The sequence below is a fragment of the Saimiri boliviensis genome, chromosome 3, assembly GCF_048565385.1.
Source record: "Saimiri boliviensis isolate mSaiBol1 chromosome 3, mSaiBol1.pri, whole genome shotgun sequence".
Classification (NCBI taxonomy): domain Eukaryota; kingdom Metazoa; phylum Chordata; class Mammalia; order Primates; family Cebidae; genus Saimiri; species Saimiri boliviensis.
In genome coordinates, this window is record NC_133451.1 from 130,252,397 (window position 1) to 130,724,757 (window position 472,361).

Sequence of the window (472,361 nt, forward strand, 5' to 3'; positions counted from 1 at the left end):
AGGTGTGACACAAGTGTTAATCACTGTGGATATTTACTTTTATTGCTATTTGGAGAGCCTCACCTGAGTGGTGTGGTCATGAAGCAGCAATCTACTCTCAGTTTGCATCCATGTACTAAATTAGTTTATTCATAAACTGAGTTAGGCCTTTTTCTTCCTCAATTAACTGGTCATAAAAGATCCTCAGGGAGCTGAGGAAGTAATGCTGGTGCAAGAGTGGTGACACTGACACGGGGCTCTTAGGTTGACTTGTGCCTTCTAGACTGACTCACGACATAATTAAAGTGTACTGCTTCCATCTTTTGACAAACTGTTGTTGATCTTGTCCAGCAATGACTTGGATCTGACCAAACCCAGTCCATAATGGGTGGTGCTGACACAGGTTCAGAAACTCCATCTCTACCAAGGCCCAGTAGAATGCCAGGAGCTATTATGGAGTAACACATGATTCTCTGCTACAGATATGCATCCCTTCAGAGTCGTCCCAAATAGAGGCCAAGTAGCCAGACATTTTTGCCTCCATATCAAACAGCTAAAAGATAGAGGGAGGAGATGCAATCTTGAATGCTGCAGCTCCCTTCTGCTGAGGGCAATTCCTGTAGATGGCCTCAGTTTGAATCGTGGGTAGCCAACACTCCCAGCAGCTAGGGGAATGTGACTCTCAGTGCAACATAGGGCGATGTGTGTGGCACACCATAGCATCCACCACAAGTAGCTTGAGTCAGACCACTTTCTTGCTACAAAACTAGCCTAAAACCACAATGTAGAATTTACTGTTTGCATTTGAGAGGTGCATCGAGAAAACAACACACTCATGATCACCCCCAAATAAAAGTTTGCCAGTTCAGAGAGAAAACGAGTAGATTTTGTAAGCCACTGTTTAATGAATTAATCAACAATCTTGAATTTCTCTAGCATAAGGTACATACAGAGAATTAAAGCAGTAGTAAGACAGCCTGAATCTGGTATTGTGACCTTTTAGAGTTAGTGGTAGAAACAGTATTATTTTTATAACTAGTTACACTTCTTTCTATAGGCCTGTTCTTGAAATTTATCCTGATGTCTAGGAATTCATACTTAAAATGTTTTCCTACAGACAATTCCAACTTAAAGCAAATTCTATTTCAAAGTTTCATTTGCAACTCAACACTCTACAGAGGCAACACTATGGCTAGCGTTCAGGGCCCTGAGGCCAGTTCACTAAAGCCTAATACTAAAAAAGAATTACAAAACAATAAACCACTATCTACAATGAAATTAATTAAGTATTTTAAACAGAATGACTGAAGGGCCTGGAAGCAGTAAGACACAGACACATTTTCTGAGTTATAAGAAAGAAAGGCGGGGTGTAATATAGGAAAAATTATCTTAACTCCCATCTTACCCTGTCCTCAATTTTGGGCATAGCCATTTTATTTGACGGTTCTTGACGTTCCCTTGAGCACTTTATACAGCCTTCTAATGGCATTTACCTCAATATTTTAACACCTTATTTAAATGTCTGCCTTTTTATGCACTCAGTACCTAGCATCTTTCTAAAGCATTTTATGTATTAAATATACCCCTGATAAAAGAATGAGTGAATAAATTAAGACATCAATAAAAAGAGCTCATTACCCTGGAGAAACTACCCTGGTCCTCTTGGCACTTCAGAAATGGCACCTAGAATTTCATCAATGTCTTCCTGGGAATGAAAAATTGAAAGCTGACAAACCGCATTTTTTTCCGGAACCACTTATTAACTTGAATTTTCTACAGGGCTATTTCGCTTCTTCTCTGAGTTTATGTCAGACACAAGGATGGCAGCCCAAGGACCAGTGAGAATCCCACCACTGTCCCTCCTGCTGCCAAGACAGTAGCAGTGTAAAAACAGCAATTCTAGAAATCTAAGAGCTGAGATTTTTCACAATGAACCATTTTCCTGGTAGAAGTCCACGTTTTTAAGCTTTACCAGTTCCCAGCCCCATTCTGATGATACATATAAAGTGCATGCCATTGCAGCTATAATGAGTTTGGGTTCAAGGTGAAACCTTTAAAGGACAATCTAAAACCACATTTGTATTATTTCAACATATATATGGTCCTTATTCTTCTATCCCAAAACTCAGCTGGAGTTGCCTCTCTTAAAATTCAAACAAGTGTAGTCTAAACTCCTACACAATTTCCTTCCCTACTCCCAGAGGAAATTTTCTGTCCCTCCCAATTGCACTTGAAATTGCACTTGAAATTCTTTAGAAAGAAGGAGAAGAGCACTTCTATTTACAAATATTATATTCTCTTACTTGATTCTGGCTTCAAGTTCTTTTGAACTCCATAAGCTGGGTTGAGGGATCCTTTCATTTTATACTTCACATGATTCCAACCACCAATCCTTCCCCACATGAAGTACCAGCAAGCTGAAGACTGGGCATAGGTCAGACCTCTGCTCTATTTTGGGAAGGGACAGAACTATGTTGCAGTGTCCAGCAAACTAAATTAAAAACTGGATATAAGATGCCCACACTAAGACTCTACTTTCAGGAATCATTTCTATAGTTCATTCCTAGAGAAGTTTCTCTGAAAGTGTAGACCAGCAGTCCCCAGTCCCTGGGCAGCTGAACAGTACACGTCAGTGGCCTGTTAGGAACCAGGCCACCCAGCAGGGCGTGAGTGGCAGGTGAGCCAGCATTACCGCCTGAGCCCTACCTCCTTCCAGATCAGCTGCAGCATTAGATTCTCATAAGAGTGTAAACTGTATTGTGAACTGTGCATGCCAGGGATTTAGGTTGCATGTTCCTTATGAGAATCTAATGCCTCATGATCTGAGGTGGAACAGTTTCATCCTAAAACCAGCCCCTGAACTCGACCTGTGGAAAAACTGTCTTCCATGAAAACAGTCCCTGGTCCCAAAAAGGTTGGGGATCTCTGAAGAGCACTGGAAACCAGGAGGAGGAGTGAGGAGGAGGCACAGGGCTCTCTCGTGAGTGCCAGGCCAGTTCTTGGTGTTGCTTTGCTGCAGGTGCCATTTGGCATTGAGGATTAATTTTCTCTTCCTCCAGGAAAGTAAGCAGGAGAGGGCACAGTCTGAGTGGTTCCCTATACCCAAAGGATAATAAATCATTCTATTATAAAGGTACATCCACACACATGTATATTGTGGCACTGTTCACAATAGCAAAGACTTGGAACCAACCGAAATGCCCATCAGTGATATACTGGATAAACAAAATGTGGCACATATACACCATGGAATACTATGCAGCCATAAAAAAGGATGAGTTCATGTCCTTTGCAGGGACATGGATAAAGCTGGAAACCATCATTCTCAAAAAACTGACATAAGAGTAGAAAACCAAACAATGCATGTTCTCACTCATAAGTGGGTGTTGAACAATGAGAACACATGGACACAGGGAGGGGAACATCACACATTGGGGCCTGTCAGGGATGGGGCACTAGGGGAGGGATAGGAGGGGGTCGGGGGACTAGTGGAGGGATAGCAGGGGGTGGGGGAATAGGGGAGGGATAGAAGGGGACAGGGGAATAAGGGAGGTATAGCATTAGGAGAAATACCTAATGTAAATGATGGGGTGATGGATACAGCAAACCACCATGGCACATGCATACCTATGTAACAAACCTGCACATTCTGCACATGTACCCCAGAACTTAAAGTATAATTTTAAAATGTTTTAATGTCTTTTAAAGATGCTCGGACTGTAAATATCCCTCACTATGCCCACTTCCTCAGCTCACTGCACACGTCATGTAAATTCTTGGCTTTATCGCTACAGCTGAGCTCCTTTTCCCCTGGCCAGTCCGGGGCAACCTCCAAATTCTTGTTTTATTGATAAAGTCAGTTTCAATTTTTTTTCCTCATTCCTACATTTTCCAAGTCTTTTCCTGGTGTTTATCTTTCATTCACAGTCAAAAAACTCATCTATTCCAAAGAGGAATTCTGAGACTTCCTTAAGATTCAGAAGTGGCTACAGGCTGCTGGAATTTAAAATAGCAAATTGTTTCTCCTGTACACAAAGACTAGCTGAGTACAATAGACAACTCTCAAGGGGTTGCCCTCTCACCAGGCTTCCACCCTGCTAGGAATTTCTGCGCACCAGGGAATAGTGGGCAGCCTCGTAATTCTCCCCAGACCCCACCCACCACTCATAGGTCCTCAAGAGAACACCTAATCAAAGCCAAAGGAACCCCATTTTCTCTCCCAGGAATCGGTATCAGGAATTAAACACCAGGGCCTGAAATCAGAGACAAAGTCACATTAAGTCCAGCACTCGGGGAGAAGGGTAGCCCACTCCCACTGCCAAGCTCCTGAGGACTCTGGCTCCCGTCCTCCTCTGGGTGAGGCTGAGCTGCTCTTTTCAGCATCTAGAGGATGCTTCAAAGTCCCTTCATGGCTTCAACTAGGTAGTGTTCATTTTTATTACTTGTACCTAAAAGAACTTTGAAGAATAGAGACCTTCAGACAACCCCACAAAGAAAATCATACAAGCTCTCAGAGAAAGAGAGTCAGCAAAAATGTTTTAAAACATTCAGATTAGCCTGTGTCCTCTGCCAGAAAATGAAATGACCATGAATTCTCTTGCAGCTAGATGCATTCATTTTACAAAACAACCCGAGACACCTTGTTACATATAACAGTGAAATGACCAAATTCAGAGGCTTTCACTTACTTCTAGGGGAGTCAGTAATTCATTCCAGGAAAGGAGTGGAATTAAAATTGTCGTTACAGCGCAGCAAAGCAAGACCTAGGAATACCTATCCCCCATCACAACATTCCCTAAAAGCTTTGGGGTGGGGGTGGGGGAATTTTCTAAAAGTTTTCTTTTTTTAAAACTTCGTGGTTCCCTAGAATCTGTCATTTCCAGGAAGAGACTGAGAAAGGCTGCTGTGCAGTCTCTGACCTATTACAAAGATTAAACCAGCTGTGTACATAAGGCTGTTTTCTCTGTTAATCGAGTTATCGCTCCTTCCATGCCCTTGAATCTCAAAGTGAGATTTATAAATAATCTGATCTTAACATTTAAAATATGCACTCTCCTTCTGCCCACCAGAAGGTAATGAGCAGTCTAAAGTCACTCAGCCTAGATTTCCTCTCCCTAATTGCCCTAAAAATTAAATAAAAAGCTTCCGCATCCCTTCTGCTGCTCAATGAAAGCAGGAAAAAATACAGCAAATTCTAGTAAGCCAGCATGAGTGAAGTTTTCTTCCTTGCTCCTTAACATCACATTTACATTCTCTTCCAGACAGCAGCAACTTCTCTGCCTCTTTATCTCCACAGAAATCAAATCGCTATAGTTCAAATTCATGTTGCAGAGAGAATTTTCTTCTATTAGAAAGACTGTCTTCCATTTTGCAGTAAGGAGTTTTTTGTTTTATTTCTCTAATGCAAGACTGGAAAAGGGAGAGAAGGGAGGCTTGAATTAAAGGAATATTTAAGCCATAATATTTAATTTCAAACTTTGTCCTTTATAGCCGATTACCTCAGCTGCCATCTCTCTCTCCTGTTCCCTCATTTTCTGCTGAAAATTGATCTCATTGTTCTTGTCTGAATAAAAAGGCCCAGGCTCAGGGCATTTCAATTGGCTTCAGCTCAAGAATAAAAGATCCCTTTAAAAGTGAAAATCATGGTTTTTTGCCAATTCAAATCACATTACTTATTTCCCTCCCAGGCCACTCAGGACAGCCCGGGCTGTACCCTTCAGGATCTGTATACACTGCTGAGAGGTCGGGCAACATGCCACTTCACTGGCAATCTCCCTGGCTGCGTGACCTGTGGGTTGATGGGGAGACCTCAGAAACCTGCTCAGAGGGACCTTCAATGGGCAACATCAGGAAAAGCACTATACATTTCCATGTAATGCCCCAAAGGGACAACTTTTGCACTTTATTTTCCGCGTCACTATTAGCCACTTACGTAGAAATACTGTTATTTATCACCAACCTATAGAGAAAATGGATATTCAAGCTTATTGGGAAAGTCACGACTTCACAGCACCTTAGAAAAAAACTTACGTCACTGGAGCACTGTTTCTGGAGTACCTGTTGAAGAAATATAGTAAGCCTGTGACAGTGCTACTACAAAGCTTCCTGTGTTTCCTCTAATAGGTATCTCCCCTCCTCCTCCTCTCCCCAAAATCATCATCCCACCATTTCCTCCATCCTCCCCTCATAAACATCCAAACAGGTCTTTCTTGTTTTGATTTCTATACTCTAAACAGGTAGTGAACTAGCAAGAATTCAGAGAAAGAAAAATGGTCATTTCAATTAGCATCAGGTAATGCAAATGCAGCAAAAGGATAAGGATTGGAAAATCAAGGTGAAAAGCACACAGGAGCTTGTTGTTCTATTGTTGCAAGTTTTCTGTAAGTGTAAAATTCTTTTAAAATAAAATATTGTAAAAACGGTGCCATATTTATAACATATAACTTTGTGCTCCCCCAAAAATCTAATAAAGACAATATTTGTAGAGATCAACTGAACAAGGGGGTGTTACAGGGAGAGAAAAATATTCAGGATTGAAATAAGGGGGGGAAATCACCCAAGTAAAAACATGTAAACAGATTAATGGTTTTACTATGGATATTTATTCCCAGCTTTAGTTTATGAGTCTAGTTTCAAGGCAACCGCCACACAGAGGTTGCCACCAAGCTCTGTTTACGAGTCGCAAGGCTTATCCTAAAGGACTATTCATATATTTTCAAACACTTTCTTGTGTCGGTCACAAAATGCCCCAGAGAGTCCTCAATCTTTATATCAGCATCAGGCAAACACAATCCTGGGACAAATTAAAACATGGTAAGCATAAAACTCAGCACTCAAACAGATTAAAATGAGCAAGGTATTCGCTGACATCAAACTGAGATGGCAAAGTTTAATCAATAATGATAATGAGTTCCTTACCAACAAAGAATTATTCACAAAGATGGAGGGGACAGGAAGGCAGCCACGAGTGAAAGGAAGCAAAATTCTGTTTCTGGGTGATGTTACATTACCTATTACCCAGGTGAAGCATATAGTGTGTCACCTTTGAGACACAAAGGGACAGACTAGCATCGCAATTGTTCAATTAAGTGGCAAACAGGTTTGCTGTTTCTATGCAATCCACGGTGGGGGGCTGGCATGAGTGCAACCTTCTCTTTTCAATATGCAAAATTCTTTCAGTTCATCAAGGCTCAGTTCGAATCACCAATCCTTTTTGAAGTTTTCTCTGACTGAATAAATCTACTAAGCGCAGCACAGGTGCAAGAGAGAGAGGCCGACTATTTTTTAAACTGCAAGCAGCCCCTTTGGGACCTGAGAGGATTTGCTGTTTCACATAGAGGCTTTCAGGGCAGAAGCTTTTGGTGGAAATGTTACCTAACAGAAAATATTTGAGGCAATTTGGGAGTTCATTTTTAGCCTGCCCCTGGAGTAAATATCACCTAAACTCAAAACCGTGGGCCCAAACTACCACGTATATAGAAGAAATCTAAAAGCTATGACAATTTTCCTCTTAGCTGTACCTAAGACACTACTGGTAAAGTAATGGATAATTTTTGTTCTCATAATAAATTCATTCAACAGATAACCAATGTACAAAAAGAAAAATAAATGCCCCCCAAATGAACTAATGAATCACGTTGGAACAAACTTATGGCTTCAATAAAGATCAGTATAACACAGCAAACTCCAGAGACCAATCCGTGGGCTTGAGTCCTGCCTCTGCTGCCCACTGGCTATAGAACTTCAGACAAGTCACTAACAGCTGTGTACCTCAGTTTCTTCATATTTAATAAGCAGTAACAATACTATATATCTCATTGGGTTGTTGTAAGATTAAAGAGTACAAATTATGTGAAGTCCTTGGAATTATGCCCAGCACATAGTAAGTGCTCTATAATTAATAGCCATTATTACAATGTTATATTCAGCCCCAATTTAAATGGTCAAGTAACAAATGAGATTGAACCCTACAAAAGTTAACTAATTGCAGAACTATGGAGAATTGATTTTAGGTCTTTCTTCCTTCATTATTCCTCTGTGTTATGAAATAATTCACTCACTTCCTTGCAAGTTTCATCATCTAGGAAACATACATAAATATTAAACATCATAAATTCCATTTAGTGCTATGCAGAGAATAAACTGTAGGAGGCAAGACTGGTACAGGAGTATCATTTAGAAGACTATTGTGGTATAATCCAAATGAAACATATTCATGGTTTGAATCATGCTAGTAGCAGTTTAGATGGTGAAAAGTGTTGAGATTCAGAATGTATTTTGGAGGACTTGTCAATGAGTCAAACAATGAAGACAAAAGGAACAAGAACAATCCAGGATTATCCTTGTGTTGGTAGGAACAACCACATGGATGGTATTGTTGTCAGGAAAACAGGAGAGCCAGGTGTGGTGGTGCATACCTATAGTCCCAGCTACTCTGGGAGCTGAGGTTGGAGGACTGCTGGGGGCCAGGATTTCAGAGCTGTAGTAGGTGATGATTGCACCTGTGACTAGCCCCTGCACTCCAGCCTGGGCAATACAGAAAAATTCTATTTTAAAAATATATACACCATAGAATACTATGCAGCCATAAAAAAGGATGAGTCTTTTGTGTCTTTTGCAGGGACATGGATAAAGCTGGAAACCACATTCTCAGCAAACTGAAGAAAGAACAGAAAACCAAACACCAAATGTTCTCACTCATAAGTGAGTACTGAACAATGAGAACACATGGACACAGGGAGGGAACATCACACACCGGGGCCTGTTGGGTGGTGGGGGGCTAGGGGAGGCATAGCAGGGGATGGGGACATCGGGGAGGGACAGCATTAGGAGAAATACCTAATGTAGATGACAGGGTGGTGGATGCAGTAAACCATTATGGCACATGTATACTTACATAACAAACCTGCACATTCTGCATATGTACCCCAGAACTTAAAGTACAATTTTTAAAAATAAAAATAAATATGGAATATTTTTTAAAAAGAAAGAAAGAAAGTCCCAGTCTCTAGTAATAATACAAAAGTTAGCCAGGCATAGAGGCATGCATCTGTAGTTCCAGCTACTCAGGAGGCTAAGGCAGGAGAAACGCTTGAACCCAGGAGGCAGAGGCTGCAGTGAACCAAGATTGTACCACTACTCTCCAGCCTGGGCAACAGAGAGAGACTCCATCTCAAAAAAAAAGTAAATATCTTGCCCTAGAATAAGGAGAAAAAAAAAAAAGTAAATAACTAAAAAGGAAGAGGAAGATAAGAGAGACTGGGGAAGAAAGGACTTTGGGAAAAGAGAAACAAAAAGTTCAGTTTGCGAAGTTTTTATTTAATATCCAAGTACAGAATCAGGTAAATAGTTGCATATATAAATCTGAAAAAAAAAATGAAAGTAGAAGTCAGTGGTCAAGATATAAATATAGAGTTTTCAATATTAATGATCTTCCTATATTTAATGGAAGCACATTCAAAAAGATTAGAAGGCCAAGGACCAGGCACGGAATGGATCAATCCAAAATTTGGAGGTCCAGCAGAGAAGCCTCAAAAAAAGAAATTGACAAGAAATAGGAAGTTGCCAGAAGACCAGGAGAGTGTGGTGTCGTGGAAACCAGCACAAGGCAATTTTCACAAGCAGCAACACTTAGCTTCGGAGATCAGACCAAGGAGACACACCTTTAAAGCAAAAAATATATATATAATCTTTCCCCATTCTAATTTTAAAACAGTTAACTATGCACCTTAGAGGTAAATACAATGGTTAACTCTATCTTAAAAGATAATACATGTCAAATTAAGGCAGGCAGGCAGGGAGAAAGAAAGGAACATTTTGGTTATAACCAGATTACTATTTGTGTATTGAAGATTGATGTAACAGAATCCCATTAGAGAGTCATTTTCACTAAAAATTCAGATGTGCAAACCTTGTTGACCAAAACCATAGTGAGGTATGACTTGTGTGAGGAAGAGCCAGCAACTTGAACCCCAAAGTCCCCTGCAGCAAACATTGCTATTTCCCTTCTGCTGCCTATTACAATTTTCAGCAGCTTTCGAAACCATTTAGGAGCCCAGGGTAGCCGGCAGCATCACAGATCACTGCCAACAGCTGAACAATCCTGTTTCAGCCAAACACAGAGAAAGATTGGGCAAAAGCATCCACTATTTTATTCTGTACTTCCAGCACAATTTTCTTTTGGAAATATGCAAAACTTAATATTCTAAAGTTCAGAATCAAGTTCTGTTTAGAAAAACAAAGGCAAGGGAAGATTTGCAATGTGAGGAAGTGACTTTCAAACAGAAAGGCACTGAGGCATCATGTAATACGTGCTAGACTCCAGAGCCCAAGAGAGTGAGTTAGTGATAGATCTTCAGCCTTATCTCTTTCAATTTGTCTGCCCTTCTTGGAGTTATACCCCCTAACATGATCTAGTTTGTGGCTTAAATTGTGTTTCTGCAAGAACATCCTATCCTGAGGCCCTGGGTTTGTGTCACTGAAGAGAGATTTAGCAGCCTGGATAAGCACACCACTGTCCATGGGAGGATTAACGTCATTTACTTAACATTTATGTAGCACTTATATTCATGATTACTGGCCATTCCTCATAAGATCCCTAGGAGGTAGGTGATCACCACTATCTTCAGAATTCAGTGCGGTAGAACAACTTGCTTGGGGTTACACAATAAGCGGCTAAAGCAGAGTTCCCTTGTGCTGTCTAGCCCAGGAGACATAGACTTTCATTACAAGCAATTCATCAGCAGGATCCCCGGCAGCTGAATGGAAGTCAGGGAGTCCAAACCCAAACCAAAAGTAAAAATCCTGCCACCCTCCTGCTTCCAGTATATTTCCCAAGGTGACCTCTTTCCAAATACAAGGCCAGGGAGAGAATGCACTTGGCAGTGTCCACCTAGCAGCAGGAGGTATGTGGAATGGTCACTCTCCCCGTTCCCACTGCCCACCCTCAGCACTACCCGCTGCACATAAAGAGAAAGCCCAGGTGAGCAGCAGTCCCTGTTTTTTTCTCTTATCCATCAAGAGCCTGTGCTACTTAATCTCCCTCCTTTTCCTAGCACAGAAACACACTTGAACGCTCTATGGCCAATACTACATCACATATCCCATTTCCAATTTAGAGATGGTTTATATCCCTGTGTCTTTAGAAGCTCTCATCAATTTGGTTTCTTCTCACTTAATTTCTCCTCCTCCGCACATATGGCAAGCTGTGATTTTTGAAGCATACTTTCCCCTGGGACACTTTTTGTTCTCTAAGCTCTTGAATAATGTCAATGGAATTTATTATCAAACAAGTGCATCTTGGACTCATTCAAGTAGGAGTAGAACCAATGTGGCTTTAGGGGAAAAGCAATCTCACAAGGCAAACCTCTTTTGATAGGAAGACACGGATTTAGGAGTTGAAGAGATGTGAGTTCAAATCTTTGCACCAGTACTAACTGGTTGTGGGATCTTGATGAATTGCTTAATCTCTCTGAGCCACAGTTGCCTCATTTCTAGACCTGGATGATAATATGCCTTGCAGCATGGCCATGAGGAAATAACAGTGCATGGTATGTAGACAGCTTGACAAATATGAGATGCTCAATAAATGAAAGTAATTGCTATTTTTAATAAATGTGGGTTCTGTGAATTTCAGTCTCTGAATAAAGCAAAATTCATTGTGAAGATCAAATGAGGTGATACGTATAAAATCCCACACACAGTTATAACACATAGTAGGCAAGAAACTTTTTCCCACACAAAGGGAAGAATTCTAGGAATACTCTGTACCATACTAATTTTGTTTTACAGATAAGAAAATTAAGGCTATTGCCAATTATCCAACATGGCATAGTTGCTATAATCAGTTCTCAAATCAGTCTCCCTTCATATCCAACACAAAGTTCATAGGTCTTTATGTTTACTAAAGAAATATATTTGAATCATAAGCACAGTTAGATCCACAGCTAAAATGTTAAATGAATAATAAATGATATCTAACTTATAATTAGTATATACTATGTACCAGGCATGGTGCTGAAGATTTGCATATATCAAGTCCTTTAATGAAAAGAAAAAAAAAATCTTTCTATTGTTTTAAAACCTGAGTAGATATGGTATCAGTCTTGAGCCCTGTCCATGTTCTTTGTCTGGTGGCATTGCAGCAGCTATGTTGGTTCATGTTAGTAAAACAAAGTCCATAAGCAAGGTGATTGTCACAGTTGCCCCAGCATGCAGCACAATATGTGTCTTTTGCTAGAGACACAGTTTTGGACAAATGCCCTGGCACAAGTCAGCAGCCTAGATGTCCCTAGCCCTGCTTGATCTGCCTCAAGCACCTCATCCAAAAGGCACCATACACTCACAGGAAACATGGTCTATGTTAAAAGCCAAAGGAAAGGGGATTTTCCATACTGGTGCAATTGCAAGGGAGCCATGCCTGCCTGAGGCCATAGCAGAAAGAGGCATTGCGTTGTGATTTCTTTCCTATGCACTTCCATATTGGCCTGCCACACTTGCATTCCTGTAACCCCAAGCCCACTTCAGCCAAAAATAAATCATGCATGCACACTTGCACTTACATACCCAAACATACACACACAGAGAGAGACAGAGAGAGAAAGGCATGTTCTGACTCCTCTTGGCATACATTTTGGATCAACTTCATTACGGTAACCATCTGGGTCATTTCAATTCTGTTTCCAGCCCTGAAATAATTATGGTATCTGATTCAGCCATTCCCCCTCCCCCATTTCTCCCCACTCCCTACCTCCCCCATCTACCAGCTGCATAAGTGTAAAACTCGGTAAAGAGAATATAATTAATGTTTTGAAAACATTTGAGAATTTTTTAATCCACATGAGTTCACATGATCAGAGGTCTAGAGCTAGTCTCTTTGCTGGTCAGAGCAAAAGAAAGCCCATACTACTGTGGAATAATTACTTAGAATTGCAGTATCTTCTCCCTACCTCATTTTCTGATCTCTCTGAACTCTCTGATGTGACTAAGCTCATAATTGGGACAGCATCCAACAAATAAAATGTGACTCTGTAATTTCATCTGCATCCATCCAAATTGTACTAAAACGGCTGCTAGGGCCTTTGGCCTCTTGCTAACTGCTCAACTTTATTTATGCCAAAAAAAAATGATTATCATTTGCGTTAATATAATCACATGCAGGCCCAAAGAATCCCCAAGCTGGCAAAGGGTAAGTGGCTAATGTATATAGAAATATAGCCATTGGAAGACAGTGTCTATGAAAGTCTTTTAATCACTGAGTTTTCAAACTATGGAATTTTAAAGGTTGCAGAAAATAAGGAGAAGAAATTTATATGAATTAGACCGGTCATGACAAATTCACCAGCCAATTATTTTATCTCCCCATGGCCACATAAATGTCTTTAAAGATGTAAGCATGTAGCTGCCTATGAGATAAAGAACATAAGAAAAGAAGATTCTATTGTTTTTGTCTGCTTGACTGATTTCTTAAATACTTTTGCTTTGTACTGCCTAATTTATTCATTCATTAGCCAATATTTATTAATGTATTAATACTTATTAACCCCCTGCTGAAAAATAAAGCTGTGAATAAGCTGGACACAATCACTGTCCTCACAGAGCTTGGAGTCAAGTAGAAGATACAGAAAGTAAGATCTTATGATCTTACTTTCTTACTTACTTACTTACACAATAATCATATGAAACCACATGAAAAGTGAAGTACAAGGTATTATGGAGACACTCAGGAAAAGCAACTAACCAAGACTCAGGGAAACAGCCTATCAGAAAAGACTTGAGGGCTGGACAGAAATTAGCCAAATAGACATGGTTGGGAAATATATATTTCATCGAGGAAGAAACAAAATTAGCAAAAATCAAAAGGCTGGCGAGATCAAGTCTCACTGCAGAAAAAAAAAAATTTATGTAGCTGAATTTTAATGTATGAAGGAGAATTGGGAAAGATGTTTGATCAGTAACAAGCAAATAAGGGGACTAGAATTTATGCTGAGATCAAAGATCTCCATTTTTAAAACAGAGACATGCCACAATTAAATTTTGTTTGTTTGTTTGTTTTCCAATACAGGGTCTTCCTCTGTTGTCCAGGCTAGAGTGCAGTGGTACAATCTCAGCTCACTGCAGCTTCAGCCTCTGGGACTCAAACGATCCTCCTACCTCAGCCTCCCAAACAGCTGGGACTACAGGTACATACCACCGGGCCTGGCTAACATCATTAGATTTTGGTGGTTAAAACATTATTCTGTTAGCCTTGTGGAAAAGGAGCTGGATGGAAGCAAGCTGAAAGCAGTGAACTGGCACCCACACAAGGACTAAGTCTGAGAATTACTGAAACTGAGGACTCTGGCACCTATAAATTATTCTTTGTTCTAAGCTCGAAAGATTTATCTTCAACAAAGGTCATCTGAGGACATTAGATTGTGGGATGTTCAGTGTGTATCCCATTTCTTCATTGGAAATTCCCCTCATTGATGGCAATGGTTGTTGTCTACCTATGCACAGTAAGGTCCTGCCAGACTTTGGGATATACCAAGTAGGAGTTTACCTAACTTCATATTCCTCAATCACAACGTTACACTTTAGCATAGTTAACTTCTGTGCTGGCAAAAACCGCCATTAGCAAATTCTGTTACTCGGATACTTTGGGTTCCCAGTATCATTCCTTAAAAAGCCACCAGCACATCCTGATAGATTATAATAACATTACAATCAGGCATCAAACAGATGTAATCTCTTTGCAGCTCTGAAGTAATGACCAATCTGTGGGCATGTTCAGTTGTTCATCTCGTGCTTTACAAAGCATGGGAAGGACTGAGCAGGACAGGCCTGATGACAGCCCACCACAAATACGGAGACCAGATCAGAGGCTGGCCAAATGACGGTGATCTCAACTCAGTTAGTGACAGTGAGAATAAGACTAGAGAAGGCTAACAATTCCAGAAATAATTACAAGATAGGTCTTGACTAATGACCAGATGGAGGGGAAGAATCTAAGAAGTATATTTTTTTTTTTTTTTTTTTTTTTTGAGACGGAGTTTCACTCTTGTTACCCAGGCTGGAGTGCAATGGCGCGATCTCGGCTCACCGCAACCTCCGCCTCCTGGGCTCAGGCAATTCTCCTGCCTCAGCCTCCTGAGTAGCTGGGATTACAGGCAGGCGCCACCATGCCCAGCTAATTTTTTGTATTTTTAGTAGAGACGGGGTTTCACCATGTTGACCAGGATGGTCTCGATCTCTCGACCTCGTGATCCACCCGCCTCAGCCTCCCAAAGTGCTGGGATTACAGGCTTGAGAGTATATTTTTAAATACTCTAAGACTTAGCCATCAATATAGCTGGAATCTCATCATCTATTTTGTGGTTTTTAAAAGAATTTAATACATTTCACAGGCTGTCAACACTATCAGTAGTACAATGTTTTCCCAGAAAGACTTCCAGCCCAATATGGCAGATAAGGAACCAAATAGTGACCCAAGACATGTTGTTTTCCTTGCCTACTCCATCCTCTTTTAGTTACTTCTCTCCCTTCTGGGGTTTCCCACCCTCCAGCCACGTAGGGCCCTGACACTGACTCCTGGCTTCCACAAGCTGCTCTCCAGCCTTCCTGTCCTGAAAAATCTCAGTCTCTTCTGTTTCACTCATACACCATCAAAAGCTAACCCTTTCCTCAGCCCTTTGCCAGGTGGGAAGGACATCTAGCACCAGTTCCACAGCCGATAAAGCTTTAGACTTTTCTCTGAGTCACGTTTTTGTTTCTTTTTGTTAGTCACTTTTATCTGAGCCTCTGTTTGCTTACCTGCAAAAATTAAGTTAATTGGCACAGATTGGAGGTCAGAATTCACATACTTAACAGAGGCTGAGTGTATACCATGGATGAGTGAAGGAAACTAAGGTGTAAGATAGTTGCGGGGAGGCTTTCTGAGAAACTTAGAGAACTCCTGCCCCATCTAAAGGGTATTCAGCTTCAATATTAAACTGCTGTCATGCAGGCTCAATGTTGCCAGATCTTTCAACTATTTAAAGAGAATTTGGAAATAGGGTTTTCAGTGTAACTGTCCAATTTCAAAAAATTGGAACCATAACTAATTCGAACTTTTTAAATTTTTGAGCCAGCACTGGATAGGCCAAATAAAACACATCTGCTGGCCAAATTTGGCCTTCTGATTAAACAAGCTCTGCGGCTTCTTCTGGCCTTTAACAGTGGGAAAAATCTAAGATGCCTTAACTTTTGGGAATTAAGCTCTAAAACTGTGGAATTCTGGACTCCAGGGCAGAGCACAGGTGTGTACCAACAGGTTACTCAGCATTTTCTTCAAATTTCAGCAAATACTTCATCAGATTTAATCATTAAGGTATATGAGTAAATCTCTTGTTGATCTTATAGCACAAGATTTGAAGCTGTCCAATAATAGGGAAAGATTAAAGTGGTAATTTCTCAGAATCAATTAATCATTGCTTTCATCTTGACACTTATTTAAATGGCATTTAACTACATTAAAATTAATGTCATCAGGGTAGTGTTATTAAAACAATGTATAAATAGATTTTTTCAGTTACAAAATCTAAAAATAGTAAAAAAAAAAAAAAAAAGGTGGGGGTTGTCTTTTAAAATGTAACAATCCTTTATTATTTCTTGCCATTCTCAGGGTTAACTGGACAGTTTTAGTCTGAGTCAGCACAAATAATTTCTGTGGTTAGCTGATGCTTCGGCTGAGGCTAGATGCTCTAAGATAGGATCAGTCTTCTCAATTTTTTTTTTTTTAAGAGACAAGATAGCACTTTGTTGTCCAGGCTGAATTCAAACTTCTAAACACAAGTGACCCTCCTGCCTCAGCCTCCAAAGTAGCCGGGACTAAAGGCATGGACCACTGTGCCTGGATCATGATGACCTCACTCTTATACCTTATGTAAGCAGGCTGTTTTGTCTAAGAAGTCTCAGCTGGAGGATTTGCCTCTGCTCCATGCAATTTCTTATCCTCCAGCAGCTTTCCCAGGCTTCTTCACATAATAGTCTCAGTGTTCCAAAAAGAAAAAGAGAAGCCAATTGCTCATCCATGTTACATACTCGGCCCTTGTATTAGAATTTGTGACTTCTGATCTACTCCAAGATGAGAGTCTCTGATTAGACAGTGTTTGATTAATATTCCATTGGCCTGGGCTTATTTATTCCCTCTCCACCCCACGTATCTGCACCCCACCACTCAGGTTTACCAATAACAAGAATGGCCTTCCCTTTGCCATCCTAGGAAGTACACAATTCTGTGAGTACTGCATTCCATCACTGCTCAAGCTCAGTACATCTTCATTTTTTCACTTCTAAAATTTTTCATGCTGATATAAGGCATTTGGTAAGTGTCTTAACCTGTTTTTGCTGCTATAACAGAATACAGTAAGTCCTCATTTATCATCATTACAGGTTCTTGGAAATTGCAACTTTAAGTGAGGCTATGTACAACAGGTCCTCAAATAACATCACCTTGTTCAAAATTGTTTTATTATAACAATGATGGGTTATAAATTAGTCTTGTTATACATCATTTATCTTAAAGTCACAATTTCTAGGAGCCTATCAATAACCCTAAGTGAGGACTTATTACAGCACATACAGACTGGGTAATTTATAATGAAGAGAAACTTATTGGCTTATGATTCTGGAGGCTGGGAAGTCCAAAAATTGAGGAATTGGCATCTGCAAGGGCCTTCCTGCTGTATCACCCCATCGTGGAAAGGCAAAGAGAAAAGAGAGCAAGAAATCAAACTAATAGCCTCAGATCTTTTATAATCAGCAGTAATCTATTCATTGAGCCCTCATGGCCTAAACAACTCCCACTAGGACCCACCCTGGTCCCCCAAATTTATATCCTTCTCACATAAAAAAAGATATTCATTCATCCCAATAGCCTCAAACGTCTTAATTTGTTCTACCATCAACTTAAAAGCCCAAAGTCCAGGGTCTCATCTAAATCAGATATGGGTGAGACTTAAGGTACTGTTCATCCTCAGGCAAACTCCTCTCCAGCTATGAGCCAATGAAATCAAGCAAGTTATCCTCTTCCAAAATACAACGATAGGGCAGGCAAAGGATAGAATGTTTCCATTACAAAAGAGAGAAATCAGCAAGAAGAAAGGTGTGACTGGTCCCAAGTAAATGTAAAACCCAACTGGACAAAAAAAACATTCAATCTTAAGGCTCCAGACAATCTTCCCTAACTCCATGCCCTGCCTTCCAGGGGTGGGGAGCGGGTCTCCAAGGCCTCAGGCAGCCCCAACCCTATGGCTTTGCTGGTCTCAGCACATATGGCAACTCTCACAGGTTGGAGTTATGTCCCTGCAGCTCCCCAGGGATGGTGTTGCACACTAGTAACTACAGTTCTGGAGTCTTTGGCATTGCTCTGCTTTGGATTTTTTGCAGTGGCTTCACTCCTACAGCTCCACTAGGTATTATCCTAGTGGGTATCTGCTACTATGGCTCTACCCCTGTGACAAGTCTATGCCTAGACCCTTCATTTGCACAAAACCCTTTGAAATCTAAGTTGAGGAAGGCATGCCCCACAACCCTTGCATTCTTCATGCCTGCAGAATTAGCACCAAGTGGATGCCACAAAGGCTTATCACTTGCACTCTTCAGAGCAGCAGCCCAAGCTACACCTGGAGTTACTTGAGCCATAGCTTGGGCAGCTGAAGACCACTGCACTGGAATCCAAGGAGCAGGGTCCTGAGGCAGGTCAGGAAAAAGCCTGTGGAGGAACCATGAATCCCCAGCACCATTCTGCTTTCCGAGAGCTCTGGGCCTATGATGGAAAAGTCAGGCTTGAAGATACTGAAATGTTTTAGAGGTCATTCTCCAATTGTCTTGATGAATAACAGCTGGCCCTTTTTCCCTTAGCAGTGCCCTAGCAGAGGTTTGGTGTGGGAGCTTTGCACCATGACAGGCTTCTGTCTGGACACTCAGGCTTTGAAAATCTAGGTGGAAGCTGCCAGACTTCTTCACTCTTGCATTCTATGCACCCACACACTTAACACCATATGGAAGCCACCAATACTTACTGCAGCTTGCACTCTCTAAGGTGGTGGCTCAAGCAGGATCTGGAGCTCTTTGAGCTAAGGCTGGAGCCTGAGCAGCCAGGATGTGGGGATCAGTGTCTCAAGGCTGAACAGGGCAGCAGCATCCTGGGCCTGACCCATGAAACTACTCTTTCCTCCTAGACCTCTTGTCCTTTGATGGGAGGGGCTGCCTCAAAATATGAAATGCCTTTAAAGACTTTTTCCCATTGTCTTGGATATTATCACTTGGTTCCCTCTGAGTCATGCTAATCTCTCTAGCAAGTAGTTGCCCCACAGCCTACTTGTATTCCTCTCCTGAAGATGACTTTTCTTTCTCTGCCACATGGCTAGGCTGCAAATTTTCCAAAATGTTTCTGCTTCCCTTTTACACTTTAAGTTATTTATTTGCTCCTACATCTGATTTTAGGCTCTAAGGAGCATCCAGGCCACAACATCTTAAATGCTTTGCTGCTTAGAAATTTCTTCCACCATATACCCTAAGTTATCACTCTTAAATTCAAACTTCTAAACATCCCTAGAACACAGACACAACGCAGTCAAGCTCTGGGCAAAGGCATAACAAGGGTGAACTTTGCTACAGTTCCCAATTAGTTTCTCATTTCCATGTGAGACCTCCTAAGTCTGGCCTTCACTGTTCATATTTCTACCAGCATTTTGGTCACAACCACCCAACAAGTCTCTAAGAAGTTCCAAACTTTCCCTTTTCTTCCTGTCTTCTTCTGAGGGCTCCAGACTCTTCCAAGCTCTTCCCGTTATCTGATTCTGATTCAAAGCCAATTCCACATTTTCAAGTATTTCTTTATAGCGGGGCGGGGGATGAGGGGGAACAGCCTAACACAGACACATTTCAGCCAATTTACTTGCCACTTGTAAAAATGGTCATTTCACCACTTTTAAATAAAGAATAACGCATTTCCATCAGAGACATCATTATAATGGCTTTTACTCTCCATGTTTCTACCAGCATTCTGCTCATGACCACTTAAGTAATCTTTAAGAAGTTTCATACTTCTCCTACAGTTCTTTTCTTCTTCTAAGCCCTCAAACACCCTTAACACATCAGGTATGGAAACAACGGCTTTTTCTAGCCTACTTCTCCAACTCTTCCAGCTATTCCAAAACCCAATTTCAAAACACCTTCCACATTTTCACATTTTCAGGCATTTATCATAGCAACACCTCCAATTCTTGGTACCAGTTTTTTGTCTTAATTGGTTTTGTGCTGTTATAACAGGATACTACAAACTGTGTAATTTATAATGAACAGAAGTTTATTGGATCATGGTTCTGGAGACTGAGAAGTCCAAGATAGAATGGCTGGCATCTTGTGAGGGCCTTCTTGCTGCATCATCCCATAGCAAAAGGGCAAAGAAAGGACAATGACATAAAACAAGAGACTAAACCACTGCCTCAAGTTCTTTTATAATCTGTATTAATTTATTCATGAAGGTGGGGCCCTCATGACCTCAACACTTTCTATTAGGCCCTACCTCCCAATACTTTTGCATTTGGGATTAAGTTCCTAGCACATGCCTTTGGGGGAACACATTAAAACTATAGCAGTAAGAGTGCCTCTTCTTTGGATTTCAAGTGGGTACAGGTCTCTATTTTGTCTGGATGTCCTTTCAATTTATCTGAGGTGTTATCCTTTTCATAGCCAGTCTCATTTGAGACCCAAAGAGCTACAGCACCAAATCCCCTTTGAGATATACAGGTATCACCTAATGCCAACCTCCATCCCTCCTAATCTTTCTATTTTACATTCTCATGGCTCCTTTCCCTTTATGAGCAGAAAAATCTTCCTTAACTCATGTTCTCTATTTTCTTCTATTCTACAGCTTAAACTCTATTATCACTCCTCTAAGTATTTGCTCAGTATCTTTCAGTCAAGTCCTGAAGAAGGTCTAATTTGCCTTGGGTCAGCAGAAGGTCTAAAGGTCAAGCTGAGATCTTCAATTTTATGACTATTTAAGAGGTCAGAAAGGTTCTCACTTTGTTAGAGGCTATCCAGTAATAAGAAAGATTAAAGTGGTAATTTTCAAAATAAGCTAATCATTGCCTCTATCTTGGCATATATTCAAATGGAGTTTAACCACATTAAAAATTTATGTCATTTCGGTGTAGATTTTGTCCACTTACGAAATTTGAGAATAATGCAAGGTACTTTTTAATGTCTATAAAATAACTTGAATAACTCTGAATTGACATCTTATGCAACCTTAACTCAGACTGTTTGCATATAATATGCTAACAGTACCACAGAAAGAAAATAGAAACATTAACTCAGCCACCCACTTTGCATGATATGCTGTTTAATTCTGTTTTCCAACTTGTTCAAAACACTCTCCTGGGAGAGCTGAGTAGTTCTTTAAATTATACTTGTTAACTGTTCATAAGAAGGCAATGGTTGTAGCATATTATTTCTACAAACTATACATCTAAAGTTATTTAAACAGGAGCTTTCACAAAAGTACAGCGATAACTGGCTAGGAATTTAGTGCTAAAATCCTAAACTTGGGATGAACATAAAAATGATTATCATTTCAACCCAGCCAAATGTGTTCACCATGATTTGTAAAGCACCATTGGCACATGATATTATAAGGAAAGTCAATCAGTGTTTTGAGAGGTTGAATGCTGCCATTATCTACCACTGAAACTACTGTTTATAAAAATGTCTTTGCCTTTTCTTAGCTGTCGCCAAATTAATTTTCATTATATAGTTGTGCATTTTTTATCTGATTCTAAGAACCCAGCAAAATATATATATATATCATTTCTGGGAAATGAGAAAATACACAAGTAGAAAAAAAACAGGCTAGGCGTGGTGGCTCACACCTGTAATCCCAGCACTTTGGGAGGCCAAGGCAAGCAGATCACAAGGTCAGGAGTTCAAGACCAGCCTGGCCAATATGGTGAAACCCTGTCTCTACTAAAAATATAAAACATAGCTATATGTGGTGGCAGTAGTCCTGGGATACCTGTAGTCCCAGGTATGGGAGGCTGAGACAGGAGGATCACCTGAACCCAGGAGGCAGAGGTTGCAGTGAGCTGAGATCGCACCACTGTACTCCAGCCTGGTCAAGACTCTGTCTCAAAAAGAAAAAAAAAAAAAGAAAAAAAGAACAAATTTGAGGGTTTCTTAGAAAACAGGCATGAATCAAAGCACAGTATCTTGGAAAAAAAGAAAAAAGAGAGAAGACAGACCCTTTGGCACACCAGCCTCTCCAGGAACCACATGTTAGGAAGAACATGAATCAATGCGATTCATTCAGATGGAGGAAGAACTGACAATGATATCATACTCCTGTAATCCCAGCACTTTGGGAGGCCGAGGCGGGCAGATCATAAGGTCAAGAGATCGAGACCATCGTGGTCAACATGGTGAAACGTTGTCTCTACTAAAAATACAAAAATTAGCTGGGCATGGTAGCACATGCCTGTAATCCCAGCTACTCAGGAGACTGAGGCAGGAGAATTGCCTGAACCCAGGAGGCAGAGGTTGCAGTGAGCCGATATCACGCCATTGCACTCCAGCTTGGTAACAAGAGTGAAACTCTGTCTCAAAAAAAAAAAAAAAGAAAATGATATCACACTTAAACAAAATAATAAAGATCTCTGAGAGATCTTAGTGTATTTAATAAAGAGAAAACCTGAGAGATGTTTGAAGGACTACCCTGGAGGGAAATCAGTCTTCTTGTGTTGACCCAGTAGGAGGAGAACATGCACCCGTCAGTGGAAAAGACTAGCTATTAGATGGTTTCTTCCACCTGACTAAAAGCCAGAGCCCTCTTAGAGCCAGAGTTGTCCAAATGCAAAAGAGACTTCTGAGTCCCCATCTCAGTAATATACAACTATAGCAACGTATGGCCAGCTGATGGAGATGCCAAAGAAAGTATTCAAGCATCAGGCAGGTAGTCAAAATGGTTAAATTTTAATGTTTCTTTGTCCTTTTTGACCTGAGATTTACAGTCAAACAGCAGGTGAATTAGATATTTGCATCAGGCAAACCTGCTCTCTGAGAACCTCCATTTCACCATCCTTAAAATGGTGTCGACATCATAAAGCCCTTCTGAAAGTTATCAGACATACACATGTTCAGTGATAGCTTAGGGCAGAGCATGACACCATCCTCTCTCAAAAATATTAGCTGCTACTTTTATTACTGATACATCCCTCTGAAGGTCCTTTCAGGGCATAATTCAGGAATCCAAAGAATCGATAGGGCACACGTTTCTTAATGCCAGACACCGAAAAGGAAGCACAGAGTAGCTGTAAGAAGAATGAAAGAATCATTGTGGAGGAAACCTGGTGATCTGAACTTTTCTAATGTTTTAAAAATGTATCTTACAAAAATCTTTGAAACATAACAGGCCAGAACAGGTTTTAATGTTCTGTACTTGAACACGGCAAAGAAAGCCTGACCAGAGGCTGGCCTCTCTGTTCTGGGTCTCTGAAGTTAGATCAATAGCATCTGAACTCAACAGGGAGTTTCTCCCCCTTAGGTATCTTCCACCCTTTTCGTCATCCGGGTGCAACCTCCACTCCCAACTGAGTCCATTATTCTTCACTCCCCGACATGTAGCAGAGCTCCAGAGTTTCCCTAAGGTTTTCTCCCTTTACCCAGCAAAGAACATCATTGTGTTCTGGTTTTGAGTTAGGATTTTGAGTGCGTTCTGTGTGTGTCTCTGTAAGGCAGGCAGCCTGAGACCTCACACCGGAGTGTTTCTCCTGCTTTTCAGCACTGAGAACCAGCAGGCTTCCTATCTGTTTCTGGTTATTGGGTGACCCCTGCTGGTCAGTAGGAGCTGTTACTGCCTTTTCTAACTGCCGTGCACTTCGGCATTGAATTCCAGTTGTCAAACTGTGACTGCCACTTTCCACCATTCATCTCACCTTGACTTAGTTGTGAAAACTTCTATTAATGCCTGTTGTGCATTACATATCATCTTTATTGCATTAAATGCAGCCTTTTTTTAAAACACCTCCCCATAAAATGGTTAAATCCATAGCAAAGGAAAACATCTTTTTGTTATAGTCTGTGCTGGTGCATCTTAATGATTCAGTGGTCTCATGCTGACAGAGAAGATGACAATTTTTATACTTTCTTGAAAAATACTAGTCGGCAACAAACGCAGGGACTGCCATATTTTGAAGCCCAGCTGGCAGCACAAAACAACATTTGCTTAACTCTTCGGCCCAGTGCTCTCACTGATGGAACATACATAGCTACCCAAGCATAACACACAGTGATCTATAGCTTACATAGTCAGAAACGATTTTAAATAAGGTTAAAAACATCCTCCCATTTCCAAACTCAACACCCTATCCTCCCTAGACCACTCTATCTGTAAAACCACTAGCATTTGTCTATTGAATAGCTTTTGATTTTGTGCACCTACGATGTAAAAGTCTTGGTTTTCAAATAGGGAAGAGAATGACCAAGTACTACGCAGAAAAGGGAGAAAAGAGTTCTATTTCTGCAGCAACAATATCTCATCTGTCTATCTTAAGCCTCCTACCTATTCATATGTGTTAAATAATTTCAGTGGATCCCAAGATTTTTACTGACCTTTTCATCTTTCTCACAGCTAAAGTAAAATGGTAGCATACATAGAATTCCTTTGGTATTGTAACAACTAGCAACATCTCACTCCCCACCCTACCCGACTCAACAATTCCCTGTAAGCAAAAGTGAGCCTTTAAAGCAATTGTATTGGGCACCCCTATGAATAACAACAGCTCACTTTAGCTGGAGCTGAGATGGGCAACCTCAAGTTCAGCCAATCGAATGTGTGGTCTTCACGTCTCCCCCTTTAGAGAAATGCATAGGGAAACTCCAAATGATGACTCAGAGGTCATCAACTTTAAAAGAAAATGCAGGGAAAGGGAAGGAAGACTGGACACTTACTGGCTATATAGATGTGTATATGTATGTGTATATGTGTTTATAAATGTCCCATGTAAAAACTATTGATAAATGTCTGTAACCTAAAGTGAAAGGTAAAGTCACACCGATGACTAAGTAAGTCCACGGGATTTAAATGAGCCTATCTGTTACCTTGTAATTTCACACTACCAAATTTTAGGTGCATACACCAGGAAGATGATAACCTTACTCTCTTCAGACTTTGCAAGCCACACTATTATTTATTCTTTTCATTCATACTTTCTCTTGAAAAGTCAATTCTCCATAGAGCCTGAAATACTTTTGTTGTGTGTATGTGTTTTTTAAACTCTGAATTCCCATCTCTGTTTGCCTTCATTTTCCTGGCAGAGAAATGCCTCAAACTGAATACAATATTCAAGGCTTTTTAAGAAGGTCCTCATGACTTTCTAATAAAGACCTTGCCTAGGCTTTGAAAGTCAGCCTGTCCAGAGAAGAGTAAGTTCACAGCCTTATCCATTTAAAGTCTTATCACAACTCTCCTTTTTATTTATTGGTATGCCTCTTCTTCTCTCAAAGGTCTTTCTACTTGATGCAGTTCTTATAACATCTTGACCCTTTCAGTAAACTTTAATTTAATTAAATTTTTCTTCTTCTCTGTTTTTTCTCTAAAAGTTTTCACTTTTTGTTGCTTTTTTCTTTCATCTACTCCCTTTTCCCATTTTCCAATATTTCAGTGAACCATAGACCTTTAGAAAATATTTGCAAATCTACACTCACTTCTTATTTATTCATGGTTCTTTTCAGCAATGTTCTTTTCTTTGTAAAGGGCTCAAAGCAACTAACGAAGCTAAGGTCATACTTAAAACACACCTCTTATAAAAACTGAAGAAAAAAAGAAAAAGAAAATGAAAAAATATTTTAAAAGCCCTAAAGTTACTCAGAATTTATTTAAGTTATACAAGGTACACTTTTTTTTTTTTTTTTTTTCAAAGAAATAGTGTGATCCTTTGGGCTCTCTTTTTCCATTCAACTTGAGATTTAAAATTTTTTTCAATTTTATGAGAAGTAAATTCTCCTAATATTGTAAAATTTATCTTACTCTTCTTGAAAAATTCCTGCTCAGTTGCCTTATTTCACAGCTTCTTCCCTTAGGGTATAAATGAAAGTTTGCTTAACAACCTGTATCTCAGCTACACACTCAGCTTAGCCTGGAGAGTTGCTAAGCCACCCTGCTATTTTTAAACCTTTAGCTTTTTCTTTCTTCTGATTAAGGAATAGCTATTTCCTAATCTTAACGTTAGCCAGGCTTTACACAATCTGGATCATAAAGTTTTCATTTGTGATGGAAAAATATCTCATGGTCGATGAGAGCTTGTCTCTTCCTTTTTATATGGCAGATGCCTATGTAGGTATAAACTCCTGAGTCCGAGATTACCCATATACCATCCCTTATTTTCAAATACTGGGATAATGGAAATACATTTGAATCATCAACACCTATTCCTAAAGACAATTCGTTATGGTCTCTGATTGTCATTTCCATAATATTCTTTATTATTTTACCACCAATTTCAAACACCATGACTTAAAATCATAGATCGTACAACAAAAATGGAGTTTAGTCCACCCTCTTCACTTTATAGATGAAAGGCTGAGTGCATAGCTACAGAAGTTGGCTTATGAGTAGCCAGAACAGCATCAAGTATTTGCTTATATGCATATGTCTCTGTGTAACAAGTGCTTATACAGTGCTTACCAGACACCAGAGCCCGTCTGAGCCATTTACAACCCTTGACTTTTGTCAAGATGAGGAAACTGAGACACAAAGGGATTAAGTAACTTTCCCAGGATCACATACCTTGTAGGTGGCAGAGCGGGCTTGAAGCCCAGACAGCCTGGCTCCCAAGTCAGTGCTTTTAATCACCATGCACTCTCTTTTATGATGTCAAACAATCAGTTACATGGTCATCAAAAAAAAAAAAAAAAAAGCCTGTTTTAGCAGCTGGATAAACTGCCTCAATACCAGCTAAGCATACTTTCCATCATCAATCAACACATCTTGGTTTCCAAACTCATTCTCACACTGGAAACCTACACATTCTCTCTAGATATTTGCTCATAGTCAAGGGATGCTTTATCTGGATGTGAATTTCTAAATAAGGAAATATATAAAATCTCACTCCCTTGCCCTCAGGGAAACAAAAACTGAACCAGAAGGTTACAGCAGATTTTTGAAAATCACTCTGTCTGCTCCACTCACAATATGTTTCCATAAGCTCCCTTCTGTCTCCCTAGTGGGATATGAGCATTTCTGAGGCTGGGATACAGAGTAAACACCTTTGTGTTTAACAGATTGGTTGTTTCCCCTGTTTGCCTGTGGCTGCCTTTTGCTTTTCAAGAGCTTCTGGGATTGAGACATCATGCCAGGCACCTGAGGCTAGGCAGGCAACAAACTAAATTGTAGTCCTCTATCTTTCAGGGCCTGCCCTTGTCTAGATCTTCTCAAACCTGTCACACAATGGCTTCCCACAAACAGCACTCTGTGGCCACTGGGATCCTGAGAAGAATGATCCTATTATCAGCTGCTAAGAACACAAGAAAACTAAATGAGTCCACAGCACCGGTGCCAGTATGAGAGGCCCTTAGCACCTGCGATATAAACACCATCATCTACTTAGATTTTCATTATACCAGCAACTACAGCATCAGAGATATTTATTTCTAGTAACATGACAACAAAAGCACACCAGAGAAATATGTTTCTACGACCTGCCTCTTGCCTTAATGAATTTTTGCTTGTAAGGTGTAAAGAAAAAGACATTAATATTGCCTTCCCCTAAGACACAGTCCAACCACTTTGACGGGAACAAGTATTTATGTTGTGGGAGCATTTACTGGCCCTGAAAAGTCTGAAGTGGTTTGAAGTGATTTTGAAGGCATTTTGAGAGATACAAGGCAAACACCATGAAGGGTATTAAAGGAAGCAGATGTCAGGTATGGAATTGTCTGTTTCTACCCACTCGCCTAAGAAGTCAGAAAAGACTGATATTTTATTTCCAAGAATCTATTTCCCATTTATTCTCAAGAGAAGAGAGCCCATTTAAAAGTTGAAAAATCACCAGCACATATTGTGTAAGATTTAAAGTACTGAGAAAAACCTGTAACAAATTAAAGGTGAATTTATAAAATAACATAGAGGTGCTATAGATGGAAGGTTTGCGTGCCTCCCCCAACATTCATAGGTTGAAATTCTAACCCTCAATGTAATGGAACAGGCCAAGCAACCCAAATCTGAAAATCTGAAATCTGAAATGCTCCGAAATCTGACATATTTGAGTGCTAACATGATGCCCAAAGGAAATGCTCATTAGAGCATTTCAGATTTCTGAATTTCAAATCTGGGATACTCAACTGGTAAATACGTATAATGCAAATATTCCAAAATCAGAAACATTTCTGGTCCCACGCATTTGGGTAAGGGACATTGTAATAGGAGGTGGGGCTTTTGGTGGCAGTTAGACTCCGCCCTCATGACTGGGATTAGTGCCCTCATAAAAGAGACCTCAGAGAGCTCCCTCACCCCACCCCCACACGGGGTTACAATGAGAAGGCACCATCTATGCAGAATCAGGAAGAGGGCCTCACTGTACACCAAATCAGCCAGCATCTTGCTCTTCTTGTTCATATGCCCCCTAGTCTGTGGTATTTTATTACAGAAGGCCAAACTGACTAATACAGAGCCTTACAGAGAAGCAATAAGAGTAAAAAAATTTTTGTGAAGTACATCAAATGCCTTCCTTGTTATCATAGTACAGGTTTGGATCTTCATAAAAGCCTGTGGGCTGTCTATAAATATGATTCAGGGTTTTCTCTGCTTTGCTTTTAAATTACTATTCATATTTTTTTCCTTTTTTAGTATTTTTTTTAAACAAGGTATCACATGTTACCCAGGCTGGTCTCAAACTCCTAGGCTCAAGCAATCCTCCTGCCTCAGCCTCCCAAGTAGCTATGAGTACAGGCATGAGCCACCGCCTAGCTTATCATTCATATTTAAATTGGATACTTCAGCTATAGCACTGTTCACATGTACACTGATTCCTTGCTTACTCAAAGAAGATGCCCCAGGCTCTTCTTTGCAACAAATGGCGGATTGGCATAAGCAAGGGCCAGTGGACCAGCCCAAAAACTCTGTCTAATCAGAGGGTCATGATTAGCAAAGCCAGTCAGACTGGCTCCCTTCAAGTTTTGGACTGGGGAACCTGACTGGTCTGGCCTGTGATGGCCACTAGAGTGACCTGGTTCCTTGCTTTTCTATCTTTGTTCAGTACATGTATATCCTTAAAATAAGCTTTGTTTTTTTAATCTAGTTTACATTTCAACTGCCTATAACCAAAAGACCCAAAGGAACACAATATTAAATAAAATCAATGGCAAGTCCATTAATTGGGGCAGTCTTGCATTTTATATTCTGCCTGTTCTGATAACATCTCTACCCTGTCCTTTATGTCCATATTTCATCTTTTATCACTTTCCACTCATTATCTACATCTTTTTCTCCACTTTTCTCCTCGCTGTCTCTCACATATCCATTCTCTCTCACTCTCCTCTCCTCTATACCTATTATAATTCCACTTTCCAGGGGAAATGTCATGGTAAGGGCTATTCCCACCTCTGTTTCTCCTTTCAATATTATCTCATTTAGCTAACTAGGCCCCACAAAGTCAATACTTCATCCTCACCTCATGTACACTTCAAGCAAGCACTCCCATTAAGGATTCACTTTTAATAAATGTATACCTTAGGCAAATACTGGGTAGTTCTAAAATCTGGCTCTTTCAAGAAAGCCATATTGGTGCAATGCTGCAACAAAATACTAAATTTGGTTTTCCAGAGTCAACACAATTCTACAAATATTTATATCAAGATGATACTAATACATTCACCAAGAAACACCAAGAGACAGGGCTCCAACCACTGGTTTCCCTATAATCTGGGAGGAAAAAAGAACATGAAGTAATAACTACCATGCCAAGCAGAATATGACTGCACTGCTATGATGAGAAGGCACAGATGGACACAAGGTTCCGCCAGGACTTTCACCACATCAGAGTGACAACTCCAACGTGTGGACACACTTTACATACTGTGCCCCAGGTACCAACAGCTGAAGTGAACTCTTCTTCACACACACCTGGTAAGGCAAGCATCGGAGTTGCCACATCTGAGAATATGCCAAAAACGGCACCAAGAAGAATCTCAGTAGCATTCTAAATATAACCATGACAGGCTCCCAGCACAAATTTCAGAATAGGAGATAATGATCATTAGCTTCAAACATTTTTCTTTTATTTCTCCCTCTGTATGTCAATGGTTGCATTTTTTTAATCTGTTCTCTTCTCCTATTCAATTTTCATGTGTCTTTTGGAATAAAGTGCCTCAGTTCTCAGTTCCCTTCATGTTCAATTTGCTTTATGGCTCCCAAATCAACACAAAGACCCTTCCCAGGCACGCATCCCACCTTGCCTGTGCTCCGAGTCTGTCTTCCCCAAGAATCGCATTCCATCATATTTTAGCCACAAGTTGGGCAATGTAATTACCTGTTTAAATAGTCTACAGTGAGGTGCAAATGAATGATGAATTTTACCCTCCCAAATGTCTTTACTTTTTAATGACAACTCACTTAAGTCAGAAAACGTCAAATTGATAGGAATATTTTAGATAAAAACCCTCAAAATCATGCCTTATTTCTGCCTCGCTTCAGTTCTCCCAAGTTTACCAGCACTGCCCCCAACTCCACTTGCACTCACACAACTCTGTCCCAGAGTGATACCAGGAATCTCTACCTTAATGTGAGAAGGCTTGTCTCCCACCCTAAAAACAGGTCACCAAAAACCCTAATTAAACATAACTACTATTAGGTAAACTCCCATGCCATTTCTAAGTAAAAATTCAAATTCAGCAAAACTAGAATTTTGTGACCTCCTGTTACTGAATAACAAGTTACCTCGGGCTGGGCGTGGTGGCTCACACCTGTAATCCCAGTCTCTGGGAGGCTGAGGCAAGAGGATAGCTTGCACCCAGGAGTTCAAGACCAGCCTTGGCAACCTAAGGAGACCCACATCACTACAAATAGACACTACAAAAATAAATTAAAAATCAGGCATGATGGTGTATGTCTGTTGTTGCAGCTACTCGGGAGGCTGAAGGGAGGATCACTTGAGCTCAGGAGGTGTAGGCTGCAGTGAACAGAGATTGGGCCATTGCACTCCAGCCTGGGCAACAATGCAAGATCCTGTCTCAAACACACATACACATACACACACACACACACACACACACACACACACACACTCTCTCTCTCTCTCTCTCTCTCTCTCTCTCCCTCTCTCTCTCAAAACTTGGTTGTTTAAAACAATAATGAACCTTGATTATCTCACAGTTTTTGTGGGTCAGGAATTCGAGCATGTCTGAGCTAGGTGGTTCTGGTCCAAGGTCTCTCCTGAGGTTTTAGTCAGGTTATCAGCCAGGACCACAATCATTCAAAGTCCTCTGAAGATGTGACTTGACTGCAGCTAGACATGATGCAGGCCCACTCACTTGGCTAGTCAGTTGAAGCCAGCTGTCGCAGAAGCCTTCAGTTCCTCACCCACCAACCTCCCTGTAAGGTTTCTTCAGTGTCCTGATACCATGGCAGCCGGCTTCCCTCAGGGGAGGGAATCCAAGGAAGAGCAGGCAGAGGCAGCATGTCTCTTATGACCTAGCTTCACAAATGGCTCAATTGTGATTGCTGCTACATTTTCTTGTTTAGAAGTGACTCACTAATCCATTCGCATTCAAGGAAGGCGGTGAAAAGATTACATGTTATCTTTTGATACTGGGCACAGTGTCTCATGCCTGTAATCCCAGCACTTTGGGAGGCTGATGCATGTAGATCACCTGAGGTCTGGAGTTCGAGACCAGCCTGGCCAACATGGTGAAACTTTGTCTCTATAAAAATATAAAAAATAATAAAAAAAATACATAGCTGACCATGGTGGTGTATACCTGTAGTCCCAACTACTCAGGGAGAATCGCTAGAACCCAGGATGCAAAGGCTGCAGTGAGCCAAAATCACACCACTGCACTCCAGCCTAGCAGACTTTATCTTTTGATAAGAAAAACTATCAGAGAATTTTTGGACATATTTTTAAACCACTACAACTCCCATATGTACTTCTTCAGTCTCTGTCTTTACCCAGTTCCTTAATATACCATACTGAGTAAATACTCTATCAAATAAATATTTTTAAAACATTAAATTTCTAAATTTCAAGTATCCTCATAAGCAACATATGGTTTTCAATTCTTTGCCACTAATCCCTTTCTCCGATTTTCCATAAACTTTCTCCACTCCAAATTACACAGTATTATTCCAAAATAAATCTCCTGAGTAATTTGAGGTTCTATTATATAGCATTGCTGCTCCTGAATTGGCATCCATAAAATCAATTTTAATTCATTTGTATGTAGCTAAGTAAAATATTTTATGAGATATTGGATCAAACATCTGTTCTATTTCTTTTGACTACTACTTCAGTAATTGACTTATTTTTGGAAAAAGCAATCAAATTAGTTTCTCATAATTATAGACTGTTTATTGTTCATATTTCATGTCCATTATAACACTTAAATGAGTGGGGTTTTTTCTACAAAGCATTTTTTCCATTATTTTACTAGAAGCTCACACAATCTTATTTACCCAAGTGACCTGCTTCATAATTGAAGTCTGTTTCTTTGGAACAATGACAAACAAAGAATGTTTACCTTACCATTCCAAAATGCAAGGTATATTTCTTTTCTAGTTCATTGATTTGTGCTGCTCAGAAACCATCTCAGGCATTGATAGGAAATGTCAGCTTAGTGAGGCAAGAGTCCACCAAGCAAAAACTATGCAGGTAAACACAGAAATCACCATTTCCTCTCTGCATGTTTGTAAACTGGGTTACCAGTTTAGCAAAAGTCAGTCAATTCATCTAATTAGGTCAAACAACACTGCTGAATTCATTTACTCATTCAACAAACATTTATTGTATACCTGCAATGTATCCATGGCTAGATTAAGATCTTAAATACCCTTAACTCTGAAAGGATCATGATTACCATGCTTTTAGCAAAATAAAACTAGTACTCATATCCAATATAGCTAAGTAAGCCCCTGTGAAGCCTAATCTTCCTGCAGATACCAGCTATTAACTGTGAGCAAAATAAAGCAATCACCTGAAGGCACTGGAGAGTAAATAAGCAGTCAGATTCTGGAGGGAAGACAAAAAAAATTGAAAGAAAAAACCAGACAGGACATGTTTACAATTTTTATGACTTTTAATGAGACCAGCATAAAGGTGATTCCAGGTGAAGTGACTAAAACTTTGACATGAAAAGCCACATATTCCTGACATATTTCTGGCCAGACAAAAAACAATACAGAATGCATAGCAATCGTCGGTACTACAAAGAGAGGGATCACATCTCACAAAGAGAATGAGAGAGCAAGAGCACCACGTTATATAAAGAATCTCTGCAAAATCTCAGCTGCCCAATAAATGCAGGCAGGAAACAGATTCACAGCAGTGCAACTAAGCTAAAACAACTGAAATATGATTTGAACTACTACCAAAAAGAGACTTTTGAGTCCAAGCAAGTAAATTGTCTTATAAAACTCTAACAGAAATATAGCAGATTTGAGAGTTTCTACAAAATAATTTTCTCAATGCCTAGAAGAAAACCTAGAATTAATCAACATGCAAGAAGAAATATGTAACCCATTCTTACAAGAAAATACAAGCAACCAGCATCACTGGTGAGATTATCTGAACACTGTAGTTAGCAGGCAAGAATTTTAAAACAGCTGTTATAATGACGTTCAAGGAAGCAAAGGAATACATGCTCACATTAATAGAAAATTTCAACGGAGAAATATAAATAATAAAAAATGCCAAATGGAAATTCTAAAACAAAAACACACAATTTCTGAAATTAAAAGTTTATTGGGGTGGGACACAGTGGCTCATGTCTATATTACAGCACTCTGGGAGGCCAAGGCGGGTGGATCACTTGAGGTCAGGAGTTTAAGACCAACGTATCCAAAATGGTGAAACCCTGTCTCTATTCAAAATACAAAATTAGCTGGGCATGGTGGTGTAGTCTCAGCTACTCTGAAAGCTGAGACAAGAGAATTGCTTGAGCCTGGGAGGCAGAGGCTGTGGTAAGCGAAGATTGCGCCACTGCACTCCAGCCTGGGCGACAAAGCGAAACTATCTTAAAAAATAGATAAATAACTTAATTGGGCCAGGAAAGGTGCCTCATGCCTATAATCCCAGAAATCTGGGAGGCCAAGAAGGGAGGATCTCTTGAGTCTAGGAGTTTGAGACCAACCTGTACAAAACAGTGGGAACTCATCTCTACAAAAATTTTTTAAACATTATCCGAGGGGGGAGCCAAGATGGCCTAGAGAAGCCAGCACCCAAATGCAACTCCCAGTGAATGAGATGCAGAGGGCTAGAGAACTTCACGATTCCAAACAAGGTGCCAGGTTCATTTCTGTGGGACAGATAGGGCTCTGAAAATAGGCCCAGGGAAGGAGCCACAGGGCAAGAGATGCCCAGGGGGGCAAATCAAGAAGGGGCAGGGGGCGCGTCCCCACCTGAAACGTGTAGCTGGCTCAGAGGGCTGGGGGACTTAACCCCCTCAGTGCTCCAAATCGGATTCTGTGCTTACCCCATCCCTCCTGCAACCCACGGTCCATGAGAGCCCTGCCAGATGGTGGGGTGCCGTGGGTAATCAATGCAAATCTGAGCAGCAGCTACACCAGGTGTGTGTTGCAGGAACCTGGGTGGGAGTTTGAACTAAGGCCAGCAGGACGGACAGTCCCACAGAGGGAGGCAGAGTTGAAAGCAGGGAAATAGACCATAAGGCCTGGCAGGCCCCACCTCCACAGAACTCAAACTGAAGCCCTCGCTAGAGAGCTTGGCAGCAAATACGCCAGCTTGACCCCAACCAGGAAGATCCAGCTGGGGAATGAGAGACGCCATTGGGAAGGCAGGGTCAATCTCACCTACAAACAGACTCCAGGGAAGGATCACCCACCCAGCAACCTGACTGAACCCGAGGGAGCCCAACAACGCCCTCTACAGGCCAAAAAAGATACAGCTCCAACCTCAACAGAAAAAAAACCACTCAGAAACGACTCCTGAAATCACCAACTTCAAAGATTAAAGGGAGATAAATCCACGAAGATGGGGGAAAAAACAGCGCAAAAAGGATGAAACCATCAAAGAACAACACCCCTTCTCCTCCCAGGGATCACAACTCCTCACCATCAAGGGAACCAAAAAAGAATGAATCTGACAAATTGACAGAAGCAGGCTTCAGAAGGTGGGTAATAACAAACATCTGAGTTAAAAGACCATGTTCTAACCCAATGCAAAGAAACTAAGCCTTGAAAAAAGGTTAGATGAAATGCTAACTAGAATAACCAGCTTAGAGAAGAACATAAATGAATTGATGGAGCTGAAAAAAACAGCACAAGAACTTCACGAGGCATACACAAGTTTCAACAACAAAATCGATAAAGCAGAAGAAGGGATATCAGAGACAGAAGATCAAATCAATGAAATAAAACGAGCAGTCAAGATTAGAGAAAAAAGTGAAAAAAAAAGAACAAAGCCTCCATGAACTATGGGATTATGTGAAAAGACCTAATCTACACTTGATTGGCATACCTGAATGTGATGGGGAGAATGAATCCAAGTTGGAAAAGACTCTCCAAGATATTATCCAAGAGAACTTTCCCAACCTAATAAGGCAGGCCAACATTCAAATCCAGGAAATACAGAGAACACCACGAAGATACTCCTCAAGAAGAGCAACACCGAGGCACATAGTTGTCAGATTCACCAGGGTTGAAATGAAGGAAAAAAAGCTAAGGGCAAGCAGAGAGAAAGGTCAAGTCACCCACAAAGGAAAGACCATCAGACTAACAGGAGAACTCTCACAGAAACCCTGCAAGCTAGAAGGGAATGGGGGCCAATATTCAACATCCTTAAAGAAAACAACTTTCAACCCAGAATTTCATATCCAGCCAAACTAAGCTTCATAAGTGAAGGAGAAATAAAATCCTTTACAGACAAGCAATTGCTGAGAGATTTCGTCACTACAAGACCTGCCTTACAAGAGCCACTGAAGGAAGTACTAAACAGGGAAAGGAACAACCAGTACCAGCCACTGCAAAAACATACCAAATGGTAAAGAACAATGATGCAATGCAGAAGCCACAAAAACTAACAGGCAAAAAAACCAGCCAGTAACAAAATGGCAGGATCAAATCCAAACATAATAATATTAACATTGAATGTAAATGGCCTAAATGTCCCAATCAAAAGACACAGACTGGCAAATTGCATAAAAAGCCAAGATCCATCAGTGTGCTGTATTCAGGAGACCCATTTCACATGCAAAGACTCACACAGACTCAAAATAAAGGGATGGAAGATTTACCAAGCAAATGGAAAGCAAAAAAAAAGCAGGGGTAGCAATCCTAGTCTCTGATAAAATGGACTTTAAGCCAACAAAGATCAAAAGAGACAAAGAAGGGAATTACATAATGGTAAAAGGATCCATGCAACAAGAGCTAACTATCCTAAATATATATGCACCCAATACAGGAGCACCCAGATACATAAAGCAAGTTTTTAAAGACCTTCAAAGAGACTTAGACTCCTGCACAATAGTGGGAGACTTTAACACTCCACTGATAACACTGGACACATCAACAAGACAGAAAGTCAACAAGGATATTCAGCACTTGAACACAGATTTGGATCAAGCGGATCTAATAGGCATTATAGGACACTCCACCCCAAATCCACAGAACACACATTCTTCTCAGCACCACATTGCACTTAATCCAAAACTGACCATATTATAGGAAGTAAATCACTCCTCAGCAAATGCAAAAGAATGGAAATCATAACAAACAGTCTCTCAAACCACAGTGCAATCAAATTGGAACTCAGGATTAAGAAAAGCACTCAAAATCGCACAATCACATGGAAACTGAACAACTTGCTCCTGAATGATGAATGGATAAACAATGAAATGAAGGCAGAAATAAAAATGTTCTTAAACCAACGAGAATGAAGACACAATGTACCAGATCCTATGGGACACATTTAAAGCAGTGCCTGAAGGGAAATTTATAGCAAGATATGCCCACATGAGAAACAAGGAACAATCTAAAATTGATACCCTATCATCAAAACTGAAAGAACTAGAGGAACAAGATCAAAAAAACTCAAAAGCAAGCAGAAGACAAGAAATAAATAAGATCAGAGCAGAACTGAAGAAGATAAGAGACACAAAAAATCCTTCAAAAAAAAAATCAATAAATCCAAGAGCTGGTTTTTTGAGAAGATCAACAAAATAGACAGACTGCTAGGTAGACTAATAAAAAAGAGAGAGAGAGAGAGAGAGAGAGAGAGAGAGAGAGAGAGAAGAATCGAATAGATGCAATAAAAAGCGATAAAGGGGAGATCACCACCAATTCCTCAGAAATACAAACTACCATCAGAGATTACTACAAACAGCTCTATGCACACAAACCAGTAAATCTGGAAGAAATGGATAAATTCCTGAATACTTGCACACTCCCAAAACTAAGCCAAGAAGAAGCTGACACGCTGAATAGACCAATAACAAGGTCTGAAGTTGAGGCAGCAATTAATAGCCTACCAGCCAAAAGAAGTCCAGGTCCAGATGGGTTCATAGCTAAATTCTACCAGACATACAAAGAGGAGCTGGTACCATCCCTGTTGAAACTATTCCAAACAACACAGAAAGTGGGAATCCTCCCTAACTCTTTCTATGAGACCAACATCATCCTGATACTTAAATCTGGCAGAGACACAACTAAAAAAGGAAAACTACAAGCCAATATCCATGATGAACATTGAGGCAAAAATCTTCAATAAAATACTGGCAAACCAAATCTAACAGTACATCAAAAAGCTTATCCACGACGATCAAGTAGGCTTCATCCCGGGGATACAAGGCTGGTTCAACATATGCAAGTCTATAAATGTAATTCACCACATAAACAGAACCAAAGACAAAAACTACATGATTATCTCAATTGATGCAGAGAAGGCCTGCGACAAAATTCAACCACCTTTTATGCTAAAAACCCTCAATAAACTACATCTGATCTTTGATAAACCAGACAAAAACAAGCAATGGGGAAAGGATTCCCTGTTTAATCAACAGTGTTGGGAAAACTGGCTAGCCATATGAAGGAAACTGAAACTGGACCCCTTCCTTATACCTTATACAAAAATTAACTCCAGATGGACTAAAGATTTAAACATAAGAACAAATACCATAGAAATTCTAGAAGAAAATCTAGGTAAAACCATTCAGGACACAGGCACAGGCAAGGACCTCATGACTAAAACACCAAAAGCACTGGCAACAAAAGCCAAAATAGACAAATGGGACCTAAGCAAACTGAAGAGCTTCTGTACAGCAAAAGAAACAATCACTAGAGTGAACCAGCAACCAACAAAATGGGAAAAAGTTTTTGCAATCTACCCATCTGACAAAGGGCTAATATCCAGAATCTATGAAGAACAAATGCAGATTTACAAGAAAAACAAACCTATTCAAAAGTTGGTGAAGGATATGAACAGACACTTTTCAAAAGAAGACAAATATGCAGCCAACAAACATATGAAAAAATGCTCATCATCATGGGTCATTAGAGAAATGTAAATCAAAACTACATTGAGATACCATCTCACGCCAGTTAGAATGGCGATCATTAAGAAATCTGGAGACAACAGATGCTGGAGAGGATTTGGAGCAAAAGGAGCACTCTTACACTATTGGTGGGAGTGTAAATTAGTTCAACCATTATGGAAAACAGTGTAGCGATTCCTCAAGGATCTAGAAATAGAAATTCCACTTGACCCAGCAATCCCATTACTGGGTATATACCCAAAGGATTATAAATTGTTCTATCATAAAGACACGATGCACACGTATGTTCATTGTGGCACTGTTTACAATAGCAAAGACCTGGAACCAACTCAAATGCCCATCGATGATAAACTGGACAAAAATAATGTGGCACATCTACACCATGGAATACTATGCAGCCATAAAAAATGATGAGTTTGTGTCCTTTGTAGAGACATGGATGAAACTAGAAACCATCATTCTCAGCAAACTGACACAAGAACAGAAAACCAAACACCACATGTTTTCACTCATAGGCAGGTGATGAACAATGAGAACACTTGGGCTCAGGGAAGGGAACAACATTCACATGGCTAGGTGGGGGGTAGAGGAGAGGGGAGGGACAGCAGGGTTGTGGGGGGAGCGGGGAGGATGGGAAGGGATAACACCAGGAGAAATGCCTGACATAGGCGGCGGGAGAGGGGATGGAGACAGCAAACCACCATGACATGTATGTACCTATGCAACAATCCTGCAGGATGCAGGACATGCAGATGTACCCCAGAGCCCAAATACAGTTTAAAAAAAAATTATCCAGCCATGGTGGCATGCACCTGTAGTCCCAGCTGCTATGGAGGCTGAAGCATGAGGATCCCCTGAGCCCAGGAGGTACAGGCTACAGTGAGCTACGTTCATACTAACGCACCCCAGCCTAGACAACAGAGTAAAATCCAATCTCAAAAAAAAATAAAAGTTTATTTTATTGGCCTAATAACAGTGGAAATGATGGAGAAAAGAATCAGTAACTTGAAGACAAATCAATACAGATATATAGAACATGAGAAAAAAAGATTTTTTAAAGTGAACAGTTCAAGGACCTGAGGGCAACATTAAATGTCCAACAGACATGAACACAATTCAAGATAGAGTGATAAGTCAGGGTGAGGCATATAACTATTAAAGCACCAGTGGCCCAAGACTTCTTAAGTCAGTTTTTAAAAACATCACTTTTTATATTCAGGAAGATCAGTAATAGCCAAACAGGGTATGTGCAAAGAAAACCATACCGAGGCCCATCATAGTCAAACCACTGATAACTGGAGTTAAAGGAAATTCTTGAAAGCAGTCAAAAGAAAATGACATCACATACAGGAATACACAGAATCAAAATTTATGAACAGAAATTGTAACAAACAAGACAAGAAACATTATCTTATTTTTTTGAGTTGCAAATTTTCAGCTTATCAGAAGAGCTTTATTATTTCTACTGATCCCATTTATAACAGAAAACTGTTTCACAATTAAAATGATAAAATACACTTAAACTACAAAGTACCACTTTTATGTATTTTATATGTTGGGGTTCTAAATACACATTTTTAAAATAATTCCTTTTTTTAACTTTAGATTCATGGGGTACATGTGCAGGTTTGTTATATGAGTAGATCTCATGATGTAGAGGTTAGGGCTTCAAATGATCCCATTGACCAAAGAGTGAACATTGTACCTGATAGGTAGTTTTTCAATCTGTCCCCCACTGCCTCCCCAGTTTTGAAATCCCCAGTGTTTATTGTTGCCATCTTTGTGTCCATATGTACCCAATGTTTAGCTCCCTTTATAAATGAGAACATGTGGTAGTATTTGATTTTCTGTTTCTGTGTGAATTCACTTAGGATAACAGCCTCTAGCTGCATCCATGTTGCTGCAAAGGACATGATTCCATTCTTCTGTATGGCTATGTAGTATTCCATGGTATGCAAGTACCACATGTTCTTTATCAAATCCACCACTGATGGGCACCTGGGTTGATTCCATGTCTTTGCTATTGTGAACAGTGCTGCAATAAACATACAAATACAGGTATCTTTTTGGTAAAATGATGCATTTTCCTTTGGCAATATACCCAGTAATAGAATTGCTCCTCAAATGATAATTCCATATTTAGCTCTTTGAACTATTTTCAAACTGCTTTCCACAGTGGCTGAACTAATTTTCATTCTCACCAATAGTGTATGAGCATTTGCTCTTTTCAGCAACCTTGTCAACATCTGTTATTTCCTACCTTTATAATAATAGCCATTCTGCCTGGTATAAGAATGGTATCTCATTGTGGTTTTGATTTGCATTTCTCTGATGATTAGTAATGTTGAACATTTTACATATGTTTTTGGCCACCTGCATGTCTTCTTTTGAGAAGTGTTTATTCATGTCCTTTGCCCACTTTTTAGTGGGGTCTTTGTGTCTTTCTCGATTTAAGCTCCTTATAGATTCCAGATATTAGTCAGCTGTTGGATGCATAGTCTACAAATATTTTTTCAATTCTCTTGGTTGTCTATTTACTCTGTTAGTAGTTCCTTTCGATGTGAAGAAGCTTTGTAGTTCAATTTGGTCCCAACTGTCAATTTTTGTTTTTACTGCATTTGCTTTTGAGGGTTTACTTATAAATTCTTTGCCTAGGCCAGTGTCTAGAATAGTATTTTCTCAGGTTTACTTCTAGGATTTTTATAGTTTGAGATCTTACACTTAATTCTTTAATCCATGTTAAGTTAATTCTTGTATGTGGTTAAAGGTGAGGGTCCAGTTTCATTCTTCTGCATATGGCTAGCCAGTTTTCCCTACAACAATTTATTGAATAGGGTATTCTTTCACCACAGTTTATTTTCATCAACTTTGTAGAAGACTAGTTGGTTTTAGGTATGTAGCTTTATTTTAGGTATTTTATTCTGTCCCATTGGTCTATGTGTCTAATTTTGAACCAATACCATGATGTTTTGGTTACTGTAGCCTTGTGATATAGTTGGAAGTTTTATAATGTGATGTCTCTGGCTTTACTCTTTTTGCTTGGGATTAATTTGGCTATTTGGGCTCTTTTCTAGTTCCATATGAATTTCATAATTTTTAAATTCTGTGAAAAATGACAGTGATGCTAGGTGCAGTGGTTCACTCCTGTAATCTCAGCGATTTGGGAGGCTGAGGTGGGTAGATCACTTGAGGTCAAGAGTTCGAGATCACTTGGTTGACATGGTAAAAACCCACCTCTACTAAAAATACAAAAATTAGCTGGGCATTGTGGTATGTGCATGTAATCCCAGATACTCAGGAGACTGAAGCAAGAAAATCACTTGAACCCAGGAGGTTGCAGTGAGCCAAGGTCATACCACTGCACTCCAGCCTGGGTGACACAGCCAGACTCCATCTCAAAAGAAAAAAAGAAAGAAAAAAAAAAAGAAAAATTATAGAAAGAAAGAGGATAAAATTTATAAGAAAATAAAAACCTTTGAAAGTAGTGGGTTTCAGGAACAAGAGAGATGTTCCTTGATTCACTGACAATTACTGCAGTTAAAACAATGAAACCAGGAGATCTAGTGGACCCAGGCATTAATAACAGAAGTTGTAATTCGAAGGCGCTAACAATTTAACCCTGCAGGATTGAACAAAGCAGCTGCTGCTAGCACAAAAAGTAACTACTGTGAAATAATGCTTGATCCCTACTTCACTCTTTAAGGCAAATTTCATTTAGATCTAAATTTATATCTAGAGAATAACACTGTAGATGTAGTAGAATAAAATAACTACTAAATTTATATCTAGAGAATAACACTGTAGATGTAGTAGAATAGAATAACTACTATGATCTAGCACAATCCATAGCACATTTTCAAGACTAAAATGGGTAGTAATAATAATGCCCCACACCATTTTTAAGAAATATTCCAGCATTTTACATGCCTCTTCTTCCTAGAATGTTCCCTCTGCTGTCTCAGTAAGGTTTTTAACTAGCTACCTATGATTGCAGACTTTATTTGCTAAAATAATAGGGACTGTCTCTAAACTGCAGAGATTAAAACATAACCTATGAATTGAAACTGCAAAGAAACCACCACATTAGCCAGAGTGGCTTCAGCCTCACCATAGTCATGAGAGGGGGACTGCTACATATATTAGCTCACTACATATTGTTATTCAGTTAAAACACTGGAAAAGTTCATTTTCTTTCTCGTAACCAATAATACTGATGAGGCTCCACTAAGGGAAGAAAGCCCAAGAGTGGAAGTATTTTTTACTGGGAAGCAGCTTAGTTTCTGAGAGCTGCCTTTGCTTGTTGAGAATCCTCAATTCTGAGACCCTCCACCCATCTCCTTGATGAATGTCTTTGGTCTTCCTTTCCACATTTCTCATTCTGGAATATTGAATAATGCAGTGGAATCAAAAGAATATTTCTGATGGGCCCCTGGTCTTTCTTCTCCCAACCAAACTTATTATGCCATTCTTTTTATCCTTCCAATTTATGCAATGACAAAAACAAAATAAAAGTTCTGTTTCCGTAACTCACAAAAAGGCAGAGCCAGCTCCATGTATCTTGTTTTCTTTCTATAAGATGGCTCCTTTATTCAGCCTGTCATTGATTGGCATTTGGGTTGATTTCATGTCTTTGCTATTGTGAATAGTGCTGCAATGAACATACACATGTGTGTCTCTTTATAACAGAATAATTTATATTCCTTTTGGTATGTTTCCAGCAATAAGATTGCTATGTCAAATGGTATTTCTAGTTCTAGATGTTTGAGGGATTGCCACACTGTCTCCACAACAATTGAACCAATTTATATTCCCACCAACTGATGGGCTGGATAAAGAAAGTGTAGTACAGTACACACACACCTCATGGAATACTATGCAGCCATAAAAAGGAACAAGATCATGTCCTTTGAGGGACATGGATGGAGCTAGAAACCATCATCCTCAGAAAATTAACACAGGAACAGAAAACCAACCACCACATGTTCTCACTTATAAGTGGGAGGTAAAACAATGAGAATACATGGACATAGAAGGTGAACAACACACACTGGGGCCTGTGGAGGCAGGGAGGGAGAGAGCATTGGGAAAAATAGCTAATGCAGGAAGAACATCAGGAAGAATAGCAAATGCATGCTGGGCTTAATACCTAGGGGATGGGGTGATCTGTGCAGCAAACCACCATGGCACATGTTTACCTATGTAACGAACGGGCACATCCTGCACATGTGCTCCAGAACTTAAAATAGAAAGACCGTTTCTGAAATTATTTTGAAATTAGAAAGAACATTCATATTTTATGTGGACTGCTTTTAAAAATAAGTTACAATGAACATCACTGTGAGTGTGATAACAGAATCAAGTCGTACTATCACAGGCACCCTTTGGAATTAATTCTACCGTTTGTCAAACACAGTAAGACACTGCTTTTGACCTGCATCTCCTGAAATTCCTGGAGCTGTTAACAATCAAGTCAGCCTATGTTTCAGCAGTTTTGTATTTGTGGTTTTACTATTCAACTTCAGGAAACCGTCTGAAAAAGACCCGGTGCAGCCTCTCTCCTGGACACTCAGAACAAGAGGATACTCACCATTCACCATTCATGTCACCTTGATGGTTCCTCCCTCTTCCCTTGACTTGTGGCATTTCTTAGATGCTTTGTTAAAGGAAGGACATTAAGCCTATGCACGAATTGCTTTAGAATTTTAAGAATCCTGCTCCAGCTGTGTGGATTCATACAGCACATTGTACACTGCCCCCAGGACACAGTTCAGAGGCATATCTAGGTCACAGGCTGCATTTATAACAATCAGTTATTCAATCATGGTCTTGATTTGCTCCCTGGTGAACTCAGCTCAAAAGAAAACTTAAAATCCCATTACAATCCTGTACTTAGATAAGAATGAGCAGATCTTTGTCTTAAGACTGTTCTATCTTTTGCATTGTTAGTTCCTGAGGAACTGTTTCCAGCTGACGGTGTTAAAATTGGAGACTAGTTATAATTCTGCAGATGGATATTCTTCCCTAAAGATCCTTTAGACTGAGCCCAGGAGGTTGAGGCTGCAGTAGCCTTGATCACACCACTGTGTTCTACCATGTATGACAGAGCAAGACCTTGCCAGAAAAAAATAAAAAAATAAAAAAACTTTAGCCTGCATTTTAAGGGCAGTAACCAAAACAGCAGCAAATCCTCCTAGTTTACCAAGCAAGGCAAGTGAGACGGAGCAGGAAAGAGATCTGGTTGACTGTCACACACAAATTAGTAAAAAGAAGTTCATCCTAAGTCTTTGGTCCAAAGTCAATGGTACACATGGTCACAGGCTATGTTTTTTACCCACTTGCTTCATTGATGGTCTCACAAGACCCTGTGTTCAGAATTGCCCCCACAGCTTGATTTAATGTTCTGCTGATGCGGTCTTAAATTCTGCTTATTTTTCAATAAAGGCTCTGCATTTGCATTTTGCACTGGGTCCCACAGATTGTGCAGCCAGTATATTGTCAACTCCTTTCTCTTTACAAACATCATGAAACAGGAAAAAAGAAAATGGGAAGCCAGTTGAAGCAGAAGTGGCTGAGAATCAATTATGGCTCTGGGGGCTCCACAATATTTCTCTCTTCACTCCCAGCCCCCGCTCACCAGCCTGAGTCATTCAGCAAATTTTAAAAGTATGCCCTCTGACTCCTCAATTACAATCTTCTCTGATTTCAAATAAGGTGCTAAACAATCATAAGACATATGTTCATGCCTTTTATCATGCTCCCTGGAAAGATCCATCATATGTAATAAAGCTACAGGAGAGGAGTCTGCTATCGCACAAGGTCCTTGAGAGAAGTTGGGGAAAAGTAACTCTAAAGAAGTGAAAGTGACTCTGGAAGAAATTTTTTTTTAAATACCTTAAACACTCATGAAGAAGTAAAATCAATAATAGGATGACATTCCCCAGAAAATTGTCAAGTTCCCCCTATTTGTGAAGAATCAGCCCAGAGTTCCGTGATGCAGAATCATGACAAAGGGGTACAAAATTGCAAGACCCACATCGTGCCTCAGAAGACAGCCAAGACTGGCAGGGTGTGGTGGCTCACATCTGTAATCCCAGCACTTTGGGAAGCTGACATGGGCAGATCACCTGAGGTCAGGAGTTCGAGACCAGCCTGGCCAACATGAAGAAACACTGTCTCTACAAAAAATATAAAAATGAGCTCATGTGGTGGTGCATGCCTGTAATCCCAGCTACTCGGGTGGCTGAGGAAAGAGAATAACTTGAACCTGGGAGACGAAGGTTGTAGTGAGCAGAGATCGCACCACTGCACTTCTGCCTAGGCAACAGGGAAAAAGTCTGTCTCAAAAAAAGAAAGAAAGAAAAGAAAGACAGCTGTAACTGCAGCCTGAACAAATAAGAGGTTTGCCTTTTGTCAGCAGAGAAAAGAGAGAATTTAGCAAGAGCAGTTCTGGTTTTTCAAAGACTCAACATTTGCCACATGCAAGAGTGAGCCTAGGAGAGATGAGAGAGAGAGAGCTATTGATTCCTGGGAAGAGTATTCAGTGTGTGTGTTGGGTAGGTACGGAGGTTGTTGAGGGGAGATGAAATTCACATCTGCCCTGGAGAATAAAGTTTGATATATGTTATGTGGTATTTTCTCTTAATTAGCCTTCTTAATTAAACTTTATGGCAAAAACACTTGCCTTTTATTTCAGATATCCCCTGGAGTGCTGAAAAAAGGAAATGTGCCACCAGGAATTATTCCATAAAAGTAATTACCTGAAGGAATTCATGAAGTAAATGTACTGATTCAGGTGTTACATATACTATTAGTCACATTTGAAAAATCTTGGTACAAACAAAATATTTTTATCCTCTGTGGTTAGTATCAGCTCTGAAGAAGTCATTTCAGTGCTGAAGTGACAAATGTACGTGCTACAACAGTGGAAAGAGAGACAATCTGAGAATATCGATTTTGGATCTAAGTCTACTTCTGCTACAACCTAACTATAGGACAGTAGCCAAAGATTACCCATATTCAATTCCTCTATCAGAAAAGGAAATGCTTACATCAGTGGTTCTCAAAGTATAATACCAAAACCAGCAACATCAGCATCACTTGGGAACCAATTAGAAATGCAAATTAGAGGCCAGGCCTGTAATCCCAGCACTTTGGAAGGCCAAGGCAGGTGGATGACTTGAGCTCAAGAATTTGAGACCAGTCTGGCCAACATGGCAAAACATCTCTACTAAAATTACAAAAAAATTAGCCAGAGGCACCTGTACTCCCAGCTACTTGGGAGGCTGAGGCAGGAGAACCACTTGAACTCAGGAAGCAGAGGTTGTGTGGGTTCAGATCATGCCACTGCACTCCAGCCTTGGTGACAGAGTGAGACTGTTTCAAAAAGAAGAAAGAAAAGAGAATAAAGGAAGGAAGGAAGGAAGGAAGGAAGGAAGGAAAGGTAAATTAGAGAGTGAAGTCAGCAAGATGGCAGAATAGGAGGTCACCTGCTTGTATCCCTCCACAATAAGAATTCTGCATCCAACTACAGACAAAAGTTTATTTGTGGGAGGTTTGGGGTTCAGAGAGGAGGTTGTATAACCCCACTAAAGCCCAATAACTAGGAGTGTTTTTTGAGAATGCAAACCCACACTCAGGTGGCAGACCTGGTGGTGGTGCTCCCGGGTTCAAGCCCAGAAACCTCTATTACCCAATGGGCTTGGCTGTAGCCTCACCTAGCCTTGAGCTTGCAACCAAAACCATCTGCCAAGGAGTCTAGAAACAATCACATGCTAGTATCTTGGCAGAGAGGCTTATCTACTCAATGACATTGGTCTTGGCAATGGACCTGAAAGTTGCCCTGTAGCTCAGCTTCCAGCACCTCTAAGCTGTAGTTCCAGATTAGGACAGGCACAAACTGCACAAAGTGACAGGCACAAAGCTCAAACAAGAACCTAGATGGAGACTTGCCCATAATTCAAAGCCTGAGAGTTACTCACCTGAATGAGACTCCCTGACAGGCTTCTCAGCCTCCATCTTACAGCAGATCCTGAAGGGGACCAGTCTCAGTTTAGGCCCCTCTTCCTGCAGTCTAAGCAGGGAACTGTGGCAGATGTGAGCCTATCTGAGCCACTGAGGCCGGCTCACCAGCTTCCATCCCACAGCAGATTCTGAAGGAGCCAAGTCTCCGCTTGAGCCCCTCTTGCAGTCTGAAGATTGTCCTACCTGTTCAGGGAACTGCTGGGAGTGTAACCTCTCTGGGCCTTCGGGACAGTCAGGACAGGTTTCCAGGCTTGATTCTCTGGCCAGCTTTCCTACACAGCCCAGGTACCCTACTTGGGTCTTCCCCAAGTCCTCTGCGCTGGAGCATCACTCCAACCTTGAAACCCTTGTGAGACTCACAGCAAACCTGGGCTTCTGGTGCCCTCTAGGGCTGAAATAGCTGTAGCACTAATGAACTTAGGGAACACAAATCAGTCTGCTTAGAACTTCTGGACAGGGCTACTAAAGGAGGGCAGGTACAAACTGTACGAACTGGCAGGCACAAAGCCAGACTGTGAAGAATGGAATAAATACCTAATTATTCAATGCACAGACATTAGCACGTTAACAAGAATCAAAAATAAACAGGAAAATATGACCTCACCAAAGGGAAAAAATAATGTAACAATGACTGACCCTAAAGGAATGGAGGTATGTGATTTGTTCAGACAAGAAAATTAAAACAGCTGTATTTAAGGAAGCTGAATGAACTATAAGGAAACAGAGAAACAACTTAGAAATTTATCAGAGAAATTTAACAAAGATTGAAATAATAAAAATCAAAATCAAAGAGAAATCCCAGAGTTGAAAAATGCAGCAAATGAAATGAAAAATGGGATAGAAAGCATCAATAGAAGACTTAATCAAGCAGAAATAAGAATCTATGAACTAGAAATAAACAGTTTCAAGCTCTATTCAAAACCTACTAGGTCAAAAACTCTAGCGAAACAGACTAGCAATCTGTCTTTTAACAAGCCCTTTGAGTGATTCTGATACATCCTGAAATTTGAGAACCATTGAATGACATGACCTCTAACTCCCTTGACAGCTTAAGAATTCTACAGCATTATAATCACCATCATCAGTAACAGAGCTATCTCTTGACATCTTTCTCCCTCTCTTCTGTTCAAAGCACTTTCTATACAATAATCTGTTTAGTTATCACAGTACTCTGAGATGTAAAAGCTATTGTTATGACATCTTGGTTAATAAAGAAACTGAGACAGACAAGGGTCATGCAGCTGTAGTGAAACTGCACCACCAAATTCTTCAAGAAATGACTTGTTCTTCCAGCTCTTTCCTTGGCTGCTGAGAACAACCTTCCTCAAGGGTATAGCCTTTCCAGGGAAGCCTTTCCTTGGTGTCAAGCCTTACTACTTGATAAAGTAATGAATCACAAAAGTGTTTAAAGACCTAAACTATGCAACAGCTCTGACAGGCTCATAAACTCCAGAGGGCTCCATAGGATTGGCGAGGCTTTGTCAGGCCTGCATCACAGTTCAGTTTCACTTTCTTCACAATCTTGCTTCCTTCTTCCTTTCACTTGTATTTATCCTGAAATATCCTGCACACCAAACTACTCAGTGTCTGCCTCTGGAGAATCCACATAACAACAGTAGCTGACTAAAAGTTAGAGGTCAGTAATAGGTAGAGCCAATGTTCAAACACTGGCAGATGTGAGATCTGGTTCCAGGGCACAGGGGAGGCTCTGCTCCCCCACTAGGATGTTCTTCCAGGCTCTTGGTCCCTCACTCACCCAAGAATGAGAGGGAGAATCCCACTGGGCACAGTGAGTAATACTGATATCCAAAGAGTTTTGCAGGAAGTGATTCATTTAGGCAGAGAGAGAAAAAGGAGAAAGAAAGAAAGAGAGAGCCGCTCCCACCAGGTTGTAGAAGGGGATCTGGAAACGGAGTCCATCCGGATGAGAGAGAATGGGACTTTTAACCTGGGTGACATACCCGCCCTATGAAGGGAGTTCCTTTAAACTTCTGCTGGAGTGATTGATCTTTGATTTTTTTCCCATGTGTGCAAAAGTTAAAGATCTCTAGTCTCCCGGATGGACACGTGGGCGGAAGTACGGTGCTGGGAAGTTCTTGCCTTTGAAACCACGCCCCCTGTGGAACAGGGAAGGGAATACATTCCCTCAGATGGACCCTACTACACCTTAGGCGCTTACTATTAGGTTGATCTAGATCCTATCATTTGTCGCCCACTTGGACTTGGAAATTAGTGACACAAGCTTTTGAACGTGATATCTTAGAAATAATTTTACAAATGAGAAAACTAAACCTAGAGGATATTTCCTAAGATTTCCCCTGGTTTGTAAACAAGCCCTGACTTGGTCTGAGATGCTCTGACCCCTAGTGTTCTACCATGTCAGTACCACCCACCTTAAGGAAAATAGTCACATACCAGTGAGATAAGGTTTTTGAGGTAAGTTATAATTTTATTGGGGAACACTTGACACAAAGCCCAGCTTCAAACAATCTATTTCTATACCTAAAAAGATCAATAATTGGTACTATGTTTGGCAGAGAGGCTATGGAGCAGATGAAAAAGGAAAGCAAAAATTTTCATCATAAAAATAAACGAGCACTTCCCAAATAACATAAAGGCCTTTCCAAATCCTTGCAACACTTTCATTATGAAAGGTCAGAAATTACAGCTTCACAACATTTCCTGAAACGTGGCAAACCTAGACCCCAACTCCCTGATATTAGAAAGGCCATGCACCCACTCCTTCCAGGAAACCTTCAGATTGGCTAAGGGCACAGGTTTCTGAGTCCAGGAGGCTATGGTCCAAATCCCAGCTGTGCTCAGACATATTGTATTACCTTAGAAAGTTCATTTCTCTGCTCCACAGTTTTCTTATCTGAAGACTAAGGACATTAATAATACCCATTTTATAAGAATCTGTAAGGATTGAAAGCAATATTGCTCAGGTCCTGACACATGGTAAGTACTGAATAAATGTTAGAAGCTACCCAGGTACTTGCTATTGCAATTATTATTATTAATAAGTACAGTCATTTGCTTGAATCACATACCTCAGGTAGTATGGGAAAGAATATAACAAGTATCAGTGACTCTTCAGGCTGACTAAAGTGACTAGGTGACCTTTTGACCAAGAGGACATAATCATGGTTTACTGCAAGCAATGAAGTCCCAGGGACTTTTTTTTATAAGAATCTATCAGAATGACAGAAGACAGTGGACCACCTATGGAGAAATCCACCCAGTCAGGTAACAGCCTTACTATGAATCGCTTAAGCACCACAAGCCAGTTTTCCAGGAGCACTAGAACTCCAAGATTCACCAGATTATCATAGCAAATCCATAGAAGCATCACTGCTTGCCAGGAGGAAATCACTGTTGAATTCATTTTCCCAACTTCTAACACAAGATCAAAATCAAGGTTGGGAATTATGAGGCTTCCCACATGCTCTATTGGAGGAACAACCCTTTGGCCTAACTAATTCCTCTTTTTCCTCCTTCCTACCATCATAGATAATAAAACAGGGTAATTTTTCTATGAAAAACATGGACATTACTATTATTTCTAGAGTTCTAATAATAATAATAGCTATTATTACACAGCATTTACTACATGCTAGGCCAGTCTCAAGCATCTTACAATCCTGTCATTTAATTTAAATAACAATTCCATGAAAAGAGTTTTGTTGTCCTCTTGTACAAAGAAATGGAGTACTTGGCCAGGCGTGGTGGCTCACTCCTGTAATCCCAACACTTTGGGAAGCCAAGGAAGGCAGATCACAGGTCAGGAGCTCGAGACCATCCTGACCAGTATGGTAAAGCCCCATCTCTACTAAAAATACAAAACTTAGCTGGCGTGGTGGTGAGTGCCTATAGTCCCAGCTACTTGGGAAGCTAAAGCAGATCACTTGAGCCCAAGAGACGGAGGTTGCAGTGAGCTGAGATCGCACCACTCCACTCCAGCCTGGGCGACAGACAGAGTGAGACTCCATCTCAAAAAAAAAAGAAGTAGTCCATTTCTTTTACAGGCAGTGGCTCACACCTGTAATCCCAGCACTTTGGGAGGCCTAGGTGGGCAGATTACCTGAGGTCAGGAGTTCAAGACCAGCCTGGCCAACATGGTAAAACCCCATCTCTACTAAAAATATTTTAAAAATTAGCTGGGCATGGTGGTGGGTGCTTGTAATCTCACCTACTTGGGAGGCTGAGACAGGAGAATTGCTTGAACCTAGGAGAAAGAGGTTGCGGTGAGCTGAGATAGTGCCACTGCACCCCAGCCTGGGTGACTGAGGGGAACTCTGTCTCAAAAAAAAAAGAGAAGATGAATTAGCAAGACTGAGAACTAGGCTCAAGTTTGGTAGGAACCATGGTGTCCCCAGAACTGAAGCAGCAAGCACAATATACTTTGATCATAGCCTAGGCAGACACCAGCATTGGGATAAATACATTCCAATTGGTTTTACATTATTTTATCTTCTGTCCAAGATTAAGGTCAGGAGCATCTAATTTTGCCTAGCTTGGGTCATATTCCTGCCCCTTTGTTATAGGAGGACAGATAATAAACCCACCTTTTCAAGTTCCATGAGACAAACGTAATTTCTTGGAGTGCCAGTAGAAAGGGAAAGAGATGCTGGAAAATAAAAGTATATAACTCATGTCAATTATTGCCTGAAAATCCTAGGACAGCTTATACATGTAATATGAATGCAATGAGGAAATCAGAAACTATCTAGAAAGGAAAAAGATACGAACATCCACAAGATTCATTTCAATTCAAAATGGGGCTTAGCCTCATGGAGACGCTCAGTGGCCTCCATGATAGAAATAGTAACTCTAAGAAAAGCATTCTGGAGATTCTGGTACTGGATAAATACCTAATTGTAATGACTACTGCAATTTAGGAACTTGAATTAAGTAACAATTTCCAGAAGACAGAGAGGAGGTATTGATCCCAGTGAAGACTATAACTCACATGCTTCAGAGAAAAGATGCTGTTCTCAGGACTTTGCTCTCAATAGAGTTATGGGCAGGAGGCCTAGTTATGGGCAGGAAGCCTGGCTATGGGAGCCACCGCTATAGAAGAATATAGGTTTGGAGTTTATCCAAGAGGAGTGGAGGCCTCTGAACACTGTTCAAAGGAAACAAAGTAAAAACAATATTCTTGAAAAGTAAAGAAAACTAATCTCACCCAGGCAGCCAATTTCCAAAAAGGACTGCTCTTGCAGTTAAAGGAAGGAGAAGTGCAATGCCAAACTGAAAGAAAAAATGTCAAGAAGAGTCAGGCCAAACACTTTGAATCAAAGTGTCATCTTCAAAGGAGGGCATTTCTGAATAAGAAAATACTATACTCACAGATCAGTCTTGTAAAAGCCTTGGACAGTATGATTCTTAGAACAAAATGTTAGGTATGCTCCAACATGTTATTTTCAATTACACATGAAGCAAAAAGACCAAAATACTTATTTAAGGTAAATAGCGATCCCCAAAAAAAGACTCCTTAGTGGAGAGAGGCACCAAAAGTGTAATGACCAGGATAAGTCTTTTAGTGTATTGATGCTTAATATTAGACGCTCACTGGAATTACTAGAGATTCTAATTAAACTGGCCTGCGGTACAGTCTGGGTATTGGGATTTTTTAAAGCTCCCCAGGTGACTCTAATATTCAGTGAAGATTGAGAATTACTGCTTCAGGATAAAAATCAAGTATCATTACACAGCAAACAGTTGCTTATGGAGAAAGCACTCCTTTGTGATAAATTTGCAAAAACAAATATATTTCATAAGGCGAGTTACTTGATGAATTTAATAGCACACAAGAGATTTGTTCCAATAGTGATAAAATACAAAAATAAAGGCACATTTCTATTAGGTTGGTGCAAAATTAATTGTGGCTTTGTCATTAAAAGTAATGGCAGGGCTGGGCCTAGTGGCTCACACCTGTAATCCCAGCATTTGGGAGACCGAGGTGGGTGGATCACAAGGTCTGGAGTTCAAGACCAGCCTGGCCAAGATGGTGAAACCCCATCTAAAAATACAAAAATCAGCCAGGCATAGTGGTAGGTATCTGTAATCCCAGCTACTCGGGAGGCTGAGGCAGAGAATCACCTGAACCTGGGAAGCAGACGTTGCAGTGAGCCGAGATCATGCCACTATATTCTAGCCTAGACAATAAAGCAAGACTATTTCCAAAAAAAAAAGGGAGAACAGGCCAGGTGCAGTGGCTCACACCTGTAATCTCAGCACTTTGGGAGGCCAAGATGGGCACATCCTAAAGTCAGGAGTTCAAGATCAGCCTGACCAACATGGTAAAACCCCATCTCTACTAAAAGTAAAAATAAATGAGCCAGGCATGGTGGCACGCACTTGTAATCCCAGCTACTCAGAAGGCTGAGGCAGGAGAATCATTTGAACCCAGGAGGCAGAGGTTGCAGTGACCCGAGATTATGCCACTGCACTACAGCCAGGTGAAACAGGGAGACTCTGTCTCAAAAACAAACAAAAAAAAAGTAATAGCAGTTAATATTGCACCAACCTAATATTATACAGTAAGGGAAGGCCAGACACGCAGCTCCACCTGTAATCCCAGCACTTTGGGAGGCCAAGGCAGGCAGATCACCTGAAATCGGGAGTTTGAGACCAGCCCGACCAACATGCAGAAACCCAATCTCTACTAAAAATACAAAATGAGCCAGGTGTGGTGGTGTATGCCTGTAGTCCCAGCTACTCAGGAGAATCACTTGAACCCAGGAAGCGGAGGTTACAATGAGCGAAGATCACACCTTTGCACTCCAACCTGGGCAACAAGAGCGAAACTCTGTCTCAAAAGAAATAAAGTAGGGGAGCGGGTATTCAAATTTCACTCACTTCTCTCCTTCTACCTCCCATTCCAAAGCCAGCCTTAGTTAGACTACAACATTAATGCTACCATGGACTAGCCTGAGAATGACACAAATATTTTAGGGTATGAACTCCATCCTAATAATAAAAACTGATAATTGTATTGAACTTACTCCTCACAGAGATTTCAAAGACATTTTCACATTTAATATTCATAGGTGAAACTCAGTGAGGTTGTTGTAAGAAGGCATTACTTTACAGAACTGGAGAGGTTTAGTAACTGTCCTATGCATCTGGTGAAGGCCTTGGGAAGCTTCCAATCATAGTGGAAGGCAAAAATGGGAACAGGCAAGTCACATAGCAAGAGCAGGAGCAAGAGAGCAGAAAGAGAGGTGCCACACACTTTCAAAATAACTGAACCTTATGTGAACTCAGAGCAAGAACCAACTCATCACCAAGGCGGTGGCACTAAGCCATTCACGAGGGATCCACCCCTGTGATCCATACACCTCCCACCATCCTCACAGCCAACACTGGGAATCACATTTCAACACGAGATTTGGAGGGGACAAACATCAAAACCGTATCACTAGGCCAGAGCAAAGAGTGTTCTAAAGGGAATAAAAAAGAGAGAGAGAGAAAAGTTGTAAGGGCAAATCATAAAGAACTGAGCATGCATGGCTAAAGCCTCCAGTAAGGAAATGACATGGCCACAACTCTGCTTTAAGAAGTTTATAATGACTGGACCTCTTTGGGTCTGGAACCCTTTATTTGTTAAAGAAGGTAAGGCAGCTGGGAAGTTTACCCGGTCTCCCACTTTACAATCGTGTGATTTAATGTGGCTGCCCATGAGGAAACCATTGTATCTTCTTCAGGAGGGAAACAATGGAATGAAAGGGATGGTTTAAAAAGATGAGCCTGTCAGCAAATATCTATTGCAAGAATTACTGTGTTGATAACACTCTCAGCATAATACCTGCTATCTTTATGTCATATTTTAGATTCCTGGGAAAACCTTTGATATACACCAAACCATGAAGCATAAATCATTAACTGAGGAGACGCAGTATGTTTCTCTTTCAGAAAGCATAATGATATAATTGCAGAATGGTTTCAGATGAGAGTTTTAAATGAGGTACTTGGAGTGGTGAAATATGTAACACTCATGAACTGTTTGACACTCACGGATCCAGCCGCTTTTCATGTATTCAACATAATATTGAGCACTGCAATGCGCCAGGTTTAGTACTAGGTGAGGAATACAGCAGGAAGCCACACTGACATGGGCTTTTGTAGAGCTTACAATCGATAAACATGCAGATTCGAACAGCCAGTAGCACTATCAGGAAAAACACCGAAGATAATGAGCCATTCTAGTCTATGGGCCTAATCTAGACTGGAGTGTAAGAAGAATTGACGAGTCTTTTGTGAGAGAGATGTTTAATATGAGAGCAGGCTGAACGGTGGATCATGCTTGTAATCTCAGCACTTTGGGAGGCCGACATGGGTGGATTGCCTGAGCTCAGGAGAGTTTGTGAACAGCCTGAGCAACACAGTGAAATCCCGTCTCTACTAAAATACAAAAAATTAGCCAGGCATGCTGGTGTGCTTCTGCAGAACCAGCTGCTCAGGAGGCTGAGGCAGGAGAATCACTTGAACCCAGGAGGTGGCGGTTGCAGGGAGCCAAGATCACGCCATTGCACTCCAGCCTAGCAACAGAGCAAGACTCCATCTCAAAAACAAAAATAAAAATAAAAAATGAAAACAAAAAAAAAAAAAGATCAGAGCTGAAGGATGAGAAGTCCGGTAAGTCAGAAATAAGGAAAATACCTCAGGTAAGGGGAGGGATCATTTCCTTTGCTTTTCTGTAAGAATATAGTGAAGACTAAAAGACTGCTTATAAGGCAAAGGGTAGCAGCAGATCATGGTTGAATGGGAAAGCTGACATGTCCAGTTGCCCCAATTCCTGCAGAAAGGTCAGTAGAGAGAACTGGTTCAATGTCACCAACACATGTGGCTGCAAATGTTAACATCCCACGCTCATCTCCTTCTAGATCTGATGGTCCTCATTACCTCGTTTTACTTCTTCCCTCTCATACTAACAAGGAACGTACCTGGACCTTGGAATATTGCTTTTGTTTATTTCTTTTCTTAAATGTCATTTTACAAATGATTAAAAAGGAAAAATTGCCAAAAGAAAAAATTACCCAAAACATTTTTATACCAGTTGCTTGAATATTACATAATGCAGACACTAGAAGCCTCCCTCTTCCACAGCCCTCTCTCTGACCTTCATTCTTATTTCCACAAACTTCTTATTCCAGCTAACTCACGGAGCATTTCCTTCTCAATTTTTCCTGTTTTCTCAAACTTGACTTGTTTTTATAAACAACTTTTCACATCACATTTCAAATGTCAGAATTCCCAATATATGTAGTCCCAAGATATATATATAATATTACTCATTTTCAGAAGGAGAGAAAAAGTCACCACAATTGAAGGAAAAAGTGTTCTGCTATCAACCCAGTGTTTTCCTCTCAAGGGCTCTAGAATGAACAGAAACTCTCAACAGATTCTGAAGTGACAGAAAAGGACTCACAGAGGCAAAGAGCAAGATTATTGGCAATGAGCAAGGGAGATCAGCAATCAGACATCTGGAACAGATTGGTTTCTTCTGGGATAAACTTTGCTTAGTATACATTTTTAAATATTTATACCACAAATTGTATTCAGAATATTAGAGTTTAAGTTTTAAAATGTAACAAGAGTTATACTGTAGTACTTGGGAAAAGAAAAATAAATTAAGAATATCTCAGTGAAATAATAAATACCTGTGTATTTGCTTTGCTTCATTAAAAAAAAAAAAAAAAGGTAACGGCCAGGCGTGGTGGCTGACACCTGTAATCTCAGCACTTTGGGAGGCTGAGGTGGGTAGATCACAAGGTCAGGAGTTCAAGAACAGCCTGGCCAACACCATCTCTACTAAAAATTAAAAAATTAGCCTGGTGTAGTGGCATGCACTTATAGTCCCAGCTACTCAGGAGGCTGAGGCAGGAGAATAGCTTGAACCCAGAAGGTGGAGGTTGCAGTGAGCCAAGACCATGCCATTGCACTCCAGCCTGGGTAACAGTGCAAGACTTCATCTCAAAAAAAAAAAAAAAAACCCATCTGGAAAACAGTTAAGATAAATGTTATAAATAATATGTAATAATAAATAAGCATAAGCACTGGAAATAGAAATTATGATCAACATACTTAATAGGGACTTAGCTCAAAGAAGAAAGAAATAAGAAACTAAAAAACAATTTCACCATGTAAAAGAATATGCAAATATTGATGGGCATTTATTGTCTATGATGACATGAAAAATGAGACAGAAGAACAGGCTTAAATATCATTAGAAAAAATTAGGTTAAAGACTTAAGCAAAGTAAATTGATTACTGTCAAATACATTTTAATGCAAATAAGCATATAAATGCACAGCACGCCTGGTTAATTTTTACATCCTTTTTCAATATTTCTCCGAAGTACCCTCCTCTTAAATATCCATTTTCCAAAATAAAACTAAACTGCCGCCATCCGATAGTCTCCCTGGTTGTTACAGTAACCAAGCAAAGCCACTTTTTTTTTTTTTTTTTTTTTTTTTTTTTTTTTGAGACGGAGTTTCGCTCTTGTTACCCAGGCTGGAGTGCAATGGCGCGATCTCCGCTCACCGCAACCTCCGCCTCCTGGGTTCAGGCAATTCTCCTGCCTCAGCCTCCTGAGTAGCTGGGATTACAGGCACGCGCCACCATGCCCAGCTAATTTTTTGTATTTTTAGTAGAGACGGGGTTTCACCATGTTGACCAGGATGGTCTCGATCTCTTGACCTCGCGATCCACCCGCCTCGGCCTCCCAAAGTGCTGGGATTACAGGCTTGAGCCACCATGCCCGGCCGCACAGCCACTTTTAAATTGTTTCGTTCATAAGGAAGAGGGAACCCCTTACATGGTTTTTATGATATATTTATCACTTTACTTTGAAAACTGGTCACTGAATGAAAAGTTTACATGACAAACGCAGAAAGAAAAAGCTAAAAGTCTGCAGCATTTCCGTTCATCACTTCAATTAAAAACATGGGAAGGAAATAATCTGAAGTTCCAGGAGCTACCATTAGAGGGAGAGGGTGAGCCGTAAGAAATGAGAAAAGCCAGGGAAAAAAATTTTTTTAAAAGACATAATTACTGAAGATGGCTGAAGAGATACAACTCCAGCGCACAACACCCAGCAAGAGAGACGCAGAAATCCAGAGATCTCCTAGCTCCAACCGAGGTACCAGGTGCATTTCAACGGGTCTGGTCCCACTCAGGGCAGACCGAGGCGGGGAGGGGTGCTGCTTCACCCAGAAAGTGCATCTGACCAGAGTGGGAGGCTCCCCCTCTGGCACTCAGGTCCAGATAGGGTGCTTCCCCCAAAGCCTCAGTAATACACAGAACAGGGAATCTTTGCCAGTCAAGAGCCAGGAATTACAAGAGCGGACTTGAATAATAATCCAGGGCGGTGTCCCGGATTGGTGCACAGACCTAAACAGAGGAATAAACCCGAAAGGCAGCTGGAAGATCCTGCAGACTGAGCTATCGCCCCCCTACCCCGCCTGGAGACAGACAGAGCTGTAAGCGGGAGCAGCTGGGCCGGCCTCTACCCCATGACTGGAGAGAGAGGAAGCTGAAAGGGGGAGATGGGTACCACTGGGCGGGTCCCTACCCTCCCCCACAAACCCGAGAGATGAAGCTCCAACTCTAGCGGGTTGCACAGCTAGTGCCACAGTCTGAGCAGAACCCTGAATGATCCAGCCCAGTGAAGGATGGGCAAAACCCACCATTAGAGAGGTGGGACTGGGCTACTTGTTTTAACAAAAAACACGGGAAGCCTACATAGCAACCGGACGGTGTTCTTTTTTTTTATTATTATTGCATTTTTTATTTTGGGGTACATGTGAAGAACATGCAAGATTGTTGCATAGGTACACACATGGCAATGTGATTTGCTGCCTTCCTCCCCATCACCTATATCTAGCATCTCTCCCCATGCTATCTCTCCCTAACTCCCTACCCCCAACTGTCCCTCCCCTATTTCCCCCCGACTGACCCCAGTGTGTGATGCTCTCCTCCCTGTGTCCATGTGTTCTCATTGTTCAACACCCACCTATGAGTGAGAACATGCAGTGTTTGATTTTCTTTCTTGTGTCAGTTTGCTGAGAGTGATGGTTTCGGAGTTCATCCACGTGCCTACAAAGGACATGAACTCATCACTTTCTATGACTGCATAATATTCCACGGTATATGTGCCATATTTTCCCTGTCCAGTCTATCATCAATGGGCGTTTGGGTTGGTTCCAGGTCTTTGCTGTTGTAAACAATGCTGCAGTGAACATTCGTGTGCATGTGTCCTTATAGAAGAACAATTTATAATCCTTTGGATATATACCCAGTATGGGATTGCTGGGTCAAGCGGAATTTCTATTTCTAGGTCCTTGAGGAATCGCCACTCGGTCAGTGTTCTCGACAACCCAGGAGCATCTGCAGGTCAGTGGAAGAGGCGGGCCTAATCTCCCAGTATAAACAAAAAATATACAGGAAGCTTCCCTAGTGACCTGAAGGAGTCCCTAGAAACCCAGTAGCACCTCCACAGGCAGACAAGTGACCTCATTAAGCAGCTCCCTGACAACACAGCCAGGTAAACCAACAAAGATGGGAAAAAAACAGTGCAAACAAGATGAAACCATCAAAGACCAGAACACCTCTTCTCCTTCAAGGGATCACAGCTCCTCAATAACACAGGATCACATCATGACTGAGGAGTATGACAAACTGACAGAAACAGGCTTCAGAAGGTGGATAATAATAAACTTTTCTGAGCTAAAGGAACACTTTCTAACTCAATGCAAAGAAACCAAAATCCTTGAAATAAGGTTAGACAAAATGCTAACTAGAATAACCAGCTTAGAGAAGCACATAAACGACTTGATGGAGTTGAAAAACACAGCATGAGAACTACGTGAAGCAAACACAAGGTTTAATAGCCAAATCGATCAAGCAGAAGGAAGAATATCAGAGATTGAAGATCAACTCAATGAAATAAAAAGATAAGGCAAGACAAGAGAAAAAAGAGCGAAAAAAATGAACAAAGCCTCCAAGAAATATGGGCTTATGTGAAAAGACCTAACCTACTATGCTTGATCGGTGTACCTGAATATGATGGGGAGAATGAATTCAAGATGGAAAACATGCTCCAGGATATTATCCAGGAGAACTTCTCAAGCCTAGCAAGGCAGTCCAAATTTCAAATTCAAGAAATACAGAGAACTCCAAAGATATTCCTCAAGAAGAGCAACCCCAAGGCACATAGTTGTCAGATTCAGCAGGGTTGAAATGAAGGAAAAAATGCTAAGGTCAGCCAGAGAGAAAGGTCAGGTCACCCATAAAGGGAAGCCAATCTGACTCACAGCAGATCTCTCAGCAGAAACCCTACAAGCCAGAAGAGAGTGGGGGCAAATATTCAACATCCTTAAAGAAAAGAATTTTCAACCCAGAATCTCACATCCAGCCAAACTAAGCTTCATAAGTGAAGGAGAAATAAAATCCTTTGTGGACAAGCAATTACTGAGATATTTTGTCACCACCAGACCTGCCCTACAAGAGAGAGCTCCTGAAAGAAACACTAAGCACGGAGAGGAACAAGTACCAGTGACTGCAAAAGCAAACCAGTTGGCAAAGACCAAAATGCAATGAAGAAAATGAGTCAACTAATCGGAAAGAAAACCAGCCAGTAACAAAATGGCAGGATCAAAATCACACATAGCAATAGTAAAATTGAATGTAAATGGCCTAAATGCCCCAATCAAAAGACACAGACTGGCAAACTGGATAAAAAGTCAAAACCCATCAGTGTGCTGTATTCAGAAAACCCATCGCACATACAAAGACACACATAGACTCAAAATAAAAAGATGGAAGAAGATTTACCAAGCAAATGGAGAACAACAAAAAAGCAGGGTTGCAGTCCTAGTCTCTGATAAAATGGACTTCAAACAAGCAAAGATCAAAAAGACAAAGAAGGACACTACATAATGGTAAAAGGATCAATCCAACAAGAAGAGCTAACTATCCTAAATATAAACGCACCCAACACAGGAGCACCCAGATACATAAAGCAAGTTCTTAATGATCTCAAATGAGATTTAGACTCCCACACAATAAAATGGGAGACTTCAACACTCCACTGTCAATATTAGACAGATCAATGAGACAGAAAATTAACAAGGATATCCAGGACTTGAATGCGGAGCTGGACCAAGCGGATCTAATAGACGTATACAGAATGTTCCACCCCAGATCCACAGAATATACATTTTTCTCAGCATCACATTGCACTTACTCTAAAATTGACCACATCATTGGAAGCAAGTCACTCATCAGCACATGCAAAAGAATGCAAATCATAACAGTCTATCAGACCACAGAGCAATCAGACTGGAACTCAAGATTAGGAAACAGACTCAAACCCGCACAACCACTTGAAAACTGAACAACTTGCTTCTGAGTGTCGACTGGGTAAACAATGAAATGAAGGTAGAAATAAAGATGTTCTTCAAAACCAACCAGAATGAAGACACAACTTACCAGAATCTCTGGGACACCTTTAAGCAGTGTTGAGAGGGAAATTTATAGCAATAAATGCCCACATGAGAAACAAGGAATGATCCAAAATTGACACCCTATCATCAAAATTGAAAGAGCTAGAGGAGGAAGATCAAAAAAAACTGAAAAGCTAGCAGAAGACAGTAACTAAGATCAGAGCTGAACTGAAGGAGACAGAGACATAAAAAACCCTTCAAAAAATCAATAAATCTAGAAGCTGAAAAGATCAACAAAATAGACACTAGGCAGAGTAATAAAAAAGAAAAGGGAGAAGAATCAAATAGATGCAATAAAAAATGATAAAGGGGATATCACCACTGCTCCCACAGAAATAAATACTACCATCAGAGTTTACTACAAACAGCTCTATGCACATAAATCAGTAAACCAGGAAGAAATGGATAAATTCCTAGACACTTGTACTGTACCAAGACTAAACCAGGAGGAAGTTGAAAACCTGAATAGACCAATAACAAGGGCTGAAGCAGAGGCAGCAATCAATAGCCCACCAACCAAAAAAAGTCCAGGTCCAGAAGGGTTCACAGCTGAATTCTACCAGACATAAAAAGAGGAGCTGGTTCCATTCCTCCAGTAACTGTATCAAACAAGACAAAAGGAGGGAATCCTCCCTAACTCATTTTATGAGACCAACATCATCCTGATACCAAAACCAGGCAGAGACTCAACTAAAAAACAAAACTTAAGGCCAATATCCATGACGAACATCGAAGCAAGAATCTTCAATAAAATACTGGCAAACAGATTGCAAGAGCACATCAAGAAGCTTATCCATCATGACCAAACAGGCTTCATCCCAGGGATGCAAGCCTGCTTCAACATATGCAAATCCATAAATGTAATCCATCACATAAACGGAACCAAAGACAAAAACCACATGATTATCTCAACAGATGCAGAAAAGGCCTTCAACAAAATTCAACAGCCCTTCATGCTAAAACTCTCAATCAACTAGGTATTGACGGAACGTATCATAAAATGATAAAAGGTATGTATGACAAATCTACAGCCAATATCACACTGAACGGGTAAAAGCTGGAAAAATTTCCTTTGAAATCAAGCACTAGATAAGGATGCCCTCTCTTACCACTCCTACTCAATATAGTATTGGAAGTTCCAGCCAGAGCAATCAGGCAAGAAAAAGAAATAAAGGGTATTCAATTAGGAAAGGAGAAAGTCAAACTGTCTCTATTTGTAGACATGATTGTATATCTAGACCCCATCAACTCAGCCAAAAATCTCAAACTGATAAGCGACTTTGGCCAAGTCACAGGATACAAAATCAATTGCAGAAATCACAAGCATTCCTATACACCAATCACAGAAAAACAGCCAAATCAAGAGTGAACTACTATTCACAATTGCAACAAAGAGAATAAAATACCTAGGAATACAACTAACAAAGGATGTAAAGGACCTCTTCAAGGAGAACTACAAACCACTTCTCAATGAAATAAGAGAGGTCACAAACAGATGGAAAAACATTCCATGCTCATGGTTAGGAAGAATATCGTGAAAATGGCCATACTGCCCAAAGTAATCTACAGATTCAATGCTATCCCCATCAAGCTACCAATGACCTTCTTCACAGAACTGGAAAAAACCACTTTAAACTTCATATGGAATCACAAGAGAGCCCGCATAGCCAAGACAATCCTAAGTAAAAAGAACAAAGCTGGAGGCATCACACTGCTGGACTTCAAACTATGCTATGAAGCTACAGTCATCAAAACAGCATGATACTGGTACCAATACAGAAACATAGACCTATGGGGCAGAACAGCAGCCCCAAAAGAAACACCACACATCTACAACCATCTGATCTTTGACAAACCTGGCAAAAACAAGCAATGGGAAAAGGACTCCATGTTTAATAAATGGTGTTGGGAAAACTGGCTAGCAATGTGCAGAAAGCAGAAACTGGACTGCTACCTATCACCTTACACTAAAATTAATTCCAGATGGATTAAAGATTTAAACATAAAACCTAACACCATAAAAACACTAGAAGAAAACTTATGCAAACCCATACAGGACACAGGCATAGGCAAAGACTTCATGACTAAAACACCAAAAGCAATGGCAATAAAAGCCAAGATAGACAAATGGGATCTAATTAAACGTCAGAGCTTCTGTACAGCAAAAGAAACCATCATTACAGCAAATCAGCAACCAACAGAATGGGAAAAAAATTTTGTAATCTACCCATCTGACAAAGGGCTAACAACCAGAATCTACAAAGAACTAAAACAGATATACAAGAAAAAAACAACCCCATTCAAAAGTGGGCAAATTATATGAACAGACACTTCTCAAAAGAAGACATATATGAGGCCAACTAACATATGAAAAAATGCTCATCATCACTGGTAGAGAAATGCAAATCAAAACCACATTGAGATATCATCTCATGCCAGTTAGAATGGCAATTATTAAAATATCTGGAGACAACAGATGCTGGAGATGATGTGGAGAAATAAGAACACTCTTACACAGTAGTGGGTGTGTAAATTAGTTGAAACACTGTAGAAGACAGTGTGGCAATTTCTCAAGAATCTAGAAATAGAAATTTCATTTGACCCAGCAATCCCATTACTGGGCACATACCCAAAGAACTATAAATCATTCTACTATAAAGACACATGCACACATATGTTCATTGCAGCCCTGTGTACAATAGCAAAGACCTGGAACTAACCCAAATGCCCATCAATGATAGACTGGACAAAGAAAATGTGGTACATATACACCATGGAATACTATGCAGCCATAAAAAATGACGAGTTGATATCCTCTGTAGGGACTTGGATGAAACTGGAAACCATCATTCTCAGCAAACTGTCACAAGAACAGAAACCAAAACACCACACGTTCTCACGCATAGGTGGGTGATGAACAATGAGAACACATGGACTCAGGGAGAGGATAATCACACACTGGGGGCAGTTTGGGGGGTAGGGGAGAGACAGTAGGGAAGTGGGGAGGGAAGGGAGGGTGAGGAGGGATAACATGGGGAGAAATGCCGGATATAGTATGCACCTAAAGTTACATAAATAGTTTTTTTTAAAAAAGACACAATTACTAAAGTAGCAACTGGAAAGAGAAATAATGTTTACCTTATTTATATATGCTTGAGATAGAAATATATTATTTATAAATCAACATTTATTATATACAAATAAAGTCGAAAGAATGAAAGGAAACACTGATGCAGCCTCACCTAGCTTAAGAAATAAGACATGATGAGGAAGATCCAAGATGGCCGATTAGGAACAGCTCAGGATTGCAGCTCCCAGTGAAAGCACAGAGGGTGAGCGGATGCCACATTTCCAGACGGATTTTTATTGCCCACAGACCAGGAGATTCCCAGGCAGAGGAGCCCCGCGGGTCGCAAGCATGGCTGTTTGGCCAGGGCAGCTGTTTTGGCCAGCGTGGCTGCTTTGCCGACGCCCGGCACAGGCGTTCTCCTTACAAAATACACTGGTCCGGGTGCCCTTTCAGCTGGCAGTTGGAGCCCCAGGAAACCAGAGTTGCTCATTCATATAATTAAAAAGGGGACTGAAACAGGGAGCCAGGCCAGGAGATTCCCGGAAAAAAAAAAAAGCACCATGAATCTCAGCATTGCTGTTTCAGCCGGCACAGTGAGTCGCTGCATGGGAAATCACACAGATCTGGGTGCCTTTTCAACAGGTGACCGGAACACCTGGGAAAAAGTCCACAATTCAACTGAAAAATAAAGGCTCTGAGGCAGGGAGCCAGGTGATCAGGCTTGGCTGGTCCCAACCCCACAAAAAAAAAAAAAAACAGCAATTGGAAACGCTCTGGGTTGAATGTCACAGCAAGCACAGCTCAACCCGGGACGGTCCAGATCTGTGGGGGAAGGGCATCTGCCATTACCGAGGCACTCCACAACCACGGAGCTAGTCCACCATTGCTGAGGCAGCCCACCATTGCCGAGGCAACCTGCCATTACAGGGAGACCTCGCCATTACAGAGGTAGGCCACCATTGCTGAGGCAGTTATAACTACACCCGTATAAACAGGACTACAGAAAAGTTCACATGGCAGCTGGGCGGAGCTCACGGCAGCTCAGCAAAGCCTCTGCAGGCAGACAATGATAAGGCTGCCTCCCTGCTTGGGAGGGAAGCCCTAAAAAAAAAGGCAATAGCACAACGGAAACTCATAAATAAAGCCCTAACTCCCTAGGACAGAGCAACTGGGGGGAAAAAAAGGGTTTATGAGTTCTGCTGCAGCAGACTTAAACGTACCTGCCCAACAGCTCTGAAAGAACAATGGACCTCACAGCTCCATACTTGAAATCCTATAAAGGACACACTGTCTCCACAAGATGCTCCATGACCCCCTTACATCCAAAGAGTCACCTCATAAAGGAGACATCAGACTGACATTTCGTGAGTATCCTTCTGGGACAAAGATAGCAGAAGAAAAAACTGGTAGCAACCCATACTGTTCTGCAGCTGCTACACGTGATCCCCAGGCAAGCAGGGACTGGAGAGGACCTCAGCAGCCCTATAGCAGAGGAGCCTGACTGTTAGAAGGAAAACTAAATGTTTGCGCCAGCGTGGCTGTTTTGGCTGACACCCTGGCGCGGTGATTCTCCATACAAAATACATGGGTCCAGGTACCGTTTCAGCTGGTGATTGGAGCTCTGGGAAGGCAGAGTTGCCCATTCATCTGATTAAAAAGGGGACTGAAACAGGGAACCAGGCCAGGAGATTCCCAAGCAAAAAAGTTCTACGAATCTCAGCACTGCTGTTTCAGCTGGTGCCGTAGGTCACCACATGGGAAATCACACAGATCCCGGCACCTTTTCAACAAGCGACTGGAACACCTGGGAGACAGTCGACCATTCAACTAAAAAAAAAATAAAATAAAAGGCTCTGAGGCAGGGAGCCAGGTGATCAGGCTTGGCTGGTCCCACCCCCACACACACAAAAAAAAAAACGGCAATCAGAAATGCTCTGGATTGAGTTTCACAGCAAGCACAACTGAACCCAGGATGGTCCAGCTCTGTGGGGGAGGGGCGTCTGCCATTACCAAGGCAGTCCACCACTATGGAGGTAGTTTGCCATTGCTGAGGCAGCCCACAATTGCTAAGGCAGCCATTATAGATGTGGGCCACCATTGCTGAGGCAGTGCTAACTACACCCGTATAAACAGGACTGTAGGGAAGTTCACACGGCAGCTGGGCAGAGCCCACAGCAGCTCAGCAAAGCCTCTGCAGGCAGACAGTGATTAGGCTGCCTCCTCACTGGGCAGGGAGGCCCTGAAAAAAGGCAGCAGCACAAAAGAAACTCATAAATAAAGCCCTAACTTCCTGGGACAGAGCACCTGGGGAAAAAAAGGGGGGGCAGGGTTATGAGTTCTGCTGCAGCAGACTTAAACGTACCTGCCCAGCAGCTCTAAATGAACAGAGCTCACGGCTCAGCACTTGAGCTCCTATAAAGGACAGACTGTCTCCTCAAGCAGCTACCTGACCCTCGTATATCCAAAGAGTCACCTCATAAAGGAGAGCTCAGACTGACATCTGGTGAGTATCCTTCTGGAACAAAGACAGCAGAAGAAGAAACTGGCAGCAACCCTTACTGTTCTGCAGCAGCTGCAGGTGATCCCCAGGCAAGGAGGGCCTGGAGTGGACCTCAGCAGCCCTACGGCAGAGGGGCCAGACTGTTAGAAGGAAAACTAAGAAACAGAAAGAAATAACTTCATCATCAAGAAACTGGACGTCCACTCAGAGACCCAATCTGAAAGTCAACAACTACAAAGACGACAAGTGGATAAATCCACAAAAATGGGAAGAAACCAGCACAAAAAGGATGAAAATACCTGAAACCAGAATACCTCTCCTCCTACAAGGGATCACCACTCCTCTCCAGCAAGGGAACAAGGCTGAATGGAGAATGAGTGTGATGAATTGACAGAATCAGGCTTCAGAAGGTGGGTAATAAGAAACTTCTGTGAGCTAAAAGAACATGTTCTAACCCAATGCAAAGAAACTAAGAACCTTGAAAAAAGATTTGAAGAAATGCTTATGAGAATTAACAACTTAGAGAGGAATATAAGTGAATTGGTGGAGCTGAAAAACACAACACGAGAACTTTGCAAAGCATACACAAATTTCAACAGCCAAATTGACCAAGCAGAAGAAAGGATATCAGAGGTCGAAGATCAACTCAATGAAATAAAATGAGAAGGCAAGATTAGAGAAAAAACAGTAAAAGGGAATGAACAAAGTCTCCAAGAAATATGGGACTATGTGAAAAGACCTACTCTATATTTGATAGGTGTACCTGAATGTGATGGAGAGAATGAATCCAAGCTGGAAAATACTCTTTGGGATATTCTCCAGGAAAACTTCCCCAACCTAGCAAGGCAGGCATACTCAAGTGCAGGAAATACAGAGAACACCATAAAGATATTCCTCAAGAAGAGCAACTCCAAGGCACATAATCATCAGATTCACCAAGGATGAAATGGAGAAAATACTAAGGGCAGCAAGAAAGAAAGGTCAGGTTACCCACAAAGGGAAGCCCATCAGACTACACAGCAGATCTCTCAGCTGAAACCCTACAAGCCAGAAGAGAGTGGGGGGGAAATTTCAACATCTTTAAAGAAAAGAACCACCCAGAATTTCATATCCAGCCAAACTAAGCTTCATAAGTGAAGTGAAAATAAAATCCTTTATGAACAAGCAAGTACTCAGAGATTTCATCACCAACAGATCTGCTTTACAAGAGCTCCTGAAAGAGGCACTAAACATAGAAAGGAAAAACCAGTACCAGCCATTCCAAAAACATACTAAATAAACACAATGAAGAAACTGCATCAACTAATGGACAGAACAGCCAGCTACCATCAAGATGGCAGGATCAAATTCACACGTAACAATATTAACCCTAAATGTAAATGGGCTAAATGCCCCAATCAAAAGACACAGACTGGCAAATTGGATACAAAGCCAAAACCCATCGGTGTGCTGTATCCAGAAAACCCATCTCACATGCAAGGATACACAAAGGCTCAAAATAAAGGGATGGATAAATATTTACCAAGCAAATGGAAACCAAAAAAAAAAAAACAGGAGTTGCAATTCTGATCTCTGATAAAATAGACTTTAAACCAACGAAGATCAAAAGAGACAAAAAAGGACATTACATAATCATAAAAGGATCAATGCAACAAGAAGAGCTAACGATCCTAAATATGTATACACCCAATAAAGGAGCACCCAGATACATAAGGCAAGTTCTTAATGACTTACAAAGAGACTTAGACTCCCACACAGTAATAGTGGGAGACTTTAACACCCCATTGTCAATATTAGACAGATGAACCAGACAGAAAATTAACTAGGATATCCAGGACCTGAACTCAGACCTGGAGCAAGCAAACCTAATAGACACTTACAGAACTCTCCACCCCAAATCCACAGAATATACATTATTCTCAGCACCACATTACACCTACTCTAAAATTGACCGCATAATTGGAAGTACATCACTCCTCAGAAAATGCAAGAGAATGGAAATCGTAACAAACAGTCTCTCAGACCACAGTGCAATCACATTAGAACTCAGAATTCAGAAACACTCAGAACCGCACAGCTTCATGGAAACTGAACAACTGGCTCTTGAATGTTGACTGAATAAACAATGAAACGAAGGCAGAAATAAAGATGTTCTTCGAAACCAACGAGAATGAAGACACAACATACCAGAATCTCTGGGACACACTTAAAGCAGTCTCTAGAGGAAAATATATAGCAATAAATGTCCACATGAGAAGAAAGGAGAGATCTAAAATTGATACTCTATCATCAAAATTAAGACAGCTAGAGGAGCAAGATCAAAGAAACTCAAAACCTAGCAGAAGACAAGAAATAACTAAGATCAGAGCAAAACTGTAGGAGACAGAGACACAAAAAACCCTTCAAAAAAATCAATAAATCCAGGAGCTGGTTTTTTGAAAAGATCAACAAAATAGACCACTGGCCAGATTAAGAAGAAAAGAGAATAATCAAAGGGATGCAATAAAAAAAACAATAAAGGGGATATCACCACAGATTCCACAGAAATACAAACCATCATCAGAGATTATTACAAACAACCCTATGCACATAAACTAGCAAACCTGGAAGAAATGGATAAATTCCTGGACACTTGCCTCCTCCCAAGCCTAAACCAGGAAGAAGCCGAAACCCTGATAAGACCCATAACAAGGTCTGAGGTTGAGGCAGCAATTAAGAGCCTACCACCCAAAAAAAGCCCAGGTCCAGATGGGTTCGCAGCTGAATTCTACCAGACATACAAAGAGGAGCTGGTACCATTCCTTCTGAAACTATTCCAAACAATCCAAAAAGAGGGAATCCTTCCTAAATCATTTTATGAGACCAACATCATCCTGATACTAAAACACGGCAGAGACTCAGCAAGAAAAGAAAACTTCAGGCCAATATCCATAATGAACATAGATGCAAATATCTTCAATAAAATACTGGCAAACTGATTGCAACAGCACATCAAAAAGCTTATCTACCATGATCAAGTAGGATTCATCCCCGGGATGCAAGGCTGGCTCAACATATACAAGTCTATAAACGTAATTCACCACATAAACAGAACCAAGGACAAAAAACACATGATTATCTCAATTGATGCAGGGAAGGCCTTTGACAAAATTCAACAGCCCTTTATGCTAAAAACCCTCAATAAACTAGATATTGACAGAACATGTCTCAAAATAATAAAAGCTATTTATGACAAACCAACAGCCAATATCATACTGAATGGGCAAAAACTGGAAGCGTTGCCTTTGAAATCTGGCACTAGACAACGATGCCCTCTCTCACCACTCCTATTCAATATAGTACTGGAAGTTCTAACCAGAGAAATCAGGCAAGGAAAAGAAATAAAGGGTATTCAAATAGGAAAGGAGGAAGTCAAATTGTCTCTATTTGCAGACGACATGATTGTATATCTAGAAGACCCCAGTGTCTCAGCCCAAAATCTCCTGAAACTGATAAGCAACTTCAGCAAAGTCTCAGGATACACAATCAATGTGCAAAAATCACAAGCATTTCTCTACACCAGTAACAGACTCAAAGAGAGCCAAATCAAGAATGAACTGCCATTCACAATTGCTACAAAGAGAATAAAATACCTAGGAATACAACTAACAAGGACCATAAAGGACCTCTTTAAGGTGAACTACAAGCCACTGCTCAACGAAGTAAGACAGGACACAAACAGATGGAGAAACATTCCATGTGCATGGTTAGGAAGAATCAGTGTCGTCAAAATGGCCATACTGCCCAAAGTAATTTACAGAATCAATGCTATCCTCATCAAGCTGCCAATGACCTTCTTCACAGACCTGGAAAAAACCACCTTAAACTTCATATGGAACCAAAAGAAAGCCCGCATAGCCAAGTCAATTCTAAGCAAAAAGAACAAAGCGGGAGGCATCACGCTGCCAGACGTCAAACTATACAACAGCGCTACAGTAATCAAAACAGCATGGTACTGGCACCAAAACAGAGATATAGACCAATGGAACAGAACAGAGGCCTCGGAGGCAACACCACACATCTATAACCATCCGATTTTTCACAAACCTGACAAAAACAAGCAATGGGGAAAGGAGTCCCTGTTTAATAAATGGTGTTGGGAAAACTGGCTAGCCATGTGCAGAAAGCAGAAATTGGACCCCTTCCTGACACCTTACACTAAAATTAACTCCAGATGGATTAAAGACTTAAACATAAGACCTAACACCATAAAAACCCTAGAAGAAAACCTAGGCAAAATCATTTAGGACATAGGCGTAGGCTAAGACTTCATGACCAAAACACCAAAAGCATTGGCAACAAAAGCCAAAATAGACAAATGAGACCTAATCAAACTCCACAGCTTTTGCACAGCAAAAGAAACAGTCATTAGGGTGAATTGGCAACCAACAGAATGGGAAAAAATTTTTGCAGTTTACCCATCTGACAAAGGGCTGATATCCAGAATCTACAAATAACTAAAACAGATTTACAAGAAAAAAACAAGCCCATTCAAAAGTGGGCAAAGGATATGAACAGACACGTTACAAAAGAAGATATACATGAGGCCAATAAACATATGAAGAAATGTTCATCATCACTGGTCATTAGAGAAATGCAAATCAAAACTACATTGATATACCTTCTCACGCCAGTTAGAATGGCCATCATTAAAAAATCTGGAGACAACAGATGCTGGAGAGGATGTGGAGAAATAGGAACACTTTTACACTGTTGGTGGGAGTGTAAATTAGTTCAACCAATGTGGAAGACAGTGGTTCTCAAGGACCTAGAAATAGAAATTCCATTTCACCCAGCAATCCCATTACTGGATATATATCCAAAGGATTATAAATCGTTCTTCTATAAGGACATATGCACACGAATGTTTACTGCAGCATTGTTTACAATAGCAAAGACCTGGAACCAACCCAAATGCCCATCGATGATAGACTGGACAGGGAAAATGTGGCACATATACACCACGGAATATTATGCAGCCATCAAAAACGATGAGTTCATGTCCTCTGTAGGGACATGGATGAACCTGGAAACCATCATTCTCAGCAAACTGACACAAGAACAGAAAATCAAACACCACCATGTTTTCACTCATAGGCGGGTGTTGAAAAATGAGAACACATGGACACAGGGAGGGGAGCATCACACATGGGGGTCTGTAGGGGGGGAAATAGGGGCGGGACAGTGGGGGGTGGGGAGTTGGGGAGAGATAGCATGGGGAGAAATGCCAGATATAGGTGATGGGGAGGAAGGCAGCAAATCACACTGCCATGTGTGTACCTATGCAACAATCTTGCATGTTCTTCACATGTACCCCAAAACCTAAAATGCAATTTAAAAAAAAAAAAAAGGAATATAGTTTATTCTGGGATCAGCCTCTCAAGGGCAGAACCTCAAATGTACAGAACAGAGGTAGGTTTCCTTGCCACTGCAATCTGATTACGTACCAACCACCTTACTAACTCGCCAAATGGAAATGAAGCATAATAAACTCTTACTCCTATGTCCTGCCGGCTCCCTGGTGATCCTGTCCCCACACGCAGCAATGCTGTTTTTCACCTCACATCATCAAGCACCTTCCTGTGAGTCACATTCTGTTCGGAGTTCCCTGTCACAGGGGCATCCCTCTCCAGACCATTTACCTCTGCCTCTCAAGGACAGTCCTGGAAAGCCAGCCATGGACAGGTGGGGACCATTGCTTTATGGAAGACAATTTAGGCCCTGCTGTGTTGTGGGCAGGGCACTTTCTCCTGTTGAACACTAGAGGGTGCTCTGTACATTTCTATAGGAGGTTCTGAGCCTATACACTTGAATGTCACGGAAATCACACAAATAGAGAAATGCAGGCAAAAACCATGTACATACATGTTTTCAGTTACATGGACAGATATCCATCCAAATTCATGTACGTAACACACCATCACAAAATACTTATATACAAACTAGCACACGTGCACATGAACGCACACACCCATGCATGCAGTGATATGCCCATACAAACGTAGACATACAAATTTAACTAGAAATATAAAACATATATTCAGATAAACTCGCAGACCTACACAGATGCATTTACACACACACACACACACACACACACACACACACACATCTGTATGTCGGTACATCATACAGGAGCACCCACTCTGGACCATCCACCTCTGCCTCTCAAGGGCAGTCTTAGAAAGCTGGTCCCAGGACTCGTGGGGACCATTGCTTTATGGAAGGCAATTTAGGTCCTGCTGTGTTGTAGGCTGGCCACTTTCTCCTTTTGAACACTAGAGGGTGTTCTATGCATTTCTATAGGAGATTCTGAGCCTATACACTCGATATACAGATATATACAGATGTACAGACATATGCATAGCCAAAGACACAGAGGTAGACACCCTCTACAGGCACATTCACACCCATGACCCTCGCACAGGGGTGGGATCATCATTTACATATTATAGATAGGGAACTGAACCTTCAGAGAGTCCAAGTGTTTTATCCATCATCAATCACATGGTAAGAGTGAGTAAAAACGAAACTCCAAGTAAGTCCTCCACTCAAGAGAAACATTATTTCAAAAGAGGTAAGTTGCTGCTCATATCTACTTTTGCAATCGCTGCAATCTTAGGGCCAATTTAGTGTTGTTCCTTGAAAGCTACTGTTCTGAAAGTCCCACTTTCAGATTCACTAATTATTTAACTGATAGTCTTTTGCCAGTTGAGTGCATCTTCTTGTTCATTTTATTCTGGCCAAGGATCAGGAGAGCAAAATCTTAGATCATTTTATCATTGCAACTGTCTGTCAACACCCAGGAGAATGGAGGGTGACTCTGCAGGAAATGTTGCAGCCTTGCTCACCAGTAAGAGAAGCCACGAAGAAAGAAGAAAATGGTTTCTGATTCAGTTCTGCCTTTCAAATATCACACAAGTGCCTGCACTCATATCCAGAATGCTAGCAGCATTAGAGTGTGGAGAATACAGATTTTAACCTTTCAATCCACCTGAAGGAGAGTGAAACGAGGTTTGAACAAGCTGTTCCATAGTATCTGCCACAGCAAGGTTGCACACTTTTTTTTTTAATGGGGTCTCAATCTGTTGCCCAGGCTGGAGTGCAGTGGCATGATCTCGGCTCTTGAACCTCCACCTCCCAGGTTCAAGCAATTTTCCTGCCTCAGCCTCCTGAGTAGCTGGGACTACAGGCACACACCACCACATCCAGCTAATTTTTTTTTTTTTTTTTTTTAGACAGAGTCTCGCTCTGTCACCAGGCTGGAGTGCAGAGGCACTATTTCAGCTCACTGCAATCTCCACCTCCCAGGTTGAAGCAATTCTCCTGCCTTAGCCTCCTGAGTAGCTGGGACAACAGATGCACACCACTACACCCAGCTAATTTTTGTATTTTTTAGTAAAGATGGGGTTTCACGATGTTGGCCAGGATGGTCTCGATCTCTTCACCTCGTGATCCGCCCACCTCAGCTACCAAAGTGCTGGGATTAAAGGTGTGAGCCACCGCGCCCAGCCTCAACTAATTTTTGTATTTTTAGTAGAGACAGGGTTTCACCATGTTGGTCAAGCATGTCTTGATCTCTAGACCTCATGACCCACCCCGCCTTTGCCTCCCAAAGTGCTGGGATTACAAGCATCAGCTACCACGCCCAGCTCAGTCGCTCAGTCTTTAATAAGGTGATGCCAGGATTCAAAATCACACGGTGTGGAGTCTGAGCCCTTCTCTTATTCAATAATTTTATATGCTCTTAAACAAATAATATAAGATTCTTGACAAGTGAAAATAAGGATCTCCAAAATCTGCATTCTTAACTGTTTTTACTGGCTTCTTCAAAAAGCAAAGCTTGAGGCAGAAGAAACCTTGCACACAATGTATTACCTGATTAGGGAGCAGAAGGGAATGACAAGAGAAGGGAAGCAAGGAAGGAGGGAGTACAAGAATGCATTTTCGATCTGGCCACAGCTAAGTGTAACTCATTGCTGGATCTGTGGAACTGCACACGAGATGTCACATAAAATGCATCTTACTCAGTAGGATTGGAAAGTGTGTCTGGTTTCCCATTAGTCAGAGGTTCACCACCAGGATGTTAATTTCACCACCATTTCCCACTTGCACATGCACCTCTAGGAGGCAGAAGTGATTAGACAAGAATGGTTAGTTTGGTTTGAATGAGCCTTGAATGATGGCTCTTAGATTTGAGGATTGATTTTGCAAGCACTGAAGAATTACAGAGATATTTTGAAAAGAAAAGTGACATGGTCAGAAGAGGGTTTCCCTAGTTGTATGATCTCCTTACAGAATCTTCACCATCTACTGAAGAAAAATTATTTGTGGAAGTCTCCTTTTTATCCCTTGGAAAATTGGCACAGTAGGGATGAGTCACCATTCTCACTTCCAGAAGAGGCAGCATCAAGCAGGACCCATGGAAGATAGTAAGATTGGCCAAAAACTAACTTGGCCAATGGATAGGACTGAACTGAAAAGTTTAATTCAAACTGAGATAATTTTCATTTCTCTCAGCAGGAAAAAAAAAATGTTACTGCTTCCAGAAAGCAACAGCATATTTTGGTCTCCCTTGAGGATTTGAGGATTATGGATTTCCAGGTTCTGCCTTCCTCCCACCATCTTATCTGCACAGGCACCTGGGCGAGGTAAGAGCCTGGCACTGCCAAGCCAGATGGTGGTGGCTTTTGCTGCCAGCATCCTCCAGTAGGATAGGGCAGACTGTGTTCCTTGCCGCCTGCTCTCTGAGTGTTTTCAGTATACAGCAAAATCAGGGGAAAGAGTAAAAGCAATCTTTCATTTGTATAGCTGTTTATGATATAAACCACATGTCTAAGTATTTACACATTTAATCTCCACAATTTTCAAAATCAGTCTCCCTCCTGTTAGTTCTCTTCTGCCCTCAACCAGAGCCATTTATGAGCAAATAATTTCACCCCTCTGTGGCTTAAATGAAAAAACTGGCAAATGCAACAATTCTACCAAATAATAGTTCTCACCTCAGGCTTTGGAGAAGTTATAAATGACATAGTGTATAAAAGGTGCTTAGACAACGCCTGGCACAATGAAGGCCCTTAACAAATATTAGCTGCCATTTTTGTTATTATCAATGTTGTTGCTATACTTTAGACTATCATAATCTTTTTATTATCATCATCATCACCATCTGGCATTTGGTTTCATTATGCATCTTCTAGAACTAACCCTAAATTATTAAGTAATAGTATTAAATGCCTAGCTTAATATCTAGTATAGAGTGGCACTCAATAAATGCTAAAGATGTTAGCTGCGGTGTCCCAAGGGAGGAGGGGTATAAAGTCACTGCCTCTAGCACTCAGGAATAAGTAATTCCAGATGCCAGCTCTGAGATCTTTTCTTAGTCACTGGAATTCTTACATGGTCCTGTGATGATGGTTGTTTAATAGTCAAAAGCACAAGCTGTAGAACCAGACATCTTGAATTCAAATCCTACTCTACCTTGGGTAGTTTACTTAAACTCTAAGTGTCTCGGTTTTATATTTAAAATAAGGAAGTCAATTGTACTTACCCCACAGTTTTATAAAAATTAAACAATAAACATAAAAATGCTTAAGAAAATACCTGGCACATAGTAAATAGCATATAAAAATTAGCTAATACTGCCTTTATTCCCTTCTGCCTGTGGGCTCACCTAATATTCTCATCCAAATTCTCCCCTCTTGCATCCTAACCACACAAATACACAGACACACAAACACACACACACATTCCCAGCATCTGAGCTCCTCACCTGCTGATGGTTCCCAGTTGTAAAAGCCTATACAAACACTAGGATATCCCATTATTATTGTAGAAATTCAACTACAAATAGCATGATGAGATTGGAGTAATGCTGAAAATATCCCCAGGCTTCTGACACAAAGCCACAAAGACTGACAGTACTTCAGTACATTAACAAAAATACAGAGTTCACCCTTACAAAGACCTATAAGTTTGACTTTCCCAAGCCTCATGAGTGGCCAAGTTCAAAGACACCACCTCACAGTAACAAAACTCTCAAAATCCTCATGTATAAGCCAGTGTGTCAATTTATAGACTTACAGCAAGAAATATATTCAGTTAGGGGTTTAGCACTTCATATTATCTAGCCAACATATTTTGTTCCTATAGCCAAACTGCTCAGGTTATCAAGTCTCACTGGTTTACATGTGAGTTAGTCAACAGATCTAAATGTTAAACTATCAGGCTCTCAAATATAATGCGTCCATCTCAACAAAAGGCATATTATCTGCCAAAAGAACTGGTAAGTCAAGTCATTGGGTCAAGTTGTTTTCTACCCAGAGTGCACCTATGTGGTCACTGCCAACATTTGCCCCTAAAACAGGCTGATTTGTTTTGGTTTTGTTTGGTTTTGTTTCTGACGTTTCCATGGATAACCAATTTCTCCCACTTCATTCATTAACACAGTATTTTGTGGGGGAAAGAAAAGAAATATGCCAATAATTTTGGTCAAGACTTGATCTGGAGGCCGGGCACGGTGGCTCATGCCTGTAATCCTAACACTTTAGGAGGCCAAGGTAGGTGAATCACCTGAGGTCGGGAGTTCAAGACCAGCCTGGCCAACATGGCAAAACCCCATCTCTACTAAAAATACAAAAATTAGCCTGGCTTAGTGGTGGACGCCTGTAATCTCAGCTACTCAGGAGGCTGAGGAAGGAGAATCCCTTGAACCCAGGAGGTAGAGGTTGCAGTGAGCCAAGATCATGACACTGCACTCCAGCCACATATCTATATTCTTGAAGGACATTGTGTTATATCCCTAGGAAGTGCCTATATTCTCTTTTGGACTTAATGATGATAGCTGGGTCCCTGGACTAACATTTATTATAGATTCTACATGATACTGTGCTTGACCAATCAAGCTACATATTTGCCTATCTGTCTAGCTCTTTTCCTGTGCCTACCCAGTACAATCTACATCCTAAATTCTCACTGTTTCTACTTTCAGATCTTACATACCTTTATTAACACATACAGCACTTCTCACCAGGTGAGGTGGCTCACGCCTATAATCCCAGCACTTTGGGAGCTGGAGGTGGGTGGATCACTTGAGGTCAGCATGGTGAAACCCTGTCTCTACTAAAAGTACAACAATTAGCAGGGCATGGTGGTGGGTGCTTGTAATCCCAGTTACTCAGGAGGCTGAGGAAAGAGAATCCTTGAACCCGGGAGATGGAGGTTGCAGTGAGCTGAGATCACACCCTCACACTCCAACCTGGGCAACAAAGTGGGACTCCGACTCAAAAAAAAAAAAAAAAAAAAAAACGAAAACGAAAACAAATACAGCACTTCTCCTGTGTTATGGGATGAAGTGCATCACCTCACTCCTTCACCACTCATATAGCAAAGTCCTAAGTCCCAGTTCCTCCGAATGTGACTATATATGGGGATGGGTGTTTAAAAAGGTAGCTAATGAGTTCATATGGGTAAGCCCTAGTCCAATATGACTGGCATCCTTATAAGGAGATTAGGATACAAGCACACACAGAGGAAAGACGATGTAAAGGCAAAGGGAGAAGACTACCATCTACAAGCCAAGGAGAGAGGCCTCAGAATAAACCAATTCTACCAACACCTTCATCTTGGACTTGTAGCCTCCAGAGCTGTGAGAAATACAGTTACCTTGTTTAAGCCACTTAAACAACAGTCTTTGGTACTTTGTCATAGCAACCTGTGATGGTTACTTTTATGTGTCAATTTGACTGGGCCACAGAGTGCCCACCTGTGGCCCAATGTGGTCAAACATTATTCTGGGTGTTTCTGTGAGAATGCTTTTAGATGAGATTAACATTTAAATCCCTAGACTGAATAAAGCAGATTGCCTTCCTTAATGTGAGTGAGCCTCATCAAATCGGTTAAAGGCCTGAATAGAACAAAAGGTTGACTCTCCCTTGAGTAAGAGAGAATTCTTTCTGCCTGGCTGCCTTCCAACTGGGGCATTGGCTATTTCCAGCAATCAAACCTGAACTGACCACTGGCTCTTTCTGGATCTCCAGCTTACCTACTGTTTTAGGCTTTTTTGTGTTGCTGTAAAGGAATACAGGAGAATGAATATTTTATAAAGAAAATAGGTTTATTAGGCTCACATTTCTGTAGGCTGTACAAGCATGGCACTAGCATCTGCTTGGCTTCTGGTGAGGCCTCTGGAGCTTTTACTCATGGCAGAAGGTGGAAGTGAACAGAGTGTCACATAGCTAGAGAGGTAGCAAGAGAGACGCCACATACTTCTAAACAACCAGCTCTCACATGAACTAATGAAGCAGGAACTCACTCAGTATTGTGAGGAGGACACCAAGCCATTCATGAGGGACTCGCCCCCATGACCCAGACACCTCCCATCAGCCCCACCTCCAACACTAGGGATCACATTTCAACATGAGCTTTGGAGGGAACAAATATCCAAACCATATCACCTAGTCACCCTGCAGATCCTGAGGCTTGTCAGCTCCTACAATCACATGAGCCTATTCCTTATAACATATATATTCTGTTTCTTGGGGAACCTTTAACATATAGCCCTAACAAACTAATACACACTGTGAGAACAGTAAAAGCATTATCAACACTCTGACTTGAAATAGTAATTTTAAAATTTCTTAAAAAGTGGTGATAAGAAGCATGAGATACACAAAACTTGATAAAGAAATTATGTCCAAACTCTTTCATTAGCAAAATCCAGAAGTAGGCCATGTCAGCATAATTCATTTATCAAATAATCCATGATCTATTGACCAGTTGAGAAGCATAACCAGCAAAGACAGCTGCTATCAAAATTAACAGTGCAATAAATATATATGTCATTTTTTGAAATTGCAATGTAATGAGGTATAACATGTATCACCAGTTACCACTTGAATATGCAAATGTTTATCAAAGAATTAGTAAGAATTAGCATGCAGATGGAGCTACGAGAGAAAAATATTTTCTCTGCTCAGAACATAAAAAGTCAAAGAAGTTTGACTTCTTTTAGGGAACTGTTCATCTTATTAAACTATAGGAGCGCTGGTGGGGCTGCAGTAGTATCCCTACTCCCATCAACCATAGCAGTTACCATGTAGACCAGACTAAGCTAATTATAGCACCCTGTGGTAGGCAGAATAATGTCTCGCACAGAAGATATATACATCTTAATCCAGGAAACATGTGAGTATGTTGTATTACATGGCAAAGGAGAATTAAGGCAGCAGAGAGAATTAAGGTTGCCACCTAGTTGACCTAAAAATAGGAAAATTGTCTTGGATTATCAAGGGAGGACTAAAGTAATCACAATGTTACAGAACTCAGTCCTATAAGAATTAAGATGTAAGGTTTGTTCCAGATGAGCAATAAGATTTCGATGTTAAGCTCCTTGGTGTTGAAATGGACCTGCCTGGCCAAGTGCGATGGCTCACGCTTGTAATCCCAGCACTTTGGGAGGCCAAGGTAGGCAGATCACCTGAAATCAGGAGTTCAAGACCAGCCTGGCCAATTTGGTGAAACCCCATCTCTGCTAAAAGTACAAAAAAATTAGCTGGGTGTGGTGGTGAGTACATATAATCCCAGCTACCTAGGAGGCTAAGACAGAATAATCACTCCCCGGGCTCACTGGAACCCGAGAGGCAGAGGTTGCAGTGAGCCGAGATTTTATCCCTGCACTCCAGCCTGGGCCACAGACCAAGACTCCATCTCAAAAAAACAAAACAAAAAAGAAGGGAAGAAATGGATATGCTTGCCCCTCATCCCATTAAGATCTTGGTTAACAATGAGAACATATGGGCACAGGGAGGGGAACATCACACACATGGGCCTGTCAGGGGGTGAGGGGCAAAGGGAGGGATAGTATTAGGAGAAATACCTAATGTAGACAATGGGTTGATGGGTGCAGCAAATCACCATGGCACATGTACACCTATATAACAAACCTGCACGTTCTGCACATGTATCCCAGAACTTAAAATTTAATTTTTAAAAAAATCTTGACTAGGAGAAGCAAGAACTGGAAGTCAAAGCACCAACCTCAGGCAGGTTTCAGAAAGAGGATTAACTTACTTTTCATATAACAGTGCTCCTCCAAAGCAGGTTCTCAGAGAAGTAAATCTTTTACCACCCATCTTGAATTTCTGTTTGGGGCAAAGCTTGCCCAATGGATTCACTCTTTTACTTCACTCATCCTGTACTCATTTGTGCAATGATGCTATTTTTCAGAATACATGAAAAAAGTAGCCAAAGAATATCAAAAGACAGTTTATCCAACCTGGTGAAAAAGGGAAATCCTGTCTCAAAAAAAAAAAAAAAAAAAAAGTTTACAGAAAGAAAATATAAGTGGCTTTTAAACATAAAAAAATCCTTGTGATACATAGACTTCTAAAAATTCCCCAGATCCCTGCCTTCTAGTCTATTCACCCTTAATTATTCCCTCCCCATGAATGTGAGAACTGTGAATGTGATGGAATAGCCAGTCTCTTAATTAGATTAAAATATAAGGCAAAGATGGTGGAGTAGGATAATACAATCAACTCCATTGACTATATTGTTATGCAGGATTCTGTTTTATCAGATTGAAGTGAGAGTCTCCTACTGCCTTTAAGTAAGTAGGCTGCCATGTGTATACCACATGGCAAGGAATGGCAGCATCTTCTATGAGTTGAGAGGAGCCCCAGCTGACAGCCAGCAAGAAAATGGTGACCGGAGTCCTACAACCTCAAGCAACTGACTCCTGAGACCAACCTGAGTAAACCTGGAAGATCTTTCCCAGTCCAATCTCCAGATGAGAACATAGCCCAACAGGCATCTCCATTCATCCTGGTGAGACTCTACAGAGGACTCAGTTAACTTGTGCCTGGACTTGTGATTCACAGAAACTGAAATAACACATGTGTGTGCTGTTAAAACCACTAAATTTGGCTGGGAGTGGTGACTCACACCTGTAATCCTAGCACTTTGGGATTAGAAAAAGAATCAGCTTTAACGTGGGCCAAAGCCAGAGGAAACCCAACTCTGGATCAGAATCTAGACCTTCCTCTCTCCCCCTCTCCTGACCACATCCCCTTTCCCTAGCAGGAAGAACTTGTTAAATGTAAAGGCCAGGGCAGGTGGATCACTTGAGGTCAGGAGGTTGAGACCAGCTTGAGCAACACGGAGAAACCCCATCTCTAATAAAAATACAAAATTAGCTGGGCATGGTACTGCATGCCTGTAATCCCATTTATTTGGGAGGCTGAGGCAAGACAATCGCTTGAACCCAGGAGGCGAAGGTTGCAATGAGCCGAGATCACACCATTGCACTCCAGTCTGGGCAACAAGAGTGAAACTCCGTCAAAAAAAAAAAAGAAAGAAAGAAAAAGAAAAAGAAAACCCACTACATTTGTGGTAATTTGTTATTCCAAAATAGAAAGCTAATAAAATGTTCAACTTCACTTATGAAGAGAGGCAAGACATCCCCAAGGGGATGCAGTCTACAAATTGTTAACTAACGCTAAAGCCTCTACTAATAAATCCACTGTGCTTTCTTCTAAATATTTTTAAACCGTAAGGAAGTTTATACATTAAAATGGACAAGGAATTGGGCAGTTTTTCAACTACTGGTCATAGTTAATAATTAAAATTTCATTAGCTCTGTTGAAGTAGATAAACATATCCTGGAACTGGTTTATTGTGTTGTTGTTTTTTGTTTGGTTTGGTTTTATCACTTGAAGCACAAGCTCCTGAGCATTTCTCTGCTGAAAAGAAGCATCCACAACCCTGATCAGTCCTATTCCCCAAGGTGAGGTGCAAGTATATTTGTTCCTATCATACAAGAATAGAGAATTCATAAAGCATTACCAAGTTGGTTTTCAGAAAAGGGACTATCCATAGGGCAGCAAGGAGTAAAAAAGAGTTCAGCAGAAATTTGAAAATATAAATCAAAAGGTATTTGCTGAATGCAGAAAACTGAGCCTGAGGTTCCAATGTGGCACATTCCAAGGCAAAGAGCAAGGCCTCATGCCGGATTAGCTAATTTTCATCATCTGTTTTACTACTAACTCAAATCAGGGTGGGAGATGGGAGGTTAGAGAAGAGTTGTTTTTTGAGAGAAAGAGATGTTGGTAAGCAATAATTTATCCAAAAAAGGTTCAATATATTGTTTAAATATATTACTGTTTTCAACATAGGAGAAACATAATACACATGCATACACATGTATATACATGTATACAATTTCCACAATACCATAAATATGAAATGTAAAATAATTTCATATTTTTCTTAAAGTAATAATATACCGGTACATAACTATTTATTACATATTAATTATGTGTGCATGATTTTGTGTTGTTTTGTCTAGCACAGCTGTGTCATGGTGACCCTGTTGAAACACTGGTCATCCTAAATACTACTGAGTGGTCCCTTATGACAGCGACTATGGAAGATGGATAATTTATACCACATCTACTTGACACTGAAAACAATGTTGTTTTTCATCCCTATTCCAGGGCTGCCATAGGAGTTTTATGCTTTTCTCCCAACCTTCCATATCTGCTGCGGGGAAAAAAAGTACTTTTTGCATCCCAGGGAGAAGGTTCCAGGGAAGCAGGAGTTTCAGTGCTGTAACCAGAAAAATCCCAGGCATCAGGTATGAGCTGAGAGGGGTATTAAACATTTTTTTTAATTAAAATAAACTAAAATAAAAAACAGAACAATCCCAGACAAACCAGGCTGGATGGTTACCCTAAGAATGCCCACTTTCAGCTAGCATATAGAGGAATTTAAAAGTAGATTGCTGTCATTCAGAATACTAGGTGATTCAATATCTGACTTGGAAAATACAGAAATTGCTCGAGTGAAGGAGAGGCAGCAACGCATGGCATGCCCTCCAAAACACTGGGCAAAGAAAGCTGATGTATTTACCAGGAAGTGACTGGCTGCCACAAAGAGCCATTAGTCTGGGTCACTGAAATTGCTGGCGAGATTCCCAAGGGATGCAGAGGGCCTCTAAGGGTCCCAAGAAAGAAACCATGAGAAAAAGAATTAGCTTTAATGAGGGCCAAAGCCAGAGGAAACCAACACTAGATCAGAATCTAGACCTTCCTCTCTCTCCGCTTCTGACCACATCCCCTTTCCCTAGCAGGAATAACTTGTTACATGTAAATCAGAATTGGAGTTTTGACTATTTGTGGCACTGGGCATTTTAATTGCTGACCACGGAACCTTTTATTACTTCCATGTAAGCAGAGAAGTCATGAGATTGTTCTAAATTTCATCCACTGGGTAAGTTGCATCCACTGAGTAAATTCCAACTAACTATGCGAAACAAAAATAAACCTATTTTCTGATTTTATCCCTAAGGAGACTGTAAAAATTACAGAACAAAAAAGTTTACTTGAAAAGAGGTAATAGACAAGTAAGGGGCTATTACTATATAATAAACCTCAAAAGTCACATTCATGATTCATTCAGCAATTACAGAATAAGCATCTATTTGTCACTTAACACTTTGAGAAGTGCTAGGAATATAAAAATGAAAAAACACTTCCCACAAAAGCCTGGAGTAGAAAGAGAGCCTTGTAAATGTTGTAAGTCCCTTTCCAGCAATGGTTTTGTAAGGCCGGACGCCTCATCAGGAGCCCGGACAGCCACCCAGCTCTGCACTCAGCACCCAGCTCTGCACTCAACACCCAGCTCTGCACTCAACACCCAGCTCGGCACTCAGCACCCAGCTCGGCACTCAGCACCCAGTTGTGCACCCAGCCCTCCAGTCGCGGAATTACAGCTGATGGCAACCCCAACCAAATCTTGCACCAAGAAACCCGCCCGACAACCAATAGCAGCCCACCCCGTCCTAATCCCGCTCCCCCAGAGCCAGAGTGCCCTGCTGTTGTTAGTGACTCATAGCCCTGAAAACCCCACACCCCAGGAAGTCAGCGCGACTTCTCCGGCCTCCTTTGCCCAGACCATAGAACCTCACCCGGGAGCTGAATAAACTGGCATTTAATTTTCTTAGGAAAGAAAGTGGCCTCAGTTTCCTCATTTTAAACTCGGCAAGAACCCTTACAGGTTTCAAGGTCACTAGTTTTAGGTTGTCACGTGTGTTAGTCTGTTCTCACGCTGCTAATAAAAACATATCCAAGACTAGGTAATTTGTAAAGGAAAGAGGTTTAATTGACTTACCATTCCTCATAGAAGGGTAAGGCCTCAGGACCATGGCGGAAAGCAAAGGAGAAGCCAAGGTGCGTCTCACGCCGGGGCAAGCCAGAGAGCGTCTGCAGAACTCCCATTTATAAACCCTAAGCTCTCGCGAGACTTACTTGTCGCCGCAAGAACAGTATGGGGAAAACCCGCGCCATAATTCAAGTATCTCCAGCTGGCCCCGCCCTCCACAGGTGGGGATTACTACAACTCAAGGTATATCTTACATGGCCGCAGGCAAGAGAGCTTGCACAGGGAAACTCTCGCTTATAAAACCCTCAACTCTCGCGAGACTTACTCACTACCACAAGAGCCATATGGGGGACACCGCCCTGTGATTCAATGATCTCCACCTGGCCCTGCCCTTGACTGGTGGGGATTATTACAATTCAGGGTGAGATTTGGGTGCAGACACAGCCAAAGCATATTATCACTCTACTTTTTTTTTTTTTTTTTTTTTTTTTTTGAGACGGAGTATCGCTCTGGTTACCCAGGCTGGAGTGCAATGGCGCGATCTCGGCTCACTGCAACCTCCGCCTCCTGGGTTCAGGCAATTCTCCTGCCTCAGCCTCCTGAGTAGCTGGGACTGCAGGCACGCGCCACCATGCCCAGCTAATTTTTTGTATTTTTAGTAGAGACGGGATTTCACCATGTTGACCAGGATGGTCTCGATCTCTTGACCTTGTGGATCCACCCGCCTCGGCCTCCCAAAGTGCTGGGATTACAGGCTTGACCCTCTACATTTTTAAAGTTCCTCCTCAGTATACACTGTTTGCTAATTTCCCCTGCCTGCTTCTCCGGTGGAACAGAGGGGCTGGTTTGAGTAGAGGTACAGAAAGACCTGATTGCATTGAACTCTCTCAATATACCACTAGAAAACATGCCGTTAAACACCACAATCATTTGTGAGTTTAGCAATTTGCAAAGACTTGCAAGAACAAAACAAGAATGCAAGAGCGCAAGACATTACATTTTAAGCCAGCAGACACTGCCTCAGCACACTGTAAAGGAAGAGCCTTTCATATGAAACAAAACCTACGGCCTCAGTAGATCTTCAAGCCAATAGCAATGTTTCTTGATCAATGAGAGAGGATGATTCTGGAGCAGACTGCTATATTAATAAAATGGGTTCTTTCTTGAATTTTTGTGAAAATTTTAAAATCTTACAATTTTAAAAATTGTGAATTTTTAAAACCTATTTTAATGTTACTTTAGTTGTTTCTACCATATCCTCTGTTTCCTAATAGACCTTAATCTTACCAGATGAAACTTTGCCAGACACTCTACTTGTTAGAAACACAACCTCCAGATAATTGTAGGTAGCTTCTTTTATGTTCCAATCACAAATTTCTGAGATTTTACTGATAATTATATTTTTCACTTTCTTTGGGACGAGCCCAAACCAAAAATTACTAGAACCAGAACTACCTTATTAATTTATGACAGAGTTCTGGGTCTTTGAATTTATTGTTTTTTTCCCTTTTTTATAAAAAACAAATCGTCAGAAATAAATTTACTGAAGAGTAAATTTTTTCATTTGAATTTGAGTCAAATACTGTAGGTAAAGTGAGGCCTGTAAGTACATAGCAATCTATAGTCCTTGAAATAAGCAAAAACTTCCTGACTGAGGAGACTATTTTCTGACACTGGTGAATAATATGTCCAACCATAGATGAAGAAAATCCCTGTTGTTATTGATATTTTAACACACCAGAAAAAGTACTGCACTTTCAAGGATCCTCAAACCTCTTTGGCTTCAAGGCTCTGAAATTGATTCAGCCTTTTAATGTATTTAAAAAAAAAAGATTCTGAAATAATGAAATGTCAGTGCTTAAGGTACAGAACAGAAACAGCTCAGTGAAGCAGATTATATAGGTGTCAGATAAGTGATCTAAATGGTTATATCATTTGTTTTCAACATATTTACTGGCGGTCTGCTATGAGCAAGGAATTTTACAGTTGCTATGAAGAACAAAAAGATAAACATAGTCCAGGTTGTTCACAAACATACAATTCAGTGAGGGAGACAGACATGCACAAATAATGAGAATATGCAACACTAGAATTTGCCTTACACTGGAAGAGCAATGGCATTAGAAAATGAAGCGGTCCCAGTCATAGTAGTAACCAGCTGTGTAACAGTGAACATAGTTCAGATTCTATATTAAGCAATATAATTCCCTAATATGTAAAATGAGGTGTCGCATGGACGGGTCCAATGGTATCCAATATTTATGATGATGGGAATGTACTATTAATAACATATTACAAATGTTGTAAAGCAATTATGAACTTGGTAGAATTTAAAATATTACCAAGGCTAGGATCTCCTCCAAAATAATTATATCAAGATGTCTGGGAGTGGAATACTCATGTAGCTGTTTTTCAAAGTACCACAAGGCTAGATTAAGACACAGGAAAACAAGAAACAAAAATTACGAATTATAACCAGAAACAAAAATTGGTATATACTGTCAAATTTGTCATAAGTGCTATGAAGAAATTTGATAGAATTAGAGAAAATAAAATGGAGATACTTAGATAATCATGATCAGAGAAAGCGCCAGGAAAGTGACATTTGGAAGATGAATAGAAGCTTCCTGTTAGGAGCTGAGCAGTGTGGGCTTGCCTGTGCCTGGGGAGAGGGACTGGCAAAAGGAACATGGCAAACAAAGGAAAAGGCAGGAGACACACATGAAGAAAGACGACTGAACAGGAGCAAACATGGCTGAGTCAAAAGAGTGGGCCAGGCGCGGTGGCTCAAGCCTGTAATCCCAACACTTTGGGAGGCCGAGGCGAGTGGATCACGAGGTCAAGAGATCGAGACCATCCTGGTCAACATGGTGAAACCCCGTCTCTACTAAAAATACAAAAAAATTAGCTGGGCATGGTGGCGCGTGCCTGTAATCCCAGCTACTCAGGAGGCTGAGGCAGGAGAATTGCTTGAACCCAGGAGGTGGAGGTTGCAGTGAGCCAAGATCGCGCCATTGCACTCCAGCCTCGGTAACAAGAGTGAAACTCCATCTAAAAAAAAAAAAGAGTGACATGAGATGAAGCCAGAGAATTAAATATGACTGGTCGCATGGGCCTTGTACTGTGGAATATGGTTTACTCAGACTATACAAGAAAACCAGCCAGGTGCGATGGCTCAGGCCTGTAATCCCAGCACTTTGGGTGGCCGAGGCGGGTGAATCATGAGGTCAGAAGATCTAGACCATCCTGGCGAACACAGTGAAACCCCGTCTCTACTAAAAATACAGGGAAAAAATTAGCTGGGTGTGGTGGCACACGCCTGTAATGCCAACTACTTGGGAGGCTGAGGCAGGAGTATCACCTGAACCTGGGAGGCAGAGATTGCAGTGGGCCGAGATCACCCCACTGCACTCCAGCCTCATGACAGATGAAGACAACGTCTCAAAGACAAAAAACAAAAAACTAGAAAGCCAGTGAGGGTTTTAAAACAAAAAACAAGAAAGCCAGTGAGGGTTTTAGCAGGTCAGTCATGTGGTCTGATGTTCATTTAAAGAAAATACTCTATATACACTTAACCAGAATATCGGCATCAGCATAGCATTTTTTTTTTTTTTTTTGAGACAGGATCTTGCTCTGTCACCCAGGCCAGAGTGCTGTGGTGCCATCACAGCTCACTGCAGCCTCAACTTTCCAGGCTACAGCAATCCTCCCACCTCAGCCTCCTGAGTGGCTGGGATCACAGGCATGTGCCACTACACCAGGCTAATTTTTGTATTTTTTGTACAGATGGGGTTTCACTGTGTTGCCCAGGCTGGTCTCAACCTTCCAAGCTCAAGAAACTCCTGAGCTCAAGCAATCTGCCCATCTCAGCCTCCCCAAGTGCTGGGATTACTGGCATGAGCCACCGCACCAGGCCTAATAATGTAGGGATATCTTATAATATAGGGATATCATCAATGTGACTCTTACGTATATAATAGAAATGTATACATATATGTTTTCCAAAAGACATGTACCAGAATGTTCATAACAGCATTCAAAATAACCTAAAACTGGAAATCCCCCAAATTTTCATTATCCTATTAAGAAAGGATAAGTAAACTGTGGTATAGTTATACAACAGACCCCTATACAGCACTGAGATTTGACAATCTACAACCACATGCAACAACATTGATGAATCTTACAAACATTACATTGGGTGAAAGAAACTAGGCATAAATGATTATATACAGCCTGGGCACAGTGGCTCATGCCTGCACTCCCAGAACTTTGGGAGGCTGAGGCAGGAGAATTACTTGAGGCCAGGAGTTCAAGAACAGACTGGGTAACACAGTGAGACCCCATCTCTATCTTTGAAGTTTATATAAGTATAGTTCCTGTGATATAATGTAGAGGTATTGATCAACTTATAACCTATGCAACTTACGACCATTCGAGTTTATGACCACAATCGCTAGCCACGACTGCTCCGCGTCTGGCAGCGCAAACGTTGCCCAGCTGGGCAGACGACAGTGCGGACCAGCTTCTGGCAGCACTACCATCTCCGCGTGTACCATTTCAACTGTTATCCCAGACTCAGTACAGCAATTTGTGTTTTGTACATGTTTATATATTTTGATATGTTTTGCAATTGGGAAAATGTTTCCTATGGTATTTTTTACATCTGTATTTTGTATTTTTGTATGCATCTGTATTTTGTAATTTTGTATGTTTTGCAAATATTAAACCAGTTGTACTGGTAATGCAGTTTTACTTAAACCTGACGAATGTAAAAATAAGAAACAAAATGGTGTACAGATGATACAAATGGCATAAAATGAACAAAGACAATTATGATATATGACAATAATGAAACAAAATTATGATAAAATATGACTTAAAGATTTTTATAACATCATTTCATAGTACTGTACATATAGCCTACTCAACTTATGATCAAATCGTGTTACGACCGGTCTGTCGGAACCAATCGTGGTCGTAAGTGGAGCACTAGCTGTACAAGCATAATTCTTCCCCTAAAAAAAACGTGAAGGGAGAGTCAGGTCATTTGAATGTACATCCAAGGTTGAGAATCAATGATGTAACATAATGGATGCCATAAAGAAACAGAGTGTCTGTAATCCCAGCACTTTGGGAGGCTGAGACAGGTGGATCACCTGAAGTCATGAGTTCGAGAACAGCCTGGCCAATGTGGTGAAACCCCATCTCTACTAAAAATACAAAAATTAGCCAGGCATGGCAGTGGGTGCCTGTAACTTCAGCTACTCGGGAGCCTGAGGCAGGAGAATAGCTCAAACCTGGGAGGTGGAGGTTGCAGTGAGCTGAGATTGCACCATTGCATTCCAGCCTAGGCAACAAGAGCAAAACTCCATCTCAAAAAATGAAAGAAAGAAAAGAAAGAAAGAAACAGAGTATCTGTCAAGCCTGTAACTCTAAGTGTAGCTAGAATAAAAATGTGTGTGTGTGTGTACGCGCGCATGTGTGCGTGTTATAGCTTTCAAATTCCTTTTTAAGAGAGAATGCTTCAAAAGGATTAACACCTAAGGGTAGAATAATTCTGCCCAGAGATTTTAAAACTTTCCTTTTAAAAAAAAGTTTTAATACCACCTGCCTGGATTTCTATGAAAAGAAATAAATAGAAGAAAAAAATTGATTTATCAGAAACAGATAGTGGAGGTACCTGCAAGGGAAGATTACAAAAAGGAAAATCACAAAGACTAATGAATATTATGAAGTTGTTGACGAGGCCAACTCAGTTGTGGAAATGGACTCCCCAACCTACCTGGAGACCTTCCAAGCTGTCTTCTGATTAAAATGTGGTTTCCAAGTATTAGACTTTTCCTTAGAACGTGTACTTCTGGGCCAGGCACAGGGGCTCACGCCTGTAATCCCAGCATTTTGGGAGTTCAAGGAGGGTCGATCATGAGGTCAGGAGTTCAAGAAACAGCCTGACAAAAATGGTGAAACCCCCATCTCTACTAAAAATACAAAAATTAGCCGGGCGTGGTGGCCCATGCCAGTAATCCAAGCTACTCAGGAGGCTGAGGCAGAGAAATGCTTGAACGCGGGAGGTGGAGGTTGCTGTGAGCTGAGATTGCGTCACTGCACTCCAGCCTGGGCAACAAAAGTGAAACTCTGTCTCAAAAAAAAAAAAAAAAAAAAAAAAGAAAGAAAGAAAATGCACTTCTGAAAACTGCATGATTCCGCTTATATGGGATACCTAAAATAGTCCAATAGATAGAAGCAGAAAATAAAGTAGTGGTCGCCAGGAGATAGGGAAAAGGAGAAATGGAGTTGTTCAATGGGTATAAAGCTATTGTTACACAGGATCTATATGCAGATTCTAAAGATCTGCAGTACACCATAGTGCCAATAGTGCACGATATGGTATTGTATACTTAAAAATTTTCCGGCCGGGCGCGGTGGCTCAAGCCTGTAATCCCAGCACTTTGGGAGGCCGAGGCGGGTGGATCACGAGGTCGAGAGATCGAGACCATCCTGGTCAACATGGTGAAACCCCGTCTCTACTAAAAATACAAAAAATTAGCTGGGCATGGTGGCTCGTGCCTGTAATCCCAGCTACTCAGGAGGCTGAGGCAGGAGAATTGCCTGAACCCAGGAGGCAGAGGTTGCGGTGAGCCGAGATCGCGCCATTGCACTCCAGCCTGGGTAACAAGAGCGGAACTCCGTCTCAAAAAAAAAAAAAAAAAAAAAAAAAAAATTTCCAACAGAGCGGATCTCATACTAAGTGGTCTTAACGCACGCGCGCATGCACACACAGACACACACGCACACACACACACAGACACACACACGCAAAAGGACACAAGGAAACTTTTGGAGGAGATGGATATTTATTTCCTTGACTGTGGTGATGGTATCACAACTGAGTCATATTCCCAGCTCTACGAGTTATATACATTAAATACGTGCAGTCTTTTTATATCAACTATATCTCAATAAAGGTGTAAAAACAAAAAGTCCTTCTGTGTGCTCACAAATTAGGATTCTTAGCTCACATGGCTGAGGGGTAAACTCCAGACCTCAGGCAGGCATCCCCAAACTATGGCCTGCGGCCACATGCGGCCCCCTCAGGCGATTTATCCGGCCCACCGACGCACTTTAGGAAGGGGCACCTCTTTCATTGGTGGTCAGTGAGAGGAGCACAGTATGTGGCGGCCCTCCAACGGTCTGAGGGACAGTGAACTGGCCCCCTGTGTAAAAAGTTTGGGGACGCCTGCCTTAGTGGGTTTACCTTGGTCAATGTGTTGTTTCCTCAGATCTAGACATCACTGATTGCAAGCTTCACAACTTCATTTAAATAATGGCTTTATTTTATGGGGTGCTGGAAGGATAAGCAGGGGAAATTATTAAATGCACCTAGCCGTTGTAAGATATAGCTCAAGATCTGAAATATCGAAATATGAAATAAAAATGTGCATCTTAGAGTCAGGATCAGACATTCCCTCCAAGCTTCTTCCAGTTTCTTTGGTGACTTCTCACTTTTTCCCCTTCCCTTTCACTTGATGCTGCACACTGGAATGTCTGGTGAGGTCTTGAAATGTTTTTAAAAGATTAGAAGAGACTACTTCCCTCAGCAGTGACATTTTTCCACTTGAAATGTTTATGCTGGTGCCTGCTTCCTTAGAGTCCCTGCCACTGCAGCGGAATGCAGCTGTTGGCATCCATTCTATGAAAGGCTATTTAGGAACTCTGCGGAGCGACTACACTGCAGCCCTCTCACGGAAGTGCAATGTGGGTCATCTGCAGTTTGAGGGGAGAAGAAATAATACAAAGACTAGCTAAGAAAACCTTCATGTGGATATGCCCACCTGGGAAGCAAGGGAGGCAGGCAGACTGACCTGGGTGGACTCACAAGAAAATGGAACAGCTATTTTTAGCACAAATGTTTGGCATTTAAAGGAGCTGCAAAAAAAAACCACAAGGGGGGAAAAGGGACTGTGGCTGTAACTGTCAAGGATATTAGGTACGCAGTGAGAAATACCTGCTTCCGGAAGATACCTTCCCATGCGTATGACACACTTGCTTAATTAGCAGCACAATCCACTAGCTATTGCCACATTAAGTCAACCGCTTTTAACCACTGTATTGAGATCGTAATTGAATTGTTTTGTGATTAGCCAGACTGAAAATGAAAAAAACAAATTTTAATTCCATCCTGTCCATTTTTTACCCCTTACTGCTGCAATAGCCAGGTTTAAGCAGCTTCAACAAAGCATGTTGAGCAAAATCTCAGGGAACCAGACGCTTAGGCTGACTTCATGAGATCACAAGACCCTTCTGTCCTCTTTCCCACCCTACCAAAAAGATAAAAGGAAACAATCACTGGGATTACGTAGTGGTACCTATTCCAAAGGTTCATATTCCAATGATATGTACCACTCTCACCTTGAAGACAGTCAAAAATACTGCTTTAACATTTTAAAAACATAAAACCCGACCAGGAGCAATGGCTCACACCTGTAATCCCAGCACTTTGGGAAGCCAAGGCAAGAGGATCACTTGAGCCTAGGAGTTTGAGACCAGCCTGGGTAACATGGTGAGGCCCCCGTCTCTAAATAATTAATTAATTAATTAATTAATTACTTTTGATCCCCTAACTAGAAAGAGTTCACGCAAATGCAAGCAAAATGTCAACTTCGTTCACAGTTTTACTAACTCGAATGTATTTTTCATCTACATACTGTGTTTGTTGTTGTTTGTGGTGGTTGGGTCCCAGATGGCTAAAAAAAAAAAAAGAACACAATCAGGTGACATCTGATGGAAATCCAAGAGAAAAAGAACAGCATACAGAAAAGTCTCTACAGATGACGAATCCCAAGGAAAGACAGAGACAAACTCCACAAAATGTATTGAATATCTTCCATGGGCAAAGCACTACAGAGGATCTGAAACAAAACATGGCCTGTGATCTTGAGGATTTGAGTCTAATGGGGCTGGGTGTGGTGGCTCTTGCCTGTAATCCCAGCACTTTGGAAGGCTGAGGCAGGCAGACCACTTGAGGTCAGGAGCTCAAGACCAGCCTGGCCAACATGGCAAAACCTCATCTCTGAAGTGGGAGGGTGGAGAGTGAGGGATTCAAAGCACTACCCTCTCAGAAAACTTGCTGTAACGTGAATTCAACCTTTCCCTCCTGACTGGTTCCTTCCCATTCACATTTAAATATATTCAAAGAAAATAAATGAATAAACAAACCCCTATGGACCTCACATCTCCCTCCTAGCTTCTGGCCTACCTTCCTCTTCCTTCAGGGAGCTATATATTCCAACCATTTCCCTTTTATCCTCTCTCATTCACTTTTCAGGTGTTTCTTGTCTGGTTTTTGCCCATCATTTCATATAAATAACTCTTACTTCACTACATCCTTTCAGTAGTTTGGACCCGTTGCTTGATATCTTCAGTGCATTCAACACTGTGGAGCATGCCCACTGTTCCCTGCTCTGAGTTTTCCTCCTTCTCTGGCTGCTCCTTCTCAGTCATACTTTCTACTAAACAATTAAATTTCTAGAGTTCCTCTCTTGGCCTCTCTCCTTCTCACTATATACTCTTTTCCTAGGAAATCTCATTCATATCCTTGGCTTAATTACCATATAAAATTATAAATCTATGGCCGGACACGGTGGCTCACGCCTGTAATCACAGCACTTTGGGAGGCTAAGGCGGGTGGATCACCTGAGTTCAGGAGTTTAAGACCAGCCTGGCCAACATGGTGAAACCCTGTCTCTATTAAAAATACAAAAAATTAGGTGGGCGTGGTGGGGGGCCCTTGTAATCCCAGCTTCTCAGGATGCTGAGGCAGGAGAATTGCTTAAACCCAGGAGGTAGAGGTTGCAGTGAGCTGAGATCGCACCACTGCTCTCCAGCTTGGGCAAGAGCAAAACTCTGCCTCCAAAAAAAAAAAAAAAAAAAAAAAAAATTATAAATTTACATCTCTGGCCCAGAAATTTACATCTCTATTGTAAGGTATAAGTCAGTATGTCCAACTGCCTGTTTATCACCACCTATCTTCCCTCAAATCTGGTCCTCTTCCAACACTCCCTGTCTCAGCGAATGGTACCACCATCCATGCAATTATTCAAGTCCAAAAACCTAGCAATTAACTACTATACCTCCCTTTCTCCTCTCCCTATTAAATTTCTCACCAAATCCTGTCTACTGCACCTGTAAAATATCCCTCAAAGCCTGTTCCCCAGAGCTAGTGTGATCTTTCCAGTGCAAATATGATCAAGTCTGCTTATAACATTGCTAATGGCTGTCAGTAGTTTTTAGTATAAAGAGCAAAATCCTTACATGGTTTACAGGTCCTGCACAGTCTATCCTGTGCCTGAGCCTGTGCCTGCCTTTTTTTTTTTTTTTTTTTTTTTAAAGACAGAGTCTCACTCTGCCATCTCGGCTCACTGCAACCTCTGCCTCCCAGGTTCAAGCGATTCTCTTGCCTCAGCCACCTGAGTAGCTGGGATTACAGGCACACACCATGCCAGGCTAATTTTTGTATTTTTAGTAGAGATGGGGGTTTCACCATGTTGGTCAGGCTGGCCTTGAACTCCTGACCATGTGATCTACCTGCCTCAGCCTCCCAGAGTGCTGGATTACAGGCGTGAGCCACTGCGCCCGGCTGCTTCGTAAACATTATGCTCCTTTCCCTTCTGCTGGAGTCACCCTGATCTTTAGTTCCTTGAACTTTGTGCTCCAGGGCCTATGTGAAGGCTATACCCTCACCCAGAATACTCCAACACCCACTGCAAACCTATCCATCTAGTTAATCTCTACATCATAGAATATAAGCTCTAACAAACAAAGACTTTATCCATTTTATTTTTCATTGTATTCCTAAGGCCTAACACAGTGCCTAATATTTAATAGATGCCTATAACATATATACTTATCAGATATAAAAATATGTATATTTGAACTCTTGGGAAAACACTTGCTTTTTTTTTTAAGACAGAGTCTCACTCTGTCTCCCAGGCTGGAGTACAGTTATGTCATCTCGGCTCACCGCAACCTCTGCCTCCCGGGTTCAAGTGATTCTCTGGCCTCAGCCACCTGAGTAGCTGGGATTACAGGCACACACCACACCAGGCTAATTTTTGTATTTTTAGTAGAGATGGGGCAATATATACCAGGCAGTTTGAAATGCAAGAAAGAGAAGTCCAAGCCAGAGAAATCGATTCAAGCATCATCTTCATAAAATTGATATCTGAGGAAGGGGAAATGAATGTGACCCAGCAGGGAGAGTGTAAAATAAGAATCAAGGCCGGGCGCGGTGGCTCACACCTGTAATCCCAGCACTTTGGGAGGCTGAGGCGGGCAGATCACAAGGTCAAAAGATTGAGACCATCCTGGTCAACATGGTGAAACCCTGTCTCTACTAAAAATACAAAAATTAGCTGGGCATGGTGGCGCACGCCTGTAATCCCAGCTACTCGGGAGGCTCAGGCAGGAGAATTGTCTGAACCCAGGAGGCGGAGGTTGCGGTGAGCCGAGATTGTGCCATTGCACTCCAGCCTGGGTAACAAGAGCGAAACTCCGTCTCAAAAAAAAAAAAAATCAGAGAGTCGAGAACTGACCCAGAAGGATTTCCATTGAAAGGATGGATGGAGGCTGGGTGCAGAGGACCACACCTGTAATCCCAGCACTTTGGGAGGTGAGGTAGGTGGATCACAAGGTCAGGAGTTCAAGGCCAGCCTGGCCAATGTGGTGAAACCCCATCTCTACTAAAAATACAAAAATTAGCCAGGCGTGGTGGCAGGTGCCTATAGTCCCAACTACTCAGGAGGCTGAAGCAGGATAAGCACTGGAACCCGGGAGGAGGAGCTTGCAGTGAGCCAAGATTCTGCCACTGCACTCCAGCCTGGGCGACAGAGCAAGACTCTGTCAAAAACAAGAAGAAGAAGAAGAAGAAAGGGTGGATGGAAAGGCTAGCAAAAAGACTGTGATAGAGTTACCAGGGCAAAGTAACACCAGAGGGGAGAGCATTTGTTGAAAGTAAAGGGTGGTCAGGAGTTTCAACCACCATGAAGCAGCACAGAATATGATTGCTGAGGTAGTGGACTTGGAAATTAGAGGCTATTGTTGATTATAGGAGGCTAGAACTTAATAAAGAATGCCAATGAGAAGTCCCTCACAGAAATCCTGGGAAAGAGACATTGGCAAAGAAAACCCAAAAACAAACAAACAAAAAAACTAACATTTTGTTCAGAGCCGTATGCTGTTCTAACATTTTTTGATAAAGTGAAAGCTAGCCATCACGCTCCCATTTTCATCAGCAAAAGACAAATATAATAAACACAGTTTCCTTGTATGAGTGGCGGATGAAGGAAACAAAAACATAGTAAACAGGTATGACTAGTTCATGGCTGGCGTATTCAACCACATCCCCAGCCTTTCTTACAGTTAATAATATCCATGTAACTGTTCTACCCACGGGAATATGAGCCATTTTGGGTCAGGGTCTCCTCCAGGCTCTGCTTCCCCTTCCCATTTGCTGGAACCTAGTCTGAAAGTTGATTCAACTTTGACTCTGCAGAGAGTGACAATGGCCTAAAGCATAATGGAGCCACAAAACTGAAGGAAACCAAGTCCCTGAATGAGTCTGCAAACAGAACTGCTCACCTGGAGGCCATTATATGAGAACACTATAAACTTAGCTGTTCTTTAAACCAATGTATGACATTGGATTCTTTGTAACAACAGCTTAGTTCTCACCCTAAAAAGTGAGAAAGGGTGGATGGAGGTCAGGTGCAATGGCTCACACCTATAATCCCAGCATTTCGGGAGGCCGAGGCAGACGGATCACAAGGTCAGGAGTTCAAGGCCAGCCTGGCCGATATGGTGAAACCCCATCGCTACTGAAAGTACAAAAATTAACCAGGTGTGGTGGTGGGCGAGGAAAGATTCCCACTGAAAGGGTAGATGGAGGCCGGGTGCAGTAATCCCAGCACTTTGGGATAACCATGATAAAACTCCCACTTTTGTTAAAAGGAAAACTTAAGGCAAATTAAATGTAATAGAGTTTAACTGAGCAAAGAACAATTTGGAGTAGGTTCAGCACAACCATGGGGATGCCACATGGTCAGATAATACTTAAGGACAGAAAAAAGAAGGCAGCCGGGCGCGGTGGCTCAAGCCTGTAATCCCAGCACTTTGGGAGGCCGAGGCGGGTGGATCACAAGGTCGAGAGATCGAGACCAACCTGGTCAACATGGTGAAACCCCGTCTCTACTAAAAATACTACAAATTAGCTGGGCATGGTGGCGTGTGCCTGTAATCCCAGCTACTCAGGAGGCTGAGGCAGGAGAATTGCCTGAACCCAGGAGGCGGAGGTTGCGGTGAGCCGAGATCGCGCCATTGCACTCCAGCCTGGGCAACAAGAGCGAAACTCCGTCTCAAGAAAAAAAAAAAAAAAAAAAAAAAAAAAAAAGAAAAGAAAAAAGAAGGCAAAGTACAGAAACAGCCAGATTGGTTACAGCTTGGCATTTGCTTTATCTGAACACGGTTTAAACAGCTGACCACCTGTGACTTGCCAAAACTCAGAGGCTGGTATAAGAGTAGATTTCAATCTGTTCATGCATTCAGTTGGATTATAGTTCACTATGTATAGAGAAACTTTAGGCCAGACTTAAAATATGTAAGGAGGTAGCTCTGGGCAATTTTGAGAGATTGATCAAAACTTTAAGCACTGACATCACTCCGTCACCATTATAAATAAATTTATTTGGTCTCAAATCCCACTGGAAAATAGAACAGTGGGTTATGTAAACTGGGAACAAGGACAAAGAAGAATAGGGAAAAAATGATTGTTTCAGACTACTTTTTGTAAGTTGTAGAGCAGAGGGGACCTCCTTATTATGCTGGAATCTCCTGTTTTAAGAAGATCAAAAAATAAAAAATTTTAAACCTGGTCCATTTTGGGATTTATGTGCTTTGTAAAAGTTTCCATTTGGTTACCTAACATTTAGCATGAATGGTTTCATTTTATTTTGGTTTGTTGGAGCCTCCTGGAAGAAGTCAGTCCAGAGCAATGGCTTCCCATCACTGTGTTTAATAATTCAAAAACGGAAAGGTAGGAAATACAGAGAGGTCTCTAGTACACAGGAATTATCAAATCCTGCTGGACAGAAAATAAAAGAATTTACTGTGGCAGTGAGTAGTCTGGTAGCCCAATTTGCTATCTGGAAATAACTCCTATGTCCTCTGGAGACCCAGATTTGCATGATAAAAGGTACTTTCTCAACCCTTACTACCAAGCCAAATATAAAGTAGGTTGGGCAGTAGTACTTTGGAACTGGTTTGGGATTGAGCAATAACAAGCTTTTACAAGATAAAACTTGTTATTTCTTTTGTAATATAATTCCCTCAAAATCTTAGTAGGCTTCTTTTTTATTGTTGTTGTTTTTGTTTATTTGTTTGTTTGTTTGAAACAGAGTCTCACTCTGTCACCCACGCTGGAGTGCAGTGGTGTGATCTCAGTTTACCACAACCTCTGCCTCCCAGGTTCAAGCAATGCTCCTGCCTCAGCCTCCCAAGTAGCTGGGATTACAGGTTTGTGCCACTCTGCCCAGCAATTTTTTTTTGTATTTTTAGTAAACATGAGGAAGTTTTGCCATGTTGGCCAGGCTAGTCTTGAAGTCCTGGCCACAAACGATCCACCCCCTGCGCCTTCCGAAGTGCTGGGATTACAGGCATGAGCCACTGTGCCTGGCCCTGCTGTATTTTTTATAGTCTGTTTCATGTGCCACTATCCACACCCAACATTCTTTTCCAGGCATATTTATTCAACCTGCTTTATTTCTTGACATCTAGCTCAACCCTGGCCTCTTTTCTTCATTTGTATGAATGTTACCTGGAGACCATCTGAAACAACAGGTTTGGGTAGGAAAGCTACCCTCTTGGTTTTTTGGTTGGTTGGTTGGTTGGTTTTTTCTTCTTTTTATGATTTTTTTTTTTTTTTAAATAAAGATGGGGTTTCACCATGTTGTTCAGTCTGGTCTTGAACTCCCGACCTCAGGTGATCCACTCACCTTGGCCTCCAAAGTGCTTGGATTACAAGCGTGAGCTACCACTCCCGGCTGAAAGTTACCCTCTTAATCTGGTCTTTGCCACTGGCCTGGCTCCCTTTGTTTTGCAAAAACAATCTCAGTAGGTATTTGAGAAAAACTTGAGTCCAAAAGGAATTGGCTTTTCTAACCTTATGAGACTCCGAGTCTCTCAGCTCTTTCCATTTTCTTTCATCTCTGATTGCAAACTGGCTAATTATTGCTTGAGCTTGACTCTTTATTGAATTTCTTGTCAAAATTTTCAGGGCACCCCAAACTCACTCATGTTGTTATTTCCAATCCTTTTCCTTAAAATACTTAGTGTGTCCCCCAAGTATAATAAAAGTTTTAGTAAATATTTTGCCATGATATACACAAATATCACCAGTTTCCAGCCTGCATTATCTGACTTCTCATTAGTTTTACTGTAGTTAATGAGGGGTAGCAGAATATGCCACCACAAAATATGACACTTTAGCATAAGGACTATTTTGAACTGAAAACTCAAAATTGAAAAGAAGCAGATATAAGGATATAAACTTTCTTCCTGCCCCTTTGTTCTTAAAAGCAATATGTAAATTTGTCTCTCTTCCGTCTCTACCAGGAAAGACAGAAGTTAATCACTCAGATAATTCCAGATCCTTACCTTCACAAAGATAACACCAGACGAGCCTATAAAACAAACCGTGCAAAGTATCCCCTATCTTTCTTTCTTTCTTTTTTGTTTTTTGAGACGGAGTTTTGCTCTTTTTGCCCAGGCTAGTGCAGTGGCATGATCTTGGCTCACTGCAACCTCCACTTCCTGGGTTCAAGTGATTCTCTTGCCTCAGCCTCCGGAGTAGCTGGGATTACAGGTGCCTGCCACCACACCCAGCTTTTTTTTTTTTTTTTTTTTTCCCTGTGATGAAGTATCCCTGTGTCATCCATGCTGAGGTTCAGTGGTGCGATCTTGGCTCACTGCAACCTCTGCCTTCCAGGTTCAAATGATTCTCCTGCCAGCCTCCCGAGTAGCTAGGACTACAGGTGCATGCCACTACACTCAGCTAATTTTTTTGTATTTTTAGTAGAGACAGGGTTTCACCATGTTAGCCAGGATGGTCTTCATCTCCTGACCTCGTGATCCGCCGCCTCGGCCTCCCAAAGTGCTGGGATTACAGGCGTGAGCCACTGCACCCTGCCAATTTTGCATTTTTAGTAGAGATGGGGTTTCAACATGTTGGCCAGGCTGGTCTTGAACTCCTGACCTCAGGTAATCCACTCACCTTGACCTACCAAAATTCTGGGATTACAGGTGTGAGCCACTACGCCCGGCCAAGTATCCTCTACCTTTCTTTAGTTTTCCTTTATATTTACCTTCACACAATTTGCTCTCCTAAAAACTCAGTCCTTTTCCTTTGTCTTATCACTTCCCTAAAAATGTGTTCTTCTCCTATTAAGATACTATATAAGCCCGAGTTCTAACCCCTGAACATTAAGTATCTTCATACGTAAGCTTGCTGCACTCGTGTCGATGAAAAGAGTCAAACTCTGCAAAATATTTGAAGAGATTTGTTCTGAGCCAAACATGAGTGATCACGGCTCGTGACACAACCCTCAGCAAGTCCTGAGATCGTGTGCCCAGGTGGTTGGGATGCAGCTTGGTTTTATACATTGTGGGGAGACATGAGACTTGAATCAAAAACATGTAATAAATAACATTGTTTCAGTCCAGAAAGGTGGGACAACTCAAAAGCGGGGAGGGAGGCTTCCAGGTTACAGGTAGATTTAAAATGTTTTTAATTGGCTGAAAGGGCTATCAATAGAAAGCAATGTCTGGGTTGGATAAGAGGTTGTGGAGACCAAAATTTTATCATGCAGATGAAGCCTTCGGGTAGTGGCTTCAGAGAGAATAGATGGTAAATGTTTCTTAACAGACTTAGGGTCTGTGTTGGTGTTGATGGTAGTGCCAGAGAAGCATAATGAGGCATGTCCCACTTCCCATCATGGCCTGAGCCAGTCTCCCCGGTTACATTTTAGAGTGCCTGCCCTGGGAGAAAGTCCATTCAGATGGTTGGGGGTAGGGGACCTTATCATTTTATTTTTGGTTTCTTCATGTTAATAAACTTCTGTTTGTTGTTCTCTTGTTAATCTTTTTTCAGTCAAATTTACATGACCTCTGGCACAGCATTTGGGAGAATAGAGGGAAAAAGGTTTTTCCTCCCCAAACACAAATAATTAGTAGTTAATTGGCATGAAGGCTAAGTTGCAGTAACAGAAATCCAAAGATACAATAGGTTGAAGAACAATGGTTATTTCCCTGTCAGGTAATAGTCCCAGCTGAATTATGAGCCAAATATGAGTGGCCCTGGCCCATGACACAACCCCAGGAGATCCTGAAGGCATGTGCCCAAAGTAGCTGGGCTATAACTTAGTTTTGGGGTTTTGTTGTTGTTGTTGTTTTTGTTTTTGAGATAGAGTCTCGCTCTGTTACCCAGCCTGGAGTGCGATGGTGGGGTCTCCGCTCACTGCAACCTCCACCTCCCAAGTTCAAGCAATTCTCCCGCCTCAGCCTCCTGACTAGCTGGTGTTACAGGTGCCCGCCATGCCTGGCTAAGTTTTGTATTTTAAGTAGAGACAGGGTTTCCCCATGTTGGTCAGACTGGTCTTGAACTCCTAAACTAGTGATCTGCCCACCTCGGCTTCCCAAGGTACTGGGATTACAGGTGTGAGCCACAGTGCCCAGTCTACAGCTTGGTTTTATACATTTTAGGGAGCCGTAAGACATCAGTCAATACATGTAAGATGTACATCCCTTTGATCCAGAAAGGCGGAACAACTTGAAACAGGGTGGGGCAGGTGGCATTAAGGGTGATAATGCAGGTGCTTTCATGTCCTAGGTGGATTCAAAGACTTTCTGACTGGCAATTGGTTGAGTTTAGCTAAAGACCTACAGTCAATAGAAGGGAGTGTCTGGATTAAGATAAGGAGTTGTAGAGACCAGACTTCTTATTATGTAGATGAAGCCTCCCAGAGGCTTCAGAGAGAATAGATTGTAAATGGATTCTTATCAGACTTTAAAAGGTGCCCCAGACTCAGTTAATTCTCTCCTCAGTCAGGAAAGAGATGTAGAAAAAGAAGACATTTATATAGAATGTAGGTTTTCCCGGAAAATACCACTTTGCAGAGCCATTTCAAAATACGTCAAAGAAATATATTTTGGGATAAAAGACTTCGATTTCTTTCTGAGCCTGCTATCTGTCATGTTTGTTTTTTATTGCTACAAAGAATCTGTTTTGTCACTCATAAGCTGTCTGTGTTTTTGTTTTTGATTGTTTTTGCCTCACTCTGCCACCCAGGCTGGAGTTCAGTGACACAATCTCAACTCACTGCAACCTCCACCTTCCAGGTTTAAATGATTCTCCTACCTCAGCCTCCTGAGTAGCTGGACTGTAGGCATATGCCACCACACCTGGCTAATTTTCGTATTTTTTTGTAGAGATGGGGTTTCATCATGTGGCCCAGGCTGGTCTTGAACACCTGGACTTAAGCGATACACCCTTCTCAGCCTCTCAAACCGCTGAGATTACAGGCTTGGGCCACCTTGCCCGGGTGTGTCTCTGTTTTAATGTTAATGCTGGTCAGCTGTGCCTGGATTCCAGCAAGAAGAAGGTATAATGAGGCATGTCTGACCATCCATTCCCATCATGGCCTGAACTAGTGCTCAGGTTTACTCTGGAATACCCTTGGCTGAGAGGAGGGGTCCAATCAGTTGGTTGAGGGGTTTAGAATCTTATTTTTGGTTTACAGCAGGACATCCTCCACTGCACAGGTATTCATGGGCCCTGGTTCCTTTACTCTTGTCTTTTCTCTAGGGCTTTGTCATCTGTTTGATCAAAGCTGAGTCACCACCATAACCTGGTTCCATAATCTGGTAGGAAGCGGAATGAGGAAGCCCAACGTCCTGAAAGGGAGAAAAAACTTAATTTCTTTTTCCAACCCTAATAAATTCCTACCTCTCAAGAAAAGGCAGGTTAACAGGAAAAAGGCATACAAATTTACTCACACGCGTATAGACACTGAAGCAATGCTGTGTAGGGAAATCTCTCTAACCATGTTTTCCTCTTCTCACACTACAGCAATCTTCAGTCCAGAAGACTTCCGTGACCAAATGTGTGGTGGTTTTTTCCTCCACACACCAAGCAGCAGACACCAGCTGGGCATCCTCTAATTCAGTCCTGACACCATCTACCTGGAGATAGTGTCAGATCCCACAAACTGAAGGTTCAGTCCCCAAAACTCCTCTCTATGCCACACCAATTGCAAGTTTAGGCCTTCGGAACTTCTGACTGAAAGGCTTCCAGTTGAGGTTCTTTGGGTTTGATTAATTTGTTGGAGCGGCTCATGGAACTCAGGAAAACACTTACTTATGTTTATTTATTATAAAGAATATTGCAAAGAATACAGACAAATTGACAGATAGGGTGAGGTATGGGGGAAGAGTATGGAGCCTCTATGCCCTCCCCAGGGTGCCGCCTTCCAGAAATTTCCATGTGTTCAGCTCTCTGGGAGCTGACTGAACCCTATCCTCTTGGGTTTTTACGGAAGCATCATAATGTCAGTATTCCTTCCCCACAGGGTATAGGGTAGACCCTCCATGAGAGGGCCTTAAGACCCACAATCAGAAATGCAGGGGAACATTAGAGTCCTGCCTTGAGGTAGGTAGGAAGGGCAGCAGATGGTCAGAGGCCTGCCCCTGAGGTCTAACACAGCCAACGTTGTAATCAAAATCTATAACAAGAGCTACATGGACAAAAATCAAGAAACATCATAACACCACAAATACACAAAGTACGAAACTCAAAGGAGGAGGCTGATGACTGAAGTTTCTACACTGTCCAGAAAGGACTAGGGGTGTGGAGCCTGGAAGACAGGATATGGGTGGGAGAAGGAAAAGCATGGTGAGTAAAGGCCGTCTTGCACAGATGAAGCCTCACAGGTAGCAGCCCTCAAAAAAGAATAGACAGTAGCCTGTGGGAAAGGTTTCTCTGTCAGACCTTTAAAATGCCAAACCTGGCCAGGTGAGTGTAATCCTAGCACTTTGGGAGGCTAAGGCGGGCAGATCAAGAGGTCAGGAGTTCAAGACCAGCTTGGTCACCATGGTGAAACCCTGTCTCTACTAAAAATACAAAAATTAGCTGAGTGTGGTGGCAGGCGCCTGTAATCCCGGCTACCTGGGAGGCTGAGGCAGGAGAATCACTTGAACTCGGCAGGCAGAGGTTGCAATGAGCTGAGATTGTGCCATTGCACTCCAGCCTGGGGGACACGGGCAAGGCTCCGTCTAAAAAAAAAGCCAGACTGTTATACCCTTTCCCTGTGAATTCATCTTTCCTAGACCCAGGTGAGGAGGCCTCAGAGAAAACCTGTTTGCCTCTGCTGTTCACTTCACTGTTTATCTCACTAATAGGGAATTCCTCTATACAATCAAATCTCCACCCACCCCTCCCCTTCAACAAGGCAGTTTTTCAGAGCTATTTCTGCCTGTAGTTTTGCTGAATAACCATCTCAAAGTATGGAAAAGAAGGATATTTTGCAGTGAAATATTCTGCTTTTCTCCAATCCTGAGACCCATCACAACAAGTGTCAAAGACTTCTACTCACGTTCCACTGGCAAAACATTAGTCACATTACAAAGGTTTTCTGTCATACCTGGGTGGAGCAAGAAGCACAAACAAATGGAAAATTCTCATTTCCTGTATATTGTTTTTCCCTAAGTTGCTGACCAAACGTCTTCTACTTGTAAGGTAAGAGCTATCCAAATTGATTACTGCAACTGGCCTCTCAGAGAGGGAGCTGGCTTTCTACAAATCTCCATGGAATCCAGCTACAGCCCTGTGCTGAAAGCAATCAATTCTCATCAACAAGCTTGGACCCCAGCCCCCCAGTGATGCTAGCAAAGAGCAGGTGTTTCTCAAGCCATAAAAAGATGTGGCAAATCCCACTGCTGTCTTGCCACATTATACAGCTGGACAGTCATGCATCACTTAATGACGGATACCTTCTGAGAAATGCATCACTAGGTGATTTCATTATTATGCAAACATCACAGAGTGTACCTACATATACCTAGATGCTACAGCCTACTACACACCTAGGTTACACGGTATAGCCCATTGCTCCTAGGTTACAAACTCATACAGCAGGTAACTATACCAAATATTGTAGGCAATTGAGAAAGGATGGTAAATATTTATGTATCTAACCATGGAAAAGGTATAGTACAGATATGCAATTATAATCTTATGGGACCCCTGTCATATATGTGGTCTGTAGTTGACAAAAACATCATTATGTGGTGTGTGACTGGAATCACAAGGCTTGAACCCCAGACCCTGACCATAGCAAAGAAAAGGCTAGTGCTTCCCCAGTTGTAAACACTGAACTGTCAGGATAAGGCTGTACTCAAGACTGCCTCATTGCACTGCTATTTATTATATGATTGACCTGACCACACAGGGTAAGGACTAGTGCTTCCCCAACTATGGCTTCATAAGCCTGAGTCCAGCAGCTGAGGTCCCTCTCCCATCCCATCTTGCTAGATTTCCTTGCAGTTTCCTAGAATACAATATTCAATGAAGGACATGCATACCTGCTCTGGGTTCCTTAAGTCTTAGACAGTGCATATGGCTTCACCGGCTTACGTACGTATGCTCTTGGCTATTTATACCCTCCAGAGCTCCAGTGTGGACCTTGTCTCTAGAGAAAGGGTGAAGACCTTTTCATTTAAGCACTAAAGGAAAGTTAATTCACAGAAGCTTGGAGGACAAGAGATACATAGGTGACCGACAATTGCATTACACAAAATATCAGCTACAACTAGATCTTTTTTTTCCCCAAAACCCTAGTGGTAAAATTAAGCCCTTCATAATAACAAAACACTACATGCAAAAGCTGAAATCTCAGTACAATGATATGTCATTATAATTTTGCTGTTTTAACAAAAATAATTTTTTTTTTTTTCCAAATAAGCAGTATTCCCTTTCAAATAGGCTTTTTGAAGTAGGCTGACTTAAAACCACAAGGTTCCTTTATCCTGCTGCGTATTGCAAGGTTTCTTCTACCTGTGTATTATGAGGCCCTTTCGCCCCTGCTGGGGACAAGGCAGTTCTCAGAAAGGGGCTTAGATTTGACTCGTAACTAAAGGAGAGCCTGCCATTTTGATCTGGGAAGGACCTGGGGTGTGATGTTTCCAAGCTACTGGCCAGTGAGCACTCCTTGCTTTCCTCCCTGCAGTTCTTTGTAAGTGACAAAGTCTTATTTTAGATTCTGAATCGGTTTTCTTAATTTCCTCCAAACTAATGATCACTGATTATGTTCCTTTGCAAACCTCCTGGCCAATGCAGATGCCAGACACCCATAATCTCCTTCGTATGAAATTGTGTGAGCCACCTGAGCTACTGCTCCCAGACCATCTCCACAGATTCCGTTCTGGAAACGGAGTAAACGAAAGAAGACTATCGTTAGCTTAGAAGATGGGAGATGAATATGTAATTGGCACAGCAATTACAAAATTTTGTTGTAAAGAATGAGTGAGACAAATTACATTAAAAATCTAGAAAATCCATCTGAAAAAAAAAAAAAAAAAACAGCCAGGCATGGTGGCTCATGCCTGTAATCCAAGCACTTTGGAGGCCAAGGCGGGCAGATCACCTGAGGTCGGGAGTTCAAGACCAGCCTCACCAACGTGGTGAAACCCCGCCTTTATATTTATTTATTTATTTATTTATTTTTATGTATTTATTTTTTTTTGAGACGGAGTTTCGCTCTTGTTACCCAGGCTGGAGTGCAATGGCGCGATCTCGGCTCACTGCAACCTCCGCCTCCTGGGCTCAGGCAATTCTCCTGCCTCAGCCTCCTGAGTAGCTGGGATTACAGGCATGCGCCACCATGCCCAGCTAATTTTTTGTATTTTTAGTAGAGACGGGGTTTCACCATGTTGACCAGGTTGGTCTAGATCTCTCGACCTTGTGATCCACCCGCCTCGGCCTCCCAAAGTGCTGGGATTACAGGCTTGAGCCACCGCGCCCAGCCCGTCTTTATATTTAAACAATAAAAAATAGGCCGGGCGCGGTGGCTCAAGCCTGTAATCCCAGCACTTTGGGAGGCCGAGGCGGGTGGATCACGAGGTCAAGAGATCGAGACCATCCTGGTCAAAATGGTGAAACCGGTCTCTACTAAAAATACAAAAAAATCAGCTGGGCATGGTGGCGTGTGCCTGTAATCCCAGCTACTCAGGAGGCTGAGGCAGAATTGCCTGAACCCGGGAGGCGGAGGTTACGGTAAGCCGAGATCGTGCCATTGCACTCCAGCCTGGGTAACAAGAGCGAAACTCCGTCTCAAAAATAAATAAATAAATAAAAATAAAAATCTAGAAAATCAGCAGATTAGAAAGTGGGAGAACTGGAACAGAAGGGGCAGCTGTATTCATGTTATTTTTCTCTATTAATTTGTACTGCATGTCATTTTTAAAAGATTTTAAACCAAAAGTGAATTTCCTGCAAATAAATTAACATTTTAAGTTTCAGTTCAAGGGTAATTAACAAATTTTATTTTATTTTATTTTATTTTATTTTATTTTATTTATTTATTATTTTTTTGAGACGGAGTTTCGCTCTTGTTACCCAGGCTGGAGTGCAATGGCGCGATCTCGGCTCACTGCAACCTCCGCCTCCTGGGTTCAAGCAATTCTCCTGCCTCAGCCTCCTGAGTAGCTGGGATTACAGGCAAGCGCCACCATGCCCAGCTACTTTTTTGTGTTTTTAGTAGAGACGGGGTTTCACCATGTTGACCAGGATGGTCTCGATCTCTCGACCTCGTGATCCACCCACCTCGGCCTCCCAAAGTGCTGGGATTACAGGCTTGAGCCACCGCGCCCGGCCAACAAATTTTATTAATAGCTATATACTCCATAACAATGTTCACTAAAATTATGCTTTTTTAAAAAATCAACAGCCGTAGACTTCCACCCCATTAGAAATTCTGGGTAATTGGTAAACTGGTCAGCAGTCGGTTTCTAATTAATATTTTATATCCAAGTTCCAACAGTCAACTAGCTGTTATTAAGATTTAGAAATAAAGTTCATTGGCAGCCCATCATTATAGTCTCTATATTTGTACATACTGTGTTTGAAAGGCCACAGTAGTACAGAAGCAGGAATATCACATTTGATGTCTTTGATTTGAAAGTAATATTTTGTAAGGTTTACGAAAGCAGGAAACGTGACTGTCCCCCAAGTCTATTGCCATGGCATGAGGAAGACATCCAGTGAGTATTTATGGATATGATGAACATATAATGTCTTAAAATATCAGCCCTCATATATTCAGAGCTTTTGCCATCATGTCAATCAAAGTCCAGATCTTAACATTCTAATCAAGTAGCAGAAAGACCAAGTTCTTTCCTTTGTGGTTTAGAAATACAACATACTCAGTTTTCATCTGTCATGATCACAGAGACCAGATGGCTACCTCCTCTATAACACTCCCATCCCAAGGAGGACAGCGTGACAGAATGTGAAACTGGCAGCATTTAATATAAGTTCTTCATAATTCTGCAGTCAGGGCCCTCTATTTATTTTATATTTTTTGGAGCATGCACACTCTAAATATGGCCCATGAGATGAACATTTATATAATTGGGGAAACTCTGAGGCAGATTCCAGTGGTGTTTTAAGATATTCCCAGAGAGCTCCCAGTGCTGACATTTAGTATTCTAGGGCATCCCTAGTTCCACCAAGGAAAGAAAGCTTCATATCCTGCGTTTTTAGTTATAAATTCAAATAACAGAAGTAGACCGTACTTGTCCCATTTGATAAAAAGTATAAATATGCCTAGCTTCAAAGAGAAGTGAGTAAAATGAAGCTGAGGGTTTCAAGTGCATGCATGCCAGGCTCCTCAGTAGCAGCAAATCTTACCTGTAAAAGTGATAAAGTTGTTTTGGAAGACCAGTTCAAACTCTACTACTGCTCAGTTCCAAATCCCCACTGTCTTGCAAAGGAGTTCATCATTTTTCAGGTGAATGTCAAGACTGGAGATACAATGTGATTTCTGTATTTCACCGTGTCTATCTACAAATCGCTGGAAAGATCCTCAATTTGCATCACCAAGTAGGCCCTGTTCTGCCACTCAGTGTGGTTGGGTGGAGGCTATGCAGGACTCTCAGTTCTTCAGATAGTTTGTGTCTCTATCCTGTGGCTGTCCACTTTCAGATTCTCGGGTTTTTTTGTGTATGTATCATGCTGAAAACTTCTCTGACCTGCAGGTAAAATTTAAAAATAGTTTTACATCTTTGTCAGAGTGACTCACAAAGGAATATAATTTAGTGATTTGGGGTCCTTGCTACTCTGAACTAAATATACATTTAAGGTTCTTTGGAGAACAGTGTGTGTGCATGTGTGTTTAAGAAAGTTCAAGGGGAAGGGATTGACATTTGACAAAATAACTTGAGTAGGTTTTTTGACAAATGATAGCTTACATGCTCGGTCAGAGTGATAGAAAACAGCAAGCTTACCAAACGACAGCAAAGCGGAGAACAAAGCTGTAACATCAACAATGAAGGGTGGAGAAAAATTAGGACGAAGCATGGGACCCTCACTGACAGCAAAAGAGAATCAAATATAGATAATGATGTAATCCATTTCTTTGGCCCATGTATTAAATTGAAATCCCAGCACAAACACATGATGAACTCTTGTTCTTTTGTGAATTTTGCTTTTTGAATTATTATCTTTGTTCAACTATCTATGGGTTTCAGATAGATTGATAGATGATAGATGAGATAGTTTTAATATGTGTATATATATATTCTTATAAATCAATGAAATGAGATAAAAATTGAATACTATGCGAGCGTGTGTGGTGCGTGTGTGTATAATAGCTCATTCTGCCCTTTCTTTGCTACCTAGAGAATTGAGAAGTCTACTGCAAATAAAATGTCCCTTCACCTCGAGTTTAACTCTGGATGATTTAAAATGGCACTGTGAGATTGAACAGCAATGAGAGCAGACAAACAATAAGAGGCCTTCAGAAAAACAGCCCCTCATCTATCCTTCGTTAATCCCACCTTAAATCGGAACAGCCGTCACCCACGTGTCATCAAGAGGAGCATAACCAACACAACTTCATTCATTCATCTTCGGAAAATATTTTGAGTTCCTACTATGTCCCAGACATATATTAGTTAACAGCAAGTATTTCTACCCTGCTCTAAACTTTCTCAAACTTTCTACCCTTCTCTAAACTTTCCTCAAATAAGTTTTCCCTACAAATGATGCCAGTCATCCTAACATCTTTGTGAGTAGATGGTATTGTTATTTCATTTCTAGAAATGAGGAATTGAGTATCAGAGATGTTTAAAACTGGCCAAGGATATGTGGCATTTAAATTGCAAATCTCGACTCAGGGTCACAGTCACCAATAGCAGAGCCCATGGGTTACTTTTTTTGCAACGCGAAGTGGTTAATACAAATTTTAAAATAAAAATAAATGAATAAGCTGCCACAAGAAAATACTGGGAAGTCTCTTTGAGCACAGTTATCTTCTAGGTTCAATATCTTTTTACATGCTTCTTTGGCAGTGGACCTGGTATTGTAAAGAATTTGCTTGGGAGCAATTGATTGATTCTGTATTTGGGAAATTGTTCCCAAGTTTTACATAGCCAGTTTAATGATTTAAAATGGAGAGCAGGTAGGGAATGAGAGCCAAGGAATTCTATAATCTGTAACAGTGTTTAACTGGCTTTTTAAAAATGTACTCCTAAGAGGCAATAATTATGTTCAAACACTTAAATTGGATTGGCTATAAAAAGTTATCATTTAATATAAAGAAAAGTGATTTGCTCCTTTTGTAACCTTCATGACCAGCAGATATCAAGAAATAAGAAGGGAGTAAATATCTCAAAGCCTCCCTGGAAGGGGTCACTTTAACCAAAGAAAACAGAGGGACGAAATCTTTGCTGCGTGGGAATTACACGCTAGTATAATAAAAAATGAACATCTAAACAAATATTTTAACAAACAATATCATGTAAGGAAGCGGTAAACTAAGGAGAAGAAACAACAGAGAGAGAGGGGATAGAACAGCACGGGGACTGTTTGGAATAGGGTGGTTAGGAAATTCCCCTGAGGAAGAGACTCTTTAATCAAGACCACAAGAAGATGAAAAACAAAGCACTAAAAAGATACAGAGGAAGTGTGTTCTAGGTTGAGGGAAGAGCAGATGCCAAGGCCCTGAGGTGGGAAAGTCATTGGCCTGTTTAAGAAAGAAGAAAGCCTATGTGGTGGGAGCAGAGTGAACAAAGAGAAGTTAGACATTGGAGAAGCATGCAGAAGCGTGGTCACGAAGAGCCTTTTAGTCCGCGAGTGGAATAGTTCATTCTAAGTGCATCAGCGTTCTGCAGAGACACAGAGGTAGCAGGATATGTATGTACACACACACACACAAACACACACACATAGGAATTGGTTCATGTGATTAAGGGGCTGACAAGTTCCAAGACCTGCAGTCTGCAAGCTGCAGATGCAGAAGACCCATGGAGTGGTTCCAGTCTGATGGCTACATCAGACTGGAAGATCCAGGAAGAGCTGGTGTTTCAGGTCAAAGGAGAAAATATATCAATGTCTTAGCTCAAAGACAGTCAGGCAGGAGGAATCTCCTCCTACTCACAGAAGGGGCAGTCATTTTATTTTATTTAGGCTTTCAGCTGATTGCAGGGACCCATGTACGTTATGGGGGACAGTCTGCTTTACTCGGTCTATCAGCTTAAATGCTAATCTTGTCCAGAAACACCCTCATAGGCACACACATTTGTTTGACCAAATGCCTACACACCCCATAGCTTAGTCAAGTTGACACTTAAAACTAATCATCACAAATCACCCTTCTCAATTGCACCCTTATTCATCTCCTCAAACAATACTTAATCTTCAAGTAAAGGCAATAACAAGGCCGTAATTCTTCCTGACATGGTACAACTATCCTGCATCCAACCAAAAACACACGAACTTCTTCCCCAGAACACGAGGTAAAGTCCTTGTGTGATGTTTACTCTTCTCCTTGATATCCTGTAACTTAAACACTAGGATTTAGACTTAGTAATACTTAAATACTGTGAGATAAAGTCAATATATCATATGTTACATGGTAAGGAAATAAGAGGGAATAAAACAAGTTATTTGCTTAATACACACAAACACACAATAAATAAATAAATAAATAAATAAATAAATAAAGGCAGAAATACTCATGACAATGAGAGTCCCTAATTCTGTAACTGGTTATATGGTCAGAGTTTTATAACTACCTTCTTTCACTAATCATCTTACATGCCCTTACCTTCAGTAAGCACCTTAGCTGGTTGTGGTCCTTTACATGGTGCGGAGACTCAAACTTTCATTTCGGAAGGGTATGTGGCTATGAGGCCTGCCTTGCAGGGGTTGTCATGGTTTTCTGTTGACCTTAGTCATAGGATATGGTGACAGTAAGAGATGCCTTAAGGGACCACCTATATTCCAGGCATATCCTCCCTGAGCTACATTGTGTAGCAGCAGTCAGATTTCCTCTTGGTGATCAGGAATCACCCTAGTCAACACCATAACTCCCTTCTTTGCCTGTTTACTCAGAGGCGTGAGAAAACCAAAGTAGCCACGCAGCTATCTTAACTCCCAGTTCAATGGAATCAATGTCTCCTGGTAGAAGCATTTCTCCCTTTGAAACCAAGACCTCTAGGCCAGCAGACCCTAAGTTCTCAGGAATAGGAAGCAAAAATCTTGCTAGTCAGTTACTAGGAGTAATAGTGAATGATACCACTCCCATTTCCACTACTAGATTTCTGGACCTATAAATTCTTCCTGTGAGAGAAACAGCAACATATACTGGACACTGATTCAAAGCACAAACAGCTTCTGAAGGATGCCTTGCCCCAGCCCTGAAAGCTGTTGCCACCTAGCGGGTGCTGAAACTGTGTCAACTGAATCTGCATAAGGCCATTACATAGTTCTGTCAAACCAGCTGCCTCAGATGGTGGGAGACGTCGTAAGACCGGTGAATTCCATGAGCATGGGCCCATTGCCACACTTCATTTGCTGTGAAGTGGGTTCCCTGATTGGAAGCAATGCTGTGTGCAATGCTATTGTATCAAATAGACATCACCACAATAAACTAGAGATAAGTCACCGTAGGATTCTGAGTAGGTCATGACATGATCTGATGACATTTCAGTAGATCAACCTGGCAGTTGTGCAGAGAATAGATTAGAGGCGAGTAAGAATAAAACTTAAGAGACTATACTGCAGGAAAGAGGTGATGACTTGGGATAGGTTCTGGGGTGGGAGATGAAAAGGAAGTTTTGTCTTTTTCTTTTTTTTTAGAGATGGGGCCTCACTCTGTCACCCAGGTTGGAGTGCAGTGGTGCAATCACAGCTTACTGTAGCCTTGAACTCCTGGGTTCAAGCAATTCTTCCACATTAGCCTCCCAAGGAGCTAGGACTACAGGCATGTGTCATCAAGCCTGGCTAATTTTTAAATATTCTGTAAAGAGAGGGTCTTGCTACACTGCCCATGCTGACTTCTAGCTTGTGCTGGGATTATAGGCATGAGCCACTGTGCACAGCAGAAAGGACATATTCTGAAGGAAGAGTCTACAAGAGATGATGGGTTGCATGTGGAGCATGAGAGAAAAAGTGATAGTTCATTCCAGGTTGTTGAAATTGTAGAATTAACACGGTGAATAGTGATGCCATATACTAATATATGAGCCACTGTAGGGGGAAGAGATTTGAGCAGTATAATGAAGAGTTTGGCATTGGATATTTAATAATCAAGATCCCCATTTGAGTTAATTAGATTATTTAATCATCACAATGTACATATATATCAAAATATTATGTCGGACACCATATATATATATGTATACACACACACACACACACACACACACACATATATATATTATTGCTTAATAAAGCTGGGGGGTTCCCATTAGAAATCAAGTAGATATATAGAAAGAGCAGCTGATTTATGCATTTAGAATTTCAGAGTGTCCTAGGTTGCAGAAGTAAATCTGAGAATTTTCAACTTATATATAGATCTTTCCAACCATAAAACTATGAGATCATCTAGGAGAAAATAAGTGTAGAAAGGAAAACAAGAGTCTAAAGACTGAGCCTGTGGGCATTCCAGCATTTGAAAGTGAGAAAGAGGGGGAGGAGTCAGCAAAAGAGGCTGAGAAGGAGCAATCAGGGAGGGAAAAAGAAACCAGGAAAATGGAGCCCTGGAAACAAGGGAACACAGTGTTCCAAAGGAGAGTAAGCAGTTGGATCAAACACTGCTAAAAGTTCGATGAAGATGACTGGGAAGGGAACATTAAAAGAAGCCATGTAGGCCAGGCACAGTGACTCATGCCTGCAAATCCAACACTTTGGGAGCCCGAGGCAGGCAGATCACCTGAGGTTGGGATTTCAAGACCAGCCTGACCAATGTGGAGAAACTTCATCTCTACTAAAAATACAAAATTTGCCTGGCATGATGGCGCATGCCTGTAATCTCAGCTACTCGGGAGGCTGATGCCCGAGAATCATTTGAACCTGGGAGGCAGAGGTCGTGGTGAGCCAAGATCATGCCATTGCACTCAGCCTGGGAAACAAGAGTGAAATTCCATCTCAAGAAAAAAAAAGAAGAAGAAGAAGGCGTGTAGACATTGTTACTGACATTGACAATAGCTCTGGATTGGTGGGCTTGAATATCTGACAGAAGGGGTTCTGGAGAGACTATGCAGTGAAGTCAAGACAGAGAGTACAGGCAAGGCTTTTCAAGAGTTCTGCTACAAAGGGGAGCAGAAGAACCAAGCAGTAATTAGAAGGCAAAGATTGCATCATATTTGCATACTGATGAGAACAACCCAGGAAAGATAATAAATGACAGAGAAAGGAGCATTGTAGGAATTGAGAAAGAATAAAACATGGTGCAGAGCAAAGAAATTGACTTTAGGTAAGTGTAGGGTCAACTCACCCATTGTATGTGAAAGGAAAACAGAGAATATACATAGTTGCATATAAAGTGGACTGGTTCAGTGATGGGAAGGAGTAGATGATTTCTTCTGATTAATTACACTTTTGCAGTTCAATAGAAAGGAAGGTCTTGACGGTAGTGCGCGGTGGCTCACGCATGTAATCCCAGCATTTTGCAAGGCTGAGGCGGGGTGGATCACGAGATCAGGATATCAAGACCATTCTGGCCAATGTGGTGAAACCCCATCTCTACTAAAAATACAAAAATTAGCCAGGCGTGGTGGCGGGCACCTGTAGTCCCAGCTATTCGGGAGGCTGAGGCAGGAGAATCACTTGAACCTGGGGCCAGAGGTTTCAGTGATCTGAGATGGTGCCATTGCACTCTAGCCTGAGTGACAAAGAGCGAAACTCCATCTCAAAAAAAGACAAAAAGGAAGGTCTCAGTTAAAATGTAATTTCGGTGGGCAGTGAAAGAGTCTGAGAAAAATGAGAATGTGAAGGGGACATGCTGCGAAGCTAATGGGACAAGCTAGGGAGCACTCAAGGTTTGATGTCACAAATTTAGAGTGAGACTAGTTCAGTTTTGCTGTTGCTGTTGCCCGGCCATGGTAGCTGCTTGGTGATAGACGTTAATGAGAGAATTGGATTTAATCGGGTTCAGAGCTTTGCCAGAAAGTATGAGGAAAGAGGGAGAGATACAAGGGTCTTGATATATGCAAGGAGTAATTGCAATGATGAACCAGAGACTCCAAGATGCGTAAGTGAAAAGCTAATGGAATCGATTAACTGGAAGTACTAGTGGAGTCAATGAATTGTCGGCTACTCAGGAAACTGAGGTGGGAGGATTGCTTGAGCCCAGGAGTTCAAGGCTGCAGTGGACTATGATCACACTACTGCACTCCGGCCTTAGCAACATAGCAATACCTCAACAACAACAACAGAAAGTGTTGAAATGGGGAGCCAAGAGGAAATAAGCTACAAATGTAAGAGAATTCAAAGAACGGGATGCTTGAAATTAAGGTTTGGAGGTTGTGAAACCATAGGCGATGACACGGATATGACCGTTAAAGTAGGTGGCTGAGGTGGGATGGAGGACATATCATTATAAGTGAGACAAACCGTGAACAGAGAGGCCAGGGTGTTAATGGATTATCTGTGGGCATGGCAGTGACAGTGATGCCCAGAGTCAGGATGGCGGGAACAACAGTGATCCGGACACGAAGATCGCCAGTAGGAGGGGAAGGAGTAGCCAGGAGAATGGTAGAGAATTGCAACGTGAAGAGGTAAAGGCAGGTCTAGTCCAATGGCACGAATTTCAAAAGATCAAAAGTGTTTTAGGCAACACTAGGACCAATGGCTTGGAAAGAGCAATGGGGAGCCAGGAGCTACCTGCCCCTCCTCTGGGCCTCGTCTGAAACGAGGGCATGAGAAAAGGACCAGCCACAATGTAAGAGGGCTTCCGAAGAAGCTAAGCTTTCTGCACAGCCAGATCTCAGAGCAGCACTACATTGCCTGTTGTTGTTGAGACAGGGTCTCACTCTGTTGTCACCCAGGCGGGAGTGTAGTGACACAATCAGAGCTCCCTGCAGCCACATCTCCTGGGCTCAAGCAATCCGCCCACCTCAGCCTCCCAAGTAGCTGGGAGGACTACAGAACGGCATGGCCTATTTTTTTGGAGAGACAGTCTCACTTTGTTGCTCAGGCTGTTCTCGAATGCCTAGCCTCATGCACTCCTCCTGCCTCAACCTCCCAAAGTGCTGAGATTACAGGCATGAGCCCTCACACCTGGCCAAAGCAGCACTATTGTATAGCAATACAATGTGAACCACATGTATAATTTTAAATTGTCTACTAGCCACATTTCTTTAAATCAAACAGAAATAGGTAAAGAATTTAATAACAAAAAACAAAAACAAAAAAAGAATTTAATAACATTTTATTTAATACCATATAGACAACATATTGTCATGAGAAACCATAGAGACCAAAAAGAAGTGACGACCACATTTTTGAAGGCCTACAGGAAAAAAACTGAGAGCATCGAATTTTTTTTTTTTTTCGAGACAGAGTTTTGCTCTCGTTGCCCAGGCTGGAGTGCAGTGGCATGATGGACCTAGTTAATTACTAAAATTAGCTCACTGCAACCTCCACTTCCTGGGTTTGAGTGATTCTCCTGCCTCAGCCCCCTGAGTAGCTGGGATTACAGGTGCCTATCACCATGCCTGGCTATTTTTTGTAGTTTTAGTAGAGATGGGGTTTCACCATGTTGTTCAGGATGGTCTCGAACTCATGACCTCAGGTAATCTGCCTGCCTTGGCCTCCCAAAGTGCTGGGATTACAAGCATGAGCCACCGCTCTCAGTCAGCACAGAATCTTATACCCACCTAAGTATCCTTCAAGATATTTGAAGTTCTTTTTTTCATATGAAGTCTTCAAAATCCAGTGTGTATGTTATGCTGATACCGCATCTCAATCGGGACTAGTGACATTTCAAGTGCCTGACAGCCACATATGGGTAATAGTGGCTGCATAGGAAAGCCCAGAGTTAAACAAGAAGGTGAAAGAAATGTTCCCAGATGAGAATGAAGACAGGACATTATACTGATGACAGACTCTGAGTTCCAGAGGCTCAGAGGAACTACTGAGGGTCACAGAGATGTGGGAGCATGAGTCAGAGGAGAGAACGTGCTGAACCCCATGGGAAAAAGCGTGGGAGTGATGAAGTTGACCTTGAAGACTTGGACTTGGACTTCTAGTAGTAACTGAGGTAAACAGGGCCGTAAGTGCTGGAGGATTTGTCCCAGTGCTCTGCTACAGGGATGGGATAATCAACTCTAATTATCGCCTCCTCTAGGGCACTCCTACCAGGCAATTTGTAGCAGAGACAAACGGAGGGTAAAGGGTTGGGGCCTGGTGGATTCTCAGAGTCCTTGGGCTGTGTGGTCCTGCTGAGAGAGGGCCTCAGGCAGGGAAAGAACCCAGAGTGCACCCCACACCCCTGCTCCAGTCTTGCTGCTGACTGTGAGGAGTAAAAATAGAGGAAGTATGGTGGGGAGTGGGGGGACTGGGCAGGGTTGGTGATTTTAAACAAAATAGCATTTTACTTGAGAAAAATAACACAGCACAGTGCTACTGATGGCCATCCTTAGCCAAAGGACGCTGACAGGATTTTAAAAAGGAAATGAAATAAATAGCAGGCTCAAGAAGGGGTGCAGAGAAGGCAAGACAAGAGAAGCAGGTGGGAGCCCGGTGCGGTGGCTCGTCTGTAATCCCAGCACTTTGGGAGGCCGAGGCGGGTGGATCACGAGGTCAGAAGTTCGAGACCATCCTGACCAACATGGTGAAACCCCGTCTTTAAAGAAAAAAAGAGAGTGAGAGAAACAGGTGGGAGAGGAGGAAGAGAGGGTGGAGCAGGTCAGGAATAAGGACTCGGAGGGGAGGAGGGAGGGACAGGAAGGCTTCAGACATTGTTTGCGCCCTTGTTTCCAGGGACCCTAAGAAGACCGGATATTCATGGACTGGCGGCGTCTGCCCAGCAGACAGTGGCTGTCAAGGCCTAAGATCAAGCCCGGCTGCCAGGCACACCAATCTAGACCCAAGGACGCTTTCTGAATGCGGACAGGCCAGACTGGCTGTGTCCCGCTTGGGTCTCCCGTGCTTGCCCTACAAAATCATGTGCATCAACAACTCATCTCATCAGTCCCTGGAACAAATCCCTCATCATCTGTTTTCCCGTTAGAGGTCTTCCAAGGAGAGGGGCAGCTCCCCAGCCCCCAGCTCGCTTGCTCCGGCTTGTCTTGTCAGCGCTGTTGGTCTGCCTCGGAAACGCACCTCCCGGAATCCGAGCAGCAGCGGGGGGTGGCATCTCCAAAGCCTTCGCTGCCCTCCAGGCGTGTCCCCGGAAGGTGAGGAATGAGATATGCCGCAGCTGTTCCCAGAGAGAAGCCGCAGCCAGCGTCCAGCGGCAGCTCTGCAGGGTGGGAGGTGGAGCGGGGGCGCGTGCGAAGCTTCGCCGAGCAGGTCCCCGCCAGGTGGGAGAGGCAGCGAAAGCCTCAGGGGAAGCTTCACTGTGGTTAAAATGGGCGGCCTCATCCCGCAGCATCTTTGTGTGAAACATTATCTCAGTCTGTAAAAAAGAAAGAGGCCTGGGAGAAGGTTTCACTAGTTCGTCTAATTTTAGAACAGCGTGCTACACAGTTCCGAGGGAAAGAATTGACACTTGCTAAATGAATTCAAATTGGTTTGACTGCAAACAGAATCACATTCCCCCAGGGAGTCAGACAACCCCATCTCAGGGAGAAAGGGATGTCTGAGCCTGTTCTGAGCTTGAGCCCTCAGGGTTAGGTCCCATCTCATAACCAAACACACGCAAGGATTCCCCCCAGCCACACTCAAGCCCTAGCCCACTCTGGCCGGACAGACCCCATTCAGCACACTGAGGGAACTGCCAGGACCATGCTCAAGGCAGGGGTGGTCACCTTGCCCTGCCTCCCTCTGCCTTCCATTTAAGAAAGGAGTGCCTTCATGCACACGTCTGTTCATCGCGGCACTGTGTACAATAGCAAATACCTGGAACCAACCCAAATGCCCATCAATGATAGACTGGACAAAGAAAATGTGGCACATATAGACCATGGAGTACATCAGTTCGTATCCTTTGTAGGGACTTGGATGAATCTGGAAACCATCATTCTCAGCAAACTGACACAAGAACAGAAAATCAAACACCGCATGATCTCACCCATTGGTGGGTGTTGAACAATGAGAACACATGGACACAGGGAGGGGAGCATCACACACTGGGGACAGTTGGGGGTTTAGGGGAGAGACAGCGGAGGGTAGGGAGGGTGGAGAGGGATAACGTGGGGAGAAAGGCCAAATATAGATGACAGGGGAATGGAGGCAGCAAGCCGCCTTGCCATGTGGGTACCTATGCAACAGTCCTACGTGATCTGTACATGTACCCCAGAACCTAAAGTACAATAAATAAATAAATAATAAAAAAAGGAGTGCCTTTAGAAGTGACCCCTCGGCCACACACATTGGCTCACATCTGTAATCCCAGCACTGTGGGAGGCTGAGGCAGACGGATCACCTGAGGCTGGGAGTTCGAGACCAGCAGCCTGACCAACATGGAGAAACCCTGTCTCTACTAAAAATACAAAATTAGCCGGGCATGGTGGTGCATGTCTATAATCTCAGCTACTCGGGAGGCTGAGGAAGGAGAATTACAGTGAGCAGAACTCGGGAGGTGGAGATTACAGTGAGCAGAGATCACGCCATTGTACTCCAGCCTGGGCAACAAGAGCAAAACTCCATCTCAAAAAAAAAAAAAAAAAAAAAAGTGACCCCCCCCTCCTCAGCAGGCAGACTCCCATTGGCTTGGAGGCATCATTATCTAGTTTTCAGAGACACCTTCTCTTCCTCTTTCATTTTTCTCCTGGTGGCTCTACACAGATGCCTGAGTGCGAGCCTGGTTTCTCTGTTTAACAGCTGGGTGCTTTTGGATTTCCCAGACCTCTATTTCCCATCTGTCAAATGGGAATCCTGACAATAGCACTTTCATGATAGGGGTGCTGTGTGGGCTTAAATGGGTAGAGCACATAAATGGCTGTATCTCCTGCAGAGTAAGCACTTGGTAAATAAGTATTTGCTGCTTTTAGGGGACATCTTTGTTATCTGTTGTCCTTTGAGAGTGTAACTCTAGCCTTACGCTATTCCTGGTTAATTTCTTGTAGCGACTAGTTTTACATCTACATCTAGTGCATCTTTCAGTGTAAAAGTGGTCCCCGCTTAACCTCCCTAAAGAAATGCATTTCCCACTCCTGCAGCTACAACCCCCGCCGCCACCACCACCAACTCTTGCTTCGAAGAATCTAAGTTTAAAACAAAATCCTCCAGTAACACCAAAAAATTAAAAATCTAAAACCATTAAACCTTCCCTCTCTCCAGTGGGTTTTTTTTTGTTTTTGTTTTTGTTTTTGTTTTTTTTCAGAGAGGTGCCACTCTGTGGTCCTGGCTAGAACGCAATGACTTCATACGGCTCACTGTAGCCTCAAATTAACACCGGGGTCAAGCAATCCTCTCAGCCTCAGCCTCCCAAGTAGCTGGGACACAGGCACACACACCAACACACCAGGCTAATTTTTTTTTTTTTTTCTTGAGACAGGATCTCACTCTGTCACCCAGGCTAGAGTGCAGTGGTGCAATCACAGCTCAATGTAGCCTCAACTTCCTGGGCTCAAGTGATCCTCCCACCTCAGCCTCCCAAGTAGGTGGGACTGCAGGTACACACCACTACACCTGGCTATTTTTTAAATTTTTTTTTTTTTTTTTTTTTTTTAGTAGAAATAGAGGTCTCACTGTGTTGCCTAGGCTGGTCTCGAACTCCCCCTGGCCTCAAGCTCCTCCTGCTTTAGCCTCCCAAAGTGCTGGGATTACAGGCATGAGCCATTAATCACTGGCCCCTCCAGTGTTTAACCTGTGGACAATATTGGCTCATTTCAACATCTCCCCTTAGTGTGAGGGTCTGCCCCTGATGGCCCACAGCTTGAACCTTTTTTTTTGTTTAAATAAAGATGGGGTTTCACCAAGATGGCCAGGTTGGTTTTGAACTCCTGACCTCAGATGATCCACCCACCTCGGTCTCCCAAAGTGCTAGAATTACAGGCATGAGCCACCATGCCCGGCCAGCTTGGACTTTTGAAGAGAAGACCTTGCCCCCAGATTTGTCCAAGAATTTTGTGCTAAAGCCAACTCTGTTAACAGGCCAGTCATTGTCTCTCCAGAAGACCTTAAAGCAAAGAGAAACGTGCATAAAGAATGTTCATAAGCCTAACATCTTGTGGTGGGCCCCTTCTGTGTCTCCAACTACATAGATCTAGAACATGCTGGGGTTTTTTTGGGGTTTTTTTGTTTTGTTTTGTTTTAGACACCATCTTGCTCTGTCCCCCAGGCTGCAGTGCAAGCCTCTGCCTCAGCCTCCCAAGTAGCGGGGATTATAGGTGCCCACCACCACGCCTGGCTATTTTTTTGTATTTTTAGTAGAGACAGGGTTTCACCATCTTGGCCAGGCTGGTCTTGAACCCCTGACCTTGTGATCCACCCACTTTGGTCTCCCAAAGTGCTGGGATTACAGATATAAACCACCATACCTGGCCCAGAACATGTTATTTTAAACAAGATGGCACTCAACATCAAGGTAGGATATGGCTTCTAAATTAAAGTTGAGCTGAAAGCGTATTTTGCCACCTGTGTGGAAAGGTTTTAGCAAACTCACAGTCTATGCAAGGTGCAGCAGACACACATAGAGGCTGACCTTGGTCGGCATACAGGCTGACCTTTCCTCACAGCCTTCTACTTCTCATTGCTCCCTCTCCCAACTTCTCTGGAGGGCAGCAACAAGCAACGTTCCTCCCAGCAGAGTCAATCTGGGACAACTTTAATTGTCCTTAGGTCTGTTTTCCCCAGAGTCAGACATCTGCTCAAGTCCAAGAACATTTCAAAAAGCCAAAGTAAATAAACAGAGAAACCCTTTCCATGGCTCACCAGTTGGTTTTCCCAAGTTTGACCCAGCTATGAAAAGATATTTCAACTGACAGGAAATAGTTTCCTGACTGACATACTGTCTCCTGAGGGGAAGTTTAGATTCAGTCTATCAACATTCCACGTTGGCTGGAGAATCGGCCCACCTTCCTTTGAAAGCCCCCTCACACACTGTCTCTGCCGTAATTAGGTGTGTTCAAGTCATGAGCACCATGATACAATCTGAACCTGGCGATCCTTTTAAAGAATCACTGGGAATTTCCATCTTTACCCTAAATTACCAATGTTCTTTTAATTCACTTAGGACATAAAGCCCAGTCATATTTGAAGATGTTTTTCCCTCTTACAGCTGCTAGAAGTTTAAGAGGCAAAATATTTTTCCAAGATTAGATGGTCCATCTCAAAAATACCCATTCATTTAACAGGGTATGTTTATTAGTTTTCTATCTCTGCTGTAATAAATTACCACAAATCTAGTGACTTACACAATAAAAATGTATTCTTTTATAGGTTTGGGGGTCAGAAATCTACAATCTGTTTTACATTGCCAGGGCCGATCTCTGCTGGAGTGTCTGGAGGAAAATTTGTTCCTTGTTTTTTTCCAGCTTCTAGAGATGCCTTGGCATTTCCTGGCTCCAAGTCACATCTCTCTATACATTTTTTTTCTTTTTCTTTTCTTTTTTTTTTTTTTTGAGGCTGAGTCTTGCTGTGTCACCCAGGCTGGAGTACAGTGGCATAATCTCAGCTCACTGCAACCTCTGTCTCCTGAGTTCAAGCATTCTTGTGCCTCGGCCTCCCGAGTAGCTGGGATTACAGGTGGGTCCCATCACATCTGGCTAATTTTTGTATTTTTAGTAAACACCGGGTTTCACCATGTTGGCCAGGCTGCTCTCGAACTCCTGACCTCAAGTGATCCGCCCACCTCGGCCTCACTGTATACTTTTTCTGTCTTCACATTACCTTCTTGCTTTGATCTTCTTACTTCCCTCTCATAAGCATCCTTGAAATCTTCTCTAGGGTCCACACAGTATCATTTCCTCATCTCAAGATCCTTAACTCAGTCAACTCTGCAAAATCCCTTTTGCCATACAAAGTCACAATAACAGCTTCTGGGTATTACAAAGTAGATCACTTTGAGGGAGTGAGCTATTATTTTGGCTAATATATATGGCTTTTAATTCATTTTGAATAACATAGATCAGCTTGCACTATGTTTTTAAATAATTTCTGGTTTTATACATGACAATACAGGTCAATTGACAAAACTAGGTTTTTGTCAGCGGTCTGCACTATTTCCAATTGCTAATTTAAAACACTTTCCTTTTTTTTTGAGATGAAGTCTCACTCTGTCCCCTAGACTGGAGGGCAGCAGCACAAACTCAGCTCACTGCAATCTCCATCTCCTGGGTTCAAGCAGTTCTCCTATCTCAGCCTCTCGAGTATCTGGGATTACAGGTACACACTACCATGCCTGGTGTATTAGGGTTCTCCAGAGTGAAAGAACTAACAGGATACATACATACAGACACACACACACAGGACAGTTTATTATTTGTTCACATGATCACAAGGTCCCATAATAGGCTGTCTGTCTGCAAACTGAGCAGCAAGAAGAACCAGCCAGTCCGAGTCCCAAACCCAAAGAACTTGGAGTCTGATATTCGAGGGCAAGAAACATCCAGCATGGGAGAAAGAGGAGGCTGGGAGACTAGGCCAGACTGGTCTTTTCACGTTTTTCTGCCTGCTTTATATTCTAGCCCTGCTAGCAGCTGATTAGATGGTACCCACCCAGATTGGGTCTGCCTTCCTTAGCCCACTGACTCAAATGTTCATCTCCTTTGGCAACACCCTCACAGACACATCCAGGATCAGTACATCCAAACAAGCTGACACTCAGTATTAACCACCACATCTGGCTAATTTTTTGTATAGTTTTAGTAGAGATGGGGTTTCGCCATGTTGACCAGGCTGGTCTCGAACTTCTGGCCTCATGTGATCCGCCCACCTCTGCTTCCCAAAGTGCTGGGATTCCAAGCATCAGCCAACACACCTGGCCAAAACTGTGTCCTTTAATCTAATTTTCCTCAGTCTCTCTCACCAAGACCACAAGACCTGTTAACAGTATTTCATTCTTTGCCCTGACCAATTGTTCCAATTCCCAAAGAGCTAATTGTATTAATCAGGACACTTTTGGTTGCCAGAGCAACCTAGCTTAATCTGGCTTAAATTTTTTAAAAATGTGTAGGCTCACAAAATTGAAAAGTGCAGGGGTACAGATAAGACATGCACAGACAGAAGCAAGTACTCAATTACAGCTTCAGGAGTTTTTTTATTTGCTGCATCCTTTTGACTTGCTTTCATCTGTGTTGCCTTTTTTTTTTTTTTTTTCAGACAAAGGCTAATGCCAATAAGTATTTTCGAGACATTAGCTACCAGAAATGCTTGTCTTCTAATGTGGCAACCTTGGCAGAAGGAGGTAATGCCTCTTTCACAAAAGTTCCAGCAAAAATCCCAGGAAGGATTCTTCTCGACCTAGCTGAGGCCATGCGTACAATACTCACCCAGTCATTGTAACTAACGAGTTCTGATACTCTGGCCAGCCAGGCCTGAGTCACGTGCTTCTCATAAGACCCAGGATGAGGCCGGGCGCAGTGGCTCATGCCTGTAATCCCAGCATTTCAGGAGGCTGAGGCGGGAATCACTTGAGGCCAGGTGTTCAAGACAACGCTGGACAACATAGGGAGACACCCACCTCTACAAAAAAATACAAAAATTAGCCAGGCTTGGTGGGTGGCACATGCCTGCAGTCCCGGCTACTTGGGATTCTGCAGTGGGAGGATCACTTGGGCCCAGAAGTTGGAGGCTTCAGTGAGCCATGATGGCACCACTGCACTCCCACCTAAGTGACAGACGGAGACCCCATAAAATAATTTTTTTTTAACTTAGCATGAGCATTTGACCTATGCCATATGATAAAGACGGGTGGTCAGTCTCCCCAAAATAAAGGTTCAATTCATAGAAGAAAGAGAAATGGATGATGGTCAAACTAAATTAATATGTTTGCTACACCAGGGTAAGACCAGAGCAGAAACTTCTTTTTTTCTCTTCACCAAGTGGAGCCTTTTCCATGGCGCATCTAATAGTATATCCAGATCCTGTTTCTGAAGGTGAAATTATCATTGCTTTCTGAAAGCTAGATTCTTACATCTAACCTCGAGCGACACCGTGTTACTCAGCTCTCTGTGGATGCTCAGATGACACTGGAGTCAGGCGCAAAATGATCTCTTCATGCCCAGGGCTGAAATATTGAAAGGACCAAACACTCGATGTTTACAAAGCCACATCGCAACAATCTCAGCCCATCGTCAGAGCTGTTAACCCTGCGGAAATTTAAAAGAAAGCAAGTAATTCAGCTGTTCAAAAGATTACATGACAACAATGAAAACGTGATGTTTCACGGACTCTCTCTCACTTCCTGTAAGGCACAGGATGACAGGAGTAAATTGATCCAAAGTTTCTTGATTTTCAGAAATCTCCTGACTAAATCAAGTAAAAATGGACCAATAAAGCTTTCAATTTCATGGCTTTTAAAGCTTGTTTTCACAAACCAGTTCTTGGATTCTTGACGTCAAAAATCTATTTTTAGGTCAAGTGTTCACTCTTCATCCAAGAGTAGATGTATATTCTTTTTTTTTTTTTTTTTTTTTGAGACGGAGTTTCACTCTTGTTACCCAGGCTGGAGTGCAATGGCGCGATCTCGGCTCACCGCAACCTCTGCCTCCTGGGTTCAAGCAATTCTCCTGCCTCAGCCTCCTAGTAGCTGGGACTACAGGCATGCACCACCATGCCCGGCTAATTTTTGTATTTTTAGTAGAGACGGGGTTTCACCTTGTTGACCAAGATGGTCTCGATCTCTTGACCTCGTGATCCACCCACCTCGGCCTCCCAAAGTGCTGGGATTATAGGCGTGAGCCACCGCGCCCGGCCAGATGTATATTCTTAGTCTAATTTTAATTTTTCTCTTATTTGGAAAAGATGACTTAAGAGAATTAAGGAAAAAATAATCACATGGATAAAGGAATCTGCAAAATCACTGAATTTATATTTTTCTATGTAGACATTTATCGTTTGTGTTATAAAAGTTTAATCTCAGTTTCTCATGTTACTTTTTTTTGTTGAGACCACATTTTGTTTTTGTTGCCCAGGCTGGAGGGCAGTGGTACAATCTTGACTATACTCACCACAACCTCCGCCTCCCAGGTTCAAGCAATTCTCCTGCCTCAGCCTCCTGACTGGCTGGGATTACAGGCATGTGCCATCATGCCTGGCTAATTTTGTATTTTTAGTGAGGATGGGGTTTCTCCATGTTGGTCAAGCTGCTGGTCTCAAACTCCCCACCTCAGGTGATCTGCCCACCTTGGCCTCCCAAAGTGCTGGGATTACAGGAGTGAGCCACCACGCCCGGCCACTTTGTCTAATGATTGTGACATGCAATATAATCAGCCAGGTGTATGCTGAATTGAGATTGAGGCTGCTTATCTTATTTTTCTATTTTGAGTGACATAATTTTATTTCAATTGTTAGCAGGGAGCCACTTTGCCCACATAACTGTGGAAATAACCAAAGGGGTTTTTTAAATCAGGACATTACGTGAACAACTGAAAGGTTATCCAAAATAATTAAACTTACAGCACAAAAAGAAAATTATGCACATTATTGTAATTAACTTAGTCACACAGGATGAACAATAAGTAATAGACTGAGATTTTGAGATTCCATCTCCTCCTAGGAATCCATGACACACTTAATAGTATTTTACTCTTCTCTGATTCTCTTTTCTTTTTTGTTTTTAAGTTCTCCTGGCTCTTTCTAATTTTAGAAGTCTTAATTTTTCAGCCTACAGTTGAATCAAGTTGGAATTTTAAATATAGGGTCTTTATTCTTTATCATCTAAATTATTTTTAAAGATTTTTTTTCCTCTTTTAAATACTGTTAAATTTCTACTGTATACCTCTGGGAATAGTCCTTCTCTATCAAAGCCTGTTGAGAGGCTTCTTATACTCAGGTTTCTGCTCCGCGCCGCATTCAGAGACGCCCCATCCAGGAAGCAAAGTCATTTTTCAAAGGGATTCCAATCTTCTCATCCTTCTCAAACGTCTCCCCATCTCCCGTAAGTCCCCATTCCTCTCTCTCCTTGCAACTGCTCAAGATTCTGTCACGTGCTAAACCTAACGTTCTCACTTGAGCCTCAGCTCTTCTCTGGCTCTCTAGCCATTTCCCGCTCCTCAGCCTCTGTGTTGCGTGTAGCAAGGTGGCCTTCCTGTAAGAGTTGTTAGCCTTTCCTCCTTTACTGCTCATCAATCCCATTCCACTGGCAGCAACACTTGAAGAATGGGGAACTCAACCAGGCAAATTAAAACTATATTTCCAAAAAGAGGTTAGAAAAGTAGATTCTCTGCAATGGAAAACAAAATGTTCCAAAGTCAGAGACAGGTAAATGAGGAAAAGGGATGAGGTATACACAGTACTAAACTTGTTCTTTCTGGTTTTACAACTTTCAGCACCCTCGGGCTGTTACTTCTTGGTCAGATCTTTGTAATTCATGTAAAATAAGACAGGGTTAAGCTGGGCACAGTGGCTCAGGCCTATAATTCCCTCTACTTGGGAGACTGAGGCAAAAGGATTGCTTGAGTCCCGGAGTTCGAGACCAGCCTGGGCAGCATAGCAAGACCCCCATCTCTTAACAAGTTTTTTGATGCAATATCATTGATTTGATAAATAAGGAAAAATAAATAAAGAGTAAAGAAAAACATTTTTTTTGAAAACATAAGACAACCTTAAAAGAGTTTGTGCAGTCATCTGCTTTTTAAAGAAAAATAACTTCCAAACTGAATCTGAATTTAAAAGTTTCCCCTACTAGCCGGACGCAGTGGCTCACGCCTGTAATCCCAGCACTTCGGAAGGGCAAAACAGGTGGATCACCTGAAGTCAGGAGTTCAAGACCAGCCTGGTCAACATGGTGAAACCCCGTCTCTACTAAAAATAAAAATAAACTGACCAGGTATGGTGGCATGCGCCTATAGTCCCAGCTACTTGAGAGGCCAAGGCAGGAGAATTGCTTGAACCCGGGAGGCAGAGGTTGCAGTGAGGCAAGATCACACCACTGCACTCCAGCCTGGGCAACAGAGTGAGACACTGTCTCAAAAAAAAGAAATTTTTTTTTCTCCTATTTCCCAGAAATCATGGGTGCCAGGGCAACTTCAAGGAAAACCATTTATGCAATCTTTCTGGACACAGTAGTTCAAACACTACTACTTAATCATTCACAAAACAGTCATTAGGAGCACAGAGTCTGAAGCTAGCCTTCAGACTGGGTTCGCATTCTGCCTCCACCGCTTTCTAACTGCACCCTCAGCAAATTGCTCACTCCACCCAGTGCCTCAATTTTCTCATGCAAAAAATTGAGAGAAAAATAGTATCTACGTTACAGACTGTGAGAAATTAGCCTGTCACATGTAACATGCTTAGAACGGTGCCTGGCACACTTGAGAAAAGCCTCAGTATATATGAGTTGTTACTGTAAATTTCCACATTCATGGAGGCTACATAGACTTGGGATTTTACAGAGATTTGGGATATTAACGTATCATCTACTAAAGTACCCTTAGTAAATTTATGATGTAGAAATAGGCTATATTTCTATAGTCTGCAATACCCATAATTCTGTGCAATTCTGGCCTCACAAAAACTGTTATTTAGTTAAACTAGAAAACCACAGCAACTCTCAAAGTCTCTCACGAGCAAAAAACACACCTCTCAGACGAGAAAGGTCGATGTCCCTAGATGTTGTATGTGATACATCACACATATACACCAGTGTGAATGTTTTTTTTTTTTTTCCAAGATGGAGTTTCACTCTTGTTACCCAGGCTGGAGTGCAATGGCGCGATCTCGGCTCACCACAACCTCCGTCTCCTGGGTTCAGGCAATTCTCCTGCCTCAGCCTCCTCAGTAGCTGGGATTACAGGCATGCGCCGCCATGGCCAGCTAATTTTTTGTATTTTTAGTAGAGACGGGGTTTCACCATGTTGACCAGGATGGTCTTGATCTCTTGACCGTGTGATCCACCCGCCTCGGCCTCCCAAAGTGCTGGGATTACAGGCTTGAGCCACCGTGCCTGGCCTTGTGTGAACATTTTGATTGAATTTACCACTTGACAGACATACTTGGCCAGTGTTCTTCTATTCCCAGACCCAAAGCTGTTATCCTGCTGGGTTCTGGGCAAACGGGATTTTGTCCTTACATTCCAGCCTGTCCTGGATCACTGTAGAGATACTGGATCACAAGTCAAAGTTTCCATGGTCATGCTGGCTCAGGTTGTCTCTCCAGATGATTTGACATTACCAGGCTTAGAACCTTATTTAATTTTTGCAACAACTTTAGATCAATTTGGTTTACTCCAGATGTACTGGTTCTGAGCCAGCTGTATGACTGAACTTTAATGCTCTTATTGCTCTTAGAAGCATCCTTAGTCTCACCCCTTGTTTTCTGTCCCACACTTGGATTTAGCGTTTCCCCTCTATACTCCAAGATTTATGTTCCAGATTGCAGCCTTATAGTTCTTACCTCCAATGGAAAGTAACAGATAGTGTGGAAATTCAGCATTTTTTTTTTTTTGGAGACAGAGTCTCGCTGTGTCACCCAGGCTGAAGTGCAGTGGTGCGATCTTGGCTTGCTGCAACCTCTGCCTCCCAGCTGCTTAAATATAATTTAGTATTCTATTTTACCTATATTGTTTTTGAGTTTGTCCTTTTGTATAGTTTTTATTAATTGCTAAATATTTATTACATAGACATTACATAACATTTTACCAGTTTGAGTGAAGTATAGAAACCTTATTTTTCTATGTTCCCTTATCCTTCCTCATTTTCTGGGAAACTGAAAGTTTCCAGGGTGGCTCCTGCAGCAGGGGCAGTGGTGGAGATGGCGGCAGGAGCGGGGCCCTGTGGGGACAGGCCGTGGGTCCCCTAAACAAGGCAAAGATGCTGGAAGGAGATCTGGTTTCAAAGATGCTATGAAGGCCGGGCGCGGTGGCTCAAGCCTGTAATCCCAGCACTTTGGGAGGCAGAGGTGGGTGGATCACAAGGTCGAGAGATCGAGACCAACCTGGTCAACATGGTGAAACCCAGTCTCTACTAAAAATACAAAAAAAATTAGCTGGGCATGGTGGCGCGTGCCTATAATCCCAGCTACTGAGGAGGCTGAGGCAGGAGAATTGCCTGAACCCAGGAGGCGGAGGTTGCGGTGAGCCGAGATCGCGCCATTGCACTCCAGCCTGGGTAACAAGAGTGAAACTCCGTCTCAAAAAAAAAAAAAAAAAAAAAAAAAAAAAAAAAAAAAAAAAAAAAAAGATGCTATGAGCTGTTCTGCAGTCTCATAAGAATGGAGTAGCACTGCCCCCGCTCCAAGCAGGGTACAGTTCTTTGACTGGAGACTAGATCTCCTTTAAACAGCTAGGTTTCCCTATGCTAGAAGCCTGTCTGAGAAGTATGCCAGCAGTGGTCAGGATAGAGACTAGCAGAACTGGAGAGATTACGTGCTATGCCATGGCCTGCACAGAAACGGCAAGAATTGCTCAGCTTGTGGCTCATCAGAGGAGTTCTAAAAGGAAAACTGGGTGTTAAGTTAATTGTCAGATGAGAGTGAAGAAAACCATGCCATTTTTTCTAGATGGGGAACCAAAAGCAACCCTCAGACAACCAGGATTTGCTTCCAATTTTTCTACTGGCAAAAAAACCAATCCAGCACTATTAAGAGACAAAGGAAACTCTGCTAGAGTTAAGTCTGATGCTGAACTGTTTCCTTATACGTTACACGCAACTCTTGGAAATGAAACATTCAAAGACGCGCCAGTACAAAGGCATGTGACTGTGCCCAACAACAACAGGTATAGTCCAAAGGTGTCCCTTTGACCACCTTTGTGGAGGCATCTTTCAAGGACCTCTGCTAAGGAAATGTGTGATAATTTCAATCAAACTGTTGAAAAACCCAATGTCACGCCTCCTACCTCTTATATGTATAAAATGGATGAGGTTCAAAACCACATAAAGGAAACACTAAACAAGCATAACAATGGCATTTGGATATCTAAGCTTCCATGTTTTTACAAAGAGTGATATAAAGAAGACCTTAATCAGGGAATTTTACAACAATTTGAACACTGGCCTCATATTTGCACTGTGGAGAAACCTTCCAGTGGTGGCCAAGATTTACTTCTTCATCCAGCTAAGACAAAGCAGCTGTTGAGAAGTGAACTGGACACTGAGAAAGTACCTCCATCCTCACTACCTGCTCCCAAACAAACAGCACCATTGAAAGGGTGTCCAACAGGTACGCCAGGAGACTTTAAAGAAAAAGAGGCAGAGCTGCTGGTGAAATACACAAGTGGCCTTTGTGCTACTGCACTCCAGAAAGCATTTGAGGAAATGTACAAAGTGAAATTCCCTGAGGATGCCTTAAAAAATCTTGCCTCACTTTCTGATGGATGTACCATAGACTACATTTCTGGAAACCTCCGGAAAGCCATTCTTTATGCTAAACTTCCATTGCCCACTGAAAAAATCCAAAAGGATGCAGGCAAAGAACATGATGATCATGATATCAAGGCTATCGTTGAACAAGAGTATTTGCAGATAGAAGAAAACATTACTGAAAGTGCTAATACCTTTATGGAAGACATAACAGTTCCTCCTTTAATGATTCCAGCTGAAGCACCACCATCTGTATTGGTGGTTGAACTGAGCAAACAAATGAAGTGGTTATCAGGTATGTGGGCAAAGACTATTCTGCTGTTCAGGAATTAATGGAAGATGAGATGAAGGAATATTACAGTAAGAATCCTAAGGTCACACCAGTCCAGGCTGTGCATGTTAGCCCAAGTATTTTTTCTACATATGTTAAGAAACATATCAGACATACACTTTTTGCTTCAACTGTCAAACTAATTTAGGAACCTCAAGAAGAGAAGGAAACATTTTGTATTTATCTATATATTTACTCTTTCCATGATTATTTTTTTCCTTTATGATGTTGCAAAATTCCTTCAAATTATCTTTTCCTGTTCTGACAACAGTTTCTAGTTATTCTTTTAGAATAAATTTACTGGTGAGAAATATTTTTAGTTTTACTCTATCTGATAATGCCTTAATTTCCCCATAATTCTTAGGTGATATTTAGCTGGGTATAGAATTTTGTGTTGACACTTCATTTCTTTCAGCACTTCCACAACATAGTGTCACTTCCTTTGGCCTCCACAGTTTCTCCTTATAAATCTGTTGTCATTCAAATTGTTTTTCCAATACAACTAGTGTATCTTTTCTCTTGCTGCTTTCAAGATTTTTTCTTTGTCTTTCATTTTCAAAAGTTTCATAAGTTTGACTGTGATGTGTTTTGATGTAAATTTATTTGGATTTATCTTGTTTGTGGTTTGCTCAGTATCTTCAATCTGTAGGTTTGGGTAGTTTTCAGCCATCATTTCTTCTAATACTTTTTGAGCTCTGTCCTCTTAATCTTCTCCTTTCAGAACTCTGATAACAAGAATGTCCCATAATTCCCTGAGGTTTGTTCTTTTTTTTTTTTTTCAATATTTTTCTCTCTGTTGTTTAGATTGGGAAATTTGTTTCTTTCTTTTTTTTTAGATAGAGTCTCACTCCACCACTGGGAGCCAGGCTGGAAAGCAGTGGCGAGACCTCAGCTCAATGCAACCTACGCCTCTCGGGTTCAAGCAATTCTCCTACCTCAGCCTCCTGAGTAGCTGGGACTACAGGTGAATGCCACCACGCCCAGCTAATTTTTGTATTTTTAGTAGAGACAGGGTTTCACCATGTTGGTCAGGATGGTCTCAGTCTCTTGACCTCGTGATCTGCCTACCTCAGCCTCCCAAAGTGCCGGGATTACAGGTGTAAGCCACCATGCCTGGCCTAGACTGGGTAATTTCTATTGTCCTATCTTCAAGTTCATAGTTTCTTTCCTCTGTCCTTTCTATTCTGTGTTGAGTTCATTCTCTGAGGGTTTTTTTTTCTTTAATTTTAGCTGTTATATTTTTTAATTCTAAATTTTCCATTTATCTTTTTGTGTATCTTTTATTTCTTTGCTCATATAATACTGCCTATTTTATATTTGTTTGAAGCATGTTTGTAATGCTTACTGAAACATATGATGATTTCTTTAAGCCCTTTATCAGATAATTCTAACATTGCTGTCATTTCAGTGTTAGGATATATTTATGATCTTTTTTCATTCAGTTTGAGTTTGTTTTTATTCTTGGTATGAGTGATTTTCTATGAAAACCTAGATATTTGTGTATTATATTGAGATTCGGGATCTTATTTAAATTTCTTGGAAAGGAAAGTGGAGGTGGGGAGTGAGCTGCCTCATTACTGCCACATCAGGCCATGTTTCAGGTTCCCGCCTGGCTCCCATTGACACCTGAGGGGAGGGGCTACTCATTACTGGTAGGTGGAGCTTCACATTCAACCTCTATTCCTGGCTGGAAGAGGTAGAAGAACCTTATTACTGCTACTGGCTTGGTCTGACATTATGTTGGAGAAGCGGCTGAGATGAAAGGTTTGTCTCCAATATTTCTCCTTTGAGGCTACCCCAGAAGGAAGGGGCAGAGCCATCTCATTACCACTGGGTAGGTGTGGAAATCCATGTGGTCTCCAAGACACTGCATGAGAGGGATGAAAGTTCCATCTCCCTACTCAGTTTTCTCTCTGACACTAGTTCAGTGAAAGGGTGGGAGGTGGAGGTTGGTGCTACTGCCATTACAACCTGGGACAGTGCAAGCCTATGCCTCCTCTTCAGCTTTCATTGGGAATGGGGCTAACATTTTTTTTGTGGTGTCTGGCTGTAGCAGAACAGTTATTGTCTAATCATTGTCTCATATATATATATGTGTGTGTGTATATATATATATATATGTGTGTGTGTATATATATATATATATATTTTTTTTTTTTTTTTTTAATTTTTAAATAGAGATGGTGTCTTGGTCTTGCTATGTCGCCCAGCAGGCTGGTCTTGAACTCCTGGGCTCAAGCTATCCACCCACCTTCATTTCCCAAAGTTCTGAGATTACAAGTGTGAGCCACCACATGCAGCCTGTCTAATCATTACCCGTCTCCTTAGCTACCCATCTCTCATTCCTTCAGCTGGAGAGGAGGCTTTTGTGAATTTTTGCTTTGTATTGTGTGGCATGCATTCATTAGTATTTTTGGATTATGAGTTTCTTTAGCTACAAGTCTGGGATATGTGAGTCAAAAAGAAAACCCAGGGAACACACCACCTCTGGTCCTGTGGTCTCCAGCCAGTCAGCCTTTTCCACCTTTCAGAGTCATCATACGCTTGTTTAATATGTAAAGTCTAGGGTTTGTACTTGTACTTGGTGAAAGTAATAGGGAATAGTACATTCATTCTATCTTCACAGAAGTGGATATTTTTTTTTTTTTAAAGAAACTGCCGTAAGCTACTATAAACACAAGAGGTCTCTTCTAACATACACTTTTGTTTTTTACTCAAAGGCTCATTTTTACTATTCTCCAACATAATTCTGAAGCATTAATTTGTCATTTTATTTTTAATTCTTAAATATCCAAATTTTTTTCCTTCTCATTTTGAAAAAAGTCAGCTTTAGCTCATTATTTTCTCAAGTTTATGTTATTCAATAGAAGAGACTATGGGCCTGAGAAAAAAGTGACATTATTATTATTCATTCACATTAATCAGTGTATTTTTGACATACTGAATTCATTAAAGTATTCGAAGGAAATATATAATTGCATTCAAAGATATTACATTCCAAAAATACAAAGTAAAATGTAAAATAAGATTTAAGAATTTTGAAATTGGCCAGGCGCGGTGGTTCACGCCTATAATCCCAGCACTTTGGGAGGCCGAGGCGGGTGGATCACGAGGTCAAGAGATCGAGACCATCCTGGTCAACATGGTGAAACCCCGTCTCTACTAAAAACACAAAAATTAGCTGGGCATGGTGGTGAGTGCCTTTAGTCCCAGCTACTCGGGAGGCTGAGGCAGGAGAATTGCCTGAACCCAGGAGGCGGAGGTTGCGGTGAGCCGAGATCACGCCATTGCACTCCAGCCTGGGTAACAAGAGCAAAACTCTGTCTCAAAAAAAAAAAAAAAAGAATTTTGAAATTATGCCATTTTAGTTAGGAAGAATAAGTTCTAGTGATCTATTGCGTATCAAGGTGACTATAGTTAACAATAATGTATTGTATATTTCAAAATTGCTAAAAGAGTAGTTTATAAATGTGAACCCTACAGAGAAATGATAAGCCTGTGAGGTGATGAATATGAATATGTTCATTAGCCTGGTCTGCTCATTCCGCAATGTACACATACATTAAGACATCATTGTATCACATAAATATCATGCAATTTTTACTGTCAATTTAAAATAAAAATTTTTAAAAATAATTTTGACACTAGTTTGATTACTCACATATCTTTCACACACAAAGAAGCATTCATTAAAAATCTAAATTGTTCCCACACTGTGAAGATAAATGCAATTTACAATAGACAATCTTTCCCATTTTATCAGTATTGGTAGCTAGAGTGAGACGTGTTCTAATTCTTGAATCCGTAAACTTGTGTTTATCAAATGTAAACACAAAAATGAGTTAAATGTTGCAATAAGAAATACTGGACATCCTTGGGACTATCCTAGCTGATTGTTAGCTCCCACTGGCAATGTTGCCTGCTCATAACCTCTCATCCACATTCTTTCATCTTCTCTCTGGATAGAATGATCAATCTTTTCAAGTGTCACCACAGAAATTTAAATTGGAATGCTTAGCGCCTTTGAAATTGTAGATTACCATTCCAGTTCAAGTGCAGGTGAAGGTCCTAAACTGCTTCTCTAACTCCACCCTCTGTAAGCCTTTGGCCATCTAATAATTTAAAACCATTTTCTTTCCATTCAGATGGAGAGACATTCCCAGGACCTCTGACCAGCAAGCAGGATTTTACTACTAAATCACTTCTGCATTTAAAAATAAAAAATTACCATAACAAAACACGGATGCCATTTCAAACCAAGTGTTGCTAAATTTTGACCTGGGTGCATTTGGGAGTAAAAACAGTAAGGTTAAAAAAAAAGAACAAAAACTTTCTTCCAATAGAAAGCATTTTACTTGCTTATTATGCAGATTTAGTGGTCACGGAGAGTTTAGAAAAAGGAAAAAATATCAACAATCAGCATAATGAAAGCATCCCCTGCTGTGAACTCTGAAAGGGATATGTATGAAACCAGGGCTAACTTGCTTGTTATGCACTCAGGGGCATGTTCCTATAGATTACAATAGGAATGATGCCTGCTGGGGTTTTCCAGGGCCTTCTAATTCTGCCATTTACTGACTGCTGCCTCTACTTGGTTTACTTATCCATAGAAACAATACCTGCCTTATATGATTCAGGAAGCCCTCTGAGGAATGAATGAGTTAGATGTGAGCAGGACATTGAAAGTCCAAGACAATAGTTAAGTCTCGTTTTACTTCATAAGCCATGCTTTTTTTCAAAGCCAGAAGAGATGTAACTGAGGCTTGAAGGTAAGCCACAGTTTACTGGCAGGATGTGGCGGGAGGTGTTTGGAGAAAAAGAGAACAATGTATAAGAAAGCAGAGCAGACTCAAATAGCAGAGCCCAGGACGCACAGAGACAGAGAAGAGATTGAAGAAGTAAACAGGATCTTGACCATAAACAACCTCATTTATTTGGAAGGAAATTTCCTTTATCCTTAAGTGATAGGAGCCTGCTAAGTGCTTCTAGAGAGTCAAATGAATAGATTAACATTTAAGAAAATTCTTACTACTGGTTTCTGGAGGATCAACTGAAGGGAGGTCAAGAGATAAATTAGAAGCCAGAGTGTAGAAAAGAAATGATGAGATCTTAAGCTAAGGCAGAGCCGGTTATAATGGAAATGTAGATGTTGAATGGAGAGAACTTTGAATTAATGGTGGTTGTGTTGGAGAAAGAGAAAAGGTGAATTAGGAATAACTTTCAGATCTTCTGATGTTGAAAACTGAATCCAAGTTTGATGCTGTTTTGTTTTTAATATTGTCTTTTCGTAAATCTCTAAGAAAATATCTAATTTTCATTTCAATGATTCATTTATATATACAATTTCCCTAAGATGTATGAAGCCAAAGTACCACTGTGTACTTGTAATTTGTGTGAAGTTGTGAACCTTTACGGCCTGATGTTTTATAGATAGATAGATAGGAGTTGACCCTTGAACAACATGGGTTTAAAGTATGTTAGCACACTTGTACCTGTATTTTCTTCTGCTTATGCCACCCTCAAGATAGCAAGACCTGCCTCCCTCGTCCTCCTCCTCCTCAGCCTTCTCAGCATGAGGATGATGAGGATGAAGGCCTTTGTGAGAAACCACTTCCATTTAATGAATAATAAATATTTTTTCTATCATTTTCTTGTTTTAATTTTATTTATTCTTTCTTCCTTTCTTTTTTTGAGACAGGGTCTCACTCTGTTCCCTGGGTTGGAGTACAGGGGTGCAATCATAGCTCACTGCAGCCTCAAACTCCTGGGCTCAAGCAATCCTCCTACCTCAGCCTCCTGAGTAGATAGGAAGACTGTTGGCCATGCTACTGCTCCTGGATAATTTTTAAATTTTTTTGTAGAGATGGTGATACGGTTTGGCTGTGTACCCACCCAAATCTCATCTTGAATTGTAGTTCTCATAATCCCCACATGTCATGGGAGGGACCTAGTGAGACGTAATTGAATCATGGGGTGGTTATCCCTATGATTCTGTTCTTATGATAGTAAGTTCTCATCAGATCTGATGGTTTTATAAGGGGCTTCCCCCTTTGCTTGGCACTCATTCAGTTTTTCTCCTGCCGTCCTGTGAAGAGGTGCTTTCCACCATGATTGTAACTTTCCTGAGGTATCCCCAGCCATGCAGAACCATGAGTCAATTGAACCTCTTTCCTTTATAAATTATCCATTCTCCAGCATTTCTCTATAGCAGCGTGAGAATGGACTAATTTAAACAATTTAAAATAGAAGCATTTTATGAAGTCTTGCTTCTATTTTAAAATTATTTTCGAATGCCAGATGCACATATATACAGCTGACCTTTGAACAATGTGGGAGCTAGGGGCACCAACCTACCGCACAGTCAAAAACCTGTGTATAATTTTTGACTCCCCACAGACCTATACAAATCAATAAACACACATTTTGTATGCTATATGGATGAAGTATGCCTAGTTTACTGTATTCTTACAATAAAGTAAGCTAGAGAAAAGAAAATGTTAAAAGCATGGCCGGCTGAGCACAGTAGCTTATGCTTGAACCCGGGAGGCGGAGGTTGCAGTGAGCCGAGATCACGCCATTGCGCGCCACCCCAGGCAACAAGCGTGAAACCCTGTCCGAAAAAAGTCTATAAATGAACCAAAGCACTTCAAACCTGTGTTGTTCATTGATCAACTATGCTTCAAAGGAAAAGACACCCACACTGACATTGGATTTTGAATGAGCACTACTTTCTGCAAGAAGACAATAAAGTGTCATTTTTAGTACATGCAAGAAAAGAAAATGTGAGCTGAGCATTTTTTTTTTCTTTTTTTTTTTTGAGACGGAGTTTCACTCTTGTTACTCAGGCTGGAGTGCAATGGTGCGATCTCGGCTCACCGCAACCTCCGCCTCCTGGGCTCAGGCAATTCTCCCTCCTCAGCCTCCTGAGTAGCTGGGATTACAGGCACGCACCACCATGCCCAGCTAATTTTTTTTTTTTTTTTTTTGAGATGGAGTTTCGCTCTTGTTACCCAGGCTGGAGTGCAATGGCGCGATCTCGGCTCACCGCAACCTCCGCCTCCTGGGTTCAGGCAATTCTCCTGCCTCAGCCTCCTGAGTAGCTGGGATTACAGGCATGTGCCACCATGCCCAGCTAATTTTTTGTATTTTTAGTAGAGACGGGGTTTCACCATGTTGACCAGGTTGGTCTCGATCTCTCGACCTCGTGATCCACCCACCTCGGCCTCCCAAAGTGCTGGGATTACAGGCTTGAGCCACCGCGCCCGGCCCAAATTTTTTTGTATTTTTAGTAGAGACGGGGTTTCACCATGTTGACCAGGATGGTCTCGATCTCTTGACCTCGTGATCCACCCGCCTCGGCCTCCCAAAGTGCTGGGATTACAGGCTTGAGCCACCGAGCCCGGCGAGCTGAGCATTTTTACATCCAAACTGAGTTTCCAGTGCAAGAGCATTCCCATAAATCTTTCCTTACTAATCTACTAGAGAACTAACTCCAGATAATCAAAACAACCCGAGAGAACAGTGATGTAAGGATGGTGAAACATTGCTAAGGTTGTGAGCCTGGGCCCTACATTCCAGGAAATCTCTATAATTTTGCATCAGACCACAAACTCCTGTCTTATTTCAAGCAAAGAATTGCTGGCTTTAGTGGATCTGATATTTCTATTTTAGATGCAGACAACTGGGCCAACCGTCACCAGATTTCTAGGGAAATACATTCCTGGAAGATTCAGGATGCATTTTAAAGTATGAAAGCAACATTTTAGTTACCTGCATTAATGAATTATCTATTGCTATCTAATAAATTACCCCCAACACACAGTAACTTAAAAACAAGGAATTTCTGTGCTCTGTAATCTGGGAGCAGCTTATCTGGGTGGTTCTAGCTCAGGGTCTCTCATGACGCTACAGACAAAGTGTCATCCAGGCCACGAGTCATCTCAAGGCTTGACTGGGACTGAAACACAGTCTTTCCAAGCTCACCCACATGGTCGTTAGCAGCCTCAGTGCTTCACCATATGGGCCTGTGCACAGACAGCCTGAGTGGCCTGCATGGCCTCCTGGTGTGGCCACTGCTCTCCCCCAGAGCTTTGATCCAAAAGAAAAGCAGGAGTTCAAGACGGAAGTTTTTATTAAAAAAAAAAAAAAAAAAACGCATATAAACGGACCAACACAGTTCAAACCTGTGTTGTTTGATGATTAACTGTGCTTAAAACGAAAAGAAACACAGATTGACATTTGAATTTGAGTTAGCACTACCTTATACATGAAATCTTTTTGTAACCTAATCTTAGAAGTTATGTACTATCACTTCTGATGTATTCTATTTGTCCAACAGACCCCATCCATCATGAGAAAGGTCAGAAGGGTATCAATCCAGGAAACAGGCAACACGGAAGGCATTTTGGGGGTCAGAGATATAAATATCTCAAAACTCTGCAATGGAAAGGAGGGGCATCCAAGTTCAAACCAAGACCTGCCGGACTCCAGAAACTGTTCTCTTTGTAATATATTCAAACCAAGGCGGAATACGGATTATGATCTTTCTAGATCTAGATCTTTATCTTATAATTAAACTACAAGAAACATAGGACAAATTTTTCTAAGAGTCGTCTATCTATATTTTTAACAGATGAGTGGGTCTTACCTTTCAAGTGATTCTGGATGTCCACAAACAACTTCGGTGTGCAACCCCGCAGCTTAGCTGCCTGTCACTTTCAAGTAAAGGAACTCAAATTTTTCACACATGTGATTTACACCTATTTGTTTTTAGTAAGAAAGAATCAAAATGGTCTGGATAACTGGAACCCACCCTAAACTTTAAGGCAGCAGTTCTCAACCTTTTATATGGACACATTTCATTATATAATATGAAAAAGCCCCACATTCTTTAAAATATTCCAGCAATCTCAGTAGAAAAGTCTTTAACTATTGGGGAGCTGTCAAGTTTACAGTGACAAACACCAGTATTTCAGAATTCTAATTTTCACTTGAAATCTTTAATTTTATTATTGACAGTAGTCAGTCAGTTTAAAAAAAAATTAACTTGCTTGGATATAGTAGCTCACACCTTTAATCCCAGCACTTTGGGAGTCCAAGGCAGGAGGATCACTTGAGCTCAGGAGTTTGAGACCAGCCTGGGTAACTTAGTAAGATCTTTTATCTACTAAAAATAATAATAATAATAATAATAATAATAATAAATGAGGTAGGTGTGGTGATGCACACCTGCAGTCCCAGCTACTCTGGAGGCTGAAGTGGGAGAATCACTTGATATGGGGAGGATGAGGCTGCAGTGATGCGAGATCACGCCACTGCACTCCAGCCTGGATGACAGAGTGAGACCCTGTCTCTTAAAAAAAAAAACCTACCAAATATCCAAACCGGAAAAAACAGTCATTCTTCTGGAAAATATGTTTCATGAAAAAAAGCAACTAGTTCAGTTTACACTAAACCAAAAAAAGTACTTTTTCTTGAGACAATTATTCTCGTTTGGTATGCAGAAGTGTTTTATTTCTATTTTCCACTTCTTCACCCAGAATATTAATTAGACACGACTCAAGGGACAAGATTTAACAACAATTTAAAAAGTTTTACTGCTTTATCAAGGATCGGTATGTTTCTGTGGGTTTGACTGGAAGGGCACGGATGGTGAAAAATACAATGACTGCTAGTTCAGTTTGACATCCCTGCTTTGATTAATGTTAAGGTTCCAGCAGATTTACCCACCATTATTTTTGTGTCATCAAATGTCAATACAATAAATTTTAAAAAAAACAGCTGGGCCTGGTGGCAGGCACCTGTAATCCCAGCTACTCAGGTGGGTGAGGTGGGAGAATGGCTTGAACCCAAGAGGCGGAGGTTGCAGTGAGCCAAGATTGTGCCATTGCACTTCAGCCTGGGCAACAAGAGTGAGACTCCATCTCAAAGAAAAAGGAAAAGAAAGCGAGCAATCCAAAATAAACTCATGGGGTCTTTGCTTTCTAATCTGTAATGCTGCCTGTGCCTCGCCCTGCCTGCCTCCAGGCCACTAGCCATCCAGCGCTCACTGGACTCCTGGCTCACTCCCTGCTCCTTCGCAGAGCTCTGCAGCCAATGACCACCGACACACCCCTCCTGGCAGAAAGCCATGCAGTGCGTTCCCCATTTTCCTGGTGATGCTTTGGCTTGTCACAATCAATCATGCTTTCACGGAACAAAATAAGGAACTGGAGTTTGCTACATTTGTATTTAAATTCTTCCACTAGGGCAGTGGTTTGCAGCCTTTTTGGCATCAGGTACTGGTTTCATGGAAGCAAATTTTTCCCTGGACCAGGGTCGGGGGATGGTTTTGGAATAATTTAAGCACATTACGTTTATTGCGCACTTTATTTCTGTTATTACATTATAATATGTAGTGAAATAATCATACAACTCACCATAATGTAGAATCAGTGGAAGCCCTCAACTTGTTTTCTTGCAACTAGACGGTCCCCTGTGGGGGCAATGGGAGACAGTGACAGATCATCAGGCATTAGATTCTCATAAGGAGCACACAACCTCGACCCCCAACATGTGCAGTTCACAATAGGGTTCTTTCTTCTATGAGAATCTAATGCCGTGGCGGGTCTGCGAGGAGGCAGAGCTTGAGCGGCAGTGGCAGTGATGGGGAGCAGCTGTAAACATAGATGAGCTTCCCTTGCTCACCTGTCCTCAGCTCCTGCTGGTGGCCCTGTACCATTCTGTGGCCCAGGGGTTGGGGACCCCAGCCTAGGGTTCACACATTCCAAAGAGGTGACTTGGAGACTCCACTTTAGTCACAGAAGAAGACCCTCTTGCCAAGTCAGTCTGACCAGGACCAGGCTACAGGAATTGAACATCTAGGGGAATTTATTGGGTGCATGAGATGCCACAGGGCTAAGCTGTGCTGAAAGCGAGTTTGCCTCAGAGCACTTTTCTGGCAGTTGAAAACTGGCTTTGTGTTAGATATAGAGAACTCCAAGTTTCTCTTCAATCAGCATGTCAGTATAGTCAGCTCCCTTATTCTTTAATGCTCCATTTCAAAGTTTAACTTCCTTGTAGTTTCAGTAAACAACCTTTTCCACCAGCTCCAGTCAGTAGTTCACATCTGTTCCCCCAGTCCCCTGCTCTGTCCTGACTAATCACGGTCACCTTCTCTGGTCACCTGCTCTGACCTGAGTCACTCCTGGTCACCTGCTCTGACCTGTCCTGTAACCGTCCTTTCTGCAAAACTACCCACCCCACCAGTCCGGCTGGTACCCCTGCTCACTGTAAAATAGCCAGTAGGGGCACGACACAGTAGCAGGGGCTACACACGTCAGGAATGAGAACCCCTTCCCTTCCCTTGTCCAGGGGTGTGCTGTCTTTGCTCCATCCGTGAGGCCCACCTTTCTATAGATTTACTTGCTGAGGAAATTTATATTTGAGTGCTACTTCTTTTGCGGCACCAAAAATTTACATATAACACCAGGAAAAAAAAGTTCAAAACTCATGCAGACTTCCTGTCATGTTTTTTTTAAAAAGCATAAAAGCTTTTTTAAAAAGCCCATCTCTTAAGGAGAATGTCTGGATGAGCATTCCTATACCACTTTGTATACACGCATCACAGGAAAAGTAAGCAGGACCAAACAACTAGAATCCTGGACATTCTTACATCTGAAAGTTCTTGGAAGAGAAATTATCTCTTCTCAGGAGATGGACAGTTTATTTTCAGAGATAAAAGTTTGTTGCTATGTAGAAATAGCCAGGGAAAATGGTTTGCACTATCTTTAAAAGGGCTAGAATATTTTCTAAATGCCTCCTTATTTCTTGATATCAGAAATGTTTTCTTTTTAAGAGATGGGGTCTTGCCATGTTGCCCAGGCTGGAGTGCAGTGGCTATTCACAGGCACAATCCCGCTACTGATCAGCACGGGAGTCTTGACCTGCTCTGTTTCTGACCTGGGCCGGATCACCCCTCCTTAGGCAACCTGGCGGTCCCCCGCTCCCAGGAGGTCACCATATTGATGCCAAACTTAGTGCGGACACCCGATCAGCATAGCGCGTTACAGCCCAGAACTCCTGGGATCAAGGTATCCTCCCATCTCAGTTTTCTGAGTAGCTGGGACTACAGGCACATGCCACCGCACCCAGAGACATCAGAAATGTAAAAAAAAAAAAAAAAAAAAAAAAAAAAATTGTAAAACTGCACTCACTGTGTGCATTTACTGTTCTCTCTTTTGCTTTGAATCTCTGTCTTCTTAACTTCTCCCCCCTGTATTGACATAGAAACTTCCTCTCTTGGTACAGAAACATACACATCATCTTCACACTTCTGCAACATGTCAAACAGACTGACCGCTCTTTCTACACTGCCGAGAACTTCTCAGTAGATAAACCCCAGTTTAACCTAAAAAGTTAATCAATACATTCGTAAGATGGTGGTGGCTATTACCTTAAGAAATTTTTTTAAGCGGGGAGGGGTGAAAGCTTATTTTGTTCTTGAGACGGAAATGAACATTCTCCAAGACTTTCGTGCGAGTGATAGGATGAGAACTTGAGCAAGAAAAGGCACTCACGAGCTTGACATGAGTTGTAAATGCCTAAAGGTTTGGCAATAGAGGATTCTGAATAAGCCAGAGGACAGGAATTGATGCATTTAAAAATTTCAACTAGGAGAACCGCCCTTCAATGAAGTATGAAACTTCACAGAATGGAACTGTTTTTTTTTTTTTTTTTTTTTTTTTAGGGCAGGGTGGGCTGTGATGGTGAGGGCAGTGGGAGAGCAGGGAAAGAAGGGAGAAGGAGAGAAAAAAACTATTTTTTGGTGGAAATCAACTTATAAGTATTGAAGAGAGAATAAAGCATCACAATGGTTAATATGTTTCATTTACTTATATCCCACGTTGTTTCAAAAACACATCCAAGGTGCAGGGTTGAAAATCATCTGAAGCTCACTGAAGAACAAATTCCACATTGTCAGCCACAACAGGGTGGAGTCTTCCTGTCTAGGTGGACAAAGCTTGATTTAGAGACACAGTGAAGCAGTGCCAGCATTTCAAGGCTGGAGAGTGGTGTTTGCTCTTCAAAGAATCTCCTGCAGGAACGTGACCTGCAGCAGGGAAGGTCTCCTTCATCAATGTGGATTGCAAAGGGGCAACCTCTGGGTGAGCCCCAAGGAAGGAAGGAAACCCTCCCTTAGAGCCATTTACAAAAGATTAGCTCAGAAATTCAAGGCTTCGAATGCATAAAGTGGATAAATCAGGGGCTTCTTTCTGGGTCTGGAGAAGGAAAAAGGAATTTAAAGCAATTATAAGAAGTTTGTCTCTAATAGTCATATTTATATAAATCCACAGATAAATTGCTTCCTTATGAGCTGACTGGGTAAAATGAAATTTCAAATAAAGGTTCATGTTCAGCCATTGCACTCACCAATTAGAGATTCTCTGGTTTGAGGGAACTCTGATGGTCACAGCCTATGGGAGTAAAAAGAAACAGCTATTTAAATACCTTAGGTGCAATCCTATGTGACTGGCCTTAAAGGATGCTTGATATTGATGAGGTAAACCATGCTGAGCTCAAACCAGGGAAACTCAGTGCAGCAATCGTGGGCAAGATTATGTAGTTAAATCTCCAAGTAATTAGTATCTGGTACCTACCCCAATCTGAGAATGAAAGGATACAATCTTCTGCTGTTATCAGAAGCTTCCAATTTATGAGTGACACTATTATTAATGGGAAATTCACTTCCCATAGTCTTCCTGCCTCAGGAGGGGTCGGCTTTAAAATACGGATATGAACCATTGTGTTGCTTTTTTGCTTTTGAATATTTGCTTATTAATTTATTTCACCATTTAATTATTCTTTCTTCTCATTCTTTCCCTTCCCTTCTTTTCCCGGCTGTTCTCCTACCTCCCTTACCACTATTATTTTCCTGTTTCTTCCCATATCTATGATACTTGGTTTTATTTATTATTTAGAGACAGAGTCTTGCTCTATCGCCCAGACTGGAGTGTGGTGGTGCAATCTTGGCTCACTGCAACCTCTACCTCCCGGGTTCAAGTGATTCTTGTGCCTCAGCCTCCCAAGTAGCCAGGATAACAGGTGCATGCCACCACACCTGGCTAATTTTTATATTTTTAGTAGAGATGGGGTTTCACTATGTTGGCCAGGTTGGTCTTGAATTCCTGACCTCAAGTGATCCTCCTGCCTCAGCCTTCCAAGGTTCTGGGATCACAGGTGTGAGCCACTGCACCCGGCCTCCTTTGTTATATCATGATGGAGCAAGAATCTATAATGAAGAACTTCTGCTCCTGCCTCACAGGTCAGTGAAGGGCTTGCTGGGGAGGGGTGCAGTGCAACACCAGGTGACGAGTCTGTCCTCTCCCCAGGAAAAGTAAATGAAAGAAAGGACACATGTACCACAATTTGCCCATGGGCCAGCTGGTGGTCTTCATTCTACTTGTCCTTCAGCTTTTTGAGATGAAGTTTTGAAATTACCTATTCCACACTGTCTGTGTCCTTCTCTGGGCCTAGTTTTGCATATGAGCAAATCATTTTAATTTTGCAGGGCTGTGGCTTTCCCCTTTTCCCGCTCACATTTCTTATTTGACTCTTTACATTCTATTTGTTGGCATTTGCTTGGCTATTTTGTTTCTTCTGCATTTTTGGTCTTTTGAAAAGCTATAAAATCAACCAGCAGACCCAAGATTAAACAAATTATATTATTTAAGGATATCCTTGAAGGATACAGGGTGCTAGAAATAGCTTGGTTAGATGTAGTGCCTATATTCAATGATTCGAAACCTTGACAATGACATAAAAGAATGAATCAGATATTTTGGAAAATGCAGTGAACAAACCGTGTGGACTCACCATTACCATAACTGTACCTGAAGAGGGTAGATTGCCCCCATCCTCAACCACATCCAGAGCCTTACCTTATGGATGTATTAACAGAAGGTATTATGTAAATAGTGTATAACTTCGAATCCCATGGACAAGATTTTTTTTTGACTCAGTTTTAAAAATTAGTATTTTCTGCAACTTCCTTATCTTTGTCAATGTTACTTATTTGAGACAAGATCTTGCTCTGTTGGCCAGGCTGGAGTGCACTTGTACAACCACAGCTCATTGCAACTTGGAACTGCTGGGCTCAGATGATCCTGCCTCAGCCTCCCAAGTAGCTGGAACATGGCGGCACCTGCTACTGAGCTTGAATAATTTTTTTTGTTTTGTTTTTTAGAGACAGGATCTCCCTGTGTTGCCCAGGCTGGTCTTGAATTCCTGGGCTCAAGCAATCTTCCCACCTTGGCTTCCTGTGTTGGGATTACAGGCGTGAGCCACTGTACCTGGCCTATTTTCTTTATCTTAAGCATTCAGAGTAGGACTCTTGAACATTTTACAAATTTTGGCTTATCTTCGAAGTTTCTCATCTGCTATTCGACATCAAATTCTTTTTTTTTTTTTTTTTTTTTTTTGAGAGTTTCGCTCTGGTTACCCAGGCTGGAGTGCAATGGCGCGATCTTGGCTCACCGCAACCTCCACCTCCTGGGTTCACGCAATTCTCCTGCCTCAGCTTCCTGAGTGGCTGGGATTACAGGCAGGTGCTGCCATGCCCAGCTAATTTTTTGTGTTTTTAGTAGAGACGGCGGGGGGGGGGGGGGGTGGGGGGTTTCACCATGTTGACCAGAATGGTCTCGATCTCTTGACCTCGTGATCCACCCGCCTCGGCCTCCCAAAGTGCTGGGATTACAGGTGTGAGCCACCGCGCCCGGCTCGACATCAAATTCTATTGATTTTTTTCCTTTGAATTGCCTTTGCTCTTCTCTACTCCCTTGATGCCATGCTTTCCAGGGTTTTGCTAGCTCAGGCCTGGAATGATACAGCAGGTTCCCCAGCTAGCTACCTTCCCTCGCCTCACCTTCCATCCTGCCTGGTCCTGCCTAACAAGTCATCCTTTCCTACCATGGTCTCATCAAAAGATTCTGTCATTCTCTTCTTTGTTTCTTTTTATAAGCATTATTGATCCCCTAAAATGAACAACCTCGGTAAACATTTTTTGTCCTATGTAATCTCACACTCCCTACTTATCCCAACCAATTTCTTAGCATCTTCTGATCATAATGTCCCATCTAATGAGGCATGACTCCTGTGTCCCACAGATATACCAACAGCCCTACTTCTTGCCTTCATTCACATCTTTGAGTGATACTTCCAGCCATAGCTGAAGTCTCTTCTTACAAACACTTCAGTCTTCATTGACCTTTCACTCCTCTGAACTTCTGTAGCCTCACAAAACTGCTCTTGGTCTTTTATCCCTTGCTCCTTCTGATTGATCTGAAACCCTTGCCAGCCTTATTATGAGTCATTTATGTAATTTCCGAACATTCGCCAGTCTGAGCAATTACAGATGTCCCTTCACACATGCATTTTGTCTGATTTTTGAGTCTCTGATTTATCTGTGTAATTGAGGTCATTTAGGTTGGTATGATATTCACTTATTAAATGCCTCTGTACTATCCCAGGCACTGATTCTAGATGCTGAGGACAGAGTGGTTATTCAGAGAGGATACACAATAGCTCTCCATCCTGGTCTCATGAAGAACAAGAACTTTTCAGAGCCAAGCTTCAGGGAGTTGTTCTAAGGCTGGACATTTTATTCAGGTACAATGATGACAGATCATTTGGTTGTTCCATAAGAAGTGTCTGTCACACTAAGCTTTTAACACAATTCCCACTGTTGATGAATTGCTCTGTTGACCTCACAGGCCCCTTCCTGTTCACAGTTTCTGCATCCTCATTGCGTCTCTTAGGTGACGGCGGCTGCATACTCACTGCTTTGGAACTTTTTGGGGTTTTTTTTTTTTTTTTGCCTTTTCATATAAATTCCATAAAAAGAAGGTGATAAGGTTAGTTGTTGCTTTTCTTCCTACTGGCTGGTCGCAGTGCTCATTCCAGAACCCTCTTACAGACTGCTAGTGAGCCTACATTGACAAATCTTGGACCAGGTTTCAATCCACCTGTGATCAAGACGGTGGGGTCACTCAGTAGGTTTTTCCATGTAGGGCCTGAGATATGGGAGACAATTCTCTAACATAAGAAAGCATAACTTGGTGTCTCAGTTCACTTCAGTAAAATCTGTAAATATCTAGCATCTAGAAAAGTGCCTAGACCACAGTAAATTAGCTCACTAATCTACAAGCATTGTACATATATTTTAATCTTAGTAACAAATGTGACACTGACCTGATTCTAAATCAATTTTACAGTCTTATCTGAGGGAAAAAAGGTTCAATTTATATCAAGAAAACCTCACACATTTTGAGATACTATTAAGTCACTGGTCCCCATCTGACCACAGTGCATTTGGCCAGGTCATACATTATTATTAAAATGTTTCTTTTTCTTTTCTAGACAGAGTCTTGCCCTATTGCCCAGGTTGGAGTGCAGTGGCATGATCATAGATCACTCAAGCTTGAACTCCTGGGCTTAAGCGATCCTCCCACTTTAGCCTCCTCAGTAGCTAGGACTACAGGTGTACAGCCTTACACCTGGCTAAATTTTTAATTTTTTTTTATAGAGATAGGGTCTTGCATTGTTGCCCAGACTGCTTTTTGAATTCCTGGCATCAAGCAACCCTCTTGCCTCGGCCTCCCATAATGCTGAGGTTACAGGTATAAGCCACTGTACCTAACCAAGTTTCTTAAATTGTATTAAACTAGCTTTTATTTTTGAGGTATTGAACACTCTGGATTAAATTTATTTCACTTTCATTCTGCATAAAACTGGTCATTTGACTTAATTTATTTCAGATATTTTATTCTAGGCTGAGACATTTTTCCCTAAGAATTGTTACAATCTTGATTGCCCATGAAATAAAGCCTTTTCTGGCATTTCTTAATCTTGCATGCAATGTTTTGATCACCTCTATAAATTTTTCTGGTATATAGCTATGGCATAGTAAAAACTAGCTTGCCTTGTACTTGGCTAAAATGTGAATCTTTTAAGAAATGCAATTAAGGTCAGGCACAGTGGCTCACAGCTGTAATCCCAGCACTTTGGGAGGCCAAGGCATGTGGATCGCTTGAGGTCAGGAGTTCAAGACTAGCCTAACCAACATGGTGAAACTCCATCTCTACTAAAAACACAAAAATTAGCCGGGCGTGGTGGCGCATGACTGTAATCCTCACTAATCAGGAGACTGAGGCAAGAGAGTCGCTTCAACCCAGGAGGTGGAGCTGAGATTGCACCACTGCACTCCAGCCTGGGCAACAGAGTGAGACTCTGACTCAAAAAAAAAAAAAAAAAAAAAAAAAAAAAAGTGCCATTCATAAAATTATTTTTCAGTTCCAGTCGATGTTTTCGTTTCACTCTCAAATAGGTAAATTCTCATTCTCTGTAAAATCCTTCTTGGAACTGTCATGTTAGCCTCAGCTGTTTGCCCTACACATTTCCATCTTACTGCCCCTTTCAAAAACCTCTGCTGGTATTACACCCAGGGAAACTTCACAAAATTATTCACCTCTGCAATTAACAACTTGACTCCTCAGTTGCTGCATTACCTTTATTCTCTAAGCAAGCTATTTTTTCTTAAAAGAACGCTGGTGTCACGGGATCAGGCACGCAGAGAGCTTCCCGTTTTTCTCTGGCATGAGTGTAGTGTATTAGCATTGAGACGCGCAGACCTAACAGGTCTGTCGATACATGCATCCTCAGAAGCTTGCATTATTCAAGAATATTTTGGGATATTATCAGTGAACTACAGGTAAAATATACTAAATCATAGATGAGCACAAAATCTACACCTTTCAAAAGCAGAGAAATGGATTGAAGCTGAGAAAAGCATTCTGAGGACTTGTACCTGTATGTATGAAAACACAGACCCAGGTCTGTATGGCCTCTTTGATTAGGGTGGAGCATATCAGACCTTCACCAAAATCTTCTACGATACTCCTAAAACTTGACAAAGTTCCATTATTAACATAACACAGATTAAACTCTGTCTCTGCAATCTGTTACACCTGGCAAATACTTATTTCTTGTAACCCTTAAGTGGATACTAGTCTTGTGCTACACAGAGGTATCCTAAAACATAAGTCTAATAAAACCTAAAAGGATAACACACTATGGCCTATATGTCACTGTCTCTTATTTTTAGCAGAACACAAAAAGTGATAAAGAAGTTATTGTCCAATACATCAGATTCTTAGTACTTTTTCAAAAGAAGTTTGAGAAAAGTAAGCTGACAGTCTGGGAGTCTCTAAGGAATGGGTTTTAAAGTGAAAACACAACAGGTGAGCATGTAACAACACACACGAACAGGTAGGTTCTTCTTTTTTTTTTTTTTTTTTAACGGAGTTTCGCTTGTTACCCAGGCTGGAGTGCAATGGCGCGATCTCGGCTCACCGCAACCTCTGCCTCCTGGGTTCAGGCAATTCTCCTGCCTCAGCCTTCCGAGTAGCTGGGATTACAGGCACGCACCACCACACCCAGCTAATTTTTTGTATTTTTAGTAGAGACAGGGTTTCACCATGTTCACCAGGATGGTCTCCATCTCTTGACCTTGTGATCCACCGCACCTGGCCGCAGGTTCTTCCTTTTTTAAAAGGCATGGTTGAAGCTACTAGAATGGTTAAAAAAAAAATTTAAAAATTATCCTGTTTTGATGTCCAGGCTTTCAAAATTTACTCAGGGAAATAGCTAGCACGAATGCCTCGGAAAGATCTTGAAGTCTGGCCCGTGGCCATTTTCCTGTTGGCTTCCGGAGGGACCTTCCTCCCGCTCGGCTTCAGACTCCCTCGCATTTCCCAGCATTTGGTGTCGCTGCTTCCGGCTGCTTTCACTCCAACTTCTGAGACTTCACAGTGGCTGATGGATAATGCTTTTAGTCATGCCTGCTTGAGGAAAAGAAATGAGTCACTCATTTAAAAATGTGCTTAAGAAGGCTGCTACTCAACAGGTTTTACCTTTTAAAATGTAAGTGCCCTTCTGATAGACTGAAGTATTATTTAGACTTACCACACTCAGCACGCATATCAATACTGTGTACTAATTAGAAGTCCAGAATCACTAGCTAAATTGTACTCTTAATGATCATGACGTTGAATGGCAGTTTAAATTCTCTGAAGTCCTGTCTCTCAGTATGCATACTGGAAACAAACATCATATGTCCCATAAAGATTACTGTTGGAAATGGTTGAGAAGAAACAAATGTTATGCAAATATACTGTGATAGCATCTTCATTTTCAACACTGAATTCTGAACATGGTTTGGTTGGTGCTAACATTAATGATACTAACTGCTTTGGATCAATAGAGATCTGCCTAAAATAAATAGGCAATTGGGCAGTTTCCAACAACCAAGAGGCTAAATCTGTCCAGCCGGAGGACTTGCTTCTGCAGGAGACTAAAGGCTTCTACTCCACTTTAATAATAGAAAGCATGCATGATTCATTAAGAATATAGGCAAGGCTTTACGTTATATTTATTTATTTTCCAGCTTGTACAAACTGGATGTAGAAGCATAAACATAGTACATTTCTACCATCTTCAACAAAAATATAACCAATATGTACAATTATTGTATTAAAAATACAAAAGGGATACAGACTCCACCAATGTCTTTCTAAAAGACATACAGGTACAAGTAGTATCAAAAGTATGAGGAAATCACCAGTTAATTGTACATTCTGCACTTGACATCACAGAGCGAACTGAGATTAGCAGTCCTATGTTCTACAATTACTTAATGCTTAGATAACATTTGTGCAACTTGTGGTAGAGCTAGATTTGTCTTTCTATATGCACATGAGGTCCATAGCCTATATAATAAAACTGGCAAATAATGCATATTACATGTAAAATTACAAATGCATAATTGACAATGTAATATATAAGCAAGTAGACAAATGCCATGATACAGAAGAGAATTATTAAATAAAGCACTGACATTGTTTTATACAGTGAAAAAACACTGCAATTCCACTTTTAAAATTTGAAGCTATTTACGTTTATCTACTGATCAATATGATCAGCTGAATTTAATGGAAAAAAAATCCAAGACCAGCAGTTCCTCACATTTGAGTACTACTCAGATTGGCAGCCTTCACTTTTCCGGAGTCTGTGCAAAAACAACACAAAAATAGAGTGGAGGGGTCATTTCAGTCATTATCGGGTTAATAGCAGCTGTGAGCAGATGGTTGCTACACTTAGGCCTTCTCTATATGCAGCGTCCTTAAAGCCACTTGGAGGTTAGTCTTTGGTGACTAACCTGCCCTGCAAAGGCTGGCATATCTAACCAGGTTTTTGATCTTTAATCACGTTTAAAGGCTTGTTTATTCCCTAATGCCAATTCAATAAAGGGAGGCTGTCTTGAAAGAGCAGTATAAACAGCTGGCATTAGCCCCAACATCCCAAGCTGCTTTCACTGCAACGCTATCCAGTTATAAATGTTTCTCTTAAAAACAAAAACAAAAAACAAAACCTAAACCTCTAAATTTAAACAAAAATCAAAGAAATATAACTTAAAAATGGGGTTTGCCATCCATCTCAATGGAGCAGGACACATCCTCCAATGACAGTGTCCTGCCTCCATAAGGCTCAGACAGGACACAAGGGTCCCATTTCCCTCCCCTGGCCATGTGCAAACAGTTTTACAGAAGAACCCCATCCACTAGGGAAGGAGCAGATGAGGTGTCTTGGTATTAATTGGCTAACATTTCATACTTCCAGGATAGGGCACTTCGCGGGTGAGACCAGAAGGACATGGGAAGCCAAGGTCACAAGCCAGGTCTTCCTGTCATCTTGGTATGGCCACACCCTGTCCGGCATATTTGGTTTTTCAGAAACCAGGCTGGCAACCCTACTTAAGATTTAAAATAATACTGTAATCATTAAATGGATATAACATTTACTCTCTGAACACAATCTTTAAACTCATTTTTTTTTTTTTTAAAAAAGGAGGACATTGTAAACAAGTGGACAAGCACTGTACTCAAAGGATTTCATTGTTTTTCTTTGTCTTCCTTGATGGGTTAAAGGCCCCAAGGAGTTCAATGGCTAGCTTTTCTCATTATCCCAATGAGATCAAGTGCTAGGACTGGATTGAAATCTAAAAGGAAGATTTAAAAAAATCCTTCCAGGCATTGAGAAGTGCAGCCAGAGGGAATCATCTTGATGTGATGATCTTGGAATTTGGAATGATACTGTGTGATGTGGCAGGCAGCAACAGTGGGAGCTTGAAGATTGCTGCACTGTGCATTTCAAGCAACAAAGTCTGAAAAGTGCCAGGGCAATTTCTTCACAGTATTTCACATGCAAAGGGGAAAGGAAGAAGGGGAGAAGAAGCCCCATGCTGCTTTAAGGCAGGGAAGGAGGCAAACTGGTCCACCATCCTCAGAATGTGAGTTCCAAGGCTCCAATGCTCGGGACGTCTTCTTGTGCTCTCCTTTCAGGTGGCTCGCTCTGGATCCAGAAAAGCCTGTGCCTCAAACAGCAGAAACTTGTTCATCTTCTGCAAATACAGCAGGGAAGAAAAAGCAATGAGTAAGCAAGTAATTTCTTGTGCTAAAGAGAATACATTTACTGATATGCTAAATAAAAACATCAGTTATTCTTTTTAGCATAGCTCACTTAAAATCCTTGTCTTTTTTCCTAATGATGAACAAGGCTAAAATGTACATGCAATACATATCTTTACATATACATAAATACATAATATTAAAAAGATATGCATTATATATTTTTATTCAGAAGGTTAATAAATTCATTTAAAAAAGTTATAGAACAGCATGTGTTTAAAAAATAATATATGGTCAGATACACATAAAAAGTCTAGGATCTATAACAAAATTTTAATAGTGGCTATCTGTAAGTGGCAGGATTCTAAGTAATTTTCATTTATAAAGTTTTTCTATTTATTTAATTTTTTTTGAGACAGGGTCTCACTCTCTGGTCATGTTTTGCTTATTGTGTAATCACACATTTTAAAGTGACAACTTTAAAAAGAGGATGGGAGGACATGATCTCTCTCCTCATTGTCAATTCAGTATGGTCAGACAGATCTGTAGAAAGAATGCACAAAGAGCTGCAGAGAATGTGGGTTCCTTCCTTCCCTCCTGCCCTTACTCTCTCTCTCTTAGAGACAGGGTCTTGCTCTGCCACCTAGGCTACGGTGTAGTGGTACAATCATGGCTCACTGTAGCCTGAACTCCTGGGCTCAAGTGATCCTCCCACTTCAGCCTCCATAGTAGCTAGGGCTACAGGCACACGCCACCACACCTGGGTCATTTGAAAAATATTTTTATGGAGACAGGTCTCACTATGTTGCCCAAGCTTGTCTTGAACTCCTGGCCTCCAGCAGTTCTCCCACCTCAGCCTCCCAAAGTGCTGGGGATTACACGCATGAGTCACCAGGCTGGCTAAGAATGTACTTTTTAAAAATGATAAAATCAGACTTTCATTTCCAAATGAGTACTAATTCATTAAAAGTACAAACAAAATGTTTCCACAGAAAACTTTAACCATCTACCTTTGAGAGTCCTAGATGCTTCTAAAATTCTTGGAAACAGCACCAAATTGTGAGATTTTTATGTTCTTTTTCTTTTTTTGAAATGGATTCTCACTCTGTCACCCAGGCTGGAGTGCAGTGGCATGATCTTGGCTCATGGCAACCTCTGCCTCCTGGGCTCAAGCGATTCTCCTGGCTCAGCCTCCTGAGTAGCTGGGATTACAGGTGCCTGCCATCACACCCAGCTCATTTTTGGATTTTTAGTAGAGACAGGGTTTCACCATGTTGACCATATTGGTCTCAAACTCCTGAGCTCAACTGATTCGCCCATCTTGGGTTCCCAAAGTGCTGGGATTACAGGCATGAGCCATCACATCTGGCCTTTTTTTTTCTCTTAAAATAGGACCACAGAAGTACTTCAATTTCATTGAGAATTAGCAAAGAAATCCAGTCATATACACACTTTGAATCTCTCCATAATTTTTGGCATTTTAAAAAGCCATTTAGGGAAACACACGCACACGGAGTCATTTAGGGAAGCGTGCACGCACACACACACACACACACACACACACACACAAAGTCATTTAGGGAAACACACACACAGACACACAAAAAGTCATTTAGGGACAGACACACACACACACACACACACACACACACACACACACACACACATACAAGCAGCCAACAGCCGTAACCCTAAATTTGGAACTCTGAACAAAGTGTTCTTTGTGTAGTGTATGGTTAGAGACACAGCTGACCAGTGTTAAGAAACAGAAATGCCTTGGGAAGCAGCATAAGCGAACACATCTAACTTGGAGGTTTTAAGAATACATATGTGTATATACCATCCTCCTCGGTGGAAAACCCTTGAGACTGATAGGGGGCGAGGCGCGGGTCGGACTCGTTAGGTTTATGCCACTGAGGTTTGTTCACAGGCCTGCTGCTGGTGGGATGCCCATGTGGCTGCTGTACGGATGAAGGCCCAGCTGTGTCGGAGGATCGCGCGACCATCCGCGATCTCTGAAGGGCCACATTGTAGTCCGGAGGTTTCCTGGCTGGGTGGGAATGCCCTTCTGGAAAGTCAGTAATGGGAATTCCAATGTAGCCCGGAGGAGTGGGCGGGGGCTCTCGATACCTGCCCTCCTTTCGTGCTAGAGTAGAAACAAGGCACCAGCATTAAAAACTAGTTCATGCCACAAAAGTTTATTAAAAATATAATAATAATTATTAAAACAGCATACGAAGTAGTCACGTAGTAACGAACGTGACTTTGTGTGATATGGGATAGAGGTGCTGTGTGAGGCAGGCCAGGGAATGCATGTTAACTAAACCACGTTTCACAATGGTTATCTCTGGGTGGTGAAGTAATTGGTGAGAGCAGCTGCTAGTCCATCTAAGTGCTTTTATCTTTAAATGGGCTGCTTGTCCGTTTAAAATGGTCTATAATTATAAAATAGTACTTAAGATTAAAACCTAACCCCTGGATTTATTGGAAAGACTAAAGCACAGGAAGAACAGACGAAGTACCTAGCACTAGGCCTGGAACCTGTTTGTGTTTGGTACAAGTTCCCTTTTTCCTGTCTGCCTTAGAGACTAGGTAGGATTTGCCCTCCTTCTGGGCATTTATCTTTATCAGGCAGAGAAGAACTTCCGTATCACTCTCAGGTCTCAGGACTTCACTTACGGAAACAATGAATTCAAGTAAATTTGGAAAAGTCACATAAACAAAGGATACCAATTTAAAAACTCTAAAAATATTACTATAAGGTGTCTATGTTTTTAAAAATCCCTTTATTGATGCTCATGATCTACAACATGAAACCGAGTGTACAGGCAGTAAAACTAAGTTTTATTTTCTTGAATTTTTCAGACTCAATTGCTAGAAACAAAAAATCATTCATCCTTTCCAATAAAAATTCTGAGTATTAGTTGTAAGCATTTGAAAAAGTCCAACTTAAGTAAATGTATTAACTGTTTTCTCTTTATTCATTGTAAAAGAATATAAAATTTGAAATCTACCCATGACTATTTACGTGGCTAAATAATTACAATTTTCCTACTAATAAAAGTGATGTCTGTAATGATTATACTCCAGAATTTCTCACTCTATAAGCTATAATCTGTTCCTACACTCATCTATATAGACATTAATTGTGCCACAGAAAATAAATCCAACAGGACTAAGGGAGCAGGAGAGTCTCTTCACAGCAAAAACAGCAGGAGTAACAGCTTTCAAGTACTTAATGAATCTACTATCTAGGCACCGTTCTAAATACTTTGCATAAATTTCCCTGACTCCTCACACTAACTCTATTAAGTAGAAATTATTAACCTCATTTTACAAATGAGGAGACAGGCACTGTTTTGTATTTTACCCAATGTCACAAAACTAATAAAGTGGCAAAACAGGGATTCAATTCCCAGTCCGCCTGACTCCTAAGCCCGTGCTCTTAGTCATTATACTATTAGTACCTTTCCCTTATTCTACAGCGTGCACAAAGAACTGCGTATCAAGAAACGCAGTAGGTTGTATCCCAGAACTTCAAGTATAATAATAAAAAAAGAAATGATATGTGTGCAGAATAAAAATCAATGGAAGACTTTTAAATATGCAGAGCATATAGTTCTAAATACGACTAAGGGAACAAAATAGAAGAATAAAAGATTTTAAAATTTTTTATTTTGATTAAAGAAAAATTTCTCCTCTATGAATAGTAGGAATCCATCCTGATTTTCAGGTTAAGAGAAAAAGAATTAGACTAGATAATATCCACAATGACAATCTACTGATCTGATAGCTAAGATTTATTGAGTTTTGTTATGTAGAAATATATCTATGTGTACTTGACCACAAAACCTGGGTTCTTAAACACTACTGATTTCAAAGACCTTAACACACCATTAATTTGGAAGTCCTCTATAGCAATGGAGAAAATGAAGAAAAGAACCAACAAACACATAATTTTACTATTATAATAAGTTACATTAAAGACATGATCCAGACATAGCAAAGTCCCCCAATTTTAAAACTTACCAATGAGCCCCTTTGCAGTACTTGATGCCACAGCTATGTGGGCAGGCATGGGGACGGGCTTGCTTTCTTCTGTGGTCACAGACGTTATGCTACTGCTTTCGGCTTCAATGGAAACGTCCTTTCCACCCCTCCGCTTTATTGTGCCTGTGTCACCTTCTGAATCTTCTCCCCAGTAACCTGTGGAAGATGCCCAACTTGCTCGAGACTGAGCTTGATCAAGACTCTCTCTACTTTGATTTTGCCTGTTATACTTTGTGCTATGATCAGAAAACATAATTTGGTCCATATGGCTGCTTGATGCCCATAAACCTGTAGGATCCCCTGAATAATCAAAGTGAGTGTGCCCGAACGGAAGAGTCTCCCAGCTTCTCTGGTGCTGGATGGTCTGTATGTTATCATGGGAGCCACTTGAGCATGACGTCCAGCTCCCACGGCCACTGTCGGCAGCATCAAGTGATGCACGATCCCCCTGATCCTGGGAAAGTTCCTCTGTGCTTGGAGAAGAAATTACTGTGGCTGTAGCATATAAGCCTCGACCCTCAGACATTGGTGCATAGGACCTAAGTGGTCAAAAGAAATAGAAAAGAAAAAAAAAAATCAAGATTGATAACTAAATCACCTATGATAAAACCAAAATATCGTTTTTGCTAGAAAGGCAGCTTGCTTTCATCCCAGAAACAGGATAAAAGTAGCACTGAATTGTCTTATAGTGTCCAGTTGTGCCACTTCTAGCCTTCTCACTTCGTCATTACTATAAAATAAGCATTACTATAAAAGAATGTAACTTGCTATTAAAAAAAAAATTCCCTGACAACATTAAGGATGGCTCAATATACTTTGATTATTTTGGGAAGGCATCTCACACAAAAGAACTAGGATGGATCCCACTGTCACCCTCCAGCTTCAGCACAAAACAACTGTGCTCCAATGAAGAATAAACTAAAAAAGCAGTCTGCATAATAGACACTTAGTGATACTCAGAGTAGAAACTGAAAATCAGAACTAGAAAAAGTTCTTAGGTATTATGTAGAATAAATAAAAATAAACATCTGGAAGAAAAGACTCATTACTAAAAAAGAGATGGAAGGATAAATTCAAAAGAACACTAAGAAAAGCCACCTACCCCAAGCTATACTGATCAGGTTCCATCATGGTCCGCCTCTCCATTCTGCCCACCCCTAGGCTGGTTTCCACAATGCTGACAGAATGTCTCTGGCGCCTCTCATCATGCAGTGAGACTGGCACTGAGTCAAAAGATGAATTGCTGACAATACTGGATCGTGAAGAAATTTCACTGTGACCAGAATCTGAAAAATTATCCACAGTACCACTGGGAGCCAAAGGATAGCCTGCATGAGAAATACGACCATATTAATTAGACTCTCTAGGTTTACAACATCAAAGGGAAGTCTACCAAATAGAAGCAAAAATAAAACGCAGGCATAAATACCTCTACAGAAGTGGGGGAAAAAAGCCATTTCACTTGTAGAGACTACATGACTAAGAGATAAATGTTTTATTCTAATGAAGCTTAAGTTGTTTAATTAAAGTTTAGAGAGGAAAAAAGAAACTATCCTACAAGCTGGGAACAGATGCAGAAAAGGTACCACTCGACTATTTTTAGCTCCCTTACCTATAATTACACTATTTGTCTATAGATAAGAAGCCATAAAGAATAATGGATCAGATTTTAAAGTATGCTTTTTTTTCAAACTGCAAAGCCACTGATCCTGTTTTCAACAGTTTTTAATTTTTAGAACTTGTATGGGATAGGATAATTCAACTGGAAATATCTGTATCTTAGAATTTTAAGTAAACATATAAACAAAAATAATAAGAAATAAGACCTGAAGATTCTTTGAATTTTTGCCATTTGGTTTTTCAATATTAATATTGGTTGAATCACATAAAAGCCAATCGTTTTGAAGGAGTTAACGGGTGCTTTTCACAAGATGATTACTACAGAGTATCTAAACAGATGTCCACTTCTTAGCCTGAAAGTACTCTTAACTCTGTTTCGTTACGAAAAATAATTTGGAAAGTCACAATAGAAGGGGTCTATCTTCATTTTTTTTTTTTTTTTTCTTGAGACAGGGTCTCACTCTGCCACCTAGGCTGGAGTGCAGTGTTGGTTATCAGCTCACTGCAACCTCCACCTCCTGGCTTCAAGCCATTCTCCTGCTTCAGCCTCCTAAGTAGCTAGGATTATAGAGGTGTGTGCTACCATGCCTGGCTAATTTTGGTGTTTTTTCTTTGTTTCTTTAGTAGAGACAGGGTTTCACCATGTTGGCCAGGCTAGTCTCAAACTCCTGGCCTCAGGTCATCAGCCCACCTCGGCCTCCCAAACTGCTGAGATTACAGGCATGAGCCACTGCACCTGGCCCTCTCAATACTTTTTAACGAAAACAGTCCAAATCTTCTTTCTCAATACTCATTTTTTTTCTTGTCTACGTTACTAGGGAGATCATGTCACTTAAATACTGATTTTATATTATTATATGCAATGCAAGTTTCTTCAATACCACTTACCTAAGAAAAATTAAAATCTAGAGCATCTAAATGTTGCCAATTTAAGTATGTTCGTTTAGTATATTGGTAATTCCTGATTTATTTTTTAAAGGCTGCACAGGTCTTGATAAGATTTAATGTGTTCATTTATAAAATGTCTTTTTATAAAACCACACTGAAAATTCTGACAGATAAGATTTAAAGCCTTCTCTGAACAGTCTGCCAAAAAAAAAATTTTTCAGAAAAATAAATCACTCAGATGATCACTTGACATTTGGAGGAATTCTCCCATTTTCGTTAACTAACGAGATGATTCCTCTCTTTCCCACCCCATTTTTTGGTTCTATAAACCCCACCTATCCCATAGGTCCGTGGTGCATTGTTATTCTTGTTACTGTTCTCACTTCCAAGAGAAGAGGAGGAACTGGTTAAGTCCAACTGCCCGGAGCCAAAAGATCTCAGCTGATTGCCACTGCCACCTAACAACAGGATGAGAAAAGAATTGATATGCATCCATGTAACAAGGACAGGAGAGACTGATACCCATACAAAATGCACAGATGTCTGAAATATCTACTAAGTAAAGCAATACCTGCTGTGTCTGTGAAATTTAACAATGTATGAAGCCCTTTTGGCATTCCTTTAGGGAAAACTAAGTCCTAGCCATTTATTACTGGCTTACACTCATTCAGTTAAAGGGTAGGAGGAGGAAGGAGCCTGAAGAGTTACACGGCAGAAAATTACCTACTCTTTTAATATAAGAATTGTACCAACGTAAGGAGGTGACTCTGAATACCTAAAATGTAGTCTCTTTAAAAATAAAACAAGGTAGCAACCAAAAACGGAATCAAGACCTGTGTTAATACAATGAAAAAATAAATCAGGAAGATATTAGTTCTTCATGTTTTCAAAGCCCTCTTCTCTGTATGAATGCCATATAACCAAATTTAGTTAGAATAAATTTTAATATAAAAAATTTTTATACATATCACAAATAAAAGGTATTTTTAAAAGGATTTTTACAGTTATACATTTAATACTATTTATTGTAATTATAACATTTTTAAAAACCACCATTCTTCCAAATTTATAAACTGATAGAAAAGAAAAATCCCTTGGGCATTACATATGAGCTCATCTCAAATGACTATAACATTAAGAATTATGTAATACATATCTCTGGAATTTACTGTAGCCAAATGTACAGGTTTCAATAAAAGAAAACAAAAAGTAATTTAATTCTACCTTTCCTTGGAGAACTCTGTGGAGAAGTAGGAGGAGAAGAAAGCTGGGAAGAGGCATTTGATACTGTATCTTCAGCTTGTTTCTTGTGACGTTCCAAACTTCCTTCTTCAGACAAAGAAAGAATTTTCTTTAAAGCTTGTGGAGAATTTATGCCTATAATAGAAAACAAAACTTAAATATGTATTTTCAAGTGTCAAAATAACATTTTTGACAAAAAATCTTTTCTGTGTTAAGATTTAATACCATTATATTGAGGTTCAACCTATTTATAATCTAAATGTTCTTTCTACTCTTCATCATCCACACAGTAAGTGCCTACAGAAGGTATGAGACCGTAGTTTTGGTTTCAGACTGATAACTGCCAGAGTACAAGAAGTAGATTGCTTTTGATATTTTATGTTAGATTCTAAACTCTGAAGTAGTCACCATCATTATCCAACAATATGTTAGGCAACAATGGAGAAAAAATAGACAATTTGGAAACACTGAATTTAGGATGGAAGCGGCACAGCTAGAAATGTTTATTATTAGAAACCAAGTTTGAGTTGGAAACAGTTTTGTTTCCTCGGAATGGGATAGCTCTGGGGAAGTGAGAATAAAAGGAAAAGAGTACAGAGTCAAGAGCTGAGAGGAGCTAACTAGGGAAGTGAATGAAAAGCTCTAAGGGATTCCACGTAGTTAATACTTGATCAAGTAAATAGATGGAGGACGGAAGAGACCATGAAAGTGTCGTGACACAGAAACCATGGAAGAAGGTTTCAGAAGAAGGAAGTGGGCCAGCACCATGTGTAGGATCTAACAGGATGAGAGTGGAGGAAAAATAATTATATATGCCAATATAAGATGGTTTCCTTCCTCAAAATTATTTTTCAGAAATGAGGAAGTTAACATTAAAATATTTTACAAGGCCTCTCACATTATGAGACACTCTCAATTTTATTTTGAACAACAAAGAGATATTTGGGAAGACACTACAGCATGAAACTACCACAAATTACTGTTAGTCAATAAAATTTAACAAAGATTTAATCCTTCATTTCACTTCATGTAAGCAGTTTGATACTGTCTTAATACAATCTTTTAAAAGAATGTTTAAAGCAATACTTTGATTCCATGTAGAAATCATATAGACAGGAAACAAAGCTAATTGAATGAGTAGTTTTGATCTGGAAAAAATTTCCAAGCACAGCATCACACACAGATTCAAAAATGCTATCTTTTAACCATGGGGATGGATGTGAAGATGTTATGCCTGAGAAAGCTGTGTTAGATACTTTAAAAGTGGTCCTAGTGAGGACAAACACACCAACATTAAAGATGTAGAAAGTATACAGAACAAAACTGTTTCATCAACTGGAGTGGCGAGAACACCTGCAGCATTTCCAAATTAGTATTTTATATACTGTGACTTTAAATGTGTATGTTAAACTAAATAAATATAAGGCAACATATAATATTTCATCTACATTTCTAAAGTTAATAAATGAAACTAAAGACATTTTGAGAACTATCGCTTCAGAAACATGAGGGATACAGCTTTATACTCAGGCACATCTACATTATATTACATATGGCTAATAGGCTATTTTCAGCTAAAAGAAAAGACTGATAATCTTCCATATAAGAAGTTCCGGATAAAGAGGATGCAGAAGTCAGACTGCAGGGGATTCAGAAATGTATACAGATTAACAACATAATCTATACAGAAACACATAATTCAGTGTGTTTGTAATAAGGGGATCAACACAAATATTTGAAAGGAGAAATGTATCAAGGAAAAGTGTTCTTTTCTTACTCCCCCTAATTTCAATAAAGAGGACACTTGCTGATCAGATGGAATGAGGCAAGGATAGAGTGTATGTGAGGGGTCTATCAAATGACTCTCACCCAGATGGGCTGTTACTGCAGGGACTTAGCTATCAACACCCAATTTTGTTTAAGTAAACTCTTTGCTATCTATCTATCTATCTATCTATCTATCTATCTATCTATCTATCGGGACTTAGCTATCAACACCCAATTTTGTTTAAGTAAACTCTTTGCTATCTATCTATCTATCTATCTATCTATCTATCTATCTATCTATCTATCTATTACAGAGTCTTGCTCTGTCACCCAGACTGGATGCAATGGTGCAATCTCAGCCCACTACAATCTCTACCCACCAGGTTCAAGTGATTATTGTGCCTCAGCTTCCCAGGTAGTTGAGACTACAGGTGTGAGCCATCAAACCCAGCTAATTTTTGTATTTTTAATAGAGACAGGGTTTCACCATGCTAGGCAAGCTGGTCTCCAACTCCTGGTGTCAAGTGATCCACCTGCCTCAACCTCCTGATGTGCTGGGATTACAGGCATGAGCCACCACACCCGGCCTGCTATCCCTTTATTTTGAATAAGTTATTTTTTATTAATTGTTTCATTCACATATATGTAGAAAAAAAGAAGCTGTACGTTTTATGAAAAATTATTGCATTATACCACTTACACAAAGGAGCTAAACTACTAGATGTTTTTCTTTTAACAGAAAAGATTGTGTAATTTAGCTCCTTAACATTCAGGAGTTAGTTGTTTTATTTTTCCCCTTAAGTTATAGAATCAGTGAGTCAACAAATAAGAATTTACCTGCAGACAATTCATTTAACTTAAAAATATTCTGCTTAAATCCAAGCAGTTCATTGGTCATAAGGCAAAACCAGTTTAAATAATGTATATGAACAAAGCATCTTCTGCACTCATCAAAAATTAAGACACATAACTTCTCTATAACCCCATCATAGCAAATGAGCACGATTAAATGAGATATTACTTATAAAAACAACTTCCATTGGCAAAGTCAGGTTTAACTTGCTAAGAATTCATTTTTTATTAGGAGCTAATAATTACAGAGAAGCTCACGTATATTAGACAAACTTATCCGAGACAACTACTTTTCTCCTAATTTGCAAACCACGACAGTGAATGGCACCAAAAAAAGAAATGAATTTAATCACTTACCAAAAGGTGGGAGATCCTTTACGGGCACTTTCTTCCGGGAAGGATAAAGGGACACGGCGGGAACCTGCAGCCCCTGGTTGATTTTATGTGGTGGTGGTGGCTGCTGCTGGGGCTGTGGCAGGGACTGAGCTTTCTGTTGTAACCCTGCCCTTGGAGCTACTGGAGAGGTCTCAGATTTGACAGGCTTTTTGTCACCAGGATTCTTAGGCACTGATAGTTGTTTGGGTTTGAGAACAGAACAAAGAATTTTAGACGCCAGTAGGTATGTATAAGATAATTTTAGAACTATGTGAGCATTTTCTGCAGCTAGAATACTAAAATGCATACCTTTCTATGCATACTATGAAGCACAGAAATGGATGGGGGACCCTAGTTACAGAAAATATTAGATATGTGGCAGGACAAAGGTATCTACTTTATGAAATCAGCAATCTCAAGAGATGATTATACTATTAAACACTCCATTAAAAATATAGAAAAATGTGGTTAGTTCAATCTGTTATATGCATGTATATGAAAGATACAAGTATGTGATAAAAGCTACAACAGAAAAATCATCAGGCACTATTTTTCTAAATGCTGTCAACTGTAATCTATTTACTACCACATTCCTAGGAGGTAGAATTATCTATGCAAGCAAACAGTAGCCAATAATGTTTGAGTATTATACTGAGTATATATTTTGTGATAGACGGCAAACCAATTTAGGACAATTAAATGTTGTATATGTAGTATCTTAATACTCAAAACTCAATGACATACATATGCTTCCTCTCTTCTACACACCTGGAAGCTAAGGATTAGAGAGGTCAAGTAACTTGCCTAAGGCTGCGTTGCTAGTAAGAGGAAACAAACAGGATTTTAACTCAGACCACTCTGACTCCAGAGGACAAGCTCTTCACCATGACACAGTGCTTCTATAGTGTCCTGGGTAAATCTAATAATCCAAATCTTCTAAAATCACCTAGCCAAATTAAATTCTCTAGAAGACACCTCCAAACCTGCCCATAAAAGACACAAAGTGTACTGAATGAAAAATGTTTTTGTCTTATAAGTCAAGATGTAGATTTAGAAAAAAACTGCCCCATTTATAGACTATCCAGATTTTTTTTTTTTTTTTTTTTTTTTTTTTGAGACGGAGTTTCGCTCCTGTTACCCAGGCTGGAGTGCAATGGCGCGATCTCGGCTCACCGCAACCTCCGCCCCCTGGGTTCAGGCAATTCTCCTGCCTCAGCCTCCTGAGTAGCTGGGATTACAGGCACGTGCCACCATGCCCAGCTAATTTTTTGTATTTTTAGTAGAGACGGGGTTTCACTATGTTGACCAGGATGGTCTCGATCTCTTGACCTCGTGATCCACCCGCCTCGGCCTCCCAAAGTGCTGGGATTACAGGCTTGAGCCACCGCGCCCGGCCGACTATCCAGATTTTTAAAGGCTACTGTGGCTCACAGTGGAGCAGAATTATTGCTCTATCTAACCAGTTGCTGAATTTATTGCTTGGTGTTGTCTGGGCTAGTGGTTAAAAGGCAGCCAGCACATCCAATTTTATGCTCCAACTTCCCTGATATTGCCCATACTTTGGGGGTACCTTTGTGAGAACACAAGACATATAAATGGGAATCATATCTACGTATGTCCCCATGTGTGTACCGGCTGTGTCTGGGTGAAACTAAAGCAATGGTTTAGTTAAGGGACAGTGTCATCCTCCACACACTAACCCAGTAGACACAAGGGCCTGGCCGCGCACAGTGCTACCCAGTATTCAGTATCAGCATCCAAGGGAAAGACCAGTATATCTCAGGATTGCTAGCTCCCTCCCGCTTTGCACTAAGCTTTATTTTGTCACTGCCCAAATCACTGCACAGGAAACAAATCTGCATTCTAGCCAAAGTCTGCAGCCACTTTAAGGAAAAACTCACATGTGTTGGTTGCTGGCTCACACTGCAGAGATAGTGTCTGGAGACTCTCCTCATCCATTTCTAGCTCCAGATTGGAAAGGTACTGCTTCACTTTTCGAGCCATTTGGGCATCTTCATAAAGCTTTTTGGCATTGAGAAAGGAACTACGACGTACCCGCTTTTTATGACCACCTGTCTGAGCAACATCTAGCACTGTTGCATTTGTACTACCCTGGCTGAGAGACCTGGAAGATGAAAAGGTAGATATGCAGCTCACTCTAGTATGGGAGCACTTTATTTAAAACGTGCCAAGATTATATTAATAATCTATGTTCAAAAGGTCACATGCCTCATTCCAGTGAGTAAACTGTTACACAGAAATACAGAATAATATAGATTTTAAAAATTATTTCAGTTAAAGGAGATGTATACATAAAACATATGTAAAAATATATGTTTGGCACCTGTTCAGTTTCAACTAGGAAATTCTACTTTTCACCTCTATAAGGCATTTAAGGCCGTTCTCTCACAGATGCCAGAAAGTAATAATTACATATAAAAGCTCATGCAAGAATACACAGCTATAATCATTAAGACTTACAACATTAAAATTACTTCTCCTAAAGAGGATATTATACACAGATTTAAATAAAACTAGTTACAATGTTCACAATTGTCTTCTAATTCCTTGAGGTGAATGTGGTGAGTTTTTAAAGTAATATGGTCAATCTGTTAATAAAATGATCATGCAAATGTAAACATATATGCATGGAAACTACTGAGCACATGAATTGTTAAGAATTATTTTTAATAAGGATTGGTTTATATAGGATGAAAACAGTAGTTAGTTGAGCTGTAAAAAATTTGGTTTTAACACCTGGGGGCACCTAAGTTATATTAAATACATTTATTTCTCACATATCTGTGAAATATTTTAATTGCACAAATTTTCCTTCTAATATCCTTCCTCCCCTCCCGCTACTTTGAGTTTTCCACATTTCAATACACACCAATTATATTAAAATAAAATCTAAGAGCTCAGAAATAATGGCCTATAGTTCCCCAGAACAATCATCAATCATTTCACAGCTCTCATGGATCATGACTTCAAAAGCAAAAGCCCAACAAATTAAACATGAAGTCAGTTTGCCATCGGAAATTCTGCTAGAGCAAGAGGGTTAAGGAAAAAAAATGCAAAAATGCAAAGCATCAGAAAATACAACAGGTAAGAAAACAATGCAATGAGCAGAATAAGAACTGTGTGTGGGTATGCAAGGTCTCCACCACTTACCCCAAACTCCGCCATTTCTTCTTCCTGTAAGTGAGAGCCATGGAGATTGAAGCATGGGTGTAGAAAGAGAGACAGAAAGATCACAAGCTCAGAAAGAAAGGACTAGACTTCTGAATAAGCAGTTCTAGAAGCCCACAAACATTAAACTGCATAATCATCTCACACACACAACTTTACTAGAAGTATTTTTCTGGCTTAAAGAACAAATACATTTAATTTTTTTTGTTCTAGAATTAAGATTGACTTTTCTCCCTTTCACGGAATTAATGATTTTTTACTACACTGATAGCTAAATCTGTTGTGTGGATACTGAGACAAGACTATTTGGGTTATTAACATATTTTAGTTCATACTACTAGTTACGAGTTTTAGCTCTGTAAGTCAGTGTTCTGAAAAACAAGAAACATGTAATTGAGACTATTAAACTGAAAATGTCTGAAGGACAAACTGTTTTTACTGACAGCCAAAAGTACACTTTATAGAGAATAAGACATTTATTCCAAATTAGAGCTGACAGGTGATTCTCAGCACATGCTACTATAATTTCTGCCATACTACAAATATAAATACTCAAATTAAAAAAAAATCATTTATTGGGAAGCTCTAAATTTAACTTTCTCTACCCACACATGCCAGTGAAGATGACATACTCACCGAGTCCTGAACATGAGGGCAGGGTCCATGTTCACTGAAGCCATTCGGCCAACATGACGAATTTCTTTTGCAATCATCCTTAGCTTCTCAAAATTGACGAGCCCATCTACTTTTGAGTCATTTCCTGAAATTGACACAGGAGAAAAAGGAAATCACATGGCATTTATTCTGTGCTTCTCCAAGCGAAGATGGAAACCCTGTACCTTATGTTTACCTTCGTGAAGGAAGGTGAGATCCTTCTTGATAACTGGGAATAGTGGGATTATGGGAGGTTGTAGGTTTTGACTATTGAGAACATTGCGGTATTTTGCCATGTTTCTGGAAGGATCAAACAGGTCTTGGAGATCTTGAAATAGTTTTTCGTATTTATTGGGAAGTTTCTCCCAGGTCGTTCGCAGTCTTGCCACTGGTGCCAGGTTTAGGCCACTGAGAGGGGAAAAAGAAACATGGTATAACAACTAAAGTAAAACAGAGTAAACTAGTGTACAGATCATTTACTGACACAAAACACCTCTGTGTTTATGCTTTCTACGTATAACAATTTACAGAAGGCTACATAAGAAACTGTTCATGACAGTTTGGGGGAATGAGATGGCACAGGGAAGTAGGGTCAGGGTCAAGCCAGGGCGTTTTACTCTTCCCTACAGACACATCTCATCTTTTTACTATCAGCAAAGCCACCAGAATATAAGTATTGACATTTTGTTTCCATACATAGCAGCATGTATACACAGCAGTGCTTAGCCCATACCAGCCATTTGATAAACAGACTAGGTAAATATTCTCCAGTAATAAAACAAAAGCTATGATAGTAATGAGAGTGTGACTACCAGACAGAGAAGATTACTAATTTAATAATCACCCTGAACATCAATATAACTAATTGTTGCCATTTTTTTTTTTCTTCTAGCCTCAATCTAAGCTTCAGAAAAGGAAGAAATTTAACATGTTCTGGGCATCTGCTTTGTGCTATTTGCTGGAACTCCACATGCATTACATCATTAATCTTGTTGAGAACTCTTTGGGGTATTGTTAGTTCCACCAAAAAGTAAACTGATGTTGAGAAAGGTTCAAACAAACTTTAAAAAAAGTGGGGGATATAAATTTTCTGAGCTCCAAATCAGAATTTCAGATGCTACAAAAATGATTCCTGCTTAATGGCTTCTTCAAATCTCTTCAGCTTGGCACAGCTGTTTTTTTAAAATGAGAAATTTTAAATTAAGGATTGAGGTTAGGATTCAGAGAAAAAGAATTGCCCCTTATGAGTCAACTAAAATCTACTGCATTTATACTAATTATATGATGTTCCTGGACTGCTACATATTTTAAATCTGTGAACTCAATTAAATCTTAAGAAAAGTATGCTATCTTACCTAATGATTGCAAACATTGAGTTAAAATTCTTGCATTCCCTACAGTGCAGTGCTATCTTGATGAAATGCTTAATGATCTTCATCCTCTTCAGCTGGTTTGTTTCTCTCAGAATTTCAGATGCTACCCAAAATGTTTCCTGGTTAATAACTTCTTCAAATCTCTTCAGGTTGGCACAGCTGGTTTTTGATCTTAGTTTAAATAAATCATCGATATATTCAGTAGGTTCAATGTTTCGAAAGAGTTCAAAATTTCGCATAGAGAGCTGTGTGGCAACTTCCACAGTGCTGAGCTGAAGAAGGGAAATTTGACTCTCTCTCAACAACTCCTGAGCATCTTCATCTGAACAAAGAGTTTCTGTTTCCATGTTGTTTTTCAGATAATACCTATGAAAAACAAACATACCGGAGTCAAAGTCTAAGCAGCAATCTCACGATATTCCTTGAAAGAATAACACTACTTTTTGCAGAAAGTTTGAGACAACACTGATTTGAATGATGGAAGAATTCTTTTCAACCAAGACAGACAATGCAGCTGCTGTCTTAGTTACCAGGTCACAGAACTGTCTATCCAGAAGCAGGTGGAAGAAACAAACAAATCACATGTAATTTCACTTTTACCAGTTGGACTTTACTTTCTCTCCTTTCTTTCCCTGCTTTCTGAAGTACTTTACCCTTTTTGCTAAAAATAACAGAAAATCACCACATTTTTAGTTTAAAAAGGATTTAGACCCTAAGGCAGGAAGCAGAAAAGATTAGACACAGTTAGGTGATCACTCTTATTTTCCCAATAATCTGATTATTGGTGGGCCCAAATTGTAACAATCCAGGCTTATTTATTTATTCAAATACCTAAGAAACCCTAAACTACTTTCCTCTATTTGATCCTATGAATAAAACAATCCTACAACAGAGTTAAAAAATCTGGGTTTTCTTAAAAACCCTACAGGTAAGTGGATAGTAAGTATTATACTTATTTGTCAGAATAGGAAACAAGCACCTAAAGATTAATGACCAGTTAATGCCAGAGCAAAAATAAGAACACAGGGCTGGGGCGCCTTCTCCTTTTAGGCAATTTGTTGAAAACAGCATTAAGATGTTTGTCTCGTGTGTGTGTGTGTGTGTGTGTGTGTGTGTGTGTGTGTGTGTGTGTATGTGTGGTGTTTTTTGTTTTTTAGACACATGATTTTTCTGTTAAATTCCACAAATGAAAACACAGAATGAGCACAGTAGGGGCCCTGCTAAATGGCTTTCTGTATATTTCACCAAGGCAAACACCTATGACAGAAAATATATACTTTGTGCCCTTGATTTTCACAGATTTAACATTCTCCATTTTGATTACTCATGAAGCCCATGACATACCAATCTATAATTTTCTTCAATAATTTACGTGAATCATGAATCTATAGCTCAGTGGAGATCTGTAGAACTCCATCATGGTTCCAGATATATCAATGTGCATTGAAATGATAACTGGAAAAAACAGCACTATTTCCTAGTGTTTGAAAGTAAAAGTGAAGAGGAATAAGAAAGATATAGTTGATGGAAAGAAAATAAAAGTTTTGAATGAATTATATCCTGGTTTAACTCTGTAACATGAAAAAGTCAAATACAGTGAAACACCCTACGTTAAGAAAAATAGAATATGATTTATGGAACTGCTTAATTTTCAGTGTAGAAAACAACTGTTTTCAACTTTTGCTTATTGTGACATGAAGATAAAGTTACATACACCTAACAATCAAAGTATCATTGAAGAGAATGATAAAATCAGATATAACATTTTCTTGCAAGTAACGTGTGACATAAGCACTTAAGCAGCAAAGGACTAAGCTCTGTAGCAACTAAAATTTGGTTTCAGAGTTAAGAAGTGTATTTCATAACATAATGTACAATAAAAGGCAGTACTGGACAACCATACTGTCATACATGTTTCTGCCTAAACTAAGGAAGCTCCTAGAAAAGTTGGGTATGCAGGAGCAAATGACACTAGAATATGATTAGAAAATGTGTTTGTGAATGTACATATCCAAGTAGAGGGCTTAATACTGTGACTTGAAACCCACGCTGTGACTTAAATCAAGCTTACTCTACCCTTCCAAACCAGGACCCTAAGGCAAGCATGAAAAGTTCCAGCATGCATTTTGGCAGTCAGTAACATCCTTCAGGTCACAGTGCCCTTGAACAAGTTCCTAAGAGAGCCTTGTTAGGGTCAGTAGTTGACTGTGTGCATTTACTTTCATACAATAATTCTTGGTGAAAGGAAAAAAAACAACAACTATTTTTTAATCTGCAGGGGCATTTACTCATTTAAAAAACATTTTGAAATTGTTCATCTCTTACACTTTGATGGGTTTGAAGAGAGGATAAAGAAATCCAGTAAGGCAGATAATATATACCTTCCACTCAGTTGTATTCTGTCAGCAAGTTTGGAAAGCTGATCTGGAAGTCTTCTTTGTTTGATTACTCCCTCAGGTGTGACAGAGACCTCACATAGTGAATACTGATCTGGGGTGGCAGTGACAGCAAACTCCCTGATAGCCTGAATGACCACTTCCTTTGCTGTAGTGTCCTTACTGATCATGATGTAGCGGCTTTGCTGATCAGCCTTAAAAACTCTTAGCACTTGATCTGGTAAGTCTGGGGGAAAGAAAAGTCACACATAAGTAGAAGGAATTTTAATATATGGCAGTGCAATTAAGCAAAGTAATTGGGAAAAAGCGCCCTAGAGAAGGCAATGCTGAACTTTTACCTCTCCCTTACTTTAGGTCTTCCTCAAAGAATCAGTCAACCTAAATGCTGTTTTGCTGCAAGAACACACCTTTCCCTAAAGATAAAAGATTGATCTACAGACAGCTGCAAGCACATTAGTACACAACAGCAGCACACAAGACTATCATGTTGGATTCAAAGAAAGAAAATTTAAATCCAGAGTTAATCTCTATTATATTGAAAAGTCCATTAAGTTGACCTAAAATATGCCTCTTACTCTACTTATTTGATATCATTTAGTACTTATGGCATAGGATGTGTTATCTTCATTTTATGAAAGAAACAAGTTCAGAGAGATAATTTGCCTATGGCCATATAAAAACAGTCTGCTGGATATAAAGAGAACTTCCAACACCTGGTTTCAAGAATCTTGAAATTAAAGGTTCTTCCTTACTCAGCATCTAATATAATCCATGCCAAACGAAGAGAGAGATATATAACATGAGCATTATGTTAGAAATGAAAAGATAACTGTAAGAAAACAAAAGAAGTGTTGGTGGTACTCACCAGGAGTCGTACTGAAGTCTAAAATGCGATGATGTGACTGCAATAAATCAGGATTACTGGATGATAAGGTTCCACTGACAGGCAATGCAGTTGGGATGTGCTTTGTCTGCCTCAACCCTACTATGCTGTCATCTTGAGACTGGCCAATCCCAATATCACTGAACAAAGAGGAAAATTAGAAAATTAACATCAAGTTAAAAAGTTGTAAGTCATCACTATACAATAAACACATACCAAAAATAATATTTCTTTTTTTTTTCAGCTAATGTAAAAACAACATGAATAAATTTGGTTGAAAACTGCAAAAGCAACTACTACTTAAGTGTATCCAACTCATTTTGCTAACTTTGCTTTTTTTTTTTTTTTTTTAGATACAGCATCTTGCTTTGTTGCTTAGGCTGGCTGTGAAACTCTTGGCCTCAAGTGATCCTCTCACTGCAGCCTCCCAAAGTGCTAGGATTACAGGCATGAGTCACAGCACTCAGTTTCATTTTGCTGTTTCTTAAGCGTATTGCATGTTTCTCTAAAACCTATGGTTTTTCTAAGTAGATAAGCCATAGCAATTATTAGTAGTTTCTCATTGTAGAAATATATTTAAAAAATATATATAAGCTCTAGTTCCTGATGGAAATGGATTTAAGAAAACGCACATGAAAAAGAATGCATTTATCTCACTCAATTGATAGTTCTGCATCAGAATGATAAATTATTTTATAATCTGACTTTCAATACTTGAAGAAACTGAGTAAAATGAAAAGAGGAGGAAAAAATCCAAAGTGTCCTAATTTTATTCTCCAGTGTTTCAGAGAAAAAAATGAGATCACTATGGAGTCAAATGTAAGGAGGCTCCGACACAGACATTATTTCTTAATTATACAGAGCATAGAAAAGCAGTGGTGCATGGTGACATTTACCAGCATCAAAGAAAAGGCAACAGAAATCCAATGACTCACTTTTAATTCTCCGACTAAAATTTCTAGCTACATATTTAAGTTCCCAGAGAAATACTGGTTATTACTGACAGCAAAAAACTTGTTTCCATTTATAAAAAGCCTGTTACTGTGAACTCTTGAAACACGATTTAACAATATGAAAAAACTATTTCTAGATTTGATGGGTCAACTGTTTCCAAAACAAAACATCAAATAAAGCAATAAGCATAAACACACAGAAAAAACTGGGTCACAAGAAAATGGTTATAGCTCTGACTAGTTTCTATAAACACCCTGAAATAAGAGGAAAATTGTTACGATTAGAATATAAACTAAGATGTCATAAATAAAATGAAGACATTTAGCATTTATTAGGCTTTTCACACATTAGGGCTTGATCCTAATAACTACCATTTTTAATGGCTATGCCAAAAAATGGCAACATTTCTTCCATTTACATTTTTTTTTTTTTTTTTGAAAATGTAAATTATAGAAAGAGAGATCCAAGATGGTTGATTACTAGCAGCTCAGGATTGTAGCTCCCAGTGAAAAGTGCAGAGAAGGAGAGGACACCACACTTTCAGATGAATTTTTGTTGCTCACAGACCAGGAGATTCCCAGCGGAGGAGCTCCATGGGTTGCCAGCGTGACACTTGTGGCCTCCACGGCAGTTTTGCCGGTGCCCCGGCGCGGTGGTTCTCAGTGCAGAGTAAACGGGACTGGGTCCCCTTTTGGTCGACGTTTGGAGCTTGGGGAAGGCAGAGTCGCCCATTGAGCTGATTGAAAAAGGGACTCAAGCGGGAAGCCAGACCGGAGATTCCCAGGCAGAAAAGCACCAAGAATCTTAATGCTGGTGTTTTGGCTGGCGCAGTGGGTTGCTCAGATTTCAGTGCTGGGAATCAACAAGTTGGGACGTCCACTCAGAGACCTAATTTGAAAGTCGGTAATTACAAAGACGACAGGTGGACAAATTTACAATGATGGGAAGAAACCAGCATAAAAAGGCTGAGAATATTCAAAATCAGAATGCCTCTCCCTCTACAGGGGATCACAGTTCCTCATCAACAAGGGAACAAGGCCTGATGGAGAATGAGTGTGTTCCAATAACAGAATTAGGCTTCAGAATGTGGATAATAAGAAACTTCTGTGAGTTAAAAGAACATGTTCTAGCCCAATGTAAAGAAACTAAGAACCTTGAAAAAAGGTTTGATGAAATCCTAAGGAGAATAGACAATTTAGAGAGGAATATAAGTGAATTAATGGAACTGAAGAGTACAATACGAGAACTCTGCAAAGTATGCACAGGTTTTAACACTCTAATTGATCAAGCAGAAGAAAGGATATCAGAGATTGAAGACCAACTCAATGAAATGAAACAAGAAGACAAGATTAGAGAAGAAAAAGTAAAAAGGAATGAAAAAAGTCTCCAAGAAATATGGGACTATGTGAAAAGACCTAATTTACGTTTGATAGGTGTACCTGAATGTCATGAAGAGAATGAATCAAAGCTGGAAAATATTTTTCGGGATATAATTCAGGAGAACTTTCCTAACCTAGTAAGCCAGGACAATACTCAATTCCAGGTAATACAGAGAACACCACAAAGATACTCCTCAAGAAGAGCAACTCCAAGACACATAATCATTAGATTCACCAGAGTTGAAATAAAGGAGAAAATTCTAAGGGCAGCTAGAGAGAAAGGTCAGGTTACACATAAAGGGAAGCCTATCAGACTCACAACAGATCTCTCAGCAGAAACCCTACAAACTAGAAGAGAGTGTGTGTGGGGGGGTCAATATTCAACATCCTCAAAGAAAAGAATTTTCAACCCATATTCTCATATCCAGCCAAACTAAGCTTCATAAATGAAGGAAAAATAAAATTTTTCAAGAACAAGCAAGCACTCAGAGATTTCATCATCACCAGGCCTGCTTTACAAGAGCTTCTGAAAGAAGCACTACACACAGAAAGGAACAACCAGTAACAGTCATCCCAAAAACTTACCAAAAGGTAAAGAGTATCTTCATAATGAAGAATCTACATCAATTAATGTGCAAAATAGCCAGCTAGCATTAAATGACAATATTAAACTCACAAATATCAATATTAATCCTAAATTTAAATGGATTAAACGCCCTAATCAAAGACACAGACACGAAAATTGAATAAAAAGTCAAAACCCATTGGCACAATGTAACCAGATCTACCTCATAAGCAAGGACAGACAAAGACTCAGAACAAAAGGTTGGAGGAAGACTCACCAATCAAATGGAGAGAAAAACAAACAAACAAACAAACAAACAAACAAAAAAACACCAGGAGTTGTAATTTTCGTCTCTGACAAAATAGACTTTAATAGTAACAAAGACTAAAAGAAACAAAGAAGGACATCACATAATGGTAAAAGGATCAATGCAACAACAGGAGTCAATGATCACAAATATATATGCATCCGATATAGGAGCACCCAGATACATAAGACAAGTTCTTTTTTTTTTTTTTTTTTTTTTTTTTTGAGACGGAGTTTCACTCTTGTTACCCAGGCTGGAGTGCAGTGGCGCGATCTCGGCTCACCGCAACCTCCGCCTCCCGGGCTCAGGCAATTCTCCTGCCTCAGCCTCCTAAGTAGCTGGGATTACAGGCACGCGCCACCACGCCCAGCTAGTTTTTTGTATTTTTAGTAGAGACGGGGTTTCACTATGTTGACCAGGATGGTCTCGATCTCTCGACCTCGTGATCCACCCGCCTCGGCCTCCCAAAGTGCTGGGATTACAGGCTTGAGCCAACGCGCCCGGCCTGACAAGTTCTTAATGACTTATAAAGAGACTTGAACTCTCGTACAATGGCACCATACTTTGATATCACATTGTTAATATCTGATGGATCAATGGGGATATTTATGATTTGAACTCAGACCTGGATCAAGTAAACTCAGTGAATATTTATAGAATTCTTCACCCCAGGTCCACAGAACATACTTTTTTTTCCCAGTATCACATTACATTTATTTTGAAAGTGACCACATAAACAGAAGTAAATCACTCTTTAGCATTTGCAGAATGCAATTTCACAGATTTAAATGAAATATTGGTTGGCTGTCTGTAATTTTCTTCCCTTATTCCTTCCTGTCTCCGCTGTTAAGTACAATTATCGGCATAAAAGAGGTTTTTAATACCTATTTTTAGATTGCATTCCAGCCTGGGCAATAGAGCAAGACTCCTGTTCTCTCTCCCCCTTTCTCTTCCTTTCTTTGCAGCCCTCCCCCGCCCCACCCTGCGTGCCTCCTTCCCCCTCCCCCACAAAAAAAGAAAAAGAAAATGGAAATTACAGAGGTAAATAGGGCAAAAACTTGTTTTGAAGACAAAAATTAAAATTAGAGACAATTTCACATTATATGAAAAAGACACTTGCACACGTTTTGTTTACAGCACACAATTCACAATTGCAGATGTGGAGGCAACCTAAGTGCCTATTAACTAAGACAGGATAAAGAAAATGTGTTATAGCTACACTGTGGAATATTATTCAGCCATGAAAAGGAAGAAAATAATGTCTTCTGCAGCAACTTGGATGGAGCTGGAGGTCATTATTCTAAGTGAAGTAACAGTGGAAAACCAAAATCCCTATGTTCTCACTTACAAGTAAGATCTAAAGCTATAAGTAAGCAAAGGCATCCACAGTGATATAACAGAATTTGGAGACTCAGAAGGGGAAGGGTGAGGTGGGGCTAGAGATTTAAAAAAGCTACACATTAGGTACAATGTATACTACTAGTGTGATGGGTACACTAAAATCTCAGAATTCACTGCCACTATATAATTCATTTATGTAACAAAAATCACTTGTACCCCAAAGCTATTGAAATAAAAATTAAAAGAAATTAAAGACAATTTCTGTGTCAATTCTTCCAAATTCACAGGTCTGGGACAAAGCTAAATTTCTATTTAAGCACCTAACAGGCATACATATAAGACTACAAGTATTTATGTTCTGTAAAAGACGAAAACTTTCACATTAGTGGAATTTTATTTTCAACCACATAAAGCAGTCTCTGCCAAAAACATGCTATGTAATACATGACACGAGACCATTATTATGGGCTCTGGACAAAGCATAGTTGACTGAGCCACTCTGGCACAAAACGCTACAAGTATTAACATCTTGCAGGCACACCCAAGCCTTTAAGAAACTCTTCTCTGCAACACTTTCACACCTTACATGATGAACTGCCTTTCTACTCTCAGTTTCTTCATTACTCGCCTACATCTCTGTCACCCACAGACATTCGGACGCTCTTGGATTGAAACTATTTTATACCCAAGACTAATTCAGAAATCTCTCTTTCTGGGCACGTCCTCTTACGATTCCACCTCTCCAATACTTTCCCTGTTACTGAAATTGTCTTTCCATCTTCACTGGTTTTACGGTGTGCTGACTTATTCCTTCTTGTCTCTGGGTTCATTAGTCTTTTTCTACTTACTTGGCAACCAAATGTGAATTCTGGGAGGTCATGCCCAACCCTCTCCTTCCTCTCTCTGCACATCACTCGGTTGTGCCTACCTTGCCAATCTGCCCTTACCCAGCATCTTAGCTTCTCTAAGGCTGATAATGTTTGAGGAAAAAACTCAACAGTATGCTCTTCCTAGACTTCTCTAATTACTAGTTCAGTAGCTTTGCTTAAAAAAACAACAAAAAAACTTCATAAACAAATGAGAATTTCTAGAAAAGTTTAAGTAATAGCTAGTATAGTACTAAATCAAGTCTACAGCCAATATAATAGATCCTACAGTTTAGTGAAACTTCCTTTAATTTTCTTTTCAATTGCATTACACATATGATTTCAAATAATTTTCATGATAAAATATTTAAATGAGCCATATATTTTCCTAAATACAAATTGTTTAAGATGTTTCCTCAGTGTTTTAAAATCGACACATCTAATTACTCTTTTTCTTTTCCCTTGTCTAGCTTTTGAGTATTTCTAAATAAACACGGAACAAATTTATACAGTATTCTCATATTGTGTTCCTTTCCAACATCCGGTATTGTTGATGGATTACATCCCAGTTCTTACATGTCACATTTCTATTTATACTTGGCAGGATCATACTGACTTTTTTTTAAGGGTTCTTATTTAAATTGTGGTCAAATGACTCCACGATCTTTTTTTTTTTTTTTTGTGCTGTTAATTATTCTGCATTTAGGGCTGGGTGAGCTGGCTCATGCCTGTAATCCTAGCACTCTTAAAAAGCCCAGGAGAGTTGATCACTTGAGGACAGGAGCTCGAGACCAGCCAGGCCAAACAGTGAAACCTTGTCTCTACTAAAAACACAAAAAATTAACCAGGCATGGTGGTGCACACCTGTAATCCCAGCTACTCAGGAGGCTAAGGAACAAGAATAGCTTGAGCTCAGGAGGTGGAGGTTACAGTGAACAGATCATGTCATTGCACTACAGCTTGGGTGACAGAGCGAGACTGCCTCAAAAAAAAAAAAAATTTTTTTTCTAAATTAAAAAAAAAAACTGCATTTAGGTAATTTATTTTTTCCTCCATTTGAAAATCAGCTTTCATCAAGAAGGGTCATTTTAAAATTTGATTCTTATTTTCTATAAATGCCAGGTGCCCTAATCTACTGTCTCTTAGAAACTTAATATAAATATCCTCTTGAGTCTGTAAGTACTACTCACTGCTCTTCCTTGAGACCCTGCTATAGAAACTTCAGCTGATACAAAACCACCAATCATTACTGTATAGTTTGGGACAACTTAACCAATCAATAGTATATTTTAAATCATATTTCTCTAATCTGTGGATAAAAATTTTATCTGAAATGGAATTAAAAAAAAAGATCAGAAATGGAATTTTTTTTTGTTTTTTAAAGAAATGCTTGATATAGTCCTACATATCTACTGCAGGTGTTTATAGACTCATTAAATTATCAAAGAAAGAAATTATGTTTTAAAGTTATTATCTCTTGTAACAACGTAGTTTGGGGACTATATAACTAAATGTGGCACAGTGAGAAATGGCTGACAGCAATTGAGTTTTATAAAACATCCCTAGACTCAAGAAGGAACTAAAATGAAGAAATAAACAAGCAAACAGGCAAAGGTTAAAAAGTGTCAGAAAAACCTGCAATTTTTTTCTAGCATGGCTGAGTTCCTGGCATAAATAAATAACCAAGAAGAAATTCAAGAATACACCTGCCATTCTGACTACTAAGTTGACTAGGAAGAATTAAGGTAGTTCTATGCTTGGCTGTTGATGCCTTGACAGTAATTAAATAATTGAAAATAGAAGAGAGGGGGAAAATAGAGAATGGTAGGGATGAATAGTGGCAACTGGATAAAGCAATGATTTGACTGGTAAAGAGCAGATGCTGATGGTAAAGAAGATATCTAGAAACAAAATATAGCAAGAAAAGCAACTCGAAAGCATCATGGGGGAGACAGGAGGCAAACATACAGTGACTTAAAAAAAGTCCAAACCCCGAAAACAGTAGTTCAAATGAGGAAGTGCTAAAATATCTTTAAAGAAGATTGGGAGTGGGCAAATAAGTGTCAAAAGTGATTATTAAAACAAATCTGACTGCTTAATATTGCTTCCAAAATAGTTCAGTCATAAAAACCTAGACTCATGCAGATGTATTAATTACATCACTACCTTTGCGTGTATTTTTAACAAAATAAAATAATGCACAGAAAACGTATATACAGATGCTTACTTGTATGGTTTCTGTGGCAAGATGCTGATCCGAGTCTTGTCGAGTATCTTTTTCAGCTTGTTCCTTCCTCCAACAGTGTTGGCTTTACTTTTTTTGTTCACTTTTTCAAGTCCTATCACCTGTTCTACATCTACAGCAAGATCTGGAATGGAGTAGCGACTGGCCTTTTTGATGTCACCAATTTTAGGAAGGTGGGGGGCACCATTTCTTTTCTCTTCTGACAATCTTGTTAGTAGCTCTTTAAACACTAAAATAAATGAAAACAGAAACACCATACAATGGCAATTATAAGTTATAAGAACAATTCTAAAGCAATTGTGGAACTTGGAAATATATGAGAAGTACAGACTTCAGTTATCAAAACTGCAAACCTGTAGAAAAACTGTATCACAGTAAATGAATCACACCAAATCTGCTTGGTATGTTGCTCTATCAGAATAAGTTTAAAAAGAGTCTTGAATCTGTAAGTATTTTAGTATTTATCAATAAAAGATTTCAGTTATCAAAAAAGGCATAAACTAAAAGTATTTTTTATGGTAAAGATTTTTATTTAGATCTAAACTATGTTTTTACCACATATGCTTTCTTATGATGTTTGAAATACTGAAAAAAAGACCGAAAGGAGAAAAATGAAAGTATGCAAAATACTTACCAAATAAATTGGTTTTCACAGTGATAGATAAATGTGTGTTATTTCTAAGAATTTCCATGGCTTTTGACAGCTGAATATTTTCAAAGTTTTGGCCATTTACTTCTAATATCTAAAAATGAAATTATAAAATTAATGTATCAAAATTGACTAAAGAAAAAAAGACACCAAAATTAAATCTTGAGTTTAGAAACAGCATACCTGATCCCCCCGTTTCAAGCCTGCTTCAGTTGCTTTGCTACCTGAATCTACACTGTCAACAAAGATTCCAAATCCCTTCTCAGAGCCTCCAAGTAAGATAAAAGGCAAAGGAGCTTCTCGGGATGGTTTTGTTAATGTCATCAGTCTTCTTTTTGCTTTAGCAGCACATGCAATATTTAACAGCCTTAGGTGTCCACCCATTTTCTGTAAGAGTTCAGAGACAGTAGTGTCAACTCAAAAACAGGCTGAATAAAATGAACTTAAAGCTGATCTTAAAACAAAAAACAAATATTACCTCTCTTTCCAGATTATTTTCAAATTCTTCTAAAAATCGAGTCATTGCAGGATCTCCTTCAAAGTCATTGAAGTGATTATTTACCCACAATAATACTACCCGTGTAACCTGAAAAACCAATTATTTTCAATAAATTCCCATTTTAGTGCCAAAAATGTGATTACAGTCATTCCAGAAAAGATACCCAACTTTCAAACAATTTACCTAATAATAATAAATAGGAAAATAAATGAACAATAATAAAATCTTCCATAAGGATGACCTTCTGAAAATGTATTTTTTTATTTTGAATATAGACTTCATGCTGCATTGCCAGGAATGGTTCTGAGTCTGTGAGGGTATTTAACATAAACTTCGTCTAACTTTCAAAATGCATTTGAAACAGATCAGAATAAAAGAAAGGTATAATAAAACCAAAATCAGCTAATGCAAAAGACAGAAACTAGAAAGTAAAGGTAGAAAAACAGACTAGACAAAGAGAATGAACACTTTTAAGCATAGAAAGCTCTTTAAGGGTACAGAATAGAAAAGGAAGGAGATAAGACAATATAGTTTATCATCCAATCTGGCCTTAGAGCTCTAGGTGGTCTCCTTAGAATTACAATCCTGGGGCCTACAGAGTTATGACTGTCATGAAATGCTGCTCTGGTGTCAATTTAAAAATTGTGACTTTTATCTGGTATACACTTGACTACCAAACTAGGAAATGCAGATTCCTATAAAATCCAGATGTTTATGTTTTAACACACTCCCAGCAGAACTTTAAAAATGTTTAAACATTTGGTGGCCAATTTACTGGCCTTTGCATTTAAAGAAAAAATACATTTCTGAGGCTGAACTAATATTCTGTATTTTTTTTTTTTTTTTTTGCCTAAGAAGTACATTCTCGTATTTCATTACATTAATCTGGACATACTGCTGTGACAAATTTATACATTAAAAGTATCTTTAGGTTTACATTTTAACATTCCATATTTAACAGCCAAAACAGAATATATTTCCAACCTTATCCCTGAGGCTCGGGTCATTAAACCACTCCAATAACTTTTTGCCCACTTCCATTGGGCTAGAAAGAAAAGTTCTATAGGTCAACAGAAAGTCTTCTATGAATGTTGGATCTACTACTGAATGCTCTTCCACCAAATGCATTGTTAACCTTTCTGAGGTACCCTGTAACAAAGAAAAGGTTTAATTAAATACATATATATATGACATTTATATGGAACGGGGATTTCAAACATTCAACATAAAATGAACTGGGTAATAACACAGTTAACAATTAATGAAGCTGCTATTCATTAGGACAGGCGTCCCCAAACTTTTTACACAGGAGGCCAGTTCACTGTCCCTCAGACCGTTGGAGGGCCGCCACATACTGTGCTCCTCTCACTGACCACCAATAAAGAGTTGCCCCTTCCTGAAGTGCGGTGGGGGGCTGGATAAATGGCCTCAGGGGGCCGCATGCGGCCCGTGGGCAGTAGTTTGGGGACGCCTGCATTAGGAGATCATACATAAAGACTTTTCACAACTGATAACCTTTAAGAGATATGCTTAAAAATGAAAAAATCTGAAACTGCCACAACTGATACTACCAAAAAAATTCCTTTCCTTGGGAAGGGGGAGTGGTCCTGTGTCCTACCTTGATGACAATGTGTCCCTTTCTTGTTCCAGTTCGATCAAGTTCTCGGTGTTCTTTCACCATAACAATCTCTCCTTCCTCTTCAACTTTTTGCATGTTCTTTTCTACTTGGTTTAGAATACGGCAGTAATCTTGCTGGGCTATGCAGACAAACTGGAATAAAACATAAGTCACATGTTAATGATAAAGTGCTTGCAAAAGACCTAGCAGTACTAATAATTCAGTGTTTTAATTATTTAAAACTGACATTTTTCCCTGTCTTTCCCATACTTTCTAAATTAATGCTGTAATGAACCTTAATCAGACATCTCTACTTTTAATGTATTTCTCCTTTGGTCAAGAAAAGTTTCAATTTTAGAATATTTATATGTATTTTACATCCCAAATCCTAACAATTTTAAAAATCGAAAGACAAAATTAGAAGAGTGCTTTTTCATGCTCCTTTCACATTAAAAAAACATTGCAGTGGGGGGAGTGGAATTGTAGGAGAATAGATGTAAAAAATTATCATTTAGTGAATTAAGAATCTGAAAAAGCTTTTGAATAAGAATTTTAATGAAACATACAGACATTCAAAGATACCTATGGAGTAGATATATTAATTTGCTAATTATACTGATGAAACACCATTTTAGAAAGCTTGTTAAAAGAAGGTCAAAACAAAACCACATATGCGTTATAGTTCAAATAATTTTCCTTATAACTGGTATTAAGGGTAATCCTAGTTCTTAAAGAAAAAGTTAACAATATGCATATCAATTCATTACTTTCCCTGACCCCAAACATAAAAAATTTCAGAGCTTAGTGCAAATCACTTAAGAAATTACATTTCTTAGTAGCTTTAAAGAAAGTTAAGAATTAATGATAGAAATCACTTATTATACAAATTAACTAGAGTTCAGTGAGGAGACAAGAGATCATCTGGAAATGGAAAGAAGCATGGTATTTCTTTTTCTCCTTTAGTGTGAAGAAGATGGAAAAGGCGATGATTAAATTACATTGTAAGTAAGATAAAATATGATGCAACCACCTGAAACCATGATTTCATAGGGCACTTACAGCTCTGATAATACATTATTCTTTTTATGTTGCTCATATTACGTTAATTTTTTAAAAAGATACAATACTAAATATTATAATAATCATAATGACAACATCTTCATCATCATCACCATCACCATCATACTGTGGCAGCCTTATGGAACTTTTTCAATTTATCCTCCTAATCAAACCATGAGGAAAGTGCTGTTGTCTCCATTTGACAGAGGAGTAAACAGCCCGATGTCTCCTAACTACATGCTGGCTATCTTAAAATAAATTATACATGCACATCAGAATCTTGGAGGGAAATAAACTATTAATATTATTTCTGAGCAATGCAAATTATGAGCAACTTTCATTTTATTTAATGTGTTTCTATATTTTTCATGCTTTCTGCATGAACAATAGATTTGTTTTTTAAGTAGAAGGAGCAGTTCATAAGAGGAACACCATATTGTAGGATCACGTTTCTCCCAGAGTTGGCTAATCTCACTAATTTTTCTATTAAGCTTTTGATGAAAAAGTTAAAAATTAAAAGATAAAGACTTTTTTGTACTAGTAATTATGCATACTTTAATTACATTAAAATACCTTTAGAGCTGATATTAGATTTTTAAAATATTGCTTATAGTATTATGCTAATTTTATAAACTGTTAACATTATTTCGGAGTAATTTCCTTAATACTGACCATAGATGTGTAACATTTCGAAATACATGATCCTTAGTTTCCTATCTAAAAGATATTTTATTTCTTTGTACACAGCAGCAAAATTATTCCCAAATACATATAAGAGATTTAGAAAAGTTTTATTACCAAATAATTTTAGGTGTTCTTTCTTGTGCTCAGTTTTAGAGAACATAATTAAATACCCATTTTCTCATTTATCTTCTAAAAAAGAAATAGATCCCTGAATTCAACTGAATAAGTAGATACAAGGGGAAAATGCTTTTTGAAGAGAAATGTACTAAAATTAATCTTCTTGACTAAAGATTTTTTAAAATTAGAATACATTTGATTTGAAATTCTTAGTGTCTAGACAGACATTTTGGCATTTCTTTTGCAACAAGCTGAAATACCATCCAAAAAAAAAAAAAATACTGAATTTCTAATATGGTCATATATAACTGGTACCTAAAGAGAAATACATTTTAGATGAAAATATTTATCTTTTTAAAATAAGCAACTTATTTTTGCTACAACAAATTTATAGATCTAACGTGAAATTCACAGGTAACATTTAATTTTAACTAGTATGATGAAGTCAGTTGAAAAAATCTTTTTTTTGAGACAGAGTCTTGCTCTACTGCCCAGGCTGGAGGGCAGTGGTACGATCTCAGCTCATTGCAACCTCTGCCTCCTGGGTTCAAGTGATTCTCTTGCTTCAGTCTCCCAAGTAGCTGGGATTACAGGCACCTGCCACCACACCCAGCTAATTTTTTTGGGTATTTTTTGTAGAGATGGGGTTTCATCATGCTAGCCAGGCTGGTTTCAAACTTCTGATCTTGTAATCTGCCTGCCTCGGCCTCCCCAAGTGTTGGGATTACAGGCGTGAGCCACTGCGCCTGGCCTGAGAATCTTTGAATTGTTTTACTGAGGTTTTAGATTCCTGTAAATCTCATGCGTTTCAGATTGCTGTAAACCCACGAAAGTACTGCATGATCTCAGTACCCTGATATGAAATAAAAAGTCAAGCAAGAATTTACTTATAAAAGTCAATGGCAGTTTATATCATAGGATTATTTTCTTTTGGGCATGACATTATAATTTGTATTTAAGGAGAAACATTACAGATGATGAATGAAGTAAAATTAAACTTCAATCCACATACAGTGTAATCAATTTTCAATTTATCCACAGCAAACTGTTTTCTCATTTAAAATGGCTTCTCACATTCTAAGTGCACTTAGCTCCTATGATTCCAGGAAGAGGTGAGTCTAACATAGATTTGCTTTAAGAGGCTGGATCTATTTAAACTGGCACTTTCCAGTCTGTGAGGGAAATTCCTACCTAATTGTTCACATAGCTATCCAAGTGCTCATTCCTCACTGGAAGGGTGGAGGGTAGGGCTAAGCAATGCCTGGGTGTCACTGGCAGGCCTCAGACACAGGCAGTGGAGAAGGAAAAAAGGGATAAGAATAAAGGGAGTAAGAGGATAAAAGAGGAAATGAAGAAATGGAAACAGGAGAAGGGAAAAAGAAAAGCAAGAGGTATATGTGGGTAATGGAAAACCATTACAAACTGCCTGGTACCACAGGATGTGTATACCAACCTCTGAACTTTGTCATTTCACATCAGACTGGGAATAAGAAAACACTGAAGAGGGAGAACTGGAAAAGAACATAAAGAAGGGACCCAGAACAAAACATGAGCTTGGCCATGTCATGGGATCCAAACAAATATATCTTAAATTTAATCCATTCATCATTGTATTCTTAGGTGTAACATGAGCTCAACCATCTTATGACAGTAACCGATATTTATTTTGGAACTCCCTGAAATATAAGATAATGATGACAAAGCCTAGGTAAAGTTGCTTTTTCTTGGTAAAGATAGCATCATTTTTGCTCATGTCACTCAATAACTTGCTTCTCTACAATATGGTCAGTAAAATCATAGAAACATATGGAAGCTATTTTATGCACAAATAAAAATATGGTTCTGTTTCCTTTACTTCTCCTAATAAGGAGATGTTTTAACATTTGTATTTTCTGACAGATAAATGATATTTTAACAGAAATACCTTAAAATGCTGTCCCAGGCAAGCACTTACATTAAAATGTCAAAATTAGTTTTCCATCCCTGTTTAAGAAATTCTTTAGGGTTAAAATGCCAGGCTTGAGCAGACAGATGGGTGGAAGTACAGGAATGAAATCCCTGATTAACATATTCCTTTTACAATGGTGTAGGGTGTAGCAGAGAGGAAGACAGGGACTTCTAGCAGGTACCTCACCCTTGATGCTTTTCATAATTAACTTCACACTAGGAGCTATAGAGTCTATATATCTTAATTAGAGTTTTCTTTTGAATTGGACTCTACCTTACTATCTGGGTTTCCCACTAATCCCTCACTTTGTAAGTAAATTAGACTCTCTTCCCTAATATAATCCCTACTTCCCTCTTCCTTTTCCAGAATTCCCAGATAAATAGTTAAATGTTACCTGGTACACTTGACATGACTTAACCACTTTGTAATATTCACTCATATAACATTTCAATCAATTATCCTCAAAAATTTCTATGCTATCATTTCAGTCTCATATTTATAAAATTTCTAACAAAGGACTTGAATAACTAAGAGGTGTTAATGTAATGGCTCAACTCTCAAAAAGAAGTAACTTTTACTTGCCCTTCAAGGACACACACTCTAACTCAAACACTATTGTAATTCCACTTTGTAGTAGGGTTCTGGAAAGAACTGAGACGATAGGAGACAGGAAAAACCTTTACTAATTTGCTAGCTTGTTTTGACTCAGTTTAGTTTTTTCATTTTTTTTTTAAGAGTACAATTCCAGAGCTGAAATAGCATATATAATTTCCTTTAAATGCACATTACTGCTAAATAAAGACTTCAATATTCATCATTTGTTTTCCTCTATTATACAACGTAAGTGAGAATATACCATTTTGTTTTCCTCTATTATACAAAATAATTGAGAAGTAAATATACTGAGAATGCTTTTCTGGCATTACATATTTAAAACACTGAATTCATAGCCTTATTTTATTTTTATTATTATTATTATTATTTGCTCTATGGTGTTCATGGAAGGAATTAGCTAGTGGAATTATTTATAAGCATTTAAAAATAGACTAGAGAAAATACTAAGGCCAAATGTGAAACTAGATTTATTGAACTGGCAATTACTATATTACAAAGAAATACATTTAAGGTGCTTTTCTTATTATTAGATGCTTATAATTTACATCTTATCTTCTAAGGTTAAGATAATTTTATGTATAGCCATGGTCATTTTTCTTTTTAGTAAGTAAAATGCTTAAAATGAGTATTTCAATGATACCATTTTACACTGATCATGTACCATAAATATTCAATTGTGTTATTTTAGAATAAACTACATTCAGATGTTTTCCAAATTACAGACTAATAAATACAATGACAATTAGTCTAAGCCACATCATTTGGTTATTTACACTTAATTTTGTTTCAAAGACAAAGTCTTTCAGAAGACAAGTCATAAATTATAAACATCTGATAATAACAAAAGCATCTTAAATGTATTTCTTTGTAATATAGTGGTTGCCACTTAAATCAATCTAGTTTCACATTTGGTGTTAATATTTTCTCTAGTCTATTATTAAATGCTTTTAAATAAAGACTATTAATAGAATATCAATACTGATACTATTTCTCTTTTGCTATCAAGTATTTTCTTTTTATTAGCTATTATTTAACTAGTAAGTCACTCTACTGATTCATACTATGATCAATTTCCATGACTCTTCTAAAATCAATTTCTTATATATATTTAAATAAAAACACTGCATAACTATACATATCATCCTTATTAATTATTTACCTTCATAATGTGCATTTTACTTCCATATTTTGATGAACTGATTATCATCACTGATGGCAATTTAAAAATACCATACTCACTTTTTAAAAAAATCAAACATATAGTTCTCTGTAGTTCAAGTAACTGTAATAAAGATTAATTTTATTTTTCTTGGGTGTTATAACACTAAAAGTAATAGTTTCACATTAAAATTTTATTGGTGCTGGGCATGGTGGCTCATGCCTATATTCTCAGCACTTTGGGAGGTTGAGGAGGGTGGATCACTTGGGGTCAGGAGTTTGAGAACAGCCCTGGGCCAATATGGTGAAAACCATCTCTACTAAAAATACAAAAATTAGCCAGGTGTGGTGGTGAGTGCCTGTAATCCCAGCTACTCAGGAGCTGAGGCAGGAGAATCACTCGAACCCAGGAGGCGGAGGTTACAGTGAACTGACATCATGCCACTGCACTCCAGCCTGGGTGACAGAGCAATACTCCAGCCTGGGTGACAGAGCAATACTCCATGTCAAAAAAACAAAATTATTTGTAACATATTTACGTAGGGAGTAAAATCTCATCACAATGGCATGTAAGTATTGTTTTTTAAGAATGAAATATATATTTTTATGATATTTATACCTGGCAGTCATCCACCTTTGTTCTCATCACTCCTTTCATGTATTCTTTGTCCATGGTAGGAGAGACACCGAAACTATTTCCCATACACAGTATTTCTGCTTTTCCATCTGGATAAGTCACTTCCACAGATCCATTGAGAATCACTGACCAGGAGTCCAGCTAATACAAAAAAACAAAGACAAAGCAGAAAGTAACATCATAATTAGACAGATGTGTCAGTATGGTCCCTAAATATGATTAGCAGATCTTCCAAGTTCAGAGATAAAACAAGTAACTCAAGCGAAGTTCACTGTTTAACAAGTTCCCAGAATAAGGAATAAAACGCAGCCACATATCTACCTATTTCCATATGCCTAGCACAGAATGCATACCATAATGCCCTTTGAATTTGACTTTGGATATTCTCCTCAAAAACGACAAAAGGAAAAAAATTTCTGTCCCACCAAAGCTCATGTAGACAAGATAAAATTATCATTGCCTCAGTAAGAATATCATTTGGTCTGACAAAAGGCATTATTATATTTATGGACATTTAAGTTGCAAAAACTGAGAAGTTAATATATCAAAAAAATCTCTATTTGCATACAAAATTCTGCAAATAATGGGAAATATAAAGGATTTTGAATACAGTGACTCATATGGTTTGGCTCTGTGTCCCCAATCAGATTTCACGTTGAGTTATACTCCCATAATTCCCATGTCTTGTGGGAGGGACCTGGTGGAAGATAATTTGAATCATGGGGGTGGTCTCCCCCATCTTGTTCCGGTGGTAGTGAATAGGTCTCACAAGATCTGATGGTTTTATCAGGAGTTTCTACTTTTGCATCTTCCTCATTTTCTCTCTTGCTGCAACCATGTAAGAAGTGCCTTTTGCCTCCCGCCATGATTCTGAGGCCTCACCAGCCATGTGGAATTGTAAGCCTAATGAAACCTCTTTTTCTTCCCAGTCTTGGGTATGTCTTCATCTGCAGCATGAAAATGGACTAATACCGTGAGAGACATAACAGGTGTACCGTAATTCTTGATTTATTCAAATTTACTATTGTTGGGTATTAAAAAAGAAAAAGCAAGAATTTGGGTTTTGTTCAATCACTGTATTGAGATATCTTTAAGAAGAAACTTTTTAAGTGGTAGGAATATTTATTCACCTCTTCACCATCATTTAACACTATGGTCCCTGCTCTTTCCACCACTGCGAACACCATCACGGCACAGAGTTCTCGCCTCACCGACATTGTCATATTGGCAAAAGCAGGCAACTGGTGCATAAATTCCAAGAGTTGTTCTGAAAAGCAAAAGATATCTTTTGTCAAAACTACAACTTTTATTAAAACCAAGTATTCAAAAAGAATGCTTTAGGGTCTTTTCTTTTTAAATGCGCTACAATTTTGCTTATTGAAAAATGCATCTCAAGTATCTTTAGCACCAGTTGAACTTCTTGCAGGTACACAAAGAATTGTCACTTTGGAAATCATGCCTTTTACTTGTTGAATTAGAGTCAACAGTTTACATTGTAACTCCAGTTCAAATGCCACTAAAGATGTTACTAAACTTCAAATGGGAAATTTCAACTGTAAATGGGATATAAGGCTTATTATTGTAAGAGTGAAAATGAAAGGCGGCTCAGAATTCTCCAACAAGTCAGTTGGTCCATTCTTCCACTTTTTGGGCAGGTGGATGCCTAAAATAGTCAGCAGAAATAACTATATTTAATTCAAAAACATTCTAAGGAATATTTTCCATGGACCAAATACATAAAAACCGATCAATTAAAAAATTATAGGCCAAAAAGGAAGTTTGATCACTCTTCCTTCTTAATGGGATGCTGTGGAGAAAAGAGCTTCTACCTTGGTACGATGCTAGCTGCTGATGTCACAGTCTCTTCAAGTCCTGGGTTTTCTATTTTTAAAAGTCCTTTGTTTCCCTATCATTCAATAGATTTACTAACTATGTAGCAAGTTCTTTCCTTACTCCTCATGATGGCTCTGTGAAGTATATTTTCCTTTTAATTTCATAGGGAGGAAACCAAGGCTCAGCATCATATAATTAAGAGATGGCAAGACCAGGCACGGTGGCTCGTGCCTATATTCCCAACATTTTGGAAGATTAAAGCAGGAGAACTGCTTGAGCCCAGGAGTTTAAGACCAGCCTGGGCAACATAGCAAGACTTTATCTCTATAAAATACTTTAAAAATCAGCTACATATGCTAGTACGTGCCTACAGTTCCAGCTACTGAGGAGGCCGAGGTGGGAGGACTGCTTAAGCCCAAGAGTTTGAGGTTATAGTGAACTGTGATTGTGACAATGCACTCCATCCTGGGTCAAAGAGGTTATAGTGAACTGTGATTGTGACAATGCACTCCATCCTGGGTCAAAGAGTGAGACTCTCTTTAAAAAAAAAAAAAAAAAAAAGGTGGCAGTGACATGATTCAGGACCATCTGCTTCCAAAGGTCATGCCGGACTTTAAAGAGCACAGGGTATATACTGGACATTTAAATGCTGACTAATTGCATTACTTTGGGCAAGTTGATTAATTTACCTGTTATAGTTTTCTCACTTAAAAATATAATATCTACTTTACTGGATGGCTGTGAGAATAAAATGCAATAAATATGATAAAAGTCCATGGCACAGAGTAAATAATAAATGAGAACTGCTATTATTGTCATTATTATAATAATCATGATATCATTCAAACTTTCAGCTAAATAAAAATTATACTAGATATTTCTTATACATAATCAAACATTCCCTATGTATAGTCCTACTATCTGTTAAGATTTAGTGACAAATTTTATGTTCTTGGATATAGTTTTTTAACTGGTAAAACAAAGTACAACAGAAAGATATATGTTGTGTATATATTTTCCCAGATACAACATTTCTGGAAGGACAGACTGAGTGGTTTTCTCTGGCCCAGCTGGGCAATGGCATGTTCTGATTGGAATCTACGTCATCCGTCCTACATAAGACTTTTCATTACACAGGGGGGCTCTGGCAATAAGGAAAATGATAATGATAGGTGTACCCAAAGAGTCTGTCCAACAGGACAGTGTTCTGCAACCTGACTCAAATTTATGTGTCAGGAAATCACTTTACTTTTGCTGCCAGTATTTTTAAAAAAAGAAGTTAAACTATCAAAGCACATCAGATAAAGGAAGAATACATTCTGTTTCGTGGAACTTTTATTTCTAGAATGAGTAGGAGTGTCTGTGCTGTACCATAAAATGTTTTTATTCCTGGAGAAGCAGTAAAGCAATTCTGAAAACCACTGCAAGAGATGACCCATATCTATCACATATGGGAGGCAGGAATCACTGTTTTACCAATGCATTGACCTTCTGATTTGAGTCATAAAGGCAAGTGAACAAGTCTTGGTCCTCTGAAGCACATCCCAGTTAGTTCTGCTGTTTCCAGCCTCTGTTTTCGTTAGCCATCATCCCTCACCCCTTACCATAAAATATGACACTATTACCTATAGACCATGCATTTTACTTTCTTCCACCTCTAGTAGTTGCTAAATTTTGTTGGATAAGCAAACATTTTAAGAAATGTTTTAAGAAAAATCTGGGTCAGAAATTGTCAGAAATGTTTTGAATTTAGTACCTGATTAGGTAACAATACAAGTCAAATAATTACCATATATATAATCGGAAAACAAAAAGAGGGAAGAAAATAAAATGCACCTTCACAAGTATTTGTTGCAATAATTTTAAAGTGCTTTGTGTAGACATACTGCTTGCTTTATTAGTGGGTCATGAATTTAATTTGTGATATATGTGTAGTGGCTAGCATTAAAAAAATAGAACAGGATAGAAAATATCTGTGAATCATATATTATAAGAATAAAGAAGGCAGAAAGATCTAATAGTAAATGTACATGATTATCCAGGCTCAGTTGAAAAACCAGAAATACATAAATGTTAAACTAGATGGCATGTAAGACTTTTTAAGATTTTAAGATTCAATAATGGTATCACTGGTTTTGTGGTAACTTCTATGTTATATTATACTAGATGATTGGAGCAATTTTTAAAAATAAAGAACTATTTCATAACCAATCTGTGTATGTATACACACACACAGATACACACACACACGAAACAAAAGCAGTGGCTATAGGGCAGCGGTCTCCAACCTTTTTGGCACCATAGACAGGTTTTGTGAAAGACAGTTTTTTCATGGTCAGTGTGTGAGGCTGGTGGGTGTGGGGGGATAATTTTGGGATGAAACTGTTCTACCTCAGATCATCAGGCATAAGGAGTACACAACCCAGAACCCTTGCATGTGGAGTTCACAGTAGGGTTTGCACTCCTATGAGAAACTAATGCTGCCACTGATCTGACGGGAGGTGGGGCTCAGGTGGTAATGCTCCCTCACCTTCTGCTCACCTCCTCCTGTGCAGCCCAGCTCCTAACAGGTCAGGCACTAGTAGTCTACGGCTCAGGGGTGGAGTCTCCTGCTAGAGGGGGCTCAAAACTCTGACAATGCCACAGGTATCATACAGACTTAAATAGCTTAGGGTAGCCAAGAATTCAGAGGCTGGGATAGATACTAGGACAGTCTCCAGGACACATGAAAAGAAGCTATGGATGAGAAACAGGACTACTTTCTATTATATTTCTTAGAACAAAATCTATAGACTTATACACTTACCTATTAGAATGATACTCTGTTGCCACCTATCTAATGTATATGGGAAAATATTATGTTTTAAAAACATTTATTGACAATGTACCATTTAAAAAAACCAAATAATTAACTTACAGATACCAGAAGACAAAGCCAATCCAGAAAATTAGCTTATCTTGGTTTGCTTGATAAAATTTTATGTAAGAAATGTTTTTATTAAATTTTTTAAACAAACCCGAGGTTTGTTAAAAGATATTAAAGTAGTCCTTTACTGTGTCAAGCCCTCAAAACAAAAAAAAATTTTTTTACAACCATTTAATAATGGAATACCAACAAAATTATGTGTTCCAGGGCAAAAATTAGTATGATAAAGTCCCTTCCTTCAAAGTACTGAAACAAAAGTATACCCAAGAATCTAACAGAAACCAAAGGGAATTTTTTTTCCTGCAGCTGGTAAAAGTGTTCAAATATTAGCAATTTCATTTGATTCACCTTAAACACTCACGCATGCACTCATGTGCGTGCATACACAAACTTTCTCCCTTTTTTTGCAGGGGAAGAGGAAGTTGGGTAGGAAGAAAGACATCTAGAGAAAACATCAACCATACAGATGTTTGTATTTTATATAAAGGGTGTCTAATTAAATCCTGGAGGATGAGTTACATTTAACAAGAGCTAAACAGTTCTCACACATTTTATTTTCAGGGAAGTAGAATACAAAATCTTTCAAGATCTTACATAGAACAAACAACACCCTTTAGGACTTCTCTGTTATGTTAGTAATTACTTTAAATAAATGTATATTTGATAGATGCAAACAGTTGTCACTGCTTGCAAGTAAACAGGTATTCAATTAAGTGTTACTCACTGTAGGAATTATATTGACAAGTATTTTCTTTCTTTTTTTTTTTTTTTAAAAAAAAAGATGGCTTTGTATTTATTTATAGGAATCAACATGGCTGCTGCTTTCTAGAGATTCTGGGAGAGAGGGCTTCTCAGGTATCAACTGAAAGTCTTAAATTTCCAGGAATGACAGACATGCTACATATATTTTAATAATCAGCATTTTCTTCCACAACTATTTTAAAATGAACAGATTCAAAAAAGATACATTAGTTTACAAAATGATAAATTCCAAATCAATCTATTCATAAGCAAGTTCCATTTAATTTTTTTTAAAGCACCTATGAGCAAAGATTCCGAATTGAAATTGTAAACTGAATACACTCCAATTTAATTTTTTCCTTAAAACTACAGGGGATTAAAAAAGAAAGAAATTGACAAGGACAAAGAATGAGAATGTGAAATGCAATTCTGGACACTGGAAATCAGCTGAACATGTGGTATCGGACCCAAGAAGGCAAACAAGGAAAGAGAGTGTGAAACCCATTTTTTTTTTTTTTTTAAGATGGGGTTTCACCACGTTGGTCAGGCTGGTCTTGAACTCCCGACCTCAGGTGATTGGCCCGCCTTGGCCTCCAAAGTGCTTGGATTACAGGCGTGAGCCACCACGTCCAGCCGAGTGAAACCCATTTTTAGAAACTGTGAATCAGATCCACATGCAGTATCAAAAACATGAAAAGTGCAAACCTAAGTCTACAGGGGGTGAAACAGAACCATTCCACTCAGGCCACTCCCCTGCTTCCATCACCCGGTCTCCACTTTATTATTCTTCATTGCACTCATTACCTGCAATGAGTTTACTTGTTCACTAGCTGATAACACGTCTCCCCTAATACTCTGCAACAGAGCAAGGACTTCTTTTGCCCTTGTTTAGCACTGAATGAGTTGCCAGCACCTAGAAAACTGCTCAGTGCATAGAAGGTGCTCACCTACAGCAGCTGAATGAATGAGTAATAATTACCATATGATATTCATCTATAAACAGCAATTCCTATAAATTATTTCAATTAAATTTTGACTGTCTAATCTAAGGTTTTGCTTTTTGCCTTTCATTTCCTAGAATATGTAAATAGCTGAAATGGTGAAAGTTTTTCCTCAAACATGTTTATGTCACTCAAACTCAGGCAACAAGCCACTCTACACCATCCTATACCTAATTCCAACAGAGTTAGTTCACTTAACTGCTCTTCAAACACGTATTGGCCCAAGAATTGGGGGAGTGGTAGAATAGATAAATGGAGCTGAGGCAAGGGTGACTATGAACCCTGGAACTCTCATGGAAAGATGACTCCCAACAGAAGCTGCTCTCATTTCCGGTGTTTTAAGGAACAAGCCAGAGTCTTAGAGGCATACTCAAACCCAAAACCATTACTACACAATCAACTCTTGCTATGATGAAAAGGTTAATATAAAGCTACTTAAAATTTTAACCTCTGGGTAAACTTGGAAGTCATTGCAGCAAAATTCACAATAGCAAAGACAAGGAATCAACCTAAATTCCCATCAATGATAGATTGAATAAAGAAAATGTGGTACATAAACACTGTGGAATACAATGCAGCAATAAGAAGAGCAAGATCATATCCTTTGCAGGGACACAGATGGAGTTGAAGGACATTATCCTTAGCAAACTAAGAGAGGAACAGAAACCAAATACTGCATGTTCTTACTTAGAAGTGGGAACTAAATGAGGAGAACACATGAACACATAGAGAGGGACACACAACTGGGGCCTTTTGGAGAGTAGAAGGTGAGAGGAGGAAGAAGTTCAGGAAAAATAACCAATGGTTGCTAGGCTTAACACTTGGGTGATGAAATAATCTGTACAACAAATCCCCATGATACAGGTTTTCCCATGTAACAAAACTGTACTTGTACTCCTGAACATAAAAATTAAAAAAAGAAGAAAAACAGCAAAAGAAAGTCTCGACCATCACACAGCCCATATGCCACGAATCTGGTATTTTGCTGTCTCCTTCTACCCACTTGCATCTTCATATGAAACCAGAGTAGAAGCAAATTCATTTACATGACAATTTTATCAACTGCCTTTATGTTTACATACAAAAAACATGAGCTTAACAAGAACAGTGTTCAAGAGAAAATTAATAGAAGTAATACTACTTGAAAGGCTAATTTTAACTTTTTTTTTTTTCCCCATCATAAACTAAGCTTAAGAAAGGACTTACGTGGAAAGGATCTACTAAGAAGTTTCATTCACATTATTATTTGTAGACTCCTGAAGATAAAACTGAGTAAACCTGGTTTTTTCCAATTTATATCCAAGAAATACTACTGTTTATAAAGAAAATCAATAAATTAATGATTTTTTAAGCCTTCTAGTCTTGGGCTCTATTTCACTGGACAATTTTACCACTAAATATTTTTAATTGCTCTTGGATTCATTTTCTTAGTCAAGCTTACCAATGTCATCATCTGTCCGGTCAATTGGGTCCTTCTCTAGGCAGTCTCTCACAATGTCCCTACTCATCAGAGGATCTGATGCTCTCTCAATGTCTTCTTCATCATCGTCGTCCTCGGAATCCACTGCTGTTTCTGGCAACCCACTCAGGTCCATATCACCAGCCTCGCTTTCTGTGGCCTTAAGACACACGCACAAAAATAAACTATGTTAAGTAAATAAATCTTCGGGGACCAAAAAATGAGAGCAAGCCTCATTCAAAATAATGCTTCTGTTTATTTTTCTATCCAACAATCATTTATGCACCGGAAACTACATATAACAATTACTTTAACAAAATATGAGTGATTTCGCCTCCTATTAAACTGTTGGTCAGAAATAATCACTTTACCTCAGTAATTTTGATTTCCTATCTGAGCTGTCGTATGGCATTTGAAACACAGAATAAAGAAGAAAAAGATAATATTTGTTTTCACTCCATTTTTTTCAACGAGAATGGCTTATACTAACAGCTTAAGGATGACAATTCTGAGCAATTCCTTTTGCAAAATAGGTGTGAATTTATTAATGCCAAGAAGACTGGACCATTTCTCCCCTATTAGATAGTCCTTATGGAAAAATGAGCCACAAATCAAAGGTAACTTGATAAATATGCAAATAAAACATTAACAATTTGTTGGGATTATCCCAATGACCACTGTTAAACTGTAAATCAAGAAACACTATAGGAGACCAAATGCTTAAAGGCAACATGCTTTTTCTTCCTATTCATGAACACAGGTCACCACATCACCAAATTTCAAGTTAACAAGATATACACGAATTTTCTTTTTTTTTTTTTTTTTTTTTTTTTTTTTTTTTGAGACGGAGTTTCGCTCTTGTTACCCAGGCTGGAGTGCAATGGCGCGATCTCGGCTCACCGCAACCTCCGCCTCCTGGGTTCAGGCAATTCTCCTGCCTCAGCCTCCTGAGTAGCTGGGATTATAGGCACGCACCACCATGCCCAGCTAATTTTTTGTATTTTTAGTAGAGACGGGGTTTCACCATGTTGACCAGGTTGGTCTCGATCTCTCGACCTCGTGATCCACCCGCCTCGGCCTCCCAAAGTGCTGGGATTACAGGCTTGAGCCACTGCGCCCGGCTACACGAATTTTCTAAGTCACTGGAATCACACATTTCAAGATGGTCTCTTTTGTTGGGTTAGCTGAATCCTAAAAGAGTTATCCTTTTCAGGTCAATATGTAGCCTTTTGTGACTATCATCTCAGCATATATATATGTATAATGTATATCTTATTTGACATTATTTACCTAGACTTTACTTATCAGTTAAGCATAGTAAAAATGAATTCAATTAAATATTTACTATATCAATCTTGAAGATCATAAGTGTTTTTCCAGATGAAATACCAAAATCTTGAAAACAGTATACAATTATTAATTTTGTAGAAAATGTACATTACAAAGTTCATCAACTTCAAATAAATCATAGCCAATATGATTCTCAAAGATAATAAATGCCTTATTTTTAAAGAGACAAATTTTTCTAAAAAAGAGAGAAGAAAATATATTGACTGATAATAAGCTAACACTGCATACTTACAATGTGTCAGGCACTGCTTTAATTACTATGTATTTATATTAACTCATTTATCCCTTAAAACAACCCTATAAAGTAAGAGCCATTATTAACTTTTATTATCCTCTGAACACTTAGGTGAAGATAAATCATTTTTCCAAGGTCATGCTGCTGATAAACTGTGGATGGAATCAAGACTAGAACCCAGGAATTATGGCTTCAGAGTCTTGACCACAATCTAATCTGTCTCTTTTTAACATTCACTGAATGTAAATGTGGTTTATGTAAGGATCTATCCTTTTCCTATAATTTAATATTTACAGAATAAATTGTGGTTTTTGTTTCCTTTTTTTTTTTTTTTTGAGACAGAGTCTTGCTGTTGCCCAGGATGGAGTGTAATGGCATGATCTCAGCTCACTGCAACCTCTGCCTCCTGGGTTCACGCGATTCTCATGCCTTGCTGGAACTACAGGTGTGCACCACCACACCCGGCTTATTTTTGTGCTTTTAGTAGAGATGGAGTTTCATCATGTTGGCCAGGCCAGTCTTGAACTCCTGGCCTCAAGTGATCTGACCACTGTAACCTCCCAAAGTGCTGGGATTACAGGTGTGAGCCACTGCACGCAGCCTGTGCTATTTTCTTATCAAAAAAGTTTCACCTTTGTAAAGTCTTGGTTCATATCACAGAACATAAGATTTAATCCTACATTTTGAAATAATACAAGTATGAGTTAACAATGAGTTTTAATCATATTTTCTGTTCTTTAGGTACAATTTCCTGAACTAAAATGCATATATTATTTTTTTTTAAAACGTAAGGGGAAAGTAGTTGAAGACAGAAAAACTAATGTTTACAAAAGTTCAATGGTGTGGTCATTGTAAGCAAAGACACTGCAGGTAGGAGAGCAATAAACCATTGCAGCCCATACCAACAGAACTGTGACACACTGAGAAACACATCTCATAATTTAAACTCCAAATTAACCGAATCATTTCTAGATTTAAGAAGGAAACTAAAGTAGAACTTGTTGTGATATAGTATGCCAAGGTTGTGGTTAGAGAAAATAGGTCAACAAGGCTATCAGTCCCTGACCCTGAAGATAGAAATACAGTTTGCTAATGCTTGCTATGATCACATTTTCACCTCAGTTTCATCTTCACATTGAAGATTATTTATTACTCATCACTTTACATTTTCAAAAATATTATCAGTTCTCTATATAAACATTTTTTAACATTAGCATAGAGTGAAAAAAGAACACTATCAAAGACAGAAATTTTAAAAATCTTTAAGTCTGAAGCAGAACATAAAGACTTATCAGCTGTCAACTAGATTTCTCTCTCCCAAACTGAACCTTCCTTCCACTTTATTTATGTAAAAGATCACAGTTGCTTTGCTATCTCTATGTGTACTCCATGCTTTAAGAAACAAACTATTCATAAAATAACATTTACTAAACCAAAAATTTAGAGATACTTAAAATAAATATCCATTTTAAAATACTACAGATTCCCTAAATCATACTTTTTAAAGAACTTGATAAATAACTTTTCAGGAACCTACTAATTTCATAATATCACTGCCTTGTGGACAGTAAGATGTTTAGAGACTGAGTGGAGTTAAAAGTTTAATGAACACAAACTGGTCTCCAGGAGGAGTACTAAACTCAAGAGTGCCTAGAATGTAAAACGTACTGTGGGAACAAACTCATAGCTTTGGGGCTTCAAATCTCACCTCTACTATTCACTATGGGATTTTAGCAAAGTCACTTAACCTCCACGAGCCCATATTATCATTGATGTAAACTGTAGGTACGGTTTCTTACTATTCATAGGACTGTTTTTGAATCCAATAAGGGAAAAAGAAAGTCAATCTCAAGCTAAATCAAAAGTCCCTTCCTTAAGGGGATACATTCTTCATCTTAGTACTTATATACCTTCCACCTCTCCCTGTACCAGCAATGAACCTAGCACACAATTTATATTTGTGGAATTTGACTAAAAACCCGCCAAAATTCTACTAAACATTGTATTCTTCTTATATACTTGTAAAATAATATCTTAGACTAACTGTACCAATACATTCTGGCCAACTGGTACGTGCAACAATTATAAAAATAGTGATCCTATATTGAATGACTATCATATGTCTCTAACACTAAACTTGGTGTTTTAATACATAATAATCTCCATATCAATTCAGCAAGTTAGTATTATTAACCCTATTTTACAGGGGAGAAAATGTCAAGGAAATTAAATAAGTTGTTCAACGTAAGCAAAACAAAAGCCAGCAACTGTGCCAGGACTCAAAATCAGGTCTGACTAACCAAGAAATACTAATAGGCAGTTATAAAGAAAATAGTTGAAGTATAACACAGTATTAAAATGTCTTCCATTTTACTAATTGACAAAAGATAAAAACTTTAAATACATACTTGCATATAAATAAAAAACACTTGTTTTCTAGCGTCCCCCAAAAGACCACACTACTAAGACTCATGCCTGTCTTTAAATCCTTTTTTCTAAACAAAGACACTAAAACAGATACTTTATATTTAAAACTTTATCTGATTTTATCTGTCTCAGGAACAAGGAGAAAGGTTTACACAGTTAAAGTTAGCCAAATAACTCCTGCCTTCAATTTATCTTATACATGCACAGACTACCACAGATTTTGTTGTCTATTAATATTTAAATAGTAATACTCCTTTAAAAATAATATTCTCAGAGCAATACTGAAAGCTCCACAATTTATTTAAATAAAAAGGGACTATATTCTGCTATTGCAAACACAGTTCTTAGAACCAATTTTACATTTTAAAAAAGAATCAAGAAAATTAACAAAAAACTTTTAATGCCATAAAGCTCAAGTATTAATTTAACTAAAATAAAAATCAAATACTGCACATTTTATCAGTAAGCGCTTTAAAATTACTTGCCAAAAAGGTTTTGCTTATTAAATGCATGTATATGCCTAAAAGAGAAGAACAATTTTTTAAAGCTCTTAATGCAAATTGTTAGGTTGCTTCTCCAAAATTACAATCCTACGACGAGTATATAAAAATGTCTATAAATGTTTATTTTAAGTAAGAAAATCTGTACTAATTTGATAAGCAGAATAATTTCATATTTAAATCCTTATATACTCCTCAATTGCTAATACGCTTTAAATAACTTATTTAAGGTGGATACATTTGCATTTTCTTTTCTGTAAGTTACCTACTACTGTCCTTTGAACATTTTAACATTGTGAGCTGAGTATTTTTCTTATTTGCATAAATCGTTACATTTTGACTTTAAATCTTCGTATCAATTGATGTTTTAATTACACAATGTTTTGATCCTTTATTAAAACATTGTTTGGTAACTTTTTAGTTTATCAGGAATTTATTTTAATTATGATACAAAATGAGAATACAACATGACTCTCCAACCCCAAAGACCATTTATTGAATGATCCATCACTTTATTGATTTGTGAAGTTTCCTCTATTACATATTACATCCTTACACATGAGTTCCATTTTGCTTGAACTCTCTGTTCTATTGATCTATCTATTTTTGTACAAGCATTTTCGGTTTGCCTAAGCCACTGGCTCTGACAGCCACACCATTTAATCAGGACCTTATCGTGGCTGGAAATGGCATTGTCTTGTATCACTAATTTAGGCATTAAAGCTTTCAATCACCAACAACATTCTATTCTTTCAACCTGCTCCCATCTGCTTCCAAGGTAACCCTTTTTCAACTTAAGAAGAATCTTTGCTCTTCAAGACTCTATTACCCTCTGTGTCTAGTGTTCACACCTCCTGTTTTAACTTCCTTTCATATCCAGTTTATATTTCCTAGTCTATTATTTCAAATACATTCATTCAACACATCTTTACTGAATGCCTAAAATTTCCTGGCACTGTACTAGGCTCTAGGGGAAAAAAATGGAGACAAGTTCCCTGCCTTCTTGAAGGTGTCATTCTACTAGGCAGAGACACAACACAGAAAGTAATAATTGTTTCAATCAGCATCTAGGAAGGAAATAAAGACTAGGCAGGAAAGGAATAAAAATGGAAGACTTGCTTTACAGAGGGTTATAAAGGAAGAACTCTCTGAGGAGATGATACTTGAAAAAAAGGATCAAGTTAGGAGAAAACATTACAGGCAGAAGGCATACAAAAGCTATGATCTGTAGTCAGAAAATGCTTGCCTTGTTCCTCTACCCATCTTTGTATTACACTCACTTAACAAACTTCAGTCCTGGGTGAAGTCAAATCCTTGCTTTCTTTGTGCTTACAGTGGAGAAAATTACTTAACAGAGCAGAGGGAAATCACTTTATTTGAGGGCACTAACTCAGTTGAATCTCCATTTCTCTGGTCAATTTGTTCTCCTATTCTCTGCAACTATTATTTCAAAACTTCTCTCTCCTTAAAACTCTCTACCTGCCAACTCACTCAACTCTCACAAATAAACTCAATTCTTCCAAGAGAAAACAGAAGCCTGAGACAGGAACTCCCTCCACTCCCAAACTCCCCAGGATGTGTCCTTGTTAAAAACAGAGCAGTGTTTCTTCTCTTAAGGTTAGTCATTCCTCTTTACTCTTGAATGCCTCTCTTCCCACCATGTCAGCAACATTATTCTGGTCATATCTCCCTGGTGCACAGCATTAACATCATAATGGGGAAAAACTTTTGCAATCTATCCATCTGACAAAGGGCTAATATCTAGAATCTACAAAGAACTAAAACAGATTTACAAGAAAAAAACAAACCCATTCTAAAGTGGGCAAAGGCTATGACCAGATGTTTTTCAAAAGAAGACATTTATGAGACCTAAAAACATATGAAGAAATGCTCATCATCACTGGTCATTAGAGAAATGCAAATCAAAACTACATGGAGATATCATCTCATGCCAGTTAGAATGGTGATCATTAAAAAATCTGGAGACAACAGATGCTGGAGAGGATGTGGAGAAATAGGAACACTTTTACACTGTTGGTGGGAGTGTAAATTAGTTCAACCATGGTGGAAGACAGTGTGGCAATTCCTCAAGGATCTAGAAATAGAAATTTCATTTGACTCAGCAATCGCATTACTGGGTATATATCCAAAGGAGTATAAATCATTCTATTATAAAGACACATGCACACCTATGTTCACTGTGGCCCTGTTTACAATAGCAAAGACCTGGAACCAACCCAAATGCCCATCAGTGATAGACTGGACAAGAAAAATGTGGCACACATACACCATGGAATACTATGCAGCCATAAAAAACGATGAGTTCATGCACTTTGTAGGGACATGGATGAATCTGGAAACCATCATTCTCAGCAAACTGACACAAGAACAGAAAAACAAACACCACATGTTCTCACTCATAGGCGGGTGTTGAACAATGAGAACACATGGACACAGGGAGGGGAGCATCACACACTGGGGTCTGCTGGGGGAGAATAGGAGAGGGACAGTGAGGGGTAGGGAGGTTGGGAAGGGATAACGGGGAGAAATGCCAGATACAGGTGACGGGGGAGATGGTGGCAGCAAACCACATTGCCATGTATGTACCTATGCAACAATCCTGCATGCTTTGCACATGTACCCCAGAACCTAAGTGTAATAAAATATATATAATCTCTCTGTGTCCATCTCATGAGCATTTATTCTCACTTCAATGTGACGGCTTTCAACAAAAAAGGAAGAGACCTCTGAAGTCAGAACTGTACAAACATTAGTGGGCTGCCATGGGAGAAAGTTGCTCATCCTTGGAATTGTTCGAGAATAAACCGGATGCTCGATTCACAACAAAGAAGTAGACGATTCAAATGCAAGTCAGGAAGTTGAACCAGGTACATGTCAGACTTCTCATTTTAAGTTCTGATTCAAAGATAATAGAAGTGGTCTACTGAAAAATCTCTATTAAATGTTAAGTTTTGCATAGCCAATAACTAGATCCTTAGATACATCTATGGATTTTTCCTTATGATGGATATAAACTTACAGTCTACATGCCTGTCATTGAATTGGAAACAAATAGCTTTGAAACTCAACTAAGTGAACTGAAATAATGCACAGGGATCCTGTTCTTCATGTACACCCCCAAGATAAAGCCAGAAAGAGGCTGCAAACTCCAACTATGTTAGAGCAATTAGGAACTCTCGCCCACACTCTGGTTTCACATTCAGATGATAACCAGGGGTAGAAGTAGTACCATCTGCATTTCCTCATGAACCTATCCAGCCTATTCAAGGTAAAAGCACCTATGACTAGAATTCCCCTCAGAATATGCCTCAATCAATTATACAGACAAGTTACTTTTTGTTTTTTGAGACGCAGTCTCGCTCTGCCCCACAGGCTGGAATAAAGTGGGGAGATCTCAGCTCAATGCTGTAACAACCTCTGGGACTCAAGAGATTCTCATGCCTCAGCCTCCCGAGTAGCTGAGATGACAGGCCTGCGCCACCACACCCGGCTCATTTTCATATTTTAGTAGAGACAGGGTTTCATCATGTTGGCCAGACTGGTCTCAGACTCCTGGCCTCAAGTGATCTCCCTGCCTTGGCTGGCCTCCCAAAGGGCTGGGATTATAGGTGTGAGCCACTGTGCCAGGCCAAACGAGTTACTTTATTCTCTCAATAGATGTACCTTTTAGGAGTTTCATCCAAGTTTGTATGTATTTGATGAGACAGTGATAATTGCTATAACCTTCCCACTGTAAATTTTCAAGATGTATAATAATCATCCCAAAGTTTAGAGGACAAAGGCTCCGTCATAATATTTTAATTAATATAAGCTAAAGTATAGCTTTTATGTATACTGTTGGTTGTTTTACACAAGGGAACTCTTCCATAAATGTTTAGCAAAGTCAACATTCAGAATAAATGGTGTATGTATGTGATGAGGGGGTAAACTGAGAAAAGTATATACCTAATATATTATCTCTTTAAAAGAAAATTTATTTTTTAAGATCTACTAAATTTAGGATCTAAAAGAATATGTCTTGTATTTATGGTGTTCTTAATTGTTCACTAACTTTCAATACGTACGTTAAAAAAAAAACAGCACTAACTAAATACAACAATGATCCTTTATAACAACACTGTCTCTAAAGAAAGTTACTTTTATGGTTATATCATGCTACAGTTCCTAATAAGCCAAGAATTATTCTTGTAAGAATAATGTTCTTTTGTTTGAAACCATATACAATCCAATAGTAACAGAATGTATTTGAAGGCCTAAATAAGGATTTTTTGTGTATATTTCAGTCTCTTTTCCTAAATTTGCATATTCTAAGCTAATAAAACATTTCTTAACAATTAAAATGATTTTGTTTTAAAACCATTTTTGGAATCCTATAACTCTAGTTTATTTTCCATTCATCAGTGTCATACAAATTTAAGCAGATACTAAATATATAGGTAATTTTTTTAAAAACCAAGGAAGGTAATTCAATAATCCAGTCTTAATATCCCCTTCCTTTTGTCACACTCAGTGTGGACTTTAATAAGAAAAACTTATACGATATATGACAAACCTACAGCCAACATCTTACTAAACAGGGAAAAGTTGAATGCATTTCCTCTAAGAACTGTAACAAAGATGCCCACTTTCCCACTCCTATTCTAAATAGTATTCTAAGTTCTAACCAGAGCAATTAGGAAAGAAAAAGAAATGAAAGGCATCCAAATTGGAAAAGAGGAAGTGAAATTATTCCTGTTTACTGATGGAATGATCTTATTACGTACAGAAATCCTTAAAGACTCTACTAAAAATTTTTAGATTCGATAAAAGAATTCAGGGCAGTTTCAGAAAGCAAAATCAATGTGCAAAAATCAGTAGCATTTCTACACACCAATAACAATCTAGCTGAGAACAAAATCAAGAAAGCAATCTCACTTACAATAGCTACAAAAAAATAATAAAAATATCTAGAATATATTTGACCAAGGAGGTGAAAGATCTCTACAAGAAAAACTACAAAATAATGATGAAAGAAATTGTAGATGACACAAACAATGAAAAAAACACTCCATGCTCATGGATTGAAGGAATATCATTAAAATGACCACATTACCTAAAGCAATATATAGATTGAATGTAATTCCTTTCAAAATACCAGCATAATTTTTTTCACAGACTTAGAAAAAAAAAAAACAAAACACACACACAAAAAACAAACAAAAAAAACCCCTAAAGTTCCTATGTAACCACAAAAGAGCCTGAACAGTGAAAGCAATGTTGAGCAAAAAAACCATATTATACTACAAGGTTATAACAAAACAGCATGATACTGGTATAAAAATAGGTACACAGATCAATGGAACAAAATAAAGAACCCAGAAATAAAGTCGCATATTAACAGCCAACTGATCTTTGACAAAGCCAAGATGAACATGCACTGGGGAAAATCTACCTTTTACAATAAATGGTGCTGGGAAAATTGGATTACCATATATAGCGTAATGAAACTGGACTCCTATCTTTCAGCATATATAAAAACCAACTCAAAAAGGATCGAAGACTTAAGACCTCAAACTATAAAAATATTAAAAGACAATCTAGGCAAAATTCTTTTGGACACTGATTTAGGCAAAGAATTCATGACTAAGACCTCAAAAGCTCAGGCAACAAAAACAGACAAATGGGACTTCTTTGTCCATTTTAGAAGGCTTCTAAAAAGTAAAAAGATTCTGCGCAGTAAAAGAAATAGTCAACAGAGTGAACAGATACATCTGTAGAATGGAAGAAAATATTTGCTAACTATGCATTCTTCTAGAGACTCATATCCAGAAGGTCAAACAACTGAATGACAACAACAACAAAAATCAAAATAATCCCATTAAAAAGTGGGAAAAGGACATGAATAGACATTTTCAAAAGAAGACATACAAATAGCCAACAGACATATGAAAAAATGTGTAATATCACTAATCATTAGAGGAAACATTAAGTTAAAACCATAATGAGACATTATCTTTCACCAGTCAGAATGGCTATCATGAAAAAGATAAAAATAGTAACAGATGGTGAGACTGTGGAGATAAGAGAACACATATATGCAGCTGGTGGAATGTAAAACAGTACAACCTATGCTGAAAAACAGTATGGAGATTTCTCTAAGAACTAAAAATAAAACTACCATTCCATCTACCAATCTCATGACTGAGTATCCAAAGGAAAATAAATCACTATCAAAAAGATAACTGCACCTGTATGTTTATTGTAGCACTACTACCAATAGCAAAGATTACAGAATCAACCAAAGTGTTCATCAATAAATGATTGAATAAAGTTTAATACATATACGCAATGGAATAATATTCAGCCATAAAAAAATGAAATCATGTCTTTTGCAGCAATATGGATGGAAGTGGAGGCCACTATCTTAATTGTCATAAGTCACACACAGAAAAATACATGTTCTCAGTCACAAGTGGGAGCTAAATAATGTTTACACATGGATGCAGAGTGTGGAATAATAAGCAGTGTAGACTCAGAGTATGAGGGAGTAGGGGGTGTATAATGAGAGATTCCTTAATGGGCACCATGTAAGTTACTGGGGTGATGTATACCCTGAAAGCCATGACTTCACCACTATGCAATCTCTCCATGCAACCAAATTACACTTTTACCCCACAAATTTATACAAATAAAAAAGAAACACGTTGATAACTTGTAATAGCAGAGGCAGTACAATTAGACAGCAGTTCTACACCTTAAAAATAATATATATAAACATTAATATTTTTATGTACATACATGCACATATCATATACGCACATGTATTTGCTTTATAGATTCTATCAAGTGAGAACCTTAAAATTTCTTGGAATAAATGAAAATGAAGCAAATGACAAGGAAAACATCCTCTTACCTGGTAGATATCAGAAAGACTGCTGCTTCCAGAATCACTAGTGATACTACATCCTGAATGGCTAGAAGAAACGTGGGTCACCTGTGGGTGGAGACTGTCAGTAAGATGCAGTTTTGTGAAATCTGCAGGAAGCTATGGAAGGAGCAGGAAAAACTAGGATTACAATCTGAATCAAGAACTCCAAGAAGCCATTTTAAAATTAAAATGTCATATTTTACTCTATACCATTGAACTAAAAATGGTATTCGTTTTCCAAACCCACAAATTACTAAATTATGTCCTATTTACCAAAAATCACATAATAATTTTTAAAGTGTATGGGGACATAATGAACCTTAAATAACACTAAATTCTTTAAATAGGTGGGTATGGTGATTAAGATAAACTTGAGTATTAATTTAGTAAGCTAAAATTTTCCAATCACACATCAATGAGCAAATTAGGCTACCATTATTTATTAGCCATCACAATGCAACTTTGTGGCAAAAAGCCAGACTTAAGCTTCTTTTATACCCAAATGATGTTTAAAGGTTAAAAAAAAAAGATAGAGAGAGAGAGCACTTTGAAATCGATGAAGTGTACTGTCATACAAGCAACTGAACTGGGCTCTATGAAGAGAAAAGAATGCCCTCAAAGAACTTAGAAAGTTAAAGTCAACACTTACCTATCTGTACTCATATACATAAATATCAATTTTCTACATGTTCATGTTTAAATAAAAATAGTCTCTATGAAAATAAGCACATTTGCTAAGCATCCCTTATCCCTTCTACCACCCCTTATATACCAGAGAAAATGCATTTAAAAAAAAAAAAAAAACACTCATACATTGGTTTAACAAATACTTACTGAGCCCCTTTTCTCTTATTATGCCCTAGTCAAGTGAGAATCTAAGAAAACAGACGTGAGATTCTTAGAATCTTACTCTTATTAGTTATTGCCGATTCTTTTGAATTAAAAATATATTTATCTATAATATCATATATTATACTCCTGAGCTAATAATAAACAGCATTTCAAAATACATATTAACTAGCATCATAAAATACTGATAACATTCTCTCTTGCATATTGATCCTATTTAGCTGGTGAATAGTTATAAATATAGGGACTAATTGCTAAAACTTATGTTAACCTCAGTAATATTCCTGTCTACCTTTTGAGGCTCATTCCCTCTCCCCCTCCAAAATGTTACTGCATAGTTTAGAGTAAGCCTCACAAGACAGACAGTTTGGACTTAGGACAATGATTAATGGATTTGGTACTTCAGTACTCCAAGTAAGCAAAATGCATGTATATCCCCTAATAGTTCAGACCTACTCTCTGAATAGATTATACCCTTCTCTACCTTAAGTGAACTATCTTTAACAATATTTACATACAACCTATTTAGAAATAATAACTTTATGGGATATAAGGCATACAAAGGACAGATGTAATATAAATTTAATAGGGGCATATAACTAGGTGCCAAATAAATGGAGAAAAATCCATTTGTTGAGGGAGCTTGGAGAAGTGGAATTATCACAAACCTATCTTACTAACAATGTTTTTAAGGAAACTGGTAATTGAAGATGTTGTGAAATATATAACATTTAAGAGATTAACAACTACTCTGTAAGGGATAGGCAAATACCTCTAAATTAAGAATTTATATGTTTCATTCATAATGTAGAATAGTGAAATATTTGCAGGACTTCTCCAGGAACAATTCAAAGATAGAAGTTTGCAGATATGTATTAATGACTATGATTTTACATGTAGCTAAATGATGGTGATCAGATATTAAAATAAATATGTTCATAGGCAGGATAGATACCCTTCACCATCTTAGCTACATTTCCATTTAATTCAGTCACTTACTGCAGAAAGCAACTGGGGAAACATTACTCTATGGCTTAGAGATGTTAAAAGACATCAATCAGTACATGTAATTAGAGAACAATAAACTGATTTCTATTGATTGTCTTTTACAGACATGGCTTAGGTTGATGTGCCACATAGTGTGATCTATTTTTTTTAAATTAACTTAATGTGTCAAATGAAGATAAAACTATCTAATAAATTTTTACATTTTATTTATTCAGTTCTCACAGGACTCTTCAGAATCCATCATGTGCACATCTTCCCTAAGAATTCACTGTATGAAGAGTACAAGGAGCTGTAAGAGCTCCCAACCTAACATAAGAGACATTTATTCAGTTTTTATATACCACAATCTATTCATCTGTGCCTACTTACAGTCACAAATATCAGAATTATATGGAAATGTTAGGCCCAGAACCATAAAGACTGTCAAAAGAGAAAGAAATATTTTGGCTTTTAAAAATTCAATTCTACTTAATAAATACTTATTGAGTACCTGCTATGTCATACACTCTGCTAGGGCAGAGAATATCAAGATGAGTAAGACATTCCTAATTCCAAACCTCTATTATCCCCAAATTCACTGTGACAGGTGTTAAGAAACAATAGAAAATAAATGTGTTTTTTTGGTTTTTTTTTTTTTTTTTTTTTTTTTTCTTTTTTTTTTTTATTGCATTTTAGGTTTTGGGGTACATGTGATGAACATGCAAGATTGTTGCATAGGTACACACATGGCAGTGTGCTTTGCTGCCTTCTGTCCCCTCACCTGTATCTGTCATTTCTCCCCATGCTATCTCTTCCCACCTCCCCACTCCCCGCCCCTCCCCCATTTCCCCCCAACAGACCCCAGTGTGTAGTGCTCCCCTCCCTGTGTCCATGTGTTCTCATTGTTCAACACCCGCCTATGAGCGAGAATATACGGTGTTTGATTTTCTGCTCTTGTGTCAGTTTGCTGAGAATGATGGTTTCCAGGTTCATCCATGTCCCTATAAAGGACGTGAACTCATCGTTTTTGATGGCTGCATAATATTCCATGGTGTATATGTACCACATTTTCCCTATCCAGTCTATCATCGTTGGGCATTTGGGTTGGTTCCAGGTCTTTGCTATTGTAAACAGTGCTGCAATGAACATTCGTGTGCACGTGTCCTTGTAGTAGAATGATTTATAATCCTTTGGATATATACCCAGTAATGGGATTGCTGGGTCAAATGGGATTTCTATTTTTAGGTCCTTGAGGAATCGCCACACTGTCTTCCACAATGGTTGAATTAATTTACATTCCCACCAACAGTGTAAAAGTGTTCCTATTTCTCCACATCCTCTCCAGCATCTGTTGTTTCCCGATTTTTTAATGATCGCCATTCTAACTGGTGTGAGATGGTATCTCAATGTGGTTTTGATTTGCATTTCTCTGATGACCAGTGATGATGAGCATTTTTTCATATGTTTGTTGGCCTCCTGTATGTCTTCTTTTGTAAAGTATCTGTTCATATCCTTGTTTTTTTTTAATTTTAAAGACAGGGTCTTGCTCCATTGCCCAGCTGGAGTGTAGAGGCACAACCATGGCTCACTGTAGCCTTAAACTCCTGGGCTGAAGTGATCCTCCCATCTCAGCCTTCTGAGTAGTTGGAACTATAGGCACGTGCCACCACACCAACGTAATTTGTAAATTTTTTGTTGCTAATAAAGGGGCCTCTCTATGTTGCCCAGGTTGGTCTCAAACTTCTGGCCTTAAGCAATTCTCCCTCCTCCTCAGCCTCTCAAAGTGCTGGGATTACAGGTGTGAGCCATTACACTGTTTTTATCCCTTTCTCCCTACTATTTGTGTTCTTTGCAGAATAGCATGAAAAAATGATATATCAGAGTAAATGCATATATAGATCAGGATTAAATACCTTTTAATATGAGATATGTAAGAATGGATGCCATGTTCAAAAAAACCTTAAAAATATTTTCCCACCAATTAGGATAACAATAGTATTTCTTTTCTTTTTTGGGGGGGGAGACAGAATCTTGCTCTGTTGCCGCGGGTGGAGTGGGGCGCGATGAGGTGGCACAATCTCAGCTCATTGCAACTCCACCTCCCGGATTTAAGTGATTCTCCTGCCTCAGCCTCCTGAATAGCTGAGATTACAGGTGCCCATCACCACACTGGCTAATTCTTTTTTTCTTTTTTTAAGCAGAGACAGGCTTTCACCATGCTGGCCACACTGGCCTCGAACTGCTGGCCTCAATTGATCCACCCACCTTGGCCTCCCAAAGTGCTAGGATTATAGGCATGAGCCACTTCGGCTGGCATTATTATTAAATTTTATTGCCAATACACATTAGTCAAGTTATGGAATGGGAGATGTTATAAAAGGTGTTCTCATAAGGAAAGAAACTGATTTGGCTCTGCCATGACACTAATGGAATAGAGACCTGAGCCCATGCCTAGTAAAAACGGAGTTTCTAGGAGGCAAACAAACCTTGTTGGGGTTGAAGGTCATGAGGTAGACACAGGTGCAGATGCTCACATTTAAACCCAAGGGCATCAGAACAACACAGATCTGAGATACATGTACAAGAAGGGCACAACATGACAGCAAGGATCACTTATTCTAAACTTTTTTCGAAGCTTGACCCAGTGTCAATTTAAATTGCTAAGTATCAGTATGCTATTTAATTAAATTACAGGTTAAATTGGGTTGTGAATTATCTTGTGACTGTAGCCACCATTTCTAACAGAAATTCTGTTCAAAAAAGTAAAATTTTTTTGGTTAAACCTAGAAATACAGTAATTACCTGAATAAAATCAATAACTAAGTTAATTAAATGAGAAATCAACACATTTTATGTATTTTTAATACCAATGTATTTCCCAACAATTAAGAACCCAATTCAAAGGAATCTTTTCATCTATTTAAAATATTAATCAAATATTTAAAAAAAATTTTATCACTTAAATATTTTTTAAGTATTTGATTATTTAAATATATTACTGCTCAAATATTTTTCCTGGAACAAGAAAGCTATAGTCGTAAAAAACACTACCTGTGAATCACAATTTTAATAAACTACTCTTAGGCAAATGGTTGAATCATAGTTTAACTACTAACACTGCTAAATACATAAACAAGGGTAATATTTAAATCAGATTCTTAAATCATACTTAAATCAGATTATATTATATATTTAAACCAGATTATATTAATTTTAGGTTTATACTTATATGCTTATGCTTATAAACCTAAAATTAATCAGTTTAATAAAATCTTGGTATCATTTGTATAATAGTTTTTTTTTTATAATGTAGGACAGAGATGCTACCATAATCAGATTTGAAAACATAAACTCTACATGTGAAGTCTCTATAATATATAAATAGAAACTTGATAATCATTGAGGTATTAATCTAATGGTTGGCATTTATAAAATTATTAGCTAATACATGAACTTTATCTTGAACATAAAGACAGTGAGTATGGATGCCTTGAAGTCTCTGATATCATAAGAAAACACTGTTAAACTGGCAAAATACCTAAAATTGATAACAGTGTAATGGAGACAAGGGTGGCTGCCCTTCTTCTTCCTTTCCATCCTGAATTACTGATATAATTACTAATATAGACCAGCATCTGTGGTACCAGATCCCCAAGTGTAGGGGATGAGTTTTGTGAAATTCTATTAGCAACAGAGGCATTTTTCTCTCTCTCTCTTTTTTAATGTAAGAGTCATAGTCCATGATACATATATATCATTATCATCTTAGGACCGATGAGAAATCCAACAGTTAAAAAATACTGTCTATTGACTGAAATGTATTTAATTGTTAATTTCCCAAACTAATCTTGGGACCACTTTAAGTAACAGTCACAATAGAATGCACAATGTTTGAGGTGATCACTGGAATCTGGTCAATCTTCCCAGGTTTCTTACCTTGAATAAAACTATTTAAAGTAAATTAAATATCACACTTAGTGACTAAACTAATTTTGTATTAAGACGTATCACACAGAATTTACACAAATGAACTCTGGTTTTCCCGTATCATCCTTAGAGTTCTGAGTCTTTATGTTTTTAATCTCTACAAGGTAGAGTCAGTATATTACTAGACATACTTTCTATTTTTCTCTGAGATATTTGTAAAAAATTAAGGACACCATATTTTTATTCAGCATTCATTCATCATTTATTGAAAACCTGTGTTGTGAGGACTGAATAAATTAATGAGTGTGAAGGACTTAGAGAACTGCTTGGCACACAGAAATGACTCAAGAAGCATTAAGTATAGATCATCACAAACCAGACTCTGCAAGGTGCAGGTCCCTTCCAGCTTCATGATTCCTGTAGCTGGAATCTAACCCTAGATGTCAATGGATTATTGAGCTATGCCCAGAAAGGGCTTTTGTGGCCAAAGTCATCTAGCTATGGACACTATCCTTCACTCCCTCTGGAACTCAAGTTGTTTTAAAAGCCATTCGTATTGTTTCTCTTTCTTTAGACATGCACATACACACACACCCACACTCTTAAAACTTTTTTTTTCCTTTCTGCCACTAATCTTTTCACACCCACACTCTTAAAACTTTTTTTTTCCTTTCTGCCACTAATCTTTTCAGGTACTACGACTTCTGACACTCCGACTTGTTTCTACATGCAGCTTGAGGAGGAGGCAGGAAATTTTTTAGTAGCTCATTTAAAAGACCAGTTTATAATCTGATCAACTTTTATTTCTTTAAATCATATTTCTTTAAGAACATCAGAAAAAGTAAACATTTGGACTTTTAAATATTATTCACCAAAGTAATTCTGACTACTCTCATCACCTCTTTATATTATATACAATCTAGATACAACACCCATTCTTGAATTCTTCATCTATCAGTATTCCACAAAGCAAAGAGAAAGATTTTTGCAAAACATACAATTTATTTTGCTTATAAATATATATATATAATGTCAGGAAACAAAAGTTTTCTCGATGTGTCATGAGTTAATAATTTAAAAAACTGATTAAGCTCTAATGCTTTTCTGATTAAACTAGAGGTAGACTTTTAAGGTGCTGATATAACTATGCTTTATAAGAATAGTTATGCAAAAATTTATTTGCTTTCATCTACTGGAGAAACCTGCTAAGAAAATTAACAATTTGAGGCTGGGCACGGTGGCTCAAGCCTGTAATCCCAGCACTTTGGGAAGCCGAGGCAGGTAGATCATGAGGTCAAGAGATCGAGACCATCCTGGGCAACATGGTGAAACCCTGTCTCTACTAAAAAAAAAAAGAAAAAGAAAATTAACAATTTGTAAGAACTTAACAATCTTCCAGCTTCCTACAAGGTTCAGAAGATAGAAGTCTCATGTTAGCCATGTATGGATTTATCTTCTGTTCAGCTACCTCCTAAGTCAAGAGACCCTGGGCAAGTTAATTAACTTCTCTGCACTTTAGTTTCTTCTATGAAGTGACCATAATGTAATAATCAAATGAAATAATAACTGTGATCCAAATGCCTCTCTCTTCCTTCTCATTTCTTCGGTCATTTTTCCAGTCAACATCCTCTACCACCTCAGGCCAGATATTTTCAAACTCAGTGGAAACAAAGAAGCCAACCAAAAAAAAAAAAAATCAGCTAGTTTTGACACTGTCATACCTAAAACTACCATTATGGTAGTTCACTTACTACATATTTTTCCCAAAGTCTACATATTACATTTTAAATAAATCATGCATTTATATGGAGAGGAACTCACTGCTTAGAAAACCATAATAAATTTTGAAATTTTGAAAACTAAGTAACTTCATTGTCATGATATGCTTATAGTCCAATTACTCTCTTTTATAAATATTCAAATTTCCATAGTTTAGAATTCTCTCAAAGTGATAACAACTTGGGTAGTTTTGTGCTTTTGTGTGTATTGCCTTATTATATTTGATTACAAAAGCCTCGAAAATAGTATGTACTTGGTGCAGATACATGCTACAAACTAAGCATAGTATAACCACAAAACTTTACTCCTGCCATAAGGAGCATGCTGCCTCTTAAGATGACAGTCTGAAAAGAAACGCCACTGTGTTTTGTGTTTTTGCAGGGCAGGGAGGGGATGTATTTCAAATGTTCCTTGTTACTTTACTATATTATGATAATGTTTTAGAGACAGTTGTAACAGAGAGGGCTTGAAAAGATGTGGCTTACATACTGAATATTTCACATGGCTTGCTGTCCAAGTAAATATATTTACCTGGTGGAATTAGCTACTGAAATATGGTACCCTAGCCCTATTCCAAGGCAGAAAGGAATTAATTCTTACATTTACAAAATGAGGACAGTTTAAACACGAATAGTACACTTGGAACCTCAATGAGGAAAACAATCAAAATTAGAGAACTGGTTGAAAAGAGACCGTATTGGGCCGGGCGTGGTGGCTCACATCTGTCTGTAACCCCAGCACTTTGGGAAGCCAAGGCAAGTGGATCATGAGGTCAGGAGTTCCAGAGCTGCCTGACCAACGTGGAGAAACCCTGCCTCTACTAAAACTATAAAAGAAAAATTAGCTGGGCTTGTGGTGCCCACCTGTAATCCCAGCTACTCATGATGCTGAGGCAGGAGAATCACGAAATCGGGAGGTGGAGGTTGCAGTGAGCTAAGATTGCACCACTACACTCCAGCCTGGGCAACTGAGCGAGACTCCATCTCAAAAGAAAAAAAGAAGAAGGAAAAAAAAAGAAGCTGTCACAGGATGACTAATGTTTCAAAGCGGATACTTTTAGAAAGGCTTTTCCATTGAATGCTGAAAGAAAGCACTGAGTAGAAAGGAAACCTGTAAGAACTTCACTTCAAAATGGAAGACAGGAATATTTCAGTGTGATGAGAAACTGCATGATCTAAGTACCCCATATTTCAAAATGTGAGGCTTTGCCCCATTTTTCCAAAGATAACAAAATTAGATCACCAGTACACCAGTTACTATGTGCCAGCCACTGCTCTAACTACTTGCATATATTAGCTCACTTAATTTTTACGACACTCTTATAAAGTAAGTTTTAGTTAAGACTATTTTACATAAGAGGAAACCTCAGATGCAGAAAAGTGATGTCCATCAAGATCATACACCAAAATGGTAATGGAAACTGATTCCAACCCCAGATGGATGGCTAGGGAACACACACTTAATCGTTAATATATTTATTACTTTACTAATTGTCTTGAAAATTCTCATATTTATGAGACAAATGGCTATTTATATCAAATTATTAGTGTAATACAAATTTCAAATCACATGGAAAATAAAATATTAATTGTAAATAATTTCTCACTCTCATGAAACTTTACATCTCCATCTCCAACATCAGTGACTTTGACATTTGCAAAGCTGACTCACTTTTTGAGTCATCCAATTGAGTTTACATTCCTTCTAATTTGTTTAAGATACTGATGTGTCTATACATGACATAGTGCTGTATAACATCCATGAAGCTGATTTTTCATTTTTCTTGCAAGTTCTTTACATTTACTATTCACTTTATAAATTAATCTTTACAATGTTTATGATAATATCCAGTAATTGCAATTTTGAGATTATATATTCAGGACTCATTATGAAATCCACATAAAACTTCCTTAACTCTTATACCAATTCCATCATGTGACTCTAATAAACATTCCAAGCTAAGATCAATTTGGGTCATTTCTGATTTATTTTCCTTATTGAAAAATATGTTTTTGTTTTTTAAAAATACTAAATTGAGAGAGAACTTCATTATATAAAAAATTAAGGCGACTTCTTTTCTGATAGCTGATTTTGGTGGAAACAAAATCATGTCTTACATATAATTTCCCCTACATTTGAAGGTCAGAAAAAAACATGTGTTCTCTCTCTCTCTCTCTCTCTCTCTCTTATATATACACACACTCACTCTCTCTCTCATATGCTGGTCAACTAATTCTAACACTTTAAGAAAGATATCTGGCATCAAGAACAATAGTAGAATTATTATTAGAACCACTGAAAGTGTCATTGAAAAGATAATTGTATTTTTTCACAATGAAAAGTTTATCTGAGACCTCAAATGGTACAATCCAACTGTTTATGCACATTTCCACAGAAGCATGGAGGTAGTTGATTAATGTATATATGGCCAAATGAAATGTCCTGTTGCCTGTTAAGAAACAATTTTACGGTGGATTTCAAGTGACAGCCGCACCAGTCTCACTTCAAATACACACACACACATATACACATGCACTCTGCATATAATTCCTTTTCCTTTTATTTTCAAGCATCAACAACTACTCATTTGAAAAGCACAAATTCCTTGGCGAGATTCCAAAACATCTTTAGGTCATTCAGTCTAAGAACTTTTGATGAAAAATATGGCAACTGCTGGCAATTAGTTGGGTGATTTAAAAGTCATTTTCTGGGTAGTATTTCATACATCTTTAATTCCAAACTCCTTTGTACATTTTCTCTTAATGTTAATAATAATTACTGTGATTGCTTTGGGGTGAGGGGGCACCTACTGCCTAACGGGCAATGCACTGAACGTTTTGTATATTGTCTCTTTGTTCTAACACCTATGAAGAGCCTAGAAGCTGCACTTCATTACTGAAGAAATGGAAGTACAGCTGTGCGCTGTGGCTCCCACCTGTAATCCCAGCACTTTGGGACAGCAAGGTGGGTGAAACACTTGAGGTCAGTTCGAGACCAGCCTGACCAACACAGCAAAACCCTGCCTCTACTAAAAACACAAAAATTAGCCAGGCGTGGTGGCGTGCACCTCCCAGCTACTTGGGAGGCTGAGATACAAGAATTACTTGAATCCAGGAGGCAGAGTTTGCACTAAGCCAAGACCATGCCACTGCACTCCAGCCTGGGTGACAAAGTAAGACTCTGTTTCAAAAAAAAAAAAAAAAAAAAAAGAAACGGAAGCTCAAAAAGCTCAAGTGGCTTGTCCAAAACCCTTGGTCACAGGCTCCAAAAATCTACATTTATGAACTATAAGCAAATCATGACAATCATACCATCTACACTGTAATACTAATAATATGAAACACTGGTAACAGCCTACAATTACTAAAACTTGAGTTCTCAGTCTCTTGTTTTCCAGAGCCTGGTGGGACTGGTGCTATGGAAGCCGCAATCCCTGGAGAGGGAGGCAGTTGCTAGTACTATCAGAAGACGACTTCTACAACCAATTAGACAACTTTGATGAGCTCCAAAGGGACTGAACTTAGCTATCCCAAGTGAAAAAATGCTCAATGGAGTATGGAGTTCGGAAAATGAGTGTTTAAAGTCAAAGAAAAAAGATTCCTATGGGATCCATGGAGGATTCAAAGCTGCCTTCTTTGTGAACAAAATAAACAGTTGAGTTTAGGAAGGAGGCCTCACACAGAATTAAAAACATTAACCCATAATTAATTTTGAACTCTTCAAAAGGTTTTAAAAGCTATCTTACACCCAAACACAAATGTACTCAGATCTACATCCAGTAGCATGGCTGAGACTGGCTAGCTATTCACCAGTGCCCTCTTGCTGCCTGCATCACTAGATTACATTTCCCAGCCTCCCTTCTGGTTCTGTAAGTGCCAATATAAATGGGTTCAAACCACTGGAGTATGAACAATTAGAAGTGATTATCCCACTTCTGTATCTTACTCTTTCCAATCTTTCACAGGAGACTCTCCATCATCTTTCCCCTTCCATTACTGAGAGTCTCTATTGGAAGAAAATGCAAGCTTTCCATTGAAGGTTAAAGACAACTGAGCCAAAAAGTGGAGAGGGCCTGGAACTCTGAATTACTATCTAGAAGGAATTTGTCCATTATCAAGAACACCATCAGATTTACGAAAAAGAGACTTTTTTAAAAGTCTATTGTGTTTGAACCATTATATTTTGTTTTGCTTGGTACAACAGCTAGCATTATCTTAAACAAATACTAGAATCACTTTTGCAACCTACATGTGAAAAATCTTCCACAGTGAAATTCTGAATTCATTATGAAGAATGCAGGACTCTGATAACATCTGACTTGTCATTTCATGGGACTGTGTGCAGTTTAGATAAAATGAATACGAGAGTTCATTTACTTTTTAATTAACTACTCATACAACATACTGAAAACCAGTAGCCTAGACACTATTCCAAGTTTGCTAAATACAGCAGTAAGTAATATAAAGCCCATGCTATCATGCATCTTACCACAACTAGTAGGTGGAGACAAAGAATAAACAAGAAACTGTCAAGTAGTGATTAAGTACTGCATCCAGCACAGATGAAAAGAAACTGATGTGATAAACAGTGACTAGATAGCAAGGGATGACCTCTCTAAGATGTGATATTAAGAAGAGAAAATTGTTTTCATTTTTTTATGCTCACTTATTTCCCAGAGGAATAATTTTAATCATATCATCTTCATGAAACACAGATATGTATACAAAATATATAAGCATACAAACTTTGTATATGACATATTTTTCATATATTAATATACAATACATTGCTAAGTATACTTCATATTTGTCTTTGTGTAAAGTCAAGGTGAGTCTAGCACATCACTAAGCCAAAGGAATATAATCATTAAATATATTATGAAAAATTCCTGTGCTGTTTACATAACTTAGAAACAAAATCAACAAAGTATTACACTATCTTATAAACCAAAGACAATAATGAAATATATATAGTTCTTCAGTGCCCTCTAAGTTGAAGAGCACTAATATCTACTCAAATTTCAAGATACAAATATTCTATAATGAAACTGTAAGGTTTTACAGGAAATTACTTGTTTTTAAAAATGCTACTTAAAAGTTTAAATAAAAAATTAGGTCTAGAAGCCACCTACTTGGTTGTTTGATTTTGATAACTCAAAAATTTATTGAACAGGCTGACCACTTAAGAATAAATACTTCTCTTGAAATTTATGCTGTAGTCTTTAAAAAAAAAAAAGAAATGAAGGAAACTTGATTTCATTTAGAAAGAAGCGTGGATGTACTCAAAACTCTGATTCCATAGACTTTAGATCCTAGCATTTGTGTGTCTGTGGGTGGTGAGGGGGGCGGTGGGTAGGAAGTTGGGGGAAGACCATCAAAAAAATAAGAACATCACGTAGCAGTAATTTGAAAATTAAGTAGGATACCGGATATAGAGGTTGAAAGGTCCCCCTGCTCTGAGTAAAAGATACGAATGGAATGAGGGCCTCACCCCTGCAGAAACACGTGGGAGTAGCAGGCACTTTAGGAACAAGGCACTAAGAGCAAAAGCCCAAGGCAGGAGTGGCAAGGACATGTTTTACGAATAGCTAGGTCAGTACAAGCTCTGACAAGGAGAGGGACTGGGATAGAGAGAGATTCAGGGGTGAAATCACGTAGGGAGCTATGGTAAAGAGTTTGGACTTTACGCTGAATGAGATGGGAAGCCACTAAAGGGTTGTGGGCACTCACAATGTACGAGTCAACAATTCAACACATTTTAAATATCAGCAACAGTGGTAATGTTGCACAGAAGATTTCCCTCACTTTAACACTAAACAATTCTATACGCATATACAAAATAAAGACAGAAGGGCATAAAGAAAATGTTAACAATAGCTGTAATTGCAGAGTAGGATTATGGACAATTAAAATTTGTTTCTGCTTATCTACATTTTCTAAAGTTTTAAATATACATATGGATTACCTTTGAGATAAGAAAAAGAAAACATTAACAGTAATTCCACATAACTTTAACAGAAAACAATATTCATTACAACTTATGTCAAGAGGACATCAAAAAACAACAGCACTAAATCTTGTCTTGATATATACACAATGGATAGTGACTCAAAACTGTGAAGCTCCATCTATTCTAAGTTATCATTTATGGATACACTGGTTATATAACTTTATAAACTGAAGAACTTTATGTACTGTGTGGCTTCTCAAATAGTGCCCAAGGTATAGTAAGTATCTGATAAGCAAATCGTCTGGTCAGGCGTGGTGGCCCATGCCTGTAATCCCAGCACTTTGGGAGGTTAAGGTGGGAGGATAGCTTGAGTCCAGCCAGGGGTTTGAGACCAGCCTGGGCAACATGGCAAAACTCTGTTTCTACAAGAAATACAACAATTAGCCAGGTATGATGGCACACATATGTAATCCCCGCTACTAAGGAGGCTGAAGTGGGAGGATTGCTTGAGCCTAGAGGTTGAGTGAGCTGTGACTGCACCACCACACTCCAGCCTGGAGGGCGGGGTGAGACCATGTCTCAAAAAATAATAATTAATCTCCAACTATTCCTCATACACACAGATGTATATATTCACACACACACAAGCAATTACTTTGATTTTAAATAACATCTCAGATCCGACCTCTAAAAATTCATTTCTAGATTTCATGCAACTACCACCACAGGTGCTCCTTTTCTAGTGATGAGTATTACAACTGAGCTAGACAATAACCTTTAAGTCAAAAAATAATCATATGTTACCCTTCTTCAGTTGCTAACAAAAACACTAGATACCTGTGTTGTGTGTCTACTGTATCAATTTTTCCTTTTACTTCTGTGACAAAGATATCCATGTTAGCATTTATTTCCAAGGACTTCAATGATAAGACATTTAATTTCACATTTATTTTCAAAGGCTTGATGTTTCAACCCTGGCATGCCAGATAATTTCACTGCTTTGGCTGTCTGGAGGGCACTATGTAAGAATTGACTGAGCATTTGTGGTACATTACTCACTGCCCAGGGCCAGCAGGAATACATACTCATAACCTGCTGGAAGTCTAATAAATTTTTCTGTTTTCCTTTATCTTTCCTTTTTTTTTTCTTTTTTGTAAACTTAAACACATGCCATTAAATGAAGAGCCTGAATTACTATGAAATCGTCAAGCATACGTTACCTCAAAAAGAGACCCCCTCACTTCTGCCAATGCTCGAGCATTTTTCATGACCTTCTCAGTCACCTGCCATGATTTATTTACATCATCAATTGAGAAACTCTCTTGGAAAGTACATTCTTCCTAAATAAATACAAACTTTTAATATTCTATTGCAGTTTACTTTCCTCAACTTCAGGTACTTTCTCTAAACTTTTCTGTTAAGTGTATGTGTATATGCATATTGATGTATCATCCTAGGTTTAACTCCAGGAAGAATAGCATTCATTAAAATCCATTTAGAGAATCTTATGATTGGTTAAATATAATCTGTGGTATCATTAGTGCACATGCATGCACATACACAAAAGCACAAATACTTTGAAAATTTCTTTAGACACAAAGAGTTTAACTTCCATAACCTTGAAGTTACATAGTCTCAATTCACCTTAAGAAAAACCAGAACTTATAAAATTAACCAAGCTCCTACCATGTGTAACAGCACTCTGAGAGGGGATTTGCAAATACTAACCGACTTCAGTCTGGTGCTACTATACTACCACTTTACTATCTTGCTTCTTCTAACAACCTCTTCATGTTGCAGCCAGAGTAAACTTTTAAAACATGATAGGAAAATACACACCTGCTCCTGTCACTCCCCTGCCTAATATCATTTAGTGGCTTCTCTTTCCCTGTGGAAAAAGTTACATTCCTAACCACTGCGCCCCACTGTCTTCTCTTTTTGATCTTCTCTCACTTACTGCTCTTCCCCTCAGTCTCTGTACTAAATATATACATCTATTTCTGGTTATTTTAAATACAGAGAGATACTCTGTATCTCCTCCTGGGTTTTCATTGTTCCCTCTTCCGTGAAGAACACTCTCACCCCTGGCCTGGCTAATTCTCTGAACCCTCCTCCTGAAGTCAGAAATTCTTCTAAGATGTTCTTGTGATATCCAGAATGTTGCCTGTCACAGAACTTAAATCCCTTTACAGTAGCTGCTTACCTAATAATCCAATGCCTTCTCTAGGTGTGTCCTTTTCATCCTCTTTTCCTAGCTTCTCACAGAGTGCCTAAGGTATAGTAAGTATTTAATAAGCAAATCACTGAACTGTTAACCCTAGTATAGAGCAGAAGATACTGAGGGCTGAGAGAAACTGAACAGAGACTGCTTGATCCCAATGTTCTTTTCCTCACCAGCTCTATAGTCACCCCCTTCCACCAGGATTATAGGTAGGATCACCAGAATAAAACTAAAAGACAAGGAACAGCAACTGTTCTGATGCAATAAATTTAGTTTAGATTTCCTGGAAGCTGGCACCAAAAATATTAAGGACAAAACTTCTGAACTCACAAATTTTTAACTTCCTATCATAGATCTCAACAAAAAGCCTGGCAGATGAAGAATATATAAACTTACTCAGAATAAGATTCATTCACCTACCTAATTATCCAAGAACTATTTACTGACACCCTGCAACAACTAGTCATTGCTACAGGAACCAGTGATATGACAATGACTAGGATTAGCAAAATCCCTGCTCCCTGGAATTTACACTCTTAAAGAGAGGAGGGGCTTGAGCGGGGAAGGGGAAAGGAGGAATATGTAACAATAAAAATACTTTTAAAAAGATTTCAGCTATCAGTAAGTACTGTATAGACAATACCAAAAGAGAAGCATATAATAAATGATGATGGCTGGGAATGGAGAGGCTACTATTTCAGGCTGGGCGATCTGAGAAGGCTGCTCTGAGAAAGTAATATCTGAAGTGAGAGGTGAATAAATACAAAATATCCAGCCAAACAAAGATGTAGAAGGAAAAGCTTTATAGGCAGAAGAGGTATCAAGGGTAAAGACCCTCAGGTGGGATAAACCTAGGAATGGTTGAGAAACAGTTTCAAGGTTACTGGAAGGTAAAGATCGAGAATGCTGTGGGAGAAAACATGCACTCAGAATTTGATTGTTCTGAGGAGAGTTCATGCACTGGAAGGTAAGGAGTGAGAAAGGCTGAGTGGTACAAGTGAGTTCAGAGCATTAGGGACTAAGCCTACCAAAAAGTAGGCTTTCTAAGTACAGTGAGAAGTCACTCGATTTTTTAAACAGGAAGTTAACAAGACCCAGTTATGTCTTATAAGATCATTCTGGCAGGGGGTGGGGAAAATGGGTTGTAAGGGGTTAGAATGGAAGTAGGAAGACAAGTTAGAATTCAGTGAGGAATACCATCTAGACTACAACAAACTTAAAAATGGCCTTTCAAAACCTGAAGGTACTTTAGAGGAGCCTCTGTATTCAGCTATTCAATTTTTTTAAAAAGTAAAAATATGATTATGCTTCAAGCACCATAACGATGATGAGGTATAGATCACAAATAGTTACAATACTTTAGCACTGGCCTCTTACAAATTATCCGGGTAGATAACCAAATTTTCAAGGTCAGATTTTAAAAATTCTTAAGTTATTACAGTGGTAATTTATGAAATATGGATACAGCTAGTGCTTGACTTACGACCAAGATTGGTTACAACAGACCGGTCGTAACACGATTTGGTTGTAAGTTGAGTAGGCTATATGTACAGTACTGTGAAATGATGTTATAAAAATATTTGTCATTATTTTATCATAATTTTCTTTCATTATTGTTATATATAATTTTCTTTGTTCATTTTATGCCATTTGTATCATCTCTACACCATTTTGTTTCTTATTTTTACTTTAGTCAGGTTTAAGTAAAACACTGCATTACCAGTACAACTGGTTTAATATTTGCAAAACATACAAAATTATAAAATACAGGTGCATACAAAAATACAAAATACAGGTGTAAAAAATACCATAGGAAACATTTTCCCAATTGCAAAACATATCAAAATATATAAACATGTACAAAACTTTATTGGCCGCTGGTGCTTGGCTGCGGATCGTTGATGTCGTCATCTGAGGCAGCAGTTGGGGTTACCGGAGTTGGTTTTTTCATAAACATGGTGAGCTCTGTCTGAATTGTTATGTTTCTTTTTTTCTTCATAAATTTCATGTTTCTTCACAGACGAAACAGATCGTGCGCCATCCATTCAATCCTTGCAAATCGTTCGATGTTTGGGTTCGTTGCTTCAAAATGTATAAGAAGTTTATTCAGTAAAGATAAACCGTCTGATAATCCCTTAGTGGTGAACTTTCTGGCTCCTCCTCTTCTTTCTGTTTCTCTTCTTTCTTCTTCCGCCACTCTTTCTTCTTCCAGTTCGATTAGCTCTTCATTTGTAAGTTCATCAACATTTGAAAATCTGTTCTGCTAGATATCCCTCATCTGTAATTAATTCATCCAGACTACCAACAAACTTACGTGCTCCTTCCTCATCTTCACTCGCTGCTTCTCCAGTCACTCGAACACTATGCATTTGGAATCTTTTCTTGAATCTCTGGAACCAGCCAGTGCTTGCTACAAATTCTTGACTGTTATCTTCTCCAGCACACTCCTTCAGAGTCTGAAATAGACGCTCCTTCAGAGTCTGAAATAGACTTCTCGCCTTCATCTGCACAGTAAAAAGACTTAATGGTGTCTGTTTTTGAATTTGATCTTCCATCCAAATATATAGCAATTTCTCCATTTCGTGGATGGGCCCGCTTCGTTGCTTTGTTATAACTGTTGATTGCATGGGTGCAGAACCTTTCCCAGCTTCACGAATTCTTTATCTTTCAAAATTGTCGACACAGTCGAGTGTGATAACTTCGTATCACATGCGATCACATTCACTTTCTTTCCTCCTTCGTACTGCTTAATTACCTTCATTTTTGTGTCGAGATCGATGGCCTTTCTTTCCTTCTTGGCAGGCTGAGGCATAGACAAAGACAATTTCCTCTTGGTAGACATCTTGGGAGGGGTTTGATGAAAAATATCCAAGACACAAAACACAAATTGCTGTACCGAGTCTGGGATAACAGTTGAAATGGTGCACGTGGAGATGGTAGTGCTGCCGGAAGCTGGTCCGCACTGTCGTACGCCCAGCTGGGCAACGTTTGCACTGCCAGACGCGGAGCAGTCGTGGCTAACAATTGTGGTCGTAAAGTCGAATGATTCTAAGTTGTATAGGTCGTAAGTCGATCAAAACCTGTAATTACTTTGACTAAGTACTTAACAGGGAATTAGCATCAGGAGGTGAAAGATTATATATGAAATTATAGAAAGAATACATGGCTAGTTCCAAGATGACTATGTAACTCAAGAAAATAATTCTAATTCTTTTAGTTCAATTTACTCACAAGTGTAGAGCAGACATAACACGGTCTGTCCTGCCTACCTAACAAAATAGCTGAGAACAAATGGAAAACAGATGTGAAAGAATTCTAGTAATATAAAGCATTATGCAAATACAAGTTTTTGTATAACACACAATGACAGACCTGGAAGGACTTGAGAATTCATTTAGTATAATCTTCTCATTTCACAGCTGTAGAACTGATTTCAAGAGAGTGAATTAGCTATGCCACTGCTAAAACCAGAATTTAGATTTTGCTTTTATATCATAGAAAAATATTAATTTGAATAGTTTCCAAATTTTCCACAATGTAAACTGTATCATTAATTTTAAAAACAAGTATTTCACAAACCCCCATGTAACTTGGAATTCTTTATTAACAAATTATTATGTGCGTAAACAAAAATTAACGTATTTTTACTTCAATTCCATGATATGCATACATTAAAATATGATTGCTCTTAGAGAAGCATATAACTTTCAAAATGCTTTATAGTCAAGTCCTATCACTTAAGGAGACATGCAAGTAGCTTCACTTGGTTTCTGGCAATGAATTATACTCAAGGCCTTCAAAGACAGTTTAATCTTCAAAATAATCCATATTGATAGTCTTCCTAAATAGAATGTCTGTGTTTCTAAAATTCCATATCATCTAAAATTCCTAAGAAGCTTATGTCAAAATTTTTCTGCTGCTTGGGTAAACAACATTGATTTCCATATTAAAATGTTAAATATTAAAGCATCACATGACATAACAATAGTGATAATTAACAGTGTTAATCCAAAGTCGTCATTAAGATTGCTAATGTGGATATTGAGTGACTGATGTTTACTGGCTACTTACTGCGCCTGGTCTTTATATCCAAATTCAATTTTATCTAAGTTTAATCTAGTAACAAGAGAAAAAAAAAATCCTCCCAAGGTGAAACAATTATCTACTAATTCTGAGCTTGACATGTTTGCCTATACCTACATTTTTGTACGTATTAATTCTCTTCTTACACATTCTGTATTTATCAAATGGCTTTTTTATGTTAAACATATCCTAAGACATTACAGATACAGTGACGAACTGAATAGATGAGGTCCATGTTCTCATGAAGCTTGCATTCCAGTGAGGAAGAAATAATAATCAAGCAGTAATAACATGAACAACAACAACAAACAAAAACCCAAAATATAATAATCAATGCTTGGCAGAGAATTAGAATCACATGGTGTAACAGAAATGCCTGAGGGGCTACTTTGAACTAGCCTGCCAAGAAAACCTTCTATAGCTAAGATCTGAGAGTCCTAGAGCCAGCCAGGCAAGGATCACAGATAAAATTCTGGGCAAAAGACACAATTACTGGAAAGGCTCCATGGCTTAGTCTGTTCAATATACAAAAGGAGGATCAAAGCAATGGAAGCAGAGTGGATAAGATGGAGAGAAGTCCAGTAAGAGGTAAGAAGAACATGTGGGGCCAGTTTATGCATAGTTCTACAGGGAGTATAGATTCTATTCCAAGCACAATAGAGAGCTACTGAAGAGTTTTAAAAGCACAGAAATGACAACAGTCTAATTTATAGTTTGTAATTATGATTTATGTTTTATAAATGTGAAGAATAGCATGGAAGAGGAGGCAGATGAGAAGGGGAATACTAGGAATAGTACTAGTACTATTAGGTGTTTGGAAGAATACAACACTAGAAACTGTACAAGTGAGATGATGATAGCTTGGACCGGGGTGGTAATAATGGAGGTAGAGGGAAGAACATCAATTCATGGCGAGGCAGAAATAAGACTTCCTGAAGGATATGGAGGTTTGAGAAGCCTGAGGAACCAAAGGTAAGTTGTAGATTTGGGGTTTCAATATGTGCATACATGGCAACCCCAGTGATCTGAGATGAGGAAAACTGGAGACTCTAACAGTTTGTTGATGCAGGTTGGCTGGTTTGTTTGGGTTAATATTTGGTGGTAGTGATGGTGGTGGTAATTGAAGGGAACAGTTAAGAGTTGTATTTTAGCCATGTCAAATCTGAAATGACAACATCCACATCAAAATACCTACTGGGGAATTAAATATATAGAGTCTTAATTATTTTAGAATTATAATCAACCAATTAATGTCTCATTTTGGGGGCAAAACTTTGTAAAACTTTTTACCTGCTCATTGAGTGCTTACAAGTTAACACATACAACAATGATGATCAAGATGACAATGATGATGAGGGAGGGAATATTTTTATCTATACTGTGATGAGACAGTGATTCTTGAAATCAATAAACACATGGATGGGGTAACAAGAGATAAAAGGTCTCAAGATTTTTCTTCCTTTAGAGTTAAACCACTACTTAAAATAGTTACATACATGTAGCCCCACAGAATGTAAAATGGGAATTCATTCATATTTTAAAGTAAAGTTGCTTAAACATCTATACTTTTGCTTATAAATCTCTTAAGGAATTTGAGAAATACCTAGTGCTTCCTCCAAACACAGAAACCTAACACAAGTTCAGGTGAAATATGAACTTGGCTAGATACTTGTCATTTGAATTAATGTAGCTTTGTAAATAAATTCTGCTCTTTAATGCTTTCAATTTTATCAAAGGCTTAGCAAATCTCCTGAGAGAGAATCCTCCCATCAGATTGTAATTCACAGAACTCAGATTAGAATCAATAAAAAATAAAAGGTAACCAAGGTATCAATAACAAAACACGCCAAATAAATCAGACATAAACTTTGATATTTTTTATGTGTCTTCTTCACTTGATGGTCAGCATCTGACATAACGATTCTCTGGTGCTTATAAACTAGATAGCGTCATGCAAACTAGATATATGCATACCTTCACATATAACTAAACAAGGTTTATTCTAATGTATTCTACCAACTATGGAAAACTGGAACATAAAAAAAGTAATACAAGTGGGAAAAAAAATCTCCAGTCAACACAAGAAGAGTATGTTTCTTTTCTTTTCTGAGACAGGGTCTCTGTCACCCAGAATGAAATGCAGTAGTACAAACATGGCTCACTGCAATCCTAACCTCCTGGGCTCAAAGGATCCGTGTGTGTGCGTGTGCGTGTGCGTGTGCGTGTGTGTTTCCCCATGGGGATGAAAAGTCGGCAGTCTCGACCTCCTGGGCTCAAAGGATCCTCCTACTTCAGTCTCCCAAGTAGCTGGGACCACAGGCATGCGCCTGCGTGTGTGCATGTTTCCCCATGGGGATTAAAGGTAGGAATTAACTACATTCTTAGTATTTCCGACCTAACTTCCCCATGATCCCTTAGGAAGAATTCTTTAGATGTTCAATTTCACAATTCCTGAAGGGTTCGTTGGAGTTATGTGTGCAGGAAAAAGCTTATATAAGCTTCTCCCTCCAAGTCAATGCTGAGGCAAGAAAATACTTGGCTTACACGAGAGTTGAGTTGATAGAGTTAGTACATTACTGTGTTACTATGTTAGACGAAGGTAGGTCCTTTTCTCAGCTGATTTTGGGAAAACTTTAAAAAAACAACTGTTACTCTGGTGGGATGTGATGGGAAGTAAGAAAAGCCAATGAAGACAGATTTCAGAGCTTTTATATTACTTTTCACTAAAGACACTTCAGCCTGACATTGGTCACTTTTCTTAAATTAAAATTTCACTGTGAAACAGCCTAAAATCAAATGTTACATTTAGCATATAAGAATTTCAGTGCTAAAACCTCTTGTGGCACAGATTCTCAGTTTTTACTCATGCAAATTTGGGGAGGGGGACTAGAGAATGAACTCATGGCTTAAGAATCTGGGAACTGCTTGAATTTCACTGTAAAGATGCATCATTAAGAAGCTAGGAATCTGAGTCACTTAATATCAGGCTTCAGCTAAATACTTAAATGGTTACATAACACTACTAATTTTTAAGAACAAGAAGGGTTTTTTTTGTTTTTTTTGTTTTTAATTTAAAGTCATGGCTTTAGGATTTCCTCTTTCTGTTTTTCATACTATAAAAATGTCTTGTTTGATCCTTCCATATATATGAAAACCTTATTTTCTTTCTTCTTGAAGAATAAAAAATCTCTGCATCTTCATAGAGATGCCCTTTATTAACCTGATGCTCTAAGCTGTGTCTTTCTTTGGCATTAGATAATTCATTTCTCTCTGATAATGACTGATGTTTATAATATAAAATAAAATGAGAAATTCCATTGTAAGAACTAAAATATCTCTAAAATTCCAGTGAATTCACATATTATCAAATAACTAAACTGAAAATTAAAAACCACGCTTTAAATCCTGGATGCTTCACACCATCCAGATAACACATCTGAACCAATAACAAAAGTTTTCACTTAAGTCTTGACATTTCAACATGTAGTAGATATAACTTTTACATTTTGGAAAAGAAATAAAGAACATATCGAAAAATTAATTTTTAAAAATCTTTTAAACTTCTATATAGTTTCCCAACATTAGCTGTAGTAAAATTAGAAAAAAAATTATTTCTATATTTATCAGTTTATCATTAACCAAAGGTACTCTTTTGATATAGTAAGTGTCACAAACAACTAACATGAATTCGCTTAAGCCTTAAGAGCTTCTTTTCCCAGTATTTTGAAACGGATGAGGAGAACCAGATAAAATATTATAACTTCATATAAACACTGTATTTAGAGCAATAAGAAAGCAAATAACCATGTTCCTCTTCCATACTCAGCATTAAATTATCTTTCACAAAGCAAAAGGCATTTTTTTTTAAACTGATAAAGCAGTATGTGCAGTTATAAGAAGTACAGAACTCCCACATCCTGGCCTTTACATTCTTCTTTTTTAAAAAAACGCAGCATTTATAAGCCCCATAATGACTATTTTAAATCCCTGAATCACACTGCAATAGAAAAACACTGTATAGCATAATGCATAATGGCATATTTAAATACAGCCCCAGATCCCATATTTCTATAATCTATATTAATGTGAGCAAATAAAGGTATTTCTACCTTGATCATTTCTTAAGCAAAGGTTAACTAGAAAGGCAAGCCTTAGGAAGAAACAGAATACATACCATGATGTAGTCTCTTTCGTTAGAAAAGGCAAGAAAAACAGATTTAAATTAAGACTTGGTGTATAAAAGCCGAAAGCATAGAATTTGTATCCACATAATGAACTGATGTCTCCTCTAAAGACGTCAGATTGCCGTTCAGCTAAACTATCTAAAAATACCTCCTTGCAAACACACACACGAAATGACTACAAAGACAGGTCTTACTAAGCAGCTCTACTTGCACAAAATCACTTAATAAGTGGGAAAAAACTGAAGTACTTAGGGAAAAAATAATAGAAAATTTTTATATAAATTATGATCTTTTATGAGTTATTCTGCAAACCAGTACCAATGTGTAAAGAGTAGTTAATAAAGAATCTTAAAGCAAATCGTAATTAATCTAAGATGTTCAACAGAAAATCATGTTCTGTGAACTTGAAATCAAATAAAGAAAAATAAATCTCTGAATCACCATCAACATTCTACTTAAAAATCAAGAAAAGGAAAATATTGTAGCTGAAAAAGCAGGAGTCAAATTCATGGATGCCACTGTGTGTCAGGCCATGTGCCAGATATGTAATTCCTGCAAAACCTATGAAGTATGCATCATTAACAGCATTTGACAGATCAGGAAAAATGGTTCTGAACATTGAGGCAATCTGCCTACTGTCACACAGCTACATAGAAGAGTTGGGTTCCAACTCACATACGAATTACTCTAGAGCATTATGATCTAACAACAATAACTGGCATTCACATGGGCTTTACAGTTTGCAAAAAGATTCTAATGTCATGAACTTTTTATAGCTTTCCTATTTAAACCTCAGGTTTTCATGTATAGAATGAGGAGCAGAATCCCACTTTGCTTCTAATTTTGTTAGATGATTAAAGAAAATCACACACAGAGCACTTAGTAAATTAATTTTAACTATTAATTTTCTTCCCCGCCCCCCCTTTTCTTTTGAGACAAAGTTTTACTTTTGTTGCCCAGGCTGGAGTGCAATGGCACAATCTCAGCTTACTGCAACCTCCGTCTCCTGGGTTCAAGTGATTCTCCTGCCTCAGACTCCTGAGTAGCTAGGATTACAGGCGCTCACTACCATGTCCGGCTAATTTTTTATATTTTAAGTAGAGATGGGGTTTCAACATGTTGGCCAGGCTGGTCTTGAAATCCTGACCTTCAGGTGATCAACCCACCTCAGCTTACAGGTGTGAGCTACCCCTGTCCAGCCCATAATTTTCAAAATAATGTTGTGAGGTAGACCAGTAGTACAATCATGATCTTCATTTTGAAGGGAGAAATGAGTAACTTTAAGAAGTTAAATGACTGGTCTAAGCATTGTACAGCTAGTTAACATCAGAAGAAGGACTCGAATTAAGGTCTCTGGTAAATAAAGTATTTTATTGTTTTACTATACAAAAAAACCTGGTTGGAATAGTTCCTTCCTATTTGCTGTGTTAATTTTCCAGTTGAAAAAATTAAGATGATTCTGTTTTAAATATGCTTATTAAAATGCTTGAAGACAATATGCAATGAGTACTGTTAATAAGTTTTGCTACACCATGATACTTCATTAGAGATCCAGTTTGTTCACAGGCTCAGGGTTAACAATTCAAAGTCACTCATTAACTTCATTATAAACCAATTGATGGCGATACCTTTTCCACAGCAGCTTTGGATGACACTTAAAGGAGAGAACAATACAGAGAAAGGAGTAATGGATACACCTGTGGCTAATAAAGCCAGCACTTGACACAAACTCCTTGAAGGATGTGCTCTTATCCTACTTACTCTTACAGCCATCATCATCAGACTTACACTCTTTAGAGAGTCACTGAATACAGTGCCATTGGCAGTACCAAGAAAGAAGAATCCATAATTAGTGGATTTTCAGGGCACTCTGCTGTGACCAGGTAAAAATATATTTTAATACAGCTTTCTAAAAGGTGTAATTATATTTCACAGTCAAAACTGCAATAAAGATAAACCTAATTATTATTTATTTATATGTATTTTAAATGGCTAAAACAACGTTGCTAAGTCTGCCTGGCTTAGAAAACTCCTTCATCTAGTTATATGCTAAAATTGGCTCCTTATAAATTACTTATCTAACTAGAAACAAATTAAGAGAGCAATCATATCACTGAAATAGTAAGTCAAAGCACAATTATTTTTTAAATCCAAGTCTAAAAAAGGATAACATGAAAGACCTCTCGAAAACCACATGGATGGGAAATTTCAGATAAGCATGGTGACCTGCTCCTAAAAGATTAAATTAACAAGAGAAAACATGCATATAGGACAGCGTAGTGGCTCACACCTGTAATTCCAGCACTCTGGGATGCTGAGGTGGGCAGATCATTTGAGCTCAGGAGTTAAAGAGACCAGCCTGGCCAACATGGTGAAACCCCATCTCTACCCAAAAAAACCCATAAAAATTAATTAGCTGGGTATGGCAGCACCCACCTGTAGTCCCAGCTACTCAGGAGGCTGAGGTAGAAGAACCCCGGGAACCCAGGAGAATGCAGGTGCAGTGAGCAGAGATCACACCACTGCACTCCAGCCGGGTGACAGAGTAAGACTCTGTCTCAAAAAAAAAAAAAAAAAAAAAAAAAAAGAAAGAAAGAAAAGAAAATGCGCACATAAAGAGTTAAAAAGTATAATTCTTCAAAATAAAATTGTGTTCTTGCAATTCATGCTAAGACTCAGGAAGAAGAAAATACACTGCTTTTATTTCCATCAGGATCAAGGCAAAGTTACTCTACATTTTATGTCAGGGATGATAGCAGTTATGACATGGCACATATGAAATCCCTTTGAAACTTATTTGAAAGAAAATCAACTCTAAATATTGAGGGAGGAATAAACTGTTTGCGGACTTTGATTAGAATTATAATCCACAGGACACACTGAAAACAAAAGGATTTGTGAGTCCTTTAACCTATGTATTAAGATCAAAGGATAGGTATTTCATGCAGCTTTCCCAAATAGATCTGTGTGTGCGCATGCATCTGCACATACAAGAAAAACCTGCCAATGGCTCCACTAGGGATTTGCTTATGACTTTGAGAAAGTTACTTTATCTCCTTATGTCCTGCTTTCTTTAGTATGTAGAGGCAGCACACTTACATTATTGTGAGGATTCAATGGGATAATAAATTAAGAGTTTTGAACATTGCCTAGAACAAAGGGAGCCTTCCATTTTAACTGATGACATCATTACTGTTGCTTTTTAACTCTAATAATGAACTATTTAAAAGATGGTTGCTGCTGGGTATGGAACCATAGGGGTTGGAAAAGGCAAACCAACTTAAGGACAGTCGTCTAAGGGAAAGGAAAACTTCAAGTGTAGTGTCTCTGACTCACGTGTGTAACAGATTTAATTTTCCTTACCTCCTGGATAGTGCAGATAAAAACTTCCTACAAAAGTGTAAGAATTGTACTTATTATGTGTTGTGTGTTAGTCTAAGCACTTTACAGGTTTTTACCTCATTTAACCTTCACACAACCCTATTACCTCTATTTTACAAATGAAGATTCCATGTTAAAGGGCCACACAGCGAGTGAGTGGTGAGGCCAGATTATAAATCCAAGTTACTGGTTCTGGAGTTTTCTGACCACAATGCTACAGCTCTTACTAATCCCTTCTCTTTATGTAACTTTCTTCACAAAGGTCACAGCTGGTCAGATTACAATTTTCATAATCACATGTACAAACTATTTCCTAACTTGGGTTATTTTTACAGATGTGTTAGTAGTATCAGTTTCACTTCTAAGTCAGATTCCCTCCTTCCCTCACTGCTAAATTTCGAGAGTTCTTGTGGAACCCTGAGTAGTTATTTCAATATATTTTAGTTTTCAGGTTCCTTAGGGGCAGGAATGATAACATCATAAAAATTACAAGAGTAGAGTATTTAAAACAATGTGGAAACAGGTCATCTTCAACCCTGTTACATCCTGAGTTTCTTAAAACCCTGTGTTCCAGGACTTCTTAAAACCCTGCACTTCCAGATGACTCTGATGTGCAGCTCAAAATATCTCCAAAACTCCATCTGCCATGTTTATCCCATCTCCATCTTTATTCCCCATGTTCACACACATCCACCTGGTGGGCCCTCGCTTCCCCCACACACTCCTCAGTCAGCCCCATACACAACTGTGGGTGTACATGTCAGCAGGTCCCTCACCTCCTACTATTATTCTGTGAGCAACTATAAGATAGGGGACAAGTCCTATTCACAATCAAATAATCAAGACAAGTGAAGAGTGACACTGAATTTTCTTTAACAAGTGAATACAGATTCACTGGAACCTGGCAAGGTTTTACTATCTGCAAATTACTATTAATGTAATATACAGATGTTAGTATATAATATATTAAATATGCTAATAAATAATATCACATTTCATGATTCTAAAAGTTTATTTCATTTTAACATCTTTGAAATCAATATCCATCTTACAATCAATGAAAACGAAGTACTGGCTCATTAAAGTAAGGTGAGTCAGGCAGTGGCATTTTCACTGAAACACACATACAGTCAAATTTTAAAGGAAAATAACATTAAGGAATTCTTGATCCTTCCATCTGCTTAATAGAGATAGCCTGATTCTACTAGTCATCCTAAAAGACCACATTCATGAACATTAATTAACACTATAGAGGTACCGTGGCCACACCAAACAATTTCATTATAATCAATGGTTAATGGTCTGGTTTTTTTTCAGACAGAGTCTTGCTCTGTCACCCAGGCTGGAGTAGAGTGGTGCAATCTTGGCTCACTGCAACCTCCGCCTCCTGGGTTCAAGCAATTCTCCTGCCTCAGTCTCCTGAGTAGCTGGGATTACAGGTGCATGCAACTGCACCTGGCTGTTTTTTTTTTTTTTTTTTTTTTGGTATTTTTAGTAGAGATGGGGTTTCACCATGTTGGTCAGGCTGGTCTTGAACTCCTGACCTCGTGATCCGCCTGCCTCAGTCTCCCAAAGTGCTGGGACTGCAGGCATAAGCCACCACGCCTGGCTGGTTTTCTAATTATTACAAATATCCACAGATGAGACCAAAATTCCCTGACTTGACATTCAAAAGCTTCTGCATCCTGACCCCTCTCATCAACCCAGCTTTCCTCCAGTTGCTCCAACATCTCAGAAGTTTATCCACTCACTGCTCCTTTATTGCACATGAACCTTTCTGATTCAATGGTTTGCTTGTTCCTTCTGCTTTGCAAAAGTTCCTCCCATTTCCTTTTTCCTTCCCATCTTGCGTATGTCTTGCCCTTACTTGTGGCACAACTTGAGTTTTATTTACTTCTTTGCGGACTCTCAATTACATGTGACATTCCTGCCTGTGCATTCCTATGTATTTTTTTTGTCCATTCACCCAGTACTTAAATATACCCTACTCCAACAAGATGCAAAATTTTCAAACCAGTTTCTAATCTTTTATAGGACTCTGAAGAAAACCCACAAGAAAATATTCAGAATGTTGTTTCCTTAATACTCTCTTCTCACAAAGCAAATAAGCAGAACATATAATTTCAAAACAAAATGGAACTGCTCAGATGAGAAAAGAACAACAGTAATGTAAATGTTTTGTAATTTCTTCTCTGCATTAATGGTTCATTTTTTGCAGTGTACTTCTGAACTAGTCAGGGGATGTTCTTACATTAAAATGTACTTATTTTAACCTATATGTTTTTAATATCAACGTAGATTTACTTTTCTACTTTGCCACACATTTAGCAAGGACTCAAAAATGTTATTTTCAAACGTTTTATTTAGCCGACACTGAAGACACTTTTATTAAGAACTAAAAATCTGTATTTTCCTCTTCTTTTGAGAGGTATTTCCTAACTAGCCTTGCTCTGAGAAACAGCTAAAAGATATTTAAAGTTATCCATATTTTTTCTAGAAAAAAACTTTTTATTTGATATTACTACTAATGAACTTCTGTGAGGCTGTTCAACAGACATGCTTTAATTCTTATATATATCAGGTTGTTAATTTTTTTCAGAGGGGAAATAAGGAAAATGAAGGGTAAAGAAATCTGGGAATATGCCCAACTAAAATGAACACATTAAAATATTTTAGTGATAAAAGGCTCACTATATACAGTGCAGAGGGAGAAGAAATGTTGTCACTTGTGTTTATATTTTCTTTAGCTAAGCTATTTGAAATTTCACTTCTTTCTTTTGTTGTAACAGATGAGCCACAGATCAAACTGCTGCCCAAATGACGGAACAATGAAAAAGCACTGAAAATCAGTTTAGCTATTCAAAGTGTACCCTCTTCCATATAAAATTATTTTAAGCTATTTTTATATTTAAGTAAATGTTATCCCTAAAATAGTATGATTTTGACATCTGACTATTTCAACACATCATATTAATTTCAATAGGAACTAGGAAGTCCTATGCATCCATACCTTTAAATTGCCATTTAAAATGAACGAAAGTATACTTTTAAGAAAACAAGTAAGTATAAAATTAATTAGTCATCAAGAAAAAGCTAATTTTATCCTTCACATTCCCAGTTACTGGAAACCTGGTACATAAATTTACATATCACTCAATTTTGCTGAACTTCCCCAAATGCCCACCAACCCAGCCACTATAGGCTCAGTGACTACAGAATCATTCTAAATCTTTACTGACAAGGAACTCAAGGCAACCTCCTTTTTCACTATTATTAAAGATACTATAATACTAAGTACCCTAAGGTTTAAGTATTAAAATTACTATAGGACCTTCAATAGTCCTTCTCAGTTCCACAGCACTCATAAAAATTATATGCAGAATATTCCCATTTAACTCCAAATATTTCTTAATTACTGAGAAAAATAAACAAGAGTGCTCCCATTTAATAAAAATACTCCAGAGGGTACAATTGTCTGGGTTACCCATTTTTTTCCTAAGAAAAGAGAGGGAATCAAAAAATTACAACTCTTCAGCTTCTTTACATTCATGTATTGTCTTCCTTTATCATGAAAAGGGTAATGTTCTTTTCTGCCACTTTTAGTAAAATTGGCCACTGAAAATACCCCATAAGATGACTCCATTGTAATCTGTATTTTCAACTCTATTATAGAAGAATAAGAAAATAAAACATTTATGACAAGAGATAGGGCATATATTCCCAAAACTCAACTTTTACTAATAAAGTAAGCAAATTTTATATTCTAGTTTTTTATACACAAATTAAAAATGAGATTATGGATTAATTATATTTATATATACACATATTTACATATGAAATAATTCATGTATATAGATATATCAATAATATATATTTCATTAAATAATCAAACCAAGTTAATATTGTAACCAATAATGTGTTTATCTGGAGTTCATTAAAGAATATAATTTTGATAATTGTGAAGAAATTTTTCAGGCTGTCACTTTATTAATCAATAAATGTAAGGCTAACTTATGCCTAAGATGTCTCTGAAAACAGCCTTTCTGATGAACATCCAGAGTAAGTTGTAAAAGAGAATTTGATCTACTGATGTGGATGAAGTGATCTGAAGCACATGAGGCATATTTATATAGTGACTTCAGAGTTCAAAAGAAACATAGTGGAGGACTGGTAAGTTATAAAGATATGATGTATCATAGACTGCAATTATAAGATGCTTATGCATCATATGCACACACATGAAAGAGAAAAAAATACAACATAACTACATACAAGGTCTATGTTAGAGGTTCAATTAATAAGAAGAAATGGCAGAGGGTGACAAGTGATTAATTCTTTATGGCATGGGTGTTTCTGTACCAACAGAAAGACAGTGAGTGGCAGGGACCAGTGGTGAGCTTAAGAGAACTTCTTGGGTGATGCAATATGTTGCATTTTAGTGTGCTCTGTAATATCATGGCTTTAAAGTAGCAAATTTATATCTACATTCCCTAATATATTTTTCTATTAGTTTCTTAATCTATGTTCCAAAAACCAGGCACTATTTCCATTTAGCCCATTCTGTGTAACACCTAAGACAATACTAATAGTGTTGGCATTTTAATACTATATGGAAATAATCATAATCATGTGTTATGTCTATAAAGACCACTTCTTAATGATGAAGAAAAAGTAGGTCAGAAAGAACAAAGATCTCAGAACAAGGAAATTAGAGACCTTAACGACACATTTACCAACTTTCATTTAAATTAAACATTCTTACACACACATATGTATTTTTATACATGGTCACATGTATATCTCTATATACACATATCTAGACACTTGTTTTATTTTTAAAATATTTTTCAAAAAAACCTCATAGGCAAATCATATTCAAATAAAACACATAATGATAGAACAGTTATTTGATTTAAACTGAAAAGGTTTTCAAAAGTTATAAAGATCACTACAGACGTGACAGTAATAAATTAGTCTTTTTAAAATCAGGGATATAAAGCAAGCATTAAAAAGTATTTCATTAAGTTTTTTTTTTTTTGAGATGGAGTCTTGCTCTTCGCTCGATCTCGGTGAACTGCAACCTTCGCCTCCCTCCCAGGTTCAATAGATTCTCCTGCCTCAGCCTCTCAAGTAGCTGGGATTTGCAGGCATGCGCAACCATGCCTGGCTAATTTTGTATTTTTAGTAGAGACAGGGTTTCTCCATGTTGATCAGGCTGGTCTTGAACTCCCGAACTCAGGTGATTCGCCCACCTTGGGTTCCCAAAGTGCTGGGATTACATGTGCGAGTCACCGTGCCCAGCCTCATCAAGGATTTAAAGTAACTATAAAATAAATTTTACCTTTATTGTTAAACAAAAGAAAATGAAGAAAATTTAAGCATCACCCTGGAAGAATTCTTAATAGATTACTTGAATAAATTAAGAGTTTGGTCAAGTCTCTGGAGGCAGATTAAAGAAATGTGAGGGCCAGGTGGCTCAGCCTATAATCTCAGCATCTTGGGAGGCCGAGGCTGGCAGCTCACCTGAGATCAGGAGTTCAAGAACAGCCTGGCCAACATGGCGAAACCCACCCCACCCCCACCACCTTCCACACTGAAAATACAAAAATTAGCCAGGCATGGTAGCACACACCTGTAATCCCAGAACTTGAGAGACTGAGGGGAGAACTGCTTGAATCCAGGAGGCAGAGGTTGTAGTGAGCCAAGATTGTACCACTGCACTCCAGCCAGGGTGATGGAGCTAGATTTGATCTCAATAAATAAATAAATAAATAAATAAAAGAAGAGGGGAAGAGAGAGGAGAGAAGGAGAGAAGGAAGGAAGGAAGGAAGGAAGGAAGGGAGGGAGGGAGGGAGGGAGGGAAGGAGGGAAGGAGAGAGGGAGTGGAAGAAGGGGAGGGAGAAGGGGGAGGGGGGAAGTGAGGGAGGGAGAAGGGGGAAGGGGGAAGGCAGGGAGGGAGAAAGGGGAGGGGGGAAGACAGGGAGGAAAGGAAGGGGGAGAGGGAGATAGGGAGGGAGGGAGGGAGGGAGGGACTGGTTACTGATCTTACTAGAGTTAAATAGTTAAAGGAGAATAACTGAACTTCTAATATGTTTTGAGCATTTGCTTTTTTGAAGTTGATCATTCTCTTTTACACTAATCTAAATTGATTTTATTCTCAGATAATTTTCAAAATGGATCATTACTAAAAATATTTCAGCCGGGCGCGGTGGCTCAAGCCTGTAATCCCAGCACTTTGGGAGGCCGAGGCGGGTGGATCACGAGGTCAAGAGATCGAGACCAGCCTGGTCAACATGGTGAAACCCCGTCTCTACTAAAAATACAAAAAATTAGCTGGGCATGGTGGCGTGTGCCTGTAATCCCAGCTACTCAGGAGGCTGAGGCAGGAGAATTGCCTGAACCCGGGAGGCGGAGGTTGCGGTGAGCCGAGATCGTGCCATTGCACTCCAGCCTGGGTAACAAGAGCGAAACTCCATCTCAAAAAAAAAAAAAAAAAAAAAAAAATATTTCAAAGCAAAGGTATGAAGTATACTTATTTTGACTAAAAGCAAAGATCTTTAAAAGTAAGAACTTTAATATGTCCTATGGTAAACTGGAAAAAGCATTGTCTTAAACATATAAGCAGAGCATGCAATGCCTTGGCAAGTTTCTAAATACATTTCTTCACTTCTAACAGGGGTAAAAAGATCTATTATTTGTTGCCAGGGTTTCTTGGCCCAATTCCAAGGCAAGATGACCTTGTCCTTGAATAAAACAACAAGATATGCTTCCTCTCAATCCCCTCTGCTAGCAGGCACAGTGGAAAATCATGCCAAGAGATAAGTTTATTTCACCTCAGGAAATATATCTGTTATAATAGACAAAATAAAGATCAGACAACTAAGAAGTGGAGTCCTAGCCCAAAGAGGAGTAACCTAGCATCTATAATTGAGTCCTGGTGCTTTTTTCTACATTGCTAAGGAAAATCCATCAATCAAAATATACTAAAGAGACACTCTACCGAATGTTTACAGAGAAAGTCAAACTATCATGGTAATATAACACATTTTTTGTTAATTGAGTTTTCTTAAAGTTGTTCCAGTTGAAAGACAGGAAAGGAGAGGTATAAAGTAGGAGGTTATATTCCTTTGCTGTATCTTCAAAACAAGTCATTAATCTGGTATTCTAACATCCTCCACTCCATCACCTGTACTGACCTACTTTTCTCTAATGCAATCCACTCTAACAGTGATGATTTCATTGTTTTTCCTCAGAACCCTCATATTCTTCTACATCTTTCTGCCTTGGGCCCTTATATGTTACTCTTCCAGCCTAAAAAAATCCTTCTCTATACTGTACTCTTAACAGCTGATAAACAGTTTTAAATTCCAGCCATACCCTTTGAACACATGGAATTCATTTCAGATATAATCTGTCATCTAACTGTAAAGACCAAACAAATTTATAAGCATCAGTTAGAAGAAGTAACAAAATTAAGTACCGCATATTAAGTGATCCTGATTCATTACTAAGATAAGAGATAAATATGAAGAGATAAGGACCAAGTCAAAGTCAAGCCAAGAACATGGCAAGCTGAGAAATGAGAAAAGAAAATAAGGCTGAAATACTTATAATTAAGCCAGCTTTTCCTAAAATAAAAGAGTACAATCTTCTACATTTATAAGGAAAAGAAATGTAGATTATAGAGGACCTTAAATGACAAACGGGAATTTAGAAAATATGGTTAAGTTATACTATATCCTTCTTGGTTAAGGGGCTTATGAAATGATGAAAATGATACTTATGGCTACAAATGAGTTGTAGCAAGTATGAACTTAAGGGAGGTAATCATGAATTGAAGTTAGGCTCCACAGTATATGCAAGGTTCACTACGGCAGAAACAGGCAAGACAAAAATGGCAAGGCAAGACTTCTGCTAGAACACAAGTGACCATGGTCAGAGGTTACAAAAGAAATAGGCAGAGGAAGTTGAGGCATGGAGTGTATGTTTAAAGAGTTAGGTAGCAGGCCGGGCACAGTGGCTCACACTTGTAATCCAGCACTTTGGGAGGCTGAGGCAGGCGGATCACAAGGTCAGGAGATCAAGACCATCCTGGCCAACATGGTGAAACCGCATCTTCACTAAAAATACAAAAATTAGCTGGGCATGGTGGTGTGAGCCTGAAGTCCCAGCTACTTGGGAGGCTGAGACAGGAGAACTGCGTGAACCCAGGAGGTGGAGGCTGCAGTGAGCCGAGATCGTGCCATTACACTCTAGCCTGGGTGACAGAGTGAGATTCTGTCTCGAAAAAAAAGAAGAGTTAAGTAGCAAAAAGAAAACATATATGCAGGACCAGACACAGGAAAGCAGAAGGAAAAAAGGAACTGGGCTAAATGGGAACTATTCCTGACCATCCCAACTCAAGTCTCAACATGATTTCAAAACAGACAGATGCATTATTGACTCGGCCAAGCAATGAAAGTTTTGTGAAATGATTCTGATCATGATAGTCTTGCTGCTTGGAATGTCTAATATGCCAGGAAGAAGACAGTTACAGGGAAATAAGCACTTTTTCAAGTTGTGTATTCCAGTAGTTAATACTAGCTTTCATAATTATGCAGTCTACACACCTGAAGTAGACTACATTTGGTCACACAGGGATAGGTAGCATAAGTCTGTGGTTAAGGCAACGGCTATGAAATCAGACAAATCTCGGTACCAATGATGGCTCTACCACTTGCTAGTAATATGCCCCTGAAAAAAATTCTTTCTAATCTCAGTTTTCTCATTTGTAAAAAGGTAATACTGTTTCTTAAGAATTAAGTGAAATAAGGCTGGGCTCGGTGGCTCACGAGGTCAAGAGATCGAGACCATCCTGGTCAACATGGTGAAACCCCGTCTCTACTAAAAATACAAAAATTAGCTGGGCATGGTGACGCACGCCTGTAGTCCCAGCTACTCGGGAGGCTGAGGCAGGAGAATTGCTTGAACCCAGGAGGCGGAGGTTGCAGTGAGCTGAGATTACACCATTGCACTCCAGCCTGGGTAACAAGAGCAAAACTCCATCTCAAAAAAAAAAAAAGAATTAAGTGAGATAATGTTTGTAATACAGTGTCTGCTATGCAATAAATTATTCAATAAATTACAGTTACTGCAATTTATTTACTATATTTAAGTAGGGCACTTTCCTGTGTGTACCACCATTTTTATTATTATTTAATCATGACTTGGGTTGTGATTTAAGTATAGCACACTACATAAATCAATTTCTACAAAAATGTAAAATTAAAAAACAGGTTATCAGTTTGACAGCATCAAATTAATTCACTTTAAAGCAATTTGTTTAATTTACGAAGTTTGAAATCCATCCTTTATTGCGGAATTTTTCAAAGGCATCTGAGCTGGGAAAAATGGGGAGAGAAGAGCTCCACTTTAAAAAAAAAAACAAAAAACATTAGCAGAATCCATTCTCCTGAATGATCAACAACAACAACAACAACAACAAATAGTTGGTAAACTGAGTAAAGAGACTTTTAATGGTATCTAACATTTTCCCTAACTTAATGAGCCTATAAAACTTTTTCTCATCTACCATCTATTAACAGTCTATACAACAAATGGTTCACAGTAGTCTTTTGAAAAATGTAGTCTCATGTTTCTGAAATGTTAGCAATTTCCTCTTATTTTAAAAAGAAATCACAAGATTTTTATATTCACAAAATCATGAGATTCCTCTGAGGACTAACTGAAAAGCACTACTTGACTATAAAAACATAGCCCAGTGCTGGGTGCATTTCTGGTGACACACAGGTATTCATCTTAGTATTATCACTCAACCATATAAAATGAAAATGGGGGGAGGTATGATAAAATATGTAAAATTTACTAGTTAAAAAGGTTAAATGAGACTTCATTAAATCCAAAAATTTAAAGAGAAATTCAACAGTATTTATTGTACATCTACTATGTGCCAGCAACTGAGGCATGCACTGAAGGAGACAGACAACAAATAAAGAATAAAAGCCCATGAGATCCGAAAGGTTCTAACAAAGCAGAACTGAGCTTACTACTAGTGCCCATCATAACTCAAAGAAAAGTCCCCACCCTAAATTTAATAGTTTTTGTTTTCTAGTACTACACTACCTTCTGGAGTCAAACAAGTAAAGCAACTTAAAAGTCCACAAACTTTTTGAAGAAGTAAAAACAGAAGCATTTGTGAATTTAATAAATTCTATTCATGTGAAACTAGTTCTGACAACATAAAGCCTTATAGGCTGAAAGAGGGGCATTCTCACTCATTTTTGCCTTACAACTATTTATTGAGTCACTTACTGAGCGTCTGAGTAATTATTTTCTTACTCCTCACACACAATTAAAAATTTTAAAGGTCTGATTATTACACAGCAAATTCAATAAAACCAAAGGACTAGTCAACAATTATACAGCAAGATCTTGGTATCATAAACCGCCAACTCTGCTGCATGTGACATCCTGAGATGGCAAATTCTAGTATTTCAAGTTCTAACAAAAGTATCATGGGCAATACTACTCACAGCTTCTATAAATTGCTTGATCCAAAGTTATCTTATTGCTAGTGTTACTTTAGTCTAACATCACTTTAAATTTTAGCAAAATATAAGTAGTTGTCAGGAAACAAACACATAGAATAAGATTAGGGACTCTGGTTTAGGCACTATTGGGTAACATCTGTCTCAATTGGCCTTTTCATAAATGTAGTAATGTTTTCCTCCTCCTAGCAGTAAATGGTTTTAACAATTTTCTTTTCCTTTTTAAAATAGAGATGGATTTTATTGTTACCCATCGTAGTCTCAAACTGCTGGCCTCAAGCAATCCTCCCACCTCTGCCTCTCAAAGTGCTGGGATTATAGGTGTGAGCCACCACACCCAGCCAACAATTTTCTTTCTTCATTTAAATTTATATTATTATTTATTTAAACACCCCCCCTCCCCCCCCCACACACACTCTCTTTCTCTCTCACTTTAAGAAAAGATAAATGGAAAAAGGTCAGTAAAAAGCCGGGGGTTTAACTTTCATTTCTAAGGTTCCTCAAATGTGGCCTAACAGCCTTACTTTTTACCTGAAAAATCATGACTACAGAAGAGTCTAATTTCAAAGGCACTGTTAAGAAAATCAAACTACAATGGAACTTCTCTACAACAACCTTCCCTACTAGTGAAATTAACTATAGGGTTGGTCTTTTTCTGGATCTGATCCAAAGAGAATTAATTAGCGAAGTACCACGAGGACCTCATGGTAAGGGGCTGGGGCTCTCGGCGCAACGTCACAACGTGCTTCCAGTACAGCCGCTGCCTTAAGAACCTCGCATCGTTCATTCCTGAGGTGAGACAGTACACAAAGAATCACTTCGTCTAAGAACATCTCCTGAATTTAGTTGGTAATTTTGTTCACAATGATGAACAAAACCAAATCATACTAATGAAGCTAAGCATCTAAACATTCTAAATTCATGGCCTCCTATCTATAAAAACCTCCAAAGCCTCAGCGACTTCTTTCCACTTTTGAAGTTTACCATCATATCTTCTTCAGAATACATGAAAGATAATTCCTATACTTTAATGTAATAACCTGCCAGATGCTAGGATGTAGAAGTAAGCATTTCAAAAATACTTAGACTACTATACAAGCTGCCTAAATTTATGTATTTTCATTTTGAGGATTTAATATATTTATGTATATATCAATCATGTGAATTTGTGAGATGGCAGAAAACTTCCAACATGGTGACATAAAAGTAGCACTGTGAGAACTCACATTCCTGAAACAGGAGGCTCTGACTTGGTGTTAGGCATAGAAAAGTGTTTCTCAAGTAGCTGCCCATGGGATTTCAGCATGACAAACACACAGCTGACTCATGGGATCAATTATAAAGAAGCAATCATTTTTTGTGGCATTAAAAAAAATCTGTGTTTTCGTAAGTGATGAATACATGTTAAGAAGTCAGATGAGTTCCACTGATCGCTTTATTACCAAATCAATAACCAAAGCTCTCCCTCTTACATTCAAACCTACATGTGAATTTCTCACTACAGATTCCCATTCTCAATAACCTTTCTGATGATTTCTCATTAAATTCAACTACAAAAACATTTTTTTGAAAACTATGCAACTATTAAGTCAAAGCTGAACTGTCAAGCTTTAGTTTCTGAATAAAAAAAACGCTGCCCAATATTTCTCAGTATTAGTGACTTTGCTTTAAATAAATTGCTGGTCTTGCTTCAAATTTTTAAAAATTACAACATTGGAAGAACAAGCCAGTTTTAATATACCCTCCCCTCAACCAAGCAGACTATTATACCCTCTACAAAAACTGTTTTCCCTGAAGAGAAAGAGCAACAATTCCCATTTTAAAGCAGTTCTCTATGACGTGCTATCAAAGCACAAGCAGCATTTGCGATACTTACTGAGTGTTTCTCCTGCTGGCCCATAACTCCATGGTTAGCTGGGATTGCTAGTGGTTTCATAATGAAGAAACATATGCTGAACTGAATTTACACATCATGTACCAATCTCTCACGATGGCAAGTCACTCTCCACAGCATTAAATTAAAAGAAAAAGGAAAGGGAAAAAAAAAAAGAGGGAGGAGGAAAAACCAAGCTGCAGCTTAAAGTGTCACTACTGGTAAGCTTAAAAACCCTTCACACTTGTAGACCAGAAAAGGAATCCGAACAACGGTGTTCGTCTCCATTTTTATAACATTGAAACTCTAACCATCCTAGGCTATGACAAGACCGAGAAAACCTCATACAACTCTCAGTCTTCCAAGAGAACAAGATCATTTCTGAGACTGAAGAACAAGAGGCAAAAGAAAAGGAGACGAAAAAAAAAAAAAAAAAAGAAAAAAGCTAAAATGGCTGACTGCACACAGACTCCTCTCAAAAAGGCTTAACACAGAATTATATTAGTCAGGGTGGTATAAGAACCAGGCTCTAGCATTCAGCCAAGCATTGTTAATACCCTTGTTTCATCTGCAATCACACATACAGATCCCTCCAACCAAGAGAAAAAAAGAAAAGGAAAGAAAGAAAAAACCAGGGCAGAGCGTGTGAATCGGGAACTCCTCCCTAGTTGCTAATGATGCTGACAGAGTGGTGACCAGTGATCTCTGTCCCACTCCACTAACCAAGTTTGCACAATTAATCTTAGCAGCATGACACTGATGGACATTTAATTTAATGATGTCTGCCCCTCACACTCAACACAAGCAATCCTGCTAGCAAGAAGAGTCACTAACAGAAACACAGCACATGCACACACACAATCTCAAAAATCATGAGTCTGAATGCAATACACCAATATAATTACATTATTGTGCTTACTTTGGAGGACCATGGCTGCAGGCAGTTGGCATAGCAACGCACAAGGAAAGCCATTTCCTGGATAGAAAGCTTCCTTTTCTAAATAAAAAATTCCTCTTAGGAAACAAACGGCATTGCTGCTTCCTGCAGAAAGCAAGACACTGTAGTCTCTCTCTTAACCTGCAAGGCTCACACTCAATGCAGTTCTAGTGATGTAAGTGGATTTCTCTCTCACCCTCCCTCTCCCTATATACACTGAAATATTCAGCTCAAATGGTACACACATTCCTTAAGACTCGCCCCCTCCTCTACTTAACCATTTCACTCATTAAGGTAGCAATGGACAATTCAGATAAAGTAACAAGCTCTTGCCTGTATTCTATCAGCGGCTGTAGGTTAAGCAAGTCTCAGAGGGATGGAATCCATTGATTGCTGACTCCAAATAATATCACTGAAGACAGGGTGGGAAAACGGAGCAAGGACTTACTTGAACAGCTTTGAACTAAAATATGATTTTTTCACCAAGGTTAAAATAAAGGAATCAATGTGACCTCTATCCCACCCTCAAATATCACTGTGCTATAGTAAACAAATACCTATCAAAAATTTATAAAATGCACACTTGACAAGCTTTGTATAAATTTAGATGTAATTTTCACAAACACCCATACACACACATACACAGATGCACATATTGCCTTGCAAATAATACAAAAAATTAACCTACCCAGGTTTTTCTTTAAATCAAACCAAACTTCAGAGGTAAAGAGTAGAAATAAAATGCAGATACATTATTCTATTATAAACTCTGGATTTCACGTAGGTATGTAGGCATTTGAAAGACTGCATTATACTTGACAAAGAATAAGGACATTTTAACTCTGAAACACTGGTCAGCTTTTCACAATCAGGTTTACTATCAATGGCATACATAACTGGAAATAGATACAGAAAATGTAGCATTTTTAATAACTGACTTTGGAATTGTCAGTGCTTGCTAACTTGTGTTTCTTGACTACTACCTAAGACTGTGCCCACTCTATTCTCTTTCCTTCTTTCTCCTCGTATCTAAAGGCAACCATTCCCACCACATCACTATTTTGGATCCTTCTCCCCATTCCCCCACCCCTTTTCTTAGATTTCTTACATTACTCATTATCCTTCTTTTGCCATGTATGCTTAACCTCTGCCCCACAACCACAGTCCTGCCCACTAGCATTTAAATGTGCAGGTCTCTCTCATCTCAAAACAAAAACAAAAACAGAAACATTCCCTAGACCTGGTATTTTCCTCTTCCTCCACTTCCCAACCAAATCTCTCAAAAATCTGTTTGGTTTTAACCATTCCTCATCCCACGCAATACTCAAATGATGAACCATAGTGATCCTGCTACGCCATTTCTACATGTTAAGTTTCCTTAACATCTCTGTCCACAGTCAATCCATCACAACATCTGTTTATTGAATTCTCTAATTTTTCTCAAATTTAGATTTCTCTTTGTCTTTGCTGTTATCATTGCACTCCAATCATTATTTTCTGCCTCAAGAACTGCAGAAGTCTACTTAATGAACTATTTGGAATCCATCCATGCAACTTTATCAGTTGCAAATTTATCATACTACCTCCTGAAATCTTATAAAAACTAAAGCTTGATCGTTTTGCCCTCATCCACTAAGCCCCTTTTACAAATGAAAACAAAACATCTCTATGGCTTACCACTGCCCTGGCATAAAGACCAAAACTTTTGTCATGCTTTCTAAGATTTATACATTTTCCAGACTTAAACCATGTTCACGGTCACTCTCTGCACTCCAAATTGCATGGGCTGTTCTTGCCTTCTTGATAGACAAGAGGGCCTTTGCATGTGTTATTTCCTCTGCCTGGAATTTTCCTTCTTCATTCATTTCCTGACTGATGCCACCTCCATCCCCCAAAACATACTGGTGAAATACCCTCAGAAATCTCATGATAGTGTTTATCCCTTCATTGAAGCACTTATTTGCTACAGTTGTAACTTTGCATGGAGTCCAAAGAGTATTTAAGCAGTGAGTGTTTGCTTCCCCCACTACACTCTCATCTCCACGATGGCTGGTGCCATGTCTGTCTGTGTGCACTCCTGTGTTCACTGCACCTAGTAGGTTGCACACTATAGGCATTCACATTCTTATTGAGTGAATCAATCTTCCACTGACTGGGAAAGGGCATTGGAAAGACCCTATTTAATCCTCTAGACTTATTACTGTCAAAATCCCAAATATTTTTCTGTAATAGACATAACTAATGACTTAAAAGTAAACTGTTGCCAAAAGGTAGAAGCAACTCAAGTGTTTATCGACAAACGAATGTATGAATAAAATGTGGTACATGCATACAGTTGGACCTTATTCAGACTTAAAAAAGGAATGAATTTCTATTACATGCTACACCATGGATAAAACTTGAAGACATCAAACTAGAAATAAGCCAGTCACAAAAGGACAAATACTATATAATGCTCTACTCTAGGTACCAAAATAGTCAAATTTGCGCAGGCACAAAGTAGAATGGAGGCTGCCAGGTGCTGGGGGAAGGAGGAACTGGGGAGTTACTGTTCAATGGCATAGAGTTTTAGTTTGGGAAGATCAAAAAGTTCTGCAGATAGATGGTGGTAATGGCTGCAAAAACAATGGCAATATATTTAATGCCACTGGTCTTTTACACTTAATAACGTATAAAATTGTAAATTTTAAAGTTACTTATATTCTATCACAATAAAAAATTAGAACATGCCAACTCAGGGATTAAATAATCAAGTTCTACACCTTTCATCTAGCCTGTGTCCCACAAAACATATATCCACATGCCAAAAAATTCTTCTCACGGTTAAGTCAAATTACCCTCATGGTGTCTGACTTTATATGTGAAGGTTTCTAATTGCTGCCTCTGTCTGGAAAAATGTGTGACTTCTCTCAAGGAGGAAACTAACCTAATGGGGGAACCTGATAGATGAAGTAAAATCACACATCTTCAGGCACTGACGCTTTTCTGTGCTGAGACTTGGCATGATCTCTCTCTCAGCCTGGCTCCATGCCTACAACCTACACATCTTAAAACTAGTAATTGTAATACGGAAATTTCATTATCCACAATATCTTGTATGTTGAAACACAATTACGGCAGGTTATATGTCAAACACTGCTTAAGAAATAAAATATAAACAAAAGATTTAGGAGAAATCCATATTATAGATTTTATACAAGTAAGAATAAATCACACTTATCTTGAAGTTCACTATAATTTGGGTTATATTTACACATTCCTTAACAATTAGCAAGTAGCATTAATCAGATCCAGTTAGAAAAAAGAACCATGTAACAACTTTCCACCCTATCAATAACATCCAATGACTTCTAAATTATCAGTAACAACACTCCAAGAGACGGAGATTATATAGTTCAGGAAACTACTTAATGCAAAGGCCTTCCATGCTATATTTCATACCATTATATTCTTCTTCTTCCCACCTAAAGTATTCACTTTCTAATTACTACAAAATTGAGAAAAATGGTCTGTTCTTAGAAATGATTAATCATATTTACAACATATACAGTGTTTAACCATACATCTCAATGGGCTTTACAAACATTTAATTAAGCTTCATCAAAACCCAAGGGAAGCAACAGAATAATGTACTTATCTTTCATAGAAAAATAAAGTGTATTAAGATTATAGCATCAGTAGTATAGAAGAATGCAAAATAGAATTCTAGGTTTCTAATACCACTTACTTCACTTAATAGTTAAATATGCCCTTTCTCTACTACCACAGAGGAAAAACTATAAAGGGTGGGGAAAACTTGTAGATATGGCAGAAAGAAGTCATTCTTCGATACTAGAAAACAAGAAATTTTACAAATTTGATTTTTAGTGTTTTATTGTTCCCCAAAGAAGGACATTTTAAAATGCTATTTTCTGTATGAGTACACCAAACTAATTAACTACTAAGCCAATGAAAAACAGAAGACAGCAGATAAAGTCACAAGTATTACTTCTCTTTTCCTAAAGACAATAACACCCCCCATTAATAGTGCAATTTCTTTAAAAAAGAAAAAGTTGATTATCTGATAAACTTTATACTTTAACTCAATCTTACATTTTCACATAGTCTATTTCATCATACACGAGTCCTTGACACACCTCACCCAAATCATTTACAGAGGAAATCTGGGCTAAAACTTCATTTTTCCACTTTCATAAAGTGAAATGGTACTTCCGGTTCATTATTGAAAATAATTTAATTATGAAATAAAACAGGAAAGAAATCAATGCAATGGCTGACACAGGAAATGCTAACTAACCATGTAAAGTGAATCTGAATACAGTCTTGAGAAACACAAGTAATCTGTTGAGTTAATGTTCAGTATCAGAAAAACCTAACTGAGCATTCATAAAAGACCACCAAGATTTAATTCACAGATATGTTCCAAAGAAATGTTTAAAAAAAAAAAAATTCTGACAGCAAACTGTTTATGTTGCATCTGATTTGTAACTGAAAAATTAATGTGGCAACCATTTATAAGAAATATGCTCCATATTCACATGGAGCACGTTAGAAAGGAAAGTTTAAAAGATGACATGAGATGGAGACATGCTGAAAAACAAAGACTGTAAGTCCATGAGAAATTCCCACATGGGGCTTTTAAAAATGCACTTACTTGAAAAATGGGCGGACTTTAACAACAGATTTAACAAAGCTTACTTCATTTCCCACAACCTATTTTTTTAAAAGGCCGGACTTCGCTTACAAACCTCTACTCAAGGTTTCAAAGGTGGAGTCCTTGAATGGTGGCTGCAAATCATTCCCATGCTTTGCCTAGGGGCGAGTCCTTAGATCAAGGCTCCCTACTATAATATTTCACAAAGCAACATGGCAAATGTAAAAAATTATTATCTTTATTACTCATCTGGCTGTAATATATTCCCTTGGGATTAGTATGCTGCATGAGCACAATGACCTGTTAATTATCCCTCTGTTTCTATTTAAGTAAAACAGAAAATACTGCATCACAAACTGGAATTATAAGTTAGATGAAGGGAACCATACTACATTAATCTGATATTGTTAAGGACTGATTGTACTTTATCCCTAGTACTTGACACACAGTTGTTCAAAGAAGGAATGTATAAGTGATTCCACTTAAACTTCAAAATTAACCTGTTAAATATTATTCCTGTTTTTAAGATGGGGAACCAGACACAGGATGGGTGAGTAATTATAAAAGAAGTCTAATTTCTTTACTGACAAAATCCAGAGTTTTAAATAATCTGGTAGGCAAAAAGAGTAGGCTAAAACCAGTAAATTTAAATTTAACAAGACTAATTATAAACATCTACACGAATATTATCAAAATGTCACCTGCACAAGTAGAGGATAGGAAATCAGGCCTAAGGAACAATTTATAGGTGAATGGGAGGTAGAAGGCCTTATCTATAAAACAGAGCAGCCAAAAGCTCTCTCTGAGCCAATGTGCAATCCTCAAAACCTTAATATAATCTCATGTTACATGATTAGACCCATGATGTCCGGAGCAAGGAAGGCAGAAAATTCAACTGTAATCTGCACTGTTGGGTCTTGCAGGATCTATGCGAACAATAGCCAGCAGTAACTGGTTTAGGAAAGCTATAAAAAGCTGGTAATATTTAACACAGTAGAAGAGGTTTGAAGGGTGGGATCTTTGTAAACATCTGAAACACAGTTACATAAAAATGGAATATTAATATTCGTTTGCGCTGTTTTAAAAGAGACCTAGCACCATGAACTACAATTATGGAGAGACGGATTAGAGCTAAACATAATAGTTTCTTAATAATTAGCCCTTTCCTATAATAAATAACAGCTATTAGGATTTACTAAGTTCAAGAGTTTCTTAATAACTAACCTTTTCCTGGCTGGGCGTGGTGGCACACACCTATAATCCCAGCACTTTGGGAGGCCGATGTGACAAATCACCTGAGGCTGGGAGTTTGAGATCAGCCTGCTCTGAACAATATGGATAAACCCTGTTTCTAAAAATACAAAAAAATTAGCTGGCACCTTTAATTCCACCTACTCGGGAGGCAGGAGAATCACTTGAACCCGGGAGGTGGAGACTGCGGTGAGCTGAGATCACACCATTGTACTCCCACCTGGGCAACAAGAGAGAAACTCTGATTCAAAAAAAAAAAAAAATTATAAGTAACTTTTTTCTATAATAAATAATAAATGTTAGGATTTACTAAGTTCTTACTTTGTACTAGGCACTGGGATACAAGTTTCACACTCATTCTGTAAAAGACTACCTCTCAAATACCTATGCTAATTGTAATTTCAAAACCTTTAAAGTAGAGGCTGAATGTTAGTGATTATAGAAAAGAACTAAACTGCATTAAGTAGTTCAGCCATAAGATTCTTAAAATCCTTTCACACTCTTCAGGTGGCCTTTATCTAAAGGGGCTGTTACCAAACATCAGCTGGTGAGAAAACAGGGGTAGAAAGGGTGATATAATATAGAATCACAGAAAAAGAAATACTACATGAATGGAAACAAAGCTATTTTGAGATAAGATTTCCAGGTAATAACTGCTTAATTCCAAGATTTTTGTTTCTGTTTTGGCAGTGGGAGGGAGAATATTAAAATGCCCCTTACTTAAAAAGAAACAAATTAGGCTGTGCAGTGGCTTACACCTGTAATCTCAGCACTCTAGGAAGCTGAAGCAGGCTAATTGCTTGAGCTTAGGAGTTTGAGACACATGGGCAAAATGGCCAAACTCCATCTCTACAAAAAATTAGCCAGTCGTTGCGGTGCACACCCTGTAGTCCCAGCTACTCAGGAGGCTGAGGCAGGAGAATCACTTGAGCCTGGGAGGTCAAGGCTGCAGTGACCCGTGACTGTGCCACTGCACTCTAGCCTAGGCGACTGAGACCCTGTCTCAAAAAATTAAACAATAAATAAATAATAACAAAACAAATCAAAGTGATAACTGGACAACAATTTAGAAGTTTTCTTCTCAGCATCCTTACTTAAAAATTAAAAGCTGCCTATACTTAGATCTCGCCACAAAACTTAAAAAAAAAATTAAAAGTTGCCAAACTTAGAAATGGGTTAGAGAGAGATGATTTTAAATAATAATTTGAATTATTCAAATTATATATAACTGGATTATATAAAACTAGTAAGTTTTATGGAAGTTTTTAAAAACGCTTTTACTTATATTTTTTCAATATTCTTAAATATTACCAAAACACTTCCAAATTCTCGTAGAGAGGCAAACAATTTTATGATCATTTATCACTTCTAAAACTATTAATAATTTTAGACAACTGTTAAGTAAGTTGTTTCATTTTTTAGTGAAATAAAATGGGTTTCGCCATTTTGCCCAGGCTAGTCTCAAACTCCTAAGCTCAAGCAAGTTGCCTGCTTTAGCCTCCCAAAGTGCTGGGATTACAGGTGAGAGCCACTGTACCCAGCCTAATATATACATATATTTTTTTAAGTAAAGGGCATTTTAATATTCTCCTTTCTACTGTCATTAAAGAGTCATACCTACAAAAGAGGTTTCAGCAAGATTTTGACTTTCCTTAATATAATATTAGGGGACCTAACTTGTAAGATACACTAGTTACATGGTCATCCCTTTGTTATGAAATGGTACTACATACTAGTAATAACTTATTCCTGGTATTGGAATGAAGCCAGAAAGGCTAAAAAGAAAAAAATACAGCTGTGCTTTACTAATGAGAGATACATGGTCAGAAAAGGACAAACAGTTAAATTGTAACAATAAAAACTGCTTAATCAACCAAAGTCCACAACTGCTGCAACTGTAACTCAGTCATCATTTCTGGTTATTGAACACTGAACATTCTGTGCCCCAGATGCTTTGTTCAAAAGGCACTTAAAATGGTATACTTCTAAAGGGGTTGAATTATTTGATATGTATCTCCTTTGGGCACTAGATTAAGTTTAAATAACATAAAAAGCAATATATGTTAAATTCACTTTTAAAAATTAGTAATTTCATAGATTGGGAATGGCAAAGACCTATGTTTGGCTCATTTACTATCGGAGTGACCATGAACTTTGAACATGTTCCTTAACCTCTTTGCCCAGTGTATGCTTATCTACTGATAGGAAAATACAGAACTGTGGGTTAGTTTCACTGACAGAACACATGAGTAAACATCTAGCAGACTGGTATATCACAAACCTTCAATAAACGTCAATTTTATTCTCTCTAAAATATTCTAAAATGTCAGACTCATTCAAGCCTCGGCCAACCCATTAATTAATGTTGTACAGCTGTATGGGACTAAGATCCTTGTATAGGCCTGTTAAAGCAGGAAGATATATAATGCCACTCCTAGAAATACTAAATAATTCTAATTTTGCAAGTTTGATCCAAAGATATCAACATGATATAACCACGGTATTGCTGAGATCTATATTATCTGTTGTACAAAGGAAATACAAAATGGCATAAAGATGCTATATGCTTCAAAGACCCTACTGAGTCTTCAAAAATTTAATATTTAACAAACAGATTTTCATTAAAAAAAATCTAGTCTCTGGAAATAATATCAAAATGCGTAAGTTTTCAAAATGGTTCAACAGTTTTTCAAAAAGAAAGTGATAGTAATTATAAATGGATGCATTAATCAATGCACTTTACTACCAGAAATAGAATTGTGCCTGCCCTTTTGTTGTGATCAAATACATTCCAGACAGGAAATGCTTCCAAATAAACTAGCCTGGAAAATAAATAAATATAGAAGACCATCTCAATATAGAAAATATTTTAAATGACACAAAAATTTCTAAAATATTTTATTGAAAAAAAAAGAGCCTACTGATACAGCCACATGAGCTTAAGATAATATTCAGTATTCCTTTTTATAAATAAATGAATAACCAAACAAAATCCAACATACACCTAATTTCTCCCTCTCCTTAGCAGGTCTAAAAGACATGGAGAGCATTTTACTATTCATATTTTAGTTACACTTTGAAATTATCAGTTATTACTATGTGGATATTTAAAAACCAAAGCTGATACTAGAATATTTAAGTATTAGATTATCATTGTTAGAATTGCTAACAACTCGCCAGATAGTTCATATTCATGGAAGATTACATTACCTAGGTGTGTCATAAAGTAGCACTTCACATTATTAATAAAGGAAGGCATTCACTCATTAATTCTACCATGACCCCCAAGACTTTAAATGGGCTAGGACAAGAAACAAGAAAACAGTGATAAAAGAGCCCATAGAGCCAAGACAATACTGGGTAAAAAGAACAAAGCTGGAGGCATCATGCCAACTGACTTCAAACTATACAAGTCTACAGTAACCAAAATAGCATGGTACTGTTACAAAAATAGATACATAGACCAATGGAACAGAATAGAGAACTCTGAAATGAGACTGCACATCTACAACCATCTGATCTTCAACAAATCTGACATAAACAAGCAATGGGAAAAACGTTCCCTATTTAATAAATGGTGCTGGAAGAACTGTCTAGCCACATGTAGAAAAACGAAACTGTCCCTTCTTACATCTTATACAAAAATTAACTCAAGATGATTAAAGACTTAAATGTTGATATGGTTTGGCTCTGCATCCCCAAACAAACCTCATTTTGTAGCTCCCATAATTCCCATGTGTTGTGAGAGAGACAAGGTGGGAGATGATTGAATCATGGGGGCGGTCTTTCCTGTGCTGTTCTCATGATAGTGAATGGGTCTCATGAGATCTGATGGTTTTAAAAATGGGAGTTTCTCTGCACAAGCTCTCTGTCTGCCACCATGCATGTAAGATGTACTTGCTCTTTCCTGCCTTCCACCACGATCGTGAGGTCTCCCCAGCCATGTAGAACTTTGAGTCCAATTAAATTAAACCTCTTTCTTTTGGAAATTGCCCAGTCTCAGGTATGCCTTTATCAGCAGTGTGAAAATAAACTAATACAAATGTAAAATCTAAAACCATAACAATCCTAGAAGAAAAACTAGGGAATACCATTCAGGACATAGGCATGGGAAAGATTTCATGAAAAAACACCAAAAATTTTTGTGCAACAAACACAAAAATTGACAAATGGAATCTAATTAAACTAAAGAGCCTCTGCAAAGAAAAAGAACCTATCATCAGAATGAACAGACAACCTACAGAATGGGAGAAAATTTTTACAATCTATCTACCTGACAAAGGTCTAATACCCAGAGTCTACAAGAAACATAAAAAAAAAAAAAAAACCTCACAAGAAGAAAACCAACAACTTCATTAAAAAGTGGACAAAGGACATGAACACTTTTCACAAAAGACACTCATGCAGCCAACAAACATATGAAAAAAACTCAACATCACTGATCATTAGAGAAATTCAAATCAAAACCACAATGAGATACCATCTCATGCTAGTCAGAATGGCTATTATTAAAAAATCAAGAAACAACAGATGCTGGCAAAGTTGCAGAGAAAAAGGAACACTTTTGCACTGTTGGTAGGGATATAAATTAGTTAAATCATTGTGGAAGACAGTATGGCAATTCCTCAAAGACCTGAAGGCAGAAATACCACTTGACCCAGCAATCCCATTACTGGGTATATACCCAAAGAAATATAAATCATCCTATTACAAAGAAACACACATGCCCATGTTCACTGCAGCACTATTCACAACAGCAAAGACATGGAATCAACCCAAATGCCCATCAACGACAGATCGGATAATGTGTTACATATACACCATGGAATACTCTGCAGCCATAAAAAGGAACACAGACAGAGCTGGAAGCCATTATTATCCTTAGCAAATTAACACAGGAACAGAAAACCAAATACTGCATGTTCTCACTTATAAGTGGGAGCTGAACAATGAGAACACATGGACACAGGGAGGGGAACAACATACACTGTGGCCTGGGAAGGTTTGTGGGGAGAACATCAGGATAAATAAAGCTAATACACGGAGTTAATACCTAGATGATGGGTTGACAGGTGCAGCAAACCACCATGGTACACATTTATCTATGTAACAAAGCTGTGTATCCTGGACATATATCGGGGAACTTTAAATTAAATTTAAAAAAGAAATCAGAGATGAACTTCAGAAATCATGTTGGTCCGTTCAACAGCGTGCTAGACATAAACAAAATGTACTGATCATCTATGAAATGCTTACTAAAAGACTGTCTTAAGAGCAAATGTATGATAAAACCTGTTTTCTGGACAATTTATGTTTTATAGGAAGTAAAAAGTTTTCCCAATACATAAAGCAAAATTAAAATCTGTTCAGCCAAAATTTAAAAGTATTTATCACTAAATCCAGTGAACTTTTAAGATTAAAAACAAAACTAACAAGATATTAATAATAATACAATCAAAGTATTACAAAACATGGCATTTACAATAAAAGTTAAAACACAGTATGGAAGAAAACAAGACAACTATTTAAAGAAAAAATTTACCCAGAAGCAATGTATAAACCTATGGTGACACCTTATCACATAGAATATTCATGTGGTCATTTCAGCTTTCTCCAAGGGAGACCCACCATTTCAAATTTGAGGAGTAGAGACAACAACACTTCCAGTGCCTTTCCAAGGGCAGCTCTATTCCCTCAGACAATTATTTGGCTTTCTAGTAGCTGATTACTGAAATCATTTTGAATGTCAGAGTAGAGTTATGAGTTGTTAATCACACCTTGTGATAACACGGGAAACTGGCCATTAATATTTTAATATAAGAAAAAGGAGATAGAAAAAGAATGAAAGCAGCACAAAGGCACCAGTTAAAAAAATACATTGTATATTCAAAATAGAGCAAAAGAAAGTGAAGAATTCTAGAAATAATATAGGGGGAATTTTGAGAAGAACATTTAAAAAATGGTCACATGTCATAATGACAGAATGACAGATGTACAAACATCATGGAGTATACTTACAAACATAAACGATGCTGCCTACCACACACCTAGTTAGGCTCTATGCGATAGCCTATTGCTCCTAGGTGACAAACCTGTACAGCATGTCACTGTACTGAGTCCTGTAGGCAAGTGTAATACAATGGTAGGTATTTGTATATGTAAACATACCTAAACACAGAAAAGCTACAGTAAAAATACTGTACTGTAATTTTACAGGACCACTGTTATATATGTGGTTCTTCACTGACAAAAATGTCATTATGCAGTATATGACTATATTTTAACAGTCATGTTGACCAAACGTGGTGGCTCACGCCTGTAAACCCAGCACTTTGGGAGGTTGAGATGGGCAGATCACCTGAGATCAGGAGTTCAAGACCAGCCTGGCCAACATGGTGAAACCTTGTCTCTAATAAAAATACAAAACTTAGCCGGGCATGATGGCATGTGCCTGTATAGTCCCAGCTACTTGGGAAGCTGAGGTGGGAGAATCACTTGAACCCAGGAGGCAGAGGTTGCAGTGAGCAGAGATTGTGCCACTGCACTCCAGCCTGGGCAACACAGCGAGTCTTTGTCTAAAAAAAAGAAGAGTCATGCTGTATTAGGTACAGATTTTAGACTTGTCAACTTCCACAATAGCATATGCCAATTCCTTAACATCTCCTTCCCCTAACACTCTACTGGTTCTGTTTCTCTGCAGAACTCTGACTAATATACTATGCAAATAAAACCTGAAGAACCAGTGAATCAAACCTGTAAGAGACTAGTTCACAAAGAGGTCCCCAAGACTCTTAAGTAGTTCATAAAGTCAAACTATGTTTTCATTATCACACTAAAATGTTATGTGCTTTTTTTCACTGTGCTGATGTGCAAAAGCAAAAACGGATACAATCTGACTGATATCCTAGCATATATCAAAACACTGGCATCCCGACTATTGTGTAACCACTGTATTACCAATATGGTCATTGTATTCTTTACCACCACTCACAGCGGCAAAAAAAGAAAATGCCAGTATTAAAGCGTCTTAGATAAAGCAGTAATAATTAACTGCATTAAATCTCCACCTATAAGTCCTTTTAATATTCTGTATGATGAAGTGAGAAGTATGCATAAAGCACTTTTGTTACAATGTACAATGGTTGTCTCAAGGAAAAAATGTGCAATTATTTAAGTTCTGAGTGAACTAGCCCCTTTTTTCACAGAAAAACATTTTTATTTGAAAGGACAAATAAAAAAAAAACTATGGTTATTCAGACTTGGGTATCTGGCAGATATTTTCTAAAAATGAAAAAAATGAGCTTGTGACTTGAAGAAAAACAGCTGATAGTACTTTGCCAATGATAAAACTTGAAGTTTCAACTAAAAGAATTTTGAAAAACATATCTAACACACTAAGTTTGGCAGCTTTTTAATAATTAAAGCCCTTTCTTTACGAGACCTGTGGTGATATTAACAAATGTAATTTTTCTTTATATTGTATAATGGGCCAAAATTCACAAGACTGGTTAACCCAGTGACCAATGCATGATGTTACAAAAGAATGCGTAAGTAAAAAGATCCTTTCACTGTGCTAGTAAGACCAATGGGTTTTAATAAAAGAGAATAAGGGAAAGTTCACTAACATGGTTTTAAATTCCTCAATGCAACTCATCTTTCAGAAACCACTACTGGTTGAATTTTGGTGCAGCCTTTCAAAGCACATTCACAATTATTTTTGAAAGCTGTTAAAATACTGTTCCCTTTTCCAACTACCTAAGCATGTGAAGCCAGATTTTCTTCATATACTTTACATACTTCAACCAGAACAGCATATCACAACAGACTGAATACAGACATGAGAATCCAACTGTCTATTAGATCAATAGTAAACATACTTGCTAAAGTATAAAACAGTCATTCTTCTTATAAATTTTTGTTTTATGAAACATTTTCCCCTTGAAAACTCTCAAGTTAATGTGTAATAGGTTTATTACTATTTTTAAATTAATCAATGATACAGGTTTAAAACTTATGCTGTTTCAATATCTAATATGGTAAATAATAGAGAGAAACAAAAGCTCACTAGAGCCGAGGCAAAATTTTACAAGTTTAAAGGAGTCCAGAGATGAAACTGAAAACTGCTGCAACTAGAAAACAATCAGCCTCTCTTAGCTGATGTGAAAGAATGCACAGTTATCAACTGTCCTTAGATTTCCTGTTTACACTCACTTCAGCAGAACCCTCTGACTGACAACTTAATCCGCCTGCAGAATGCTAGCCATTCTTTCACTCTAACCAAAGTTAATACTAAAAGTTAGGCAAAGGTTTATACTAAAGAGTAGTTTTTAAACTGAGCTGTCAAGTGCTCCTCAATAATGCCCATTGTAAAGGACATCAAGAATATCAATGATGTTCAAGTATTCTCTACATCCCAGCTGGTTAGGGATATGTTTATTTCATAAATTAACAAATGTCAAAATGATCCTTTTCTAAGAACTTTCCTGAGTGTTCCAAAAGTTCTGACAATTCAAACAGCTTTTAAAAGGTTCAGTTTAAAAATTTTTTTATAAAAAAAATATAATGCCGGGTGCCTATAATCCCAGCACTTTGGGAGGCCAAGGCAGGCAGATCGATTGCCTCAGGAGTTTGAACCCAGCCTGGGTAATATGGTGACACCCTGTCTCTACAAAAAACACAAAAATGAGCTGAGCATGCTGGCTCATGCCTGTAGTCTCAGCTACTAGGGAGGCTCAGGTGGGAGGATTTCCTAAGCAGGGGAAGCGGAGGTTGCAGTGAGCCAAGATTATGTCACTGCACTCCAGCTTGGGTGACAGAGCAAGAGATCCTGTCTCAAAATAACAAAACAAAACAAAAAAAGAGAAATATAGAAGTGTGCCAATAATTGGTGAAAGGGAAATGTTACAACTTATTTTGAGGTTTTGACTTTATGTTCTAACACTCTCAAATGCCTTCTGAATTGCATCAAAACCACAGATGAAAGATTACCATTGCTATTCTCATAGACATTTGAGTAAGAATGAAGACACCCTGAGTATTTTCTTTTTTATCCTCAAATATTTCCCTTTGTAATTACTATTTATTCCAAAGCAGCAATTCATATTACAGATTGGTCCACTCTGCTGCCATACCATTTCTCCCCTAGGCCAGCTATTCCAAATGTCATATTACATCCAACTACCACCTGTCTTCCACTTAATTATTATTATTTTTTCCATAAGTTATTGGGGTACAGGTGGTATTTGGTTACAAGAGTAAGTTCTCTAGTGGTGATCTGTGAGATCTTGGTGCACCCGTCGACCGAGCAGTATACACTGCACCATATATGTTGTCTTCTGTCTTCCACTTAAAAGGAAGGTGGTAGGGGAAGATATCTGAACATTTACTGAGTCCATAAGAAATTGTTCTAAGACAATTATGCAATAAGGTTTTAAAAATAGATTCTCAATTACTTTATCCCCAAATATCTTTAAAGGTATTTTTTAGCCTATGTGTAATTTTATTTTACATTTTTGCCATATTTCCCAATATGAGTAATTTTAATTATCACAAAGGATGCTAGGTGGTACATTTGTGAAACGGATATGCTCAGTCAGGCCAAAGTTTACTATTAATATACTTAACACTACAGATCTGTACCATAAAAACATTTATGATGGTAACAGTAATGTTATTTGGGTTTCTTTAACCAAAAAGGAACAACAATTAACTTACATATTTTAAATACATGAAAGTTGTATGGCATGTGAATTCTATCTCAAAGAAGTTGTTATTGAAAAAAAGAAGTGGAGGTTTGTCTCTGATCAGTTTTTTAAAAAAGTTTACTATTAAAATACTATAGATAATACTGTCTAAGTTTTTCAGAGAAAGTAAGGGGGAAATTTTATATACATAAATATGTATAGCATTATTAGGTATTTTAATTATCTTAATATAAAGAATTAACAAATTTTCTTTCACAAGTGATTTAAAACCTAACATCTATACATTCCATAAAATGCTACAGTTTTGTCCAGAGGTCAACGATATCTTCCAGCTAACAAAGAGGCACTTCAGGTTAATAATGTTTTAAAACTGCATTCAAAACCCAAAGAGGGTATTTCCAATCACCTGATATTTCAAACAGTGAAAGCAGACAACTTACAACGGATAAGTGTAAAAAGATCAATTCAGCACTGGCAGAAAATAGGTCTGAATATCAAAGTAGATTTTTCCAAAGAGACATTTTTAAAATCAGCCTGTAGCTCTGCAAAATCTCATGACCAAAAAAAAAAAAAAAAAAAAAAATCACATGATAAGAAATCAAACAGTTGAAGATGAAAAGCATCTTCGCTGTTGCAATTAAAAGCTAAATTTTAGCCAAGTATATTTAAAACATGTACAAGCACAGAGAGCCACTAGCATTCACAAGCAGAGGCAAGACAAAGTGGCAGTGATCTTTTTGACAAATAAATTGCTTGAAATATTGCATGACTTGCTACACAACACCCTTATTACTTTCAATTTCCAAGTGCAACCAAAAGATGGGTCCAATTATGACATCAATACAAGCTTTCTTTCAAAATGGAATGAAAGAACAGTAAATCCCAGTGGACACCGGAGTTCTGTAGCAGAGATGATGTAATATATAAAAATAGACATCCTTCAACAGAAGCTGATACTTGGGTAAACAGCACACTGCATACTATTCTCAACTGCCTTGCATGAATTTACAATGCATGCTGTTAATAGCATGAGAAATCATTTTATTTTTAAAATTATTTCCTGATTTACATTTCAATTTCTGTCCATTCTCTATAGTACAATTTCCCAATCCATATAAATTAAGTCAACATAAATACTCGATTATAACTGCAAGAAAGAGAATTGGTTCCACCAAAGCAAGGAGGTTGAGACCACTGTAGCAGCTTTAACATGCTGCATTTTGCCAGAAATTGCAGCACACACAGCACAGTACTGTTACATCCACCTATTGTTCAGAGACTTTTCCACAGGGAGCTTTCTGCGGGATGTCAAAATGCAACATGATCTAGGGTAAAGAGGAACTAGTAAATCTGCTGATAATGGCCGTGAAAAGCAAAGGATACTTTTGACACTACTCTCCAAAGACACTTCTGATGAAATAGAAAGCATCAGGCATCCAAACAATAAATTTTAGTAAAATCTGTGTGTGGGGGGGGGGGGGGTAGTAAAATCTGTGTGTGGGGGGGTTATCACTCTCTAACACTCTCTCCACATCGTCTCTTTTCCATTCTTTATTACCTAATTCAGTTTTTGCATTTCTATTTAGCTTTGCTGGATTAAAGAATAATCTGCTTCAAACTAGTCTACCTCAAACTCTCACTGAGGTATTTGTATTCATATACAGTATAGTCATTAAACACTATTGAAACAGAAAGTACTGCCCACGAAGCAAATCATCAGAAATTAATGAACTAGAGCTAAAGTTTTATTTTAAAATGTAAATTATTTCTACTTTCTTCCCCCTGAATACCACTTAAAGCCCTCACCTTTCATTCTTACTCCAGTTGCCACTACTTCAATTTCCATTACTTGTGGTCCCCAACTTGGGGAGATGGTTACCATCCCTATTCCCAAAATCTATCACATCTTGGAGCCAGATTAATTTATTTAAATGTAAATCTTAGTATGCCATACCTCTGTTGCAGTCTCTTTGGTGTTACTCACAGTCATAAAAAAGTTCAGCTTTCAACATGGCTTTCAAAAACCCTATGACCACTCAACCTCTAAATCTTTGAACAAATAAGTTTCTTTCTGTACTAAATATTTTTATTTGAGCCAAGACATTAGGGTGGTTCAGGAGACCATCCCTGACTTCTCTAAGGCCCTGGGTGTGTACCATTTATTTAACTGTATTCCCCGTGAGACTATAAAGGCAAAGGGGGCAGATTTTGTCTGTGTTGCAGACTTTTATATCTCTAGAGTCTGAGACAGACCTGAAACACGGTGGGCACTCAATAAATATTTGTTAAATGACCAAAAATGAAAATACTGAGCTTTCCTCTCTATGATACAACAATTAAAATATACAAATTTCCTGAAACTCCATTCTATTATAATTCACAGAGAAACACTGATAATAATATTGAAGACAAGCCTTCGGGTCCAATTAAGCAAACAAATGCTTCATAAATTTAAATTTTAAAAGGAAAAAAATGTTAAAAGATAACTGAGAAATTTCCCCTGGATCTGAATAATATCACATATATATATACCGATTTGTAAATATCATTATATTAATTATAGCCAGGTGTGATAGTGTATGAACTGAAGGTAAAATCTGAAGTCCTTAAATATTCCAGGAAATTTACTAGCTATACAAGCCATTACATACTGCTCAAAACATATGTCTTATTTTAAGTAGCAAATACTGAGTCAAAACTAAAGAAACCTCAGTAAAAAACTGAATAATAAATGACAAAACAAAGACATGACATGAGTAAAAATATTGCCTACTTCTAATTTAAGACCATTGAGTCAAAAAGCCTAAATGTCAAATAAATGTGCATAACAGAAACTAAATGCTGCAATGTTTTCATTTGTTTCAATAACTAAATTATTTCTGAAACTAACCAAAACTAACATGAAGTCTTTACCTGAAGGAGAAACCAACTTAAATCTATCTCGAGAAAAATACTGACCTCAGAGATACCTAAGATATATCCTAGTAATGGTTATATCTTATATACCCATTGTTAAGAAATAGAGTTTGTCTTGTATTATACAGAATAACCTTATTTTAATAATGGGACTGATTTTCATAAGCCTGATATATGAATCAATCTTATTACACTGCAGCCACATTTTTAAAATATTGCATTATCACTGACTACAATAAAAATTATTTCCATAAAGTTTAATATTATATGGCATTCAACTTAGATTATATTAACTTAATTTTATATAATATTTTCTATTACTTTTGCACATTCTCTCCCAAGAACATTAACCTCATATACTGGAAAATTCAATGTATCTTTATAAAACAGTACTCTAGACTGTGTATTCACACTGTAGAAATGGACTACTAATAAAATGTGTCGGAGATATCCTTTTACATGACCAATGAGTTATTAGTTTAAAAATTCTGCATTGACTGAAATTTTATAAATATGTTTTATTTACACTGTTCAAATTCTCCTGATTCAGATTTGGATAAAGTGGAGTCATATTTTTCGGTAAGTAGGAGTGGGCGTGTGGGGTCAATCAGAACTTTGAAGTGTGGAGAGCATTTTTGACATTGCCACCAGGCTAGGAAGTATGGAAATTATGAAATGTCCGTAGGGACATGCAACCTCTACAGTTTGGCCAAGTTTTCTTCACTCTTTAGTCTAATATCTCTCTGTATAGTTTTCTTCTTTCCAAACTAGGAAAATTGAAGAGCTGGGTTTTTTCCTCATTAAAATCAGAGGATGAATAGATGATGAAAGAGAAATGTACCAGCTTCCCACGTCACTCCGATAAGGTAGAAGTTAAAATGGTCCTTCCTCTCCGTTTTTATTATGAAATTCAGATTTTCCTACCCACACAAACTTCTAGAATAAATTACTGATCAATACAGAGAAGGCTTCAAACTATGGGTAAAATAAACATAGTTTTTCTTCTCCTGCCCTATTCTGAACCTGAAGACAAGGTAAACTATTACCATGCAAAGTCCCAAGATAGTCTCTTTAGTGACGGACCCCAAATCTTCTAGCCTCTGCCAGGAACCTTATTACCTGTCTCTATAATCTACTCACTCTAACACTGAAAGTTCATGCTAAATCTTATTTTTTAGCCATTTTAAATACAGCCTCAATCTCAACTCATCAAAATTTAAGAAAATGCTAATGAAAGCCATCTCTAATCTTCCTTTCTCACTGCATTTTAAAATGCTATTCTCTCTGCAAACCTCACACACTTGCCTTGAAAAATGTCCCAAAAACACACTACATGGACTGTTTCTGAAGAAAATCATTATAATCCATTTTAAACTATTGCAACACGTCTAATTTTAAAAAGTGTACATAAGGTACAGATCATAACTCAGTGTACATTTTAAATTAATTCCAAGTTCTAAGTAGGAATTAGACTGGTAATTTATGCTAAAAAAAAGAGGAAGATCAATTACATACTAATTTATCTTTTAAAGTTTATGTTATATATATTTTAAGTATACTCTTTCCAGAGAAAAGCTCAAAACACTGATATACAAAAAACTGTGTACAATTTTTAAATTTTATTTAACTTACATAAAATTTTTAAATTACATAAAAATGTTTTAGATCTACCACATCATTTAAAAATTAGCAGTGCTTTCAAAAACCGATACAGCAATCATGCCACCTGTGGCATTCTTACATGTATTCTCTACAGTATGTACAGAACATAAAGGAACTGCCTCATTTTAATTTGAAAAATTATACATAAAATTCATACTTTTAGGCAAAGCTACTCTAATAGCCAAAGATATACTGATGATAGATATCCCCTAATGTGAATAAATTATTCATTATATTTTCTCTATACAGTAATAAAACACAACCATAAAATGCTACTAGTTACTTAACCAATTAGTTTTTAGAGATAAATCAGTTTTTCTTCCTTGACTCAAAATTCCCTGGTAATAAACCCAAATGTAATCTAGATCTTCAAGAACTCACATTGAAAATCACAGATTTTAGTACTTAGTACAGTACTTTAGTCATGTACTTTAGTACTTAGTACATTACTTAGTCATGCACTGGCATGAAAGAAGTGAGCAAGGAGATTAATACAGACCTCAATTAAAATGTGGAATGAAATAAAAGCATGAAATTTTGTTAAAAATATAGTGCAAATAAGAAAATACAAGAGATTTTAAACTTTCTTTTTGATTAAGCTTTTAAAAAAAAAATCTGACTGAAATTTTACCAGTGGCCTCCCAAAATGTTCTCCATATTGGGATTCCTGAACTTTAAAGTTTTCATCTATAGCATTTAAAATGTAAGTTTCTAATGAATTTCCCATAAGCTTTCACATAAAAAGGAAAAAAAAATCCTTTATGTCTACCTGACTTTCTCTTTTCATTTTTTATCTGCAAAGCAGGTTAGCTGTTCCATTCATTTTTTAAGTACTCCATTCATGTTTAAAAATAAGTAGCTTGCACTTGAATTCTTTCTTCAACATGGACAATCCATCCCCAGGTCTATACAGATAGGCAGAATATTCTACCACCCAAACCACTGACAGTTTCAAAGTAAATTAGGGCAAAATACAAAAGGACAAGGCCAAGCAAAACATATCAATATTATAAATTCATTAGTAACAGTGCAAATTCACACATAAACTTAGGGTTAGTGTCAGGAGACCACACACAAATTACAATACCTGAGATTTAGTGCATTCCTTTGAGCCAAAATGAAATGAGTGCCATAAAGGAGGAAAGGAAAAGATGAACATTATCAGACATGCTATATTACATTTGCCAAAATGAAGATAATGTTAAATTAGGTTAAGAATGATCACATAGAATCGGCTATATGTAAAATGCTTTCCATGTTCTTTAGCCATGCACTTTAAATGCACTTGCAATCACTTTAAGTCACCTGTTAAGTTGATCATGCAATTCTTCTAAACTTTTCACCCTCAGTCCTTCTCTATTAGCCAATTTCTTTCAAAGAGAACTATTTCTGTTAAGAATAAATAAGTATGACGTAGGGCTAATAAAGAATAATAATTTCTCTGTGATTCTTTTTACTATGTGGTATCATATATACAAAACAAAATTTTGTGATCTTCCTGTATCAAAATTATGTATTAATTTAATAAGTAAATATAATTACAATGTCATTTACACCTCAAAAAGGATGCAAACCTTATGATCATGTTGTTGCCAATCTTAACTCACTTAGTAAAATTAATACCACATGTCACATATTAGTAAACCAGTATATGTATGATGCATTAGTAATCAAGCCAAATTTTTCATTCTAGTATTGAATTTTCCCTAAAAGTATCTGTTGGCTAGGTAAGACATTCTTAAAAATCCACTAAAAAAAGTCTTGTAACAATAAAATAAATACATTTTTTAAAACAAATAATGAAAAGGGAGCCTAAGGAAACTGAATGAAGCTTTCCATAAAGGGGAAAACACTGGGGGCGTGGGGAGAGAAACACAGTTATATTAAATGGCCCACCCAACTAAACTGTGACAAATATGACTATGAAAACAAACAAACCAACATTACATTTAAATAATCCATACTCCCACTGATTATTTTAGTTAGAGAACTAATCTGGAAAAATAATTCCAAAGCAGAAAAAATTAATATTAATGTTAGGTTAAAATATTATCTGTGTTGTACACATGTGTAACTATTTTTAATATATATTTCCTTCTTTCATAATGCTATATCAACCCTAAAAATATTACCTTTTTTTATGGACAATGGTAACAAAAAAACCTTTCATGGTTTTTTAACACTAAGTCTCTCTAACAGACAAAGATGTCTTTGTGAGGAGCAAAAAGCAATCCTTTCCAAATGAGTTCAATGAAATGATTCAACTATGAAATTCATGTTAAACTACTTCATGGGTAGCAAGAGGAGGAGGCAGGTTGCTAGTGGTCAAAACCACATTAAGTATTCAAATATAAAGAGCTCTCTGAGAAATAGAATATATGAAGTGTGGGTATAAGATATGTCATTTAAACATAATAAAAATTGAGTAAATAATTTTAAGTCTATATACATTTCCCCATGCATTTTGTATACATACGTATTTACAGAAAGAAAGAAAAAGGTAAGGAAAATAACTGGGGAAAGTAAAATCGTTGTTAATTATCTATTTTTATTTTAAAATTAATTTTACATAAAATAACCACTCAATAGCATATGCATAAATGATCTTTCACATTATTACAACATACTCAGGAATTAAGCTACTTTGTTCTTGAAAAAACAAAGGAGTAAGAAAAATAAGGCTTTAAAATGACTTTATTAAGATCTTGAACAAAGCACTGATTATCTATGTCTTGGTTTTCTCAAACATAAAAAGCAGTTTACTTTTCAGTGTTTATGACATAAATGACAATCAACCAGGTTATGTCTGCCTGCCTTTAAGGGAATCTTGGAACCTATCAGAAATATTTCAGGGCATCTTCACATTGAGATTTTAAAAAGCATTATTTCAAATTATTCTTACTTCGCTGCATTAAAAAATAAATGTCAGATATTCTCAAAAAGGTATAAAAAACTATAAAAAAGGTAATTTTTACATATCTACTTTTAAAATAGAAAACAAGTATGATAGCAGGTATTTGGGTTGAGAATGAAGAGTTGAGTGCACAGGAGGTGGCTACAATGTTAGATTAAGGTTAAAACTACTTAAAATATTCCAATGACAATTTTAAGAGAGCTGATCTTCAGAAAACAATTTAAGAAATAAAGGAGCTAGCAAAGTCTGCTGACATCTTACTTCAATGTCTTTTAAAAACTAATCATATCATGTTTGTTTCCAGCAAAATCTATTTAGTATACTTAATATACAAATATCATTGAAAAGATGTCAAAAATTGAAAATTTAAATTCTTTTCACAAAACCTCAACAGAAAACTAGAAATAAATAAAAATATAATACTTGTATAACTTACCGTGTGATAGCCTCTAGGCAAAGGAGGTTTGCCCATGGGATAAGGATCCACAGTGTCAATAATTGTTTGTCTTTCACCTTTCTGGTTGATTTTTCTAAATCTCCTTCGAGACTGTCTATGGGAAGCTTGACGCTGAAAATATTCTTCATTTTCATCCATATAGTCCACCTGAAATAAAACCCCCCAAAATTTCATTTCTCTAAACACAACATTCCATATTAATACTAGATACAGAAAAAAACTTACAGATAACCCATATTCAATCATCTTGCAAAGACATCTGTGGACAAACTAAAACTTCAAATGTCTTTGAACTTCTCTGGAACTAATTGGTTTTGAGTAACATTTCTTTTATGAGGAAGCATTTTCAGTTCCACTTAGGACAATATGGGTAACTCTTGAATTTCCTGTAGTTTCAAAGGGAAGGATATTTTCAGCAGTCTTTGTACTGATTTATTAGTGAAAGATCTCACAGGATACATTACCACACATTATGAAGGCAACTGCCACACTGTCTTAAGCAAAGTGGGAAACCTCCCCGCCCCATGGAAATCTGTAAAACTTCCAAATCCTGAATGACTCAAACAGGACTGCTAACAGAATGGCTTTGGTAGGTTATGCAAGGGTTTCTCTTTCTACTTTCGTCCTGTAGCTTCAGTTTCTTTTTTTATTAATAGTGTTGTTTAAAGTAATTCCTCATTTAAAAAAATTTTAGGCCAGCACTTTCGGAGGCTAAGGCAGGCAGATCATGAGGTCAGGAGCTTGAGATCAGCCTGGCCAACATGGTGAAACCCCATCTCTAAAGATACAAAAAATTAGCTAGGCATGGTGGAATATGCCTGTAATCCCACCTACTCGAGAGGTTGAGGCAGGAGAATTGCTTGAACTCGGGAGGCAGAGGTTGCAGTGAGCTGAGATTGTGCTATTGCACTGGGTATCAGGCCAAGACTGGGTGTCAGGCCGAGACTCCATCTCAAGAAAAAAAAAAAGAAAAAAGAAAAAAATGTTTTTTAGAAATACTGAAAATGAACACAGAACAAAAGTTACATTAGGTTATTCCTCACACAACTGCTTGTAATGGAGGCATGTTTAGGTTACAAGACTGTTCTCATGCCAGCAAACCTAGTAGTTTGTGTATAACCAGTTAAGTATAAAATATCCAATTTTAAAGACTAAAAATCCTTCAGAGAAATCTAAAAATAGTTATCAACAGAGGATAAAATCTCAAGGAAATATCTAGACTATCTACTGTTACAAACTGCTATGTATCTGCCTACATTCTTCCCAATCCTAAATCCTTACTCATAACTATGCTACTTTCTCACTTGAGTACATTTTATAAAATTTTACCAATTATTTCAGTGACTTCTACAAAAAGTTTGGTAGCTTTGATGAGGAAGTTCTCATTTCTGACAGAATTCCTCTCCTACATCATAGGGAAAAACCCTACATCGTCTCTGAAAAAGAGACCTAGAATTGTTTACCAAATACTTTACTAAATGTGAATAGAAGTTTCCATCATCAGCCGGGCGCGGTGGCTCAAGCCTGTAATCCCAGCACTTTGGGAGGCCGAGGCGGGTGGATCACGAGGTCAAGAGATCAAGACCATCCTGGTTAACATGGTGAAACCCCCATCTCTACTAAAAATACAAAAAATTAGCTGGGCATGGTGGCGCATGCCTGTAATCCCAGCTACTCAGGAGGCTGAGGCAGGAGAATTGCCTGAACCCAGGAGGCAGAGGTTGCGGTGAGCCGAGATCTCGCCATTGCACTCCTGCCTGGGTAACAAGAGCGAAACTCCGTGTCACAAAAAAAAAAAAAGTTTCCATCATCATCTTTATTTGATCATCATTTACTCTACAAGATCTTCCTTCATGGGGACAGTAAGAATATCAACTGAATGTCTAAGCTGGGAAACTTCCCTTTTACCTCGACTTAGTTTTGTTACCAATTTTTTTTATAGGGTACATATAATCCTATTTTAATATCATTCTTATACAGTAAGAAAAAATATGATAGGTTTCGTTTTTAGTTTCAAGGAAAATAATTATGTTGCCAGTATCTATTTTAATAATATGTTCTATGTATAATCTCTCTTAATAAATGTTTTAAGTCACAAAATTCCATTAAAAAAGAGAAAAGATGTCAACGGAGCATTTAGCTTAATAGTCCCCGAAATTTCCTTTTAATTACTTGAAATAATTCAAATGATGTTCTTGTATTTTTAAAAATAAACAGTGTTGTTTAAAAAATAATTCCTCATTTAAAAAAATCTCAGAAACTTTGACAAATGAATTAACAGTCAACACAAGTTCCATTTGGTTAGTCCTCACAATTATTTAAAATAGAGGCATGTTTAGATTCCAAAATTGTTCTCACACCAGCAAACCCAGTAATTCATTTAAAGTAACTCACTCATTCCAATCAACACTTGGAGAGCTAAAATCCTGCACTCAATAGATTCTCCCCAAATTTCAATTAAATGGCATTACTATAGAGTAAATTACAAAGTACAAAAAAACAAACACTTGGCTACTTGTACCTTTTAAAATTGTTTTGTATTTAATTGAATCCTATAAATAATAAATGATTATGAACTCAAATTCATAATAAAAAGTTGTGAAATAAATATATTTAATGTTATAGAAAATATGCAGTATCTTCTATTCAATAAAAATACAGTATTCAAGCAGTCTATAAATATGCCTTTATTTCATACAATTTATTAGGGGCAAAACAGTCCTCACAGAAATATTCTTACCACAATCATTTCAGAAGGCTCTAAAACAATGCATTCACAGCCACGCCTAAAACTTCCTGCAGAACGCTTGCCAAAACTAGAAAGAAAATTAAAAAAAAAAATTCAATGAGGACCACCTCAGGTGAATTGTGAACATAAGCCAAACTTCCAGATAAATAAAAATTAAAAACAATTAGAAAAAGTACACATTGGAGAAAATGAACTATCTCTAATAATTTACACAGAATGATAAGAAAGCATTCAAATTCTTATGTTTCAGTCATAAATTCTTCCGGAAAATTCTAACGTAATATTTTCAAATTAATAATGTAAGTAAAGGAGAATTATTAACATGAATGAGTTTTCTGTTAGCTTATTTTAAATCACCTTCAGGTAAACTCTGACAATATTCCAGTAGAGATAGGAAATGTCTTAGTGGCAAACTATAGAAATATCCCAAAAAAGTATAAAATGCATGTATATCTAATTCTCTTTATAACTTAACTTGCTTAGGTTAAACATTATTTTCACCTAAAAAGTGCATTTATTTTCCTCAATTTTCAATCAACTTATTCTAAATGTTTTCAGAAAAAGATAATCAACTTAAGACTTTATTTTTATGGTAAAGAGATTTCAGTTGATGTATGACGAAAAAGCTCATTCCTCCTGAGAACTCCGCATGAGTAAACAGAGACATAGCACCTTTGCCTTGTCTGTGGTGAATTCTCACATTAACATTGGAGAAGAATTATTATTTCTGACATAGGGATATGCAAACTAGAATGAAGAACAGAGAATTTGGGTGAAGCTCTCTCGGTTAATGTAACACTTCACTCACTCATTCACTTCTCCAAAACTCTTTCCCTCCAGTTAACATTACTTTTTCTTTTTTTTTTTTTAAAGAGACAGGGTCTCACTCTGCCACCCAAGCCAGAGTACAGTGGCATAATCACAGCTCACTGCAGCCTTGAACTCCTGGACTCAAGCAACTCTCCTGCCTCAGACTCCCAAATACCTGGGACTACAGGTGTACCACTATATCTGGCTATTTTTTTTTCTTTTCTTTTTTTTAAAAATTTTTGTAGAGACAAAGTCCAGTTATGTTGCCCAGGTTGGTCTTGAACTTAGGGCCACAATCAATCTTCCCTCCTCAGCCTCCCAAAGTTCTGGGATTATAGGTGTGAACCACCACTGGCCTAATATTAAAATTTTTGGTAATCACATTTAATAAACTTTAAGAAAAAAATGTTTTAAAATTCTACCAAAAAAAAATATTTCACTCAACAAGTTTTTCCAAGTTAATTAGGCACTGTGAGGGACCTATGGAAATTTTTGTTCTGTTTATAATCCTCTTTATATCATAGTAATACACAACGATTGATGTATTAGGAGCCTAGTCATGTAAGAGGAAGAAAACAGAAAAGCCAATATTCTCATTCTATCATCTGCAATCTCTAGCAAACTATCTTGACCATATCATGTGATAAATTTTATTTGTTTATAGATTATCAGGTTAGACTAGGCCATCACTTAAGTCCTTTTCCTTAATAATAATTATCTGATTGCTAAAGATAATTAAGTCCTTTTCCATATCATTTCTGGCCAGGCACGATGGCTCGTGCCTGCAATCCCAGCATTTTGGGAGCCTGAGAAGGGCTGATTTCTTGAGCCTAAGAGTTCGAAACCAGCTTGGGCAACATGGTGACACCCTGTCTCTACTAAAAACACAAAAATTAGCCGGGCATGGTGGCATGTGCCTGTATGGTCCCATTTACTTGGGACACTGAGGTGGGAGAATCACTTGAACCCAGGAGGCAGAGGCTGCAATGAGCAGAGATTGTGCCACTGCACTCCAGCCTGGGCAACAGAGCGAGTCTTTGTCTAAAAAAAAGATGGCTACAATTTTATACTATTTCCCTTTTTTAAGAAAGAAAAAAAATGTGGAGAACTTGGAACCCTATGCATTGCTGGTGGGTATGTAAAATGATATAAACATTGTAGAAGACAGTTTGGTGATTTCTCAAAAATCTAAACAGAATTAACATATGACACAGCAATTCTAGCCCTAGGTAAGTATCAAAAAGAACTGAGAGCAGGGAGTCACACAGATATTTGTACACCAATGTTCACTAGAACATTATTCAGAGTAGTCAAAATGTGGACACAACCCAAGTGTCCAACAATGGATGAATGGATAAACAAGCTGTGGCATATGCACATGATGTAATATTATTCAGCCGTATAAAGGAATGAAGTTCAGATACCTGCTACAACACGGATGAACCTTGAAATCATAAATTAAACACAACAAGCCAGTCACAAAAGTACAACTATCACATGATTCCACTTACATGAAATATCTAGAATAGGCAAATTCAGAGAGACAGAAAGTCAATTCAAGGTTGCCAAGGGTTGGAGAAAGCGGTTTGGAAAGTGTAATGGTTTCAGGGTTTCCGTGTGGAGTTACAGAAAAGTTTCAGAAAAGGTAGTGCTGCTGGTTGCACAACCATATGAATGTAATTAATGCCACTGTAACACACACTTAAAAGTAATCATACATTAAAAAATAGTTAAAATGACATATTTTATACATTTTTTTTACCACAACAAAAAAACTTAGAAGAGACACTATAAAGAGGACATTTGGGTTTCTTGGCAAGAATCTGGGACTTGAGTAAGAAAAAGTAGAATCTCTACTTTGAACAAACAGCAAATCTTGGGAACAAAGAAAAGTTATGTTTGATGACAGAAAAACTGGAAACCTCTCTCTTTTATATGATAATTGAACAATGAAGTGATAAACACTGTGTGAAAGAACTAGTTAGAGATGGACAGAAGGTAAACAAATATGACTGAAATACAGGTCAAGTATCCATTATCCAAAATGCTTAGAACCAGAACTGCTTTGGATTTTGGATTATTTTGGATTTGGGAATATTTACATGTATAGGTGGAGCATCCCTGCTCTGGAAATATGAAATCTAAAATGCTCCAATGAGCATTTCCTTTTAGTACCATGCCAGTGCTCAAAAAATTTCAAGTTTTGGAGCATTCTGGATTTGAAAGTTTTGGATCAAGGACACTTAATCTTTATTTTAAATCAGAATTTGGAAGAGTCAATTACATGAACATTTTTCTTTCCCCTAACATTAATCTCATTTTTTACACATGACCCTATATTTGAGGTTCTTTATTTTTTCTCTCTATAAAACATCTATTATTTCTCACATACTTTATGATTCATGTGAGAAACCTTTGTTTAAATTTAACATATAAATATTTGTGAGATTATATATACAACATATAACAGCAAAATAGTATGTGTGAGTAATAATATATGTTAACATACAATCATGCATTGCTTAAGGATGGAGATATGTTGTGGGAAATACGTTGTTTGGCAATTTTACTGTTGTCTGACCATCACAGAGTATACATACACAAACCCAGACCATATACCCTACTATAAACCTAGGCTAGATGATACAGCCTATTGTTGTATCATCCTAGGCTACAAGCCCATACAGAATGTTACTGTACTGAATATTGTAGGCAATTATAACACAATGGTATTTGTGTATCCAAACATCTAACCATAGAAAAGGTACAGTAAAAATATCATATTATAATCTTCTAGGATGACCATTGTATGTGTAATCCATTATTGATCAAATCATTACACAGTGCATGACTACCTAATATTATTTCTCACATATATATATTATTGTGCTATCTATTCTTCTTCCAAATGTTTGATGGACGTATCATAGAATCAATATTACCCATATAAACTTGGTAATCAATAGAGTTTACAAAAAACTCCCTCAATGTAGTACCTCTTTTTAAGTAGCTTATATTCCATGAATGACAAGCACACAAACTGCTATAACCCAATGACAAGTCAAGAAGTGAGTTTCATTGAGAGGTGAATTCTCAATGGCCAGGCTCACTCACTGGCTAATTGAGTGAAAAACACAAATCAGCACTGTAATTCAGAAGGCAATTCAAATTCAGCAAAATTACAAATGACCATAAAGAGCTTTAGGGTTACCCTGGCAAAAATCTGAATGTCAAATCTATAAAGACCAAATCTCTTCAGGGAGCTACTGCCAGAATTTCAACTAGTAGGCCATCTGGTTCTATGAAATGGAACTCATAATACCACATACCAAGATAAACAAGGTATTTAAAATTTTCAGACTCCTTAATTTTTAAAGATACATAGCTTATTTTTTCTACTATGAATTAAAATATCTTTCAAAAGTTATTTCTGGTTTTTTAATACTTTCAGTCTTTGTGTGTATACGGGTATTTGTATATAAGACATGCTATTACACACACACACACACACATACACACACACACACACACACATAATTGCTGTCTTTCAAAAACAAGAAAGATGCAGGTTAACAATTATCAATGAGAGTTAGCCTGAATATTTTAAAAATATGTTAGCTCTTTCTAACCAGTCACCAGCATTTGACATAAGGTGCCTAGTTAGAGGCCATAAAGTAGGTAAAGGGGGTGGTGGAAGGGAGAAGTATGGTATATGTGTTTTAAGAATGCTGATAATCTTCTTCTTCTACACAGAATGAAAATGTGATCATTATGGTCTATTTTAAACCCTTCTAAATTGTTCTGCATAAATATACTGTACACCCTGCCTTTTGACTATTCAATCTCAATGTAATTTCAGCATGTCCTTATAATCTTGTATTAAACAACCACAAAATGACAACTGAAAGTGATACATGTTCACTTCTGGTCAATCTGTGAGTTCCCTGCCATTAAAAAAAGAAAAATTAAGCCCACAGGCAAATGATTATTGAAAAGACCACCTGCAGCATATGAGACAGATTATTCCTAAATGCTAGTACTCCCTCAGTATGACTAAGGAATCATTGCTCTAAAAACAGTATAACAATCCAGACTTTCATTCCCATTAAATTTTCGGCTAAAGTTTTTATATGGAACAATTTAAAAATTAAGAATTAAAAGTGCTGGCAAAATTGAAACTAAGTTAAATATTTCTTCAGATGCAAATGGTATGACTTTGTAATACCGAAAATATGAAGACAAAAAATTACTACGTAGTCTCCCAAATAATATAAAATCTAGAAAACTAAATTTTCCTTGAAGACTCCCACACGACATGAAGTTTGAGAAAATAAAGTCTCACCTAGTTTTTGTAAATATCCATAGGCAATGAAACACCAGACAGGATGTCGCAGGTGTTGTAAGGCCAAATTGTCTGAAGTTTCTGTGACCACATCTTCCTCTCCCCAGTTGGGTCAAGAGCACTTTCTGCCAGTGTGAGCTTTCCACGAAAGGCAGTCACAGAGCACAGAAGCCTCTTCTATCAGTGTCCCTAAGCTTGCCCTTTGTATGGGCCTCCACATTCTTCTTGTACGTCAGAACTACGCAGTGGAATGCAATTCTCAGTATTGGAATGTAAACTTATTCAAGTCAGCCTACATCCAGTAAGGGAATACACAGGAGTCAAAGAGATATTATACTGGTGGGCAATTCTAATTTACAAAATGATTAAAAACATAATACTCCAATATATCAATTTTTCACACCCCTGTTTCCAGAAAATGACACACAGTTACTAAATTTTATTTTCTTCCTTAAAAAATCGAAGTAACTGACCGGACTGATGTTCCTAAACTAAAACCAATTCACTTGCTTAAGACTTACAAAAAAACAATCACATAACATTGCCTTCAGACAGCAGAGTAGCAATTAAATTAGGGAGGAAAAGTTAAAAAGTTAACTGCTGATGCCATCAATTCCATTCTCCAAAATTGGCAAAATACATAAAAATAAATTTTAATATCAGTATAAAAGGAAAGCGGGTGGAAAGACTTTCCATAAAATACATATAATCTTTTCTTAATAAGTTGATCCCATATACTCATTAGTTTAGACACGAAAAAAAGTAACAGCTATTTTACAAATCTCACACACACCAAGTACATATATAGATTACATGTATGCATGTAAATTGCAAAGTGCTTCTAAAGCATGGACTTTAACCAGCTTATATTTCAGAAGTATTGGGAAAACTGAACACACACTATGCATCTCTAAATTTCTTTCAAGGCTCACTTAGAAACATTCTAACAACAATTACCCCATACAAATTAACAGAAGTTTGCTCCTCTGCAGAGTGAATCTTAACATTTACCCTCTACTTTTAAGAGTACATGATAAAAATTATTATAAAATATGAAGGCCTTATAGCTGTACCGTTCCCCTTGTTCATTCCTCAGGAGTTTGTCTATTTTACTACAGAAGTACTAAACATTAGATATTTAAGCTACTAACATTTTAATTCCTTAAAAAAAAAAAATCTAACCTGCACTGTCTTTGTTATCTTTGAAGCACCACTAACAGCAATAGTGCTGTCATCTTCTATAGGAGCTCTTTTCTCTGCAGCACTGAGCACTCCCCATTTCCCTGTGTGTTCTCTCCCAGCGAGTCCATGCGCACGGCATAGCTTGTACAGAGGCCAACATTCCATCTGATGGCTAATTTCCTGCTTCGATGACCCACCCACCTCTCCTGGCTGCAGCTATGTGTTTCGCATGTCGCATGGGCACTCTTTCCACATACCAACCTCATGACCTCAGCGGCTGCCTGACAGACACTCTTTATCAATTTCTATTAATTCATTATCTACTCTCTTGTAAGTCAAGGGCAAGTAGGGAAATCTGCAATGTCTGCTTTCCTCTGAGTCTTCAAGGTCAAATGCTTTGTTCTAGCAATACAATTTTGTTATTAAAATTTACCCAAGCTGTACTACAAACTAGTTGCTCTCTGCCAAAGGGATGCTGAACTGTATATCTGGCCTGAGGGATTATTATGGAAAATACTAGAATAAATATAAATCAAAACAGTATGGGAAAAGTTAAAAAGAGGCTGCTTTTGCTCTCATTTGTCCCTTCCAGAGGAAAAAAGGTGGCTCTTACCTCAGCTGTATTGGGGTGGAGAGAGCAAGCAGTTTTTCTCTCTTGCCACAATCTAAATCAGCAAAGATGAGTGGTGTGATGACTACACTTTGGTAGTGTCTACGTCCTCGTGACCAAACTGCTAGAGAACAGCTCAGCTAAATTAATCTGCTGCTATCAGTCTACACAGTGGCACAAACAGGTCTCTGCTGATCACAGTGCTTTGTACACAGATGGCAGCTGATCAGTTTGTATAAAAGTTATGGTCCATAACAGCTTTTCCTTTCAGCATGTAGACACATGCCCATCCAAAATACTTCTGTTAAACATTCACCATTTTGTTGTGCAAAGCCGGCTGTGTACGAGTTGGATAGACAAAGAAGCTCAACTCTAATATCTTATCTTCGAATTCTCTTTTTATGAAGTTCATTCCAGAAGTGAAATCAAAAATTACATTACTAAGAAATAATATATATAACATATTAATGAGATGGCAGATGAATATAATGAAAGATTCAGATTGGCCCTAAGCCAGTAAGAACCTGAACAGATCTCAAGAATCAAACAAGATCTCAAGAACAACAACCAAACATCTGATATTCTTTAAAGTCCTATGTTAATGGCATTAAAACCCAGCCAGCAAGCTCCCCAAAATTTGGCACATACTGTAAGAGAGTTGAAATGGTGTGTCTTTGCAAGACTGAACCTCAACAAAAATTCAGGTCACTTGAATAATACTGTATTCCGAGTTCTTAGACGTTAACAGAACACATGTCCAAGAAAGAAAAAGCATAAACTCAGACACATATATAATCTTTTTACAAAGACATCAAGTAATAAAATGGAATTGATTTAATTCATTTGAATTAAGTGGATTTTCTCATGAGCCCACACTTGTTTTGTAAGTAAAAGACTGTTCTAATTCTACCAATAACTAACACTGGAAATACTGCTTAACCTCTGTTTCAAAGCTTCCCTTATAGATTGAAATGGTAAAACCCATTACTTATCATCAAAATATAAAATACTTAGGAATAAATGTAATGAAGAATGTGTATGATCTGCATGCTAAAAACTACCAAAGGGAACTTATCTTGTAAAGGGAAAACTTAAATGAAGAGAGAGTTCACAGTTTGGAAAGCTCAATATTATTGTCCTGTTAAGATAATAATATTTCCCAAGTTGATCTATAGACTCAGTGCAATTCCAACCAAATCCTAACATTATTTAGCACTGACAAGCTGGTTTTAAAATTTATATAAAAAGGCAAGAACAGAATATAAACAGTAACAAAGTCAGGGATTATGCTACATGACTTCAAAAGTGACTACCAAATTACACAAATGAAAACAGTGTGGTATTGGTGGAAGAACCGACATGTGAAGCAATGGAACAGAAGAGAGATTCCAGAAATAAATCTAAACAAATATTTTATAGTTAAATATTTTTATTTTTACAATTAAATAATTGATTTTAAACAAACGTGCCAAGGAATTAGATGGATTAAAATACTCTTTTCAATAAACTCTTCTAGAACAATTGAATGTATGAAGAAATGTAAACCTCAACCCTTACCTCATGCCATACACAAAAATTAAATCAAAATGGATCTCAGACCTAAAGGGAAGAAGTAAAACTATTACATTTCTAGAAGAAATGCATGAGAAAACCTTTATGACATCAGGTGAAGAAAAGATTTGTTAATGAGGACACGAAAAGTACAAAGTATTTTTTAAAAAGGTTGACAACATGGACTTCTTCAAGATTAAAAGCCTTAGCTTTTAAAAAGATTTTTTTTAAGGCACATTATAGATTAGAAGCAAATTTTTGCAAAATATAGTCAACAAAACAAAATAATTGTCTTCAAAACACATAAAGAATGCTTACAACTCAAAAATAAGACAAACAATCCCATTTTTTAAAACAGGCAAAACAGGCAAACTGACATTTTGCAAAGATATATAAATGGCCAACAAACGCATGAAAAAATTATTAACATTAATCTTCAGAGACATGCATAATAAAAACCACAGTAGTAATACTGTCACGTATCTACTAGAACATATCTATTAGAACAGCTAAGATTGTTAGCTGTTCTAACAATCTTTTTCAAAAAGAAAGACTGACAATACAAAGTGTTGGTGAGGATATGAGGCAAACAGAAATCTCATAAACTGCTAGTGTGAATGCAAAATGTTATAGCCACTGCGGAAAACAGTGTGGAAGTTCCTTATACAATTAAACATACATTTACCATGTTATCCATCAATTTCACCCCTAGGTACCTCTCCAAGAAGTTAAGGAAAGCATACACCCACCCAAACAGACATTTGCGAATGTTCATAGAAGCCAAAAAATGAAAGCAACTCAATCATTTTCAAATTAATGTTTTGTGAAAGATTAATACTGCCTCATTTACAAAATTCAGTAACATTTATAAATCTGGCATCCACTTTATGTAAGGATTGACACTTTATATAAGGATTGACAACATACTGCATGGCTTACTAAAATAGGCCATGAGACATTTCTACACTGGGATGAGCAGTACAGCAAAATTTTAAAGTTTTAAAATTCTGTCCCTGTTTGTTACCTTCTGAAATAGCTGTAAGTACTCCTCTCTTCCTTCAGTATTGTATTTACCCAACTCTCCACCTACCCTACCTTGTATCTCCAACCTTTCTCAGGTGACCCAGGTTATCTCTTTATATCCCCTGTAGCTCCCACCTATTTGTTAATGTATTAATTAAACATGCCTAATATCAAGTACCTTCATTTCAACTCTGATATCCACCTACTCCATTCCCTCCAGATTTGGTTATAGCTATCAAAGTAATCACTCTATAGACATCCACATTCAAAGCACTGAAGCCATCTTTTACTTCTTTTTCTTCCCTCGTCTGTAACCTTCAGTCACTAAATACCATCAATTAGCCCTTTTAAATTATTCTCCATCCGCTTCTTTTTCCATGGAAATACCAGTCAGGCCCTTTGCTTTGGCACACAGAGACCATTAAGATAAGGTTCCTGTCTCTGGTTTCAACTTCACCAACTCTTCCAGGGATTGTCTCCTTCTATTGATCTACCTTCAAAAATAGTTATACAATATTGATTTTAAAGTCATTCGCCTACAGCCTCTCTGTTAGAATATGATTAACCACCTGCTGGTGGGCTTTTAAAACAAGAGAGTCTAAGGTCCAAAGCAGATGTGACAAACCAAAATCTCTAGGGCATGGGACGTACTACTTTGCCCTTCCTAAGCTAGGCAAATCTAATAACTGCCTAGTTTGAATACCTCTACCTTGGGCAATTACTTTGATAGTCTTACCCCATATCATCTTCTAACCATGTTTAACACCAAACATAAGGACTCTAAAGTCTTTTCTATACACTGTCCTACAAACACATTCTTAGAAAAATTAAAATTCATGCTTCTTGGGCTTGAGTGGTAATCAAGCAACTCTACTATATTTAAAAGACTAAAAGTACTTTATGTTCTCACATAGATAATCAATGAAAAAAATGTTTCAGCCACAATGATGCTTTCAAACACAAAATTCCCCATACACAAAGGACTTTAGAAGTTCACTTAAATGGGGCTGGATGTGGTGGCTCATGCCTGTAATCCTAGCACTTTGGGAGGTCAAGGCAAGTGGACCCCTTCAGGTCAGGACTTCAAGACCAGCCTGGCTAACATGGCGAAACCCCATCTTTAACAAAAAAAAAAAAAAAAAAAAACCAACACAAGAATTAGCCAGGAGTGTTGGCACATGACTGTAATCCCAGCTACTGGGGAGGCTGAGACACAAGAATCACTTGAACCTGGGAGGCAGAGGTTGCATTGACACAAGATCACGCCACTGCACTCCAGCCTGGGTGGCAGAGTGAGACTCTGTCTCAAAAATAAATAAATAAAATAAACTTAAAAGTTCACTTAAGTGGGATAATGGCTATAAAACCTGGAATACCTTATTCAAACACAACTCTTTAGTTTGTGTTCCCAAAATTGTGTAAGTTAAAATTCAAGATCAGATGAAAAGATGTAAACGGAAATGGTCTCACGATTCTGAATAATAATTAATTATTATCTTGGACTATATAAACCATCATGGCAAGAAAAGAAGGAAATACTCATATACGTCTCTGACACATACATGCTGGAATATATACATGTCCCTTCTGGAATATATCTTATTTAGCCTAATAAAATGGAATTTCTTAACTTGAGGTTTTTCTATGTGTAAAACTAAACTCAGCTTGAGTACCTAATGACTGTTTTCTAAATTCATCTTAATAAAATATAAAATAATAATAAACAGGAACATGTTGTTGTTGTTGTTGTTGTTGTTGTTTTAGATGAAGTCTTGCTTTATCACCAGGCTGGAGTGCAGTGGCGCGATCTGGGCTCATGGCAATTTCTGTTTTCTGGTTTCAAGCAGTTCCCCTGCCTCAGCCTCCCGAGTAGCTAAGACTGCAGGCATACACCACCGTGCCTGGCTAATTTTTTGTATTTTTAGTAGAGATGGGGTTTCATCATGTTGGCAAGGATGGTCTCAATCTCTTGACCTTGTGATCCACTTGCTTTGGCCTCCCAAAGTTCTGGGATTACAGGCGTGAGCCACTGCATCCGGCCCCATTGCCCTAATTTTTAAAACTTTCTGAAAACGTTTAATTAAGAAATACCAAACTTATCTTAAGGAAATTACACTTACATCCTAAGCAATTTCTAGTTATAAAACATGAAAAGGTAAGTTATCAAGAAAAGATAAGGTGAAATTATCTTCAAATACCTGACTCAAAAAAAGTAGTTAAAAGTGTAACTAAGAAAACAGTGATTCAGTGTTTGTGTAGCTCTCTTAATACGTGAACACTCAATACCAGAAATTCTGTTTTCTATTAAATAGCAAAAATATGTAACCCCTACAAAGCCATAAATGTGTGGTAAAAGAAACATCTAAGATAATATTTTAAATATTTTGAACTCACAATTCAAAAATACTAATTGGCAATAAATCATAACCATAGATAGTTTTGAAAACCACATGACATTTAAATTCTTACATTTAAAAAGCAATAATATATATAGCTAAACTATTCCTTCACTTTATTATTTCAGTCAGTATTGTCAAACAATTTATAATACATGGAAAAAATTAAGTTGGGTACATAATACAGAATAAAGTCACCTTTAACATTTCGAAATGGGATTTTGTTGTCTTCAAAATATATCTGTAATTCAACTTATAATAAAAGCATCCCTGAACTATGATTAATTGGATATTTTTATCTTAATAATGACATTCCAATTTCCCAGAATAATTTGCTTCATATATCAATCCTTCTTTTAACCATATTCTTACTCTTGTTATTTTGTGAGTGACCCCAATACAGAAAGCACACTTTCTTAAACAAAAACAAATTTAGTTGCTATATAATTTAAGATATATCGTGAATTCATACAAGTGAAACAGTAACTCACACATCCCTCTATCCCTTCTCCGAAAACAACCGGGGCACAAACAAGGGTTATGAGAGCATTAGCACTTAGCAGTGGGTAACCAACTGAAATATTTTCCAGAAAAAAACGATACTGTATTTCACTGACACAAACATCAGACTCTAAAATCTTTATGAAATATTATTTATTTTTTCAAGAGAAATACAAACATCACTGCAAATAAGACTTCTAGGATGAACTATCATACACTCATTTGGATCATAAACAATGTCCTAACTGAAGACTTTAAGCATCAGGTGACCTGTGGAACTCCATCAACTATACACACAAAAAACATCAGAGTCCTTCTCTTTAAGGCTACTTACTGTGTTAAGACACTACCAATGTCAGTATTCCAAAGGCCACATAAGCCTGCATTTATATGTACAGCACATCTGCAACGTTGTAGTTATAGCAACCAAATTCCCAACTTGATCCAGCAATTGAACCCTTTCTCTCTAGAGAACAGTTTTGCTCTGTGCATCAGGTATCATGTTGGAGTATGATTTACAAGAAGAAAGAGGGTTCTAAATGATGCTAAAAATCATATTAGTGTTCCAGGATAAAGATATTTCATTCTGAAGCAGAAAGTATGACTAATACCCAAAGGGAAAACAATTTAATACACATAACTGTAGCTATTTACATATTTCAGTTTACTACTTTAATTTAGAGACCTACCTTATTTTACATTTAAAGCAGTGCCACTAAAGTTTTCCTTCAATATCATCCACTCTAGTTGAACCAAGTTGATATTTGTTTCATACTTTTCTTTCCCTTATTTGGAATTCTCTCCCAGCATTTCCTTAAAATCTTTAATACAGGTATCGATCGACTTACAACCTATGCAACTTATGATCATTCGACTTTACGACCACAATCGCTAGCCATGACTGCTCCGCGTCTGGCAGCGCAAACGTTGCCCAGCTGGGCGGACGACAGTGTGGACCAGCTTCCGGCAGCACTATCATCTCCATGTGCATTTCAACTGTACATATAGCCTATTCAACTTACGACCAAATCGTGTTACGACTGTTCCACGGTCCCGACCACGGTCCTAGGTCGAGCACTAGCTGTATACACTTTTGCCTTTACACTTTTGCCTTTTATGTGTCATGGGAATATAAGGACTTGAGTCAACTTTCAGTAGGACAAATAGGAATTACAGATGATATAAGAGCTAAAGAAGTGTGGCTAAGCCAATATAGAATGTGAGCACAGGTAATCAATGCACTCCAAGAGTGAGGGGGGAAAACTGAAGAGCAGGTTTAAGAGACTGCTGGTTCCCTGCTCCAATATCCATTTTCCTCTTTCTCCTTAGAAAGGTATTTTTATACTATTATTTTTAGCAGGGCGTATCATGTTGCAGAATAAAAGACTACATGTCCCAGGATCCTGCCTGGTCTGAAGGTGCCACATGACAACATTCTGGACAATAAGATATAAACAGAAATGATGCTTCAAGGAATCTGTCTCGGATGGAAAAGGTAACTTTTCTGGTCTGTTGCCTTTCCTTCTGCTTCTAGCTTTCAATGCATACATGATAGCTGGGGTTCAGCAGCCATCTGTGCTATGAACGGATCCTGAAAATGCAAGCCACATGCTGGCACAAGTAGAGAAGAAGGATGGAAGCCTGCAACCTGTCACACTTGGAGCCACCACCAAACTATCCAAGACCATCCACTCCCAGGATCCTTCTCCATGAGAGAAAAACTGGGTCCTACTGTGTTGATGCAATTGGTTTTTGTAACCAAAACTAATTACAACTAACAGAGTAAAAAAAAACCAAAAAAACAAAAAAAAAACCAAAAAAAAACAGTATCCAGAAAACACCATTTGCCTTTTTCCTCTTCTACACCCCTGCATGGGTCAAACAGTATCGATTTCTCACACGCTTTCCCCAGACTCCTCCTTGCATTACCTTGCAACCTCATTCTTTTCCCTGGTCCTTCTCCTCTATATCAACCTGACATTAAATAAATTGTTGGCTATTGAAAAGTTATTTCTAAAAGGGAATATATTATCATAATATTGTCAAACTTTTTAAAGTGATTTTTTTAAAGGGCAAGTTAAAAATATAATCCTGACACAACAGAATTCAGCCAACATTTATTAAATGCCTGCTATGTCCTAGGCACTAGGGACGCAAAGATGAGTAATAGAGCCCATGCCTTTGAAAATCTCACAGCTTAGTATGGATGTGGAATGATTAATCCTAACAGAAATACAAGGGTAGACTTCCCGAAGAAATTCACAGAGTAGCAGGAAGGTGACAACACTGTGGTGGATATCCCAGACAGAGAGAACAGCCCAGGCAAAAGCATGTCCAGACCACAGAGACCAGTAACTGCAGAGTGTGTTGGAAGCAATGCAAGCTGGAAGCATTTTTAAGCTGCCCTGTATGTCTCACCAAGGAATCTGGATTTATGTTTGGCAGCAGGAAATCAAAGAATTCCCAATCTACCAACTGACCTACATCTCTTATCCTAAGTTTATAAAAGACCATGAAGTGCTTTTGCTCTCTCAAAAGCTAACGCCTCCCTCACCCCATCCCACCCCACGGTAGGAATTTCATCCACTTCTGCAAGTACCTCTCCTCTTTCCTGTATCATCTTTGTACCTCTCAACTGGATCATTTCAATCAACACACAAAAACATGTTAGCATCTCTTAAAGAAACAAACCCCTCTTGACTTTACAACTCTAGCCACCACCCTATTTTCCTGCTCTTCTTCACAACAATTTCTTGATATGGTGAAATGTTCTGTTTCACCAATTCTGCTCTCCCCATTGTCTCCTCAACCAGTTCTGCCACTCCACTGACACTAGTTCTGTTAGGTCACATAGGACTCCCACGTTGCTAAATCCAAAGGTTATGTCTCTCATTATTGAATGTCCCTGTAGCACTGGACAAAGTGACCCTTCTCCCTTCTCAAAACACTTTTTATCTCTTAGCTTTGATCACACATGAGGAGAATCTCTCTTTAGTTCAGCACCACATTCTAAGCAAGCACATAAACAATCAATAATGTTAGTAGGATGAATAAGACAGAAGTACAAGCCTATCAAGAATTGCAGGTGAGCGGTTTAGGACGGAAGTCAGGATAAAAAAGCTCATTAGTACTGATTAAGCACCAAGGTGAGGAATCTCTTGAAAAGACATAACTAATAACCTGGAGTAACGTTTGATTTTGGAAATCAATTCTGGTCATTTTAACTCAAAACTTTTGAGAATCCTTTTGGTAAACAATTCTTCAAAGATGAAGTTGCTGGGATTATCCCTTGTAGTCATTAGGTTTTACATGTTAATATCTTAAAATGAACAATACATATATCACTCATCCTTGATAAACTATCTACTTAACAATTACTTATGAAGAAGAATGCTTTGTAAAACTAATAAAGGTATGTCAGTTTTTGACACCTGCTGCTGGATCAGGTGCAGGGTAAATAATGCAGAACACTTAGGGGAACAGAGTCAAGTCCTGGAGGATGAACTGATACACATACACACACAAGTATCTATTTATGCACATGTGTATATTTTAACTCAACTGCAGATTCAGTTATACATATATTTATATGCATAGATCAAACTGAACTTTTTTTTTTTTTTTTTTTTTTTTGAGACGGCATTTCGCTCTTGCTACCTAGGCAGGAGTGCAATGGTGTGATCTTGGCTCACTGCAACCTCCGCCTCCTGGGTTCAGGCAATTCTTCTGCCTCAGCCTCCTGAGTAGCTGGGATTTTACAGGCATGCGACACCATGCCCAGCTAATTTTTTGTATTTTTAGTAGAGATGGGGTTTCACCATGTTGGCCAGGATGGTCTTGATCTCTTGACCTCGTGAGCCACCCGCCTCGGCCTCCCAAAGTGCAAACTGAACATTTTAAGGTTAAAACAGATGGTTCCCTCCCTAACCTCATACTTTCATTAACTGACCAACTACAGGGCCCAATCACCTGCTTCTACAAAAATAACGTGATAGGCAGTATAGGGCAAAGCAGTTCTTACACACTTAGAAGCCCTTACTAATTCTCCCATCATCTAACTTTAGGCCATTCCAAATATGAGTTCAATAAAGTCTTATGGTTTTCCATTAAAGAAAATAACTTTTTTTTTTTTTTTTTTTTTTTAATTGAGACGGAGTCTCAGTCTGTCGCCCAGGCTGGAATGCAGTGGTGCGATTTCGGCTCACTGCAAGCTCTGCTGCCCAGGTTCAAGTGAGTCTCGTGCCTCAGCTTCTATAGTAGCTGGGACTACAGGCTTGTGCCACCACACCTGGCTAACTTTTTTGTATGTTTAGTAGAGATGGGGTTTCGCCATGTTGGCCAGGCTGTTCTTGAACTCCTGACCTCAGGGGATCCGCCTGCCTCAGTTTCCCAAAGTGCTGGGATTACAGGCGTGAGCCACAGCGCCCAGCCAACAACTTCTAATAATGTTCTCTATAAAGAAAATGTCTAAAAATCTTATGTAACGCCTCATTTAATCTAATTATAAGTTAGTGATATCTTCCCATGGTAAGAGGAAAGGATATATCACTTGTAAAACTCAATGAGGACAGTTTTCATGATCAGTAGTTTTTCCTTTTCCCCCTCCATTCCTTCTCCAACCACCGTGGTCCTACCATGCCTAATCTGTACTCCAGCTGTGACTTTTGCCAATACCTGAAAGTAAATCTTACGTGAATGTACAACTTCCAGAACTCTACCCCTCACTTATCTATATGCCTTTTGGATACGTTTAATGTCCAATAAAGTTCCCTTCTGTAACATAATTCACTATTGAGTTATTTTTAGAATGCCATACACCTTAAGGCATCTCCAATAAGTTATTGCATGGCTTATAATAAATGTGTACTCTTTCAAGAATATGATTTTCTAATCCTATGTAGCTCTTTGTATGAAATAAGAAACACTTAAATTTGTCTTCACATGCAAGTGGCCAACAAACATATGAAAAAAATGCTCAACATCAATAATTATGAGAGAAATGCAAATCAAAGCCACAATGAGATACCATCTCACATCAGTCAGAATGGCTATTATTAAAACATCAAAAAACAACAGATGCTGGTCAGGCTGTGGAGAAAAGCAAATGCTCATACACTATTGGTGCGAATGTAAATTAGTTCAGATACTGTGAAGAACAGGTTGGAGATTTCGCAAAAAAAATAAAAACAGAACTACCATTTGACCCAGCCATCCCATTACTGGGTATACAACAGAAGGAAAAGAAATCATTCCACCAAAAAGAAACCTGCACTTGCACATTCATCTCAGCACTATTCACAATAGCAAAGACATGAATCAACCTAGGGACCCATCAGTGGCAGACTGGATAAAGAAAATGTGGTACATAAACACCATGAATACTACACAGCCATCAAAAAGAATGGAATCATGTCCTCTGCAGCAATATGGAGCTGGAGGGGGCAATACAGAAACAGAAAACCAAGTATCAAATGTTCCCACTTAGAAGTGGGAGCTAAACATTAGGTACTCATGGACATAAACATGGCAACAACAAACACTGGGGACTACGAGTGGGGAGGAAGGAGCGGGGCAAGAATTGAAAAGCTACCTATTGTAGCTCACTATCTGGGTGATAGGTTCAATCAAACCCAAGCTTTGGCATCACACAACATACCCTGGTAATAAACCTGTACGTGCACCCCCCTGAAGCTAAAATAAAAACTGAAATTAAAATAAATAATCCCACTTGAAAATAAGTAAATAAATTTGTCTTTAGTCTCTGCCACATACAGAACCACTCTTCCATTGTTGTACCCCCTTAACTTGCAAGCTCTCAGAGCAGTCACTTAACTTACCATGTAGCACCAGCAAGCAGAAAGTTCGTCTGCGATTTTTAAACTTAAGTTGCTCATTGTTTGTCATGTGAATCATAATGAGAATAGTATTTCAGCCTCTCCAAACTGATTAGTTAAATGTCTTGTTTCTCTACTTATTCTCATTATAGCTGCCAGCTCTAATTTAAAATGTGATTATTGAAAGTATCACAGCACAATTTTAATTTTTACATTATGGACATAGTTGGTATCAGTGAAGAAGAAGCACTAATTGTAAAGGGACACAGTCAACATGGTGCAAGTACACAATATGCACATTTCTTTCAACCTTCTGCCAATGTTACTAGTGACCTAACTTACTAACAGTCCCAGCTTTCCAACCAAGTTATACAGCTTTGTAAAGTAAAGCTCTCACTAATGCCATCATTACCAATGCTTCTGTAACCATTTCCTTCCTTAAACTACCCTTGCATTCTAGATAAATTGATCTCATTCTTTTGCCCTCACTCAAGCTGTTGGTTATGTTTGGATTATCCTCACTCAATCCTATCTCTGTGCCATCAACTCATGTTCTTTATCGTGTCCGCATTTTCTCTCTACTTTCCAACAATCTAAATTATAAACCCAACTCAAGAAGTATCCCCTTAAGAACCACTCTTGATCACCTTCCACATACATTAAAATACCCGCTTTTGAAATGATTTTGCATTCTGTATAGTCTTCACCATGTCAATTTACACTGTACTACTTACCTGTTCAGTGACACCCAGGGAATTTTTTTGTATTTCATATGCAACGGCCTCATCGCCCCCAAGCAGATGCTAAGTTACATGATAGCAGAGGTAGATTACCTTGCCTATGTTGAATACCCTAGGACTTATTGTAGAGACCACACAGTCGGAGTGTGGTCAATGCAATTTTCAATTAATGTTTGAAAAAACAGTGAAACCTGTTAAAATAAGCAGAATAAGCCATAAATAAGCATGGATAGGGCCCATGAAGCAAACCTCAATTTTAATGGCACTTCACTGTACAGCAGTTCCCACTGCCAGTACATTTTCAGTTGTAGATACAATATCTTAACACACTTGTACGCCCAAATAATCAGACCCAAATAATCAGATCAGTTCATGCATCAGAAGCCTCCACCCTCCATATAGTCTTTGTCCTAATCTCTCTGATTTCCAGCCTTAATTATCATCCTCCTATTGGCATCCTGAAATTTCCAAGACTAATGGCTACCTTGAGCTTAATTTTCCTTCAACCTTATAGTCCCTACCTGGCCACCACATTAAAAAAAAAAAAAAAAAAAAAAAAATGAAGAGATTCCTCTGCAAATGCTCTATATAAAAGATGTAGGTTTTAAACTATCAGAGCAATAACGATGCTGTTTATGATTAAATATGGTACACATGATTATTTCTATTAAAAGTCCCTTCCTTTGGGACTTCTATGATAAAACTGATTTTATTAAGAAAATCAAGTTAAACATTTCAATAGCAGTGATTTTTAAGACTGTGACCAACATAAATTCAAAGAAGAGTCTCAAAACAATAATGGTTCATGTCTTAAATATCTAGCATAGGCCAGATGCAGTGGCTCATGCCTATAATCCCAGAACTTTGAGAGGTCAAGGTGTGAGGACTGCTTGGGGTCAGTAATTTAAGACTAGCCTGAACAACACAGCAAGACCCCATCTTTCCCCCCACCAAAAAAATTTTTTTTTTTCAAATCAGCAGAGCATGCTGGCATGGGCCTGCAGTCCCAGTCACTTGGGAGGCTGAAGAGAGAGGATGGCTTAAGTCCAGGAGACTCTGGGCTTGAGGCCACAGGGAGCTAAGATTGCACCATTGCACTCAAGCCTAGATGACAGACTGAGACCCTGTCTCTTTAAAAACCAACCAAACAACAACAAAAAGCTGGCGGTGGCTCATACCTGTGATTCCAGTATTTTGGGAGGCCAAGGTAGGAGGATTACTTGAGGTCAGGAGTTTGAGACCAGCCCGGCCAACAAGGTGAAACCTCATCTCCACTAAAAATTCAAAACTTTGCAGAATGTGGTGGTAGACACTTGTAATACCAACTACTTGGGAGGCTGAGGCATGAGAATTGCTTGAACATGGAAGGCAGAGGTTGCAATGAGCTGAGATTGCGCCACTTCACTCCAGCCTGGACAACAGAGCAAGACTCCGCAACCTCTCCCCACAAAATAAACATTGCATACTCTTTTATTTTTTCAAATAGATTTTAAAGTCACTGATAAGTTAGTAGAAAAAGACTCTATGAGTTAACATAAAATCTAGGTAAACTACCTCCTTCTCTAACAAATAATTTAAAGAGCTAGATACACATTTAGAAATACAGTCTGAACCTATCTTTAATAAATTCCTAGCCTTCCAGAAGTCAGCAGCCAAAAAATAACACATTGGTTCATTATTATATTGTGACTTTATTAGAAAATGTAGGCGTCATCATTCATAGAATGGGGTAATTTTAGACAAAATTTTAAATTCTACGATTTCTATTAAAAATTTTTAAATATACCGATTTAGGGCACTTAGGGGCAATGAAGATTGTCAATGTTTTCCTTTCCATTATGTACAACAGCGTAAAACAAAGGTACATTAGAAAACCATTTCTAAATCTGCACCTTTAGATAATTTTCATCTATTGCTTTCCAGCTCCACAGCTGATGCAAATGATGCCTTTGAAAATATTATGCAGGAAAAACTTCTTCTTACTACCGTCTGCCTGTCAATTATTTTAATAAATCATCCTACAATAACCAAGAGTATAAGCAGCACCTCGTAAAGTTATATAGCACACAACCTTACAACACAGTGGCAACAACCGCTTCATAGGCTTGAAAAAACACATCACAGTTTGCACTGTTTCTACATTGACCTATGCCAAATATTCTCTCTGATCCCACATACTCCATTTTTAAATTATCTTTGCTAGCAATCTTCTGTTGATACAAAGAAACTGAATTCATTTTAAGTAAGAGTTTTAAGAAAATAATAACTATAAATTGTACCTTGCTTCAATACAAATTGTAATTCAAATAAGAGTTTAGTTCTATTTTAAGGCAACAATATATGTAACAACATAAAATACATGGCCTTACAGGCACTATATAAATATTAATGTTTCAAAACTTGACAAATTTCTAATAGATTAAAAATAAAACTCACAAAAACAACATTCATAATCACTGAAACTGCTTGAAGTGGGGAAGAAGAGTGAGCAAGTTATCACTGACAGTCACATAGGAATTCATAGGCTTACAAATCTTACCAAGAAACAGTATTCATCTTTGAACAACCAAAGTAAAGGTACATATGCAAACAACTCTCATCTATCTAGAATGTTAACAAAAATGAGAGAAAAAAATTAGAAAAACATGAAATGCTGACTTAAATGTCAACTGAGGATTTCAATAAGGCTAATTAAATCTGGAAGCCAAATGACAAGTTTTCTGCCATATATATCATCCTTTTCACCAGATGAAATCATGTGTCGAAACAATTTCAAAGGAAATAGTTAAAAATATTAAAAATGTTGTTCAAGATACTTTGGTACTTTCAAGGTGAGTTACCCATCTAAACAAGCTGGCACTTTCAAGAGAATGCTCAGTTGAATTATTATACACTAATAACCAATTCCCAGGCTTACATGATAAAAAACATGGGGTGAAGAATCATCTGTGAACTAGTTGTTTTATGAAACTGGACTGTCAGTAATATCTAACCTATATGGAACCTCCACTTTTTCTATTGAGGAAGAGAAATAGATACTGATGCCAATCTTTAGCATAATATCACTAACATCTTTCTCATTAAAACAATCTCAGTGCTATTCCTAAGGCAACATCCCCAAAGGAAACAAACAACTTGGACAGTGCAAATGTCAGCAGGTGCAACATGAAGGAATAACCTATATATAGTAATAGCACTAGCTTGTCATGCAGTCTGAACCGCCATTCCCTTTTTCACCCTATTAAAGTACTAACTGGCAAGCACTTGACATGCAGCCAGAAAAAAAATAACTTATGTCATCTTTTAAAATAATCAGACATAGAGTGCAATGTTCTCAAGAAATATGTCTCAACTGCAAGTCCTCTTTTTTCTAGGAGTTTTCTGAACATTAAGTTCCCTTTCCAGAAGTTAGAACAAGCTGTTACTTAACTAGCTGATAATGGCTGGTAGTCAAAGATGACCATTACTGGCTTCTTCACTGTTCTAGGGCTTCAGTCTTATGGAGTTAGTCTGTACAACAGACTCTGTATTAAGATGATAATGCAGTCACAATCAGTGATCTTTTTAACACGTAAATTTCAAATTACATTTGCTACAGCATTATTTGTAATAAAAAGTATCAAAAATGTATCCTTTAAAATTATTAGCTACGTTGTGGACATTCACATAACTGAATGTTAAATAGGCATTAAAAGTTATAAAGAGAAAGCACCGATCCAAATTATGTCCACCCACCAATCTTGCGATGGAAACGTGTCAAGGAAAGCTAGGTACTCCAGGGGTTGGAAAAAACACACTAGGCAAAGAACTTGCGTCAAAATTGGGACTGAAATACATTAACATGAATGATTCAGCTCAAGAAGTCTGATTATCAGATATCATGGAGTCTGGCAAGATGGCTTATCCCAAGAGCATACCGAAAGATGCACAGATGATAGCACAAATCCTGATGGATGGAGGGGATTACAGAACATGAGCCAGCAGTTAAAAAATCAGTTGTTGGGAGTTTGCCTTCCGATATGTGACCACAATTCTAGATGATGCAAAAATTTCTTCAAGCCATGCTAAGAAAGCTACTGTTGATGCAGATGCTGTGTGATTGGCAATCTAGTGCTGCACTGACCAGTCTTTTACCTCTCCTCCCTCAAGAGATTCCTTATTAGATATTGCAAGGCAAAGAAATCAAACTCCTTTACCATTAATCAAGCCATATTCAGGTCCTAGATTGACACCTGATAGGTATTGCTTAACAGCTCCAAACTATAGGCTGAAATCTTTACAAAAAAAGGCATCAACTTCTGCGGCAAGAGTAACAGTCCCGCGGTTAAGTGTTGGTTTGGTTACTAGCAAACCGAGTACTCCCACACGAGGCACACCAACCCCACAGACCATGTCTGTTTCAACTAAAGTAGGAACTCCCATGTCCCTCACGGAGGCAAAGGTTTACAGTACAGATGCCTACACTTCACAGTCTCCATCTGTAAAAGCTTCAATTCCTGCAACATTCAGCAGTTCAGAATGTTCTATTAATCCATCATTAATTGGGTCCAAAAACATTCTTATTACCGCTAATATAGTGTCATCACAAAATACTGCCAATGAATCATCAAATGTATTGAAAAGAAAACATGAAGATGATGACAATGATAATCTGTAATCTAGCCTTGGTGCATGTAACATGTATAGTTGGTCTTGAATGCATTGTACTGATACTAAACATGCATGCTGGATGTTTTCAAGTTGTGTTTTACAAAACTTTAATAATATTTAATGAGTAAATACAATTACCATACTTTTCCATTGAAATTAAGGTTTTTCATCAGCCTTAAAAGTCTAAGAAAAATAAAATTGTCATTCATTAATTTGAAAAAAAAGTTACAAAGAGTAAACCTTTTTATGAAGTTTTTAATATCACAAGGCAACATACATATTCTTTAACCAGAATAAGCAAGACATTAAATTGCATTTAAAGCATGATCTTAAATACATGCAAATAAGTCTAGAGAAAAAATACTATTAAAGAATGATTTTCCTGGGTGAGAGGATTTTAGCTGATATTTTTTCTTCTCTTTATTTTTGAAAATGTATGTAGTAATTATTACTTTTTATATTAAATTACATGTAATTTTAAAAATATGCCAATGTTTAAATACTGTTTGCCAGCACCTTCTTTTAAGTTCTGAAATAGAGTCAGACAGAATCTCCAAAAAGGGACCAAAAAGTAGGTCCTGAGTCTGAAGGAATGGAAGAGTATTACAATTCCAATGGAGACATTTCTGCAGGAAACAGAATTCCTAGAATTATTGAAGCTGGCTCAGAGGGTCACTCCAGGCTTTCTAGGCAGATTTCCAGGAGGTACAACCACCCTCCATCCTGTATTACCAGAGTTTCCTCACTCCTAAAATATAGGTAATATCTGTACCTACTTCAAAGGAGAGTTATGAAATTAAATTACTTAATATAGACAAAGCATTTAAAATGGTACCTGGTAAATGGGAAATACTGTAAAAGCTTAGTTATTTTGTCATCATTCTTTTATTACTATTATTTTTACCACTATAATTATCACTATCTCTATTACTACTATCACCACCACAAATGCTAGCCTCATTTCTAAGACTATTGCTACTACAGGAACAAACAGGCAATAGAGCTTTCCTCCCTCATGGGACCATTTTCCATTGAGAATATGTTTGCCAATTTAACCTCAAAGAAGTAGAAGGGCAAAGAGGCATGAGAATCGCACCCGAGATTATTTTTAATCGGATGCAACGTGCCTCTGGCACTCCTTCACCAGCATTCTGGCCACCAAAGGCCCACCCTACTTGTGTCAGCTACCACACCCAGGCTAATCTTTCTCTACAGTGTAAAATTACCTCTCCTTGTTTCAGACTCTGACCTTTTATAAAAAGTTGTTCACATCTTAAAAATAGATTCTTAATATGACCCTGATTCATTCAGAATATTTATCAACAGGACATTTGAATATTTTTATAGAAGCACTAAGTAGCAGAAAGTGGCAATCCCCATACTTTAATAAACTTAGTCAATTCAAAAAAAAATACTTTTTTTAGTAATTTAAAATAAAAATACTTAAAATTTTAAAACCTTTGGTGAAAATATTTACTTGTGAAAAGTACAAAGAAACATAACTACTGAAACTCAGTGGCTGATATCCCTGGGAACCTGAACCTAGGCAATTATGTACGTAACAGATGAGCCCTAACCCTTTCTGGTCACAACTGGTTGGAACAGAGGAACACACCCATCCCAACCCAGGCCAGTCAGATTGTATCCTGAAGAATCTAAAGACAATACCAGCACTGCAGTCAAACAATGTAAACCTTAGGGACATAGGCCATAACTGAGTCTTCAGCACATACAAGCCAAAGACACAGGGAGGAAGAAATTAACAGCCATACAGAGCAGGAAGCCAATCCACAGACAAAGGCAAAAATGAAAGGCCATATGGTCTTGAGAAGCAGAAAAAGAAAATGAAAGCCCTTGCCTTTCCATTTCTAGTCCCATGTGGTCTTAAGGCACTTTCTTTGCCTCTCTTCAAATGTTTATGAGATTGCCTAGTGTAAAAGTTAGTCCCCCTTTATCTAAGCTATCTTGAGCTGATTTTATTCCCTAGGAGCAAATGTGCCCTCACCACAGCTGACATGACCATGTGACAAATGCACATGTCATCAGCATGTTTTCTGTTTTTGCCCTTTGTTAAATAGATTAAAACAGTGTATATAAAACAAAGTTATTTCATAAAGATTCATGCATCAACACCCCAAAGTACTGCCTTGCTTTGTATCCACAGAAGAGGATATAGGAAGAGAAATAAATTTTAGAAAAGAATCAATTCTGCAAAAGGATTTTAAGTCTCAAGGATAATCTATTACACAATGTCTCTACGATACCTGCTTCTTGGAAGAAACATGGATTCCTTGATGAACACGGAACCAGAAAGAAGGATATACCAGCAGGTCCCAATATCATCAGGACTGAAAAAAAAAGTTAATAGAATCAGATTGTTACCTATAACAACAACAACAAAAAATTAAAACATATAGCACAAAGTGCAGCACCTGCATTTTAAAATCATAAAGAACAACAGCATAAAACATGTTCATAAAAATACCATTATTTAACTACTAGAATCATTTTTACAAACTATTTTCTATTCCTGAAATACGCAAAAGATATTTATCAGTATTTTTAAATGTTTTAAATGTTCCTTAGACCTGTAGTACCTATCATTCTAAGTTTCATTTTTTACCTTTTTTGAACATGAAATACTTTCACTTACCTCATAAAATAAAAAAATACCAAGAGCTATCACTGAAACTTACTATTCCTAATCATTTTCCCTGTCTAACAAGTTCTCATATTTCTCCACTATTTCTTCAGTATTCTTTTAGAACTTCTTTATGCATATGTACACAGTAACGAACATATATTCTTATACCTTATCTTATCACAAAGGAAAGAATTGTGTAGAGTATGCTCACTTTTAGGATCGCACTCTACACAATTCTTTCCTTTGTGATAACTCTTATAGAGATTTTTTCTTCAGAAGATGGCTTTCTTCAGCATTCTTTCTTACTGCTGTAGAGCATTCCTTTCCATTGTATGAATGTGCCATATTTGACTTAAGCAACCCCCACTTGACAGTCATTTCCCACTGTTTTCAACTATTGGGCAATTATATAAACACAAATAAAAACTGAATAGTATTTTGTACATGCAGTAGTAGCTGGAAGATAAAGTCCCAGGAGGGCAACTGTTATGTCTAAGAACACATACATAGTAATCTTGCTAGATACTGTCAAAATGTCTTCCACAGGTAGTTAGCGATTTATATGCTAGCCTACTTCCCTACAACCTTACTAATACAGTTTGTTATAATTTAACAAATACTGAAAAATTTTATGTGGAAGGCTTTTCTGGATGTTTAGGATATGTCAGGAAACAACAACAGAAAGATCCCTGCCCTCATGGAGCTCATACTCAAGCCTCATTGAGAAGCCATTGAACAAAGGAGATGAGTTAGCCATGGGGATCCTGAAGGGATCAGCATTCCAGGCAAAAGGCAGGAAGGATCAAGAATGTGCGTGCAAAGGCGATGGGCTGCCACTGCCTCACAAGGTTAGGGTAACTGAATGCTTCTCAATTTTTTGCCAATCTGCTTGGTGAAAATATCTCAACTGAATTTTTTTCATTTGTTTTTCTTGTAAGACCATCTTTTTTATGTTCATGAGTCATTTCTATTTCTATTTTGTAAAAATTATTTCATAACTTTGAACTAGGTCTCTACTAATTGTGAGGTTTTTGGGGGCTAGGCACAGTGGCTCACACCTGTAATCCCAACACTTTGGGAGGCCCAGGCAGGCGGATCACCTGAAGTCAGGAGTTTAAGACTAGACTGGCAAACATGGTGAAACCCCGTCTCTACTAAAATTACAAGAAAATTAGCCAGCATGGTGGCTCATTCCTGTAATCCCAGCTATTTGGGAGGCTGAGGCAGAAGAACTGCTTGAGTCCAGGTGTAGGTTGCAGTGAGCTGAGATTGCTCTATTACACTCTAGTCTGACATCGGTGAGAGACTCTGTCCACCCCCCGCCCCCAAAAAAAGAGTTTTTAAAATTTTCTCAGGCACTTTATAAAAACTGGCCTTCTGAAAACATGGGCTGTGAATACCTTTTCCCCCAGTGTGCAGTTTACCCTTGGACTTGGTTTATGGTGCTTTCCACCATGTGTAAGTTATTTTATTGTGTATAGTCAATTGCATCAAATTTATTAGTTAGGATACAAACTCAGCTACTATTAAAACAAAACTCTAAACATAACAATGGCATAACCATGGAAGAAGTTCATTTCTCTCTCACACACACAATAGTCTGAACACTAGAAGTACAAGACTGATAAGGTGTTTCCATGACACTGGGAAGCCACACTCTATTTTGTGACTCAGCCGTCCTCAACCATGGCTTCCATCTGTATTCTAGGGTGGAAGGTCCAAATCTCACCACCACATCCACATTCCAGTCAATGGGAGGAGTAGAAAAGAAACACAGAGCACACCCCTTTCTTCCAAGAGTAACAACATGGATGCTGCATACCATGTTCCTCTCAGATGCCAGTGACCTATATGCATGTTGTAAGGTTGTCTTCAGCAATTTTTGCCAAGTCTTTGCTTTGTTTGGTTTCTGTATTGTGTCATTAAAAAGTTTTTAGAAGACACTAAATTATATTTACAACTCTGAATAATTACATTACTTAATAATGCCAATTACTATCACCTAATCACTTTCACTGTGCTAACTGCTTCCAAAGTGAATCAGCAGTTGAATCTTTCCCCACAAGTCCATTCTTCACCCAATTCATGACTACTTAGCTCAACAGCAATGCCTCAAGAAATACAAAGGAAAAGCATTGTTAAACAAGAGTTTTGTTTGAATGCAGAACCATAAAAATAAAATGATTTCTCAAGTGAAAATGCAAAGTACTTCAAAGAAAAATTCATGTTTTTGTCTCCTCAATTTTTAATCATTACCTCTTGCAACCAGCAATCATTTGTGAAATGGTTTGTGAAAAGAAAAAAACGTATTTGTCTTTACTGATATGACAGCATTATTCTTAAATTCTGATTTATGCCAAGTAAGAACGTTATTCCAGGCTCAAAAATAGTTTAATAATTTTTAAATAACAAAAGGTAAAACATTAAAATAGGAAAAAAAAATTCTGTAAACTTTTTACAATCTGTTGTTATAATGTTCCCTTTATCACACACACACACACACACACACACACACACACACACACACACACAAAAGGGTTGGCCCAAGGAAGTAAAATCTAGAAAAATAGGAAATTAAGGCAGATCACCACTTCCTAACTATGTGGCCTTGGGCAAGTTACTAGAGCAGCTGCAAGGATTAAATAAAAAAATGATCATTCAACGCAAATAATTATTCAGTAACAACGAATAGCATTAACACGTTAAAAGTACAAAAAATGGCACCATGATCTAGATTAATTGTGACAGAGAGAACATAACAAACATTAGCTGGCTTTTCAATTATTTCATGTCTGTCAACTCTGAAGGCAAAAATAACGTAGACAAATTAAGGACAAGGCTTATAAACTCAGCTCTCCTGGCACTGATAATAAAACATACAGGAAGTGAAAGGCAACCAAGGTTCAAAGTCGATAAAATACTGTGGCAGTGAATGCTCTGGCATCCTTAACACCCATCGATTAGCCTATATTTAGAGTTGACTCTTTGTATCAGGAAATACATGAGAAAGATTTGAGGATTTGAAGGTAAGTCGTAATCTCTACCACTTATTTTAATTTTGTTTATCTGATTGATAGGCTGTTTCTCTACATTCTCAAAAGAATCCAAAGTTAACATGCAAGAGTTACAATTTGCTTTAGTAGGCATTTGCAGAGAATGACCATTCAATCATCATTTACTAAATTCAGTGGGCATTTACCATATACCAGGCCACATATGATAACCAAAATTTCTTCGAGTTGTCTCTTCTAAGGATTCAGATTTCGTAAAAATAAGTTAATTAGAACTAAGAATACAAAAAACTGTGAATCTTACTTTACAGATGTTCTGGAAATAGTTGTAAGCTAGAAAAATCCTTCTCTCCTCCCTCATACCCATCCCCCACAGAATTTTTTTTTAGTTCCTGTTATGAAAATTCCTTTCTGTGAGGTGTCTCCATCAAAATCTGTTTTATTTAGTCTTACTAGTCCAGAAAATTCCCCTTACTTTATTAGAAAGCACTGTACTAACCAGGCTTACTCTTTTCACTTACAATTATGCCTCAGGCAGGCAGTGTTTCAGTGCAGGGTTCAATGTGCTTCCCCTTCAAGATCTGCAAACACTTCCTTTCCACAGTGCAGCTGTTACTGGAGGGGTTTTTATAGCATTTTTACATGTGTATGTAAAAATTAAAAATGGAAAAGTGATGGCTTTTTTTTTTTTTAAGAAAAATGAAACAAATTATAAAAACAGTACTCAGTAGTAACAGCAGTAAATTTTTCAATACTTAGAGAGCATGCAAATTGAGAGCTCACTTCCAGGTAATAAAGCTCGTTAAGAGAAGACTGACAATAATAATAATAGCACAGACAGTGTCCAAATTCCACTGGTCCAACAAGCTTTCTCCTCTTTACGACGCACTCAACTCGAGTACCAAACGATTCTGTTTTTCACTTTCAGTACAATATTCAAAAAATTGCATGAGGTACTCAACAGTTTGTTATAAAATAGGCTTTGTGTTAAAAGATCCTGCCCAACTGTAGGCTAATGTAAGTGTTCTGAGCATGTTTACATTAGACTAAGTGTATATGTCAGTTCTCTCCCTGCCATAATAACTGCCTGGGATTGAGTAACTTGAAAATAGGTTTAATTGGCTCACAGTTCCGCAGGCTGTAAGAAGCATGGCTGGGGAGGCCTCAGAAAACTTACAATCATGGGGGAAGGCAAAGGGGAAGCAAGCACTTCTTACCATGGCGGAGCAGGAAAGGAGCGGAGAGAGATGTGCTACACATACTTAAACAACCAGAACTCATGAGTACTCATCCATTATCATGAGAGCAGCAAGGGAAAATCTGCCCCACAATCCAATTACCTCCCACCAGGTCCCTCCCTCAACACTAAGGACAACAATTCGACACAAGATTTGGGTGGGGACACAGAGCCAAATCTTATCATTAGGCTAAGCAATGATGTTCAGTAAGCTATACGCATTAACTGCATTTTCACTTAGGATATTTTCAACATATAGTGGGTTTACTGGGATGAAACCACATTGTAATTCAAAGAGTAGGTGTAGTGGTAGTAACAATAATAAATATCTAAGGTTAACACTAAGATTCTGTTCTATCCAGTAGTTCTCAAGCTTTGATATGCAAACAAATCATCTAAGGCAGGCGTCCCCAAACTTTTTACACAGGGGGCCAGTTCACTGTCCCTCAGACCGTTGGAGGGCTGCCACATACTATGCTCCTCTCACTGACCACCAATGAAAGAGGTGCCCCTTCCTGAAGTGCGGCGGGGGGCTGGATAAATGGCCTCAGGGGGCTGCATGTGGCCCGCGGGCCGTAGTTTGGGGACGCCTGATCTAAGATATTAATTTAAAATGCATCTATCCAACCCATTTCCCCAGTTTCTGATCATTAGATGGAAGATCCATCAAAGTGACTTTGAAACAAACGTCCTGGATTATTCTTACATATTGGGCTTGCCAACTTTGAAAAAGTTTCAGAAAAATGGTCTTGATATGAAGTTCCAAGAGGAACAAATGGAAGGAAAAAAAAGTACAACTTTATCAACATCCATGTAATTAGGTATGTGCACTGTATTAAAAAGTGCTATTTTAATTTTTCTCAAAAAATTGATTTTTTTTCTTTTAATTATGAGCAAAGGAGCCCCCTTCAAGGTTTGCTGAAATAGTAATGCTTAATCTTGAAAGAATCCTGACTGATTTCCAAATAATCTGTCTGACACCACCAGTATTGGGCAGAAAAGAGAAATCCAGACTAAAGAGGTTTATACAGGAACACAGTCCTTGCAAGTCTCTCTAATCTGACAAAGGTATGCTTAAAGAAGACCTAATTCTTCTTAGAATCTCAGAATCTGACCACAGGATCATGAACTAGGAACCACAATGGACAACTGATTTGATTTCAATACAATGAAATCAAATCAAATCCTACAATAGACAAAATAAGTCACAAAAGCCCTGGTATATAACAAGGCACTTTAAAAGTTTCCTGTTTCTGTGTTTCACCAACAGGAAAAAAATTAGTAAGACCAAACAAAACAAAATACAAACAGACCTTATAAAATGATCAGTTCACCTTCCAGTTTAAACAGATAGAAAGCCTCTGAGGCAATCAGAACTGCATGATCTCCGCTCAGCATTATCCCAAGTCTAAACCAAGAACAACGGGCAAGAGGGAAATACTTGATCTGACCCCCTCCTCGCCCACCTTTCTTCTTACTACCCCTCAACATAACCCACTGCTCCTGACTGGCTGCTTTCCTTCTGTTCCTTCCCACTCTGCCACGCTGTTCAAGATGTTTAACGCTCTCCATCCACTGTACCTTAAGAGATGGTTCAAACACTAAGAAAATCTTCTCACTCACTGTTTTCCAAACTCTATAAAACGTATCCCATCCAATTTCATTGTTTTATGTTTTTCTCTAACGATTTCTTACTCCTGAGTATCTTCCTCCAACTACAATGAACTATCCTTTTAAGGTAGACACCTGGCGTCATGCCTAATAGAAACTGGGCAATGTTTCAGTAATTATTTGCTCAGGTAAATCAGATCAGATGACATCCTTCTGCTGAACCCCCACGGTCCTTCAGAGGAAAAAGTGCAGACCCCTGGTATAGCCCATGAAGGAAGGAGGAAAAGGCTGTGCAAAGAGTGCAGGTTCTGGAGCACAGATTCCTTCTTTCACACTAGCCATGTGATCCTGGTAAAGTCAAATTCTGAGATTCTAGTTCCTCAACTGCAAAATGGAAGGCATTGGTATCTTCTTCACAGAGCTCCTTTTATTTAATGAAACTATATATAAAGAACCTTGCATGATGGTTAGAAAAAAATACTAGTTCTCTTCATCTCCTTTCCTCTTTTGTAATTGTCTCTGAAAAGACCAACCTTCAGCTTTGCTTTCTGCTCCCAACCCCAACATTCCTTATGCTGTAAACTTCATCCTGTTCAGCCAGGTCACACACTTTTTTCCACCTTTGCCATAAAGGTTTTTTTTTTTTTTTTTTTTGAGACGGAGTTTCGCTCTCGTTACCTAGGCTGGAGTGCAATGGCGCGATCTCGGCTCACCGCAACCTCCGCCTCCTGGGTTCAGGCAATTCTCCTGCCTCAGCCTCCTGAGTAGCTGGGATTACAGGCACGTGCCACCATGCCCAGCTAATTTTTTGTATTTTTAGTAGAGACGGGGTTTCACCATGTTGACCAGGATGGTCTTGATCTCTCGACCTAGTGATCCACCCGCCTCGGCCTCCCAAAGTGCTGGGATTACAGGCTTGAGCCACCGCGCCCGGCCGCCATAAAGGTTTTGAACAAACCTGCGGTCTAGATTCTAAATAGTGTATTTTCTCTTGTTACTCATCCTTCTAGTTCCAGGCTAACTATCACCTCCTCTAAGAAGTGTTTTGGTATATTCCAAGGAAAGTGAGTCATTTTCTTCCAGCTTCCCAGAACTCTGTGTACATGTTAATGTGAAGCAGGTGCTACAGTGTCATAATTACTTACATTAGGAGTTTCTCCCCAATAGTTATTCAACTCCTCTAACTCTTAAGTACCCCCAATATATATACTGCATAATGCTTGACTGGCACTCAGATATATCCTTAGTAAGTAAATTAATGAACTGAATAGACAGGAGCCCAGGTAAGGTATTAAAGTGTCTGAAGTCAAAGATGTGAACTTCAGTTTACCAGTAAATAGAAAAATGGAGCCAGGATCTAAGAGCCTCCTTGGCAACATCCTACAGATCCACAAGGTGGCACTCTCTCCATGGGAAAGAGCCGTGTGTGCCGCTCCACATTCTCACTTAAGGAGGCAGCCAGTAAGTGATCAAGTTGAAGCTGACAAGGGGATTTAAAGAACTACCAAGTCCAAAGAAAACTGATTAAATCAGCAAAGACAATTATTAGAGGGCAAGAAAGTGACTGTGAAAATGCTACTTCATTTAGCTGTTAATACAATGTGAAAACTTAAGGGGGGCCCAGTCAGCCAAAAAGATTGCTCATGGTAGCCTGGCGCAGTGGCTCACCTGAGGTCAGGAGTTCGAGACCAGCCTGGCCAACACGGTGAAACCCTTGTCTAGACTACAAATACAAAAATCAGCAGGGCATGGTGGCAGGCGCCTGTAGTCCTAGCTACTCGCAGGGCTGAGGCAGGAGAATTGTTAAAACCCAGGAGGCAGAGGTTGCATTGAGCCAAGAACGCACCACTGCACTCCAGCCTGGGCAACAAGAGCAAAACTCCACCTCAAAAAAAAAAAAAAAAAAAAAAAAAAAAGCCAAGAGGGACTGACAAAAAAGAGTGGCAGGTTCTGGGGAGATGGCTGTGGGCAAAGGATGCTGAGCCTGGCATGGCCATCAGCTCAAAACAAGGCTCCCAGCAGCCACAAACATGGGCATCTAAGTTTTGGGGGGTTGGAGGGGTGAAGAAGCAACAAATAGAAACAGAAAGAATGGTATCCATGCAGAATCTAAGCAATCTGGAACCAGAAGTTAGTGCTTTCCCAGATGATCCTGACAAAATATGGAACAAGGAGGGTGTATGGGCTACAAGAGGAGACTTCCTCCCTCTCGAGCAGAGCAAGTGCAATATGGCATGGGCCAAGCCTGAAGCGGCCCAGGGGAGAGAGGAACCTCCTCTCCATGTTTCATATGGGCAGCATTAATAAGGTCATTAAAACAGAGAAGCAAAAGGACAGCAACTGCTTTGTGAATAAGAATAGGTAAGATGAGCACAGGCAAAATGTCCGGAAATAGTGGCTGAGATGAGCACATGACACGGCTATCAGAGATGGGTTCGGCACAACTGAGAACCACGTATAGCATCAAATACCAATTTTGGTGCTATTTTGGAAAGGTTACTTTGTAGCATCCAGGATGTAATACCACAGAGTATCACATTCAAAGAACAAAGCTGTTGGCATCTGGAGAAAAGGAGACAGGAATCATCACCTAAGGCTACTGGTCCCATGTCTATAAAACAAGAAAGGGAAATAAAATGAAGACTAATAAAGGTTCCAATAACTACTTGGGGACAAAAAGGAATTCCAGAGGGCCGGCCACCCATGACAAAAAAAAAATAGAAAAACACCTTTATTTTCCTGTATCTGCTGTCTTACCAATACCACCCACCAAAAGATAAAGAGACATCTTCCCAAGCTTCTCCCTCTTCACAGCCTATCATCACATTCTGTGGTTCCCCTCCCAAGTCTCTATTGAAGACTTCTGCTGAAGTTCAGGGTCCCATTTTTGCTCATCTACACTGCTGTTATTATACAGGCCTCTGGCCAGCTTAGACCTGTACTCTCCAATATATGATTATGCCAAAAAAACCACAGTGAAAATTACTTATTTACAACCAATTATCCTCTATCCCTCTATAGGCGTCCAGCAGACAGTTAAGATCAGAGGTTTTCAATATCAAGAGCCCTTGGGATTTCAAGGTGTCCAAACCTCTTTCAACCACAATAGCTACTGCTGTTGGGCTGAACAGGATTTTCTATGAACAAAGTGTTCCACAGCTTCAAAAAATAAGTTCTAACAATGGCCCCCTTCCAATACACGGATGGCTTTCCAGATACACAATAATTTTATTCTTTCTCACAAATACATCATTTCTGTTACTAGATTTATTACAATTTAAAAATTATTTGTAGATTTTTACCCCTCTGATGGAGTGCTAAGCTATAAGCTGAAAGCAAAGTCTGTATTATTTATTTCTGTATAGCCAAATGGCACAAAGCAAGCTCACTAGATAAATTAATGCAAAACATCACAGTAAACGACCCTAACGATATCATGACAAAAGAAATATGAAGTACATATACTAAAACATGAAGTATACACCAAATTTTAGAAGAAGCCCTAACCAGAGTTAAGGGCTGGGGCATTTCATTTTCCACTATTGGAAGAGCGAGATTTTATTATAAAATGATATCATTCATAATAGTTATGTGTAAATATATCAATTATATATAAATTCCCACAATATGAAAACAAATAACATTTTTAAAGTAGAGGGTAATTTCTGTTCTATTTCTTAAAAGTTATAAATTGTGAGGAAATTATTTCATTTATAATTAAAAACTCTTAAGAAAGAAAACACCATTTTAAGATTTTTTAAAAATCCTTATTTTCCAATCAATAGCAATTATAAGGAACTGCAAACAACAAACAGAAAAAGTCAATAAGATCAGAAAGAACTCTGAAAACTGATGAAAATATTAAATATTAAAGACATTTCATCTATATACTGAAAATAAAGGGGACACTGCAGACATCCTTTTTTTTTTTTTTTTTTAAACTAGCAGGGTAACCAATTTAAACTACTAAAGAATCAATACAGCCAGGTATTCTATAGGCTCATTAATGTCATCATTTTTTTTTCATTATTTATTATTTTTATTGTTTTTAAGACAAGGTCTCACTGTCGCCCAGGCTGGAGTATGGTGGTGCACTCTTGGCTCATTGTAACCTCCGTCTCCTAGGCTCAAGTGACCTTTCCACCTCAACCTCCTGAGTAGCGCTGGGACTACAGGAATGCACCACCACACTGGATAATTTTTTTATTTTTCTAGAGATGGGGTTGTGCCATTTTGTCCAGACTGGTGTCAAACTCCTGGGCTCAAGCAATCCACCGACCTCAGCCTCCCAAGGTGCTGGGATCACAGGCATGAGCCACTCTGCCTGGCTCAATCATTCTTAAATTTATAAAATTTATTTTTACAATGAAAAGGAGTAAAACACTGGGAGTTGTGAAGTTATTCAATAAACATTAAATGAAAGGAAAAATACCAATACAAACTCTGTGTGTGTGTGTGTGTGTGTGTCTGTGTGTGTGTGTGTATAAAATATTACATCAAATCGACGATTCAGCTATACTGAGGGTAAAGAAATAGATCCAAGGGCTCAAGGAACAATTTATCACGTTATAGAAGAACCAATCTGAAAACTGTACTCTCTTGGAAACTACTGAAGGATTATGAAATGCATCTTTTAGATTCATATGCTGTAATTTCATCTTCATAAGAAACCTGTTCTTTACCTAGAGTAACCTGGGTCTCAGAAAAATTAAAGGTAACTTATACACACCCAGAGACAGAGTCAAATTCAAAGCTAAATCTGCCTAACTCTGTCAGAACATAGAAGTCCCTACAGCAAGAAACTGGAACGCCTCTGCAAAACACTTTACACCACTATCCCTCGTATCAGAAAGGATCTAAAAAGCAAGCTGTATTTTTCCCCTATATCTTACACCCTAAACAGGTTTTTACTCACTTTTTTTCACAAACCAGTTTCACAGAAAATTGATACAAAGAATCCGACACTTGCTGATGTGTAACCAGCCATTTTATTAGGAAGTTAGACCATAATGAAGGTCTTTATCTACAGATCAAAGGAGTTCCTCCTTTTGAATAGAAAATTGGAAAGAAAATAATCATTGGGAACAGACTAAATGTAAATTTTCATGGTACGCCTGAGAATGCAAACTGAAACGTAAGCATAGTCCCTACCCTCATGGGGATTACCGATTAATTGCATTTTTAACAATGTTTTCATTTAAATACTCTTCTGTTCAACATAAAAATAAAACACTTTCATTTAAATATAGTAATATAAAAATATCATTGTCAAGAAGCCTAGCCGGGCGCGGTGGCTCAAGCCTGTAATCCCAGCACTTTGGGAGGCCGAGGCGGGTGGATCACGAGGTCAAGAGATCGAGACCATCCTGGTCAACATGGTGAAACCCCGTCTCTACTAAAAATACAAAAATTAGCTGGGCGTGGTGGCACCTGCCTGTAATCCCAGCTCGGGAGGCTGAGGCAGAATTGCTTGAACCCAGGAGGCGGAGGTTGCAGTGAGCCGAGATAGCGCCATTGCACTCCAGCCTGAGTAACAAGAGCGAAACTCCATCTCAAAAAAAAAAAAAAAAAAAAAAAAAGAAGCCTTAAAGGATCTCCATATGTACATAAAACAGTCCTTCTTAAGTATCTGTATGGGCATGAGTGTGCATGTGTGAGGGCTTGCATTTTCATACTTACATACATTCCATGCAAAAGCTAAGTCTTTAAAGATGCCATTTTTTTTCAAATAAATTAAAACCTTTGGTTTCTTTCTTTTTTTTTTTTTTTTTTTTTTTTTTTGAGACAGGGTCTCAACTGCCCAGGCTCAACCTCAGCTCACTGCAAACTCCGCTTCTGGGGCTCAAGCGACACTCATGGCTCAGCCTCCTGAGTAGCTGGGATTACAGGCACATGCCACCATGCCAGGCTAATTTTCATATTTTTAGTAGAGACGGGGTTTCACCATGTTGCCTAGACTGATCTCGAACTCCTGGCCTCAAGTGATCCACCTGCCTTGGCCTCTCAAAAGTGCTGGGATTACAGGTGTGAGCCACTACGCCCAACCACCATTTTTTATATCCACATATAAGCATAATAAAATTATAGATAGAAAAATACTTCAAAATGGTGGTTACATCTTGCTGGATAAAGACAGAAAACAGAAGAGGCTGGCTCTTTATGCTGGCTCAACCTGTAATCCCAACACTTTGGTAGGCCAAGGTGGGTGGATCACTTGAGTTGAGGAGTTTGAGACCATTCTGGCCAATGTGTATTACAACTACAAAATTTAGCTGGGCATGGTGGCACATGCCTGTAATCTCAGCTACCTGGGAGGCTGAGGCACAAGAATGGCTTGAACCAGCGAAGTGGGGACTGCAGTGAGCCAAGATCATGCCACTCCAGCCCGGACAACAGAGCTAGACTCTGTCTCAAGAAAAAAAAAAAAAATAGTAAGATTTGCAGTATTCTGCTTCCTGAAAGTTTATAGGAGTGGGGGTGGGGGACTATAAAAATGACCTAAGTAGTAGATTAAAGCTTTTGTAATAATTTTTAAACAATTTACCGTGATGTAAAATAAAACAAAATCTTGGTCACATCAGGAAGGAAAAAAATAGTGTAATAATTGGATATGAGTAAAAGAGGCACAGGAACAACTTCAGGATGGAAGGCACTGTGGCACACTTAGGGTCTGCCATAAAGTCAGACACAGGGCAGGAAGGAGCCGGAAGATACAAACAAGAACAGAAATAACTACATCATACAGGCAAAAAGACATCCCTTCCTCTTGAGGCAGGAGTGGGACAACAGGTAAGTGCAGATAGAGATAAATTAGGGTATTTGAGACCAAGAGCAAACTTGAGGCAGAGTTCACCGGAGGAGGTGTGGGAGAGCAGAAAGGGGACAGAGATGGATGAGCAGCCTCACAGAGCAGTGGCAATAGCTGCTGTGAAAACAGAAAGCCAAGTCAACAACTGCAGACTGCTAACAGCAACAGCTCAGCTGAGGCTTGCAGTTCTAAATTACACACTTACAGATTTAAATGAAAATGCTTTAGAAGACCCAATAGGCCTCAATGCAGCTCTTTTATGGAGAACAATTTCCTCTCCTGGAATAGAGAAAGATAAACCCCTTTACAAAGTGCTATGAACACTTTTTTGTAAACCAAAGCATTCAGTCAGATAGGTATGTGGAAAACAGGCAGTGAGATGCAGAGTTACACTTATTTACAGTATGTGCATGTGTGTGTGTGGACACTGAAACTTCTGCAATGGTTGAATTTCTAAGCCAAATGTAATTATATACTAAACGTTATTTCTGTTTCTTTTCACTATTTGTGAAGATGGCTGGCCATTTAAAATAATAATAATAATAAAGTAGATCAGACAGTTTCTAGGCTGTACTATGAGAAAGACCCAGGTTCAAATAATTTTTCCAGAGAACAAATTCCCAACTTCTTACTGGTGATATGCTGCAACTTTTACTATTTATCCAATGTTTTTATATATATGTTTCTAATTTCAGATTAAATTATTCAATAAAGACAAACCTAAGTTGTGGTCCCTCTGGTGAGCAATATATATTAACCACCTCAGTATTCCCACAACCAGCAAAATACTTAACAGGGTAGATAATAAAGGAAAGGGAGGCAGAAATTACCTGATAGTCTTTTCCATTTTGTAAAGTTCAGCTAATTTTCTCTAACTTTCTAATGCAAACAAATACAATTTGATCCTAAACGGGCAACTCTCAATTTTAAAAATGCAATCTTATCAGAATCACAACGTTCCCCCCATCTCAATACAATTTAAAATGGCACTTTTGTCATATTGGTCGTTCGTGTTAAAGCAATAACACCACTGGAGCTAGAGCATCACTAACATAATTCCCTCCTAACAAACATTTAGAGCATCTAAAATACTGGAAAATGAAAATATAAATCATCAAAACAGTGATGAGAATGACAATGATGCTGGCACTAATGTGCTTGTCCAGTTATTCCAACATACTGCTCTAAGCACTCGGCACAGGTCACTGCCTCTCATCCTCATGCCAACTCTGATGAGCAGGAACTATTATTATCAGTTCCACATTATAGCTGAGAAAAAGGAGGTACAGAGGTAGATCAAAAGAGTGTTATATTTACCTGGTGAAATTAAAACCATAAACTTAGAAGGCACCAGCACACAAACATAATAAGGAAAATGACTACTCTGCTCATCTCTTGGTCATAAAACCAAAGTCTGAAAGCCTTTGATATATCTGACTGCACTGCGCTCTTTAAGCTCAAGGAAGAACAAGAACAAACAAATCATCTCCCCACAAGTTATAAGAACAGGTCCCAAAAAGAGGAGTACTATTATTAAGTTTATCACAGATTTATATATAACACAAATATAATAATTTTTTTAATTTTCAAGGCTGAACTCACACAAATTTTAAGTGCAGAAACATGCCTGTTTAAAGATCATGAAAAAAAATTCGGTTACATTTCATTACAAGATTGGCCAAATGCTAAAAATCTAATTATGCAAATCTACAATTGGTCTCTGAATTTTTGGTCTTATGATCATGATTTGTCGAATATCGGAAGACTTCTCATCACTTACTAACACTGTAGCCTACTTCTAACTAGTCAAATATGGGCAGTTGCTACAGTCAACCCTACAGAGTGGAATGCATTCAAAGTTAGGATTACCTAAAACCTGGCTTTACATTACTGGCACAGCTCACATGCACTGTCTAAACCTGTAAACCTACCTTAAAGAAAAAAAGGTATGTTTGAAGACACTGTAATCTACCTTCAATTTAAATAAGTAAATAATAATTGTTAGGCAGTCATAATGTAGCATGAGCTGCCAGTGGGTTTCAGTTACCACTTTAGGAGAACAGGCTGGGGCAGGGAGAGTGTGTGTTTACCCCAGCATGTACATAAGCATTATCATTTTTCATACTGACAATGCATGAAAAGGGCCAGAAAATGCTGGTGACTAGGGTAAGAGCTACGGCTGCAGAATCACAAAGTCGGGTCTCAAATCTTTGTCCCACGTTAGGCAGTGGGAGCTTGGGCGAGTTCTTTATCATTTCAAAGCCTCAGTCTGTCCATGTGTATAGCTGGGATGACAACAAGAAGTACCTCACAACATACCCATGAGGGATAACTAAATCAATGCACATAAATCACTTACTAGAGTAAATGGGGCATAGGAAGTGCCTGTTAAATGTTCAGCTATCACCTCATCATCATTGACACTGCCCAAACCAGGTTTCAGAAGAAGACAAAATATTAGAAAGTTGATGTTTATTATCACTAGACTGCTTCGATAAATGCCAGTAACATAATTCAAACATCACCATCCCTGTTATTTGTATATCCATTCCACTGACAGCTTTTTATTGTTTCCAAAATAACTTTATTTACATCTTCATTTCTTCGAGAATAAGTATGCTAAGAGCACTTGCCTCTGTTGTTAATTTTATCATCATCAAATATGTCTTGATTATTTACGACTCTGTATGTGGTGTAGGTTCTTTTAAGCTTGAAATGGATATTTACGATTGCCTGCTGAAGAGGTCCTAGATGTCACAGTTCCATATGTTGCAACCTCAGAATCATCCTAGATTCTATCTACCTGTATCTTCTTCTAAAATCCATCATCCCTGACTCCTCCATTCCTTCAATCTTTGCCTCAGATTAAGTACTTACCACCTCATAGCGCTGTGACTATTTCCTTACTGATCTCTGTCCAGACAATCTATCTAACCTACCCTTCACGTTTCCAAACAATCACAGGTATTATCTTCAAGGGAACAGGTAGACAGGCAGGGTTGGGAAACGTGATCACATCATTTTGCTGCCTGAAGACCAGCCTCCAAGCTACTATTAAGAGAGGCTTAAAGAAAATCCACTATCACAATGAATAAACTCTAGATTTTGATTCAAATAAATAAGCTGCTAAAAAAAAAATTGAGACGAAAACTTTGAATATTTTCATGATATTAAAGACTTGATAATATTGTGTTTAAGGTTTTTTAAAGCCATTATCTTTTAGAGATACATAGCATAATAATATGGGTGGACTGACATGCTATCTGGAATTTACTTCAAAATCAACCAATTGGAGCTGGGAGGGGAGAGTAAGAAATGAAACACAATTGGCCATGAGTTTGCCATAAGTATTTGGGAGTCTGTGATACCACTGTGTCAAATATTATAAGTGTCTCTAATTTTCCATAACATGTTATTTAGGAGGGAAATAAAATTTCCTGAAAAATCTAGGACCTGAATTGCCAGAATAATCCAGACCAGTTTTTATGCAACATGTTCTTGACCAAGTACGACTGTAGCCTGCGTCTTCTCTTGACTCACTACCCCGACCCATACCACAGGCCAGTTGGACCAAACTTGCCACGATGTTCGAAACATCAGGCCAGGCCCTCCACCTGTCTGTGTCCCGGCACATACTGTTCTTTCTGCCTAAAAAGTCTCTGCAGCCTCCTGGACACACCTTTGAGAACTAGTTCCACAGCCCCTTCACTGAGGGTCTCCCCAGGTCCTTCGTACGCTCCCTTGCACGTCTTCCACCCTTAGTACATACCTACACTAGCACAATTATTTTCATTCATTTCTGTTGTTGTTTTCCTTGTATTTTATTTCTACCTCCCTCACCAGATTATGAACTCCTTAAGGGCAGAAGCTGTGATTTATTTATTTATTTCAATACATATTCCCTATAATAAGTCTGTAAGGTAGTAATTTTTTAACAAGCGCTCTGAAAAACAGAAAGCACAACAACAGTCATGGCAAACATTATTTAAACAAAATAATATGTCTAGTAAATCATAATTTATGTATCCTTAATATGCCAATATTTATCTACTACATATTCTTTTTTTTTTTTGGAGATGAGAGTCTTACCCAGGCTGGAGTGCAGTAGCGTAATCTTGGGTCACTGCAACCTCCGCCTCCAGGGTTGAAGTGATTCTCCTGCCTCAGCCTCCTGAGTAGCTGGGATTACAGACGTCTGCCACCATGCCTGGCTAATTTTTTGTATTTTAGTAGTGACGGGGTTTCACGGTGTTGCCCAGGCTGATGTTGGAACTCCTGACCTCATGATCCGCCCACCTCAGCCTCCCAAAGTGCTGGGATTACAGGCGTGAGCCACCACGCTGGGCCCTACTATATATTCTTTAAAAATAAGTTGTCTTTTCTTAAGGAATATCTTGTACATTTCAAAACAAATATTATCTAAAGATGAAATTGTACCCAAAGAGATGTGAGCAGCTTATTTTCCTGTTTCTGAAAGAAGTATAAACTAAAATATGGCCTTTATGCTATCTTCACATCTCATCTAGTGTGGCTATGGGAAAATATGTTTTGTTCTGTTAGAAAAACTGTGTACTATTTCTTATTGCATAATTAAAATGTCAAAATACTCCATAATATGAACTAGTATCTTTGACCCACATGTGAAGGATACAAGTATAGACACAAATGTGAACTTACCAGGAAAGAACTGTAAACTTTTATTTTATGACAGGAAACAGATAAAATGTTTCTCATTTCTCAACTAAGAAAAATAAGTTAGTACTGACTTAGCCAGCTGTTAATAACACTCCTTTGATATTTTAAGAAAATTTAGTCACTGGATTACACACATTGTACAAACAAAAAGGAAACACCTACTAGTATAAAACTTCATTCGCTTCGTGTCTCTCGTATCTCACAGTTTCACACATTAACCTGTAAAAGAGATAAAGACATGAGTTCAACATCTGTCACTAAAAAACAGACTAGCATTTTAAATCCTTGAATGAGACATATAGTCTAGAAAGTTAAGATTATTTTATATAGTTTGTCACAATCATTTATTAGCCTCAAAATGAGTATTTTTAGTACCCGGTTTAACAAAATTATATTAAATTAAATCTGATAAAAATATGTTAGAAAAGAAAACATCTAATAAGAAGTCAACTTCACCATGTTTATTTTATGGCAGAGAACATCGTATTTTATATTTTGTGAATGGCATGTGGACAAATTAATGTTCCCAAGATAAATAAAAAATGAGAAGAAATCTAAAAGTTTAAAAGGAAAACCTGTCGATTTTAAAAATGATAACATCAGTCATGGTTCAACAAGAATGTTACTCAACAGTACGGAATTTCTGACAAAAATAGGCTTTTATTAACTTGATATATTTATGACCACTGATTGACTGACTGGAGGCTTTAGAACCTTAAAGATTTGTTACTTCAGCTGATTCATCCCAGAGTTTTTGAAAAAATTGTGAAATTATAAAAATTATGGAAACCATGAATAATTTTTAAATAATCAAAATTATCCTTAGAATAGCATCTTCAAGAAGCATCCTATTATATTAAGCCAATTACATTTTTCCCAAAATACAAAAATGCAAATCAGGGAATTACTATTCCATCTTATGAAGGAACTAGAAATAGAAAAACCTGGCTATTAAAAGTGTTTATTTCAACAGTACCTCTATTTTGGTCAGTCCGGCTACTATTCTCTAACCTGTGAAACACCAGAATCAACCCACATCCACCTTTCTTTACTGTTTGCTAAATCAAAGAAACTGCTCTCTTGGGTACTTTTTTTCCTTGTTCTTCTCACTCCTACCACTGTACTTCAGAGGTCCTTACCCTCAATCCCTTCCAGGAAACATTCCAGCTGATTCGCACTTAACTCCAGGAGGCAGCAGTGAGTCTCGAATACATCTCATTAAGCGTACATTCCTCTTCAATGAGTTGAATCACAACTTTTCATAAGAAAGCCAAAAGCACTAAGTCTAAAAATATCTGGTCTTAAATTAGATAATGGGCTGTGCCTTGCTTCCTGTTGGAATAGCAGGGTCCTTGCCTCAGCCTCTTTACTTCACCCCGAATCTTGTTCCTGCTTCCACAGAAGACCCTGCACTCCTGCAAGCTCACTGCCTTCTGTATGTTCCCCTCTCCTGAATCACGTCCACTAGTATGTAAACATAACTCAGTATATCACCTGTTGTGTGAGTGGTACTCCTCTCTTGAACTCATATCTCCTTCCAGCTGTTATCTATATTTTGCTTTTTTCCCAATCACAGAAAATCTTTTAGAATTGTCTACATATTCTATCTCCATTTTCTCATCCTTTCCCCACTTCTCCACCATTTGGTCCCTGAAACTCCAAAGAAAAAGCTCTATAAATAATCAGCATCCACCTTGTTACCAGAATCCTGTCCTTAGCAATTCCATGACTCTGTAGTTTCGATTATTCCTCTTTCTTTACAGCATTATCTTCTTTCAGCTTCCTGTCCTTGGTCTTCTGCTATTTCAGCTTAACTTACTAGTCATTTTTTTTGTCTCCTTTGGATGCTCCCCCACTTCATCTTCTACCTGACTTCTAAACATTATCATCTCCAGCATCCTGTCCTTAGCCCTCTTCTCTATATTCAAATAATCTCACCCAGTTCATGAGTTTAATGATGACTTCCAAAGCAATGCCCCAGACCTAATCTCTCATCACATCAGCAACTCCTCTAAACACCTACACTGTGTTGCCACTAGATTATGTAAAAGCCTCCTTGTGCTTACAATGTCCAAGACAGAACATGAAATTCTCCCCCAAAAATCTGCTTCCCCAAAATTAGTACCCTGATTACAGTTTGGCTGTCTCTCTACCCAAATCTCACCTTGAATTGCAGTTCCCATAATCCCCACATGTCGTGGGAGGGATCAGTGAAGATAACTGAATCACGGGGCAGGTCCCCAATCCTGTTCTGATGTGAGTTCTCAAAGATCTGATGGTTTTATAAGGGACTTCCCCTTTCGCTGGTTACTTACTCTTCTCTCTCCTGCCACCCTGTGAAAAATGATGTCTCTGCCTCCCCTTCTGCCATGACTAAGTTTTCTGAGGCCTCCTGAGCCATGTGGAACTGTGAGTCAATTAAACTTCTTTCCTTCAGAAGTTACCCAGTGTCAGTTATGGCCTTATAGCATAGAACAGAATAATATAGTAACCTTAGAGTCATCATTCTTGACTTCTCTCTCTTCTTCACATACATCTTTCTGCTATCACCTATTTCCAAAACACAGTCTCCAGAACTGACCAAATTTGCCATCTCCCCTGTTGAATCTAGCATGAGCTATCATTATCCCACCATTATCTCTTACCAAGACCACAAGCACAGGGACGTCTGCTTCCACCTTTATGTGCCTAATGTCCATTCCCCACAAAGCTTCTAGAGAAATCTTTCCAAACACTAAGTCAGATGATCTCACAGCTCTACTCTTTATCTCCAAAACCTCTAAAAGAAAATCCAAACTTCTTACCCTTCAATACAAGGTCCTACACTATTTGCTATACCTCTATACTATGCTGTATTTTACTTACTTACTGTACCTTTCTACACCACGACCCCGTCTTCCTTCCCCTGCACCAAACTTAGGCCTGTGACAGAGCATCTGGGGCACCTTTAAACTGAAGAAATCTTTGCAGGCTGTCCTGACTCCAATGTCACCTCCTTTTGACTCCAAAGCCAGAGCAGCCCGGCACCCATCCTTATCATGTCCAACATACTAAATAAAATAACAATGATCCATTATCTCAATCTTTTCTGCTCTACTAGGAACCTCAGTTCCATGAGGTCATGGGTTTGATTTACTTCAATGCAATATCTCCAGAGTCTACATCAATATCATAGTAAGCATGCAATCAGTCAGCAAGTCTTTATAAAATAAACACATTTAAACAGAGCTATCAGAAAGTCATGGTAAAATCTCTTATATGAAAATGTCATAAATGAAGGAAACAAGTATCAAAATGCTTTTTGTTTTTAAACACTGTTAGGCAATGTTTTAGCAAAAGCATATTGACCTTCCCTGAATTCTTAATGAGTATATAATAACCATAATTCAGTTACTACTCAATGATCTAAAGGTGTCTATATAATAACAATTACACTCATCCATGATGCTGCAGAAAACGTATATTTCAGCAGGCTCTTTCCTATTTAATTTCTAAAACTAAATAGCCCTAGTTACTCTTTTTTAAAATAAATTTTTGGTCTCTGCTCCTAAACTAAAGGAATAAAACATTAGAAAAATAGTTTAAATGATTTTGAAGAAACATAGTTTTTGGTGAAGATCTCAAAACCTTTTACACTGCAGAGTGTGTGATCTTACAGCAACACAGTAACATCCTCTATTTTAACTGCTCTGTAACAATGCAGGGAGCTGAAGCTTTCAAATAAATAAAAGCCACTTCCTCTCCCCCACAGGAGAACATGAATGTTGCTGCTCTGCTGCCCAATACTTAACATACTGAAAATCTTGCTTATGAGCACTTTTTTTCTAAAATTGGAAAACTGTATCATGTGGAAGTCTTAACTTTTCTATGAATCCCAGGGTAACATTTATCTTTATAAAATTGAAGGAAAATGATTTATCTAAAGGAGATATAGTTTTCCCAGAAATTATAGTATTATAAAGCAATTTATCTAAGTTGTTGGGTTTATCTGTACCACTATTTTTGTTATTATGTATGTGGCATCCTGAATTTGTTGTAAAGAAAGACTTAAATTAGTTTCAGCTGATATTTTCCATTAATGTGACTTCAACACAATCACAAGATAAACATCTTAAAAGCCTCGCCCTGTTTTAAGTTCATGCCAACAAATAAATCTATGTGGACACCAAAATAAACATTCTAAAGTGTAAATATACTCAACTATACCCTTGAACTTATTATTTATAACCAAAAATTACCTCCGCAGCTGCAGGCAGTTGACAGAAACTGGCTGATGGGTATACGGAACTTCATTAGTATTTTTATACTTTTTTCTTTCTTTTTTTTCCTGAGATGGAGTCTCACTCTGTCACCCAGGCTGGAGTACGGTGGCACAATCTCCACTCACCGCAACCTCTGCCTCCCAGGTGCAAGCAACTCTCCTGCCTCAGCCTCCAGAGTAGCTGGGATTATAAGCATGTGCCATCACACCCGCTAATTTTTATACTTTTCATCATGTTGGCCAGCCTAGTCTTAAACTCCTGACCTCAAGTAATCCACCTGGCCTTGGCCACCCAAAATGCTGGGATTACAGGCATGAGCCCACTATGCCCAGCCTATTTATACTTTCGTAATCCAGAAAATTTCTCTAAGTATAAAAATTCCTTTTTCCATTACAAAGAATTCCTGTTATCTAAATAATTTTATCACCACAGATATTATACAAACGCATTATATAATCAATGTATGTAAATATTACGTGTGTATGGTTTTATATATGCAGTGGGAATATGACATTTTTATTTACATACTAATTAGTTGCATTTGCATTTATGAATTAACTGCATGCAATTAAATAAACCAATTGTTACTATAATTTTTTTCTTAGCAAAGTTGTCATCACAAAACATAAAATGAAAGTTACACACTTTAAAAATTATTCTTGCTCTAATTTGAGCCATCTTCTAAAATCCCAGTGGTTTTGCCCTTTCTAATAAAACTTGACTTAATTTTTAAACACTTAATCTACAATCTACTTTAATTTAAATGATTTTCATTAAAAATTTAATTTTAGGAGTACTCTATCCTCTTGATATTCTTTTCAATTAACAACTAAATATGGAATTGACATGCTCACAAATTAATTAGTGTTGAAAGAGTAAAGGGAAAATACATAGCAAGAGCAGTCCTTTCATAATTAAAACCTGCTGATACCAGAAACAGCTAGACCTGGAGAAAACAAAACTTTCCCATTATGTCCTAGTCGGTGTTTATATATTATCCATCTTCTCAAAGTCCTTTATTTTACATCCCACTTAAGGTAAAATCATTTTTGTTCTTTCATATGAAGCCCAGATAAATAACTACAGTTGTTGAATTACTGCATAATAGAAGTGATGATATTTCTATATGGGCAGATCTCACAAAAACAAATATGGTATAAACTGTGTTTCTCTGAAAAGGGCAGTCTACTTAATGCAATAAAATATTTAAACAAAGATCTAGAACATATGAAAATAATGGACCTAATAATTCTTTAAATGTTAATTTAAAAAATACTGGTTTTCTAATATATCTGAGCATTAAGTGGTAGGTTTTTGGTTGCCAAGATGGCAAATATTGCCCCTACTGATTTCACCAAATGGTGTTTACTACTGGTGGTGAGAGAGGAACGGAGGAAAATAGAGGGAGACGGGGACAGAGAGAGAAAAGAGGGGAAGGGGGAATAAGAAAGAAAGAGACAGACACTGTGGGGGAAGAAGAAGAATATTACTATGACAGAAATGTTAAAATATTATTCTATTATTGGATACAATTGAATTCAACCTTGTAAAAGTACAAGTTTAAGCTGTATAAGTTTAACTGCATACGTTGTTTAAGTATGTATTATTAGTGTACGTTTAAGCTCCTTAGTATAGAAGCTAGAAGAAGTAGAGCTTTCATGAATAAGATTTCTTTAAACCTACTTGTTAACTACAGTAAGTGATCTATAAAATTCTTGCTTTCTAGGTAGGAGAAATAAGTCCCAGTGTTCTACAGCACTTAGGGTAACTATCATTAACAACAATTTATAGTGGATTTTCAAATAGCTCTAAGAGTGGGTTTTAAATGCTCTAACACAAATAAACCATAAATGTTTGAAGTAATGGACATGCTAATAATCCTCATTTGATTACAACACACTGTATACATGAATTAAAATATCACGATGTACCCCATAATATGTACAATTATTCTGTCAAGAATAAAAGTAAAAAATTAAAATGTTGATTGAATTGTTACACTTCAGATTTTCAGCATTCTATGATTAACTTAATATTAAAATGACATACCTAAGTTGATGCTCTCTCAAGTTTGATAAGGCTTCCATACCATGTAAATAGGAATATACTATTTCCAGATCCTGTTTCAAAGAAAAGGATAGAAATTATTAGATTTGTCAGGAAAGGGGGTTTCTAAAATAAGTCACTCTATCTACAGACCAAATTAGACTATAGATAGCTTTTTAAAAAAATACACGTTTTCTTAAGACATTAAAAATAAAGATTATTAAAAGCTCAATTGTACAAATGTCATCCATTACAACAGCTTCTGGGATAGGCATAAAACTTACTAAAATATAAAATAAAATGACAAGCTTATAAAAATAAATTCCTCATAAATCATTCTTTATCACCTGTTTCTGTCCTTTACATCAAAATAGCAAATACAAAGTTTTAATTTCAAAGTACATTTGCCAATACCATAGTTAAATCAAATTATTTTCTTAGTCAATATAAAATGAATGCTTATTTCCTGTCTACACTTAAAAATGGATATAAATTCCATTTTCTTCAATTCTTACCAAAATGACATCGTACATAGAAATATCTAAGTTTAAATATTTTCTTTACAAAAGGAAACATGCTTTGTGTTTCCAGATCACATTGCAGTAATTAAAAAAAAAGACTCAAAGTTATTTACAAAAGTTCAGAAGAAGTAAAAATTAAAAGTCCTGTCAATATTCATATGTGACAAGCCAGAAAGGATTTAGTATTTTAAGACTCTAATATCTAGGAGTCTAGGATTACACACAGTTTGTGATGTCAAGAATATGAGTGAATATTTACTCCTCTCCTAAATCTTAGCCAAAATCTATAACAAATTTATTTTAAGAAATTTGTAAAATGATCCTCTCCTTTTTCAAGTGTTAACAGCTTTATTTACTGATAATTCACATACTATAATATGTATCATTTTAAAGTGAACAATTCAGTGGTTTTGTTGTACAATCAATCAATCACTAATTTCAGAATATTTTAACCATCCCAAAAAAACCCTCCATACTCATAAGCAGTCATTCTCCATTCCCCCTTACTCCAAGTTCCTGACAACCACTAATCTACTTTCTCTTTCTTTCGGTTTGCCTATTCTGGACATTTCATGTAAATGAAATCCCACAGTGGAATACAGGATCTTCCGGGACAGCTTCTATCACTTAGGCACAATGTTTGCAAGGTTCATTTATGTTTTAGCATGTATCAGTACTTTTCTTTTTATTGTCAAATATTATTTCATTGTAGAAATATACTACATTTTGTTTACCCATTTATCAATTGGTAGACATTTAGGATCTCCCCTCTTTTTGGCTATTATGAATAATGCTGCTCTAAACTCACATATATGTGTTTGTTTGAACATGATTTTGAATTCTCATGGGTATACACCTACGAGTGAAACTGGTGGCTCACGTGATAACTCTGTATCTGACTTTTTAAGGACCTGACAAACTGCTTTCCTAAGTCACCACACCATTTTATAATCCCATAGGCAAGGTATAAGGATTCCAAGCTCTCTACATCCTTACCAACACTTATTATTATCTCTTTTTATTTTAATCATCTTACTAAGTGTGTAATAGTATCGATTGGCATTTCGCTAATTACTAAGAATGTTGAGCCTCTTTTCATGTGCTTTTTTACCCATTTATATAACTTCTTGGATAAGTGTCTACTCAAATTCTTTGTTCATATTTTACTTGGTAAATCTGTCTTTTTTATCATTAAATTTTAAGAGTCCTTTATACATTCTAGATAGAAGGTCCTTATTCAGACGTATAATTTGTAAATATCTTCTGCCATTCCATGGACCATCTTTTTACTTTCTTGATGGTGTGCTCTGAAGCACAAATTTTAATTTTGAAGTCCAATTTATTTTCTTTTGTTGCATGAGCTTTTAGAGTAGTATTTAAGAAACCATTTTACCACTGTATTTTCTTCTAAAAGTTGTATGGTTTTAGCACTTACATTTAGGTCTATGATCCATTTTAATTTTTGTATAAAATGTGAAGTAGGGGTCCAACATTATCTTTACATGTGCGTCAGTTGTACCGGAATTCTTTGTTGAAAAAACTATTCTTCACCACATTGAACTGTAATGGTATGCTTATTGAAAAAATAAATAGACCATAAATAAAAGGGTTTATTTCAGGACTCTCAATTCTATTCCACTGGTTTATGTGTCTATTCTTATGCCAGTACCACACTGTCTTGAGTAGGCAGCTTTGGTAGTTAAGGGCTGAGATTGTGAATTGTGAGTGTTCTAACCTTGTTTCACCTTTCACAGGAGATTTTTCTGGCTCTTTTAGGTGCTTTGCATTTTTAACCAATTTTTTTCATTAGCTTGTGAGTATATGCAAAAAAAGCCAGTTGGGATTTTAGCAGGGTTGCACTGAATCTGCAGACCAATTATAGTAGTATGCCATCTTAATATTTAAGTCTCCTAATCCATAATATGTGATGTCTATACATTTTTTTAGGTCTTCTGTGATTTCTTTTAACATTGTTTTTGTACTTTTCAGTGTACAGGTCATACTATCTTTGTTAAATTTTAATGCTTTTAATTAAGAAAAAAAAATTTTTTTGTAGCTTTAGGAGGACACTTAGGAACAATCAGAACTCTGTGTGCAACTGAATTTTATATAACAAGGACACAGATGACAATAATTCACAGATTAACTAGATAAGGAATTAGAAACCTTTTAAAGAAAGTACTAAGGCCAGGCATGGTGGTACACGTGTGTAATCTCAGCATTTTGTGAGACCAAGGTTGACAGATCATTTAAGGTTAGGAGTTCGAGACCAGCCTGGCCAACATGGGTGATAACCCACCCATCTCTACTCAAAATACAAAAATTAGCTGGGTGTGGTGGCAACATGCCTGTGATCCCAGCTACTCAGGAGGCTAAGGCAGAAGAATCACTTGAACCCAGGAGAAGGAGGTTGCAGTGAGCCAAGACTGCACCACTGCACTCCAGCCTGGGCAACAGAGTGATATTCCGTCAAAAAAAAAAAAAAGAAAGAAAGAAAGGAAAAGAAAAGAGAAGAGCTGAGCCGAGACGAAGAAGGTTTTCACTCTAAAATATTTTAGACTGTTTTAGACTTTAAAACAATGTTATGGTATGTTAAGACACGATTTATAATTTTAAGTCATTCCAATTTAAATTTTATATCAATATTAAGAATTTAAAATGTCACCCTCAGACAACTTTCAAATAAATTGATGGCCTCTCATTTTATCCATCTGTGTCTGGTATTTCCATGAAGCCTTTTAAAAGCTATTTAAAGAGGCCGGGTGCAGTGGCTCACTCCTGTAATCCCAGCACTTTGGGAGGCCAAGGCAAGCGGATCACCTGAGGTCAGGAGTTTGAGACCAGCCCAGCCAACATGGTGAAACCCCATCTCCATTAAAAATATAAAAATTCACCAGGCATGGTGGCAAATGCCTGTAATCCCAGGTACTCGTGAGGCTGAGGCAGGAGAATCACTTGAACCCGGGAGGTGGAGGCTGCAGTGAGCTGAGATCTTGCCATTGCACTCTAGCCCGGGCAACAAGAGAGAAACTCCATCTCACAAAAAATAAAAATAAAAACGCTATTTAAAGACTGAAATGTAAAAATAGGTCCTGTAAGTTCAATACAAATAAGAAAACTAAAACAAAATTGTTTCCTCTATCCAGTTAACAAAGTGTACATTCCTAAATCTAACAAACCTCTTCTTTAGAAAAGCAGTCAGGCTCCAATCATAATGTTCTATTTGCATTCAAGGAAAGCCAATAAAAATGTCCCAATGAGACATTTATAATAAAAGATCCTTCTGGATAATTCTAAAGTTCGCCATTCTAGTTTAAATATTATCAATTTGTATATTACTTGAAGTTGTTAAATAGTACAGAAAGACTGTCTTCCCATTTCTGAGGAGCTTATATTCTGATTCTAACATTAAAGCCTTATACTGTTTTCCCTAAATTACCTGTCAACTTGTTATAATCTGTCCAAGGCCTAAAGCTGCTTTTATCTAAGAAAAAAAGACTATTTAAATTCATTTAACCATCCAGCAAATAAATTCACTGACCAAAAAAGTATATTTGGAAGAGTATTAGAAAGAAATAAGATTTTTTTAAAGCTATTTCTGGAAAGGACAGAGAAGTCTAAGAAACACAGTAGAAGCAAGAATTTAGCGGCCTGAAAACAGAATCAAAGAAAGAGTAGCCTTAAGGCCTTAAAAGAGAACAACAGGACTTGAAATAACAGTTTCTACTACTTCAACTAACCCCAAAAAAATCAAAGTCAAAGAGCTGGTTCACTGATTAAGTGGCACTTTATTAATCTGTTCCTTTTTAACACTGAGGAGTTTCACAGTTGTGTAAGGGCCACGCTCCTCAATAAGCTATGTCATCCACATTATGTGTGTTAGTATGATACACATGGATTTAACAATTTTAAGTATGAATGTATACTTTGTATGATTATAGAATATATCTCTGAATAATAGCCATTATTTCTCTAACTTAAGATAATATGGATAATCATAACATACAAATTAGATTGATTAGTTAATAAAAATGTACAGATGAATGGAATATTATCACCTGTAACTGACATAAGTGAATGAATCAGGAAGTCGTTGCTGAGCCTGTATCATAAAACTGAGAGAGAGACATTACACCATTACTGCATGAACAAATGTAAAAAGTAGTTTTTCCTTCTATATGTACCTGCATAAATAAAACATTCATACCTCATATAATCATGATTTTTAAAAGGTGCTTTTAAATGTGTCATTCAAGGAATACAGAACCAAAAGACCCTGTGTAGTAAATGCTTCATTTTGTATTTTATATCTCGAACCAGACTATAAACTTCTTAAGAATTCTGTTACATTCAGAGTTTCTTCTATTGCTCTTACAGTACACCGTCCCAAAAGAAACTTGTTTTAAATGATCTGAGCCACAAGGAGTTTATAAACTAGGGGAACAGACTTCATTATTCTGATAAATGGAAGCTTCAACTAGATGGCTTTACAGATAGATTCCATCTAAACTTAAGAGTTCTTAGTTGTATTAACAGGAGCAGCAGGCAACACATAATGTTTCACTATGTACTATGAACATGACCAACGTGGATTTGGGTATGTAGAAAAAAACAGAGAAACTATGGCAAAGATATCAAGAAATCTCTGCTCTCAGACCCTGAAAAATAAAGAAAATTGACTAGAAATAAGCAAAAGAAACTCAAACTGAAGGGAGGAGGAATCTGTTTAAGCTTTTCTTCAATCAAGAGCTCAACAGCCAAATATTAGTTACCATAGATTGCATAAACAACAAAAAGCAAAAAGGAAAACAAGTTTTCTTGTCCTTTCCAAAAAGCAAGCAGGACTAAGCAATGTCTTGAAATAGGCACAAACATCATCTTTCAGCTTGAATCTTCCTATCAACTTTTCCTACCTTCTTACCGGATGTCCAGAGACCTCATGTTACCCAAGCCCCATATCAGCTCACTATGCCCTAATGTAAAAACTAAAGGCAGGCAATCTGAACACAATAAGTAGAAACCCTTAAAACTTGCACAAGAACTGTCTGTCAGCATTTGTACTTCCAGAGAACAAACAAACCTCTAAGTGGTGTGAGATTTCAGGCAGCACAACCAAGAGAAATGAAATCAGGAGTGTATGGGAGGAGATTTAGGGGCATGAAAGGCAACTGCAAAACAATCCAGCTCTGCCCTGCCCCAGAACGACCCTACTCCTTTCCTGCCTGTAGTGGTCACTCGTATTTCTACTCCTTCACTTCTCACACAGAAGTTTCAACCTTTATTTCCCCTTAGTCACTGACTTTTATTAAAATAATCTATTAGTTGGCATGGAATTGCCTTTACCAGCTTAAAAAAAAAAAAAAAAAAAAAAAAAAAACTTCAAAAAGGCAAGTAAGAATGGGGTGCTGAGGAAGTCCTGTTCCTCAAACCAACCTGAAATTTGCAACCATCAGTGACAACCAAATATGTAGCATCACAGATCAAGACTTTTCTCTTAAGATGTACAAAGAAATGTATGGCCTTCAGGGAGTTACACTGTTAGATTCTTTTCTTCTCTACACAAACAAGAAACAGTCATAGAATGACATTTCAGCCAACAACTATACAAAAAAAAAAAAAAAAAAAAAAGCTGGAGAGTTAAATTACCTAGAGTGCTTCAATTTCCATTTTGGTCAAAAAACTGTGACACACAAACTGAAAAATTTCTGGCCTTCCCACTGCACTTCCCAAGACAAACGAAATCCACATGACTATTACTATTTTAAAGGACTCTGAAAAAAAAATTGTAAGCTATTTCTTCCCCCAAATTCTCTAGTCATTGAAAACAAACAGGAACATGTTGCTCTAACCAGGAAACTGCATTTTTTAAAAAACAATAAGCCTTTCGTTTTACCCTAGGAAGGACATCCTTTTTTCAAAAATAGTTGTTACTTGAAAGGAGATTGAAGTTATAAAATCACAGTAGCACAGTGGACAAAGTTATTGATAGACCTATAGGACTAAAGGTTTCCCATGAAAAACGGACTCCCTTTTTTTGTCCCAAATGCAAACCAGATTCAAAACCGAAAAGCACCCTTTAAGTACTTTAGGAGAGTGACTGTTCACAACCTATCCAAAGAATCTTCTTGCTCAAAGTCTGTTAACATAATACACACTAGGCCGGGCGTGGTGGCTCACACCTGTAATCCCAACACTTCAGGAGGCTGAGGCGGGCAGATGAGGACAGGAGTTCGAGACCACCCTGGCCAACACAGTGAAACCCCGTCTCTACTAAAAATACAAAAATTAGCTGGGCATGGTAGTGTGCGCCTGTAAGGCCAGCTACTTGGGGGACTGAAGCAGAACTGTTCGAACCCAAGAAGAGGAGGTTGCAGTGAGTCAACATTCCACCGCTGCACTCAAGCTTGGGCGACAGAGCAAGACTCAGTCACCAAAAAAAAAAAAAAAAAAAAAAAAATTATACACGCTAATGGGAAAGAAGTCAGAGGGAGAGTACCTCATACCCTGGGCTCTCTAATTTCTCCTTAGAGGCGCATTCAGAATACATAATGGGCTTTGTAGCAAACTTACATTTCACGTACAACTAGCTTTTAATTTCATTTGTTTGCCAGCATCAAAAGCTCACTAAAAATGTACACTATGTCTTAATGTGACATTTGGAGAACTGAGAGCAGATTACTATTTCTCCACCTCGCTCTCCCAACTGCCTGCCCATACCATATGCTGGTAAATTCCCTCCTATCCTCTAGACTCTTTGCTGCTTGGACACAACAAAAAATAATGGGGTGGGGGGATTACGTTACACTGCACCATAAGGCAAAAGACATACCTTTTTCCTTTAAAAAGGGTTTTGTTTCATATATGAAGCTATATATTTAACTGTATTTGGAAGTGGGTTGATTCCTTTAAAAAGCCTATTTTAATGGTCAGAGAAACTAAGGCCAAGACTGTGTGATAATTAGCAGGCCTGTGGTGGTTGAGGCCTCAGTGGTAAATGCCTATGGACTTAAATGTAAGGAGGGAAGAGAAAGGAGCATCTTGCTTAAAGTGACACTGGTCACAGGACCAGAACTGTACTGATGCCAACAAATATTCTTCCTTGTGGATCCATCAGAGAGGAACTCGCAAAGATTAAAAACGTAATTTATCCTTTTGGGCAAAAGATTACTAGCAATGAATTAGAGAGTTACACCTTGAACATTATTAATAAGGGGGTTAAAAGCTAGATTATCCAATGCTCAAATTCATGTCTATAGCCAAATGGGGGAGGGGCAGAAAGGGCGAAGTTCTGCAAGTTTCATTCTGTTTATTGATATGGTATGATTAAGTTGCAATGTTTTATTTAGGAGAGCTCAAATACTTCTATACTAAAACATACAAAAGAACTATCCTAAGAAGGAGAGGGATGTAATAAGGAATACAGGCTTTAGCGTCAGGTGGGGCAGAGTTCAAATTCTGATCCCTGCCACTCCCTAGCTGTATGACCCTGGGTTTGTTAGTGAGACCCTATTTGCAAAACAAGGTGAATAGTATCTATGCAACTAGGCTGTGTGGCTAAAATTACATGTAGTTTCAGTACAACACATGGCACAATCAGATCCTGGAAAAAAGGATCTGAGTTTACTGACCATGAGATCTGAATGTAAGCACAAGTAATCCTAAGAATATAAAATGTAAAATATTCCTGAGATATTTACTATATATATCAGAATTTTTACAGACTAATGTATCCTTTTATTATGTATCTGTATGCCAAAAGAAAGTCAAATGAATTCTTACAAAACCTATAAAGGGCCCCTAAATTGTCTGTTTTATAAATCCAGATTTTTACATTAGGTTTAAAGAGACGTGTACCTGACACATATTTTATCACATCTGTTATAAATATACTTTCCAAATGACACTGTTATGAAATCTAATATCCTTAAGATTGAGAATGAGGAGAATGAGAAAATTTTCCAATTTGAAAACAGTCACTTAATTTTTCCTCCAAGAAAGACTGGCTAGGAACATACATTAACACTGGCAGAGTTGGACAACAAACTGCAAGTATTTTACTCACTAATGTAAGTTTACCTTCCATAGCTCAAGATTGTTTTACAACACTTAAAGTCGTTAGAAAAATTTCTGCATGCATTCCATTAACATTTGGACCTGCAGACTTTCTACCTTTGAAACATTCCTTATAATATTTAAACTTCACTCTTTAAACCGTTTAAAATTATAAGAGGTTTCCCACAAGTTTCAAGTCATAATGGAGTTACTGAAACTGTCTTTGAAAACCTAATTTATTTTAGCACCATTCCTGGATATTTTTTTCATCTGTGGATGGTATTAGAAAACAAATTAAAGTATTGTATCTATCTTCTTCTAAAATATAGTTAAATAATATCAAATGATACTTCCACACAACTGAATTATCATTTGAAGAAAACCTATTATATTGAAGTAATTCAATGTAACACATCAGTGTATATTGTCAGGTTAATCCTTTTCAACACTTTTTTGCAGTATTTCCCAAAATATGCCCCACAGAACCTTGTCCTGTACAGTATTGTACAGCATGTATTTCTGGTAGGTTCACAAACTACATTAAAGGTCATGCAGGAGCAAGACTAATAATAACTACCCACAAACTTCCGAAACAAGGCTAATGCTGTCTTCATTTGGGGTGGGAGCAGAGGGTGCTTACGACCTCCAGAGCACGTAACTGTTAACACTGTTTCAAGCATACTATGTTCAGACCACCTCATCCCAAGGCTCCCCACACAGGAATGAAATCCAAATACCAATAACCTCTTGCACCCTTCCCACGTGATGACCAGCAGTCTTTGGGTCCCATCTAACCCTAGGTCCCTCCATACATTTTTCCCTCCTCCTCTCTCCCACGGACAAAGCACTGCTCCAAGACTCCATTTAACACTGGCAGTGAACACTTCCTTTCTGAGCCTCTAAAGTTCTTACCATCTTGATCATTCACATTAAGCCCTTCACACATGCTCTGTGTGGTCACTTTAATAGGCTTGTATTTTATGTCCTCGATCAAAGAAGCACCTTGAACACAGACACTCTGTCTTCTCTTATATCTCTTTCTCAGCTCTGCATCTAGAAATGGACAATGAAAGCCCTGAGTGAAAAGAGAGAGAAAGGCAACATTCCTGCAGTGGTGGTGTTATGCATGACTTTAAGCACTCCCTGAGGGCAGAGAGAGAAAGAAAATGGAGGAAACGTGTTTTCAATCTGGGTGTTCCAGCTTCAGAAAACTCATACCTATACTGGTTGAAACAATTCTGTAAATAACCACAAGGTGGCAGACAGGACCAACCATCCTTCCTGGAACTCAAAAGCAAAGTCACTGCTCTGACAAGCGCACTTCCCTTACACAGAGACAGGGGTTTAAAGCATTCCTGAAGATCGTCTCAAAGAATGATGACTCTTTTCTCTTTGTGTCCCTAAAGAAAAGGGGCAGGATGGGAGGACAAGTCCATCAGCACTCTTATTAAAACTTCTATCATCCTTAGCAGGGAAATGTTTATTTTAAACCAGTCTCCCCAGCCCACATCTTTGTAAATAAAGCACCAGAGCAAATAAAACAAAAGTGTCAGATCACCAGCCTGCTGATGTGCTCTTTGCACCTCAGTGTATGTGTAACTCACAGCCCAGAGTTAACAACATCACATTCTTTTGAACAATGTAAGAAAAAAAAAAACCACAGCAGAGTGTATGGTTTAAAAAAAAATTCTTAAAGTTAAAATAATTACTTTAACCCTAAATCATATGGAGACAAAACACTGTTAATTTACACCAGAAAGACAATCTCCTAGGATTGTGATTTCATTCAAATTAACAAAGCCCAGGAAAACCTGATGATGACATTATGGGTCATAGCCGATAAGGCCCTTGCATATTTCTCCAGGCTAAGATTCTTAAGCATTATAACTTTAGACAAACTTTATATGTTTTATAAGACAAACATATGGCTGAGTGCAGCGATACAAGTAATCCTACGAATGGCTTGCTTCAGTCCAAGCATTTGAAACCAGCCTGGGAAACACAGAGAAACCCCATCTCTACAGAGAAAAAAGAAAAAAAAAAAAAAGCCAGGCGTGATGACACGCACCTGTGGTCCCAGCTACTGGAGAAGCTGAGGTAGGAGAATCACTTGAGCCCAGGATGTTAAGGCTACAGTGAGCTGTCACTGTACCAATGCACTCCAGTCTGGGCAACAGAGCAAGACCCTGTTCCTCCCCTTGGGGGGCAGGCGGGGGGAAACACGTACGAAGAATTCTAGAAGTACAAGATAATGACCCAAGTTATTCCCTGTTTGTCTAAAATTTCCTCAGGTTTCTTTTCTGGTTTTTCTAAAAGAAAAAAATTAACAAATCAATCAAAAATAAAATTTCCTCAGCTGTTTTCCACTGAAAAAGGCAGTCTTTCTTTTTTAAACTGAGTTTTTGAACAATTCCTAAACTTGAGACAAAGATGATTCATAATTACCTCATTAATTAGCCATGAAAATTACAAATGGACTTGTAAATTACAACAAAACACTCTCTTATCCCATTCCTCCTCTAATTCAAGTTGGTGTCAGGGAGCCGCAGAGCAGTCATGTGTCAAGGGACAAGAGCTGAAGAAGGTACAAAGTACTTCATAAATTTTTAAGGACAGATGAAGTATCATCTATAATCTGCATTCTCAAAAAGTTTATCTCTCATTGAAGAAAACGCAAGAGTTAAATTATACAGTCACAACAGAAGTCACAAGACAGTTTTTATGATTACTAAACAAGTGTTATGTTTAGCAACCTAAAATGCATACTATGCACCGTGTTCACTGTCATGTCTCTGGGGAAAATGATCATGTAAGCAACTTCCATTTGTGAAGATTACAATTTTTCATTAGAAGAAGCAACAATTTAGTTTTCACCTAAAACTCATTTTGTTAACAAAGAAGAAAACTGAAAGTGTCCAAAATCAGTCTGCAATTCCTGTTTTCAAGAATCCGTGTAAATATTTCCCATTCAGAACAATGTATTACAGCACCAAGACTACAGCTTCCCAGAATTCACATCTCTTAGGCAGCAAAAAGAAACTTAATAAAAGATACTTCGTTTTAAACATATCCTATTTTAACAGACTCTCAGACTGTAATATTTGTAGTCAAATTTTAATTTACAGTTACAGATTAACACACTAAAAAATTATTTCCATTGGTTTTTCTCCATCATTTAGTTAGCAGGCTGTGAATGATTACATTTTAAATTAACATTTGATTAAAACAACAAAAAACGTAAATCAGGTGCATAGACACACAGAAAACAGAGACACAGCCATACACTCTCTAATAAAATGATTCCTGAACTATCTTCAATTTCAATTAAAAAATAACATCAACCAAACACCCTCACCCTAAATTCTCCTCAAACGATAGAGTTAAAACCTTCAGCTTGGTGTTCAATTTATTTCCCAAATACAGTCCAGTTCCAGTTAAACCTTGTAGAAACCTTGCTGAGTTCGGGGTAGACAGACAGGGGCTGCTATACATCATTCCACTGAACTACCTCTGCAACAAGGGGCCACAGAGTCTGCACAAATCACCCTCAGGAAACCTCAAGTTTCCAATACCAACCTAATTCCAGAGGTGCTATCAACAGCACTCATTCTGAACACTCACTGTACATATCTCAATAGTCCTACAGTAGCAGAGTTTAGAGTTTAGACAGTCTTAATAAAAGCAAAACAGAATAGGTCACTGAGGACACCAGTTCTTTATTGCCTCTTAGCAAAAAGGAAGTACTCCCTGAATGGAAGCAGGTTTTAAATACAGAAAATTTCATTGCAGCCATTTTTCTAGGACAAAAGACAAAAATAATTTGACATCTGTTTTTCCCATCTTGAATGTTTTACCAAGGAGTCAACCACCAATAGTATTACTTATTCTCAAATTTTTTATTTCTCAAGAGGACAGGAGAAGCAAATGAGAATAATCCACATATGTAATTAAAGCCTTTCACCTTTATTGGTCAGAAAAGAGCTAAAATGCTAAAGAAATTTTAGGTCTGTTCAAAACTGATCTCTTTTAGAACCATCATAAAAGGTGAAAGGGCAAAGAAGAACAGTTTATCCAATCAGATAAACATTCAGGGAAAGGGTGCAGAGGAGGGCAGTTATAGAACATGTGCATTATTGAATTTTGAAGAAGACTCAGAGACTTAAAAATATGTAAATATATAATACTTTCTAATCAAGTGCTCCACTAGAAGGGACAGCAAGTTAGTCATAGTTTCTGAAGTATCGCACCTTTCAGTCAGTACATGTTTTAAAGCTTTGAAGCTAAGAATCTCACTTTACTTACCCTAGTGATAACTGTTTTACCAACCCCACTTACAGAGGATGCAGCATGCATGCATTACAGCTTAAAATTGTACATGTGATTTACATGACAGACTCCATCACATTCATAAATAGACCTTTACCTTCGTAACATCAATACTCTAACATCCCACCACCAACATCTAAAGCCCTCTCATCATTACCATGATTCTCCAGAAATCAGAAGGAAGCAAACAGCCCTTAGGGTGGTGAGAGTGAACATCCTATGAAGTCAATTACTGCAGAGCAGCCATGACAATCAGAAAGGAAGATGAAAAGGAAAGGCAGGAAAATGGTTCCCAACTTCACATTTCTTAAAATACCTGTGCATAACTTAAAATGTGTGTTGCATCAGAGCCAGTGTTATAAAGGGTGGTTGGGTTTGTCTATCAGCTACTGCATCCAAGAACTACAAGACCCATTCAGGAAGAAGGAAAAGGAAGCTATAAAATACTTTCTTGGTAAAAGATTTCAAAGAAGGCTCGTGCAAAGGTTCCAAAGGCAGGTCCACAGGGGAATTCTCACTAGCATGTGGCAAAATGAGAGAGTAACGGCAATGAGTTGAGATCTTTGATAAACTAATATACTCCACTTAAAGAGTTCTCCTTTATTATGGGATTGTAACTTTCCCTTTTTTTTTCTCATCATTACTTAAAATTATATTGCTACTAGATAATAGTTCACTGTTTTATCTGATATTCTTCATAAAATAAACTTTTTAAGCTGCCTACCTTATTTTGAGCCTCTAAGTCTTGAAGGGTAGAATGAAGAGCAATGCTTGCTTGATGAAAATCCACAAAACTTGGGACTAAGCAATCTTAGGGAGTGAGTGAGGTGACTGCAAAGTTACAGAATTATTTGCCTTTTACTCCCAGCTATTCGCTACGAAAATTTCCAGGGAAAAAAGTATTTTAGGTGTTCTGACCCTCTCCCAAGAAAGACTCTTAAAAAAAGTTTTTTTTGAGACATTCCTTTTACATTAAAGATATCTCTAAAACTACTAGTAGAACTCTGGGACTTGGAATAGAACAAAAAAAAAAAAAACTGCAGAATTATGTAGGAAGATGCTGTGGAAAGGATAGGTAATCAGAGTGCACCCTGCCAGGCAATTCCCCTGCACACTGTCTGCTTGCCAGGCCACTAGGCTAAGATGAGTCACTTGAGCAACACTGACTGAGTTCAATATCTAACTGCCATTTACCAGCCTGGCATCCCTGAACAAGTCACTCAACCCCTCTCCTACCTCAGTCTCTTCACCCATAAAATAGGAATAATAACAGTACCTAAGATTTGCAAAGTGAATCCTCAAGTGCCTTGACACGTAGTAAGCACTTTCTTTTGCAAACATTGGCATGTGGAACATTATTACTGTTCACTTTCAAGTTAATTATAAAAACCTAAGGAGAGTGGTGCCTCAGGTGAAGGAGCATATCAGTAATTCTTTGGCTTCTGCCAAAATGTGTCAGGCTGCAGAGATCTCCTACAACATACTCAATATAGCATTTTAGTCTTTCTTTTTTGTTTCCTTACTTGGATAACTTCTGGTCTTAAAGTAAAATGCAATGATGCAACACTCTAATAGTAGATAGCTTAAGAAGTAGACAAGGGAACAGAGAGATCAGAGATAAATCCACCATTTACAGTCAACTGATTCTCAACAAAGGTACCAAGAGCACCCAACGGGAAAAAGAACAGTCTCTTTAATAATGGTGTTGAGAAAACTGGGTATCTATATGCAGAAGAATAAAATTAGAACCCTTATTCACACCATCCACAAAATGAACTCAAAATAAAGAAGTAAATGTAAGACATGGAACTATAAAACTAATAGAGAAAAACATCTGAAAAGCTCTATGACATTGGTCTGAGCAATAATGTTCTGGAAATGACCCCAAAAGTACAGGCAACAAAATAAAAAACAGACCAATGGGATCACATCAAACTAAAAAGTTTCTACACAGCCAAGAAAACAGTTGGGCTAAAGAGACAACCTACAGAATGGGAGAAAATAAAGTTGACCCTCAGTTCCATGAAGGGTTGCTTCCAGAACCCACCTCCCAAAGTTTTCCTTATATAAAATGGCATAGTGTTTGCATGTAGCCATGCACACCCTTCCAAATACTTTAAATCATCTCTAGATTACTTATCATATCTAATGCCATGTAAATAGTTATACTGTATTATCCTTTTTATTGTTTTAGTTTTTACTGCTATCACGTTTTTTATGGGTTTTAAAAAATATCTTTGATCCACGGTTGGTTGAATCTGCAGGTGCAACCTGAGTATATGGAGTGCTGACTGTATGTGCAAACCATACCTCTGATAGGGTGTTACTATTCAAAATATGTAAGAAAAACAACTCGATAGCAAAAAACACAAGGAACCCCATTAAAAAACAGGAAAAGGACCTGAACAGACACATCTCAAAAGACTACAAATGGCCAAAAGGTATATGAAAAAATGTTCAACACCACTAATTGTCAGAGAAATGCAAATTAAAACCACAATGATAAAAACCTCACACCTGTTTGAATGGCTGCTAAAAAAAAAAGGTGGGGTGGCTATGAGCATTGAAGAGGATGTAAAGAAAAGAGAAATTCTCATTGTTGGTGAGAATGCAAATTAGTATATATATCCATTATGGAAAACAGTGTGGAGGTTACTTCAAAAAAATTAAAAATAGAACTACATATGATCAAGTGGTCCCACTACTGGCTATATATTCAAGAAAATAAAATCACTATGTTGAAGAGATGTCTGCACTCCCATGTTCACTGCAGCACTATTCACAACAGCCAAGATATAGAATCAACCTACATGTCCCTCAATGTATGAAGAAAATGTGATGTGTGTGTGTGTGTGTGTGTGTGTGTGTGTGTGTGTATGTGTGTGTTCAGCCTTTAAAAAAGGAAGAAATCATATAATTTATGACAATATAAATGAGCCTGGGGGATATATTAAGTGAAATAAGCCAGGCATACAAAGACAAATACTGTATGAGTTCATCTCTATGTAGAATCCAGAGAAGTTGAATTCACAGTAGAGCAGAACAGTGGTTACCAGGGGCTGGGAAGGAGGGGGCTGTTGGGGAGATGTTGATCAAATGCAACAAAATTTGCTAGAAGAATTAAGTTCAAGAGATATCACGTACAACATGGCAACTATAGTTAACAATATATTGTATTCTTGCAAATCACTAAGTAAATTTTAAGTGTTCTAACAACAAAAAATAAGTTGAGGTTTTATATATATATATATATATATATATACACACACACACACACACACACACATATATATGTTAATTAGCTCAGTTTGGGTATTCCACAAAGTATACGTATTCCAAATCATGTTGTACACCATAAATACCTACAATTTTTATGTACCAATTTTAAACATAAATGTTTAAAAAGAGAACAGCAGAATTTAACATGTAATCAAGAATATTTAATTAAACACACATATTTTTCCTAATACAAATGACAACTTCTAGGTAGTCTCAAATTTCCACATAGATTTGGAGTTGGGGGGATCCAAAATCTGTTGAGATGTTATCCTTTCCCTTCATTTGCAGTTCACTGGTAAATTCAAGGTAATGAATACTTGCTCTGTGCAAAGCACTGTGCTGGGATGTTGCCTTAGAGATACAAAGGTTCATAAAATATACTCTGGCCCTCCAAGAAACTTAGTTTGCTAGAATAGATAAAAGATCCTCAAAAATGGCCACAATGAAAGATAGAAATTCAGTTATGAATAACAGTTATCAGAAGAGAAGTTTTCTTACTCCCAAATTCACAAATGCTTTCTTCCACTCCACCACTGCTGCCAGCTGATATCAGTACTTCTGTATCCTATCACATATATTACTCTCTTCTAGCCTTTGATCCTCAAGCTACCTACAAAGCAATTATATTAAAAAAATAAATAAATAAATACCTGTAACTTCTAATTCTTTTCATTGATGAACTGTTACTGAGTACCTCTTATGTATAATTAAATGTGACTATATCCTACATTTAGCATCAGGTTCTTTTATCATTAGAAAAGTGGTGTCATTTTCAAAGTATACTTTTTATTGAGTTATTTAAATTTATGACAATTCAATAACAATTTAATATAGAGTGATGTCTTCTGCCAAAAAGTACTAATAAATTTACACATCCTGGGGATGAAACCCAACTTGGCAGAACTACCAGCTATGCTGAACATGTGTGGGGCCTGGCCTTCATCGCCCAGCATCCAGTCTGCCGCCTTTGCAATGAGCTGGGGAGGGAAAATAAAAATAAAATGGATGGATTTGTTTCCTATCTGTTCACTGGTCATTCACAGTAGTAATGTTCTGGATATTAAATGCATGCATAGGTATGTGTGCTTCAAGAATACCTGGAAATATGTTGCTTTGAATATTAACATTAGTAATTCTTCAGCCTTTCTGGGGAGATCTGGCTTGTGAAAACATTCAACACTTACTCAGAACTAAGCTTGGTAAAGGGGTTGAATATATTTAAGTTCAATCAGGCTCAAAAACAACATATTGTTGTATGAAGTAAAGAGGTAACCTCCTTGTGTAATTCACTAAGCAACTCTGATAATAACTCCAACATAAATTCTAAAACAGTTTTGAGTAGTGACACAAGGGTTTTTATAAAAACTGCATTACTTGGCAACATGACAAATTTTAAAGATAATGCATATTTATACATATGAGCCTTACCACCTTATTTTAAATTTCATTTCATCATAGCTGATCCTCATTTTTATTGTAATAGAAAAATGTTACTAAATCAAAGTCAACAATATTTATGGAAGTAAATCTACTACATTAAACAGGTACATTCCTTTTGTCCATTTTCTCAACTATCCAGTTATTGTGTAACTTTTGGGAATCTGATCTTTGCCCCTAAAGTTACCGAAATTTGCTTCTCCAAGATCACCAGTGATCTCTTTAAAGAAAATCCTTTTTCTTCTTGTGCCAAGAATAGTGCCAAGCTCTATTCTAGATGCCAGAAACACAATAGCATAAAGAACAGATAAAATCACTGGCCTTTCCAGTAAGACAATCCACATTAAATAAAGTATATTTTAAAAATGAACAGTGACAAGCAAAAAGGAAAAAAAATCACAAAATGAAAGGGTATGAAACCTCAGGAAGGCAGCCAGTACTGTATAGCCAGTCCTTCCCCTTGCGTCTTCCCCGGCCCCAGAGGGGCTCTGCAGGCTGCACCAGGCTCTGCAGTCTCTCCATGCTGGGTATTCCCAGGACTGGTCTTTGAACCATCATTCCCTGAGAAATCCCATCTATTCTCAGCCTATCTTTACAACTGACTCCTGGACTCTGACTTTTCTTAAAAACCACCACAATCCCCCGCTGATTAGTTACCATTTGAAGCTGCCAAAGCATCGCTTCAAATAGTAACGAAATGTCACACTAAATTTCCCGGGAAAAAAAAAAAAAAAATTAGCCACACGTTTAGATTTCTCTTCTTCTGATGCCCGCACCAGTGTCCCAGCTATTCCAGTGAAAACCACGTAGGAGTTATCTTCAACTTAGCTGCTGCTTGTAGCAACTATTTCTCTTTCTTTCACACATTTAATTAGTCTTTTTTTTTTTTTAATCCAGTTAAGTCTTCTGTCATACTTTTCATTTCTATTTTCAATGCCATGGTCATTTTTGGGGCCGTCTCTTCTTTCACCATGTACAACACAAACCACCTAAGAGACCCCAAGTTGTTTTTTAGGCGGTTGCCCTGCCCTGCCGGAATACATCCATTGATCACCAGATTTCAACTGTGTTACACAGGCACTCCACGCAGCATCTGAGGTCTATTCCAGTCTTTGCCCACATCAGTATCCACTGCCCAATCCATCCTGACGGGCAACTCAACTCACATCCTCTGAGAAACCTTTTCGGACCACTCTATCACGTTCTCCCGTCCTCTAACCTCAACATTTTTCATGTATCATTCATAAGGAACTTATCATATGTTCATTTTTATTGTTGGTTTTATAATGTACATATGAAACACCTGTGGAAACAAGACTATATAGACACTAGTCAATAAAGACAGTATTGCTCCCATACAGGGACCATAATCCTGTACCTCTTTTTACTCCCCACAAACATCTAAAACTGAACTCTGGAACTTGAGTGGCGGAAAGCTCTGTAGCAATGACTACGTTAACTTCTCCAAGTTAAGACAAAGTAGATCAACAAAGTATGAGACTAAAATCCGACAGCAGAGGTAAAAATCCATGTCTGGTCAATTCATTATTTATTATCTGCAAAACAGTGCATTTCATCTAGAAGCCTCACCCATCACCCCACAGGCCTTCACCACACCGTGTCTGTGTCTCATTGCCAGACCCCTGAGGGTTTCCTCAGTTTTGATTTATGCCTTTACCCTTTTCCTTATATCTTTGGAGCACTAATCCATATTTGACTAGTCCTACTTCCTAATTTCTTATATCATTCTTCAATGACTTTGTTTTTTGTATCTTTCTTTTATCCTCTGTGATTTCTTTTCACATTTTCCAAAATATCCACTGTTAGCTAGGCACAGTGGCTCATGCTTGTAATCATAGCACTTTGGGGGACAGAGGTTGGAGGACTGCCTAAGCCTGTGAGTTCAAGACCAGCCAGGGCAATTAGCTGGGCATTCTGTAGTCTTAGCTACTCAGGAGGCTGAGGTGGGAGAACTGCTTGAGCCCAGGAGGTCAAGACTACAGTGATCTGGAATTATGTCACTACACTCTGGCCTAGTAGACAGACTAAGACCCTCTCTCTAAAAAATAAAAAAAATTAAAAATATATATTGTTTTACACAATTTGACTGATGTTCAATATCCAACATGCTAAAACGAAAATACCTGCTTCTACATTAAACCTGATATGAATTCTTCACTAATGACAACCTGACTTCAAAAACCTTTAGGCAAAGAGAAGAAGACACATTTATTTCTATTTATGTAAATAGATAGAGATATATAGATAAAATTATAGAAAATCATTACCAAAACATATCCGATCTGAATGATTTCCTACAAGTTAAAAATGTACTGACTTTGAAATAAACATGAGAATGACCCAGGTAGGAAAAAATAGTTACTCCAGAAAGGATTAAAACTTTATACCAGTTGGTCTATGTTGATGTTCTATTTAATAAACTAGTATTTAAAACAAGACTTCTTCATAATGAGTCATCATTTAATTAATATCCAAAAACCTTGAGAGCCAATAATAGTTCAACAAAACAGCTGGAAATCAAATATCGGAGATAATTACTCACAGCTGGCTTTACTCAACTGATGTCATATTAAATAAATTTATCCCACAGACCTTTTCCCCTTCCCTAAAATAAGGAAACAAATTCTTTAAGAAACATCAAAGCCTCTTTGTGTAAGATTTTTTAAGTGTGCAGAATATATTTCACTATTAAAGATTTTCAAGAGTACGTTAAAGATTTTCAGCAGAAATACACTGCTGTATTTTCAACCATTCTGTGTGCTTGCAATATTTTGAACTTTGTTTTTCTTAAATTTTGCTTAAAACTTAAACAAAAATAGCAAAACGGCATTAGTTTACTATGTTTTGATATTGGGCTAAATTTATTATTTTTGTAGAGATGTCACATCTCAAAAGCTTAGTAATATAAACTGTCAAGACAAAGTATTAGTTTCAAGCTTACTGTTTCAAGACATTATTTAAACCACTGTGTTTTATCACCCAAGTTATATGAATATATTCATATAAATGATTATCAACAATAACAACTACATGCCACGCACTGTGCTGAATGTTCTATATCTATTACCTCTAACTCCCATAAAATTTCACATGTAGATAACTTATATTTAATAATCACCAAAGGGAAAGATATCAAAGACAGTTCTCAAACTGCTATATACATACACTAATTCCATAATAAGCCAGGTTATTTATCTGCTACAGCAGAATTTTCAAATTCAAAATATTTTCATTTTTGCTCCTCTTATTCACTCAAATTCATTCCTATATTCTCTCCCCTCTCTTTCTTTCCTTCCTCTCCCCTTTAATAAAGAAAGAAAAAACAAAAACTAACAGTACTACTGCTATGTTATGATTATCCACCCAACAAACTTTGAAGTCATATTTTATGAAACCTCACAATTAGTCCTGATATGTGAGATAGTACTATTTCTTCATACTCATCTAGAGACACCCCTGAGGTGATTTTTACTGATGTAATAGTCCCTTTGCTTTTTAGATCCTCTTTCATCTTTCAGTAACTCCTTCTTGGCATTTTTAAAAATTATACAGTCTCTAGCACATAGTAAGAACTCAGTTCAAATGTGTTGAGTAAGTAAATAAAACTTTTCTTCCAATGCACTAGAAAAAGTGATTTTTATGCTTACCAAAACATTTAAATAGATTAACACCAAATTTTCTTGGCAAGTCTTAGACAGTTCCACTGTGTTCATGAATGCATTTTAAGTAAATATTTTATCAGATCTTTTATTTTTGCAAAGAAGTCTAAATTATTTTGTGCAATACACGATATGAAAAATGTAAGCTTATATTTACAATGCTCTTGCATTTTCACTGAGCTTTCATAAACTTTCTTATCTGCTTTATTCTATCAATATAAACAACCATTTTTACCCCCCTACACACAAAGCAAAGTAAGCATCCACAAATAACCACACCTAATTCTCCACCAAGACAAAGTGCTTATCCAGCACTCAACATTTATACCTCACAATAAAATGTCTCCATGATCATCTCTCATTATGTGAAGGACTAGCAGGATGTTATTGGGGGTTCTGTAGGGAAAAAATGCAGTCACAGTTGCCACATTTTACAAATCTGTAAAATAGGTAAAATAATAATACATAAAATTATTGGAGTAAGAAAAAACACCCCACTCTTCTAACTGAATCATTTACTTCATGCATGCTCATCTTTTGGTAGGGATAAATATCTACTAGCTATCTTTTCTGGAGCAGTATGATACAATAAATAAATAAATAAGCCCTTTGCAAACCTCAGTAAGTGGTGCACAGCCATCATCAGAAATGATTCCTTTTCGAAACAGGTGTTTGGGAGTGAGGGGATACCAGGTAACAGAAAGAAGATTCTAGATTATAGCCTACTGCCTAAACTCTGGCATTTCACCTGTTTCTTCCCTTCCTGGGTAATCTTATGAGTGGGGGGAAAAAAATTAAAGGAACAACAAGAGACACAACTGAAATGTGTACTTTAATATACCTTGCATGCTGGCACAGTGGGTAAAACATTGATCTTTGGAGCCAGGCTGAGATAAAATTTACACCTCTGCCACTTGCATGCTTTTTAACTGTGGACAAGTTACTTATAATCTGAGAATCAATTCCATTTGAAAACTCAATGCACAGGGTTGTTAGGAGGTTAAATGAGAGAATACCAGCAAAACCCTTAGGTTCTATTCTGGTAGTTGGGAGACATTGCACAGATGTAGGCATGATTTAAGTAGGTTCTATAACCAAGGTTCATTAATGTATACAACAAACCTAAAAGGTGTAAAGATTTAAGAATAAGCTTCCCGGGTGGTTGAAAATTGTTTTTTAAGAACAATTATAATAATTTTTTTCTATATAAAGATCCCCAGACTTTTGATACAGGATCTCACTCTGTCATCCAGGGTAAAGTGCAGTGTTGTGATCATAGCTCACAATTTCCCCCAAATTCCTGGGCTCAAGCAATCCTCTTGCCTCAGTCTTCCAAGTAGCTGGGACTACAAGTACATGCCACCACATCCAGCTAATTTTTTTTTTTTTTTTTTTTTTTTTTGCTTTTGAAGAAACAGTCTCACTATATTGCTCAGGCTAGTATTAAACTCTTGGCTTCAAGCAAGCATCCCACCACAGCCTCCCAAAGTGCTGAGATTACAAACATGACCCCCACTCCCAGAAAAGATACTACATTTTTAACAAACAAAAATATGTTAGCAATATCACACAAATGAACAAAATTTATGGTTTACTTTACAGTCGTTTGCATGCAGCATTCTGCAGATTTTTCTCTCCAGAATGTTATGATGCATGCTTTAAAAGACTGTAAAAGTTTAGAATATATCTGGAAGATAATCTAAATAACTACAGCTCTCTTTAAAAAGTCTTAACTTCCTCTATTAAGCAACAGATTCTTGAATGGTATCATCATGCTTGATTTACTTATCAAACCTGATCACACAAGGAATCAAATTTAACATGTATGAAGATAAGCAATTTTATTTGGCTGTGATTAACTATCACAATTGCCATCACAATCTAGATTATTTTGTTTTTTTGAGCTAGCACCTCGCTCTGTCACCCAGGCTGGAGTGCGGTGGCATGATCACAGCTCACAGCAGCTTTGACCTCGTGCGCTCACAGGCTCAATCGATCCTACTGCCTCAGCCTCCTGAGTAGCTGGGACTACACACACATCACCACATCTGGCTAATTATATTTTTTTGTAGAAACAGGGTTCCACCGTGTTGCTCAGGTTAGTCTCAAACTCCTGGGCTCACCAATACACCTGCCTCAGCCTCCCAAAGTGCTAGGACTACAGGCATGAGCCATGGTGACCAACCTAAATTATTTCTTCAATTAAAGAACACTTTCACAAAAAGAAAATCCACAGGGAAACTACATATTGTATATAATACAAACTTTTGAAAATATAATTTAACTATTCATAAAGAAACTACCTCCAAACACAGTTAACATCGCTTGTCATCGCTGGCTTTCTAAAACTAATACCAGAGAAAATATTACTATGAAGTTCAATTTTACTAACAATTTGTAATCCATTTAGAATAATTTCTGAAAACAAATTAATACATACATCTCAAAAATCTTTAGGATGACACACAAAAATCTTATTTTTTTAATGTTTATATCAAGAATCTTTTTTAAACTATACATAGGAATGTCTTCATTTAAGGTACTTTTCTTTTCTCCCATGTAAATTCCCATCTTATCTTCAATCAGAAGCATTTTTTAATGCTATGAATTCAAAGTTTGTAATTTAAAAAAACTTTAATTTCTAATTAGTTTCAAATACTTGATTACTAGTATTTCTAATCAGTTTCAAACAGAAGGCAAAAATGTAATACAGACCAAATTATAGAAGAAATTGTTACAGTGCTTTTACCTTTTAAACCATAATGTGGGTAAGTACACTCCACCTTAATATGATTTCCTACATTGTACTCAAAAAAATTTCATTGTGGAAGAGAAAAAGAATGATGTACAGGAATATGTTACTAGAGCTTGCACTATAAATTCACTTAAATCAAGTCCACTTCCTTTTGGAGTCCTTACTTTAAGTCGCAAAGCAGCAGAAAGTTTACTACATATAGAATAAGAAACATTGAATATCATGTTAAAGATACATACCTAACTCTGGTCTGAGCTCTGTACACAGGTAAGGCAGTTGGTTAGAAGCTGACTTTCTTCAAATTGCTACTGAAGTTTGCTATTGAAATAAGTGAAACAAACACTTTCTAGCCATAATCCCAACACTGCCAACTATATCCATGTGTTATGAATGAGAATTTAAAATCAAAAACAGATGGTTTGAAGCTTCGGTTCCAGCATTTACTAGCTGTGTGACCTTAGGCAAAGTATATCAACTGTCCTCATCTGTATAATGTGAGAAAACAACACAGTCTTCACTGAGTTTGGGAGACAATTAAAGAAGATTAAAACAGGCAAAATATAAAGCACAGTGCCTGGCTTTCTGTATCAGATATTAACATTTTATATAAAACCACAACTAGCAGTTATCAATAGGAAAGAATGGGGGAGAATCAATCAGTAAAAGGTAAAGTTCATAAATGCAATTTTAAATGTGAATAGATACGTGTCTACAGTATACGTAACAGACTATTTAAAGCCTCAGCACAACTAGAAACATTGAACAAAGATACCTTCTTGATGAAATAATCTCATTAGACTAAAAAACTATGTAAGAGTCTGATTAACATCAATTCAGCATCACATTCCATACTTAGCTATTAGAGTTTAAATGCTTTCTTTTTTCATATAGATGAATAAAAGCTTGATTGGAGGGAGATCAATAATACCTGTGTTATAATTGGCTCACATTTTTCCCACAGGATCACTCACTTGATGATCTGAGAACAATAGTATTCCTCCTAAATAAGAAAAAGGATGCAGCTGCCTCTATCTATAAATAGAATGCTGCTATACAAGTGAGAACACTATTGTTCACACCGTCAATTTAAATTACTTCCACATTTTTAATGAAGAGGTCAAGTTGTAGAATTGTTATAATTTTGAATACTTAAAAAAGTCACTAAAATGTAATATGCTATAATATGTATACGAATAATTTTTCAGCGGTCAGACTTGATTCTGAAATACTCTTTGTAAGAGACCTCTTGGACAACAAAAACAACACTACACTCAGTTTCTTGGAAACATCTATAGGTTAATCCCACTATATGTACTTAAATCAAAAGAAAATAATTTTCTCCATACAGATTCAAGCAACACATTTTTCCTAAGAGAATAATGATGCCCAGCCATATTTGCCTAAGAGTGGAATCTGAGGTTACGAATTATTGTTTGTAAAACGGAAGGAGGGTGATGCAAAATAAATAGCTGTGTGATCCAGGAAAGCGGCTGAGGGAGATACTGCAGATGGGCGCTGCACATGACGGAGGTGGCAGAGGAAAACAACTGAGAGAAGTATTTTGGCATCAGATCCAGTTGAAATCCTAACTTTGCTATTTATCGCTGTAAGATTCTGGGAGAGTTACTTAAATATCTCTAAGCTTAAATTTCATCATATATAAATTAAGGATCATACTTACACTTTATGGTGTTGCCCTGAAGACCAAATAAAGTGAGGTATATAAAACACTTACACACGCCATTATACAGCTATTACTATTGTTTCCATTTTACAGAAAAGGGGGATTAGCCAGTCTCCAAAAAAAGCCAATTAAGAGTGAAAGTTAAGTAAGGGCTTCTCACAAGGCAGTCAGTGACAATTTCTGGTTCCTTCAAGTTCCAAGGTCCAACCTGACAAATAATGCTAGTAAAACTTCACTCTTCTTGGTAGATTCAATTCATATTGAGCAAATTGGGTAAATTAAAAAGACTTGCTTTTGTGTGCCATTCAAGATACTGTGGATGCTCTCCTGAATAAGTGACAACAGTCATCTCTGAACTTTTTCTTGTTTGCAACCACGAAGGGTTGCTATTGGTAATTACCTATTTCTCCCTGCCCACAAAGAGAATATTGACACAAAATGTTCAATAAGGAACTCTGTAAATGACAGGTGTTATATATTTAAAAGCAGAGCGATTTGGGTAGCAAATTGTTTAATGACCTGTGATAACCTTGTAAGTGCTCTCAGTAAAGATGGTTTAGGTACTGCCTCTTAGGAAACTGGAGATTAACTAGATAATCTTAAAGTCCTAGACTCAAGACACGAAACGGAGAGCCAAAGGCAAGGCATACTCCTTCCGTTGCTTTTTGTTCAACCACAATCTACATCTATATTTATACCTAAGTAGTAATGCTTTCCCACATAAGGAGAACAATGAAAAGATAAAGGATCACTGATCTGCATGCAGTTCCTGGAATTTATTGCTGGTTGGAGAATAAGCAGGAATATTGCCTCCTTTTTCTTTTGGCAAAAATGCAATGCAGGCACTTTTAAGAATAAAAATGAGTAAAACCTTCTAGTTAACATTTATCTTCTTTAAGAAGAAAATATTATAAACTTTTACTACAATTCTGAAATGTCAAATAAAACAAGTATTTCAAACAACCCAAATTAGAAGTACACTCTCAGGCACCTTCTGCTAGGCCTACCATAGACATTCATCACACTTGGCTGCAGCCAGTCCCAGTCCATACCCCAACTCCTAAAAGCCCAGCTTCCCTACCTCAAACTTCATGCCATGCCACTGCCACAGTAGGAAAGGAAAATGAATGGAATAACTTCAATTACTGAAAGAACTGTCCTAAAAGGACTATTCCTTTCTTAAACAATCATGTTCGCGCAGCAGAAATATGTTGGGAGTGTTTTTTCAAAGTCCAAATGAGAAAACAGACATTACGATGGACATTGACTGTCTCGTAAGGTTTCCCCTACCCCTAAAGAATCGACTTGAAGAATTCCTTTAGATAGATTAGATGCCAAGGTTACAGATACCAAGTGCAACAAAACTTCTAGTGTTATAAAATATGTTCTTTTAAAAACCCATTAATTATCCATTTTGGCTAACAGGCATAGGCAATTAAGTCAAAGATCTGGTTCTGAAACCCTAGAAACCATTTTAAAAGAGTATGGGTTTATGATTCCCAAACTGTAAAGAATAAAATAAACACATAATTTGGGAGTATTAGCAATAATAGATAAAAACAGTAATGTCCCTCCTCTCCCACTTGCTTAGTAGTAGCCCTGTTAGTGGGGTTTTTTTGTTGTTTTTGTGGTTTTATTTTCAATCACTGCTGAACAGCACACCCTATAGGCCAGCATTTTTACTGCTATCACAGAGCAGCTTCTTTCAGGCTTTCTCAGCTATAACTATCTAAGAACCTTTCAAGGAACAAAGCTTGGAATCTGGCGTAAGTTTAATTGACATTTATACATCATAAAGTATTATGTAATGAACGTGCAATTGGGCAGTATCTTTTCTGCACCTTGAAGCAGACACTGCAAGAATCCCGACCAGTCAAATAAACTGAAGAGCCAACGACCCAGCCAACTGGGAGAAAATGGTTCCAAAAATGAGCACTAGAGTCACTGAGCTTCTTAAATAATACACAGTCCTGAGCCCCTCTTTACATGTAAATTGAGTAAACGCTGTGCTGGGTAAATCCCTAGGTTATTTTAACCCAATACAATATAAACACTCTATAAATGGCTGGTACACTATGCTTCTTATTTCTATTATTGTATTGTTTTTAGTTTTAAGGATTTTTCTTAATATTTCCCATTCATGGCTAGTTGGATGCTGCACCCACAAATACTAAGACTAATTGTACTTTTAACAAGGAGTGCATTGTGAGACATAAGAGATATATTTACTAATTAAATGGCAGAGGTCTGCCAACAGACAAAAGTGTTGTTTTATTCCTTGAGAAAGACCGAAGTCACAGTTAGGAATTACCACGTCTTCTAAAACGCTGCTCAAACTAATTCCAGGAATTTCTCCTGTCCTAAATAGACAATCAATTTAGGTGTGGAACAATAAAATAATGCTCAGTTACGGCCCTACTAGAAAAACAGATAGTATCTCCTATGTTCCCCTGCCTGGAAACTTCTTACTAAGAAACTCATTATCTCTTTTCCATTAACTGTTATTTCTTCCCACAACAGAATTATATTTACTGAACATTCCCACCTTTGTTTAAGGCCAAAAGGAAGGTAAAATGCATAAAGATTCATTTTCTAATCCTCTTAAATCTTGTCAAAACAAGGAAGAGGAAATGTGCAAAAGGTAGCTGTCAATCAAAATGGAAAATTAAAACTACTCAGCTGGAATTTCATATTGGCTTTAAATGCTGTGTTTGCCACCTTTTTCTCACCTACGGTTCCTTTTAAAATTTAAAAATTTCATTGTCTCCTTACTATAGTTTAAGGTTGTCCCCTGTTCCCAATTTGAGTATCACAGGAACCATACTAACTAAAAGTTTCCCTGTGTTAATCTCTGGGGAGATTTATATTATATTTTGGAATTTATTATGGAAGTTTTAGGATGTGCTGAATTCCAAATATCCAAAAATTTTTGTAATACTGCTTCACATCTGAATCACTTTTATGTAAGCTACTAAAACGTGGCTCATACTATATACTTATAATAGGTTATACACTTGATTGGCTCTCTAAGCCAGGCGTCCCCAAACTACGGCCCCCTGAGGCCATTTATCCAGCCCCCTACCACACTTCAGGAAGGGGCACCTCTTTCACTGGTGGTCAGTGAGAGGAGCACAGTATGTGACAGCCTTCCAACGGTCTGAGGGACAGTGAACTGGCCCCCTGTGTAAAAAGTCTGGGGACGTCTGCTCTAAGCAAACAATCATACCCTATGGTACATGGATTCTTCTCACACCTATTTCTATCGAAACAGAACATTTGTCTTCGGCCACTTGGCCTATTATAGAATCCATAAGAAGCAGTATAGTAACATGGGAAGGGATCTGACTGAGATATGGAATCAAATCTTATCTGAGAACCTGAGCAGGTCACCAATTCCCTCTGTGTCTCTGATTCAAGAGATCTCTTGATTCTAAAATCTCCTTAGTCAATCATGAATTCAGCCTGCTACCTATCCCCAGAAGCATATTATTTTACAAATTATCAGCACAATAACATGGATAAACATCAATCACTAACCATTTGATCTTAAGTACTAAATATAGCCAATGGTTTCTGGAGGTAATCTCAATTTTTTAAAAAAAGACAATGTGAGTGGAAGGAGAGATAACCTAAGAATGTGTTTGTAATCTGAGTTCAATAATACCAAGACTACGCATTCTCCAAAACATGGTACACAAGGACAACCTTATGAGTAAAAGGATTTCAACAGATGTAAACACAGTAAGAGATAGGCAATAATACGTGCTGAGAAAGAAGGAACCACTATTACTGTCCTTTCTATATCCAATCTACCTAGTTTTCTTGCCATTTCACAAACATACTGAATTCTATTTGCTTCTCTAGTTAAATAACCTCCTAGTTAGCTGACTAAGAAAATTCTTTCCTCTGGACTCCTAGGTGATAACATATCGTTTACTTAAAATCATACTGCCAAATATTAATGGTTATAAAATCATAAAATGCTAGAGCTAGAAAAGTCCTTAGAAAGCATCTATCCAGGGCCGGGCACGGTGGCTCATGCCTGTAATCCCAGCACTTTGGGAAGCCAAGGCAAGCAGATCACGAGGTCAAGAGATTGAGACTATCCTGGCCAACAGAGTGAAACCCCATCTCTACTAAAAATACAAAAATCAGCTGATAGAAAAATCAGCTGGGCATGGTGGCACGCACCTATACTCCCAGTTACTTAGGAGGCTGAGGCCGGAAAATCACTTGAACCCAGTAGGCAAAGGTTGTGGTGAGCCAAGATCACACCACTATACTCCAGTCTGGCCACAGAGTGAGACTCGGTCTCAAAAAAAAGCATCTACTTAACCTAATTTTATAAGGAAACCAAAGCCTAAAGAAGCTAATCAACTTGTAAAAGGTCAGATTCCTAATCTAACCACTCAGTTTATCATTGCAAAGATCCTTGCTGAATACAGTATTTATGAACTGGGAGACAGAAGTATTTAAAAATTAAAACACAGGCCCTTCTTCTGTTTACTCAAGTAATTATTAAGCATTGACTGTATACCATGCCAAGCACTAAGGCTTGTATATGTCCTTTTAATGCAAGGTTAGCTAATTCTAAGTTTTATTTAAAATATCCTCTACTTGCAAATTTGCACATACTTTTCCCTGATCAGCCTACAAGAACTCTAAAAGTAACTTTCAAGGATGGATATTTTCTCAAAGAAACAGCAAAGATTCAATTTCAGGAAAATGTTGGGGGGCAACCGGAGGAGGCAAGATGGAAACACTACACATGCCTGGGAAAATCGAATCACTTCTGTACTCCACCTTGAAAAGTTAGTGATAGTTCAGTTGAAAGGATTAGGATAAGAGACTCTCACAGTGTTTAGTTTTATTTCTAAATTATTAAAACTACCAAGATGGACATCTAAGAGTCATTCTAAATTTACCAATTTTTTTTTTTTTTTTTTTTTGAGACGGAGTTTCGCTCTTGTTACCCAGGCTGGAGTGCAATGGCGCGATCTCGGCTCACCACAACCTCCGCCTCCTGGGTTCAGGCAATTCTCCTGCCTCAGCCTCCTGAGTAGCTGGGATTACAGGGACGCGCCACCATGCCCAGCTAATTTTTTGTATTTTTAGTAGAGACGGGGTTTCACTATGTTGACCGGGATGGTCTCGATCTCTTGACCTCGTGATCCACCCGCCTCGGCCTCCCAAAGTGCTGGGATTACAGGCGTGAGTCACCGCGCCCAGCCTTAAATTTACCAATTTTAATAATAATTTTGGATCTCCAAAGTAGACATTATTTGATTAGTAAGTCTGAGTCTCATTTTTCTTTTCCACAGTGAGGAACTGTAACAATGATTCTCACACTTCAATGTACATTACAATCTCCTGTGGAAGCTTTTTAAGTCTGGTGCCCAGGCCACACTCCAAATTCATTAAATCAGAATCCCTCTCAGGTGGGGGAGCGGGGGAAACCCCAGCAAGATTTCTTTTTAAAGTTCCCCATATGTTTCAATATATAAGGCAAGGGAACCACTAAATCAGGCAATCTCTTGCATCTAATCCAGTTCCAAAATTTGACATCAAAGTCAACTCAAGTCCACTGCACCAGGAAATTTCCATGCTAATGAAGGCTAGTAGCATAATTAAGTTGTTTCACAAAGGCAAATAAAAAATTATTGAAATAATAACAGACCAATATAAAAAAGTGTAAACAACCCAAGTGAAAGGCATATATCAAGTATTGAAACACTGAATAGATATAAGACAGCAACAACTAAAACCAGAAGCTAAAATAGAAGACAATTTGAGCTAAGAACACTTTTATAATACATAACACTTAGAATTAATTACAAATCCATTAATTCACAAGGTAATTTCTCAGTTTCCCCATCTTTCTCTGTTCAGTGCTCTCACAGAGCACTGTGCCTTAAAATAATATGCCAAAGAATCTTTCTCTAAAGTAATCTCTCCTATCAGGATTGACAATGAAAATAACGCCTTCAAAATAAAACTCCCTACCTTTTTACAAATATGAAAACACCCTAGTGTCAAGCTCAACACCTTTATGGACTTTCATTTTTAATTCATGTTACTCTGCAGTTTTCCCCTTCACCTCAAAATAACAGCAGAAACAGCAACAACAAAATTAAAACCATGATGTGATTATATGTATTATTCTGGCTGATTCTTAAGCATTAAGTCAGAAAAAAATATAAAATGTATTATATGCTAATCATAAGCTTTAATACTATTTTTTAAACAAAATGACACACATTAAGTTCAGCAACTAAATTATCTAAAAATGAAACAGCACTCTAAATTTTCAGCCATAGGCACATAAAAGCCAGTCTCTTTTAACTAATAGCTCTCAGAAAACGTAAGTGTATTTTAGTATTAATTCTAACAAAATTAGTAAGATAAACATACTGTGAAATGCACAGATATGAATAGTTTTATGTAAATTAGAGCAAATACAAATTTTGTACAACATTCTGTGAATTCTAGATCACTCAATAAACACAAATGCCAGAGTGAACTCACACTGAAATTATCTGGGACCATCATTACACTCCATTTCATGGATAATTGAAATTTGATAGTCCATATGACTTAGGCTCCCCAACAAAGAAAAAATGTTTTCAAACTCTGCTTCTTAACCTCATTGTTTACAATATTCAGATAAGTCCTTCGGGGTAAAGTCTATATAAGACTTTGTAGCACAGTGTCGAGTACACATCAAATTTAGTCCCTAAATAGTCCCTAAAGATTTGTTCAATAAAAGGTTAAACTTTTAATTCAACAATAAAAGAGAGAAGGTAGCTATCAGGTTCAAATCAATATTTAGTAAAATTTAATATAAATCAGATGATTGCCCTAAGAAAGACTGGCATAACAGGATATCTGAATTCTAGTCTAGATTCTACTATTATTTATTTAGGGGACAACCCACTTAACTTACACGGAGTTCAGTTTTCTTTTAACCTGAAAAATGAAAGGAGATAGAATAATCTAAATGAAAGGAGATAGAATAATCTAACTTCTTAATTTCCTTTTAACACAAAATTCAAGTAAAGTATACAGTATATTAAAAAGTCAAGGCAACTTTACTCAGTCACCATGAGTAGAAGCTAAAGAAGTCAGGTGCAGTGGCTCTCGCCTCTAATCCTGGCAGTTTGGGAGGCTGAGGCAGAAGGATCACTTGAACTCAGGAGTTGGACACCAGCCTTAGAAACGTGACAAAATCCCATCTCTGCAAAATATACCCAAAAAACTCAGTTAGATATAGTGGTGTGCGGCTGTAGTCCCAGCTACATGAGAGGCTGAGATGGAAAGAAGGCCTGAACCCAGGAGGCACAGGTTGCAGTAAAATGAGATTGAGCCACTGCACTCCAGCCTGGGTGATAGGGCTTGTCTTTAAAAAGGCAGGCAACATCAAATAAATCAGCACCTAACATGTTGTTAACACTTCCACTACATTCTGCCTTTACTTTTTTACATCACAATTCTGAAAATATTTCTGTTAAATCCACAGGTACCAGAAACTGCATTTCACTGCTTGTTTTTAGGACTAACTGTTAATTAAGACCAGAAACAGAAAGATAGCAATAATCCTGATTTATAGGACTATTTGCATATTGCTGTTAAAAAAAAACAACATACACATGTAGTTTAACTATTTAAAGGAAAACCCTACAAAGTACTTTAAGTAGTTGACACTGAACTCATTTGTAATTTCCCTTTGTCACAAGATGAGAAAATTAATTTTAATAATATAAGCAATAAATGACTTTTGAAACTAGTGTTTTTGAAAACTTAGTAGCATGTTGTTAGGAAACTGCTTTACTCTGAAAATTAAAAAAATCTGTTGTTATTTAGGAAAACATTAAACAAGATACCTATCGGTCTAGAAGTGATGATTAACTGCTCAGGTTAAATATCTCTGTATCTGAAAAATCATTAAGATTGTGAGTGCAAAGGCCAATATGGAAATTCATGCATGTGAATTCTCTTCATAATAAAATAAAGTTTAAAAAATTATCCCAGCTTGTAACTCATCATACCAAAAAGGTCAATATGGAAATTCATACATGTGAATTCTCTTTTCATAATAAAGTGTTAAAAAAAATTAACCCAGCTTGTAACTCATCAAACTAAAAAATGACAGAAATTCAAATCTCTTCACTATGAAAAAAATAATCACTGTTTACAGGCAGCAAAAAAGTTCAGCCCAGATTTCCATACCAAAGATTCAACAGTAATAAAAATATAATAATTTACAACTAAAACTGAAAAAGAAGCTTTTGGAGGAGATACCTACTTAATAGTATTATCTAATCTACTTATAAAATTTATAGACATTCATATCTATGCCTAAAGATACATCAATTTGCCTAAGGAGTTTAATTTTTGTTTCTGAATTTTAAGCTTCATACATAGAGCATTTAAATCCCTTGAGAGAAGAAAACTATACTAATGTGTCTCCACATATGCACATTGATCTCTGAGCCCTGTCCAGTGAGAGCGCCTAGAAAAGGTAATACCCCAGAAGAGCAACGAGCACATCCCAGCACCCAGACCTTGGTTTCTAATGCCATTCTCCAATGAAAGGAACCAGGAGTCCTTAGAGAATGGCTGACTCTAAGACTGGGGTGGGGAAAACACAAGATGAGCCCAGAACACTTAGTAGCACCCAAGAACGTGCTCAAAAATAAGAACAACAACAAAAACAGGGGCATATCTACTGGAAACAGCAACAAAACTGAAAGAGCTTCAATGTCAAAACCTGGAAAAATTTCAGCAATAAAATAAATACTGCAATATTAAATTACTCTGCAAAGTATAAAATAAATATACCTGAATCCACACTGATATAACTGTAAGTGATTAACTGAACAGATAAATGAATGGCGGAGAAGAGATCATCCTTACAGAATTCCAAATAATTTATGTAGATGCTCCCTCCCTCCAGGAGGTGGAGCTTAATTATTCTCCCATTTCTTGAGTGTGGGTTGCATTTAATGACTTGCTTCCAAAGAAGTGAGTTTTGAGAGGAAGGTGCAGTAACTTTACAGTGCAAAAACGTGACAAACACTAACTCAGGACAAGGTCAAGATCAGCATCAACAGTGATAAGTCATATTTTTTTTTTTAATGTACCCTTGATACGATGTGGTGAAAAGAGTACTTTACCTCTGTTGTCTTCTTCCCAAAACCCATAGTCACAGTCTAATCATGAGGAAAAATTCCAACTGAGGGACAGTCTACAAAATAGCTGCCCATTAGTCCTCATAACTGTCTAAGTCAGGCGTCCCCAAACTACAGCCCGTGGGCCGCATGCGGCCCCCTGAGGCCATTTATCCGGTCCCCCACTGCATTTCAGGAAGGGGCACCTCTTTCATTGGTGGTCAGTGAGAGGAGCACAGTATGTGGCGGCCCTCCAATGGTCTGAGGAACAGTGAACTGGCCCCCTGTGTAAAAGTTTGGGGACGCCTGGTCCAAGTCATAAAAAACAAGGAAAGAGTAAGAAAACACAAGTCAGAACAGATTACAAAGGAGACACGATGACTGAGCACACTATAGTATTCCGGATGGGATCATGAACAGAAAGACGCATTAGTGGAAAAACCAGTGGAATTCAAATAAAGTCAGTAGTTTACCTGCAATAAACCATTGTTGGTTTCTTAGTTCTTACAAAAAATTCATCACTGTGATGTAAGATATTAACAACAGGGGAAACTCCATAGGGAATATTACAAAAACTTTCTAGACTGTCTCTGCAATTTTTCTGTAATCTAAAATTATTCCAGAATAAAGTATTTTTGAAAAAACCATACCCACAAGGACATACCAATTTTAAAAATATTTTCTCACAGCTAAAAATAAAACAATGCAAAAGAATTTCATAGATTCAAGGCATGGGCATTCTGCCTCTGAATTGAGATTTGAGTTTGAGAATGATTTATAGACTAGAGAAGACACATTCATTCTTTTCTTTCTTCTTCTTCTTCTTTTTTTAGACAGAGTCTTGCTCTGCCACCCATCCTGGAGTGCAGTAGTGCAATCCTAGCTCACTTGCAGCCACCACCTCCTGCCTACAGGTGGTGTAACAGACACCCTCCAACACACACACACACACACACACTCACTCTCTCTTACACAAGACACCCCCAAAACACACACACACACACACACTCTCTCTCTCTCTTTTTTTTTTTTTTTTTTTTTTTTTTTTTTGAGACGGAGTTTCGCTCTTGTTACCCAGGCTGGAGTGCAATGGCGCGATCTCGGCTCACCGCAACCTCCGCCTCCTGGGTTCAGGCAATTCTCCTGCCTCAGCCTCCTGAGTAGCTGAGATTACAGGCACGTGCCACCATGCCCAGCTAATTTTTTGTATTTTTAGTAGAGACGGGGTTTCACCATGTTGACCAGGATGGTCTCGATCTCTCGACCTCGTGATCCACCCGCCTCAGCCTCCCAAAGTGCTGGGATTACAGGCTTGAGCCACCGCGCCCGGCCTCTCTCTCTTACACAAAAAGTCACAAAGTAATCACTGATATTGGCCTTTACCTACCTGTCACTACACCTTCCCCAAGCACCCTACTTTCGAACAAATTTACTTCCTGAAGCCCAAAACAATCTTGTTTTTTGTTTTTTAACATTTTGCATCCCGTATCAGATTGTGAGCTTCTAAAAGCCAGGGAACAGCACTATTTTATTTATTCTGATTCACTGTCCACTTTCTAGCACAGGACTTTATGCAGAACAGGCCCTTAATACAGTATGTTTTAATTTTCTCAAGAACCGAAAATTTGACAATCTCAAAAAAATCAATTTGACAATCTCAAAAAAAAAAAAACCTCCTTAATAATCAGCTAACAAGCACTGCTCAAAATTGGTCATTTGACTGCATTCAACTCATTTTTTTCAGTTTCATACCAACCCATGACCTGCACCAAACTGACCTAGACTCCTGAGATAAGCGTTTATCACTGACTGCAGCTGTGAGCAACCATGAGCCCACATGGGAACAGAAAAGCCAAACAACTGTATGGTATAACTTAGTACTTGAAACCAGTTGAACCTGCATCTACACTGACTTGTAGTATATGGTATAATCCAACTTTCAAACCAATATTTATACTCCCCATCATAAATTACATTAATACACTTTGAGTGTATACTCCTATACTTTGAATAGGAAATACAAAAGTACAATGTAAGTCTGACTTATCCAACAATTTTGGGCACAATCAGCAACATTTCTGCAGCCAAACCCTAGCTCTATTCACTCCTCCAATCCCACTACTTGGTCACCTTCTATTCTCTTGCTTTACTAGATCCGCAGCAACCTACACACATAATTCAGACTGAAGCTGGAGGGATCAGCCCCAGCAAAGCAGAAAAGGACGGCAGTCACGAACACGAGCTAAGTAACCTGAAACCTCAGCTTCTGGGTCATCTCCTGATTCCAAAACAATCCATATACTGCTGGATCCTCATTATTCAAGGATTCCATATTTATGAATTTGCCTACTTGCTAAATCTATTTTTAACTCTAACAGTCACTCCTGGCACTTCCATGGTCATTCAAGGGAATGCAGAGAACACCAAAAAATTTTTGTTCAACAAACACATTTCTAGCTGAGGCTGAACAAGTGGCCCTCTGCGTTTCTGTGTTAGTTCTTATACAGTAAACAAGTTTCTCTTCATGGTACTTTAGGTCTCAGGTTTTTCTCATTCTTGTGTTTTCTCTGACAATTACACTGTTTAAAATGACCTCCAAACAAAATGCTGAAGTGCCGTATTGTGTGTTCTGTAAGCACAAGAAGCCTGTGATGTGCCTTAAAGAGAAAATGTGTTTTGATAATCTTCATTCAACCTGAGTTACAGTGCTCCTGACCAGGAGTTTCATGTTGATAAATCAACCATATATATGAAATAAGCTGTTTTTAAACGAAAGCACACACAATGCAGGGTTATGTATTAATCAGCTGATGAAAATGTGACCAGAATTTTGCAGGAACTTAAAGCTGTATTTCCCCTAGGAGCAATGGTTCATTATTTGCTAATTCAGTGGTTGTGGTGTCTTTACAGTATGTAACTACCACAAATAAAATTAATTAATACTGCTAATAACAACATAAATTAATATTACTTGGTGAACCTTCTACTGGGATTTGCAAAGTCTAGAGCAAGAAAGACAAAACATTCTAAGTAAAACAACTAAGATTTCAGGGCTAATTTTCTAGATCCAACCTCTACCCGCGCCCATTTTTAGAGCAGTGTCAGTACCGCAACATTTTATAAAGTTTTGAAATTACATTCTCACCACCACATCTGTTTATAACAGCAATTTGGTCTCCTCAGAACTGATTATAGCTGCACTAAAACACACAATGGGTAAAATTACCCAATACCAAGCAATTCCACTCTATGAAGTGCTTACACAAGATTGGATACTCTAATACTTAACGCGGTTTTTGAGCAGTCACAGTACTATACACACAGAAATGATCTATTTAGGAAACTACACACTCAAAATAATTATCTGATTCTTTTTCACTGTTTACAAAAAACAGTCTCTTATTTTAAAAAAAAGGGGTGAGGAGATGACGGAGGGGAAATAAAGAGGAAGAAGAAAAATTAAAACTTTAAGCCAGACAGGTAAAACTTCAGCCTCATGCCTGTAATCCCAGCACTTTGGGAGGCCAAGGCAGGTGGATTACAAGGTCAGGAGTTCAAAACCAGCCTGGCCAAGATGGTGACACCCCATCTCTACTAAAAATACAAAATGAGCTGAGTGTGGTGGTGGGTGCCTATAATCCCAGCTACTTGAAAGGCTGAGGCAGAGAATTGTTTGAACCCAGGAGGTGGAGGTTGCAGAGAGCCAAGATCGTGTCACTGCACTCCAGCCTGGGTGACAGAGCAAGACTCCCATCAAAAACAAACAAAAAAACTAAAACTTTAAAAGCAGTATAGTTTCGAGGGCCAGTTATATTTCTTATTCAATAAATAAATATTTTAGCTTTACCTTCTGCTCTCGTTCTGTATTTTTATTTAGAAAAGTATTTCCCAGAATGTGTTTCATGATACTTATGCAGAAAGGTGGCTTAGTCAAGTCAACTCAGTTTAGGAAACATATATACTACCCTCTCCCGCCTTAGAGAAGCAAGATGCAGATTAGAAAATCAAGGGCTCAGGGCCAGGCGCAGTGGCTCAAGCCTGTAATGCCAGCACTTTGGGAGGCCGAGGCGGGTGGATCACGAGGTCAAGAGATCAAGACCATCCTGGTCAACATGGTGAAACCCCGTCTCTACTAAAAATACAAAAAGTTAGCTGGGAATGATGGCGCGTGCCTGTAATCCCAGCTACTCAGGAGGCTGAGACAGAAGAATTGCCTGAACCCAGGAGGCGGAGGTTGCGGTGAGCCGAGATGGCGCCATTGCCCTCCAGCCTGGCTAACAAGAGCAAAACTCCGTCTCAAAAAAAAAAAAGAAAATCAAGGGCTCAAAAAATGCTTGCAGTAAATAACAAACCTGTTTAATCCAAGTTTAATTTGGACCCAAAAATAATTTGTCCACAACATCCTTTTTGCAAGAAACAAAGTAACAAACATTTATAAAATATCAAAATTTAAGAAAATAGATTACAAAGAGAAATTACATAAAACAAATGTGTTCATAAGAACCAGGTTTACTTTTGTTTCTTCCATACTTGGTCTTAACAGTTATAACAGAATGCAAACAATAAGCAGATTAATATACAGTGTACTATTCAGAAAATGTAATATGAAATCTGGATTCACTTGCAAACTCCATGCCTAAGTACACTCAATCCCAAGAGTGGTTTCAAAGAAAACCATGAGAAAAACACAGTGAAAATTCATTTTAAATAGATAAGTTGGCATTCAATAAGTAGTAATTAAACATGGACCATGGTAGATGCTTCAAAGGATTTAAAGGCTAAATGAAAATAAAATCAGAAAAAATTATTGGAAACATTATATTCAACTCTCCAAATTAGGAAATAATCTGATAGTTTGACTTTCTCTTTAAGAAAGAATCGTAACACTTCCTGATTCAAAAATGTAACAAATAATTTTTAAAACTTTCCTTTAAACAAACAGAAGAAACTGGCATTTACCATTTTCAACATCTATTCTCTAGTTACTGAATCTTGCCTAACTACCTACTTTAAAAATAAAGACTGGTATTAAGATTCAATAAAACCTACTTTTTTTTAATGAATACTATTAACTGTAAATGTGGTTGAAGGGCTGTTTCCAACAACAGATATGTGATTCTCTAGACTCTGCAATTCAGTAAGCAATAATAATAATTTCTAATATATATCCAATAGATGTTAACATAACATCGAATCCATCTTTACTCTCTTTAACCTAAAAATAAAAGTTCCCAGCCTTTTTTAAAAAGTTCATAAAATATGTCTATTGTTGAGAAATTTAAATATGAATAGGCCAAAATAAGAAAATTTACATTATCTGCAATCTCTTTACCCAGGAATAAGATTTTTTTAAACATTTGTGAGGGCCATTTATTAGGCACATGTGCCAGGCACTGCAGAAAACTCTCTTTGCTTTTCATATAATTTAATCCTTTCAACTACCTGTAAATTTGTAAAGGAATCTCTTCAAAGAAAACTTAAGGCACTGAGAGATTAGGTATCTTGAATAAAGTCACACACCTAGTATGGAGATAGCAAAAATTGGATTATGTCTGTGGAGACGATTTCTACTCACATGTATATGAATATATAAGTGTAATTTTAAATGAATATTCAACTACAGTATGGATTTTGTTGTGTAATCAGCTTTCATCACTGACATCTAACCATAAATATCTCCAGGAACAACTAAAAAATAATCTTTTGTTCCAAATTTATTTGCTCCATCGAGCCATTCATTTTAAATATTAAAGATCTTGCTTTTTTCCTACAACTTTAAGCAATGCTGCAATATACCTCTGCCACTTGATGCTGTGTGACCCTGGGTACTCAGCTGACCTGCCTCCTCAAAGCCCTAGGAAAACTGAGTATTATCCTCTTTTTTCTCCAAACTTTTTTCGATTTCGTAAACAAATTTTAAGAATGGTATTTTGTGCAAACTGCATTTTTAGTTTCTAATGACAACCATTTTTTCATACATTTTAAACCATTTGCTTTGCTTTTAGTATGCTCCTTTTCCTTTATTTTTATATCGATGTTTGCCTTTTTTATCGAGTCATAAAAATTCTTTGCGTTTTTAAGGACAGTACCATTTATGCTGCAAATAATTTTATCCACTAATGTTTAGTCATTAATGTTTAGTTTCAGATAAAATGAAAAGACTGGTTAAAGAACAGTAAAGTGGAAAATAAAAAAAAAAAAAAGGCCTGATGCTGTGGCCCATGCCTATATTCCCAGAACTTTGGGAGGCCAGAGGGGAGGAACTGCTCAATGCCAGCCAGGGCAACAACGTGAGACCAATCCATCTCTACAGAAGACAAAAGTAAAAACGAATTTATAGGTTAATGTTGTCGATGGTGACTCTTTTTTAAAAAACTTTATTTTGGAAGTACAGAAAGGCTGCAAAGATAGTACAGACAGTATGAGGTCTTTCCTTATGTCAATCAGGCTGTACCAATGTTTTCACATTAAAAATTATGGGGTCAAGGAAAAAATGACTAGATATCAAAGAAAAGGTGGGAGGGAAGAAATGTAAGTCAGCCCCCACAGTAGGCAGTGAAGCATCACAGTTAATAGCGTGAGTTCTGGTACCAGGTAACCTAGATTCAAATCCCAGTTCCTCCTCTGTGTGGGTAAACCATGAACAAGTTAGGTCACCTCTTCATGCTACTATTATTACATATATGGACAGTATCATATACAGACAGTTTCCTCATCTGTAATACGATAATAGTAATAACAGTAGTAGCATCTACCTCATTAGGGTCTTCTGAGGATTAAATTAATACATGTAATTAGAAATACTGGCACATAACAAGCCGTCATCAAATGACTTTTATCTCCAGCTGAGTCCTTCAAAGCTTTAAACCTTTAGGCTTTATAATTTACCAGGAATTATCCTAGTAATCCCTACACAGTTCGTGTGTGCGCGCAAACACACACACAGTACATGCTTCTTAAAGTTTTAAACTTAAAACTTCTGATTTTTTTATGGCATAATTTGTTATACCCAAAGTAGTAAACATATACTTCCAACTAACTCCACTTTTTGTTGCTTTTGTAAACTCAGTCTCATCCCTCTTAGTCATTCTCCTTACCATGATAAACATCCAACTTATATATAATTTCACAGAATTACATAACAATAACCTCACCGTTTATCAAAATCATAATTCACTCTGCAAGGACAACCATGAAATACGGAGGGAGTGGTTTCATAAACCTGACAAGCTTTCTTCCATGATGACGTTACATATAGACAGCATAAGACTCTGACACCCACAACTCCTTATCAAGTGGTGACAGTTTACCTATCAACGCTTCCTTCCCACTTTTCTGAAACCTAGCCCTCTATGACAAGCCAGCTACTAGTTTCTGGGATAAGCCAGAGTTGCTCCCACCACATCCTCTTTGCTTAAGCCATGCACTTGAGGTTTCTTCCAACCAGTCCACATGGCACCTGATGGCTTAGATCTACTCAGCCCTTGGTACCTCCAGCTCCTCCCTGAAACCTCCCCTCAACCCCAACCACTCTGATCCTTACTAAAACCTCTTAAACATATATTTTCTATTCCTGCACTATCTAACATGGTAGCCACTAAGCACACTGGCTGTGGCAGGCATCCCCAAACTACGGCCCCGCGGGCCGCATGGGGCCCCCTGAGGCCATTTATCCGGCCCCCCGCCGCACTTCAGGAAGGGGCACCTCTTTCATTGGTGGTCAGTGAGAGGAACACAGTATGTAGCGGCCCTCCAATGGTCTGAGGACAGTGAACTGGCCCCCTGTGTAAAAAGTTTGGGGACGCCTGGGCTATGGAATGCTTCACATGCTGCTGGTCCTGGTGAATATATGTAAGGATTTTAAAGGGCTGGTAAGAAAAGAAGAATGTAAATTATCTCAATAGGCTGTTATATAGATCACATGTTGAAATGGCAATGTTTTGGGGTATATCAGTTAAATAAAATTTATTTTACCCATTTCATTTTACCTTTTATAGTGTGGTTTCTAGAAAATTAAAAATTACACAGGTGGCTTGCATCATGTTCTACCTGACAACAAGCACTGATGTAACCTGTATTTTGACAACTGTATTGGGCAAACTCTGAGTCCTCAGCATTACTTTTGGAATAATATTACGGTAATAAAGTGGGGTGGGGGGAACAGGCCAGGTGCAGTGGCTGGCGCGTGCAATCCCAGCATTTTGGGAGGCTGAGGCAGGCAAATCACTTGAACATAGGAGTTCAAGACCAGCCTGAGCAACATGGTGAAATCCTGTCTATACAAAAAATTAGCAGCATGTGCTGGTGCAAGCCTGCAGTCCCAGCTTCTTGTGGGGCTGATCACCTGAGCCTGGGGAAGTAGAGGCTGCAGTGAGCCATAATCGTTACCTCTGCATTCCCGCCTGAGCGACAGGATGAGAGAAAGGGGGCGGGGGGGGGGGGGGGCGGGGAGAGTGAGAGAGAGAGAGTGAGAGAGAGAGAGAGAGAGAATATGAATTAAAAAGCAAGTTGTTTAATAAGCAAAACAATCAATGGAGCATGATCAAAAGTACTTACAAGGTTAGAGCTATGCTTTCTCTACAATTCCTAGACATGTAACCAAAGATGTTACAAGTCAGCTTCTTGCTTATAATCTTCTGAAAAAAATCCCTAATTTGAAAAGATACTAACAACCCAGAACCTAGCCAGGCTACAAGCATATGGGTAACACATATCACAGTTCACCAGAGTAAACATGTGATGAGAAGGAATGACTGGAAAGTACCTAAAACAATTAAAAATAAATAAACTGAACTGAGACCATTTGAAAGAACTAAACCAGATGAAGGATAGCTTCATAGATCATGACCTAGCTTTAGTCAAATCAAAATAAAGTCAAGTATTTACTGAGTTCCTATATGCAACATCACAGAAAGAACAGGAACAAATGGAACTGAAGAGTTACACAGAAATACAAGAGAACATCTAAACATCTGTCACTAAGGGACTAGATCAAATGCAGTACAATGGAATACTATCCACCAACTAAAATAAATGAACCAGATTAATGTCAACATGAAGAGACCTCAAAAAATAAGTAAGACTAAGGCAAGTTGTAGAATGATACATGAAGCATGATAGTATTAAGATGAACTTTAAAAACACAAAACTGTGAATTAAGGAACTTAATTCACACAGAGAATTAAGGAATTTAAAACATGGACTGGAAGGACAGCCACCAACTTTTCAACAGTGATTTGCTCCAGGTGAAAGGGAGGCCTATGAGACTAAAGAAAGACAAGTTCTTGCGGGGCACAGTGGCTCACGCCTGTAATCCCAGCACTTTGGGAGGCCGAGGCGGGTGCATCACGAGGTCAAGAGATCGAGACCATCCTGGTCAACATGGTGAAACTCCGTCTCTACTAAAAATACAAAAAATTAGCTGGGCATGGTGGCGCGTGCCTGTAATCCCAGCTTCTCAGGAGGCTGAGGCAGGAGAATTGCCTGAACCCAGGAGGTGGAGGTTGTGGTGAGCCGAGATCGTGCCATTGTACTCCAGCTTGGGTAACAAGAGCGAAACTCCGTCTCAAAAAAAAAAAAAAAAAAGAAAAGTTCTTTACATGGTTTCACTGTTTCTGTGTCAGATGTATACACATAGACAGGGAAAAAAGAATATGAGAAAAGGAGATTATAAAAAGACAAGTGGGCACCTGGCTACTGTGAAACAACCTCTCTGAACAAACTGACTATATACATCTGGACTCTGTTCTCACACCCCTACATGACAACCCAATGCCATATTCTTGCCTGTTACTGCAAGTTACACTTTACAGACTATATACTTCTCCATGGCAACATGATTTGTCAAAAAGGCAGGTCTTTGCTCAGAGTCAGAGAAAATACATCTCCTCAAAAGCACCCTGCCCATTCAAAAAAAAAACACCAAAAACACCTATTCCTTCCAACTCCCCAGTAATTATCAACTTTAAAGCAACCATGTGACATTTGATCCAGCTCTTACCCAGAGACTTAAGTATATAACCCTGCAGCTGTTTAAAAAAAACAAAAAAAGGAAAAAAATTACATTTGATCCAAGTTCTCAATCAAAATAAACTATATCACATGGTATTACAAATCCTCTTTTTATTAACTGACCAGTTATGGGCCCAGTGGAATATTTTGTGTAAGAAAATATATTCTCCTTGAATGTACCATAAGATTGATAAAACAAACATACCAAATAAATATGTTTATGTGCTTTTCACTTTTGTGAGTTTCTATTGTTTGAATTTCCACAGATTTTTGGAACTCAACCTAGGAAAGATTAAGACCCAAACCACAAACAAAATTAAAGGAAATTTACTGTAGAAAAAAACGAAGTTCTTTTCTTTTTCTTTTTTTTTTTTTTTCTTTTTCTTTTTGGTGGTGGTTTTTATTGCTAAAGAGACATGGTCTCACTGTATTGCCCAGTCTGGAGGGCAGTAGCTATGCACAGGCACGATCATCATACAATACAGCCTGGAACTCCTGAGCTCAAGTGATTTTCAGCTTCCCAAGTAATTGAGTCTACAGGTGCGTGCTACCAAGCCCACCACAAATTTCTTCTTAATCCTTAAAATTACTCAAGGAAGTTATTAATGTTTAAAAATATGCAGGTCTTTAGTCTAGAGATAAGCTCAATGCAGAAATTATATTTATTCTTCTTGATTACTTGGAGCCATTCTAACACAATGCTTAACAGCTCAAGTTTTAGAAATAGAGTCCCTGGATTACACCACTAGTTCTTCCACATGCCATCTGTGCCAGTCCTGACAAATGACTGCACTTTCAAAAAGCCTCTTGAAAAATGGAAATAATGTGTCCAATACATAATATAGGTGAAATGTTTAACAAAGGGCCTGACACACAGAAACTATCCAATAAATATTTGCTACTTGTACTATTTACAAGCTAGATTTAAAAATTAACCATTGCTTTCTATACTTTAAAACACTGAAAAGAAAATTTTTAAAGGCTTTCTTTAGACTTATATGTTAAACATATTTTTATTTATTTTGTATGTATATGCATTCCATTTATATTTTTAAAATTTTATTTATTAGCAATAAACTTTTCTTGGTTTACCCATTCATATCCAAATGAATTTCATTTTTCAAAAAAATAAACCATGAAGTATTCTGGTAAGTCAACCCTTCCCCCACAGCAGCTGTTGTGTGAAACTGACTCATGAAATGTAGACATAGAAATGAAATATTTGATCATCTGGTCCGATCCACTTGCCAATGTACTAGTAGGATTCTTACATCCTATAATTTATTTTCAAATACTCCAAATAAATTGCTTATCAGTTTCGTCAGAAATCAATCAAGGTTTATTATACACAAGAAGAATGTTCCTCATTTTGTCAAAGCTATAAATCCATTAACTTCTGACTACAACAAAAAGGGAAAAAAGATTAAAGATATTATCAACATTTTTAATGGTCTGAGTGGCATTAGGATACTTCTTTTTTACTTTCAAAGTAAAAAAAAAAATCCAAATTACATCATTTTTTGAATTGTTCTAAATAACATTACTTAAATAAAGATAAAATTGTTATTCCTACAACCTTAGATGTATACAATATGGAAAAGACATTTGGTCACACACGCACAGAAAGTACAGGTGAATTTGATCTTTTATTCTGCACATATGCCCTCAACAACAGTGATACACTGAGATACTTCTCTTATGTTACAGACGGGTGAGGTTTTCTGGATCCCACTGTTTGTTGAGCCTGTCTCTCCACTTAACATTAATTATTTCTAACTGAAGTAAATATAAACTGGTTAAAATTATCTTTAATACTGGCCACTAACCATATAAAAATATGTTCGGCCTCATTCTGAATCAAAGAAATGTTACCTAAACATTGATACAAATTTTCAATTCTCAGACTAGCAAAAGTGGAAAAGTTTAATGAAAATCCGTCACTGGCATGGACTTTTATACACTGTTAGTGGAAATATAAACTGGTACAGGCTTTTTAATGAGCCATTTGGCAACATCTACCAAATGTTTATATATATATATAAACATATAACACACACAAACACACATAGACACAGACATAGACACAGACACACAAACACACACACTTAGACTCCGTAATTCCACTACTAGGGACCTAGTCTATGCATTCTCTCCTAAAAAGCATCTAAAAACACACAAACACACACATATAATGATATTCACCACAGCACTATGTATAAGGGGACATGGAATCCAGAAACATCCTAAATGTTCATTCTTAGAGACTGCTAAGATAAATATGAGGTATCCAGCAGAATACTGTGCTGCTGGACAGAATGAGGCTAACCTCTGAATCATCTTGTGGAAATATTTAAAAGAAAAGGCAAGAACTATGTTATGAAATGATTCTATTTGTTTAACTTACAAAATATATCTAAATATCCTGGTAGAATTATAAGTTTTTCTTCAAGTATATTAAAAACAAATGAGGAAATCTGGAGCAGTAGCATACAGGAGGGAGACTTTCTCTTATGCTGTTTCAGATTGGGTTGCAAAGTGTTTGTATTTTTTATTTAAAAAAAAAAGTTTTAGGTCAGACACGATGTCTCATGCCTATAATCCCAGCACTTTGGGAGGCTGAGGTGGGTTGATCACTTGAGCTCAACCCCTTCTCTATTAAAAATACAAAAATTAGCATGGTGTCGTGGCAGGCGCCTGCAGTCCCAGCTACTCGGGAGGCTGAGGCAGGAGAATTGCTTGAACTTAGGAGGTGGAGGTTGCAGTGAGGTGAGATTGTGCCACTACACTCCAGCCTGGGCATCAGAGCAAGATTCCATCTCAAAACAAAAAAAACAAAACAAAACAAAAATTTTCAGAAAAAAAAAAATTGAATTACAAAGATTCAACATCATTGCTTATACAATCTTTCATGAAACGTTAACTTGGCATTATCAATGTTAAATGCTGCCCTCCCAGGCCCCAACTGCCAAAAAACAAGCTGGTCTTCTTGATTTCACTTTTTAGTTTTTTGTCTATTTAGAGTTGTCACTGAGAACCTTTTCTCATCTTGATTCCCCCATAATTAGAACAGTCTCCTGTATTACCTTGGTTATCAATTTCTCTGTTTTTCCAGCCCACAGCAAATCCTGAATTCTCTGATAATTGTAACAATTTAAAGCTGTCACATGCAACCTAACATTTGGCAATTATAAAGAGACATCCCAGAATATATTTTTTCAGCAACAGTACTATCATTGGAATTAACATATAGCTCCCAATAACAATTGCTTTTAAAAGAGGAAGGTTCATTTGCTTGATTGCCAGGAGGGAAGAGTAATTTTTAAATACTATACCTCCCATTTTCAAACTTTCTTGAATAAATATATGTAAATGTAAAAACAAATGGCTACACTAAACTAATGGAACTCTACTAACCATATTTAACTACACTAAAACTATTTCTAACTAAAATGGAAAAATATCTCTTAACAGTATAAAATGTTGAGAACATTATGCTAAGCATAATAATGAATGAATCTGAGAAAATACAACTGTCAACTTTTAAAACTTTAATCTGCAACATGCAATCCTAGTCAAGATAATTTATCATTCATAGCAGTAATGAAAAAAACCATTTGGCACTCCATTAAATCTAACATTCTTAAAAAGGTACTCATAATGGTGACATGGTGTAACTCAAATTCTAAGCACAGGAGCCTCCATTTCCCTTTCAAAATCTGTCTCTTAGCACACAATTCCTGTTTACTGGATTTCTTTCTTCCTGTTCAATGACTCCAACCCTAATACGACAAAATTAAAAACCTGAAGGAATCTATTTTTAGCACAGACATTCACTGGGATATTTTCTATTTAATAAACAGGATGTAAAAGTTGTTTATGCCTGACAAAAATCTGTCCTCTTTGTTCACCATCCACTTAATAATACTGAACAATGGGAAATCTTTTAACAAATGACATTTAACAAAAAATAACTTTAGAATAATTTTGAGCTTAATATCCTGCAATCATTATATTTCAGGATTTAAACTTAACAAAAAAATCTTTAAGGAAAAAATTTAAAATGCTCCATGTTTTCTTTTAATTTCCCCAACATCACACTCAATGTATTTTGGAGCATGCTGTATATATGACAGGTAAAGGAAATACTGCTCAAAATGCCTAAGGTTTTTCTTTTTTCATTCTACACTTTAAATGAGTGTCTTACACTGTATAGGATGCCCTTCTCCAAGCCTTAAGCGATCTGAACTGAGACTGAAGAAACTGTATAGAAGAGGCTGCGGGGGAAGCAACAATCCTTTTAATAGAAACAGTTATGAAGTCTGTCATTTGACCCCCGCATACCCAAGTTTCTTTCATTCTTTTCCACACAGCTTCATTATTGCACTTGCATGCTGTTGTATGAATTCTTCACCTTTGGGTACTGCCCTCACTGGACTGTGAGTTCCCTGCACTATGCCCTACCACTCTGTGTATCCCAATGTACTTGGCATCACAGTGCCATATACACACAGTAGATGTCCTAAAAAAAAAATCTGGTATGTGACCAAGGTCCTCAAGTGTGCAAATGTGCCTTCCTGAGCTTTACAGTTATGGCTTATGCTATATTCACCCATTCACTGAAAATGTTAGCTATATCAGATGTACCACGTTGCTTGAGACTCTATTTCATGAAAAATTTATTTACATTATTCTTTTGCCCTACGTATTTCAATTCATTATTGTCCCCAGAAATTTCCTTCATGTGGTACTTATACTGGGTATCCTTTCGGTCCACATAAAATAACTATAATCTAGGAGTACCTGATTGGTATCCTTGTTCTGTTATTTTTGGTTCAAATGGTGTCAGAGAGGAGTTTTATGCACCAGTGAGGTAAACAAGCAGACAAAAATATGCTTTAAGATTATTATACACTTCCCTTATCCTTCGTAAACTTATGCTGTGGTCAATTTTTTTAAAAAAAGATTATACATTTCCTAATTCTTTAAATCACCCAAACTCAATATATAGTTCCAAACTCAATATATAATTTCAAAATTATCTTGTCTACATCTTTTTTAAAAAAATATTTCCCTAACGTAGAAATCATATTCTTTCAGATGGATCTCTGTACTTCCCAAATAAGTCAATTAACCCACCACACGGGATCATTTCACTTACTAATGTAGTAGTATCAAGCCAAAGACATATGAACAGAGTAGAATTCTCACAAAATTTGGACTACATCCTAAGGTATGAAATTACTCTTACCTCTCCCTACAGCTGCTTAGATTTCAAAAGCTGAAAGACGTAAAGTTGTATTCAATGTGGCAGTGAAAATTATCACCAAACAAAATGCATCAGTATTAGTAACTTCAGCTGGATAACTTGGAGACACTAAAATATGAACTTTATACTTTTCTACCTTCTAGCAAAAAGGAAATAGTCTACCTTAGTGCTTTTAGATGTTTTGGGTATAGATACCCATCTTACACGCATGTATATGTGTGCATGCATGTGTGCGTGCATGTATCTCCATCCATTCCAAATCAGAGCTCATTTCAGCATCGTAGGGGTGGTATAAAACTGGTACCAAGGTAAAATCTCGAGATACCTCGCAATCCAATACTTTCTTAGAGAAAGCTTGTGTCTCAGGCCACATGATGTGGTAAAATTAAACCATGTCCATTAACATTATACTAACTAGTAATTCAGTCTATGTGAAAGTCAATTATACCGTGAAAGTTAATAATGCAATAAAATTTTATGTGGACACATTTATCCCACTCAAGAAAAGAATTTAAGAACCCTAGCACATTAGTTGAAAGCTTATTACAAGTCAAAATTTTTTAACTCATTAAATCAATTCAAATAGGAAAAAGAAATGTTTTTTAAAGAATTTCAGGATTTTTTTTGGTGCTTACAGGTAATGAGTTGCATGTAATTTTAATTTATAAAATATTCTACCATGTAAACATTTCAGAAATTTAAACCTCCCTTCCCAGTAAATTTAAATCTTTGCTTTTGTTTTGGAGGGGGGCACTTACTTTTCACAAACTCACTCTCATTTCTTAGAATGATACCTCCCGTATAAATACCTAAAAAGGTGTGTTCTTTGTTCTCTTTCACATTCAAAAGAAATGCAAAGTAACTCCACTATTAAAGATGCTACTATGGTTACATGTTACAGATTAAACTGATTCCCCTAAAATTTACACATTGAAGCCCTAATCCCAATTAATACTTGGAGATGGAGGCCTCTGTGAGGTATTCAAGGTTAGATGAGATTGCAAGGGAGGCACCCTGGTACAATTGGACTCGTGTTCTTATAGAAGAGGAGAGACACGGTGCACTTGCTCTTTCCTCTCCCTCTGCTCCTACTCCATTTCCCCCCTACAAGCAGAAGAAAGGTTGTGTGAGGACATAGCAGGAAAGCAGTCTGCAGGCCAGGAACAGGCCTTCACCAGAAAATGAACTGGCCAGAAACTTAACCTTGGATTTCTAGCCTCCAGGACTGTGAAAAAATAAATTTCTGTTGTTTAAGCCACCTCGTCTATGCTATTTTGTTATGGAAGTCCAAATGGACTAACACAGTAAACTTCTTAAACTAAGTTTCAAAAGAACTTTAAAATATAGTCAAATGAATTTCTAGCCTACTGCACAGAGCCAAAATGCAGTTACTACCAAAATCCCACCTTTTCTGTTTACAAATAACCTATGATGACTATAAATTTACCTTGTTACACAGTTTTAGCATTAGAAACCAATAGGCATTAAGGACAGGAAACCTAGAATTAAGGATGGCACTTTTCATAGTGGTCAGGAATACAGGCTGCAGGGGACAGTAACCAGTTCAAGTGCAGGCACTACTTTTTTAATGTCCACACATTTCCAAAAATTATTAAGAAAGGTTATCAAACTTTCTCATGACTTGATAAAATTATATTCAAGTTCAGTTGAAAGAAAAGAATGTATACTTCAAACACCAGAAACTATTTAAAAAAATATGTAATTATAGAAAACAGAACTGAAATGTACATTTCAATTCAATTCAATATATTTAACATTAAACACTTCTACACCATGTCAGGCAGTGTGCCAGCATTCACATTGTTTAGCGAAAATAAAGACATTTACGTATAAATAGGTATCAAATATGAGTTAAAAAGCATCGTAGCCTTGAATCCCTACCCAGAGAAGTCCAAACTACAGTACTTACTGGACAACTCCTCTTTGGATTACAAATAAGCATCCCAAATTCTCCTTGTTCTAAAACTAAACTCCCAATCACTATCACCACCAGCACCACCCACTGTTCACCCTCTTACTCAAAACTTCGTCTTCCTGAAGTCCTACTCTCCAATAATTAATATTCCCAACCATTCAGAAACTTTGAAGTCATCCTTAAATCCTCTTTCTTTCACACCCAAATCTAATATGAAAAATGATTCTGCCACTAATAAAATTATTTTGGAGAAATGTACCAAGTGAAAAAGTGGCATTAAATAAACTACTTGCATCCAGAACAGATAACGAACTCTTATAACTTAAGAAAAAACAACCACATTTTTAAAAATGCTAAATGCACTATAATACACCTGGACTGGATCCTGAAGAAAAATAAAACATTAGTGGGAAATCTGGCAAAATTCAAATAAAGTCTGCAGTTAATAGTATTGATCCAATATTAATTTCTTACTTTTGACAAATATACTATAAATTATTAAACACCAGGAGAACCTGAGTATCAGGCATACATATGGAAACTCTCAGTATTATTTTGGGAATTTTTCTGTAAATCTAAATTTATTTCAAAACAAGAAATTAATACTGGGTACAGTGGCTCACACTTGTAGTCCCAACACTTTGGGAGGCCAAGATGGGCAGATTACCTGAGGTCGAGAGTTTGACACCACCTGGCCAACATGGTGAAACCCTGTCTCTACTAAAAATACAAAAATTGGCTGGGCATGGTGATATGCACCTGTAATCCCAGCTACTCAGAAGGCTGAGGCTGGAGAATCCCTTGAACCCAGGAGGCGGAGGTTGCAGCGAGCCAAAATCATGCCATTGCACTCCAGCCTGGGTGAAAAAAGCAAAACTCGATCTCAAAAAAAAAAGAAAGAAAAAAAATGAAATGAAATTAAAATAGAGACAAAATATTTGAAAAGACCTTTACCAAAGACCTATGGATGGAAAGTAAGTATATGAAAGGTTTTCACTGATAATGACTAAGGAAATGCAATCCTGTACATGAATAACAGCATCATTCATAATAGCCAAAAGGTAGAAACAACCCAAATGTTGATGAATGGATACAGAAACCTATCTACATAATGGAATATTACTTGGCTATAAAAAGAAATGAACTAGGCCAGGCGCAGTGACTCATGCCTGTAATCCCAGCACTTTGGGAGGCCAAGGTGGGTGGATTGCTTGAGTCTAGAAATGAGAGACCAGCTTGGGCAACATGGTGAAACACCATCTCTACAAAAAGTACAAAAATTAGCTGCGCATGATGGCACACACCTATAGTCCCAGCCACTTAGGAGGCTGAGGCAGGAGGATCTCTTGAACCTGGGAGGTCAAGGCTACAGTCAGCCATAATCACACCACTGCCCTCCAGCCTGGGCAACAGAGAGAGACTCTGTCTCAAAAAAAAAAAAAAAAAAAGGAAAAATAGAAAAATGAACTGCTGATACACACTACAACATGGATCAATCTTGGAAAACATTATGCTAAATCAAAGAAGCCAGTCCCAAAGACCACATATAAACTATTTACATGAAATGTCCAGAATAGGAAAATATATAGACAGACACAGTTGCTTAGGACAGAAGGGATGGAGGATGAGGGTACAGGAATTTTCTTTTTGAAGTTGATAAAATGTCTTAAAGTTGAGTGCAGTGATGGTTGATATATCTAGGAATATACTAAAAACACTGATTATATACTTTAAATGGGTGAACTGTATGGTAAGTGAATTATATCTCAATAAAATTGTTTCAAAGTACAGGATTAGATGCCATCACATGCCTATTAGATGGCTTACAAAATAAAACTGACACGTTTAAGTGCTGACTAGGATGCAGAATTCAAACTTTTGTACACTGCTGGTAGAAATAAAATACAATGGCTGGGCATGGTGGTTCACACCTGTAATCCCAGCACTTTGGGAAGCCAAGGCGGGTGGAACACAAGGTCAGGAGTTCGAGACCAGCCAGACCAACATGGAGATACCAGTCTCTACTAAAAATACAAAATTAGCTGGGCATGATGGCACATGCTGTAATCCCAGCTACTAGGGAGGCTGAGGCAAGAGAATGGCTTGAACTCAGGAGGCGGAGGTTGCGGTAAGCCAAGATTGTGCCATTGCACTCCCCGCTGGGTAACAAGAACAAAACTCCGTCTCAAAAGAAAGAAGAAAGAAAAGAAAATGCAATATAGCTACTTTGGGAAAGAGTTTGTTAGTTTCTCATAAAGTTGAACATATGCTTATCATATATCCTAACAATCTCACATTTAGGTATCTATCAAGAAAAAGAAAACCGTATGTCCATATTAATACTATACATGAACATTTATAGCAGCTTCATTCATAACTGCCAAAAACTAGAGGCAACCTAAATATTCATCACTTGGAGAAAGAATAAACAAATTTTAGTACATCTATACAATGAAATAATATGCAACAACTAAAAGAAGCAAACCACTGATACATAACAGTATGGCTGAATCTCAAAAGCTTGTGCTTAGAGGAAAAAGTCACGCAAAAAGACTATACACTATATGACTCTATGTACAGTACAAGGCATTCTTAAAAAGGCAAAACTCTAGGAATAGAAATCAGATCACTGGTTGCCAGAGGCAGGCTAGGCAGAAAGGACTGACTACAAAAAGGCACAAGGGATCTTTTCAGGGCAATGAAAATGTCTTAATTTTGATTTTGGTTATAGTAGTGACATGACTGTACACACATTAAAACTCACAGAACTTTACACTTTAAAAGGTTGAGTCCTACCATATATAAATGATATCTGACTTTTGCAAAAGTTGCATCCAACTTAATCACAAGTTTATATTTTAAAAATAAAGGAAAATAAATGTACTAATGCAATGCTGGTAGTACCATAAGTCACTTTTACAACAACTAGCAAAATTAAAAATGCAAGCACCCTTTGGCCCAGCAGAAATTTTCCAGGTCTGGTATGTGAGGGATATTCATTGCAGCCCTATGATACTCTCTAATGGTTAATCATACAGACAGGAAGTCTTGATACAGAAAGATCCTCAAACTGTATTTTATGTTAAACAAATAAAAGGGAAGATACATAAGTAGACATAACTTCACAAGAAAAATATGTTTTTATGGATCTGTGTATGAATTTTTAATTTTGGGAAGAATAAACAAGCAACTAAAATCACTCACAACCAGAAGGGAATTGGGAATTATGCAGGTGTGGAAGAGGGAAGATTGCACTGTGTAACTTTTCTGTGTTTTTTGATGTGTGAATGATGTAAAACAAAAACAAAAGCTAAGTATATAATATTTAAAACATTAATTTAGGTACAAGTTATAAACTTTTCTAGAACACTAAAAACACTCCAGAAAGAAAAAACATTATCATATATACTTAAAATGCACATAACTTTGAAGTACCAGAAAAAAATGAGCAATCAATGTAAAAGACTGTATTTAACCTTTCTTTCTGACCCACCACCCACAAAAACAGAAGAAATAAGGAATGTGAGAAATAGAGAACAAAGAATGGTTTGGAAGAAAAAGCTGTAATTTAGAAAAAGGAGGCATAAATGAGAAAACTCTGATTTTAAAAAGCCAAGAACTTGCCACTCCTTCGAAAACTCTGTACCTCTCTGTCCTGGAGTTCAGCGCTCATCTATACCTAAAGGAGCAATAGCCCTTTCTATGCCTTGTAAGGGCCAAAGAGAAACAAGCAAGACTCCTTGCCACAGACACAAGGAGACCTTGTCCTCTACAAACAAAGGACTCAAAAACATCAATTAAGCACAGACACACACCCGTCACAACCAAGGATCTGGATGGATTATTTTCAAATTTCTGAAGCACTTAAGTCTTCTTGAGAGCCCACATTCCAAAATCTGGCGAAGTAATTCTGTCTTTCATTCTGCAGTTAAGACTGTGAAGTACAATAATAAAATTGCGTTAGAGGCAGATAACCTCAAGGTAACTTAGTGTATTTCTGTGTAAGATACAAGCTTATGAGTAAATGTTTCTAATTCTTGATCAATTCTAGACCAACCAGTCCCTCTCTGAATAGTGTGGTCCAAAAACAAAGTTCATTCTCAAGCTAAGACATTATCCTAATGGCACCAGTTAAATAAGCAAAAACACCAGGAATATTTTCCTCTCCAACTTGCTAGTTTCAAACAATATACCCATTAAAATCTGGATTTTTGTTGACAAGTGCCCACATTCGAATCTGGATCTTCTTCCCAAATATTTCTTCTGGCTTTTTAAAGTTAGCATAGAGAACCAAGGTTCCCAGCTATGTCCCCACAAAGAAAGGCTAAGTATTAACAAATTCTATTTTACAACTTCTTAAGGAATGGAAGTAACAAGTATGCCAAGTCTGTGTTTCTGACAAGGAGATGGCTGGATATAGGACTGCTGAGAAAACCAGATAACTCCCAAGTACAGAACAACCTGAAAGACATCAATCTAGCCCAAAGTTCTCCAGAACAAGGTTCCCAAAACCCAAAGAACTTTAACAGGACTTAGCACTTTTATTTCTCTTCAACTAGTAAAAATCCCAAATAGTATGGTTGACTGAATAAAAACAACAGCAAAAGCTAAAAACCAAAACACCAACAGTAATTAATCAAAGATAACAAGATAAGCCGACAAAATCAGCAATCGATAAATCTTAGATGTTATTAAAACCATGCAAAACTCTGTATTATTTTCAAATAAACCTGGAGAGTAAAACAGGCTACTTAAAAAGGTGTAGTCAAAATAGTCATAGATGGTCAGGCGCAGTGGCTCACACCTGTAATCCCAGCACTTTGGGTGAACTGCTTGAACCCAAAAGTTTGAGACCAGCCTGGGCAACATGGTGAAACCCCATCTCTACAAAAAATACAAGAATTAGCCAGATGTGGTGGTGCCCGCCTATGGTCCCAGCTACCTGGGAGGCTGTGGTGGAAGGATCACTTGAGCCTAGGAGACAGAGGGTGCAGTGAGCTAAGATTGTGCCACTGCACTCCATCGTGGGCAACAGAGTAAGATCCTGTCTCAAAAAATTAAATAAAACAATAATAAATACCCTTTATTGAGAGTTATCTATTTGCTAACTCTGGGTCTAATTTAAAAGAAGCCCTTCCAGTCTTACTCTACTAAATCTAATTGTTTAAAATTTTTAAATTTTAATAAATTTAGACTTTAGACCTACAATTGATCTCTAAAGTAAAAGTAGCCTAGCAGAGGAATTTGAATAAACAAAAATATGCATGCCTGTAGTCCTAGCTACTTGGGAGACTGAGGTGGAAGGATCACTTCGGCTCAGGAGTTCAACACTGCAGTGAGCTATAATCACACCACTGCAATTCAACCTAGGTGACAGGTCAAGACCCTGTTGTCAGCGGCATTTGAACCAGAGCAACTCCATCTTAAATAGAAGCTGGGTAAAATAAGGCTGAAACCTACTGGGCTGCATTCCCAGGAGGTTAGGCATTCTTAGTTACAGGATGAGACAGGAGGCCAGCAGGAGATACGGGTCAAAAAGACCCTACTGATACAACAAGACAAGGTAAAGAAGCAGGCCAAAACCCTTTGGTAGTACTCACTGTTCATTATTCATTAATTATAATGCATTAGATTGCTAAAAGACACTTCCACCAGTGCCATGACAGTTTATAAATGCCATGGCAATGTCTGTAAGCTTCCCTATATGGTCTAAAATGGGGAAGAACATTTCAGTTCTGGAAGAAATCCCTACCCCTTTCCAGGAAAACTCAAGAATAACTCACCCCTTGTCTAGCATATAATCAATAAATAACCATAAAAATAGCCAGCCAGCCGTCCTCAAGGCTGCTCTATGGAGTAGCCATTCTTTTATGCCTGTACTAAAGAGTGTCGATCTGTCACCTGGCTGAAGTGCAGTGGTGCAATCTCAGCTCACTGCAACCTCCACCTCCCAGGTTCTAGTGATTCTCCTGCCTCAGCTCTCCCAAGTAGCTGGGACTACAGGCGCACACCACCATGCCCAGCTAATTTTTCTATTTTTAGTAGAGACAGGGCTTCACCATATTGGCCAGGATAGTCTCAATCTCTTGACCTTATGATCCACCCGCCTTGGCCTCCCCAACTGCTGGGATTACAAGCATGAGCCACCACACCTGGCCTATTCCTGTACTTCCTTAGTAAACCTGCTTTTGTTTTACTTTGTGGACTCACCCCAAATTCTTTCTTGCCCAAGATCCAAGAACCCTCTATTTTCAGGGTATCTGGATACCTTTCCACTGTCTCAAAAAAAAAAAAAAAAAAGAAAAGAAAAACATCCTAAACAAATTAGAACTTCATTTTGTAAAAGTCTTTATTAACAACCATATAGAGTGGATAGAATAGGGACTTTGAAATCAGACTGTTACATGTTCTTAAGCAAACTACTTAATCCCTGCATCTTGGTTTCTTCATTGGTAAATTGATAATAATACCTCCTGCTTTATTAGGTTGATGTTAGAACTAAATAAACCATGAGAAAACATCTAGCTGAGTTTCTGGCATGTAACACACATTATATAAATGACATTGCTTTTCTATGTCTTTCCTGAACTGTTCTGAGATATGTGCTCCCTAAATATAAAATAAACAACTGACACCACAACTGAAAGTATTATATATTATTAGACTGACAGGCAACCTGAAATATCAGTGTGGCACTTTTCAAAAGGGATGTATTTTAAAATGTGACTCTTAAAAGATAATTAGAGACATAATATAAAGATTCGTTTACTATTGCACCTTTCAATGGTGACAATTTATAACATAAAAGCAATTCTAATTCCTTTTTTGAATAATTTAACTTCAAAGAAATGGCGATACGATTTCTATTCAAGATTCTTGTTCTTATTACATTTCTATGCAAGTTTCTGGCTCCACATCTAAGATCACATATTGGCATTCAAATCTAAACACAGAATGATGACAGATTTCAATAATCAAGAATGTATCCATTCGTATCATACCATTACAAGTCTTTTCTTCTACAAATATGTATGCCAAAAAAGTACTTAAATTAGAACATTTATATAGATATATGTATACACACACAAACACACCCTTATATGTGTGTATGTGTGTGTGTGTATATATATATATATATATATATATATATATATATACACACACACACACACACACACACAGACACTCTTCACTTTCAAGAGTGGCAAAGTCTTTCCGTATGTGTAGCATATATACACACATATGGAAAGACTTTGCCACTCTTGAAAGTGAAAAACTTTTGGTTCAGCTTCTTTAAATAAAATGATCAAAACTATTTAAGATACATTGGTGTAAAAGGGTTTTTACACAATGGTTCTTTGAAGTCTGAAAATGTTTTAACAAAGAAAAACCTCTTTACAAAACTCAACATGAAGCCTATACTTCCAAAATAATCCATATAAGTATTAACCTGCATAACCAAATAATTTGAAAACATGGTTTTACTGCTTTGTATTGACCAAAAAGAGAAATAATTCTATAAATACTACTAGTCAAATATTAAGAAGATCATAGCCTATTATCTTTATAAATGACTCACAATTTCTACTGACACTAATGTTTATTATGTCAGCAATAGTAATACTTTACATTCATGTAGACTTTTCCACTATGAAGTACTTTCTCATATATTAAACTTACTTAACCCTGTAAATAGGTATGGAAGGCATTGTATCCCATTCTGCAGATGAGAAAACTAAGATCCAGTGAAAACTGCCAAGATCACATGGAGAGTAATTGGATAGTACACCAGTCCCTCTATTCCAGCTACTCTTCCTCATTATAATTAGGTCCCAAAATGTACTATTAGATTGACAGTAATGTAAAAATTAATACATTATTAGTCTCAGTATTTTTTCTTCTTGGATTTTACTAGATGAAACAGAATGTACAATTTAAAGTATTTATATCCTAACAAAAGAAAGGTTATAAAGTACATGTATAAACCAGAGAGTTCAAAATCCAAGGAAAGCAAACATATATATACATACCTAAATATAATCCAAGGCAATAAACTGAAGTCTAGGGCATAGAGATTCAGAACACCATGCCTAGAATTCAGGACTTTGCTTTTGACTTTCTTCTGTAACTTACACAAATCATGGTGACTAAGTAAAATTTGAATTCCTATCACCTAACCAGGCAATTCTAAGTATCAATTTTGACTCCTAAAATAGTTGACAAGCCTGAACAATGTTATATTCAAATAATAAAAATAACTGTCTAAGAATTAAATTTTTTAAATTGTACCAAAATGAGCTATATACCCCATTAGTATTGCTTATTCTATTACTATGAGAATGTCAAACACACTTCCTATCATACATTCGAATTTTATGAAATGCTAAGGTATTGTAAAATGCCAAGGTATTATAAAATGCCATGGAGACATAAGGTAGTTTAACCTTTGAGAAATTTTGCAGTTTAAAAGGTATGAGATATGTATACTTAATAACTATGAAATTATGAATTACCAAGGAATAAATGCCTAAAAGAAATGCACACGCTAAAAGGATAAAGAAAAATTCAATCTCTATACTAAGTGACTAGAAGAAGCTTCAAGAAGTGGGGAACATGGCATTAAATGAGTTACTAGCACAGGTAAGAAGGGAGGAAATCAAAAGATATGTTTTTTATGGGGCACTGGTAAAGCCCTGAGAATGGTGACAGTGAGAATGCATATAATACCATAAAACACAAACAAACAGGCTGGGCATGGTGGCTCACGCTTGCAATCCCAGCACTTGGGAAGCCAAGGCAGGCAGATCACCTGAGGTCAGGAGTTCAAGACCAGCCTGGTCAATGTGGTTGAAACCCCATCTCTACTAAAAATGCAAAAATCAGCTGGGCATGGTGATGCACACCTATAATTCCAGCTACTCAGGAGGCTGAGGTGGGAGAATCACTTGAACCCGGGAGGCAGAGGTTGCAGTGAGCCGAGATCACATTATTGCACTCCAGCCTGGGCAACAAAAGCAAAACTCTTGTCTCAAAAAAAAAAGAAAGAAAGAAAAAAAACCACACACACAAACAAATGCTTTCATCCTCGAACCAGTTACCTCTCTACAAAATCAATTCAAACACTGGAGCATTTAACCCAGAAGACAGTGTGAAATTATTGTTCTTTGTGGTTACAAATATGATTCTTGACAATTACCATCCACATGAATGGGGTTCAACTTGACATTGAGAAATGAGGCCTCGGGTGTTTTCCTCTAAAAGATCATCCTAAATATACAGGTTTACAACAGCATTTTTCCTCTTGTAGCTGTGATCTTATAATCAACTGAGAAAAGTAAAACTAAAGGGAAATTGGCCGGGCGTGGTGGCTCAAGCCTGTAATCCCAGCACTTTGGGAGGCTGAGGCGGGTGGATCACGAGGTCAAGAGATTGAGACCATCCTTGGTCAACATGGTGAAACCCCATCTCTACTAAAAATACAAAAAATTAGCTGGGCATAGTGGCGTGTGCCTGTAATCCCAGCTACTCAGGAGGTTGAGGCAGGAGAATTGCCTGAACCCAGGAGGCGGAGGTTGCGGTGAGCCGAGATCGCGCCATTGCACTCCAGCCTGGGTAACAAGAGCGAAACTCCGTCTCAAAAAAAAAAAAAAAAAAAAAAAAAAAAAAAACTAAAGGGAAATTGAAATTTTGACCTAACCTAAAAACAGAGGAGGAAAAGGATAAGTGTGGGTTCCTGTAAACACTTTTAAAACAGTCATTTTCACAATCAACAGAGGAACGTTTATCCAGTAAGTTAGAAAGAAAATTCTGAGAAAGTCTTAAAATCTCCTGAGTGAGATAATCGGGAGGGATCAGGTTTTCTTTTTTTGTTGTTGTTGTTTTTTTTAACCTGAACAGGAGATAGAATAAATGACATTTTACAATCAAAACCATTCTACCTGTTTCACATATAAGAAAACTGTAAAAATATGTAAGAAAAAAAAAAACAGAAGATTTTAAGTTGTGTTGGTGAGACTTTCTAATTTATTTTGAAAAATTTCACCGGGCTTGTTAAGAATGATGGATTGCTTTACACTGGGCTTTCAAAGATTTCCAGAATCACTCTCTCCTATGCTATTTTGTATTTTGTTTCAACCAATCTGGAGATTGGTTATTTTTTTGTTGTTTTCCTGAAAATTGATTGTGTTTAACTCTCTTCTTTTATCACGCCTGTAATCCCAGCACTGTGAGAGGACTAATCACCTGAGGTCAGGAATTTAAGACCAACCTGACCAACATGGAGAAACCTCATCTGTACTACAAATACAAAATCAGCCGGGCATGGTGGTGCATGCCTGTAATCTCAGCTACTCGGAAGGCTGACGCAGGAGAATCACTTGAACCCAGCAGGCAGAGGTTGGGGTGAGCCAAAATTGCACCAGTGCATTCCAGCCTAGGCATCAAGAGTGAAACTCTGTCTCAAAAAATTAAAAATTAAAAAATCACAAATACAAATGGATAAAATGCTACATAGTAAGTTTGAAGGAAGCCTTAAATAGTATCCAACCCTTTAAAAAAAATTATGTTTTCATAAAACACATAAGAGTTGAGGAAATAGTATAAAAATCAATTTTTATACTTTCAAATATCACCCCAGTTATTTATGGACAAGTAGCTAAAGGAGAGTAAACACTAGCAACACTTCTACTGGGAAGTGCTGAGTTCTGATACCAGACACACTGTAAGTTTTTCACTAGTATTTTTCTACAAATTTAAACTTAACATCACTGGCAAGATACTACTGGCAAATTCTGAGTGGTCAGTGTCTCTCCTGAATGAAAGCAAATGCTCTCAACCAAGTAACTTCACATCTAACAACCAAAATCCAATTGGAACAGACTGTTTTCTTAACATACATTGATAAAATTAATTGCCATAGATGCACAGATTTCAACAGCTAATTGTTTATCTTTGTGGTTTCCAAGAAGTAGCAGCTACTGAAAAAAATTCCACAGCACATTACAAAGAAAACAGATGATAAACTCATGCAAGTTTCTGTTTTGACACAAGGAAATGTCAACAACTTAATAAGAGTAAACAATCTTATGTCTGAACCTAATTTCAAGGTTTATATAATATGCCTACAATCATGTTAAATAAGATAAAGTAGTAGTAAAATATTTCTTGATTGTAAACTAAAACAGTGTATTCACTGATTGATTGATTATGCAGATTTATTGAGCTAAGCACCTAATATATGCCAATTATTGGGGTATGGTATATCTGATGGGCTTTAAAATCTCATAGTTGTGGGCCAGGCGTGGTGGCCCACGCCTGTAATCCCAGCACTTTGGGAGGCCGAGGCGGGTGGATCACGAGGTCAAGAGATCGAGACCATCCTGGTCAACATGGTGAAACCCCCTCTCTACTAAAAATACAACAAATTAGCTGGGCATGGTGGCGCATGCCTGCAATCCCAGCTACTCAGGAGGCTGAGGCAGGAGAACTGCCTGAACCCAGGAGGCGGAGGTTGCAGTGAGCCAAGATTGCGCCATTGCACTCCAGCCTGCTGGGTAACAAGAGCGAAACTCCGTCTCAAAAAAAAAAAAAAAAAAAAAAAAAAATCTCATAGTTGTTTGTGTGTGGTTTAATAACAAAAGCCTGATTTAGGAAGAAAACTGTATTAAAACATCTCATCTAACTCTAGATTTCTAAAAAAAATAAACCTAGATAAAGACCACAGACATAGTTTCAAGAAAAGTTAGGCTAGAAAGCTGAAGACAACCTAGACAAAAATATGTCCTTCCATAAGCAAAAGTATATGATCCAGAAAAACCATTCTGGATGAACATAAACAAACAATAAATAGTATCTATTATATCTAGTATCTTTAAGAAGTTTTACAAAGTTATGTTAATAAACTATTTGTGGAATAATTTTTTTTTTTTTTTTTTTGCCCTCAAGAGTATATTTGATGATCCCTCAAGAGATCATCAAGAGATACTTTCTTAGAGTTACTACAAGTCCTAGTCCTTGCTTGGCTATATTTAGGAAGAAAAAATAACCAAGATAGACAAAAGAGCTTTGTCTTAGCTGTTTTTAAACAACAGGGAAACTAGGCTGGGATGAATCTCTTCCTTTTCATTCTCCTTTGCATAAAGACACATTTTCAGCAAAAAGATTACAGGCTTGTAATTACATAAGACTTATTAGATTTTTCTTTAATTTTTTTTTTTTTTTTTTTTGAGACCGAGTTTCACTCTTGTTACCCAGGCTGGAGTGCAATGGCGCGATCTCGGCTCACTGCAGCCTCTGCCTCCTGGGTTCAAGCAATTCTCCTGCCTCAGCCTCCTGAGTAGCTGGGATTACAGGCAGGTGCCACCATGCCCAGCTAATTTTTTGTATTTTTAGTAGAGACGGGGTTTCACCATGTTGACCAGGATGGTCTCGATCTCTTGACCTTGTGATCCACCCACCTCAGCCTCCCAAAGTGCTGGGATTACAGGCTTGAGCCACCAAGACCGGCCTTTTTTTTTTTTTTTTTTTTTTTTTGAGATAGAGTCTCACTGTCAACCAGGCTGGAGTGCAATGGCGCAATCTCGGCTTACAGCGACCTCCACCTCCCAGGTTCAAGTGATTCTTCTGCCTCACTCCCAAGTAGCTGGGATTATAGGCTCCTGCCTCCACACAGGGCTATTTTTTGTATTTTTAGAAGAGACAGGGTTTTGCCATGTTGGCCAGGTTGGTCCTATACTCCTGACCTCAGGTGATCCACCCAAATAGGCCTCCCAAAGTGCTGGGATTACAGGCTTGAGCCACCTTGTCTAGCATTAGATTTTGTGCCCCGAAAGCAGTTGGAAGTTTTCATCGAGAGTCCAATACACAATCCAGGAAAGAAAAATTTAATGTCTCACAACGACAACAAAGGCCTATAATCCCTGCACTTTGGAAGACTGAGAAGGGCAGATTACCTGAGGTCAGGAGTTCAAGATCAGCCTGCCCAATAAGGTGAAACGCCATCTCTACTAAAGATATAAAAATTAGACTGACGTGGTGGTGGGCACCTGTAATCCCAGCTACTTGGGAAGCTGAGACAGAAGAATCGATGGAACCTAGGAGGTGGAGGTTGCAGTGAGCCCAGACTGCACCACTGCACTCCAGCCTGGGCAAGAAGAGTAAAACTCCATCTCAAAAAAACAAAACGAAACAAAACAACAACAAAAGTAAAATGATAAAAATCCATATCCCACTCACAGACACACAGAGTTCAAACTCAAATAAAATACTTAACCTGGCATGACTAACTTTTACAATCTGGTAAACCAACCAGAAGGCAGTGAAACACAAATTTTTGTAACCAACAAGGCAGGCAACAAGATCCTTTTTATAGAATATATGCAAACTATGAGGGAACTAACACTTACAGCATAAGTAAAGATAAATATCAATTAAGTGTTCCATCACAAAAGCCAAAAACCATCTTGCTAAGACTCAGTGAGTAAATTTAATCCATGAAGTAGGTAACTTCTGACCCATGAACAACTCAGATATAAGAGGTGCCGACCCCCAACAAAGTTGAAAATCTGCATATAACTTTTGACTCCCATAAACTTAATTAATAGCCTACTGATGACCAGAAGCCTTACTGATAACATAAACACTTGATGAAACATATTTTTTATATTATATTCTGTTTTCTTACAACACAGTAAGCTAAAGTAAAATGCCATTAAAATCATAAGGAAGAGAAAATACATTTACAATGCTATATTTATCAATATCTTAAATTTGTTTAATAAATAATAAAAATAATATTTGCAAGATGAACTGCCTGTCTGAAATTTTGGGTAACTACAGTTGCAGACCTTAATATGGTACAAAGCAAGCAATTCAACTTTTCCTTATAATATCATGAGTTTTATTTACTTCTTGGGAGCACTCCCAGCATCACCAGTGGCATTTTGTATGGGTCCCATAGTGTTATTCGAGGTTTATAGTATTGCAATAAAAACGGTGAAAAATATAGGAGATCTGCAAAAGATCACTTTTTACTGCAATATGCAATTTACTGACGATAAACTGCTCATTGTGAGACGAGTAATCACACTCATGACACAACAGCAACAGGAGGTGGCTACAAAATTACTACGGTATCATAAACACAATAATCTTTTTTTTTTTTTTTTTTTTTTGAGACGGAGTTTCGCTCTTATTACCCAGGCTGGAGTGCAATGGCGCGATCTCGGCTCACCGCAACCTCCGCCTCCTGGGTTCAGGCAATTCTCCTGCCTCAGCCTCCTGAGTAGCTGGGATTACAGGCACGTGCCACCATGCCCAGCTAATTTTTTGTATTTTTAGTAGAGACGGGGTTTCATCATGTTGACCAGGATGGTCTTGATCTCTTGATTAGTGATCCACCCACCTCGGCCTCCCAAAGTGCTGGAATTACAGGCTTGAGTCACTGCGCCCGGCCTAAACACAGTAATCTTATACAGTTATGATTTAATGCTACATCTTTACATTTGTTTACATTTCTCTAGACTTCAAATGGAGCTATGTACAGTCTGCTAGTGTCCATAAGTTTTGAATAATGTTAATGTTTTATAACAGATTTGTGTATATCTTACAGTCACATATAATAAAACATACCTATATAATTTTACATTCATGACATACCTACTTTTTCATTTTTCACAATTTTTACATAGCCTATATTTCTGGGCTATGTAGTTCATTTGCAAGTTTTTTTTCAAATTGTGGCAATTCTCCAAAAATTTTTTCAACATATTTATTAAAATCCCAATATTTGTTATCCCAACACTTTGGGAGGCCAAGGCAGGAGGATGGCTTGAGCCCAGTAGTTTGAGACCAGACTGGAGTATATAGAGAGACTCCAACTCTTAAAAAAAAAAAAAAAAATTAGCCACAGGCATGGTAGTACACACCTGTAGTACCAGCTATTCAGAGGCTGAGGTGGGAGGAAAGCTTACTCCAAGAGGCTGAGGCTGCAATGAGCTGTGATCACACCATGACACCACTGAACTCCAGCCTGAGCAACAGACAGAGCAAGACCCTATCTCACAAAGGAAAGGAAAAAAAGAGATGAGAAGAGGGAGGATAGAAAAGGGGAGCGGTTTATGTATGAGTGGATCCACAGAGTTCAAGCCCATGTTGTTCAATGTTCACCTGTACCTTTTTCCCTGTACCACCAAGTCTAAAACTCTCAGGAAAGCAAGATCAAGCCATCAAACGTTTATCAGCTCCAATTCCATGCTAAGAGGTTAAGCAAGTATTGAGCTTTAAAGATGGGCCGGGTGCAGTGGCTCAGGCCTGTAATTCTTTTAACACTTTGGGAGGCTGAGGTGGGCAGACAGCTTGGGATGAGGAGTTCAAGATCAACCTGGCCTACATGGTGGAACCCTGCCTCTACTAAAAATACAAAAATTATCTGGGCGTGGTGGTGGGTGCCTGCAGTCCCAGCTACTCGGGAGACAGAGGCTGGAGGATCCCTCAAACCTGGGAGAGGAGGGTGCAGTGAGCTGAGACGGCACCACTGTACTCTAGCCTGAGCAGCAGAGCAAGACTCCCTCTCAAAAACAAAATAAAATAATGGAAAAAAAAGAAAAAAAAAAAAAAGGACAGTAAGTCCCAGCCCAATAAACTCTCAGTTTAGTGGAAATGATAGATATAGTTCAAGTTAATCGATTTTAAAGAAATACCAAGTCCTAACTTAGACTCCAAATTTAGGCATATGTTATAGTCCCACGAAAATAATTTATGAAACATAGATTATTTAAAGATGATAAATGCTCGACTCTTACCAGCAACATTTCTAGCCATTAGCTTCTGTTTAACTGATCTCACTACAAAATATTAAGAGCAGTTTATGTATATAAATCTTGAATGTTATCAGAAAAAGCCCATAACACATCACATGTCCTACCTTATAGACAACACATACTGCATTCCTCAAGTTTTAGAGTCAAAGCTAGTCTTGTATAACAACCAATATGAAACTATTTTTCTAAAGACATAAAGTTATGATGGAAGCATAAATTTGACAAAGTGCAAAGCCCTACTTAACTAGCTTTTATAAATATTTTATATAAAAATATATATTTATGAGAAGTGATGATTTGGCTGGGCACAGTGGCTCACACCTCTAATCCCAGAACTTTGGGAGGCTGAGGTGGGTGGATCACCTTAGGCCAGGACTTCAAAACCAGCCTGGCCAACATGGTAAAACCCCATCTCTACCAAAAATACAAAAACTAGCTGAATGTGGTGGTGGGCACCTGTAATCCCAGCTACTCTAAAGGCTGAGACATGAGAATCACCTGAACCCAGGAGGCAGAGGTGGAAATGAGCCAAGGCTGCACCACTGCAATCCAGCCTAGACAAAAGAAATTCTGCCTCCAAAAACAAGCAAGCAAACAAAAAAGAAATGATGATTCACCTTTTGGGAGTAATGACAAATTAAATACTGAAGTCCTAGAAAAATGACAAAGTATTACAACAAGTAAACATATCAGTACACACAATTGGAGCACCAAAAAAAAAAAAAAAAAAAAAAAAACTTTCCAGAATATTTTAAATAGAGTACACCTGAAACAAAAGGAACCAATCTAGAAAATATATCATATGCTAACATCCTTAAATCAACAGATGCGATGTTTAGAACCCATTTACCATGGAAATGGTAATATTTACATTACATAGTGTTTTATAATATTTATATGTAAAGTTCACCCACTAGTATTTTTATCCCTATTTGTAAATGAGCCTGAGGTTAAAAAAATTAATAATCATACACCTAATAAGTGAACCAAGAAGCTGAATATATCTGTATTCCATAACTGTAGCTACAGTATCATAACTCTGTAATGCAATAAGACTTTCAAGGCGGTCTCCTGAGAATCACTGCATAAGCTTATTACAATCATCTATTTTCTATGCAAAGTAAATTGAAGAAATACATCAGTTCACAGCACCCATTAATCTTTTTTTTTTTAATTGTATTTTAGGTTCTGGGGGTACATGTGCAGATCATGTAGGATTGTTGCAAAGGTACACACATGGCAACGTGGTTTGCTGCCTCCACCCACCCAACCCTCGTCACCTACATCTGGTATTTCTCCCCATGTTATCCCTCCCGGACCTCCCCCCACTCCACTGTCCCTCTCGTGCCCCCTGCCCAACAGACCCCAGTGTGTGATGCTCCCCTCCCTGTGTCCATGTGTTCTCACTGTTCATCACCCACCTCTGAGTGAGAACATGCGGTGTTTGATTTTCTGTTCTTGTGTCAGTTTGCTGAGAATGATGGTTTCCAGATTCATCCATGTCCCTACAAAGGACACAAACTCATAATTTTTTATGGCTCCATAGTATTCCATGGTGTATATGTGCCACATTTTCCTTGTCTAGTCTATCATCAATGGGCATTTGGGTTGGTTTCAGGTCTTTGCTATTGTAAACAGTGCCACAATGAACATACGTGTGCATGTGTCTTTTAACAGAATGATTTGTAATCCTTTGGCTATATACCCAGTAATGGGATTGCTGGGTCAAATGGAATTTCTATTTCTAGGTCCTTGAGGAAGCACCACACTGTCTGCCACAACAGTTGAGTTAGTTTACACTCTCACCAACAGTTAAAAGTGTTCCTATTTCTCCACATCCTCTCCAGCATCTGCTGTCTCCAGATTTTTTAATGATCACCATTTTAACTGGCGTGAGGTGGTATCTCAACGTGGTTTTGATTTGAATTTCTCTAATAATCAGTGATGATCAGCATTTTTTCATATGTTTGTTGGTCTCATATAAGTCTTCTTTTGAAAAGTGTCTGTTCATCCTTTGCCCACTTTCGGAAGGGTTTTTTTCTTGTAAATCTGTTGTAGTACACCTATTAATCTCTTTCTTTTCTGCCTTTCTGTATCACAGAGGCTTAAATGCAAAATACTCAAATTTCCAGCCTCCTTTGTGGACAAGAGTGGCACCAGGTGACACAGTCTTAGCCAATAGTAAGTATCTAGAGAGGGCTTTCCTTCAAAATAAAAAGACAAAACACCAGGAAAAGGATTTCACACCCACCCCTCTCCCTTCCTGTTTGTTGGGGCTACCTACCATTTTGTGACTTTGAAGACTAAAATTGCTTGCTAAATAGAAGACTCAGCCAGTTTCTTTAAATTACATTCTTGAGCATCTGCACCAACCCAACCCTGCACTGTCTACCTTTAGATTTTTTATTGTATTAAAAAAAGCCCAGAGTTTCCTATATGTGCAGTTCCTGGCAACCTGCAAACCTAATACAATCTATGCTATAAACAAGTCTATCAAATCAACTTATTAAAATCACTTTGGTGAATTAGTCATTAAACTAATGATGAAAAGTTATCTATGGGTAAAAGTAAAAGTAATGAATATCAACTACTGAAAAACAGTAATAAGAAGAGTAAATATTTATCAAACATTCAATGCCAGAAATTGTGTTAAGAACTTTAATATACATTAATGCAGCAGTCCCCAACCCTTCTGGCACCAAGGACCAGTTTCATGGAAGACAATTTTTCCCCAGGGTGGAGGCTTCAGGATGATTCAAGAACATTACATTTATTGTGCATTTTATTCCTATTATTACATCGTAATATATAATGAAATAATTCTACAACCTACCATAATGTAGAATCAGCACAAGCCTCGAGCTTCTTTTCCTACAACTAGACAGTCCCATCTGGGGGTGATGGGAAACAGTGACAGATCATCAGGCATTAGATTCTCATGAGGAGTGCACAACCTAGATCCCTTGCATATGCACCTCACAATAGGGTTTTGCTCCTATGAGACTCTAACACTGCCGCTAATCTGACAGGAGGCAGAACTCAGGCAGTACCTCCAGGATGGGGAGTGGCTGTAAACGCAGATGAAGCTTCGGCTCTCTCACTCACTTCCTGCTGTACAGCCTGGTTCCTAGCAGGCCATGGACTGCTACCAGTCTGTGACCCAAGGATTGGGTACCCCTACATTAATGTATTTAATCTTCACAATTATAAGAGGTTGGCAATATTACCATACCCACTCATGTGAAATTTTCATCAATCCTTGAATAAAAAAACCCAAAATATAGCAAAACAAAGCTGTATTTGTTTCTATGAACTTCCATGTATTTGTTTCTATGAACTTCCTATTTTTATGACAGTAAAACATCCTTTCTTAAATGAAGCTAGTGCCTAGCAAGTTTATGTGTATTTTAACATGCTTACTTGGTATAATAAATAGGTGATAAACAAATGTCAATGCCCGCTGTGTGGTGAAATTTTAAGGCTGTGAAATCCAAAAGCCTAAGGCTAAGGTGAAGTAACCTGCCCACGGCCGCAAAGTAGTTTGTTTGACACCAGAAGCCAAGATTATAACCATGAGGTTATATGAAGGAAATATACTAAACTCGAAACAGGCATCCTATGAATACAATTAAAGATATGAATTTATAACTACAAAAAAAAAAAAAAAAACCATCCCAGAGTACATAAAGTAGAAACAATGACTTTTAAAGTGAAATGATTTTAGCATATTGCTTCCCACAGAGTTTTCTCTAACTGTGGGATGTAGATTTAAACCACATCAGAGAAAATAGAATAAAGACAGGAATTCTCACCCATTCCAACTTAAGTCTCAGATGACCATTAGGTTAGGAGGTCCACATATGAGAATAAACAACTTTTGGGTCTCTAAGCACACGGATTCTAATTGAAGCTTGTGGTACCCCAAATGCAAGCAAGACCCACAGAAAACGTGTTTGCCCTAAAGCTTTTCAATTTCTTACAACTCCACAAAAACAGGATGGGGATCAGATATGAATGAAGATTAGAAACATTGAAATGCTATCAAATTCTTCCTTAATTCAATTCTTGGCATTTTATGATGCTGTATTTCCATTTTTTAAACTCATGAGTTTTTAAAACTCATTTCCAGTCATTCAGAAAATGTATACATTTCATGAAGCAGTTTTTCAATACAGTAACTAAAAGATATAACTTAGATTGATAAATATTTGTTATTTTAAGTTCCAGGATACATGTGCAGAACGTACAGGCTTGTTACATAGGTAAAAATGTGCCATGGTGGTTTGCTGCACCTATCAACCCATCAACTAGGTATTAAGCCCAGCATGCATTAGCTGTTTTTCCTGATGCTCTTCCCTCCCCACACACTGTGTGCGTTGTTCCCCTCCCTGTGTCCATGTGTTCTCATTGTACAGCTTCCCATTTATAAGTGACAACATGCAATGTTTGGTTTTCTGTTCCTTTGCCGGTTTACTGAGGATAATGGCTTCCAGCTCCATCCATGTCCCTGCAAAGGACATGACCTCGCAGCCTGCAGACTATTCCATGGTGTGTACATGTATCACATTGTCTTTATCTAGTCTATTAGTGATGGACATTTGGGTTGATTCCATGTCTTTGCTATTGTGAATAGTGTTCCAATGAATATATGCATGCATATCTTTATAAGAGAATGATTTATATTCTATTATAAAGACCCAGTAATGGATTGCTGGGTCAAATGGTATTTCTGGTTCTAGGTCTTTGAGGAATTACCACACCGTCTTCCACAATGGTTGAACTAATTTACATTCCCATCAACAGTGTAAAAGAATTCCTATTTCTCCACAGCCTCACCAGCATCTGTTGTCTCTTGACTTTTTAATAACTGCCATCTGACTGGTATGAGATGGTATCTCGTTGTGGTTTTGATTTGCGTTTCTCTAATGATCAGTGATGTTGAGCTTTTTTCATGTTTCTTGGCTGCATGAATGTCTTCTTCTGAGAAGTGTCTGTTCATGTCCTTTGCCTACTTTTTGATGGGGTTTTTTATTGCAAATTTGAGTTCCTTGTAGATTCTGCATATTAGACCACTTTGTCAGATGGACTGCAAAACTTTTCTCCCATTCTGTATGTTGTCTGCTCACTCTGATGACAGTTGCCTTTACTGTGCAAACACTCTTTAGTTTAATTAGATCCCATTTGTCAATTTTTGCTTTTGTTGCAATTGCTTTTGATGTTTTTGTCAAAAAATCTTTGCCCGTGCCTATGTCCTGAATGGTATTGCCTACATTTTCTTCTAGGGCTTTTATGGTTGTGGGTTTTACATTTAAGTCTTTAATCCATCTTGAGTTGATTTTTGTATAAGGTGTTGAGAAAGGGGGTCCAGTTTCAATTTTCTGCATATGACTAGCCAGTTTTCCCAGCACCATTTATTAAACAGGGAATCCCTTCCTCATTGCTTGTTTTTGTGTCAAGTTTGTCAAAGATCAGATGGTTGTAGACAAGCAGTCTTATTTCTGAGATCACTATTCTGTTCCATTGATCTGTGTGTCTGTTTTTGTACCAGTACCATGCTGTTTTGGTTACTGTACCCTTGTAGTACAGTTTGAAGTCAGGTAGCAGAGAACTACTATTATCAATTTGACAAACTATTCCCTAATAAATTTGACTGTTTAAAAGGAAATGGAGTTTGTTAAGACTGCATGAAGCAGCTTAGAGGAAAAAAAAAAAAAATCAGAAACTCATTGCCTTGCGGAATTCAAATCGTTTCTATATAAAGAAATGAATAAGGCCGGGCGCGGTGGCTCATGCCTGTAATCCCAGCACTTTGGGAGGCTGAGGCGGGTGGATCACGAGGTTAAGAGATCGAGACCATCCTGGTCAACATGGTGAAACCCCATCTCTACTAAAAATACAAAAATTAGCTGGGCATGGTGGTGCGTGCCTGTAATCCCAGCTACTCAGGAGGCTGAGGCAGGAGAATTGCCTGAACCCAGGAGGCGGAGGTTGTGGTGAGCCAAGATGGCGCCATTGCACTCCAGCCTGGGTAACAAGAGTGAAACTCCGTCTCAATAAAAAAAAAAAAAAAAAAGAAAAGAAATGGATGACTGTCAATTAGGTTTAGTCCACCACACATGTACGTTTACACATTTTTCATTTTATTTTATACAATTAGTAACTTCAAAACCTTGCCTGCTCTTTTCTTTTTCATTTGGGCCCTTAAATGCAACTTATTATTGAAAACATCAAATACAAGGAAAAGTATCTTAAAATACAGAAAATAAGTGATTTATGTCTTTATTATTGAAAATGGTAAATATTTTCCTGCTTACATTATAATTATCTAAAATGTTAGGTCTCCTGTTTTTAATCCAATCCTCTAACACCAATTTCAATTATGAAAAAGGTACATAACATATAAAAAACAGCATTCATTATCCAGTATTTACCATCAAAAAATGAAAAAAGTAAAGACAGTTAGCTAATCCATGGGAGTGGAGAGTGGGGCTGACTTTATAACCTAAATGTAAAGGCACACATGTGAGGGAAAAGTGTGTAGAGATTTTTTGCCTTCATTTGATTTTTTTAAATTCCTTATTTTCTTTTTAAATCCTAATAAAGTCCTTTTAAGATAAGACAAAAGTATTGAATATACTCAGCTTAGATAACACTATGATCCGTAGCTATAATAGTGGCTCTCACTAGACTTTTAAACACACCCTTGCCATTCCCTTCCACCCCCTCACTCCTACCAAAACTAACAATTTAAAGAATTTTTAAGGTCACAGGAAAGAAAAAAGTGGGGGAGAGGGAATCTACAATTTAAATTTCACTGAGATTGACTTCCTTAAGCTACTACTACAATTTTTCTATTTTGCTAAACATACATGAAATATTCTATTTCCTACAATTTTCCTTATGCCAAAAATTCTAATTTACTTAAATTTAGACTCATGAAACATTAAACACTGATAAAGTACACTCCATCTTGGGAATATCAACAAAATTCAGGTGGGAAGAAAGGTGAATAAATTGTTAAAATTATGCCCAAGCAAGGTGGCTCCTACCTATAATTCCAGAACTTTGGGAGGCCAAGAGGGGAAGAGATCACTCAAGCCCAGGAGTTCAAGAGCAGCCTGGGCTACACAGCGAGACCCAGATCTACAAAAAATACGAAAATCAGCAGGCATAACGGTGCATGCCTGCAGTCCCAGCTACTGAGGAGCCAAAGGTGGGAGGATCCCTGAGCCCAGGGCAAGGTTGCAGTGAGCCATGATCACATCACTGCACTCCAGCCTGGGTGACATAGTGAGATCCTGTTGTAAAAATAAAATGAAACAAAATAAAAGTTACCATTTTATCTCTTCTTATCCATTTATTTGTTAGCTATTGTGTGTGTGTGCTTTCAAGTTTCTCCAACTAATAAATATACTGCCTCGGCCGGGCGCGGTGGCTCAAGCCTGTAATCCCAGCACTTTGGGAGGCTGAGGCGGGTGGATCACGAGGTCGAGAGATCGAGACCATCCTGGTCAACATGGTGAAACCCTGTCTCTACTAAAAGTGCAAAAAATTAGCTGGGCATGGTGGCACGTGCCTGTAATCCCAGCTACTCAGGAGGCTGAGGCAGGAGAATTGCCTGAGCCCAGGAGGCGGAGGTTGCGGTGAGCCGAGATCGCGCCATTGCACTCCAGCCTGGGTAACAAGGGCAAAACTCCGTCTCAAAAATAAACAAATAAATAAATAAATAAATAAATATACTGCCTCAACTTTTACTAGTGATCCAATACATACAAAATATCACCTAAGAAGTACTAGGGTCTTCATAAAGAGTAAATCTTTAAACAGGAAAAAAAAAATTGTTTTTCTTTCTTTTTTCTTTCTTTCTTTTTTTTTTTTTTTTTGAGTCTCACTCTGTCACCCAGGCTAGAGGGAAATGGCACGATCTCGGCTCACTGTAACCTCCACCTCTTGGGTTCAAGAGATTCCCCTGCATCAGCCTCCCAAGTACCTGAAATTACGAGCATGTGCCACCATGCCCAACTAATTTTTTGTATTTTTAGTAGAGATGGGGTTTTGCCATGTTAGCCAGGCTCACTTCAGACTTTCAACTTCAGGTGAGATCCATCCGTTTCAGTCTCCCAAAGTGCTGGGACTGCAGGAATGAGCCGCCATGCCCAGCTTAAAAGATTTTTTTTAAATCATAATTTGGTAGCCCTTTCTCAGGATCACAAAAAAATACTTCAAAAGGTATGCTTCTTTTTTTAACTTTGAATTTTTTAATAACTTTAGAGTAAAAATGGTTATGTAAAAACAGTTCAAAGATCCCCTATGTGTTTACCCAGCTTCCTGTAATTTAGCATCTAAAATAACCATGGTAAAATTATCTAAATATTCAAGTTTCACCAGTCATCCTAATAACTTTTTGTTGCTGTTGTTCTTGTCCAGGATCAATTCCAGAATCCCACCCTGCACTTGGTTATCACATTTCCTTAGTTTCTTCCAATCTGCGACTGTTTTGGAGCATTTCTTAATCTTCTACACCCTCAATACTTTCAGGGAGCACTGGCCAGTTATTTTGTAGAATGTCCTTAAATTTGAGTCTGTCCGATATTTTTTTTTTTTTGAGATGGAGTTTCGCTCTTGTTACCCAGGCTGGAGTGCAATGGCGCGATCTCGGCTTACCACAACCTCCACCTCCTGGGTTCAAGCAATTCTCCTGCCTCAATCTCCCAAGTAGCTGGGATTACAGGCAGGCGCCACCACGCCCAGCTAATTTTTGTATTTTTAGTAGAGACGGAGTTTCACCATGTTGACCAGGACGGTCTCGATCTCTTGACCTTGTGATACACCCGCCTCGGCCTCCCAAAGTGCTGGGATTACAGGCATGAGGCACCGCGCCCGGCTGTCCGATATTTTTAATTAATAATACCAGAGATGTCTCTTTCTCAGTACATTATCAGGAGACACATGATGTTGACATGTCTTATTACTAAATGATGTTAACTTTGATGATATGGTTGATGTTTAATTAAGAATACCAGAAATGTCTCTTTCTCAACACATTACATCAGGAGACACATGATGTTGACATGTCTTATTACTAATGATGTTAACTTCGATGATCTGGTTAATTTGGTATCACCAGTTTTCTTTACTATCAAGTACTGATTTTTCCTTTATAGTTAATTTTGTGGGAGAGATATTTTGAGACTGTGCAAATATCCTGATGATATGATCTATTATGACATTTTTTATCATACCTTCACCCATTAATTTTGGCATCCATTGATGATTCTTGCCTGTAACAATTACTACTGTGGTGTTTGCTTGTTGGTGATCTTCTATTTCCATCATTTCTTCATTTTCTAATTAGAATTCTACAGTAACAAAGACCTGTCTCTTCCCTTGCTTTTACTTATTTATTCAACTACTTACTTACATCAGTATGGGCTCATGGATATTTTCTTTCCTAGGAGTTATCATCCATTACTGTCATTATTTGCTTCTCATATTGTCCCAAATTTGGCCATTGGGACTTCCTTTTGTATACAGTCATTACACTTCCTTCTGATTTATTTTTTAAATTTCAATTGGAGAATATTGACTAATTCCTTTACATGAGGGATCACGAAGGCTAAGGCTAACCTTACTACTTCCATTATGACAAAAAAATTATGACAAAAAAATACACACATTATCGAAACATCCCAAATGTGGTATGCCACAACAACTCTTGCTCATCCAACACCTTATCCTCTTTGCTCTATATTTTATATACATTATCACAGAGCTTTCTCTTCATTATCACTATTAAATCTATATCACCTTTTACCATCAACCCCCCCATCCTCAGACACTGTTGGTATTCACAAGAACAAGGCCAAACTATTCACTAACAACGACAGAAATTCATTTTAACCAAAACCTAATGAGCCTTAATGATGCTGTGCTAGGATTACAGGCGTGAGCCACTGCGCCCGGCCTAGTATAACTACACAATTAACGAGATATTTCAAACTAGATTCCCAAAACATACATGTAGTAGAAGACACTAATGTTTAAGGGAAAAAAAATAGTATAAGACTATTTTGGACAACTTGGATTCAACAACTTGGATTTTTTTCCTATGAACTACAAAATATCCATGATCATCCTGTGCCATACTCAGGCTGCAGTGGTGTAACTCAAGCGTAGTTTAATATAATGAGATATAAAATGTGCATATTCAGCCAGCCTATCCAGCAGATTCTACTCCTGCAATATTTCTTTTTTTTTTTTTGAGACGGAGTTTCGTTCTTGTTACCCAGGCTGGAGTGCAATGGTGCAATCTCGGCTCACCGCAACCTCCGCCTCCTGGGTTCAGGCAATTCTCCTGCCTCAGCTTCCTGAGTAGCTGGGATTACAGGCACGAGCCACCATGCCCAGCTAATTTTTTGTATTTTTAGTAGAGACGGGGTTTCACCATGTTGACCAGGATGGTCTCGATCTCTCGACCTCGTGATCCACCCGCCTCGGCCTCCCAAAGTGCTGGGATTACAGGCTTGAGCCACCGCGCCCGGCCCTACTCCTGCAATATTTCTAATCCATCTCCATTGTGTAATTCAGCCTCCCAACCATCTCAAGCCAGGAGAATGAAGGTCAGGCTTTAACAGAACTCTTGGTCTCTTCTCACTACCCTCACAAATCACAACCTTCCAAACACCTGTAATCATTCCTCATCCCCGTCTCACTCCCCTGGTTCCCAGCACACTGAATAAAGATCTACGCATGTTGTCTTACCATGTGTGTTACTCATATGATAGTAGGTCAATCTGGAATGCACTTCAGGTCCCCCAGTTCGCTGGTGGGTGAATTCTTACTCCCCTACAACTCAATACACATTCATCTAGAAAGTCCATATCGTTTTCAGTGCTGTCATAGGATAGCTGTTATAGCACTAATGAATTACAACCTACTTATAACAATGGATTAGTCAGTTACTTGAGGGACACACATTTCATCTTTGAATTCCCAAGGCCTGTTAAATAATAGATATTTTTTAAAATTTGCTACAAAGAGGACTAACATTAGGCATTGCACTAAACAGTTAATCCACAAAACCTCAGAAAGCTATTATCATTTTACAGGACAAGAAAATTGTTACCAAAAATGGAGTGAAGAGAAAGAATATCCCATAAAATGCAGGTATCAAGGACATATGATTTTTAGTGGTTTCTATATCTCCTAATTTACTAAAATCTAAACCAAATTTACTTTTGTAAAAATAGAAATGGGGCCTCATTATGATGCCCAGGCTGGTCTTGAACATCTGGGCTTCAAGAGATCCTCCCACCTGAGCCTCCCAAAGCACTAGGATTACAGGTATGGGTCACCACTCCTTGCCAAAGTTACTTCTATATAAAATTTTAAAAACAGGAATAATTTTTTTTCATTAAGTATACGAGTCCAGCAAAATCAGAGTTTTTATTTCTACAAGGTTATCGATTCATTATTTCGGATAGTCCATGTACATCTGAGGCACATCCCATCACAATTTTATGCAACTTGAACTTCAAATATTACCAATGGACCAGGTGCAGCGGGTCACACCTATAATCCCAGTACTTTGGGAGGCTGAAGCAGGAAGATCACTTCTGCCCAGGACTTTAAGACCAGTCTAGGCAACAAAGTGAGACCCTCATGTCTACAAAAAATCGTTTGAATTAGCCAAACACAGTGTCATCAGCCTGCAGACCCAGCTACTCACGAGGCCAAGGCAGGAGGATCATTTGATCCTGGGAGATAGGAGATGCAGTGAGTCTGGGCGACCAAAGCAAGATCCTGTTCCAAATACGTGTGTGTGTGTGTGTGTGTGTGTGTGTATGACCAAACGTTGTCTACGGCCATTCCATCCTGAATGCACCCTATCTCATCAAATATCACCAAAAGACGACCCTGTTGTGATACTTTAAATCAGGCGTCCCCAAACTTTTTACACAGGGGGCCAGTTCACTGTCCCTCAGACCGTTGGAGGGCCGCCACATACTGTGCTCCTCTCACTGACCACCAATGAAAGAGGTGCCCCTTCCTGAAGTGCGGCGGGGGGCCGGATAAATGGCCTCAGGGGGCCCCATGTGGCCCGCGGGCCGTAGTTTGGGAACGCCTGCTTTAAATCATCCAAAATCTACCAAAAAAAGTTTTTTTTAAGTCCAAAGTAAAATTTAAATTTAAAAATGCAGTAAATTTTCTTATGAAGCAAACATTATTTTCTTTCAAGACTGAGCTTTAGAGTAACAGTGCATCCTTCCTTTCTTAAAAACAGTAAGATTAAATGATAGCAGTAAGAGATTATAACTAGTTTTGTTCTTATGTCCCTTCTTGATGGAAAAAACAAGGTAGTAATCTTCTCCTTAAAAGAAAAAAAAAAAGGTTCTGTGAAATTCCAGCATTTGGCAATGACTGCAACTGCATTAAACCAGTATCTGTATACAGCATTGCAGCTGGAGAGATTTTCATTTTTGACCCTCAGCCAAAATATGCAAAGCTAATTATGGAACTGTTAATTACTAAATGTTTAAAAGGTTATTTGAAGGCAACTAAGGTTCTATCAATATTGCAAGTAATGTTAACATCTTTTACCATAAACTTAAGTTCTCACTTGTTCAAAGTCACATGCTAACAGTTTGACATTAATATTTCAGTTATAAATGTATTTTTTACCAAGAAATTAAAACATCATTGTCATGAAATCTAACTGCTTGTGACCAATCGTTTCTTTATGAGACACGCTTTTTAAATGGCATACAGATAGTTTACCTGTGTTCCATGAACAAAAACTACTTGAGAAGCAAATACTACTAGAACCCAAAAATGGGCTAAAATATAATCAAAGTATAGGCTGACAAATGAAAATATGAGTCTGCTTACAAACAATGGTAAAAAGAAACTCAAGTGGAAAATTTAACTGTAACAGATACAATTCTTCCATTAGATTTGCAAGTTAAATATTTGTCAGAGATACTCTTGTGCCGTTTCTCATAATTAACAGTTCTCTGGGCTAAAGTTATTGTTTTCAGCCCTCTCATTATGACTCAAGATGAATTCTACTGAGTGACTTTGTAATAAATTAAATCCTGTATTCTTTATGACACAGTAATGGGTTAGTAACTATATCTAAAGTTGTAACAGCCAAAAAAAAAAGGTAAGATTATTAACTAGGAAGAGTTGAGGTGGTGGTTATTTTACATATAACATTTCTTTAACTTTTACAACTAACTAAAATTGCATTACATTAGGTCTTTTAAGTAGAGGAAACAATTTTGCAATAGATGTTTCACCTGAAAAACTGGAAATAGGATGCATTTAAACACTTTACAGAAGCAATTTCAAAGGGCCTAAACAAGTTAATAAAATGGTTTGGAAAAATCATTTTATTGTATAAGCCTTGGGGAATAAAAGCTGTGTGTAATTTATTTACATCTTTTACTTCACCAAATTGCCTTGGTGACCAAGCTTCTCATTTAAGTGATTAAAGACAGAAACTCAAATACTTAAATAAAGCAATTACTTAACAGTCCTGTTTTTCAACAGAGGTGCACTGAAAAATATCAATAGAATGTTTTCAGGTCTCATTATTTTCAAGGAAGTTTGTTATTTAGAATACAATGCCCCATTGACCAGAACTCAGCCAGGTTTCCAGACACACAATACAAGACACACATTGGATTAAAGATTTTTTTTCATTCTCTCAGAATATCAGGTGAAATAGTGATAGTCTCTTGAAACTGAATATGCATAACCTGGCTAAAACTCAGATGGTAACTTTTTTGATATTTCTCCTTACTATTCCCCCTCTCTAAAGACATACCTAAATGAAATGTGTTTTCATTTTCCAGGTGGACATGAAAAGCTTCCAATTTATGAGAGTTCCTGGTGCTCTTCCCACCCCAAGATTCTCTTCTGGCCAACTTCTTAGGTTACACTAATGACATCAGGATTACTTCTAGGCAATAGATTGACCTAAATACAAACCTATGTTTTCACGGAGCTTGGGAAATGAATGAGGCTGGCAAGATTTTAAAAAGCAAATAGAATTGAACAGCAGGAAAAATAAATTACATGTTTTCCAATTCTTTTCTTTTAAAGCACTTTCCTTTTGCCTATAACGAGAATCACACAAACTCCTTTATCAAGTCTATCCTCAGAAACAGAAGGAAACAAAACAGCAAAACTTTACTAATTCCTGTCCTTCTGTTCATGATATCAAGCTTATTTAACAACATTGTTTTTCTTGTATTACAAAATTCTAACACAAACATTTATAAGACAAGACTATAGAAAATTTTCCAGCATTCCATTAACAAAGCATTCTTAATATAAAAAGACCTTCTACAAAAGCTTTTTTTAAAATAACTTCTGAGTACATTTTATATTTTTAGACAATTACCTCTGGCCAGTCAAGATGGAAAACGTTCAAATTTCGAACTTTTGTAAACAAATAAACATGGGGTTTGTTCTAGTAATAACCATATGAACATCAAAGTCAACAGGGCTGACACTTAGGAATGTCTGAAATGTTTGGTAGGTTTCCTGATGTTTGGTTTTTCTAGGAAGCTTTGGTGGGGCAAATGTGCCGCTTTCCGACTATCAATGGAGCTCTCATGTCGTGGGGTTAGCAGTAGCTGGCCCACTTACTTCTGGTTCAGGCAAGATTCTGTGTTGGGTCAGTTTTTACTCTATTCTACACAACTGGCAGGAGAACCATAAAGTTTAACAGTTCATTTATTCGGCACAGTCACCCCGCAGTCACAGTGGAGGTTTTGCCTCTTCTAGTCTTGTTTGGTGACCCACTCTCCCAACCTGATAGCAGGTTTTAGTCATTGTTATTCTTCTAACTAATCAACCAAATGCACCACTTCCCCCCTCTCTAATTTCCACCAAAGGCCTCTGACATCATTTTCCGACCAGCCTTGCTCGGTTCTAACATTCTAACATTCTCAGCATGCGTAATTTCACTTGGCACTTAAAACAATATTCTTGAAAGAAAAGGAAATATTTCACTGAAATCTGCTTTTCCTTCACACCCGAGACAGGGAATGTGCATTTTCAGATGCAGAAGACTGATCTAACTGACAATTTTAAATAGATGAGAAAGGCACAGGAGAGGCCGGGAGTGCAACACCAAGAGAAGAGCAAGATCAAAGCAGGACATTCCTTGTTGGGATAAAAATAGTCTTTTAGAATGGGAACTTTCTGGAGACACTGAAACAAATTTTCTTGTTAAAAACTACCGCCATCTTCCACACGTTTGATAAACATGTGCAATCTATCCATGATCTCCCAGATATGACAGCTCCATCAGGGAAAATGAAAAATCAAAAAACGGTACCAGGTGCCATTCTTGGGGCATGTCCAAAGGCAGCCAGGGCAAGATTCTATTTTATTGATGTTCTCCCCACACTAAATAATAATCAACATCAGAGAACGAGAGCATTTGGATTTGAACAGATGGCATCCAACACCTAACAAGCGAAGCAACACTTTCAAGCATTAGATCCTAAACGTTTGATGGTCCCAAGAATCAGGAGGGCTTATTTGTCTTAAAAGGGTTGGCAGGCAGGATCTCCTGTAGTCACCACCCCAATGCTTAGGAATATGCGTCATTATCGGGTCAGCAACTCAAAGTCGAGAAAATTAAGCCACCACATTTTTATAAAATTTCGCCCTCTCTAGTAAAACTTGAGACAACCAAATCCAACCCTATTGGCCGCTAAATGTAAGAGAAGAATAAGCCTGAAGGTAAACAAATGTATAAAGGTTAACAAACTTATCTAATTTTGACAAGGTTGTGCAACACCAAAAGAATCCGCAGGGCGCCCTTCCCGGGGGTGTATTTGAACATGCCTGCTCTGCAGCTAGGTCTGCAATTTAAACTAAAAGCACTAGCCTAGCTATTCAACTTTGTTTCCCTTCAATTGAAAGCAGCATCCTTCCAAAAAAAGAAAAGAAAAGAAAAAAGCAAAATAGTAAACATACAAACACCTCAATGTTTTACTTTAGAAAGGCAAAATGGATTTGTCTTTAGCACAACCATACAAGTTTCCTACTGTACCTTTCAAACACCACGGAACTCCTAAGGTAGAAGGGCCACTTGCAAGGGGAGGAACGGACCTGCAGTCACGGGGGCAAGAGTCGCTGGCCGCGGGGAAATGAGACCTCATCCCCTGAGATTCAGAGGCCCCCAAGGGCGGCCGGGAGAGGGAAAACTCGAGAATTCACAGACACACACACACACACACACACACTCTCACTCTCACTCTCTCTCTCTCTCTCTCTCTCTCTGTCTCTCTCTCTCTCACTCACTGCCGGACAAAATGGGGGGAGGGTCAGTCATGGGGAGGAGAGCCTTGAGGACGACGTCAAGGAGAGGGAAAACTAAAACCAGCATAGGCGGAGTCAAAGACTTGGAGGCGGGATGCCTTTGGAATTGGGGGTCCTCATGCGAGAAGTGGGGTGCTCGGGGCGAACTGTGTCAGGAACGGGGTGGGGAACAGGGGAAGACGCAGCCTGCGAGGCAGAAATCCGGTCAAGTGCAGGCGGCCGCCGCGTTCTCACCTGGGGGGTCCTCTCCGGGGGATTCTTCATTACCGCCTGGCGGAAGCTGTTATCCACGTAGGACGCCATCTCCCCCCTGCGCTTCGGGCCGTGCCGCTCGGCACCCTGGCCGGCCTCCTCCCGGCCCAGCGCCGCGGCTGCCTCCGCCTTGCGCGCTGCGCCTGCCCGCCCGCCCGAGGCTAATCAGCCAAACCGCGGCGGCGGCGGCGGCGCGGGGCCCACGGGGGGGCGGCTCGAATGGGCCCGGCGGCCCGGAGCGCGGTACAGGCGCGAGGGGCGCTGGGCGCAGCCGGGAGGGTCGCGGCGCGCGTAGGCTGCGGTGCCCTGCGCCCGGCAGGCGGAACTCCCCTTCCGCCTCCTCTTCCTCGCCGCTCCGCGGGCTCCGTCCGGCCCTGGCTCGACACGCCTCCCGGCTCCACTCGGGGGACAGTGGCGGCTCCTCCTGGCCCCAGCGGGCCCGAGTTATTTTTAGGGAGGTACGAGTGGCAGTGGGGAGGGCTGCGGGCAGGCAGGGCCTCCTCCCCCTTGGCGCTGAGGGTCGCCCCCTCCTCTCAGGGGCTCGCGCCGCCACCCAGGGGTCTCCGGGAAGCACTCGGATCTCCCGCGTCCCCAGTCCTTGGGCGCTCTGGCGCCGCGGCCGCTGGCCGGGAGGACAGACCGGGTGGGTCCGACTCAGGTCTGGACGCTGCGAAGCCCGATCACCTCGGCCGCCGTCGCCGCCGCTCCTGGTCTCCGTCTACTGGGCTCGGCCGTCCCTCCCGACTGCTGCTGCATCCCCTCGGGCCGCCCCGCCGCCGCCGCCGCCTCTGCTGCTCGGGCCGCCGCTGTGGGCTCCGCCGCCGCCGCCTCCCCCCATCAGCGCTCCCGGAGCGCAGTTGCCCCGGCGCCGGCGCCGCCGCGGCCAGAGCACCCGGCCCGGGCGGCAGCCCTCCGGCCCAGTCGCTCTCGGCAACTTTGTTCCTCGTCTGTGCGGGCCGGAGGAGGGGAAAGAGGGGGCCGCGGGCAGCCCGGGTTGGGACTCCCGGCGGCGGGCGTCCGAGGGCCGAGAGCCGAGCGCTGCGGACAGCCCCCGCGAAGAGAGTGTTTGGGAAGCGGCGATTCCCCTCCTCTTCCTCCGCCTCTTCCTCCTCCTGCGCCTTCTCCGGCCGCCCGAGCCGCTCCTCAGGGAGGAAGCGGCCTCCGGGCCTTGTTGCTTTGTGCTGAAACCATGGTGAGGAGTGAGTGACAGCGCGTGGGCCAGTCGGCGGCCGCCGCATCACCGCGGGGCGGGGCAGCTCCGTCGCGCTGGGTCCCGCCTCCCCGCTCCCAGCCCGCCCGCCGGCCGCGCCCTCGTGTCTGAGCTGCAGTTTCGGCGGCGCCCAGGTGAGCAGCGCTCCGGCGGCAGGGGGGTCGCGGAGCCGTGGACCGGGCTGGCGGGTCCCTCGCGCGGCCTGAACCCTAGGAGGGGGCGCAAGTCCCGGTGCCCCGGCGGGAAGCGCAGGGCTTTTCTCTCGCGGTGTCCCCCACTGTCTCACGCCGCGCCCCCTCCCCACAGCCGACGCTGGCTCCTAGGAGACCCAGCCGCGTCGGGTCGCCGTTCCCCGCCCGCTCCTGGCGCCAAGCCGCCGCCTGGGGGCTGAAAGCTAAGCCCGGGCAGAAGACCGGCCCGCCAGCCCGGGCCATACTGGGCATTCTTTTTGGGCCCAGGAGTTGGCCCCGAGTTGCTTCTGTGGCGTTAAATCCTCTTAGGATTTGTTTTGCTTGTTTGTAATTTGCTACACCCTCCCCTGCTTTCCAAGCCCACTTGGGCAACTCAGACACTAAAATGACCACGAAATTAGAGAGAGAGGTTTCAACACCAGACCCACTACTTAGTAGACCAGCAAACACTCCAGATTTAAAGGTGATCACTCCTTATCGACGGACCAGGATGGCAAGTTCTGTGATACTAATCAGAAACATTTATTGGTAGATCTGGCTTTGCCTTGGACAGAACAAGCCTCCTCCTCCAGATGCTCAGATTTCCAAACCAAACTGACTTGGTCCAGAAACAATACCTGGTCCTTCAAGATGTCACCGCTCCTGCTGCTTCGCTCAGCCCCTCGCTCCCCCCGCCCCCCCCCCACACACACACTCACACTCACACTCGCACTCGCCCCAGCCACGTGGAGATGTGTAAGGTCAATCCAAGCATCTGGGACCAGTCTGCTGTTCTGGTCACAGGGATTTATTTTTGTTTGCCCCCACCCCCCAAAAGTTCATATTTTGATATCTATAGAGACAATTAGTTTTATTTATGAGCTACTACATTGAACTTTTATCAGATTTTCAAACATCCTTTTCAACATCTACTTTAAACACTTGGAATAGATTGTCACCTAACATTTTGAGGTTCCTTAAGTCACCTGTGTGCACTAAGCAGCTTGTGTGACTTCTAGCGGAGGGACTGTCCCTGCCCAACCTTGTGAAATGGAAGCTGAGCTACAAATAGTATCTATAGACCTTTTTATATTACTCTTGCTAGAACTACTTCTCTGTATTTCTCTCTCACCTCTTGGTTGAGCCCCAGCATCAAATTCTCTATGACATAGGCCACCACCTTGAAAGCAAAGGAACATGAATGAGTGCCAATACAGCTTTGAAAAAGAGAAGGGGAGGGATAAAAGAATTCAGACCCAATGAAGTGAAAAAATATAACTGACACCTCCACCTGGTGTCTAATAGACATCTCAGAATTCATATGTGCAAACCAGCTCCAGATCTCCTGTCTCAGACACCCACAGCCTTCCCCATCCCCATTCTCATTCCCCAGGTGAAAACCTTGACTTCCTTGACTCCTTTCTGTTATACCTCAGAAGTGTCAGTAAAAACCATCAGCTCAACCTCCAAAATACCATATCTGAACTCTAACCTCTGCCTGCCACCCCTACTGCCGTGACCCTGGTTCAATCCAGCATCATGTTTGGCCAACACTTTATCATAACTGCCGACCTGGCCCCCCTCTTTCTGACCTTGTCTGCTACAGTTCATTTCCAACACAGCAGACAAAGTGTGAATTCTTTTCACTCCGCTCGAATCATTCCTCTGCTCAGCTCTTCATAGCACTCAAGGTAAAAGCCAGTCTTTACCACGGCCTGAATGACCTGTGGACCTTTATCTCTCTGACCTCTTCTCCTGCTACTCTATTCCCAAGCACATTAACCTCCATGCTGTTTCTGAAACAGTAAGCAAATTCCGGTCTCATGGCCTTTCCATCTGCTGTTCCCTCTACTGCCTGGATTATCTCTCCACCTCTCCCCACCCCACTTGCACCTACCAAAACAAAAAGAAAAACGCACACACAACAACCAAAATATAGAATGTACCTCATCTTCATCGTATCTTTATTTGAATGTCACCTTCCCTGTAACACCATACACTCTGGTTTTCTTCCTTACTTTACCTACCACCTGACATGCTATATATTTTACAGGTACTCGACCACTTCAGATGGGGTTACATCCTGATAAACCACTGTAAGTCTCAAATATTGTAAGTCAGAAATGCACTTAATACCCTGATAAATGGGTTTATGCACTTAGTACCCTGATAAACCCATTGTAAAGTGGAAGAATTGAAAGTCCATTTCTTGACCATCATAAATCGAAAACCATCTATACTTATTTATTTTGTTTACTGTTTTCTCCTTCCACTGTATTGTAAGCTTCTGAAATCAGGGATGTTTGTCCCTTTTATTTACTGCTATATCCTCAACACAAGGTTTGTTGCCAGTTAGCCAACAAACATGTATTAAATGGCTACAGGAAGGAGTAACTATCATGTTACTTTGTATTTGTATGAGATTGTTACATACATTATCTCACTTGTGTCTCTGGTTGGGGGAAAACGACTGGGAGAGGAAACTTAACCTCTGAGCCTGTTTTCTCTTTTATAAAAGGAGAGTAAAAATTGAATAGTCTGGCCAGGCAAAGTGGCTTACACCTGTAATCCCAGCACTTTGGGAGGCTGAAACAGGAGGAAAGCTTGAGGCCAGGAGTTCAAGACCAGCATGGCCAACATAGCAGGACCTCTGTCTCTACAAAAACTTTAAAAAATAAAAGTAGCTGGGCATGATGGGGTGCACTTGCAGTCCCAGCTACTCAGGAGGCCGAGGTGGGAGGATCTCTTGAGCCCAGGAGTTCAAAGTTGCAGTGAGCTATGATCACACCATGGCACTCCAGCCTGGGTGACAGAGCAAGATCCCTGTCACACAAAAAAAGAAAAAGAAAAAGGAAAAGAAAAAAATTGCATACCCTGAAGATTTGTGAAGATACAATACATGCAAAGTGCCTTGCATAGTGCTTAACAACAATATATACTCAGCAAATGGTAGTTATATTTACGATTATTCTCATTGTTGCAACCCTTTGAGGCTGGTGGGACAGTGTTATCGTCTTGTTTACAGATGAAGAACTGATGCTAACATAGGCTATATGACTTCCCCTAATTTCCAGTCTGCCTTTAACTTTAGAAAGATCCAGAGCCAGCTAACAAATGGAGACCAATATACCTTATCATAAATACTAAAAGCTACAAATTAACTGAGGGAGCACTGATGTAGGTAGCACTGGTGTCTGGTCTGCAACTGGAATCCCATTGTCTTTCCATCTCAGCTTCATCCTATCTCATGGAAAGGCTCACCCATAAGGGTGGTTCACCCAGCCTGAACATGTAAGTGACATCACACCCCTCAAAAAAGCCACCCCTTGGCGATTCCTCGGGCTAAGGGCCAGCCTTGGAAGATGAGGTCTGGAAGTGGCAGGGCAGTCAGGACCAGGGTTCCAGGAAGTCAGAGAGTATGGAACTCCTTGCCCCATGGTGAGGGTGGGGATACTAGAGGGGACCCTCTGCACCAGGTAGGAATGCCTCTCAGCCAGATCTCAGCCAGAGTTATGAATTCCACTTGCAAACCAAGGTCTTTTTTCTCTGTGTGCTCTGCTGTGATACTGAATTACATCAATCACCTCAGGTAAGGCATAATTGTATGTCTTATCCACCAACAAAATGACTAACTCACTGACAACTTCTAAGCTATCATTTAACTTCAATTAAAGCTAATTTTCACGCTACGTATAACATACTTATCTACATATGTCAATAATGCTTATCACCACTCAGCATCTAGGACATCTGATACTTGGCATGCATTGCTGTTTTATTAACATTTGAGCACTAGTAATGTGCTAGGTACAACCTGGAAGACAGAATTAGATAAAGATCTGCCACTCTGCCAATTAGTCTAAACCAAATTGTGTCAACAAACTATAATCAAAGTAAGCCGTCTATTATGCTGCCTCATAAAGGCAAGTATAAAAATGAGAGTTTCTTTGTTCTGTTTCTACTATCATCATATTATCTAGAAAATCATTAGGGGATAGGAAAAGAGAGCACTGGGTTTTAAGTTCAGAAATACTTTTCATTAATACCATTCTACTTGTAACTTAAAAAGTTCTGGCCTTAATACCATTCTACTTGTAACTTAAAAAGCTTTGATCTTTCCAACTGTAAAATCTAATATATCCCCAAATATATCATGTGGGTTAGGCATTTAGGGTCATCTTTAAAAGTGAGTTAAAATAATTTGTTTTAAATTCCCATGAGTTCAGCTATATACAAGATTAGGATGATTTTGCATACATGGTCATTTTGTTTTAAAAACACGTCGAGCCCTTACTGCTCCATCAATAAATATTTATTATGTGCTTTACTGTGTGCCAGGTACTGATCTCCATGCCTGGAATACAATAATGAATAAAATAAATATGGGTCCTTCCCTGGCCTCCTGGGAGCTTGTTTCATGTGCCAGGCATTGGTTTAATTTACTCACCTCTCCTACAAGGAAGGTGAGGATAATAGAAAGGATCCAGGAAGCTGCCCTCCTCCACTAAGACTAGGGCTTCCTCTGTTACTGCTTTCTCCTGTTGTTACAGCCCTCTCAAGGCAAGATTTCCAGCTGAGAGAAGTTGAATTCTGTTAAAGACATTCCTCATACCACTCCCCCTTCCCTAGAAACTCTTTTAAAAAGCATTGTTTTGCAATTACTTTTACCTCTGTAGTCAAGTCAATAAGAATCTCAGGAGAGTGGAACTGCTGTCCTTTACACACTATATCATTCTCAGTGAGCACACTCCACTAGGAAACATTGTATTCACCTACAAGAAGCATTCCAGACAGTCCCTAATGGGGAGTACAATTACAGACATTCAGAGAGAGATACAGTGAGTTCATAGGATATACCTCCTGATGAAATGTATCAGAAGCACAGGTAGAGTATCAGACTATTCATTTTGGTTGTACAGGAACGTAACAAATTCAGAGTTGAGGATGCTGCCACAAAATTACACTAACATAGAGGTCAGGTAGACGTTTAGATAGTTTGGAACTGATTCAGAAAAAGGAAACCATCTCCCCGGGATTTATTAATATTACCTAGGTTCTGCCCTGGACGTAATATTAAATAAAAAATATACACACAAACAAAACTGTTCTATTCAGTTACACTGTTGTTTTCCTCACACTGACATAACTACTTTCTTCCATTGATTTGTTTGCACTTGAAATGTAGGGCCAGTGGCAGAGAATAACCATTGTATTTCCCTTATTGTGAGAAAGCTGATACTGACATTTCTAATAGGAAATGCATTGTTAACCTTCTAATCCACCATCAATTCCTTCTATTGTTAGGTATTTGGCATTTATTTTTATAAATTGGCCCACGGGATGACGTTCTGAAATCATTTGGCCAGCTTTAAGGGGACTCATAAAGGAGTTTAGGTAAAAGATACAGATTAAGGTTTTTGTTTTTTAAGCCTAAAAGCAGGTAAAATTAAGAACTTTATTTTTAAAATCTAACAATATAAAGGCACTACATAATCCATAAGAGTATTTAATGCATAGATTTTTTAGAGCTTACACTAGATATCATGAATGCTCATTAGTAATTGAAGGAGAAAAAACTCACCTATTTCAAACATGCAAAGTTAACCCATTGAGATAATTCTGTCATAAGAGAGCATTGTACAGGATGGTATCTGGGTTTTCCCAATTCTGTTAAGGTGATTATACACAGCTAAAATTGCATCCACAAGCAAACTTGTATGTAGTGCAAAATTTGTAAAAGTGTTCCAAAAAAGTAAAACAGCTACACTTATTGCCAACTCTGTTCTCCAGGTGGTATTCAAGGATAAATGCAGGTGTGCTACAGTACAGATGTCTACCATAGCAGTGTTAAAATCAGACAAGGTCATTTGAGAAAAAAAAAAAAAAAAAAACGTATTCTTGGCCAGCTGTGATTTTTTAAATGCCAATAGTAATAATTGTTCTAAAGTCATGATTATTTAATATTTGTTAAATCCAAGACTAGAGTGCTAGGCACCATGTGTACACAAACAAAGACAAAGTGCTTATGTGTTGAGCTTAGAAATCTAAATTAGGCAAAGGAAGTGAAGGGCAAACAAGGGCGTGGTAAACACGCACTAGGGACCTGTTTAGAAAATTAAGCTTTTTAAAAATTGTTTATTATTATTATTTTATCTTATTTTATTTATTTTTTGAGATGGAGTCTTGCTCTGTCGCCAGGCTGGAGTACAGTGGCACAATCTTGGCTCACTGCAACCTCCGCCTCCTGGGTTCAAGCGATTCTCCTGCCTCAGCCTCCCGAGTAGCTGGGACCACAGGTGTGTGCCATCACCCAGCTATTTTTTGGATTTTTTATAGAGATGGGATTTCACCGTGTTGGTCAGGATGATCTCCATCTCTTGACCTCATGATCCTCCTGCCTCAACCTCTCAAAGTGCTGGGATTACAAGTATGAGCCACTGCGCCTGGCCGGATTGTTATTTTAGTTTTAACTATCAGAAAGTCCATTATATTGCAACACAAAAATTAAGGAGGAAAATCAAAGGAGAAAAGCATACCGCCCTTTTGGGAGTTTAAAGAGAACGGATTAAATGTGTAATGGCAACATGTATCCAGTTAGAGACCTAAAGGAAGAAAGCACAAGCAAATGGCAAAAAGCAACCATCAGCATTGGATGGAATACAATACAGGGACCAAGTAAAGATAATGTCTGAGCCATGGCTTGGAAGGAAATAGAACTGTCTACACCCTTGAGAGCCATATCACAATTGGTCCTGGACATCTTCTGTGTTTTTCTTTTAGTAAGGTTTTACTTATCGCATAAAATAAATAGTATCAGTGATAAATTCTGATATAGCATTTAAATCAGGGCTCAGTTTCACCTTATGTTTATCTCACCTATAAGGAATGAGTCTGTATCATCATAGCCTCTCTGTAAAAATCCAGTGATAATTAAACCAAGTCATAGACCAAAGAAAGCCCATAATACTCCACCCCAACCTGACCAGGTGCCTTATAGATGGGTCTATTGACACAGAAGAAATAGCATAGAAGTGACTGAAGTAACAGAATTTTATCATACTGCTACTGGGAGGGAAATGTAATCTACATTATCAATGGAGTCAGTAAATGCAGCTTTAAAAGGTTATAATAGAATATATGATATAAGTGATATAATGGAAAACCTTGGGATCGAAATAAGATAGCCCTGAATTTGAAAGGTTATTGTGATATACATTAGCTGTGTGCCCTCGAGTAAAGAATTTAACTACTCTGAACCTAAATTTCCACCTTTGTAAAATGAGTTTATAAGTATCTTCCTTGCAGTTGGGCAGATGGCTCACAACTGTAATCCTGGCACTTTGGGAGGCCGATGCAGGCAGATCACTTGAACTCAAGAGTTCGAGACTAGCCTGGCCAACATGGTGAAACTTTTGTCTCTTAAAAAAAAATGCAAAAATTAGCTGGGCATGGTGGCACACACCTATACTCCCAGCCACTCGGGAGGCTGAGAAGAATCCCGTGAACCCCAGAGGCAGACATTGCAATGAGTCAACATCATGCCACTGCCCTTTAGTTTGGGTGACAGAGAGAGACTCTGTCTCAACAAAGAAAGAAATATCTTCCTTGCTATATTGATATGACAGTGACTCAAAGCAGGATTAATAAAAAAAAATCTTGGCTGAGCTTACTCCTGTAATCCCAGCGTTTTGGGAGGATGAGGCCGGTGGATCACCTGAGGTCAAGAGTTCGAGACTAGCCTGGCCAACATAGTGAAACCCCATCTCTACTGAAAGTACAATAATTAGCTGGGTGTGGTGGCAGGCCCTTGTAATCCCAGCTACTTGGGAGGCTGAGTCAGGAGAATCACTTGAACCTGGGAGGCAGAAGTTGCAGTGAGTCGAGATCGCACCATTGCACTCCAGCCTGGGTGACAAGATCTAAACTCATATCACAAAATAAAATAAAATAGACTCAAATAAAAACTAAAAAGTCTTTTTCTTCTCTTCCTTTTCCCAAAAAGAAATTGTATTAGTTGTAAATTATTGAAATGGCCCTTCCAGTTTCAATGAAAGAACTTAGACTAAAAATGTTATCAACTTGTCTAATTAACTTTACAGAATTTTGAACTTAGAAAACTAAAATAAGCTTTAATTGATTTGTTGTAAACAACCCAGAGCCTCAAATATAAATAATTTCTATCTGGATCAGTGATTTCTAGATGCAGGTGATGAGCATCTTCACAGTGCTAAGTGTGCTGGCACAGGTAGACAGAGCTGGCAGTCCCCAGAAATCCTCTAGTATTCCACAGGACAGAACAGGAGCTGTGTTGCAGACAGGTCAAACCGGGACTCTGGAGACATCTCTGTGTTTATGAAATAAATGAAAAATTAGAATCTACTCTTACAGGCTGGGCGCGGTGGCTCAAGCCTGTAATCCCAGCACTTTGGGAGGCCGAGGCGGGTGGATCACGAGGTCAAGAGATCGAGACCATCCTGGTCAACAGGGTGAAACCCCGTCTCTACTAAAAATAAAAAAAATTAGCTGGGCATGGTGGTGCGTGCCTGTAATCCCAGCTACTCAGGAAGCTGAGGCAGGAGAATTGCCTGAACCCAGGAGGCGGAGGTTGCGGTGAGCCGAGATCGCGCCATTGCACTCCAGCCTGGGCAACAAGAGCAAAACTCCGTCTCAAAAAAAAAAAAAAGAATCTACTCTTACAAATATTTAATCTGTTATGAGGTTTATGTTCATTTTATAAAGCATAAGATAGTTGTCATCTATTAATTTGCGTCATTGTCCCATTTTAAAATTATTTATTTCAGATATTAATATGTACAAATCTAAACATAGCACTCAAAAGGCTAAATCTAAGAAGAATATAATAAATGAATTAGATCCAATTCAATAAATGAATTAGATCAAATTTAATTATGTTCAAAGGTAATAGTCACAGTGCTACTTGTAACATTTGCAATTCCCAGGTTTTCAAAAGATTTTAAAGTCAATCTGTGCCATACCCTGGCCCACCAAAGGACAAAGAATGATGCTTGAGAGGCTTCTCATCCCTCTATCCAATATTAGCTATAGCATTACAATCTGATAAACCAAGAGGAATCTGTGCAAAATGACCTGAAGTATTTCTTCTACCGATTTATCTTTTTATTTTAAGTTCTGAGATGCAGGTATAGGACATTCAGGTTTGTTACATAGGTAAATGTGTGCCATGGTAGTTTGCTGCACCTGTCAACCCATCATCACCTAGGTATTAAGCCCCAGTATTTATTAGCTATTTATCCTGATGCTCTCTCTTCCCCTTCACCCCTTACCAGGCCCTGGTATGTGGTGTTCCCCTCCCTGTGTCCATGTGTTCTCATTGTTCAGCCACCACTTATAAGTCAGAACATGTGGCATTCAGTTTTCTGTTCCTTTTTTAGTTTGCTGAGGATAATGGCTTTCAGCTCCATCCAAGTCCCTGCAAAGGACATGATCTCATTCCTTTTTATGGCTGCATAGTATTCCATGGTATATGTTTACCATATTTTCTTTATCCAGTCTATCACTGATGGGCATTTGAGTTGATTCCATGTCTTTGGTATTGTGAATAGTGCTGCAATGAACATATGCATGCATGTGTCTTTATAATAAAATGATTTATATTTCTTTAGGTATATACCCAGTAATGGGATTGCTGGGTCAAATGGTATTTCTGGTTCTAGATCTTTGAGGAATCACCACACTGTCTTCCACAATGGTTGAACTAATTTACATTCCTGCCAACAGTGTAAAAGAATTCCTGTTTCTCTACAGCCTTGCAACCATCTGTATAGGGAAGAAAAATATGAATTCTGAGTCCATGTGTTATCTGTAAAATTTTCAGTGCTGCAAAAGAAGTAGCACTTGAATTTAAATTCTCTCAGCAAGGTAATTTACTTCTATGGAAGGGTGCATAGCACAGATGGAGCAATGGCGAGTACACCCCTGGACAAGGGAAGAGAAGGGGTTCTTATTCCTGATGCAGGTAGCCTCTACTGCTGTGTCATTCCCCTATTGGCTAGGGTTAGACTGCACAGTCTAAATTAATTCCAACTGGCTATTTTAAAGAGAGCAGGGGTACAAGCCAGAGTGGCAGGGTGGGTAGTTTGGCCGGAAAGACAGTTACCGGACAGGTCAGAGCAGGTGACCAAGAGTGACTAAGGTCAAAGCAAGTGACCAGGGCAGGTGAGCAGAACAGATGACCAGAGCAGGTGACCAGGGAAACAGATGTGAACTACTGATTAGAACTGGTGGAATAGGTTGTTTACTGAAACTACAAGGAAGTTAAGCTTTAAAATGGAGAACTAAAGAATAAGAGAGCTGAGTATACTGACATACTGATTCTTTGAAGAGAAACTTGGTATATCTAACACACAATGATACCTAATCACATTTCTCATACTTCATTTGGGAGATGTTTGAAACACATATCAAAAATAACAAGCAGCGGGTGTAGGAGATGAAGAGAGAGGTTGGTTAATGGGTATAAACATACAGTTAGGGCCAGGCATGGTGGCTCATGCCTGTAATCCCAACACTTTGGGAGACTGAGGCAGGTGGATGGCTTGAGCCCAGGAGTCTGAGACCAGCCTGGCCAACATGGTGAAACCCCATCTCTATAAAAAATTAACCAGGCTTGGTGGTGTGTACCTATAGTCCCAGCTACTCGGTAGGCTGGGATGGGAGGATCACTTGAGCCCAGAAGGTGGAGATTACAGTAAGCTGAGATGGCGCCACTGCATTCCACTGTACTCCAGCCTGGGTGACAGAGAGAGACCCTGTTTCAAAACAAATAAATAAACAACGGACAAAAACCATACAGTTAGAAGAAATAAGTTCTAGTGTTTGATGGTACAGTAAAGTGACTACAGTTAATAACAATTTATTATATATTTCAAAATAGCTGAAAGATTTGAAATATTCCTGACACAAAGAAATAATGAATGTTTGAGGTGATGAAGATCCTAAATACTCTGATTTATTGTTACCGATTGAATGGATGTATCAAAATATCACCTGTATCCCATAAATATATACAATAATTATCTCTTAATTTTTTAAAAAAATGCAAGCAGGCATAGTTTCTAAATGAAGAGCTTTTAGCATAGAATTTCAGATGTTACAATTTATTTATTTATTTTGAGACAGGGTCTCACTCTGTGGCTCAGGCTGGAATTCAGTGGTGTGATCACTGAAGCCTCAACCTCCTGGGCTTAAGCAATCCTCCTGTCTCAGCCTCCCAAGTAGCTGGGACTACAGGCATGCAGTACCACATGTGGCTAACTTTTTTTTTTTTTTTTTTTTTTTTTTTTGTAGACATGAGGTCACACTATGTTGCCCAGGCTTGTGTCAAATTCCTGGGCTCCAGTGAGGTTCCTGCCTTGGCCTCCCAAAGTGCTAGGATTAAAGGCATGAGACACTGCACCCAGCCACAAACTTTTTTATTATATACAACTTATCTTTGTACCTAGACCTGGGCATAGCTGATGTGAGAAAAATTATTTCAGTAATAAATCTCAGTTTTTCTTGTGAAAATCAACAATCATTACCAGAAAATACCAGGAATCTTAAAAGCCACGGTGTGTTTTCCAAGACCTTCTCACAGTAAGCTCCCAGAAAGTAATTTATATAACTGGTAAAAATGGCTGACAGATATTGAGTGCTCACTCTTTGCGAAGAATTATTCCATGTCTTATTTGATCTTCCAACAACCCTATGAGATGGGCACTATTGCTATACTTGTTATGTGAACAGAGACTTACCAAGCTCCCACAGTCAGGATCTAGACCGGTACTCTTTGGTGCCATCTCATGAGGAGCTTCTTGAGTCTTCCTTGACATATTTCTTAAACTTAGAACATCAAGTGCCATAATTAACCATTTGTTGGTGATTAAGGTGACCTGGTCCTCAGCCCTATTTTCTTCTCTATTTTTTGTCCTTGAAAAATCTGATACATTCTAAGAAATATGACTACACTAAACCTGAATTTTGTCCTAAATGACACCCCAGACCTCCAGACTTCTGTATTTATTTTCCCACATCTGCACATGGATGTACACAGACACCTCAAAATCAAAAAGTTCAGCAGAAACAAATGATGTACTTAGGAGTAACTATAACAAAATAAATGCATGATCTGTATTCTGAAGACTATAAAACCCTTATAAAGAAATTTAAAATGTCTAAGTAAATGGAAAAATATATCATGTTCATGGTTTAGAAGACTCAATATTATTAAGATTTCAGTTTTCTGCAATTTGATTTTTCATATCAGTGCAATCTCAATTGAACTTCTAGCAAGTTTCTTTATGGATATTAACAAGCCAATTCTAAAATCCATATGGAAGGGCAAACATTTTTCTTTCTTTTTCAACTTTTATTTTAGATTCGGAGGGTGCATGTGCCAGTTTGTTACCTGCATGATGCTGAGGTTTGGGGTATGAATGATCCCACCACCCAGGTGCTGAGCATAGTGCCCAACAGTTACTTTTTCAACCCTTCCTTGCTCTCTTCCTTCCCCCAGGAAAACAATTTTGATAAAAAAGAATAAGTTGAAGGACCCACATCACCCTACTTCAAGATTTACTACAAAGCTGCATTCATCAAGACAGTGCATGATTAGCAAAATAATAGACTCATAGACCAATGAAACAGAATAGAAAGGCCAGAAATAGATCCACAAAAAAATATTGTCAGCTGATTTTTTAGAAAAGTGCAGTAGAGAAAGGACAATCTTTTAACAAGTGGTGCTGAAACAATTTTGGCAGCCAAATGCAAAATTAACCTGTTCAAATTTAAGCTCAGCATCTGTCTTCCAAAATCTTCTCTCCAAATATTCCCATATCTTAGAGAATGACACCACCATCTACCCAGTTGCTCAGGCAAAGCCAGAAGTCATCTTTGATACACTTTGATACATTTTAGCCCCATAGTCAATCAGTTATCAAGTTATGTTGAATCACATAGGCAATCCTCCCCACCACCATTCCTAGTTTCATTGACCTAGTTCAGGCACTCTTTCTCCTAAACCTTATTTTCTGTTTTTAATCCCTCCAAAATGCCATTTGAGGAGATACATTGCTGGAAGTAGTAGAGGAAACCGTTGCTCCCCTGGGCACCATTTGCAAAAATGATACCTTTTAAATATATTTTATGTTATGTTATTAATTTATTTAGTTTATGTAATTTTATTTTTTGGAGACAGGATCTAGCTCTGTTGTCCAGGATGGAATGCAGTGGTGTGATCACAGCTCACTGCAGTCTCAATCTCCCAGACTCAAGCAATCCTCCCACCTCGGCCTCCTGAGTAGCTGGGACTGCAGGCATGTGACACCACCAGTTTAAAAGAGCATGTGGGGGCCGGGCGCGGTGGCTCAAGCCTATAATCCCAACACTTTGGGAGGCCGAGGCGGGTGGATCACAAGGTCAAGAGATTGAGACCATCCTGGTCAACGTGGTGAAACCCCGTCTCTACTAAAAATACAAAAAAGTAGCTGGGCATGGTGGCACGTGCCTGTAGTCCTAGCTACTCAGGAGGCTGAGGCAAGAGAATTGCTTGAACCCAGGAGGCGGAGGTTGCGGTGAGCCAAGATCACGCCATTGCACTCCAGCCTGGGTAACAAGAGCAAAACTCCGTCTCAAAAAAAAAAAAAAAGAGCATGTGGGCATGATGGTTTTTACAGTTATGTTGAAAAAAATGATACATTTTGTCATGTTGAAAGAAAGACTGTAAATTATATAGAGAATACAGGCAAAGAGTAAGACCTCTTTATTCTGCCAGGTGCCTCCACTCACAGTGCAGGCTCAACTCCTGCCTGGCCCTTGCCCTTGGCTGACTCCCTTCTTATTAGAGTCTGCCTGGCCTTTGCATAGTCATCTTTCTAGAAAGCAAATCTGATCATGTAATACCAAAGCTTAAGGTCCTTCAGTGGCTTTCCAACACTTACTCCATAAAGTACAATCCTCTTTGCATAATATTCAAGAACCCTGTGTTCTGACCCAGGTAGGACTATCTAGTTTTTTCTTCCAATACCTTTTACCCCAATTATGCCTATTAATTAATTGAGCCTAGGAGAATTTGCCAAACTCTCTAATTCCTTAATGCTTTGCATATGCACCTCCTGATTACAGTTCTCTTTTCTCCTTCGTTCACCTGTGAAATTCCTATTCCCAATTCCAACTTTTTTTTTTTTTTTTTGAGACAGTCTTACTATGCTGCCCAGGTTAGCCTCAAACTCCTGAGCTCAAGAGACCCTCCTGCCTCACTCTCCCAAGTAGCTGGGATTACAGGTACAAGCTCTGATGCTGGACTTCCCACTCCTTTTTTATTAAAGACTCTTAGGCAAAGGTCTGTGGGCAGGTGGCATTATGTACTAAATGGAGCAAATGTCTGAGACACCTGAGTTCTAACCTAGATTCTGTGTTGCCACACACCAGCTGTTTGTCCAGAGGCAAACTGCATGCCTGCCTCCTGTGAACCTCAGGTCTCTTTTGGGTGGAGACGATATTAGCTAGATGACATATGAGAAATACATGTGAAAGGAGTTTGCGGCAATGGCAAAAATGTTTTATCCAGGTGGACTTGCTAACATTTTTAAGCCAAGATTTGTATTGCCATATCCTGGGCCTCTTCCCTACCTGGTAATTTGTATTGGCTTATGCCAACTTTCAACCCTTACCTACCCCTCTATAAGTATAACTATTGTATTTAGGACTTGCTTTGTATATGACAACTATTATTATTGATGTTACCATTATTACCTATTATTGTATCATTATTACCTGATTCATCACCCCCTCCCTTTCTCATCAGATAACTTAAGGCTTCTTAAACCATGATCCCATAGCAGTTTATAAGTTCCATTATTATAATACTTTTTACATCAGACTCTAATCATGTGTCAAAAATCTGCCTCTCTGGCTGGGCACAGTGGCTCACGCCTGTAATCCCAGCACTTTGGGAGGCCAAGGTGGGCAGATCACGAGGTCAAAAGATCAAGACCAGCCTGGCCAACATGGTGAAACCCTGTTTCTACTAAAAAATACAAAAATTAGCTGGGTGTGGTGGTGTGCGCCTGTAGTCCCAGCTACTTGGGAGGCTGAGGCAGGAGCATTGCTCAAACCCAGGAGGCGGAGGTTGCAGTGAGTGAGCTTGCGTCACTGCACTCCAGCCTGGCAAGACTCTGTCTCAAAAAAAAAAAAATCTGCCTCTCCAATTGACTGTGAACTTCAGGACAGGGTTCATGTATTTTTATTTTTGCGTGTTCAGAGCACAACACTAGCCTTGGCATAGAATAGACAGTCACTAAGTTTTTACTAATTGGATGAAAAAAGAAAATACTTAATATTGATTAAGATAGTATAATAAATATTGCTTTATTGATACTTAGGTTCTGAGTTGGTAGAAAGCTAATGTTGTAGAAGAAAACATTCATCAAAAGAAACTAATTTGCTTCTAAAGGCTGGACTTTAGAAAGTAATTGGCATTTGGCCAGTGACTTCTGAGGTTAACTGAATTCATGTGTGTGTGTGTGTGTGTGTGTGTGTGTGTTTGTAAATCCGTTTGTCTAAAATGAGTGACTTGGCCGGGCACAGTGGCTCACGCCTATAATCCTAACACTTTGGGAGGCCAAGGCAGGAGGATTGCTTGAGCCCAAAAGTTGAAGACCAGCCTGGGCAATATAATGAGACCCCCCCAACTCTACAAAACTTTAAAAAAAAATTAGCGAGGCATAGCGGTGCATGTCTGTCGTCCTAGCTACCTGGGGAACTGAGGTGGGAGATTGCCTGAGCCCGGGAGGTCAGGGCTTCAGTGAGTAGCATGCAGTGGTCCCGTGACTGCACTCTAGTCTGGGCAACAGAGGGGGACCCTGCCTCAAAAAAAAAAAAAATTTTTAATTGACCAAAAAATGATCTTATTTTAATATTTCTCTGACAAATCTAATAAATCAAAGCTGTAGCCTCCCAAATATTTTACAAACTATGAAAAAAGCCACAAAATACTTAACTAACTGTAATATCAACTATGCTTCTTTTGATAGTTGGCATTCTAATTTTAGTGATTATGTGTTTTTTCCCTCTACAGAAAATCTGAAAAAAATCATACGTATTTTAACATATTTTGGTCCATCTCTCTGTCCCTGGGTACATCTCTGTCTCTCTTTGTCTGTCTTGTCCATCTGTCTGTTTCTCTCCCTCTGTCTCTGTCTCTCTCTCTCTCTCTCTCTCTCTCTCTGTGTGTGTGTGTGTGTGTGTGTGTGTGTGTGTGTGTGTGTGTACGTGTACACAGGGCTTTTTGCTAAAGAATTTGCATGTTCCAAACATCATGACACTAAACTTCAAAATATTTCAGCATGTAATTCCTACTGATGAAAACATTTTTTATCTAATCACAGTAACAGTATAATTCCTAAGAAATTCAATGAAATAAATAATGCCATTAAAAGAAAAATCAGAAGTTGTTGAACTCTACCATACAAATTAGCATTGTTTGGCTGGATGCAGTGGCTCACACCTGTAATCTCAGCACTTTGGGAGGTCAATGTGGGTGAATCACCTGCGGTCAGTAGTTTGAGACCAGCCTGGGCAGCATGGTGAAACCCCGTCTCTATTAATAATACAAAAGTTAGCCGGGCATGGTGGTGTGTGCTTTTAATTCCAGCTACTTGGGAGGCTGAGGCAGGAAAATCACTTGATTGGTTGCAGACGGGAGGCAGAGGTTGCAGTGAGCCGAGATTGCACCACTGCATGACAGGGCAAGACTCCATCTCAAAAAAAAAAAAAAAAAAATTAGCATTGTTTTATTGAGAATTGAATATGGGGTGGTGCACCATAATTTTGTCAGTGTTTAAGATTTCTAAGAGTCTGTATCCAGGCCTGCTCAGCTGTGAGGGGACCATGGGAAGACAATCCAGCAGAATTTGGGGGCACCTGCCCCAGCCAGGAACAACGTGTGCAACCAGGAACAGCCGTTGTGTGCTGTGGCTGTGATGAGTCACCTTTTCTTATTCAAGGACCACTTTGCAAGAGTGCATCAGCTAAAAAAAGTGTCTAACTTTAAATGTATGCTTTAAAAAAACTAAATATGATTTCTTATATAATGGATGGTGGATTGTCTCCTAGATTACTCAGGGTGACTGCAAACCTGTTTAACACTCAGGTATCAAGTGTATTTTGGTTTCTATGATTGCAGGACATTTTTCATTTTTTTTTTTAACACAAATACATATATCCAAATTAAACAATTGCTCTCTGATCTACAGAGGTAGTCCAGTAACTTTGTAATTGTACCTTTCCTCTAAATACGCTTTCTTAACTCATACAAAAAAATAACATCCTCATTCATATTCTTAAATTTGTAGATTGCTAACAAATTCATAAAACACAACATTGAACAGGACTTAAACTTTAGTTCTTTAATCAAACAGCTTTGAGTAACTTTAACAATTTTCTTTTCTTTCTTTCTTTTTTTTTTTTGAGACTGAGTCAGCCTCCCTCTCCCAGGCTGGAGTTCAGTGGCATGATCTCGGCTCCACTGCAACCTCCACCTCCCAGGTTGAAGTGATTCTCCTGCCTCAGCCTCCCAAGTAGCTGGGATTACAAACATGCCCCACAGTGCCCAGCTAATTTTGTGTGTGTGTTTAGTTTTAGTAAAGACAGGGTTTTATCAATGCTGATCTCAAAGTCCTGATCTCAGGTGATCCCTCCACCTCAGCTTCCCAAAGTGCTGGGATTACAGGCGTGAGCTACCCTGCCCAGCTAACAATTTCCTTAAATCACAATGCGTACTAATATTTACTATACTTACTTGTAACTCTGTAGTTAAGCTGGGGAATGTTGTCTCCTGGGGTTCCAGAAGCATTTTTAAAGTAACGGAAGTTACAATTCACTCTATAGAGAATTATGAGAATATTAATTAAAATCAACTTGTCCTAGTTTTTATAGCTTCTCCAGAAATGAAAAGGATGATGAGTATGGCAAAACTGACATATTTTCAAAATATGACTGCTCCTCAAGGCTATGGTTTTAAACAAAGTTGAATGAATCTTCAGAAAAGATGATTTCTAGAAGAACAGAGCACTTTTACCCCAAAAAATTACATAATAATGTATGACTAGGATACACAGGGGACTCAACTGAATTAGTGAAATATGAAAGAAAAAAGACAATTTCTGACAGTGAGACATCGACAGCATTTAATTTCCCTATTCCCATGGCCTATTAATAGTTTTACCTTGATGTGCACACCTAGTATGTATTAACATTGCCAAAAGTTAAACATACATTTTAAACACCAAAACTTACATTTAAATAGAAATCTAATAAAATGCTAGGAGCCAATAAACTCAGCTCTGATTATGTTGTCAGGCACTAAGACAAACCAAACAGACTGGAGAAATCCAAAACTTAAATTTCTTTTTGTATCTGTGTATTTTTTTGTAGAGATAGGGTCTTGCTGTGGAATTTGAGACCAGTCTAGCTCAAGCCATCCTCCTGCCTCAGCCTCCCAAAGTGCTGCTGGGATTACAGACATGAGCCACCGCACCTGGCCCCAAAAGTTTAATTTCAAACATAAGAAATTCATAAGCAGTTGAATTGAATTTATTATTTACCTGCCAATATATAACCAGAATGGTTTTTGTAATGTCGTTTCTAATTATTGTCAGATTAATTACATTAGTGAAAATATAATTGAACACCTTTTATTTCTAAAATTGCTCAATATTTATTTGAAGATAATATTTCAGCACTCCCCCCTTGCCACCAAACGTCTTTCTTAACTTCCTATTCCCAGTCTTCAGTCCATTCATCTTTCCCAGGCTCATATTTGATAAACCTTTCTGCCTTTCAGGTTCAAAACACACACACGCACACACACACGCACACACACACGCACGGAGAGAGAGAGAAAAGGGGAATTGTTAGATTTATTCTTTTTTTCTGCTTGATTTTTTTTCTTTATGGTTTTATCTCCTTAATCATAGTTAAAGCACAACTTTTGTCTATTCAAGATGGAGTATTACTCTGTCACCCAGGCTGGAGTGCAATGATGCAATCTCAGCTCACTGCAACCTCTGCCTCCCAGGTTAAAGCAATTCTCCTTCCTGCCTAAGCCTCCAGAGTAACTAGCCTTACAGTTGCGTGCCACCACGCCCAGATAATTATTTTTCTTTGTATTCTTAGTAGAGACAGGGTTTCGCCATGTTGGCCAGGCTGGTCTCGGACTCCTTACCTCAGGTAATTGCCCACCTCCTCTTCCCAAAGTGTTGGGATTACAGGCATGAGCCACCAAGTCCAGCCTAGAAGCACAACATTTAAAGATCTCTCACATAAACCAGGTTTGTTACATGAGTATGTGTTGAGTTTCAACAGAGTCTGGATGGGAAAAGAGGAGAAAATTAAAAATCCAATAATTTGTACATGGAATTCCAGGCCCTCCTTGACTCATTATTTCACTTCTAAAAATTAGTTATAAGTAAATAAGAGTTAACTGCACCACTGTTTACAATAATGCAATGGTGGTTACAATGTTAATGTTCAACAATCAAGGGCTTATTATATTATGTTAATGCAATAAAATACAGCTTTAAAATCACATTTTCTTTCTCTCTCTCTCTCTCTCTCTTTGTCTCTCTCTCTCTCTCTCTCTCTCTCTCTCTCTGTCTCTCTCTCTCTCTGTCTCTCTCTCTCTGGAGACAGAGTTTTACTCTGTTACCCAGGCTGGAGTGCAGTAGAGTGCAGAGCAAACATGGCTCACTGCAGCCTCCGCCTCCTGGACTCATGTGATCTTCTCATCTCAACCTCCCTAGTAGCTAAGACTATAGAAGTGCACTACCACACCCCACTAATTTTTTGTATTTTTTGTAGAGACAAGGGTCTTCCTATGCTGCCTAGACTTGAACTCCTGAGCTCAAGCAATCCTCCTGCCTGGGGTTCCCAGTGCTGGGACTCCAAGCTTGAGCCACCATGACAGCCTAAAATTAAATTATCAAAATTATTTAATAACATGAGTATTGCTCACAATACGCTTAGTAAGAAAAAAATCATATTTAACACCTGAATTTACAATGATAGCCCAATTTTGTTGTTTTTATAAAAGAGGTATGGATGCATATATGTATAGAAATAGATGGTGAGGGGCACCCGCTATAAGGAAATACCAAAAAGTGTTAACGATGGGAATCTCTGCTTTATTTCTCTCTTAAAGTTTCAAACATACATTTATATATTTATATGTAAGCATGTGTATGTATGTTTATGGCTTTTCGATCAGATATGAATAGAATCAAATCTCAAAACCACCTAGGAAAATCCTTCAGATCTGTAGAACTCCATAGTTGTTCTATTATCTACCAATACTTTCCAACTAACCTCCTATTACAGCTAATCTATATGTCACAATAAGTTACCACCAGTTTATGAAATAGCTCAAGAATCAATTAAGGGGCTCAACGAGGTGGCTCTTGCCTGTAATCTCAGTACTTTGGGACCCAACGCAGGAGGATTGCTTGAGCTCAGGAATTCAAGACCAGTTCAAGACCCTGTTTCTCCCAAACAAATTTTAAAATTAGCCTGGTGTGGTAACTTGTGCCTATAGTCCTGGCTACTCGGAGGCAGAGGTGGGAGGATCACTTGATCCCAAGAGTTCAAGGCTGCAGTGAGCCATGATTGTGACATTGTACTCCAGCATGAGCAATGGAGTGAGACCATCTCCAAAAATAAAAATAAAAAAATTAAGTCTTTGTTGTCTGTGTATCAGAACACATATATCTTTTCTAGATTGTAAGCTTTTAGAAGCCAGAGAAAAAGTCTATACAGTCACTTTGTACATCAAGACATGCCAGTAGACAACTGGGATTCTCATTATTATTCCCATCTCCCACTACTATTTGATATTTTTATTATTATTTTATTATTTTAAAATAATGGGAGATGATGGAATAAAGCAAAAATCATTTTGAGGCCAGGCGTGGTGGTTCACGCCTGTAATCCCAGCACTTTGAGAGGCCGAGGCAGACAGATCACGAGGTCAGGAGATTGAGACCATCCTGGCTAACACGATGAAACCCCATCTCTACTAAAAATACAAAAGATTAGCCGGGTGTAGTGGCACATACCTGTAATTCCAGATATTTAGGAGGCTGAGGCAGGAGAATCACCTGAACCTGGCAGAGGTTGCAGTGAGCAGAGATCAAGCCACTGCATCCAGCCTGAGTGACAGAGCGAGACTCTATCTCAAACTTAAAAAAAAAAAAAAAAAAAAAAAATTATTTTGAGACTGTAGGTGGGATTTAAATGCGAGAGAAGTGCTTCATAAGCAACATAAATAATAGAATTAAAATTAAAATGCATTACTATTTTTTCAGACTGAGAATGCATTACTGTGTTTTAAATATACTTTTCTCAAACCCATTTTCCTATTATTAAAAATCTAATTAAAAACAGGAAAGAATGATCAAAACCAAAAAGTGATTAAAAGTAAAAGTAATATCCTATGACAATTTTTGTGTGCCAAATACAGAACTCATATAGAACACCACATTAAAGAAGAAATCAAAATGACATTCAGTATTCCAAATTTTTGTGCTTTAAATATATGGTTGATCTCTGGCTTGGTAAAACCAAATAATTTACTGTGCAAACAGCAACTGCAAAAATCCTAAGTCTTCTTGGCTAGAACTCTTCTTGAACAGAAATCAGTGTATTTGTCTTAGTCTGCTCGGGGTGCCATAACAAAATGAAAGCTACCTGAAACTGGGTAGCTTATCAAAACAGAAATTTATTTTTCACAGTTCTGGAAGCTGGAAAGTCTGAAAACAAGGTGTGCACCAGCAGATTTGGTGTCTGATGAGGATGGGTTTCCTGATTTCTTAGATGGCACCTTCTTGCTGTGTCCTCACATGGTGGGAGGGGCCAGGAAGCTCTCTGGAGTCTCTTTTTTAGGCCACTAATTCCATTTATGTGGGTGGAGCCCTCATGACCTAATTGCTTCCCAAAAGGCCCCACCTCTAAAAAACATCACCTTGGAGGTTTAGGATTTCAGCATATGAATTTTGGGAGCGACACAAACATTTAGACCATGACAGTGCTTTAAAGTTTCCAGTTTGTATTATTATTGTTATTTTTTATTTTTATTATTTTTTTTGAGACAAAGTCTCACTCTGTCACCCAGGTTGGAGTGCAGTGGCACGATCTTAGCTCACTGTAACCTCTGCCTCCCAGGTTCAAGTGATTCCCCTGCCTCCGCCTCCTGAGTAACTGGAATTACAGGCTTGTACCACCACAGCCAGCTAATTTTTGGATTTTTAGTAGAGATGAGTTTTCACCATGTTGGCCAGGCTGGTCTCGAACTCCTGACCTCAAGTAATTCACCCACCTCAGCCTCCCAAAATGCTGGGATTACAGGCATAAGCCACCATGCCCAGCTTTAGTTGGATTTTAGATGAGAAATTAGTTTATCCATTGGAAATACTGATCTAGGAAACTAGGTAACGTTCGAGTTGTGTAGGACTACCTCTATCCCCAATGTAAAGTGAGAAGTTTGTCTTTTTACTTCCTGCCTTTCCATAGAATTCACCCACACAATCCTATGTCTTTCTTTACAATCCACCCCTGTAATCCTCAAGTTTTCTTCACCTTCTAACCCTCAGCCATTCTCCTCCATTAAATACCCAGGCTTTGGAAGGTTCTCTCAAATTTATTCAGCCTAAGATAAAAAGTGCTGACCAGCTTAGTGAAGTACTTCTATGAAAAATATTTGCATTTGAGTAGGACAGTCTTGAAGCCCCCGGTTTTTCTCCACTGGGGTACTGTTTGCCTTTAGGATGGGGCCATTTCCATGCCAGTAGGAACTCCCCACCCTCATGTTTTCAAAATTCAGAAAATTGGTGTTGAACTAGTGCTATCAAGTTCTAGTCTGGATTCCCGCCAATTTCTTGGGAATTTATTTATTTAAGGGATATTTATTGGAGATCTACTACAAAGCCAGACACTGTTCTGGATCTCAGAGCAAACTCTGGTGCTCCTGACTACACAGGAATCATGAAATAAAATATATAATACACTGAAAACTTTCTTAGATAAACATTATTTGTGTGCTGTTCATTCTGATTTTCCCCTTTTACTTTCCATTTAATTTTTGAAGCAAAATCAAAGACAAAAATAAAATCAGAGTTTCGATTTAACTTCCAAATATCTGTCTCCCTGGTCCTCTGCTTTCTTTCACATTTAAAATGTGATTTTTAGAGGCAGCTTGCCTTTTTTCTTTGTTATTTATGTGTAAACTTGAGACTCTTGATTACATCCCCTCTTTGGTAATTGAACAAGAAAATGAAAGTGCCACCTGTTTGCTACCATAATAGCATTGATTTACATATCTCAGTTTCAGTAGTTTATTTGACAGAATATTACTTTGTTCCATTAAATTGAAGGCCTCTGTTTTTATTTTGTTTTGGTATATTAGTCATCATCACTCTGTCACTTAAGAGGATCTTTCCAGGTAATTAAAGATCTCTTTATATCATGCTTGAATGCTAAGTCGGAAATGAATTAAGCAATGGGACTTTGTTCTTCTGAGTATAGTAACATCTGTTTTAATGAAAGCAATTTTAAAATAAATTTTTAAAGTATGAAAGAAAAATTTGATTATGAATTTCTAATACAGCTGGGTTTATAAACCATTTCAGCTTATTAAATAGTGAGAATCATTTATAAGAAAGTATTACAAACCTCAAACTTTGGGTTAGAAACCAAAGAAGCTAATCTTTCCTCCCAATAAAAACCCTCCTAAGAAAAACACATTAAAAGTAAATCTGGGCTGAGTGCAGTGGCTTATGCCTGTAATCCCAGCACTTTGGGAGGACGAGGTGGGTGGATCACATGAGGTTGGGAGTTCGAGACCAGCCTGCCCAGAATGGAGAAACCCCGTCTCTACTAATACAAAAATTAGCCGGGCTTGGTGGTGCATGCCTGTAATCCCAGCTGTCAGGAGGCTGAGGCAGGAGAATCACTTGAACCTGGGAGGAGGAGAAGGCTCCAGTGAGCCGGGATTGCACCACTGCACTTTAGCCTGGGTGAGAGCAAGACTCAGTCTCAAAAAGCAAAAGAAAAAAGAAAAATCTGTTTAATGCCAAGAATGGTGATGCATGGCTGTAATCCCAGCTACTCTGGAGGCGGAGATGGGAGGATCCTTTGAGTCCAGGAGTTTGAGGCTACAGTGAGCTATGATTGCACTACTATATTCCAGCATGAGAAACAGAGCAAGACTCTGTCAAAGAAAGAAAGAGGGAAAGAGAGAAAGACAGAGAGAGAGAGGAGGGAGGGAGAGAGGGAGAGAAGGAAGAAAGGAAGGAAGAAAAAGGAAAAAAATTGTTTAAGTCTGTTTAAAGTATTTATTACTGTTTACCATTTTAAAAGCTGGACATCAGGACTTTACCCCTACTTTTCCTATATTTTAAACTGTGAGCTTGTATTCAAACTGTAGATGAAAATAACATGCTTTTATTAAGCACTTAAAATGCTTTTCATAATATGCTGGCATTTTTCTTTTTTATTTTTTCTTTTTTTTTAAGACAGGGTTTCACCATGTTGGTCAGGCTGGTCTTGAACTCCCCACCTCAGGTGATCTGCCGGCCTTGGCCTCCAAAGTGGCATTTTTCATAATACGCTGGTTGTCCCATTACTATTCTAGTAACGAGACATTACATAGATACATATTTCAACTAATAGAAATCAAAACAGCAGTTACAAAAATAGAAGTAACTGTGAAATTAATCATAGCTTGCTATATGCTGTATAATAATAACAGAATAAACCTGTCATCCAGAATTAAAACCGTAGGTCAGAAGAACAATCTTTTGGGAGTCAGTATTCTTTAGCCATCATCGAAGGCATTAGAATGACACAGATCAGAATTTGAGAATAAGCTTTAATGCTTATTAAAACTGTGATCTTGTTTTAATAACCCTCTGAGCTGCAAGTTCTTCACCTGTAAAATTGGGACAATAGTCCCTGACTCACCCAATTGTTGGAAGAATTAACATGTGTGAAACACATAGTACACAGTACCCTATAAATGACAGCATCATCCTCATCATCACCATCATCCTCATCATTAAAGAAACTGAAAGTCGGCCGGGCGCGGTGGCTCACACCTGTAATCCCAGCACTTTGGGAGGCCGAGGCGGGTGGTTCACGAGGTCAAGAGATCGAGACCATCCTGGTCAACATGGTGAAACCCCGTCTCTACTGAAAATACAAAAAATTAGCTGGGCATGGTGGCGTGTGCCTGTAATCCCAGCTACTCAGGAGGCTGAGGCAGGAGAATTGCCTGAACCCAGGAGGCGGAGGTTGCGGTGAGCCGAGATCGCGCCATTGCACTCCAGCCTGGGTAACAAGAGCGAAGCTCCGTCTCAAAAAAAAAAAAAAAAGAAACTGAAAGTCAATTATTGGTTTAGAGGCCTACTTAGTGGCAAAATCTTCTTGATTACTTGAAAAAAATTAGTGTCACCAACCAGGGTTTTTTTTTTTGTTTTTTTTTTTTTCTGCTGTCAATAGTCAAGCAAAAGTTTTAGCATTATCAAGTGCTTCATGGATGTTTATAACTATAAACTGTGAGCCCTCGTTACAAAATACTGAAGAACTTTCAAAATTAAAAAAAAAAAGATGAGTCAAATTACGTTCTTGATGCTTGATAGTCATGGCATCACTATTTTAATTGGATCTAAAAATGTGAATGTTGGTGATTTATGCATAGTGGAAGTCCCTGAGTGTTGGTCTATGACACATCCTGTCACCAGAGATGATTGCTTTGTCTTACATGCTGCTGGCACAGATGAAGTTAAAATGACCAAGATTATCACATAGGATTCAAATCCAAGTTGGCCTGCCTCTAAAAGCTCTCATTATGCCATGCTGTCTCTTTGAATTTTTTCCAGGCCACTCATCTACTAGAAATCTCTCATCATTATAAAAACATAATTACAAAATGATCCAATGCAATGCAGTGGTATTTTAAAGTGTGATTAGAAAAAAATGTTAAAGGGAAATAATAACCTTTAGATTTTGTTAACTCAATACTTGATGACAAGTTAATCTTTGAATATCATGGATAATATCATCTCATTGACATATTTATATATATGGCTATATTGAATATTCAGTTACATGGTTGTTTCTAACACATGAAATGTACATATATATGTTGTGTATCTGTCTGTATGTAAGTCAGTCCATGCTGTGAATTTTCTGTTTGGCCCTCCAGATCACCACCCATTTCCACTCTGGTCCCTGGACTGGTAGACTGACCTTTGCACTACATCAATGGGCTCTGTTGTCTGCTTGCTTCTAGGCAGGTTCAGCTAATAGAGTACATCGGTAGGATATGGGAGACAGGGACAGAGTTTGAAGAATTTATTCCCCATATCCCTCCCTAAGGTGGTCACTGTGAGAGGGAAAGGGCTGCATCCTTGACCAGACTTAGGATTAGTAAGGCCTTTGCTCTCACCAGCCACAAGAAATTGTATCACTGTGGTTTTTCCACATCCCCCTTGCATCCTTGTATATAGTCTCTTTATTAAGGTCTCTTGAAAATCCCCAATATGAGTGCCTCATCTTACCTCATGTTTTTAGGGTCTCTGGTTGATACAAATTCTTAAGAGAAATGATATAATGGACTGTATAGTTAATATTTTCATCTGCCTCCCAGATTCAACATACTCCTTCTTCTGGTCAACCTCCTGCTTCTATTGAGATTGTAAAATATGTGCTCCATTGCACATTGCCAGATTCACTGTAACAACCATCCCAGGATCATGGTGGGTCACTTGTATTCCTACTCTACCCTAAAATAAGGATAACTTCACAAGGTGAAGCTGCACTCTAAGCCAGACTAATAAGAATTCTTCACCCAGAACTTCCCAAATTGGAGGGAAAGGACTTGTCCTCTTCTTGAATGAATAACTGATAAATGTAACCTTGGGGTTCTCTGTGGCCATAACTCATCTTCTCAAATAGAGCCTTCTAAAGAATGGAGCTAAGCAGACAACTAGGAATAAGAGAAAGATGGTGCCAAGGAGCGGGCCCTGAAGTCATTGTGCCCAGTTTATTCCTTGGGCTTCTTGTTCCTGAAGCTTTCATCTATGACTGCCTTCACTGCTATATCAGCATACAGCATCTATAGTATATGCCCTTTGTTCTCTAACTAGTTGAAGATTCTGTCACATGCAACTAAAAAAAGTACTGTTGAAGTAATGGTAAAAAGTGTAAACTGGTATGTTTGTAATATTTAAACCCCGGTTGTTCTGAAGAATTCAGTGGTGCTGGCAAGAAATGCACTAGAAAAATCTTGACCCTCATAGTCACCATAATCAGAAAGCCTCCACTGGAATTCAGTTTTTCATTTTTCTTTTTTGAGACCGTCTCATTCAGTCTTCCAGGCTGGAGTGCAGTGGTGTGATCTCAGATCACTGCAGCCTTCACCTCCTGGGTTCAAGCAATTCTCTTGCCTTAGCCTCTCAAGTAGCTGGGATTACAGGTGGCTGCCACCATGCCCAGCTAATTTTTTTTGTATTTTTAGTAGAGACGGTGTTTTACCATGTTGGCCAGGCTGGTCTTGAACTCCCAACCTCAGATGATCGCCCATCTCTGCCTCCCAAAGTGCTGGGATTACAGGCATGAGCCACCATGCCTGGCTGGAATTCAATTTTTCTTAGGACATATTTTGGACAAATTTGTAGTCCAAATTATTTCCTGGAGGGAATAATGACTGGATTGGGAAAGGGAGGATGGCAGCATGGTGGACAGAGAGGAGAGCTTCCATTTCTTCTTCTTTTTTTTTTTTTTGAGATGGCGTTTTACTCTTTCTGCCCAGTCTGGAGTACAATGGCAGATCTCAGCTCACTGCAACCGCCACCTCCCAGGTTCAAGCGATTCTCCTGCCTCAACCTCCTTAGTAGCTGGGATTACAGGCATGTGCCACCATGCCTGGCTAATTTTGTATTTTTATTAGAAATGGGGTTTATCCACGTTGGTCAAGCTGGTTTTGAACTCCCAACCTTAGGTGATCCGCCTGCCTTGGCCTCCCAAAGTGCTGAGATTACAGGTGTGAGCCCCCACGCCCAGCCTCATTTCTTCTTATTTTTAAAGTACAAGTATGGTTAGGTGTTTTGGTTTCATTATTTGTTGTGGAATTTTACTTATTTATTCATTTTGGTTGAAGACAGCCTGAATGAAGTGTAGGTAGAATAATAGAGGAAAATGTATTCTTCCAGCTAGGTGCGGCTGCTCACACCTGTAATTTCAGCACTTTGGGAGGCTGAGGTGGGCAGATCACTTGAATCCAGGAATTTAAGACCAGCCTGGGCAACATGGTGAAATTCCGTAAAAAATACAAATATTAGCTGGGCATGGTGGCGTGCACCTGTGGCCCCAGCTACTTGGGGAGCTGAGGTAGAAGCAACACTTGAGCCCGGGAGGTCAAGGCTGCAGTGAGCCGTGTTTTCACCACTACACTCCAGCCTGGGTGACAAAGTGAGACCCTGTCTCCAAAACAAAACAAAAAAAAAGGGAAAAAAATGTATTCTTCCTAAACAGAATAGCTTCCCTCCATAGGTGTGACATTGTGTGGATTCAATAAAGCACAAACACAGCACAAAAGGCAAATGAGATTATACTTCATTAGAATAATTTGCATATGCATTAATAATACATGTCACCTGCTTCTCTGGCTGCAGCATTGTGAGACTAACAAAACCTTTGAAAAGATAGGAAATAGTCCATAAATATTAATAATAGTTTACCTTCCCACAATTAAACATAGGAAGCCAACACAATTCACCATTTTTTGTTATACTTATCGAAGCACGTCTTTCCATTAATATTCTAAATTTAGTTTTAGAGCAATTATATTTTTACTGGTGAAGTAGTTTTTCTGAGGTATTTGGGACACTAGAAAAAGAAATCCAAAATTAATATAATCCCAGCCCTTTGGGAGTCCGACACAGGTGGATCACGTGAGCCTAGGAGTTCAAGAGCAGTCTGGGCAACATGGTGAAACCCCATGTCTGCAAAGCACACAAAAATTAGACAGGCATGGTGGTGCGCGTCTGTAGTCCCAGCTACTCAGGTGGGGGAATCACGTGAGTCCAGGAGGTTGAGGCTGCAGCGAGCCGTGTTAGCACCACTGCACTCCACATTCCAGACTGGGCGACAAAGTGAGACCCTGTCTCCAAAAAAAAAAAAGAATCCATAAGATTAACAATGAGCATCATTAAAACACTATTATAATGGAAAAGATCAAGAAATAAACACAAAGGAGACATTCAAATCCAAGTTGTCTTCAATCTACAAACTTTTATTTACATATTTTTTCTTCTTTTTTTGAGATAGGGTGGAGTGCAGTGGTGCAATCACGGCTCACTGCAGCCTCTACTTCCTGAACTCGGGATCATCCCACCTCAGATTCCTGAGTGGCTCTGACTGCAGGCACACGCCATGATGCCCAGCTAAATTTTGTATTTCTTTTATAGTAGGGGGCTTTGCCATATTGCCCTGGCTGGTCTCGAACTCCCTGGGCTCAAGTGATCCACCCATCTTGGCTACTAAAGTACTGGGACTACGGGGTGAGCTACTGATGCCTGGCTCAAATTGCTATTTTTTACTTTCAAAACAGATATTTGTAAATTCACCTGGAACTTAGAAGAAAATATTCCTAGGGAAACAATGCTAAAAATGGTAATGAGGTTCCTAGCAGGCCTTGCAAGTTACTAACCCCCAGGCAGCTGAACCAAAGAACTCCAGCTCACTGCTGTTCCTGTGGGAAAGCAGTGAAGTCCCAACCTGCAACCCAGGACCTGGAATATCTCCCTGTTTTCTGACATCACCATTCCCCACAACTCCACAGCTTGAGACATGCGAGTGGAATCCTCCAGTCTCTTCTACTGAGCCAACAGGAAAAAACAATTCCTTCCCTCATGGTGACAAAAGAAAAAAAAATTCTCAGGTACAAATGTTAGCAGGAAGGAGGCATGACTCATCTATCAAGGATGTTCAGACTTTAGTTTTCAGGGCTTGCGAAGGGCCCAAGTCCAGATACTTGCTTCATTTTCTTTCATAATGAATTTCTCATTGCTGCCCTGTGTTTGCTTTTGTTTAAAAGAAATTACTGTGTTGCTTTTTTATTCTGAGAGATGGCAGGTGTTTTGAATTTTTATTTTTCTTGTGAATAAATGGTAGAATCTATAAATCCAAGGCTCCTCCTGTTCTTTCTCTGCCCTTTGTTCTCAAGGGGAACCTCACTCTGGACAACTTTACCTGGGATTCCAGAAACCACACAGAGGTTCTACCAGCCACCCTAGAGGATTCTCTGAAGGCATCAACTAAATACAATCTCCTCTATGTTATTCTAATAACAACCACAGCCAAAAGTAACTCTGAGAACCATTTTTTAAATGTTAAGCCTCAAAAGATTCTCCCCTCCCTCCAAAAACATTAACATGCAAAAGAGTTAGCAGTCATTAATAACTTTTTTGCTGCGAAATTATTGGCTAATTATAACAATTACTACATTCTTAGCCTATCAGACCATGCTTTGATCATCCAGAGACAAAGATGTTTCTTGGAACCAATCCATGGGGCAACAAACAGAATCTGTTTTGATTGTTCTTTCTGAAAATCATGTTGCCAATCGTGCTCATCCTCATTGCTGACCACTGAGGCCTGGCACAGATCCAGAACAAATGGTTCCAGCATGCTATCAAGCTTCCTTAGAGGATGAGTCCTCGCCTGGCAACTTTCCCTCCAAAACATTCATAAAACCAAATAAGTGCCACATAATTGTATATTCTCTGACACAAAGTTTTCACTCATATCTTTCAGAATCCTGAAAATTCTGCGTATACGGGTCTGCACACATGTAAGTGATAAAAAGCATGTCTCCATTTCATAGCACTCTTCCCTAATAAGATTACATTACGAATTGCCATACTGAGGACAATCTAATAAGATTTCTGTGTAAAGAAGGTAAGAAATACCTATAAAGTTCGAAAAATATTCCCCTTATCTACCACTCAGTTGATATTAATAATTTAAGGCTCTTCCAAACCATATGTGTATCTTTACATTTGAAAATGTAGGCCGGGCGCGGTGGCTCAAGCCTGTAATCCCAGCACTTTGGGAGGCCGAGGCGGGTGGATCACAAGGTCAAGAGATTGAGACCAGGCTGGGCACGGTGGCTCAAGCCTGTAATCCCAGCACTTTGGGAGGCCAAGGCGGGTGGATCATGAGGTCGAGAGATCAAGACCATCCTGGTCAACATGGTGAAACCCCGTCTCTACTAAAAATACAAAAAATTAGCTGGGCATGGTGGCGCTTGCCTGTAATCCCAGCTACTCAGGAGGCTGAGGCAGGAGAATTGCTTGAACCCAGGAGGCGGAGGTTATGGTGAGCCGAGATTGCGCCATTGCACTCCAGCCTGGGTAACAAGAGCGAAACTCCGTCTCAAAAAAAAAAAAGAGATTGAGACCATCCTGGTCAATGTGGTGAAACCCCGTCTCTACTAAAAATACAAAAATTAGCTGGGCATGGTGGCGTGTGCCTGTAATCCCAGCTACTCAGGAAGCTGAGGCAGGAGAATTGCCTGAACCCAGGAGACGGAGGTTGCGGTGAGCCGAAATCGTGCCATTGCACTCCAGCCTGGGTAGCAAGAGCGAAACTCCGTCTCAAAAAATAAAAAGAAAAGAAAATGTCTAGGCATCACCCATCACCACTCAGAAATGTTTAGTTTATATAGGTCAAAGCTTAGTGAACTATTAAAGCCATAAAAGCTTACAGTGGAGTTGTAAAGATTATATTAGTCAATATGATGGACCCTTAAAAATTCACTTTAAAACATACATGCAATCACTTGCCAGTGTATATATTACGTTTGAATCAATTAAATGGTTGATGACTGTTGATGTTTATTATGGCGAAATATTTTCTGACTTCACTGTATTCACTAAATGTACTTGTCATTATGTTGTGGTTTTAAACAATTTGATGGGACAAAATATTGCAGATTTTTATCTCATGATTTTTTCTGTTACAGTTTTGGCACATTCTGTTTGAAGGGAATGGTAATTCAAGTTAGGGGCAGAGTGTAATAAGAACCATCTGTCCTTTTCCCCATCTGAGTCCTTCTGTCATGATTAATTGTTAAAACAACAACAAAAAAAGTGTACCACCTCCTTGCTTGTACTTTGCGAGAGGTTACTAGTCATTCCCTTCTTTTACAATAATGTGCTTAAAATATTACATGCTTAGTTCGCTGTGGCACTGAATATGCAATCTTTGCTATTAGGATACCAAAGCCTTCCAGTAGACTTAGAGAGACAGGTGGAAACCATTCTTGTTAATGTCAGAGTCTAACAAATGGAGAGAATATTTAAATGGTTAGTCAAGAATGCTCCACTTTGTATTAAACACCCTAGATGTTTGCTTCGTGAGGAATCAAAAAGAACTGGGGAAAAGAAATATGTATCATGTACAAATGAGTTTCTAAAGGGTATGAGAAAAACTCTAATATTGCATCAAGTTATATTTATGTTTAACAGAAAATAAGTACCAGCCTGGGCAGTAAAGGGAGACCCTGTATCTACAAAAGATTTTTTTTCTTAAATTACCCAGGTGCGGTGGCATATGCCTGTGGTCCCAACTATTTGGGAAGCTGGGGTAGGAGGATTGCTTGAGCCTGGGAAGGTTGAGGCTGCAGTGAGCCGTGATCATGCCCCACTGCATTCCAGCCTGGGTGTCAGAGTGAGACCCTGTCTCTAAAAAGAAAAAAAAAAGAAAAAAGAAAACAAGTTAAAAACCTAAATGCACACTTCCTAAAGACTTTTAGCGTTACTTAACTTCAGAAGCATTTTTAAGAGAAAGTGAAAAGGACCTGAAGTAGGATTTAATTGTTTGTTGCTTGTTTGTTTGTTTTTGAGACAGAGTCTCACTCTGTCACCTAGGCTGGAGTGCAGTGGCTTAATCTTGGCTCACTGCAACCTTTGCCTCCCAGGTTCAAAAGATTCTCCTGCCTCAGCCTCCTGAGTAGCTGGGACCACAGGTGCCCACCACCATGCCGATGAATTTTTGTATTTTTTTAGTAGAGATGGGGTTTCATCACGTTGGTCAGGCTGGTCTCGACCTCCTGACCTTGTGATCCACCCACCTCAGCCTCCCAAAGTGCTGGAATTATAGGCATGAGCCTCAGCACCCAGCCTAATGCCTAATTGTTTCTTAGAAGAAAATAAATTCTAGAAGGGACCAACGTAAGAGGTAATCTAGGAGATGAAAGATGTGCTCAAAGATGTTGCATTATTAGCCCTAAAGAGGTAGCTCTCAAAAGGATCTACTTTAATTCAAGTGGAAGATTCACCAAGTTAGACTACAATTCTAATTATCATTCCTTTGTAAGTAATGTCTTTTTGGTTTCTTCTCCATCCCAATTTATCTTTTCTATGTTCCATTTCTTCCTTTCTCCAAGTTATGAGTAGTTTTGTCAGTTTTAGCTCATTAAGTCTCACTTCTGCTCTTTAAATTTTCTATTTATATTTAATTTCAATTACTTTTGTTTTTCATTTATAGAAGTTCTGTTTGATTGGCCAGGCGTGGTGGCTCATGCATGTAATCCCAGCACTTTGGGAGGCTGAGTCGGGTGGATCACCTGTGGTCAGGAGGTCAAGACCAGCCTGACCAATGTGATGAAACCCCATCTCTACTAAAAAAATACAAAAATTAGCTGGCATGGTGGAGGATGCCTATAATCCCAGCTACTCGGGAGGCTGAGGCAGGAGAATCTGTTGAACCCAGGAGGCAGAGGTTGCAGTGAGCCGAGATGGCACCATTGCACTCCAGCCTGGGTGACAGAGCAAGACTCCATCTAAAAAAAAAAAAAAAGTTATATTTAATTATTTCTTTCAAACCTATACGTTGTTGTTGTTTTAATAAGTTCTTCATTGTGTTCTCATGCTTTAGAGTCTTTCTATGCCCTTAATCACATTTATGTTTATTTTATACTTCCTATCTAGTCATTCTATTATCTGAATGTCTTAGGAATCCATTCCTCCTATGTCTGCTGGCTCCCAGGCATGCTGAACTGCTTTCTTGTATGCTTTATATTCAGAAATGTGAAAGACCAATTTTTATTGGGATCAGTTTTTCCGACTTAAGGGTTCCTGGCCTATGAAGATAGTATAAATCAACAAACCACCACCTGCTTTTATAAAAGTTCTATTGATACACAAACATGCCCATTTGTTTACACATTGCCTACAGCACCTTTCACTCTACAAAGGCAGGGCTAAATAGCTGCAATAGAGCCTACATGTTCAAAGCTGATAATACTGATTTTCTGACGCTTTACAGAAAATGTTTGGCAACCCCAGCTATAAATTCAAATCCTAAGCCAGATAAGAGCTGATATAAGGTTACGAATTCCAAGGGAGATGATTTTCTTCCAGAAAGGGTCCAAACTGACCAGTTTCTGTGTTGACTGAAAGTGTTAGTGAGAAGAGTTGAGATATATAAAATTCAACCCTTCAAGATTATATATATACACACGCACACATATGTATGTAATCTCATACATACATAGTATATATGTAATACATATATACATACATATATGTATACACACACATATATACATTCTACACATTCATTCAGTGCATAGCTTTTTGAAGGCTCTAAATTTATGGAGAGGTGTTGGTTTTAGCTCTCTATTTTACATGAGCCCAGGACCCACAGTCTCATAATCTGAGGACATTGAAATCCACATCTCTAGATCTTTTTTTTTTTTTTTTTTTTTTTGAGACGGAGTTTCGCTCTTGTTACCCAGGCTGGAGTGCAATGGCGCAATCTTGGCTCACCACAACCTCCGCCTCCTGGGTTCAGGCAATTCTCCTGCCTCAGCCTCCTGAGTAGCTGGGATTACAGGCACGCCCCACCATGCCCAGCTAATTTTTTGTATTTTTAATTGAGACGGGGTTTCACCATGTTGACCAGGATGGTCTCGATCTCTTGACCTCGTGATCCGCCCACCTCGGCCTCCCAAAGTGCTGGGATTACAGGCTTGAGCCACTGCGCCCGGCCACATCTCTAGATCTAACAAAGCATGTTTCACTGTGGCACCAGCACATCTTGCAAAGGATTGCAGCACCCAGAACTCCTGTACTCACCACTCTTCATTTTTGTCCCCTGCTGATATCGCTTAAAAATCAGATATGCTTTAGTTATTTTTCCAGCATTCATAGTGTTTTACGGCAAAATGTTTCTCAAGTTATGTAATATGTCATATTTCTGGGAATTGAAAGTTGTGTAAAAGGTAAGCGGAATCTTGGAGAACTGCAAAATTTTGCCAGAACAATTTTAGAATTTTGAATTAGATAATATCTGTTGAATTATAAACGTGGAAGCTATTTAGGAAAATTGAGAAAGAAGTGAACAATGAGGGAAGTAAAGATGCATACATAACCACAAATGATTGGAATGATTGGCAGCCACATAGCAGAGAGGACTCTGATGTCAGACATGTCTCAATTTGAATCCTAGCTATGTGACCCTTGGAAAAGTTACTTAACTTCTCATAACCTTAACTTTCATATTGATAAAATGGGGATAATAGGTCTGACATGTAGCAAAATCTCAATGACTGTTGGAATCAATGTGAGTGTATTACAATGTGTTAAGATTGTTACTCACTCTCCAGATTACTTCTCTCTTACTTTGAAGGAAGGAAGAACTGTATATATGTGGCATAAACAGCTAATATTTCTCTCTGATTTTAGTCATTGTCATTGTTTCCATGGCAACTACCTTATTCTGAGAAGATGGACTTAGGAATTCCTCCCACCTCAGCCTCCCAAGTAGATGGGACCACAGATGCATGCCACCACACCTGGCTCATTTTTGTATTTTTTTATAGAGAGGGGGTTTTGCCATGCTGCCCATGCTGGTCTCAAATTCCTAAGCTCAAGTGATTCGCCTGCCTCAGCCTCCCAAAGTGCTGGGATTTCAGGCGTGAGCCACCATCCCCAGCCAAGAAAAACAGTTTTTAAAGAATTGCATAAATGAATAAATATTTGAAAAGTTTAAATTTTATTTAATATGCAAGGCTGATGACAAGATACTCTTCCTTATGGTATGAAACTTAATTTATGGTGAACTTTTCTAGATATGTAGGACATTTACTTAGAAGGTGGAGAATAGATTCTAACCCTTCCTTCTCTTCCTTCAAAATAGGATGCTGCCATTAGGCCTCATCATCAGATACTCAAAAGCAGCTATGAGTTCTAAAAGAAAATCTGAATAGAGAGGAACTAGCAAGTCATCTTTGCTCAGGGGTCTTCCAAAATAAAAGTGCAAAGTTATGTGAGTTTATGTGAACGGGTATAATGTGATATTCTCTAAAAGGTCCCCTGACAAAATACATCTTTCCCATCACCATTCTGCCCAGGAATGTGGAATTCTGTTTGCAAATAACTGCATGCATTATTAATGCAAAGCTATAGAACCAAATAGAAAACCCAATGTTGGGTTACATTAATGTGATTTGAGAGCTAATCAATGCTCTTCCTTTTATTCCCTCAATACACATGTGTGTTCTTTCTGTATGTGGAACTTGATTTTAAAAATCTATACAACTTCACAGGTGAAAGACTGACAGTAGTCTCAGTGAAATTAGACTAAGATCTTTCAAAGAAAACAATTTAAAAACATACATATGCATATATATATATACAGTTTGCATATATACAAGTATTATATATATATATAACAATGTAGTTTTAATAAAATTTGGGGTATTTGATATTTTTCAGACATTAAAATAGTAGAATTTGAGAGAGAAAACTATATACATTGTAAGTGTTCGGGGAAAAGTTAACATGAAAGCCAGTGATGTTTTTTCAAGCAATCCTCTTGTTGACCATTTTTGAGTAAGAGGAAGAACACTAATCATCTGCATTTCTTTCAAACAAGAAACAGTGAAGGATTCCAAGAATATGACTGAAATCAGAAATGTGATTTTACTTAGTAATTCTTTTCTAGCCTATGTGGCTTATTTTTCACATTAAAATGGAAGGTGTTGGCTAGTTTGAAGGTAATGAGTTATGTCAATTGATTGTTCATAATCAAATTCCTTGTTCGACCCTTTTTCCTCTTTTCACTACTGCACCTGACTAGTCTTAAAAAATAATATTAATAAATAAAATAAAATGGAAGATGTAGAAGAAACGGAGACATTTATTTTGTTTGGTTTTGAGATGGAGTCTCGTCCTGTCACCCAGGCTGGAGTGCAGTGGCGCCATTTCAGCTCATGGCAACCTCCACCTCCTGGGTTCAAGTGACTCTCCTACTTCAGCCTCCTGAGTAGCTGTGATTACAGACTTGAGCCACCGCCCAGCCAAGACTTTTGTTTTGAACATTAAAATGAGCATTGAAACAGAGCAGCAATGAAGCTACTAATAAGTTGTATTTCTTTTTTTTTTTTTTTTTTTTTGAGACTGAGCCTTGCTCTGTCGCCCAGGCTGGAGTGCAATGGCTAACTCTTGGCTCACGGCAACCTCCCCTCCCGGGTTCAAGCAATTCTCCTGCCTTAGCCTCACAAGTAGGTGGGATTATAGGTGCACATTACCAAGCCCAGCTAATTTTTGTATTTTTAGTAGAGACGGGGTTTCACCATGTCGGTCAGGCTAGTCACGAACTCCTGACCTCGTGATCCGCCCGCCTTGGCTTCCCAAAGTGCTGGGATTTTAAAATCTATACAACTTCACAGGTGAAAGACAGACAGTAGTCTCAATGAAATTAGACTAAGACCTTTTAAAGAAAACAATTTAAAAACATATATATGCATATATATACAGTGAGCCACCGGGCGTGAGCCACCGCGCGTGAGCCACCGCACCCGGCCTGTAAGTTGTATTTCTTTCCCTATACATGTCCTTTTTAGAAAGATTTTAGAAACAATTCTTTTGAAGTGTCTAAAATTTTCCTCATACGTTTTTCTGGTTCCATGTGATCCTTTTACCCTTTTAAATATGAAGAATGCAAATGCATAAGCCACTGAATATCAGTCACTCCATTCTAACCATTGCTCAAACCAATTTTGTTGATTTGAAAAATATTCACTGCTCATCTTGCTATTCATTATTTATTCATCAACTCATTAATAATATATAGTGATAAATTACAAATATCAAAGTTAACACGCTTTGGGCCGTCTTTTGATATTATCCCTGTAAGTACTTAAATAAACAAATAACAACTAAAGCTTTAGGAATGAACTTTCAACAAAAAGAGCCAAGGAAAGTACCAGTCTCTTATTTATTTATTTATTTATTTTTATAGAGACAGGGTTTCACCATGTTGGCCAGGCTGGTTTTGAGGTTCTGACCTCAGGTGATCCACCTGCCTTGGCCTCCTAAAGTGCTGGGATTACAGGCATGAGCCACCACGCTCAGCCTATTTTTATTTTTTACTGATTTTTTTGAGATAGGATTTCACTCTGTCACCCAGTCTGGAGTGCAGTGGCACCATTTCAGCTCACTGCAACCTCTGCTTCCCGGGTTTAAGTGGTCCTTCTGCCTCAGCCTCCCAAGTAGCTGGGACCACAGGCATGTTCCACCCCATCTAGCTAATTTTTGTAGAGAAGTCATCCATGTTGGCCAAGCTGGTCTCGAAGTACTGAGCTCAAGTGATCCTCCTGTCTTGGTCTCCCGAAGTGTTAGGACTACAGACATGAGCCACCATGCCTGGGCTAAGATAATCTTATTTTTTAGAACATGGTGAGCTAAATAATGACTCAGTGGAGCTTTTATTAATTGTGTAAGCCTCTCCTATTTTTGCTTTAGTATCTTCTCTTTTGTTGGTCTTAAAATGAAAGCTTTGAAACGTTGTGTTGTGAAGCCACCCTAACATTTTTGTGAGGTTGAATCTTTGGGAAGTTGAGTCATAAATAGAACTAAACTTACATCAAATGATAATGTCTTGATACAGTCTTATAAACTTTTTTGAGATACAGACCATTTAAAAATGCAATCAGTCTCCTGCTGGGCTCATGACTATTTTCCCAGCACTTTGGAAGGCCGAGGTGGATGGATCCATTGAGCCCAGGAGTTTGAGACCAGCCTGAGCAACAAGGCAAAACCCTGTCTCCAACAACAACAACAAAAAAAACAAAAAAAGTTAGCCAGGCATGGTGGTGCATGCCTGTAGTCTCAACTACTTGGCTGGGTGGGAGGATTGCTTGAGCCTGGAAGGCAGAGGTTGTAGTGAGTCGAGATGGCACCACTGCACTCCAGCCAAATGTTTGACAGGAAATCACAAGCAGCTTTCAAGACTAGTCAAGAGTCAGGTAAGGTGATAAAGAGTTGAGAAACCTCACTTTACACGGTAAAGAGTAAAAAGAAAGAGTGAATGAAATGTGGGGAAACCTTGGGTTTTGGAACTAGGCACCATCACCTGAGTTCAAGTTTCAGTTAATCTTCCTGAGAGTCAATTATCTTACCTAAAAAGGGGGCATAGTTAAATCTTTTACGTTTATGTAAATACACATTCCATCATGATGGCTAGCATATGATAGGTGTTTTAAAATAGGGGCTCATAGTAGGAATAAAAGAAAAATATTAATGCAATTAACATAAAAACTAAAGCCAGTGATCTTAGTTTCAAATCTATGTAACCCTTGCTTTCTAGGCAGCCTGGCAGGGGATAATCAAGAGGTAGCTACTATAAAAATAATGAAGATAGTCTCTGTTAACATTTTAGCTGCTTACAGTGGAATCGGGGATGAGACATCCCCTCCTTCTAACCTCTGGCAGGATCCAGTGGTGGTCCTGTCTCTTTTTGGCAGTGAGTTAAGTTCCACAGAGGTCCAGCTCTCCTTGCACACACTTGGCATTTGTGTAGTCACTCATTGCTCCTGCAAACAAGCGTTGTGCTGTCCCCACTGCTGCTGGTTTCTCTGGTCACTGCCAACCTCTATACCAGCACTGTGATGACTGCTGGTTGCTCACTCCTTCACTCAGTACTGCCAAGCTCTCTCCATCAGGGGAAAGACATCTGCAATTTTCCCAGAGGGAAGCCTTCAGTTTCCACAGTGTTCCTGCTGTTTCAGCTCTCTTTTTTTTTTTTTTTTTTTTTTTTTAATTTGAGACAGAGTCTCTCTCTGTCACCCAGGCTGGAGTGTAGAGGTACAATTTTGGCTTACTGCAACCTCTGCCACCCAGGTCCAAGCGATTCTCGTGCCTCAGCCTCTTGAGTAGCTGGGACTACAGGCGTACGCCACCACGCCCAACTAATAGTTTTTTTGTATTTCTGGGTTTTTGTCATGTTGGCCAGGCTGTTCTTGAACTCTTGACCTCAGGTGATCCGCCCGCCTCCGCCGCCCAAAGTGCTGGAATTACAGGTGTGAGCCACCATGCCAGGCCCAGCTCTATCTTTTAAGTGTTCACTTCTCTTACAAATCATTTTGGCTCAAAGGATTAATGGAGGAGCCCGTACCTGCCCACCATGAACCATGTCCCAGGATACAGTGAAGGGCCAACAGCGTCCCTGGTCTCAAGGTGAGGCAAGTGCAAGTATTTTCTGAAAGGTGGGCTGAGGACTCATTGGGCCTCAAGGTTATAAGGAGACAGAGGAGAAAAATACAGGACTGAGGCTGGCTTTCACAGCTGAGGGTGTGTGAGGTGAGGGTGATGAGATTTTTCCAGCAGAGGCCAAACCTCAGGGTTCCAGGTTTTTTTCTGCTGTTTTCTGGCTGTATTCCTCTCCCTACAATTTCTTTGCCATAGTCAGTATTCAGCTATGTTACATACACTTCTTTTTTTTTTTTTTTTTTTTTTTTTTTTTGAGACAGAGTCTTACTCTGTTGCCCAGGCTAGAGTGCAGTGGTACAATCTTAGCTCATTGAAGCCTTGACCTCCTGAACTCAGGTGATCCTCCCACCTCAGCCTCCCAAGTAGCTGGAACTATAGGTGCGTGCAACCACACCCAGCTAATTTTTACATTTTTTTCTAAAGATGGGATTTTGCCATGTTGCCTGGGCTGGTCTTGAAGTCCTGGGCTCAAGCGATCTGCCTGCCTTGACCTCCCAAAGTGCTGGCACTACCGGCATGAGCCATGGCACCCAGCCTATGCTATGTATACTTAATACTACTATGAATGGGAATTTAGAAGTAGAATTTACATAAGGTTAAGCTATCTCACAAATAGGGTTTATGGCCTTTAGCTTGCTTTGTACAGGATTAAACACCAGGCTGACACTGTGATCTCCATCTCTCTGGTCACCCCAAAGCCCCTCAGATTTTTAAGGGTTAACCATACCTCCATCCCCCCACAACTATCAGATAATGCTTTATCTTCCTAGAGTACACCATCCTTACTATCCCATGTTCAGGCCCCCATTGTTACTAACACTCTTCCAGCGTCTGGGAGAAGAAACATTTTTCTTGTGTAGTCACCAGCTCTAAACATGAGACTTTCTGGCTCCACTGACAGTAGATCACATCTTCCTTAGCAGCCAGGTCCAGGGCTGCCACTCTAGGCTGAGCTCCACTTCAGTTCCTGATGTTGGCAGCAAGTACAATGACCCCATTTGGAACTTAGTATTAACTCTCTTTATTGGACTGGCTGGGAAGCAGTGCCCACCTCCCCACTAGGCCTCTGAATCCGCGTCCCTCTTTGTCCAATCCTGGTAATTGAACTCCTCACTAAAGTTCTCATTTCTGGAGTCAGTTTTCTTATCTGTCCCAGCCGGTAAAATTGGAAATCTGTCTTGGTTCCTATTCTGGAAACCTCAGAATATATTAGAATCCTACTGGAAATTCACATGGCTTACCCAATGGCTCGTGCTCTGCAAACAACAGTCAGGCCTGCAGGAGTCCTGGAAACCCTGTCTAGGGTAAGACTCACTGTTCCATGTCCTGGCGGTCCGGTGGGACTTCTGTGGCTTTGCATTAGAGCTGCATATGCCTCCACATGACTGGAAAACACTCTTGGCCGGACGCTGTGGCTCGCGCCTGTAATCCCAGCACTTTGAGAGGCCAAGGTGGGCAGATCACAAGGTGAAGAGATCGAGACTATCCTGGCCAACATGGTGAAACCCCGTCTCTTTTAAAAATACAAAAATTAGCCAAGTGTGGTGGTGCACACCTGTAATCCCAGCTACTTGGGAGGCTGAGGCAGGAGAATCACTTGAACCCAGGAGGCGGAGGTTGCAGTGAGCCAAGATCACGCCACTGCACTCCAACCCAACCACAGAGAGACTCTGTCTCAAACAAACAAAAACACTCTTGTGCTTGGTCCCTGTGCTCTCTCTCATCCCAAAGAATCGTGAGGTCAGCCCCTAGAGGCAAGCACAGTCCCCTGAATATCCACATCCCTTTCATGAGGAAGGACAGCAGGCTCCAGGCCCCTGCCTCATCTTTTAGGAGTCAGCCTGCCATATCTCATCAATTAATCCTTTGATGTTCTTCCCTTCCTGTTCAGACATTATCGCCCTTTCAATACCCCAGGGATCTCTTCACAAAACTCATCTGCATTTTAAAATTTACTCAGCCTGGGTGTGGTAGCTCACACCTGTAATCCTAGCACTTTGGTAGGCTAAGGCTGGTAGATCCCTTGAGCTCAGGATTTTGAGATCAGCCTGGGCAAAATAGCAAGACCCTGTCTTACAAAAAATTAAAAAATTATCTGGGTTTGGTGACACACACCTGTAATTCAGCTACTCGGGAGGCTGAGGCCATAGGACAGCTTGAGCCCAGGAGATGGAGCCTGCAGTGAGACACGTTTGTGCCATTGCACTCCAGCCTGGGTGACAGCGAGACTCTGTCTCAAAAAGTAAATGAATAAATTAAATAAAATAAACTCTACCCACTTCTACAGTATATTAAAAATATTTGACCCCCCATATTCTATCACTCTGAGATTCACATTCATATTTTAGGATACAGAACCTTAGAAAATTTGCTCTCTGGGGTCTGGGACAAAAAATAGACTTCAACCCCTAGCCTCGTATAGAGTCCTATGGCACAGGGAAATGTCACCTCATATTATCTTTGCAGCTCCTGTGGATCTAACCACCAGCATGCTTCAACTTGTGCTATTGTCTTTTCTGTTTTTGTTCATTTTAGTAAGCTGTCCTATGATATATGTCTACATTCCTGCTGCACACTTTAGAATTTAAGCTCTCATGGATTGTGTCTATGTTCAAGGTGAATTATTTTGTAAAGTACCTATCATAATGACATTTGCATTTTAACTACTGTATTTTCATTATAATAATTATTCTAAAATTAAAGTGGGAAGGCAAATTAAAGTTATTATATGCCATTTGTGGATCAGTATTTTCCTTTCGTAAAACTGTAAAGATAATGGGTATATAAGTGCTTTGCAAAATATCTTTGTTATTATTATTACAGTTATTCCTGTATTATTACATTTTCATAAATGTGCCAGTTAAAATAAATAAGATATCTTGTTCTTAATATTGTAATTATGCTTTTTTTTTTTTTTTTTTTTGAGACAGAGTTTCACTTTTGTTACCCAGGCTGGAGTGCAATGGCGTGATCTTGGCTCACCGCAACCTCTGCCTCCTGGGTTCAGGCAATTCTCCTGCCTCAGCCTCCTGAGTAGCTGGGATTACAGGCACACGCCACCATGCCCAGCTAATTTTTTGCACCTTCAGTAGAGACGGGGTTTCACCATGTTGACCAGGATGGTCTCAATCTCTTGACCTCGTGATCCACCCGCCTCGGCCTCCCAAAGTGCTGGGATTACAGGCTTGAGCCACCGTGCCCGGCCAATTATGCTTTTAAATAGAAGTAAGCCACTTTTATCCATGCTTCCATTATTTCTTTAGTAGCTGTTTATGTTCTTTCTTTTCCTATAATAGCTGAGAATTTCTAGACTGATAGTCATGGAACCATACGCCTTTTAAAGGAGACTTCAGAGCTCCTATCTATTTCTTTGCCTTTAGGCAGAGTTGCCCTTAAACCTATTCAGACAGATGAAGATGTACGCAATTGAAAAAATATAATGTGAATGTTTTCCCGATTATAAAAATGACGTACATTTTTTAAAAGAAGTCCCATATCTTCCCTTCATTCAATGTCAAATACTTCTGGCTTAACAATATAAACACTCAATGATCAAGGGCAAAACAAAACAATATATAACCAAAAACTATTTCTTTTGCTAGTACTTGGCATAAAAATTGCCCATTGCAATTTAATATTACTGTTCTTTGTGATGGATTTTCTGTCCCCTTTCACTCTAGTTGGCTTCTGCCTGCAGACATGACATTTAGAAAATAACACTGTTAAAAAATGTTCAGAACAACATTAACAAGAATTTTAAAGAAAAAAAATAAGCCCAGCAAATACAATTGCTATTTCCCAGCCTAGTGCAGTGGCTCATGTCTGAGAATCTCAGCATTTAGGAGACCTAAATGGGTAGATCACTTTAGCCCAGGTGTTCAAGACCAGCCTGGGCAACATGGTGAAAGCTCGTCTCTCTACAAAAAAATACAAAAATTAGCCAGGCATAGTGGCATGCAGCTCTGGTCTCAGCTACTTGGGAAGCTGAGGTGGGAGGATTGATTGAGCCTGGGAGGTCGAGGTTGCAGTGAGCCAAGATCTCACCATTGTACTCCAGCTATAGAGACCCTGTCTCAAACAAACAAACAAACAATTTACAATTGCCATTTTTTACTTTACTATCCTGTAGTTACTAATACATGTGCTGATTTTAAAAATTATAATAATATACTCAATTTTTTTATATATTACATTATAAATATTTCTATATTCTGACATGCTGCTGCTGTCTTTCACCTTAATACATTTATAATATTTTATTTGCTGAATATTACTTATGGTTTATATTCTATTATTATTAATGAGGCAATAAGCATGTTTATTCACACCGTTTCTGCAATTGAAATGTCTCTTTATCAAAATTTTCAAAAATGAACATTTTCAAGACTCGATCTATGGTTTCAAATTACTTTTCCAAGTGATTCTTCTGATTTCTCTACCATCAGCCACGCATGAGTGCTCTAGCACTGTATGTTTCCGTGATTTTAATTTGTACTAAATTTGGAATAGGTGTCTTTGATGTAATTAATCTTTTGGGAACCAAATGGAGAAAAATGTACTGTAGCTGCTGCACACATTAGATTATAAAAAACTCAGATTAATTTCAGACTATTAGACAATGATCTAAAGTCTCATATCAGATGATCAGTTACCAGATATAGTAAAAGGGCAGTCACGAAATGAGAGCTACTGTTCCTTGCCTGCTAACTGTCCCATCTGGCCCCCTTGCTTTAGAGGCCCTTTGATAAAAACTGAATGTATGTATTTTTAAATTGACAATGTGCATTTCGAAAAAACTGAACATTTTAATGACATTTCTCTCTTTTCTGATTTAATTGTATATCTCTCTTGCTGAAAAAAGCTTCACTGGCTCCCATTGTCCATAGATAAATTCCAAATCCTAAATCCTGGGTCTAAGGCAATAGAAAAAATACACAGAATGGCAGTACCCCGACAGAGGGATAAGGTGGGCAATCAATCAGGGGACCTGTGTTCAAGTCCCATCACTGTGCTAATCTTTAACCTTTCAGTTTGTTTATCTGTGCAATGAGAAGAATAGTATCTATTTTACAAAGCTGTTTAGAAGATCACATGAAAATTCATTTGAAGAAGCTCAGCACAGAATGAACGTCCTCCTTCATGTGAATTCCTTTCTTTCTTTCCTCCTTAGTCTGGGCTCAGCCTTTGTTACTCCAGCCCATGGATCCCCACCCCACTTGTTGCTTTTCTTTTTCTGTACCTCTGCTCATTCTATTTTCTCTATCAAATTCTCGTTCTTCACATCTTCAAAATCTCGTGGAAGATCTACATAGGAAGCCTTTTCAGCTTGATCTCTCCTACTAAAACAAACTTCTCATGCACTACCACCGCCTTTTAGCATTTATCATAATTTGCTGCCTGCAAGAGCCATGCCCTTTGGAACTGAGGTCCATGCCTGATGTTCTTTGTATCCCTATGGCACTCTGACATAATACCTGGCACAAAATAAGCAACTGTTTATCATTGTTTTACTTAATTCTATCTTATACTTCATGCTTTTTTCTATTGCTCTCCCTCCTCTTCTTGCACTGACATTCCACACTGAACACATCCACCATGAACAGTAGAGGTGGAAGATTGTGAACTTCCCCTACCCTCCAAACAGGCATACAAAAATTTGAATAAGTAAATGACATGATACTTTTAAGGAAAGCGGGGAAGAGAACAAGTCTGTCAAAGAAACAGTGTTTGCATGACTAAATCTGTCTGTTTTGGGATGTAAGCCAAAGTCAGGGGTCCAAGACTATTTCCATTCTATTGCATTCCGTCTATTATTTATATAGTGCATATTGCTGTAGTCTCTAAGCACTTTCAAATGAAATACAACATACCTTTGGGAGCGAAAAAGGAAATGAGGAACGGCGAGGAGGGGAGGTGTTGGAACTTTGGTTATCATTTCGAGCATGGTAAGGTCTGAAGCCGAGACAAGTGGCTCCTCCTCTGTCTGACACAGGTGTGAATAACATATTGCTCAATATCTGTGGCATACATTTACATTGTGATTTGAAAGCCAAGCTTTACAGTAAAAGCTTTCTTTATCCTTTGCTTTAAAAACACACAATACTCAAGGGAGAAGGACTCCCTACTTCCCTAGTATCCACCCTGAAATTCAAAATCCGATCAGAACATAATTGCTACCAATGTTCACGACATCAACCTCACTCTTCATGTTTTTGTTTTTCACTTTTTCTATTTATTTATTTATTTTTGAGACAGTGTCTTACTCTGTCACCCAGGCTGGAGTGCAGTGGCATGATCTTGTCTCATTGCAGCCTCAACTTCCTGGGCTCAAGTGATCCTCCTGCCTCAGTTCCTCAAGTAGCTGGGACTACAGGGGCACACCACCATGTCCAGCTAATTTTCGTATTAATGTTATTGTTATTCTTTTTTTGAGAGGCGGGGTTTTGCCCCATTGCCCAGGCTGGTCTCAAACTCCTGAACTCAAGTGATCTGCCTGCTTTGCCTCAGCCTTCCAAAGTGCTGGGAATAGAACGGTGAGCCACTGCACCCAGCCTGTTTTTCATTTTCTTAAAGTTCTTATGCCAACAGGGACTACAAATGCTAAAAGCTTCTGCATGCTGAGTTTTACTCATATGGTTCACTTTCCCATGACATCTGTAAATTCTTAACATACAGAGGAAAAGAAAAGAGTCAGGTGGTGTCCTTGAACACTTAGAGAGCACCTTGTGTCTCTCCAGGCAGCGCCACAGATTCATAGATGGTAGAGGTTAAACACATGCTTTTCCTCTCACTGAATTCTTCAGATAGTTCCTTATAACCTGCTCTTACTAAGGAGGTCTAAGGAAGACCTGAGATCTCTCCAGAAATAGAAAAGTATCCAAACGCTTTGACATCAGACTCCAATATTTCTGATAGCTTTAAAGGACGTTTTTAGGACAGGCAGGGGGCCTTGATAAGGCTTTATACTTGTAAGTCATGCAGACTTCCCTGCAGAAGCTTCAGACAGGGGGAGTAAGTTAAATACAGCTGCTTCAGCCTAGGGTGCTCAATATTGTCTTTAATGATTAAAAATGCTGACTCCAGTGGGAGCAGAGCACATGCTGCAGAGATTATTATGGTTTGAAGCATTTTCTATGTGAGTGGCAGGGGCAGGGTGGGAGGAGTTGGGGAGGAAGACCATGAAAGATGTCAGTGGATTGAGCAGCTTAGCTGGTAAAGGACAGAGGCCGGTGGGAGAAGGTCTGGGAAGGGCATGGCTGCTGTCCTCTGGAGCAAAGTTTTAAAATCTGAAGTCTCGGCTGGACACAGTGGCTTATACCTGTAATCTCAGCATTTTGGGAAGACGGATCATGAGGTCAGAAGTTCGAGACCAGCCTGGCCAACACTGTGAAACGCTGTCTCTACTAAAAATAGAAAAATTAGCTGGGCGTGGTGGTACATGCATGTAATCCTACCTACTCAGGAGGCTGAGGCAGGAGACTCACTAGAACCTAAGAGGCAGAGGTTCCAGTGAGCCAAGACCGTGCCATTGCATTCCCGCCTGGGCAACAGAGTGAGACGCCCATCTCAAAACAAAACGAAACAAAAAACAAAACTGAAGTCTCAAGTTGTTTTCCATTCTGTATGTAGCACCCACCGTCCAGTGAAGAATGTTAAAGACAGTGGCTTTCTGCTAGCAGTGCGCTGAGAGATAGGAGGGAAGCACGTGTCTGTGCTCTGAAGGGAAGTGGACTAGAGAGAGGTGTGAGCATGAGAGGCAACTGAGGAAAAGGCTCGCAGTTGGTGGGGAGTGAGAGGGGACAGTGGCAGCCAAAAGGGGCCTGTGGAACTTGTCAATGTGATCCCTGGCTTCTCAGAAATCCTAGGAGTTAGGGTTACATTTCCTGCATCTGTGCAAGACGGAGGAAGAGAGATCGTTATGATAGGATTTTTAAGGAAAGACTTGAGCTGGAATAATGATAAACTAATTGGAATTTAAAAATTGCCAAAATAGTCTGGGAAAGGTGGTTCACTCCTGTAATCCCAGCACTTTGGGAGGCCAAAGCGGGAGGTTCACCTGAGGACAGGAGTTCAAGAACAGTCTGGGCAGCATAGTGAGATCCTGTCTCTACAAAAATTTAAAAAATTAACCAGGTGTGGTGGCATGCACCTGTAGTTCCCGCTATTCAGAGGCTGAGGAGTGAGGCAGGAAGACTGCTCGAGTCCAGGAGTTCGGAGACTGCAGTGAGCCGTGATGGCACCACTGTACTCCAGCCTGGGCAACAGAACAAGACTCCATCCCTTAATAAAAGAATTGCTGAAATATGGATTTCTTTCTTGTCTTTTCTCTCTCTCTCTCTCTGTCTTTTTTTTGAGACGAAGTCTCACTCTGTTGACAGGCTGAAGTGCAGTGGTGTGATCTGGGCTCACTGCAACCTCCACCTCCCAGGTTCATGCAATTCTCCTACCTCAGTCTCCCAAGTAGCTGGGACTACAGGCGCACACCACCATGGCCCAGCTAATTTTTTTGTATTTTAGTAGAGACAAGGTTTCACCATGTTACCCAGGCTGGTCGTGAACTCCTGGGCTCAGGCAATCCGCCTACCTCTGCCTCCCAAAGTGCTGGGATTACAGGCTTGAGCCACTGCCCTGGCTAGTTTTGTTTTTTTTTTTTTTTCTTTTTTGACAGGTCTCGCTGTGTTGCCCAGGCAGGTCTATTCCTGGACTCAAGCAATCCTCCCACCTCAGCCTCTCAAAGTGCTGAGATTACAGGTATGAACCACTGTAGTCAGGCTTGGATTTGTTTCTAATTGAAGGAAAGAAAGAAAAAAGGAGGTAAGAAAAGAGAGGCAAGAAGAAGGGAGAGAAGGAGGAAGGAAGGTAAATCTCTGCCAACCTTATTCCTGTGCCATCCATGGATGGATTCAGTCGGCTTAGAATGGATCCTGGAGAGTGGATTAGTAAGGTTCATATCTCCCAGGAATGACTTTAAATGATGGGGCAGTGGAAGGGAACTCAGAAATGAAACACATTGAGTTTTCAGGAACCACCAAAGGATCCTGGGAGAGACCTAAAATAGGAAGGCGTGGGCTAGGGAAACCCAAGAATGTGAGTGTGGGGTTCATGGCTAGGGCCCCCACCGGCCCACAGCCATCCTTGTATTCTCCTAGGTGTTATTTTGCATTCGTAACTCAATATATTACCGATCCATTTATGCTTGTATTTTAAAAGAGTGAGCATCGTGTAGATACTATTTAACACGAAAGAATGAACCAAGAAAAGCTAGGGGCCATGCAATTTGGTATGTACTCGATGCTGTCACTCAAATAACATTTTAAAAAACAGTCTTGAGTTAATCCCGTGAGGATAGATAGCAGCATCACTACTCCATCTACAGAAGAGAAGATGGAGGCTCAGGGGAGCCAAGTTCTGACAGCAAAACTTCTCACCATTTCAGTCGGCTTTACCGTGTGCAACTGGCTAGTTGCAGAATTTGTGGCATCTAAGCAGATAAATCTTTTATCGTGTGCAGGGGTATGTTGGTTGTTTTGTTTGTGTGTTTTGTTTTTGTTTCTGTTTTCCAGGGTCTACTTCACCCATGGAGCATGGAACATGCTGCTGTAGCTGATTGTCACTATGCAGGAATGTAGGTCCAGGTCCAGGTCTTCCAATTTTCTAAGAGAATCCAGACATTTCTGTTTGCACACAAGGTCTGATATTTTGATGATGTTGGTTCATCTAGAACAAAAAATCAAAACATTGTGCAAACTAGGTTCACTGGCCGTCAGTGTGAGATGTCTGCTTTAGCTCTGTGTACTTGGCCTGGAGACCTCGTCTCTTCCGTCTACTTCCCTCCATCTGAAGCATTTGCACTTTTGGCGGGGGGAGGGGGGGTGGCGGGGCGGGGATGGGGGGGAATCTTGCAAATGAAAGATGGCAAGGGAAACTTGTTTTGTTTTTTGTTTTTGTTTTTTTTTTTAGCATCTAGAATTTTGGTGAGCTTGAGAGTAGGTAGCTGGAGGGCGTGGGGGCAGGGGAAGGAAGAGCAAGGAAGGAGGGGTAGACGCCATGTACATACAGGAGCTGCCTGCGAAGGAGAGGCAATGAAAGCAGAGGAGCTGACAGCACTCTTAGTAAATATTAAACAGTAATGAAACAGGGAATAACAGGCCACAAAGAACCTGCGATAAGAATGCCAGTCGTTTACTGTATTTCAGCATGCAGCTGGGTACCAGAGCTTAACACGTCTTCTGACATTGCAGTTTTACTATGCTAGGAGCAAAAACCTGAGTAATAAATAAAGAGCAAATGTTTTTGCTATTAAAGAAATAAATGAATGGTAGAATGAGAATGACAAAAGAATAAAAGAAAGAAATTCTATTTCCATTGTTCTAAATAGATGTTGCATGTCATGACAGATAAGAGTTCATTAATTAGCAGCAAGAGATTTTGGAAATAGCCATAGTATAAACGGTCTCTGCTTTGCATTTGGTAATGAAAGTGCTTTGAATGTGACGCTTTAGTAATTCAGACACAATATTTCTTAGTTCCTATTGTGTACGAAGTACCAGGCACTGTGGAGAGAGGCATGGGAAACGGTGGATGTAATCCTTTCTTCTGAGCAGTTTACAGTCTAAGTGGTGTTAGATTTTCAAGAAGGACGAAGCTCCCGCCAAAAGCCCATGTCAAATTTTAAACAATTTCAAGCAATAAAAAAGCTATGTGTTAGATACCTTCTCCAGAAAACATATCACTTTGCATTCATCTGAACATAATTCAAACCACATTTGCTAAAACTCCGGTTACTCTTTTATACTGCCACTTTGCTTTTATGCTTCTGTAAGAAAATGCAAAGAGCAGCACTTTTTGGAAACATCTTTTAGTTTTTTTATAATTTTTTTTTAAAGAGATGAGTTCTTGCTCTGTCACCCGATCTAGCATGCTGTGGTATAATCGTAATTCACTGAAGCCTTGAACTCCTGGGCTCAAGTGATCCACTCACCTCAGCCTCCTGAGTAGCTGTGACTACAGGCATACACCATGGCTAATTTTTTATGTTTTGTAGAGATGGGGTTTAGTCATGTTACCTAGGCTGGTCTCGAAATCCTGGGGTGCAAACAGTCCTCCTGCCTCAGCCTCATGAAGTACTGGGGTTACAGGTGTGAGCTGTCATGTCTGGCTATATTTAAAATTTTAAATAATAAAATGCTATTTATATTTATCTAATCTTAAGGCTCTCTGAGTCTGGCCTGTTACTGGATATGGTGATCCTTACTCCTAACCCATCCCCCTTTCTTCCCCCTCCCTTCTTTTTATATTATACTCATACTACAATGAATTTCAGACATAGTTATTAAAAATGTTACTACACCTCTTTTCCCATTCTTTTCCCTTTCAATACCACAGGCCTATGCTCAAGGTAGGGAGTCACACCTGTCCACTTCTCAAGCCTGACAGTAGTTATCAGGAAGCACATTTCAAAAATAATAGAACAGTGGCAGTACCACCCAGTGAGAAGAATAAATTTCAAATGCTGTCAAAATAAAGGCTGGTTTGATTAATGCCAGCATTCACTTTATTTTCATGGCTTCCCCTGCAGGGCCAAAAAGAGCAGCCAGGGCCAGAGAATATGTGTTGACATTAAAAGACACCTTTTAGCAATGCACATTTTTAAAAGTAACATCTAAGTTACTTGACATGTTATTCAGAGATTGCCTTATATCTATCAAAAAGTGTTAAGGCTCATTTCCTACCAAGATATCTCCAATGCCAATTTTTTTTCTCTCTTTTCTGTGACAGCTACAATATCAGTGATGTAATGCAGTATATATTTGGACTCTCTATGACATCTGTGGAAGTCAAATCCTATTTTCCAGCCAGACACAAAAATCATATAGCTTTTAACTCATTTTTAAGTGGATTCTAACCTTGTATGAAAAATTGAGAACAGGTCATCAATATTCTTAAAGAATCATAAACGCTCAGAACATTCTAAAGAGTAGGTACCTTCAAGAAAAGTTGATGGGACATCCTAAGCTACAATCAAACAAGTGACTGTATTTAAAATTATTTGGTTTGGCCAGGCGCAGTGGCTCACACCTGTAATTCCAGCACTTTGGGAGGCCGAGGCAGGCGGATCACGAGGTCAAGAGATCGAGATCATCCTGGCCAACATGGTGAAACCCCATCTCTACTAAAAATACAAAACTTAGCTAGGCGTGGTGTCGTTCGCCTGTAGTCCCAGCTACTTGGGAGGCTGAGGCAGGAGAATTGCTTGAACCCAGGAGGTGTAGGTTGCAGTGAGCCAAGAGCGCACCAAGAGCGCACCACTGTACTCTAGCCTGGCGCCTGGCGATAGAGACTCTGTCTCAAAAAAAAAAAAAAAAAAATCACTTGGTTTGCCAAAATAGCTAGAAGAGAGGCTTTGAAATGTTTCCAAGCAAAAACAAGTGTTTGAGGTGATGGATATCCTAAATATACTGATTTGATCATTACATGTTATCTGTGTATATCAAAAGAAGTACCCCATAAATATATACCAGTATTATGTATCAATAAAAATGTTTTAAAAAATCACTTGGTTTGCATTCTATCCCTTAATCTTTGTGAATCTTGATATCATCCGTATGTTTCAGACTACTTTCTTACATCTTCTCAACCATTTTCAAAGCTATTGTGGTGCTTTTAGGAAACCAATAAAACAGTTCTTAGACTTGTGTGCAGTGAAAGAACAGAAAAATATGAGAGTTTAATTGGTCCAGCTGGAACTTCTTGTTTATTTACATAAAAATAATAAGCTAATCTGTGTCGAAGGTAAAATCCATTGAAATGTCACAAACTGATGTTGCTTTATCTTTCTCAACAGTGTTTCCTTAGAAATCTCTATCATCTTTTTGTCAGTTTACAATAGTCAGAAAATTCTTTCATTTATTTCTGTGAAAAGCAGTAATTGATAATATTTAATAAATATAAGTGTATCCAACATAACCTGAACATTTGACATCTGTATCTTAAGTCATTCGAATTACATTATGTCAACTAAAAGCCTATGTTTTATACTCTGATTTTTAAAAATATTTTAACTTCATATCATTTAGTAAATTGTCTCAGGTTTTAAAAAATAATAATTATTAAGCCTAGGGTGGTGTCACATATCTGTAATGCCAGCTAACTCTGGAGGCTGAGGCAGGAGGATCACTTGAGCCTAGGAGTTAGAGTCCAACCTGAACAACATAAGGACACCCTCAAAAAAAAAAAAGTGGAAGGAGGGAATAAAAAAATATTGGTTATCATTGTAAACAACTTTCTTAGACAATATCATCATAAGCAAACTGATAGGCATTTTCAGTTCTGGATCCTTGTGTGTATTGAATGTGTAAGGAAAAACCCTGTGAAGCTTCCCCTCCCCCTTTCTCGTGGCTCGGTGGCTGTAGGTTACGTCCATGTGGCTCTAAGCCAAAAGAAATGCCTATGGAAAGGCTGTTCTCAACAGAGGGCTGTCTGCCTTTTTGAAAGACGAGAAGACAAAGCCTAACACAGTGCAACTTCTTCAGAACATTTTCCAGGGAACTGAACATTTTGAATGTTGTACGTGGGAAAACATGCGCCGTGAGAGCCGCACAATGACGGCATTTCACTGTACTTGCCCTCGCCAGGCATTCCAGCGCGCCCTGCCTACAAGGCTAACAAACGGGCTTGAACAGGAGATAGCACAGGCTCAGGAAAGCTCTCCTACCCCACCCCCTTTTGTGCTTACACAAAACACTCAATTATTTCCTTCTGAAACAGAGGCCAGGTCTGTTCTCAAATACCAAGCTTTGGAAGAGGTATGATTATTTAAGCGAGTTCAGGAGGCCTAGAGAAGGGCAAAACAGTACCTTTATAGACTGCAAAACCACCGAACGCATGAACAATAATCTCTGAAGGAAGGTAAGCACATCAGCACCGGGTAAGTATCCTTGTCTCTAAAGGCTGGGAGCAGGAGCTGTTTTACTCTGCCTCTTTGTGCTTTCTCTATTATATGCTATTCTGTTACATGCTAACATACCGTGGTTCACATGTTTGAAACCCCGTCTTCTTATTCATTTAGATTTATTTCAGATTATACAGAATCTCAGGCCACTGAGGACCAGGTAGCAGGGCAGGCCATTCTCTTTGCCTTTCTTCTATTGTGCTATGAAGACCCCAGAGGCAGTGCTCTCCAAAGAACTGGGACTGAGCAACCTTACTGTCCACTACAGGCTCCAGCCTGGTTACTTTTCTGCAGAGTTTGCTTGGTACAGCACAGGAAATTCTGTTTCTCTGGGGTTTTCAGTTATCTAAGAGCATCTTGGTATTTTTCAGATTACCAAGACTCTGTGGCAATGTGACTGTGACTCAAGAGATAAAGCAGCCAAGATAGAGGATGGCTGATGGAGACTCTGTTAAGTGTGGATGATAAGCATTAGGAGATTAAAAAAAAAAAAAACTTTAATCAATCAATGGAACAAGGCAGGAATGAGAAGAATGTTTCTAAATTAAAATCTAGCATAAATTTTGCCCTTAAACTCTGAGAAAATATAAAGAATCAGAGGAAATTTTTAAAATACAAAATTAAGCAAGAAAAGTTTCTTAAATAGATTAGTATATGGTTTCAGACACAAATGAATGTCTGTATGTATGGGGTTTACCTTTTCTGTTAGGATTAAGTAACTTTTTGGAGCAAATTTATTTAGAACTTGATTATTCAGTTTGTCTATAAAAATCTACTTTAAGCTTTAAGTCCAGGCATGGTGGCTCACGCCTGTAATCCCAGAACTTTGGGAGGCCAGGGTGGGCAAATCACCTGAGGTTAGGAGCTTGAGACCAGCCTGATCAACAGAGAAACCCCGTTTGTACTAAAAATACAAAATTAGCCAGGCATGGTGACACATGCCTGTAATCCAGCTACTCAGGAGGCTGAGGCAAGAGAATTGCTTGAACCTGGGAGGCAGAAGTTGTGGTGAGCTGAGATCGTCCCATTGCCCTCTAACCTGGGCAACGAGAGTGAAACTCCATCTCAAAAATCATCATAATAATAATAAAATGAAAAGTTTTAAAATGCACAAGATAGATTTTTTAAAAAACACATATAATATTTTTAACTTTTCTAAATGCTAGGTTCCAGAGCGTAAGTGGTCTAACAGAACTGATCAAGTCATGGTCACTGAAGTGGAATGCTCTGAAAGGCCTCAGAGAATATAGGAATGAAAGAATGAGGCAACCAAAGGTCAAAGTCTGGAAAACTTCCAATCTCTATCCGCCAGCCCCACCTTATCACAACTCTATGGATAGGTCATTCTTCCAGCATGTGATGGGTTGTACAGAGTCAGTTTTGATGCTTAACAGGCTGAAGCGGCACTGTAATCACACCTGTAATCGCAGCAGTTTGGGAGGCCGAGGCAGGTGGATCACTTAAGGTCAGGAGTTCAAGGTCAGCCGGGCCAAAATGGTGAAAGCCCATCTCTTCTAAAAATAGACTAATTAGCTGGGTGTGGTAGTGTGCGCATGTAGTCTCAGCTACTTGGGAGGCTGAGGCAGGAGAATCTCTGGAACCCGGGAGGTGGAGGTTGCAGCGAGCTGAGATCATGCCACTGTACTCCAGCTTGGGCGACAGAGCAAGACTCTGTCTCAAACAAAACCAAACAATAACAAAAAAAAATGAACACCCAAACAACAAAAACAAAACTGAAAGTTCAATATTTAACATTCTTGCTCTTAAAATACTCCCAGTGCTGCTGAGGACTTCTCACTGGCTACCTGTAACCTGTATCCCTACCTCCTGGTGTTCATGCCCTTTGTAATGCCCTACTTTTCAGTGTGGGCTGGGTTTTGTGAACTTGCTTCTAGCAAACATGACGGGGCAGAGGTGATGGAATGTCACCTGTAAGATTAGGTTACAAAATAACTGTGGCTTCTGTCTCAGTTGCCTTCTCTCATTTTCTCCCTCTGAAGGAAGCCAGCTACCACTTCCCTGCCCTTTTTTTTTTTTTTTTTTTTTTTTTTTTGAGACAGGGTCTTACTCTATCATGCAGGCTGGAGTGCAGTGGTGCAATCACTCAAGTTGCAGCACCAATTTCTTGAGTTCAAGTGATCATCCTGCCCCAGCCTCCCAAATAGCTGGGACTGCAGCCCACACACCATGATGCCTGGCTAACTTTTGTATTTTTTGTAGACAGGGTTTCACCATGTTGCCCAGGCTGGTCTCAAACTTCTGAGCTCAAGTGATCTGCCTGCCTCAGCCTTTCAAAGTGCTGGGATTCCAGGCAGGAGTCACCGTGCCTGGCATCAGCTGCCATGTTTTGAGCTGCTCTATGCAGAGGCACACAGTGCACTCCAATACCCCTCCAAGGAACCAAATTCTGCCAATAACCATGTGAGTGAGCCTGGAATCAGATCCTCTCTCTTGAGTTTTCACATAAAACCTCAGCCTTAGCTGATGGCTTGCCTGCAATCTTATGAGAGATCTTGGACTAGAAGCACCCAGCTAAGCAGTGCCCA

At 38.7% G+C, this 472,361-nt stretch overlaps 1 protein-coding gene, 1 long non-coding RNA gene and 4 pseudogenes across 17 annotated transcripts; 5 read left to right on the plus strand and 1 right to left on the minus strand.

Annotated features, from left to right (window-relative positions):
* Positions 1-2,504: 2,504 nt before the first annotated feature.
* Positions 2,505-2,591, plus strand: LOC120367817 (small nucleolar RNA U3; annotated as a pseudogene).
* A 289-nt stretch (positions 2,592-2,880) lies between these two features.
* On the plus strand, positions 2,881-3,072 carry LOC120367818 (small nucleolar RNA U3; annotated as a pseudogene).
* Positions 3,073-133,212: 130,140 nt separating this feature from the next.
* On the plus strand, positions 133,213-134,670 carry LOC101054173 (tudor domain-containing protein 7 pseudogene; annotated as a pseudogene).
* A 20,299-nt stretch (positions 134,671-154,969) lies between these two features.
* RAPGEF2 (Rap guanine nucleotide exchange factor 2) lies at positions 154,970-413,918 on the minus strand. Of its 15 annotated transcripts, none has more exons than XM_010338552.3 (31): positions 413,836-413,918; positions 329,332-329,402; positions 323,183-323,239; positions 305,279-305,362; positions 279,367-279,442; positions 276,606-276,773; positions 274,343-274,360; positions 212,337-212,468; positions 200,894-201,071; positions 194,082-194,218; positions 192,934-193,092; positions 186,734-186,886; positions 186,100-186,264; positions 185,095-185,202; positions 184,800-185,003; positions 184,602-184,710; positions 183,950-184,196; positions 176,293-176,450; positions 175,413-175,653; positions 173,014-173,397; positions 171,855-172,066; positions 171,641-171,764; positions 170,987-171,010; positions 169,717-169,940; positions 167,798-168,007; positions 164,804-164,956; positions 163,963-164,037; positions 162,174-162,399; positions 161,051-161,610; positions 158,862-159,167; positions 154,970-157,014 (listed from the first exon to the last, which is right to left on the minus strand). In XM_010338552.3, exons 1-31 carry the CDS (start codon positions 413,902-413,904, stop codon positions 156,989-156,991), a joined length of 5,058 nt encoding a protein of 1,685 aa, XP_010336854.1. In that variant the 5' UTR covers positions 413,905-413,918; the 3' UTR covers positions 154,970-156,988. The 15 variants fall into 15 exon arrangements, with proteins under 15 accessions (XP_010336854.1, XP_010336850.1, XP_010336852.1 ...); XM_010338548.3 differs by having other exon boundaries at positions 163,915-164,037; XM_010338550.3 differs by lacking the exon at positions 274,343-274,360 and having other exon boundaries at positions 163,915-164,037.
* On the plus strand, positions 302,245-303,021 carry LOC101027660 (transcription initiation factor TFIID subunit 9-like; annotated as a pseudogene).
* Positions 413,919-415,135: 1,217 nt separating the features above from the next.
* Positions 415,136-465,701, plus strand: LOC120367737 (uncharacterized). Of its 2 annotated transcripts, XR_012516963.1 has the most exons (4): positions 415,136-415,197; positions 417,287-417,329; positions 446,119-446,155; positions 464,533-465,701. It is a non-coding gene; the product is annotated as an uncharacterized LOC120367737 (long non-coding RNA). The 2 variants fall into 2 exon arrangements; XR_005582042.2 differs by lacking the exon at positions 464,533-465,701 and having other exon boundaries at positions 446,119-446,768.
* Positions 465,702-472,361: the final 6,660 nt, after the last annotated feature.

Coding starts and splice junctions, on each gene's coding strand:
- RAPGEF2 (XM_010338548.3), bottom strand. CDS start 413,904: ATGGCGTCCTACGTGGATAACAGCTTCCGCCAGGCGGTAATGAAGAAT. Junction 194,219..200,893: donor CCGGACAGATGATGACATTG/GTAAGCTTGACT, acceptor TTTGCTTTTCAG/AACAACTCTTGGAATTTATG. Junction 164,038..164,803: donor ACAGAGTTCTCCAAGGAAAG/GTAGAATTAAAT, acceptor TCCTGTTGTTAG/GTGGCAGTGGCAATCAGCTG.